Source organism: Sarcophilus harrisii, chromosome 2, assembly GCF_902635505.1.
Source record: "Sarcophilus harrisii chromosome 2, mSarHar1.11, whole genome shotgun sequence".
Lineage (NCBI taxonomy): Eukaryota > Metazoa > Chordata > Mammalia > Dasyuromorphia > Dasyuridae > Sarcophilus > Sarcophilus harrisii.
In genome coordinates this window covers 565,906,954-566,359,471 of record NC_045427.1, presented here as the reverse complement: position 1 = coordinate 566,359,471, position 452,518 = coordinate 565,906,954, and the positions used below count along the sequence as shown (strand labels likewise).

The following is a 452,518-nucleotide window of genomic DNA, read 5'->3' as shown; positions in this document are numbered from 1 at the left end:
AGGATGGATCAGAATGTGAAGTTTTGAGATAGGGAAATTAATTAGGAGGCTATTGCAATGATCCATAAAATCAGGAGATTGGGCTATCAGATCTTTAAATTTCTTTTCTATCTTAGCACTGTTTGATTCTATGTGACATTCGAAGGAGAGACATGGCAATGCTAAATGAAGTTAGGTAGTGCTAGTGTCAGATAAAAAATGGGTCTTGGATTTCACGGGAAGATTTCACTTGATTGTGATTCTCACTTGACCTGGAAGCTTTCTGCTTGACAAAGACAATGTACCCAATTCATATTACAAAGGCACTTTGGATATTTGTTGGTGAAGAAAGTGCTCAGTGAAAATACTCAAATAAGAATAAGAAATAAGAAATTTTATCACTATCCTCAGAACTGCCCAAATGACTTTTCTTCCCCAATAATCTTTTCACTTTAACAAATTAGGATTTGAGAAAGTAAGGTACCTCAATAGCCCATTCCTTAAAAGTAAATGTTCAGCAAGGCTCTGTCTTCAGCCCTCTTCTCTCCCTAAACTGTTTCCATGGCAGTCTCATAGATCATTAGAGCTGGGAGGGAATTTAAAGGTCATCTAGCCTAATTCCACTTTACAGAGGAGGAAAAAGACTGAAGAACTGAAGTGATTTGTGCACAGCCACAAAGTTAGTAAAATGGTCATTCAAATTCAACTCAGCCAACTTCCTTGGTTTTCATTCCATTGCCTTAAATTATCACCTATATACCGCATTCTCCTAGATCAATTACACAATTATTGATCCCCTACTCTACACCAGACATTGTACTAGAAGCTGAGGATACAAAGACAAAACCAAAACAGGTCCTGCCCTCAAGAAGTTTACATACTAGGCTATGACAAATCCCAAACAAATAAATGAGAGAGTTTGTAGTAATCTGTATCTCCATCTCTGATTTCTTTACAAATTTCTGTTACCTTCATGAGCATCTCTTTTTCACTTAGTTGTCCCATTAATGTTTCATATTCAAAACTTATTTTATTTTCCAAAAAAAACCTATTCCTCTTTACTTTCAGAGAAGTTTATCTCACAAATTAATTCACTTAACTCTGGGGCTCACCCTTGTGAAGATTTGCCTGAGGTGTTGATCAGAGTAAGTAAATAAATAAAAAACTTCACTTGAGCTTCATCTTATCCAGCCAACCCACCAGGATACTCAATAGTATAATGATCCTCATACATCAGGTGCTTCAGAATTGCTCAATTTAATCTAATTCCTTACTTATTTTGAAGGAGCAAGGCATTCATATCCCTATTTGCCAAATAAAGAATATGAGACCCAGAATGACGTAAAGTGGTTTTTATTACTACTAAATAGCAGGGCCTGGACCACAAATTGTGTCCCCTGAACCCTGGTCCAGTGATCTTTCCATCACATCATGCTGCTTCTCTTTAATAAAGGATTAAATATTCAAGTCTACTAGTTCATCTCCAAGATACAGTGAAAGCAGTCCTAAAGAGATTGGTAAGTATGGGAAACTTCTTTTTAGATTTGACAATATTTAGGAATTTTTCTCAATTTAGGAATTTACTAAAAGTAAAAAATAAGGCTCGTAAAATAGTATCAAGGTCCAAAGAAGTAATCCTCTGTGTAAAAGATGAAGTACTAAATACAAATAAAAGCCAATAAGTTTTCATTCCCAATTCATATTTTTCCCCTGCTACTTCCTTTTTTTGAATATATATACAATAGAAGTGGTATCAAAGCTCACCTAGAAAGGGTGTGCGTGAAATGGCTACCAAACTATACAGGAGAATCACTGATGGCCTTATATTGACCTAAAAAGTCACATATTAGCATTATCTATTTTAATTTCATTTTATTTATCTTGTTAAATATTTTCCAGTTATATTTTAACCTAGTTCTGGCAGCACTGTGGAGTGTTGCTGGCCACAATGCTGCCAGCAAGCCATGTGTTTGATACCTCTGCTTTAAAGCAAAAATTTTCCTTACGAAATCAAGCCTCTTTTGCTATCTTTGGGCCTTTGGGACAGATATAATTATGACTTCAATATTTCAATTAAAGATTTACTTCTCAAAACTCTCTTAAAGAAGCTCATGTACCTAACCTGATTAAAATTCTTTTATCTGTTACCCTAGATCCTTATAATGACATCATCTAACTTACTTGTTTTATGTGATTAATATATTACCACACCTTACCTATAATTACATTATATAAACTTAGAGAAGGGTTAACCTACTCCCATTCTTCTCCCTCTGCTTCATTATCACATCTTCAGTCCCACTTAGTCCTTCTCAAAACGTTCTTCATGTCCTCTGATTCTCAGGCAATCAGAACACGTCTCATTCTTTCTCTAATGAGCCAAAGCATATCCTTATTTTTTAACCAGCCACTTGAATCAGTTAGTCACTGCATGAAGTCTTTTCTTGCCTCTCAAAGAAAACTAAATGACAAGGTTCAAAAGAGCCTTTGAAAACAGAGTAAATTCTCTGGTGAGAATAGCTTTCTCAAAAAAAAAAAAAAAAATTGAGGCTCACTATGAACATGGGGCCCTCTCACCCTGGATAAAAAGGGAATAAAATGGAATTGAGGATTAGGAGAACAAATTCTTCAGGGAAACACCAATAGGAACAGGAGAACAGAAAAATGATTGAGGAATGCACAGAAGACAGAAGAGAAACACACAAAGAAAAGAGAATTAATTGGAGTAGTTAAACTACTATGGTATGGTGATGGGAAAACAACGAAACTCATGGCTAAATGGAAGAGAATAACAAGAAGAAACTGTTCATTGTTAAATGTACTCTTGAATGGAGCACTTTTAAAAAACTGCTTTGTACTATTATAAGTTATTCCATTCTTTATCCAAAATTATAAAAAATCATGAACTACAAATGATGAGCGAGGTAGAAGAGAATAACTCTGATGACACAGAAATAGAAAAAAATAATAACAATAAATCTCATTACCATTTATTTGTTTTCCTTACGAACTTCTCTTAAAGTAGCATTAGGACCATTGTGGGCTTTAAGCCTTTTCCTTTCTTCAGGGTGTTTATTATTATGCCAAGAGAGAGTACCCTATGCCCATTTCTGAGTCTACTGTCAAACTCAGGGCCCAGAGTATTAGAATGTAGCACATTAAATTTGGCTAATCAAAAATAAACAGATAAACAATAAGTCATAATTACAAATTAAATGATCAAATTCCATAAGAAATTCAGAGTAACACATAGTTGTTAGTGAGGTAGATAAGGAGTATACCTTGAAGATTGTTTAATTCATCTATAATAATCTACTATATATCCATCATCCATGAATTTATCTAACCCCCTCTTGAACTTATTTAAGAGAAATAACATATTATAGAAAGTTCATAGAATTCCAAGTGCCAAATTTGAGGACATGCTTTTCCACTACTAGCTCTTTGACTTTGGAAAGTCACCTCCCTCTTTTGAGCCACAATTTGCCCAACGGTAAAAGGAAGAGGTTTAGATGATTTAGAAGATGTAGATGATCTCCTGAAACCAATAGGGGTCCATTTTAACAGGAGTTTACTAAGCACAAAAAAGTGACTTAAGAGAGTCCAATGCAACTTACGACAGAGTATAAATCATTATCATAGGTCTCCTCCTTAGCTGGGAAAATATGACTGACAACCTGTGATTCTGAAAATCAGCCAGTAAGCTCTCATAGTCACACTTTGTCTCATACTCACATTCAAATGCAGAGTGAAATTGCTGAAGTTGGTAAATAGTCAGACAGAAGAATTTTCCTGGGACTTTAGGCTTGAGTTTTTAAGTAACAAGTGTGAAATTTCTTGGGAACTTACACAATCAATTGGGAAGTAGCCCTAGGGGATATTTTAAGAGATGATATATAAACTATGTGGTACACGAAGTTTCTGCATTCTGAGTGTAGGAAGCTATATAAAAGTTTAGCAGACATGCATGAAAGATCTTTGAATGAGAGTTAAGAGATTCTAGTCTTGGCTTTGTTATTAATTCACTATAGTCCTTCGAGAAGTTCAGGGTCTCAGGATCTTAGTTTCTGCTTCTGTAAAATGAAAAGGCTATACTTGAATGATCTCTAAGATCCCCTTTAATTCTAAAATTCTATGAATAGCAGAGTAGCAGGAGCTACATCACCTTACCTTACCTCTCTGTGTTCAGTTTCTTCATCTGTAAAATGGGAATATGCTTGTACTATCTACTTCACAGAGATATTGTTAAGTAAAGCATTCCGTAAGTTTGAAAGACATTATAAAAGGGAGTTATTATTATTATGCCTAGATAATGCAATCATATTCTCAGGTTTTCTGGGACAGTCTCATTTTCAAAAATGATTGTGATAATGAGGTAGGTATAATGAAAAATCTATTGTCAAATGATGTGTCCTTATCTGGGGTTTGAAAAATATGGTCATATTATAGATGAGTTCATTTATCATCTTGTAGTCTATGGCTCTTTGTATCTATGATCCATTTCAATTTCTGATTTTCTTTGTCTTTATGTCTACAATATGGTCAAGCAACTCTGACATGGGAATAAATTGAAATAATATGTAGAAAGGTTTTCATTGCCTCATCTCTTAACAACCTTACTTTTTCTTTGGAAACCTTTTACTCAGCCTACTTTAGCAGTTCTGCATTCCATCAAACATGAAAAAGTATAGATAAATTATCAAAGTATATGAAATAGACAATTCTCACATGAAAAATGCATATATCAACAAACATAAAAAAATACTTAAAATCACAAATAATAAGAGATGACAATCAATACAACTCTAAGGTTCCACCCATAAGCTTAGCAATAACAAAAAAATGGCGATTTTGGTGGTACTCACAAGATAACAAGGACATTATTGGTGGAGTCATGATATGCACCAACTACTTTGGAAAGTTATTTGGAAATATATCCCTAAATCACCAAATTGCACATATGCTTTGATTCATTCTTATTGTATTCTTTGCAGCACAGTATAGTGTTGATCTTTCTCCTCTTTAATACTCTCTTCTCTGAATTTTTGTGATATTTCTCTCTCTTGATTTTCCTACCCACCTGACCAGTCCTTATCAGTCTACTTTGTTGTATCTTTATTCATGTCAACCAATCAATCAATAAACATTTATTAAGTGCCTAATATATATCAAACACTAGGGATACAAAAAGAGGCAAAAGATAGGCCCTGCCCTCAAGGAGCTTATAATCTAATGGGAGAGACAACATGCAAACAAATGCATACATACATACACACATATATATATAATATATATACATACATACATATATATGTGTATATATATATGTGTATATATATGCCAAGATATATAAAGGATAAATAAGAAAGAATAGACAAAAGGAAGACACTGGGATTAAGAAAAGTTAGGGAAGATTTCCTGTAGAAAGTAGGATTTTAGTTGGGAGGATAATAGAAGAAGTCAGTAGGCAGAGTGGAGGAGAGAGAATGTTTCAGGCATGGGAGATAGCCAGAGAAAATGCCAGGAGCCAAAAGATGGAATGTTTTGTTTGTGGAACAGCTAGAAGTCTAATGTCACTGGATGGAAGAGTATGTGTTGGGGAGTAAAGTATAAGAAGACTGGAAGGGGACAAGGTTATGAAGGCCTTAGCATGCTAAATAGAGCCTTTTGTATGCTCTGAAAGCAATAGGAAGCAACTGGCATTTATTGAATAAGGGATAATATGATGAGACCTGCATTTTTAGGAAAATCATTTTAGTGACTGAATAGATAATGGTTTGGAATGGGGAGAGATTTGAGACAGACATATCCACTAACAGGCTATAATCGAGGTGTGAGATGATAAGGGCCTGCACTAAAGTGATGGCAGTGTCAGAGGAGAAAGAGGGCATATTTGAGAGATGTTGCAGAGGTGAAATCAACAGACTTTGGAAATAGCTTGGATATAGGAATGAGAGATAGTGAGGAATCCACAATGACTCCTGGGGTGCAGAGCTTGAAAGACTGGTGTTGCCCCCTACAGTAACAGAGAAGGTAGGAGAGGAGGGTTTAGGGGAAAAAATAACAAATTCAGTTTTGGAATGTTGAATTTAAGATGTCTACTGGACAAACGGTTTGAGATTTCTGAAAGGCAGTTGGAGATCGGGAGATGTGAGATCTGCAGAGACACTGGGGCAGGAAAAGTAAATTTGAGAATTATAAGCATAGAAGTGGTAATTAAATCCATGTGAAGTAGTATAGGGTGAAGAGAAGAGGTCTCAAGAAAGCATAGATGATTCCCAGATCCATTTATCCAGACTTAGCTTCTGGTTTCACTTCACAAACTGCTTGTTGTTGTTCAAAACTGGATATTTCACAGGCAGTTCAAACTCATCATGTTTAAAACAGAACTCATCTTATTCCTAAAACCCACCTCAATTATGAACTTTCCCATTACAAAGTACATAGTACTACTTTCCTTTTTTAGTCAACCAAGTGTCTTCCTCTATTTCTCACTCCATAGATCTGATCAATTGCCAAATCTTATCGTTTCTATTTCCACAATATTTCTCTCATAAGTCCCCTTCTCTGTACTCACAACAGCCATTAACCAAGTTGATTGATTGATAGATACCATTACTGGGCATATACATCTAGGATATCAAAGACAGATTGTCCCGGGGAATGGATGTATGTCCACAAAATTATGTATAAACTTACTTTTTATCGTAACAAAGAACGGGAAACAAAGTACCCATTCTTCAGTTGGGGAATCACTGAACAAACTATGGCATATCAAAGTAATGAAATATTATTGCAATATTAGAAATGACAGATGCAGAGGAACTTGGGAGGATTTTATGAAATGAGCAAAACTAAGAGGACAATGTGCATAATAACTACATTAACATAAAAGATAGTTACTTTGAAAAACTTCGGAACTGTGATCAAAGTAGTTACCAATTATGACTTTAAAAGCTGGACGATAAAATATATCTCCTTCTTCTTTGGAGATAGGTAATGGTGCAGATTGAGACATCTTTTCAAACCTGGTCAATGTTGATGTGCTTTACTTGGCTGTATTCATTTATTACTATATTAATTTGCTATTAGAGCAAGGGAATAAGTTCATGGGTGGTAACAGAAATAACAGAGATAACCAAAAAAAAATCCCATATCTGATGATTATTAATAAAAAAAACCATTTTAAATCCACAAAAGAAAATAAAAAGAAATTCAAAATGGGATACAAACAGGGCAATTTTGTTACTATCTTGTTCCATTTAACATATATTTTAAAATATTAACTAGATGTTACAGAAATTCACATTTTCATATATGTTTTCTTTTTTTGCTTCTTTGTATATTAACATTTCTATTGATGATTATTAAGCTCATAATACTTTTATTTAAAAAAGAAACATACTAGAAAATAGAATTATGTGGCAATCCACATGATCCTTGTCAACAACGAGCATATATAGAATGTAAGCTCTTCTGGGAAAATATAAGCCACTAAAGGAAAAGAACTATTTTTATCTTTGTCTTTGAATCCCCAGCATATGGCACAGTGCCTACCTGGAACATGAAAGATGCTTAATAAATGCTTGATGAACTGACTGGTACATGAAAAAGGATTAAGGCAATGTTCTATCCAAACTATGGCTAAAGTTCTTCATCACATGTGTATCAGGGACTTCATGCCACTCTCATTGACCACCTAGAAAAATGTTGCACTGGCATATAAATCAATATAGGATGATGTCAAAGCTAGAAAGAACCTTAGAGATCCTTTAATTCCTCCTCCTCATTTGATAGAGAAGGAAATTGAGACCTAGGGAAGAAGTATGACTTGACCAAGATTACATATTAATTTAGTGATATGGGAGAGGTCATGTACAATGGATAAACAAGTATGCTTTGAGGCAGAAAGAAATGGGTTCAGTCTTTGCCTTTGATTTATAGAGCAGGAGCTAATCTTCATTGCTAGAGAGAATTTCCTCACTAGTAATTCCTTACCCTGATGAGGCAACAACTATATTGATAAGATCACAGATCTGGTACAAAAAAGAAAATTTGTGACAGAACAAGAATTCCAACCTAGCTTTCCTAGATGAATTTCTCCTATATCTCATTGCTAATTAATTAATATCCATTGATTCAGAGGACATAATAAAGTAGAAAATGTATGGGTTTATCTAAGTGTGTGATTTTGACTAGTTGTTCCCCCCCCCCCAATAGTTTTTCATTTGGGGCCCTCAGTTCTGAGAAGCAGCAGTGAGAAAAAATGAAAGTAGCAAAAGCCTCACATATGTCCCAGCAGAGCTAGAAGCCACAGAGCCAAATGTTATGAAGGCGTTTAAGAAAACAAATAAAAGTAATGATGAAAACAAAGCCCTAAATGTCCTTAATCTGGGGTGCGATAGATTTACTCCTTCCCAAATCAACATTATTGAACCCTCACTTTTTACAAAACACATAGTACTCATTTTTTAAAATTATGGAGATGGGGAGATGAGACCCAAAGAAAACATGGCTCTCATAACCCAGATACACAAAGTATAGAAAAATTATAAGGAATAGGACAACATTTTATAATTCTTTTACTAGCTCTCTCCCCTCCCCCACCAACCAGAACTAGATTCTGGCATTTCCTTTCTCTAGTGTTTCTTTGTCAGTATTTTTCTGAAGGTAGTCAGAATTTTGTTTTCTTTTGTCAGTCAGTAGTTGTTTAATCCCATGATTGGGCAGATGTGTTTTGTGTGTGCTGTCTAGTAGCTGCTATTCTTTGGAAAGAGAAGATATCATTCTTTCCCTTCAGAAGGTTAAAAACATGTTGTTTATGATGAAACACTGCTAGCTTGTCTCCCAGACTTCCCCTTAAAATTTCAGATCTCTTTTTATCATCTTCCACTCAGGAGATGGAGATTTTTGGAGCAAGACCTTTTGGCAAATGAGAAAAGAGGTCTCTTCTTCCCTTTTCCCAGTCTTGATGGCCAAAACAAACTTCCTGGTTCTTTCCAGCCTTCAAAACCTGCTGCCTGAAAGTTGAAGTTGAAGAACATCAATTTCCCTACAGGAAGAATTTTTCAGCATTGTTTGGGTACCTACCTTGCCCAGTTTGTTATGAAAGGACTCAGCCAGACTAGATCTGAGAATCTTATAAACATGCTTCCTCTGACCTCACTGTTGTGAATGGGATTGAAGCAGATGCTACCTATTTAAATGTCTGTCTTCTCCTTACCCTGATTGAGAATAGAGCCTATTTCTGGGACATCAATAAGTCAATCCAAAATTAGGATTGGATTTTGGCTTTTGTGAGACCATCAAACAGGAATGAGTCTGGATCTATGCACTTAAGGTTATAAATGGCAGCTGATGGCTCTCTGTGGCATAATCTTTGATTGCTATTGATTCATTGCAGTCTGTGGTACCTTGGAGACTATGAAAAATTCTGAATCAACATGTGTTTCTCTAAAAGAGACAGTGTTGCACTGACTAATGGTAAATAGTTTTCTTCCTTTGGAAATATATAGAGGGCAGGATTGCTAAGACTTCTTTAAGTCAAAATCATCAGTATAAAGTGAGTCCTGATAAGAAACTTGGAAAAGGGGGAACTTCATTTGCCCCAAAATAGGAATGATGAGGACAGCAACTGTATCCTCTGGCTGGGACAATCCTACCTTACTCTGGAAACACTAACATAGAAAGACTCATCCCCTTAAGCTTCACAGAGTGAACATTCAGATACAAAAAGACTCTTGGAGATCATTTAGCTAAGAAGAAGTGAAAGAATCAAATACTTGTACAGAGGCAGATTTCTTTTCACATGGATCAGTCTGTTTGTTATTTTTCTGTTGCTCTTCCTCAAGTGAACCTCATAGATATTCATCCTTTGAACTAGAAGCAGGAAGTAGCTAAACAAGGTTGAGAAAATGAAAGGTATTCAAGTAAAAAGTAATGATAGGCTTCAGAGATCTTTACTATTGCATTGGCCTTAACTATATTCTTTTTGTGGAGGAACTGACCTACTTAAGAGAGTGTTTGTCAGTGGCCTGCAATTTACCTATATAAGCTAGATTTTACTTAAGTTCTCTGAGAAATATAGATCTATGTTTTAGAAAAAAGGTTCTTTGCAGATAGTTTCCATACAATTCTGCCATTAAAATATTGATATATGACAAAAATAAATATAATATAATAATATAATAATTTTCCTGGTACCTTTCAGCGAAAACTTAAGATTTTAAAGGTCAAAGATATAAGAACATTTAAATATAAAAAGGAAGTTTTTTAGATGCAAGATAAATATTCTGCATTTCAGGAATGTCCTGAAGTTTGGATATCTCAATTGCATATGAAAAAGCCAAAAAAAGTCATTGAATTCCCTTGATCATACAAGTAGGTAGTGGTATTCCTCCCTTTGTCCTAAGCCACTGAATAAGACCCTACAACATTTTTTGGAATTATAACTAATTGGATTGGGATTGACCAAAACTATAAAACAAGTGAGAACATCTTAAAGAGGGAACAGTTTTAGAACCAGGAAGTATTTTTGATTAGGAGAGACTAAACCTCTCTTATTCATGTCTGAAGCTGACAAACATCAGAACTGGGCTTGAAGGGAGATAAGGACATGCTTCTGTCAATCATAGGACCAGGCCTAATACCCCAGCTGTAAAAAAGACCTATAACACCTGACCAAAAAGAACATAGAACCACTAAACTGTTGCCAAAGATGATAAAAGATCATAGATGCCCATCAAAGAACAATTTCAAGGAATCCAGCAACAGCTGCTCTACAATAAAGAGACCTGCCCAGTGATGGCTGGCAGCAGCTGTAAAATGGTAAACTGGCCTGCTTGGCTTAAGCCATCAGGAGCCCAGTTGCTGAGTGAGCCCAGCCCAGAAGTAGTATTTCAAAGACTGACATGGAGAAGAGGGATTATATTTGTTCTGCTTGACCTGAGAAAGCAAAGCTAGGAGTTACAGGTAGAAATTGTACAAAGGCAGATTTCTTTTCTATATAAGGGGAAAGTTCATAATTAGGCTTGTGTAAAAGTAGAAACAGTCACTTCCCCTTCATTAGAGATCTTCAAGAGAAGGTTGGATAACTATTTGCTATAAATGTTGTAGATGAAATCCACACTCATATCCAGATTTTATAAATGGCCACATATAAATGAGGTACATCCTAGCTCTGAGATTCTGGATATTATGAGCATAATGAAAATTAAAGAACATCCCTTAAGCAGAAATTTGCTTGCCAGGCTTTGCTCTGAAGACACCAAAGGGATTGTGTTTAGTAACACATGAGGATCCAGGAAGAGGTATAGATCAAAACCTTTCAGTCAAGAAAGGCTCCAATAACCAATAATGTTCCCAGGGATACCTGGGATAGTTAACGTGTGTGTATGTGTGTGTGTGTGTGTGTCTGTGTGTCTGTGTGTGTCTGTGTGTGTCTGTGTGTGTGTCTGTGTGTATGATGTGGTCTATGATGTGGGATTTGATACCAAATGTTGGCAGGCACCAAAGCTGGAGTCTGGTGTGTGAAGAATTCACAATAACTTCTCTCTTTGGCAAAAAGATAGATTCATTTAAAAAATAGGTTACAGATAAAATGGAGGGATACAATAGACACCAGGAATGGTAAATATGAAATAAAGTTGGGAGAGCATATGAAAGACAAGTTCTTCAGTGGAACTCACAATTACCTAGTAGAAAGGGAGCTCTCCATGAGATTGGGGGCATGCTCTTAACTTGCAGACTAAATCCTGAAAGGATTTAATACCCTAAAAGAGCTAGTTAGCTGTAAGTACAAGTAGTGTTGGGAAATGGAATTAGGGCAGATACCATGTGGCATGAGGGAGGAGAAGTAAGAAGAAAGATACCATGAGGCAAAATGTTGTGATGGACTGATCCAAAGAAGAATAGCAGCTACAGGATGGTCCACAAGTAGATTCAATAGAGAAAATTTAGCCTCAGAAACATGACTAGGATTTCTACAGAGGATGGATCTCAGAAGTTTGACATAAATTGGATTTCCGACTGGACCACCTCCCTAAAGGGTGGGACCATGGAGCTAAACTCTGATCTCTATCAGAGCCTTCTGCCAGCTTGCCTCAGGGATCAATTCTTTAGTTTCTCTTGGTCCAAAACACCATTCAGGATCTCATCATGTGTGTGTTTATATGGTGGGCACTTTGGGAAGTTTGGTGAAACCTATGGGTTTCTCAGAATAACATTTTTAAACGTAAAAAAATACAAAAGAAATTAGTTATATTAAAATAAAAGATGTAATTTCATGGGTCCCCTAAAACTGATCCACAGATCCCTTGGAAGTTTAAGAACCATTGCCCAAAAAAGAAATAGAGAGCTCTTTGACAGCTAGATTGCAGCTAGGCCAACCAAAGGAAATTTGTCATTAAAACCTGATCTGGTCCAATAGTGGTGACGGGGCAAGGATGGCATGAAAGAAAGTGCATTTCATCTAGAATCAAAAGATCTAAGTTGTATTTCTGGCTTTGTCACAAATTTGTGTCACCTATGGCAAGTTACTTCACTTCACTGCTATATATCAATCCTCTTATTCTTCCCTTATTGATTTTCTATTGCATTTTCCATAACAGAGAAAATTTGTCCTATTTTTCCCTTGTGCTTTCTACAATATTTTGCATATAATAAACATTCAGTAAATATTTGTTGAAGAAATGAATAAATAAAGGGTAGAACAAAATTCTCTGAGCATCTATTTTCTTAGTAATAAATTAATGGTCATGCCATCAATTTTACTGACTTCAAAGGGTTATTGTGAAAAGCAAATGCAATAATGGACATGAATGGTCTGAAAGCACTATGAAAATGTAATTAATTATTCAAGAATTAAAAAGAAAGATTGATTACTATCATGGTGTCGCAGAGGAGCGACTGCTTAAGAACTACTATCCCACAAAATAAATTTACCCCGTTGTTTGTCCATAATGTTAATCTATTTTTCATTCATTCTTTTATTTGATTTGTATAAACTAAGAATATGACTTGCTTCTCCAGACCCAGGGACACATCAAAGCTCTGTCTTTATAGTATCTTGTATTAAAACATCCATTAAAAAGATAACCCTCGATCTGATGACCTCTTTGATCAAGAGGGGAGACACACAGTCTCAGGAGTTCAGGTTAGAGCTTTACGTGTGAATAAGAGGTACTATTAGTCAAACCCAGATTCCCTAAAAAAATTGCCAGGCTCAGGGGAAGTCAGTTCTTCAGGAATGAGAACAGGGAGATGCATGTCCCTTTTTTCTTCCTTCTCTACAAAGCTTTCTGAAATACTGTGTCTTTTCCCAGAACTTTCAGAGAGGTGCCTATCTGATGGTTTGTGCAATATTCATTTATGACTAGCCAGGATAGGGGGAGAAGTGAAGGGGAGGAGAATATGTATTTTGGTTTCCTTCAACTGACATTTGTTATCTCATTTGTGGTTTGTTTTGTGCAGTTAGTTAATATTTATACAGTACTTCAGAGATGAAGGATATTGCAGGACTCTGAAATTCAGGGCTTATCTACTCTCATTTAAAACAACACTACTCTGTCTTGGGTGGAAAAGTCTCTGGTCAAAGAAGACAAGAAATACTGGAACTTCTTGATATTTTGTTGGATTATACTTCCTCTACAAGTACATCTCAACCTACATCTATTCCTTTGTATCTCATGCAATTTTAAAGAATATTTTCACATATATCTTCCATATATTCATGATATATGGATGTATTCATGACACCAGAAGGCTTTTTCTATGTATGTGCATGTATATGTATGCATATATACATAGATGTATAGCAGGCACATATTCCTCTTGGACTATCCACTTATTATTTCTGCTCCCCTTTACATGATTAATCCAGCTCTTTTTCTTCTTTGTAATCTTTGAAAATGTCATTTGAAAATGCCAATTCTTCATTGAAAGTTAAAATAAAAATTATTTTCATTGACCATGCATTTTTCCATTGACATATATAATTCTAATTTTTCCCTAAATCAGGATATTTCACAATCTCCACTTATTCCAGTTATAACTAGAATAATAATTTTATTCAAAACTTTTGTGACAGGAAACAATTTGGGATAATTGAAAACTCTGCAAAATTTTCCAAATTTTGATGACATTAATTTCTTCCTGATACTTAGTTGTTAGCCCAACTCACTCTAGTTCTTATCCCACTTATTCAGGCTAAATACATATTGGTGAATTAATTCAACAAGTATGTCATAATCTTTGCAATATCAATATGTTTGTTATCCACTTTGTTTTTCCACTATAGATTTTTAGACCAGTTTTTTTGACACTACTGTGGATTTCAAAGAAAAATCACTGTAGTATTCTAAGGTTTAATGCAATTAGAACTTCATTTTGTAAATAGAAATTAAAGAAACTATTTACAGAGAATTCTTTATTTGTTTGAATTCAGTTCAGGATTTTTACTACAACACTAAAAATACCTTAGGCAAATATGTTTTTTACCTCATTTGAAAGATCACTTTATTCAATGACTTCCATAACTAGATCATAGATTTTTGGATGATTTTAATTTGTTCGTAGGTGACCCCCTATTGGAAGTGGTAAAATTGAGGCCTATTCTTCTGAGGACCATTTTCACACTCTTGAATAATCTTATGACCATTCTTCTTCCCAAAAGGCTAGGATGACCTAAGACTTCAATTCTTTAAATTTCAGCAAACATTCTTAATCACCCATTGTGTGCAGAGCCCTGAGATAGAGAGAGGTAAAGACATGAAGATCTATATAGTCACTATTCTTATGAAAATCAGGATCTTACTTCTCTCTCCCCTCCTAGGATGTTTGCTGACAATCTTAGCTCAAAGCTCCCCATTTGGTCTCTTACCTATATACACATTTCTTTGTTATCATATCTTCCCTAAAAATAGACATGTGTTAGGTTCTTTGAGAAATAATATATACATGGGAAATAAATTTATATGACTGAAAATTTGGAAATGATTAGATTCAGGATAGGTGCCTTTCTGGAAGAGAATTGGGAGACATAACATTTAGAGCTGTGAAGACTGTGAAGTTAACTCTTCTGATAATAATATATGTGTGTGTGTTTATATATAAATATATATGTACAGATATATAGATACATGTATGTATATCCCCATTATAATTAAAGTCTCTGTATAATAAAAGACTTCTTATCCCTAGCCAATGACCAAGCCAATATTTGCTATATGACAGTTCCAACATAACCAAAGGATCCCTTTGTAATGGCACATGACCTTTAACAGCTTAGATGCTGTTTTGATTGAAAGAAGGGGCCAAGATTAGATGAATTCTAAATCTTTTGCCAACCACATGATTATGATGTCATTTAACAACTATGGCAGCTTGTTCCACCAAACAGTCATAATTCAAGGAAGTAAAATATATTTTTTTTCTTTTTACCCAAGGTCATTGGCTCTTTTCATGCATAAAGTAGCTGAAGTATGTGTCACAGGGAGGACCTGAATTATCTTCTGAGGAACTCCTAAAGAGCTGAAACTTAGGGAACGTCAGAAAACTCTGAGTCATTATGCATTTCAAATATGCAAACACACAACTCCCCGACTCCCACTCCCCAAACATATCACCTTTTTCATGGTCCAAAGCAAGTTCATCAGCAGTCTTACTGATGGGAATGTGGGTAAATCCTTGAAAGGCGCTGGTTGTTTGTATTTACAATAGGAACAACAGTTGTGCAATATGGTGTCCCACTCCTGGCTTTCTAAACATCCCAAAGAATGTCTGGAAGTGACTAAGTCATGGGCTAAATCAGACCAGAAGGCCTTAAACCTGGTGAGGTAGGGGGTTATCTATGTGAAGACTTCCCCTGGCAGAATGGGCAGATAAGAACAATTTGTTCTTACAGCCAAGAAGTCAGTTGAAGCAGATGCTGTGAAGTGCTTACAACTTGGCCAAACATCAAAGATGCCGAGGTCATCCATTGCATCCCAAGACATCACAAGTCATCCTGACTTTTGTATGACTTTGTACAACTCTGCTTTCATTTAAATCTAATTCATGTGAAAGTTAAGACAATACTTCATTCTGTCACTGGTCTTCTTTGACAAACATCAACCACAATAATAACAACAACACAACAAATAAAGGCTCAATAACATTTTCTTTTCCATCTTCCTTCATCTGATGATTTCATTTGACACACCATAGAAAACAAAAACCCAATACTTTATCACATAGCACAGGAATAGCCTAAGGTAGAAAAAGTTGAGACATAAGAATTCTTTAAGCAAAGTGGATAGGTTTTTGTTTTTTTTTTTTTAAATTCCTGACTATTTAGGCATTTATCAAGATTCCTGAAGCCCCATTAACTAAAGGACGATATTAAGAGAGATCTTATAGATAGGGAAAGTCAGGGAGACTTTCATTTTTAAGAAAAGGACATATTCTAGAAAAACTGGTTGCAGTGATATAAGATGCAAGGATGGTTTGGAATGAATTCTGGAAGTGATCAATTTCATTGCTTGACATTTGTGCTTCTGAGAGAGCATATTCAGCTTTTCATGAAATGGAAGTAGCCTATTATAGACAAACTGGTACAATCCATTAGTCAACAAGCATTTATTAAACACTCACCACATACCAAATATTGCGCTAGACATTGGGTATACAGGTACAAAAGTGAAAGTCCCTAACTTCAAAGAACTATTTGATCCTCACAACAACCCTCTGAGATATATGTGATTATTATCCCTGTTTTATAGATGAGAGACTGAGTTTGAAAATAGTTAAGTAATTTGTCTAGGATTACACAGCTAGGAAGTATCTGAGAAGGGAAATAAAATCAGGTGTTCAGGATTCCAAGTCCAGCATTCTAGTTACTATGTTATATGACCTCATGAAAGGTCTTTTGAAGGAGGTGACTTGAGCTGGAATCTTAGGGACCTATGAGTTCCAAGAAGTGAAAATAAAAAAAGAGAAAATTCTAGGCACAAGAGATGACTAGTGCAAAGTTCTGTACTGGAAATCAGAAGCCCTGAAAGTCCCAATTCTTCAAGTCAGTTATCCTCTTTGTGCCTATTCCCTCACCATGATTCACGGATAGGAAGATTTCCTTTGACTTTGTTTATGGGCTTTCTGGGAGTTTCCCAAAGAGAATGTATTTGGAATTGCCCAGTATTCCTCTAAAGAAGGGAGCTTTACAAATAGGGTGTCTTTGTGGATATAAAGAAAGTCAAAACAGTATAGTGTTGTAGGTGGCTTTACAAGTAAGAATTGCCCAGAAGGTTTAGCTGTTACCCTTTACCTTAATCTGGAGAAAGATGCATTTGTGAACTTTGTCCCTCTCACACCTTCAAACTCTCCACTTCTTACTTTTTTCAAGGAATAGAAAAAAAGATTTACAAAATTGCCAAAAGTCAGGATTTAACAGTTTTTGAAAAGGGTGAACATAAATGATTAATAACCACTTTAAAAGTTGTTCAGACTTCTAATGATTGAAGTCTTTCATATACAAACACCTTTAAGCTACAATATTATAGCCATGAAATTGTCAAAAGATAGCTAAATTGATCAGATTCAATGCTGGCAAGTTTGAGGAGAATTATTGTACTATTGTTAAATGTGAATACATTTTTTGGGGGAGAATGATAATGCAAAGTACAGTAGGATTTACAAAATGACCATATCCTTTGACCCAAAGATCTGCTAAGATGAAGACAATGGTGATGATGATTACTACCACAAAGGATATCTTTGAAATGAAATCACATGTCAAAGATCGGGTGTTCATACCCGACATATTAAGTAATAATTAGTAAAAGTGGTAGAATTAATAGAAAACAAGTCTGAGATGGTGATTATTCTTGAGGATGGGGGCCTGTCATTTTTTTTCTTTGTATGCCCAAATCCTAGTATAATACCTAGCACAGAAGCAATTAAGAAATGCTTGTTGATTGATTGGTTAAAGAGTTGAGTGCTGAATCAAGAAAACGTGGACTCAAGTGCTGCCTCTGGTACATCCTGGCTGGGTCACTGAAAACAAATTATTTAACCTCTCAGTGGTCTAGGAAGTTCTTCAAGGTTATAAATTGCAGATCTGTATAGTTTTGAGGCATTTCATTCACTACTGAAATTATAGATCTAAATTTTAGGGAACAACTTGAAAAAGAGACTATGAAATGGAAGGGTAAATTAATTAAATATTTTTTGTTAAAGTTTCTAATTACTTTTTCTCATCAAAATATAAATAGTTTGAGTTTTCATTTGGGTTTTGACTCCATGTAGTGTTATAATTATTGTTTTATTTATTTAAAGTTAGATTAATTTTTTAAAAAGCAAGTAGAGTCATAAATAACATTTGCTATAAGAAAGGAGTTCCTCTCTTGTAAAAGAGGAACTTATTCCTAGTGCTGCTCATCCCTTTGTTCACTCAATAAGCTTTTTTCTTTATAAGAATATACAAGGCACCATACTTGGCAATGGAGTTAAAGAGACAAAAAAGAAAAACAGTCCTTGTCCTTAAGATCAGGGAGATACAACAGGGAACCAAGAACATGTCTCTAATCCTAAGGATGTCCTTGAGAATACCAACAAGAAGTTGGGGTGGGGGGAACCTGGTAGGGAAGGAGTCAGATAAGGTTTCTCAAAGTTAGCACATGAACTTAGCCTTGAAAGGAATTGATTATTCTAAGAGGTAGAAGTGAGAAGGGTTTATGTACCAAGTATAGGGCTAGTTTTGCAAAGGTATGGAGAAGAAAAATAAAATATGTGAAATGACAAACAAGATTGTAGGGTATGTGAAGGGGCATGGTACAATGTAAAGAGTCCTGGCTCTGGAAGGAAACTGAGTTTGAATCCCAGCTTTGTCACTTGCTGTTTGTTACTTAACTCTTCAGGGTTTCAGTTCCTCATCTGTAAGATGAAAGGACTGAACTTCATATAGTCCCTTTGAGTTCTCAATCCATGATTCCATGAAATAAGTCTAGAAAAGATAGCCTAGAGTCAGAAAAAGAGTTTAGAAAGGCAAACTGAAGAGATTATTCAATATCTTGGAGGCAATAAGGAACCATTGAAGATTCTTGAGCAAATGGGAGTGGCAATATAGTCTGATTTGTGCTTTAGGACGATCATTTGAGTTGAACAGAAGATTTTAGAAAGAATAGAAATTGGAATCAGGAGTCCAATTAGGAGACTGTTTTGATTGTCCAGACACATGGGAAGGGATAACAGATTATGTAAATAGCATTTTCTAGGGGTTTGGCCACAGAAGAGAAGGCATACTAGGGTCAAGAATGATGGCTATGTGACTAGAAAGAAAGAGGATGAACATAAGAGATATTATGGAGGTAGAATGATAAGTTTTGGCAATAACTGGAAATAAGGGAGAGTGAAAAGTCTACAAGATTGTAAGAATGGGTGACTAAAAAGATGGTGATACCTTTAATAGAAATAAGTTTGAAGAAAGGGGGAGTTAAAAGAGAAAATAATGAATTCCGTTTTTAATATGTTGAATTTGAGACTCCTTTGGTCAATCCATTTAGAGATGTACCCTGGGGTAGTTGGTGATGAAGCAAGGATATAGCTACAGAGAGATGATCATTGATCCCATGTGAGCCATTGAGAACACCAAAAGTAATGTGTAGAGAGAAAAAACACAAGGGTTGAGGAGAAAACCTTGAAGGGCACCTATAGTTCAGTGTTGGGACATGGTGAGTGAGCCAGGAAAGGAGACTGAAAAGGAATCAGACAGGCAGGAGCAAAACCAGTATAAAAAACTATTGCAAAATCACAAGAAGGAATAGGGTGGTCAACTGTCAGATCTTGTAAAGAAACCAAACAATATGAAGCTTGAGCAAAGATCAAGGATTCAGGATTGAAAGGGAGTGGGAGGAAGAGGAGAAGGGACAAAGAATGTAAATAACTTTTTCTAGGAGTTTGGCTGGGGAAGAGAAGTTATGGTAGAGTCAATAAAAGGTATTTAATGGAGGGGGAATGGATGTGGTTTTAGGCAGTAAAGAAGAGGGGAACAGATATAGAGCATGTGAAGACTAAGAGAAGGAAAAAAGGTAGAAAGGGAAGAGAAAGAAAGGAAAGAGGAAGAGACAGAGAGAAACATACACAGAGACAGAGAGAAAGAGAAACAGAGAAGGAAGAAGGGAGGGAGAGAGAGGGAGGGAAGAGGAGAGAGAAAATAGGGAGTTTTTTGAGTTGAGTCAGGTTGAATGAGTTGAATCATGAACAAAGATTTATCTCTCACCATATCTATGATTTTCCAGACTTCCAGACCCATCCATCTAAACCCCTAGTACCTGGGTGACACTTTCTGTTTTAGCTGTATTCCCTGGGTTTGACTGTCTGCAGGTTAGTATCTGTCTGATGCATTTCAGCCCTGTTAGTTGGAACTCCTTGAGTTCCTTTTGGAACTCTAGTTCCTGCCTATTTGGACTGGTGATAACTGCCAACCCTCTTGATGCTGGGCTCAACTCCCAGCCTTGAAATCCCTCCTAAGCAGTTCTGTCCTGGGTAGTTCCCATGACCCAATAAGACACAACAAATGGCTAATCCATTTAAACCCCAAACTATTAAGAACCAATTTTCAATAGGCCATTCTGACTACACGTTAGTGAAGTTGATTTGAGCTTCTAGTGGGATTACTTAAAACCATTTCTCCACTGCAGCATGAGAGACAGCGTGCCCCAGTGGATTGAGGGCTCACTTTGACCTCAGAAAGTACATGGTTCAAGTCCCAATTCTGATATATATCAACTATGTGACTCAGGACAAGTCATTTAACCCTCAGTAGAAGTACTCTTAAACTCTAAATCATGGGAGTTTGGTGGGATCTGCATTGGTGGGAGTTTTCATCACTGGTAATCTCCCTACACCAATAAAATAACAGATCTAGGGAAAGACCCAACCACTATAGCCTAGTGCAATGTTGTTCTTTATCTTTCATTTTCCAAAAGGATCAGTGACATCATGGGATGATGTTTTGACTTGTTTTTAAGTTGGATTTAAATGAATCAGAGTTTCACAAAGTCATCAGACTCATTCTTTCTTCCAGTCATCCAAGTCCAATGGCAAGACAAAAGTCAGAATGTCTGATGATGGCCTGAGATATGTTAGATGGCCTGGGCATCTTTGATATATGAACAAACTCTAAGCACTTCATAGTGCCTGCTTCAGCTGCCTTCATGACTCTTGAAATGAATTGTTCCCACCTGCCTATTCTGCTGGGGAAGTCTTCACATGCTTGGGATAGACATCACTCTAACTCACCAGGATTTGGGGCTGTCTGTTATTCTCAACTTAGTTTATCTCATCTTTGAAGACAACTTTATAGGGATGTGATCTCTGTACAAACTACAGCTTCTTGGAATCGCAGGTGAGAGCTGGGTGTCAGGTGGATACCAAAGGTAGCCCTGAAAAAGAATCAGCAAGCCCTCCCCCCAGAGGTGCTAGTCCTCCCAGAACACCCCACACACATAGTACAATATAAGATTATACAGTAAAGCAGATTATCCACTAGTGAATAATTAAGAGCATCATTCCATACCCTGGCATCCATGGATTTGCATAGGAATTCACTCCAAATGAATCTCAGTATTGTAGTATCATTATCTTTATTCCAGGCTTAGCTCAGTGCCATCATCTCTGGGAAAGTTTTTCACTTTTCTCTCTTCTATTATTAATGCTTTCTCCTTTCCCTTTTCCCTTGTATTTGCTTTTCTGCTTATTCGCTGTATCCTGTACTTATCCTGTATTTTAAGGTAAGCTCTTTGCAGGCAAGAACTGTTTTTTTTTCTTTTGCTTTGTTCCTCCTCCCATATATATATATATATATATATATATATATATATATATATATATATATATATATTAAAAAAAAACAGTAAATTCTTCTTCATTTGAATCTTTTTTGACTGCTAAAATATGCACCTTCTTGCTCACCTTTATCTCACAACAAAAATATTTACTTTCAGATTTTCTTTATTCCCAACACTCTTTCACTCTTTTGTTTCCCCCTTTTTCAAAGAAGGAAATGCAAAATTGTGGCTTATTAGCATCCTGAGAAACACATATGTAAGGATTCAGTTATTTCCCAACATGACCAGAATTGCATGGAGCTAATGGAGTCATATGCTCTTCCTTTTTCCAATACCAGTGTTTGCTATTTGCCAATCACTTGATAACTGATAGTGAAGGAATTGTTTGTGGTTTGCCTTTCATTCCAAACCGCAAGAGAAAAGGGGCCCTAAAAATCAGTCTGAATAGGGAAGAGCCATGCTATTCTTAGAGTACAGGAAATGATGACCTGAGCCCCAAGTAGAAGACAGCAGTAAAGTGATAGGATCACAGAACTTGAATGCTAGGAAAAAAACAAAAACAAAAACCTTAATTTTTTATTCTTAATTCCTTCTTTTAGATGAATAACTCACCACCCAGAGATAAGAAATATTTTATCCAAGACTACACAAATGGAAAAATGGCAGAAATGGGATTTAACTCAAGTCTTTTGCCTCAAAAATCAAATTCTCTTCCCATTTTACCACAATGTCTCTGGTTGGACTAAAGACAAGGACTATAGCAGTATTTGAGGCATAGTCTCCCCATACTTCTCAGAAAGACCAACTATTACATTTAACAAATAGGACTGATGGCTGTAATATGTCACCTCTCACTATCCTCACCAAGTATCCCCTAATATCTACTGTCTAACTCAATATTCACTTCTTTTTTCTACTTAATGTGAAATCCCTATGCTTTCTGTCCTCTAAAGACCCTTCTCTGCTTGGCTTTCCAAATGCTTTTCATACCTGATCCTTGCTAACGGCTAAACACCCATGGGAACAACACAGTACCTTATACATTGTTGTTGTTTTTATTGTTTCTTCATTCTCAAAGAGGATCAAAGACATTAGAAAGGTGACTTTACCTTGTAAGCGAATTGGATTTTAGGGAGACAGAGCCATGCAGAGAGCCATCAGCCTTACTCTCTCCTCCAGAGTCATTGTACTCCAGTGGCAAGACAAGTCAAGATGGCACCAGATGAAGTGGGAGACCTTGGCCTTCTTTTTAAGCTAAAGTTTTCCCCAAGTCTTAGTTTGTCTGAGGCAATGTCAATTCAGTAATTAAAGTCTAGGTAAGAATTGAGGCAATGGATAACCTAGTTTGCCTACTCAAAAAAAAAAAAATCAAACTGAAGGGATGACACTCAAATTTTCTGGTCAGAATGGCTTTATACATAGTAGGTGTTTAATGAGTATTCATTAAATTGAATTGAATGCTATTATTTATCCTTCGAAATACTCTTTCCCCTACCTTCTCTGCATTCTCCTCTGCCTGATTTGAAATGTCTGATTTCAGCTAAGGATAGTCTTGTCATTTCATAGTACTTCTCCCTGGAAGTGACATTTGGTCAAAATGAAAAGATCCTAAACTGATAGCTTACCCTGTAATCTCTAATCATCTTACTTTCAAAAGTCTCAGTTTGTTCCCTTGTATAATCAAAGGAGTAGGGGTTGGATTAGTTGAGTTGTGAGGGCTCTTCTGGCTCTAATATTTTAGGATTCTTTGCCTCTGTCCCACTGCGCTGGGACAGAGCACAATTTCCTTTACCTAGCAGGCACTTAATTTAAAGGAGGAAGGCAGGTAAGGAGGTAGGAAGGAAGAGAGGGAGGGAAAATAAAAGATCCTAAATTCTCCTGTCTATTCTAAAGAAGAAAAAAATCCATGTCAAAATCTATTAAGAAAGATGTTGTACAGAGATACTTTACTTATAAGATTACCATGTTTATTAAATAGACTGGCCATAAATTAGATATTTTGGAAAGCATCTGTTATGTGGGGTTTATTGTTAATTAGAAGTTATTGTACTCATTTCACCAAGGCAGCATCATAGTTGGCATGGGCTTTCTGCCAGTATATGGAAATAATTTCCATATATCAAACCAAGCATCATGGGGGATATTTTGTAGGATCATAGAATGTTAGAATTGAGAGGCATGTTTGAAATTATCTGGTCCAGAAGCAGTGTTTTGAAAAGAGCACATTGATTAAGACTTGGAGTCACAAGAAGCATATTTAAATGCAGGCTCTGCCATTACCAACTATGTGTCAGGGAGAAAATGATGCAAGCTCTTTAAATTTCAATTTCCTCATCTATAAAATGAAGATAATGATATTCCCATACCTGACCTCACATGATTACAACTCTAAAAAGCTCTATATAAATTAGTTATTAGTCCAAATTCCTCATTTTACAAGTGAGGAAACTAGATCCCAAAGAGAGGGGGAGAAATGACCATGCTAAGGTCACATAGAGCTAGTTAGTATAAGATCCAAAACTTAATCTTCTGACTCCTGGGCCAGTACTCTTTCAAGTATATCTCATTGTCTCACATATGTAAAAACAGAATTTCTTCTTTTTTTTATTTAAAACTTTTTATTTTCAAAATATATACATGGACAATTTTCAACATTACCCTTATAAAACCTTGTGTTCTAAGATGGCAAGTGAGCTAATATATGTTAAACATGTGCAGTTCTCCCATACATATTTCCACAAATATCATATTGCACAAGAAAAGTCAGATCAAAAAGAAAAAAATGAGAAAGAAAACAAAATACAAGCAAGCAACAACAAAAAGAGTGAAAATATTATGTTGTGATCCACACTCAGTTCCCACAGCCCTCCCTCTGGGTGCAGATGGCTTTCTCATCATAAGACCATTAGAACTGGCCTGAATCATCTCATTGTTGATGAGAGCCATGTCTGTCAGAATTGATCATCATATAATCTTGCTGTTACCTTGTCTAATGATCTTCTGGTTCTGCTCATTTCACTTAGCATCAGTTCATGCAAGTCTCTCCAGACCTCCCTGAAATCATCTTCCTGATCATTTCTTACAGAACAATAATATTCAATAACATTCATATACCACAGCTTATTCAACCATTCTCCAATTGATGGGCATCCACTCAGTTTCCAGTTTCTGGCCACTACAAAAAGAGCAACTATAAACATTTTTGCACATGTGGGTCCCTTTTCTTCCTTTAAGATCTCTTTGGGATACAGATCCAGTAGAAATACTGCTGGATCAAAGGGTATACACTGCTTGATAGCCCCTTGGGCATAGTTCCAAATTGCTCTCCAGAATGGTTGTATCACTTCACAATTCACCAACAATGTATCAGTGTCTCAGTTTTCTCCACATCCCCTCCAACATTCATCATTATCTTTTCCTGTCTTAGTCAATATGATAGGTGTGTTGTGGTGTCTCAGAATTATCTTAATTTGTATTTCTCTGATCAGTAAGGATTTGGAACACTCTTTCATATGATTAGAAATGGTTTTAATTTCTTCAATCTGAAAATTGCTTGTTCATATTCTTTGACCATTTATCAATTGGAGAATGGCTTGAATTCTTAAAAATTTGAGTCAATTCTCTATATATTTTTAGAAATAAAGCCTTTATCAGAACTCTTGAATATAAAAATTTTTTCCCAGTTTATTGTTTCCCTTCTTGTAGAGGGCTGGAACTCTGGAAAAGTATACTTGAATCAAAAACAGCAGGGTGCTTATAGTTGAGCACCTTCTCAGTGTGAGATAATGGTTCTCTAGTTAAACATATACTTAATGTGATGTAATGATGTTATCATTCAAGTTGGCATAGACTTAGTATGATATGTGGTGTAATGGTTCTACAGTTAGCACATGCTCAGTTGCTGTACTAATATAATCATACTGGGGTATTTAAAGACTGAGAGGACTGAGATCTGTGAGTCTCAGCCACAGACACAGAGAAGACTTCAGACTCCAGACTCCAGACCTTTGATCAGCCTCATGGTGGCTCTCCTGCCTTCATCACTTCTCCTCCTAAAGACCAAGACCCATCCAGAGATCCTCCAGAAAGCTAGCCCAGACATTATACCTTCTAATCTTGTCTGCATTGGTTTTTGTTTGTACAAACACTTTTTAACTTAATATAATCAAAATAATCCATTTTGCATTTAATAATGTATTTGAGTTGTTCTTTGGCCACAAATTCCTTCTTTCTCCACAGATCTGAAAGGTAAACTAGTTTTTTCTTCTTCTAATTTGCTTATAATATCACTCACTATGTCTAAATCATGAACTCATTTCAATCTTATCTTGGTATAGGGTGTTACATGTGGGTCAATGCCTAGTTTCTGCCATGCTAATTTTCAATTTTCTCAGCAGTTTTTGTCCAATAGTAAGTTCTTATCCTAAAAGCTGGGGTCTTCGTTTGTCAAACACTAGATTACTATAGTCATTGACTATTTTGTCCTGTGAATCTAACCTATTCCACTGACCAACAACTCTATTTCTTAGCCAGTACCAAATGGTTTTGATGACCACTGCTTTATAATATAGTTTTAGGTTTAGTATAGTAGGCCACCTTCATTTGCAATTTTTTTCATTTATTCCTTTGAAATTCTTGAACTTTTGTTCTTTAAATGAATTTTATTATTTTTTCAAGCTCTATGAAGTAATTTCTTTGAGAGTCAGAATTTCTTTCTATCCTTTCTCTCTCTCTCTCTCTCTCTCTCTCTCTCTCTCTCTCTCTCTCTCTCTCCTGGGTCTCCCTTTCTCACTCAAATTAGAAATTCCAGAATTACTCATTTGTCTACATACTTTTATTTTCAACATGGTCTGTTCATCTCATTCTTAATCAGCCTGATGGTTCTCTTCTCCTTGAGGCCCACCATATTAGGGGCCAGATTTACTGTGAATACCTTATTCATTTTAGACCTATGGTCATCATCCCTAGGATGGGGGTAGGGGAAGAAGAAAAAAAATAAGAAATTTACATGATAATTTTGTTGTATGTTTGAATGGAATAGCAAGTTGTGAATAATAGATTTGCAATTTCAGGTACAATCATCTTTTTAATTGTACTATGCTATGTAAGTGCTTATTTAATTCCATAGATTAAAAATAAAATTAAAAAAAAAGAACCACCAAATTGAAATAATCCACCAGTCTCAGTCTCCCTAGCAGCAGGGATTATCAACATGAGCCACCACATCTGGTATTTCATTTGCTAAAAAGACATTCTACTTGTATATATTCATTCAATAGCTTTCATGTATTTTACATACTCGACATTAGAAGAAAATGGACTCTAAGAGGGCAGAGATCTTATTTATATTTATAAATCTTCTAGTGACCAGCAAAGAGCCTGCTTCATAAATAATATATACTTAATGTTTGTTGAGTGAATGAATACTATTTACAAAGTGTCTACTGTCAGCCTGTGACTATACAAGATATTGAGGGGAATAAATAAAGCAAAGCATCATCCTTCCCTCAGGGAGCTCACTGTTAGCCAAGGAGTTAAGGGATAGACACAGAAAACAACTAACTGAGCATTTCAGGCTTCATAAAAATGCTACATTGTGGTACAATGGAATATATACAATGTGGAAAAGGAATACTATAATGGTATTAGTTCAAAGGAAGTTTATAATAGTACATCAAAAATTCCAGAAAAAAGGAAAAAAATTAGAGGCTTCAAAGAATGAGAAGGAATACTAAGTGGAAGGTAGAAAGGAGGAACATCTAGTATGGAGCTATAGGGGTGGATATCAGCTGGCTGTGTTTGGGAAATAGTGAGAGTGACAGATGGTCACAGGAGGCTGTGAAACAAGAAACTAGAGCTTACTAGATTCACCACTTATCAATCACCACCTGGTCTTTTGGATTCAGGGCTGAAGAAAGAGGCATCCCAAAATCACTCTCAAAGCTAAAGCTGGGACTAACTCTAAGCTTACATCCCTGGAGAGAGCCTGGTAGGATGGGTGCTAAAAAAAATTGAGAAAGCCCATGGAACCCAGATGAAAAGAGACAAAGAAAAGATGGAGAACAGAAGGAAAAAGGAGAAAAGCAACCATATTCCCAGTGGCCCAGAATGACCAACTCTGTAGGAAAGGCATTCCCCCTCCTCTTCCTTCCTTCCCTTCCTTTTTTCCTCCTCCCCTTCTCCTCCTCTTCTCCCCCACCCCTACCCCCCAAAAGGGAAAGGGCCTTATAGGAAAGCTTGAAACACAGAAGGCTCATTGGTGCTCAAATCATTTGCAATTGAACTGTTCTAGTCTTTTTCTAAATTAAATGCTGCTCTTGTTTCAATAGGAAATTTTTAAAGAGGGGGAGCTGGATGGAATGGTGGATAGAACTCTGGCCATGTAGTCAGAAAGACCTAAGTTCAAGTACATTCTTAGACACTTAATACTTTCTATCTGTGTTACTCTGAGCAAGTTACTTAATCCCCAATTACTTCACCAATAAAAATAAATTTAAAAAAAAGAAATATTTAAAGAGTACTTCCTATGTGCAAGGTCCTGAGTATAACAAGGGTGGATGGGTGGGGTTGTAAACAGATATGAATAGTATTCCTTTTCCTTCAAGATCTTAGAATTTAGACAGAGACTATTGGGTTGCTATGTACACAACCACTCAACCAAGGGAGTTTTAAAAAATGTGACTTGTTACTGAGTTGTTACTGAGGCTCAGGTTACTTTAACTCTCTGAGCCTCAGTTTCCTTATCTGTAAAACAAGGGTCTGATTCAGTGACCTCTAAGGTCTAAGTCTATGATCTTACGAGAAGCCCACCTATATTATCTTGCTGATCCTCAACTTCCTCACCTGAAAATTGGGGATATTAATGTAATAATAAAGGAATGAACCCCTTGAACACAGGCTCTGCCTCCATGGGGATGGACTTGCTCTGAACTTTTGCTAAAGAATATGTACAATCAAGGAGGACTGGGAACCATTGATACAGGAGTGGTAGTGATACCTTAAAAAGGGGGAGGGAGATATGAGTATCAATGAATCATTTCAAAAGTAAGCAGAAAAGCGCAAAAAGAAGTTCTGAGAGAAATGAACATAATAGTCTCAAAATCTCAGATAAAGTTTGAAAAATACTAAAAACAAAAACAAAAATCCCAAGCTATGCATATGGAAAGTCACAGTTTCAAATGCAGTGCTTTTGTTTTTCTTCTCCTTCTTTGTATAGGGAAAAGTTCCTGTTTGTTAATTTCATTATAATAATAAGGGAAATTTAAAAACATAAATAAAGATGAATCAGAAGCAGCTCCTGATTGGTTCCTTAGTCCTTGTGTAGGATTTTAGGGGTTATAAATGCTCTATTGGCTTACCTCACTAACCATTCATAATATTTGCTATTCCTATGTTACAGGAGACTAGAGAAGCAATTAAGGATATATATATATATATATATATATATATATATATATATATGGAGATGTTTTCTAACTTCCGAATGCCAACTAAGTATAAACTATTATTATTAGAAAAGAAAAATATGAAAAGTTGATTTTGAGTTGCTTCTTGAATGGGCTACTTTAGGCAGTGAGGCAGTTTCCAGCAAAGGCTAGATGGCCAGTTGCTAGGAGTGTTGTAGTCTAGTTGTCTAGACTAGTTAATCTCTCAAGTTCCTTCCAGTGAGAAGTCTACAGAACAATACATGAGCATTGAAAGATAGAAAATAGAGTCGGGAGTCCTCACAGAGGAAGAAGGACTCAAGATGGACAGGTGGAATTTGTGTAAACAGGGTGAAGGAAGAGAAGGGCATTCCATTTTTCCAGGACTCTGTCCCAAGTACTCTGAACTAACATTGCAAAGAGTGAGCTCCTCCCTTTTATCAAGCTAGACTGATTCCAGATCTAGGCAATGAAGAATAGGGGCATGGCAGGCTTAATTATTAATGGCCCAGTCAGCAGCCTCAATTTGTGTCAAGATTTCATTTAGAAGGATGAAATTCCCTCATACACAAACAAGCCTTCTTGCTCCTCCAAAATCCTAGGGGAGTAAGAGCTCCTCAAAAAAGTGGAGAGATTCCCTCCTTTCCCCTCACCCCCTGTTGTGCCATCTGTAAAAGAGGTGTGGTTTCCATGGGTACGGTATGAACTGAAATGGTAAATCCAGTGTTGACATAACTACCATAAAACCAGCTCTATTCCCAGAGCCCAGTGCCTCCCCACCCAGCTGCTCTGTCCTCAATACTGGCAATTTGAAGCTTGGGCAGGCTTGGCAGGGTAGGGAAGGGAATGTACTGGGGCACATGTTGGAGGAAGTGCTCCAGGGTGGGTGTGTCCAGTCTAGGGGAGGAGGAATGAGTTTTCAGAGTGGGAGGTCTGGTCTGTGGCAAGATCAAGAGCTGGCAGCTAGAATCACTCTTAGGCTGGGGTTCTCAAGCCATCTTGTATCATGGATACCTCTAGAAAGTTGGATGAAGCCTATGAAGTCTCCTCAAAGTAATATTTTAAATGTATACAATAAAATACATAAGATTGCAAAGAAAATCAATTATACTAAAATTTAGTCATTGATATATATATTTAAAAACCAAGTCTTTGGACCCTGGGATAGAAACCCCTATTCTAAAGGCATTGGCGGGGGAGGGGAAAAGGTAATGGGGCAAAGTGTTATTTCTTCCTGCTGTTTGTGAGTAGCAACAAAACAGAAAAATGTAGAAAGGAATTATCCCCTGACTTCCAGCTCACTAGATAAACTCCTACAGTGCCAAACAGGAAGAGTACAGGGGTCAGAACATGTTTTCCCTGTCACCTCATAAAGATGTACTAACTTTACAGGTGTTTACCCGTACTACCCCTTCAATGTGCCTCCTCTTCCTTTCAAAACACCCTTGGAACATGAGAAAGTCTGGTCCCACTCACTTGAATTCAGACACTTCACTTTAGGGCATTCTACTACCCAACTCTTGGCCCCAATAATCATTAGACAGTCAACCAATCAACAATTTATTAAGTGCCTACTATGGGCACTGGGGATACAAAAAGAAGGGGAAAGACAGCCCCTGCGTTCTAGCAGCTTTCAACCTAATGGGAAGACAGCATGCAAACAAATATATACAAAACAAGTTCTACACAGGATAATGAGGAATTAATTCAAGGAGGGAAAGCACTGAAATTAAGAGGGATTAAGGAAACCTTTCGGTGGAATGTGGGATTGTAGTTCGGATTTAAGGGAAGACAGTAGTTGAAATGGAAGAGGTAGAGCATTCCAGGCATGGGGGACAACCCAGTGCATGGGGAAAGATAGAACATCTTATTTTAATACAGTAAAAAAGCCAGGGGCACTAAATCAAAACAGACTAGAACTTGTCTGGCTGGTGCCCACCTTAGCCCAGAGAAGCAGGCGATGATGGTGATGATGATGATGATGTAAAGGGATGACTTTTAAAATAATTACTATTTACATTGCACTTTAAAATTTGTAAAACACTTTATCTATTTGTATTACCTCATTTGATCCTTCCCACAATGCTGTGAAGTAATTACTGGCCCCATTTTACAAACAAGAAAACTGAAGTTAAATGGATTCCACAGGTAGTCTGTGAACTATTTGAACTATCTTCTTCTCTCCAAGTCTAGCACTCTATCTATTATACCACCAAATTGCTTTTAAAGGAGAATTAAATGTGGCAGCTATGTGTAGCTTTACTCAAAGGGGGAAAAACAGAAGAAAATGGGATATTTTAGTGTAGAGCAGGCATCTGAGGACAGATATTGCTTATTCTCCAGAAAGATCCTTGCATTGTCATATCAGGATAAACCAAATCTCTTTACTTGTGAAGACGGGTAAGGTGAGAGCTACTTGAAGCAAAAAAATATGCCCATCCTCTCAAACTTGCCCATACTCTAAGGCTTTCTGGCTCAGCAGGACTGCAAAAACTTACAGTGCTCTATCAGCCTTAAAGAATTCAAAGTCACCTCCATACCACACTGAAACATTGCAATAAGCCTTCAGGAGAGGAAATTTGACATTCTCTCTCTCTCTCTCTTTCTCTCTCTCTCTCTCTCTCTCTCTCTCTCTCTCTCTCTATATATATATATATATATATATATATGGAATGTCAAATATATATATATACACACACACATGTATGACATTCATATATATACACATATATATATGAATTTATGTATGCTCTGTGTCCCATTTGCCATGATATGTAAATGGTAACCCCTGTGAAGACAGAGTCAATATCTAAACAACTATGTTTAGTATTGTGTCATTTGTTGATGTAGATAATGGTGGTAACTGGGATAGTAGGAGTGGACTTCTCATGAAAGTGAGCCCATTCTGGTGGAACATGTGCTTTCCACAAACTCTTACTTGGGCATTTGGTGTTCTAATAGACCCCCACTGCTCTTACATTTGTGTATGGTAACTTCGTTTCTGAACTTAGGTTACTGTTACAAAAAAAAAAATCCTATGAAATTGGTGAATGTATCCACACTCCTACCTCCATTTTACCCATGATCAAGAATAGCTCTCATTGATTCAGGTTTACAAAGCACTTCCCTTATAACAAGGTTCCCTAATCTATTATCCAAAATATTTTTCTTCTCCTCCCCCATTTATTTTTAATTTATGGAATAAAGCAAGCACTTCCATGATATATCATAATTTTAAAAAGTGATTGCATGTGAAAGTGCAAATCTATTATGTACAATTCATTATTCCTTTTAAATAGATAATGAGGTTATCATGTAAATTTCTTTTTTTTTTTCTTCTCTCCTAAAGCATGGCTCTAATTATGTCATTCTTCTGCTCAAAAATCTTCAATGATTCCCTATTATTTCTGGGATAAAACATTCTTCTGAGCTTGATGTTTCAAATCCTTCCCCATCTAGCCCCAAACTACCTAGCTTCCCCGACTTTCCCCCCATATTATGCCTGTTCCAGGACTCTGTTCCCATTAAACTTGTCTCTCTCCTGTACCCTGAGTTCATTTTTTCTCTCTGACTTCTCTGGCTTTGTGCAGGCTATCTTCCTTCCATGTTTGAAAATATATGCCTTTCTCCTTTCTGCTTCTTAGAGCCCTTATTTTCATTCAATTTTATCACAGGTGTCCCCTCCATTGGAAATCTGTCCTTGTTGTCATTATGTACTCTCTCCCATGTCAAATAACATTATATTGATTTTTCTGTCTTATATGCTGTGTCTTCAGTAGAGTATAAGCTTGTTGAGGACAAGCACTAAATTTTGATTTTCTCCTGCATCATTAACCCCTAGCATAGTACCTAACATAGTACTTACTTCAATAAGTGTTTATTGATTTGCATAGAACTTTATAAGGTAGGTAATAAAAATATAATTAGTTCCTTACTTCAAATAAGGAAAAGGAGACCCAGAGTGATTATAGGACTTTCTTACCCAAGATCACATACTGAATTAGTAATGAAAGGGATACTAGATCATTCTACTTGAATGTTCACACAACACCTTGCTGCTTAACTGGAATGTCCATTCCTTTTTGTTTTATAGAGACCAGGAATCTGAAATGATGGGGCTTCAAGTGCTCCCCAGGAACTCTCCAATATAACTGCTTTATTGGATTCAACCCTGTTCCAACCTGCTGGGTTCCCCTGGCAGGCTCCCAGTTGCACTTTTCCCTCAGTGGAGCAAGGTTTTCCTCACCAGACAGGTTTGGGAGGCAACCTCAGCCAAGCCTAAAGGGATCTGAATTTCTTAGTCAGGTTCCTTTTCAGTATGGGTGTTAGGGAAAAGGCCATTATTCTTTGGGGAAAAATTAATAAATGCAAACTCCAGCTCATTTTCTGGTTGTAGCTCCTACCCTATAGTGGGTGGAAAGATTATCTTCCCTTAGCAAAGTTTCCTTTTTTGAGGTCTGGTATCACAAAAGGGTTAAAATAGTATGCCTGTTCTCCTGTTGCTCCTTGTCAACAGTGGCCAGATAAGTGCGTATCAGAAAGAAAAACAAATGGAAAGATTAAAAAAAAAAACAACTCAGCACAAGCACACTTATAGTATAACAGTCAAACAAAATAAAACAAATTTCATATGGGCTGTGCAGGTGTTAAGAAGGACGTGGACTTTATACATCCTTGAGAAAGAAATAAACAAACTGCACACAGACCATAGCCATAATCATTAAGGGAAGGTCAAGTGCATGGAGAGAGCTTGGCAGGTAGATAGAAAACATTCTGAAGACTTGAGGATATTCCCATGTGTCTACTGCTCAAAAATCCCGTATTTCCCAAGGGGTATCTTCCCCCTGACCTTCCCATCTGGGAGCTGATGTAACATGAACATGATGGAACATGACCCATATTCCAGACTCTCTTCCCTTTAACCCCAATAAATTCAATAAAAAGTTCCAAGATGGTGTGAAAAGAGAACTTATTTGAGGTCTGCAAGGGCCCCGTCCTAATTTCTACAGGTGTCTTTGGAGGGATTCCTTTGGGCTACTAGTGCATGAGGTGGAGCTAATAAAGGTGAAAGTCACATTTTCTGAGTCCTGGCATCAATGCAGATCATAAGAGCTAAGAATCACAGATGAATCAGACATACAGACAGACACCCACATCAACCCACTCTGGGCTGGGCTGGGTTCTAGATATTGCTGGGAAATATGGAAGAATCTTTCAACTGAGTTCAGAAGGGGTGATATCAATATTCATGGATTACAAAAACTCAGTGCCCAGTTGCCTCTGCACTCCTGATCTTACTTTCCTGGTTATATCTGTGGCCTATGTGCAGTTTGACTATTTGTCCAGAGTATAAAGTTTGCTAACACCCACTTGGCTCATTATTTTCTTTTTGCAATGTTATGTTGGCGCTTTTGCTTTTTGCATCACCATCACTTCCAAATAAACCATTTTTCTCTGACCCCAGAATATCTTCCTTAAAACAAGCATAAAAATAATTAAGCAAAACAGATAAATCAACCTTATCTGACAGCATATACAGCATTCTCTACCCATAGTAAACCACTTCCCCACTAATAGACAAGAAGTATGTTTCATAATTAGGACCCAACAATCCAACTAGTCATTATATTCATCTGAATTCTGATATCTCTGAATATTTTTTCCTTTACATTAATAATGGTGCATATTATTCTCTTCTGATTTCTTTACTTAATATCATTAGCCAATTCATATAAGTTTTTCCATGTTTCTCTGAATTCCTCATATTCTTAGTTTCTTGAGTGCAATATTTTATCACATTCTTATCCATAGTGTGTTTTGTCATTTTTCAAGAATGCAAACTCACTTTTTTATTATTTTGTTTGCTTTCATAAACATTTCTGCTATAAATATTTTGGAATATATTACAGACCTTTTTTCAATCAATTCTCATACAACATGATTATGAAGACCCTCTATTAATCTAAGTATAAGTTCACATTTATCCCTAAAGAATTATATTTACTTCAAAGTTTTACCTATTTAGATTTTTGCAATCCTAACGCTGAAATACAATGTGTATCTGTCACTTCCAGTTTTGTGTCAAGTTTAGATCAAACAAATGTGTCATCTATGCCTTTGTACAAATCATTGAGAAAAAAAATTTAGCACCAAAGACCAAGAAGAGATCTCTGGGTCATTCACTGCCCATTCTAGTAGAACAAGAATGCTTATTCCAAGACATTTCTCAGATGAAGAAATTGAAACTATTTCTAGCCATATGAAAAGATACTCCAAGTCATTATTAATCAGAGAAATGTAAATTAAGACAACTCTGAGATACCACTACACACCTGTCAGATTGGCTAGAATGACAGGGAAAGATAATGCAGAATGTTGGCAGGGGTGTGGGAAAACTAGGACACTGATACATTGTTGGTGGAATTGTGAATACATCCAGCCATGCTGGAGAGCAATTTGTAACTATGCTCAAAAAGTTATGGAAACTGTGCATACCCTTTGATCCAGCAGTGTTACTACTGGGCTTATATCCCAAAGAGATTTTAAAGAAGGGAAAGGGACCTGTATGTGCATGAATGTTTGTGGCTGCCCTCTTTGTAGTGGCCAGAAACTGGAAACTGAGTGGATGCGCACCAATTGGAGAATGGCTGAATAAACTGTGGTATATGAATGTTATGGAATACTATTGTTCTGTAAGAAGCGACCAGCAGGATGATTTCAGAGAGACCTGGGGAGACTCACATGAACTGATGCTGAGTGAAATGAGCAGAATCAGGAGATCATTATATACTTCAACAACAATAATATATGATGATCAATTCTGATGGATGTGGCCATCTTCAGCAATGAGATGAACCAAATCAATTCCAATAGAGCAGTAATGAATTGAACCAGCTATACCCAGCGAAAGAACTCTGGGAGATGACTATGAACCACTACATAGAATTCCCAATCCCTCTATTTTTGTCTGCCTGCATTTTTTATTTCATTCACAAGTTAATTGTATACTATTTCAAAGTCTGACTCTTTTTGTACAGCAAAATAACTGTATGGACATGTATACATATATTGTATTTAACATATTTAACATGTATTGGTCAACCTGCCATCTTGGGGAGGCGGTGGGGGGAAGCAGGGGAAAAATTGGAACACAAGGTTTTGCAATTGTCAATGCTGAAAAATTACCCATGCATCTATCTTGTAAATAAAAAGCTATATAAAAAAAAAAAGAATGCTTGTTCCACATTGGCATGGGGCCACCAACAACTGCTCTTTGGGTCCAGTCATTGTTATTTGTTTGACTGAATTGGTGCCTTATGCTTGATCTCTTGACACTGGATGGTTCCAAGTGAAGGACTCAAAGGTCTTAGCAGAGAGATAGACATAACAGGCTCAATGAGATGGCCAAGGAAATACCCAAGATACAACAGCCAGTTTGATGGGAACACTCCCTTGAGCTACTATCAAGTTTAATAATAGGCAGTCTCTTGGCCTCATACTGCCTGGACATGTTTTCTAACAACTTAAAGGGAAGTGTCAACAAGAAGGCTCAGGCCCAGAGGTAGAAATTAATCCTTTTGAAGGGCTGGGCAACTGGACATTACGAGAAAAGTTACAGGGATCGTCTTGATGCTGATAGAAGAGAATGATGAAGCAGGACGTAATAATAACTTTGGACTATATTGACAGGTTAATACCCAGAGAATAGTGATCCTCTTCATAATAATGGAAGATGGAACAAAAGTGGGTCAAATATTGAGCAAGATGAATTGAAATTAGATATCAGAAAAAAATGACAAATGTTGTATGAAAATTACTGGAATCTCCTATCCTTAGAATTAGAGAATTTGTGGATCTTTAAGAAGAGATCCCTAATTTGTCTACCTTGAGTATTATACCTGTTGAAAGCAGGGAAATAGCTAAAAATAGATTTCAGATCTTTGATTCAATGAATGTTTACCAAGTGAATAAATTATTTACATTGAGTTAGCAGAGGAACTGACCTAAAGCCCTCCTTTCTATATGCAGAAAGAAGTCATCTTCAACTTCTAAAACTTTTCAGTTATAAGAAGGCTTGAAATTATGTTGTCTTTACTGACAATGACCAGTGAGCTAGAAATTGGTTCCTGTGAATATCCACCAACACCACTATTCACTCAAAGACTTTCAAATTACCTTTATTAAAATCTTTTTTTTTCTTTTCATTTTTTTATGAAACACCTCAAAACACTTTGCGGTCAGTTACACAGATCAGTAAAAGTAGTGACAACTCATAAGACACTCAACAAAGTTCAACAAATTCCAACCATTTACAAGCCGAAGCTTAAATTAACAAGATTTTTATAAGCTCAATAAATATGTTCTGGTCCAGTTCAAGTATAATTCAACAGATCACAGCCTCAGATATTTCACAAGTAGAAAACCCTGATGATACCGGCCCAATGCTACAACTACACTAAGCTAGTGTTCAAGCCAACAGTTTATTTGCTGAATTTCTGGGAGGGGGGAGCAGTGACTGAATATTGCTTTCTTTTGGGGGACAGGGTGGGTAGGAAGCTTGATTTTTTTTTTAAAAAAAGCAGGTCTTTGTAATATTAAAGCCTGAATTTGATTCAGGGAACAAATGTATCTATTGCTAAAAATGGTAAATGCTTTTGAGCCCCTTTTGGGGCACTTGGAAGTGATCAACAAACATTGCAGAAAAGCGCCTTTTAAACAGAGTAAGAACTTGCTTGGGCTGCTTTTAACACTGTACTGAGTTCAATACATAAAGAAATAAAAAGTGCAAATTATGAAGATTGGTGAAGAATCATGCCAATGGTATTGTATAAAAATATATATTATATATGTATATATGTACACATGTATATCTTGAAATCTTTTGTAAATAGGATCCTGATGGAGTAAAAGAGAAAAAAGCCTTAAGAAACATAGTTGGTGAACTAGTCTGTATCCCCACCCCCACCATGGACATAGTTTATTAGCAAGGAAGGCCAAAGAGTTCCTCGGGGGGAGCAGCCAGTACAAATTTCCACAGAAACCCTGCCATATGAAACAGGCAAAGGCAGGGGATTTTCTCACTTTGGGGGGAGAATGGACTGCAGAGGTGATCTTCTGCAATAGCTTTCTGATAGTGAGGGTGTAAAGTTTATCCCAATCTGGTTTAGTGAGTGACACAACCCTAGAAAAACTAAGAAATGTATCCCCTCCCCTCTCTGTGATGGCAAGATAGAGACATATGAGGTCAGGATATTTCCCAGAAAGGAAGGAACAGTTAGTGCTGAGGACATAGTACAAGCATTCCTTGTTCACAGGCTACCTTTGGCAACTGGATTCGTGATGTGTGGTGGCAGGAGAACAGGTCTGGATCGAGCCCCAGCCTCCAAACCCTTTCAGGTCTCTTAAAAACCAACTTTCCTGAGGTGCTAAAATGTTCTAACGACAAATTTGGCATTTCAGCTTTGGTAAAGCCCTGACCTGGACACGTCCAAACTGGTTTATTTTCCTTTAGTGCCTTCCTGAAACTTTCTCTCTTATACACACACAGGACTAACTCCTCTCTGGCTGCCTTTGTACAAAGTTTATTATTCCACACTCTTATCATGTTTATGGTGTTTGTATTATATTGGTAGTTCAGACCTGGACCTTGTGGCTGAAATGTTCACCGAGCTTTAATCTACCATAAGAAATTAATAATTCTCTCATTCTATGTCTGCCAGGGGTGATAAGACCAAAACTGCCTGCATTTTAAAGGACCAAGAAGATCAGATCAACTTTGCAGAAGTGTCTTAACTTTCAAGGGCAGAACAGAATGCCACTTTATACTGTTCTGAGTTTTACCCTCACAGAACTGGGAACCTTGCAAAAAGTATCCAGGAACAAAATTCCAAAATTACTGACTCACTGGCCAGGGACCACGTAGCAACTGAGCAAGCTTCTGGCCCAGGAAGATGAAATCTATCAAATGTAGGAATGACCCTTTTGGCCACCTTAGATCTGCCAAGAGTTTGAGTAGAAATTGTTAAATTACTCATGGCAAGAAGCTTCAAAGAGGATCATCCCCAGCTAGCTATGGATTCCCCCTAATCCAGGTGCAAAGGGCCACCAAGACAAACCCTCAAGAGCTAGACTTAAGTTCAGCAACCTCTTTCTTCCTCAGCAAGTCCCAAAGCTCAAGGAGGCATCTTCAAATCAGTGGGTTGGGAGGTTTTTGAAAAGAATGCAACTCAGACACCCCAGCATGCAGGCACCTTCGGGTGAGTCAAGGACAGAATCTTGGCTGGCAGTTTCATTGTTTTGGTGTTTCTCAATCGGACTCCAAGCACCACTTTAAGGCAGTCATTTGTCCCCGACACACACCAACTGCTATTTTAGCTGGAGGCAGAGGAAGTGTATGCTTCATTGTAATCCAACTGAATCCATACCAAATCCACTTTCCAAAGTAAAAAACAGGCCCTCATTTCTCCTCAAAATGGGGTGAAGGAAGGGAGTGGAAAGAAGAAAGGGATTAATTTGGAGGGAAATTATCTGAGCTTTCAGAAGGAAGGTTTTGTTGGGTGTCTTTCAAAGCCTGTTTCGTTTTAATTTAAGACATAAAGCTGATGAACTTTCAGAATAACTGAATGAAAGATCTTTAAAAACAGGTTACTAAAAATGGTGGCTTGGCCAGACATTTGGAGAATGAAATAGATTTAATCAGGCTCCTTGAGAATTTATCCCTTGCCTTTCTTGGTGATGTCTGCTCTAGCTCTAGAGCTCTGAGCACTCTAGCTGGGCTATCCCAAGCCATGAACAGCAAGCAGAGAGATCAATACTATTTCATTCAAGTAAGTTTTACATTGACATTTTTCTTTGAGGACCTCCCCCGGATAACCCACCCTTCTTTTGGCCTGATGTGTTATATCCCATCAAGAATTTAAACCTTGTTAAAAATCCCTGAGGAGTCAGATTTTATGAAAAGGAAAAGGATGTGGGCACAGAACGCAAGGAGAGTCAGGCGAGAATCTGAAAAAAGGTTTGAGAGAGACAGAAACACACACGCACACATACAGAGAGGACATGCAGCTCTGCCTGCTCGGCGTGCCAGGACTGATTAGTTGTGGGAACAGTTGGGGGAGCATTTTGACTGGTTCTCTGGGCCGGGACCCAAAAAACATGTCCTTTGCTTTCCTTCCTCAAGACGAAGGAGAAGATGCAGCAGGCTTGACTTGGAGATCAGGAAGGGTACCACTGGCAGTCCTTCATTTCTACTCTTCTTGCTTCCGAGGGGTCAGAGCTTTTTCCTCTCAAAGTGGGGCACAATTCCAATGCCACAGTCGTCTGGCTTGGGGCTGCTGCCCTGTTCGTTGCTCTTTAGGCCTTCCTCTGCCAGCTGGGACAAGTACTTCTGGGGTAGGAAGGAGAAGCAAATTCAGTTCCAGGAAGATGACTAAACAACCTGCTTTGGACTAGGCCCTGTGCTAGATGCTAGATAATAACAAATTATATATTGTATGGTGCTTGACAGTTACAAAATATATTTTTATCATCATTCAAACTCATTGTAACTCTTAAAGGTAAGTGGGATAGTCATTATTATCCCATTTTACAGCTATGAAAATTGAGACCAAGAAGTGTGTACAGGCCTAAAAACTCATGTGATGGACAAGTGGAAGATCCAGGACTACACTCTAACTGCCTAATTTCCAGTCCAGTGCTAGTAGATGTGGTGACTTGGTTTGCAATCAGGAAGGCCTGGGTTCAGATCCTATTTCTGATACTTATTAATTGTGTGACCATGGCCAAGCCAATCAGCCTATCTAAGCCCCAGTTGTGTCATCTAAAATAGGAATGATAATAGGAGTAATACCTCACAAGCTTAAGTTCAAATGTGATAATAATGTATGCAAAGTGCTTTAAACATTCTAAGGAGAATGTAATACAATTATGTTACATGCATGGTCAAATGCAATCATTGATTTTTTTTTTTTTTTTTTTTTTTTTTTTGCTTATATTTTCCTGAGCTGGGGCAGGTATATATCATGGGATGACTACAAAGTAGAAACAAAAGACAATAAAAATTTTCTCTCTCTCTCTCTCTCTCTCTCTCTTTTTTTTTTTTTTTTTTAAGAAAAAGTGTTTCAGGAACTTACATTCTGCAAGAGCCCCAGAGATCAACAGCATCTGAATTTCCAATTATTTACAGAACATCTTCAGCTTGATGTCCTACTGATATTTTAAAATTCCTTTGTCTAAAACTTATCCTTTTCCCTAAAATTGTTAATACTCTGGACTTTACTCTTTTTGTCGATGGCACAACTGCCCTATTTCTTAAACTTCATGATTATTTTTCCTCCCCTTTACTTCCTAAATCTAATCACCTGCCAAGTCCCGTTTATTCAATCTCTTACATCTATTTTTTCTTCTTTCTCCTCCCAGCCTTGCTCCTAGACTCCAGACTTCAAACTATATCTCTGCTAATATGTCATCCTTCACCCTAGAAGCAACCAATAATCTGTAAAGTCCACCTCTTGCTCCCATTGGTGAGTGCCTCCATTGTGTGGAAGGGCTCAGGCTTGCCTTCTCCAAGCTTTTGATTCTCTGGACTTTTGCCACAGAAACTCTTCACTCTGGAAATTCATTTCAACCCTGGACTTCTCACATTGGAAATATTCCTCTAGCCTCTTCCTCTGATTGGCTAGCTTCTCCTAGAGCTTTCTTAAAATGAAAGGCCAGTCATATCTTCATTCCTTTCCAGTTTGCTCTCCTGACTTTCTAAACTTTTTCTACCATGCCTCGATGTAAGTATTCTCTCATCTCTCCACCACCAGCTCTATCCTTTACAGCTTCCATTTATGTGTTATTTTCTCTCATTAAAATGTAAGCTCCTTGAGAACAGAAACTGTATTTCTTTCTGTTTATATCTGTATTCATAACATTTAGCAGAATGTTTGGCAAATAGTAAAAACTTAATAAGTTCTTATTGATTTGCATTTCTAATGGAGCAGTAATGAACTGAACTAGCTGTACCCAGAAAAAGAACTCTGGGAGATGACTAAAAACCATTACATTGAATTCCCAATCCCTATATTTATGTACACCTGCATTTTTGATTTCCTTCACAAGCTAATTGTACAATAATTCAGAGTCTGATTCTTTTTGTACAGCAAAATAATGTTTTGGTCATGTATACTTATTGTGTATCTAAGTTATATTTTAATATATTTAACATCTACTGGTCATCCTGCCATTTAGGGGAGGGGGTGGGGGGGGTAAGAGGTGATAAATTGGAACAAGAGGTTTGGCAATTGTTAATGCTGTAAAGTTACCCATGTATATATCCTGTAAATAAAAGGCTATTAAATAAAAAAAAAAAGTTCTTATTGATTTGATATGATTTCAAAACTAAGTCCCCACTCCTGGTATTCTTCTCCTTTCCAGTTCCCTTCTGTGGGTTATCTTCCTCTATTAGAAAGTAAACTCCTTGGGGGAAGGAGTTTTTTTTTTTTACCAGGTATTTAAATCCCTAGTGTTTATTTATTTATTAGTACAATATTTGGCACATATTGAGGACTTAACAAATGATTCTTTGCAGGAGTTATTTTTATATTTATTGGTATTTAAATCCTAGCTGTTTATTATCATAGTGCCTGAAACATATTAAGAATATACTTGAGAAATATTTACTTAATACATATTTAAGAAATGCTTGTTTCTTTCTTTCCTTTTTTCCTTTCTTTCTTTTCCTTCCTTCCTTCTTTCCTTCCTTCCTTCCCTCCCTCCTTCCCTCTCTCCTTTCTTCCTTCCTTCTATTCCCATTATCCCCTTAGTGAAGGATTAGACTACATAGCTTCATTGCAAGTCTTCCAACCCACTTTAATTCTTCACATTACTGCCAAAATAGTTTTTTTTTTTTAATGCACAGACCTATATTATTCCTCTGCTTAGAAATCTTCTTTGGCTCCCTAGTATCTCCCAAGTAAAGTTCAGACTCCTTTGCTTGTCATTCAAGGCCCTCCACAACTTGCCACCTCCTTAACATTCAGCTTCATCTCCTGTTACTCACCAGACACATTTGGATTTCTTGGTCAGATCGATCAAATCTGCCCAGAACATACAATGAACTTTCATCCCTTTATGCCATTGCCTCAGCCTATCCCACATAAAAAGTTAATAGCAAAGTGCCAAAACAGCTTTTCTTTATTATTGCTCTTTGCGCTGATTTCTGAGTCCTTTACTAGATTATAAATCCTCACACTTAGGACTCTTTCTTCTCTAAATTTTGTTATCTTTCCAATGCTTGACCACAATACCCTGCATACAGAAGCAACTTACTAAATGTCTATTGATGCACTGTTCCTTTGATATTACTCTACTTTTTCAGACATTATCTTGTACTAGTTTCCAAATTCCTTTTCAGTTCTAAGTCATAAGATCTATGTATAGTCAATGCTTATGGGTTTTATTTGGTTTGAGTTTTGTCTTTATATTCTTGACATTTAGACAAGTTCTTGGAATATAATATGTGCTTAGTAAATGCCTGTTGACCGACTGCATTTATATTTCCATAAATCTCTCTTCTCTTTGGATCAAGATGATCCCTAGTTAAAGAATGGCATGTTACTGAGAAGTCGGTAAAATTTACTTCATGTCCTATCTTCAAACTAACTTCTAAAATATCTGCCAAAATCTTTTGACCAGGGAGATGCATGTTTTAAAGAGAAAAGAAACTGTGAAGTCACTCTTTAGTCAAATAGCCTTGTCCCTTCTTGAAAGGCAACTGGGACAAGTAGGAATGGGCTGTTTTGTTAGGAAGAGACACAGTTTAAGGCTTTTGTCACTTATTTGCTATTAAGATAGTAAACAGGCCCAATAAGCATTATAGATCTTAATGGAGACTTTGACCCTAATTCCTTAACATTATTAATAATTTGGCTGTTTATTGCTGTTGTTGGGGGTGTTTATTTTTGGGCTTTTTTTTTTTAATATTTGAGAGGTTTTCTTATGCTTGGGCATTTTGCTTTGGTATAATGAGGGATAGTAAGAAAAGTGGCGATTCTTCATCCAGTGCTCTGATTCTACCAACAAGTTAGTTATAGTAATGGACTAGAAGTCAAAAGTGTCCATTTATTTGTCTGTATGACTCAAGGCAAATCTCTTTTATTTCTCTGAACCTTAGTTTCTTCAATTGTAAAAAAAATGATAATTTATCTCCTGTTCCTATTAGTGAATTCCCCCTAGAGTCTCCATTATATGGAAAAGCCCAACATTGACCCAAGGAAGGAATTTGAAATTTTTTTTAAATGAGTATCAAAAACTTTTTAGAAATGCTCTGAGGGTCAAATTAGAAAATGCACTTGTCAGTGCTTTATAAATCTAAAGCATTATATATAAATGTTAGGGTATATTATTATCCAAAAGTACATACCACAATGAAGGGGATGGATAGAAACTACAAATGAGTAAGTCAACAGAGCTATTTGGAAGATATATTCACATATAGCCATTCACCAAATATAGGCTATGGTACAAAGATGATGTAAGAGGATGACTTTTCTAAGTCTCTTTATGCTTCCTGGGTACTAGGGCCTAGCAAATACTATTTGTTTACAGGATTATAACTGGATCCATCTGTGGTTTATTGGTCTCCTTGGAGCTATAACAAGAGTGCATTTAATCAGTCTACCATACTTGTCAGTCTACCTGACCATTTAGTCAGTCTACCCTAAAGACCACTGAAAGAATAAAGCAGCCCCCTGACTCTAGTCCCCACTGCTTCTACTGATCAGGTCATAACTCTCCCTTCTCCTCCTTTTCTCCCCTATCGGTACCAGTACTGGACTGCACACAGGCACACACACTCTCTATTGCATACAGAGGAAGCCAGGGTTAATCATACTGTGTCTTTTCTAAGCGAGGAGAAAGCTGATACCTGCTCTTCTGTCTTGCATGTTTTACACATACAATTGGGGGGGGGGTGTTAAAAGGGTGGCAAGATTACACAAAAAATATCCTGAAAATTGTAGCCCTAGAAAACTATACTGAGGAGGATGCTCGGGTGCCTTTGAAAGAAGAATATAAACTATATTGAATTAGAGCTGAAAATTTTAGTAAACTTCAGGAACTCATTAACTCCTCATCACGCCCATTTCATGTGCCTGCTTAAAAATCTGCCCAGGAGTCCAGTATCATAAGAACCTTTCCAAATTGCTTTGGAAAGATGGTGGGGTAGCCCAGAGAAACAGCCCTGTGGTCATACTGCCACCTCTTTTGGAGGTAGAGAGTAAAGGAAAAGGTGAAGGACAGATGTAGTTCGAGAAGGTAACTAACCAAGAACTATCCAGTTCAATTCAAGTGGGACAGGCTATAACCATAAACTATCTCTGACCATAAGGGAGGCTTGGGTTGGGCAGCAGGAGCACAGCACCATTCACTCATTTACTCACTTATTTATAAAAAAAAAAACCTTACTAGTCAGCTGTGTTGTGAAGAGCACTGTGCTCAGTTATTGAGGGCTATTCAGATTTTATAAAAAGCATCATTCCTGCCCACATGAAGCTTATGGTTCTCTAGAATTCTGAAGATCCCTTAACTTGAAAGCAGCTGTATTCAGGAATGAAATGAAGATGGCAAATTATTTCAGGTTTTTGGACAAGGATCAAATAGCCCTTCACAAACTGTGATGCTAATTGTCAGTTGGCCAAAACTCAGGAAGCTGTTAACATTCTCCTTGGTACTTGGCCTGCAATTAGGATAAGCTGCCACAGGTCACACTAGTGGTGCCTTTAGGTGAGATCACATAACCCAAGCAGTCTGGAGTAGAAATAGCTACAGGTCTCTTGTGGCTTGAGAGTTTCCTGGCCTGCTTTCTACTAAACAGGTGTAAAAGGGGACTCCAGCTAATATCAGAAGCCAACTTGTCAGAACACAGGACACAGCAGGGTTGTTAAGCAGAAATATATAGTTAGGCTATATGGGCCTTTAAAGAATCATCCGACAACCTAAGATTCTGGTAAGAATGAAATTGTTAATTTTTTAGAAGAATTGTTTTGTGGAAATTGAACAATGAATAATATTAATTTTAAAGAATGGTAACAGTTGCTGGCACTATAATAAATCTAACTTAAGGTTTGCAAAGCACTTTACATACATCATTTCTTTTGATCCTCACCACCATTGCTTTTTAGACTTTTTGGTCTCAGGACTTCTTTATACTCTTAAAAATATCAAAGATCATTCCCTAAAGAACGTGTGTTTATATGCATTATATCTATCAATGTTTGCCATATTAGAAATTAAAACATCTTAATATTATTGTAAATAGGCCTTATAGGTCCCCTAAAAGGATCTTGGAAACTCCCAGGGGATCTTGGATGACACTTTGAGAATTGTTGATCAAAACAGTCTTGTAGATAATTATCCTCAACCCTATTTTACTGATTAGAAAATTGCAACTTAGAAAGATTAAGTGACATGCCTAGAATCAAATGACAGCATAGACTGCTTTCAAATCTATGTTTCTCTTGACTCCTAACCCAGCATTCTTTCTATGATATCACATACTCTCTGTCAGGGGATCTCACACTTTTCCCTTTTGTCTCAGAGGCTCAAATTGTGTTTTCATTTCGCCTCTTCCTGCCTTGTCATGGAGCAGGTACTCTGATTGTTGTGATATTCAGATACTCATATCCCTTCTAATCTGTGGATAAGTTCTGTTTTTAAACATGACTATTTTCTTTTCTTTTTTTTCCCTCTGAGGCAATCAGGAATAAGTGACTTGCCCACAGTGGTAAGGGTGTGAGACCAGATTTGAATTCACTCAGGACCTCCTGACTTCAGGGCTGGTGCTCTATCCACTGTACAACCTAGCTGCCCTTATTTTCTAACCTATAATAACTTTCTTGTTGGAGAAGGAAGAAGGAAACTTGCTATGAGTCTTGTAGCTACCAGTTAACTTAGAGTTGAATAAGTGAATTGACTTGTCATTTGCAGTCTGCAGAATCCTGTAGGAATTGTTAGCAATGGATTTTAATGTCATGATTCCCTTTCCAACCTGCAACAGTTTGTTTCCTAATTTAGTGTAAAAAGCTCTAAATTTGGAGTTGGAAGACTATAATCCCATCTCTGTTCCTTCCTGTGTATGTGGCCTTGGAAAAATCTTCCCTGGGTCTCTTGGCTTCCTCGTTTGTAAAAGAAAGAGGCTAGACTGCATGACCTTTGGGTTCCTTTCAGCTCAATTCAACAAACTATTATTCTTCTAACTAAAGTGTCTTGATGCTACTGATTTCCCACGGAGTAAACCTGGCATTTAATTGGGGGGTGGGAATGCAGAGATGACCTTCTAAGACACCCTTAGAATCAAGGGCATCTCTCTGATAAACTAGTATGCATCTTCTTCGTAAGGAACCAGTTAGGTGTGTTTTGGGCTATGTATGGCAGACTAGGGCAGACACATACTTGCTTTCCTCACTAAGTATCGGCTTCCTGTGGTTTTCACAAGGGAAGGAGAAATGAAAAGGGAGAAGGCAGGATGTCCTATCCTGCCTCAGTGGGGAGGGTGCCCTATTTCTCCCCCCCCCACACCAAAGTATCCCACCATCTCAGGGGAGAGGATGTCCTATCACACTTCTGGGGAGAGGATGCTCTATCCTGCTGGGATATCCCACCACCTCTGGGAAGAGGATGCCCTCTTCTGCCTCAGGGGAAAGGATGCCCTATCCCACCTCAGGGGAGAGGATGTTCTACCTCACCTCTGGGGAGAGCCCAGGGCCCTGTAGCATAGAGAAGACAGCACCTCTCCGGTCAACAAAGCCTCTTTCTTACCTGGAGGTTTCTGTAGTGGATAGAACTGCGACAGTGGCTTGTCTTTGCTGTCTCTTCATTAGTGTAGAAAAGACCACACAACTTGCAATAAAACCCCGTCCTGGGCACCACAAACTCCACTCCTGTGCAAGAACAGGGAAGGGAAAACATTAGAAATATGGCCCACTCTTGTCCCCAGTTCCTGGTTAGCCTTTGAGGACAAAGATTGACTTGGGCCTGGCCAGGGTCCTGCCTAGTTTTTGTATATCTCTAGGGAAAACAAGGATAATTCCTATTTGTATAATGCTTTCATGTTTGCAATTACTTACTTTTACATTCATCATTTTGCTTAATCCTCACCTGGGAATAAGATAGCCACTATCTCCCTTTTACAAATGAAAAAATGAATTTTCAACAAGATGTAATTTAACCAAAGTCACTCCCTTTAAGATGTCATTCCTTATTCCCCTGACCTGATACGATCTCTCCTTTTACGTAATTCCCATAGCACTTTGTACTTCTCCCAAGGTCTTATCACTCCTTTTCTGATATTATGGTCACTTGTGCTTTACCTTATCTTTCTTGACTAATTTGTAGGCTCACTGAGGGAAAGGATTGAGACACATTTATTCCCTATGACACTCCCTATATTGAGTCACATTTATTCCCTATAACATTCCCTATAGCACTCTGCCTAAAAATAGCTAGCATTTACAAAGCAGTTTAAAGATTTGCATAACACATGATAAATAAACATATATATACATACATATACACACATATATAATTATAATAAATTTTCATTTACAATATACATTTATATTATACATTTTATCCTCAAAACAATCCTGAGAAATAGGCACTACTATGACTCTCACTTTATAAATGAGGAAACCAAGGCAAATTTTGGTTAAGTGACCTGCTCAAGATCTCACAACTAATAAATGTCTATGACTGGATGTAAACTCAGGTATTCCTGACTTTAGGTCCACAGCTCTTTCTACCCAAGTCTGAGAAAATTTAAGTGACTTGCCAGAGCCATACAACCAGTAACTTGAGTACTCTATACATTCTGCCATTATGATTAGTAAATGGTAGAAAGAGCTTTGCTTTGGGCTCAGTCGGAAGAATTGGGTTCTAATACATATATAACAGGAATTCAAAAATTATAAAGTACTATACAAATATAAAGGTTGGTAAACTCCCTAGATCTTCTTTCATGGCTGTGTTTATTCCATTTTCAGGAAAGAAAACCCTGCAGTCATCAGAAGACACCTGCTTTTCATCTCTATTATCTCTAATACTTTCATCTTCAGGATCTGAGATATATCATTGCCATGACTGTATATGGTAGAAAATAAATATGGGCGACAATAAGATCATCCATAGGACAAAGCTTCTGGGGTCTTCTGGCACTAGGCAGGGAGAGTTATCTCAAATTAAAATGGCTCTAAGGCAGCTGTTACACAGCTATGCACAGCACACAAGTTATAGAGGGGCTTTTAAATGACTGTTGTCCTATACTGTGTCAGTGTCAGAGTATCTCAGAGCCTCTGAAATAGCTAAGAATTCCAGGTCTGCAATTAGCAAGTAAATTTTTTTCCACTTCAAAAATGGCACTTACTCTTTGGAGTCATATAGGAAACAGAAAATACTAAAGAGTAAAACATGTGCCTTTGACCTTCCTGATTCTCCCACTGCAGAGATGGGGCATGACAGATAGAACACTATGCTTGGGAGTCAGAAAAAAAAAAAAAAAACTTGTAAAAGTCGCTTGTGAATCACAAGTGCTATATAACAGTCGCTATTGTTGCTATCACCATGCCCACTATTTTCTAGCTTTTTTGCTTTCCTTTTTATCCTTCTCATCTTTGCTGACTTTGTTTGCCCTTTTCTTCTTTTTGGCAACATAATCTTTGGCTTAATGAGTAAAAATCTACCTCTCTTATCCCCAATATCAAGAGTCCATTTTAACTGCTGCCTCCAATTTAGGGTTAGGGTTAGCTGTAGGCCATTCCAAAATCAGTAACATCCAAAAAGAATTTATTTTCTTCTCTAAATCATATCCTACTCTGATTCCCCTACTTCTGACTGTATGACTAGCATTCACTCAATCACCTATGTACAAAACCTTGCTATTATCTTTGACTGTATTTTGGGCTGGTCACTGATTTCTAACTCATAGTCTGGAGTCTGGGAACTGTTCAGCTGAATTAACTCCCCCTGACATTTCCTGCTATCATCAAGGTCTCAACACAAACAGCTGTAGGCAGTATTGATAACACTCTTCCTAAGGAAAACTTTTCTCTCAGGTGAGTCAGTTGAGAAATCACCATCTTGTGCACTAGGTCACCCAGAAAGACTGATTTTCTATCTTATTCTTTGTCCCTCTGTTTCTGTCTCTGTCTTTGTCCGAGTGTCCCTATCTCTCTCATTTCCCTCCCTCAGTCCTTGCCACTCCCAATTGCATAACACACAGGTTGATAAATTGATAAATTTGAGATATTTCTTCATTATTCTCTACAAAGTTGTACTGAGCTCTTCCTCCAAAGTCTGGTTGGGGACAGAAGGTATACATAGGAAAAGAAATCTTCAAAAGCACATTCTATTGGAAAGACCTGAAACTTCATTTGTGGTACCACCCACTTGGGTCCCAGAGGTGAGAGGGCCTGAAGAGATAAAATGGGATGAGTCTACCATCTATCATCAAATATGCAATCCTATCTAAACAAAAGGAGAGCTAGTTCAAAATAACACAATCCAAAACCATTACTATTAGGCAGCAGTATGTATAGAGGCAGACACATCACCAGTTCAGTTCACAAGCATTTATTTTCTAGTTATTTAATATTTTGTCATTATTTTCTTATTAATTATTATCATCTTCTAAGAGATGGGAGAGACATGCATTCAAAAGCACATCCTCAGACACTCCTCCTTTTCTGTCTGGCCCTCTTACCTCTGGAACATTGCTGGGTGCTGCCCCAAATGAAACCTCAGGTCTTTCCAATGGGATGTGCATTTGAAGATCTCCCACTCTTCCTACATACACATTCTGTCCCAACTAGACTCAGCTCCTTGTGATCTCCCCTCCATATAGCAGGGAGAAGCACTCTGCTACTACTGAAAAGATCTACATCTCTCTTCAATCTTTTCTATTATCCTTAAGGTTTCCAAAGTGACATCCCTAAAGCACAGACCTCACAATGTCTCTCACCTGACCAGAATACTCTAGTTTCTCCCTATGATCTCTAAGATGAAATTCAAACTCTGGAATCCCCATTCTTTTTCAAACCTCAACTTAAACACCATGTCCTATACGTGACCAACTGCTAACGTGTCTACTGAACAAAATTACCTTGTATTTATTACATACATACTTGTTTGTGTAAATATTCTTGCCTCCTATCAAATGTGAGCTCTTTTTAATTTATATTTTGGTGTCCCCTGTGCCTAGTAAATGGCCTGGCACATAGTAGAGATTTAATAAATGCTTATTGATGAATTATTGATTTATTTTCTTGCCATGAGACTTTGGGGAAAGTCACAAATAATAACTACTTTCACTTTAAGGTTTCCCTTGAAACAGTCCCATAAGGTAGTTGATACAAATATTATTATTTTTGTTTTGCAGATGATTTTGATGTTCTAAATGTGCAGTCACCTGGCCAAGTCACAAAGAGGACACACTATATCAATATAGTGTGAATATATTCTCTGATTCTCTGTCATGTCTGATTCTCCATTACTCTTCATTTACATACAGAAGCTATTTACATTAAATATACCTTATCTGCTCTGCCTCTTTTCAGGGGTTATAAAGATCAAGTGAGATAATATAAGTAAGGTGATTTGTAGCTATAGTTTTGTAATCTACAATTACAAGAATTTTCACTCCAGCCTCCTAGTCTACACTAAAACCATTTTCCCTGCTCCCTCTCTTCCTCTTGGCTTCTCTGAGTCCTATGCTAAGGCTCAGCTCCAGGTTTCAAGTTCTAGAAAGTCTTCCTGCTTTCAGGGATTCAAGAATCCCTCCCATCTTGACTACTCACTGGACACTTACAGGGGTCCTCAAACTATGGCCGTGGGCCAGATGCAGCAGCTGAGGACGTATCCCCCTCACCCAGGGCTATGAAGTTTCTTTATTTAAAGGCCCACAAAATAAAGGTTTTGTTTTTACTATAGTCTGGCCCACAGTCTGAGGGACAGTGAACTGGCTCCTATTTAAAAAGTTTGCAGACCCCTAATAGCATATTGCCTGTTTTAGTTAGTTAAACCTCTTGCACCCTCCTGCCTCAAGGCTACACTGTCCTGATTGGTTTAGGGCTCAAAGTGTCTACGTGGCCCCAGTTACCTGTCATGTTCCTACTGTGCCACAAGACACGGATATTCGTCTCCTTTTCTACCTAGGAACAGTAATTAAAATAACATTGGCATTATTTCTAGAAAAGCCATGCCCTCAGGCATGCCCTTTTGGCTCCTCTAACTACCCTTGTGACTTCCTTAAACAAAACTGCCCTCCTTGGCCATCACTCTGCAATATGTGTCGGTTCTCACTGAAAAAGGGAAGGACTGTTTCTCTTAAATTTGTATTCCTAGCACTTAGCACAATGCTTGGCACATATTGTGGGATCTGCTTAATTGCCTCCTTTTTCTTTCTACCTTACTTCCTATCGCCCAGGATTAGGTACTCTGTCTTATTTGTCCCCCAGATTTATGTCTTCCAGACTCCATGACTGGGTCTTACCCAAAGGTGGTACTCATAAAACATTTGTTGATTTGTAGCACTCTAACAATGGAGCCCATTTTTGATATTGTACAGAGATAATTCACAGATAACTTCAGTCTATATATAACTCCCCTCATCAATCCTCACCTATCACCTCACAGGAGTCAGTCTTGCTAACCTTACACACCTATCTGTTCACCAGAGCTAATGGTGTAAAGTGACTGGATAACTTGCCCCCCTTGCCCAGCCCAACCGTGCCAGCACTTCTGGGTGGTGAAATGGCCTTGAGGAGGAAGTAGAGGGAAAGGAAGAAAGCATGGGGTGTGGAGAATAGTCACACTATCTGTAATTCGCCCTCTGCATAATTGAGAGTTGGCTGTAGGCATTATAGATGTAAACACGATTGCTTTGGAAAGGTCTAAAAAGAAGCTAAGTTAGCAATATACAAGGACATCATCATAATAAGAGCCAGCTATATATATATAGGGTTTCTTTTGCTTCCATTTTCAGCCTCTATTAACTACAATAATTAAAGCTGCATTTGCCGTCCAATAACAGCTCTTGAATGAAGGTAATTATATGTTAGTCATAGTAATAAAGCTGCCACCGAATTGAGAGCATGAGCATTTGGGAATTGAGCTTTTGCCTGCTAGGAAGTGCCACATTATGAGAGTTCTTCCTGGCATGCTTCAGCCGTAGCTAGACTGAACAGCAAAATGGTGGAGCCTTTTACCAATCCCCAATGTTTCTGCTTCGCTCTACTGGGAACCCAGGCCAGCCCACTGGTTGCTGGTGTATTTCCCTGACACCATTAATCCCCAAGGAACAGGTGACTTTTCAAACCACCTCACACAAGACTCTTATTCTTCTCTCTGCCTGTAAGTCATTTCAATTTTTCTGAGCCCGAATTTCCTCATCTGTCAAAATAACTATCAGATAATGGATGAGAAAGTGCTTTCAAAAATACAAGTATTTTTTAATGTAAATCTATGGTATTACTTCTTAACTTTTTACATACTTAAGTTTATTTGTTTGTTTGTTTGTTTGTTTTTTGTCCTAGAGAAGACAAGACACTTTCACACCATACAAAACTAGGCTTCAAACTAAAGTCCTTTAATGCCAAAATGACAGCTGGTAGCAAACTGACCTCTTTAAAGAAACAGAAGATAATTTTTTTACTGAACCTAATACAATCAGAATAGTACAAATGAGGGAAGAATAAAGCATTTTTAAAAAAGTATGGATCTTGCTATGTTGGCCAGCCCCATCTTGACTAAGCTGTCACCATTCTGCAGATAGGAAATGGATTATCTATATTTATTGCATTGATTTTTTTTAAAAAATGCTTTTTGGTGATATTTTCCTGTTTCTCCCTGAAATGATACCAGAAACATTGCTCAAATATCATCAGATTTTAGGTCCTACCCTGGAGACAATCTACTCCAGGCTCCTTCTTTTAGCTGAGGACTGAGATCTAGAAAGATCTAATAGTAGGAGACAGGATTAGAATCTAGGTCCCTTGACTCATACATAATCCAAATTCCTTCCACCCTACCATGCTATCTTCCTCTGCCTTTCCACCCTACCATGCCTATCTTCCCTCAGCCTTTTCTCTGTGCATTTGGGAAATATCTGTTAGATATTTCTTTATTTTTATCTTGCTTTCTTTACCGAAGCTGAAGATCCCCTCCCTCCTGTCTGTATAAGCTCTAAACTCATTTTCTTGAATTCCTTAAAAAGGAAAGCACTGAAATCTAAAAGCAGAAACCTATTAGCCCAGCCTCACAGAGGTACAACTTGTTCCAATGATAACTTGTTCCTATAAGGCATATTCTCCATCATCAGGGGATGAAAAATCCAAGTTATGATAAATGGCCACCTTATAAACCTAGATTGTTGCCAAAGAAAGAATTGCTCAAATTCCCTTAAGAGGTTAACCTGGAACATTCAGCTCACACCATCACCTTCTAAGCAGAAGCCCTGCATGCAACCTACCAAGAGGAATGCTAAGTTCACTGAACACATCCTCTGGTTCCCAGGAAGGCAATGGATGGGGCTGTTTCGTCTCCATCTCATTATAGGCCAGTGAGCTCATTTCCAGGGACTGGATTTCTGGGAATCTGGAATTTTCTGAAAAATATAAATGAAAATATGTAATTCATAAAGCATTACACCATGAGAGAGCTCTGCAATTCATTCATATGGGCTGTTTAACCTGGCAAATGATTGCAATTTGGAACCAAAGCAATTTAATTCAATTTTCACCATGTTAAGACAATGGCATACACATTGAAATGTTGGCATATCTTTTCATTCTGTATATCAAGGAGGGAGGGCTGCTTAAAGCTTTGGCTGGAGCAGTCTATTGGTATCAAATGATAGTCAACCACCCTTAGTATAATTCAGCATGGTCTGCCTTTTTGCGAGTATCCAATTCCCACATTTAATCTGGCAAGAAAGGCAATGCCCTTCTTGCCCCAGACCTGTCAAACATTACTTCTTAAGATGAACTCTAACTGCTATATAAGATGAGTTAATCATGTCCAATACATGTTCAGACTTATGCTGACAAAGTAAAAGATGCCCAAGCAAAGGAAGGTGTTTCAGAAAGCCTGTCCTTCCTTTATTCTAGGCTGTGCCCCAGGTTTTCTGAGGTTGCTCAGTAGTAGTCTCCACAGAGATTCAAAATAGAACAGGTAGAAGCTGCCCAGATCACCCTGGGAACGGTTGGAGTGACCTTTAGAAAGCCTGGAATGCCATGTTCTGACCTGGTGCTTCTATTCCACCCGGAAGAGAAGAATCAGCTAGGGATGAATTTGAAGGATTTTTTATTCTTGGTTCTATTAGAACCATCTTCCTCCACACACACACTAAAGCCTCAGGTTAGTCTTTAGGATGCTAGTTAAAATCACTATGAGAATTTTAAGGAATAGTCTCTCTCTGCTCATTAGCTTCTAGTTTTTGTTTAGTATGTCCTGAAGCTTATGGCTTTGTATTGTGGGTAAAATGAGGCTAATTGTATTTTGAAACAAATTTATAGGGTCCAGCATAGTCATACTGAATCCATTACCTCATAGATCTTGCATCACTGATCTTGAGTTGGAATAACAATCAGGAATAACTAACATTTAGATAGTGCTTCCTATGTGCTAAGCAGTTTATTGATATTATCTCATTTTGATTCTTACAACTCTGGGAGATAGGTGCTATAATTATCCTCATTTTAAAGATGAGGAAACTGAGGCAAATAGAAGTTTAAGTGGTTTGTGCTGTGTCCCACAGCCAGTGTTTGGGGCTGGATTTGAACTTGGAAGGGACCTCAGAAGTGATCTAGTTCAATCCTCTCATTTGACATCGGAGAAAATTTAAATGATTTTCCAGGGGGGCAGAACCGGGAGGGTATGTAATTTATTCCAAATCACAAAGATCTGAAGTGATCGTGTCAGGATTCAAATTCGGCACCTGTGATTCCATGTTACTATACTATAATGCCTCCTTCTATCAAATCAAAGAATCACAGAATGTCAGAGCTTATAGGGAAGGACTAGTGGTTTAATCCATCTTCCTCATTTTAGACATACTGAAACTAAAAGCTAGAAAACCTAAATGATTTATTAGATGGCAGATATGGAGCTCAAACTCAGGTCTGCCTACTCCAAGTGCTCTCTCCACTGGGCTATACTGGCCAGATGTAGAGGAAGATCACAGAACAAGGCCTGGAGGGTTATCATTCTGGAGTGGGCAACAAGAGAGGAAAAAAGAGTAAAAAATGGGGCAGCTAGGTGGCACAGTGGCTAAAGCACTAGCCCTGAAGTCAGAAAGATCTGAGTTCAAATCTGACCTCAGACACTTAACACTTCCAACTGTGTGACCCTGAGCAAAGCACTTAACCCCAATTGCCTCAGCAAGGGGGGGGGGAAATTTTTAAAAAGAGCAAAAAGAAAATCCCAGTCCCCTTCCCCACATTCTTCTTCCATCCCTCCTTAAGTCCCTTGAGCAGTTCAGAAATAGTTGCCTCAGGATTGCCCATGTGGACCTGTGCCATGCAGACACAAGAGAGGCCAGGCTGTTAGTTGATCTACAGGAACTGTTGCTGTTTTTGCTGATAATCTAAACTAATTTTAGCAGGAGTTCATCTAGGCTCATGTGAATTCAAAGGAGACCATCCTGTCTGCTTATAACTCCCTGAAAACTCATTGCCTCCTATCCTATTTCCTTTACACCATTTGTCTGAAAGTCTTTAACAGTTTTACTTGGCTCATGGAAGCTTTCTTTCAATGCTATTAGCAATATTATTAGCCTGCAATTAATAGTAGACTGCAAAATTCCTGTGTTATACCCCTCCAGTTAGGAAGTTCATAAGTTAGCCGAGCAGCACAGAGAAAAAGTTAGTAATTACCCTCAGTCAACATTTCTTGGCAAGCCTGGCTTTGGTTCCTGGTCTCTGTGTGGGAGCTGGGCTTCTCCTCTGGTTTGCTGCCTTCCTGTGTCCCGTTTTTAGGGGATCCCATCAGCTTATAATCATCTAGGAAAAGACCAGACTGGTTACCCCCCTCCTCTGCCGGTTCTTGGGAAGACATTTTCTGGGATGTGGGGACTGGGTGAACATCTGAGGTTTCATCTTCCTTTTCTTCCTTCTTGTGGCAATTTGGGTCTTTAGGAAAGCTGTCCTCCTCAGGCTCATCTGGCTTCTTCTCAGTGTCTAGATTTATGTTTGTCTGCCCTTCAAGCCCTATTTCATCAGAATGGCTCCTGGAGACAGCACTTTCTCTGTCCGACTCGAATCTGATTTCAGCATCTCGGCCAGCAGCAGCAGATTCACCTGCCTCCTTGGCTAATTCCCCATGATCAGTGTTCAGTTCTAAAGGGGTCATCCCACAGGAGGGGAATATTTCAGAGCAGGTTTTGTCCTTCTGCCCAACTGGCACAATCTCTTCCAGTTCTGTGATGTCTGGCTCCATGATAAAATCCTCCTCTTCCCCGACCTCGTCCACTGTAACGAGTTCTTCCATGTTGGTAGGGTACCAGCTCTCCCCTTCCACCTCACTTCCACTTTCCCAATCTTGTTCCTGTATAAAAACGTTGAATGTTGATCAGAAGATGGCTAACAAAATGACCTTAGCAGTCCAGAGACCGGCCAAAGTGCTCTACCCATGGCCACAGAGAATGCTCTAGGCAGAGTGACCGACCGAGTGGTGTTCTAATTTGAACTGGAAAGAATTACTTGGTAATTCAGTAGCACTAAACCTCTCAAGCCCCACACTGCAGGCCATGCATTGCTTAAAGAGTGTTGTGTTTCCCTTGGTGTTTTGAAAAGCACGTGGCTATATTCTGAATTCCTTAAACACTACCTGAATTGAAAAAAGCCCCAAATGCTTCAACTATTAGGTTTAAAATAACACATTTTACCTATTAAAATATCATAAACAAAATTTTTAAAAAAACCCTTTCAACTGTTTGAATTATCTTTTTGTGGCAGTGAGCATCAATTTGATAGGCATTTGGGCACAAAGCTATCAAAATCCTGCAAATACCTTCTCCCTCTATGGGCAAAAATGTACATGCATATTTCTCAGTTTTGACATCCACTGGAAACACTTTCTTAATGTTCCCATAGAGCCCAAAGACTGAGAAAGCAGACTCAGGGGATCAGTTTTCTCCTGTCACAGATACTGATATCTTCCTCGTCTGACAACTTATGACTGGAAAGTTATGAAGCTGGACAGTTTCCAAGAACATATCTTTGTGCCTCCGAAGCAGTAAACTGTGTATGTGTGTTTCACTCTAATTATATAAAATAATCCATAGCATTACAAATGATGTCTAGGACTTATGAGCTTATGATCTAGATTCATTGTGGCCTCTGTTACTTGAAATTCTTTTTTGGCAAGATGGTCTCTTAAATCTTACAATATTTTTAGCACACATTTTCTCAATGACTACAGCCAAATGTCAGGAGAAAGCTATCTCTCAAAGTCAAGGTGGCCTATGGGCATGTGTCTGTGCATGTATGTGCATGTGTGTACATGTGTGTTTAAAGGGAAGGAAGATATGAGCCGACCTCATTCAGGGAGAAAAAAGTGGGATATCTGAAAATGGCTACTTAGCGCCTTGTTGTCACATTTCCAAATGGGGGAAAAGATCTTCACAATATCTTATATGGCTTTGATACAAATCTGGGTAAACTGGTTGTATCTCAGATGAGAGTTACCTTTTCTTTCCTTTCATTGACTGCATCAGAATCTTCTATTTTCATAAATTGGGTGCTTTCCTCCAAAACTTCCTGTTCTTCTTTCCCAAGCTTAGAGGTATAAAGATAGAACAAAATAAATAACATCAACAATGGACAGTGGGTGAGGGGAGAGACAAAAAAGGCAATATAAATATGAAATGAAAAACATCTTCAAGTTAAGTCTTCAGTAACAAATTATGACATTTTCACATGAGGGGGGTAGCACATGTGGACAGAGTGAGGCTGAATCAAGAGTTCTTCATAATCTAGAGTCCATGAATTTCTTTTTTTAAAAAAATATCTTAGGTTTCTTTTATTTCAGCATAATTGGGTTTTTTATAATGCTACGAATTTTATTTTAAGAATTTAAAAACATTATTTTGAGAAAAGGGAACACAGGTTTTGTGAGAGCGCCAAAGGAGTCTGTGACACAAATATATAAAAAGTTAAAAACTTCTAGCCTATTTTAAGATATTCTTAGTAGGTCCAGGTTGTTTAGTGAATTAAAAATCTACAGATGACCTATACTTCCCAATTCTAAGAACTATCATTTAGCATAGTCAGGGTGACAAAGTGACAGCCATCCAATCGATATCCTACTTGCGAAACATTCTCTTCCCAATAACTATCCCCAGGATAATTACTCTGTACCACCAGTATCCTCTCCTCCTTTCTTCCACTATTACAGATCTTATAACAGTGATCTATCTCTGGTCTTTCTAATGAAAAATCCAAGCCCAGAGAAGAGGTCAGCCTGAATCCTCCAAAAACAAAGTCCACAAAATAACTTCTCAAGATCCCAAGAGCATTTTTCCAGGTCCATACTTTGGGTAACAAATCATTTTGTCAACCTCTCAAGGGGAAACACTTTTCCAGTAACTCTTAGGTAAGGATGGGTGCAGGATAAAAGACTCCAAAAATCATTTTTCAGTTCCCTGAACTGCTCCATCTTGGCACACAAATTAGGCATGGGAAAGAATTGGAGCCTGACTGGTATCCTCCCCCTGATACCTTCAAGACCATTTTAGATTATGAGAGTCGATTTTTGTCTGAGGTCTTTGCTTCACATTCCTGACACTTGGTTTTGAACTGAATATTATTGGAGAAGAGTAGCTGACATGAAAGAAGCAGTGGAGGGGGACTGATAATTACTGGAAACACTTGCCAGGAGGAATTGTGATAATGACCTTACATTTCTATATAGAAATGTATAATGTTTGGATAATAAAATGAGTCAGTGATCTTAGTTCAAGAAAGAAAAATTTTCCCCACAGACATATAACAACAGAAGGGTATATCTTACTCAAAATGAAAAATTAGATAAAAAGTGTGGTGGAATAGGATTCTCTACCCAGAAGATTTAATCATATGAAGAAGTCCATGAATCACAGGGGGAAAGCACAGAAATGAGCATTTGGTTGTAAAGATCTATTAAGAGACATAGAAATAATATTATCATGACACTATTTTCCAGATTGTAAAGAGAAAAAAAAACTGAAGAATTCTAGGAAAAGATAACAGAACTGACAGTCATGGAATGTCAGCAATCTAGACATTACTAATATGTTCTTTTGGGGAAAAAAAACAAATCAGATTTGATAAATTTAATTGTTGATTTGCTTTGATGATAATTTCATTCTTTAAAAGGTGGAAGAAGCAATGAGATGAATTACTATTCTGAATTTGATAGTGACCAATAACAAGGAACTGGCTGATGGAAAAATAATGGGAATCTGATATAGAAGTAGTCATGACATTTTAAAGTTCATGATATGGAAGTGTGGAAAATCTGGGTAGTTTAATGCTTACCCTAAATTCTAGGAGAACAGATTTTTAAAAAAAAAATATCAGCGACATGAGAGATAGGCTCCCTTGAGCTACAGGTGACTTTGACTTATGAATGATATTAAGAAAGCAATTCCAAGGACAAATTCAAATGATTCCAATAAGGAAAAGGGAAAAATTATTCAATGAGACTACAAAGCTACCATTTGGATTTAAAGAGACACAATAGATGATTAAAGCATGGTCCAGTAACCAAGTATAAATATAAAGGTATGATGAAAATTAAATCCAGAATGAGCAGAACCTTATGATAGATGCTAAGCACAACAAAACAAGCTAGTTATGTTTTACCTAGGTTGTAGCTAAGAAGACCAAAGACAACAGAAAGAGCTGTTCTTACATTTATGGTTGTGTGAACCTATGATCTAATGGGAATTACTTATTGTATTTGCCATAAGACCTGATTAGAAGTGTTTTCAGACTATAAAAATTTCTTTCTTCATGTCCCAAGTCTTTTTCAGGGACAGAAACTGAAACATTTTGGAAGGAACATGGGTAGCAAAAGGTACTCTCCTGGAGTTGGAACATAAAAATATTCTCTTGCCAAAAGGGTTAGAATAATAGTCTCATCTCTGTTTATTACTATCCTGGATAAGATATTCTTGATTTTAATAATAATAACAATAATGATATCTAGCATTTATGTAGAGTTTTACATTTTAGAAAGCATTTTACAAGTATTATTTTATGCTCACAGCAACCCTAGGAGGTAAGTGTTATTATTACCTTATTTTTCTAGATAGAAAATGAAGTCAGAGGGTGAAGTGACTTGCTAGGTTCATGTAGTATCTGAGGATATTTCAGTTCCTCCTGACTCCAGGTGCAGTGCTCTATCCACTGTGCAAACTAGCTTTCAGATGCTCATTTGTAACCTGTTGCTTAAAGGTCTATTGCTAAATACCACTAAGCCAACTTTGGATGCTCCTAAAAGAAATAAAAACTTCTTTGGTTAAGAGCATGTGCAATAGAAATTATTAAATTACTGGGAAACCTCTAAGATTAAATTTGCATATGTGTAGCTCAGAGCTCATTTCTAGATGGCATAATACTTTTGGGAGGATTCATCCTCCCAAAAGTTTTTGATCTTTTGCACCAAGATGTGAACCCACAGTTAACTGACCAATTATGCTTTGGGGATGTGTCAACAGCAAGGCAGGCATGAGTCTAGGATATAGGTTGGTTATGAGTGACCAGAGGACCTTCCAGTTATTGAGATTTGAGTAGAGCCTGAAGATGAGGATGTTACAGATGATGTCTTCTGAATCCAGATAAGTCTTTTCAAAATAATTCCCTATTTTCCTCTGGGATGGGATGGCACATAGGCAACAGAATTTATGAAGGATCAATTATGTGAACCCCTAAAATCAGTACTGTCTATAACCCTATTACAAGGTCCACTGTACTTTACAAGAGGGTTACATAATTGATATATATGGACATGTATACATATATGTATATATATAAATAAACAAATTTAGTATGCAACTATATATGACTCACATGCCTGTTGAAATTTGCCTGAAGCTTTATTATGTGATATTATGTAATGCTTGATCTGTCTCTACAAATTTTCCATGTATATTCATAGTTTGCAGAGGCTACAGATTTTTTTTTTAAGCTTGAGGAGAGTATGTTGGGGCTATCAACCTTCATCACTGTGGCAGAGCTGAGAGGTGTATCTGCTTTTCCCCTTCTCCTTCAGATGTTTTTAGTGCTTTGTTGAGGTTCATCTGAGGCTCAGGGTAATTTGCATGGCCCAGCACAAATAACCAAAAAAATGATAAGTACTTAGAAAGGCAAATTGAAAAGGAAACTGAAAAAAGCAAAGTTTTCCTCCCACATCAGAGACTCAGCAGGAGTTTCTGACCATTTTAGGGGCACACCTTAAGAAGTAGCATGACAGTTAGAAGAGCACTTTAATTTGTACTCAAAAGGCCTCAGTTTGAAATCTGCCTCCATTTACCAGTGACATGATCTTAGAAAAGTTATTTAAACTTCCTGGAGCTCTTCTGTTTTCTCATCGGTAAGATAAGTCAGACCAGATGACTTCCTTCTCTGAAACCATGATCTCATGATCCCTGCTGATTCTGTGGCAATGAAGACATATATGGAATTCAGAGATCCAACTCTACTACGAATGGTGGGTGGGAGATCTTTGGTTGAGAGGGCAAATCAGCAAGTATTTAGAGGTATGGCCAGCTGCCTAAGTGGCCCTTTGGTGGCAAGGATGGAGTTGTGAGCCTAATGACAAATAAACTGAAAACATGCTAACCAGCTCAGGACATGTGGACCCCAGCTATCTTTCTGTCAGAGTTATAATATAATCCTAAAGAAAGAAAAATCAATGATTGATAGAAAGAGTTGGGGAGGGGACAGGGAGGAAAGGCTGAGGCATAGGGAAGAAGTAAAACTTTGCATGGAATAAGAGACCAGAAAATGCTGTCCTGCTCTCTCCCTATGAACAAACATGTTAGGCTGGAACTAGGATTTCTCTCACAGTACCTAAAATCAAATTTCTGATCAGTTCTGAAGCCCAGGTAGCTTTCAGTTATTATCCAAAAAAGAATGGATTCAGATCTACCTTATTCCAGTTGAGGGAAGCGGTTCCAAAAACTCTTCAACCCTCTTTTTGGACAATGGGCCTGTACACAAGAAGGACTATCCCTTGCAAAAAGTTATGGGAGGGATAAGTGAAGGTCAGGTTAGAAACAAAGTTATTCCTTCCCTAGAGATAGGGCATGGATTGGTAAGGAAATATGCAGAAAGCTAACTGAAAGGTATTTTTATTAACTAGCCCTTGCTGAGCACCCACTTTTGGCACAGCCTAGGACCTTGACAAAGGTCCAGGGCTTAGGGGAAATCAGCAGTGTGCTGTTCCTCCACTTTTGCATGGAAGAGAAAATAGATTCTGAGCTGTCCTGAAGGAGAGTCACCAAAAATCAGCATAGGATTGCAAGAGGGTCAGAAGAAAGGGCCATTCTCACTGGCTTTGGAGAATAACTCCAAAGTAAGTGAGTGAGAATCAATTGTTTTCTGGTTAACAGCTGACAGAAGCTACTTTCCTGCCAGCTAACTACTGCCACCCTTGAGCTTGTGAGCTGAGGTACATGAGAGGCCTTGGGGGAATCACCTCAGTTTTCAGTTCCCTAGAGATGCCTTTCTTGGTGCCATATGTATGTACAGTCCAAAGCCTCCGTGATTATCAGGCCCATGGATCTATAAGCTTATGGCATCTAGAGTGGGATTCAAGTGAGGGAAATGGGAAAATATGCAAATTAAAGGGGTGGAAAAACAATCATCTTCCTTATGTTAAAAACTCCTCTGTGCCCAGCCCCAGCCTTAGACATTCTGAGCAGGTCTCAGGCTTCAGGAGAGGTCCGTGGTTAGTCTATAAACTGTGGAACTTTCAAGACTTCCCCTTGACTCATTGTGTGAACTGAAGCTGCGCCACCTCAGGCCTTTGAGAATCCTGGATGAAAGGGGCCAGGTAATTGCCACGTCTTTTGAAAAGAGAAGTAAAACAGAACAAGCAATTAAGCGTGTCTAGGAAAACACACCAAGGCTGGGGGGGGGGGGGGAATGGACAATCATAATTCTGTGGGAGGTGGCCACTTCTTTCCCTTACCTGCCTTCTCTAAGGAGTTGGGATGGGTGAGGGAGGGAAGATCTAATCTCACTTGGCAAAGTGTGTGGGTGCCTAACTCCACCCTGTACACAAAGGGCAGCAGATAAACTGCAACAAGCCAACCTGAGGCCCCACCAGAGCCAAACACCTTTAGGAGCCAGGCTCTCTGGCCCCCTTCCTCTGCAGGGGGTGGGGAAGTGTATTACCTCAGTCTCCACTGCTTTGCTCTCTCCTGCGTCCGCTTCTTCCTCTGGACTTCTGTCTGATCTGGCAGCTTTATTTTTTTCACTCTGTTTGGCCTTGGCATTCTCTGAGCTCCTGCTGTCTCTGGGATCCAAGACGTCCTCCTTCCCTGAGTCTTCACAGTAGACGTGTCTTTCCCTTAATCTAGGCTCTTCTTTTTTTTTGGACTTCAGAGGACTGTCCTGTTGCTGCTTGAGATACCTGTCGGGTTTGAGCTTGGGATCCTTTCGGTAATAGCCATCCTCCCGGCCTTTGTAGCCAGACGAAGAGTGGAGTGTGCTAGGGGAACTGGGCCGGATGTATTTATCTCTGTGTCCCCTCATTCCTTCAATCCGGCTGTCCAAGTCAATTTTGTCCAGTTGCCGTGGATAATGTTTCCGATCGTGAACCCAAGTGTCTGTCCTGTCCCTCTTGTCATCTCCATTTTCCCTCCAGTGAGTCAAATCTCGCTCTTCCTCTCGCCTGGCGTAGGGGGACTGATCCCAGGAATCCCTCCCATTGCCCCAGTCTGCACGGGGACATAGAGGGCTGTGGGAAGAGCTGCAGGAGGTGAAGCTGGTCGTGTGGGACCTTGGGGAGAGGGAGCGGCTCACTGGGCTTCGGGACCTGGGTCTCTCGGGGCCGTATCTGTGAAGGAGAAAAGAGTGTGAGCCTGTAAATGTGCACAAACACTTCTTCATACAGAGATAAGCCCATACAATCACAAACACTGATAAATGCACCGATACAGTTATACATGCACACACATTATAAAACATGGAATATATGCACATGTAGTCAGACACATAGATTCATATGTACACTAGACATGTGGCCCTTGGCAACTAACATCTCTGGGTCTCACTTCTCTCAGCTGTAAATGAGGCAATTGGAATTATTCGCCTCTGTGGTTTCTTCTAGTTCTAAATCCATGACCCTATTTGAATATGTGTGTGCATATATGCACATATAATATATAAACAGGTACCTATACATAATGTATAATATCGTACACATACACAAGTGTGTATATGTAGGAACTTATGTGTGTATGTATAATATACATGTAAGTATATATGTGTATGCACATGTGATATATATATTGATTACATTATCTATTTATATGATTTATATTATTACATATCCTTATTACTTGTGCATGCATGTATACACATATGTATATGTACACAGTATATAGAGAATTTATGTGTGTTCATAATATACATAATGCACACATAATTTATATATTGGCCACATTTATCTATTTATATGATTTATGTGATTATATATTCTTATTTGGTGTGCATACATGTATACATATACTTGTGTATATATGAATTTATATGTGTGCATAATATACATGTAAGTATATATATGCATCTGTAACTTTTATATTTCATTTATTATCTATTTCCTGGATACATATATCTATTCATATGATTTATATGAATATTTATATATCCTAATTTGTTGTGTATGTATATATATATACATAAATATAAATGTCTATATATACACACATTTACACAGAAAGAGAAAGAGAAAGAGAGAAAAGCAATCAAGTCTAATTGCCTCATTTTACAGGTGAGAAAGCTAAGATCCATACAGCTAATGAGGGAAGAAGATGGGATATAAAATTTGGTCTCTCTGACTCAAAGACCAGAGCTATCCAGTACATCATACTGCCTCCCACACAAGTCCAAGGATATGTACTTATAGACATGCCCAAATGCATATATATATACAACTATGTACAGAAACTGAAAAGCACACATATAAACACGGTCCTACACAAATACTTGATGATTAAATTAGACTTTCTACATCTGACCCTCTAAGATTGTAGCGCTAAGATTATAGGTCTTATCAAGAAGAAGCAGGCCTGCCTTTTCTGATCATACAGTTGGATATGGATTCCAAAGACCATAGTTACTCTAACAGCCATCAGATCTCATATGTACCATGAGGGTTACCTGCCTGAACCAGTAGAAAACCTGAGACTTAGAAACACAAGAGAGATGAGGGACGCTAGAGAGATACATGTTATTTTGAGCATGACAAACCAACCGCATTACATCAGGTCTCTCAATGCTGTTGCTGCCACTTTAATATGATCGTATGTTTATATCTGTGGTAAATTTTAATCCTGGCTTGACATACTGGCTTAAGGCAAACAGAGTTAAAAAGATAAAATCTGTTGGGGGAAAAAGTAATTCATTCCAAAGCCTAGTGTGGATGTTTCCTGGATGATGCTTTCTGTCTTGTGTTCTCTACATTCCCGTCCATTTGCATAAATAATTGAGTGTAGATTGTAGGCAGAAACCACTAAAACAAAAAAGCTTCTGAAGCTTTAAATGAAAATAGTCATGGTCCAAAAAGTCAGATTAATAAGAGGTTCTTTCCTACCATTTCTTCCCACCAATGTTTTTGCATACAAGAATGACCGCAACATTCATATTTTCTAGAGACTAAATTTACGCAAAGAGCAGTCCTGAGCTTAAAACAACCCTTTCATCAGACAACCAGAATGTTAATTCTAAAGGTGAGTCTGATGTATCAATATGCTGCCATTGAGAAATCTAAGAGTGAAACTGATACTGGGAAGCATTTGACCCTGAGTGATGGGATATTATTTGGGGCATATCCTACTCTAACCATCAGTTAGCTGGGTGGCAATAGCATAGCAAAAGGCTTCTTTCTAAAGTCTTCATGATTGGTCAGAGGTAGGACATGTGATTAAAAGCTTGCTAATAAGGGGAAAGTTTAGCAGAAGAAAACTTGCTCACATTTTTCTCTGCAGTAACATGAGGGGGTGTATTCCTACAAAAGTTACTGGGAAGAGGTCAAATTAGCTCCAGGATCTTGGTCAGATAAATGAATGACACCAGAGCCAAAAACCAACTCCTGAAGGGACTTGGAGAATGATCTATCTTAGAATTAGCTTATTTTCAATAAAATGAGCTGTTTAAATAATATTCTTACATTAGCAGTCCTTGAACTTACTTGTATTTATTACTCATGAATTAACTTTCCCCTTGAAAATAAATTGTGCAAGCTGAATTTTGACCTAAGCTTATCTGGATGTCGAAGCTTTTGATACACAGTTACTATAGCAGCAGTTTCAAGGTAAGGGGTAATTGATAGAGCATAGAACATCAGATTCCAAATTGGGTTATACCTTTTATTAGGCAGGTCATGAGAGCAGATGGGAAGGATAATCTGCCTAGGCCCCAGAACAGTATTTATAAAACTCTGGCTGACTAGCCATGATAAAAATGTCTTAGGGATCCCTTCCATGAAGCAGATTTCTCATGTTGGATGGGTGAGAAGACAACAAGTACTCAGCTTGATTTATGGTCAGGGCATTCATTGCCTGGTTCAACTTTCCTTATGATGTAAAATGTGTGAATTTTATAGACTGCTCAGAATTTGCTTTACACATGGCTCAATTCTATTCCACAGATCCCCTGGCCAGATATCCTTTACCTGTCTGCTTCCCGGAACAAATCACGCTCCCTCTGAGAGTGGATGTCTTGGATGATGGCTGCAACATTTTTCCCAGGTTTCTAGGCAAAAAAAAAAAAAAAAAAAAAAAAAATTAAACTAACTTTAAATCAGTCTTGGCAATATCAGAATACAGGATGAAGTCATTTCCTGAAGATACTAAGAGAAAAATACTCTGTACTTGAGGGAGAATAAAACGAAACCAAAGCAATAAGACATACACATGTAACATTTTCAAAGGCTGCTGCTAAGTGAACACATTAGTGCTAATATTAGCATTATCCACCGAGACAGAAAACAAAGCAGCATTAATACTGCTACTGGGCTTATTAAATCCTAAAAGAGATTTAAAGACTAAAAGAAAGGATCCTCAGATACAAAATTACTTATGGCAGCACTTTTTTGTTTATTACGGTTGTTCAATAAAATAGAAAATAAGACGGTGCCCATCAGTTAGGGAACAGCTAAATAAATTATATTATTTGAATATTATGGAGTAATATTTTTCTATAAGAAATCATAAAAGGGATGGATTCCAAGAAACATGAAAAGACATGTATGAATTAATAGAGAAGGAAATGATCAGGAGAATAATTTGTACATTAACCACAATCCTGTAAAGAAAAACAATTTTCAAAGATTTAAGAAATCCGATTAATATACTGACAAAATATGATTCTGAGGGCTGATTATGAAACATTCTATCTACCTCCTGACAGAAAGAAGAAAGAATCAAGATGCAGAATGAGATATATTTTTTCAGACATATGTCTATTTATTTTGCTGATTTACCTTATTTGTCACAAGAGCACTTTATTTATATTGGGGAGAAAGGATATAAGGGGAAGAATATTATTGTTATGCCCCCCCAAATAAAAATAAAACAAAAGATGGTTATTAAAGCATTGAAATGATTTCTTTTAATTAAAAAAGAAAATTTAATTTTAAAAAAGGATATGACAGTAGAAAGTTAAGGGGGAGACATAAGTAGTAGAGCTTTGAAATAAACTGAAATCATTATGTGTTTTAAAAGACAAGTTATATTAAATAGAACTTTATCTCAAATATAATCTTTTTTCTTTTTATTGTATATTGTATATAGAAATGTTTATGTTAGTGGAGTTTGTCAAGTTCAGGAAATGAAACATAAAAATTATTTTAAAAAATAAAACAAAGGCAGAATTTTAGGATTTGCTATCTGGAAATATGTTTATATTATTCCCTTGGTTACAGAATTTTAGATATAATAGAGACTTTAGGGATCATCTAATTTAATCATCATTTATGTTGTAGATCATATAAATGGGATTCAGAGAGAAGTAACTTTGACCAAATTTACATAATTAGTTAGATTGGACCTAAAACTCAGATTTCTTGATATTAAAATTCTGGTCTTTTTTCACTAATGCTCAAAAGGCATAACAATAAATGTTCTCAAAAAAAATTCTAAGAAATACAGTCTTCAGATAGGTCATGACATAATGACTTAAGCTAGACAGCCAATCTCTTCTTAGAGAGAGCTCCCAGGACTAACCTTGATGTTAACCTCATGTAACTTCCCCATCCTCCACTTTTTTCTACAACTTGTCTCCCCTTTTCATTTTCTCCTGCACTCCTCCCTTTAGCTCTTTATCTAATTCAACTCTCTCTTTATCGATGAGGAAGAGAAGGGTGGGAAGGAAAGAAATAAAGTTTTATGTAGTGCTTACTATGTGCCACAGGCTGTGCTAAGTATTTTTTACCAACATCTCATTTGATCCCTTCAACATCACCGTGGGGTAGATGCTATTGTTATGTACTTTTTCACAGTTAAGGAAACTGTGGCAAACACATTAAATGACTTGCCAAGATCCCTGAGCTGGTTAGACTGAGACTAGAAAAATTAGTTTCCGTCCCTTGATGTTCAAGCCCTTGATTTTTCCACTAATTGTTAAAAGCCCCACCCCCCCAAAAAAAAAGTTGCAAAAAAGTCTCCCAAATAGGAAATCAATTTGACTGCCAGAATTTTTGCTCCTTACCAAAAACAGTTCCATCTTTCAACTGCAAGTTCTTTCTACTATTTCAAGGAAGAGGTTGAGAGCTGGAAACTGGGTCAGGACTCAGAGAAAAAAGAAGGGGGAAGGAAAGTGAAGAAAAAGTTGAAGTGGTCAAGAAGGGGGAATGAGTTAGGACTCCAGGCTTCAGCCATATTGGGACCAATACCATCTTTTCCCTAACTTAAACTCAACTCCTTTTTGCGTTCCAGAGTAGGTGCTTAATAAATGCTTATTCCCTCCCCCGTCTTCACTGAGAAGGTCCGTAAGTGGGTGGCTGGCCTTACTTACAGAGGGAACTTTAATCTTTCCTCACTGTTTACAGCATCCTCTAGTGGCTGCCTGAAAATCTGAAGTAATGACAAGGGCCCAGCAATTTTCCAGAAAAACACTCCCCAGATCCCCAAGGTCAAAGAATTCTGTTTGGTGATACCCTCCTGTACTAGAAGATGATTTTCTTGGATTAAAAAAATCCTTTTTTTTCCTGCTCTCAAATAAAGGATAGTTTTCTCACTCATTAAGCTCAAAAGCCATGATGATGTTTGGGTGAGATTGAATGGGGAAAAAGAATAGACTTGATAGCTACTTTCCTGAGTTAATGAAAGCTGAATAAGATAAAATGCCCATTTAATTTCTTCCTCCTTCCTGGGGGTGGACTGTCGGTAGAAATGTTTTAATTGTTTTTTTTTTTCAAAGACAGGATAGTATATAGTTAAAAAAAAATGAGTTGAAAGCAAGAAATCTGATCCCAAATGTGTGCTTCCCAGTCATGAGACCCTATGCAGATCACTTCAATTTTCAAAGCCTCCTTCCTCTGTAAAACAAGATAATAACACCTTTTTTGCCTAAATTTTGGGGTCATGATAAACATCCAAAGAAATGATGAAAGTAAAAATGCCTTAAGATAAACATGTGATATGATATGTTAGTAATTTTTCATAAAGGGGAGGATGAGACTGGTGGATCATTTGAGCTCAGAAATTCTGAGTTGCAATAGGGCTAAAGCCATCAGATGTTTGCAATAAACCCAGCACAATTATGGTAAGCCCCTGAGACCTGAGGGTTACTAGGTTGCCTAAAAGGCAAAAACAAGATAAGGTGAGAAACAGAGTGTGCCAAAGCTTCCCTGCCAATCAGTACTGGGATCTAGCCAGAGAGTGCCTCTGGCACTTCCAGCCTGGCTGACCTGTGGAGATCTCAATTGAAAAAAATACCACACACAATCAAATAAATGCGACATGGTAGAGGTAAAAGAAATGAATGGGATAAGAGATCATACTACAGATCATCTGGATCACAAGAACAATTAGATAAAGAGTTTAGTAAACATATCACAAATGTTGTCCTGAAACATGAAGGAGAAAAAATGAGGCACTGAAGCTATCTGTACTTTTATTGGGATTAACTTTCAGCCAAAAGCTGAGCAGCTGATAATTTTGAATTTGCCTTATCATTTTAGTTCTTTAAAAAAATAAAAAGAAAATAAGCAGGGAAATTGCTACTCTGGACTTAATAGAAGATAGAAACTATTTGTTGAAGTATAAATAATGAACTCTTTGGGGACAAGTGACCACTTCTTTTTAGAACTTTGGATAGAGGAAGAGAAAGCCAAATATAGGCATGTTAGATTTTAGGAATGGATTGCAAAGATTTTTAGAGAAAGGACAGATAGAATTCAATAGCCTAAAATGTAGTGGACAGAGTGCTGTCATAAAGATTCATCTTCCTGAGTTCAAACCTGACCTGAGACATTTAGTAGATGTGTATGTGTGATCTTGGACAAGTCAAATAACAATTTTGCCTCAGTTTTTCTATCTTTAAAATGAATTGGAGAAGGAAATGGCAAACTACTCTAATATCTTTCCCAAGAAAACTCCAAGTGGGTCACAACTACCTGAATAACAATGACTTAAAATACTTTAAGGTAAATCGATTCAAGAAAGATTGAAACTTATCAACAAAGAAATTCTAAAGAAAAGGGAGAGAAAAAATTTTGAACTGGCTTCTTAGGGAGCTCATCACTCACCTCAGATTTTTCAAAAGAAGGAGCTATAGAAAGTTGAGGACAAATATAAAAGAGGAACATGGTCCTCAAATAGATCTTTAAAGTTCAGAATGAAATCATAATCAAATGAGACTAGTAGTGATTGCTAAGGAGAATAAAAAAAGAGCAAGGATCCACTCATTTATGAAGGATGAAACTATGATAATCAACAGTGAGATAACTACTCAACTCAACTCACATTCTCTCTATCTGTCTATCTGTTTGTCTCTTTCTCCTGCCCCCACATTCCAGGAAAATTATCTGTAGACTGAGAAACATAGAAGAAATATTTTATTTGAAAACTATGATAAATTAAAAGAAAAGACAAATACAAAGTATCTTCAATGAGTTTAAGTCACCAGTCCCAAAAGAGTTTAAATCCTACATATTTGTGATTATTAAGATGCTGCTGGTAATATGTCAAAGAACTTGGAGAACTATAGATATCCTTGAATAGAAAAAAAAGCTACTTTTGTAGACCAGTAAGCTTGTCCTTAATTTCTGATGAAATTCTAGAATTTATTATTAAATAGGTGGTTTATAGTATTTCAAAAAAGAACAGAGATCAACAAAATGGTTTCAACAAGAAGAGTTCATGCCAGATCATTTCTAATTTTTGACAGAATTATGAGGTGAAGAGAATGCTGTGGATAGAGCATATTTATATTTCAGCAAAGCATGTGACAAAAATCAATCAATATCTTTTTGGACAAGAAAGGGAGAAGTGGAGGATGATATATGAGGAGATGGGTTAAATTATAGATTCAGGCCTATAGGAATGTTCACAACCAAAAGATAGTCACCAATGGCATCATGTCAACTTGGAGAGATGTCTTTAGTTGAATACTAATGAAATATCTTAGAGTGCTGTTCAATATTTTAATTGATAAATTAGATAAAGGCAAAATGGCATTCTTGTCAAATATGCAGGTGAGATAGAGTTGGGAGGGAAAGTTAACAAAATAAGTGAGAGTCAGGATATTTTGACAAGTTAGAATAATGGGCTTAAAATAATAATATAGAATTTATAGGGATAAGGGAGAAGTTATATCCTGAGGTTCAAAAAAATCAACTTCACAAGTACAGGATGGGGAAGGTGTGGCTAGAAAATATTTCCTGTGAAAAATATGAAGGTTTTCATAGAGAACAAGCTTAATAGAAATCAATGATATGGTAACTGAAAAACCAAATGCTACCTTAGATTTCATTGAGGAAAGTGATACCTCTACTGTATTCTGCTCTGATTACACCCAATAGGAACCCTATGTTCCATTCTGGAAGTCAAATTTTAGGCTGTTGACAAGCTAGAGTATATCCAGAAGGGAATAGTCATAATGATGAAATGATTACAGATTATGACAGATGTGAATCACTTAACAGAGTTGGGATATTTTGGCTGGAGAAGACCAAGGTTAAAAGATATCTGTCTTCAAATATATTAAATGATGTCATGCGGAAAAAATTAAACTTGGTTTGCTTGACCTCAAAGGACAGAATTAGGACCAAGATATAGAAGTTTCAGAGAGACATTTTTCAGCTTGATGGATGTGAGGAAAAACTTCCTAATAGAACTTTCCAAAGGTAGAATGGGGGAAAGAACATGTAGGACAGGAATGAGTCTCCCCATTTCCATACTGAAGATTTCCATATTGAATCTAGAGAAAAACGTGTCAGAGAAGATATCAAAGTGATTCTTGGACTTGATGGTCTCTGAGATTCATTCCGTCTTTGAAGTTGTGTTGAAGTAATTATTTGCCCTCCAAAGCCTTTCTTGACTCCTCATATAGCTAAAGCATGGCCAGGAGAAATCTGATAGAGAGGAGAGACTTTTGAGAAAAGAGAGAATCATAAGCACTGTTTGACCTTTATTTTATGACCCAGGGAATGCTGAATCTCTTAATCATGTTGCTAAAGGTCAAAAAAGACAGATGATTTTGAAACTCTTCCTGGCCCAGGGAATGAGAAGATGTTATACTTACCAGCTACAAAGCTACACAATATAAAATTATAAGCAGCATAAAAATTCAATTGTGCTTATTCTAAGACATAATAGTGAGAGATTCACATAAGACTTTGACAGAATAATCACCTAAAGGGTACTGGCTCTAAGGAAATGCAGATAGATGGAGTTTGAAATGCTTGGAGGCTTTATCCCCACACTAAGTCGTTGAGGACTTAGGCCCAGTCCTGGCTCTGCTCATTTGGCCCTATTATCTGGGATAGACTATATAAGCCTTACTTTATCCACATACAGAATGAAGATAAATGTCATATAGCTACCTATGACCTGGAGACCCAGCAAGGGTGTACTTGCAAAAAGCTGGAGAGGTATTGTTGCAAGGCTCCAAGGTGCTTTGCATACTTTACAAAAGCTACACAAATGTCATTTATTATTACTAAGGCCACAGGGTAGCACAAAGCACCTCAGAAATGGATGCTCTCATAATCTCCTCATTCTTTCTATTGCTGTTTTCCTATCTCTGCATTTAATTTATACTGCTTCCCTTCCTGGAATGCTTTCATCTTCTAAGCCACCCAGTCAAATCTTCCCCAGTCTTCCAGGCCCTGCTCAAATCCCTCCCCTTTCGTGAAACCTCCCCATCCTACTACAAGCCATTGGGATTCTTCCCTTCTCTGAACTCAGAATAATCTTATTGGTTGAATTATCCTAGATTTCCGTCTTATCTCTCCAATTTTACTGGAAACTACTAAGAATTTGTTATACCTATTTATTTATTTGTTTGTTGTGGATTTTTTTCAATTAACAAATATCATTTATTCTCTTCTTTCCCCTGACCCAGCCACAGGAAAAAAACAAACAAAAACAAAACCCTTGTAACAAATATGCATAGTCACACAAAATAAATTCCCACACTGACCTTGCCCAAGAATGTATGACTCATTTCGTATCTCATGTCATAGAGGCAACAAGGTGGCACAGTAGATAAAATCCTAATTTTAGAGTTAGAAAGGTCAGACTTCAAAACCCACTTGTATTCTCACTATCTGGTGGCCTTATATAAGTCAATGAACCTTTTAGCCTTACTTTCCTATCTGTAAAATGGGCATGATAATGACATCTTAAAGTGTTAGATTAATTAGAAAATGTGGTAATCTTCAGAACTATAGCTTCTTATTCTTTTGTGCCCCATTCACACTGTCTATTATAATAATAGTTAGCAGTTACTGAGTGTTTACTTTGTACCAGGCACTGTGCTAACTAAGCACATCACAATTATATAATGATGTTGATGATGAAATCATAATAACTGATATTATACAGCACTTACCATGTATTGGATTAAGTGCTTTATAAATATTATCTCATTTGATCCTCATAACAACTCTGGGAAGTAGGTGCTACTATTATTCCCATTTCACAGATAATAAAATTGAGGGAGAGAGATTAAGTTACATTGTTCAAGGTCACACAGCTAGTAAATGACAGAGATTAAATTTGAACTTAGATCTTTCTGATTCCAAATTCATCTCTATCAACTGTGCCATGAAGTTCTGAACACTGGGCTCAGTATCTATATGAACTCAGGAAAATCATTTCCCCTTCTTAGGACTGCTTCCTCTCCTGAAAAAAATTGTAGAAGGCAAGGGAAGATTTTAGACCTGATCACATCCAATGCCCTTCTTAGTTATCACATTCTGGAATTCTCTCTCAATTATTCTAAATATAGATGACTGACTAGATAATCAGATGTTTTCAAGAGTTTCTCAATTATCTTGGCTTAGAAAAGGGGATGATGTGCTAAAAGTTTGCCTAGAATCCCTAGCTCCCAATCCTTGCCAAAAGAGCACCTTTCTCCATTGCCCTAGCTTTGATGTGTCTGTGCTCTGCAAAGCAAGCCATTTAATTCTCGGTTTTCTGTTCTGATAAGTGAAAGGAGATGGAATTGGCAAACCACTCCAATATTTTTACTAAGAAAACCCCAAATGGGATCATGGAGAGTCCAATATGACTGAACAACAATAGCACTGCTGTTGTTCTTCAGAGCTTCCTTGTAGTAGACATAAGGTTCTGGAAACCCACAGATCCTTATACTTAAAGTAGTTGGTCAATAAATGCTTATAATAAGCACTTATGTATCTGGAACTGAGCTAACTAAGCACTTCACAATTATATAATGATGAGGATCAGCTTTCTGAAATAGCTAAATATCCCAGTCCTATTCTGCACAACTTTAATTTCAAATTATTCCTTCATAGAGGAAGAGAAACACACTTCAGAATGCCTTTTATCTTCTCTATCCCCTTTTCTCACATTCATTGAAGGCATTTGTTGGGCCTCTTATACATCATCCCAGGCTAGGTAGGTACTGAGAGTGGGACAAAGAATGGAGAAGACCTTGCTTCCTGATCTCAAAAGCTTTACAATCTCAGAGAAGCCATAATACATATTTGTGAATAATTATAATACATGAAAAATATATGAGAAGTCAACCAACAATCAATGAACAAGCATTTATTAAGGGCCCTTTATATGGCAAATACCATGCCAGGTACAGGAGATACAAAGGCAAAAATGAAATATTCTGCCCTCAAGGAACTTACACTCTATAAGAAGAGATAATATGTATACACATAAATAGATATAAAATATATATGTATATATATACATATATATATATATGTATATATATACACAATAAATTTTTTAAATGATTTTTTTGGAGGTGGCCCTAGCAGCTGGAATCAGCAGAAGCCTCAGGTAGAGGGAGGGATTTCAACAGAGTTTAGTTTTGGAAAATACTAAGAATTTCAAGAGAAGAGGAAAGATTGTACTTCAAGCATAGGAGTAAAGAGAGAGGGAAATAAACATCCTATGCAAAAGCAGGAAGATGGGGCATGGGATGTTATATATGAGAAGTAGCAAGAAGGATAATATAGTTGGACCACAGAGTACAGAACAGAGTACAGAATTATATAATTCTGAAAAGGTACACTGGATATGTGATTAGGATAATTGGTTATGGCTGTGTTGTGAAAGATATTCAATACCAAACAGAGGAATTTGATCTTAGATGAAATGGGGAACCAATGGGGTTTGGTCATCAGAGGAGTGACATGGTCATCCCCGTGCTTTAAGGATATTATTTTGCCAGTTGTGCAGAGGATCAGTTAGAGAGAGAAAAACTTGATTATTTCTCATCTCCTTTCCTTTCCTTCTTGAAGTCATTGGCTAAGAGAACAGATTAACAACAGGAAAATGAAACCAAAACCCAATTGCTTTTGGGGAGTCCTGGTGGGAAAGGGTCTCTCCTGTAGGACCATTCTTTTCTTTTTTTATTGTAGCTTTTTATTTACAAGATATATGCATGGTAATTTTTCAGCATTGACAATTGCAAAACCTTTTGTTCCAATTTTTCCCCTCCTTTCCCCCACCCCCTCCCCGAGATGGCTGGTTGACCAATACATGTTAAATATGTTAAAGTATAAGTTAAATACAATATAGTATACATGTCCATCCTGTAGGGCCATTCTAAGTTATTTATAGGGTCCCTTGAAATGGTAGGATGCAAAAATATGTGCAAATGAAGAACATGATCATTTTTACTGACTCCCAGAAAAAGGTCTTGGATGACATATCTAAAGACCTGCTTGTGTATAATGAGCTATCAGCAAGGGCTACACTTGACCTGTCAGAAATAGAGGGCCTGGGTTTTTTGGGAAAATTTTACAAACGCCTGACCCTGAGGTCTCACCCAGGAAGACAGTGCCTAAAGACTTTGTATTTTAATGATGATAACTGTGGTTATTAGTGTTAATTAGAATTCCCGTGAGAATTCCGTGGAGAAATTCAATTCCAATCATCTGGGGGTAGATCTCAAGAGAATAGGAGCTTCTGCCAAGTTTGGCTAAATAGAAAAGGTCTTTCCTTATCTGAAATGAAAAAGTTTTCTTTAATCAGAGGAATATCCAGGGGTCTGCTTAAAGGAAAACTGCTGGCAAAGGAATTTTGTATCTAATGTTGGAAAGTGGTTGATCCATTGCTTAACTTGCAAATGTAGATGTGTCAGCATGCTGGCACTAGACAGACAAATATGTCTTTGCCTTTTGTCTTTAACCCCTCAGGCAGATCTGAAAGTCTGCAGCTGGGATGTCCTGGATGCACCTCTGTGACTGATTATGCAAAAACTTTCTCTCTCACTCTGATAAAGTCATTGAAGCTAAGTAATATCCATGGGGTCAGTGACAGGTCTAAGGCAAGGAAGGCCAGGCAGGAAAATGGAAGAGAAAGGGAGTAGAAGCCTAAGAAGGGAAAGTGTAGGGGGAAAGAAAGGAGAGAAAAAAGAAAGAAAGAAACATATTTGGTAGCAAAGAATAACACCGAGTGGGTCTCCTTAGCCAAGGTATGGTAATAGTACAAAAAAGCAAGAACCCTCTATTTCCTTCTTTACCTTTAATTGCAGTTCTTTGTACCTCTTGGACATCCGAATGAGCAATTTCTCACCATTAATTACAGCAGACTTCTCTTGGTAATATTGGACCATTGCCTGGGCAGCTTCAGTGTAAGCCATTTCCAGAAAAGCCTATACCAAAAAAAAAGAAAGATAGTTATTGCACTCATGTTTTAGCACTCTTTATTTGTTATTAGGAAGATCAATCGTGGCCCCCAACCAACGGGATTTCACTATTGTGGAATCAAAAGCACCTTGTTTTAAGATAGTCATAAGATATACATACATAAGATAGTTAAGTAAAATCATTACTTACTTGAGTTCCATAGTAGAAAGAGCCCTGCATTTGGAATCAAGGAATATAGGTTTGACTCCCATCTTTCCTACCTTACAATCTGGATCTCACCTTACTCTCTTGCAATGTGAGGCTGGATTACATGACTTTTAAGGTCCCTTCTAGCATAAAATACTTGTGCCTTTACACTAGCTGTTTCCCAAGCTTGGAAAGCTCTTCTTCAATTCTACCTCTTAGCTTCCTGGCCTTTCTTTAAGATTCAACTCAAAGCTCATTTTCTATAGAAGACTTTTCCCAGGCTCCCCACTTCCATTCCTAGTGACTTACATTCTGAGATTACCTTCCATCTACTCTGCCTATATCGTGGATGTATCCACTTATTTACATGTTGTCTTCCCTATTACAATGTAAGTTTTCTGAGATCACAGACTTTTTGTGAGCTTTTTTGAATCCTCAGTGTATAGCACAGTACCTGAGCACAAGGAAAGGGCTTAATAAATGTTTATTGACTGACCAATATGATTTTATGGAAGTTTATAATAAAGAAACATGCTAGAGAAAGCACTGCACTTTTTCAAGGAAATAATCCTGCCTGTGATGCTTATAATAGCATCATAGGTTTAGAGCTAAAAAGAATATAGAAACCACCCAGCCCAAGCACTCAATTTATAAAGAAATCGAGAGACTTGGAACACATGGCTCTTTCTGCCCACCTTAGCTATATAATTGTAGACAAGTCACTAAACCTATGTCCAATGCTTTAAAAACTTGAAAGTGTTGTATGAACATCAGCTATCATTAAGTTCCCAGCATGTTTAATCTTACATAGGTATAATTATTTTGGGCAACATAATAAAAAAGTGATTCTCCTATGATCAAGCCTATCAATACATTTTTTTCCTGATCATCTGCTTTATGCTAGGCACTAAATATTTCATATTATTAGTGATGGTGATGCCAGATGTAGGTGTCTAGAGATAGAATTATAAGCCAGTATTATCTGAATCCTGAATCCTGTGGATGTAGAAATCACAGAATTTTAAAATGTTATACCTGGAAGGGATCTTGAAAATAATGCTAAATAATCTTTTCTTTTGACTAATGAGAAAACTTAGCACCAGAGAAGGAAAATGACTACTGTACCAAAATCACAAATGAGATAGTAATCCATTTCCTCGATTTAGAACTTTTTTTTTTTTTTTGAGGCAATTGGGGTTAAGTGACTTGCCCAGGATCACACAGCTAGGAAGTACTGAATGTCTGAGACCAGATTTGAACTCAAGTCCTTCCTGACTTCAGAGCTGGTGCTCTATCCACTGCACAACCTAGCTGTCCTAGAACTCATTTCTTCTGAATTCAGGCTTGAAATGCACTTGCCTAAAATTATATAACACATGCAAAGCCTAGAGATATGTTTCTTGTGTCAAGAAGAAAGAAAACTGTTTTGATGACCAACTTCCCATTTTCTTCTCTCTTTAACTCCTCTAATAAAATATTATGAGTGTGTGGGGGTAGGGATAAAAACATTTCTTATGAGAATCTGTTTAACTGGTTTTTCTGATTGATAGGTTTGCCCAGTTTAACTTGTTTGTTTATGCCAACAATTAAAAAAGAATAAATTAAATTGAATTTTTTATTAAATTGAGTGAATACACTCAATCCTACTTCCTATTTTGGTTAAATAGAAAAAAGCATAGGTGACTAGGAAGCTCCAAAAGTGAGCACCTGATCTAAACTTAAAGCCTTTCTTATACCTTTGAGTTGAATATTTTGTAATAAATTGAGGGGGAATTTTACATGAAATCCTTTTTTAAAAATTAAATTTCTTATTAGCTATCTTCTCTGTTCTAACTCAGCCCAGCAGACTAAAAAGGATTATGTAGTTAGGCACCATAGGTTGGATTCCTAGCCTTGCCATACAACTTTCTATGTAATTTTTCTATGTAAATCCTCCAGTAGTGGTTATATATTTTAGGATGAGCAAAATAAATGGAAGAAAACTTGTGACTAAGTTGCCAAATTTTATCAGGAACTGTGATGAGGAAAAAGAATCATGACCAGTTAGGAATCATCTTAGAGAAAAGACTTTTTCTTATGTACCTTGGTTCAAAGTTAAAAGCAAAATTTTTTTGACTACTATAAGAGAATTAATACTGCTTTTCATCTTTGGAAATGGGGCTAAAAATTAATTCCCCAGAATATTAGACACCTCAGGAAATATAAGCTCATTCACTGGTTCTGCTTCTCCTGAGTAAGGGAGAATAATAATATATTCTTTAATATTTTCATACTCATTCCTGTGCTGGCTTGAGGCTGTTAGAAGAGTTAGGTGACAGAAAGGAAAGTTGAAAGCTATCATAAAGGACTAGTTGATAAAAACCTATTCTCAGCCAACTCTAAATTCAGTCTAACACATTCAAGGAGTTGATATGGAATGTAGTATTAGCTCTGTGTATGGGGCTCCTAGGGCCAAGGTCATGGTCTTTATTTTCATTATGGGCTTATTAGCATTTCTCTATTCACCAGTCACAAACCCTACCTCTGGCTCCAGTCACTGGAGACTCAGTAAAAAAAAAGAAAGAAAGAGAGAGAGAGAGAGAGAGAGAGAGAGAGAGAGAGAGAGAGAGAGAGAGAGAACAGCATAAAGAAATGTAAATTATGCTGCAAGTAAAAATCTCAACTACTGGAGGTTAACTTTAAGTGAATTGTCAACTGGTAGTGGTCAGCTCCATATATGGAAGGCAGTACTTTTTAGGTAATGACACTCTTATTTATATACAATTCATGCAACTTTTTCTACTTTTATAGCAGATTTCATATATTCCAATGCAAAAAGTACAGACCATAGCTGTAAGGAAAAGGAAAGAAAAACATACCTGATTGGTGGACTTCATGAGAATATAATTGGTTACTTTTCCAAAGGGTAGGCCCAAATTAATGACATCATTCTCAGTGCAGCTTCCTTCAGGGAGATTGCAGATGTGTACCACTCGGCCAGCTGTGCTTTTCCTCTGTGAAAACTGATGGGAACAAACAGCAGTGCTGGTCTTCAAAAAATACCTCATTCACTCATTCAGTCATTCATTCTTTCAGTCAGTCAACAAACAATGAAATTCCTGTCATTTACAAAGCCCTATGGAGCACATAGACTAGTAGAGGATGCAAAATAAATAAATAAACAAACAAATAAATAAATAAATTCAAAACAAATTACAGGTGTCCAGAGCATAAACACATCATTATGAAAGCTCTGAGAAAGGGAATGAATCACTTTTGATTTTAAATATCAGTGAAAGCTTCAAGGGACAGGGTATATTTGATCTAAACCTCTCTCAGGACTAAAGACCTACAAGCTCAAGTAATATAGTGAAATCATATATATTTTTTGTGCAGTGAATAAATGAAGAAAAGGAATCCATTCAACATGAGCCCTTTCCTGGACATTAGAATAGAATTTCTCATGCTAACAAATTCCAGTAAATTGAATTCAATAAACACTTGGTAAATAGTTACGGGCAAGATACTATTCTGAAATACTGGGGATAAAAAGGCAATAAACTACAAAAGCCCTGATTGTCCTTAAGCACTTTACATTCTATTAAGAGAATGTATGACTTATATTCATGCAGAGAAGTATAATACAAAGTAGTATGTGTTTGGTACTAAGGAGAGAGCTAGATAAAGTGTTTATAAAAATTTGAGGAGAAAATACTTTTACACTTGGGAATTAGAGGAACTTTCACAGATAGGTTAGCACCTAAATGATGCCTTTAAAGAAAGGAGTTATAAAAAACAAAGATAAGAAAGATGTACATTCCTGGCATTGATACATGAAGCATGGAAATGGGAGGTGCCATTTAAGTTCAAGGAAATACCAGTAGTCCAATTTTGTATGGAACAAAGAATAATGTCTAGTTTGGCTTCAAGTGGAGCAATGTAAAATAAGACTGGAAAGGCTAGATCACAGATTGCCTTAAATGTCTGACTAAAGCATTTGTGTTTTATCTTCTAGACAATAGGGAGCCAAGTGAAGTACTCTAAGGGAGAGGGTTGACTTTTCTTAGACCGGTACAAGGGTCTAAGGTGGAAAATTGCACCTATGCAATGGAAAGACTGAAAAGTTGGAGAGTCTGGAGCAGGGACACTAATTAGAAGATTCATATAATAGTCCAGATGGGAGAAAATAAGAGACTGAACCATATTGGTGACCGCAGTAATGAGAGAAAGGGATGAATGTAAGAGATCATATGAAAAATATATTCATGAGAACTGGCTATATGGCAGGTGTCAAAGGAGTCAAAGATCTGAAGTTTCAAGGCTGGCTGACTGGAAAATTAATAAAAATAACAAGGATATGCATTAGGTTTACAAAACACATTTACAAATATTATATTATTTTATCTTATCATAACCCTGGGAGGTAGGCAATATTTTTTTCACCATTTTACAGATGAGGAAGCTGAGGCAATAAGAGCTGTAAGTGATTTACTTACAAAGCTAATAAGTATCTGGGATAAGATTTTAACTTGGATCTTTCTGAGTCCTAGTCTAGCATTTTATATATTGTACCACCTTGCTTCCCTTTACAGAATACTCCTAAGACTTTAACTAGAGTAATAATAATAGCTGATATTTATATAGTACATTAAAGTTTGCAAATCTCACTTGAACCTCACAATAATCCTTCAAGATAGGTACTACAAATACTAGCCATATTTTAGAGTTGAGGAAACAGAAGCCCTTGAGGTTGCCTTGTCTGTGGTCCCACATCTAGTAAGGACATAAAAGAAATATAGTTTGATTTCTGGTTTTCCTGATTCCACATCCAGCATGCTACCCACTATGGAATACTAACTCTAAAGTGAGAAGTTAGGTTTTGTACCAGTCCTTTTGAGGTGCTGTTGGGATATACAAGGGGAGATTCCAGGTACAAGTCATGTGGCTAATGTAGCAAATAATGTGGCACCAGCTGACCTGTTCTAGGAGAACACCAAATGCTGGGGTTTGGTCATGTGAAGAATTCACAGTGGCCATTCTCTCTGGCAAAAGTTAGGTTTGTTTAGGAGGAAAGGTTACAGATAAAATGAAGAGACAACAGACATCAGAAATGGTAAATATGAAATACAGTGGGAGGATATATAGTTAGCAAGAAAGGGGTTTTACATGTTTAACATATATTGGATTACTTGACATCTAGGGGAAGGGTGGGGGGAAGGAGGGGAAAAATTTGTAATACAAGGATTTACGATGATCATTGTTGAAAAACTATCCATGCATATGTTTTAAAAATAAAAAGCTTTAATAAAAAATAAAAAAGAAAGGGGCTTTAATAATTAATGATAGAAAGTAGAAAGACAGTAGTAGAACCCACAATTAGCCAGGATAAAGAGGCTGGGGCATGCCCTTAACTGGAGGGTCTAAATCCTTTTTTTTTTTTTTTTTTTTAAATTTAATAGCCTTTTATTTACAGGATATATGCATGGGTAACTTTAGGGTCTAAATCCTAAAAGAGATTTAGAACCCTGAAAGAGTTAATTAGCACTAAGGAGAGATATGGTGGTAGAGGCAGGATTGAGAAGAGAGATTCTATGAAATGGAAGATCAAAGTGGCATGGGGGTGAAGGGAAAGACACCAGGAGTCAGAATGTCATGGTGGACTGATCCAAAGAGGTTCAGTAATGAGCCATGGACAGATCTCATAGGGGAAATTTAACCTCAGGGACATGACTGGGATTTTTTGGCTGGACAAAGCAAGGTGGATGCCCACAACCTTCACAGACAGTGGGCCTCAGGGGTTTGGATTTCTGAAGCTAAACTGATCTCTATCAGAACCTTTTCCCTGCCTGCCCCAGGGAACAATTCCATCAATGCTCCAGATTCTCTGCTAATCACACCCAGCCACTGAGAACCTCATCACAAGCATAGGGAAGAGAAGAGAGTTTTGAAGTCATAGGCACAGTAATTATTATTGAACTCATGGAGGAAGGGGACAGCGTATTGAGAGGAAATTGGATTGTGGGTTAGTCATAGTGGATATACAAACTTCTGGAGGGCAGAAAAATAGCATGAACTAGTGAAGGAGCAGCTAGACAGTCGGGAGGAGAAGTAGGAGAGACCAAAAGCCTGGAGAGGAGACTTCTGAAGTATAGATTGTTGTGGAATGGTCCAGGGAGAGGAACCTCAAAAAAAAAAAAAAAAAAAAAAAAAGGCCCTAGGATTTAAATATCAGAACACTGGTGACATCAGAGAGAAAAATTTCAGTAGAGTGGTAGAGTTTGAAGCCAGATGGAGGGGTATCAAGTGAAAGTGAGGAAGAGGGAAGTGTAAACTACTTTGGGGCAGTGAAGTGGTATAATAGATAGTGACAGCTCTGGAGATAGAAGGACTTGAGTTCAAATCCAACCTCAGACACTTAACCAGCTGTGTGACTGTAGGCAAATCACTTAACCTCTGCCTCAGTTTCTCCACTGGAGAAGGAAATGGAAAAACATTCTAATATCTTTGCCAAGAAAATCCTACTAGTGTCATGAAGAGTCAAACACAACTAAAAATGCCTTAGCAACAACAATAATAACAAATACTAAGGTGGGTGCAGGCTTTAAATTTTTTTTGTTTGTTTTTAAATGGATAAGGAAGACCTGAGCATATTTGTAAATACTGAGAAAAGAGCCAATAGATAGTGCTTGAACATGAGGGAGTAATAGTTTGTGTTTCTTTTATGTACAGCTTATTTTTTGAAGCCTATTAAATTTAACATGAATAGAAGTTGCCCTGCTTCTTAGTGTCCCCTTCTGAAGTTATTTCCAGTCTCTCCTCTGTATTTCTATTGTGTCATTGCTAATTTTTTCTTTCTTTTCTATTTTTTAAATATCCCTTTCACTACACCTTCTGTTCTTTTCCCATAAGCCCCTTGTCCCTGACAGATAAAAGGCTATCCTTGTAATGAACAAATATAGTAGTGCAAAACAAATCCCTGTATTGGCTGTGTCTAAAGAAGCATGGATGGTTCTGGGGACAGATAATATTTGAGATGGCAAGCCACCAGAGGGAATGAGAAGGAATGGATTAGTTGTGGCAGAAAGAAGGGCAAACTCATTTTGGAAGAGGAGCAAAAATCATAGAAAAGTTGTGAGGTGGGGAGGAAGGGAGTTGAGTGAACTTGGGTCAGCTGACCTCAATTGATAAAGTAAAAGAGTATTTATTGAGTAAAATATGAGGATGGCAGCAGGATGGAGGAGGGAGAAGACTATGCTACCATGAAAAGAGCTTTGGATTGAAGTCAGAGGACCTCAAATCAACTCCTAGCCCTGTGTAAGAGTGGACAAATCACTGAATGTTATAGGCCAGAACTCTGAAACAAGGATTCTTACAAGGTGTTAAGTCAGTGGAATTGATAAAGACAATGGTTATCTAGCATGGTGATTAATAATATTCTAAGTTCAGTATGACTGATTTAATCTTACAACAAATAATAATTTCCTAGTGATATAATAATTGGTTTATACTCAGTGTAGAGAATATAAGCTGGGAGCCTCAGCCAGATTCAGAGAGCTAGGAAAGACAAGCAGACTGGAAGCTGAAGCACAAGCCCTTGAACTCAGGTTCATTCATCTCATCTCACACCACCTTGGTGGCAGGGTTATCCTTCTTAGCTTCTCCACTGAAACCAAGACTCTTCAAGGATCCAAGAAAGCTAGCTGGGTCCTAGAAGACAAGATTTTGAAGAAGACAATAAAGGATTTGGACTTTAACACCTGGCTATTCTCATGGTGATTGCTCTACTGAAAAGAAGGCTGCCCAGAGACCTCCAGAAAATCCATCAAGAACATTACAACCGAACTCAGATTCTCATCTGTAAAATGAGGGGTTTCGACTAAGTAACTCTCAGGTACCTTTTGGGTTTAAATCTACAATCCATGAAAAGATATTGTGGGGAATAAAATAGGACACTGTTCACAAGGGGAAAAAAGAACTGCAGTATAACAGGTAGGTTTAGATAATATGAATTTATAGTAGGCTTGGTCCATATAGTTTTATGGTCCAATTAGTCCTTCATTAGAACTTAGTTTTAGAAGTAGGATCTAAGAGAGAAAAATAAAATGGGAGGACATGAGGAGGTGAATCAAGTTGGTTAAGATTTGTACAATTCATGCGTAGGAAGGAAGAATATATGCTTAGGCCCACACATACAAAACAAAGATATTCATAGCTTTCAGAGAACAGAAATTGTAATGCTTAGTATGTATCAGTGGCATAAGAAATATTGAAGCATGAATCTACTCAAGGGCGCTATAAGATAGAAAGACTCAATTCTATAAACAAACGGGTTACAAGAATATGCTTTAAATTTCCATAATCACAACCTTCTATTGCTAAAGTAAAGTCTTACTTCAAACTGGAGTTTAGACCTGGGTTGCCTCTCATATAAATATAATAATGTGTTTGGAGATTTATACAAAATGCTATTACTTGGCAATTCCATTTTGAATACTTTTTATTTCTTCTTTGTACTAGAGACAATTAAATTAAGTGAAGTTTTTGGAGTTCAGTTTTAGATAGAAGGCTAAGTGCCTCACACAGCACCTCTCCCTAAAAGGACTAAAACATCAGTTGCTCTCTCACTGATGACTGCTTCCCCAAAGTGGTGAACATTCTCCGTTATTAAGGAAGTTCCCACAGCAATTGCAGATCTCCCTTAAGTGGAAATGGAGTTTTCTGCATTCTGTGCAGATAGATCTTCAGAGAGGTATGTAACTGAGCTGAGCTAATGACATTAAGAACCCTTCTGAGAAGAATGGGAGTGCCTTTTAAAGAACTCTGGATCTCAGATCTTAATTAGAATGAGCAGTTCAAAGCAAGATGCAAATCAAGTGAGCTTTCCAAGATCAAGTTCAGCAAAGTGGTTTCTCTGTTGGGTTTGGCAAGTTGGGAGTTAGTATATGTCTTTGTGCCCAATTCTTCTATGATCAATATATAATTTCACTTAGACAAAGTTGCTTTCTGCACTATGAATGAAAAAAAAAAACATACCCCCACACGCCAATGATTTTAGCACATCTCTTCTTGCCCCACTAGTGACAAGGGAAACAAACAGTGCTATCAGCTTTGAAGTTTTCTCTACAGCATGAAAGAAAAGTCCGAGTTCTCATTCCCACATTATTAATGCAATCACCGCTGACTAGCTAGGCTGGAATATCCACCTCTCAAAGAATAAATACCTTCTAACATACCATTAAATCAATGAAAAGCAATTAATCACAGGGGCAGAAACTGTCAGGAAAGGGGCCAAAATGAATGCCTGTAAAATTTTTTTTTTTTGAATTTAACAAATATATATTTGAGTACCCTTAGGCAAGTTCTAAAATCCCATTCCTTCTGGAAACTTTCCCAGACTAACCAAAGGAATGGTGATAATGACAGCTTTCTCTAATCTCCTTTGTCTAAACAGGAAATTCCTGTATCCCCTTTTTTGACCACCACCCTAGTTCCACTTAGACACATAATTGTTCCACAATAATGGCAGCAATAATATCACACATTTGCATAGTGTTTTATCTACAATAACCCCAATAGATAGTACAAGCATCACCTCCATTTTATAGATGAGGAAAATGAGATTCAAAAGAAGTCAAATGATTTGTATAAAATTAGTAAATGGCACAACCAGGCCTAAACCCAGGTCTCTTGATTCTATGTGTGAAAATTTCCCCTCACTAATACTATGATGTGTATTATATATGAGTGTGTATATATATATATATATATATGTATGTGTGTGTGTATATTTATACCCACACGCATATATTTGTTCACACATATATATCACCTTTTAATTTACATACCTTATGCATTTTTATGTGACAGGGGATCCTTCTTAGGGATCCCCATAAACAAAATCTTAAGCTTTAAAAAAGCAGGAATTACATTATAATTTTTTTTCACAAAAGGGGATTGTTTTCACAACATCCAGAGCTATTTTATTTGATTAAATGATTTTCCAAAAGTGAATGTGGTATTTACAAAAAACAAAAATTTGAACTATTAGTCACCTATCCCAATTTTTTCAATTTACAGGTGAAAAAAAATGAGTCCCAGAGAAGTGAAATGACTATCACAGCAGCAGATTTTGGACTAGAACTCCAGTATTATTTCCACTACGGTGATATGGTGCCCGATTATTTTCCCTTGGATCACAAATAACTGCCTTCTTTGCTTGATTTTTTCAATCTTGAACTTTGATATTTGTATGCTACTGAGATCAATATAAAACACATGTGTACAGATACATACTAGAACTATATTCTACATTTATTGAGTACTAACCCTAAAGAGATATGCCTTGGGACAGTAAGCAGCGTCTGGTGAGCAATCTAACAATTCTACTAATGATTCATCCACTGAAATTTTCTTTGTGGCTTATTTATGTCATTATTTACAGGTGGCAGAGTACTGGTCCTCACATCTTAATATGTATGGGCTCCACAGAAATACTAGGTTTTAGATACATGGGAGAGTGGGATGTCGAGCTGTCTTTAAAACTCTTCTGCTTGAGAGAGCAGAAATATAACCCCTACCAAATGGAATTATACTGGGTATTAGGACTAGAGAGTCCCTCCTGCTGGTAGAAAGTAGAAGCTCTGGTTTTTACATTGGCAAACCTGATGATACTACTTATTTAAAATTGGATGCTTCATACTGTTTCTAAACTGGTTTCTGAAGTTTCATGTACCTGGTTCCCAGATTATTCAACTTGCCTGCAAACTTTTTATAGATGGGCGGAAAGTAAGGACAACAAACAGACCAGGGCATGCTCTTCCATTGCCTGGCCTGACATGCAGAAAGGGATTAGACTTTGGAGACAGGTTCAAAGAGTTCAATTAAAAGAGCTCATTTACCGTAAATTACTCTAAAAATTTGGCTAAGGCAATGAGCTTCAGGAATCTAGGGAAGGGCTGCTCTTTATCTCTGAAGTGTCAATTCCAGTCTCAACAAATTATTTCACTCCCCTAAATCTGACTACCTTTAGTAGTAGCCTGATTTCATTCTGAATTGGAACCCATATACCTGTGCTAATTTGTACATGGAAATCACCTCACCTTTCTAATGTGTGAACTGAATGACCCCCCAAATTGAAATAAGTTGTTGCCAAATTGAAGTGAGGTCTCCAAGAACTGATATAGTGCTATTTGATGTTTTCTTCAATGGATTAGGTGGAGACAGGGATGGTATTTTGTAAAATTTGCTGATTACATTAAGGAAGAGATAGCTAACACAATGGATGACTGAATTGAGAGCCAAAAAGATCCTGACAGTCTAGAAGGATGTCCATCTAACAAGATGAAACTTAATAAGGATGTGTAAAGTTCTATACTTGGGTTAAAAATAATTCTACAATTTAAGGATGGATGAAGTGTATGGCTAAGTAGCATCTCCTATGGAAAAGATCTAGGGGTCTCAGTACCTGGGAAGTTCAACAAGAGTCAGTAGGATTATATGGAAGTCAAAAAGCTTGGGCTATTTTGGGCTGTACCGAGAGAAATACAGTTCTTTCCCATTTAAATTCCTTCCAAATACTAGGGTTTCTGTTATTCTGGAAGCCTCTTTAAATTATACAACTACCTTATATAGTGTTGAATACAAACATCAATTAAGTTTTTCTTTCTCAACCTTATTCTGAGACTATCATAGAACTACCATCATCATACAATGAATGTGAATTCTAGAGTTTGAGACCTTCTGAAAGATTTCTAACACTCATTCGTATCGATTCGTATCGATGAGGTGGTCTGTTTAGAGGGGCTAAAAGTTGGCTGCAAGTTCTACCATTAATTTGCTCTAATATGCCCACTATTTAGAATCACTAAAAGTTAGAGCCAGAAGGGATAGTAGAGATTGATTAACAATCCCATTGTATTATTTTACAGATCAAGAGAAACTGAAGCTCAAATAAGGGAAATGAGTTGAATAGTAGTCAGTCAGCAGAAAAACTGAAGATCCAACTGAAAGCTTACTTGGTCCTGAGTTGGTCATTCCATTGTATGATGCTTTATGAAAATACAAAGTGAAATGGCCTGAAAAGCAGGCCATTGAGATTTATTTTTACAATGTATATAAACAAGTCAAGGTCTATATTTGAAGCCAAAAGTTCAGAAGGTAGTAAAACAGATATAAAGACATCAGGATAGAATGGAGTAGAAGGACTGACATTAGCACATGCACAATACTACAAACTCATTTTGTTAAATGGACATCCTTTCAGTCTGTCAGGAGTTTTTTGGATCCTGATTCTGTCATCCATTGTATTAGCTATCTCTTCTAAGTTAATGTAATCAACAAATTTTACAGTACTTAGCAAGTGTGGGTAAATGTTTACAACTGACTGAAAAAATAATCATACATATGACAAACTTAAGTTTAATCTACTTTATTCACACTTTTCCCCTTGCTTTCTTAAGTCTAGACAATCAGCAAAATAACAAATCAAGCATTGATTTGTAGCATTTCTAAGATAGAAATGCTTACGCTGGAAACAATAATTGGCTCATGATTGTTCTGAAGTATATACATTTTATCCTTTGGACAACCTCTATGACATCTTTGCAAATCACAACTTTCCTCTGTGCTTTTATATATCTTTATTCATGTGAGTGCTCTAATGCTTAAGGTTCTGGGAAGATAAAACCAATACTAACAACTGTCTAAATGCAGTAGGACCTCAAATGTCCCTGGGTCAGAAGTGCCTCAAGCACTGACACCATGCACTAAATAAACACCATGTAAGCTGTGAAAACCCAAAGGCCATTTTATGGGGACAGACAGCCAGTCACTCTGCATCTACCTCTTGCAGATGCTAGGAAGCTGTTTACAGCCAAAGAGGGCCCAGGCAGCCCTTTCCAGAAACCTGATTACTCTGTTTATGATGATTGCAGAGCCAAGTATAAACTCCCTGCTGTTCTATCCATCAGCAACAGCTTTAGTGAAAGTGAATACTTTCACAAAGGTATAATCATTTCCAAACCCCCACCCCAGCTGGTGAAAGACAAGACTCAAACTGTCTTGTGACCTATGACTACAATCAATTTCACGTAATCCTTCCATACTGCCCAAGACAAAGATGAAAACACAAGACTACCATTTATTCAAAGTTGAGAGATTTTGCCTCCTTATATCAAGCAAGGCAGTTGCTTTTGCAAGGATGGTGGAGACAGGTCTATTTGATTATCACATAATCCAAAGGGAGATTTTAACTGTGATCTATCAGTTTTCCGTGGTCCTACTCAAAAATAGTGAGACTTAATGGTAGCAATTTTTTTTTTTTTGCTCTATAAACAATAATGATTGTCCACTATGGAAATATCAGTTCTATTTTGCTGTTTTTGGTTGTATTCTATAAAATTTGCATGCAAATAGACATGCTTATAATTTAAAGAAGCCCTCTGATGAATCCTTTGGTGGAAGAATCCTTTTGTAAAGTGGATCTTCCATCCCAGTCCATATCCTCCTTACTCATTTATCCACATCTAGCTGTACAAAGAAGAGGTCTGGCTACAAGGGGACTAAAGTCCCTTTGCAGCTCTAACATTATATGGTTCTGCAAACCACATTATTCATATATTAGATGTTCTTAAAGAGGGGAAATACCTGTATTTGTTCTATTCTATTCAAAGCAACAAATCAAGAATATCAAAGGCAAGTAATCTGATGATTTAGTCAGTGCTGATTCAGGGACCAACCAGAGACATGGCAGTTGTATAATTCTCTGGGTAATGGGATCATAGAATGTTGGAACTGGAAGGGAAATGAGAAACATATATCCCAACTCCCACGTGATACAAATGGAGAAACTAGGTAAAGAGATTTACCTAAGGTATATCACTAGCAGGTGACAGGATGGGGATCTGAAATTTGTTCTTTTGACTCCCAATAAAGGAACAACTCCACTCTTGGCTATGTGGAACATAGTCAGTGGATACCTTGAACTCAGATCAATAGATTCAGTAATCAATGGCAATGTAGGGAAGAGGGACCAAAGCTATTTCTTTTCACTGTATGTGACTTCAAAAACTGTGATGGTTCTGTACAGACACAGAATATCATTATTGCCCTAATAGAATAATTTAATTTTAGATGGATCCCTTACACAGCAATCACTCTGTAATCTTTTTGTCTTCCCTGACTTCACCTTCTCTGCTTATTCACAGCTGCCTGAATACTGTTGCCTGTAGGTCTCCCTGTACTTGGTAGCAGGTATAGAAATCTTGTGGCCAGTAGTACAGTGATATCTGCAGGGATTCAGTGACATCAGAGTACCAGGCACTTTCTAAATATTCACAGAAGCTGACTGAAGAAATCAGGAATAATAGGTCCCTAAAGACAGAAATGACTTATCAAACATCAAATTTATCTTTTCTTTATTCTTTAGGACAAAGATTATGTGGTCTTTGTATGCCATAAACTGAATGTGAGTATTGGAGCAGGGAATTACCCAGTTGTTTAACACATAAATAGTAGTGCAATGTGAGCATTCACTGATTCATTTAAATATTTGTTGAATACTTGCTATGTACCAGGCATCCTCATACAGCATTTTTCCATTAAGCAAAACTTTGTATGCAGTACTTAATGAATTTTTTTTTGAATTGAATTAAAATTCAGAAGGAAACAGATGCTTCCTTTGCAAACTGAGTACAGGTATTCCCTTTTCTTTAAAAAGAAAATATTGTTACAGATATCTTTTGTTCTTATATCACCTTCATTTCCAAATATATCCACCTTCCCTCCCCTATCTATCAAGCCATACCTTGAAACAAAGAAGAAAAAAGAAAGTGGGGGGAAAAACCATTTCAGCAAATCTAACCAACACATCAACCACATCTGACAATGAATACAATGTTCCACATCCATTTTCCTTTATCTCTGCAAATGAAGGGAAGTGAATGTACTCATCTCTTCTCTGAGGCTAGGCTTGTTTTTTATAATTATTTTGTGTTTTGATTATTTCGTTAGTATTGTTGTAATCATTGTGGATGCTGTTTTCCTCATTCAAGGCAATCTCTTTTCAACTCTTTATAATTCATCAATCTGCTAGCTTAAGGCTGCCTAATAAACTCCTATACTTCATTTTCCTGTTCCTTTATCCACACGCTCAATGTTTTCTACCAATGTCTGACACAAGTAATGGTACAAACCAGGACTTTGGCTCACAGAAACATCTTTAAGATGTGGCTTCAAAAAATGTGTCATGTCTAATGTGGGTATTACCACTATTATACAGTCTAACATATTCCTTCAGGGTGTGCTAAAAAGACAAAGGTCCCTCTCCCTGAGAAACTTAAAATCTTTTATTTAATTTTACTTTGCTTAGTTCTGTAAGTTCATTGGCAAGTTAACATGAAGAATTCCCAGTGACTCCTCTATCAATATAGATTATCAACTGCTTCACAATCTTAAAGAATTATATAAGTCACTGCAAAGTTAAAGGACTTGGTCAAATATCACACAGCCAGAATGTGTCAGAAGTAGAAGTGAACACAGTCTGAAGGTAGCTCTCTATGATAACACAGCCTCTCAAGGAACTTTACAGTCTTGAAGATTTAAGAGAAGATACACACACACACACAATTTAAAAAATAAATACATCCCCAAACATATATATTCACATAGAAGACTTGCAGTTTAGTCAAACACATTTTATTCATCTTTTTGCTTCCTAGTGGGGCAGAGCCTTGTGGGGCAGAGCTAAGAGGATGGAGAGAAGATAGATTTTTATCTGAGCTCTTCCTAGATTCCTTCAAATCAATATAAGAACAAGCCTCTGAACAGGTTTTAGAGGAACAGAACCCAAAACTATTTGGAGTATAACAAATTTCCAGCAAAAGATACTTTGGAAGAACTTCAGGAACTATCTGTCTCAATTGGGCAGGAGCCAAGAGTTGCAGCTTAGTGCAGATGCAGGGCAGTGCAGGTAAACCCAGGGTAGAGAGGCCTCCATGCACGAGGGGGAATCTACTAGGAGGTTCTTAGCCAAAATACAGCAGCATCTGCTACTCTGTCTTGATTCAGAAGCCAATGGATCATCAGGCTAGCTGAGGGACCTCCAACACAACTACAGAAGACAAATGGTGAGTCCCTAAACCTCAACATAAAAAGTGGAACTTGGCCATGCCCACCTAGTACAAGAAGGAAGCTGGCAGCACTGCCCCAGGGCAGCATGAAGCTGCTGTTGCCTGAAGAAGTTAAAAAAAAAAGAAAGAAAATGAAACAAATTGTATGAAGAAAATCACTCCTTAAAAATAGTTTTGGTGAAATGGAAAAAGAAAACAACTCCATGAAAAACAAAATTTGTGAAATGGATAAAAATACCCAATGAACAAAATAACTCATTTAAAAGTTCAATTGGCCAAATGCAAAAGGAGATGAAAAAACTAACTGAAGAAAATAATTCCCTAAAAAATTAGAATTGAACAATGGAACTGAATGATTCAATGAGACATCAAGAATCAATCAAACAAAACCAAAAAGAAAAGAAAGAAAGAAAGAAAGAAAAAGTAGAAGAAAATGTAAAAAGACCTCATTGGAAAAACAACTGACCTGGAAAATAGATCCAAATAATCTAAAAATTATTGGACTACCTGAAAACCATAATGAAAAAAAGAGTCTAGACAACATCTTTCAAGAAATTATCAAGAAAAACTACCCTGATGTCCTAGAACCACAGGGCAAAATAGCCATCGAAGGAATCCACCAATTACCTCCTGAAAAAGACCTCAAAATGAAAACTTTGAGGAATATTGCAGCTAAATTTCAGAATTATCAGTTAATGCCTTGTATTTCAGGAGAGCCAGAGAAGGAGGATGCTTTGGAAGAATGAGGGGAAGACTCAAGGCAGGAAAGGTTAAAGGAAGAGTTAAAAAAAAAAAAACCAGAGAATGAGCCAATAAATTAGAACTCTGTAGAAAAAGAGGAATAGAAGACAGCAGGGAATAAGAACTATTTTGGAATGAAAGTCAGATTATGAGAAATAAGAAAGATCTAAAAAAGCTTTTATAAAAAAAACTAGTTCTCTATATGGTTATATCAGAACCTTGCAATATGTAGTTTTTATTTTTAGATATTTTCCTCCTCTGATTTTGGTGTCTAGGATCATTCTCTTCTGAGACATGATTCACTTCAGTATAAAAGCCAAAAATCATTTCAGGAACCACAAAACTTTGTGTTTTTCTAACTCAATGTGATTCCCAATAAAACATGTAAATGAAAAAAGGAATTTGCTACTGTGTATTTTTTTTTCCTTTCCAATTAAGTGTGTCAAGTTTTCTCTCTCTGAAACTAGTTCTACTGAATTAAGTTATATAGTACTCCCTGGGGACACATTCTTCCAAGTTCCAGTAAGCCACATCTGGAGCACATTCACTTCAATTTTAGGAGCAGAAAGGCATATAATAGAAAGACTATGTTCTTTTTATTTTGTCCAGTACCACATATGAACAGGTGTTACAAATGCTGCTGCTGATGATGACAAAGGTGAAATTGCTTTCATACTCACATTTGTCCCGGAAGCAGTGGGAGAGAAAGTGGGGTTTGACTGAGCAAAGGACCTTGTTGGAACCACAGCAAATGACGATCCAATATTTGAGGCAAAATCTAAAGGAATTACATAAGGCCAGTAGGGGGAAAAAAAGAGACAGTCACATTGCTTTCAAATGTCAACTGCCTAGGACTAACAAGGGAAAAAAAAGATTTTTCTTTAAAAATACTTTCTAATGGTCATCATGATTTTTTCTCTTGGAAATGCTGATCATTAACATAAAGGTGTACTTAAAAAAACCAACACTGAAAATATCAATATATGCAAAGCAGAATACATTTGATTTTCTGAAGATTTTTAACTGTGAAAGATGGGATACAGAGGAAGATATGGGATTGAAAAAATCTCTAAGTGTCATATTCATGTTAGAATGAATATCCCTTACCTTCAGTTCCAGGTGGGTTAAAAACAGCTGTGTTGTTTGGCGACGTGCACAATGCTCCTTCTGCCGAACCAACAATACATCGAATACCCGCGCTAAAAAAGTAATGAGGATAATAATAATGAAAGGAAAGGATTAAACAAAATAAGAAAAAAATTGGAAGAAAAAAATGCTATATTTACTCAGGCCTGGAAGGGAGAGAAATAATTACAATCACAAATTGTAGAATATGAGAGTTAAAAGGGTCTTTCAGTGACTATCCAGTTCAACCCACAGGAATGCATTCTTTAATATATCTGACAGATAATCTAGCATAAATTTGAAGACTTCACACATGGGGAACCTCGTACCTCCTGTGTCAGCCCATTTCACTTTTGGACAGCTATAATTTTGGGGAAGTTTTTCCAGACATCAAGGCTAGGTTTCTTTTAAGCCTCTATCATTTGCTCCTAATTATATCCTTTTAGATTATAGTTTAATCCCTATTTGGTACATTATTAATGTTCAATTGTTTTCAGTTGTATCTGATTTTTCATGCCCCTGGTTAGGGCTTTCTTGGCAAAGATATGAGAATGGTTTGCCATTTTCTTCTTCAGTTCATTTTACAGATGAAGAAACTGAGGCAAATAGGGGGAAGTGATTTGCCCAGAGTCACACACCTAGTAAGTGTCTGCAGCCAGATTTTAACTCGGAAAGGTTATTTTAGCCCCAGCCTTTATCCAATGAACCACCAGCTGTCCTTATTCTGTATGACATTCCTTCAAATGTTTGAACACAGCAATTGTTCCCCCAGTGTTTTCTTCTTCAGGCTAAACACCACTCCCTGCCCCAAGTTCCTTTCACACACACACACACACACACACACACACACACACACACACTTACATAAAACATGGACATGGACTAATTCACTGAATTGGTGTCCTCTGGCCATTCTCCAGCTTCTCACTAACTTTCTTGCCCTCCAGTGTCCAGAAGTGAATATAAAAATCAATGATTATATTTTGTATCTTGTCAGTCAGCTCAGGTTTGAGCCATCTGTTTTATTGTCTAATCTGAAATTCTCTCTCTCGCTTACAAAAATAATATAAAATATTTTTATCAAATGTGCTGCTAAAATCTAAGCAAATTATATCTGCAGTGCCCTATTTATCAGTTTTGAAACCCTTCAAATATCAAAAAGTCTATATGAACTATATTTGATGGGAAAAAAATTAAAATCAGAACAATTCAAAGGTACTAATTAAAGCCACTGATTGGCAAAAATAAAAATGGCATAAATGAGAGCTTAAAGGGCTATAGAAATAACATATCTGTATACATCGCTGGTGGAATTGAAAATTGGTGGAGTTTTTTGGAAAACAATCTTCCAAAATAGTGTAAGAGTTACAAACAATAATCATGTCATCTACCCCAATAATCTGATTTTCAAAATACACTTTTAAAAGTTATTTTCAAAAGATCTCTTTCCAAATATATTTATAGTGTCAATATTTGTGATTTTAAAAAAACTGAAAGGAATTTAAATGCCCAACAATTTGAAAATTATTGAATAAATCTTATTATATCAATGTAATAGAGTCCTATAATGCAATTAAGATAGACAAATGTGAGAAATATGATTTACTATAGGAGGATTACCATAAAATGATGTGAAGAAAACAGAACCAAAAATTAAATTTTCACATTGATTATCATGTAACAAAAGGAAAAAAATAATGGATATGAATGATTATAGACAAAAGATAAAGACTGAGAGGGAAGGATTGAGTTATAAACTATTACCATTGAAAGACTTGTGAGCTGTAACTAGTTTAATGAGGTTTGGTTTTGTTTAAAGTTGAATTTGCAATGCATTACTGATTTTTAAAGGAAAAGGGACTGGCTAAAGAAGGGATTTAAATGTATGTCTTCAATTTCTTCTAGAATGAAGAATAAACAACAACAACAACAAACAACAACTCTTCATCCATTCATCAGCAGCACTCACCTTTCAGAGAAGGTCATGCATTTCTGAGTATGCATTTTCCCTTTAACATGCTGCTCCCAGTCCTAGGTCAAAAGAAAAAGATGAATGATTGCGGGGTACTCTAGCACATATTGAAAGCAGATGAATAAGCAGCAATAGAAATTCACATCTATATAATATTTTATAGCTACTAGATTCTTTTCATATATTATTTCACTGACTCCTCATAACACACTGTGAAAATGGTATTGCCCCATTTTATAGATGAGAAAACTGAGCCAAAGTTGAGGTCTAAGGATAGATCTTTAAGTTTCTATAAGATCCTCAAAAATAGAAGGCAAATTCTTTCTGAGGAGACAATATATACATACATAAGTATGTTCCAAATATGTGCAGAATAAACACAAGGTTATTTAATGTGAGTAGCTCCACAGGAAAGACTTCATGAAACAGATGGTATTTTGAACATGAGATATGAAGGAAACTAGTAATTCTGAGAGGCAGAAATAAGGAGGGGATGCATCCCAGGCATGGCAGAGAGCTGGTGCAAAGGCAGGGAAATTGTGAGGAATATCTAGAAAGCCAATTTGGCTAAAGTGTAGAATGCATGTAGGAGATTGATAATGGGTAATAAAGATATAATGGAAGGTCAGAGCCAGCCTATGAAATACTTTAAGTGCTGAGTGCAGGAGTCTGTACTCCATTCTTCAGGCAGTGGGGAACCTATGGGATCTCCTGAGCAGAAGAATGACTTGATAAGACAAGGTCTCAAGCTTTTATGGTGGATAGGGAAGGGGTGTAATAGACCAGGTGACAGCCAAATGCTTACTCTTCTCTGCCTTACCTTTAGATCAAAGACTTTTTTATCACAGATGGTGCAGATGTGAGGCAGGTGGAGAGGTGCAATACCATGAAAGTCGTTCAGCTCATGAGCTTGGAGAGACCTCACTGACAGCAGCGGGTCCTCCTTCCCTCGTCTCTGGCTGCTACTGAAACTCTGCTTCTTACTGAAGGGAGTAGGGGTTGACGGCCCAAACTTGGTGTCTGGTGTGGGTTCTTCTGGGTCATATAGCTCATAAGGTTGGCTGATTGAAGGCCATTCCCATTGGCTGTTTGATCCTGTGCCATGGAGCAGAGTATCTACCTCTCCTTTAGGACCACCTGTGGAAGTTGTATTCATGTGCTGTTCTCCAGGAAATCCCAGGGGCTGTCCTCCACTCATATGCTGTCCTTGGGAATTGGGCCCATAAAAGTCTTTGGGGAAACTGGCTTGGCCATCTTGCTTTGGATGCCCTGTATGACTACATTGACCCTCATAGGTTACCCCAACTGAGGAGGTACCTGATGTTGTCAGGAAGCTTGACTGACTCTCAGCGTCTGAACCATAGGCCTGAGTACCGCTAGCTTTACCATACTCATAGAACCCAGCCACAGCAGGAACTGGGCCAGTTTTGCTAATGCCCAAAACAACTGCTGGTTGATTAGAAGTTTGAGATATGACCCCACCAAAAGGATGCATCACCATGGCATTGGTAGCCTGATTGGGCAAGTTCATGGATGGTCCTAGGCCCTGTCCTTGATTGGGAGGAGAAAACGCGATCCCCCTAGATGAAAACCTGGCATTTGGCATTACTGCTGGGTGCTGGGGTGTCCCACTATGACCATGTGGGGTAGTGATCACAGATGGATGTCTCAGCTGGTTAAAGAGAGGCTGAGACATAGCCACTTTGGAAAGGACTTGGTTCAGGACCGTGGCAGCTGCAGTGTTGCTGGTGACTGCTGACTGAGCCAATTTCAGCCGGTGGAGGGTCAGCTGGGCTTGCAGTTGGGCCAATTGAAGACTTGCAGGCGATGGAAGCAGAGGATTTGGATTACTAACAGAAAATGGGTTCTTGTCCAGAAGCTTGGCAGCACTGCAAAGAAAGAAATTGAAACTGGTTTTTATTTGTAAGAATTACTTATAAAACATTCTCTACCTAACACAATCTCTGTTCCTGAACTCAAGACCCACAAACAGATTCTTTGTGGGCTAAGAGTTGTGCTTACCATCCCAATAGATATATAGTTAGTTGCTTCTGTCTCTCAGGAAATTTTTGTAGAGTCGTTGTAGAGTCTACAAAAAATTTTGTAAAGTTAGATATCCTTAGCAAAGAAGAGGGTAGGGGATGCAATGTGACCCAGGATAATTTTTGCATTCTAGCCAAACTGGTATTTTCTTTCCTTCTTTTCCCACTCTTATGTTTTTACTTATAGTACAATGTGCTCCACTGAAGTAATACATTTGGCAGGAGCAGCTAGATGGTGCAGTGGATAGCGCACTGGCCCTAAAGTCAGGAGGACCCAAGTTCAAATTCAGATTCAAATGCTTAACTATTCACTAGTAGCTTCCCAGTTTTTGAGTGGGAAGTCACTTCTCCCCAAATGCTTCACTGAAAAAAAAAATGGGCCTCTCTCTGAGCCCACTGAAATCCCTGACAATCATGAATGACTTTTGCAGGTGCTACTTCATTTATGAAACTTTCCCTGATCTCACCTGATGGAAGCAATCACCTTCCCTCCTCAGAAAAGTCACAGAACTTTATACTGTGACAGATTCAGAATATCCCATTTTGCATTAAACTATAAATTCTCTGAAGTTCAGGGCTGTTTCATTTTGTGATCTCTCTCAGTGTATTAAACTAAGTTCTTTGAAGTCCAGGGGCTATGTTTTGTTTTATGATCCCTCTCAGTGTCTTATACAGTACTTTGTACCCCAATGGACACTCACAGTTCTGAGTGAGTTCTGTGAGATTTATTCCATGAATAATTATTCACTCAGTTCTCTCATATTTTCTTCTTCTTTTTTCTTTTCCTTTTTTCCCCCTGAGGCAATTGGGGTTAAGTGACTTGCCCAGGGTCACACAGCCAGGAAATGTTAAGTGTTACATGTCTGAGATCGGATTTGAACTCAGATCCTCCTGACTTCAGGGCTGGTGCTCTATCCACTGCACCACCTAGCTGCTCCTCTCCCATCTTTTCTTAAGGGTGACCTGTGACAGATGTAGCCTTTCTAATCTTTGTAATATGATTTACTGTAATCTTAGGTTTGTGCTGAATCCAAAACTTGAATTTCAAAATTCAAAATCTGTATCACAATGTTCAATATACAGAACAGACTTCACATAATAACCAAAATATATAATTTAAACAAAAAATTAAGGGGAAGGGGCAGAGTTTAGGATAAAGAGTTTTATATATTACACTTAAAATAACATCACAATAGGAAAGATTTGTGAGTGCATAGCCTTATTTAGGGGGCTCAGTACCTCAATTAGAGAAGTGCTAATTTCTCTTGTTTCTCTCATGAAATAAATGTTCAGGGAGATATGAGGTTAGCAGCAGAAGCCAATCAGGAAAAGAGTTGGTACAGGATGTTAATAGCATACAACTTCCACTCTCCTCCTGAGTCATGTCTTCACAGTATAGTTTCATTGTTTTCTTTGAAGTGAATTCCCAGAACAGCAGGCACACCCACTGCCAGTACAGAAACATATTCCAAAGTCAAATTTCAGCATCATCCTTTCTCTTCCCTTAGTGAATAAATCAAGGGATGATTATACTCAACTAAAGGTGCAGCCAACCAGAAATACCATTTCCCTCCAAGTGCAGAGCAGGTCAGCTGCTTTTTAAGATGTCTGTTGGAGGACCGAAAATATTGAAGATACCTATGCTCTCAGGGGAGGTTGTCTTGGCTCAGGGGCAGCAGTTGGGGTTGGATAGCAACAAAGATGAAGAGAGAGTAGGGTTAGGAAGGTGCTAATTGCTTAAGCAGGTGAGAATATGAAAGGAAGCAAAGGATGGTCTAGGGGCTGGTGATAGACCCTTAATGCTAGCTAGTATTAAGTAGCTAAGCTTTGGAAGAGCAATTAGGCTTAACTCAAAACCCTATCCATACAGCAGCCAAACCTCCCTACTGGTTTTCCAAAACACACCCTGTCCTCACTAACAAGGTGCTAATGAGGTGCCAATGGAGTTTCCATAACCAGAATGGGAAAGGATTTTTTTTTCCTGAGAACTCAGTTGAATTTTCCAAAAACATAAAACAAACAAACAAACAAACAAAAAAATTCTGTGCAATGTTTTTTTGGCCAGAGGTTGAGGTACATGGGAAGAGAATGTGTACCTCTAAACACTTATCTATAGTAGATTGATCTTTTCAACCCGATGTAGTCAACCATTTTAAATACTTGCAGGCTTGGCATAGGGAACCAGTAATTCTGGAATCAGGCCCAGAATATACAGCTGATGGTAGGTTTACCCTAAGATGTAGCACAAACCAAGAAGAAAGACTTAATTGTCTTCCTATCGTTGATAGAACTCCACTATTTGCTTGGCAAAATCTTAACTATCACTAACTTGATATTCAATTTGAATAAAATTTTATTTATTCTTAAAAATTCAAACTGAAAGGCTACTCAGACAAAAGATGTAGATATGCCAGAAACAAGTAAGAAGTTACAGTACTTTTTAATAGCTCATCTTTCAAATGTCAGTATCTAGCACTTTATCACATGGCATTAGCCTAAATTCACTCCTGAAGCATGAAGGCAAATTATGGAAAGGTCCTCAGAAATGGCATCTGACAATAGTCATTTTGGCAATAAAGTGACATTGCTCTCGTGTTCTGGACTTCAGGTAGAATGAAATCTTAATTATCAAAAGTCTCTGACTTCTGATATTCACTAGCTTACGAAAGTAATGTTGTCAGTCAATGTGGTCCATGAAGAATAATTTCACACAATCCATTCCAGCTTTGGTATCTAGAAATTCAAGGGTAGGAATTAACTAACTAGCAGGAACTAATTAACTAGCATGAAATAAACTTCTCAATGAAATAAGAACCATTCCCAACTGCAGCAGCCTGTAAGAGGATTGTTATAAGCAATGTTTACTGCTCCTCATCCACATGAAAAAGGTGACAATACTAGAAGCAAGGGAGGGCAGAAACATGTAAACTGTCTCTTGTATACAGTAGTATACAAGCCAGTCATGAAATGTAAGAATGTTAGCCCTAGAAAAGGCCTCATATTTCAATTAGTGCAATCAGTTTATTTTAGTAATGAGGAAACTGAAGTTTGTCATGCTACACGACAACATTTCCCAGAGGGTAAATGAGAATAAGAAATAAAATATATTTTTGAATTTTTTTGGTGGGGGGACAAGAAGATGGGTAGATAATATTGGATTGTTTTCTGTCTAGGGGAGGGAGTGGGGGAAAGGGAAGGAGAAAAATTTGGAACACAAGATTTTGCAAGGGTGAAAGTTGAAAATTATCTTTGCATGTATTTTGAAAATAAAAATCTATTGTTAAAAAATAAAACAAAGCTTGGGAAAAAAATGAAGATATAAACATCACCTTCCCAAATAAAAGATGGGTAGAATGTTGGTTGTATCCTGTGTCCATGAAATAAGTTCTCTGAAGGAAAGTGGCACTTTGCAAAGAGCATTCCCTATTACAAGCCCTACGAGACCATTTTGTGATATGGATTTTTATAGTCTCAACTAGAACATCTTTACCAGTAGAAAGACCCAGTTCTTTTCTGGAATCCACCAAGTCTACTTTTCTTTAAAAGTTAGCTTGCCTTTAAACTGGGGGCAGGGAATCTTTTCATTGTTATTACCTGGACCAACTCAGCCTTTACTACTTACGTATTCCCCACCCCCCATTCCCAAGAAACAAGGGATGATGGTGGTATCCTCTTGTCCTTGATTTCTGATTGGGAAGGATTTAGGGAGGCGGAATGGTTAGGACTTCTAGTATCTACTCCTTCTCCTTGACTCCCTGATCTGCTTCAGCTCCCTACCAAATCTTTTGTGTATGATACATATGTTCCATCACCACTGACCAAGTTCACATTTGATCTAAGGAAGAAGGCAAAAGTTAAGTTGTATAACTTAGGGAACTGAACAATCAGTTAGAAGGTATATTGTGTGAACCCCCCCCAAGAATTATATGCAAAGAAATGCTTTAACATGAACTGTGGGAGAATTTATGGATATATCCATTATTTTGATTTATTTCAGACCCTAGAAAGCTCACTGCCTCAGGAATGATGTTTAATTTTTGGCTGTTAATTCAACATGTCCAAGGAAACATACTGAATGATTAGGTAAAACTCTTCTGTTGTCATCTTTGAAACTATTGGGCCTAATTTTTATAAGCACATAAATAAGTGCACTTATAAACTAAAAATAAAATAAAATTTAAAGGACAAATAGTTATACTTATCACATCCTGAGATTTAGAAGATATAAATGAAATGTTGTACATTGTTAAAAAGATACACATCAGGTAGGATGTGACAGCTTTCTCTAAAAGCTACTGGTTTAAAAAGTCATGTTGCACTTTATTCCAAAACCTAAATAAGATGCTACATTGAATTTAAGTATTGGCACAAAATGTCCTCCATTCAAGTCTGGTTGATGAGAATTGTTATATTTCTGCTGCTGTAATAGAAGGGGCCACTAGGTGGTGCAGTGAATAGAATGCCTAAAGTCGGAAAGACTGATCCTTCTGAGTTCAAATTTGACCTCACATATTTAATAACTGTGACCCTCGGCAAATCACTTAATCCTGATTGCCTCAGTTTCCTCATTTGTAAAATGATCCGAGAAAGAAATGGCAAACCAAAATAGTGAATTAAAATCTTTGCTAAGAAAATCTCAAGTGGAGTCACAAAGACTAAGCTAAACAACAGTAGCAGCACTTTAATAGAGAAATTGAATACAAGAACAGATATAAAAATCCAACTGTCTTCTATTTAGTTGGACATTAAAGAGATGCAAAAAATATTTAAAATAATGCCATTCTTCTCAATAAACTGCTTTGGAAAAGACAGTTATTTTTCATAAAAAATACATTATTTACACTAGCATTTAATGATTTGTTATTGCTATCTTTTAATGAATTGATATATCAACATTTTGAAAATTTATCAGTTTTACTTTCTAATACAGAATATATTAATAGATACAACTCACATAAACAAAAGCTCTTTGAGAAGGTCCTCGATAATTTTAAAGAATGCAAAAGGGTCTTGAGACCAAAAAAAGCTCGAGAATCACTAACTTAGCAGAAAGAATACCACATTTAGGATCAAAAGACTTGGATTCTAGTCTCAGCTCTACCACTAAGTAACTATGTGAACATGGGAAAGATATTTTTTCTCTTTAGTGCTCAATTTCTTCTCCTGCAAACCAGAGAAGACAAACTAGATCATTTTTGAGTTCTCTTCCAAGTTTATCATTCTATTTTACTCTTCCAGATAATAAGAACTTTCTTCACAAATATACTGTCCTCTACTGATGTAGTCTAATGCAAATAACCAGAGAAAAACATTTTTAAAATGATAAAGCCTCAACTATGCATTTTGTCAAAAATTAGTTGAGAATTAACTACCCTTTTTAAAGCATGTGTGCTAGACACTAGTCTGGTTGCTTGAGCCCTACAGTATAAGCTGAGCTCTTCAGAGGAAACCTGACATACTATGATTTTTTCCATTATGAACTGCCCATCATATAGGTATCTGCTGTGTATAACTAGATTACTGGATGAGAAATGTCATGCCATTAAAGAAAGTGATGAAAAGACTAAATAGGAAATATGTTCAGGAACACTACTGTAGGAATTTGTTAACCAGACAGTCATTGTTTTCTTAGAGTTCAAGAAAAAAACTTTACTTATGCTCTTTACTCATTCCTGTAGGGAACGCATAAAGAAGAAAATTATAAGAGCCATTTGTATCATCCAGGTGAATTTGATAGGCTAAGAAATTGGCACAATTGAATTCTAATTAAAAACACACACACATACCACATTTATTAAACACCTACTTGTCAAGGGCACTCACTGTGCCTGGTGCAGGGGATACACACATTAGCAAAAACACAGTCCTTGCCTTCAAGAAGTTTACAATCTACAAGTGCAAAACAACTTCAAAGGAAAAGACCAGACAAGAGAATGTCAGATTCATTTACTCTGGGTTGGGAGCTTTATAGTAACATTAGCTCATATATTCCAAAGTATACACAAACAGAGCTTTTGTTTTCCAAATGTCTAGTGCAAGTGGAATCATTATTATTTGTTCCATCTATTAGGAATTAAATTCTTCCAGGATACAGAGAACATCTAAACTGTACTTTATAATTATTATGGGATTTAGAACTTTACTACATAGTTGAAAGCACAATTCTTGATGGTAATAATATAACATAATCTTATACTAAAGTTCAAACTGTGTTACATAGAATCGCATAATGTTACATCAAGAACAGAATTCAAAGCACGTATTCTAAATACCTTCTTTTTTTTCGAGCATACTCAAACTCAGAGTATGTGTGATTTGGGGAAACCTTCCTGGCTAATTGATGGCAGACCTGAAAAGGTGGAAGCAGAACCCAGCTGTTCTAACACTTTACAACACTGCCTCATTCATATTCATCAGGAATCTTTAAAAGAACAGAGAAAAATTTCTCATTAACCAGGTTTACAGAGTTTTCATCTACAAAATCCTAACAATGATGTTGTTTAATAGGCTGAGGTTATCCATTTCTTTTTGTTTTTCCAAGATTTATCACTGATGGGGCTTCTTTGATCTTGAGACAGACTCATCTCAGAACATTGCTGGACTTTGGACATGGTACTGCTGAGAGGAAGGATAGCATAAAGGAGATGCAACACTAGACTTGGAATCAGAAACACTTTGGCAAGTCACTCTGAGCCTTAGTTTATTCAACTGTAAAGTGCAGATAACATTCACATCCCAGGATCGTTGTGAAAATAAAATAAAATAATAATGTATGTAAAGTGCTTTGCAAATTTTAAAGTACAATGAAAATAAAAGTCATCGTCATATGATGGTTTTTATCACTATGGCATCCACAGAGGAATAATTCATTTTGGAGAAGCACAAATATCCTTGTTTTGATATCCATAAGTGATCTCTGTTCCAAGCCTAATCACCAGGTACTTGCAGCAATTGTGCTCAGTATTCATTTTCACTAGATAGCTCTTCTCACTCAGTTCCTGGAACCACATCCTATCAGTATTTTTACACTTGGCAAGTCACAGTATGAATGTTTTATGACGTGGAATTTATTTGGTAGGGTGCACCAAGGTGTGCAAAAGGGAACTGATAACAAAGCCAGAAAATAAACTTAACTCAGAATTTATCAAACTAGAAGCAAACAAAAAAACTCATTCACTCATTCAAACATTTATTAAGAACTTACCACGTGCAATTATGAAACACATAATCAATGCTCCTTATCAAACAGGAACACAAATAAAGTAACCCTGAGTGTAAAAACATTCAAAAAGAACCCCAGAATATGGTTTAAAACATGTGGTTTCGTCTACTGGAGAACAATCTTGTCCATTCCAGAAATGTACTTATTATAAGACAAAGTGAAATAGAGAGATTGAATGGGAAAATGAGATCCACAATGTTAGTGGGAAAATGCCAACCTTGAAATCAAGAGTTTAAGTCCCAGACTTTTCCAGTTACTTGTTGTGTCACTTTGTACAAATTATTTCATTCCCCAGCTTTGTCTCATTTGTGAATAAGGGGCTCAAATCAAGAATCAATTCATATTGTGAATTCAGTGATGGACTTTGAAGAGGAAAGGATTTAAGTTCAAATATGACCTCATGGGCTTATCTCTGGGCAAGTCATATAACATCCCTAAGCCTCTGTTTACCAGTTTGTAAAACGAGGTTATAATACCTGTGTCACTTACCTCACAGGGTTGTTGTGAAGATCAAATAAAAAAATAAATGTAAAATGCCCTAGCGCAGTATGTAAATGGCTAATGTTGTGATCCTGTGAGTATTGCAAGCTGGAGAACCACTGATTAAGCAGAGAGTACACTAGCAGAGGAATTAGGAATCCTGGGTACTGCAAGAAGAGAAGACAGAAGAAACTAGCATTTAAGTGCCTAGTATGAGCCAGGCTCTCTGCTAAACTCTTTCTTTACAGATCTAATCTTATTTGATCTTCATAACAATCTATGAGGTAGATGCCATTATTATCTCCATTTTACAGGCATGGACACAATTAAACATAGATAAGTGACTTGCCCAGGATCACATAGTATTTGAGGTGGGATATAGGAACACGCAACTACCTGCAGCACTGGAAGCATAAAGCGGGATTATATTAATCCTAATCCCATAAACAAAATGAAAGATCCCCAGTATTATTTGAATTGGATTCTAAATGTGTATATTACATACTTAAAAGCACTTTCTACATTTTAAATTACATATATATATGAGAGCTACTAGCTGTGTGACTCTGGATAAGTCACTTAATCCTGTTTGCCTCAGTTACTCCTCTGTAAAATGAACTGGAGAATGGAAATGTCAAACCACTTCATTATCTTTCCCAAGAAAACCCCACATGGAGAGTTGGACATGACTGAAAGGAATGAACAACAATTCTTGCAGAACAAATAGTGATATGCAAGCTCCTTGGAAGCAGAGTCTATTTCATGTCTGTCTTTGTATCTATAGGGTTTAGCATAATCCCTGGAACATAGTAGGTGCTTAATAAATGCTTGATGATTTAGTGGATTTTCATAAGGAATGGGATATTTAGCTTTCATTCCTCTGAAATATTTCCAATAAAATTTACAATTACAGAATTCAAATCAATTTAAATTAAAACAAAAATTTAAATATATTTTACAAATTAAAATGATTGCATCTGGATTGACAGAAAGTATGGATGAATCGAGAGAGCTGTACCCATGACAAGAGTAGTTGTGGTTTTATAATATTCTTTGCCAGTGAAAAATAATGCAATTAAAAAAAAAGTTTTTGTTTTATTTGATAGGCACACAAATAATATAGAGATAATTGTGAATTCCAAGTAGGTAAAAAGTAATAACTTTTAATAAACTATGAGTAGCGCCATGAATTTTTAAAGCATCAGTCTATCTAAATTGCACAACCAGGGTTTTTTTCCTCTTGCCCTAAGTTTTAAATATTACTGTTATGAATTAATTCAGTGACTGAAATATTTTAAGAAATTCAACATGCTCTGTAGAATTGGGCTTCCTGGAATCCAAACATTCAAATCTTATCCAACTTTGGTAGTACCTTTCTAATCATTTGGTTCAGTCAAATTAAGCATCTTTTCTCTGTTTCCCCCCCTTTACAACTCAAACACATGCAAGTTAAGACATGTCTTTGTTCACATTGAATTTAAAAATATTAGAGAAACAAAATAAATGTAGATTTTCCCTTCACTGGAGTTCTTCTTTAAACAAAGCTTGGATGACAACTTGCTGGGTATTCTGGGGGAGGGGAAGGAGAGGTTCTTGTTCACTGTAGACTAGCTGGCCTCTAGGGTTCCTTCTGAGATTCTGGGATTCTGTCTGCCCATAATGAGAATGTTTCATTTCAGCTTCTTTGATTAAAAGAGATAAGACTTGAAATCAATAACTTTTTTTTTTTAAAAAAAAGCAAAAACTCTGATAACAGAGCAGTTGAAGTTTCTTGGCCATGGACTTAAAAAAAAATCCTCATAATAACAGGCAAAATATGCTTGTTCAGAAGGCTGCTGCATCTTAGGTTACATTTCTTTGCATAATCTTTAGAAAAAAAACAAAGCAAAACAAAACAGCAGTTCTGTATGAGTTATAGCAAGAGGACATGCTCTTTTCAGCACTGATCAGACAAGCTATACTAGTTGATCAACTGGTCTGTCTAGATTAAACATGCACAGCAGCCATTCCACTTGATTTCTGGGGGGGTGGGAGGTGGGAGTGAGGGGAAGGAACCCAACCACAAACCCAACCTATGGTGAAAATCCAAGTAGACCAAGACCAACTGTGGCAGAGGACTGAAAATAATAGCTAAACTTGACAGCCAATTTTACACTGCTAGCTATTTTTTGGCTTTCTTTTCTGCTGACTCCATCCATTGCTAATTAGAAGGAGTCAGGAATGAACATGTACTGAGCTCTCTATGGTAAAATTGATTAGTATATTATTATGGAAAATAAGTCATTTTGTTGGAAATATCAAATTCCACAAAATCATATGTGGCAGCTGTTTAGTACGTGTCGGGGTGGGAAGGAGTGTGTGAAAATATTAACCCCTCATAGTTATCTGACATCTCTGAAAGAACACACAAGAAAGAACTCCAAGAAAACACAAGCCGCAACGGATAGGGAAAGTTGTAAAATGACATGATTTCTGGTAAAAAATAAAAAAAAAAAAATTCCCATGGTGTATGTTCTACATGCACCCATTTAAAGTGTGGATTTATCTTTTATATATTTCCAAGTAGACAACTGGTAGGTGCTACTGCTGTGTATATTAAAGCTGTTTATTGAAGGGAAAGAAGAAATGAGGTGAGTCATACCATTCCGCAGCTTGCTCGGGCTCATTGTATTCACGTATAACTATGGCTCCCCCAAACCTTATTTTAGGAGCTTAAATATTTACTGCTTTCTTGGAAGAAAGTATAAAAATTCTACTTTTGAAATTCAACTTGTAATTTAATTTCCAGTCTTGTAATAGTGGTAAAGAAATGCGTTAGGACCAGTTAGTAAATTCTGTGTCCTTTCAAACATCCCCTTCTTGGAAAGGTCTCTTCACTAATTTTCACTAATCTTCACTTTAGACTGAATTTGTTCTCCATTATATAAAAAGGGAACATTTTCTAGTTCAGCTTATCTCAAAAACCCTACCTTTCACTTTCTGTTGCTCAAAAATTGCAGGAACGCAAAAAATTTTCAATTCAGAGAATATCTCATATTTTCCGAGTCAGGCAATTCTAAATGTTTTTTCCCCATGCCTAGTTATTCAATGATCTTGGGAACTACCCTGCAGACAGGTTTTTCTTTTTAAAAAATTATCTGATCACTCATAAAAATAAAAGCAGCATCTAGACTCGCTAACTCAAAGCGGAAATAACATTTTTCACAGTGGAAGTGAGGAGATCTACATGATGGTGATCCTATGTCAATCTGCTGGTGCTGGTGATTTGGGGGGGAAATGTAATGGGGGAAGAGGAAAAAAAAAGAAAGCCGACAAATTGTATATGCATGCATTTAATCTTAGCAACGGGAAACTTATTAGGAAGATCACGTGTCCTGATGAAATGTGAAGAAAATGATCCATTTCTTCCTTGTACAGGAGAAGACGGGGATGACATCATGCAACCTTACCTTTCTGAAAAATATCAGGGTGCCAGGCACTGAGCTCTGACCTGTAGGGACGGGAGCCGCAGGTCATTTTGGGTGTTGCGAATGTGCCTCCCTAGGAAATTCCAATGATATTCTACCAGCTTTCTGCATGCCGATTATTTACAAGCTTCCTCTTACAAAGTCACAAGTTTGGGAGTGGAAAGGAGGAGGAGGAAAGAGAGAGAGACAGAGAGACAGAGAGAAAGACCGACCCAGTTCCACTACATACCCAAGACTGGAAGAAAAGTCACATGGTCTTCAAGAGCCATTCTTGCTGCATGACACATGCCCAGTGTAAATGGCCAACAATATCAGTTGATGTTTATGCCATATGTTCTGAGTCTCTTCACATATCAACACCCCAGGGCCAGAGCCACACAGACAGGACTTTGGAGAAGGCCTCTGAATGGGGTATTGAGTAGAGAGAGACTAATTCTGTCAGTCATTTAAAAGAAAATACCAGGACCAATACCTGGTTCATTCCCTTAGTCCTTTAACCCTAGTCTCTCACTATAATTTCCTCCTGAAGGCCTTAAAAAAGATCTAGAGAAATTCTAAGATGGTACCACTGACCTAATCATAATGATAATTCTTCCAAGATACCCATTTTAATAAGAGAATCCCTAACCAGCTGTTCCTAAAATGCTCTGCTCCTTATCACTCCACACTCCCAATTTATAACTAAAATTCTTTTCAAGGTAGGTATCTTAGGTCATGTAATCTTCCACTTCCTTGTCCCAGGCATTCCTTAATAATATGGCACAGGAAAATATGGTAAGTAGAAAAAACATTGGATTTGAGTTCGAGCTAGTTGAAATTCTGGTTATGCTACTTACTATCTGAATATATTTGACCAGTCTTATCATCTCTCTGAACCTCAGTTTCCTTATCTGTGAAATGAGGTGGTTGGACCAGATTCCTAAGAACTGAGGTTCCTTCTAGCTCTAAATTTATAGTATAAGCCTATGAAATAGAGCCAACCCATGGTTGTGAATAAACTATTGAATGCAGGGACCTCTCCCATAAGGCCATTCCGAGTTTCCTTCCCTTAAGAACTAATTCACTTATTTCCACTACTTTCCTCTCTTAATTGTTTCACTTCCCTTCCAACCCTAACCACCCTCCCCCCAGACTCCACCCTGCCCAGTTTGCCTTTTTTTAAGGAAATAAAATTCTGAAGCTTTTTGAATTCACAATCTGCCATCCACAGGTATCTCTTTGCTAGGTTACAGAAAGCAACAATCATCCCAGCTATTTGGGACTGTTATTCATGTCTAATGCTTGAAAACTGAAGCAAACCAAAAGAAAATTTTTTTCTGTCATTACATAAGAACAAACAACAGGCAAACAAAACCAACCTAAAAGACCCTTTAAATAAACTGATGCCCGAAGGTTTAAGATATTTCTCCTATTATACACTTGCCACTGGAAACGGCTGTGTAGATCCCCTCCCTTAACCGTTTATCCAGAAGACAAACTTGCATTAGTGAACAGATGGAATACATTTTCTTCTACTAAAACACCCTTGCCTTCTCTCATCTCTGCTCTCAAACCAATAAGCTTTGCCTGAATAGAACTGTCACATTTCCAGCTGTCTCCTGGGCCATCTACCTCCTCTGTGAATGCCAGAGAAAGAGCAAGTTATCTCTCTATTTGAGGAAAGAACAAGCTTGCTCTCTTACTCTCTCTTCCCTTATTTGGCTATGGTGGTCTCTATGCTGACACAACAACTGTAGCCACCTAAAGAGGCTTGGACTAAACTTCTAATTTACAATGAAATTAGATACTACAAAGGCCCCCAAAACCACACATAGCTCAACACCAGGGACCTACCATCTCTTCTGTTCTCTCACATTCATCTTTCTGTCCAATGATAGGGGGAAAAATTAAACAATTTAAATGCTCTAAAGTATGCACTACAGAAAGGAACATAATTTCCTAATTTTCAACCAAAAAAAAGTCAATATTTATGGTATTCTACAGTGGGCCCTAAGAGCCATAATCTTATCAACTTGAAATTTCTCAAGTTCTTGGTCGGATTGTTAACAATATCAACTTCTAGAAGAGAAATGGATTTGCACAGAGTGTCATTTCTAGTACCCAGGTCGCCTTACTCCTTACTCCTAATCCACTGCAGTTTCCAAAGGAGGCAGTTTGGAAATAGATGTCTCCTAAAGATTTTTTTTAATCTTCTAATTCTATGCTGCCTTCCATCACCTTCTACTGCTTTGCAGAGATAGTCTTGTGTTGAGAAGAATCATAGGTAGAAGAATACAGAACAAAGTATTTCCCAGGATATTTTTTATCTCTGTCTCTAGCTAGTCAACTTCTCTGGATATCATCATAGAAAAAAAATCAGATCTCCCTGCATTCTAAAACGGAAAGAACACTAGACGTGTTTGACAATTCTAATCCTATTTCTATCTTTACATTGGAAAGAGCAACTGGTCAAATCTCCCAAGAAAATAGGGTCCATTGTTCTTGACTATTTTTGTATGTTAGGAAGAACCTGTAACATGACAGAAAGATGCTTAAACTTGTTGTTGGAAGAGCTGGGTTCTGGTCTTAGTTCCATCTCTCATTAGATATGGGGCACATTGGGCCAATCATGTCCCTTCTCTTGCTTTCATTTTTCTCATCTATACAATGAGGGCCATAGACCAGATGCTCTCTAGAGTACTTTCTATTTCTATCATTTCAGAGTTCAATTTTAAAGCTTCCTTTTTTCCCTCATGTCTTCTTAGGCTTGAAATTTATGGGTCTTGTTCCTTTTCCTCAATTTCCTATAAACTTTCTGTGATGCCTCGGTTCCCTAGATGCTTTCTGTTATACCAAACATAAGAAGTTCACACTCATCTCTCTTGAATGTTCTAGACCAGCAGTTCTTAAATATGGCCTATGGACCACTTAGTGGTCAAAATTATTTCATAGCAATACTAAGATATTATTTATTTATTAAAATGTTCTTTTCTTTTCCAATTACATATCTGTATGAAGCTAGATTTTCTTCATAAACTTCTACCCTAAAAATATCATAATGTATTGAATGCAAAAGCAGATGAAACACAGCTTTCTATTAAGCTAGACATTAAAGAGATTTGCAAAAACAAACAAACAAAAAACCCAGTACCAGTCTTCTCCAATTGTTTTTGTTTAAGAAAATAGTTATTTTTCATTAAAACATTATTTGTTAACAGATTCTTATTTATTATTATTTTAATTAATAAACTAACAAATATGTTCATATTTATCAGTTTTTATTTATAATATGGTAAGCATGGATAAATATAAAGCTCTTTGGGGGACTCCTCAATAATTGTAAAGAGATCTTGAGAACCAAGAAGTTTAAGAACCACTATTCAAGTCAGCTCTAACATTGTATTATTCTCTCATTCTCTCTCCCCTTCTCTCTCCCCCTTTCTTCCTTTCCCACATTTGCTCTCCTTTCTCACTCTCTCTCCTAAAACCTAAAGTCTTTAGGTTCTCTACTCAGGTCCAAAAGAGAGAAAGAGGGAAGAGGGGAGAAGAAAAGACAGAGAGAGGAAGAGATAGAATCCAAATCAAAGAATACTGAAAGGAACTTGACTTAGAAATCATCTGGACCAACCTTCTTTATTTTACAAATGAAAAAACAAGCCTGGAAAGGGGATTTGTCCATGATGTCTGACAGCTAGTAAGTAGAAGAAAGAAGAAAATAACTCAGGAGTTTGGACTACAAGTACAAAATTCTTTCCAACGCATCATACATCATCCTCAACAGACAGACATGATCAAGAAAGATGGCATGGTTTGTTGGGCTAGCCGCCATCCATTCTCCTTTACCTTATCTTTGATTAGTGTAAAAGAATTTGTTTTGTGACTACTTGTAGTTTTCCTAGTTAAATGTTTTAAGCTTCTGCCATTCCTTCTGATGGGTTGAATTTATGTATGTCTTTTCTCCCCCAAAATAATTAAAGTTCCAAAAGAAGTTAGAGAAAAATATTATTTAAAAAAAAAGAATGTTTCTTTTTTAAAAAAAAAGTCCAAAAAAAGCTGTTATTCAATAACTAATCTAGTTTGGAACAGGATTAGTTATTATGTAGCTGAAGCTCCTTAATCCTCAGGACAGAAAATCAGGACTCACTGCCATGTTATCATTCTCTGATGAGATTGTCACTGGAGTCTCCCCACCCCCCACACTGGCTTCACATACTTGGGATAAACCTGGTGCCTGCTTAGATTAGTCTTACTTTGGCCCAAAAGGCATAAAGGCATCCACAGTCACAGAGAAACCAAGATAAACAAGCAGGTGGGAAATGCACTCTTAGTTTTCCCTCCTTTTGATCCTTATTAATGTGCTTTTAATATCCTGAAAGAATATTGTAGACACATCAACACTTCTATATCCTTGTTAGAAGGGGAAAGGCCTTTCTCAAATTACTTTTGCTTTTCTTGGGTAGATCTCACAAAATTAGCCTTCAGAACACAAAACAGGAACAAAAAAAGGAGGTAGAACTACACACCTGTCAGATTGGCTAAGATGACAGGAAAAGACAATGATGAATATTGGAGGGGATGTGGGAAAACTGGGACATTAATACATTGTTGGTAGAATCATGACCTGATTCAACCATTCTGGAGAGCAATTTGGAACTATGCCACAAAAGGCTATCAAACTATGCATATCTTTTGACCCAGCAGTGTTTCTACTAGGCCTACATCCCAAAGAGATATTAAAGGAGGGAAAGGGACCCACATGTGCAAAACTGTTTGTTGCAGTCCTTTTCATAGTGGCAAGAAACTGGAAACTGAATGGATGTCCATCAATTTGAGGATGGCTGAATAAATTGTGCTATATGAATATTATGGAATATTATTGTTCTGTAAGAAACGACCAGCAGGATGATTTCAGAAAGGCCTGGAGAGACTTACATGAACTGATGCTGAGTGAAACGAGCAGAACCAGGAGATCATTGTACATAGCAACAACAAGATTATATGGTGATCAATTCTGATGGATGTGGCCTTTTTCAACAGCAAGGTGATTCAGGCCAGTCCCAATAGTCTTGTGCTAGAGGGAGCCATCTGTACCTGGAGAGAGGACTATGGGGACTGAATGTGGATTGCAATATAGTATTTTCACCTCTTTTATTGTTGTGTGTTTGCATTTTGTTTTCTTTCTCATTTTTTTTCCCATTTTGATCTGATTTTTCTTGGGTACCATGATAATTGAGGAAATATGTATAGAAGTATTATACATGTTTAACATATATTAGATTACTTGCCATCTAGGGGGAGGGATGGGAGGAAGGGAAGGAAAAAAATTTGCAACGCAAGGTTTTGCAAAGGTAAATATTAAAAATTATCTATGTATATGTCTAGAAAATAAATAGCTTTATCACAAAAAAAAGAGTGGAAGTCACAGAAGAGATCTGGTTTAGTCAATGAAACAACTCCTTCCAGGTGCAACAGGGTGTCACCCAGTTTTCTAAGATCTCCTGGGAATGGATGGAATAAAGAATTATCAGTTCCAATGGAGCACTCAATGAACTGAACCAGCTACACCCAGCGAAAGAACTCTGGGAGATGACTAAGAACCATTACATTGAATTCCCAATCCCTATATTTTTGCTTGCCGGCATTTTGGATTTCCTACACAGGCTAATTGTACAATATTTCAGAGTCCAATTCTTTTTGTATAGCAAAATAATGATTTGGTCATGTATACTTATTTTGTATTTAATTTATACTTTAATATATTTAACATCTACTGGTCATCCTGCCATCTAGGGGAGGGGGTAGGGGGAAGGAGGGGAAAAATTGGAACAAAAAGTTTGGCAATTGTCAATGCTGTAAAATTACCCATGCATATAACTTGTAAATAAAAAGCTATTTTAAAAAAAAGGAATAAAGAATTATCAAGCCTGGGAAACATAAGTTTTTATACAAGCTTAGAGGGTCTCTGGTCTTATAAGTCCTAAATTCTGCTTCTCAACATAGCAAATATCATCCTAGCATCTCAGCCATGGGGCATCTTTTAATTTTTGTAAGCATTTTTATACATGATTTGGAGGGTTTCTGTCCTTATATAAATTCAAAATGAGTCCTCTGATACATTCTACTAAATTACACATTTTTGGTAATACATATAATACTATTAGACCTGTGTTTTGTCCAAACTTCTACTGCTTCTCTCCCAAAAATAAGGTTCTTAACTTTTCCTGTATTGTAGACCAACCATTTTAGCAAATACTTATCAATTTCTTCTTAAAATAGTACATTAAATTTAAAAATGCATAGGATTACTTTCTTGAACTAAAGTTGTGCATTAAAAAAATTTATAGATTCCAGGTTAAGAACCTCTGTCCTAGATTTAAGTTAAGCCAACAAGCTCTTATTAAGCTCATATATGTGCCTCTTGAGGGCAGCTAGATGGTGCAATGGCTAGAGTTCCAAATTCTGTGCTTAGTTCTCAAAAAAAAAATGTCATCCCTGTTCTCAAGGCTAATGTGGGAGACAACATGCAAAACACCACTATGTACAAACAACCTGTCTGTTTCTCCTCCTTTTCCTCCTCCTCCTTTTATTCCTTCTTCTTCTTCTTCCTCCTCCTCCTCCTCCTTTTCCTCTTCTTTCTCTTCCTCCTCCTTCTCCTCCTTCTTCCCTTCTCTTCCTCTCTCCTTTTATTTTTCTCTCTTTCCTCTCTCTTTTTTCTCTTTTTCATTTTTCTTTCTCTTTAATCTCTCCCTCCTCTTCTTTCTCTTTGTGTGTATGTATGTTAAGTATGTTAAGTATGCATATGTACATAATATGATAAATTAGAAATAATCTCAGAAGAAAGGTAGCAATATTAAGAAAGACTGGGGAAGGCTTCTTTCCCAAAAGATAATGTTTTAGCTGAAACTTAAAGGAAACCAAGAGATGTAGAGGAAGAGGGGGAGAATTCTGGGCGTGTCTACCAGCCAAAGAATAAAAAATGCATGTAGTCAGAAAATAGAGCATCTTTTGTGAAGAACTGTAAAGAAGCCAGTGTCATGGATTGCAAAGTACATGGAGGGGAGTAAAGTACAAGACTGGAAAGACAGAAAGGGGCCACACTATCAAGGTTTTTAAGATCCAGATGATTTTATATTTGATCCAGGAGGTAATAGGGAGTCACTGGAGCTTACTGAATAGATGGATGATATTCAAATATGCACCTTAGCAAGATCACTTTGATGTCTGAGTGGAAGAAGGAGTCAGTGGGGAGAGATTTCAGATAGAGAGGCCAACCAGAATATGACCATGGTGATCTAGAAGTGAGGGATGAAGCTTGCAGTAGGATGGAGCTAGTATCAGAAGAAACTGTAGCACACACAAAAGGTACTATAGCAGACATGTTTCCTGAGCTGAGAGGATTCCTGGCTTGTTCTATAAAGTAGGAGATCCAGATTCAATGCTCCCTGTGTGTGCAGGCAAACACTTGTTATTCTCCTTGAAACAATAGGGGTCTTCCAGGCCTCCTGTTCCATGAAGACATAGACTAACGTCTATACCAATGAGAGAAAAATAGCCCCCACAGGGGGGCCCAGCCATTCCAACTCTCCAAAGGGCAACATATTATTACACCAAAAACAAACAGGAGTGCCAAGAGTCATATTTAGGAAGGAAAATTGGCCAAATGATATGAATCAAATGACGTGGGAAATAGCTTCGCTTAAGAAAGGAAGTCAAGTTTGTGTCCAGCAGGGTTTGTATGTGAGGCTTGTTATTTCTCCTAAGTGTTCTCCAGGGGCACAGAAAATAGAAGCAGGAAGTAAACATGTTTCAGTGACTTGCCCTTGGAAGGGTTAGTGTCCAGATAAAGACCCCTTGCTGAGTTCTCAGAGAGACTCTGACCTCCACGAATATTTATCCCATCACTTCTGTCTCAGGCTCTAGAAGACACCAGACCCTAAAGATATTACTGATTAAGTTTCCTGTAGACTGATACTTCTAAGCATGAAAGATGCTAATATTATGGTGACTATCTGTGGCAGATTTTGGAGAAGTGCCCTGGATGCATAGAGAGCACAGAAACCCACAGCCACAGCATCAGAAATAATATTTGCAAAGTACTTAGTAAATACAGTGGTTGGCACATAGTAGGCACCTAATAAATTCTTATTTCCTTCCCCTTCCAGTCCTTTCCCAAAGACAGTAGTATACCATTTTAAATAATGATTTATTTTTGCTAGTCATCACAATCATAAATGTATTTTCTAATGTAGTCTAGAGTTAAATCTTAGAGATGGAAGAAACCTTACAGATAATCTGGAGTAAGGAAATTGACAGTGCTGAAATGCCTTGTTGAAAGTCACACAGCAACATAATGGCATGGTTGGAGTTCTTATTCAAACCCCATTTTCATTTGATCTTCCCAACCCCCTGTGAGGTAGGAGGTAGGCAAAGTAGTTTATTATTATTATTATTATTATTATTATTGCCATTTTATTGGCTGGAATCTCGTGCAGAGAGATGTTAACTGATTTACCTTAAATCACAGATCTAGAAAATGGCAGGGCTGGGATTCAACACCAAGTCTTCAGAATCTTAATCCTGCTGTGTATTTGGTGAAGTTTCCTTTTCTTTCTTATACCTACAAAGGTATTCAATAACTTCTACCTGCTCAAACCAAGCAACATGTATTTATCAGGCACTAGCTAAGAGTCCAACATTTATTCTTCTTTCCTTTCTCCCTTCACAAAATGTCAAAATAACTTTTCCCGTTATGTTATTGTTTTTCAATCATTTTTCAAGTTGGTTTGATTCACCATGATCCCATTTGGGGTTTCTTGACACAGATACTAGAGTAGTTTGCCATTTCCTTCTCCAGCTCATTTACATATGAGGAAACTGAGGCAAATAGGGTGAAGTAACATGCTCAGGGTCAAACAGCTAGTAAATGTCTGAGGACAGATTTGAACTCAGGAAGATAAGTTTTCCTGACTCAAGGATCTAGCACTTTAAATGTGCTATGTAGATGTTCCACTGTATAACTTTTTATTAAAAATGTGCATGCATGTCCAGAAGCCATTAGTAATAATTGTTTACATTTACACAATGTCATAAAATTTTGAAAGTGTAATACAAAGATTTTTTTAAATCTCTTTTGACTCTCACAAGTCAAAAAATAGCACAAGAATGATTATCCCCATTTTACAGAGAAATAATGTGATAAACCTACTGGGGGAGTTTTAATAATTGATGTGTTATTTGAATATGTTATGATGCCTCCTGAATGGTTATCTTCAAAATTATGTGCAAGTTAATCTTGCTATTTATAGAAATAAAAAGCTGGAAGGGAAAATTACATTCAACAAACACAACCACTGTGGTCAAACCCTAGATCAATCATAAAGATATAAAGGCTGAATTTGATGAAGCTACAAGCCAGACACATCATCCATCATAGGTTCTTGCATAACATGATGAGAATAAACATTGACCATTGCGGCCTCTTTTCCTGTAAGGGCTTAAAGTACCTAACAATGAAACCAAAGAGAGCAGGGATGGGGAAATGGCACTTGTAATGAGCATTGTGTCATAATCAAATGTGAGGCAACAATAAAGCCTCATCCAAGAATGTGCATGTAACAGTGAGGATGGCCCTTATTCCTGTCTTGTTCAGATCTGAGCTGGGCAAGAAGTTCTCACAGTCTGGGAAGCTGAGGAATAAAGATGCATTACTAGTGGGTATACCAGGAGAAAAGAGGGAGGAGGTATGGCAATTCCTGGAACTGAAAGCTTTAGCTATATACTCTGCTATCTTCTGACTCTCAAAATCAAAGCAACCTACTTCATCTTCATCCATCTAAAAGTCTTTACATCTGTAAGTCATAGTAAGCTGGGCTGAGAATCCCAGGGTAAGATGTTTCTAGTCTCACAGGTATGACAATCTTTACAAAAGTTATGTCAAATAGTGGAAAGCCAATGAGGAAAAGAGAAAAGAAAATTATACTTGGATTGGAAATGAGGGGTTTGAGTCTTAACTATGTACCTTAGCAGATGTGTGATTTTGAGTTAACCACATAACGTCTTTGAGACTTAACAATCTATTCAAGTCATCTATAAAATGGAGATAGGAATACTTATACTATATACCTTGGAGAGTTGTCATAAGTATCCAAGGAGATAACAACCCATATTGATAAAAAGTTATAATTTACAAAGTGCAATTCCCCCCCCCATAGATAACATAAGTAAAAAAAAAACCTTATAATCATAAAGAATTCCATAAATAGACGTTGCTATTTTGATGTCTTCATTTCAGTCCTAGTCACCATCAATTACCTCACCAATTCTACTTTGAGAATAATCATGGGCACTTAGCTTTGTGAACATGACTAGGTAGAACACACATAGATACTTCTTTCTGACTAAGTTTTAATACCTGAACTTTCACCCCTGAAAGGGTAAAAGAAATTTATTTCTTTGAAATAAAATTTGTGCTATACAAATCATAAATTTTTGTTTGGTCAATTCATACCCACACAGGAGTAAATCCAAAGGCAACAAGACAGATTCCCACATTTAATGGTTATAAATTTCAGTATTTCACTTAGGTAACCTAACTTGGACACTGTGAGTAGGGCACATGATGGTCTCAAGAAAGCATTTCCTCATGGTGATGCTAATTTAAGAGTTTGCTATTGGGACATCGAGACCAAGTGGTACTACTGGTCTTACTAGCTCAGGGATTTAAAGGCTAGAGATGAAAATCTTTTAAAACTTGATCCCTGATGCCAAATGGTCAAAACGTGATACAGCAGATGGGCCAAGTCCCAATTGCTCATGTCCAGCGACTGGGCTACCAAATCTGGCACTGATTCAACCTCTATGGTAACTCAATCCAGAACCACAGCTAAGAATCCAACCTCACTGTCACAGACACACGTGAGAATGTTAAAGATCACAGAATTTTAAAAGGAGCCAATGCTTGGGGCTGACATGAGGGCCAATAATTCCAGTTGTTCCTCACAGTTGACCCTTCCTCTAAAATAAAATGCCCTAGGAGATCTTGACATGAGCTCAAGATAAATTCGAGGTCTTTGAAAAATAACCATCTAAAACTCAATATATTCATAACAGAACTCATTAAATTCTTCCCTAAACCCTACCTATTTCCTATCTTCCCTATTGCTAAAGAGGGCACTACCATCATGCCAGTTCTTCAGACTTAACAACCTAAGAATTATTCTGGATTCCTCACTATCATCTCTTCCCATCTCCCACTTGTACTCCCACTCCCCATATCTAAGCTATTATAAAAAACTGGCAATTTCAACTCTTAAATTAACCCCTTTCTCTCTTCTGACCCTGCACACATGCTAATGTAACCCTTCATCAATTCATATATTGATTACTGCAGTAGTCTGCTGATAAATCTACTTGCCTCAAGTCTGTTCCACTCCAATCCATTCTCCATTCAGGCAAAAAGTGGTTTTCCTAAAACACAACTCAGATCAGATCATCTATCTACTTAATAAACTCTGGTGGCTTCTTAATGCCATACAAAATGCCCTGTTTGGCCTTTAAAGTCTTTCATACATTACCTCTCCAGACCTTTCCAGTTTTAATAAAGAGTTTGCTTAGCATATATTTGCATGTTGTTTCCCTTATTTCAATATAAGCTCCTTAAGGATAAGGACTACCTTTTATCTTTTTTTGTATCCCTCAGTCTTAGCATAGTGCTTGGCACATAGTAGGTATTTAATAAATGTTTATTAATTAATTGCTTGATAGTTCCCAGACTAATTGGAAAACTGGGTTGGTTTTTGCAAAGCTATTTCTTAGATGGAAATAAATATGGCAATAGGCAGACAGGCTTTCCCAATGGACTTACTGTACAACTTTTGGCTAATCATTCAACTTCTTGGGTTTTAATTTCCTCATTATTTGCTGAAGGGGTTGAACTCACTGATTTCAATCCAGAGTTATAATTTAAGCACTCTCCCATGAATCTATTTCTTTGAGTGATTTTGTACTCATTATAAGATTTTCTTACATGCCTAATGACTTGCAATACAAGATCAACCCAAATCTTTAACAGTGCTTTATCTCTTCAACTGAAATGTCTCCTTGAAATGTAACACACACACACACATATCCACCATCACTAACTAACCCTCTGGTTATTCCATAAGTTTGAGGGTGGTTGAAACTCTAGAGTCTGTAAAAGTGTGTGAAGATCTATAATTAACAAAACCTTTGCAACACTCTCCAAATATTGATGCAACTGTGCAATCTAAATGATGTAATAGCACATATTTAAAAAAAAAAAAAAGACCACAAAAACTCAAGCCTCGACTTGAATGCTCATTCTCCAAGCCAGTGTGTTAGACATTAGCCAAAGCAAACATTGGGAGAGCAGCAGTAAGAAAGCTTGAAACAGCACCCCTCCCTGGGAAGGCTTGTGAATGGAGGGCAGGTGACTGGGGGTAGAGCAGGTAGAGCTTTTGGTTCACACAGTAAGGATCAGAGAAGAAGCAACACCTGACCTGGGAGGAAAGGAAAATGTTACTAACCTAAGCATTGCTCAAAAAGTAAATTTGCCAGAGATTTTAGGAAAGAGATTTGTATCTTATGGCAAGTAGCTGTTATTTTGATGGGTTGACCATGAGTAGATTCCTATGTGATCTTTTCTTTACTAGTGAAAGTGCAATGCAGATTGAAACTTTATCCCATGTGAATTTATCTTGTCCATTTCCTACCATAAAATCTTCTCAGGATTCCAGCTCAGGGTCCCATCCAACATGTGAAGGACTTTGCTTTGGTCTTTTCGTGTGATATTTAATAAGGGTTTAAGAACTGACTAATCCAGCATTTAATTCAGATGGAATGTACATGGATATTAATAGAACATACAGACTGGCTTTCAATTATCCTCAATTTTTGCTGCATGAACCAGCTAAGTATAGGGACATCAGCTCACTAAAACAAAAGGGTCCTAACATATATATGCTATATATACATATATTTGCTTATATCTAGTTATATATATATATATATAAAACTAACTTATATTTTCTATATATAATTTCTTATATAACTTCTGCAGCAACACCAGGATTCATATAACCTTCCTCCCCCAAAATGCATGCCATTTTGATATATTTTATTAGCTGTAAACACTTTCCATTGGCTTGATGATAAAAAAAAAATTTCCTTGAGCAGAAACATTTTGTTTGTTTTAAAATCAAATTATAGCATGTGCTTGCCTAGAAACTTCTGCGTCTCAGAGAGCAATCTTTCTCTTTAAGGGTAAGTTTATAAGATCCTAGCACCATAGAATTAAAATTGAAAGGTCTCTGAGAAATCATCTGGTTCAACACCTTTGTTGTAGAAGTAAGGAAACTGTGAAGTTCAGTGATGCGCCGGAATCTGAATCCTGGTGTTTGACCTCCAAATCCAGTTCTGTACAATGCTGTCTCCTGAACTGAGTCATTAACAGCCCACAGGTGCTACATTTTATGAGGCTGCTACCAAGGCTTACAGAAAACCACATGCAACCAATAGCATGGCTGTATTGTGTACAACAGAGCAGCAAGCTCACTGTTTGAAAGGTCCTCATGAAAAGGAGAAAATCCCAAGTGGCAATGGTATTTAAAGCAGTGACTAAATGGAGTGAGCATCTTCCCTAGCAATTTGGCTTTTCTTATCAACCAGCAAAATAGACTGACTGCAAAGTCCCCATGCAGAATTCAAAGAGTTCTTTCTAAAAGGAAGCCAAAGTTCAGGGTTCAATTAACCAGCTTGGGGTTCTTCCTAATTACGATGTGTTGATAACCATAATTAGGAACTTAACATCAATGAAATATTTTTTTTTCTGTCTTCCAAGCATTTTGCAAGTCATTAGCAGAAAATGGCTGCCCACCACACCCAGCTCCAGACTTTGCAAAAGAGAGAACTGAAGAAAAGTGATTTCTTAATCCAGGTCCACAGCAGGAAGCAGAGAATGAACAGCAATCTGGGAGCAGCCCTTCTTCAAAACCCTCTGTACCCAGATTTCCAATTTGGTCTTTAAAAAGGGAGAATTCCATTCTCCCTTCTCCCATCTTCAGTTCGATCATACCTGGCTTTATTTTTTGGCTCTTTTTCAGGCCACCCAGAGGAATGATGAGATGAATTAACTTAGGGAATCTGCATCATGGGCAAGCAATGCTTACCCCAATCCTGGTTAGCTAAGAGTGTTTGCCAATGGGTAGGGAATACCTTGGAATATTATGCTCTGAACAGTACCTGTCTCCACTGTGTCAAGAAAGTCTTGTCAAGTTCTTAGATTTGGAATAAATAAGATGCAGCCTGTTCTATGAATACAGGTGGTTGGCAATAAAAATTTTTAACACAGACTGAAAAAGAATAATCCCTTACTTTTGTCTGCATTGCACTTTGTACTAATCAAACAACTCTCAGATCCCCACAGGGGTTTGGCAAGATCTTAGATTTGGAAGAAATGAAGTGCAGCCTTTCCTAGAATTCAGGGGGGTCGGCCAGTAAAATAAATTTTTAACAGACTGAAAAAAGAATAATCCCTTCCTTTTGTTTGCATTGCACTTTGTACTGATCAGACTACTCTCAAACCCCTATAGGGATATATCTCTACCTCCTCTGATCTTTTACAATAGAATGGGTTATCTGGGCCATTTGGCCATTGTCATATTTGGCTTAATGTCATTAGCCACTTGAATGAAAGGTTCTGTCTTAGTCTGCCCTCAATCTTCTACAATACTGAGAGCTTTGTCTTATACACTGAGGGCAATCAGTAAGCATTTGCTTCTCCATAATGAAAACATTTCCAGCAGAAACTCTGATTGAGTGGGAAACACTTGACTTAATGGTAAAAACATGTTTGAACTATGAGTGTATATGCACATGCTTTTCAACTCTTCAAGAGTTTGGTAGTTTTGTTAGTATGGGTACTCTCTTCATCCATAAAAAGATCACAAATCATTCTGGACTCCTGTAGAAAATCTTCATAAAAGCCCCAAAAAATTTTATCTAAAATATGTTTAATCTTTTGGTGATGATCTCTCCTAACTTAGCTGGGTTGATCCTCATATGACAGATATACAATCTATCTTTGGACCTAAATTTGAAGCCTTTCCAACTTGATAAATCCTATCGCAGTTTGTGGTATTCTTGCAAAGCCTCCAAGCATAGCAATTAAAGCAGGGTCACTTTCTTGCTAGTGAGTTATCAAAGGGAAGCTTTCTCTGTGTATGTGTCTGTCTGTATATATATGGGAAACACATATCTTCCAGTAAAAACTACTCTGAAAAATGATCCAATTTATCATACCTATGGCATTTTGTATATAAATCAGTGCAGGAAGATGGACCTGGAAGATTTGAGTTTAAATCTAACCCCAGGCTAACTGCTGGACCCTGAGCACATCTAAGTCTAATGAAGAAAAAATGGCAAATAACTCCAGTATCTTTGCCTAGAAAACCCCAGGGACAGTACTGATGTGCTGTGGTCCATAAAATCACAAAAAGTCAGACCCAACTAAATAACAACCTATATAAATAAAAACTTCCTTGCAGAAATAGATTTTCTTTACTATGTATATATACTATACATATATAGTTACAAACATAATCATACTCCAATAAAGTCTTACCAAGATGGAACATGGGACTAGCAAGTCAGTCATGTGAAGGCCTACCTAATTAAGTTTGAAAAGATCCATTCAGGATGGCTGCAAGGTGACAGATTTTTCAAGGCATAGAAAGAAGAAAAGTTGTGATCTGAGTCAACATACCAAAAAAATCCCAAATCTCTGAAACAATGAAGTAAGATTGATTATTTACAGGGCTCTTTAACATAGATTCAGCAAGGCTGGAATTATTGAACTAACTATATAATTTCACGTGGAATGAACTGGGCAGACATTTCTAGGGTCAAATATAACATCCTATTTGGCTTTAAATATGTCTGTGTGGACACATCTATTCAGAAAGACACACATGTGGGGGGGGACAAGAAACAGGAGAGAGAAAAAGAGGGAGGGAGAGGAAGAGAGGGAGGGAAGGAGAGGGAAAAGGAGGGGGAGAGGAGAGAGAGAAAGCAGGAGAAGGAGAGACAGATAGATAGACAGAGACAGTAGACAGAGACAGACAGACAAACAGAAAGAGAAAGACACAGAAAGAGACAGATAGAGAGGGAGAAGGAGAGAGAAAAACAGAGGGGAGATGACAAAGAAACAGAGATAGATAAAGATAGAAAGAAACAGAGAGACAGAGAGGGAGAAGGTTATCACTCACACCTCCCCACCCCCAAGTCCTTTGGAGAGGATTAGTTTGCCCCAAAGCACGTCGCCATGCATTGAGGGGCACAATGTTAATTCCTAACATTGCAAACACCAGGGGAGGAGGAAGGCTGGGGGGTGTTGACAAAGTTCCAGGGGCTTGGGGCCAGATAAATTTTGGCTCTTGAAGGAGAGGATTAAATGCCCTGGGAACAGAGCCAGCCAGTCCCCTGAGGCCCTGCAGACAAAACCACTAGGAATGCCATGGGGGAGGGCGGGGGAGCTAGCTGCCCCTTTGTGGAGTGAGCAGGTATAAAGCTGTTCTGCTGCTGCCCATGTTCTCCTTTGATGATCCCCAACATTCATCTCTCCTGTTTGGGCCCCTGCTCCCACAGCCTGCACCTAGGTACCAAAGTTGAAGAAAAGGAAAGGGAGCAATCATTTCACCAGGTTTCCGCTCTTTCTGGTGGGTTTTGCTTCTTTGTCTAAAGTTATTTAGAAAGAAGGGCTTGAAAAGAAATGCCGCAAGGGAGAAATTGGTGTAGACTAGTTCTCCTCACTAATATCCACCAGCCCAGGCAGGTTTTCCTGTTTAAAAGAGATCACAGGCACACTGCAACAAGAAAAAACAGGAGAATGGAAGTTTAAAAGCTCAATAATCTGATTCTCAAAGGAGAGCACAGTGTAGTGGAAAGGACTGGAAATCAGGAAACCCCTGGATTTCTCCGAGTCTTCAGCTTTCTCAGTACAATGACAAGGTTGGACTGGCTCTAAGATCCCTTAGAGATGTCTCAATCTGTGCTCTTCCAACTAGAATCAGACAGATGTTAGAGAGACATGACATTGTCCCTTCCACCCCTGAGTGGATTATAGATCTAGAATAGAAGGCAGAAAGATCAATGATAGGATAGATTATATCATAGATTAAGAGAATTTAGAATTCATTTAATCCAGCCCCCTTATTTTAAAGATGAAGGCCTTGAGAGATTAAATGAATTGCCCAAGTTCACACAGGTGACATACAGATTTCTGTTTCCAGACGGGTATTTTTCTCATTGGGAGGAAGAAAATCAAAGGAAAAAAGTCCCTGGATGAGATCCCAGTAGAGACAGATGTAAATTCTCTGAGAAGCTGACATGAAATAACTGGACAGAGCCTGAGAAAACTCAATGAGAACTGGCGATAATCAACAAGACAGCCAGAAAGATTCTCAAAATGTAAACTGGTCTCCAGGTTTGAGAGGGAATCTAGGCTGGACCAGGCAAAGGGAAGGGAACTTCTAGTGAGAACGAATTCTGCAGTGAGAATATGCAGTCCTGGGACTGCTAAATCGAAGATAGGTAACTTCACTAACCACAAGTAAAGTAAAAATCAAAATTATTCAATTTATTCAGTCTATGGGATGAATTTTTCACAAAGCAAATGAACATTTGGTTTGTATGTATTTTGTGTTTTCTTTTATGGGTATGTGTTGTTTTCCTTGATTGAATGTAAGTCTCTTGAAGGCAGAGGCTGTTTGATTTTTGTTTTTCCATTGTGGATGGACTTCAAGGGTCATTTAGCCTTCTCAATCCCTAAGAATCTTTTCTCTGGTACCTTTTGATGAATGATTTCCTATGACATCAGATTGTCTGCTCAGAGATTGAAAAACTTTGAAGGAAATGGACCAATTAAAATGCAGGATAAATAAAACTCACAAAACCCAATTTTCCCTCCAAAAATAGTATTAGTTTTAACCTCTCTCCTCAACTCCAAGTGTTCTGTCTCCAATTGCCTTGTACACATTTGTATACTAAATATTCCATGCATATCTTGAATTCAACATGCCCAAAACTAAACGCATTATCTTTCCTCTCAAACTCTACCTTCTCTTTTACTATTAAGAATATCATCATTTTACTAATCAACCAGACTTTCTTCTTCATGGATATTTCTCATATATGCCCTCTACTTTCCTCTGATACCTGTATCAGAATATCTATATTCTGGGGCAGGTTCTTATTATCTTTTGCCTAGACTACTGCAATAGCCTACTGATTAGCTGATCTGCTTCAAATTTTTCCCATTCCAATCTAATCTCCATTCATCTGTCAAACTGATTTTAAATTGTCTGATCAGCGCCCTCCCTACCCCACTCCCTCATTCTATAGATCATAGTGGTCCCTTATTGCCTCTAAGAACAAATACAAAGACCTTTGGATGTTTAAATCCCTTCATTATCTGGTCCCTACACATACTCAGGCTTCAGTAAAGGCAGTGTCCATATCCCCCTAGGACAAGGGTCGGGAACCTTTTTTCTGCCAAGGGCCATTCGGATATTTTTTTTCCCATTTGTATATTTATAATACTATTCAAGGGCCATACAAAATTATCTACTTAAAGAACTTGAGCATTGGGAGGTGGCTGTAACTCGAATCGGAGATTGATTATGCAAATGATTTAGCAGGCTTTAATTCCCTTGGAATGACAGCCATGCCTTCACTCTCTGCCTGGCTCCAGAATGCCTTGGCTATAATATTCTGGAGATCAGAGATGTCAAACCTTTGGCCTACGTGACCTACAACATTCTTGAGTGTAGCCTGAACTAAAATGTAATTGGGAAATATTTAGCAAAATAAAAATAAAACCACAATAAGACATAGATAACAATACATTTTAAAACGAATTCAATATGTGGCCAGCAGGGTCCCATTGCATAGCAGTGTCCCCGTTCCTATTAGAAATAGACATCCCTGCTGCCTTTGTCACTGCCTTTATTTTTAAAACCCCATCACAAAGCCCTGTGGAAGGCCCATCGAATAGGAGGTATAGCTTCCCTTAATGAACCAGATTCTTGATAGTTTCATGACATTGTGTATCTTTTTCTACTCTTTCCCTATGGTCCACTGCGTGGATCCACAGCAAAAAGAATCTCAGATTTTCAAAATGCCCAACAAAGAATATTTTAAAGGATAAGTCTTGGCCCCAGTGGTCTGGACTCCTTAAAATGATAAAACAGCATTATGTACTAAGCACCAACCTGGGAGGCAGCAGGTTTAATTTCTAGTTTTATAATGAATGTATTGTCAATAAGGTATATCATCTCTTTGGGTATCACTTTATCTGTGAATGATAATGATGTTAGACTAAATAAGCATTAAGGGTCCTTCTTTAAATTTCCTCCATTAGATGTTAAGCTTCTTCAAGGCAAGGTTAAATCTTTTGTGTGAAAATAAACTGCATGACAGCCTCTTTTCATGAATTTATTACAGACTTAAAGAGCATTTCCTTTATGGTAAATGTATATTTAAAAAAAATCTTAGTGTTAGATGCTTCCACATTCTTGATCTTAATCTTTTTATATCCAAGCCATATAGATTAGACCTTTCATTCAAATTAAGAGTGAGGACTTTAGAGCAGGACAATGATATAATATTTTTCTTAATACTTCCTAAAGTAAAAAGAGGTTTTGTTGCTATATGCTTTCTTAACAGTATAACCATTCATTCAGTGAATATCTACTAAGCACATACCGTGTATAGAGTACTCTATAGGTGTTGAGGGAAATACAAAGATTAGATTTGAAGTGTCCTCATGGAGCTTACAGTCTACTTCTCTATCTCCTTATACCATACATACACACACATACAAACACATAGCACAGATCTCAGTACATAGTGGATTCACACACACATATTCTGAATATAGGGGTCCAGAACAACTGTTAACCAAATTTTGTGATCCTTGAGAGATATGATATGTTTGGTCTAAATTCTCTGATACATCCATATGCACATATATTTTTCTTTAAATTTTACTTTTCGAACTTGAATTGACTAAACAGTTTTTTTTTTTTAAAAGAAATTGCTTACGTAAACTTAAAACATAGTGAGTCTCATTTTTTTTTATTTTAATTGCCATGACTATTCTCTTTGGATACTCTTTAGGAAGGAGATCCCAGAAAGAAATAAAGTCATCTACGTTGGTCCTTAGAATCATCTTAGTTACAGTTCCATCATTAAGACTTCTCTAGCTACTCTATCCACACTGATAGGAGCCATTAGCACACTTTAAAAATTGATACCCATTCTGTCCCTTGATGATAAATGACAAGTAACATCTGTAAAAATTTTTAAAGTATTTTATATGCATCATCTCATTTGATCCTCACAACAACCAGGTAAGGCTGTTGCTAGAGAGTATGAAATCAACTTTACAGACAAAGAACATAAGGTTCAGAGAAGCTGTAACTACGCTCCTTTAAAGTGACTGAAAAAGCAGTATTTAAATCCATCTCTTTTTTGACTCCAAAGAGTGAGCGAGAGTTTTGAATAGTGAAAAGAATTGAATTTGGCAGCAGAAGACATTGGTTCTCCTTGTCACAGGCTTGGGGAAAGTTTCAGCCTCCTTACATCTCAGCTTCTTTTTTTATAAAATGAAAAATTTGGTCTGGCTGATCTCTGATACACCTTGCAGCTCTAAATTTGTTGCTTTCTAACTATTCTTTCTAAATATAAGAACTTTATCTTTCACTGAATCACAGACTTTGAGAACTAGAAAGAATCAAAGGGGACATCTAGTCCAAACTATACAAGAAAGAAACCTCACCCCAACATACTAGACAGGTGGTCATCCAGCTTCTCCTTGAAGACACCCAAAGAGAGGTAACCCTTAAACTCTTAAGGCAAGCTTTCCTATTTTGGGACAGCTCAAACCAACAGAAATTTTTTCCTGACCTCTTTACTACTTCCAACCCCTTGTTCTTGGTTTTATCTTCCCCACCAGCCAATAAAATATATTTACTCTCTCCCAGGCCTTAGCCCTTGATGGCAGCTGAATCTTTTTTTTTTCTCCAGACTCAACATGCCCAAATCCTTTAACTAATATTCATATGTAATGAACTCAAGGGCCATCATTTTTTTCTAACTGCTCTCCTCTACACACTCTTGAGCTTATCAATTGCCTTCTTAAATCATGATGCTCAGAACTGACCATCTGCTTCATATGAGGTCTGGCAAGGGCAGAGTGAAGTAGGATTATCACTTCCATGTTCTCGTGAAGGTATGCCCCTCTTTTTTATTTTAAAGTTTTTATTTTTTAAAACATATACATAGATAGTTTTCAACATTCTCCCTTGCAAAACTTGGTGTTCCAAAATTTTTTTTCTCCCTCCCTTTCCCCACTTCCTCCCCTAGATGGCAAGTAATCCAATGTATGTTTAAAAATGTGGAATTTTTCTATACATATTTCCACAATTTTCATGCTGCACAAGAAAAGGATCCAAAAGAGTAGTTTGGAACTATGCTCAAAAAATTATCAAACTGTGCATACCCTTTGATCCAGCAGTGTTACTACTGGGCTTATATCCCAAAGAGATTATAAAGAAGGGAAAGGGACCTGTATGTGCATGAATGTCTGTGGCAGCCCTCTTTGTGGTGGCTAGAAACTGGAAACTGAGTGATGCCCATCAGTTGGAGAATGGCTGAATAAATTGTGGTATATGAATATTATGGAATATTATTGTTCTCTAAGAAATGACCAACAGGATGATTTCAGAAAGGCCTGGAGAGACTTACACAAACTGATGCTGAGTGAAATGAGCAGGACCAGGAGATCATTATATACTTCAACAACATTAATATATGATAACCAGTTCTGATGGACCTGGCCATCCTCAGCAATGAGATCAACCACATCATTTCCAATGGAGCAGTAATGAACTGAACCAGCTACGCCCAGAGAAAGAACTCTGGGAGATGACTAAAAACCATTACATTGAATTCCCAATCCCTATATTTATGCCCACCTGCATTTTTGATTTCCTTCACAAGCTAATTGTACAATATTTCAGAGTCTGATTCTTTTTGTACAGCAAAATAACGGTTTGGTCATGTATACTTATTGTGTATCTAATTTATATTTTAATATATTAAACATCTACTGGTCATCCTGCCATCTGGGGGAGGGGGTGGGGGGTAAGAGGTGAAAAATTGGAACAAGAGGTTTGGCAATTGTTAATGCTGTAAAGTTACTCATGCATATAACCTGTAAATAAAAGGCTATTAAATAAAAAAAAGAAAAGGATCCAAAAGGAAAAAAATGAGAGAGAAAACAAAATACAAGCAAACAACAACAACAAAGTGAAAATCCTATGTTGTTATCCACACTCATTCCCTAGTCCTCTCTCTGGGTGCAGATGGTTCTCTCCATCACAAGAGCATCGGAACTGGCCTGAATCTGTTGAAAAGAGCCACTTCAGTCAGAATTGATCACCATATAATCTTGTTGTCATGTAAAATGTTCTCTTGGTTCTACTCACTTTGCTTAGCACCAGTTCATGTAAATCTCTCTAGGCCTTTCTAAAATCATTTTGCTGATAGTTTCTTATAGAAAACGAAGTTGTCATAACATTCATAAGGTATTCCCCTCTTAATACACCTTAAGTTGGCATTAGGTTTTTTGGCTAACATATCACACTGCTAACCTATTTTGAGCTTGCTCTTCACTAAGACTCCAAGATACTTTTCACAACAGCCATATATCCATGTTTTGCTCATCAAATATTTGTGGAATTAATTTGTTGGTAACTAAGTCTAAGATTTTGCACTTATTTTTGCAGAATTTCATTTTATTAAATTCAGTCTAATGCTCCAACCTGTCAAGATTCTTTTGAGTCCTAATCATGTGCTAGCTATTCTATTAAAATTTGCGTTATCTGAAAATTTGATGAATATATTATATATGTCTTTATTCAAATCATTGATTAAAAAAATGTCAAACAGCACAACAACAAGCACAAACTACCAGAGATTTGCCACAATGACACTAAATCCTTAACAATTGATCTTTGGTTTTTTTGAATCTTTCACTAAAAAAAGATCTATGCACACTGAAGATGCTGGGTAAATGTTTGTTGAACCAGCACAGTTAGTCTCATTTTCTGGGGACAACATAAGCTTCTTAAAGGTAAATACTGTATCATCAGCTTTCTTCGTATTCTCCCAAAGCATTGCCTAGTAAAGGGCTGGACACATGCAGCAGGTATTCAGTGAAGACTCCAGGGTCAGTAATGAGGTGAGGCAGATTCTTCCCTCTCCCATCACCTTATTCTTTTCCTTCCTTTGTTCTCTCAACCATTTATAAACTCCAAAAATTCCAAAGCAGAGATCTGGGAGCTGAGGCAATAAATAATACTTCATCTCCCTACCCTTCTCTCTTGATATGCTATAATACCGAGTCCTAAAACTCTTAATCAAGGAAAATTGGTGAAACATCACAAATAACATTTTCCCTGACACATCACAGATGGGATTTTTCTGTGTATAAAAGGAAAGAAAAGGTTTTTGTGTGTTTTTATTGATCTGGGATTGTTGATACTGAAATGGCACATGTAATTATTGTGATACTCAATCTACAAATTTCATGCTTCCTGCTGGAAGAAAAATCTGCCATCCCTACGTGTGTGTTTGTCCTCTGATCCTCTAATGAAGGTCCAAAGAATGACAAAAAAATCAATAAATTTTGCTAAGATATGTAAGTTCAGGGTGAAGGGAATTACTTTTAATTTCTCTGAAGTGCTAGCAAACTTATCATATGATCATCAATTTAGAGAACATGTATTACTAAATAGTGGAGGTAAACAGAAGAGACAAATCTCCCCAGTATTTAAGTCAGAAGCTCCCTGGACTTCATATTATTATATGAAGGGACTCTTGTCCACAATTCCTAGTACATAGTTTTTTAGATAGTAAGTGTGTGGTGGAAATTTGTATTGAGGAGAGTTGATGGGTCCTAAGGAGATTCTTCTATTTCCGACTACCAATGAATTAACTTCTTATATGTATTTTCCATTTCAACATTCCACCATTCAACATTCCAGTAAAATACAATGAATAAGGTGTCTGTATTATCACTCTAACACAGATGTCATCTCATTTATGAGTAATAAACTTTTAGGAAATACCCATTTTGTTAAATAATTTCTAAACAAATCATCGCCTATTTTTCTTTCAATGGCAAAGAAATCTGGCAGTACAAAGTAAAAGTTACAAAAATAATCATCTTTTGATAATATAATTCAATTGTTGGAAATAATGAAAGGGTTATTAAAATAAAACTGTCTTTTCAAACATTTTCATAGCAGCAGCAATATATATATATATATATATATATACACCCATAGATAAATATATATATTTTTTGAAAACTAGCATAACCTGTGTTCAATAGCATAATGGTGAAATAAATTATGTTACATTTAGGTAATGGTATGCCACAATGCAAGTAAGGCATACAAGATATACAAATAAACCTAGAAAGATCTTTATGAAATAGTACAGAGTAAAAAAAAAAAAAAAAAAAAAAACAGAACCAAAATGGAGCATATACTAACTACAATCATATGGGGAAAACAAGGAATTAAAGAATATTTTTTAAAAGTTACTGAAAATTATTATGCTTTACCGGTGAATTTAATTTACTGAAATCTAAATAGTTCCTAAGAAAGTAGAGTTCATTGTTGAGTCTTTTATAAAGTATTTGATTTTTAAAATAAAAGTGAAAGTACTTGGAAACCAATAGAGGAAAGAAGGAGGTATTATATAATCCTCATTTCCCACCTCTTTTCTCCACCCATGCTCCTGGATTTTTCTTTATGTTATTTTATTTTAGAAATTTTAGAATTTTGAAATGGGAAAAAGTGAGAGGACTAGAAAAGTAATTGAATAATCTTATTCTCTTTCTTAACAAATCAAATAGTGTACAATAGGGGTTCTCATAGAGTTCAGACAGGGTTTAATTTTAATTTAATCATTGCTGTTGAAACAGGGAATGGTTGTTGTCTGGATAGAAATTAGGGAAAAAATTTTTCTATTGTTCACAGTACTCATCTAGAACCAGACAGATTCACAGACATTAGAATGAGCTGGAAGGAGCTTTGGAGATCATTTATTCCAAAGTCCTTCATTTTGCAGAGGACAGGAAGTGATTTATCCAGGAACATACGGCCAACTACTTTTAGTTTTTTATAATTGCTTTTTATTTTTCAAAATACATGCAAAGATAATTTTCAACATTCACCTTTCCAAAATCTTGTGTTCCATATTTTTCTCCCTTCCTTCCCACCACCCCTTCCCCTAAGTAACAAGAAATCCATATGCAATTCTTAAACATATGCAATTCTTCTAAACATATTTTCATATTTATCATGCTACATAAGAAAAATCAGATCAAAAAGGAAAAAAAGAGAGGGGGAAAAAACAAGCAAGCAGACAACATAATCAACAAAAAAGATGCAAATACTATGTTGTGATCCATATTCAGATCCCATAGTCCTCTATCTGGATGTAGATGGCTCTCTCCATTATAAATCTATTGGGACAGCCAATTACTTTTAATCAAACAAACATTGTTTTTGTGAGATATTTACTGGAATGTGAAAAATAGCCAAAACATTTTTGTGATACTATTTGTTGGTTTGGAGTACTGTCTTAAAGCTGCAATGTCATCTAAAATGATCCAAAAAAAGTTAGAATTAGAAGAATCTTAGAAATTTATCTACCTTCATCTTACAGATGAGATCATTGAAGCCCAGAAAAGAAATCCAAAAACATTCTTTCCTTTTGCTAGGGAATTCAAACTACTTCATAAACCTGCTTCCTCACACTCTGGTGTGGAGTTCTGAAAATATTTAAATAGGTGTGAAGCTCCACTTTGTTTTCCAAGTTAGTTATTGCCCAGACTCATTATACTATTTGCCTAAAGTCAAGCAGTCCACCTTACTGGTTTTACATCTTGTACTTTCTTTTTTGAAACAGAGTAGGAAAAAACAAAACAAAACATCGATAACCTTGATACTTCATGCCAGCTGGTTGATATCACCACCTGGTGGTTATATACTGAACGAGGGGAAATCGCCATGTGAGTCAGTCATTTTCTTTTTTTATGAGGTTTTTCTTGTAAATCAAGTTTTTACAAATTACAAAATAGTATTTTTAAAGAACCAGTGTTTCACTATTTATGATATTCTAACAGTACTTATTTTGATGAATAATCATTTTGTAATAAGTCTAATTATCTCCTATTTTATCCATTTTTAAATGACCATACTTTTTTACATGTTTGAGAGTGAGCTTCTATATTTATATGAAGTGAATCTTTTATGCCATATTACTTGATAGCTTTTCCCTGATAATGAACTGAATCAGCTGCGATTTTAATTCTAAAATTATTTGGTTAACAAGATTAACATTTCATAATCAATGTCTTAACACATTGCCTAGGACATAGACAGTGATTAATAAATCCTTGTTGAGTAACTGGCTACTACAACAGGGAGTGGCTGTCTTGTGGATCTCAGTCTAAATCCAACTGGATGCCCTAAAGCCAAAGTAGTTAGGGCCAAGGGACATCAAAGGATGGATGCTGTTACTGAGACAAACATTCAGAGTTTGTGGGCCCTATCAAAGGGGTTTTCCCAGAACATAACTTTTATAGACCATGTAGAAAAGAAACATTTCCCAATCATTGTAATCCACCCAAGGGACGAGAGTTGAAATGTTTTTAATTATAGAAATGTGATACAGCAGAATAAGACAGACTAAAAGATAAAAGATCTAGCTCTACAACCAACTAGCTTTGTGATCTTGGGTAAAGTTTACATCATCAAGTCTCCTTTTATTCTTCTGTTCAATGTATTCTGTCTTTCATCATTATCAGTGCCTTGTGTAATTCACTTAAAGGCTGCCAACATATGTACAAGGAACTACCAGATATTGAAGAAATGAAGATTAAATCAGACATCCTCTGACTTGGGGGATTCTATAGTCTGATTCAAAGAATTAGACATGTACACAAATAACTATGAGACAATATTAAAAAAAACACAAAAGAAAGATCCAAAGTATGATGAGAACTTTGACAAAAGACAAATCTCTTTTATTGCAAGGATCAGGGAAAAGCTTCAAGCAGAAATCCCACCTAAACTGGGTCTTGAAAGGAGAGAAAATGATATGTGAGGAATTAACAAAGTAAAGGAAGTATCAGTTCTGGGGTTGAGGTGAGGCAGCACAAAACCTCAAAAAGGAAGCAGGGGAGATGGCAAATAATCCAGTTTTTGCCTGGAATGGAGAACATATAAAATATTAGGCTAGGTCACATTGTAGGAGGGCTTGAATGCCATCACCAGCAACTTTATACTTTATGTGTAGGCAACAATAGGACCTTGACAATTCTTTAGCTGAGAAACAATACAACTAAAGTAGCCATACAAGGAGGAACACACAGGCGATGTGTGAAAGACAGCTGGACAGAAGAAAGATTGGAGACATAAGGACCAGTTATGGGGCTGTCATAATATTCTAGGCAAGAGATAATGAAGACCTTGACTAGGATGGCTACAGGGGGAGTGGAAAAGAGAGGGCGGATGTGGGAGATAGAGACAGAACCTGGCAACTGATTAGATATGGGGCATGAGAGTGGGGATTACTGTGAGGATCAAGTGAGATAATGGGTGTGAAAGGACTTTGTAAACTGTAAAATGATACCCATGTATAAAGTGTCATCATCATCAGTCATTCATCCAACAAATATTTATTGAGCATCAGCTATGTGCAAGGTCCGATGCCTGGCACATCATTACCACTCATCAAGGGGCTTACTTTCCTCCTATTTGGTTGCTTACAGCCTACAGGGATAGATTTAGAGGGGAGGATAATACTCCCAAATCACCAGTTGCTGAGATAGATTTACATATTGCACACCTCCCCTCCTCCCCACTCTCCCCAACTCTCCACCCGCTGTTACACACACAGCCACCTCATTTATAGCTAGAAAGGGCCTTCATCTCTCTGGTGTCTAGTCCAACTCTATATGTTTTATAGATTAGGAAGCTAAAGCCCAGACAGAGCTTACAAGACTTGCAATATATCATATAACTGCTAAGTAAAAAACAGGTTTCCTGATCCTCAGACCTTGTGGCCCTTTGGCCACATGTCATTTATGACTCATCTTCTCATGAGGAATTTAGTCATTCTTAAGGCTACAATTCTTAGAGATTTTCTCCACAATCACAATAAATCATAACTTGGTAATTAATGCTTAAACTATATTTTGTGAAAATAAATTTAGGTAATTAGGGCAAGAGTTAACTACTGCAATACAATAAATACCATGTTTATTCATAGCTTAATTAGGTGATCCCTCTTACCCAAGATAAGCTATTTGGTGCTTTTGGGGGAAGGAGACTCCATTATTTGACCCTTTCTCAATTTGGAGAAGCCTATGTCCCTTTCCTCAAAATAATGTCTTTATAAAATACACAAAACAAAATACATAGGATAGAAGTGGAAATCAAAGATATTGAAATGAAGTTATTGAAATATTCCTTTTTTAAAGTAAACAGACCCCAGGTTAAGAATCCCTGCTTTAGAGAAAGATTTAAAAATGTGTCTCAAACATTATTTAGATTTGACTTGTGGTTAAGATGGCTTTACAGGAGCTTAATTCTCCCATTTTTTCTCCATCAATAATGTAAGAAAGAGCTCCAGATTGAATGATGCCAGAAAAATCCAAAGACAAATCTCAGTAAGGTCCTTCTTCTAACATGGGCCTGCACAAAAACAGTCAGAAGCTGCGAATAACTGAAAAGAGTCCCACTAGACAGAAACTAACAGGAGCACAAGAAGATAAGAAGCCCTCAATGAAGCTACACAGATAGGGTCTTGTTTCTCTTCCTACTGTACACCTTCTCAGTCTCCAAGTCAAGCCCACTAACTGTAGGTGACCCTCAAGGCCCAAGTCTTGTCATTTCTATTTTTATGATTTCCATTCTCACAGAGAATTTTGCTTGTCCTTGTTCCTGAAGGCCATGACATCAAGTAGGGAATACCATGACATATAAGTGAGTTGGATTTAAGTGAGTGAAGGCTGTGCAAGGTCAGCTGTCTCCCTTTCCCCTACAGAGCCACCTGGATCCAGAAGACAGATATAAATCAGGATGACTGGAGATGGCCCTCATATAGACATCTATTTTATACATTCCCTTCTCTCCACTCACACAGCCACCCCCCTGTGGCTACCTCTTATGATTTCAATCCTGGAATATTGCAACAGCCTTCTAATTGGTCTTCCTACCTCAAGTCTTTCCCAATTTCAATTCATCCTCTACTAAGCCTTGAAAAAAATTTCCCTTAAGAGCAGGTCTGATCATGTTTTTTTAAACATTCTCTATTCAACAAAGTCCAATGACTCTCTATTTCCTCCAAGAAAGTCTTCTAATAAAGTCTTCTAATCAGCATTTAAAGCCCTTCATAATCTGGTTGCTTCTCTTTCCAATCTTTTTATATTTTATACTTTGCTTTTTTCCTACATTTTATCCCTCCACACACTCTATAATCCAGCAACACTGCCCTTCTTGATAGTCCTTACACATTAAACTCTATCCTCTCATTGTCTGTTCACTGATTGTCCCACATGGCCTAGAATGCTTCCTCCTTACTTCTGTCCCCAGGCTTTCTTTCCTTATCCCCCTTTTTTTTTTCTTCTCAATTCAAGTCCTATATTTGTCATCAGCCTTTCTTGCTGTTCACACCCACAAACCAGCTGCTTCCTCCCCCTGAATTTACCTTTCATTTTCACTATATTTATCATACATATGTATGTATGTATGTATATTCATTTGTATGTTGTTTCATACATGTGAAATCCTCATAAGCAAGGATTGTAATTTTGCTTTTCTTTACCACACTGCCTAGAACATAGAAAGTGCTTAATAAATGCTTGTTGATAGACTAACATTTATACAATGTTAACTTAAGAATTATAAAGGCTACCACTGAACTAGATTATCATAGGATCTTAGAATTAAAGCTTGAAGAGGTCAGAAATCATGTATTACAAATCCTTGATTTTATAGATAAAGAAATTAAGGGCCAGAGAAGCTGTGAGTTTTTAAAATCAAGCAGACAGTAAATGAGAGATCTGGGATTCAAATTTCCATGCCAAAATCTCAAGAGAAAGTTCCCCTGATAGAGTGGAGTAGTCTTGACCAGAGCAGCAGACTCACTGCTCATGAAAGGCACTAGCACAATGAAAGACATTCCATTACTTACTGAATTAAGAATTTTCTCCTAGTCTCTTGAGCAAAACTAATTGAACTGGCGTTTATTGTTCTCTAGTTGACAATGCTTTCTCATATATTATCTCACTTGATTTTCACAACTTTATGAGGGACATATTGAGTATGTTACATCCATTTTATTGACCAGGAAACAAGGTTCAGTAAAGCAATATGCTGAAAATAAATCCTGCCCTTAGATTCAATAAATCAAGTGCACAAGTAAAGAATCATGACAAGAAATCCTTATTTCATTGATCATATGTTTGATATTAATCATTAGTTTAAGTATGAAAGCCAAAAAAATTAATATAACTTTAGGTTGTGTTAATAATAATATCAATAGTGCTCAGAAGAAGAGAACCAATTCCACTGGTTCTCTGCCCTATTTTTTGATGTTATATTTTAGTGAGAGTCTTGGTAATTTCTTTCCCAAAGTCCTACTCTAATGCCTCATCATAGCATGTAACTAATCCTGAGTTTGTAAAGATTGGGCCAGAAGAATATAAGTTTTCAGAAGTCCTATCATGCAGTAAAGACTTTAGGGCTTTGAATATGATCCTACTAATATTGAGTACTGTCCAGGGACTAACTTAGTTAAGTTCAAAGAGGATCATCACCATTAGGTTAATCACTAGAGCAGGGATTTATAAGCTTTTTTGTGTCATGGACTCCTTTGGCAATCTGGTGAAGCCTATAGACACTTTCTCAATGTTTTAAATGAATAAAACAAGTTATATTGGATTAAAAGGGAAAACAATCATATTAAAATTCATGGACTTCTGTATAAGGTAATGATTTTTTTTGGCCAAGGCAAGAAAAATAGCTTTTAGTCCTGTACAACTCCATTATTGATAGAGGTAACAGAAAAAAGTAAAATATTCTTAGAATCAAATAGTTTTAGAGCTATCTATAAATGTTGTTGGCATTCTAAATATGAGGTGTTTCTCAAATGACTAACAAATTGATATATTATTGAAAGAAGTAAATTATGTCAAAACTGAAATCTAAAAAGAAGTATAGCTCACAGCTTCTCCCTAGAAAGATGAAAAAGGTATACAATTAGGTTTTTGTGTAGCCAAACGCAACAAAGAATATCATTTCATTAGAAACCTGGCCAACTTGTCTTGCAATAATTATGATAACCTTAATTTAAAAAAAACCCACAAAGATAAATGTATTACCAACATCAACAGAAGAGAAACAAGAAGCATAGAACTTTTATGGAATGTTTGAAAAAAAATCTTTAAATCAAGACAACATATACTTCAACAGTCTATAACCTCAAAATAGGAAGACAGAAAGGAGGATGGCAAAATATGGTTCAGGCTTAAAAAAATGAAAAAGGCCAAAAGTTTGTAGATTATTCTGAAGGTTTTTGTCTATATAGCACGAATACTTTATGAGTTAAGGGTAAGAGATGGACATTCCAGTTGCTGTAGTAGTACCCAGGAATTACTAAAAATTAGAGTACAGGAAGTACTCTAAAAGAGATATAATGGAAAGTCCCTCATGTAATGGGGAGACTATCTGTGGAAGATCTAAGAGAGAATACACTCAACAATCAGATAGTTTTAGGCTACAATCTGTACTAGTGAGGGAATAACCACATTGATGGAATTTTACCTTCACTGAAGGACTGGAGTGTTACCTACCTGGAGTCCATTCGGAGGAAGGAGACCAGAATAAGAAAATTGAAAACTAGATTGTGAGGGACAGACTGAAAGAAATGGGTGGGTTTTAATCTGGAAAAAAGATTTAAAGGTGACGTGATGGCTGTTCTTAAATATCTGAAAAAGGACTGTTATGTAGAAAAGATTCAATGGGCAGAAGTTATGGAGAGGCACATCAACTCAATATAAAAAGGAAGTTACTAATAATTGGAGCCTCCAAAAGAGATGGACCTTCTTGTTAGTTACAGCTGTGCCTGAAGGTCTTTACTCATAGGCTAGATGGTCAAATGTCAAAATTCACATTTTGGATGGGCAGAAAAGGGAATAACTAAATAACCTCTTATTCTACATTCCTATGATTCTAAGATATATCTTCTTCCCTTCCTGAACCATTTCCTTATTTCTTGGTTTATAAACTGGATGAATTTATCATTTTAACAATCTGCTAGTAATAAATTTATCAGCTGATAATATGGAAGTTAGCGCCAAGAAGCAATTTACCAGATTCTGTCCTTTTATCACATTCCTGTTCAAAGCCAATGATGATGCAGTTACCACTAGATGGTGATGTTCTGCTGAAGTAGGTAGAAAAATCCTATTTAGATGATGTTTAGAGAAGAGGGACACAGAAATTTGGCAAGAAATTATGAACTTTACATTCAAAGGGCACAAATGTGTGCTCAAAATAAAGGTTTCTTAAACTTTTTTTCATTCTTGCCTCTTTTCTGCCTGCAAAATTTTGATGTGACCCCAGATGAATAGGTATATGAAGCAAATATTTACTGATAATAAATCATAATTTCACAACCCCAAGATTCAGTTACAAATTTCATATGGGATCTCAAATGACAGTTTAAGAGATTGAAAAAAAATGAAATTTGTAAATCAGTAAAATACTTTATAAACCTTAAAAACAGGAAGCAAACATGTTATCATGCACAAATTTTAGGCTAAGCAAAAAGACCTGGGCCCATGTACCCCCTTGACAATTACTACTTGTGTAGTCATGGGCAAATCACTTGACCCTACTGAATCTCAATCTTCTTATCTGTTAAATGTAAAATTAAAATGTAAAATGTAAAATTAATACTAGTAATATCAATTCCATGAGATTGCTGTGAAGCCCATTTAAAATAATTCATATGAAATCCTTTCCAAAATCTTATAACACCATGTAAATATAATCTATTATTGTTATTATTATTATTAGGGTTATTACTTTGATTCAAACCCATGATTTCATCAGCACAGAGAAGTCCTTGTGTGAAACTCAATCAATAATAATACAAATTCATAACTCATTTACAAATTATGATTTTTGAGAGAAGTTTGGAGCAGAGGCAGAAATTATTATTGGAAAATACTATAATATGTTATTATTATAAACCTATGGAAACATTGACTTTAACAATATATCAAAAATGTACTCTCTTTTGTGTGTGGAGGGGTAATATTTTTAAAATGGGACAGAACCTCCTAGTTAACAAATGGTACTTTAAGAGGAGACAATTTCCCCCAGAAGATTTGGTTCATGAATTATTTTGAATATTTCCAAGTTTTATTGTTGCTCTAATATCTTATGATTTGATGATTCCAATTCAGGAACGAGCTTTCCTATCTGAAAGGCAAAGGTTACAAACAACTCCTTACAAGTGCAATTTAATATTGCACAATGACAGACAATTCCTCAACCCCTGCTCCATACAACCCTTAGCTGCCATCTTAATAATATAAGTATTCTTGATTATGAAGGAGGAGATGTCAAGGACAGGTTTTTGGATTAATACAAATTGGTTACCCTGACTGGAATGATAACTGGACAAGCATGAATTCCTTTTGAGAAGGAAGGGATTGTTGTAGGTAAATCTCAAGTGACATGATGGATGGTCCCAACTAACTGCATGAAAATCCTATTTTTAAAGATCTTGAGGAACTGACTACTTAGAAAACTAATAATGATTTTTTCTGTTTCAAAATTTCAGGATATAGGGAGAATGGACTTATTTAAGTTAGAGGATACTAGCTGAGTTTGCTAATATGTCAATACCATGAAGCCAATAAGGCCTGAAGTTGAAATTACTATTGTTACTATTGCTGCTGCTACTGCTACTATTACTACTATTCATATTTATAAAGAACTTTAAGGCTGAACACAATTATGTAAGGTTAAAAACTGGAAGTATTATTAGCTTCATCTCACAGATCAAGAAACTGAGACTCATAGATGTTAAGAGATTTGTTCCCAAATGTGTGTGTGTGTGTGTGTGTGTGTGTTGTTTTGGAGTTTACACCTTATGTAGATTGTCTCCTAGTCCTTCTTTGCAACATTCCTAGGAAGTAGATAAGGAAGTTTACTATTATTATTCCCATTTGGTCAAAGAGGAAACAGATCCAGCAAAGTAGCTTTATTAGGGACAGAGCTCAGTTTTTGTAACCCTTAGTGCAATAGTTTTTCCAACACAATACATAACACCCTCTTCAAGAAGACCCAATAAAATAAAAGAAACAAAGATTGACTCTAACTTTCAGGCCTGAAGACAATCAATCAGGCATTGTGCTAAGTGTGGAGGATGCAAGATTCAAGCAAAAAGTAAATAGTCCCTGTACTCTAGGAGCAACTAGTTTAATGGACAGAGATGGAATAAAGATATTACCAGAGAGATTCAAAGGGAACCTACACCGATTTCAGAAGGATAATCCTTTTCCTACAGCAGGCCAGTATAAAATAGTTCTTTAACCTCTCACTCAAACTATATCCCCTAAATCAGCTCCCAAGTTGGGGTCCAAGGCAACTGGAAAGGCACATTTCTTAGTGGGAGAATGGAAGAGAAAGCTGAAACTGGAAAATGTTTTTTTTCTTTTCTCTAGCTACATCATAAGATGTAGTAAATACCTCAACTATAATTGGAGGAGGCACAAATAACTAAGAAAACACTCAGAGTTGAGAAGAATAGAACAAAAAAATATCTTTAGGAGTTTTGAAACAACAGAAACTTTTCAACAGGACTGGGTACTAAAGAAAGGACAAACTAACATGATTCATTCAATCAAATTAAAGCTACCTTACATTAAATGGAATATATTCTAAAACAACAATCAAAAAAGGTCATCTTGAATCAACCAATCAACCAATCCACAAGAATAGGTACATACAAGATCATTTTAGGAAAGAGACACCAGCAGTTGGGAGAGTTCAGGAAAAAGTTTAGAAGGCATTTAAATTGAATCTTGAAGGAAACAGGGATTTTTAAGAGACAGAGTTTAAGGAAGGATTGTATTCCACACATGGGGGCAGGGGTGAGATCCCAGAGAGAAGATGGAGCATTGTCAAAACACAAGTCTGAGTGTACTTGAGGAACATTATAAAATGATAAGGATAGAAGTTAGGCTGCGGGCAGGTTGTGAAAGTTTAGGGATCTGAGTGACTTGAGAATATCTGTAGGTTACTGGGAAGTAACCAGTAGATAAGGAAAAACTAAAAATTAGAGAGAGGAAAGATTTGATTATGGAAGCAGTATCCTGAAAAAAGATGGGAAATGTTGGAATCAAGGATATATGTATAGAAGTTGCATTTGTCAGGAAGACTAGGTAAGGGGAAAGGAGAGATGAAATAATTTAAAGTCATAAATGGATAAATGGATTTCAGAGCTCTTGATCATATAAACTGTGGATTATGGAAAGATCAATGATATGATCATCCTTGTGCATTGCTGAGGTAGAAAGAAGAAACAGGACATGTGAGTTGAACAAATGTGAATTAGGAAGTTAGGGCATTTGAGGAAATATAAGCATGTATATTGAATTCCCTTCATATGAACTTTAAACCAATGTAGGCTTCCCCACCTTGCTCCCTGCTCCTGGTTGAAGGACAGTAGGGAAAGATAAGAATAGTAGAAAAAGAGAGAAATACAAGTAAAGTATGGGAAGGACTTGAGGCAGAGAAGAGACAGTACTAGATTTAGTTTCTTTTAAAAAAAATTCTAAGATAGCATTATATCTTACAGAGTGAAAGTCCTCATTCTATGTGACTTCTGAGCATCCCAGTTAACAGCATGTTATTTCCTTTGTACCTATGTTAAAGTATGTTAGATAACTGCTTGCTGATACTGTCTTGTATTCTGGCACTGGTCAGTGTAGAAGTGCCAGGGTTCTCAGGTGAATAACCAATAAAAAGAACCCAGGTATGCTTGGGTAGAATTCTAAGAGCAAGAAAAAGGCAGAGTGGAGTCAATGAAGAGAAAAGAGTTCTACAGAAATTTGACTAGACTTGAATCTAGAGAGGCAATTTAGACCAGACTAGACATGCATCCAGAGATGAAATTTAGTTCCACTTGAGGATGAAGCCTGAGTAGCCATCCAGAATGATTATTCTGTATGTAGTCATGAGCTTAAATTAAGCATAACTAGTCTAGACACAGAAGCAAGATGGAGCAAAAAGGCATTTTTTATTGTTTTATTTTTTCTGGCTATACATATACATTAATTTTAAATATACATTTCTTTATGAATCATGTTGAAAGAGAAAAATCAGAAAGGGGAAAAACCACAAGAGAAAAAAGTGAACATAGCATTGGTTGATTTACATTCAGTCTCCATAGTTCTCTCTCTGGATATAGATGGTGTTTTGTATCCAAAGTTTATTGGGATTACCTTGAATCACTGAACCGCTGAGAATGAAGTCTTTCATAGTTGATCATCATATCTTTCTGCTACTGTGTACAATGTATTCCAGGTTCTGCTTGTTTTGCTCAGCATCAATTTGTGTAAATCTTTCTATGCCTTTCTAAAATCAACTTGGTCATCTTTTTAAAAAATTAAATTAAATTAAAATTTAAAAAATAAACATTGCTTTATTTTATGTTTATGAAACATGTTGAGAGAGAAAAATCAGAACAAAAGGGAAAAACCACAAGAGAAAAAAAAAACAGAAAAAAGAAGTGAACATAGCATGTGTTGATTTACATTCCTCCATAGTTCTTTTTCTGGATACAGATGGTGTTTTCTATCTAAAGTTTTTAGGATTGCCTTGGATCACTAAACCACTGAAAAGAATCAAGTCTTTCATAGTTGATCACTGCACAATTTTGCTGTTACTGTATACACTATTACTTTTTCTGCTTGTTTCACTAAATATCAGTTCATGTAAATCTTTCTTAGCCTTTCTAAAATAGTTTGTTCATCATTTTTTATAGAAAAATACTATTCCATTACCTTTATATACCACAATTTATTCAACCATTCCTTAATTGATGGGCAACTACTCATTTTCCATTTCTTTGGCACTACAAAAGGAGCTACTAGAAACATTTTTTTTTTGCACATGTGGGTTCTTTCCCCACCTTTGATTTCCTTGGGATGCAGACCTAGTGATGGCACTGCTGAATCAAAGGGCATGCATGTTATGGCAGCCACCTGCTAGTGGCTGCTGGGGATCTAATTTTGTATCAGTAAAGGCTGATTTGCAATTCCTTAAATTTGTGTTACGATTCACAGCTGTAGAAGCCCTCAGAGAATCAACCTGCCCCTTCATACTTAGGCCCTTAAAATTCTCTTTTTTTGTTTACGGGAACATGATTATTTTCCCCCCAATAGCATGGTTAATAAATTTGTGCAGCAGCTGTTATCTGAGTCCACATGCTGAGGAATGCAAACAACAGTACTTTTCCATACTATTTCTCTGGATGGTTGTAGGATGAGATGCTATAGCAGATATTGAATCTTATGAGATGTAATTTGCTCTAACCTCATAATAGTCTATCATGGAGAAAAACTTTCCAACAAAGAGAGAAGTAGGATTGTAGTCAGAATGGGCATTTTTCATAAGAACCTCATCAGTCTCCTGGCTCAGCCCTTTGATAAAAGTCTTACCGGGTCTCTTCTCCCTTTCCTTCCCTGTGGATTACTGAAGGAACTCTCCTGGAAGAATCCTACTCAAGCGCTGCTACTGCTATTTTGTTTCTTATGCTCCACACTGGGTGCCATTTGTTACAGGAGCAACCTGCTAGTGGCTGCTAGGGACCTAATTCTGACCAGCAAAATAGATTCCTTCATGTGAGAGGATGAAACTGAGAGGCAGTTGCATTCTCTGACCTCTCTCCTCTTCCCTCTTGCCTTTGATTTATTTCATTCCCAATTCACAAGCAACATCTGTGTCAGTAAAGGCTGATTTGCAATTCTTTCAAATGTGTTATGATTCACAACTGTGGGGACTTTTGGAAAATCGATCTGCCCCTTCACACTTGGGGATAGTCCTTAACATATGCACAGTTTTATAGTCCTTTGGGCATAGTTCAAGATTGCTCTTTAGAACTGTTGGATCATTTCACATCTCCACCAACAATGCATTAATGATCCAGTTTTCCTACATCCCCTCCAAGATTCGTTATTATCTTTTCCTGTCATCTTAGCCAATTTGAGAGGTGTGAGATAGTACCTCAGAGTTGTTTTAATTTGCATTTCTCTAATCAATAATGATTTAGAGCATTTTTATATGACTATAAATGGCTTTATTTAATCCTTTGAAAATTATCTTTTCATATCCTTTGACCCTTTATCAATTGAGGAATGACTTGTAATCTTATAAACTTGACAACATTCTTTATATATTTTAGAAATGAAGCTTTTATCAGAAACACTGACAGTAAAATTTTTTTCCCAACTTTGTTTCTCCCTCTAAAAATGTATTTGTCATTAGTGTTGTTGTCATCAGATATATTCAACTCTTCATGATCCCATTTGCAGTTTAGTTTGCAAAGATACTGGAGTGAGAGGGAGGGCTGTGAGGAATGAGTATAGATCACAACATAGTATTTTGACTTTTTTATTATTGTTTTTTGCATTTTAATTTCTCATTTTTTCTTTTTTGATTTGATTTTTCTTGCGAAGCATAATTGTAGCAACATGTATAGAAGAATTGAACATGTTTAACATAAATTGGACTACTTGCCATCTAGGGGAGTGGATAGGAGGAAGGGAGAGGGGAAAAATTGGAACACAAGGTTTGGCAAGAGTGAATGTTGAAAACTATGTATGCATATGTTTTCAAAATAAAAAGCTTTATAAAAAAAAGATAATGGAATGGTTTTCTTCTCCAGCTCATGAGGATGGTGTATCACTAGTGATCACTAACCAAGCTGTAATATATGGTTGTAATGGAATATTATTATTTTATAAGAAATGATAAGTAGGATGATTTCAGAAAAACCTGGAAAGATGTAAATGAATTGATGCATGGTGAAATGAGTAGAATCAAGAGAACACTGTATACAGTGGCAGCAATATTATATAATGTAAAACTATGAATGAATAAATTATTCTAAGTAATATGATGATCCAAGACAATCCAAAAGGACCAATGATGAAATACATTACTTCCAGAGAAAGAACTGATATTATTGGAATACAGACTAAATTCAGCATGCTGTTTTTTTTTTTCTTTTATTCCAGTCTTCTTGTGCAAAATGACTAATATGGAAATGTTTTACATAATTGCACATGTATAACCTATATTTGTCAGGGACAAATATATATATATATATATCTGTGTGTATACATACAAATATACATACATACATACACACACACACACACATACATATAGGCTTGCTGTCTCAGAGAATGGGATAGGGGAGAAAGGGAAGGAAGCATAGAATTTAGAACTCAAAACTTTAAAAATAAAAATATTTTTAAAAACTGAAAAAATGAATCTCATGGATTTTTTTTATTTCCCAATGCATATAAAAGTTATGTTTATACTACACTGTAGTTGATTAAGTATGTAATAGTTATTAAGTTTTTAAAAAGTAGATACCTTAATTTATTTTATTTTATTTTATTTTATTGATAAGAAATGGTAGCCATCATCTGAGTCTTTAGAATCATAATCCTTTTGCTGATTGGTGGAGGGTCTTGTCTCAGAGTTGATGGCTACTCACTGATCAAGATGATGGTCACTGAAGGTTATGATAGCCATGATAATTTTTTAAAATAAGACAACAGTGGCATTTGCCATATTAACTCTTCCTTTCACTTCAATGCTTAGAGGCCTTTGTAAGATTATTGATCTAATTTCAATATCATTGTATCAAAGGAAACCCATGGAGAAGGAGAGAGACAGGGAAGGGAAAGGGAAGTTATACACAATACACAAAGGGAAGAATACACAATATTTTTTAAGTTCGCCATCTTAAATGGATGCCGTTCATGGTGCCTCAAAACAATAACAATAATGTCAAAGATTATTGATCACAGATCACCATAACAAATATAAAAATAATGAAGAAGCTTGAAATATTGCTAGAATTACCAAAATGTGACATGAAGACATAATGTGAACATATACTGTTGGAAAAAAATTGGTCCCAACAAACTTATTTGATGTAGGGTTGTCACAAAACTTTAGTTTGTAGAAAAAATTTTCTGCAAAGTACAGAAAGTACAGAAAAAAATCTCTGCAAAGTACAAAAAAAAGCACAAAAGAACAACTTTTGCCTATATAGAAAAAGTTCATTAGCTAGCAAATCAAAGGAAGCCCTGTCTGTGAAGGAGTCAGATGCAAGCACCTAAGATTTAGACATATTTGCTACATTTTCTTTCTGTTCCTGCTTATGGCTCATCCCCTGAAAATTGCTCATATAAAGTCAACTGTCCCAAAGAATATGATCTAAATTCAATATAATTCAACATTTATTGTTTGCTATGTGCAGGATACTACATTAAGTGTTTGCAATAAACCTTAAAATGTCATAATACCTCTTTGAAAGAGATTATAGACTAGTAGGCTAATATTTATCCAGATAAGTCCAGAGAGATAGCTTTATGTAATACATAAATAGCAAACTGGCCTTGAAATCAGGAATATTTGATTTCATCTCCTGCTTCTGACATTTACTTGTGTGACTCTGGAAAATCACTACCTCTCAGGACCACAATAACTCTCACAAAGCAGGTGCCAAGCTGTCTTAGTAGAAGGAGATTCCTCAACTGAAGTTCCATATACCAATTAAATCACATGTCCAGTCCAAAAAAAGTATAAACAGGGAGTGATGGGGGCAAAGGAGAGATCCAGATAAAATGAAATAGAGATAGGAAGCGGATCTCTCATTTAATTGGTCTTGGGCAATTCCCATATATGGAAATTCTATCTACCATTGGAGGTAAACAGCTTTGTAGTCTCCAGTCTTAGAAAGCTGCCTAGAAAAGCAGTGTCAAACTCAAATAGAGACAAGGCTACTAAACCATACATAAGGATCCCTGTGGGAAGTAGATTGAGTCTTAAAGTGTACGTTATCCATTTTAGTTGTATTTTTCTTTATGTTGTTAAATATTTCCCAATTACATTTTAATCTGGCTCCCAACTCCACTGTGTGTTTAATTACTCTAGCCTTGCCAAGAATCATATAGCCAGTATGGATCAAAGATAGTACTTTAAGCCAGGTTTCCCTAACTGAGACCAGCTTTCTATCAAATATACCATTCAAATTCAAAGAACAGAATGAATGGATGGATGAATGAGAATGAATGATTAAAATAAAAAGAACACTTTTAACTAGGAAGATCAGGATATTAGAAATAAGAGCAAGGATATAATAGATTCTCATGATGAAATAGCCACAAATGTTTGAGTATAGCAGTAAAAGCAAAGTCTCATAAGCAAAGTCTCATATTTTATTACATGTCATGCCCTCCTTTTACTACCACCACTACAGGAACCAAATTTTTAGTTCAGGATGACTCCTGGAAGGCTTTTTAGCAAGCATGGAACACTTCAATTGTTTCTTTCTTCTAATTCCATAGCAGAATGGTCCCTTCTATTGCCACTGTTTCTATGAATATAGAAGAATGCAGGGTCTATAGAGGTCTATTAGCCAGACATCCAACAAACTGTTAGCACTCTAGGTCTTGGCTCCCAAAACACATTTCAGTGCGTTCCCACTGGGGAATGGACTAACACTTGCCAATTTCCAAGAAGTTCCTCAACCATGTTACTATTTGGGGATCCCATGGTCGCTGCAGACCCTGCCTCTCTGCCATAAGATAAGAAAGGATTGCCATAGGTGGGACAAATCTTTAAAAGTGGCCTTATGTATCCTGGTACACTGGACTTCGAATCAGAGTCTCTGGGACCCCATGAAGATTACTTTACTTTTTTTTCTAGTTTTCTAATTTATCTCTGGAATGGGAATAATAGTGCTTGAACTACCCAATTTGCAGGGTTGCTGTTATTCCAGTAGGTGATAAAAGTGTACATGTTTTATAAGCTGTAAAGCACTAAAAATTTCAATTATTATTGCATGATGATGCTAACAATTTAGATGGCTTGTATACTTCAAAATTACCTTGAACAGAGAAAAATGCCTATCTATAGAAAGTGTGACTCAACTCAACCGATTAATGTATATATAGTTAGTAAGCATCTATATTTTCAAATGCTACAGTACAGGAAGCTGGTTTGGAATCTGGAGAGTCAAAAAGAAGAAACTTCAAATCCTGCCTTAAACACTTATGGGCTGTGTAGCCCTTGGTGAGTGATTTGAACTTCTCAGTTTTTTCATTTGTAAAATGGGGGTTATCAGTAGTATTCAGAGGGTTTTTGGAAGGATGAAGTGAAATAAGCACACATGCATACTATAGCACCCCAAAAGTTTTAGTGAAGCTTTAAGCATTAGCTTCCTGAAGACAATAACTTTAAGTAATAGTTTAAAACTTCACTAAAGCTTTGGGGGCACCCCATTTACAGGAAGCACTATATAAACTTGGAAGCATTATAAAAATGCTAGCTTTTGTTTCTTAGAGATGATGACATTTGCTCTAACTAGGCAGAAAAGGAATTTTCCAAACAAAAAGAACTAAGTCCAATAAGCCTTTGAAAATATATATTTTTAAAAACTAGAATTCATGCTCACCAGTGCTTATATGTAGTGAAACATTTGGGATTTTCTAATCTATTCATCAGTTGTGACTACTCTATTTTTTAAAATGGGACAAATGCAGACATGTTTCTATTTTGTTCAAAAAACTAAATTAAAAATTGGATTATCATGTAATCTAAAAATGTATGAAATTAAAAACAAAGATAATTAATTATTGCTACAATTGTGTGGATATACAGTTAAAGAGGGGTGATATGTCCTAGGAAAGAAAGGACTCAGATACATTGAGTGTTAATTGTATAAGGCCATATTATTTAACTAAGAAGTTATTGTGTCACATTATTTGAATGGCAACTCTGGAAATTTTAAACTGCCTTATTTACTTTCTTTAAAGGAAAAAAAAAATTTCCCAAGTCCTTCAGTTACAAAGTGGTAAAGACTACTTATAGTCTTAAGTGCATGTCATTTAAGATTTACTGCCAAAAGATTGAGTTTCACACTCTCAAGACTTAAGAGTGTCAAGATTTTTCATGAATGCACTTATGCTCTCTACTGCATAAAGACTGGCATGCTGAAAGGCCTGTTTGCCCACTAACCCAGGAGCTAATTAGTTTCCTGGATATGTAGAGAATAATGTAGAAAGTTTCCTTAAAAGTTTTACCTTGACACTCAGTCACACCACTCTCTTTAAGGCCCTTTGGTTGACGAGGTAAGTATACTAACACCAATTCACATTATCAGTTAACAAATATTAAGTAGCTATTGTGCATATGTGGTATTGGATCTCATTTTTTAATGTTCTCTTGATCCTACTCACTTTATGTATTTTTATATGTATATGTATTTTTACATGTGTGTATTTTATATGTATATTTTTGTATGTGTACGTATAAATGTATATGTACATTTATATGTATTTATACAATAATGTTGCTGCACAAGAAAAATCAGATCAAAAAGGGAAAAAATGAGAAAGAAAATAAAATGAAAGCAAACAACAACAAAAAGAGTGAAAATGCTATGTTGTGGTCCACACTCAGTCCCCACGGTCCTCTCTCTGGATGTAGATGACTCTCTTCATCACAAGATCATTGGAACTAGCCTCAATCATCTCATTGTTGGAAAGAATCACGTCCATCAGAATTGATCATCTTATAAACTTGTGATTATACAATTGTGATTATAGTGATTCCCTGGTTCTGCTCATTTCACTTAGCATCAATTCATGTAAGTCTCTCCAAATCTCTCTAAAATCATCCGGCTGATCATTTTTATAGAACAATAATAATCCATAACATTCATATATTATAACTTATCCAGCCATTCTACAACTGATGGGCATCCACTCAGTTTCCAGTTTCTTGACACTACAAAAAAGGCTCTTGGGTCTCATTTTTATGAAATATTAGGGATATGAACACAACAACAAAAACCAGAAGAGGAAATAAGCAGAAATGAGTTCACTGTCTAGTCAGAGAAAAAATCTATACAAATGAGAAAAGATGAAATCAATTTTAGAGAGTCTATACCACTGCATGTCAAATAAGATACAGGGGTCAGATGCAAGAGTGCAAAAATCAGAGTAATCAGAGTTGCCCTGACATTAGAGTAGCCTATTTAAAGAAGGAGGGTTTTGAACTAGATATTGAAACATAAGATATATGTGAACAGATTGGTGGGGTTGTGAACAGCTATATTAAATAAATCCAAAGAGTTCTAAAGCTTTCACTGTCCCTTAAATGGTTCAGCTTATTTGTGAACCAAATTCAAAACTTTGATCTTCTATAGATGTTTTCATAATATTACACATGTATATTTCTCTTGGATAACATGTTCCTTTATTCAACTGTATGTTCTCTAAGGTGACAGAATATAAAGGGTATCCCAAAAATCATAGTGCATTTTTTGCCTGTTAAAGCTTAAAATTGCACTAAGACTTTTAAAAAATATCCTGTCAATTGAGAGCATTCAAAAAGTGGTGTACCAAATGCCTCATACAACTTCACTGCACTCCACCTCTTGTGTTAAGAAGTAGAGAAGAAAGAACCACAAGCAAGTCTCATTGCAAACCAGGAGAGACTGAGAGGGATAAGACACAGTTCTTGATAAAACACAAGACAGACAGAGGATGCTGGAAGACATGGGAATAGACAAAGTGAGATGATAAATAGCAAAGAGAAAGTCCTTATGGCTTTGTCTAAACTTCACTGATCCACTAGTGATTTTTTAAAAAGCCAGAAAGAATGCTGTGATCTCGGCCAATTATATGATTGAATCCAAAAAATATAGCTACTTACCCAAATCAGATTTAAATGTAGTTCCTATCTGATGTTAATATGTTGATGTATTAATAAAAAATAAAAATATAAATGTGTGGTTTTCTAAATCAATATGTGGCTCACAGGGATCTTTATGTATGGTTTAGTTGCCCCCATTGCTATTTGAGTTTGGCACCACTGCTTTAGATCTTTAAGTAAAGAACTTGTCAGTTATTTATTTTTTGGTGAATGGGCTCAGCTTAGTGGCTCCCAACATCACATGGTGATTGAGCCTGAATTAGCTGAAATTATTGGCAAGGATCTCTAGAAAATGCCTATTAAGTGAGTTTGTCAGGGCTGGCCATTAAATTCTAATGATTACAATTCAGACATCCAGTTCAGGTGCAACAATGGCTAGTAATTTCAGGATAATCAAGATGACATGGATCAAAGTTGAATATGGAAGAAGAAGGTGTGTCAAATCCAATGCTGAATGAAGACAGAATGAGTTCCTTCTCAAGATGAGTAAGATGAGCAATTGGCAATGAAATTAAGAGATGTAATCAGTGAGCTAGGTAAAAATTATGTGAACAAGGTGTGGCAAGGCAAATGATATGTACTAAAGTCAAAAGCATCATCCAAAACCTAGGAGGATATAGCAGATTTTGCCACTGAAGACTCTAAGGTATGGAAATTTAGTAAAGAAGTTCAGTGCCTCTTGATCTAGTCCCATTTTTGACAGGGAGTAAATTCCATAGCTTTAAAGGGGTCATACTCTTGAGAGATTTCAGTATCCAATCCAATTAAACAATCATTTATTATCCATTTATGTCCAATTTCCTCTCCCCAAAAATATTTTGTGTCAGAGAGCAGGATAATGTTTTCAGGGCATATAGAAAGAGAAATCCAAGCATAAGAGGTAAAATCTTTCTGTATCCCTAGGATCTCAGCTGTCCACTTCATTGTTCTGACTGAAGATAGAATCTCTGGTACAACTTTTTTTTTCAATTTTTTTTTATTATAATAATTTTTTATTGACAGAACCCTTGCCAGGGTAATTTTTTACAACATTATCCCTTGCACTCACTTCTGTTCCGATTTTTCCCCTCTCTCCCTCCCCGCCTCCCCTAGATGGCAAGCAGTACTATATATGTTAAATATGTCACAGTATATCCTAGATACAATATATGTGTGCAGATTCGAACAGTTCTCTTGTTGCACAGGAAGAATTGGATTCAGAAGGTAGAAATAACTCTGGTACAACTTTTAACCCATATACTTCAAGAATGGAAGAGAAAAGAAAGGAGATGGGGAAAGGGACTTTGGCCCTGTGCTCATTGCAAATGGAAGAAAGTAGTGAGAAAGGAAAGAAAAGATATGGTTGTGGCAAGCATTTCCTAGCCTTTATTTATTTATTTTGGCAAAAGGTAGATTTATTTAGGAGAAGAGGTAACAGATAAAATGAAAGGATAAAAGAAGACATCAGGAAAGGTAAATATGAAATAGAGTTGGGAGAGCATATAGTTAGACTCACCAGAGTTAGCCAGAATAATGAGAAAGCCATCAAAGGGAAGGCACTATGAGAAGGGAGAGTACCTCATAGTGTGCTTAGTACGCAAAAGTACTTAGCCTTCTTTAGACTCTTAGTAGTAGAAGGGATAGGAGAGAACATGTTGGCTCATAAGTATATAACAGGAAATTTCTTAGAAATATCAGGGAAAGTGGAATATTCGATAGTATTTTCCCCCAATTACATGTCAAGATAATTTTTAGCATTCATTTACAAGACTGTTAGTTCCAAATTTTTCTCCCTCCCTTTCTCCCCTCTTCCAAAAATGGTAGGCAATTTGAGATAGGTAACACATGTGCTACTATGTAAAACATATTTCCATATTAGTCACAGTTGTAAAAGAAGAAACAGATCCATAGAATAAAAATCCATGAAAAAGAATAAAGTGAAAAAAATTATACTTTAATCTGTATTCAGAGTCCAACAGTTCTTTTAACTTCTCCTTTAAAAACTGCGATGCTATACCAGTTGATGCATATATGTTTAATATTTATATTGTTTCATTGTCTATGGTAACTTTTAGCAAGATATAGTTTCCTTCCTTATCTTTTTGAATTAGGTTTATTTTTGCTGTCTGAGATCAGGCTTGCTATCCTTGTTTTTTTTTTTTTTTTGTTTGTTTTTTTTAATTTCAATTGAAGCATGAGATTCTGCTCTAGCTCTTTACCTTTAATCTCTGTGTGTCTGGTTCAGTTGTATTTCTTGTAAACAGAATATTACAGGATTCTGATTTTTGATCATTGCATTCACAATCACCCATGATTATTAACTATATATTTCCCTCCATTCTATTTTTTTATGTTTATTCCCTCTCTCCTTTCACTCTTTTCCTCTTCACCAGGATTTTGCTTTTGTCTACCACCTCCCCCAATCTCCCCCTTCTATCTGTTGATCACCCTTCATACTTTTAGTTAATTTACTTTGCTGTTGGATAAGATGGGTTTCTATCTTCAACTGATAGTACATATTATTCCCTCTTTGAGCCAATATATATGAGAGTAAGGTTCAAGTGATGCTCATTACCCACCATCCCCTCTTCCTCTCCACTATAATAGGTCTTTCACATTTCTTCATGTTAAATAATTTGCTGTATTCTATTTCTCCCTTCCTTCTGTATGCAGTATACTCCTCTTTCTCATCTCTTAATTTTTGTAATGTCATTCCCTCAAATTCACCTAATACTCATACCTTCTGTCTATGTATATTCGTTCTAAGCTGTACTATTAGTGACATAGATTTTTATAGAGGTTTTTAGTGCTATAAATTTTAAGAATTACAATGATCATTTTCCCATGTAGGGATGTAAACAGTTTACCTCTGTTGAATCTCTTGTTTTCTTTTCTTTTTTTTGTTTATTTATGCTTCTTTTGATCTTGATATTGGAGATAAAAATTTTGGTTCAATTTGAGGCTTCTTATGAAAAGTTGAAATCTGTCTATTTTATTGAATGATCATCTTTTTTATCTTGCAGTATTATGCTTAATTTTGCTGGGTAAGTAATTATTGGTTGTAGTCTAGCTCCTTTTTTCTTTCCAGCATATCATATTCCATTACCTCCAAACTTTTAATGTAACAGTTGCTAAATCTTGTGTAATCCTGATTGTGGATCCCCAATATTTGAATTGTTTCCTTCTGGAATACTTGTAGCATTTTTTCCTTGACATGATCTGAAATTTAGCTATAATGTTTCTTGGAGTGTTTTATTTTGAGATCTCTTTCCTGAGATTATAAGTAGATTCTTTCAGTGCTTATTTTTGACCTCTCATGTCCAAAAACCTTCTTGAAAGATATTGTCCACGTGTTCCTTTTGATTGTGATTTTCAGGGTGTCCAATGATTCTGATGTTGTCTCTCCTGGATTTATGTTTCTCTATTTTCTTTCATTCTTTCAGATTTGTTTGATTGATTCTTGATGTCTCAAAGAGTCCTTAGCTTTCACTTGCCCAATTCTAAATTTAAAGAAGTTGTCTTATTCAATTAGCTTTTGGATATTCTTTTCTATTTGGCCAATTGTGCTTTTTAAGGAGTTGTTTTCTTCAGTAGATTTTTGTAGTTCCTTTTCCATTTGGCCAATTCTACTTTTTTAAGCAGATTTCTTTTTCCAAACTGTTGATTCTTTTTTCATGATTCTCTTGTATCACTTTCATTCCCTAAATACAACACACACACACACACACACACACACACACACACACACACTTTTTCTTCTATCTCTTTTATATGATTTTTAAACTTTTTGAGCTCTTCAATGAGTTCTTTCTGATCCTGAGCTCACTTTCCTTTTTTTGAGGGGGCGGGGGAGGGGAGAAGGGGGAAAAGGGGGGAAGGATTGCCCACAGGTGTTTTACCATTGTTGTTTTCTTCTAAGCTTGTATCTTGATCTTTCCTGTAACCATAATAACTTTCTATGACCAGATTCTTTTTGTTGTTGTTTTTTGCTCATCTTTTTTGACCTTCTTTTCTTTTAAATTCCAGTTCTGCTCCCAGTGTAGAAGGGTTACATCTCAGGCTTCTTGTGTCAGATAACTGCAGATGCTGGCTGTTTACCTGGTGCCAGCATTGGCTGGTGCTTTTGGAGACCACAATGGGCTGGCAGCTGGGAGCTGTACTGAGTTGGGATCCTAGAAGTGGTGTCTGGCATACATTGAGGCAAGTAGGGTATTTCTGTATTTTCCTAGGGCTACACTAAAGCAACTGTCAGTCTAGCCATTGGCAGTTGCCTGTTTTCCCAGAGTTATGCTGAAGCATGTACTTCACTGCTGCTGGGATGACTTGTTTTCTTAGGCACCCATAGGGTTGGCATCTATGTATTTGCCTGGGGTTACAATGAAGCACAGATCTGGCCACTGGAAGTGGCCTAGCTGCCCTGGGCTATGATAAAGCACCAGACAGTTTTTAGAGCTAGAATTTATTGTTCCCTGGCTCTGCTGAACCAAGTTGGGGATCCTGGTGCTCACATTTGCTTGCTCCACCACACAGGGGCTCAGGATTTACTACTAGTTTGCTGAGGTGGGGGTTGACACGAGTTTGCTAGGACAGGAAGTGCTAGGACACTTCCTGTGCTGGACTGTGTTCCCCTTTTACCTGAGTGAGACAGATCTTTACTGCCTATCATTTCTTGGTCTTAATGATTGTTTCCACCCCATCTTTTTGCTGGTTCTGCTGTTGCAGGATTTGTTTTGGGCACCATTTTATGGTTCTTTGGAGAAGAATATAGGAGAGTTACTGTGATTTACTGCTTACTCCACCATCTAGGCTCCCAGAATTCAAGGGGCATTTTTTATAAATCAACTAATCTTCCCATTGTCAAGTAATCATTGGTACATTTGCTGTAGGTTGTAATTGCCTTATTTACTATAAAATCCAATTATTTTTCACACTGTTATGACCCTACTGGATAATTAATGACTAAAACAAATTCCCATCCCCAGGCAAATATAAAATCAAAAGAAAAATAATCATATCTTAGGTTTCTATGTTGGTTTTCCCTTTAAACATTACTGCATTTATGGTTATCATTAATTCACTGGGAGAGGAGTTTTCTTAAAGAAGGAAGTGTAAACATACTCCCTTGTAAAATTAGTTAAAAGGCAGTTTTCAATACCACCATCTACCATAAAAATGTCAATAACTTGGATATCTGCAAAAATCATGGTTTTTGAAAACTTTTTGAATCTAAAATATTTTCATATGCTTAATGTTTTGTGAACAAACCATGGTATATAAAAGTAAGGGCATATTATTACACTATAAAGAATAAATATGGATAATACAAAGAAACATAGGGGAGGTAGAGGAAGTGATATAGTGAAGAAAAAAGAAAGAAAAATGTAAAAATTCTTTGCAACTACATAAATTAGGATCATATTAAGCAGTGATAAAACTCATGTTAAATCATAGAAAGCACAAGTTGGGGTTTATGAGCTATAGCATTAGAGAAATATTCTCCTACCCCCAGGGCTGTCACTGGAATCCTGAAGAGAGCCGTAGCAACCAGTTTGGGAACCCAGCATGCCAATGGAAATAAAGGTTTAAGAAAATAAATACAAACACATACTATACAAGTATAAATCTAGGTTTAAAAAGTGAATAGGTAGAAAAGCAGCTGAGCAGAAATATTTCTCAATGACATTTCCAGATAAATGAAATCAACTGCATAAAATAAACTGTCCCAAAAAAACCACACTCTAGTGTGTTCAATCTCCCTTCTCTACTCCAATCCCATTCCTTGGTCTCTCATAATTTTTTGACATCCTATTAGATTACTATGTCATACATTTAATAGTGCTACAATCTCAGAAATTAACATCATTTTGGTTAACAGCTTAACCAATATTGCTGATAAATAATTAACATCATTTGGTTACAAATACTACTCTTATAATCACATTCTACATGAAAGTATTAGTATAAATCCAGAGAAGGAAAGCACATGCTTGCAGTAACACATTGAAATGTCTAGTCACTATAACTTAGTTGAATATAAAATAAAATGGTTAAGCATTAAGAAAATCATAACAGTGAAAAAACTACATTAAAATCAAGACAAAGGATTATATCCATAATTATATTTGTTGAAAGGGACTTTGAAAAAAAAAAATAGCACTCACTTATAAATCAGTCAATAAACATTTATTAAGAGCCTACTATTTATCAAGCACTATGCTAAGCCCTGGGGATACAAAAAAGATAAAACACAAACGGCAGTCCTTACCCTCATGAAGTTTACATCCTAATGGAGAAGACAAAATGGAAACAAATATGAAAGAAATATGCAGGATAATTAGGAAAGAATTAATACAGACAAGGCATTAGAATTAAGACTGATTGGGAAAGGCTTCCTGTAGAAGGTGAGATTTTAGTTGGAATTTAAAGGAAACCAGGGAGATCAGTACAGTAGTCAGATCAAAGGAAGAAGGCATTCTAGCAATGAGGGGCAGTCAGAGAAAATGCCTGAAGCCAAGAGTCAGAGTGTCTTGTTTATGAAACAGTCAAGAGATTAGTGTCCACTGGATTGAAGAACATAATGGGGGGAGTGGGGGGGGCGGGGTGGTAAGGTGTAAGAAGACTGGAAAGATAGAGAAGGACTAAATTATAAAGGGCTTTGAATGACAAACAATTTTGTATTTGTTTCTATGTGGCAATATGCAATTTGTGCTAAAACATCAATAAGCAAAATAATAAATAGATCACTTTCTAGATATGACAATAAATACTGACTGAAATATCTGCTGAATGTTACACTCCAAAGAAGTCAGAAACTTATATACAAAAACATTTCTAATAGCATTTTTTGTAATAACAAATAGTGAATAAATAAATTGTGTTAAATGAATTTAATAGAGTATTATTAGACTATTAGGAATGAATATTATGAAGAAATCTGGAAACTTGAAAAATTTGTATGAACTGATATAAAGTAAGCAGAATCAGAACAATTTACACAATGACTATAACAATGTAAAGAAAATCAATAATTCAAGACTTCAGAACTCTGAGCAATCCAGTGACCAATCATGACTTCAGAGGCCTATTGGTGAAATATAATATATTGGTGAAAGACTTCTTGGCTCTTGGCAGAGAGGTGGCAGTTCATAAGTACAGATGAAGATATATATACTCATTGTGGTACAAAAGAAGGGACATTGCCTCTGAAGCTGCAGGATGTGTGTGCAAATCCCACTTCTAATTCTTATTTTGTAAATTTGAACTAGTTAGTTTATCTCTCAGTTTCTTCTTCAATAAAGTGAAGTGACTGGATTAGATGACTTTTGAGGTCTTTTCTGGTCCCAGAGCTTTAATCTATTTTCAGAGCAATGTGATATTTATTTGGTATTTATTTGTTACAAGGAAGGATTCTAATGGGGGCAAGAGATAGAAAAATCATTGGGAAGAGACAATACAATTTTTTAAAAGAAAGAGAAATTTTAACATAAAATAAATAACAAATGAAAAAATAAAATCTATTTTAAAACTATGCCTTCTTTAGTTTAATATAGCAACTTGAAAGTAGAAAAGACCAAAAGATGGAAATAGGTTAAAAAAAAAAAAAAAAGGGAAATATTTCCTCATCAAAGTGTTATGCCACAGTTCTCTTTTATTGTCCTGATTCAGTTTCCCTAATTATCCTGATTCAGTCCTGCCTTCGTTTCCCTGCTTCTCAGTTCTGCAAAACCTCCCCTCCCTCTTTATCAGAATACTTGATAAGAATAAAAGATCTTATGTTTTAAAATATCAGAATGCCTCTCCCCATCCCAAGCTATTAGAATATCAAATACTGTGTTATTAAGATGCCTCTCCTCATGTCTGGGGTGCCTGCCCCTGATTATGTCGTTGCCCTATCTGGAGGCTCACTCCACCCCGTCAGAATCCTGTTCCCTCTCTCCGTACTCTGACTCTACCCCTGCCTCAGTCTACCCCCTGCATCTGAGCCACATGTATATGTCATTGAGAACTCTGATTTGTTGGCTGGATTCTTAGAGACTAGTCTCATTCAGCCCTGGGACCAAACCGTGGATCCATTTGGTTCCAATATATCTCTCCATTAATAAATTATTAAATACTCTCTAATCTCTGTCTTGCTCAGTTTCTCCGGCATTACAAAAGCAGCTTCAGAAGGGAAAATTGGTTCGTTGTTTTTGTTTTGTTTTTTTAAATACAGATAACCCCAGAGAAAATAAAAACATGAAAGACAACAATAATAACTAAGCTTTATATCATGCTTTTAAATTTTATAAAGTATTTTATGTATATTATTTTATTTGATCCTCATAACAACCCCCATAGTCTGGTGCTATTATTATGTCCATTTTATGGCTAAAGAAACTGAAGCTGGAAAAAGTTAAGCAATTTGCTCAAACTCACACAAACACAACAGCCACATGCAAACTGGTTAACAAAAATCAGCTAAAAGGGTTTATATCCCATGACAGGGAAAGGAAAGTAAGGAGAGAAGCATTCATCAAGGTTAAAAAGAAGTAGGCTGGCAGCAAAATATTCCCATTACCTGAGTTTAGAGGTGATAATCTTTGAGAGTAAAATAAACCAATAAGCATCTCTCTGGTGCTCATCAGTCATAGTCTTTGGAATAGCAAATGCCCTGTCAAATATTGAGCTATGCACATCTGTGAAAAGTAAGGTATTATCAAGAATAGTCCCAGAGAGAAGTCAATGGCTTCTCAGCCCAAACAAAAACCAGGTGAGCTAAACACTAAAACAGAAGCCACACCTCATTTGCTATGAGTGTCCTTTATGATTGTGCTCCAACAACAAAGAGCTAATCCAAGCCCAGAATATTTATAGCAACAACAAATCTCTATGAGTTTCCTTCCTTCCTCACATCCGGAGATCAGTTGTCCATACTAGTCCTCCTCCAGACTCTCAGTACTATAAGAACATAAAAGCAGCACTTGATTCTGAGTCTGAAGGCCATGGGTTCCAAACTAAAGACCCTCTGCTTTCTGTTTCTTGGTCTCCTGCCAAACACCACTGCTGAATGATGCTCAAGAATGATTCTCTATCAACAAGAATATATCTGTCCTTTTTTGATTTGACCTCAGCCCCAAATTATCAGCATAAAAGAAAGGAATTGTAACAGGAATAAAACAAATCAAGATACCACAGAATAGATCTGGATTCTGAAGGGAAGAAGGAAAATTGGAACTACAAAAAGTCTTCCTACAGGTAAGGAGTCAAGCACTAAATTCTCCTTGAAATGAATTATGATTTGAATAATGTTGATTTTGCAATCCATAGTTACAAAGCCCAGTTACTATTGAGAAGCTTCCTGGTTGTTGTGGTTTTAATTAATTGATTAAATTGATTAAGCCTAATTAAACTGACTAAGCTTAAAGGTTTAATCTAGCACTGGTGGTTAACAGAACTAGTGCTTTCCACAAAAGATCTCAAAGATTTCCTGATTCAAAAGATTTAATTTTTTTTTTTTTTTTTTTTTTTTTTTTTTTTTTTTTTTTTACCATGGAACAGTTTTTCCAGTTTCAAAGTGAGATACAAGAAAAATGCAGTATGTTTGTCTGGATGGTTTCCTATATGATTTTCATTCCAGAGCATAAATTTTTTCCAAAAAAGTCATCACATCCTGGGTTAGAAAAACTGGATATCATATAAAAAAGAACTTGAGGAACTAATTGTTTTTATATAAAACCAGTAACCAAAACCAGAAATTGACAAAGTAATAGCTGAGGGGAAAAAAAAAAAAACATATTGTAAAACCTTGAACTTAAGTCTGTGTTTGTGGAAAATCGAGATTATAGAACATGTAGAAAAAATCATATTTGAGAAGAGGAATATAAGAATTTGGGGGGATTTCTCAAAAAAAAATTTCTCAGCAGTAGCAAATAATTTTAAAAATAACAATTCACAAATTTACATAGTAATTTAAATTTTAAGAGGTACTTTCCTTTTCAACAATGTTGTGAAGCAGTAAAAGGAAGCTCTAATCTCACCATTTTACAGATAAATTATTGAGTGAATGAGTAAATAGATAAGCAAATGAGGGATTTTTAAAAGCATTTATTAAGTTCTTACTATGTCCAAAGGCACTGTGCCAGGCACTGAGGATACCAAAAAAAAAAAAAAGTAAGACAATCTCTGTCCTGGAGAAAACAATACCTAGAAGGTTTCATTTATAAGTCAGCTGGAAAGGCCCCATGGTTCTTAGGGTGCAGCGGCAAAGCAAATGATAATGTCTCTTCTTTAAGGTCATTTCCACTGATGAAAATATATCAGTTTCCAAAACTAACCCATCTCACAATGCCAAGGATTTTGATAATGAGAACTTTCTTTTCTAGGTCTTCAGTAGCCGTAGCTACTATACCTACAGAAGCAGTTTCCAGACTGAGTGATGTTACATGATATGACCACAGGGCTGGGCTGGGAAACAGGACCAGTAATCTGGGCAGGACTGCTACACCTGTGATTTGGGTGACTATCTCCTCTGCTACTGGTATTTTGTCAGCAATTGGTATTGGTGACTATGAGGGAGATGTGTCCTTTCTCCACAGTAACTGTTCCCCTCAATGACTAAGGATCTCAGGATAGAAGCAAGATAAGCAGAGGGAAGAGGAAAGAGAGGAAGAGGTTGTGCTTTTCCCAAGGCTTTTAGATTCAAGATTTTGTATTATCTTCATCACAATAAAAAGAAAAATAATAATGAGATAATGGTAAGTCACATACTGATTTAGAAAACCATGTATTAACATTGTCTATGTTCTATTGTGTTTTTATTGATTTTCTTAAATATTTGATAATTTTATCTTAATCTATCTTTGCATTCAAGAGCTAGGCTACAATGCTTCTATAGGCCTCCTGGCACCTTTGTAGTGGGTGGTCTTTAAAGTCAATTCAACTTCTGCCTGTGACAAATACTGGTTATATGACTGAGTTTTCCAAGTGTTCATTGTTCTGATCAGCCACAGTGGGACACACTGTATCTTGACCCAACCATAGTGGTATCATTTTTGGTTTTCTTCCAAAATTAAGGACAACAACAAATTAATACTTTATATAGAATAAAAGAAAAATCTTAGAGAAATCAAAACTGTACAAAAAGTCAAAGATGGAGGCAAGATTTTCCTAAGCAGAACTAACAAGATTTTTTATTTTTCTTCCTTCCTTTCTTTTTCTTTTTCCCCTTCTTCTTTCCTTTCTTCCTTTTTTTCTTTTTTATTGGCTTCTTCTTTACTGATGCTTATTCTAAGAGTTCTGGGATGGGAAACTTTCTGTTATTAAAAAACAAGTAGAAACTAGATAAAATATTATCACATTTCTAAAAATATTCACTCAATTCAAAAGTGTACAATCCAATCATTTTAAGAGCAATGATGAAGAAAGTGATAACCATACAAAAAGTTTTCTACATTTCTGAAATAATCTACCAACATCAGAGATTACATTACTCACACATGGACAACACTATAAATCATACCCAAAGAAGGGCTATTTGTGGTTACATATGTTTACTCAATTGATATTTTTACTTAATTCAACAAACATTAAGCACCTTCTTTGTACTGCCCCCAATGACAGGCTATGAAAAAAAAAGTTAACTTTTTTAGAGCACAGGATTTGTACATAATAAAACTTAATAAATTATTAAGTACCTTCTATGTGTTAAGTACTACAGGGAACAGAAAATTTGAAAAAAAAAAATACAACCTGATCCTTGTCTTCAGAGAACTTAAAATCTAGTGGGAGTAAGTAAGACATACTTTTTTTAAAAAGCAGAAAGTACAAACTACTCTAGAAGACATAAAAGCCAAATAATGGGAACACCCTCATAAATAACATTAATGCCTCATATTTATATGACACTTGAAGATTTACAAAGTATTTTCCTCACAATAACCCTGGGAGATTAGTAGCAGAGGTGAGAGACATTATTTTTGGTAAGAGGAACATGGAAGAAGACTTCATGGGGAAATGTAGTATCTAAAATGAGTCCTGAAGGATAGATTTTAACAGCAGAAAAATTAGTGTAAACAAAATTAAAGAGTTTAAAAGCAAATGGCATGTTTGGGGAATGGAGGATAGTTCAAAAATTTTAATAAAACCCCATAAGACTAATAGGGTTAAGTCCGGAAACATTAAATTTGTATGTTCTCAAATCTTTTAAACTCAGGGCCTTGCTTCAGAGCAATTGTGTCTATAAATCCATAAAAGTACATTCACAGAGCCTGAGAAAACCATGGCAAATGTTTCATAAGCAACCAGTTCACCAGATTCCCTTCCACCCTAACAGCAGTTCTAGGCCTATATTATCTACAGCTGACACCTGCCATATAATAGCATCTGGATTTCTCAGTTCCATTTAAAAAGAGAAAGAGAAAATGATACAAACATTTCCCAAGAGAGAAGAGATTAAGAGAGCGCCTCACTGAGCTATTCTAATGAGATGTCACAAGACTCAAAAGACATTACAGATGCATCCAGGTTTACTAAAACCATTCAGACTTGTTTCAAGTTAAGAATGAAGGCAGTGTTGTCTAAAATAAACTCAGAAAAACTTGGAAGGAGTCTTTAAAGAATCTAAAGGAAATAACTGGCATTTTGGTTTTGTTTTTTAAACCAGCTAACAAATAATGAAAGAGAATATTTTGTATCACAAGTTATGCAACATCACAAGTTTGTAAGATCAGTGGAATCCCTCTCATCTTGCATTCATTCTTTCTCTGCTTTTCCATCAAGAATCAGGACATTATTTTAAGGAGAGAGAATTCTGTAGTAATCAATCATGCAAACAAGAAGTAATGGAAAGAAGCAAGAGTTATCAAGCCTAGGTTCCAATACTGGTTCTGCCATGGATAAGTTTCTCAATTCTCTGGGTCTCACTTTTCCTGTCTGTAAAAGAGGACATCATCTCTCCTGTTTCATTGATAGTATTGTTGCTCCAATGAGACAATAGATAGGAAATCACTTAACAAATTATATGTCCTATACATATGTGGAAGAGAGGTATCATACACATCCTGGGTGGCCCAGTAATATGTGTCTGTAGGGATTCTTAGATATTCTTTAGTGGCTCTCCTTGCTATTTGAGCTTGACCCCATTGCTGTCAGTGAAATATTAGCTGGCAAATTCTATCTACCTCCAGAGAGACAACAATGAGAGCAGATTGAAGAAGGGTTTTTTCCACTTTACTTTTTTTTGCCTTTTTTCCTGCAACATGCATGACCAGTATGGAAATACATTTTGCATGATTTCATATATTGATGGATATTATATTGCTTACCTTCTCAATGGGTAAGGAAAAGAATTTTGCATGATTTCATGTTGATGGATATTATATTGCTTGTCTTCTCAATGGGTAAGGGAGAGAATTTTGAGGGGAAAATTTAAAAATGAAAAAATTTTAAAGGTTGAATCTAATCATCACATTTGCAGAAACTTCTTGTATACAAAATAAAAACATTTAAACAACAAAAAAAGGAAATACTCTATTTTTGTTTTTCTATAATTTTAATAGTATTTTATTTTTCCAAATACATACAAAAATAATTTTCAACATTCACCTTTGCAAAACCTTGTGTTCCAAGTTTTTCTCCCTCTTTTTCCCCCCTCCCGAGAGCAATAAGCAATCCAATATAGGTTAAAGATATGCAATTCTTCTAAACATAAGGAAATTTTCTTTGGTAATAATGATTCTGACTTTACATTTGAATGGCTGCCCCTCATTTGACTTTAACATTACACAAACATTTTCCATGATACTTGCCTATATATAGACTTTTATGCACACACACACATTATAAGAAGAGAAGCAAGTTAAAGGAAATTTGGATCATTTCTTATTATTTTGCATGGTAGAGTGGGAGGAACAGGTTAAGTTCCAATCCTACCTCTGACATTTACTTACTAACATTACTGAACTTGGGAAAATTACTTCATCTTCCTTTTCTCTCTTCACTTTCCTTATCTGTAAAGGTATTGGACTAGGTGGCCTCATATGTCCCTTCCAGTTCTAGAGCTATGAGACTATGAGTTGAAGGCAGAATGAAGCATACAATAAAATCCTTACCTGGAATACAAGTTTTTAACCTGGGTATTACCTTGACTCCCCACTTTTTCTTACCTCCTCATATCTGATCAGTTGTCAAGCCCTATTATTCTTATCTTCATAATTTCTGTCAAGTACGCCCCTTTCTCTCTTCTTATACTGCAGGTATCCTGGTTCAGGCCCTCATCATCTCATCCCTGGACTACTACAACAGCCTGACAGTTGTAACATCTCCCTGCTTCAAGTCTTGCTCCACTCCAACCTAGCTTCCACTCAGCTGTCAAAGTAATTTTCTAGCATACAGGTATGACCGGATCAACCTTCTATTCAATAAACTCCAGTGACTCCCTATTATATCCAAGATCAAATGTAAAATCCTCTAGCTTTTAAAACTTTTTTATAACTTGGATCCTTTCTGTCTTTCTAATCTTCCCTAACATGTACTCTGCAGTCCAGTGTTATGGATCTCCTTGCTGTTCCCTGCATATGAACCTTGCCCATATTAGGAGCTCGCTAAATGCTAATTGAATGATTGACATAACGCTCCATCTTCCAACTCCAAACATTTTCACTGCTATCCCTCATAGCCAGAACACACCCTCATCTCTGCTTTCCCAACTAACCTACCTTCTTTTAAGTCTCCGCTAAAGTCGTACATTCTGCAAGAATCCTATAGCAATCCTCCTTAATTTCAGAGCCTTCTATCTGACCCTACTCCTACTTTATCCCATTTTATCTCGTTTATATCTATTTGCATGTTGTTTCCCCCATTAGACTGTGAGCTTTATGAAGGTAGGGGTGGGTTTGCATTTTGTTTTGATTTTATTTCTTTGTAACAGTGTTTCACATGGTATTTAGCACATAGTAAGTGCTTAATAGATACTAGCTAATTTGATCCAGTTGTATTTGCAATGTCAGTTAAATGAGTACCAATTAAAATTAAATTAGTTACCAATTTAAACATGGTCAATATGGCAAGGAGTAAAGGGAGAGTACTCTGAAAAATATGCAGCATTTCAAATTCTAAAGCGATATAGTGGAAGAAAAATGCTAGACCTGGAGTCAAAGAATATCTGGATTCCAATGTCTACTTCCCACTAGTAACAGTTGATTGATGCTGGGCCAGCTACCTCACTTCTCTGAATCTGGTTCCTTCACCCAACTCACCTCCCATTCAAAATAGGAGCAATCATTATATTACCTACTATACAAAGCTGTTATGAGGTTCAAATGAGGCAACATCTGTTGTACTTTGCAAATCTGAAAGCACTAAGCAAATGTCAAGTCTTTTTTTTATTATTTAACTCAGCAGCCACATACATCATCAATAACCATAATAAAAAGAACTTGACCTTTGTCAAGAGTCAATATCTTCTGACTTCTAGACATGCAGCCTGGGAGAGAAACACACCAAAGTGAAATCCAAACCTCAGGCCATTTAAAGAGTCACAGACCAAACACCATTAGGTGTGAGAGTCTGGATACTCAGTGTCCTGTCCCTAAAGGACAGGACATTCCACTTACTGGTCTAGACAGCAGCCTGGGGAAGGGGGAGGTGGAAGGCTGAGAAAATCTGGGAGCTTGGGAGAAGAAAGGAGGAGAGGGGTATTAGAAGGAAGAAAGGAGGAGAAAACTGAATGAGAAAGGAAAAAGGGGTAAAAAGTGGGGATGATGGATGGAGCCACGGTGTCTTGCTGGCAGCACATCTTTCCTTACCAAGTTGACTTTGTTGCTGTGAATGGTGTTCAACTGGCCACAGCATCAAAAACTTGCCAGAATCTGAGAGGGGGGAGTCTTGCAGACGCAGCAGATTCCCATCTGTCATCAAGACCAAGCTGTGGCTGTCAATCCTACATGCCTGCCAGCTTCCCGGGGAAACTTTAGTGTTACCAATCAGCTCAGCCTACCTCGCACACGCCACCCCAGCTACGCACCATAAAATTAGAGGTTTTACAAGAGTTATGGATTTGGAACTGCCCTACAAGAAAGCAGCATGGAAGGGCTCTGTGGCTCCCCAAAATGCCTGATTGGGGAGCACAGTGATAAAATTCCTGCTTCTTGGACATGGAAGGACACTCTAACAAAATGGAGCTCTATTTTGATGTATAACCAAAATTTGTCCCAACAAAAATCAGGCACATTTCCTTACAGGAAAAAAAAAAAAAAAAAGGCAGCTGGGATGGGGTGGAGGAGCATTTCTGCTTGCGTAGGTAGAAAAGAGACAGCTGGAAAGACAATTCACTCTCTTATGTTTCATTCATGCTGTTTCTGAATCTCAGTCATGCCCAGTCATTTTCCCTTTAGGAAATGATGCTTTTTTTCCTGGGGAGAAAAGTAATCAACAAAGAAATAACCTAGAATATTAACTACTGATCTGGAACACTAAAACCACCTTAAAATTTAAAACTATTACTTCTGCTGAAAACTTTAAAGGTCTGGGTTTCTATTTCTTTGTTCATCTTCATGACTTACCCGTTATCCTGGGAGGACAGGTATTATTATATTCGTTGTACCGATGGGTGACCTGCCCAAGGTCTTAGAACTCAGACCTGATAAGAATAGATCCCAAGCAGGACTCATTGGGTAAGTACAGTAGGCACTTGATAAATGCTTTTTGGTGATAATGGTGATCCTGCCTTCCAACCCAGTGTTCTTGATCCTCAGATGATTCACACAAGGCAAAAATATCTTCTTTGGCTACAAAGAAAGAATGTAGACTTGCAAGCTGCCTAAAGTGACAGATCCCAAGCACAGCAACAATGTGACAATTTACCTGCAGCATGGATAAATTTGGTAAAGAAGCCAAAAACAAACTCAAGAAGATTGAGTTAAAGATAATCTTCCCCATTCTCACCATTCACCACTTTAAAGTGATTAATCTGAAAACCTAGGTATTAATCCATCAGACTTATCACTTCTCATCTAGGAGTAGAACTGGGGAATTGTAATGAACTACCTCCATTTTTCCAACACGACCACCCAATTCTCTTTCCCCATTTTATGAATCTCTGTTACAAGGTACTAAATTATCACTGCTTCCTTTATCATTCATCACACAAACCAGCAATTCCATGTTAGATTTATCCTGATTCAATAGCAATCCTATTTAAACAACTGTAATTTATGCTTTTTGCAATCTTTTAGCCAGAAAGATACAGAAATACTGTTAGGATCTAGACCACCTGAGATATCAGGAATAACCCTAGTTTACTGATAAAAGCAAATATAACATTCATTTACCACATTAAATGCTAGTGACAGGAACTAGCTTCTAGTGTATAATCTTTGGTTTCCTGACAGGTGAGGTGCAGATATCCTTAAAACTTTCAACTATGAGATCCTTCTTAATCTCTTGCTTTCTGTCTACTCCCTCAGATGGTGCCATGTCCTTCCGGATTCCAGAATTCAGTTATCTCAAAGCATAGCCAGATAATATAATGGTTTTCCTAACAGGCAGATGGAGTTGGCTACAAAGACAGGATCTGGAGAACACTAGCATTTGTTTTATCCTCCCTCACAGGGCTCTCATTATCTACAGCATAAGATTTTCCAAAAGGCAAAATAAACTGATGTGTCTAAAAGTACATGTAACAATAAAGTGCAGTACAAATGTAGGCTATCGATCAGAACTCTGGCAAGAGTAGGGATATTCCACATTCCGCCTATCTTCTGACAGCTCATTCCATGGAGGTCAAAGCTAAGCAGATGATCTATGGACATGAAAATACAAAACTCACCTGCCTCTGGTCATTCTGGGGAACTAGGGATTATGTTAACAACAAGCAAATATTTTTAAATTACCTTCTGTGTTCTGAGAGATCACCTTAGTGGCTAAAGAGTCAGCCTCAAAGTCAGGAAGAGGGGTATTTGAGGATTGCCTCTGATTCACACTGTCTTTGTGACCCTCATCAGGCAGATTACTCAGTTTAACCTCTCCATGCTCTAGGTAACTCTCTAAAATTACAAATTTCAGAGAAAGTGTTGGCTGGCATTGGTAGGAAAAAAAATTCCCAATGCAGTAAAATCCCTAAATCATTGAAATCACAAGCCCAATCCCGATTCCCTCTCTAACTTAACACTTCAGTGCTAGGTCCCCAAGGGGCATACAAAGTCTAAATAAGATATGATATCTGCCTTGTGAAACATGTCTCAAACTGAAGAATTTACTAATCCCTTCCCCCGCCCCCCTTAGAGGGCAACTTCTTCAGAGAGATCACATGATTTTGTTCAAGAAGAAAGAATTAAGAGAATGCTCTTTTTTTCACCCATCAGAAAATAACAGGAACTGGAAGAATCCTAATAAGTTATTCAATCAGTGAATAAGCAGTTATTAAGCACTTACTGTTCGCCAAGTACTATGTTAAACACTAAGGATACAATGAAGGATGAAAGACAGTCCTCTCAAGGAACACAATCTAACAATAATAGTCAATTTGTGGTAAGAATTGATTAGTAATGGGGCAGGTAGGTGGTGCAGTGGATAAAGCCCCAGCCCAGAAGTCAGGAGGACCTGAGTTCAAAAGTTCAAAAATGACCTCAGAGATTTAACACTTCCTAGCTGTGTTATCCTAGGCAAGTCACTTAACCCTAATTGTCTCAGTGAAAGAAAGAAAAAATAGATTAGTAATTTCCCCTCACCATATATGAATATATCTGCCTTAGATACTTATATATACAAATACACATTGTAGCATACACATACAATGTATGACTATGTATATTATAATATGCTTAAATATCTGTGCACGTACACATATATGTACATAAATATTAATGGGAGAAAGAAAACAAAAATCTCTTTAGTAGACTCAATAAAGTTTTATTGTTAGTCACCAAATAAGCACAGCAAACAACTAAATAGTTGTTAAATATAAATATGTAATTATATTTAATAATGATTAAATGCAGGCTTATGAGATTACATATTAAGTATAATTAAGTATATTAAGGATATGTATACAAGATTTAGGGGGCAGCTAGGCAGCTAGATGATTCAGTGGATAAAGTGAGTGCTGCATCTGGATCCCAAAAGACCCAAGTTCAAATCTGACCTCAGAAACTTCTTGGTTCACACAACCTGAAAAAGTCACATAATTTCTGTTTGTTTTAATCCACTGGAGAAGGAAATGTATCTTTGCCAAAAAAAAAAGTATATATATATATATATATATATATATATATATATATATATATATCAAGGACAGCACTGGTATGCTATGATCCATGGGGATGTGAAGAGTTGGATGTGACTGAACAGTCAAATATAGGAAAAAGAGATAGTCTAGAATCGTGTAAACTCTTGTCTCTATTTTATTCTGTCTGGGTGACTCTTGATGAGTTATAATGCTCTTATTTAATTTTCTAAGTGGAAAAGGTACTGTCTTGGTAAAAGAAATCTCTTCATCTGGGAGTTCCTTAGAGATTAGTAAAATCACAGTTCTAGTCCCCAATCCAATATAAGATTATTTCTTCCTAGAGGTGATAATCTACTCAACAAGAGAGTGAGCCTTAGAGCATAGCTAGCTGGTGATTCTAGGATGAATCTTAAACATAAATATCTCTGGATTTGGTTGTTTTGGGGGGGTCTATATGCATGCATGAATTCATGCGTGTATATATGTGTATGTGTGAAAAATCTGTGTTTACTCCAGTTCCCAAGTATACTTCCTGTGATTTCTGGAAAATAAAAACTCAAGCACATGCACACACACACACAGAGATCTGCTTTCTCCTCCTTCTACAACCTTTTTAGTATTAAACTAAATAAAAATAGTAAACAAATAAAATAATAAAACTTTTAAAATAAATTAAAAGCACTCTTTGAGAAATTTATAAATTAAGAGCTATTACTATATAAATAAAGGTCATCCTTCGTTGTCAAAGATGACAGTACTGATAGTGATTTATTTTGCATGTATATTTATATTTCCCCCAAAAGAATAGAAATTCTATTGGGATAGGGATTGTTCCATTTGTATCTTTGAATCTCTGGCATTTAGGATATGATGTGACACTTAATAAACTCTTGTTAATTGGCTACTCTACACCTATAAAAAAAGATAGATTTGTTCAATTCTCCTTACCATATGATGCATTAGTGAAGTTTGTCATTCAGCACTTTTTGCTCTTACATTACATAAATGTCTACAACCAGAGCCACACAGTCTTCTACATGTATTTTTCCTTGAAGGTATCTTGTCATTTTGTTCCTGCTGCAGTGGATCAACAAGACAGGAAAAATTTCCATGGAATATTATTAATGTCCTGTCCATGCCTCTTAATTTAGATTTCCCCATTTAGCCATTTATTATCACTGGCACTGGTATAAAGGGAATGGGGGAGGAGGATTCCAGGATGCAGACAAGCAAGGAAAGGACTGCAGATGATGCTTTATGAGTAGGACAGACATGCTTCCACATGAAAAAAGCAGATTAGGAGGTCACATGTCTTTGGGATTTTTAAGGAGGGCAATAGCCAGGGACACTACTGAAGTTTGTTTATTTGCCCTTGGGTCATATGAAAAGTCAAAGTATGTGTAATAATAACTTACAGCCAGGAACAACTGCATTTAGACAGGTCACTTGATGGAGTGAGGCATACTCTTAACTCCTACATGGCTATTATAGAACTAACATACCTAATAATGTTAGCATCTGATATGAATGTATGTTAGTAATGCCCACCATAAATGAAGCTGACTCAGAAAATCCCAAGGCTATAACAGCAGGCCAAACCTCTTATCTGAAAGAAATGAGATTTTGAATGAGACTGGCTGATAACTACAAATATCATTTGCAGCTTTATGATTGATGTTATCTGGAACATAATTAACACACACAGTAAAACCATCAGTGGAGAGACTCCGGCAAGGGTCTTGCCAATGATACTCAGATCAGTGGGACCATTTATCTGATGTCTATTTCAAACTGTGTTGTAGGAAATCAGTATAAATTGGGTGTGTGTGCTGTAACTTTTTTTAAAATTCATAAATCTTTAATTTACGGAAGAGAACAAAAGGAAATTTAGTACAGAATACTGACAAGACCTTTTTGAAAGTAACATTTAGAATTTCATAGAATTTATTTTATACTTTTTTTTTTAAATTAGGGGTATGTAGAATGTAGAATCATTCTTTCTACTATGTGTATGGAAAAGGTCATGTTTTGGTATCTAAGTTGAGAATTTTAAAAATTAAAAATAAAAAGTGGGAAAGGAAAGTAAGAAGTAAAATAAATTGGATATGTAATCCAAATATGCAATGGATGATTATAAATTCATATATACATAGTTTTTAAGATTACAGAACCATAAAGATCATCTAATCTAACATGTGTCTTACTTTGCAAGTGAGGAAACTGAGATACAAAAGAAGATAAATGACTTGTCAAAGGTCACAAAGCTAAATTATAACAGAGCTAGGACCAAAATAGCAGCAAAGTGCTACACTGGACACAATAGTAGGCTTAAGGTACAGGAAAACTCATTTTCCAGAGTTCAAAGCTGATATCAGAGACTTGCTAGCTGTGTAATTCTGGGGGAGTCCCTTAACCTCATTTGTTTCCTTACCTGTAAAATAAGCTGAAAAAGGAAATTACAAACTTCTCCAGTTTCTTTGCCAAGAAAACCCCAAATGGGGTCACAAAAAAATGAACATGACTGAAATGATGAACAAAAAAGGACTAAAATCCAGACATCCTAATTTCTAGTCTAGTGTTCTTTCTATTGTATCTTGATAGTTCTTCTATCAAGTGCCTTCAAGTGCCACTTATATCAAGTGCCTCCAAAGGAAACATTCCTAAAACAAAATGAGATTTATTTCACCTAGAAATGAATGTACTATAGGGAAGGAATACTGGAGAAAATAACAGCTTATTATTAACATTAGTCCTAAGAATAGCTTATGTTTATATCTAAATAATTCATATTTATCTAGTAACTACTCTTATGTTTGTAAAATATTTTAGTGTTTTATTGATGTCTTTTGATTTTTTCATATTACTATAATTTCACCCGATTTCTCTTTCCTCCCCTCCCAGAATGCCATTCTACATAAGAAACAATATTTTTTAAACACAAAAGAAGAGAAAAATCAACATCAAAAAAATCTAAAAATATGTGTAATCTATCACATTTGTAGATCTCCCATATCTGCAAAGGGATTGTCTTCTAGAAAATCTGATTTCAAGCCATGTTTATTCTTTATAATTCTGTATTATTCAATTTTGATTTGTGTGTATGTATTTGTTCCTTCCATTTACATTGCTGTAATTGTGTAAATTGTTTTTCTTGACTTTGCATCAGTTCATGTATCTCTTTCCTATGTATTCTTCACATTTTTGCAATTCTTACTGCATGGTAATATTACATTATTATTCACATATCACAGTTTGTTTAGCTATTCTCCAGTTGATAAGCATCTACTTTTGTTTTGGTTAAGAAATATTTTAATATACATTGTTTCACTGGCTATGAAACAAGAATTGTAATATTTTAATTTGTAATATTGTAAATTCTAAAGAAAAAACAAAGTGGCATCTTATAGGAATAATCTTTCATAAATTACTAGACAATAAAAAATAAGGGAGACATGTGAGGAAAGGAGAAAATGGAACATTCACCAGTAGTCCATGCACACTGATCAACATTTAAAAGCTTTTATTATATAATACCTGATTTTTCTGACACAATGTTATGTTCTGTGCTGTTATGAGAATTATAAAGACACAGACTCATCCCTGAGAAGATAGTCTTAGATGCTCTAGAATCAAAACATGAAATTAGTACAGAAAACTCCCATTTATCAGAATACAAAGAATTAGAAAGATCCTTAATCAAAATTTTCTAAAATCTATGTGTATGTGTAGGGGGAAGAAAGGCCAATGACAAGTCATTTTTGACTTATTGTCAATTTATTCAAAATTTCCATGATAAATTTTGGGTTTAATATTTCTTCTTATACGCCCTCACTTAAAATTATTTTTACAATGATAACTGATGTTAAGAATGATGACCCTGAGATCCGACCAAACACCAATCATTATGTTGGGTTTGATTTCAGGTTGTACATTTTCTTAGCATCTTAGAAAACTGATATCCCTATAAAAATGAATGGAAAAGTATCATTTTATCAGTGGGCAAGAAGTTGAACTTAGAATCAAAACAGCCTGGATCCAAGAGTTGCCTCTGACAGACTAATTGTGTTTCTGGGCAAATCAATTTAATCTCTCAGTGCCCCAGGAAAATTTCTGAAACACTAAAGTGCAAAAAACTTCCCTATCTGTTTTAGTTAGAGTGTGTTTCCTAACTGAAAAAACCTGCTGCCAGTGAAATTGCAGGTACAAACACACAAACAAAAATAAATAAATATGGTAATATCCAACTAGAGTATCCCTCAGTCACATGATGTTGAATTGATTAAACTGTCTTATTCCATAATTATTCTGGTTGAAATTCAATTAAATATGCAGAAGAGGAAAGTGAAGTGTTTAAATTTATCTGCTTCAAAATTTAGAGTTCTAGAGGATTGTTCTTCATAATTAATTAGTACTTCTGGTTCATAGAGATATTGTTCAAAAGAGATGGAATTTGGAATTTAAAGATCTGGATTCAAATCTTAAGTATTACCATTTACTAGCGGAATCACTTTGGCAAATTAATTAATTTGGCAAATAAATTCAACTTGTATCATCTGTAAAATGAGGATAATCAAGTACTGTAAAATAGGAATTGAGTACAGAAACAGATTTGATAATATCAAGATTTATCTATGCATAGAACCAAAAACATAAGAGGAAAAATGAAATGGAGAGTATTTGAAATTTTAAAAAGGAAAAACTAGAAATAATATATTTGGAATAAGCTATAAGCCATTAGGATTTTCAGAAAATTGTTGATACAAATAAATAAGTCTGGTCTGTAGACAGGATATAGTTGTGATAGGATGATTCAACTAATTAAATATATGTTATAGATCCTTCTTTGGTAAAAGTAAGGTAGCCAATAAATTTTTTTTGTCATGTCTTGATGGTATCTCTTATTTTTTGGAAGACACAAGAAATGAAATGTCTATTCGGGAACTGACCAGCATAAGGAGGGGAAAATGACAGATACAACTCCATGGAGATCCCTTTTTCTTGTTATTTTAAGATCATGATGATACAAGTAAGTATACCATTTACAATGATCTTGTACTCATCACATGAAATGGCCACATTTGCTGCCAAAGCAAGATAGAGAACTGATGCAATTGTTCTGAGGAATAAAGTAAGAGACACTGTTTGGCTAAATAATGCAGGCCAGAGGAAGGTTGGAGGAAGATAGGTGGCCCAATGGACAGAGTACCAGGCCTGAAGTCAGGAAGACCTGAGTTCAAATCAGACCTGAGACACATTAGCTATGTGAGACTGGGTTAATTACTTAACCCTATTTGCTTCATTTTCATCTGTAAGATGTTCAGGAGAAGCAAATGATAAACCATGCCAGAATCTTTACCAGAAAACCCCAGATAGGTCACAAAAAGTTGGACATGCCTGAAAAATGACTAAACAAACAAAAAAAAGCTTAAGTATAATTTTACTGAATTATCTGAATAACTGCCTCACTTCTCCACCTGGCTAGAAGGACATGAGCTTTGTGTGACAAGAGTCCAAGAGGGCATGCCAGACTTTTTTTGTGGTTCTTTAACTACTTTTTTTTTTTTTTTTTTTTTTTTACAAATTCTGGTATTGAGAGAGTACCAAGGTGATCATGTTGTACACTGTGACCAAGGTGTCAGCAAGGACTAAGTGTGAAGCTGTTTACCTAGCTATTTGTACCCAGATCTGTAAAAACAGTAGTCTCAAAAACCAGCTCACCTAAGAAACTGTAATCTTTTGTTAGATTTATAGGGAAAGAGATTCAACTTAAAATTATTTTTAAGTTTAAAAATAGCTGCTGCTATTCAAAGAACTATGTTGTCCTTACAGTGAAGTGAACACCTTACAGTGTTTCATGTCAGACTTATGCATGATTTAATATCCCTTGTTTACAAAGACCTACTGAATGTGCTCGCCATAAATAGCACTTTTCATCAATGGCCAAATTAAATCCAAGTTATTTCTTGAACTTTATTATTGCTGTTTAACAATCTAGTTCTGTATTCCAATGTTTGGAAACACTGTCTATTTAAGGCTGTCAGGGATAGGGAAGGAAACTGAGAAAAACTGATTTGCTTTACAAAGAAAACAATTTTTATTTCCTTGTTCTTTAGGATAACTTTGTTTTATGGTCTGTTGTAGTCAAAGAAGTCATTACCAAGTGGTCAACTTACTGGCTATAAGTCTCTTTATACTTAATTAGGTTGTACTCTACTGGGATTATATCCCAAAGAGATTATAAAGAAGGGAAAGGGACCTGTATGTGCACGAATGTTTGTGGCAGCCCTTTTTGTAGTGGCTAGAAACTGGAAACTGAATGGATGTCCATCAGTTGGAGAATGGCTGAATAAATTGTGGTATATGAAAATTATGGAATATTACTGTTCTGTAAGAAATGACCAACAGGATGATTTCAGAAAGGCCTGGAGAGACTTACACGAACTGATGCTGAGTGAAATGAGCAGGACCAGGAGATCATTATATATATACTTCAACAACAATACTAGATGATGACCAGTTCTGATGGATCAGGCCATCCTCAGCAACGAGATCAACCAAATCATTTCTAATGGAGCAGTAATGAACTGAACTAGCTATGCCCAGAAAAAGAACTCTGGGAGATGACTAAAACCTTACATTAAATTAATCCCTATTTTATGCACATGTTTGTTTCCTTCCGGGCTAATTGTCAATAACAGAGTCTGGTTTTTTTTCAGCAAAAAATGTTTTTATGTATACTTATTGTGTATCTAAGTTATATTTTAATATATTTAACATCTACTGGTCATCCTGCCATCTAGGGGAGGGGGTGGGGGGGTAAGAGGTGAAAAATTGGAACAAGAGGTTTGGCAATTGTTAATGCTGTAAAGTTACCCATGTATATATCCTGTAAATAAAAGGCTATTAAATAAAAATTTAAAAAATTTTAAAAAAAATAATAATTAGGTTGTACTCAAACATTGAACTCAGTCTGTCACTGGATGATGCTTCAAGTCAATAAATATTAAGCGCTACTACATACATGATACTATGCTAGGGACTATGCATACAAGAATGAAAACAAAAGCTTCTTCCTTTAATATTCAACTTGAGGAATACATTATACATACAAGTAAATAAATGCAAAATATATAAAAAGCCAGACAAAATGATTCCCAGAGGAAAAAGTGCTAATAATTTGGACTGGGTGGAATCAGATCTCAAATAGGAGGTGATTCCTGATTTTGGGAGGAAGCTATGGATTCTGTGAGGCCAAAGTGAAAAGATAATGTATTCTAAATATAGGAAAGCACTTATAAGAAGGCAAAGAGGCAGAAAATGCAGGTAACAACTGTAACCATGGAAGAGACCATAGACCTATTTGACTGAAAAGTTTATAGAGATAAATAATGGGAAATGTGACTATAATGCAGAGGGAAGTCAAGTTGTGGAGGGCTTTAAATGCTAGAGTAAGGAATTTGTAATTTATCCTACAGGCAACAAGGAGTCATTAAAGATTTTTAATGGGGGAAAGGAATTTAGTCAGATTTATGTTTTATAAAAATCATTTTAGAAGTTGTATAGAGGATGAAGCAGAAAGGGAAAAGACTAGAAAAAGCCAGACAAAAATAGTTTACTTTGATTGTCCACATTTGAAAGGATAAGGCCCTGAACAAAGGTAAAGATTGTGTGAGTGAAGAGAAGGGAGGAGATGGAGAAGATGTGAAATACTGTGGAGATAAGACTGACAAAACAACTGAGTATTTAAGGGAGAGGGAAGAGGCGAGAATGATTCTAAGATTGAGGAATCTAAGTAACAAGGAGGACTGTTATATTAACAATAGAATGGTAAAGTCTGAAGGAAAGATGCCATAGGACTAGAGGGGAAATATGAGTTCCATTTTTGATATGTTAAGTTTGAGGTAATTATGGGACATCTAGAGATTTCCAACTAGTAGGAATCCAGTTAGAGTGATAGATTGAAATTCATTTTAAAAAATGGGGCTAGATATATAGATTTGGAAGTCATCTGCACAAATATTTTAATTGAACCCATGGGACCTGATAAAATCCCAAAGGAGAGAGTATAGAGAGTAGAGAAATCCCAGAATAGAGCCTTAGAGAATACTCACATTTAATGAGTAAGATAAGAATGATGACCCAGAAAGGTCACTGTGGCAGATAAGAAGAGAACTGAAAGGGACCAACATTATGAAAGCCAAAGAAGGAGCAAATATCCAGGAACAGAAAAAAAAAAATTAGAGAGATGAAAGACAAAAAGACAAATAGGACATTTCTAAGTGTTTGCTATGTGCCAGTACAAGGTTAAACACTAGAAATGCAAAGAGGGGAAACAGTATCCCCCAAGAAACTTGTTTTCTTTTTTTTTAATTTCTCTATTTTTTATTAAAGCTTTTTATTTTCAAAATATACATATGCATAATTTTTCAACATTAACCTTTGCAAAACCTTGTGTTCTAATTTTCCCTCCCCTTACCCTAGATAGCAAGTAATCCAATATATGTTAGACATGATAGAAGTATAAGTTAAATCCAATATATGCATACATATTTATACAATTATCTTGCCGCATAAGAAAAATCAGATCAAACAGGAAAAAAATGAGAAACCACAACAAAAAGAGTGAAAATGTCATGTTGTGAAACATATTCAGTTCCTATACTCCTCTCTCTGGGCGTAGATGGCTCTCTTCATCACAAGATCATTGGAACTGTTCTGAATCATCTCATTGTTGAAGAGAGCCACAACCATCAGAATTGAACACCGTATATTTTTATTGTTGCCATGCACAATGATCTCCTGGTTCTGCTCATTTCACTTAGCATCAGTTCTTGTAAATCTCTCCAGACCTCTCTGAAATCATCCTGCTGGTTGTTTCTTACAGAACAATAACATTCCATAACAAGGAAGCTTGTTTTCTAATGAAAACAATTCAACAACTTAAGGGAGCTGGAAAGGAAAAGGAGGATGCCCAAGGTGGAAAAATCTGGGTAATGATTCTGGAGAGCAGAGTAAGAGAGAAATGAACATGGATAGCCAAAACACTTCCTTAAATGGTGGTTCTTGGCAGGGTTATGGGCCAGAACTTGAAACAAGGTGCTAAGTCAGTGGAATTGAGAGACACTGATTATTTAGCATGGTATTTAATAGTTTTCTAGTTCAGTACATATACTTAGTACTTACTATAATTCTACAAGATTCACACCTTTAAGAGAGCATATATAATCTAGGAGCCTCAACCAGGATTCACTCGGGGAGATTCAGAAGCCAGAGCTCAAACTCTCAGAACCAAGACTACAGAAGGCCTCTAAGAAAGCTAACTGGGCCGCAGGAAAGGAGACAAGACTTAGAAAGAGACAATAAAGGATTTGGACTTTAATACCTGGCTGCATTTGGGGTGATTACTGAACTGAAACTAAGGCTGCTTCCAGAGATCCCAAGAAAACCCCAACAAGAAAACATTACATTTTAGAGAAGAATATTACAGGCAGGACTTGGCGATTGGAAAAAGGGCTTCCAGGGTAGAAGAATCTTTGGGATAAGAAGGTTTCTGGGATGGGAATGAGAAGTAGATTCAAGAAAGAATTACCAAAACCTGAAAAGAGATTAAGTAAAATTAGAATAGAGAAAAGGTTGTGGAGATGAGAAGCCATATTACAAGGAGTTGAGAAGTGGGAGATAAAGAAATGGAGGAAACAAGTGCAGACAGATCTTCTTCCTATTTGGCTGACAAAGGAAAAAACATAGAGAAAACTGTCTATTCATATTCTTTTATTACTTATCTATGAGGAATAATTCTTTTTTAATATATTCACAGAAGAAAACAAAAATATGAAAAGGTGAATAAAAATGCCAATTTTATTATTGCCTTATTAAATTTAATACATATTATATAATTTAAACTACATATAACTGAAGTTCACAACTTCTTATTCAAGTTTTTTTTCTTGCTCTTTTTATATATTGAATGTTTGTGTTTTTATGATTAAGTTCACAATGAAATTTTTTTTTACAATATATGTGATATCAGTCAAGAAATGCATAATCAGAAATAATCAGACCACACATTGTGATGACCGTGTATTTTTAAAATCAGCCAGAGTTAAGAATTCAGGTTAAGGGAAAATCTTCAATCTTTATTCTCTATAGAGGTGAAGAAGGATGGGAGGTGAAGGGGGATTGGAGGTGAAGGGGGTATCGCGATAACAATGTGTGCAGCTGCATCAAGAAGCCAGCCAGACAAGAAGCCAACCAGCCATCTCTCCCCCCTTCTCTTCCTGCCCCTCTGCCTCCACCCACCAAAATCGTCATTTCCTATACAACACATCAGGACTTGAACAAAGAGTGGACAGGGCCATTCTTTCTCCAAGCATGTATATTAATAGAATATGGTCCAATTACTATTTAGCCTCACGTGTTTAGGACCTCAGTGCATCAACTCGAGCTTCAGCCCATTACAATACATCTAGCAAGAATGAGTGGTAACATGCATCCATGAAAGACATTTATATATTGTTTACTTGGTGCCAGACATCATGCTAAGTGTTTTCCAATTTTTATTTCCTTTGTCCGTCACAACAACCTGAAAAGTAGGTGTTAGATATCCACTGGTAAATAAGTTATTCCCATTGTAGAGATGAGGAAACTGAAGCGGAGAGGTTAAGGGACTTGTCTAGGCCACACAATTAAAAAGTATCTGAGGCTGGATTGGACTCATGCCTTCCAGACTCAAGGCCAGACATTTTATTCACTGTACCACTTAGCTACCTAAATGCCAGTTCTTCCACATATTACTTACATATTTAGGACTTTAGTATAAAGTAACTTTAAGCAAATCCTGACTAGATGAACTTTAAGGTCTCTTCAAACTCTAAATTTATGATCTGATGAAGAGAAAGAAAGACCCAGAGAATCAGACTAATAAAATAAAATAAATTCACCACAACCAAAGCAGAATTCTTTTATTTTTTTTCCTGAGGCAATTGAGATTAAGCGACTTGCCTGTGGTCACACAGCTAGGAAGTATTAAGTGTCTGAGGCCAGTTTAGAACTCAGGTACTTCCAACTTCAGGGCTGGTACTCTATCCACTGTACCACCTAGTTGCCCCTCAAAACACAATTCTACTTTGGACAGGAATTATTAGGATATTTACATAGACTTAATTAATCAGATTAGTACCAGATTTCTCCTCATGCTCTGTAGGCATAGCTTTTGCAGTCTTCAAATACTGAAAAACGTGTGTGCCTTTAACACTAGGAGTATTAGATATGTCAACTGAAACAAAAGTTTATTTTCCAATAAAGTTTTTCAACCTATTTTCTGTATTTTCTTATAGATTAAAAATGTATTTCATCACTGGATACAGCTTGGTCCTTTAAAGCATTCTTAAATTCTGGTCCTTTCTAGTGTTAAGATATACTCTTTTAACAAGATGCTTTAGTTGATTTGAGACATAACAACAGAGGGAATGAGAAAGAAGGATAAATAGTGAGTTATTTTGGCTTGACCTTGATTAATCTATATATTTTCAAACATTATCCACTTGAAATGAATTGGCTATGCAGCTTATTTTGGAAACCTACAAAAATTCTACCATATCAGGTTAGTTTCCTCATCACCCTCCCCAAAAAAACACTCTTAAGCTTCCTTTTTATATCTCTAAATCTATATCAGAGATTTACAATTTTATACATATTACAAGATAAATTTTGTAATCTATACTTTCTAGTTATTTTAAAGCAATGTATGCTATCCCCAAATTAAACCAGCACTAAATCAATTTCCTTTTTCTTTTTCAAAAAGAAAGAGAAAGAAATCTTTTGGCTTGGCAAATAGAACCGCATGAAATTCAGAATTCTCTTTGTCCCTTGCAAAGTACACTAGTTGTATTTTATGAGAAAAAAAAAAGTTATGTGACATGGTCCTCGGACATTCTAGGCATACTTTCTCTCTTTAGTGTGATTTCTGTAAAATAGAATAGTCTGATTTTTAATATGGCAATAAAGATACCAAGAATTCCTTCTTAAGAGGCTCCCAAAAGCCCAGACAACATTCTTTATAAATCACTAGCATCAAGAGGACACAGCTTGTAGGCAGAAAGCAAGAACAAATACATTTCACACCACTATTGCCCTCCTTTTTCCACTGAAAAGGAGTAATCAGCTAAATACAATCATAAATAGTAATCTCTCCATTGAAACCAGAATGTACTGAAACAAATGTATTGAAACAAATAGGTACTTATTAATTTTTCTCTCTCCACTTTAAGAATGCAGCTTGGGGAAGGGCGGGGGCAGCTAGATGGCACAGTGGATTAAGCTTTGGCCCTGAGGTCAGGAGGACTTGAGTTCAAATTTAATCTCACTTAACATTTCTTGGCTGTGTGGCCTTGGGCAAGTCACTAAACTCCAATTGCCTCACCAAAAAACAAACAAAAAAAGAATGCATCTTGAGAAAATGCTGGTTAACTGAGAAATGAATCAACAATAGTTTTGCATCTCTTCCAGAAGTTACTCCCTAAATCTCTAATTGTAAAGTTATATTGATTATAGCTCACAGAAAATGCTCTCAGCAGAAAAAAGTATTCAATATCATTATCTAGATAATGTTCTAACAATGGAAAAGACTTTCTTAACCTCTGACTATTAGGATTTTAATGAAAAGTTTAGTGATAGTTTTTGTTTTACATCATATTCACTTCTTCCTAATATATTCCTTCTTACATCCTCCTGTCAGAGAGCCATAAGAAAATTAAAAAGAGGGAAAAAACCCAGTTCAACCAAAGTGACCTATCCACCAAGTCCAATATTACACAGCTTCTGAAACTTAAACCCCAAATTGGGTCATGTAACTGAATGTGAGGGTTATTAAATTATGATTTATTGTATTAAATATTATATATATATAATGTTTCTTTACGAATTGAATCAAGACCATTATTATTATAATATTCAATTAATTGCTCTCCTACTAGTTTCTACTTGTCTGGCTCTAATTCTTCTTCCTTTGAGAACCAAGGGGACATATGCTCTAATGTTTCTAAAAGTCCAGTGATCTGCCCCCATGATACAATCAAACCTTGTATTTTTATTAGTCTAACTATGTTTTCTACACACTTTTCCCATAGTCTACAAGGAAGGTACAGATGTGTTTTCCTGACAATTTTAAATTCTCAGGAGCCAGTCCAGTTTCCCAGTTAGTAAAATGAGGAGAATGAATTAGATTACCTTTAAATTCTATTTTTTTTCCACTCACAAAGTTCTCTGTACCATGAATGTTTATCCCTTCTCTCAACCCATCTTATTCTGTTGAAATATTTATCCGTCAAGATCCTGCTCAAATATAGCCTCTTTCATGAAGCTTTCCAAAATCCTGTTTTATGGGAATGTAATCCTTTTGCAAAAGACTCAACATACTTGTCTCTCTCCCCTATTTGATTATAAACTTGAGGACAAGAACTATAACTTATCAATTTCTAGTGCCATCTAAGGTGAGAAGAAATTCCTCAAAATTTGCCTTCAAAGGTTGGATCCCCTGATGATGGCTCACTTAAGTACAAGGTACTATGTGGGATTACATACTTACCTTTGATAGTCAGCTAACAGACATAATTTGCACCCCAAAAATGGTATTTACCAACATAGCACAGTAAGATCAGTAACTACAAAACATTCCTCTTATAAACATGAAGCACATACTTCCCCACAATGACACAGCCTCAGTAGGAAGAGAAGTCACAAACTTAAACAAGACAGGGAACATACATGGCCAAGACAATTCATATTTCTGGTACTAAGAAGCAGGAGTTTTTAAACTATTCCCACTCATGACCCCTTTTCTTCTGAGAAATTTTTATGCAGCCCCAGGTATATATAGTAGGTATGGAAATCAAACATTCACTGATAATTAATCATGATTTTAAAACAGTTTTTCAGTATATATGTGTGTGTGTGTGTACATAAATATATATTATTTTACCATTTGTTAAAAATGAAAGCAAATTTGTGTACTAGTCAGATTTATTATGTTTATTTTTACATAAAGAATTAAATCTTGGCAGAATATTTGGTACCTTTTACTGCTATCAAATATTCTCAAACCCCCACATTCAGTTTCTCTAATTGTGTTGTTCTTAGGCTGCCTTCCCCCCCAAGGTGCAATATTGCTGATGGGAAGGTCTGCTACCTAAGTTACCTAGATCTCCTCTCTGCAGCTCTCTTGAATCTGAAGTTGGCTCTTTTCTCTGATGCCAGTAATGCATCAGTGCTTTCTGATTTTTTTTTACAGCTTTCTCAACTGAGTCTCTTCCCTACTTGGCAGTGGTATCTCCTATTGGTAGTCTTCTACCCTAGTAGAGGTTCAAGGAAAAAAGCAAAAAAATGAACTCTTCCTCCATACCTGGCCAAAGGATGCTCTTTGAAGCTCTTCCCTGCCTCAATGGAATCCAGATCTGACAAGCAAGTCTTTTAAGCTACCTGGAGTTGTGCTAAAATTTAGTCAAACAATGGTAACTGGCTTTCTAAATTTCATCAAGTTTGACTAACAGCTTTTCAATATTTTATAAAACAGTAATAAAAAGTCTTTGTTTAGACTTCCTTCACAACCTTAAGAATTTATTTTCTCTGTTGTCTGCCCTTTACTTTCTGCAATTATGTCAAGAGAGTTAAGGAAAAATCAATTAGAGATGTTCTAACCAAATTCCCTCAACATGTCTTTTCATTCTCCAGAGCATCTTTTCAATTCAACTGGCATGGCTAAAAATCTATTATACACCAGATACTATGCTAAATTTTAGGATCATAAAGACCAAAAAAGCTCCTGCTTCCAAGAAACTTATATGTTAGGGATTCACATTTAATAAGGCAGATAAATGTCTATTAAATGGAAGTGAAGGATCCTTCCATCTCTAATTCTTGGTGAATCAATGAACCAAATAACAAAATTTAAGTGTACTTTATCTTAAACTTTCTGGTATTTTTACGAACAGGGAAAGGGAGAAGAAAACAGAGAAGGACTAATGCACCTCTTTTGGATTTATAAGTTAAGGTATCATATGGATAAGAAAGGAAAGCTGGAGCAAAATGGGGAAACAACAAATAAGCAAAGTGGGCTCATATTATATATCAAATTGCCTTAGCTCTCCAAATCCTACTGCCATGACACTGAAAAAGTCCAAGTGTTGTTTTTTTCCCCTAGCATATTCCTGAAATGATCTTCCATTAAGGATTTTTTGTTTTTTGGTTTTTGTTTTCGTTTTTCTTTTCAATTTCAAGCCTACAATATTTGCAACAGTTAATATATCCACCAGGAATGAAACACAATTTATATGGTATGCCAAGCTTGCTCATAGCAAGGAAATCCAGCTCAGAAGATTCTCAGATTATCAGACAGTGATAGCAGGAATGTCACAGTCTCCATTGCTTGATGTAGGAGGAACATTTATCAGAGAGACAACTGCCATGAAATTACCATCTCTCTTTCCCACTAGAGTGGTAAGGAGCTGGTATGTATGCATGTTTATGTGTGTATATATAAATGATTTTTGTTGGAAGAACTCATTTCCCATTATTCTATACTTGAAAGAAGAGAAGGGTTTAATGTAAATAATGGGTTATGATCACTTTTAACTCTCAATCTTCCCATTGAAAGGGCAGAGTAATTCACCACTCATCATGGGTTCCACAATTCACACAATTCCCACTAAAGTACATAATTCTGAGAACTGTTTAGTACCAGTGGTTCCAGATGCTATCCAAACAGCAGGAAATAGATATAAATTTTTCCTTGTAAACTTAGGGGGCTTTCCAGCATTCTTGGACAAGACTTAGACCATCAGTTGATAAGGATCCAATTCCAACTGGGGATTCTAGCAAGGAGAAAATCTGACTGAAATCTGATAGGTTTTGAAGTCACCAGACTTGAAGATAGTGGGAAGGAAATTGTAGTTTTCCCCCCCTTCACCATTAACTTGATGAAAAATCTGAGCTCCTTATGCCTCATTTTACATATTTAAATGGCCATACTTCCTAAATGCAAAAAATTATGCTTTAAAACTTCACCGTAAAAAAGAACTGTGTAAAATTTATAATACAAGTCATTTCCCAATTGATAAATGGTCAAAACAGACAATTTTCAGATGATGAAATTAAAGTCATCTACAGTCATATGAAAAAATGCTCTAAGTCACTATTGATTTAGATAGTACCACCTCAAACCTCTCAGACTGGCTAAGATGATGGGAAAAGATAATGATAAATGTTGGAGGGGATGTGGGAAAATTGGAATACTAACGCTTTGTTGATAGAATTGTGAAATGATCCAACCATCCGGGAAAGTAATTTAGAACTATGCCCAAAAGGCTATATATAAAACTATGCAATACCTTTTGATCCAACAGCAGTCATACTGGATCTATGTCCCAAGAAAATCATGTGCAAACATGTTTGTAGCAGCTCTTTTTGTGTTGGCAAAAATTGGAAAATGAGTAGATGCCTATTAGTTGAGGAATGGCTGAATAAGTTATAGTACATGAAAGTAATGAAATATTATTGTTCTATTAAAATTGCTATGCTGATTTTAGAAAGACCTGGAAAGATTTACATGGATTGATGCTGAATGAAATAAGTAGAACCAGGAATACAGTATACATAGTAACAGCAAGATTGTGCTATGATCAGCTATGAGAAACATGGTTCTCCTCAGCGATTCAATGATCCAAAACAATGCCAATAAACTTGGCATAGAAAAGACCATCTGCATCAAGAGAGAGAACTAGGAAGAATGAATATAAATCAACACATGGTATGTTCACTTTTTTCCTTTTTCTTCTATTTTGTTTCCTCTTGTAGCTCTTCCCTTTTGTTCTGATTTTTCTCTCCCAACATGATTAGCCAGAAAAAAAAAGACAAAAGGAAAGTTCCATTGCTGTGGGATTGTCATCTAAAGACTTTCTATCTCCTTCCAGTAATAGCCTACATACAGAAAATGCTTAATAAATGATCTGCTGAACTAAGTTTAATATGAAACAAAGTTATATCACTTTCCCATTCTAAGGGGAAAAAGGAGATAAAAATGTCTTTGGCATTATTTCAGGTGATGCATCATCCAACAGTTTTCTGCCTTATTCAAATTCACTTTAACCATCAAGTCATTTTGAAAAATAGAATCAATGATAGTTTAGGTTCAGACACATTTAGATATCATTATGAGATTTATAAACCATTTTACTCACAGCAGTCCTGTGAAGTGGGTAACAGAAATATTTTTGTCCATATTCCAAAGATGATGAAAATGAGTGAGACTTAAACTGTGCCCAATGACAGACAGAAAATAATAGAGAAACAACTCAAAACCTACATCTTCTAGTTTTAAACCAAGCATGAGATGGATTGAGTATCAGCTCTGAAGTTGAGAGAACCTGAATTCAAAACCAGCCTCAGATAAAGTCACTTAACCCCAATTACCTTACACACAAAAAAAGATTATTCCCTAATAGTTCAATAGTTTAGACCTCTCCTATATGAACTTATATGGATAGCAAGACCTTATAAAAATCTTACCTGCAAAACTATGACTTTATTTAAAAATTGAGACATTATTATTAATAAAGATGAAATTCTATGTCAAATCATGTCAACAAGCATTCATTTTATAGTCCTATCATATGTGCCAATCATTGGATATGCTGAGAAAAACAAGAACTGTCCTTATCTTTAAGGAAGGCAAATAGATATGTACAAGATAAACTGGTGATAATTACTAAGGGATGGCATTAAGGAAAACTGGAAAAAGTTTCTTGAAGAAAATGTGAATTAAGCTGAGACTTGAAGAAAAGCAAGTAAGCCAGGAAGTAGATATAAAAAGGAAGAGAAATCCAGGCATGGGAAATATCCAGTGCAAACTCATTGAACTGGGGATGGAGTATCTTATATAAGGAATAGCAAAAAGAACAGTGCCTCTGGAACAAAGGACATAGAGTTGTGAGATATAAGACTAGAAATAGAGGAAGAGATCAGGTTATGAAAGGCTTTAAATCTTGAAAATTGAAACTGAATATTAAGTGATCTATTATCTTCAGCTTAAAAGCTGAATATATATCTCCAAAATGCTATTAGTGAACCTTTACAGAAATTTGATCCTATGTTGCATACCTGGAAGTAATGATAATAATAGCCTTTAGATTTTGAAAACATTATCTTCATTTTCCAGATGATAAAAATGGGTTTTGTAAAGGTTAAGAGACTCACAATATAACACAAAGATAATAAACAGCAGATGTAGGACCCATGCCTAGATTATCTAGCTCATGGAGAATTCCTATTCAGGATGTTATTAGGAAATGGGAGAGGAAGAGAAAGAAAAGGGGGAGGAAAAGGAGAATTTGTTGCAGAAAAGAGAGAGAGAGAGGGAAGAGATAGGAATTGAAGAAGAGGAAGGGGGAAATAGATGATAAATTTCTCTTGTTAAAAACGAGAGAGAGAGATCTTTTAAGGACACTCCTTGGTTTTTCCAAAGCAACAGACTATGAATAAAAAGCTAACTGTGTATTTGAACTCTACCATCAAATAGTTCTGAAAAAGCCAAAACCCATCAGGGTGGCTCACAGACATGTGGTGCAGACATGTAAATTACTCATGGGTTTTTGCCTTCACTATGCATGACTTGGCCATCTAAAACATATTTTACAACAGCTTAGACTCTGACATTGTATCATGCTCCCTTGTCCAAAACCAAGAGGTTCTTTAAAACTGGCATATCAAATAATAGAATCTCAGTGAGCTAGATTTTTTTTCTTTTGCAAATGTCACCAAATAAAGGATTCTTTCTGCCTTCCCAAGTCAGGTTCCCTACTCCAGGATTAGGATGACTCTAATAATTATCTTCAGATAGACCTATTTTCTACAACAGAGATCCTTTCCTGTAGTCACCATATTTGAAGGCATTTGCAAACATTTCACAGGAACATATCTTCCAAGTCAACATATATCACAGCAATCATATTCTGAGTCACAACTTTTTTTTGCAGAATTGAATAAATACTGAACTCTTCTGCACCTTTGGGAGAAGTCCATAAGCATTAGGGCAAGAGAGATGACCCAGGGAAAGGGAAGCCAGAGAGTTTATTTCCAATCCAGGATCACAAGGCCTCTTTAGGTGTGCTGACTACAAGCTCAGTCCCTGTCACTCCCAAGGGACACTTGGGAGTGAGATGGATTGTAAGGTGAGAACCACTAAAAAGCCTCACATGACACCACTTGGGACGCCTGAAGCACTGCAGTTGCTGCCTCTATATCCTCATTTGTGGGTGTTGCAGCACATACTTGGAAGATGGGTCTTGAAGGGCATTCATGATACTGACAGGCAAGATAATTTTTTCTATTTGAAAAAAAATATCAATTTAGTAGTCTAAGGGCTTGTTAGATGTCTGACTCATAAATCCACTCTCACAGAAACAGCTGCTTCATGGGATTCTTTGTCTTTTAATCCAATATTCATTCATTCATTCATATAAGCAAGAAAATATTTACTGAACATTTACTGTATCTTAAGTTCCCTTTGCTCTGGGAGAATACAAGTAAGTATAACAACATCTCTGCTCCTCAGGAATCTTACATTTAGCTAGACACACATGAAAGTTAAATAATACAAAGAATTCTATGTTGGTATCTTCCTCAATTCCAAGTGAGTAGTAGAGACAAATATTTGAAGAGCAGAGAGAATGGAGAGCTAATAGGAATCTAATAATGAAAACTAGAAAGGACATTAGAAATTTTCTAAATGAGGAATCTCATAGATGAGGAAACTATGGGATTCATAATTTGCTCAATATCATTCAGATAGTATATATCAGAGCTTGAATTCAAATTCACATTTTCTAATTCTAGATACAGCTTTACTCTTTCCATTATACTCAAGTGCCATCTACCATTCTAATCTGGGAGTACTCAGTCAGGGAAGATATCATGGAAGAAGTGAGAGCTAAGTGTGGCTTTGAAGGGTAACTAGGAAAAGTCAAGAAAACAAGCCAGCTTGGACCAGAGTCCATTGTGGAAGAAGATTAGATAGGTAGATTGGGGATAGGCTAAAGGAGATGGGCTAAGGAACTTCATTAACTAAGCACCACAGCCAAGTCAGATGGGAGGGGAGGGAGAGCATTAAATAAGCATAAGCCCGGCTCAAAAAAGAGATATACTAAAAATGGGGGAAAGTCAATGAGAATAAGTCTTTGGTTACAATTATGATGAGCTCTAGTGCAGCTAGATAGCACAGTGGATAAAGTATCTGGCCTGGATCTGGAAAATTCATCTTCTTCAGTTCATATCTGGCCTCAAAAACTTACCAGCAGTGACTCTGGGCAAATTGCTTAAAGCCATTTACCTCAGTTTCCTCATCTATAAAATGAGCTAGAGAAGGAAATGGCAAACCATTTCAATATCTCTGCCAAGAAAACTCCAACAACAATTGTGGTGAATAACTTTTTTTTTTCTTTTTTTCTTTTTTTTTTTGCTGAGGCAATTGGGATTAAGTGGCTCTCCCAGGGTCATACAGCTAGGAAATGTTAAGTGTCTGAGGTCAAATTTGAACTCAAGTCCTCCTGACTTTGGGGCTGGTGCTCTATCCACTGTAACACCTAGCTACCCCAATATGTAACTTTTAATGTGCTCCTGCAATCATCAAACTACAAGTTACCATAACCTAAGGACAGTATGACATTGTAGAAAGAACACTGAATTTATGATCAGAAGAATTCTAAGTCAATATTATTTGTGTGAACTGGCTTAAGTCATATTCCAACACGTGGCTGTAGTTTCTATACCTGCATATGTGGAGAATGACCTAACTGACCTATGAAACACTTGCAACCATGGGCCAGAGCTTTCACTAGATTATGGATGTGAAGATTTCATTCTACTCTACTGGGTAACCTCTTCTAAACATTTATCAAGATGACATGTCCTCTTCCTCCCTTGACTACAAGACAAATTCATTTAAATAATAATAACTCACATTTATATAGGGTTTGGAAGTTGCAAAGGAAAGCGACAACAGTGGAGTAAAGTCAACAAAGCATCTTTCCCAAAATATAACCCATCACTAGTTATAAGCCACATCCTCATCACAACATATAAGATACAAGTGATGGGGAGCAAAAATAAATGGGTATTGATGTGCTTACTTTTGAATAGCCTAGAGAGACATTATGTATAGTCTATGTAGTTGTGTAGGTACTTACTTATTGTCCAATATTGGTTTTTCCAAATTGCAGGCAAAATAGCTTCTCAGGTTATCAATAAGAAGAGAATACAGATAGTTAATTCTCAAGAGAATGGTAGCTCATTTGTCACAGCTTCAGGAAAACCTATATTTACAGAGAAAAGGCTATAAGGAGATCTATTGTAGATTCTAGAAATAAAATCTATATTTTAGATCTAGATTCTAGTTCTAGGTACCATTCTAATCTGGGGGAAATAATATAATCTCATTATCTCAGTAAAAGATAAAATCTATAATATGTATGAAATTGTTTATATTCTATAAATCTCAAGCTATTCAGAAGCTATTATTGCAGATCCTAAAAAAGTAAGGCGAGGATAAAATGCATTACACACACACACACACACACACACACACACACACACACAAACACATGCAAACATATAATGTACCTTGATAGTTCATCTATTAAAAAGGTGTCAAAGACAAATAGAAACAGAGGTCACTAATCCATCCATAACAATTCCTACAGGTCATATGTTGACTTTAGTTTTAAATTTTAATACTGAGTATATTTTATTTATTTTATTAAACCCAATTACATTTTAATCTAGTTTAGGCTACATGTAACCTATGGGCCACTGTTTGATATTTTTAATATACTACATGCTCAATGTAATTGAGCATATTAGTTATGCTAGTTAGATGCTCGTTATGTTAGTTACGTTAGATGCTAGTTGGTGATAGAAAATGAAAAGTGAGGCAAGCCTTTGTTCTTAAAGAGCTTACATTCTTTTAAAATATGAAACAGAATTATCTATAATTACACCTTTGATACAATGTAAAACATTTTAACAACTAGAACAACAAAATCTTAGGTATCTTCTTCCGAAGGTTATTTTTCAAGGATTTTTTTTTGGTCAATAAAGAAAATAATAAAACTTCATGTCATTTTTCCCTTTGTATCAACTCATTTCTATTTAAATAAGAATAAATTCAAATCTTGAATTTAAAATTACCCCAATATTTATGAGCTTTAGAAAAAATTTTAACACTCATAATATTTCATTTGAATAAAATCAATTTTCAATTGGTACCAAAATATCATTAGAGTACATCCTAGAGAGATATTTAATGAAAACATGAACAAAACTTAAATTAACAAGTTTGAACACAACTTAAATTAACAAGCTCTGAAACACTGACAAGATGCCATATTAGAGTACTTTCCAAAGGTAAACTTGATGTTCTCTCAGAAAGTTTTCATGACTTTTTGAAATCTTCCTTGAACATGGTAAAGAAAGACGCTTAGAAATCGTTCATCAGTCAACATTAAATAGCATCCAGCTTCTTCTGTCTGTAATAATATTTTAAGTGAAATCAAGAAATCTCAGAGTTTTAATAAACCTTTTGGGCTTTTTTAATAGTGTTATTTACTTTATAACTTTCAATAAATGAAAGACACTTTTAAAAAATCATTAAAGAATGCCATTCTGCTGATCTTTCTTAAGTCTTAAACTTCAGTGCTCTTTTTCTTGTCTTTCTTTAATAGGTGTTATGTGGTGGGTTAAGAATGTGTTTCAAATTGGTTTGTAGTGATACCAGTGTATCTAATGTACTCTTCTGCTTCTAGCTCCCGTGTTCTATTATCTGAAATTCTTGAGATTGAGCTAAATTGTGAGACGAAAGACACTTGAGTTTTCTTTTTTTAAAAAAATAATTTTTATGCTGCACTTAACAAACATCAAAATAAAATTTAGCATTTCCATATGCACAGAACAGAAAAAAGTGATTACCTAAGAATCTGCAAGCCTCTATTACATATTGCTTGCTTTTTAAAAAGGTATATAAATTCACGTGTTATTTTCAAAACTGTCTTCCTTGTCCTTGATTCCTTATGAATTTCCATCTGTTCTCTTCTGTGCATTTTCTTTTCAATGCTTCAATGACTCTCTTTTCTTTCTTTTTTTCTGAGTGACATTATCACTACACCCCGTTCCTAACTAAAAATAGAAAGAAAACCTTTGTAGCAAAAGCACATATTTGCACAAGTTGAATTCACATATTGGCCATGTCCAAAAAGTCATGCTGGGGTCTGCAGTTGAATACATCACTTTTCTGTCAAGAGATAGTCAAGGCAGCTCTAACATCAGGACTCTCAAACTCTGGTCTTTCTGGTCTCTTTTGCAAAGGAACATGATTGGAGTTCTATTTTTCAACATTTCATCAAGACAACAGGAGGGAAATACAAATCAGAACAACTTTGAGATATCTCACACTTTTCAAATTGTCTAAAATGATAGAAGGGGAAAATAACAAATGTTGGAAGAAATGTGGAAAAATTAGGACATTAATATACCATTAGTGGCACTGTGAACTGATTGAACCATTGTGGAGAACGATCTAGAATTATGTCCAAAGAACTATAAAACTCTTTGACCCAGCAACATCACTATTAGATCTGTTTCCCAATGTGATGAGGAAAAAGGAAAAGAAGTTAGATGCTCAAAAATATTTATAGTAGCTCTCTTTATGGTAGCAAAGAACTGGGAATTGAGAAGATGCCCATCAACTGAAAGATAGTGAAAGAAGTCGTGATATATGATTGTGATGTAATACTATTGTGCTATAAGAATTGATGTGCAGGTTGGTTTTAGAAAAATATAAAAAGACTTGTGCGAAATAATAAAGAGTGTAAAGAATAGAACAAAAAAACATTGTATACAGTAACAGCAATATTCTTCAAAGAATAATTGTGAATGACTACTATTTTGAATATTACAAATGTTCAGATCAACTATAAAGGACCTAAGAAGGAAGATGTTATCTACCCCTAGAGAAAGAATTAATTTTTAAAAAGTAGGAAGAGAATGATATATACGTATATATGTATATATGTATGTATGTATGTATATCTATATATATCTGTGTCAAATGGTGACCTTCTCTAGTGCTGGTGAGAAGGAAGAAAGAAGAAAGAAAGACAGTTCAGGAATGTAAAATGTAACAAAAAAGAAATGGAATTAAATCTAAAAATAACAGGTTCAAATGGTACTTTTACAAAAATAGATCATAAAAAACTATAAATATGAAAAGCAGAAATACTAAACTTATCCTTATAGATTTTAATGCAATAAAAATAATAATTAATAAAGGGAACAGAAGGGAAAAAATATAGACCTAAGTGGAAACTTAATGAGTGGAGACTTAATGATACCCTAAATAAATAATCAATTTTTTAAAGTCATAGAAACAATAACAAAGTGAAAAAGAATGATGAAACCACATACTAAAAATTTTGAGACACAATTAAAATAGTCCTCAGGGCAAAGTGTTCAGCTCTAAGAATATTTATTAACAGAAACAAAAAAAAAAAACCAACAAAACACTGATGAACTAAATTTCCAATTTTAAAATTAGAAATTCACAAAACGTTTCAGATTATTACTTAGCTCTCCTAAAGCTGATTCTGGAGTTATGTAAAAAATGGAAATATTATCACCACAACTTACACTCAAACAGTGCCTTATGCTTTTTCAGAGGTGAACAACTAGCTGTAACTTATGAGCTTTGGCATCAGTTGAATCTACACAGCTCCATCATGATACAAAATGAAGAGATTTATTTTTATATTTGGGGTTAGGAAAACTGGAGCAATGTATGTTCCTTCCAATTATCTTTCATTTGATGAAATGCTTTATTTAGTATAATGCAATGAATTTCTAGCACACTTGTAAACAAAATTATCGTAAACAATGTAAATGTAATATTTTTCTTCACTGATTTTTTTAAACTGGTGAAAATATTTTGAATTAGTATTTCAAGAACTGTAATTTTATTTTAGTTCATTCTAATAAAGAAACTTGATTCATTCCTCAAGTAAAATTATATAGAATTAATAATAAAAATAGATATTTGGTATGTCAATTCACATAAAATTGAAAGGCATGACCAATGTGAACATATAAAACAGATGAAAAGGCTTTGCAAAACCTTAACAGATATGGAAAGTTTCCTTTATTTCTCAAAGCAGTACTCAAGCAAATATATTTCTTATTTAGAAAACTAGACGTTCTTTTTCAAATCTTTGCTCTGGTATACACATTAAGCATCTGGAAGAATGTGAAATAAAATCATACTGAAGTCTTAACTGACAAATGTGTCTACTAGTTTTATTCTCTCCAATTCAATTATTACATAGAGGGCTGATTTCAGTCTCATATATTTTAGCTATGGTTTTCTTTAATAATACATAAATCATCAACTATTGTAAATCAAATTTAAGCTTCCTATCATATTACTCAGCATAGTTATTTAGCCATAAATACATCATATGTAATTTAAATCACATACCACTAATTTGGTTCCACATGGCAGACTATTTAACCCTTTAAACAAGATTCACATTTAGCTTAACCAAAATTATAAATTTGTAAATAGTCCTGACTTATATTTATAGCTATTTCAAACATTCAGAAATGTAATTTATAGAATTTTGTGCTATTAAAGAGAAACAAATTTGTGCTCCTGAAGCTTTTGACTTAAAAGTTGGGAAAGTTTTTCTACTCACCAATTAAACATAACAGTTCTTTCACATTTCCCATCTGTTTGGCTAATAATTTTGCTGTGCCTGATTATTTTAGATTACAGTATTGGAACTAGAGCATTAATAGAAAATATTTAGCTAACCCTAACTGAAACACAATTCAATACTCTATCCTATAATATCAAATATATAGTCAAGCAAAACATTCAAAGTAGCTGATTTGATTATATTTTCTCATCAATAAAGTCAGTAAAATCAGTTCCCTCATCAATAAAAGGAAGGTATTAAACTTGATAAGAGGTATTAAAATTCAGATAGAAAGGGATCCCTGTGGGCCACATGTGAATGTAGAAAACCACAAACTAATATTACCTATGTTGTATTTTTATGTCTTTTTGTTAAACATTTCCCAATTACATTTTAATTTGGATCAGGTGACTCTGGGGACTTTTGATGGCCAAAGGCAGCAAGTCTGACCTCTGATCTGGATGAACTTTCAACTCTGAAATTTAATTAAAAATTAATATATATATATATATATATATATTAAATAGGCCTGCTTGGTCTCTTTAGGTAAGTCCTGAGATGGATTTTACTGAGAAGATATCAGCTATGTAGAAGAGAAAATGTCCTAAAAATTAGTTGAACAAAAATGGGATAAGCCATCCTACAAAACAGAGGAGTCTTCCTTCTTATAGTTCTTCAAGAAAAGGTTGATTGAGAATTTGTTGGGCATTTCTAAAGAGGACTCTTGTTCAGATATTGGCTAGAAGAGATGGCCTCTGAGTCCCTCTCCTACTATGACATTTATAAAAAGAATAAATGAAAACACATGTTTTCAAACATATGTTTGAGTGAACTCTTCAGGTTTTTTCCCCCTACTTGGAACTCTCTTTTTTTACAAACTAGAATTATAATATTAATTGTATCATTCTACAAGTAGCTGAACTGGTCTTAGAAGTGACCATCTTACAGATGGAAACCTTGAGGCCCAGAGAATTCATTAGATTGCAAACTCTTTGAGGGCAGGAACTATTTTTTGCCTCTTTTTTAATCCTTAGTAAGCACATGAAGTAAGTGCTTAGTAAATATTTAATGAATTATTGAAGTGTTTGAGATCATACTGATAGCTCATAGTAGGGTCAGGATATGAACTCTTATACTTGTTCATTAGTCTTCCATGCACTTTGAGATTCATTTTTATTTGATCTTCACAACCACACTAAGAAATAAGGATAGATGGATATTAATTATTCCTATTTTGAGAAGGAAATAGATTCAGAGAAAAGTGATTGGTATAGGTCACCTCATTCTTTTGGCCAATTAATGACCCACAGAATTTTCCAATAATGTATTTATTTGCCTATTTAAAATCTCCTATGGACTCTTAATCCTCCATAATATCACTACATTAAAATGTTACTATATTTTGGGGAAAAAAGACTCCAAATAAAATAAGAATGTAAAAAATCCAATTTCCTAAAATGTGAGTTTTTATTGCTATAATAATATATGTAAACTAGAGTTACTGGCTTTGAAAATGTTTCTCCTTTGGTATTTCCCCCAATTATTTACTACATAGAACTATACATGTTCTAAGGGTGCCTATGACCAGCCCTTTATTTTCATTTTTTTTCCTTTATATAAATTCTTTTCTGGGAAATAGAAATCAGCAGCAACTGAAATCTTTTTTTCTGTGAATTCCAATGACACAATAATTAGTGATACCTTGGTTTATGATATCCCGCCATCATAGTAGATTACTTAAATAGCAAAGAAAAATAAATTATACATTCTCTTATCTAGGTGGCTAAATACCAAAGCTATCTATCTTCTCATTTGCCTGTGACATGTCAGAGATAGAGATGGCACTGTCAACAGATGGGTGAGGGTGGTAAAGAGGGGGAAAATGGAAAATAGAAAGAAAAAAAAAACACTAGAAGTGTCTGGCTACAGCTCTTGACCTGACAAAAGGCAGGGCTTGTCATTGGTCTCAGTGTCAAAAATAGATCACCCACTTAGAAAAGAGCAGCACACTTTTCCACACTTATCTCATAGGCAGTCAGTTGTTACGTGAAATGCATTAAGCACTTGATATAATGGAATCCACAGTCAGTGTAACCCGTTTGAAAATAGCTTCTTCTCTCTAACATGCCCTTGGAAGACCAGGATTGTCAAGGACAATCAGACTCATCAGGTCATGTATAGCAGCACTGGACTTTCATGCTTATCCAATAATGAAGAAAGCATAAACAATACATATATGCTAAAATTCTTCAACTCCCATCGTTACTAGACATAAGTATATTTTTTAAAAGGATAATAAAAGAAGAAACAGAAGAAATGAAAGTAAAGAACTTTAAAGTGTGTGGGGGGGGGAGAAATACTTAAAGACTATCCATTCAGATAAGGTCTTTAGAAGTAAGGAAAAAGAAATGACTAATCTGCAAATACAGTGACAAAGTCAAATTTAGGATACAGAATTCTAATGTAGAAGTCTTTAAATTTATAAATAAAACAAGATATTCTCAAAAAAATTACATTTACAAATAACTACAAGATGATGTGTGATGAAAAATAATTTCATATGAGAACCATAGACTCACATATTTGAGAAATACAAAAAAACAATGCATTTTATACTATCCAACAGATAATGGTCCATTTTCTATGATTGAAGACAAGTCACTTCTTTGTTAAAATAAAATTTTATTGCGATGTTGTCATAGGAATGGGTCATTGATTGACAAGGATGTAACTCCTTTATGTAGATAACTTACATATTCCTATCTCCAGTCCTGACCTCTCCTCTGAGCTCAGAATGTGCATAAATACCAGACTTGAGGGTTGAAGAAAAAAAATTCATGTGAAATAGACTTGGAGACTGAGATATTTGCAAAGACAACAAAAGAAGGATGCAGTTAAAGCTAGAGAAATTGTGGAAGATAGGCACATTAGTTGTTGGGCAAACTGTGAATCAATACAACTAGAACAATTTGAAATTATGCAAATAAAGTGATTAAAACTTCCATACTTCCAAATTCCACTACTGGGCTTTTATACCAATTAGGTCATTAATAAAAAGAAATTCCTCATATATGCCAAAATGTTTGTAATATTTTTGTTATAGCAAAGAATTGGAAGCAAAGTAAATGCCCATCAATTGGAAAATAACTAAACAAAATGTGGTAATGATAAAATAGTATTATGCTTTAAGAAATTACAAATATAATAATTACAGAAAAGTCTAAAAAAATTAGAAAATTAGATGCAAACAACATAAGCAGAGCCATATATAAAACATATATATATATATATATATATATATATATATATATGTATATGTAATGTCTATAACAATGCAAATGGGGGAAAAACCCCCACAAAACTGTCATCTTTATTATATTATATTATATATGCTGCAAAGAAAAAGCATGTCCTCAAAAGAAGGGATATAAGAAGATACCCTTTCCTTGATCCTTTGCTGAGGTAGAAGAGCCACAGTTGTGGCAAACTGCATATATTTCCAGATTAATTTTGATGAGCTAATCAGTTTTGATGCATTTTATCTTTATTTTTTTTCTTTAAAAATATATTAGATAATCTGCCAAGAGAAAATCAGAAACTTTATGAGCAAAACTACAAAACACTTTCCACACAAATTAAGTCTCTTCTAACCAATTGGGAAAATATTAAATGCTCTTGGATAGGGCGAGCAAATATAATAAAGATGACAATACTACCTAAACTAATCTATTTGTTTAGCGCTATACCAATCAGACTCCCAAAGTTCATATGGAAAAACAAAAGCTCAAGAATCTCAAGGGAATTAATGGAAAAAAATCAAATGAAGGTGGCCTAGTTATACCAGATCTAAAATTATATTATAAAGCAGCAGTTACCAAAACCATTTGGTATTGGCTAAGAAATAGATTAGTTGATCAGTGGAATAGGTTAGGTTCAAAGGACAAAACAGTCCATAACTTTAATACTCTAGTGTTTGACAAACCCAAAGACCCCAGCTTTGGGGATAAGAATTCACTCTTTGACAAAAATTGCTGGGAAAATTGGAGACTAGTATGGCAGAAACTAGGCACTGACCCACACTTAACACCATACACCAAGATAAGGTCCAAATGGGTTCATGACCTAGGCATAAAGAATGAGATTATAAATAAATTAGAGAGTTATATTTTAATATATTTAACATCTACTGGTCATCCTGCCATTTAGGGGAGGGGGCGGGGGGGGGTAAGAGGTGAAAAATTGGAACAAGAGGTTTGGCAATTGTTAATGCTGTAAAGTTACCCATGTATATATCCTGTAAATAAAAGGCTATTAAATAAATAAATAAATAAATAAATTAGAGGAACACAGGATAGTTTACCTCTCAGACCTGTGGAAGAGGAAGGAATTTATGACCAAAGAAGAACTAGAGTTCATTACTGATCACAAAATAGAAAATTTTGATTATATCAAATTGAAAAGTTTTTGTACAAACAAAACCAATGCAGATAAGATTAGAAGAGAAGCAATAAATTGGGAAAACATTTTTACAGTCAAAGGTTCTGATAAAGACTTCATTTCCAAAATATATAGAGAATTGACTCTAATTTATAAGAAATCAAGCCATTCTCCAATGGATAAATGTCAAAGGATATGAACAGACAATTCTCAGACAAAGAAATTGAAACTATTTCTAACTATATGAAAAGATGCTCCAAGTCATTATTAATCAGAGAAATGCAAATTAAGACAATTCTGAGATACCACTACACAACTGTCAGACTGGCTACAATGACAGGAAAAGATAATGCAGAATGTTGGAAGGGATGTGGGAAAACAGGGACACTAATACATTGTTGGTGGAATTGTGAATACATCCAACCATTCTGGAGAGCAATTTGGAACTATGCTCAAAAAGTTATCAAACTGTGCATACCCTTTGATCCAGCAGTGTTACTACTAAGCTTATATCCCAAAGAGATCTTAAAGAAGGGAAAAGGACCTGTATATGCAAGAATGTTTGTGGCAGCCCTCTTTGTAGTGGCCAGAAACTGGAAACTGAGTAGATGCCCATCAATTGGAGAATGGCTGAATAAATTGTGGTATATTATATGAATATTATGGAATATGATTGTTTGGTAAGAAATGATCAACAGGATGATTTCAGAAAGGCCTGGAGAGACTTACATGAACTGATGCTGAGTGAAACGAGCAGGACCAGGAGATCAATATATATTTCAACAACAATACTATATGATGATCAGTTCTCATGGACCTGGCCATCTTCAGCAATGAGATGAACCAAATCAGTTCTAATGGAGCAGTAATGAACTGAACTAGCTATACCCAGTGAAAGAACTCTGGGAGATGACTAAGAACCATTATATTGAATTCCCAATCCCTATATTTTTGCCCACCTGCATTTTTTGATTTCCTTCACAGGCTAATTGTACAATATTTCAGAGTCCAATTCTTCTTATACAGCAAAATAACATTTTGGACATGTATACTTATTTTATATTCAATTTATACTTTAATATATTTAACATGTATTAGTCATCCTGCCATCTAGGGGAGAGGGTGGGGGGAAGGAGGGGAAAAATTGGAACAAAAGATTGGCAATTGTCATTGGCTATAAAATTACCCATTCATATAACTTGTAAATAAAAAGCTATTAAAAATTAAATATATATATATATATATATTAGCTAGCTCTAGGAGAGGGCAAAGAATGGATATTAGGAAAAATTTTGGTGATATAAAAAATTATGATTTTTTTAAAGAAAAAGATCTGGACATTTTAGGAACCTAAAAGCTCAATATAAATGCATAGTGTAAATTAGGATGCATAGTGTTTAGAACAAAATAGATTCTAGTCCTACTATATTCTGCTATGGTCAGACCACATCTGTTGTAATATCTTCATTTCTGGATATTATATTTTAGGAATAACATTGATAAGTATTTACTACATTTATTGTTTATTTTGGTATACATTGTTTCCCCTAATAGAATATAAGCTCTCTGAGAGCAACTGTACCATAAGTGTTTTTATAATACACATACCTATCAGTTACTAAATGTAGCAAATGGTTAATAAATGCTAATTGATTCACTGACAAGCTGAAAGTCATATAGTGAAAAGCAACCAAAAAGATGAAGAAATCTGAAACCTCACTATTTATGTTTCTTCCTCTATACTGATTTTTATCCAAATACTGTCCATCATGTTACCCTGTGCAATATGTTTTCCATATGTGTTACTTATGTGGTCTGGTTCCATGTGTTCCCTATATATGTGTGTCCTTCCATACATAATCCCTATTGATATCTACTATTCCCACTTATGCTATAGATATTTGTGGGATAATATTCACCAAATTTATTGAAGAAATATCCAATTGCTAAATTTTCTTACTCTTATTTCATTAAAAGCTTTTGCACTGAAATAAAATTTTCTCCAACTGAGAAGTAAATATATCAATGGAGACATACAAATAATAATTCTGAGTAGATTCAGATCTGCATAATATCTTGAATCATAGATAGCTTTCCTAGGGGTTCATACATGAGCAGAAAAAGGCTCAGGTGATATGAAAACATAAATATACTTATTTATAAATGTACACAAATACATTTGTATATGTGTTATTATCATTATGTATGTGCTGTATACATCTGTATATATACAAATATACATAAGTATGTATATGCACACATACCTTCAGGCATTGTGGGAATAATTTTCCTAAAGTGAACCCCAAAGTATGTCCTTAATAAATTTACCAGACTTCAATATTCTTTCCAGGACTCAAAAATTTGTTTTGAATGATATCAATAATTCTTATAGTTTTTAAGGTTCATAAAGCATTGTTTTCATAACAAGCCTAGAAAGTGAGGAAGTATAATCACCATTTTATAGCTCAAAGAGGTTTAATGATTGCTTGAGAATTTTAATCAGAATCAGAATTTTAATTTGATCCAAGATCTCAATTCCAATTCTAACATTTCATCTACAACATTGCAATGCTACTTTAAAAAAAACATTTCTATCTAAGAGAGTTCCCAGAGTCAAATTTTGGGCTTTTAAGAAAACAAAAACAAAAACTGGAAAATTTTAAGATTACAAAAAAAACTAGCTACACTTTGCCAAAACTTAAATGGAGGACCAAATTAAGATTTAAAGTATCTAAGGATCTTCTGAAAAAGTTTTAAAAGGCAAGAGTTGATGGGGGCAAGGGGAGGGGAGGGCAATTTGAATAGCATGTAAAAAAACACATCTTATAATCAGAAGATCTAGGTTCATTCAGAAAGTTAAGGCAGCCCATATTTACATTATAAAGGGAAAAGACATATAAAATGAAACTGACAAAGATAGGTTACAGTAGGCCAAAAAAGGCTGAAGATATCTTTCTGGATGAGGAGTTTTCTGGAGCATAAGCAAAAAGGGAAGAAGCACAATCTGGTGAGAAATAGCGAACTGAAGTCCTGGTTTCACTACTGATTGAGCTATATAACCTTAAAAATGTTCCTTTCGATATGAACAGACAATTCTCAGACGAAGAAATTGAAACTATTTCTAGCCATATGAAAAGATGCTCCAAGTCATTATTAATCAGAGAAATGCAAAGTAAGACAACTCTGAGATACCACTACACACCTGTCAGACTGGCTACAATGACAGGGAAAGATAATGCGGAATGTTGGAGGGAATGTGGGAAAACAGGGACACTAATACATTGTTGGTAGAATTGTGAATATATCCAGCCATTCTGAAGAGCAATTTGGAACTATGCTCAAAAAGTTATCAAACTGTGCATACCTTTTGATCCAGCAGTGTTACTACTGGGCTTATACCCCAAAGAGATCATAAAAAAAGGGAAAGGGACCTGTATGTGCAAGAATGTTTGTGGCAGCCTTCTTTGTAGTGGTCAGAAACTGGAAACTGAGTAGATGCCCATCAATTGGAGAATGGATGAATAAATTGTGGTATATGAATATTATGGAATATTATTGTTCGGTAAGAAATGATCAACAGGATGATTTCAGAAAGGCCTGGAGAGACTTACATGAACTGATACTGAGTGAAACGAGCAGGACCAGGAGATCATTATATACTTCAACAACAATACTATATGATGATCAATTCTGATGGACCTGGCCATCCTCAGCAATGAGATGAACCAAATCAGTTCCAATGGAGCAGTAATGAACTGAACCAGCTAAGCCCAGCGAAAGAACTCTAGGAGATGACTAAGAACCATTACACTGAATTCCCAATCCCTATATTTTCGCCTGCCGGCATTTTGGATTTCCTACACAGGCTAATTGTACAATATTTCAGAGTCCGATTCTTTTTGTACAGCAAAATAACGGTTTGGTCATGTATACGTATTATGTATTTAATTTATACTTTAATGTATTTAACATCTACTGGTCATCCTGCCATCTAGGGGAGGGAGTAGGGGGAAGGAGGGGAAAAATTGGAACAAAAGGTTTGGCAATTGTCAATGCTGTAAAATTACCATGCATATAACTTGTAAATAAAAAGCTATTAAAAAAAAAAAAAGAAAGAAAAAAAATGTTCCTTTTATTCTCCAGATTTCAGTTCCATCCTCTTTCCAATGAGTGGTTGCTCTAAATAATCTCTAAGGCCAATTTTCCTTTTGAACATTCTGATTCCACTACCTTGCCAGACTAATTATGGGGTAGTCAAAGATATCTGCCTATTTTGCTTCTCTGTCTTTTGAGCAGAAACAGAAAGCTGAACTCAGTTCCAAGATGTATAACAGGGACTGTGCAAAGCCCAAGAAACTATCCAATGGGTCTCCATGATTGCTCATCCATACCAGTACCACCTGGCATCCATGTCTATGGGGGAAGTGATCTTCCAATCATTCTATCCTGCCCCACACCTTGGTCAGTTTCCTTTTACGTGTTGTCTTCTCCCATTAGAATGTAAACTTCTTGGAAACATGAGCTGTCTTTCTTTTTTTGCTGTTATTTGTATTTCTAGAACTTAGCAAGTCTTTTCTTTTCCTTTAAAAAAAACTTTTAAATTATTCTGTGGTTGATAAATACCAACAAATATGACCATTTCCATACACAAATGATGTGAACTCTGGACCAACTTGTGAGCTGGATCAGCTTATTCTCAGGAATTGATAAAACATGCCCATCCTATTCCTATTATTAATCATATAATCAGGTCAGTTTTCCCATATTATTTTGTTTATACTGAATGATATGAAGCTAGAGTCTATTTTTAATCCATCCATCCTCTCTCCCCTACCTTTGAGACAAGATTGATGGGAACTCAGTTTTCCCAGATTGTCTAGTTAGCATCCTTAAAGACAATCATAAAATCTCATTTCACATCTTGTCACTCTCTAGATCCTGCCCCTTTTCCCCTGAAACCTTAAAAGTCATGTCCCCCCAAAAGCAAGTTGCTCATTCAATATGACTCTGCTTTGTCTAGTCATATTTGTTTGAGATCATGTGCTATTCACATAAAAAATAGCAAATTTCTCTTATTTATGATGGATGTTTTTGTCACAATTGCTCCATGTCACTAACTACTATGCTTTTCCAAATATATTTCATATTTCCTCTCTCTATTCTCATTCTGGCACCTTTATTATCATTTCACAAAGAAAAGGGGGAAATTTTTGTATAAGAAACTGGGAATCTCTATTACAGACAGCTTGTTTTTAAACCATAGATTTACAATTTCTTTTCAAGTTATTTTGACAATAAAATTTGAACACACAATCAAGAAACAAGAAATGTGCTTTAGTAGTTACGAGTAATATTATGACTGAGGCTTCCCACTAGATTTCTAGCATTTGTTCAGCCCTATTTACCTTATTCCAGGCCCAGTAATTCTCCTCTAGATTTACTTGTTTTAATTTAAGGGATTTTTCTGAAAGTTCTTAAGTGGTAAACAAAAAAATATAAAAACTATATATACTGTCTGCTTGTTTAATCACACACACACACACACACACACACACACACCCATTAAACTTTAACTGCAAGGAAGAATTAAAGTTTCTTCTATTTCAAAAAGCATTCTCTTTTAATGCTTCAAGTTAAAAGCAGAGCAGATGGCTTATTCCATTTAAATCTTTTGGTCTTATACTTGTATGAGCCAATAGAAAAAAAAAATTTTTCCCTTTTATTTGGGAATGTTTATGTAAGAGGAATGAAGTTGTATTCATATAGAATATCCAAACAGGTCTTTTCCTCCTTCTTTAAATAAAATATCTAAGACAATTCTTACAGTTAAATTAATGCTTTTTTTTTCTATAAAGGAGAAATGTTCTAAGAAGCAGGAGGCAAAGATACAAAAACTATATGGTCTAGAAGCTGCCCTCTAACATTAAAGAAGGTAATGAATATCCTCTTCATATCCCTTCAGACTCACATCAACTGGACTGCTCTGTAAACATAGAAAATTCTAGGGCAATTTAGCCATTTGCATTTGAGAATCTGGGTTTTATTCAACCACGGATTGAACAGAGGTAATATCAAGTTTTCTGAACAAAATTAATGGTATCCATATCGCCTGGGTTTGAGGCCACCAGGTGGCACTAAGCAAACTATGAAATTAAGAAGAGAGTGGACAATTGGATGAGCCCAAACAAATCAAGAAGGGGTGAGTATTGGCTGCTCTTCAAATAATGCAATTAATTCATTAGTCCAGAATCCAGCTTGAGATTTATTAGGAGATAGCAGTAACAGCCTAGGTCCAGCAGCAAGCTCTCCGGTTTTGGCTCTAACCTTCACTGGTTTTTCTAAAAAAGGGCTTAAGAGCAGCTGTGTAAATAATTCCAGAGCCCAATGACCAAGAGTGTTTTAGTTCCAGTGGTTTGAAGGCAGCCAAGGTTAGTGGGTGTGGGATTCCTAACCTCAAGTACTATTGCATATTTTTAAAAATCTATTAGCTCCTTTGGGGGCTATGCTTAAATTGGGGAAATTAAACAAGAAGAGGCATCAATTAAACCCCTCCCCTGTCATTCTGCTAAGCATAAAACTGCCCCAAAAGGCATGAAGCCATGTAATATTCTGTTGAAAAATGCTTCCATGAAACATTGCATGCATTCATATTTGATTGATGTATTGGTTAGTTTTCATGAATTGGGTGTTTTTACTCTTTTTTTTTTTTGTTATTCTTTGTTATTAGGGATGGCTTTACCCAGGTAAAGGAGGAAAAATAAATTTGTAAATGAAAGTTATACAAAAACAAAAGATATTAACAATAAAAAAAACCAAAATACTCCCATGGGAAAATCATTCATAATTCTACAAAAGGAATATCAAATGAAATGGTGGAAAGAGAGAAAAGAGACAGTGTCCTATAAGACACTATAATTGTTCAAAAGCAAAATTGAATTAGCCCAAAAGAAATACAAGATGTGCAAAATTAGAAAAGCCACTGAAATATTCATATGGACTATTTGTGTCCAACCTGTGGCAGAATATTCTGAGCTCTGGTCTGATCAGACACAACCAAACATCCTGGAACTTAACGTTAAAACAGTGATGTTATTTTGGTCCTCTTTGAGAAAAAAAGACAACAACCAACCAATTTTTCATTGGTATCAGAGAGAAAATAGAGGAAGAATGACCTTATGATAGGATGGAATAGTGTTCTTGGAAAAAAAAAAAAAAACAAAAACACAGGTGATGAGTGGCATTGTACTAACCACAAAAATCCTTTAAGAGTCAGATCATATGACAACTCTTACACAAAACGTCCTCAAATTTCACCTAGATAGCCATCCTTTGAGCTCATACAGCAATGTATCCATACCTCTTGTGCACTTAACCCACTATTTTGTATTTAGTTTTAACACTGTAATTTCTTAAAGAACAGGTACTATTCATTGATATAACCTTCTCTAGCTCCACTCCTACTCCCTAACTCTGAGAACAGTGTCTTACACTTCTGGAATATGCTAAATATTTGTTAAAAGACGTATCTGAAAGCAGAGATGTGTTGTGCACTGAACTTTAATGTTTCAATTTGCCAACAGGGTATTTTTAATCTTGTCCTTTGAAATATGTAGATAACATAGGCAAAGTTCTTCCCAATCCTATAAAAAAAAATGCTATACAAATGTAGATATGTCTAATTATTGTTGTTGTTCAGTGTTTTCAGATTCTTTGTGACCCCATTTGGAGTTTTCTTAACAAGGATACTGGAATGAGTGGTTCTCCATTTCCTTTTTCTAATTCATTTCACAGATGAGAAACTGAGATAAATAGGATTAAGTGATTTGCCCAGAATCATACAGTTTGTAAGTACCAGAGACCAGATGTGAACTCAGAAAGACTAGTTTTCCTAACTTCAGGCTGGGCACTCTATCCACTGTGCTACTTAACTTCTCTCCAAATATGTCTGTGGATACACTATATTTCCCATTTCTTAAACCACCATGTCTTGGACTGATAGAATCCCACTTGTTTAGGGGAATTATCTATAGTATGCTTTCCAGAAATCTGGTGGTTCATTCCCTGATTGAGTAAGGCATGTTTCCAGAGTGGATTTGCTTGTTTGGTTAAGCTAAAAGAGTCTTGCACAGGACAGAAATGATGGTGGTATCAAAAAGAGAGGTCATGGGATAAGACCAGGCATGGCATCCTGGATCCCATGTGATGGTTATGAGAGCTATGGCAAGAAGCTTAAGTGTCAGTCTGGCTCCTGAGAAATCAGTGCTCACTAACGTGCTGTGCTAAGATAAGCAAGAAGGGATTTAAACAAGCAGCTACAGACTCAGATTTTCAACAGCAACATTGGGAATGGTCTAAATATATCCCTTTACTGTGATATTGGGGGAAATAGGGGATTCATTAGAGAGTTTGTTAGCATTCCCCTGGAGACATTTGAAAATGGCAACCATTCACTATGAGTGCATTCAGTTCTTTGTTGTTGTTGTTGTTTTTTACCTTACTATCCTGTTTCATGAAATACCTTTTGTTCTGAATTAATGTGTTATCTTGCATAGTCTGGCATATCATTATATTGATGGGGGCTCAGAGCTCTATATTTGGAAAGATTATGACCCCCAAAATACTCTGAATGTTCTATCACTGAGTGACACGTTCTGTAAATTCTAGACATTCTTATTATTCCTTCACTAAAATACTACTCAAATGCCTCATTGTGACATAGAAGTGACTGTGGGTTTTCAAAAGTTATATTTTGTGGGTATAAGTTCTATTAGGTCCTACCAACTGCAAAAACCCAATGAGTGGCTTTTTTGTCTGGGGACAACACTGGCTAAGTTCAAAGATTCATTGTCAGAAAGTTTGCTATGAGGTGATGAATTTTTCTGTTCATAGAAACTTCATAAAGGTTGCATATTCTCATACAATGACTTGCATTGGTAGAAAAGTATCCACACTGATGGAATAGTACATCTTTTGTAAATTTTTAGTATTAATAAATCACATGCATTATTATACTTTCTAATACCTTCTGCATCTAAGTATAAAGAGTATACAAAGAAATGACAAAAGTACATGGAGGTAGAGAAGAGAGACAGGAAAAAGAGAAGAGTTGAAAGTGATAAAGGGCAGAGAGGACAACAGTGTGGGGAGAATACATGAAAAGGGGAACATGAGAGAAAGAAAAAGAAAGAAATGATAAAATATTAGTTTCTTGAGAGCAGGAAATGTTTTTGTATCTCCATATGCCTATCACTCAGCATAGTGTCTTACACATAATAGGTGGCCAATGTTTGTCAAATTGAGTCTCAACAGGAGTTGAGAAACAGATAATGAATAAAATAAACACACACAGAGAGACAGACAAAAGTGTGGGACAGAGGGAATCAGAGAGACTGCAGACAGATAAGAGGGAGAGAACAACAAATAAAGAGGGCAAATGATAAATGGAGAGGCAGGGAGGTAGAGAGAAACACAGTAAAACAGACTGATAGAAAGATAGATAAGCAGAGAGAAAATAGGATTGAGACAGAGATATGACTTGGGCTTATGATATGAACAGAGATACGAATAGAGCTTAGTAGGAAAGAAGTGACCAAAGAAGCAGAGAAGGGTAGACACTGAGAAGATTAAAGAGACTGAGGGTGGGGGGAGCTGAGTACAGATAAAGACAAAGGCAAAAGCAGATTCAGGAGGCAGTAGAAAAGAGGCAGCAACAGAGATAGTATCATCAGATGTGAGAACAGAGAGCCAATGAAAAAGAGACAAAGAGAAAAAGCAGACTGAGAAAGAGGGAGAGAAAAGAAGGAGAGGTAACCAGTGCATGGGCATGGGAGGAAGTCAAAGTGGAAAATAGAATCATGGAGAGAGGGATATAGTACCAGACAGAGAAAGAGAGACTGAGTCAGATTCAGAAAGAGAGATGAAAGGAAGCGAAAGAGAGAGAGGGAGAGAGAGGCAAAAACAGAGAGAGACAGAGAGACAGACAAGCAGAATGAAAGGGAGATGGAAGGAGGGAAGGAGAGAGAGAGACAAAAACAGAGACAGAGAGGAGTCACTTGAGTGGGAACATGTGTATATGTGGGAGAGGGAAGAAGAGAGACAGAAATTAAGACATTGAATCATGAAAAGGTAAGAGTTACTGGGAGAGGGAATGGCAAAAAGACAAACAAAGCAAAAAGAGAAATGGTGGAAGGTGCAAATTGTTTCTCAAGCACCCATGAAAAGAGATCTTCACAACCAATTGCCTGCTCCCCACCCGAACAACAACAACAACAGGAGCAACAAAAACTCACCTATTAAAGGAACTGTGAATACATCCAACCATTCTGGAGAGCAATTTGGAACTATGCTCAAAAAGTTATCAAACTGTGCATACCCTTTGATCCAGCAGTGTTACTACTGGGCTTATATCCCAAAGAGATCATAAAGAAGGGAAAGGGACCTGTATGTGCACGAATGTTTGTGGCAGCCCTCTTTGTAGTGGCTAGAAACTGGAAACTGAGTGGATGCCCATCAGTTGGAGAATGGCTGAATAAATTGTGGTATATGGATATTATGGAATATTATTGTTCTGTTAGAAATGACCAACAGGATGATTTCAGAAAGGTCTGGAGAGACTTACACGAACTGATGCTGAGTGAAACAAGCAGGGCCAAGAGATCATTATATACTTCAACAATAATACTAGATGATGACCAGTTCTGATGGACCTGGCCATCCTCAGCAATGAGATCAACCAAATCTTCTAATGGAGCAGTAATGAACTGAACTAGCTATACCCAGAAAAAGAACTCTGGGAGATGACTAAAAACCATTACATTGAATTCCCAATCCCTATATTTTTGCCCACCTGCATTTTTTATTTCCTTCACAAGCTAATTGTACAATATTTCAGAGTCTGATTCTATTTGTACAGCAAAATAACGGTTTGGTCATGAATACTTATTGTGTATCTAATTTATATTTTAATATATTTAACATCTACTGGTCATCCTGCCATCTGGGGGAGGGGGTGGGAGGTAAGAGGTGAAAAATTGGAACAAGAGGTTTGGCAATTGTCAATGCTGTAAAGTTACCCATACATATAATCTGTAAATAAAAGGCTATTAAATAAAAAGTAAAATAAAAAAAAACTCACCTGTTACCATATCACTGGTCTATCTGATATGTAATGAACAAAATCTGTAAAGAGAAAGTTTTGGAGGGTACCTTATGGGTTGGTATTCTATAGTATAAGAATCATTGTTCTGTGATTTGTCTTTTTCCTAACAAACCCACCTCCAAAGACTGAGCCCTTTAAATGTCACCTCAGGTGACATATATTCATATATGTCATATATTCATATTCATATGAATATATTCATATTCATATATTCAGGCACTGTCAGTGCCTGGAACTGACCAAATACCCTTGGCAGAATCTGGGTCACATATGACCTGCAAGTAATAGTGCTTATCATTACACATTTGGATGAGAAAGAAAGATGATGAAGTCCAGAGAATCAAGGTCCTGTTCAGCACCCATTCTTTAGCTGGCAGTGTTTCTTTAGTTCTCTGTTATCTCTATGTAAAATAAATGGACTGGTTTAGGTGTTTAAATGGACTGGTTTAGGTGTTCTCTAAAGTCCTTTTCTTATTCTAAAATCCTAAAGTTTTGATTTGCTTCAAAAGGAAAGAATGCCTGTAATGTGAAATACGGAAGTGGACAAATGCCATGTGGAAAGGGGAAAGGGACATTTTGTGAATGAGCAATTTGGCCATGAAAACAACTTTTCATGGTTGTTCCTGTGGCCTGCCCCTTCCTTCCTTTACTTTGAAAATAATGTCAGTCTCTTCTGTCTGAAGAAGACAACACATCCAAATAATAAAGTTAACCATCCATTCTGGGTCTCCTTCCAAAGCCACAAGTGTTCTAGTCCATTGCTAATCACAGTAATTTTTTCCCAAAAAGAAGAGCCTAGTAGTTAATAAGATCAGGCTAATTCAACCATTTATATCTTCTTGTTTTATTTTTTTTTAATTTTCCTTTTCTTTTAAGTAACAAACTTCTAGGAGACATGAAGAGGTAGTGTGGCAACATGCAGTAAAAAAGAAAATGCTGGACCAAAACTTCCAACTTTTCTGATAACTTGCCCTGTGAATTTGAACAAGTCACTTCACTTTCCAGGAGAGTTTGCTCTTCTGTAATATCAAGGTGCTGGAGTTAATAATAATAATAACAATAATAAAATTTATATAGTGTTTACTATGTGCCAAGCATTAAGCTAAGTAATTGACATAATCTCATTTGATCCTCATAACAATCTTGGTGGTGATTTGAACCCTATTATTATCTCAATTTTGTAGATGAAGAAACTGAGTAAGTGCCTTGCTCTAAGTCAAACAGCTAGTTAGTAAGTGTCTGAAGCTGCTTTTGAACTCAGATCTATCTGACTCCAGATTCAACACTCTACCCACCCTCCCATCAAGTCTCTTCTATCAACGAATCTTATGATCTCACAATGATAATGTTACACATTTAATATAATAGTTTAAAGTTTACAAAGTGCTTCGTTAATAACAATACTGTAAAGAAACTAAGTGTAAGTCTTAGTCCCATTTTATAAAGATATAGATAGCTTTTATCTATAAGGAAACTGGACCACAAATAACATGGTCACACAGCTCTGCTGCATTGGGAATGTTTTATGTTTCTTTGTATCTTAGCCTGTTAGTGATGGAGAGTACCTTCATGATCCTTCCATCTCTGATAATCTACTCTCTCCATTGCTATGAGCTCAACTCAACTGGGAAAGATTTGATGATTGAGGATAAACAAACAACATCCTGAAGACCAATTACCAAAGCAATGTTTCAGAAACCCAATATCAATGCTACTAAAAACTCAACTTAAGAGATCTGAAAAAATGATGTACTTAAGTTTGATATAATTTGATTAGCTTCACCATGATAAGATTTTTTGATACATGCCACAAGAATGAGCTTTATTAATTTGCAACACTGAATTATTGGGGAAGGAGACAAAGTAGAGATGCTAGCAGTATCCCCAGACATCAGACTCATGAATATATTTCACTATACCTTTAAGTAACTGGAATAAACTTGCTCACAGGAAAATATAGCATCCACAATTAAATATATCCCAATTTTTTACACACTTGGCAGCAACTGCCACGTCAGTGAATCAGACTTGGAGAGGACCTAGATCTGACTAGATGCAGGTCCCCTGCATCAAATGTGAACAATTCACAGTCATTGTTTTCATTCCACAGGCTGGAAAAATCATCAACAACAATAACAACAATATCATCACCATTAGTAGATTCAAAGACTGCCAGCTGTAGGCAGGGAATAGTCAAATCCCAAGAAATTCTCCCAGGTGTTTGGGATCCACTTTTGATACACTTGGCTTTATTTAAATAAATATAGTATCCTCAGGTGACTGGCATTGTAACTATCCATGAAAGGTTTTAGACAAGCTCCAAAATCTCTTAAGCATTTTCTATTTCATAAAACTAAGGATTTATAGTCCAACCCATCCCATGAAAAATCTAAGATATATTATATGTATATCAGCTGTACTGAGTACCATTTGGTTGGAACAGGGGAGGCAAACAGCTTGATCACATAAAGCAGCCGAAGCAAGAACAAAAACTTGTTAAAACTAGGAAAGGGGGAGGTGAAAAGTGGGGAGAGAGAATGTAGAAGCCATAGAAAACATATGCATCCTATAAATCTAATTTTTCCCCCTCCTGCAGTAATGTTTTGGTTGTGGATTATGCAATATTTGAAGGAAACAGTTGGGAGGAGGCGTATGGAAAAAAAGAAGGGTAAAGTCCACAACATAGAAATGTCATGCATAAAAAAAAAACATTCTGTGAAAAATCCAAAGTTGGTAGTTTTTAGGAATTCAGAGTGTGAAAAGCCTTGGGTAGATTTCCTCCATAAATTATGAGGGTGGTGTTCCTAATTAGTATTTCGTCTTGCTGCAGTGCTTTTCCTTATAATGTTACCGAAAAAATTCATTCTTTTTTCATTTCTTCTGTCCTGGAATTATTTCATGCAGCACTGAACTTTATTTTGAAGTTCATTAAATATGCTGCCTTAAAAAAATAAATGTATATGCTTTCTTCCACTTTCTGTTATACCAATACAATTAATTGTGTTCAGCACCATTACTAAAGAGACCCAAGTAGGAGAATAGCAAAACCATAAATTTACATGGATCCTGATTTCAGCCGGTAAAAGCAAGCACAGCACCAGATGTTATAATGAATTTGAAACTAATGACAGAGCCCTAGTTTTACCTTTTCAGTTTTGTAGGAAATTCTAAATTAAAATAGATTTAATTAAGCAAATATTCAGAATCTGGGTAAACTGCATTTACAATATTTCTCTGATCTGCCAGTTTAATAATACTGTCAAAAAAAGAAATTAAATTTAGTCTATCACTACATGAGCTTAATGAAGTCTTGCTGATTTTTTTCACAATAATGTATTTTTCCTTATCTGTTCATTGACTATTCCTTTAATAATATTTTCTAGAACCATGCCAGGTATACTAGTTTAGTTTTCAGATTCCCCTTCTTCCCTCTTTTGAAAATGAGAATAACTGTTGGAATACTTACAAATTAAGTCATTAGATTTGATAGAGATAATAATTATCTAATTTAGCATGGTTCAGTATGATTGATCTGATCTTACAAGGAGATGTTATGGGCCAGAAGAAACAAGGTACTAAGTAGAACTGATAGACAATAACTGCTTGTGTTCACACCTTTAGAGAACTCATATAAGGAAGAAGTATTTAAGTACTCATTGGAGTTCACAAGTATGGGAGATTCACAAAGTTAACTTTGTAACTTTGTGAATTCACACCTCCCTTAATCCCTGCCTCCAGAAGGAGTCAACCTTTGGGAGATCATATATAAAGAGGCTCTTAGCTTTGGGTTACTTACTTCCAAACATTGCCAGGGGTTGGAGAGGAGCGCTCTGGGAGATTGAGAGCCAGGAACACTCTGGGAGATACAAAAGCCCACAAGCCCTCTCTCGAAGGCAAGAGATATTTATTGCAACTTTCAACTTGGTGCTGGCTGGAGGCTGAAGGGAGCAGAGGCAAAGGACTAGCTTCAAGAGCTCTTGGAACCAAGCAGAAAGATAGGCCTCCAGAAAACTAGCTGATCTCCAAGTGAAGGAGATAAGATTTTGGAAAAGACAATAAAAGACTGTACTTTAATCCCTGGCTGCATTTGGGTGATTATTACTTTTAACTGAAACTAAGGCTGCCTCCAGAAAACCTCCCCAAGAAACCTGCTCCCAGAGAGAACCATTGTATTTTAAAGAACAAGAACACCACAAATAGCATTTCTCTTTCTTCAATTCTGCAGAACTGCTACTGTTTTTCACAATTTTTCAAAGATCACAATAGTGGTCCAAACAATCATACTTCCAATTCTTTGCAATACATGTGGTCCATCTGGGCCAACTGACTTGAACTCAGTAACAGTAGCTAATTGCTCTCTTATTATCTTTTTCATCTTGGGTATCAACTCTTTATTAGCCACTTTGGTTTTGTACATTCCAGTCTAAAAGTCATTCTCCTTTGCAGAGAAAACAAATGCAGAACAAAAACTAAGCAACTCTGACTTTTTTTTTATAGTAACTTTTTATTGACAGAATCCATGCCAGGGTAATTTTTTTTACAATATTATCCCTTGCACTCACTTCTGTTCCGATTTTTCCTTCCCACCCTCCACCCCCTCCCCTAGATGGCAAGCAGTCCTATATATGTTGAATATGTCCTAGTATATCCTAGATACAATGTATGTGTGCATATCCAGACAGTTTTCTTGTTGCACAGGGAGAATTGGATTCAGAAGGTAGAAATAACCCGGAAAGAAAAACAAAAATACAAACAGTTTACATTCATTTCCCAGTGTTTTTTCTTTGGGTGTAGCTGCTTCTGTCCATCATTGATCAATTGAAACTGAATTAGGTCTCTTTGTCAATGAAATCCACTTCCATCAGATTACATCTTCATACAGTATCGTTGTTGACATATATAATGATCTTTGGTTCTGCTCATTTCATTAGCATCAGTTCTTGTAATTCTCTCCGGTTCTCCTTTATTCATCTTGCTGGTCATTTTTTACAGAACAATAATATTCCATAACATTCTATAAAATTACAACCATTCTCAATTATGGGCATCCCTTTTCCAGCTTCTACCACTACAAACAGGGCTCCACAAACATTTGGGGCATACTTCCCTTTCCCTTTTTGTATCTCCTTTGGGGTATAAGTCCAGTAAAAATGCTGGAAAAGGGAACATTTGATAACTTTTTTTGGGGCATAATTCAGTTTCTCTCCCAGAATGGTTTGGATTCGTTCACACTCCACCAACAATGTATCATGTCCCAGTTTTCCCACATCCCCTCCAACAGTCAATATTATTTTTCCTGTCTCTTAAATCGACAGGTGTGTGGTATCTGAGTTATCTTAATTTCCATTTCGATTAATAATGATTTGGAAACTCTTTCATAAGGGGTAATGATTTCAATTTCATCATCGAAAATTGTCTGTTCATATCCGACCATTTATCAATTGGAGAATGGCTTGGGTTTCTTTAAAATTAGGCACTCTTATATATTTTGGAAATAGGCCTTTATCGAACCTTTAACTGTGAAGATTTTTATTTTTTGCTTCCCTTCTAATCTTTTTTACATTATTTTGTTTGTCAGAAGCTTTTAATTTATGTAATCAAAATTTTCTATTTTGTGATCAATAATGGTCTCTAGTTCGTCTTTGGTCACAAATTTCTTCCTTTCCACAAGTCTGAGGAGATAAACATCCTTTTCCTCCAATTTGTTTATAATCTCGTTCTTTTTCTAAACTGGACTCATTTTGATCTTATCTTGGTATACGGTGTTAAGTTTCCATGTCTAATTTCTGCCATACTAATTTCCAGTTATCCCAGGTTTTTGTCAAATAATGAGTTCTTATCCCAAAGTGAGCATCGGGTTTGTCAAACATAAATTGCTATAGTTGACTATTCTTCTTGTGAACCTAACCTGTTCCACTGATCAACTAATCTATTTCTTAGCCAATACCAAATTTTTGGTGACTGCTCTTATAATATAGTTTTAATCAGGTAAGCTAGGCCACCCTTCATTTGATTTTTTTTTTAACTTTTGAGATTCTTGACCTTTTATTATTCCATATGAATTTTTTGATTTTTCTGATCATTAAAATATTTTCTTGGAATCTGATTGGTATGCACTAAATTTTTTAATAGCCTTTTTATTTACAGGATATATGCATGGGTAACTTTTACAGCATTAACAATTGAAACCTCTTGTTCCAATTTTTTCACCTCTTCCCCCCCCTCCCTAGATGGCAGGATGACCAGTAGATTTAAATATATTAAAATATAAATTAAATACAAATAAGTATACATGAAAAACGTTTTTGCTTAAAAAAAAATCGACTCAAATATTTCAATTAGCTTGTAAAGGAAATCAAAATGGGTTTATAAATATAGGGATTGGGAATTAAGTAATGGTTTTATCATCTCCCGGTTCTTTTTCGGCATGCTGTTCAGTTCATTACTGTCCTTTGGAAATGATTTGGTTGATTCGGCTGAGGATGGCCCCACGAACTGGTCATCATATAGTATTGTTGTTTGGTATAAATAAATTAATAGATTAGTTTAGGGATTTCATTTTAATTTATTCCTCTATCTATCCAGGAGACTTGATATTTTTCCAATTTTTAAGTCTGACTTTATTTTGTGGAAAGTTTTTGAATTTAGCTCATTAAATTCCTGACTTTCCTTTGGAGATAATTTATTTTATGCTGCCAGTTATTTTCAATGGAATTTCACTTTGATCTCTTTGCTGTTGGATTTTTTTGGTGATGTATAAAAATGGAGGTTTATGGGGATTTTTTTATAACCGCAACTTTTAAAATGGATTATTTCAATGCTTTTTCTGAATTAGGGTTTCTGGTATACCATCATATCATCTGCAAAAGTGATAGTTTGGTTTCCCCTGCCTTTCTGATTCCTTTAATCTCTTTCTCAACTCTTTTGCCGAGGCTATGTTTCTAATACAATATTATAATAAGGTGAAGTGGGAACCCTTCCTCCAGATTTTATGGGAAAGATTCAGTTTTCCCATTTAATGATGTTTGATGGTTTTAAATAATTCACTATTTTAAGAAAAGTCCATTTTTCCTATATTCAAGTGTTTTATTGGAATGGATGTTGGATTTTTATCAAATCTTTTTCTGCATCATTGGATGATCATATGGTTTTGTTAGTTTGCTTATTGATATAGTCAATTATGCTAATAGTTTTCCTAATATTGAATCAGCCCTGCATTCCTGGTATAAATCCTACTTGATCATGCAACTCTGACTTTTAAGATTATTTGTGTTAGTCTCATCTACCAATGGTTTTATCTGTTCTTTGATGTCCCTTTTTTCCTAAGTATATATATATTTTTTAAAACCCAACTTTTTGTTATCCTTAGATTTCATTGCCAACCTATTCTTAATCATTTTAACAGGGCTATACCAAGCATATTCATTCATCCTGTTAACTTTGCTTCTATCTTCTGGATATGACTTTTTAAAATCTTTTTTTTATTTATTTAATAGCCTTTAATTTACAGGTTATATGCATGGGTAACTTTACAGCATTAACAATTGCCAAACCTCTTGTTCCAATTTTTCACAAAATCTTTTTTTAAAAAAAGATACACTTCTTCATTGTGCATCATGTTGATTTCTATTTTTAAAAAATCCCCTTTTCCCTCCATATTGAAACTGTCTTTTTTTTTGTATCTTTAAAATGTCACTCTTGTTAATTTCCCATTCCATCTGATTTCTCTTCTATAAGAGATCTCAATCCATTGAGATTCTATCTATAAGAGATCTTTCAATCCATAAGATACTATTTATCATTTTTTCTGGTATGTATTTCCAATTATGCCTGATTTTCCTCACCTTCTCTACTACAAATTTTAAGATGGAATGATCACCAAAGCCCTATCTTTCCTAACCCAAACAGTTACTCTCTGACATCAAGAATCAGATCCAGATTAAAATCTCCCTTTGCTGGTTCTTCTACTCTTTGAAATTATTGTTAATGTAAGAAAGAAATTATCAAGAAATAATTGAGTGTATGTTCATATAATTAAAGTTCCTCATTATTATTGCATAAACTCTATGAGAGATTTGTAATCTGTTCCTGAACTCCTCATTAGTTTCATCTGTCTCTGCAGGTAGGCTATGGAATATTACAATTATAATATGCCTTACTAATATGTGACCTATTTCTATTCTTCCCTCCCATTTACTTCTGTTTCTTCCAAATAAAGTATTACTATCAAGAGTCATATTCCAGTTATGGAATTTCATAAAATATCAATTTGTGTAATCCATAAGGTCAAACTTTCCTCCTTGCTTCTCTATTTATGTATAGACATCTGAGACTAAGAGCTTAATTTCTGGTTCCTTTCTTAGATTTTTGTATCTCAAAAATTTCTTATCTCAATTCCTATTTTTCTAACACTATAGCTACTCACTCTAGGATCTAGCTTGATAAATATCAGGATGTTATTTTCAACCTTTTCCTTCCTTTTTAAGTGAAGCCCTTTTTGATCATTAGCCTTTGCTGAACATACTTCATTTCTGACCAGGAATCTGTTATTCTTATATACTTTATGTCCTTACCTATAGTACCTATAAATCCATTTCTCAGATTCTATCTTCTTCTTCTGCTATTTGCTTCACAAATCTGCCTATCTCTTCTGGACTATTTACCTTTAGTGGGCAATAGTGATGAAAACATGTATACCTATGATATTCCACTTCTTGCCCAAGACTATATAATCTTTAGCGATGCTTTCTAGTTCCTTTTGGTAGCATCACTCATGTTTACATCAATCAACAGAATTATATAGTAGTTATACACTTTGAAAAGTCTTGGAAGATGTCTAACATATACATGCCCTGGGTAGAAAATAAGCTTCACTATGATTATCAAGATGACTATCAGACTGAGTGATTACCTATCAGCAGAGAATCATTGACCACCACTACTCTTCTTCTGGTCAATACTTGATGTTTCTTTTATAAATATCATTCCCACCATTATTCCCTGGGTCAATACTTATTTTCCTCTTCAAAGTGTCTAGCTCCTTCCTCTTCAGAAAGATTCTAAATTTGCTTCTTAATTTCAGGTATTTTCTGGTTCTCTTTTGCTTCTGTGTGGCATTCTATTCCCCTTTACCTCTTAAGATGATTTTTCTCTCCATTTCCCCTTCATTCCCTTCCAGTTCCTGTGAACAGGGAGTCAGGAAACAAATTATAAACCTAACACTAAGTGCCTCATGGAGGGGAGTTTGCTATTAGCATCCCTAACATTACACATATTGCAGGGTTTATGTTCCTTATACATCTGTGACTCCAGGGAGATCTTCAGTCTCTCATTCAAACATCTACCCTCACCTCTCAAGACTGCCTTCTCTGAAGTAACTGAGCCCTTATGTATTTATATAATTCACAAATTAAGTGGTCTCTTAGACAAAAAGGCAAGTTATATTTCCTTGTAGGCAACCTCATGGCTAAATGCTCTAAGCTTGGGGAAAAGTGGATAACATTATAATCAAATCAATATCTCCACTGCCTCTGGAAAGGGTATGCCAATGGACTGCCCTTTTATTCCATTCATCATCTCTATGATTTCCCAGAACAAAACTCCTTTCCCTAGTCACCAGTCTCTCTCTATATTTCATCTCCTGCTACTAGAATGTAAATTCCTACTAGAATGTAGCCAAAGGCTACAAATACTTAGTGTTTGTATTCTTAACATTTACCACATAATAAATGCTAAATAAACACTTTTTCATTCATTCCTATATGAACCTCAAGAATGCCACCTGAAATTACCTGGAAGAAATGGATTTGTGAAGTTTTTTGGGTTTACCAAATCTTCAGCACATTATAATGTCACTATAACACTTGTTATATACTTGATATACACATCATTATTACTTTCCATGTTATAATGTGGTTATGAGTTGACCTCCAAAAATTAGAAAAAAAGTTTTTATAGCAAGTGTCTCTGATAAAGGTTTCATTTCTCAAATATATAGAAAACTGAGACAAATTTATAAGAATACAAGTCATTCCAAAATTGATAAGTGGTCAGAGGATATGAACAGGCAGACAAAGAAATCAAAGCTATCTTTTTCAGATGAAAGAAATCAAAGATGTTTATAGTCACATAAAAATGCTCTAAATAACCACTGATTAGAAAAATAAAAATAAAGCAATTCTGAGGTACCATCTCACACATACCAGATTGGCTGTCATTAATATGACAGAAAAGCAAAATGCTAAAAGGGGATGTGGGAAAATTGAAACACTAATGCACTGTTGGTGGAGTTGTAAACTGATTCAACCATTTTAGAGAGCATTTCAAAACTATACCCAAAAGGCTATAAAACTGTGCATATCCTTTGATCTAGCATTACTACTCCTAGGTTTATATCCCAAAAAAACTTTTAAAAGTGGAAAAGGGAAGATCTATTTATTTATAAATATTATAGCAGCTCTTTTTGAAGTGGCAAAGAATTGGAAAGTGAAGGGATGTCCATCAATTGGGGAATAACTGAAATGCCATAAAATAAAATGAGCAGAACCAAGAGAATGTTGTTCACAGTAATAGCAATATTATACAATGATCAACTGTGAATTAGATTTAGCTATTTTCAGCAATGCAATGATCCAAGACAATTCCAAAGGATTCATGATGAAAAATGATATTCACCTCCAGAGAAAGAATTGATGTTTCTAAATGCAGATCAAATCATGCTAATTTTTTTTTTACTTTTTTTTAGTGTTTTCCCTCTTGTTATGTGTTTTCTTTCACAACAATACTAAAATGAAAAATATTTTTCATGATTGCATATGTATAACATATCAAATTGCTTACTGCCTCAAAAGGGAGAGAAAAGAAGGAAAGAGAATCTGAAACTCAAATTTTAAAAAAAATGTTAAAAATTGTTTTTGCATTTAATTAGGGGAAAATATTATTCAAAATAAGTTGTCTTGCAATATAAATGAATATTATATTCACGAATAAACCACAAATTTCTTTTCAATGGAAATCTTGCAATATATAGTTTTTAAACTGAACATTTGTGGCTGATATTGTATTCATTTATTACTAAAGGATAGACCACTGGCCTTATACAATAATCCACTGGATTATTGTGAAAGTTTCATACAGAAAATACTGTTCACCTTAGGTCTTCACTTAAGATTCTCACTCCTGAAATACCAGAAACCCTAAAAAAAATGAACCCTATACTCATACGACTTCAGCTCAAAATATAGATAACAGAAAAAATAATTGGATTAAGAGAAGCAAATCTAGAACTTCAATTCACAAGTGTTTCCAAAGGTTAAGTGGCCATGGTCATAACATACTCTTCCTTTTCTATACTGATTTTCCTCAGAGAATAGCATTGTTACTAATGACCTAGTTATACAATAAGACTGATGGTGTGCCAAGTTTAAATACCAAACTAGTAGGCTGGAATATTCAACTCTTTAAAGGAGATTAGTTATTCTTCCCCTTTTCTTTTGCCCCTCACTCTGGCCCAAAAGAATCTGTCTTATGTGGTTCAGACATCCATAAGACAGGAGACTGAACCAGATTTTCCCCCACTTATATCTCTTTAAGGGACAGAATTCTAGAGCTTCTTGCTCTAGTATTTCCCATATCATCAAATTCTAAAATTTAGCTTTTGGTATCTGCCAGCCCAGCATACCACTGACAGATTAATCTGTCTCACTACTTCTGTCATATCATTTCTATGCTCAAAATTCTTTTTTTTTCTTTTTTTTTTATTTAATAGCTTTTTATTTACAGGATATATGCATGGGTAACTTTACAGCATTAACAATTGCCAAACCTCTTGTTCCAATTTTTCACCTCTTACCCCCCCACCCCCTTCCCTAGATGGCAGGATGACCAGTAGATGTTAAATATATTAAAATATAAATTAGATACACAATAAGTATACATGACCAAAACGTTATTTTGCTGTACAAAAAGAATCAGACTCTGAAATATTGTACAATTAGCTTGTGAAGGAAATCAAAAATGCAGGTGTGCATAAATATAGGGATTGGGAATTCAATGTAATGGTTTTTAGTCATCTCCCAGAGTTCTTTTTCTGGGTATAGCTAGTTCAGTTCATTACTGCTCCATTAGAAATGATTTGGTTGATCTCGTTGCTGAGGATGGCCAGGTCCATCAGAACTGGTCATCATATAGTATTGTTGTTGAAGTATATAATGATCTCCTGGTCCTGCTCATTTCACTCAGCATCAGTTCGTGTAAGTCTCTCCAGGCCTTTCTGAAATCATCCTGTTGGTCATTTCTTACAGAACAGTAATATTCCATAATATTCATATACCACAATTTATTCAGCCATTCTCCAACTGATGGACATCCATTCAGTTTCAGTTTTAGCCACTACAAAGGGCTGCCACAAACATTCGTGCACATACAGGTCCCTTTCCCTTCTTTATAATCTCTTTGGGACATAATCCCAGTAGTAACACTGCTGGATCAAAGGGTATGCACAATTTGATAACTTTTTATGCTCAAAATTCTTTAAGAGCTCCTCAATGCCTACAACATTAAGTCTCCAAAATTTATTAGCCTCATAATATTCAAATCTCACTAGCCTTTACAGCCAAAATCAAATAAGATAAAGTGTTCAAAGAACTTTACAAATCTTAAAGCACTACATAAATGTCAGCTACTACTACTACTACTACTACTATTATAAGACCCCACTCCTTGAGTAGTTCCCATTTAAAACTTTTCATTCTAAGATGACAGGAAAAAATAATGATGATTGTTGGAGGGGATGTGGGAAAACTGGGACATTGATTCATTGTTGGTGGAGTTGTGAACGAATCCAACCATTTTGGAAAGTAGTTTGGAACTATGCTCAAAAAGTTATCAAACTATGCATACCCTTTGATCCAGCAGTGTTACTACTGGGATTATATCCCAAAGAGATTATAAAGAAGGAAAGGGACCTTATGTGACAATGATGTTGTTGCAGACCTAGTGACTAAAACTGGAAACTGAATGGATGTCCATCAGTGGAGAATGCTGAATAAAGTAATGTTATATAAAAGTATGGAATATTACTATTCTTGAAATGACCAACAAGACTGATTCAGAAAGACCTGGAGACTCGACTGTGCTGATGAAATAGGCAGGACCAGAAGATCGTCTGTACTTCCAACATACTGATGATGACCAGTTCTGACGGATCAGGCCATCTCACAGCGAATCAACCAAATCATTCTAATGAGCAGTAATGAACTGAACTAGTATACCAGAAAAGACTCGGAGATGACTAAAACTCTACGATAATTCCCAATCTATTTATGCCACCTGCTTTGATTTCCTTCACAACTAATTCTTACAATAATTCAAGTCTGATTCTTTGTACAACAAAATAATGATTTTGATCATATGACTTGTGTATCTAAGTGCTATTTTAATATATTTAACATCTACTGGTCATCCTACCGATGGAGGGAGTAAGAAAGTGAAAAGAGTGGAACAAAGATCAGCAAAATTAATGCTGTAAAGTTACCCATATATATATATATCCTGTAAATAAAAGGCTATTAAATAAAAAAATAAAATAAAATAAAACTTTTCATTCTAGTTAAAGAGTGACTACTTATTGCTTCTACTCTTCCTAATCATTGATTTGGCTTGAATTCTGTTGCCTCTGTGTTTTTGCTTATGCCACTATCCCAAGATAGAATATCCTATCCCTTCCCTAACTCTTGTTTATCATATATATATATATATATATATATATATATATATATATATATACTCTTGTTTATCTTATAATGGATGGTTCAAATCCCATATTAGTTGAGTTTAATTATTCTCAATACATATTTAAGTGTCCATGTGTAGGATATTGTAGGAGATACAAAAATAATTAATACATAGTTCCTAACCCTAGGAGTTTGCAGTCTATTTGAATGTAAGCCATTATTTTCTACTAGACTTTTATAACCAAATGAGAAAAATAAAAATGAGAAGGCATATGGTATCACCAAAATAGATCTACCTTGATCTATTTAAACTAATTATTGACACTGAAAAAATAGTTAAGGTAACAGACAACAACCCTGACTCTAATACTTTATTAAAGACCTTTTACTGATTATAAAGCAAACACTGCAATAAAGAATCTAAAACAAGTCTAGAAACTGCTTCAACAAAATGGAACCAAGATGGTGAAATAGAGGAAACAACCCAACTCAAATTGGTCAACATTCCCCTCCAAACAACTTTAAAACAACACCTCAAATCAAATTTTGGAGTAGTAGAACCACAAAAGTTTAGAGTGAGAGAAAAACTTAAAAGATCTGTAAGAGAGGTCTACAAGAAGGCTGCCCTGAGGAGAGCACAAAGACCATACCAGCAGTGGGCCTTCAGGGGACTGTACAGCAGCAGAAGTAGCAACTTCAGGAGCTCTCAGCCCAGAGATGGTAAGAACATCTGACAACTGATCACAAAAATATTACAGGAGACCCCTTGTTGGCAATAGGTGAATTTGCTACAGATTGCCAATTCTAATGCCTCATATACACTTCAGGGTCCTAATTTCAGAGTAGAAAGGAGTAATTGTGTTCAATCACAAGGAAATAAGAGCTCTAGTTTCAGTTCCAAACAGAGAGGATTAACACTTGCAGCCACAAGAGAGAAAGATACCTGGTCACAGTTCCAAGGTCAAGAGAACACTAGTGTTTGTGAGTGCAAAGGAGTAGGCTCCCTTCCTGGGCAAAAAACATGAGGAGAGATTTAAAGAGTCGTGAACTTGCTTCTTGCAGAGACTTGCAGAATCCTAGAGCTAGCTCTGAAAACAGCAGCATGAAAAATCCTGAAGCTTGGGATGATGATTCACCACCTCAGATGAGCAGAGTCCAGCTATAACACAAAATTCAATCAACAAGTAACCTGGAAATGATGGGGGCGAACCTGCTACATAAAAACTACTACAGTGGCAAGAAAAAAACAAAATATAAATTCAGAAGACAACAACATGAAAACTGTTACAACCAAAGCCTCAAATAAAATGCTAATTGGAAACAAACACAAGAATTCCTGGAAAAGTTGAAATGTTGTTTACAAGAGATACACTTGAAAGACACACACACTTGAAAAGACACACACAGAGTTAAAATAAGGGGCTGAAAGAGAATCAGTTATGCTTAGGTTGAAGTGAAAAAAAAGTCAGGGGTAGCAATCATGATTTCGGACAAGGCAAAAGCAAAAATAGACCTAGTTAGAAAAGAAAATCAGGGCAACTACATTTTGCTAAAAGATACTATAGATAATGAAATAAAATTAAAAAGTTTAAAGCAAGTATCTTTGATAAAGGGTTCATTTCCCAAATACACAGAAAATTGAGTCAAATTTATAAAAATAACAGCCATTTCCCAATTGATAAATGGTGAAAGGATACAAACAGGCATTTTTCAGAAGAAGAAATCAAAGTTATTTACAGTCACATATTTAAAAATTCTCTAAATCAGGGCTTCTTACCCTTTTTTCCACTCATGACTTTTTTTTACCCAAGAAATATAGATGTTTGGGCATATAAAATAAGCCTACAAATTAAATACTTACCAATAGTAAGTCATAATTTTGCAGTACATTCATTTATGAGACCCCAATATGAGTTTGCAAACCACAGTTTAAGAAGCTGAGTTTAAATCACTATCAATTTGCTGTTGGTAAGTTGTTTTTAGCCTTCTCTGACTCTTTGTGACCCCATTTGGTGTTTTCTTGACAAAGATACTGAAGTGGTTTGCCATTTCCTTTTCTCATCCATTTATAGATGAGAAAACCAGGGCAAACAGAGTTGAGTGACTTGCCCGGGGTCATACTGCTTGTAAGTGTCTGAGGTCAAAATTGAGCTCAAGAAGACGACTCTCAATCCACTGCCCATCACTATTGATTAGGGAAATGCAAATTAAAACAACTCTGAGGCATCACCTCACATCTATCTGGCTAACATGACAGAAAAAAAAATGACAAATATTGAAGGAGATACCAAAAAAAAAAATGTGACACATGCATTCTTGATGGAGTTATAAACTGATACACAACCATTCTGGAGACCAATTTACAACTGTGCCCAAAGAGTTATAAAACTGCACATACTCTTTGACCCAGCATTACTGCTATTAAGTCTGTATCCCAAGGAGATTGAAGAAAAAGGAAAAAAGGGCCTATATGTACAAAAATAATCATAGTAATTCTTTTTGTTAAGGGAATATTCATCAATTGGGGAATGGATGAACAGATTGTATCATATGATTGTGATGGAGTATTATTATGCTATAACTTATGATGAGGGGGATGATTTCAGAAAAGCTTAGGAAGACCTATATGAACTGATACAAAGTAAAGCAAGAAGAATAAGGAAATCATTGTACATAGTAGCAGTTACATTGCAATGATGATCAACTGTGAAAGATTTAGCTACTCTGATTAATATAATGATCCAAGACAATTCTAAAAGATTCATAATAAAAAATAATATCCACTACAGAGAACTGATGAACTATGAGAACAAATTGAAGTACAATTTTCTCACTTTTTTTTTTACATTTCTGTGCTGTGGCTAAGATGGAAAATGTTTTGCATGATGTCATATATATAATTGCTATCATATTGCTCTCCTCTTTAATGGGTGAGGAAGGATGGAAGGGAGAAGGAGAGGGAGAGAATTTGCAAACTCAAAATTTTTTTTAAAAAATTGTTAAAATGAATAAATAATTTCTAAACAGCTTCAATTAGCAAATATTTGATCCTAAAAAGTAATAAGAAATGACAGTTTTTGTTTTATTTTAAAAGTTGTATTGTTATCTCTTACACCAAAGTCATTTCCCTACTTATCTGGCATGGATATGAGTGTATGTTAATCATGTCAGTCACATGACATGCTGTCTGCAACATGCTATGACATGGTGTATCACCACATGTTATCATACAAAGTGTCACCTGATGTGATGTGTCTATGACATAAGATTGTCAGTAACATGATTATTGCATGATACAATTGTTATATAGCATTGTCGCATGATACAGCATGGCTGTCACAAGAGGGAATGTCATTACATGTCTGTCACATGATGTGTGTCACATTGAATGATATGTCTACCACGTGATATGTTGTATCAACCACATGATGTAGCATGTCATCACATAGTGTGGTATATTACACAGTATAGTCAAGTAAGCAGATAATTCTATTTCTGGAATTCTGGAAAAACCTGAACAATGTAGAGTAGGAAAAACAACAGGTGCTAAGCAAAAAAAGGAATGAATTAGCATCCTTATAGCACCCTCTATGTGCCAGGCCCTGTGCTAAGTACTTTTATAAATATCTTGATTGATCCTCACAACAACCCTGGGAAGTGGGGATCATTGTCATGGCACCCAAGGTTAAGCGACTTGCCCAGCATCACCCAGCTTCTAAGAGTTTAAGGCTGAATTTGGATCCAGGTCTTTCAGATTGCAGACCCTCCACTGTCTCCCAGCCCCATCCCCCTCACTACTTCAGTTAAGAATTTTAGCAAAAAGAGAATGCATAGCCACAGTCTTGCATTCCTTGGAGGCCTCCTAGGTTGTTGGAGTGTACTTGCGGATTCTTCTAGTCCTCTCTGCAAAGCTCATTTAAGGGAAAGGCCTGTCAAAGGGACTAGGTTAGATGACCTTTAGATCTTTTACTGGGCTGATTCTTTGGCAGACAGCCTGTTCTCGCGTCATTTTTATTCAGGACTATCACTCAGGGCTGCTTTAGGACTTGTACTGGTACAGAAAATAATAATTTAAAGCAAACAGTTCTCAGAAAGTTAAAATATGGCACAAAGGAAAATAGTTTTAGGGACACTGTGCAGAAGAGTCGCCGGAACAAACATAGTTAACAGTGAAGATAAATATGACCAAAGGGGTGCAGCAGCCAGCTCAAAATAAGTGTAATTTACAGAGGCAAATTCAGAACACTAAGCAAACAGAAGAAAAGTGTAAAGATACTTCTTATCTTATTACATTTTCTGGTTCCCAGAAGTTACACAAACACACACACACACACACACACAAACACACACACACACACACACACACACACTACTAGTCACTTTGGCTTATAAGGAAACTAAAAAGGCCAAGGGTTGCAGTATAAAGAACACTAATTCTCTTGATTAGGAATCAGAAAACTGAGTTCTAATAATGCCTGTGATATTTATTAGCTTTATGATCTTAATTAAGTCATTTTCCTCCAAAGGCTTATTTCCTTATCAGCCAAAAGAAGGAAATGATTTATATGCTTTTCAACTCTTAAGATTCTGTAGTTTCAACTAGATTATAAAATCTGGGCTGAGGTGTTTTCTGATTCCCTGACTAAATCTGAATGAAAGTAGAAGGGTGATTATATTTAAAATTTTATTATCATACTCATATCCAAGAACCACAAATGTTTGTGTCCTAAATAAAATAACAAGGTACTAGTTTGAAGTCAGAAACAAAAAATAATGTGATGATTTCATTTCATATCATTATATATGAACAAGTGTAAAATAATAAGGAAAGAAGTGAAACAGACATTGAAGATACCAAAAAATAATAATAATAATAATAATAATAAGGCGTCTCCTTCTAGAAATACAGGGGGAATTAAAATTATTTATATCATCTTTTTTGAAATTCATACAAAAAATTTTCACTTACATGTTTTATTTACTCCCAGAAGAATATTACAGGTTAACTTCAAAATTATGCAATACATGTCCCTGAAGAGTTACAGGTAAGATAAATTTCTGCTCATCATAGCCCATTTTAAATCCACAGGGGAGAGAACTATTCAAATCAGTGTTGCAACAAATTCTTCTGTAATATGAATACTCTCCTAGTTAATTGCTATTTTTAATTCAAATTTTAACATACTTTGTATTCATGTAGAGCACACATTCATTTTCATTGAGTAATTTAAAAGTGTCTTTTAAATCTTTTATTTAAAGATAAATATTTTCAAACCTATTCATATCCAAAGTTTATTATTCATAAATGCAGAAACTGAATAATGTCATTTCTGTTGTTTTCAGCTTTATTCTCTAAGAACACATATACACTTGACTGCTCTAAGATAAGGAGACATAAAGTTAGTTTAATGTTTACAAATTCTGGGTATGAAATTTTGAACTGAGATAAACAAAGGGGGAATGCATAGCTCCACCATCAATTCCAGGAATCAAGGTAGAGGGGAAAGCCTGGAGCTTTTCACATCCAAATAAATTATAAAAATAAAGCTAATCCAATTTTGAAAAACTTATAGGTTGGGCCCAACGAGAAACACAACTATAAGGCTGTTCCACATCTTCATTTCCCCTCTTCTATACTTGTGAAAATGGAACACTATTCAAGAAGGTCTTATTAGTTTTTAATAGAACTTCGCTTTCCTCTGCCCCAAGTACATCACTCTTGCTATGGCACAAAATAAAGTCTAACTGTGAAAAAATAAAACCATTTTCTATCAGTGATATAGAAAACTATCAACCTAAAGTTACAGAGTAATAAGTTATTTCAAAGAGATACCACAACAGAAGGTCTGTAATTCAGCAGCTCTCTAGCATGAAAAGGTCTTATTACTTCACCACAATCAAAAGAATAAGCTTATCCAATAATCACTAAGTGCATTTTTCCAAGGCTTTGTTTTTCTAAAGCATATACTAATCTACTTTCCTCTTAGCTTCCTCTATCACTTTTAAAAATAATAATAATAATTAGATTTTGAATTTTTTTTTGCTGGAACAGCCAGTCTTTCTAAATTGATTGCATCCAAATGAATGTGCAAATTTTTAAAACTTGAAAACAATCTTACATTTCCAGCTCTGCTGTAATTTAATCCAATGTTTTATTGAGGGCAACATTAAAGCATGTAAGTGGTTTGTAGAACTACTGGCTAAAGCCAATAAATTTTTCAAACAGATGGCATAGGTCTGTAAATACTTCATACTTAATTTTGATACTTTTCTGAAAAGCATTATACTAAGGTAGTTTCAAAAATATTGTTCCTTGTTACAAATCATATATAGACAGCCCTCTTCTTCCCCAAGAAGTGAGTTGGAAACATTTCCATTACTAGCCATAAACAACCTCACTGTCAACGGATTAGCAAAAGTAATTGGCATTTTAAATTAATCTTCCGCTTATCCTCAAGGATGGTTTTCCTGCTTCTCAAAAAAGAGAGTGAAATTTTTGCATTGCTTAAAAAGGACAACCATTTAGATAGGGAAAACATTAAAATTATAAATTGATGCAGAATTGAACACAAAGAATATATAAATTTATTTTAAAATACACCAAGTGACATCTCTGATGCACAGAATCAATTAAAATAGTCATTCTGAGCCATATTTTCAAAGTCAAAACAAAAAATATTATAGGAACTTATGTTTACAAACAAAAAAAATGGCATCCTCTGAAACACATCTATAGGGAGATTTTTGAAGAATTCAAAAAGAAAATTCTGAAAATCCGTCACCTTTAAATGAAAATTTTGGCCAAAGAATCTGAAGGAGGATAATGTGTTCCCTCTCTACTTCTCTTCACATCTTTCAAAGAATACATTAAAAGATTGAAAGGAGGAATTTAAGAAGGTTTCTGAAAGTTTCCCTCATTGATCTCATCACTCATCACTGGCTCAGAGCACAGGAATGATACTTAGTTGTGTTTTTTTTTCTCTCTCTCTCTCCCCACCTGTTGTCACAAGTCTCTCCTGGTATTCCAGAGACCATTCTCACTTTCTGCTTGAATGACAAGATCAGACTTCAAAATGTTGCTAGCAAAATTTTCCCAAGGGTTTTTCTTTTCATGAGGCCACAAAGAAATATAAGAGAAGATTATTTACCAAACAGACAACATTTCACCTTTAACCACTACAAGAAGTCCAAAGATGAACGTGCATATTTTTACTGGCTCCATCTTGTCATTCAAGGATAAAGGAATACAAAAGCACATGGATACCAATAAGATAAAACAGTACCTGAATGTTACATGACCCTTTCTAAGGCTACCATGGTTTAGGTAGACCTGGCTTCAACTCAAGAATTTGGGGAGAGAATGTTATGAATAAGTAAGTAATTGAGTTAAGAGAGCACTAAAGAAAGATTTCACACTCACATTCATATGCTAAAGCAGTTTAAAAATAGACCCCAAGAAGGGCCTGACTTCATTTTTTAATTTTAGCCTGGTGATGGGCATGCTCTAAAGTCAGAAAAGTCACCAGGCATTTTCCTGAGCACAGTGATCCTTCATATTTTTATAAAAAGGAAATGCAGCATGTTCTATTAATAAAACTGCTGTAGCCTCAGTTAAATCTAGACAGTCCGTAAATCAGGACTCCCTTCAATTTAACTTCCCTGGCCCACTCATGCTCGAGTCAAAGGCATGCCCACAAGTCACATGCCGCCTGGGGAAAAACTGAGCAGGGTCATTCCAGACGCTCCAGAGAGATGAAAGAGAACATTCTATAGCTTTCTGATGTTACATCATAACAAAATAATTGATTAATTCTAACTCACAAGCATATATTAAGTATCTGTTATGTGCAAGCCATTTTGCTAGGGGATGAAGATATGAACACAGAAAGAATAACAGTTCCTGTTCTGAACAGATTTATATTCTTGACATTCCACCCATTGTCCTCCTGAAATATTTTGCCATCTGTCCTGTCACCCCTATACCCTCCTTTTCTCCAACAGGATCAGGAGCCTATAACTAGAGCTCCAGAATCCATGCCTCTAGTTTTTAGGGAAATTAGTCTACTCAGTTTTGCGACTCCTACCTAGGACCTGAGCCTTATTAGTTGGAGAGAGCAAATTTGTGCAACCCATTATGTGAGACTAACACTAAAAGAGCCAAGATCATACTTCATATACCATAAAGTCACCTTCCCTGGCTATCTTCCCATATTCTCTGGGGCAATATTCATCTCAATGATGATTTCCTCCACTTATTCTGGGTACCATAACCATAAAAGGACAAGTGCTTTTACTAAAAGGGTGTCAACTGATTTTTCTACAATTCACATCTCCAAAAGTCTTTTCCCTGGCTATTACCTCTCAATATGCATTGTCTTCTGCTTTTAGAATGTAAGTCAGGGGACTATTTCATTTTGTATTTGTATCTCTAGGACTTAGTACAGTGACTGAAGTAACAAGCACTTAATAAATTTTTTTTTACTTCATTCTACTGGGAGAAATCCACAGCCTAAGCAAATATCAAATAATATGAGGGAAAAGAATATAAACAAAATTGGGAAATTTTCCAAGCAGGGATGATTTCTCTTGCATGTGGTCTCAGAGTTGAGCCCAGAAGAATGTAAAGGATTTTATGAGGTAGAGAAGAGAAATGAGTATAGTCTAGACATGCTAGTGGGAAAGCATGGCAACTAGAGTTGGAATGCAAATTTACAGAACAACAAATAGCTAGATGTAATTTTAGTGAGGGAAGCAGGTAAGAGGATTGGGAGAATGACTATATTAGGAGACAAAATAAAAATAAGCAAATAGGTTTTTGGAGGTAGAAATAATCAGATCTGTCAACTAATTAATTTTAGAAAGCAGAAGGAAAAAGATTAAAGAATTACTCTGAAGATGTAGAGTTGGATAATAACTTTTGAGATTATGAACTTGGGCTAACTGAAAGAGAAATTGTGCCTGGTTTCTAAATGATTAGGCAACTCATTTGAACTGGCTTCATCTACAAAGGATATATGTTTGGAAACTAGTCACTAGTCACCATTATAAGGAGATGCAAATGTGTGAGTTCTGGGAGAAAGGAGAAAATTAACTCTTAATATGGATATAAGTAGAGTAACTCTTTCCATAAAGAGAAAAACAAGTGTTTCTTCAAAAGGAATGCATGAACAATCTAATTTCAGGATAGAGTAGTGATGAAAGGTAGAGTTCCAGCTGACTGTGTAAAACTGAGTATATCTTATGAGTCAAAAGATTTGAATTTTTAGTTTTGACTACAACAAATGTTACCTGTGTTATCTAAAGCAAGTTCACTTAGACTTGGCTCTGTTCTAGATTCCTGAATTTTTAAAATCAAAATAATGATTTCTTTTGGCCTTCTTCATAGTTTTATTAGAAAAATAATGAAATGACATATGCCAAATATTTTCTAAATTAAAAACCTCACATAACATCTGGCAACAAGAGAATGCTTTGGGATTTCTCTGATTTGATCCAGGTAAGAAAATAGGTACACATAAGCTAACTGACATGTCCAAGATCCTAAAGCCAGTAAGTGATGAAGCTGAACTTCAGGCTAAATTTCCTCACTCCTCATGTTCTTTCTAATAAGTTACAATATTATACAAATGTAAAGGATTTCTATGTTAAGGATTTAAACCATAATACTTTGTAATACCTTGTTTCAATTATTATCCTCAAAAATATGCCTTGAAATAGTTTAAATTCCATTATCAGTTAAATAACCCTAACCATTTCTTTAAATTATACCACTGGGAAAGAAATTAATAATAAATTCTTAATATTTTAGTCCTGAACCATGTTCCCTCAGTCACCTTTCACTAACTTGTTCCAAATATTGAAAATAAAACTGATCATACATTACAGTATAAAAACCTCACAACCAAATGCAGAAAAGCAGAAATGCTAAATACATCCTTTTCAGATCATTATGTAATAAAAATTCCATTCAATAAAGGACTGTGAAAACATAGATTAAAAGTTAATTGGAAACTGAATATTCTAATCTTAAAGAATAAGCAGGTCAAGAACAAATCACAGAAGGAACAATGTTATTAAAAAGAATGACAACATAGCAAAATTTATGAGATGCATCCAAAACAGTACTTAGGGAAAAATTTATATCCCTAAATGCTTATTTCTATAAAATAGAGAAAGAGCAGATGAATTAATTGGGCATACATACAACTAAAAAAATTTAGAAAAAAATTAAATTAAAAACCCAAATTCCTGATTAAACACCAAATTGAAATTCCCGAAAATCAAAGAAGAGATTAATAAAAATTGAAAGTAAGAAAAACATTGAACTAACAAATAATGCTAGGAGCTGGATTTATGGGGGGGGGGGAAATCTATAACAGATAAACTACTGGTTAATTTGATTTTCAAAATAAGAAAAACAAATTAAATTGCAAATGAAATCAAAATGAAAAGAGTGAATTTACCTACAATGAAGGTGAAATCAATGATTAGAAGCTATTTTGCCCAATTATATGCAATAAATCAAATAATCTAGGCTGAAATAGATCAAAGCTCTTAAACTGTAAGTTGCAAAAGGGTTGTATAACTACATGTAGGATTTGGGAAATTAAAACTTATTATTATTAAATGTTTGATTTGCATATGTATTTTACATACCCATATATCCTGGATTGTATAAAAAACTTTTTAGGTAAAAAAAGCCATCACAAGTGGAAAATTTTTATGAAGTCCTTAAACAGATGAATATTTACAAAAATATAAATTGCCCAGACCAATAGAAGATGGAAAACTTAAATATCCCTATTTTAGAAAAATAAATTGAACACACAATCAATGAGCTTCTTAAGAAAGAAAATCCAGTACTAAATGATTCCCAAGTGAATTCTAATAAACAATTAATTCTAATATTATATAAACTATATGGAAAAACAGGTAAAGAAAGAGTCCCACCAAATTCCTTTTACAATACAAATATGATACTGATATCTAAACCAGGAAGAACAAAAAAAAAGAGAGAGAAAACTATAAAACAATTTCTCTAACAAATATTAGCACAAAAAAATTTAAATTTAATACTAGCAAAGAGATTATAGCAATACATTTCATAAAGATCATAAACTATGACCAGGTAGGATTTACACCAGGAATGTAGGACTGGTTCAATATTAGGAAAACTGTCAGCATAATTGACCATATCAATTAAAAAAATCTTATGATTTGGGGGAGCTAGGTGTGCAATGGATAGAACACCATCCCTGAAGTCAGGAGGACCTGAGTTCAAATTTGACCTCAGCTAAAATCTTCCTAGCTGTGTGACGCTGGGCAAGACACTTAACTCCAATTGCCTCAGGAAAAAAAAATCTTATGATTTAGTCAATAGATGTGCAAAACGCTTTGTGGCAAAACATAACATTCCTATTTTTTTAAAAAATAGGGGAAAATGGAGCTTTTCTTAAAACATTAATATCAATGCAAAGCCATTACCAAGTATTATCTATTACAGGGATTATAAAGAATCTTTCCAATAAGATCAGAAGCAAAGATTCCCATTACCAGCAGTATTATTTGATATTATACTAGAAATACCAGCTATAGCAATTTAGAGAAGAAAAGAAAAATAAGGAATTAGAATAGACAATGAAAAAACAAAACTATCACTCTTTGCTGATGATATGATGGCATTTAAAGAATCCTAGAGTATCAATTAAAAATTACAACTTTAGCAAAGTTGCAAAATATAATAAATAAACCCAATAAATCATCATAGTGTCTATATATTACCAACAAAGTCTAATAGCAAGAGATAGAAAGAGAAATTCCATTTAAAATTACTGTAGACAATTTAAAATACTTGAAATTCTACCTGTCAAGACAAACCCAGAAACTACATGAACACAATTACAAAACGCTTTCATACAGTCATACTTAAAAACTTGAAAAACATTAATTGCTTATGTAAATCAAGCCAACATAAACAAAATAACAGTTCTACCTAATTTACTTATTTGATGCCATACCATTCAAAACAACCAAAATTAATTTATAAAGCTAGAAAAAATAATAAAATTCATCTAGAAGAACAAAAGGTCAAGAATATCAAGTGAATCAATGAAAATAAATGTGAAGGAAGGTGGCCAGATCCCAAACTTATTACAAAGTGGTAATTATCAAAACAATCTGGTACTGGCTAGGAAATAGAGTGGTGGATCAGTGGAACAAATTAAGTAACACAATACATAGTAGTAAATGACCACAGTAAACTAGTGTTTGATAAATGTAAAGATCCAAGCTTTAGGGACAAATATTCACTACAAAACAAAAACTAATTGGGTGGAGCAGTAATGAACTGAACCAGCTATGCCCAGAGAAAGAACTCTGGGAGATGACTAAGAACCATTACATTGAATTCCCAATCCCTATATTTTTGCCCACCTGCATTTTTGATTTCCTTCACAGGCTAATTGTACAATATTTCAGAGTTTGATTCTTTTTGTACAGCAAAATAACGGTTTGGTCATGTATACTTATTGTGTATCTAATTTATATTTTAATATATTTAACATCTACTGGTCATCTTGCCATCTGGGGGAGGGGGTGGGAGAAAGAGGGGAAAAATTGGAACAAGAGGTTTGGCAATTGTCAATGCTGTAAAGTTACCCATACATATAACCTGTAAATAAAAGGCTATTAAATTAAAAAAAAACTAATTGGGAAGGCTGGAAACAATTTGGCAGAAATAATTTGGCAGAAACTAGGTAGAGACCAACATTTCACAATGAAGCATTTATGACCAAAGAAGAGCTAGGAAGCATAACAGGATATAAAGGGGGCAATTTTGATCACATTAAATTAAAAAGGGATTGTATAAACAAAACCAATGTAGCCAAGATTACTTTACTTTAAAAGTCTCTAATAAAGGCCTTATTTCTTAAATGTACAGACAACTAAATCAAATGTTATGAGTCACTCTCCAATTGACAATTGCTCAAAGGATAAAGAGTTTCTAAAAGAAGAAATTAAAACTACTTATAATTACAAGAAAAATGCTATAAATCACTTTTGATTAGGGAAATGCAAATTAAAAAACTCTGATGTATGACTAGCATTTAACAGATTAAGTCATATGACAAAAAAGAAAAATAACAAACGTTGAATGTGATGTGGGGAAATTGAGACATTAATGTACCACTGGTGAAGTTGCAAACTGATGCATGACATTTCTGCAGGACAATTTGGAACTATGCCCAAAGGGCTATAAAATTGTGCATACTCTTTAATCTAGTAATTCCACTACTAGGTCTGTATCCTACAGAGATTTATTTTTAAAAGGAAAAGAATACATATGTACAAAAAATATTTGTAGTAGCTCTTTTTGTAGTAACAAAGAATTAGAAATTGAGGGAATGCTAATCAATTAGAGAACAGGTGAATGTGATGGTATATGATCATGATTGGAATACTATTGTGCGGTAAGAACTTTGAGCAGAATGCTTTCAGAAAAACCTGAAAAGACTTAAGTGAACAAATGCAATGTGAAATGAGCAGAACCAGGATAACTTTGCATACAGAGTTAATAATCTTTATAACAGTTAGTTAATAACATTTACATAATAACAGTTAATACTGCCTGAGAATCAATTATGAATGATTTAGTTATTTTCAGCAATAAAATGATCCAACAATTCTAAAAGATTTATGATGAAAAATACTTCTACCACCAGAGAAAAAACTGATGGAACCTGAATATAAAAGAATAATTTTTTAAAACTTAATTTTTCTTGTCTTTTTTTAATCTGTATTTTCTCTTACACCATGAATAATGTAGAAATATTTTTGCATGTTTGCATATGTATAATATATATTAAACTGTCTTCTCAATGCTTTGGGGGGAGGCAGAGAGGGAGGGAGAGAATTTGAAACTCAAATTTTTAAAAAACAAACATTAAAAATTGTTTTTACATGTAATTTTTTTAAAAAGATATTTTTAAAAGAAAAACAAAAATATGAAATTGCACCATAAGAAAAGTGCATCCAAACACTTCCAGTTGCAATAGGTTTTTCAATCAATCTAGTCAATTGTGGGCACAGTTATTCAACCCCCGGAGAAACTTCTGGCATTGAAATTATAAATGAAGGTTCCTCCAAATACTCTAAACAAAGTGGGGAAAACATTTATTTGTCATGTTAGTTGACACTTCCAAATAGATTCAGTAACTGACACAGTCATTTCTTGGTAAATCTGAAAGTAATTATTTAAACATATCAGAGGGATAATCAAGGGAAAAATTATCATAAAATCAGAAAAGTAGGCAAACCACATCACCTGTCTTAAGACTTTCATGTTCTCCCTGATTTTCCTCTAATACAAAGTGAGTTAAATTAATTCTAAATAGGAGTTCTAAACGCGGATTTGTGAGTTCATTTGATAGATAGATAACTTTATTTCAATATTATTTGTTTATTCTGTAATCCTGTGTTCTTTATTTCATGCATTTAAAACATTAGTCTGTGAAGGGAGTCATAGATTTCATTAGACTATCACAAGGATCCATGACACAGAAAGCATTAAGAACACTTGATCTAAATAAATGCTGGCTCATTATTTTTGATTCATGTTTTCATTTTCCCAAATATGTCTCTTTATTCTGTGAAACACAAAGTTCTTTCTAAGCCATTACTCCACATTTGGTAGTCTTGATGTAATGGAAAGAACTATACAAAGAGGTCAAAAGCTTGGATTCTGCCACTAACTCATTAGGTAACTTTAAGACTCCATTGTTACATTTAGTTTCCTGGGCCTATTTGGTTTCAGTCTATTCAGCCAAGGTTAGTGAATTACTTTTGCCTTCAAATGCTCCCAACCAATCATAATTAATCACATTAGTCACAGCATTGAAGTCTTTGCAACTGAAATTTCTCAGAATGGAAAGAGTAGGAGAATTCTTCTGATAGTATCAGGAGATAGATCCAACTTCAGGGTATTTTCCTGGGTCTATATTTTCCTCTTCCTTCTGATGCCTTGGTTGAATCTTTCCATATGCTGCAACTCCCATAAGAATATACAATAACCTTCCACCAAGCACACTACAAACACTTCTTTCCAACCAACATCTTCATCTTCAACATCATCCCTTGTTACACTCCTACAGTTCTGTGTGAGCAAAGTGTTTTGGATAGGGATGGGAAATGTAATTCCAAAAAACATATTTTTCCCTAACATAATCTTGTCTAAACAAGGGCACTTCCTATATCTATACTTCAGATTACTTCTTTATAAAATAAAGACAGATTGGACTAATTTAAGATTCTTGAATATGGTTCCAATGGTGAACATTTACCCCTTCCTATATGATTGCAGATAAGTCAATTGCTTCTCTACTCCAAACTTTGGATTCCTCATCCATAAAATGAGGAGAGCTCCAATACCAGCTGTAATAGTCTATGAAATCAACAACACAGGATTATGTATGCATTCTCTCTGTATTTACTTTATTTCTCCCTTTTGACTCTATTTTTTTTTTCTGAATCAAGGTTATAATCCATTCAAATTCCAAGTTCCACATTATCTCTGTCTTTACTGATGACCTCACTTCCACACTACCAGATGCTTTCCTTTCTCCTTGAGTTTAAAGTTTTAAAACTCCTAACCCAAGCTTACAAACTTCCCAAAACAGTACTCATTGGGGCTTGGGAACTTAACTTAGGGAAACCCTCCTAATAAAAATAAATATATGTACCCAAATTCCAATAGCTTCTCCAGAAATGTTCTTTTCCAAATTTTATTCTTCAGTGTTCAAATATCAAAATTGAGTTATTCCTATTTCAGTCACTAAGACTATATAACATTCAGAGAGAAGGATAAACTGATATAGGATGGAGGGAAATATAGAGTTTGTAATCATAACTGTGAATGGAATAAACTCACCCCTAAAATAGAACTAGATATCAGAATGGATTAGATCAGAATCCTATAATATATTGTTTGAAAGAGATACATTTTAACAGAAATGCACAGAATTAAAATAAAGGACTGGAACAGAATCTATTATATTTCAAATAAAGTTTTAAAAAATCATGATCTCAGATATACAAAAGCAAAAATAGACCTAAGTAAAAGATATAATCAGGAAATTAAATTTTGCTAAAAGATAACCAAGACAATAAAAATATCAAAAAATTTACAGCACATTTCTCTGAAAAGGGGTTCATTTCTCAAATATATAGAGAAATTAGTCAAATTTACAAAAAAATTAGACCAATGATTCCCCCAATTGATCAATTTTCAAAGGACATGAACGGGCAGTTTTCAAAAGAAGAAATCAATGTTTTCTATAATCATATAAAAATGCTCTTAACCACTATTAATGAGAGAAATGCAAATTAAGACAATTCTGAAATACTATCTCATATCTATCAGAAATGATAAATGCTGGTGGGGATATGGGAAAATCAGTATACTAATGAATTATTGGCAGAGTTGTGAACTGATCCAGCCATTCTTGAGAACAATTTGAAAGTACACTGCAAGAGCTATAAAACTGCGTATAGCTTTTGGCCCAGCAATACTACTACTAGTCTGTATTTCAAAGATATCAAAAAAATGAGAAAGGATACATTTGTACAAAAATGCTTATGGCAGCTCTTTTTGTGATGGAAAAGAATCAGAAATTGAGGGGATATCCATTATTTGGATAATGGCAGAACAAGTTGTAGTACATGATGATGATAAAATACTACTGAATTATAAGAACTGACAAGGGGGATAGTTTCAGAAAAATCTGGGAAGACTTATATGAACTGCTACAAAGTAGAGTGAGCAAAACCAGAACATTGTATACAGTAATAGCAACATTGTAATGAAGATCAATTGTGAAAGATTTAGCTACTTTAATTAATACAATGATTCAAACAATTCTGAAGGATCTATAATGAAAAATGCTACCCATCTGCAGAGAGAGAACTTTTGAGTGCAACCTGAAGCATACTTTTTTAAACTTTCATTTTTCTTGTTTGTATGTGAGTTTGTTTTTTTTCTGTTACAGCACGGCTGATATGGGACTCAAACCAAGTTTTCAAAGGACCTATGAAAAAACGTGCTGCCCACTTTTTGATGGAAAAGTAAAAACCATAAGGTTCAAAGACATATATTATTGGATGGGGTCACTGTACAAATTCATTTTCCTTGATAATGCTTATTTATTACCTGGCATTTTTTTTTTCTTTCTCCATTTTCAAATCGAGGTTCATAATAATAATACTCTCCAAAAAGGGGAGGCTACTGTAACATGTTATATGCACAGGGACAAACAAAAAGGGATTCAGAAGAGAGTACAAACAAGTAGGACAATTTTGAAAATAGTGAGTGGAATGTGTTATATCCTTTTTAAAGCCTATATTAGGAAATGGATGCTCACTGCTTCATATAGAATCTTTCAAATAGTGCTATTAGGTAGCACAGTGTATAGAATGCTGGACTTGGAGTCAGAAAGATGATTTCAAATCCTATCACAGATACTACTTAGCTATGTGATTTTAGTCAAGTCATTTAATGTCTGTCTCAATTTTCTCAGCTATAAAATGAAGCTAATAACAAACACAATCTCCCAGGGTTACTATGAAGGGAAAAATGAGATAGTATTTGGAATACATGGAATATAAAGTACTATATAAATGCTAACTATTGTTATTATTATAATCCTCCTTTTGTGGACTGCTCTGTGTATAAAATACTCTTTTTGGAGTGTTTAAATTCAGAATATTCTTCCTCCTGAAATGGTATAGCAAGAACAGTAGTTACAAAGCATTTCTATAAAAAAATCATATTTGGAGAATACGTCTATAAATGTTCTTAGTGGAACATGGAGAAGAGGGGGCACAGACTTAAAGTACAACTTATAAAGGGTCACATGTACAGGGACAAGATATGCTAAGATTCACAACTTACCATTCTGAAACAACAGGGAATCAATGACCTTTTTTTCTCCAGAGAATTTCATACAGTTCACAATGAGGCAGAGCATGAGCATTGGTGATAGAAGAGCTACTTCACTATTGGCTGGGCTGACTCTTCTTGGGGCACAGAATCTCTCCTGGATGGGCAGCTCAGCTGAGTTTGTGACTCATCCTTGGCTGGATGGATTGATCTGCTGCTAGGTTGGATCAAGCAGTTCGTTTGGCTGTTGAGCTGGCTCCTCACTGGGCTCAGCTGCCGTTCAGCTATACAAGGAAGGATGCTCGCTGCGAAGCTCCTGCCACACTGAGCTCGGTAGGCTATTCCACCATTAGGTTCTTCATAAGGTGAATTGTCTCTATTAAATGGGCAGATCTGTTGCATTTGCTCTTCTTTAGGAAACTACAGTCATCACCATCACCAACCTCTGACTCAGCTGGATATTATAGATGGCCTGTTACAGTACTATTGTCAGTGAGAGAAAAATCTCCACTTTAATTTTCTTATAGCTTCAGCTCTGAGGTTTGTCACATACTGACAAGAGATAGGTGAGATATAAGCCTCTCTCATTCAATAACTTTATAACTGATGATCAGTCGGCCATATATACTTTGTCAAATCTTGCTATCATCTTATGCAGATGAATGATGGGGTACAAAAATATAAAAGCTGTCTGTGCCCAAAGAGGAAGCTGACATTTTCATAGGCTGTAGAGCTATTTAAACCTCAGAATCTAAGATGCAAAGACTTCTTTTATATATGAAAAAGACTTTTCCTTTACATTTTAATGTCTCTGTCACCTCTTCTTTACAAAAGTCAAAATGAATACCTTGTTATACAAATATCAAGGAAAGATGAACCAAGATAACACTTAGGAAATGGCTGGGAAAAAAACTTTGGGACATTAAGTAATAGTGTTTAGCGTTGGAACATATAATAAAATGAAGAAATTATCTGAGATATGGCCAGTAGATTGAATTGTACTCAGAGAGTTAAGGGCCTTGAATTCTAGGCCAACTTGTTGATATTTTATTGCATAGGTAATAGGGAGTTCCTGAATTTTGCCTTTGCCATTCTAAAGTATATGAACAATTCTGAAGTCTATCATTAGATGTGAAGAGGGGATTGAAGGAGAGTTTATAATACCACAACAAAGGAAGAAAATAAAGGAATGCAACAGAATTTCAAAAAACAGGGATGGGAAAGAGGTAAAAAAAAAAAAAAAAAAAAGCACTCCATATCTGCTTAAACTTTTGATAAAATGTAATAACTATCATATGTACTCTGTTTCCTGCCAATCTAATCCCAATTAATTTAAATTTAATTTAATTATATATTTATAATAAATAATTTATTAATAAATAATAATTTAAAATTATTAACTCATAAAATGCCTCTTTAAAATGTTAAATTTAAAGAACTGGAGGTAGGATTTTTTTGGTTGATGCATGTGGCTAACCTTCATTTCAGATGGAAAGGTATTAAAGTGAGATGGGAAGAAAATCTGCCTTACAATCAGATTCTCACTCTGTTCCTTGGTTGAATTCAGATGTTATCATTTTAACATATCAATTATAAAAACTATGCATACCCTTTGATCCAGCAGTGTCTCTACTGGGACTGTATCCCAAAGTGATGAAAAAAAAAAAAAAGGAGAACGACCTATATGTGCAAAAATGTTTGTAGCAGCTCTTTTTGTACTGATAAGGAACTGGAAACTGAGTAGATATCCATTAGTTGGGGAATGGCTGAATAAATTATGGTATATGAATATTCTGGAATATTATTGTTCTATAAGAAATGATCAGCAGGATGATTTCAGAAAGACTTAGAGAGACTTACATGAACTGATGCTAAGTGAAGTGAGTAGAAACAACAGACCATTGTACACAGCAACGGCAAGATTATGCAATGATCAATTCTGATGGATCTTTTCAACAATGAGGTGATTCATGCCAATTCCAATAGACTTGTGATAGAAAGAGCCATCTGAATCCAGAAAGAGAACTGTTTGGACTGAATATGCATCACAACATAGTATTTTCATGTTTTTGCTATGTTTGCTTTTGTTTTCTTTCTCATTTTTTCCCTTTTTGATCTGATTTTTCTTGTGCAGCATGATAAATGTGGAAATACATATAGAAGAATTATTCATGTTTAACATATATTTGATTACTTGCTGTCTAGGGGAGAGGGTGGAGGAAAGGGAGGGAGAAAAATCTGGAACATAAGTTTGTTCAAGGTGAATGTAACCACTTAATTGTTCTGAATCTCAATTTCCTCATTTGTAAAATTAGTTATAACATTTATTTTTCAAGATCTAAGAAAATGTAGATAAAGCACTGTGTAACTATAATGTATAAAAGTTGTCATTATTGTTTTATGATAACTTGATTCAATTCAACAAACATTTAATATGCTTCTCATGGAGGGGCATGTATCCTTGCCCCATGAAGAGAGTAATGACAACAATAACATGCCAATAATATGCAAAATATTTATAAAGTGCTGATGATATGAAGATTTTTAAAAAATCAAATTGGCCCTGATGTCAAGGAACTTAGAGTCTATTGCAAGGATACAGCATGTACATAAGTAAGTAAATATCATAACTCAATGAGCATTTATTAAGTAAATATGTACTATGTGCCAAGAACTCATCAAGAAACTTACATCAAGGGAATTAATACATTTCAGGGTGTCAGCTATCAAGTAAATCTGACTGAGATTTATTGAAAAAGAAGCTTGAGTCAAGAATTTAAAGCTCTGAGATGGAATAGACTTCAAGCCACCTCGTTCAACCCATACCTAAAAAAGACCAGCATCTCTGAAAAGCAGTCATCTGAGCTTTCTGTTAAGACTTTCAATGAGTTAGAAATTCGTTATCACCTAGATAATGCAGTATCATTCTAATTTTCAAGACTTTTTGTTACATTGAGGAGTAAGTGGGAGCCAAAATCAGGACTTTAAATTCCAGGCTGAAATGCCAGAGTTATATATTATTGTTTTCCTAGTAACATTGGGAAGTGCATATTTTTATCCTAGTAGTAATGGGAAACCATCAAAAATTTTCTTTGTCAGAGTCTGGGGGGAGGAATGGGGAGGTGGGTTGAATGGTAAGGGGAAGAAGTGGGTAAGGACATGTTTTAGGAATATCAATTTGGCAGCTATGGTAAAAGTGATAATATTTCAGTGTACATAGATTCATGAATTCAAAATGGTCCTTCCACCAGCAGGGATATGTAGTATATTTGTATCTTCTCTCCAAGGTGATTTCTATATATGGTTTTTCTTGAATATTCCAAATTACAAATAAACTATCACTGGTAATATACTGTCATCTACCATGTGCCTTTCTACTGCTTTGGGTCACCAATAATTTTAATATGCTATAAATAAATAAACGTAAATACATCTGTGTCCCTTTAGTTCACAAATACCATTGACTCCTGGATTTCCCATTCATTTCAAGATGCTCACTTGACATATTTTAGTTGCTAGTTTTTAGTTTCTGTTGAATTTCTAAGTATTCAGTTTAGAAAAATGGGAGCTGAACATCAAATAAGCATTATGACAAGAAAAGAGTATCATTGTTTCTTTTTTCCAGAAAGTCATTCTATTTTTAAAGTTCTTGGACCTCTCTTTGTGTTTAAGTTCTCTTATTCTGCAACAATAAACACATAGCCATACCTTGCTTAAATATTCATGAAATATTTTAACATTTTAACAAAACAATCCTATCACAGCTTCAGCAGCAAAATAAATATGAGGGAGTTAGACTGGAACATATTTAAGATCACTTTCTAACTCCAAAATTATGATTTCCAGGATTTCATTGTTTTTAATATAACTAGTAATTACTCAACATCCAAGAAACATCAGTACCATCAATGAGCAGGTTTGGGAGAAATAAGACAATAAGAACCCTTTTAGTTGTTGTTTTTTAAAGAATAAGATGTTCATATACCAGCTCAGTTCCTATGAGCTTCATAAAGGAGAAATCCATGTTTTGTTCTCTTCACCAGCAATTTTCCCATTCCCAGAAAGAGTTGGAGTTGTCAGTGTAATACATCAAATGCACAATGGGACTACAAAGCAGGATATAAATTCATATGTGGATAGTGTGTGGTGTATATATTTGTACGTTACACAATATGTGTGTATATTCCTTTTCATGGGGCATATCAATGCTCTATTCACTCTCTGGGATTGGTTTACTCACCAAAATCTGGTTTTATCCTATAAGTATATGTTCCCAGAAATAAATTATAGTTACATTCAAGCTCAGGGAGCCCAAAGACAATCCTATTGAAGATAATAGCCTTCTTCTACTCACCACTCTAGTTTTTGAGCCCCCATCAAAATGTGTTTTCTCTCTATAACATAAACTACTCTCAATAATATCACTTTTAAATAATAAAATGTCACAAAATGTATACTAACCTGAATCAACTATCCTGCACAGAATATTTATAATAAATATTTACAATAAATTTATAATAAAGAAACCTGACAGGGAAACATGTAAGGAAGGTATATATTCATGTGGTTAGGGTAATGTAGAAATCTAGACAGAAGGCTTCAATGTTGTTATTATACTCAGGAACATTTATACTATATGAAAATGACTTTCTGGTGACTGAATAAACACTGATCTTTACTACTCTTCAGTTAAGGAAAACCTCTTAACTTCACTACTCTGATATAGTATTCTCAAGCTTTTAATTAGCTATCACCTTTAAAAAGCACTAGAAAGGACTACTTCTTAAGAAGAGTCATTCTATTTAAGATAAAGAACTGCTAAGCTCATCCAGTTTGCTCTTTCTGGACTTGACTGACAGGACCAGCCAGTTACTCATTCACCCAGATGCTACACTGCCTGATGACAATGGAGTCCACAACTGCACAGCTTCAGGTTGATACTTGAAGCCAGCTGCAGGGTACCACAGCAGCTGCAAAATCCCCTCTGCTTTTCTTTCTCAGACCAGAGGTGGCAGCAGAGAGCAGCATGTTCTTATGAAATTTTGTCCTTTTCCAAATCTAGGTAGATCTGAAGACCAATACCAATAAAGTCAATTATTTCTCTAACTAATCAGAAATTTTGCAACTTAAGTCTTCTATCGGTTGACTGTTTCTAACTGTCATAGACCCTGCAGGGCAGCTTTTCATCTAGGTCAAGTTCATCTATCACCCAGATCCTTTACTCAGTTCTTTGGCCTGTCAATCTCAATGGCTTAAATGAGAGCCTCCTAATGCTTAATGATTCACTTTTCATTCAAAAAGTCACAATTCTCTAAATTTCATCAATCAAATTGATAGTCCTTTTAAAATCATATGTTTCCAAATCTTCATATAATTTCTCTCACTTTTTAAAGCTCTGTCCTCTTTAGCCATAAAATATATTTTTTTTTCTCATGGCATCACAAAGTGAAAAGCACTAGTGACATCATAGTCAAATTCCAGTTTTTCTAGATCAAAAAAAAATACTACAAGCAGTCAAGAAGAAATAATTCAAGTACCAAGGAGCCATAGTCAGGATCATAATTTAACATGTCCCAATATTTAGAAATGGGGAACTTAGAATACCACATTACATAAAGTAAAAGATAATTTATCAGCACAACAGAGTATAAACCTACTGAGATAAGAAGAAAAATGGGCAGGGAGAGTAATGGACCTTTAATGAAAAAATTATTTCTAAGCATTTTTAGAAAAGATTAGAGCTTATAGATACTTCAAAGTACAAATAACAGACTCAAGAGAAATATTAAAAGGTAAGCATGAATATGCAATTACAAAGTACTACAAAAAAAGATAAACTACATATACTTTAATATGGAGATTTAGTGATCCTACTCATAATAATTCCCCTTAGAGTCTTATCATGATGGGAGAGAGGGCAGCTTAGGGAGCATCTAATTATATAAAGAGCACAAAAGTAATTTTATTATGTTTTTATAATGTTAAAAGAAGAATGGGAAGAAATGGGGAAAGACAATACACTGGAGGGAGAGAAGTAGAAATCGAAGGTGAAAAAAATTATTTCACATAGTTGGAATATGCAAGTGGGAGAATTAAAAAAGACAAAGAAGAAAAGATGAGAAGAATGGATAATAAATGAACCTTATTGTCATCTGAAATGGTCAAAAGAAGGAAGAGCAGACAGAAATACATGACACGCAACAGGAAAACAAAAGGAAAGGGAAGAGAGGAGGGGAATAAGAGGAAATATAGATTAAAGAAGGTATTAGTCCTAGGGGAAAAAACTCTAAAAAGGATGGATCTTGAAGAGGGATTTAAAGAAAAGAAGAAAAGGATAAGAACTTGTAATGTGGTAAGAGTGAGGAAAACAGAAGAGGGAAAATGAAGCCGAAGACAGCTGAACCCAAATTAGCATAGTTTCTACTGAGGACACTCCTCTCTCGTTGCTGTGCTTTTTATAAAGAGAGACAGGAAACAATTAGAAGTAAGCATGTAAAAGAATGAGAAAGAGGAAACATGGATTAATAATTACTATGAATATCAATGGATGGAGTCACCCACAAAACAAATGAATTAGAAGGAAGATCCAAAAAATGCTGTTTATAAGAAATACAATAAGAGGAACATAAATATTCTTGTGTAATTCAAAGAAAAGGTTAGAGCAAAATCTATTATGCTTCATACTAGAATAGTTCACCGTTTTCTTCTCTAGCTCACTTAACAGATGGGGAAACTGAGACAAACAGGGTTAAGTGATTTGCCAAAGATCATGTGCCTAGTAAGTGTTTAAGGCTACATTTGAACTCAGGGAGATAAGTCTTCCTAACTCCAGGCCTAGCACTCTATTCACTATGCCATTTACCTGTGCCAGCAAATTAGGCAAAAGAACAGATTTAACTAATACCAAAAATGAAAAATGCTATTTTACAAACAATGAAGAAACAGAGGAAATCATTAGCAACTATTTCATCCCATTATATACTAATAAGACTAATTATCTAAAGAAAATGCATGAATATTTACAAATATATATATATATATATGAAAGCCCAGATCAACAGAACAGAAAATAGAGAATTCAAATAACTGAATCACAGGGAGAAAAATATTGAACAAGTCATAAGTGAACTTCAAAAGGAAAAAAAATACAGGTCTAGATAGTTTTACAAGTGAATCCTATTAACATTAAAAGAATAATTAATTTCAATATTCCAAAAATTGTTTGAAAAATAGGAAAAGAAGAGATACATGAAATTCCTTGTGTGATAACAATATGGTTTTGAACCATGGAGAGTCAAAACAGAAAAATAAAACTATCCCTAGTGAATAGAATACAAAAAATAATTATTTTTTCTAGCATTTACAATCAATCTTCAGCATTTGTGCATTTACCTTTCATGACTTGAAGTATTCCAAATATTTTACTAGTAATCCATTTTTATATTCACATTGGCAGACACACATTTTCACACATGCATAGTAGAGAAAAAATGAGAGTCCCAATTTGCATATAAGTTTAATAACTGGCTAGTATCTCAATAGGCACTCTACTAATATTGTTCACCATAACACTATAGAATAAAGAACTCCTTATGCATTCCTTGAATACTTCCATTGTTTTCCATTAAAACTCAAATTTTGTTTTTCAATTATGCCCCAAAGTGATAAATAGAAGCGTTAGATAAACTTCACCTTGAAGTGCTTTCAACTACTGTGGGCTATACGTTTGGTTTTAACATATCAATGTTTCAGTATATCTGGAAAAAGAAGTAAAATATTTATGGTACTATATTTATATGGTACTATTATGTGTTAGTGAATATTGTCTGAAATCAAAAATTTTTGATGAGATATTAATACAAAAGGTCACAGGATTCTAGGAAATTACTAGCAAAAAAATGTCTTATATGTTACAAATTTTATTTTGTGTACTGTGTTTTATGGGTTATTTGCAGGGTCCTGTGTTAGGAAAAGTGCATGTTATCAGGATTAATGTTTTGTGATAAAGAATTATATACAGAAAGGTACATTATCAGAAATTTCTGAGAAAGATTTTAGTTTTTGGTAGTTGCAGGAATTTAATCAATCCCCTATTTCCCATAGATTCAACCTATCAACATTTGCATTTTTTTACTTTTGTGCTGTTTTCTAGAAATATACCCTCACAAAAGTTGAAGATTGATTATATATACCTAGGGCCTACTATATGCTAGCCCTGTGCTAAGCACTTTTAACAAATATTATTATCTGATTTGATCCTTACAACAACCTTGGAAGATAAGCACTGCTATTATGTTCATTTTACAGTAGAGGAAACAAAAGTTAAGTGATGTACCCAATGTTATATGGTTTGTGAGAATCTAAGATAAAATTTGAATTCAGGATTCCTAACTTTAGGCTTAGTGCTCTATTCACTGCACTACTTGGCTACCTAGATTTTTAGCCTAAAATTTTATTGAGGTGACTACAACAACATCACCAAAAAATCTATACTCTGACAAGGCTAGATTTATACCAGGAATGCATATCAGGGTTAATATTAGGAAAACTATAAACATAACTGGCATATTAGTGAGAACAACAAAAATCATGTGATACATGTCATGAGATCAAGAAAAGGTTTGACAAAACACTAGAAAATATAGAAACAAATGGATATTTCCTTAATATGTTAAGTGATATCTAAACCCCAAAACTATGCGAACTGGTTCAACCATTCTGAAAAACAATTGAGAACTATGCCCCAAAGTCATCAAAAATGTATACCTTCAACACAATGACAATGATGTCAAAATATTAGGTCTATACTCCAAAGAGATTCATGAAAGAGGAAAAGGATTTTTTGTACAAAAATTCTTATAGCAGCTCTTTTATAGTTGGAAAGAATGAAAACTCAGGGGATTCTCAATAATTGGAGAACAACTGAACAAGTTATTGTATAAAGTGTGATGGAATATTATTGTTCTATGAAAAATGATAAAAGACATGACTTCAGAGAAACCTGAGAAATGTACATGAATCTATGCATAAAGAAATAAACAGAACCAGGAAAATAATTAATCCAAGAATGACATAAATGTGAAGACAATTTTAAAAGGCTTTACAACTCTGATTAGTACAATCATTGACCACAACTCCAGAAGATTCATAATGAAACATGGTACTTACCCCTTGACAGAGCTGTGATGAACTCAGAGAACAGATTACAACTTTTTTTTTGCACATGATCAAAAGGAAAATTTGTTTTGCTTGATTATGTACAAAGGAGTTTTCATTTTTTTTTCTTTCTCAAAGAAGGGGAAGAAGGGCTTTGGAAGAGAAAGAAGATAGATTTTCATTGATTGAAAAAAATTAAAATTTAATCTTAAAAATTTAAAGGACCTTAAAAAAAAACCTTGAAGGACTTCTATGATGATTCAGCAGAAAAGAAACATGTCCCTTCAGAACTTTGATATCTTTAAAGGGCATCAAGGCAATCAAATTACAAAAAACAAGTTTTTAGAAGTGGACTGATTCTGTTTTGAGGGTTTTAAGACAGAAAAGAAAAGGGAAAGATGAATATACTAGTGTTGAAAGGATGTATAAGAGAGCGAAACTAGCTATTTCTCATAACTGGGGTGCATGAAAAGATTATAGAAATATGATAAGGAGTAAGGGGAGCAGACATCACATGAACCTCACTTTTATCTGAAGCAAAGGAAGACAGGATACATGGAAGCTTATACTTACATACAAAAAATTATGTATAGAAATGTCAAATTCAAAAGGGAAGCAAAGAGTGGGAGGATAATATGGAGAAGAGTGGTCACAAGCAAAATAAATTTCCTAATCTTGGAAAGAAGATGAATAAAGAAGAAAAGAAGAGAAGAAATGAGAGAAGCCTATAGACTGTTGTTGAGTCTTTGGTTTACTTGGTCACTGGAATAGTCTGCCATTTCCTTCTCCAGCTCATTTCACAGTTGAGGAAACTGTGAGAAATAGGATTAAGTGACTTGTTCAGGGTCACAAAGCCAGTAAGTATCAGAGACCAGTTTTAAACTCAGAATGATAAGTCTTCCTAACTCCAGGCCTGGCACTCTATCCGATGCACCACCTATTTGTCCAACCTGCTCTCGAGGAGATCACATTTTAATGGAGGAGAAATATATGGAAGGGGTTTCAGTTGAAAATCAGAGCGAAAGGTTCCATGGTCCTTAAGGTGGAGCAGCAAAATAGATGCATCTTTTTCAGTGATAAAAATCATTATTGGTTTCTGATTTTGAATCATCTGACAATAAGAAAACTTACTTTTCTAGATTTTCGATAGCTGTGGCTACAGAACCTATAAATGCAGTTGTCAGGCTTCACCTCCACTAAATATGGTTTTCCAGACAATGACTTCAAATACTGAGATGGAACTAAGATTTATGGTCTGGAGGATGCTTCCATTCCCAGGGCTCTTCTTCTTTGCCAATTAGTCAGCAGTTAAGACTGGTGCTGTAGAGTATATGGTTTGGCTCCCTCTACCAGAGCCAGGCTGTTACATTTGCTCTTTAGAGTTTCGGAGAGTGTTTCTGAGGTTGGGGTATGTCTTCTCTACATCACTGCCTCAAGCCCCATCTGGCTATATTCCCTCCCATTGTTAGGATATTGTTAGGAGATTATAACTAGCACCCCAGGTTTCATTTAACCACATCAATTAGTTTTTATTTTAGGCTATTTATTTAAAAACTAAAGCAAGAACAAATATGTATATATATATATATATATATATATATATATATACACACACACATACATATATATCCCCCAAAATGGAGGAAAAGCACATTCTACTTTATGCCAACTTAGTCTCTGAGGAAATAAGTTTCAAAATTTAGCTAAATTCATATATAACTATGGTTCCATCAAGTTTATGTCTGAAGGTGATAGGACTGCCACATGAGCCAGCATTCCAACTACAATTGCCTGGCTCTCAATTATTGCTCTCAAAGAGCAATCTTTGCTCCCAAGAGCACTAATGCTGCACTGGCTGCAAAACCTAGGGGTTCTATAATGTCAGGATGCCAAGAAATCCTCTAGACCTTTTGAAAACAAGGCAGCACTCCACCACTGGATACGATGAATGAGTCAAGATTACCCCAAGAGCAAGTGAGACAAACGAGGAAGTAACTGAAGTGAACAAGCCTTTTTGAATGCCTCTGAAGCCAATCATAGTGTTTCCTCTTCATGGTTAGCCAACTAGAAGCAGTCACTAAATGTCTACTCATGCTCCAAAGCCTCTCCAAGATACTTCCTTTACATGCCATCACCATTTCCCCAGAGAGTTTCTATCAGCTGAGCAAACTGATGAGGTCTGCCCATGTCCCTGATGCCATTTACTGGTAGTAAAGAAAGTAAGCCCTTCCTCACAGTGATTACTCCCTCCCCTCTCCCAACAATGGCTGGGAGGAACAGACAGGAAGAAGTGCCAGTGGTCTGGAAGATATTACTATTTTCAACATTCTTGGGTGCAGAGTACCGTGCTATTTTCATCAAGATCTGAGAGGAGGTGGTGATAGAGGCAGTGGGGGTGTTTTGATATGCTTGATATGAACCCTCTTTTCTCTCCCAGAGGATGCCATGCTGCTTCAGCTAGATATGTGATGGACTTAGAGTGCAAAAAGAGATAAATGTTTTTAGACATGGCCATTATGTGGATATGTTTAGCTTAACTTTATTTATTTGTTAAAAAGAGGATTTTTTCTCTTATTTTAAAGAAGAAAAGAATGGTAGGCAGAGGAGAGGTTAACAATAGTGACTTCCTCAAAAAGTGGGTCATTGAAATATATTCATATGCACAAAATAGAACAGAAGAAAGATAAAAGAGAACAATTGTAAAATTAATGTGCTGAATTTAATATATAATTTTTCAAAGAAAGCAGCATCAAAAAGAGATTCTTGATTTTATATGCATTCCTTTTTTATCTTCTGTATACATGGAAATACTATTTTTATATTTAAGTTCTGAATAAAATTAAAGTTATGTTTTAAAATATCATGCTTAATGTAAGAAGAAATAAACTGAGCTATCCAGTACTTCAGTGATAACAAAATAACTATTTGTGGATTGAGGAGCGGCTTTAAAAATGTGGTACATAAATGTAAATGTAAATAATAAAATGCTGAATCTTAAGAAATGATAAATACAAACAATTTTAGAGAAATATTTGGAAGTCTTACATGAATCCAAGACAACTAAGTGCAACAAGAAAAACAATATACACAATAGCTATAATAATATAAATGGAAAGAACAAAAACAAAAACCACTGTACTATATATAATTACAATGACCAAGGCTGGCCCCAAAGATCAATCAACAATATTTATTAAGCTCCTACTATGCATCAGGCACTCTACTAGGTTCAAGGATTCAAATACACAAAATCTTTATTCTTAAAGAATTCATATTCCATGAGGAGAAATGAAATTTACATGCATTAGTCCATATAGAATAGACATAAATAAATTCAAGGTAATTAAAAAGAGGGATTATTAACTGTTGATAGGAATCAAGAAAGCCTTCGTGTAGAAAGTGGTACATAAATTGCATTTTGGAGCAAACATCAGAAAGTACATTTTATGTTTGAAGAATGCCCATGAAAAAAAAAATAACATGAAGAAGGAAATTGATAGACCAAGTATGAGAAAGAATATAAAGGACACTTTGATTGGAATGTAGCATCCTGAAAAGAAACAAATGTATGATATGTTTAAAAATAGACTTGAGGAAAGAGTTGAGAAAATATGGCTCTCCACTTCATTATAGAAGTGGAGGGACTGTGAACATGGAATATTATATTCTAACATATACAGTCAATGTATTGGTTTATTTTGTTTACTTTTCAAATTTTTGTTAAAAAAAAAAAAAAAGAATGGCTTGCTGGGTGGCAGAGGAAGATATATCCAGAAATGAGTATGATATAAAAACAAAAGTTACCAATAAAAACTATATAACATTTTTTTAAAAACTGAAAAAATTGTCATTATAATGAACAAGTTTGACTCCTGAACGATGAGTTCAGAAAAACTTGCCTCTGTCTCCTCTTCACAAAGAAATAGAGAACTATGAACCCAGACTGTTACATATTGTTCTTGTTGAACTCCTTTTTTTCCCCTCTCTTTTTTAGTATTCATTAAAATGGGTGGCTTGCTGTGTAGCAAAATTGGGGAGGAATATATTTCAAATGAATGTGAAACAAAAATGAAATATATCAATTAAAAACTACAATAAAAAATAAAGATAAGTCCCATTTAGTACTAATACTGAAGATCATGAGATGGTTACATGCATTTTATTTTTTTGAAGTTATAATTTTGTGAAATATGGAAGTTGTTTCCAGACCAGTAGAAATACACCAATAAATCTGAATAATGTTACTACTTCATGGGATTCATTTTTGATGCTAATAGAGACCTAGCTGCAGAGATATTTGTTCCTGTGGATGACTTCTTGATTTTACTCTGCCTATTAATCATTTATCTATTTTTACTGATTAGGCTTAACTTCCTCCTTCCAAAAAATCTGGCAATTGTAGAGAAGACATAAAAAATCAAGTGAAGATGAATAGAAGAGTGGGTGGTTTAAGTACCATTAGTAATTTTTTCTGGGCCAGCAAGAAGAAATTGCTCAGAAGTTATCAACTTCTTAATAACCAGTTGGTGGAGGCTACCTCCAAGTCTGCTATGCTACTAAGGTTAGTTGCCCATTGTAGTTCTGGAAGTCCTGGAGGTCCAGGAGATATATTTTCTTTTTTTATTATAGTTTTTTATTTACAAGATATACGCATGGGTAATTTTTCAGCATTGACAATTGCAAGACCTTTTGTTCCAACTTCTCCCCTCCTTCCCCCCACCCCTTCCCCCAGATGGCAGGTTGACCAATACATGTTAAATATGTTAAAGTATAAGTTAAATACAATATATGTATACATGTCCATACAGTTATTTTGCTGTACAAAAATTTTAGAAATAGTGTACAATTAGCCCGTGAAGGAAATCAAAAATGCAGGCAGACAAAAATAGAGGGATTGGGAATTCTATGTAGTGGTTCATAGTCATCTCCCAGAGTTCTTTCGCTGGGTGTAGCTGGTTCAATTCATTGCTGCCTTATTGGAATTGATTTGGTTCATCTCATTGTTGAAGAGGGCCACATCCATCAGAATTGATCATCATATAATATTGTTGTTGAAGTATATAATGATCTTCTGGTCCTGATCATTTCACTCGGCATCAATTCATGTAAGTCTCCAGGAGATGTATTTTCAAGTATCTTCAATTAAAGCCTGAAATTTAAAGTTTTACCAAACCCTTCCATTGGATTACACATGTCCCAAGAAGATAACCAATGGTCAACCTGAGTTCTCGGTTTGACTGCCCACAAGGAGCTTAGATGTCCACACCCCGATAAAATAATTACATTCTCTTCCCTTACAGTGTAACTCCTCATTGCTAGTTTCAAAGAAAAATATTCTTAACTTCAGATGAAGAAGACCTGGTTTAGGGACTCCTGACCTAGCACTCTATCTATTATGCCCCCTTGCTGCCCTAAATAAGGAGTGTTAAGCCAAAAGACTGCAAATGTCTCTTCTATCCCTGTGACAGTGACGGTGGTGCAGCAATTATTTACATTATTTTGATATTTACCCCATTTAATATTGGCATATTATAACTTTATAACAAAGTCTTAATTTTTAAAAATAAAACACTGGCTAAGATTATTTGCTTAAATTGTTTATAAAAAGAAAGAGGTAATTTTTTGTTGTTGTTTTAAAAAATGGACCATTGTTATGGAAAGTTTGGAAACACTTCCATAGTGGTTTAAAGTCATATTACCTGGAATCAAGTTATAGCTCTTCTGTTTATTATCTTTGTGACATAAAACAGGTCACACTTCACCACTTTCCACCTGCAAAATGAGGAGAATGGGCTAAATGATTGCTAAGTTTCCTTTTAGCTCTTGGGTTATAATAAATCCTTTAAATTTATCTTTAAATATTTTAAATCCCCCTTTTATGGCACAGACACTTTTGGCTATTTGATAAAGACTATGGTAAGAATATTTTTAAAGAAGTAAAATATACAGGATTACAAAGGAAGTCAATTATATTGAAATATAGTCCCCCTAAAGATTTATCCATTTTAGATGTCATTATAATATCAGTAACCTCCCTCCATTGTGTCATCCTAGGGGCCTCCCCCCCATTAGGGTATCCCCACCTAGGTACCTCCCTCATTATGTCACTGTTCTTGTTATACTATAAAAAAAGCTTGCTGTCCCAGTACTCAGGGCTGGGTTCTTTGAGATGATAGTCTCGTCCAGTCTTGGGACCAAGATCCATCTGGTCCCAGTATCTCTCTCCATTTAATAAGCTATTGAATTGGTCTCAAAAAATATATATAGTTCCCCCAAATAGGAAAACAACAACAAAAACAAGTTCAAGTTAAGAATCCCTGCTTTGAAGTCCAATTCAGATGCTCTCTCCCAATAATGGAATCTTTTAGACTTCATATGGCACTGGTATACAACTCTTTAGGGCTAGATATTGCAGTACACACAGGTTCTATGTGTGTCTGTCTTTGTATTGTGTGTTTTTTATCCACCTACTAAATTGTAAAGAGAATCGTTCTCTTTTTCTCTTCACTTACCCCCATCACTCTGAGCATTGTGAGTACCTAACACATTATATAATCATCATATGAAAATCAGTAAAAACAGATTTAAAACTAAGTGATGAAAATTTAATTGAAATTTGTAATCAATGAAACTTACTCTTAAAAATAAGCAAAGGGAGGCAAGAACTGTGAATTCTACCTAAGTTACTAATTAGCTGCATTGTTCTTAGGCATGTTACTTTCCTGCTCCAGACCTTGAAAGATTAGGACTAAATGACCTCTTAAATAAAACACATTCTATGGTTTTCTGAATTGAGGCAGAGATCTAGGGAACCCTGGCATACACTTAATTTCGGAATCAAACAATCATGTCTGCTATTATTTTAGCACATGCTGAGAGGATTATAGCTGTTTATATACTCTCTGCCTAGCCTCAATTTCAGGTCTTGCCAGTCATGCATATCAGATGCCTGGTTATATCTGCTTGTGGAATCTAAAATGGGGTATGGATTTCAGCTTAAAATAAGAGCATATACAGCTAGAACCAAACACCCCAAAACAAAGGTCTTTCTTTAGGTTATTTTGAAAAATTATTTTACTTATTTTCAAAGTAGTCTCGAGACCTTTGTATTAAAATATTATATTTATCAAGTTATATTTTTCTAGTGTCTATACTTAATGTTAGAGGTCAGTTTTTATAACAATGTAGTAATTATATTGCATCTTGAATTTACATAAGAGTTCCTCGACTGCCTCTGCTTTGCACCCCAAATCCAGGATTTGTACCAAAATGATCACTTTTATTCTCAGAGTATCCCTGTCAAGCTGACAATCTTCTTGGAAGAGTAAATAAATTACAGGATTTAAAGTGACTGAACCTATTTTTGGATTATTGTCTGGCTGCTTCCTACCTACATGATCTTAGGACTCAGTTTCTTTATCTGTACAATGAGGAGCTTGAACTAAAAGATCTCCAAAGAACTTTCCAACTCTATTATGCCAAATACCTATTATGCCAAAGGTACTTATTTGGCAAATGTAAAAATAGATATGTAACTTAAATCTAAAAAAGATGTACTAAGTGGGGTCAGCAGCAAGTTCCAGGATACTTCTAGATTAGGCTGCAGAGCAATTCATCACCATTTTTAAACTGGCTTGGACTAGTGACTGGATTATCGATAAAGACTTTCATCAGAGTCAATCCAACCTAACAATGCTTAAGAAATATTGAATGGAATAAGTTACAGTAGTTTCAACTTATTTCCCTTCCAGTCAAAGAGAGTCTGTTTGTCTGGTTCATGGATATTAAAAAAGATATTATATTCCTTGTTTTGAACTTAGCTTTCAGCTGGAGTTTGGTAGGAACAGGCTCTGGACACAATCTAGAAACTAGAGAACCATCAAGTTTTCCTTAGGGCTAATGGAAACTCTACAAGCTTATGAAAATAATTGTGAGCACAGATGTGTTCTAAAATGCAAGTTTGTGTTATTTGTTCTATGTACATACTTATACCTTCTGCCCAATTATGTCTTATATCAGCTATTTTTGTATATAGCTTATGTATTCCATTAGACAGTAAACTCCATAGGGAGGCCTATCTACTATGTCTTTCTTACATTTGTATTCCCAACTCTCAACATAAAGTTTTTTCCATAGTAGAATTGTGTAAAGCTTGATCTACTAGATTTTTGGTTTCACCATCTCAAGTATTCCATTTTAAACTAATTCACTATTTCCATCTCAATAACAGGTACATGATTCATAAACTTATCTAAAATGTTACACTTTTATATTAATAATAGTTATTTAAAGTAGGCATCGCAAGTATCTATAGTATACTTTAGATCAGTAAATTAAATTATTTTCTGGTTAATAAAAATATTAAAAGTAACCCTTCATTGTAAACTTTATTTTTCAATTTCAAAAAGAGAGTGGCAGCAGAATGCCTTCGGAGGTACTGAAAATAGGGTAAGTGTTTTCTGCCCATTAAAGAGATTGTATCTACATCTTCATTGAAAGTTAATCTTAAACTAGAAAGAGACAGGTTGATGCTAAATTTCTGCTTGGCCAGAGGGCAAAATTTGGAAGGTGACCTTTTAAGAGCATATCTACTGCCAAGGTGTGGAAAGACAACCCCTAGGATGGACCTAGGGGACCTAGGAAAGGCAAAGAGTTGATTAGAAACATTGAAAGACACTTTGCTGAATCATGATGGGGGAAGTGTGACAGACCAGAGCTAAAAGGATTGATGACTAATTCATAAACAGGTTCTGTAGCTTTCTCTCTGTTTCTAGTATCCCAGCATAAAATATATGGGTCCAGAACTCAGGAGATCTAGGTTTTAGTACTAACTCTGACCCCGACTCTGATCTCGGATAAACCACTTTATCTCTCAGGGCCTCAGTTTTTTTCATCTCTAAAGTGAAGAGACTGGATTTGAGATGAATTCCTGGATTCTAAATAAAAGGACTAATTAGCCCAAATGCAATATGAAAATATATATATTTTAAAATAAACTATAAATCATAATTCATCTTTCTTTTCTCATTTTTTGGACTTTTCAAGTATTAAATCAAGATTCTCTAATGTCTTAGGACATGGTGAATATGATCAACTATGTGGCTGCCTGAGAAATGACAGGACATGTGAGTGCTAGTGGCATCTGCAGGCTTAAAGAAAAAAATAAGTCACATAAGCAAGATTCAGGCTTATACCAAGTTATAGTAGTCATTCTGACTCTTCAGAAAAGGTAGAGAAATTTTGGAAATTTCCTAAGGAAAAAAGGAAATGTTCTGTTGTTATTATAGGTGAATAGCATCTTCTCAAAGTACAATATAGATCAACACAGCATAGTAAATACTGATAACAATACAAATATGTGTTGTGAATTCTTTTACATACCCCGCAAACAAATTTCCTAATAAGGGAAAGTCTTAAGACTCTCCCACTAGTATATTATGTTCCACATTAAGCATATAATCACTCATAAATAAATAAGACTAGCTGTTTTGTAAACTAAATCATAATAATCTGGTACTCCAAAATGTTCATTTGTACTAAAAATTTCCAAATTTAAAAAAAGGATAATGTAATTTTTTTCTAACATTATTATACATATCTGTGAATCACAGAGTCAAGGAACTAGGTTGTTAGTGATATCCTTTGTAAATAATGGAAAATGCATTTATCTAGCCATTAATTTTTTATTTAACTTATAGTGAAAGAATAAGCATTTACATGGTACTGATTGTGTACCAGACACTGTGTTTAGCATTTTACAAATATATTATCTAATCCTAAAGAAAAGATACTATTATTATCATCCTCATTTTACAGTTGAAAAAAAATGAGGCAAACAGAAAAGTTATACAGCTAGTATGCCCTTATGGATACATGCCCTTAGGGATGACAGATAAATCTTACTATATTTGATAAAGGTCATTAAATACTTTACATGCCTTGTCATGTAATTCTAGGATGTTAACATTAGAAACAATATAGTTCCACCAATTTTACAAAAATCAAACTAAGAAACAGAGAGGTAGCAAAAATTGCCTTAAGTCACACAGCTAAAAATTGTGAACCAGCTCTCCAACAGACCTCATGACTTCCAGGTCAGTGTTCTTTCCTCAAGGATTCACTTAAAAATATTATTTTGTTTGGGATTAATTTTCAGGAAAGATACTCATTTTTATAAATGGCAAACTCCAGCATCATGAAATTATTTTTGTACACTTCACCTACTCCAAAGACAACTTCTGATAATATAGCTTCAAAATAAAATTACCCAAGTCTTTTTGCATCATTACACAAGATATTCTCACACAGTTCTAACAACCAGCAATAAACTTAGGAAAACTACAAGAATTGTGTGGAGGAACTGCAATGAGAAGAGAAGATTGAGGGGGACACGAATGTTGTCTTTAAATATGTAAAGAGTCAACATGGAGAAAACTGAGAAGGCTTATTTGTCTGGTTCCTAGTGGGCAGTTCTTTGGTCAATATATGGAAATAATACTTAAAGAAAAGATTTCTAATAATTAAAATTGTAGAAATAGATTCCTAATAATCAGAACTATAGAAAAAAGGAATGAATTGCTTTGAAAGGTAATTAGTTCATTGTCACAAAAAAGCTTCAGATTGAAAATGATCATTTTTTAAGACTGTTATAGAAGGGAATCATGATTTGATTAGAGGTTAGACTAGATAACTTTTAGTCATTTCCAAAATAAAATTTTATGATTAAACTTCAGAATATATTTTTATTCATTCAAGTAAGTCTTATCAAAATTTCTGCATTCTAACTCTAACCGTAGGGTTATCACCCATTATAACTAAAAGTTAGCAACAATTCTCCATGTTAAAATGTACAAAAGACTATATTTGCTTTAATAACTCTGCCTATAGAAAATTTTCTATAGGGGTATTGCCCCCTCCTAAAAATGTTTAAAGTTTCTCAACAAAGCATGGTGGTTTTCCACATTATGAGTTAAGTTGTCTTTGACTTGATAGATGACTGATTGAATCAAAAGAAAATCATGTGTGAAGGAAGAGTCTAAAGTAAATGACAATTCTGGGGTGTCCCTATTGAAATGCAATAGAAAAGAAGCATGAAAATTGTTTTGGGGACAGGAAGTCCAGTCCATGCATACCACAAAGTCTGTGGTTTCTACCTCCAAATACAAAGAAAGCCTACAGGAAGCAATGTAAACTATATGGTGTAGTCTTACTGTTTAAGACAAATTGTTCCATTGTTCCTTTCTTGCCTACAAATTGCCTTAACATCAATGTATACCACCACTGCCCCTACTGATTGCTGTCAGCAAGATGGAAAAGTTTTCTTGTAAATCACCAGGGTATTTTGCAAGACCAGAAGAGATAAATGGAAAGAGGGGAACCAGTGAATATGATTGCATTATTTGACTGGGAATACTTTAATAAGCAGTTATCAATTGACTGTGCACTAACCTAATCTAAAATAACACATTTCCTCTTTATTTTCTCCCCAAATAATAGTGATTAAAACCAATCATAACCAGTTATATCTCCTCTGTAAAATAATGAATCTTTTAGAATCTCTCTTTCTTGGTTCTGTTCTGTTCTGTTCTGACCACCCATCATGCAAAAGCACACATCTGCACAGCACTAACACCCACACCACAGCTTCAGAGATCAAATTCACACACCCGATTAAAAACTCAACTTCTTAATTAAAGCAAACATTTCCCAGCCTTCTCACCAGTGGGAACTGCAGAAGAGAAATATTGGGTTTCCCTATAGACAATATAGTCATACATCTGAAACCCACTCAACTTTGGTGGAATAAAATGGAAATTCCCTGCTATTTTGTCATGTATTTCTTTATATGAACCATGTATTAACTTCTTTATCCTTATTCTGAAAAACAGATTACTCTGTTTTGGTCTCTGCAAAAGTTTTCTACATTCTAACTCTAAATATGATTATCACCCATTATAGCTGTAAAACTTAACATTTCTCTATGTTAAAATATACAAAAGTATATACTTATTGACTGGGCTCTCATAATTATTGCTGTGTCTGGCAACAAAAATCAGATTAAACAGGATATTGTGGAATGAGAGTTTTTTCCCCAACTCCTGACAGGCAAGGTGGACTGGAGGTAAGTAGAATGATGAAATAGGTTATTCTTATTTTTTTTTTTCCCTTTGAGACTCCAGACCAGCCACCTTTGTTTATATTTCTTTTCATTTTATTCTATAATCCATGGACCAAACTCAACGTCCATTGTCATTACAATATTGCTTTTTGATCCTGTTATTAATTGGGTTGTGCTAAATTCTTTATTGAGAACTAATACTTGCAGCTAGCCAGGGAAGGAGGATGTGGAGAATATTGAATTTGGTTGAAGGAGAAACCTTCAGGAGAAAAAGGAGAAGGAAAAGAGAGAAGAAGGAAAGGAGGAAGAAAGGAAGGAAGGAGGGAAGGAAGGAAGGAAGGAAGGAAGGAAGGAAGGAAGGAAGGAAGGAAGGAAAAGGGAGGGTGGGAGAGAACAAAAAGAAGGAAGGAGGGAGGAAGGAAAAGAAAGAAGGGAAGGAGGGGGAAGAAAGAAGGAAAGAAGGAAGGAAGGTAAGGAAAAGGAAGGAAGGAAAGAAGAAAGGGAGGAAGGAGAGAAGAAGGAAGAAAGGAAGGAAAAGAGAGAGGGAGGGAAGGAAGGGAGGAAAAGAGAGAGGGAGAAAAGAAGAAAGGAAAGAAGGAAAGAAGAAAGGAAAGAAGGAAGGAAGGAAGGAAGGAAGGAAGGAAGGAAGGAAGGAAGGAAGGAAGGAAGGAAGGAAGGAAGGAAGGAGAAGGAAGGAAGGAAGGAAGGAAGGAAGGAAGGAAGGAAGGAAGGAAGGAAGGAAGGAAAGAAGGAAGGAAAGAAGGAAGGAAGGAAAGGAGGAAGGAAGGAAAGGAGGAAGGAAGGAAGGAAGGAAGGAAGGAAGGAAGGAAGGAAGGAAGGAAGGAAGGAAGGAAAGAAGGAAGGAAGGAAGGAAAAAAGGAAGGAAGGAAGGAAGGGAGAGAAAGGGAAGGAGGGAGGGGAAAGAGGGAGGAAAACAATGCAAGAAGGGAGAAAAAAAGAAAGGAAAATTAAGAAAAGGGAGAAAAGCTTAACAGTTTGGCATTATTTCACTTTGAATAGTACCCTGAGCTTTTGCCAGAAATCTAAGAATACAAAAGAAGACTATATAGTTTAGACTGTAACTAGAGCTAGGATTTTGAAACCTCCAGCTTAGTAAAAAAGGCAAGAAAAGAGCAAAACTGAAGTGATAGAAGAATAAGAGCTCACACTGAGAAACCGTTCTTTTCCCCTGTGGCACCAGTTTAAATACAATTTAATAACAGCTCTGTGCACCATGTGTAATAAAGCCCCTTACCATGACTAATGAAAATAATGTACTACATTTCATATTACTGACCTCTCTGGGGACTTGAAAAAAACTCCCAACTGGATAACTATACTTATCATCTAAATACCAATCCTGTGTGCCAAATCAACAATGAAGGCAAATTCTCCTAAAAACGATTAAACAAAAACAACTACCCCCCCCCAAAAAAAAACCCTGTTATTGTCTTTTATTCTTCCTGAACGAAGAAGAGACTTCAAGAAGCCCGTAATCAAGTTTGCTTCTGTCCTTCCCTCTTTTGAGTAAAGTGCTTTTATCCTTTCAGATGTTTTGCCCTGCTGAATGCCTATCTTATGTGCACTTTAAGATAGTATTTAAAATTTTCAAAATTCTTCCAACATGTGTATCCTTGTTTCTTTTAAAAGTGGCCCCAAATGATGAGATTTTTAAAGCCCAGATGTCTGAAATTCTGTCTTTCCTAAAGGCAAAATTTAGTGCTGAAAAAGCACTAAACTTTACTGTTGAGATAATATTCCTCTGGAAAGTTTTTAGTTTTCTTCTCTGAATTCTAGATACAGATCTTTCAAAGTTAATGGACCCTCATTACAAACTATCACTATTATTGCCTGTATCCTGCCCCTACTCATAGGCAGAACCTAAAAAGTACATTCAGAATATACAAAGTTATGGTTATCTGAAATTCCTTATTTCTTTTCATGTTTGCTACACTTATAATAAGGTGAGTACTTTGCCTGTTATAAAAATAATGAAGATATCTCATCTTGCTATTATTCATAGAACTCTGAACATTAGAAAACAAAACTGTAGGGAACAAAGTGTTTTCACAAACAACACATAAAGGTAGGGCTGAGCAACTCAGTCTATCAAAAGCAAAACAAACACTTGCTATTTTACATGTTTTTATTGCTTGTAAATTAACATTTTCAAGGCTTTTAAATACCCAGTATTATAACACATCAGTCCCACACAGTAATCATATATTTTAGAAAAATTCATCCATTTGTTCACTTTATAAAAATATGTTCACCTCATGAAATATTTTTTATAATTTCTGTGTTCACTGTGTAGAATGGTATGACTATTTCACTTATAATAATTTTTTTGGTATTAAACAAAACCACAAGTCATATAATGGCTTATAAATCAGTAGGAAAATAGAGTTGAATAGCAGCAAGTCAAATATTTCATGTTACTGGGAAGAAAATATTAGAATCTTGGCCCCAGAAGAATCCGTGTAAAATGTCCAGACATATTTTACTAGCCATTCCATACATCTTTGTCCACTGTCAAAATAAGTGTTTCTTGTCAATTAAGTCATAAAAATTTAGCTTCTGAGTTCCTAAACTTACATCAGGTTTCGTTCTTGTATTACTATGATGACCTTTTGTCAAATGGTTTGATCATTCATTTAAACTCAATAATATGATGCTTTCAATTTCCTTTACCTGATTTTTTTAAAGCACAAAATACTATCACACAAAAAGTATTATTATCACTATCTTATAAGTGTCTATAACTTAATTACTAAAGGAAGATAGTAGCAAGAGGGTAAGATAGAATTAATACTCAAAACTTTATAGTATAACAGTAAGAAAACAACTACTAAGAAGTAGTAGCTGCAAACACAGGGTTCCTTAACCTGTGAGTCTGTGGATAGATTTTAGGGAGATCTTTGAACTTTGATAGGAATAAAATTAACATCTTCATTTTTATTAACCTCTAACTGAAATTTAGAGATTCCTTCTATATTTTTACGTTATTCTGAAAAGTAGGGGTTCACAGGATTCATCAGATTGCCAAAGAGGACTCTGATACAAACACATAAAAACTTAAGAACCTTTGCTCCAACAATAACAAAAAAAGATAAATGATTATTTTTATATATGCTTTTTTTTTATAATAAAGCAGAGATAGTGGTTTCCATTAGCCGTATTTCAAACTCTTTGTCATTATCTTAGGGTTTCACTTCACACGTTTGTAAAGTTACTTTAAATGTTAGATAAGATTATGAGGCTGCACCTTTATTTTATCAAACATTACTGATGGAAGTCGGCAAATATTAACAAAGTATGTGAAAGTATCCCCATAGTCCTTCAAAGCAACATATTATTGTATCCATTTTATTCACGCAGATCAAAACCCCTCTCCACAATTGTGTTTAATTACTTCATATTATAAATAGGAGGGGAGAGAAGTTCTCTAAAAAATAATAATAATAAACTAAAATATCTATGTATTCCTCTCATTGAGAATTTAACTAAAAACTTTAATTTGCTAACTTCTTTTCAAAATATGTACCAACCAAAAAAAGTTGAATTGCTCACTCTGTGGTGGAATTTAACTCTCTCTATAACCTTTTTTCAAAGATGGCGGTGTAAAGAGCGACTAATTATAATATAAAGATGGTGGCTCAGATTGAATTATGCAAACGTTGCCTCAAAATAACCAGATCGAATTTCAGCGCATTAAAGATGGACCTGTAAGGCTTGTCATTTTATGCCTAGTTCCAATGGTATTTGAGCATGTAGAGAGGGGATGACAGGTCCCAAATCATCCTGCTAAAGAAAGATTCTGTAACGTAAACATCAGCTCTCACTGACAAAAACTCATTGGTCCCTGGGCTTTGCACCTGCATTTTGCACCATTACCCAGACCCAAAAAAGTGTCCCTTGATGCCTACAACTAGGATTATACGCATCAGGGGCCATCTTTGAAAAACTTACCCTTATTTTTTAAAGTGATACATTCCAAAAATATGAAATGTATCTTTAAATGAAGTGGAAGGCTTTAAGGAAGAAAAATATTATACATATGGCCATTAAAAATCAATTTTAAGTAATTAATTTCCTCCCACATCCTCAGGCTCAAGCTACATTTTACAGACAGTCATGCATATATGGGTTTTATTAAAATAAACGTTTCTTATTTTTTCCAACTAAAAACAAGCGGCACAAAAGTTTACTAATTATCATACTAAAATTATTTCAATAAATTATATCATGAAACATAATTTCCCTTTACATGTTGATTCTACAAGTAAAGACATTAGAAAATTTTCAATTAACTATGGTTAATTTAGTTTTCAAAAAAATCACCTTATATTAAAATAGTTTTCTTGGAATGATTTATGCGTTCATCCAAGATTAATATTCTAAGTTACAAAATCCATCAAGTATACTTCAAGCCATATTTGAAATAACAATTACACTTTCAGAAAAATAGAAGCAATTACATTAAAATATCATTTCAAATCACCAACTGTTGAAAGTTTCACAAGATGTCCAGTTAAAGCAAAAGTAGCTATTAGTAAAGCACTAAATAATAATTAATGAAACACTTTATTACTGTTGAAACAATTTACTTTGCCACTCTAAAAAGAAATGTGGGAACACTCTGTAGATGTCATGATGTCAAAAAACTGGTGACAAACATAAATTTTCCCTATTCTTTCACTGATCTATATGCCAGTCCTTCAAAGCAGTAGAATTTGAATTTAAATTTACTGCCACTTATTTATAACGTCTGGACACTTTTCAACACATTTTAATAAGTTTGTCCAATTCTGAGTGTCAAAAATTTTTTTTGAAAAGCCGTCTTGAGTGGGACATTAAATTACTTATCTGTATATGCTCATTATAAAGCTTTATTGTAGTCTTTTGTAATTCTCTGGTTGTCCTGTTTCTCCCACATACTTCACATTCATACTTTCTAATATTTCTTAAAAACAATTTTGAATATTTCATTACAGGAAAGAGGCATATACATCTCGAAGGGAATACAAAAAGGTATCAGCCTAGTAGGCCTTAAAACCGATGTCTGAAAAATTCAAACTGAGCAAAAATAACCCGTGCTACCTTTGACTTTTTGTCTGCTCCCCTTTCCCAAATGACCCTTAAAATGTTTTCAAATTTTTAAACATCCATAAACTACCAACGAGTTCCATTCCTGTAAAATAAGAACCCCAAAATTCACCTCAAAAGTGACTTCGTTCACAATGACTACAAGATGGCATTCGACATAAATGCCAGAACATAGCCCATATGCTAAGCTCCTCTGGTGAAGATCTTCCTAAAAAAAGGAGTTTGTCTTCATTTGGGAAAATCAAAGACAAACAAACAAAAAAGAATTGCTTATAATCCTCCTCACCCATCATCACCCAATCTCCTTGTTTCGTTCTCTGCCTACAATTAGGAATTGTGTGTGTGTGACACACGACGCATACAAAAACAGTACACACCAACATCCACATGCCCCAGTGAAGCTCCCAGGGAGCTCACCAAAAGGCGAGCTACTCGGCTGTGATTTTCCTCCGATTTGAGTTGTTCCAGCCTGGAGGAATTCCAGGGACATCCCTTGAATAGGGAGGACAAGGAGATGGGGAAACAGGTCTGTCTGCACCCCTGTGGACTGATGTGCGGCCCTAGGTATTTCCCTGCCCGCCCCCACCCCCATCTCTCTGCAAACATACACACAAAGACACACACACACACACACACACACAGCCAGATTAATTCAAATAAGGAGCATATCTCCTCTCAAGAAAACTTGTCTTGGCCATAAGCCTTAGGGGAAGCACAGCAAAAATTCTGTTTGGGTTGAAAGATGAAGCAAAGGAAGGGGGTATCTAAAGGGTGTGCCTGCCTACACACACACACACACACACACACACACACACACACAACACACACACACACACACACACACACACACACATACACCAACACACACACCTTCCTCCCCATCCTCTTACTTTTGGAGAATCTGAGGCAAGGAGGCCTGAGGCGCCGGTGGTGGCGGTGGCAAAGGTGGCGGCAGCAGCGGCTGCTGCATTCCTCGGTGGCCCTGGGGTCCCAGGAGTCCTGAGGGGGCGGCGGTTGCGGAGGCAGCCAGGGTGCGGGCATCTCTGTCTGGTTGCTCGCGGCCGCTGGTCTCCGGCTCCTGGCTCATGGCTGCGGCCAGCACCATGCGGCGATAGACCGCCCGGGACGAAGCAGTGAGAGGCGAGAAGGGAACGGAGGACGAGCGGAGACCGAAGGGAGCGATCCCCGGTGCGCAAAGTGCCCGGGGTCCGCACCGGCCCGCTGCAGTCCCCTTGTCCTTCCCCGCTGCGCGGCACCGTGAGGGGAGGGGAGGGGAGCGGCGAGAGGGGAGGAGGGGGAGGAAAGGGGCAGAAGGGAGGGAGAGCAGGAGGGGGAGGGGGAGGGAAGAGAGGGGAGGAGGTGTCGCGGCTGCCTCCTCCTTCTCGTCCTTCTCCTCCTCCTCCTCTTCCTCCTCCTCCTCCGCGGTGTAGTCCCTCACTCCCAAACCCCGGCCGAGGGGGCGGCAGGTCTCTTGGCGGCTCAGGGACGAGGAACGTCCCCACACTGGGAACAGCATTGTGGCATAGCTATCTGTGCGAGGGAACGATGGGGGATGGGACACTATGGCCCCAATAGAGAGGAGCCCCCCGCGGAGCCAAAACGAATGGGAAGGTAGCGAGAACCCAGCGCAAGACAGGGGAGAAGCACAGGCCGGGAGGGCGCAGAGGTATCCAAAGGCAAAGGAGCGCGAGGCGTAGTCGAACCCTCAGAGGAAGGCAGAAGGACGCATAGCCTTAACCTGCTTAATTGGGAAGGGGTTACTAAGGACGCAGAGCCCCGAGGCTAACGGAGAGAGATGCTGGACTATCCTTGAGAAGAGGTTCAGTCCTGGCGCAGACCTAAGTCAGTTAGCCGGGAGGCGCGGTGTGGGCGCAGAACTCGCTTTGACATTGGGAGCCCGGAGACATATCCGGGAGACATGCAGCCCCTCCGCATCAATTCGGGTGGAGGCAATTGTAGCAGTGTAGAGCCGGGAAGAAGGCCCGCGAGTACGAAAATACCCCCTCCTTAGACACCACACGCCACCCCCTCCCATGCAAAAAGAAATATATCGGAGCTTACCACCACGGTTCCCATCCTAAGAAAGAGCTAGTATGGGGCCTTGCTCTAGACTTTCCCAGGCTCTATGGGCCTGGAACTGGCTGGGAACACCTGCGACCTTCGAATGCCCGGGGTTCCATTCTAGATTCTCAGCTCAGATCTCGTCTTCTGCAAGAAACCTTTCCCACTCTGCCTCATCTCCCGTCTGCTAGCTCCTTCCCTCTGAAATTACCTTCCATTCACAGTGAATATGTCTTATATGTTATATGCAGATTGGCTCCTCCATTAGACTGTAGAATCCGAAAGAGCAGGAAGTGCTTTTTTGCCTTTCTTTGTATCTCTAGTGCCAGTGTCTGGTACATAGTAAATGTCATGATAAATGCTACTTATTATTGATGATGATGATGACTATCATTGCTGCTTTCTAGAAAAGATTCGAGACACTAAGTCTTATATGGAAGGCAGTAGAATAAAAGATACTATGCAGAGACTTTGTACTATAGGACAGCAAGTGAAATTAATTATTGTTCATAAAGAGGATGGGTTTGGGGGGAGAAGTATGCATCAATAATAACTCAGTCATATAGTACTTTAACCCTAAGTGTCTCCTAACTCTAGTACATAAGCAGAGTGGTATAAGAAAAAGAACACCTGAGTTTGAAAATCCAACTTGGTTTGTGTTACCTTCAGCTAGTCTCTTGATCTTGGTGGTAGTTTACTCAAATAAATAGCAAAAAGAGAGTATTTAACTAAATGATCTCCAAAGTTCTTTCCATTTATCAATATTTATATAGCACTTTAGGGTTTGCATATTCCTTCAGAAATGTCTCTTTGATCCTCACAGTAACACTGGGAGGGAGGCATTATTGTTATTATCCTCATTTTTATAAAGAAGCAAACTGAAGCAGACAAGTTAAGTGACTTGCCCAGTGCTCTCAAATTAGGTCGTGTCCAAGACTGACCTCAAATCATCCCGATTCTAATTCCTGCACTCTGTCTGTGGGCCAAGTAGATAAGCAAAATTGTAACAAGAGCAAGACCAATGAGGCAATTAACTTTGGCATCAGAGAGTCCTAAAGAACACACACACACACACACACACACGATGATGATGATGATGATAATTACTACAATATTCCATATGAAATTATGGGAGTGCAAGTTTTTTATTCTTGCTGTTAGGTACAGATATTGGCTACAAGTTTGAAGGTACTGGAGGTACTTTCAAGAACTGACTTCACAGACATCCACCATATACTTAAAGTTTTCTGCTATAGTTCTTTTTTTTAAATCCTCCTTATTTTACAGTTGGAATTACTTTATTTTTCTCACTTGCCCAAGGCACCAACCTTAACTGAACTACTCAGAATACCTGTTCCCTCCTGTCTTCTCTATGGCCCTCTTTATTTTGATCTCCCACACCTTTCCTGTCAGTGCTTCAGGTCCTAAAAGGACCAGGAAAGGAATCAATCTTTGAGTAAATTGATCTAAAGAAATGAAACTTCCTTCCAAGATAGATACCATCGTGGCAGACAGACCACTTAGCTCTTAAATGCCTACCTATACCAGATAAACCCTGAATTTCACATCAGACCAAATAATAATCAAGAAAGTAAATTTAACCAATGACTCTTCCATCCCAGAATTTTAGAAAAACTCAGCCAGGTACCCACAGGTCATAGGAAATGGGGTTTTTCCAGAAAAGAGAGTACCAACCTAATCAGAGTTGGGTTATGAATAACTTTCAAGTATTTCTGTCTGGAGGCAGCAAGAACAGCAGGCTTCTCTGACAAAACTCCAATGTGGTCAGAAAAATCCATGGTAGGGACCTTGGAAGTTCCAGAGAGAGTATAATGACCAGCAGAGTGCTACAGTGCTCAGACTAAGACCACCCAGCCTCAGGTGCTATGAGTAGCATAGTGACAAGATAACGGAGAAAACCCCAAAGATCCAGCACTCTGAATCTCAAAGATACAATTGGGTAAGTCTAAAAGATATAGGTCACTGCAAAAGCCCATAAGACTAGGATGAAAACACACACCATTTACCACCATATCCAAAAGTGCAACAGATAATAGAACTTGAACTCAGCACAAAGCCTGACTTCAAGGTAGAAAGATTAGTAAATCAAAAACATCAACAAGATCAAAAATTGTTGCAAATCTAGCTCTATAATAACTGCATGTAGAAACTCAAAGTGGGAAAATGGATTTTCTACAAGGATAATATGAATACCTAAAAGAAATAAAATAAGAAAAAAATGAAATTAAAAATTCTTGAAGATAGAATTGTAAAGAGAATAAGGAGCTTATCAAAGTGATACATAAACTTTATCCCAAGAAATGAAGTCCCTGAAAACTGGAATTTACCAAGCAAAAGTCAAAGACAAAACAAGAAATATTAAAACAAAATCAAAAGATTGAAAAAAATTGAAGAAAATGTAAGATATGATAAATGACCTGGAAAATAAGTGAAGAAAAGATTATTTAAGAATCAGTTAAAACATTGATTTTTTTTCTTTAAAAAAAAAAGTCTAGATACTACCTTTCAAAAATCATGAAGGAAAACTGTCTAACTTTATTAGAATCAGACAGTGAAAGAAAGAATTGGCTTGGACAGCTAGGTGGCACAGTGGATAGAGCACCAGCTCTGAAATCAGGAGGACCCGAGTTCAAATGTGACCTCAGACACTTAACATTTCCTAGCCGTGTGAACCTGGGCAAGTCACTTAACCCCAATTGCTAAGGAAAGCAAGAAAGAAAGAATTGGCTGATCACTTTCTGAAAAGAACCCTAAAAGGTAAAGTCCCAGGAATATCATAACCAAAATAAAGAACTCCCAGATCAAAGAAAAAAAAGTACTGCAAACATCCAAAAAAAAAAAGCAGCTCAAATACCAAGGAACTTTATTCAAGATAAAACAAAAGCAGACAATTTCTATCAAAAACTAGAAGAGATCTTGGGATACAGTATTCCAAAAGGTAAAAGAGAGATAGGTTTGCAGCCAAGAATAACTTAGAAAAGGTGATTTTTTTTGATGAAAAACAAAACAAAACAAAACAGAGCTGAGTAGGAAATTTGAAATGTCAACACAAAAACCCAAAGAAATTTAGAAAGATGATAACAGAGACAATTTTAGAGAATCCTGAATGGGATATACTAATGAAGTGATAGGTGATCAAAACCAAGAAAATTATTTGTACACAGACAACACTGTAAAGAAAAATAACTTTGAAGGACTTAAGAACTAAAAAAATGACCAAACATGTCTACAGAGGATTTATGAGAAAGCATGTTAAATCCACTTCCTGACAGAGAAAAGAGATACAAGGTACAGAAATACATTTTTGGACCTGGGCCCTAAATAGACTCATTTTGCTTGAGAATACTTAGTTGATACAAGAATTATTTTTTCCCCTTTTGGGTGATTGCAGAAGGCCATTTGAGAAGAGAGAGTGTTTAGCAATATTGATGTCCCTTTTTCCCCTTTTCCCAAAAAGGCAAATTTAGGGTTAGGTGACTTTAAAAAAAAACTGTATAAACGAGAACATAAGGAAGCACCAATAAGCAGAACAATTTTGAAAGTAATGTAAAATTTGTCAGTTTTTTTTGGGGGGGAAAGAGATATGAAATGGAGATTCATTATTTCATATAGAATTCTTTTTGGTATTCTTCAATATGTATGAAAATGCTTTGGTTTTGGTATTTAAGATCAGAGCAAAGGCAATTTTTTAAGAAATTAAGAACAGGATTTGATTCCTGGAGGTAGGGGACTGTCTTTGTTTTTTGTATTTGTATTTGTATTTGTATACCCAATGCTTAGCGAATTATCTAGTACATAATAAATAATAATGCTCTCTCTTCTCTCTCTATCCTGAACTGTCCTGTTCTTCTCTCTCTCTCTCCCTCTTCTCTCTTTTCCTCTCTTCATCTCTCTCCCCTCCTGTCTCTGTCTCTCCTCCTGACTGTATCTCTGTCTCTGTTTGTCTATCTGTTTCTCTCTCTCTCTCTCTCTCTCTCTCTCTCTCTCTCTCTCTCTCTCTCTCTCTGTCTATCTAATCTATCAGCCTATATGTTTCTTGTTTTAGTGGGAATTTGAAGTGGGGAAAATTATAAAAAGAGGTGAACAGCTTTTTAAAGTGACCTAATTCATCTCATACCCCCAGAATGCTTTACAAAACTAAATCAATCTTCCTATTTTTATAAGCCATTTAAAATCTTTCAAAATTTTAAATGATTTTGTTCCTTCATTCCTCTAAGCAATGGGCAGGTAGAGAGTCCTCCAGTTGCAGCAATGAAAAAGACTGTGAATGTCAGTCTGGCTTTTATAGACCCAAAGGATGAGCCACATAGTTAATTAGAGGAGTGAGAAAAATATTGGGTGACTCATCGGGAGTTGATAGAACTGAGGGCATGGCTGGGAGATGAATGACTGGTAAACATTGCTCTTTTTAGCCACTACACAGAAAGAAGCATGTCCTTCTTGACCCATATGAAAAATATGGGCAGGTACAGCAGCTGCAAAGCTCGGGATCTCAAGACAGAGAAGTCAACAACCAAAACATCTATTTTGGCCTGAACATCAGTATCTGACAGATATTCCAAGATTTTCCAATGAATGAACTACACTATTTTATATTATATATTGTTTCTGGCCTCCACTAATATCCTCTTCCATTATCTGTGTCATCATGATGTGTGCCCAACTCTGGAGTCTCAAACCCTATGCCGAAGTAGTGCAAATTCTGACAGACTCTACTAAGCTGGAAAGGCCTTGAGTACAGGTCCTAGGGATGGACTTCATATCTGTTGTCTAAAGACCAGACTAAATTTGGAGAGCTTAGTATCCATGAATACTATTGAGTGATAAATATTTCTAATCAATGAAACTCCCAGAGATTGTCTACTAATCAATCAACAAATCACTCAACAAGCACTTTTTTTTAATATTTTGTCTTCCCAAAAAAGAATTTCGTGTAAAAGCAATTTTTAATATTTGTTTTTTTTAAATTTTGAGTTCCAAATGTTCTTCCTCTCTCCTTCCCTCCCTTTTACTCCTCTCTGAGACAGTAGACAGTATGAAATTTGATACAGATTATAGATGAGCAAGCACTTTTTAAATCACCTGAAAATGTGCCAGTGATTGTGTTAAATGCTAAAGTTCAAAAGTAAAAGTAAGACTGTCTTTTTGCATAAGGAATTTCCATTCTGCCAAGGGGAATGTACCAAGATGATTACATAAATACCAGTGTCTCCCTGCCACCTCCAGGGTTGAATATAAAATCCTCTGTTTGACAATGCCCAAAGGGCTACATTCCCTTTGATCCAGCAGAGTCTATACTGGATCTGTATCCCAAAGAGATCATAAAAAAGGAAAAGAACCCATATGTGCAAAAATGTTTGTAGCATCCCCTTTTTGTAGTGGCAAGGAACTGAAAACTGAGTGGATATCCATCAGTTGGGCAACAGATGAATAAATTATAATATATGAATGTGATGGAATATTATTGTTCTATAAGAAACAATCAACAGGATGATTTCAGAAAGGCCTGGAGAGACTTACATGAATTGCTGCTGAGTGAAGTAAGAACCAAGAGAACAATATGCACAGAAACAACTAGATTATGTGATGATCAAGTCTGATGGACGTAGCTCTTTTCAACAATAAGGTAAGTTCCAATAGACTTGTGATGGAGAGAGCCATCTTCATCCAGAAGGAGGTCTATGGGGACTGAATATGGATGACAAGATAGTACTTTCACATTTGTTGTTGTTTTTGTTTGTTTTTTTTTCTTTCTCATTTTTTTCCTTTTTGATATGATTTTGTTATGCAGCATAATAAATGAGGAAATATGTATAGAAGAATTGCACATGTTTAACCTATATTGGATTCTTTGCTGTCTAGGGGAGGAAGTGAGAGAAAGGAGGGGGGACAATGGAACACAATATTTTTCAAGAGTGAATATTGAAAACTATCTTTGCATGTATTTTTAAAATAAAAAGCTATTATGAAAAAATAAAATCTTCATTTGGAGTTCAAAGCTCTTCATAACCCAAGCCCTCACCCTCTTCCCATTCATCCCACCCACACCTTTCCAGCATTTTTACTTTACTTTCCTGCATATACTCTTTGTTCCATTGACACTGGCCTCCTTGCCATTCCTTGAATAAGACGATGTCTTTCAACTCCAAGCATTTTCTCTGGCTGTGATTCCCCCATGCCTGAAATGCTTTCCCCCTTAATCTCTACCTCCTGGTTTCCCTAGCTTCCCATTATTTTTTCCCTATTTGTCCTATGTAGAGCTTGTTTGTACATAGTGTTTTCATGTTATCTTCCCCATTAAATCATGAATTCCTGAAAAGCAAAAAATCTTTTGCCTTTGTATTTTCAGCACCTCAGCCTAATGCCTTGCACATAGCAGGTGCTTCAATAAATGCTTATTGATTCACTCACTGCTTGACTGAGAGACAGTGAATGAAGGGATAGGATTTATATTGAGTGAGGAACTACCCATATCAATAAATTCAGAAATCTGTGATATGAAAATAAAAACTGTGGCTGAAGTTCATAGTGTCCATGAAGGTCAGTAAATTAATAGACTATGCCTCTGTGGGAATTAATTCTTCATATCTCAAATAGCATTTTTTAATCTCCCTATTATGGTCTATTTTTTTTTGCAATATTTATGTGGCTTGTCTTAAGCTCACTGAGAGAGGAAATATATAGATATAAATAAATGCATGTTTGTATATACCTCTCCCAATTCTAAATAAGATATAATCTATGTATAGTAGATGCTTAATAAATATTTGTTGAATTTAGTTGAACCTAATAATTCATTTTTGTATATAGGCAACTAAAAGGTACTGTAGTGTGTCTTGGACGTGGAGTCAGGAAAACCTGAATTCAAATCTGAAGTCAGACCCCATTAATGTGACCCTGGGCAAGTCACTAACCTAATTGCTTCAGGTTTCTTATCTATAAAATCAGGATAACAATAGCACCTACTTTCTTTTTTTTTATTTTTTTATTTATTTAATAGCCTTTTATTTACAGGTTATATGTATGGGTAACTTTACAGCATTAACAATTGCCAAACCTCTTGTTCCAATTTTTCACCTCTTACCCCCCACTCCCTCCCCCAGATGGCAGGATGACCAGTAGATGTTAATATATTAAAATATAAATTAGACACACAATAAGTATACATGATAAAACCATTATTTTGCTGTACAAAAGACTCTGAAATATTGTACAATTAGCTTGTGAAGGAAATCAAAAATGCAGGTGGGCATAAATATAGGGATTGTGAATTCAATGTAATGGTTTTTAGTCATCACCCAGAGTTCTTTCTCTGGGCGTAGCTGGTTCAATTCATTACTGCTCCATTGGAAATGATTTGGTTGATCTCATTGAATAGCACCTACTTTCTAAGCACTTTTCAAATCTCAAAATGTTACATAAATGCTAGCTATTGTTATTAATAACTTTAATTAATAATATAATAATAATAACAATAATTTGGGGCATATATCTAAAGAATGTTAAAATAAAAGTGACAATTTATCTTGGGGACTAAATAGTATTAAATAGCTACAGTTTATTTATCACACAAGTATAGCTTATTTTTGCCAGACTCAAAATGTCCTATTGTGATATCCTGACAAATTCTTATTAATGTAGCAGTCATCATTTGAATAAATCATTAGTCTGAGAATGGAAATCTTGCCACAGGTACAATCTACCAGTTCTCTAGATTTGAATAGACACAGTCTAGTTGTTGATGTTAGCCATGATATGTGAATGCTTCCTTGATCTTTGTGATAAAATCAATATTTATTAGAGCTCCCCTAAAGTTAATGTTAACTACTCTGTATCATTTTTTTTCTTTCTAAAATACATACCTTTGTTTGGCACATAAAGTTCTTCAAAATTGGACTCCATTCTATCTTTCTATATTTATTGTACATTCAAACTGGTCTTCTTGCTGTTTTCCATTCACAGGATTCCATCTTCCACCCTCATCCCTTACACAAGCTATGCCCCTTATGCCTGAAATGTATTCCCTCTATACCTTGGTTTCTTAGAAACCTAAGTTTCCTTCAAGTCTCAATACCTTTTACCTCTTAAAGGAAGTCTTTCTTGATCCTCCCCACCCAAGTTATCTATGCCCTCCCTGTCCCAAATTGTCATGTTTCACACACACACACACACACACACACACACTATATATACATATATATATATGTATATATATAGTATTTATTTGTGCACCAAGGATAATCAGGGAAACCTGTAATTTATTACCCTGGGGTACCTCCCACAGAAAAGGGCACATACTCTGGCTATTTATTAAGTTGTTGCTTATTATTTTACATGACTGGAATGACATAGGATATTCCTGATTGATCTTCAGACTAGGGATGCACCAAAGACAATTGGCAGTTGACAGAAGATTATAATAACAATTATTATAATAGCTAGCATTTATATAGCATCTGCTATGTGCTAGGAACTGTACTAAATGCTTTATAGATATTTCATTTGATCCTTACAACAACCTTAGGAGGTAGGTGCTATTATTATTCCCATTTTACCCATAAGAAAACTGAAGCAAACACAAGGAAAGGGGCTTGTTCACTCAGCTACTAAGTAGATAAGGTCAGATTTGAAGTCAAATCTTCCTGACTCTCGGTCCTGTTCTCTTTCCACTGTGCCTCTTAGCTGTGTCTTTTTAGAAGGAAATTAAATCCTTATGCTGCCTTAATTTGGTTTCCATGTCTTGGTTTCTCCCTCTCCCCTTTCTCCCCCTTCTCTCACTCTCTCCCTCTCCTTCCTTCCCTCTCTCCCTCCCTCCATTTCTCCCTCCTTCCCTTTCTCCCTTTCTCTCTCCCTTTCCCTCCTCCCCGCTCTCTGTTTTTTGTCTGTCTGTCTCCCCTTCCCTCTGTATATGTGTTTCTCTCTCTCCCCTCCCTGCCTCTCTTTCCTTCCTCCCTCCCTCCTTCCCTCCTCTACCTTCCTCCCTTCTTTCTCTCCCTCCTTCCCTCTCTCCCTCTCCCCTTCTCTCTTCTCCTCCCTTCCTCTCTCTCTCACCCCTCCCCAGGGGCTAGGGGATGTTATTTAAAAATAATGTAGTTACTCATTGAATTTGGATGCTAGATTGAAGTTCAAACAAGTCAGAGAACCTTAGTGAAACAAAACTGAGGACATGAGTCAGAAGAGTTCTTCTCTAGCTAAACATCCTGTGAGCTTCACTTAAGAGGCCTCAGGGAACAAGGTTTATCATCATTTTATTGATTCTATAAGATCTGTACTCTTTGGAGGCCACAGGAGACCATGGGATAGAAAGCAAAGACTACTGTCCTGGGAGCCAGGACACCTGAATTCTAGTCCTGGATCTAAGGTTTTTTGAGTTGCATATATTTCTTAAATCACCACTAAGTCTGCTCCTCAATTAAGAGCTGCTAAGATCAAAGAAATTTCTGAGAGAAATGGACTGAACAAAGTAGGTTAAAGTATTTCAGACAGCCAAATCAGTCAGCCAGGCTAATGCTGAAGAGAGAGAACATTAGTTTTAGGAGGAGACATGGCTTTCTACCACCTTCATCTTGTTCATTCAGTCATGTCCCACTCTTTGTGACCCCATAGACCATAGCACAGAGGGTCCTTCAATCCTTTACTATCTCCTGAAGTCTGTCCAAACTCATGTTCATGGTTTCTATGACATTGCCTATCCATCTCATTCTCTGTCAAACCCTTCTCCTTTTTGCCTTCAATCTTTTCAAAGAGTCCTGTCTTCTTATTATGTGGCCGAAGCATTTTGGTTTCAACTTCAATATTTGTCCTTCTAATGAGTAGGTTGAATTAATTTAAGTATAGACTGATTTGATCTTCTTGCTGTCCAAGGGACTTTCAAAAGTCTTCTCCAGAACCACAATTCAAAAGCGTAAATTCTGTGACACTCAGCTTTTTTTGTAGCCCAGTTCTTAAAACTGTACATTATTATTGGAAAAACCATAGCTTTGACTATACAGACCTTTATCAACAAGATGATGTCTACTATTTAGCGCATGCTCTACATTTGCCAAAGCTTTCTTTTTTGTTTCTTTTTTTTTTTTAATTAAAGCTTTTTATTTACAAAACATATGCATGGATAATTTTTCAATATTGACCCTTGAAAAACCTTCTGTTCCAAATTTTCCTCTCCTTTCCCTCACTTCCTCCCCTAGATGGCAGGTAGTCTAGTACGTGTTAAATATGTTGAAATATATGTTAAATTCAATATATGTATACACATTTATAGTTATCTTGCTGCACAAGAAAAATCAGATCAAGAAGGAAAAAAACTGAGAAAGAAAACAAAATACAAGCAAACAACAACAGAAAGAGTGAAAATGCTATGTTGGGATCCACATTCAGTTACCACAATCCTCGATCTGGGTGTAGATGGCTCTCTTCATCACTAAACAACTGGAACTGGTTTGAATCATCTCATTGTTGAAGAGAGCCATGTCCATCAGAATTGATTGCCATATAGTCTTCTTGTTGCCGTGTTTAATGATCTCCTGGTTCTGCTCATTTCACTTAGCATCAGTTCATGTAAGTCTCTCCAAATCTCTCTGAAATCATCCTGCTGGTCATTTCTTACAGAACAATAATATTCCATAACATTCATATGCCATAATTTATTCAGCTATTCTCCAATTGATGGGCATCCACTCAGTTTCTAGTTTCTTGCTATTACAAAAAGAGTGCCACAAACATTTTTGCCCATGTGAGTCCCTTTCCCTCCTTTAGGATCTCTTTGAGATATAATCCCAGTAGAAACATTACTCAGTCAAAGGGTAGCCACAGTTTGATAACATTTTGAGCATAGTTCCAAATTGCTCTCCAGAATGGCTGGATCTGTTCATAGTTCCACCAACAATGTATCAGTGTTCCAATTTTCCTACATCCCCTCCAACATTTGTCATTATCTTTTCCTGTCATCTTAACCAATCTGAGAAGTGTGTACTTTGCCATAGCTTTCCTTCCAAGGAGCAAGCATCTTTTAATTACATGACTGCAGTCACCATTTGCAGTAATCTTTGAGCCCAAGGATTTAAAATCTGACACTACTTCCATTTCTTTTCCTGCCATTTGTCAGAAAGTGATAGGATCAGTTGTCATGGTCTTAGCGTTGTTGTTGTTATTTTTTTAATTTTAAACTTCAAAACAGCTTTTACATACCTCCCCTCTTTTGCCCTCATCAATAGCCTTCTCAATTTTTCTTCACTTTCTGTCATCAGAATGATGTCATCTGCATATCTGAGTCTGCTGATATTTCTCTCAGCACCCTTAATTGCAATTTTTGATTCATTCAGCCTGGGATTTCCCACTATTTGCTCTGCATATAAGTTAAATGAGGTGACAATATACAGCTTTCTTGTAATCCTTTCTGATCTTAAACCAGTTGTATGTATGGTTCTAACTGTTGTGTCTTGACCCTCACACAGGTTCCTTAGTAAATAAGTAAAATGATCTGGTACTCCATCTCTTTAAAACAATTGCCATATTTTGTGGTGATCCATTACAGAAAGCCTTTAGTATAGTCAATAAAGTAGAAGTAGATATTTTTCTGGAACTCCCTTGCTTTCTTCATAATCCAGTAAATATTGGCTATTTGGTCTCTTTGAAATTAGCTTGCACTTCTGGTCATTGTCCATTTACATATCGCTGAAATCTGATTCACAGAATCTTAAAGTATGCTGAGTGCTGGCACGTGAAATGAATACAGTTGCTTGATAATTTGAACATTGCCTTTTTTCAGGATTGGGACATAAAGTGTTATAGGCTGGCTATTTTCTAATACTTTTGTAATGGGGAGACTGATTGATGAGATCCCAATTCTCAAAGCAGGTACAAGATATTCCTCCTAATATTAACCCATATGAAGACTTGGTGAACTTGGTTCCAGGCATTCATATGGGAGGGGATTTTTTCCTTCCCCATTCAGAGTAGTTGTAGATATTCTGTTTTCTATAGACTTACTATGTGATGATGGGAAGCAATTTAATTGGCTGTTAAACTGAAATTGTGCACAGAAAAGTTAGGAAGAGATGAAATCACACTCTTTTCCCATTGTTAACTGGGGGAAGCTATAATATATAAGGGGGAAGAAACAATATTCTGCTTCTGCAAGGAGGAGGGAGGAAGTGACAGTTATTAAGTTACTTTATCTCCCTGCCTATCATCACAAGACTACGAATATTTGGTTCCTCTGTTTCTGTCTCTTCTCTTTGCATTGTCAGAAGGATAACCAGCAGTCCAGTAGCTGGAAGCCATGGCAGATTCTGCTAGCAGCCATACAAGTGGAAACTGATAAGGACCCAGGGCTGAGGAGTGACCTGTTTGGCTCAGGCCAAACCAAGAAAATACTCCTAATCACAAGAAGAGCAGTTCATCCATTGGCTATTCTCTATTCATTCTAAATGTGATGGCAAGGAATTTTTTTAATTATCACTTGGTAATTTTGTAACTTCTTGAGCCAACTTACTCTAAAAGTGAGATGGTAGAAACACATGTGCTTCTATTTTGGGAGGGTTTAACTGGTTAATTAACTAATTTATTAGTCATGGTACCTTATTAGTCATGGTACCATTCTTCAGTTTGTGTGGAGAAACTTTAGAGTAAGGAAGATCCAAGTTGAAGTCCTGCCCCAGACATATAATGACTGTATAGCAATGGTCAAGTCATTTAACCTTTCACTGCTGCCACTAGTTCCAGCAGAGATTATCAGTTGCCAAACAGGTACTTATTTCCATTGCTAAAGGACAGTTTCTTCAGTCAAACTTGTATCCACAGTTGAAATCACAGGTCAGGTCCAAAAAAAAGGAGAAAAATAAATAAAATAATTTGATCAAAGATTTTAGGGATCACTTTACCTTTTAACTAATTATCTATAATTAATGCTTATATCTTGGCCAGTAATTCTACTTCCCTGGGCTATAATATTAACCCTTCATTTCACCAACAATAAGAATTCTTAATGCTTTTGTGTAGAGATCTCATCTGGGCATTAGTCTTGTAATTTTGTTTTTAAATGCATACAAGAAAATACATGAGAAACCAATTATATCAAAACAATAGTTTCATATGTATGTGTATATATACATAAAGATATATAGTACATTTATGTTGTTAGTGTGTATATGTGTATGTATTAGTATATATTTGTGTTTGTATGTATATATGTATGTTAGTACATATCTGTGTATATCTATTTATAAATATATATGTATTTTTAATTCACATATTCACAATTACCACTATCATCAGCAGTGATTATTGATTAGGCACCTAAATTTAGCTCTCTGCTTTCATTAGAAATCTGTCTTTAAATGTTTAATTAGTTTATCCCCATGTCTGAAAGTGGACATGAGATATTGTTAATGAATAAAACAGTGCAAACTCAGTTGTGGAGGATATGCTGAATTAAAGAAAGTTGGAATCCGACAGGGTTATCCAAGGAAAGCTTCCTGGAAGGGGTGAGTTTTGATCAGAGATTTGAAGGATCTTGAGAATGAGTCTAATGTTTCCTGTGGATAATGACATCACTCACTGTCTCTAGAATGGCAGTGTATGACATAGGGTGATAGAAATGGTTGGAGATGATCCCACTAGTGTATTTTCTTTGGGCAAGTGGGGATGGGTAAAGAGGGAAGTGCATATTGGAAAAATGCTGCATGCTTGGTTAATGACATAATTTCAGTCCCATGCAGCCCATCACCCCCTGTGGGGAGATAGCTTCCAAACGATGCACTTAATCCCTGTAGAATGCCACTGTCATTTAGAGGAATTACTACCTTTGAGACAGCAATGTCCCAGCCAAGCATAACAGCATTTCTCAGAGGCAAATGGGTTCCTTTATCCAATCTCTCCAACTCTACCTCGACCTTCTCCTCCCTCCTCCTCTTATCACCCAGGCTGTCTGTCAGGCCAGTCAGGGAAATATAATCTCAGGCTAAGTTTGCCCACCGACTCAAGGATCAGGTGACTATTATGGAAGGCAATACCAGAGCTTGTCCTGTCTGTGCCAACATGACACTGGGAACAGTCACAGCCTGTGCTGACCTCATGGGGTGGGCACAAAGCAAGCTATGAACTGGCATTTGTAACATTGGTCATCCTGAGCACGTCACACCCTGGTGCCCTCCTTGACCCCCATCCCTGCAGAAATGGAGTCTTTCCAGGAGTGGGAGGGACATTCTGAGCTCTGATGTTAGTCTCCTGCCACCAAAATCCCATACCTAAAATGGGTTAGATAAGGATTGAACAGCTAAATTGGTATAATAACCATCCAGTAGAAAAATAGAAAATGGGGAAGAAATGACAGCTATCTTAAATCAATTCATCTATGATTTTGTTTTTACAAAATAATAAATATTCCCTAGCCCCCTCCCCTTTTATTAAGAATAGCTAATTAGGGAGTGCGTCCAGAACAAAAGATTTGGGAATCTTCCCTTTTCATGTGTGAATGTTTCCATGAGGAATTTTAGTTATAATATCTTAAATTAGTTTGGGCACTCAGATCCTCAAAGAAAGGTCTCCCAGTAGGAGTACCATAAACAATATTTCAACACATCTCTGCTTTGCTCTCCCTCTGTGAAATTCTGTGTGAAAACTCTTCAGGAGGCCATAAAAAACAGTCAGTGACTCTGTTCTTAAATTTCTTACAGAGCAAAAAGGTTGTGGGGAAAGGAGGAGATGGAGGATTTGGTTTCCTTGATCTGAGAGGGACTGGAGCCAGCCAGACAAAAGAATTTGAGTGAGTGAAGGAAAGTTGGAAGAATCCAATTGCTAAGCCCTGGCCACCTATCAGAAGTAGAGTTATGTTGTTTTAATAGTCCTAGATATGAATGCCTCCTTCTAGACAACACTTTTCCAAGGAATCATTCAATCAACAAATATTGGTAAGCAGATTAAATAAATGCCTGGCACAGTTTTAGATGCCATGGATACAAAGGTAAAAATAAAACTGAACTTCTCTGCCCTCAAGGAGTTTACATTATATCAGAGGAAGCAAAATTACATATAAAAGCATAGGTAAAGTAAATACAGGGTAATTTTGAGGAGGAAGCACTAACAGTCGGAGAATTAAGAGACTTCATGAAGTTTTGAAGTATACTGAGAATTTTAGGAGGCAAAGGTGAAGAGAAAGTATATTCCAAGAAGATGGGATTTTTGAAGCAAAGGAACTAAATGGAACTGGAGAAGGATCACAAGATCAGTTTGGTCAAATTATAGAGTTCATAAGGTTCAATATTCCTGAAAAAGTTGCTTCCAGTCAACTCAGTGAAGGGCTTTAAATGCCAAAAAGAGAAATGTGTATTTAATCCTAAAAGTAGATAAGAAGTCACAGTACTCTACTGAGCAAAGAGGTGATATGAGCAGAATGTGATTCAGAAAAATCACTTTAGGAGTTGTGCAGGATAGATTGGAAAGGGAAGAGGCTTTAGGCAGGAGAACTGATTAGGAGGCTATAGAAAAGGTCTAGGCAAGAGAGGATGATGGCCTGGTCAAGAATGGTAGTCTTGAGAACAAAGTGGAGGGAATAAATCTGAGAGATGATGAAGAAGGAAATTTAATTAGACTTATCAACTGACTGGATAAAGAGACTGAGAAGACCTTTAATGCTAGGTGACTAGGTAGACAACAGTGCCTGGATCAGAAATAGAACACAATCAGTTATTTTGTTTAAGAAGTATTATATAGGGGCAGCTAGATAGCCCAGTCAATAGAGCACCAGCCCTAAAGGTGAGATGACCTGAATTCAAATCTGATCTCAGACACTTAACACTTCCTGACTATATGACTCTGGGCAAGTCACTTAACCCTAATTGCCTCAGCAAAAAAGAAGAAGAAGAACAACAACAACAACAACAACAAGAATTATATAGCTTTTGAAAAAAGAAAGTCATATAATAAAGGTTCATGGATTCATAAGTTTTAAAAAGTGTAAGCTAGGGAGAAAGAAAAAGGAGAGAAAAACAAGAAAAGGGGGGAGAGACAGAAACCAGGAACAGAGAAGGAAGTATACTGGCATTCAACTCAGTAGTTCAATTCAGCAAACATTTCTCCCCACAATGCTTTTCTCTATTCTTTTCATCTAGCTCAGTCTTTTCCATCCCATCCTAGAAAGCCCAGTTGAAACCCTACCTCTTAAGCTTCTTGTTACCATTTTAATTTGCAAGTGATCACTACTTCTCATGTTTATCTCTCTGTTCATATCTCATTTTATCACCTGGAAAAATTGGTGGAAGACTGCTAACCTTCCTCACAGTGGCACCATTGGGAATCAATAAAATGAAAAAGGAAGTATTGTTTATTATTGATTATCCTTTTGATCCTATAAAAACTGGATTGAAAAGACAGTTCCACCACAACATAGCATTTCCACTCTTTATGTTATTGTCTGTATGCATTTTTGTTTTCCTTTTCAGGTTATTTTTATCTTCTTTCTAAATCTGTTTTTTCTTGTGCAGCAAGATAACTGTATAAGTATATATACATATATTATATTTAACATATATTTTAACATACTTAACATGTATTGGACTACTTGCCATCTAGGGGAGGAGGTGGGGGAAGGAGGGGAAAAGTTGGAACAGAAGGTTTGGCAAGAGTCAATGTTGAAAAATTACCCATGCATATGTTTTGTAAATAAAAAGCTATAACCTTTTTTTAAAAAAGAAAGAAAAAAAGACAGTCTCAGAAGGGGAAAAAAGATAAGAGAAAAATACCACACTAGCTCCTTAGGTGCTTCACTTCAAATGCCACATTTTTCAAAAATTCTTTCCTGATTTTCCCCATTGTTAGTACCCCCATCAAATTGCTTTGTGTTTTTCTTGTATAGATCCTATATTTATTTCTCTCTGGATATTTTATATCTCTGTCCTCTCCCTTCCCTCAATGTAAGCTTCTTAAAAACAGAAACTGCCTCTCTTTTGTATTTTAATTCCTTATATGTTACTTGGCCCAGAATAGTGTCAATAAATGCTTGTGCAAACAGTAAGACAGTCATTGAATGAGGTTGGGGATTAAATAAAGCAAGTAACATCTTGTCAACATGATGTACAGGCCATGGTGAGGCAGTTATGCCTCTGGTGACTTGTCCAGAGCTACAGAGGGGGATGGAAAAACAGCTGGAGAGCAGCTCCAGGTAAGAAGAGACTCACAAAATAAGGCAGCTTGGAAGGAAGGGGAAGCAGGAGCTAATCCTGGATCAGTCGCCCAAAGTGGCTGAGGAAAATGACATCAAGACCTAGGAATGTAAAGATAGGGCAAGGGAGGACTGTCTCAAGCCTTCAGGCCCAGTCTAAGACTTTTCATTCCCATGGAGCTGTCACCAGCAGGGGCTGGGACTTCACAGTCTCAAATGCCACAGACAGCCCAGGACCTTGAAAGCAGAATATCATGTAAGTGCTTTGTCCTAAAACATCAGACAAATGAATCCAAAGGCTGTATCTTGGGAAATGATAATACTAACCCCAGGAAGGAGCTTTTGTGATTCTTGGGGAATTTGAGTTTAGAAATGTTGCTTCAAGTATGGCAACAAATCATGGCTATAATGGTTAATCATGCTTTTGGATTCCAAAATATTTTCTTGTTATTTATTTTTTAATTATTTTTTTCAATTAACAAGCATTTATTTTCTTTCCCTCCTACTTCCATCCCCACAGAGGTAAAATACACTCTCTTAAAATAAATGTATTAATTTATTAATGTCTTTTTTTTTTTTTTTTTTTGGCTGAGGCAATTGGGATTAAGTGACTTGCCCAAGGTCATATAGGAATTGTTAAGTGTTAAGTGTTAGAGGTCAGATTTGAATTCAGGTCCTCCTGACTTCAGAGCTAGTGCTCTATCCACTGTACCACCTAGCTGGCCCCATGTATAATATCTTTTTAAAAAATTGTAGTAACCAATTACCGACATAACCAATAGGATGATTTCAGAAAGGCCTGGAGAGACTTATATGAACTGATGCTGAGTGAAATGAGCAGGACCAGGAGATCATTATATACTTCAACAAAAATACTATATGATGATCAATTCTGATAGGCGGAACCATTTTCAGCAATGAGATGAACCAAATCAGTTCCAATAGAGCAGTAATGAACTGAACCAGCTACACCCAGTGAAAGAACTCTGGGAGATGACTATGAACCATTATATAGAATTCCCAATCCCTCTATTTTTGTCCGCCTGCATTTTTGATTTCCCTCACAGGCTAATTGTGCACTATTTCAAAGTCCGGTTCTTTTTGTACAGCAAAATAACTGTTTGGACATGTATACATATATTGTATTTAATTTGTACTTTAACATATTTAACATGTATTGGTCAATCTGCCATCTAGGGGAGAAGGTTGAGGGGAAAGAGGAGAAAAATTGGAACAAAAGGTTTGGCAACTGTCAATGCTGTAAAATTACCCATGCATATAACTTGTAAATAAAAAGCTATAAGAAAAAAAAAGAAAAAAGTTGTAGTCACTTCTGGATTTCTGTACTCACTTCACACACACACACACACACACACACACACACACACCAAATGAGTCCTTCTTTGTAACAAATAAAAATAGTGATTGGCTATTTTTAATGATAACTTTGTTCTCTTTGAACTCTGGAACTGGTGAATGTTTGCTTTTTTGGGCATTCTTCCTCTCCAACTAGATGGTATAATGGATAAAGTCCTAGACTTGGAATAAGAAATACCTTAATTGAAATCCTGCCTCAGACGCTTTCTAAAAAACCCTGGACAAGTCACTTAACCTGTATTTGCCATAGGTTCCTCATCTGTAAAATGGAAATAATAGTAATAGCATATAATAATGATAATAATAATCCCAGAATATTGTAAAGGTCAAATAAAATAATATTTGTGAAATACATTGTAAAATCTAAAGTGCTATTTAAATGATAGCTTTTATTATGAAATCACAGATGGTAGCACTACTGAGACTGAATGTTAATAGTAACATAAATCACAGAAACTAGAATGAGAAGGGATTCAAAAGTTAATATAACAAATGGTGATCTAACCCCTTCCCCCAAAACTTCTAGGAATGAGGACCCTTCTGCCTTCTAAGCATCCCATTTTGATTTAGGTCAGCTCTGATGACTACCAAGTTTATCCAAACACCAAGTCTTCTCTGCAACTTTCCCCTAAGACTTGTAGATCTGCCCACAGGGACTAAATCGGATGAGTGGTTCTTTGTTTTTACAATTCAGTGGCCTCTTTTGCACCTGTTTATTCAGTTTCATTCATGCTGTTCAGCAGAAACAATTTGATGGGTTTCATTTTTCTCTTTATAGTCTTGTGCCATTAGCTCATTTCCACAGCAGAAGCTATGGCCTACATATTGCTAAATAATATATTTAAAACCCCAAACCATAAACAGTGTGATGAAAAAGACTAGAAGTCAGAAGATCTAGACTATATTCCTGTCTCTCTTTTGGACTCATTGTATGAACTGGAGGATGTCAGAGATTATAGTGTCACAGAGCTAGAGAGATTTTAAAGATATTTATCCCAAACCACCTTACTTTATACATGATCATAGAATATTAGACAACATCTAAGATGATAGGATTATAGGGAGCTAGAAGGGACCTTAGAGGCTATCTCATTTTAGAGATAAGGAAATTGAGGTCCAAGTTCCCAAAGTTATTCAAGTAGCAAGTACAGAGTTGGGATTCCAACCTATCTATTTATCTTCAAATAAGGTATTTTTTTTCCATTGAATGACCCCTCTCCCACTTTGTAATTTTATTTCTTTATTTAAAATAAGCATTTGTCTGCCATGAGCAAGGAGGGATTGTGTCTTTCATTTCAACAGTCTAGTTGTAATATTGTGTATCCAGTACTAGCATCTATGTTACTCTCTCACACCTTAGTTTCTTTCCTTCTTTCCAAAGCAATAGGACTTTGCCTGGAAATGACTGAAAGATCTCTGGGCAAAGGGAAGTGGTGAGACAGAAGTCCTATAAGAAAGTCAGGGATTTAGAGGGATTTCACAACTTCTAAGCAGCAAAAACTTGAACTGCAGACTCACACAAGAGAAATATCAGGGCAAAAATGACTTATAGATATTTCTCTTGACTGGGACCTGCTATTGAGTTCTCTCTCTTTACTCCACAAACTGAGGTTGGCAAGAAGTAAGAGTAATAATCAGAGCTCTCTGTCAGTGACAGGGCACCAAATTTGGAATTCCTCTGTCTGTACTCTGAAGACTATAATCAACAAACATCTGTTAAGTATCTACTATGTATCATGCTGAGGATATAAGAATGGCATTCATATAGTTCCTACCACGTACCAAACATTATGCTAAGCACTTACAAATATCTCATTTGTTTCCCCCAACAACCCTAGGGGCTAAAAGTTATTATCATTCCAATTTTGCAACTGAAAAACATAAGGCAGACAGAAAGAAATTTGTTCAAGGTCACACATGTAAGTATCTGCAACTGCATTTGAAAATCTTCCTCACTCCAGGCCCTGCTGTCCACTGCTTTGTCCACTGAACCATCTAGCTGCTAGACAAAAATGAAAGTCTCATTGACTTTTGTAGATATGTCAGACAAGTATTATTTAAAGGAATTGAGGATGTTTCATTTAGGAAAAATCTAATAAATGTGTAACAACTGTCTTTTAGGATTGTTTTATTTTAAAAAATACAAAAGGATCCTTGACGGTCATTCAATCCAACCTTTTCATTTTGCTCACAAGGGAACTGAGGCTCAGAAAGGTTAAGGATCTTACCCAGTGTCTCAGGCACAATTTGCTCTCTCTGATAATACTTCCTGGGTAACTCCAATCCACACTATTGTTTATTTCCACTTCTTCTATTGCAAAATGGGGATAATAATAGCACCTTCCTCCCAGGAGTGATGTGAGGATCAAATGAGATAATATGTGTGAAATGCTTAGTACAATGTCTGACACACAGTAGACACTTAATAAATGCTTATTTCCTGTCCTTTTCTCTTCCACTTATCTCTCCAAAATCACCACCCTGGGCTGTTTGGACAATTTCATTGCTGCCAGCCTTTTCTCAGTCAAGACTCTGACTCAACTTCTGGTATTTACTACCTGTGTCACCTGGGACTAGTTATTTAAATTTTCTGGATGGTAATTTTATCATTTGTAAAATGAGAGGGTCAAGCTGTATGACTTCTAAGGTCCTTTTTGGTTCTATAATAAGAACTAATAAGATCAGATTCTGTGTACTGATCTGGTATATCTGAATGGTAGGTGGTCTTCTACACTCCTTTCCAGGTTTTATTTTGCATGGAGGTGGAGTCGGGGTAGAGGACATTGGATGGTGGCAGGATGACCTAGAGCATTGGACAACTCCACAATTCATTTCTAGTTCAAGCTCAAATTCCATTAGGGTTTTAAGCTCAGGTAACTGCCATTCAACAGAGTCTTGGAAATATTTGGGGAAATTACTATAGCATGGGGAAACTGACAGCCTGAAACACTTCCCTGCAGTTTTACTTACAAGAATAGAGACTTCTAGGGGAGCTAGTCAGGAATAAGAAAAAATTAACACTTTACAACCAATTAGAACATCGAGGACCATGGTTTTGAGTGAGAGAGGGCTGTTCAAGGTCACCTGTCTCACTTTCTCCTCTAGAGCTATCAGGGTCCAGTGGCCAGATATATATCAGGATGACTGGTACTGCAACGAGATGCCATGTTTGATTGACCATATTTGTTGTTGAATACAGATATAGATGTAGATTTAGATATTTATGAGACAGAGAAATAGATAGCTCCTCCCATAGAATTGTTTTCTTTTGTAGTCCTTTGTATTTAAAAACATTATTCTGAGGAGTTCCTAGCTTTCATTGGACCCTCAAAGGGGGTCTGTAACACAAATAATACTTAAGAACCTCAAGCCAGAGGCTGTTATTTGATGAGGTAAATTGTCCGAAAGGACATTCATGAAGAAAGGATGCCAAAGGAAATGCTACAAGCATTATTTATTGTCTTTTTTAAATTTAGTATATATATATATTTATTTAGCATGTATTATTTTATGTATATTATTATATACATATTATTTATTATATTTTCTTCCTGCTTTCTCTTATACAGGAACCACAAAAAGTATCTAGGTGTCACAGAGTGCTAGACTTAGGCAGTTATATGGAGCAGTGGATAGAGCATCAGGCTTGGAGTTCAAATCTAGCCTCACATGCTTACTGTGTAACCCCGGCCAAGTCATATAAGTTTGTTTTCTCCAATTTTCTCAAGTGTAAAATGATCTGGAGGAAGAAATGGCAAACGACTCTGGTATCTCTGTCAAGAAAATCCCAAATGGGGTCAAGAGGAGTCAGACACAACTGAAAAATGACTGAAAATAGAATTTTATATCAGACATTTCTATGTGATTCTGGGCAAGTCACTTAACTATTCTTAGCCTCAAGTCCTTCATCTGCAAAATGAGGATAATAATAGCATTTTCCTCAAAGATTTTTTTTAAGAGGATCTAATGACATAACATCTGTAAAAAAAAAAAAAAAAAAAACTTTTCAAATCTACATCAGTGTTAAACATTATGAACTGATCTAGTTCTATTCCCAACTTTACCACTCATTAGCTATGTAACCTTGGGCAGATACACTTTCCTTCTCTGACTCTCTCATCCTAAAGTAAGGGTTATTTGAGTAACTTTAAGTTACTCAGTAACTTAACTGTAAAATTCTCAATAACTTAAACTTAACTGTAAAATTCAATCCAACAAGCATGTGCTACTATATATGCCAGACAACATGCTAAGTACTAAATTTACAAAGACAAAAATGAAGCAGTTTCTGTCCTAAGGAAGTGTATATTAGGGTGTGAGGGGGAGATCAAGAAAAGGTGGTAGACATATACAAATTGGCACAATAGGTAGCATTAGGGTGAGAATCAGGTATATGGCCCTGAGTGAGTCACTAACCCTGTTTGCCTCAGTTTTCTCATATGTAAAATGGGAATAATAATAATACCTTCTTCTAAGGGTGACGAAAAAATGAAATAATAATTGGAAAGTGCTTAGCACAATACCCAGCACATAGTAAATATTATATGAACATTAGCTATTATTAAATAGAAATATATGCATATATATACATACACATATATTTAGTGAGAGACAAACATAACATATAGAAATATATAGAGAAAAACAAACATTAAAATGTATAATATATAGAAATATATAAATACATTATGTAGATATATGTCATGTATAGAAGCCTACATAGAAATATATATAGAAACATACATAAAATATTTGTAAACATATATAATATATCATATATGAATATATGGTATATATAAACATATAGACATTTATATATGATATATAAACATATATCATATATGGAAATGTACACATGGAAATCTATAATATATAGAAACATAAATACATATGTAGAAATATATAATATAGAGAAACATAATATAAAGAAATATTTTGTATAGAAATATATAGGAACATATTATGTATAGAATATGTAAAAACATATGTAGATAAATATATTATGTATAGGAATGTATATTGTATATAAACATATAGTTCTATATGTACTTATATAATGTGATATATAATATATAAGATTATATATAGAACAGAATATATAGAACATATAAATACATATGTAGAAATATATAATATATAGAAATGTGTAGAAATACACATAAAATTGCAGAAACACATATGAAGAAATATATTATATATGAATATATGATATGTGGAAACATAGAAATGTACATAATATATAGAAATGTGTATATAGAAATACAATATATAGATACACATATAAATACATATGTAGAAATATATGCATTTTATATTTTTCTATATATTTCTATATAGAAATATTATGTATAGAATATGTAGAAACATATGTAGATAAATATATCATATATAGAAATGTATATAATATATAAAAACATATATAGAAATACATAGAAACGTATGTATAGAATATATATAATGTAGATAAATATATTACAAATATAGATAAATATATTTTTATCTAGAAATGTATATAATATAGAAAGCTTTATAATTTAGAGAAATATATAACATGCATAGAGAAATATATATAGAAGTATGTAATATATAGAAACATATAGAAATGTTATATAGAGAAATATATAGGGAAACATATATAATATTTATAAGTACTAAGTAGTTTGTAGATTTTTTTTAATGAGCAAATTAAGTTAGATGAGATTTAAGGTCCTTTCTAGCTCTAGCAGTCTAAATAGAAGTTATAATACTACAAATCCATTTCTCAAGAACCAGTTCTTATCTTAGTCACCTGAGGACTCAGAATCCAGCCACTATTTATCTGTTTCCTGGCAATCCAAGACAACAAGACATAAGAATAAAAGAAGGCGGAGGAAGATGAAAACATCTAACCAACACAGACCTCTCAATCTACCCATTCTCTGATCAACTAATCTATTTCTTAGCCAATACCAAATGGTTTTGGTGACCGCTGCTTTATAATATAATTTTAGATCAGGTACAGCTAGGCCACCTTCATTTGATTTTTTTTTCATTAATTCTTTTGAGATTCTCAACCTTTTATTATTCCATATGAATTTTGTTGTTATTTTTTCTAGATCACTAAAATATTTTCTTGGAAGTCTGATTGGTATAGCACTAAATAAATAGATTAGTTTAGGGAGTATTGTCATCTTTATTATATTCTCTCAGCCTATCCAGGAGCACTTAATATTTTTCCAATTATTTAAGTCTGACTTTATTTGTGTGGAAAGTTTTTTGTAATTTTGCTCATATAATTCCTGACTTTCCTTTGTCTACCCATTCTCTGACCCACAACAATTTCCCCAGTGGCTAATAACCTCTGGGATGCAAGGCAGAGCTAATACAAATTTTGCTGCTGATCAGTGAAGATTCTTTAGAGCCTTCCCCAGGCTCAACCAACCCTCAAAAGAGGAATTAGAAGAGTGATGTCTTCAGTCTCTTGCCAAGCAGATGTTTATTTTCTTCATGACCCCAATAAAAAGTATCAATATAATTCGTTTTGCCTTTGGGAAGAATTTCTGCTTCAAGGTTTGGAAAGAAGGAAAAGATGAGCTAGTCTGGAGCCAATTATTATGCTCCTGGGGTTAAATACTTGGACTTATGCCTGCCTCGTGCCTCCCCAAATCCCAGAGCCTCTGTACAATTCCTAGCACCTTAAAAGCATATCCACTTTCCTTGCCTTTCATCATCAGATACTCAGAGAACCTTTGAATTTGAAAATCATAGAATTTGGGACTTGAAAGAGACTGTAGGGGTCAACTAATTCAAACTCTCACTCACAGAAGGAATCTCCCTTTCAGCATCTCTGACAGGTGGTCCCCCAGCCTCTGCTCAATGATGAATAACAGCACTCACTTTCAACAACTTAGGAAACAGATATGGGTTGCATTCCAACCTCCTACAAACATTTGTTAGGGCGAGGGTGGTGTTCCAAGAAAAACTCAAAGAGCCATCAACTTCTTCTTTAATAATGATGATGAAGATAATAGCACTAACTCTAATTTTTATAACACATTATGGCTATGAAATACTTCATGTACATGACTCCGTTCGAAAGTGGAGGGAGCAACTCGGATCCAAACCTATTGGCCCTTCCAAGTGTAAGAGGCTGACCTGATATCTATCCCCAACCCCCATCTCACTTTGACTGCTTCTATCAGAGGGTAAACAAAAATATTCTAATCTCTCAATAAAGGGTTGAGAGTGGAAGAGTGAGTAGCAGACCATCCACGAGGATTCAAGTTCTGCCTGTAACACATATGAGCTGTAACGATAGGCAAATTGCTTATTAGTGCCCCCAAACAATGCTTTAAGACCATAAATTATAGATGAACTATAGATCTGCATGGGTAGAAGGAATTTCCACACTGGGAATCTGCCCAAACTGATGAAATTAAACATCTGGACAAAAAAAAATTATCATCTCTATTAAAAGTTCCTTGAAAGTAGGGACTATCAAGTTTTTGGTTTTTTTGTGGCTCCAACATCTAGCCTAGCATAATTAATACTTAGTAAATGTCTCTTGAACAGAATTTTATGAAATCAAGGAACATATTGGCTGTGTTCTAGTCAGGCTATTTGAAAGTAAGAGGGAAATTTGGTTTGATTTGAGAGAGAAGAGTCTTTTAACCACCATCATTCATACAACTCCCAATAAATAAACATCACACAGAGGAAAATGGCATCAACTGGGAAATGGCTGAATAAGTTATGGTATATGAAAGTAATTTAATATTTTGTTCAATAAAAATTGATGAACAGACTGATTTTAGAAAAGCTTGGAAAGAATTACATAAACTGATGTGGAGAAAGCAAGCAGAACCAGGAAAACTGTTTTTTTCTGTCATAGTTTTTCTCTTTTGTTCTTTTTTTTTCTTCCAACATGACTCATATTGAAATATGTAAAATATATATATATATATATGTGTGTGTGTGTACATGTATAACCTAAGAAGAAAAAATATATATTTAAATGGTCTTTCCCTCTCTCTAATAAATCCTATTGGATGCTGGAGTTATTGCAGAATATTTTAATTTACCTGGTTTTACCTTTTTTTAGTCAATAACAGGGAATTTTAAATTTATTTATTCTTAAAATTATTCTCAACATTGGGGTGAAAAAGGGACTCTAATTCAATGCCATCCTCACTCTAAAGTTATATATTGTATCCGCATCATATTTGCCCAACAAACCTCGCCCAATATTCCTTATTAAGTATTAAAATGGTCAGTAACTAAGAATGAATCTCATTCTGTCTAGTACAAGAAGAATCCTAAATATTTTGCCCAAATATCATCTTCTCCTTTTAAAAAATGAAATTAAAATTTGAATAGTGATATTACTGCTAGAAATAAAGATATTTGGAGTAGGAGCAGATTGGGGGAAAGGAAGATTTTAAGGTTAGATTTGAACATTTTCATTTGAGATGCTAAACTAATGATATGAAATGATTTCAAAGGAATGATAAGAGCTAGTGATCTGCATGTAGAAATCACATGTACAGAGGTGATAGTTGAAGTACTAGAAGGGAATGACATTGCCAAAGGAGAGAGTGGAGGGAGAAAAAAAATTTAGAGAATAGAATCTTGGTAATCACTTACCTTAAAGAATAAGGAAGAGGATTAAGAGACAGAAGAAGAGCAGTGGGAGACAGAAATTAAAAGAGTATAGATAGTTCTCACTTTTTGTAGATTCTATAATTTAAAAAAATTTTTTTTAATAATTATAACTTTTTATTGACAGAATCCATGCCTGGGTAATTTTTTACAACATTATCCCTTGCACTCACTTCTGTTCTGACATTTCCCCTCCCTCTCTCCACCCCTTGTCCCAGATGGCAATCAATCCTATACATGTTAAATATGTCACGGTATATCCTAGATACAATATATGTGTACAGAACCGAACAGTTCTCTTGTTGCACAGGAAGAATTGGATTCAGAAGGTAGAAATAACCCAGGAAGAAAAACAAAAATGCAAGCAGTTTACATTCATTTCCCAGTGTTCTTTCTTTGGGTGTAGTTGCTTCTGTTCACCCTTAGTCAATTGAAACTGAGTTAGATCTTCTCTTTGTTGAAGAAATCCACTTCCATCAGAATACATCCTCATACAGTATCGTTGTTGAAGTATATAATGATCTCTTGGTTCTGCTCATTTCACTTAGCATCAGTTCATATAAGTCTCTCCAAGCCTCTCTGTATTCATCCTGCTGGTCATTTCTTACAGAACAATAATATTCCATAACATTTATGTACCACAATTTACCCAACCATTCTTCAATTGATGGACATCCATTCATTTTCCACTTTCTAGCCACTACAAACAGGGCTGCCACAAACATTTTGGCACATACAGGTCCCTTTCCCTTCTTTAGTATCTCTTTGGGGTATAAGCCCAGTAGTAGCACTGCTGGATCAAAAGGTATGCACAGTTTGATAACTTTTGGGGCATAATTCCAGATTGCTCTCCAGAATGGTTGGATTTGTTCACAACTCCACCAACAATGCATCAGTGTCCCAGTTTTCCCGCATCCCTCCAATATTCATCATTATTTTTTCCTGTCATCTTAGCCAATCTGACAGATGTGTAGTGGTATCTCAGAGTTGTCTTAATTTGCATTTCTCTGATCAAAAGTGATTTGGAACACCCTTTCATATGAGTGGAAATAGTTTCAATTTCATCATCTGAAAATTGTCTGTTCATATCCTTTGACTATTTATCAATTGGAGAATGGCTTAATTTCTTAAAAATTAGAGTCAATTCTCTATATATTTTGGAAATGAGGCCTTTATCAGAACCTTTAACTGTGAAAATGTTTTCCCAGTTTGTTGCTTCCCTTTTAATCTTGTTTGCATTAGTTTTGTTTGTACAAAGGCTTTTTTAATTTGATATAATCAAAATTTTCTATTTTGTGATAAATAATAGTCTCTAATTCATCTTTGGTCACAAATTTCTTCCTCCTCCACAAGTCTGAGAGGTAAACTATCCTATGTTCCTCTAATTTATTTATAATCTCGTTCTTTAAGCCTAAATCATGGACCCATTTTGATCTTATCTTTGTGTATGGTGTTAAGTGTGGGTCCATGCCTAATTTCTGCCATACTAATTTCCAGTTTTCCCAGCAGTTTTTGTCAAATAATGAATTCTTATCCCAAAAGCTGGGTCTTTGGGTTTGTCAAACACTAGATTGCTATAGTTGACTATTTTGTCTTGTGAACCTGACCTATTCCACTGATCAACTAATCTATTTCTTGGCCAATACCAAATGTTTTTGGTGACTGCTGCTTTATAATATAGTTTTAGATCAGGTACAGCTAGTCCACCTTCATTTAATTTTTTTTTTCATTAATTCCCTTGAGATTCTCAACCTTTTATTCTTCCATATAAATTTTGTTGTTATTTTTTTCTAGATCATTAAAATATTTTCTTGGGAGTCTGATTGGTATAGCACTAAAAAATAGATTAGTTTAGGGAATATTATCATCTTTATTATATTCGCTCAGCCTGTCCAAGAGCACTTAATATTTTTCCAATTAATTAAATCTTACTTTATTTGTGTAGAAAGTTTTTTGTAATTTTGCTCATATAATTCCTCTCTTTCCTTTGGTAGATAAATTCCCAAATATTTTATGCTATCAACAATTATTTTGAATGGAATTTCTCTTTCTATCTCTTGCTGTTGGATTTTGTTGGTGATGTATAAAAATGCTGATGATTTATGTGGATTTATTTTGTATCCTGCAACTTTGCTAAAGTTATGAATTATTTCTAATAGCTTTGTAGTAGAATCTCTGGAGTTCTCTAAATATACCATCATATCATCTGCAAAGAGTGATAGTTTGGTTTCCTCATTGACTGCTCTAATTCTTTTAATCGCTTTCTCAACTCTTATTGCTGAGGCTAGCATTTCTAATACAATATTGAATAATAATGACAGTGGTGAGATCACACCCCTCCTCCCTCCAGTCTGCTTGGCTGTGAGCTGCCTGCCATGCTCTCTGCTCTCGCTGCTGCTGCCTGCCCTCAGCCTGTGCCCCATCTAAAACCGTCCCCACCATTGAGCAAAAATAGACCTTTCTTGGCGAGTTTCAAGGATGTCTTCTCTTGGTAATTATTTGTGGGGGTTTTTTCAGTCATGCACTAATTCTGAGGCTTGTCATGAATTAAATTCTGAGAGAAAATGCAGAGCTTAAGCAGATGTGTGCCTCCTCTCCGCCATCTTGGCCAGAAATCGATTCTATAAATTTTTATTATGCATGTTTGACTTTTAAGAATTCTAAAATAAATCTGCATTAACCCCGCCCCCCACACCTATGTATACTTTTCTATGCAGTATTGCATTTTTCCTCACCACTCCTTCCCTTCAGCTAGATGCTCTTACTTCCCTCCCACTACCCTCTCCCCCCCCCAAAAAAAAAAAACTTTTAAAATGTCTACAAGTAAAAACAAAAGAAAAGAAGAAGAAAGAGTCACCACTCCCACCCAATGGGGGCTTGGTTTGAGATCTTGGATATCAGGATAGAGACTTTGACCTGCTTCTGGGTGTTTCTTCCTCCATTCTCATCGCTATTTCTCCCTTTCTCTACTTCCTACTTAAGTTCCAGGTGTCTGTCCCAGCCTTGCACATTTCTGGTCCTCTTCTGTCTGTTCTGGCCAGGTCTCAAAGTGTCTAGCCTTAGCTAATTGTTTCTCTTCTAGCTCTTGTTTCTCTAATCCTGGCTCGAAGGTAGTTTGTCACCTCCCTCCATGGTTATGCAGCCTCCTTCCTGTCTCCTTCTCTTTCTCTCCCCATGTCCCATTGGGTAGAAAGCCTTTATATAGAGGTCTGCAGAATGGTCCGTTTACATAAAACAAGAATTGTCTGCATTGTATTTTTTTAAAAAAGAAAGGAAGTTTCAGTGTGATGAAGAAGGTGGCAACAATATCAAATACTTCAGAGAGGTCAAGGAAAATGTTCTGTTTCTGTTCCTCAGTTTCTTTATCTATTAAATAAGGATATCACTGTGGACTGGGATAAACTACTGCTCCCCTATTAGGCTTTCAAATTAGCCTGAGGATACAGTTCTGCGTGGGTCACAATCCCACTAGGTTTGCTCCAATTTAAGATCAGTATGGCAGGTTGGGCACTGAAGACTATGTCAATTCAGATCATCCAACATGATTCTTTTAAGCACCTGACTTCATCTGTAGACCTTTTTGTTATTCTGTCTCGGCTTAATGATCAGCATAATTCCACTTCCCTATACCCTTTATTCCTAGGAGAGTCAATTGCTCTGATGAAGAATAAATCTCTTCCTTCCATCCCGAGCTGTCTACTCTTCATTCCCACTCCCATCAAACCTATCCTAACCCAATATCCCATTAGAGATCTACCTATCCCGCTGTGCTCCAAAACCTAGTTCAAAATGAACAAATTTGCGTTCATCTTAAACCTCCTCTTTTTTCCACACCTTCCATCTTCTTTCTCTTAATAACCTACCCATGATTTAACTAGTCACGATGGTGAAATCAGAATACTCCTTGTTGCCTATTGCACCTCTTGCTTTTAGATTCTCCTTCTGCCATCATCATTCAGCAACTTCTTCTCCTTGGAGGCTCACTCATCCAAATTTATCACCTGATCTAGATTGTAGTAGCTGTTATCTACCAGCCCTCAAGGACATTTTCCTTCCTTTTTTTTTTAATGAGTTCTGTGCCTATCTCAGAATCCAATGCTTCTGTTCCTTAGTGCTATCCTAGGATATTACTCTTGCTCTGTTTATACCCCTCCTTTTCCAGTATTGATCTCTTTCTGAACCACTTTAATACTATCTTCTATCCCTAAATCCCTGAATCTTTTGGTCTATTATCAACTCAGCCTTGTCAAATCCCAACATTTGATTACTCCTACCATCAATTTCCTTTATTGTTATCCGAGTAGAGATAATCAGGAAACCATGCTGACTAGATTTACTACAAATTTATGCTAGCTAATTTTCCAGAATCTTTTTATTTCTCCTTAATCCTACTTCTCCCTATACCCATCTTTTCTGCTAAGAAAAGAGGAGGAGGAGGAGGAGCAGGAGGAGCAAGAGGAGGAGCAGGAGGAGCAAGAGGAGGAGGAGGAGGAGGAGCAGAGGAAGAGGAGGAGGAGGAAGAGGAGGAGGAGGAGGAGGAGCAGGAGGAAGAGGAGGAGCAGGAGGAGGAGGAGCAGGAGGAAGAGGAGCAGGAGGAGGAGGAAGAGGAGGAGGAAGAGGAGGAACAGGAGGAGGAGGAGGAGGAGGAGGAGGAGGAGCAAGAGGAGGAGCAGGAGGAGGAGGAGGAGGAGGAGGAGGAGGAAGAGGGAAAAAAGAAGAAATTGAAGCCATTAGCCAAGACTTTCTTCTTCCTTTCTCAAATTACATCTTTCTGATATCCTCTCCCCTTGATAGCCTCTTTCTTTTTCTCTCTGGTTTCTGATGAGATGATTCTTCTCATTGCCAATGTTTCTACATGAATCTATGATCCCATCCCCTCCCAACTTCTCCCACAAATTGCTATTCATTACCTGTATTCCCATTCTCACTACAATCTTCAATCTCTCCCTATCTGCTGGCCCTTTTCCAGCTGCCTACAAACATGATCATGTCTCCTTCATTCTTAAAAACAAAATTACTTGATCATACCATGCCTGTCAGCTATCACATTATATATCTCTTCCCCTTCTCAGCTAAACTCTTTTAGAAAAGCCATCCACGCTAATTGTCTCCACTTACATTCCTCTTCCTCCTAAACCCTCAGTGATCTAGTTTCTGATTTTTATCATTTATTCAAAATTGCAGTAACCAGTGCTCTCAGTTTCCAAATCAAATGGGCTCTTTCTTCTCATTTGTTTTTAAATGCACTGCAGCATTTGACATTACAGACTATCTTCTCCTTCTATAGATTCTCTTCTCTATGGATGGCTTTTCATAAGTTTGTTGGTTCTCCTTCAATCTGAGTGTTCTCTCAGTCTGTGTTGGTGGATTTTGATTCATTTCACACCTATTATTAATTATGCGTATCTCATCAGGTTCTATCTTAGGCTCTCTTCTTTTCTTCCTCTATTCTATCTCATTTGGTGATCTCATCAGTTCTCGTGCATTCAATTATTATCTCTATGCAAATGTTTCTCAGCTCTCTTACTCTGGCTCTAGTCTTTCTCTTGAGTTTCATTGTTTCATCATCAACAGCCTGCTGAGTATTTCAATCTTGATGTTACATAGGTATCTCAAACTCAACATGTATAAAATAGAACTCATTACCTTTTCTCCTAAACTCTCACCATTTTTTAATTTCTCTATTTTTCAGGATGCTACCATCATTTCAGTCACACAAGTTTGTGTTTTTGGTATCATTTTTGAATCCTGAATATGTGGCTTACTTCCTATATCCCTTCTATTATCAAATCTTGGAATTTCTTTCTTTACAACATCTCTCACATATATCCACTTCTCTCCTCTTACAAAGCTGCCATCCTAGTTCAGACTCTCATCACCACTCACCTGGAGTATTGCAATAGCCTCCCTTCTTCAAATGTCTTCCATTCCAATCTATTCTCCACTTAGCTGCAAAATGATCTTCCTTACTAGCAAATTTAACTGTCACTCACATACCCCTACTCAACAAGCTCTAATGGTTCCCTATTAACTTTAGGATCAGATTCTAAATTCTTTACCTGGATAAAAGCCTTTTATAAGCTGGCCTTTCCAGTCTTCTCGTATTCTATTGCCCTCCACACATTTTACCTACAATCCAGCCATACCGATCTATAATTACTGTTCCCTACACATGATACTAGATCTCCCATCTCCATAACTGCACTTCCTGTTTCCCATATTTTGAATATTCTCTCTCCCAACCTCTGACTTTTATAATCCTTAATTTCCTTTAGGTTTCCACTAAAGTGCTCCCTCCATTAGGAAACCTTTTCAATTACTACACTACTAAGGTTACTTTCAGTAAATTCTGTAGTCATCTTTTATATTTGATTCATATAAATTGTCTTCTCCATTAGAATGTTTCTTCAGGTCAGGAATTGTTTTCATTTTGTATTTCCACCCTTTTTTTTTTTTTTTTTTTTTTTTTGCTTTTCCTTTGTATCCTATGGATAACTTTGTATCCCAAGTATATTATCCCAAATAACTGTTACTGGGGATACTTTGTATTCCAGCACTCATCAGAGTGCCTAGCACATAGTAAGAGTTTAAGTAAGTAGTTTATTTCTATAGTGATATCTCTATACTTGTGATTGACTCTCCCAAAAGTATTTAAGCTCCTTGGAGACAGACTGTTTCTTTTTCCTTTCTTTTTTCCTTTTCTTTCTTGTCTTGTATCCCCAGCTTGGCCTGTTAGGCACTTCATGAATTCTTATTGATTGCTAACTAGGAGCTAAGCTGGGGCCAGGAATAGAAAGACAAGAATGAAAAACCCTGTTGTTGACAATGTTATTGCAAAACTCAGATGAGACAACTGAAATGAAAATGCTTTGCAACCCTATAGCTCTGCACACATGGATGGTTTTAGTATAATGATTAATCTTCTGCCCCTCCCTGCACTTGAGCGAAAATTATTTCTGTTGACTTAGGTCCTTGTCTCCCTATTATTAGAATGTAATCTTCCTTAGGGTAGCACCCAGTTCTATTCTTTAATACAGATTCCAGGAGCCAAAGCCCACACGATGGAGTTTAGGCTCATTGAAGACCTTAGATCACATTCAGAACAGCCTGCAGAGATATTAAAAGTGCGATCAGCCATGGAAGTTACTTGATGCCATCAATTTTTTTTCTTTAATTTTTGCCATTGTATCCTCAGCATCTCCAATAGCACAGTGCCTAAAAGTAAATCAAACAGCAAACATTTACTAAGTGTCCATTATGTATGGGACACTATGCTAGGAATATGAACATAAAAAGAATGCAGTCTCCACCCTCATGGAATTTATATTCTATTGGGAAAGACAATGGGTACACGAAAAGGAAATAAATATTTAGAAAACAAATACAAGTTAATTTCAGATACAGGAAAGTATTAATACTTTGAGAGGTCAGGAAAAGCCTCATATAGAAAATGACATCTGAGCTGAGCTTTGAAGGAATGTAAGTATTCTAAGGGGTGGAGAGGGAATCCATCTCTGGAGGAAAATGCAATGTCATAGGGGAGAAACATCAAATAGTCTAGTTTCCTGGATTGTAAATTGCTATGGGGAAAACATCATATAATAAGACTGGAAAGGTATACCAGAGCCAGAATGTGAAGGATTTTAATCTCAGACAGAAGTTTGTGTTTGGCCCTAGAGACACTGGACAATCTTTGGAGCTCTTTGAGCAGGGAAATAGGGGAGTGGCTCCGTTAGATGTGCACTTGGGGAAAATCAGCTATGTGAAGAATGGTTTGGAGTGGTAAGACTCTTGAGGCAGGAAAGCCAATTAAGAGTTCACTACAATAACTCAGGAGAGATATCGTTAAGATGTGAACTAGGCTTGTTAAAGTCCATCTAAGCATTTTCAGTGCTTTGCTTTGCGTTAAGCTACACAAACAGTGTACTATGAATTTCAAAATTTATCAAAAATTTTGAAAATTTTAAGTTTGTATACTATGTCAGTATTAAATTTATTTTAATTTTTTTTTGTTTTTTTCCATAAAAATTTTAAATTTGGGTTAGAAAACGGTTGTGTGTTTGATTGATAGAATGTTGGGGTATTTGTTGAAGTATTTATAGCAGTAGAAGTTTAACAGTAAGTAGCGGTGGCAAGCCATGTGAGTATAGGAAAAGGGATGAATTAAAGAGATTTTAATTTTTTATTGAATTATTGAAAATAGATCTTGGGACAAAAGTTTGACGTGCCAGGGTATATCTGTCAGTCGATGTCTTTGTGTGAAGATCTGAGTGTATCATTAGATATGTGTTTTTGTGGGTGTCTCATTCTATGTCTGTCTGTGGTAGAGGTTGGAAAGTTGGATACAGATGACCCAGTTTATCATATCCCCAAAATAAAAAAAGCTTCTCCAAGCATTTACTGGCCCCAAGATGACTGTAAATTCCACAAACCTGGCCTTAAGCCAACTCCATTCTCACAAGCCCAATTTGCCTCCATGACTGTCTGGGCCTCAGGGAAGACAAGAAGTCATACTATTCATTCTTCGGAGTTCAGGCCATCTTTATTGTGCTCAGCTTGTAGGAAGGCAAGCACACCAGTAGAATGTCAGTGGAGATTTGCATTGATCCGATCATTCTGAAAAACAAATTGGAGTTATGTGACTAATCCAACACCTTTGACCCAGAGATTCCACTGCTAGATGTATACGCTAGAGATGTCAGAAAGAAAGGATATATATATATATATATATATATATATATATACACATACACACACACACACAGAAGCAATATATATATATATATATATATATATATATATATATATATATATATATCTCAAGAGGCATTTTTTTGTGGTAGCAAAGAACTAGAAATAAAGTAAGAAACTATCAATTGGGAATACATTTTTGGTCCTTGAATGTCAGGAGTTATGTTATTGGACCATAAGAAATGTCAAATGGAAGAAATTCAAACTGAAAATCTTTTTAAAATCAAGGCAGAATGAAGTGGAACCAGGAAAACAATATCTGTACTATTTACAACAATGTCAATGAAAAGAATAATAAAATGAAACTAAATGCTCTATAATTAAAAGGACCATGCTTGGCTCTGAGAAGAGATAATAAAAGATATTTTCTTCTTTGTTTTGTAGTCATGAGTATTGAATTTTGCACATAAAGTCAGACAGGGTTGATTTGTCTATTGGCTCTGCTTAATCATTTTGCTTTTTTTTTTTTTTTTTTAAGAAAAGGCTCATTGAGAAAAAGAAGGGAAATAAAATTGTAAATAACTATAACAAAAGCAAAAGATGTCAATAAAATTTAATAATAATAGCTGGCATTCAATGCTTTTAGATTTACACAGCACATTACAAATATCTTATTTCATTATCACAACCACCCTGGGATGTAGGTGCTGATGTTATCCCCATTTTATAGGTGAGGAAGGCAGGCAGAGGTTAATTGTTTTGCCCAAGATCACAGTCAGTGTCCACTGATTCAAACTCAAGACTAAAAAACAAACAAAAAATCCACAGGACTCCATAATGCCAAAATCAACTGTCTGCTCCTCTCCACTTACCTGCCCAACACTGCCTAACTTGTATAGTTCAAGTCACACTCAAAGGTGGTAGTGGGGAACACACAAGTAGAGGGACTGCAGGGATCCTGATCTTTAATCCTATGTCCTGGGGTTCCATGAAGGTCAGTTATTTTTTCAGATGCTTTGCCTTTTTGCTTTAGATAAGAAATTGCTCTATCTACTTTTCCCCAATTATATTCAGCTAAAGCTCTCAGCCCTTTGTGGGTAAGTTGGGCTTGACAGTGTCTGTTACACTGTGAACCCCACAGAGTGCCTCCTCTAGTTCTGGTCTACCTCCTGTGATCTGCTGATCTTGACTTGGAAGAGCTATACAAACACACACACACACACACACACACACACACACACACACGTGTGTGTGTGTATGTATGTATGTGTTGCTGTTCTGATCCTACAATACAACATAATAAATACAACAAACAATTAAGTGTCTGCTGAATACAGAAAATAACATATTAAGGCTCCAAGGTATATATACATGATTTAGTTAAACCTTATGGTCCAGTCCCTAGCTTCTTCCTTATACATATCTTGCTCAAGCTCACTCTTCCCTAGAGCTGATAAACCAATTTTCTATGAGACTCAACCTCAGATTCCACCTATCCCACCTATTTATTCCCTAGTTTGTAGAAGCAGCTCGAATGGGCTATGACAAGATAGGATTCTTTTTCAGACACGAGACGAAAAAACTGTCAGGAAAGAGAGGGGATAAGCTTCCTTCCTGCCTTTCAAGGCAGTCTTTCAGGTGATGGATTCTAGATTTTTTTCCCCAGAGATGAGCTATTGCACTTAGATACTTATTTAAAGGCATCTGCTAGAGAGTTGTTTATCAGTCCTCACCTTGTAAAGTAGGCCTTTTCCTTAAAAGCAGCCAACAAACTGAATTTAGGACAATAGAATTGCATTGTAAATGGCCCCTGGAAAGATTGTTAATCAAAAGAAATCCCAAGGTAGATTCTCCATAGGCAGATTTCCAAAAAGATCCATGATATAAAAAATATTAAAAACCCTTGACCTAATACAGCCTTTTCATTTTACAAAGAAGCAAAAAGCCAGAGAGGTGTTTTGTTCAATAGTCACAAAGATAATTAAGTAATTTGAACTCAATTTTTCTCATCCTAGAATCATCATTTTCTAAGGCACCATGCTGCTGTTTTAGGATTTGTATGGTATAGCACCCAACTTCTTAAATTGTAGGTCATAACCCCATATGAGGTCTCATAACTGAATGTGGGAATTGTGAAATTAGAATTTATTACCAGGAAATATTTGATTTTATATACCTATATACCTGGGGTCACAAAAAATTTCTCAGATGAAAAGGAATAATGAGGGGGAAAAAAATTTAAGAAGCCCTGATCTAGCAGGCAAAATGCTGGATTTGAAGTTAGAGGATCTGGGGTCAAATGTTAGTTCTATCATTCTGATCAGCTTTCATCAAGTCATTTTATTTTCTTGAGCTGAAATTTCCTTATCTTTGTGATGAGTGAGTTGGTCTAAGTGATATTTAAGGTTTCTTCAAGTCCTAAATCCTATGAGATGCTTATAATGAGTGATCACCCCACCACACATACACTCTACATCTTGCTTTATATATGTTAGAATTATAGAATTTTAGGTGTGGAAATGACCCAAGGAGTCATTTAATATCAGCCCCTTGTTTTATGAAGACTTAAACCAGGTCTTCTGAATCTCAGTTCAGTATACTTCCTTCTGGATCTGGAGTCTTTGGATGTTCTGCATCTGGGCCCCCCACATTGATTCCCACATTCTTCTCTAGCACAGGCAGCCCCTTAGGACACTCCTTCAGAGCCATATGAATGCAGACAGCAGATTACCACAAAACTCAAGGCTCTGGTCCTCAGCCACGAGCACCACCCCCCTCCTCACCCCCACCAGCTGTTGATATCATTGCCATCCTGGGCTAAGAGCTGATAGAGAAAGGCCCCCTATTGTGTTACAAACACCCAGGTCCAGCTAGTCCTCCCCTTCCCCCCTTCTATAGACTACATCCCAATAAGCCAGAAATCAGAGTCCTCAGGCTCTTGCCCCCTACAGTTTGGTTACAAACTTGTCAAAGAGGCTGCCAGCTGCAATCATCCTTACTTCCCTCATGTCTCTGAGCTCATTCCAGAGACCAGCCTCAGCAACTTAACCCTACTCTAAAAAGGGGCAAGAATGAGAGCAGTCAAGTCGGGATGTGTGGAATCTCCCAGTTGGTATTTGTCTGGATATGGAATATAGCAGGGGGAGGGGGAGGAGGCTGGCTCTTGGCACCTGCCAGTCCAGGAAGTTACCACACACCAGCCTACACACAGTGACTTATATATCCAAACACAAATCCTCCCAAACTCATACAGTAACTTATAACCTCAGACTTATCTATACTCACAGCTACCTGCTTCTGCCCAGACCATTCTATATAACTATTTCTTTCAACATACTTATGTACATTCACAGCTATATATACCTTTGTGCTGAAATATAGTCAGTTATTTATTCATATACTCATCTACACATACAGCCCTATAATTATCTGCACATTCACTTAAACCTCCCTAACACACACACACACACAGAGAGAGAGAGAGAGAGAGACAGAGAGAGAGAGACAGAGAGAGAGAGAGAGACACAGAGAGAGAGAGAGAGAGAGAGAGAGAGAGAGAGAGAGAGAGAGAAACAGAGAGACACAGAGAGACACAGAGAGAAAGACAGAGATCCCTTTCATGGAGGAGTCACATCTTATATTGAGACCCACTTTGCTCTGCCTCCTTGGTTCCAAGGCTTTCTTGTAATAATGACCCAATTTGTACACCCTCCTCCAGTGGTTCAGAGGAACCAGGATATCAAAGGAAAAAAGGAGAGATACTAAGTGGGTGAGCAGGAGACCACTCCTGAACCATGGAGGGAGTCAACCTCATTTAGACAAAAGTGAACATGAGAAGGTCAATGTAGTAGGGAGAGCAGAGAATTCCTTCTGCCTTTTGGGAGGAAGATAGAACTTAAGTAAAAGAAAAATTGGCTCCCAAGCATCTTCCTTGAGTTTGCCTAAAATAGTTGAAAGTGATCAAATAACATAAAGGCATGAATGGGGCCAAGTATTCATTTTTTAAAGCTAGAGAACTCATTAAATGGAAAAGATGCCCAAATGGCAAAAAAACTGGGGCTCCTGACATTCTTCTTTCCAGGCATTTCCCCATTAGGTTGCCTACAATCCAATTACCATCTTATGCTAGCACAGTCTTGCACTATGCCTCTGTGTTGCAGGGCTCTGATAGTTAAGCTTCCTTTTCTTTCCTGGAACCTGGCTTTCCTCCCATTTCTCTGCTACCTCTACCCATGCTCTCATGTGCATTACTCCTAAACTTTACTCCCTTTTGCTCCTAGTTCCCCTTTAAGTGAAGGTAAGTTTCTTTAGAGCTGAGTAAGAGCTTGCTTACATGTGTCTCCCTAGCATGTAGCCCCGTACATGCTTAGTAAATGACGTTTTCTATCTGTTTATTCATCTATCCATCTATCTATCCATATATCTTTATGAGATCATATCACATTTTTTTTATTTTTTCCCCAGTTACCTGTCATTGCATCCCTCTGCTGTACATGCTTTTTAAAAATGACTAAGTTTAGTTCAAGAGAACCGATAATGAAACATATCTACCGGTTCCTGATACAGATTCATGAAATATGAGACTAGAGTGTTACATATACTGTCAAATTTGGTCATTGTGTTGGTGTTTAGATTTTATTTATTTTTCCAAATGAGTCAGGTGTACTTTGGGGCTCCACAGAAAATAAAATGGAAAATTATTCAGGTTCTCCCATTCACATTGCTTTCAATGTTGAGATAATTGTTCTCTAAATGAGTGATTTTATGATAAATTGTCATAGCCATGGGAGAAATAAATGGGCTGCACTCATAAAATGTAAGGATCTAAGAGGACTGTTGAAATATATACTCTGTAGTCATTAAAGGTCTCAGGATAAGTGGAATTAAGATGGGATGCTCTACAAAAGCAGTCTGCAATCTCAAGTCAATAGGAGAAAAAAGGGTGAGAAGGAAAAGTTCAATAATTGCCCAAGTAGCTAAGAAGGAAAGAGTATATGGTAATATTTGGGATTCCTGATTGGGGCACAGTTTGAGAAATGGCTTTCTCCCATCTATCAGGGGAAGATAGAAAGAAGAGGAAAATAATTTCACCTTCTGCTCCCACCCCCCAAGCGTTCCTTTGTTAAACAAGAAAGAGTTCATAACATTAGAGATGTTTTCTTTTCTTTTTTTCTAGTTCCAAGGTATTTTAGGACAGTGATTGATTAAGTAGAATTAAAAGGCTTGTCCTTCTTATCTTTATTTTGAATGGGAGAAAATTGTTATCACTAACAAATGCTACCAAAAAAACACTTTGTGGGACTGAACTGAGCATTATCTCCGTTTTGGAAACAAGGAGAAAAGTTCCCTACAGTTTGAGAATGTAAGACAAAATAGTGAAATCAAATAGATAATTGAGGGAAACATTCGAAGTATCCTAAGGAGTTGTTGTGGTTAGTGTTTTCTGTCAACGATTTGCTTGAGCCTTACTCATCAAAGGAGATGAAGGGAAACTTTGCTTTGAGGAGTCCACATTTTCCCTTGGATTCTACGTATAAATACTGACTTACATTTTGATGGAAGGAACTTTACTTGGATTCCAAAAGTCAGGAGAAAAAGGCCTCAATTTGCCAGTTTAATTTCAGCAGTTAGGTGGCAGAAAGTGCTGGGATCAAGATCAAGAAGAAACAATTTCAAATCCACCATCACTTATCTGTATGATCCCAAGCAAGTCACTTAAACTTTCTTAACCTGTTTCCTCTCCTTTACAATGTGGGGGACTATTATTATAGTACATTACCTTACAGAGTTCTTGAGAATATTTAATGAGATCATGTATATGATCTCAATTTTGTAAACCTTAATATGCTATCTTATTGTTTTTGTTATTCAATCATGCTCAACTTTTCATGATCTCATTTGGAAATTATATTTGGTCCCATACTTTCCAATAGCTATGTTAGTTCTATTCCTTGTGCTAGGATCTCTAGTTTGTTCTGCTTAATACTCACAATTTATGCACTTGGTTATAGACATCTGTGTTTTTTACTTTTATTTTTTGTTGTTTTTCTGGTTTCCAGTTTTGCTAATTACTATCTCTGTGCCTTTGACTAAATAACTTAATCTCTCTGGGTCTCAGTTTTCTCATCTATAAAATGGTAAGGTTGGACTAGATTATCTCTGGGTTGTCTATTTCTAAATCTATGGTTTATGATTCTGTGTATATTTCTTGGATTTTTTTTTCCAATTTGTTTCTGGGAATCTCTGCTACTAATCTTGGTCTCATAACCATAAATATTCTGTAAGGTATCTAGTTTGGCAAACATAGGTAGATGGGGTTTTCTTCTCCTTTCCTTTCTTTGAATTTAATTTTCAATATGACATTTATATACATACCAGACTTTGTTAGCTGTATTCATCACTGACCAATTTAATTTAATAGATGTTTATTAAGTTCCCACTAAGGGATACAAAAGAATAGAAGAAAAACATCTCCCCTCAGAGAATTATTTGTAATAAATGGTAATGACAATTAAAAAGACTTTTTACATTATATTAAAGGAAAGAGAAAGATGATGTAATGAATAAAGTAATAGACCTTGAGTCAGGAAGACACAAGTTCAAATCTGGCCTCAGATCTTTGGGATCCTGGGCAAGTTCCTTAATCTCTGCTCAGTTTCTTTAACTATAAAATGGAGACAATAATAGCACCCGCCTCCCAGGGTTGTGGTGAAGATCAAATAAAATAACATTTATGAAGTCCTAGCATGTTAATAAATATTTGTTTCCTTCCTTCCTTCCTGCTTAGAAAGATGGCTGGTGAAAGTTCCACAATTACTTAATTTATTTTGTTTCTATTCCCTCTATTAAATATAGCATTCTTCAGACAACCTGGATGGTGGTATATATACATATATATATATATATATATATATAAAATAGCACATAAATAAGATCACAGATCCAGTGAAGAATATTTTTGTTAAAAACCAATTGTGTAAATATCAAATAGAAACATATAGTTACACAAGGGTCAGGGGAATTGAGAGATTTAATGAACTGAATACTCAGAATGAGTCCATAATTAGATGTAACAAATCACTGGGAGCTTCTATAGGTTGTTTAAGAAAAGTAATCTCACTTTTTTTTGACAGGGTTATTAGACTGATATGTCAACAAGTGTCACAGAAATAGTGTGCCTAAATTTTGGAAAGATATTGGACAAAATGTTTTACAGTGGTGTTTTGAATTGGAAGAAGAATTATGAATTAAATAATAGTACAGTTGGGTTAGGAACTGGTTGATTCTGAACTCCAAAAATTATAATTAAAAGTCAAACATGATTAAATGTCAACCCACATGAAAATTATTAATGATGTATCTGAGGATCTTCTTAGTGATCTTGTCCTGTTAAGCATTTTTAATAATGATTTATGTGACATGAATAGCATACTCAGAAAATGTTTAGTGACATGAAGCCATGAAGGAAAAGTAAAACATTCAATGACAGAATAAAACTCCATAAAGATCTTAAGAAATGAAGTATACTGGATTCAATTCAAAAATATTATCCAGCACCTACTATATGCATAAGATATGTAGGGATAAATTTGAGATCCATTGCAAATTGAATCTCTTAAATAAGATTCACAATTACACAAGAATTCAATCTAACAATATAAATAGAAAAACAAAGTGGATGAAAAGTGGCTATTTTTTTTTCAGTCTACTAGTATCATACATATTTTGGGTAGACATCACAGATGGACAATGAACTGAGCTTAGTATCAAACATGCAAATAAGAAAACAAGACAGATTCTGAAAAGTTACATAACATTTGCAATGACCACTAGCTTTATATTGAACAGTCTTTTAAAATCTTCCAGTGGGGGCAGCTCGGTGGCGCAGTGGATACAGCACCAACTCTGAAGTCAGGAGGACCCGAGTTCAAATCTGATCTCACACTTAACATGTCCTAGCGTGTGACCCTGGGCAAGTCACTTAACCCCAACTGCCTCAGCCAAAAAAAAAAAAATCTTCCAATAATGCTAAATGTCTAGAGATTCTAAAATGCATACTGCCATAAAAAATTGATGCACGGGGACATAGACTGCAGCATAATACTGACAAGAAAGTGTGCCCCAGAAACAGTGAAAAATATATCAAAGAGACATAGGACCCTGCTAAAAGGAAGGAAAACAGATGTGTAAACCATGTGCTACGCTGGCACATACATCATATTTACAAACCTACTGGAGGGCACAGCACATTAAGTGGATATTCACAAAAATTTAAGGGCAGGCAAAAGAATTGCATACGATGAGAAAGCAGTGATGGTTTGTGATCTGTACCAATGGAAAGAGTAGCTCTAAGATCACAGACCCAGTGAAGAATAGTTTTTAAAAAACCAACTGTGTAAATATCAGATAGAAACATATAATTAGAAGGTAATTCAGATAGGAGGAGAAAATGGGAGATTTAATGGATTGAAAACTCAGAATGAGTCCACAATTAGATGTGGCAGCCAAAAAAGTTAATGAGAGGTTAGTTGCTTTAATAAATGGATGATATCTAGAATAAAGGAAATTGAAAATCCTGCTGTAATCTGTCCACAGCTGATGCTCTGGGATTTGCTGTTCAGTTTTCGTATTTTAGGAAGGAGATGGACTAGCTATACAACCAGTACAAATGTAAAGGCTGAAGAAATGGGGAATGGTCAAAAGCCTGGAGATGAGAAGACTGAGGAGGAAAAATGTACAGCTATTTGCAAATTCTACTAGGGCTGTCAGTTGGAAAAGAATTAGCTTTGCTCTGGTTGGTCCCAGAAGGCACTACTAGAAGCAATGGGCAGAATATATAGAGAGATAGATTTTCAGTATAATAGATAATTTACTATCAGAGCTGTACAAATGCCAAAAGAGAGGGTTGGACTGAGTGATCCCTAAGGCCTCTTCCAGCTCTGACATTCTAGAATAAGACATTACTGAGAGGCAGTCTCGGTTAAAAAAAGAAAAAGAAAACTTAATAGTAGTACCAAGTTGATGTGAGCAACGAGCACCCTCTCGTGGCCACAAAACCATTGCTCAGTCTACTGGAAATGAGAAGTAGAATTTGTAGAATACTAACCCTCTAATGATAAAAGCCTCACTTTACAGATAAGGAAACATTTGGTAAAATCAATGAGGCAAGTTTTTTTTTTACTATTATAATAACTTTTTATTGACAGAACCCATGCCATGGTAATTTTTTTTACAACATTATCCCTTGCACTCACTTCTGTTCCAAATTTTCCCCTCTCTCCCTCCACCCCTTCCCCTAGATGGCAAGCAGTCCTATATATGTTGAATATGTCGTAGTATATCCTAGATACAATATATGTGTGCAGTTCTCTTGTTGCACAGGGAGAATTGAATTCAGAAAGTAAAAAATAACCCGGGAAGAAAAACAAAAATGCAAACAGTTTACATTCATTTCCCAGTGTTCTTTCTTTGGGTGTAGCTGCTTCTGTCCATCATTGATCAATTGAATTAGGTCAGTGAGGCAAGTTTTGAAGCCAGGTTTCTTCACTCCAAAGCCAAGGTCACCCCACTATCTCCCATTTCTTAGTTAAAAAGATTCTTAGATGTCACCTCCTCAATCTGCTTATTTTGTTAAGGCCCAGAAAGGGCATTTGACTTCCAAAGTCACACAGAATTATTGACTCCTGCAACACTGAGTTATTTCATACTTATAGTTTAGTGCAAAGTGTGCACATTGACTTAAATGCCAGTTTTGACCATTGTTAGCCATGAGCAAATTGTTTGAATTCTCTGAATTTTCATTTCCTTAGTAGTAAAATAAGAATATTTATATAAACCTCAGAAGGTTGTTACATAGTGTTTATAAAGCACTATAAAACATGAGCTATTATCATTATTTATTAATTTAATTATTGTTCAGTTACTTTAGTCATGTCTGACATTATGACCCTATTTGTTATTTTCTTGGCACAGACATTGGAATGGTCTGCCATTTACTTCTTCAGTCCATTTCACAAATGAGAAAACTGAAGCTAACAGGGTTAAGTGATGGCTCATGGGATGGCAATGGGAAGCATGGGCAAGGCAAAGCATTGGACAAAAATATTCAATATTTGAGTATACTCCTAATCCATTTTTCAGAGAAAAAAATTAAATCAAAATCATCTAAAGTGAAATTAACATGGGAACTTTGTTACAATTGTGATAGAATAAATATAATGAAGTATGATGGGCAAATAAGATCAAATTTGAAATTGAATAGCATCATGGATGTGATCTGCTAATATCACTCTATATCAGTTCAGGCTTATAACATGGATGTATTACTCTATAATTGATAAATTTGAATGTAATTTTCATGTACAACTTAAAAATACCACACTAGATTTTTATCTCTAAAAATTATTCATTTTGATAAATAAGTACATTGCAATAAACTGATTTTTAAAGTGTATTTTTAAAAACCAATGTTCAAAATTATTTGAAAATTTCAAGTTAAATGAAATAATTAAATTTTAATTTTTAAAATTTTTTTCTATATTTAAATGAAATAAAACCTTTTCATAATGGAAAAAATAAGCAAATATCTTGAATCAACTGAGTTTAAGCAGCAAAAATACAAAAACAAAAGTAAAGAGCCTTAACCTAGAAAATACAACCCACCATATTTATCATTGGGGTTTATTGCTGATGAAGAAAAATACTATTTTTGGTTTGATTTGTAGGAATCCTTTTGTGGCAGATGACAGCAAAACTAACAAATTGAAATATCTTGAAGGTGCATATTTTAAAATTGGGAATTACAAACAAATGTTTTATAAACTTATAAACTTAAACTATAACCTATTAACAAGTGAAATTATTTTAACTTTCAAGTAGAATTAGCAAAATAAAGAATGTTTTCCTAGAGAAATAATCTGTTTTCAATAAGAAAAACTAGGCTCTATGGCAAATCAAAAGGACCATTTACATTATGCATAAAATTGCTTATGAATTGTAAATCGTAAAAGTTATCATTTGATGAAATTATGTCTATAGTTATTGATTACAATTAAAATTGTTTGGTAAATCACAAGAAAAGCAATTTAAAATTATTTCTGTTTACAGATTATAAGATATGACGAAGAATTCTCCACATCTTAAGATGTTTGAGAAAAATAAATTTAGAAAATAAAATATTCCTATTTTGATTTGTAGGTAGATGAATCAATAAGTGTAACTGAAAATGTTGAAACTGAAAATTTGTTACTTTGCAAACGTATTGACAGCAATGCTGCATTTAGAGACATTTTCAATATAACTGGTGGATTTTTTAAAATGAAAATAATGATGAACAATGACATTGGACCACTGCACTTTATGAGAAGTACTGGTGTATAAACACTAATTGATAATGTGCAATTTCCTGCAATTTAGACACATTATATGTTTCAGACCATCCCTTGTATCAAGAATTATCAATGATGATATATAAGTTTATTTTTTACATATTGTTACCAGAGTAATTCAGCTTTATAAAGAATAACATATTAGAAGTAAAATCCTTTAAAAATTATATAATGATATGGAGGTAGAACTTGTGTATATTTGTCTTTCTTGAGCCAAAGTACTTAGGAGGTATTCTTAAGCAAAAAAAAAGGGAGAAATTGTCATTTTTTAAATTAATGATAAGCAAAATAAAGCAATCAATTTCATTTTTTAAAATTCTTCAAGAAGCATTTGATGAATATTTTTTTAAAAGCTGAGTACCTAAATTAGTGTAAAGTGCCCACACTCCTAGAAAATTCTTACTCTTAGAAAGATAACTTCACTTATAAACAAATTATAGTTTTGGTTGATAAATTTACAAAAAAATTTTTATGTTTCCCAATTTTAAAATATTTGCTCTTCAAACAAAATACAAGAAAGTAAAAACTAGCTTATTTGATATGACTATAAAAACAATGTGCATTTTAAAGAATTTGTTGCTGTTATTGTTCAGTAACATCTAATACTTTGTATTCCCATTTGGGATCTTTGTGGTTAAGATATTGGAATTATTTGCCATTTTTTTTCCAGCTCATTTTACAAATGGGAAAACTAAGCCAAATAGGGTTAAGAGTCACACAATTAGGAAGTGTCTGAGGCCAGATTTGAATTCAGGAAGATTATTCTTCCTGAGTACAGGCCCAGCACTTTATCAACTGTGCCACCTAGCTGCCCTTTTAAAGGCCTGGATATTTTAAAATATGAATGGATACAGATTACATTTGCTGTGAACAAATAGGATGTATTCCATTTCACTCTATCTGAACAAGAACAAGTAATAGCTTGTCTCTGATAATCATAGGTTGAAATCAATTGTCTAATTTATAAAACATAAAAAGTTCTCTAGTTTCTAAACTAGAAATAAATTTTATGAACTTTTCTTTGTGTGAAATTGAGTTTGTTTTGAAACTGTTAAAAACCTAAAATCACAAAACTTTATTAGTGGTTGAAAAATTGAGTAATATCACACGATCAACTATATGATGTTTTAAAAACTTTGTTAAAAGCAAACAAAAACCCTTTCTCTCACAGGAGAATGTTGTTACATAAAATTTAGAGACTGCTGGCTTAGGATCTCTAAACTAGGCATGAGGTGACATGGTTAGAAGGCTGGAAGAACTTGGCTCGGCTCTGGTCCCTGCCCTACTACTAATTAGTTGTGTCACCTTGGTCAAATAGCAAGACCTTGAATTTCCCATAATTGAAGTTTGTGAGAAGTGGCTTTTAAAGTCCCTTATAGGAGGATTCTGGGAAGATGGCAGAGTAGATTGTTAAATATCAAGCTCTCCCAATTTTCCCCCCAAATAGAACAAATTTTCACTTCACATAAACTGGTGAAAAAAGTGAGAAGATTTGGGGGAGAATAGGGATCCTCCTGATATAATCAGAGAAGATATGAAGAAAGACCCTGGGCTAGGGATTAACTTGTCTGAAGTGCAAACACCTCCAATTGCTAGCTCAGTAGAAACACCAAGTGAGGACTCTTTGGAGTCTTAGCAGGAACCACAGAGACTTTCACCTCGTAGAGCTGGGGTCTGAATCCAGAAGAACTGAATGAACTTCAGCTGATTAGGAACGCCAGGCCCAATTGTGCTGCTGAGAAGAGGAAAGGAACCAGCACTAGGTGAGTGCAGAAAGCAGTGGGGCAGGCACATTGCTGGCTGTGGGCACTTGCAGGAGGGTAGAGCTCTTGGTTTGGGGTTCCTGGTCAGAAGGAAAAACTAAAGAGAAGCCCTGCACCCCATAATTAAAAGTGCTTACATGAATACCTCTTATTAAAACCAGCAAAGAAGACAGAACCCCACCATTGAAACATATTATGAGAACAGGGAAGTTCATCTTCAGAGGAGAACACTTTAATTTTAAAAAAAAGCTTTTATCCCAAAGAGTATTGTGAAATGACTCCCACCCAAGAGAATTTATAGAAGAATTCAAAAAAGAATTTAAAAATCATATGAAAGACACCGAGGAAAAACTAAAATAATAATAAAAACCATACAAGAAAAACAAGAAAATTATGGGGGGGGGGGGGGGGAAGTTAACCAACTAGAAAAGGAAGTAGAGTCTCAAAGATGAAAATAATTCTTTGGAAATTAGAATCAGGCAAGGGGAAACCAGTGAAGCTATATAAGAGACCAAGAAATAACAAAACGGATTATAAAGAATGAAAAAATAGAACAGAATGTGAAACATGAGAAAAATGACAGAGCTGTAGAATAGATCAAGAAGAGAAAATATAAGAATAATTGGACTGTCAGAGAGTTGTGACCAAAAAGAAAACCTTGACACAATAATGCAGGAAATAATCCAAGAAAATTGTTCTGGAATGATAGAATATGAGAGAAAGTAGAAATAGAAAAAGTTTACTGGTCACCACCTCAAAGAGATTCTTTGTGGAAAACACACAGGAATATTATTGCCAAATTTCGAAATCCCCAGAACAAAGAGAAAATTTCACAAGAAATAAGAAAAAATAACAAAAAAAATTCAAATACATTGGAACTACAATTAGAATTGTACAAGATTTAACAGCAGCCACAATAAAAGATCTACCGATCATATCTACCAACAATCAAAAAAAGGACTAGGTCTGTAGCCAAAAATATTATGTCCAACAAAATTATCTATAAATTTGAATGAGAAAAAATGGACATTCAATTAACTTGCAGATTTTCAAGACTTTCTAACTACCAAACGTGAGCTTAAGAGAAAATTTAACATATAAGAGTCAATATCAAAGATCAATTTTAAGAAACTCAACATGGACAAACTGTTTAAACATGGACATTTTTTTAAATATGGGAAATGTATATTATATGTTTAAGATTCACATCAACAAAAGAGTAGCTCAAAGATTGGCAAAATTAAAGTGAAAATAGTAATCATGTTTTACAAATGAAGTGCAGAGGAAAAATAGACACAGAAGCATTCATTAGAGGGGAGAGGAGAGCTTGTAGTTCTGAAAACTTACACCAGGCATGGGTTCAATAGGTAGCAATACATATATACCATGAAGCATATAGCACCCTCCAAAATCCTAAAAGAAATAAGGGGAGAGGGATGGGCAGATGGGGAAGCAAAGGGTAAGGAAAGAAGACAATGGAGGGATCCTTGAGTGGATGGGGAGGTTAAGTAATAGCAAAGGCAAGTTATGGAGCAGAATTTAACCAGTGAGCAGGGATAGGAAAGACATGTGTGTATATGTGGGCAGGGGACTATGTGTATGTATATATCTATGTATGTATACATAAATATATCTTTTCTTAACTGTAGCTTGCTGGGGACGGGGTAGAGATGAAAGGGGAGAAAAGAATAAAGTAAATAAGATATGAAGCAGAGAACCAAAGAACAATTTACAAGGCAGTAAAGGAAAAATGTAGATTCATGAATATTTCTTCTACTAATATATATATATATATATATATATATATATTATATGTATATATATATTTATATGATTTCTTGATCTGGCAATTTGTTGTTATATATATTTGAATCTTCTCTAATGTCTGCTGGACACATGACAATGTTCTCTTTTGTTTTCCTTTATTTCATTTTTATTTCTTTTCTGTTTTTCTTTTTTTTATTATTATTCTTTAAAAAAAAAAAACAAAACATTTTTTTTTAAAGTCCCTTACAGATCTAAAATTCTACAATGCCATGAAATGGTCAATGACAGAGACCTGCAACAAGAGACTAGAATCTCCTTCCGCATTGTGTTGATCAACATTCCACTGATTACTAATCCATTCAACTCTGTTGTCATTCAAACAAAATTTCTTCATGTTGTCTACAAAGATAATGTGAAAGTTTTAGCCACATTTTCCTGAAATCCAGAAATCATGTCAATATTATCCTCTTGATTTTGTGTTTTTCAGTCATTTCAGACTCAGATCTTCATGACCTTATTTAGAATTATCTTGCCAGTAAAGTGTTTTACCATTTCTTTTGCCAGTTTATTTTACAGATGAGACAAACAGAGTTAAATGACTTGCCCAAGAGTCATAGAGCTAGCAAGTATCAAAGGCCAGATTTCAACCCAGGAAAATAAGTCTTCCTAACTTTAGGCTAACTTTCTATCCACTATGCCACCTCGCTACCATTCTACTAATCTGCCACAGAAGGAAATGAAATTGTGATTTATTCTTAGTGGATCTATGCAGGCTCCATCAGGGATGTGCTGGTCAATGCTTAACAATCAGATTTCCAAATTGGAAACTAATATGGCAGAAACTAGGCATTGATCCACACTTAACACCGTACAACAAGATAAGGTCAAAATGGGTTCATGACCTAGGCATAAAGAATGAAATTATTAACAAATTAGAGGAACACAGGATAGTTTACCTCTCAGACTTGTGGAAGGGGAAGGACTTTATGACCAAAGCAGAACTAGAGATCATTACTGATCACAAAATAGAAAATTTCGATTATACCAAACTGAAAAGTTTTTGTACAAACAAAACTAATATTAGCAGACAAGATTAGAAGGGAAGCAATAAACTGGGAAAATATTTTTACAGTCAAAGGTTCTGATAAAGGCCTCATTTCCAAAATATATAGAGAATTAACTCTAATTTATAAAAAATCAAGCCATTCTCTAATTGAAAAATGGTCAAAGGATATGAACAGACAATTCTCAGATGAAGAAATTGAAACTATTTCTAGTCATATGAAAAGATGCTCCAAGTCATTATTAATCAGAGAAATGCAAATTAAGACAACTCTAAGATACCACTACACACCTGTCAGATTGGCTAAGATGACAGGAAAAAATAATGATGATTGTTGGAGGGGATGTGGGAAAACTGGGACATTGATGCATTGTTGGTGGAGTTGTGAACGAATCCAACCATTTTGGAGAGTAGTTTGGAACTATGCTCAAAAAGTTATCAAACTGTGCATACCCTTTGATCCAGCAGTGTTACTACTGGGATTATATCCCAAGGAGATTGTGGAGAGGGGAAAGGGACCTGTATGTGCATGAACGTTTGTGGCAGCCCTCTTTGTAGTGGCTAGAAACTGGAAACTGAATGGATGTCCATCAGTTGGAGAATGGCTGAATAAATTGTGGTATATGAATATTATGGAATATTACTGTTCTGTAAGAAATGACCAACAGGATGATTTCAGAAAGGCCTGGAGAGACTTACATGAACTGATGCTGAGTGAAATGAGTAGAACCAGGAGATCATTATATACTTCAACAACAATACTATATGATGACCAGTTCTGATGGACCTGGCCATCCTCAGCAAGGAGATCAACCAAATCATTTCCAATGGAGCAGTAATGAACTGAACCAGCTACGCCCAGAGAAAGAACTCTGGGAGATGACTAAAAACCATTACATTGAATTCCCAATCCCTATATTTATGCCCACCTGCATTTTTGATTTCCTTCACAAGCTAATTGTACAATATTTCAGAGTCTGATTCTTTTTATACAGCAAAATAACGGTTTGGTCATGTATACTTATTGTGTATCTAATTTATATTTTAATGTATTTAACATCTACTGGTCATCCTGCCATCTAGGGGAGGGGGTGGGGGGTAAGAGGTGAAAAATTGGAACAAGAGGTTTGGCAATTGTTAACGCTGTAAAGTTACCCATGCATATAACCTGTAAATAAAAGGCTATTAAATTTAAAAAAAAAAAAAAATCAGATTTCCAGCAGGGGAAAAGCGTGAACTGCAACTTTGAGGTTTAATTTGTATTACTTGCATTTTCCTGTGTTACATTCTTAAGTACAAAATAAACTCAGAACTACTTTTGTTTGCTACAAATTATCTAGGAAATTAACTAATGCTAGAAAAAATTATAGTACCCCTCTTAAATAAATGATATTTTTTCCACAACAGATAAGTGACCAGGTTATGCTAAATCAATGAGAAAGTACTCACCATCAATCAGAAAGCATTTAAGTGACTGCACTAAGCACTAGGAAATACAAAAGACAAAAGCAAGTGCCCATGCTCAATATGAACTTACATTCCAAAGGAGAAAACATGTACATGTATAAGTAGATACAAGATATATGCTGAGGAGAACAAGACAATAGAAAAGAATGCAACAGGAAGCAGGGTAGAACCAAGAAAGCCTTGCTACAGAAATGGTGCTTGATCTGAAGTACCACCTCATACCTATTAAATTGACTAAGATGACAGGAAATGATAAATATTGGAAGGGATGTGGGAAAATTGGGACACTAATGTATTGTTGGTGGAGTTGTGAACAGAGCCAACTATTCTGGAGAGCAATTTGGAATTGCTATGCCCAAAGTGCTATCAAATTGTGTATACTCTGATCCAGTAGTGCTGGATCTATGCCCCTAATGTATCATAAAAGAGGAAAAAGGACCTACATGTGCAAACATTTTGTAGCAGCTCTTTTTTATGGAGTAAAAGAAATGGAAATTAAGTGGATGCCCATCAATTGGGAAATAGCTAAATAAGTTGTTATGGACTGTTATGGAATACTATTTATTGTTCTATAAGAAATGAGGAGCAGGCTGATTTCAGAAAAGCCTGGAAAGGCTTACATGAACTGATGCTGAGTGAAGTGAGCAGAACCAGAAGAACATTGTACACAGTAACAGCAAGATTGTGTGATCAACTATAGACTTAGCTCTTCTCAGCAATACTATGATCCAAGATAATTCCAATAAACTCATGAAAGAAAATGTCATTCACATTTAGAGAAAGAATTGTAGAGATTGAATCAAAGCATACCATTTTCATTTTTTTTGGTTGTTTTTTCTTTCTTGTGGTTTCTCCCTTTTGTTCTAATTTTTCTTACACAACTTGATTAACATGGAAATATGTTTAAAAGTATTATACACATATAATCTATATCAGATTGCTTGTTGTCTTGGAAAGGAAGGAGAAAAGGGAGAGGAAGAGAAATTTACAACTCAAAATCTTATTAAAATAAATGCTAAAAATTATCTTTACAAATAATTGGAAAAAATGAAATATTATTAAATTTTTTTAAAATGATACTTGAGTAAGTTCTAAAGGAAGCTAGGGAATCCAAAGAGTATGTGATCAAGAGCATCCCAAGTATATGAGACACTAGTGCAAAGATAAGATGAAAGGAGAAGTGTTGTGCATGGAAAATCACAAGTCAGTATGTAGGGCAACCAGATGGCACAGTGACTAGAAGCACCTCCTGTAGTCAGGAGGACATGAGTTTGAATCTGACTTCAAACACGTAGGCAATGACTCTAGGCAAGTCATTTAACCTCAGTTGCTTCCCTAATAATAATAATAATAACAAATAAATCAGTATAGCTAGACCACAGTAGAGAGGAGTAATGTAAAAAAAGTTAAAAAGATAGGAAAAGGCCAGGTTGTAAAGAGCTTTGACAAGTAGAGGAATTTATATTTGATCCTAAATGTAATAGAGGGCCTCTGGAACTTACTGAATTGGGATAGAGTGTGCATGTAGCTAGATCATATTTACATTTTAGTAGAATTACTTTGACAACTATGTTGAAGATGATTCAAACAGGGACAGACCTGAGGCAAGAAAACCAATAAAAGGCATTGTAAAAAGGAAAAAAATGATGGTCTCTTATTAAGAGTAGTGGCTGTGAGGAGAAAATTATAGCTAGATAGTATAGTGTATTTATGTATACACACGTATGTGTATGTATATATATATATATATATATATATATATATATATACACAATTATCCTTTTCAGATCATGAATTTCTCCATCACAGTTTTGATATATTGCAGGTCAGTATAAGGAATTAAATGGGAATTTTGGGGGGAGTTTTGCAGAAGCTATAAATGACACGTAAAGATCAGAAAAATCAGAAACACAATAAAGATCACAGAAAAATTTTAGAAATTCAGAAATACATAAAATATGTATATGATATATCAACATTGTTTATCTTTTAATATCATAATAATTCAAACTTTTCTGTTATGGAGGGCTAAAAAATTTTGCGCATTTTCCGAATCATGGAAGTGTCACCTCCTAATTCCTGCAATATGGAAAGGATAATTGTTATGTATATTTACATGTATGTGTGTGTATATACTTAATCCTATACTTACACACATGCTGTGATGTTATAAATCACAAGATTTGATGAGAGTGGATATGTGGGGTGAGGCTGAGGAATTGAAGATGACATTGAAATTATTAACCTAGAGACAAGGATGATGACATCCAAAAATGAGGCAATATTGCAGGATTTGGATAAGTTAATATGATAAATGGACATCCAATAGAAACTGAAAATGCAGCATTGCATTTCTTAGATAAGAGAGAACTGAATATATAAATCTAGAAATTACTGTTTTGTAATATTTTACATTTTTAAAAGTTTATATGGAATGCATCTAGTTGGAAATAAGAACTATGTTACGTATAGCACTTAGTATACTGGAGATGACCAGAAGCCACTGAATGCCAACCAGCAAAGGAAATAAGAGATAAAATTGGAAGAAAAAAAAAGCACATTTAAAAACAAAAATATCCTGAATTTAGAAATATACTTCAAAATTCAATTTTTCCATGAAATTCTGATTGGTTTAAAAGATAATAAAATGCTTAAAGTTCCCTAACCTCAAACTATCGATTTCTGATGCTGATCAAAAGAAAAAAACTTGAATATCCTCCCAGTATACACTTGTCTGCAAATGGGTGTCTGGAGCATTGAAGGGATAATTATTATAAGTTCTTACACTAGAAATGGCAGTCATGGGAACTGTTTCAAATGTATTTGATATTGTATATTTTTTTTATCGCAAACATTTTGTCATTTTAAAATGCTTAGCATACCAACATTGATGAGTGATTTCATGGAATCCTATACCACCATGCATAGGAAAGTTCCTGGGAAATCATCTTAGTTTATAAATTCTTTTTGGATACAGTATTAAGGAAAAATGCAAATTTATCTCTATTAGAACACTATGACCTGAAAGTTCTCCAGGGAGAACTAATGGATATGAAGATAAATCAAATTTTTTTCCTGCACTTTAGCTCACAATGACAAGGATTGGAGATCTCAAGGATTACATGCTCATCTTACCTAGGGAATCATGGCAAAGCACTGGGAAAGAAGAAAAGTTAAACTGTATCTTTATTTACTTATATTGGCCTGACTGTTCCAAATTTCAGAAAAAAGTCTTCTCTGAAATATCATGGAAGGCAGTGTGGTGCAATGGAAAAAGTATTAAAAGTTGGAGTCTTAGCTAGAATGGCAGGGAAAGATAATGCAGAATGTTGGAGGGGATGTGGGAAAACAGGGACACTAGAACATTGTTGGTGGAGTTGTGATTGGATCCAGCCATTCTGGAGAGCAATTTGGAACTAAGCTCAAAAAGTTATCAAACTGTGCATACCTGTAATGGGCTGAGGCTTGAGTTGATGCACTGAGGTCCCAAGCACGTGAGGCTAAATAGTAATTGGACTATATTAATATACATGCTTGGATAAAGAATGGCCCCTGCCCACTCTCTGTGCAAGTCCTGATGTGTTGTATAGGAAATGACGATTTTGGTGGGTGGAAACAGAGAGAAAGAGAGGCTGATAAGAGATTGGCCTGGGTTCTATTCTTGTAGCTGCTGGTGGTGTGGTTTCTGGTCTAGCTAGCTTCTTGACTCAGCTGCACACATTGCTATCGCCAATTCCCTTCCACCTCCGATCTTTCTTCGCTGAGAATAAAGATTGATGATTTTCCCCTAACCTGAATTCCTGACTCTGGCTGATTTTAAAATATACAGTCTTCACACATACCCTTTGATCCAGCAGTGTTACTACTGGGATTATATCCCAAAGAGATTATAAAGAAGGGAAAGGGCCCTGTATGTGCCAAAATGTTTGTGGCAGCCCTCTCTGTAGTGGCCAGAAACTGGAAACTGAGTGGATGCCCATCAATTGGAGAATGGCTGAATAAATTGTGGTATATGAATATTATTGTTCAGTAAGAAATGACCAACAGGATGATTTCAGAAAGGCCTGGAGAGACTTACATGAACTGATGATGAGTGAAAGGAGCAGGGCCAGGAGATCATTATATACTTCAACAACAATACTATATGATGATCAATTCTGATGGACGTGGCCATCTCTAGCAATGACATGAACCAAATCAGTTCCAATAGAGCAGTAATGAACTGAACCAGCTACACCCAGCAAAAGAACTCTAGGAGATGACTAAGAACCATTACATTGAATTCCCAATCCCTATATTCTTGCCTGCCTGCATTTTGGATCTCCTTTACAGGCTAATTGTACAGTATTTCAGAGTCCGATTCTTTTTGAATAGCAAAATAACGGCTTGGTCATGTATACTTATTGTGTATCTAATTTATACTTTGATATATTTAACATATACTGGTCATCCTGCCATCTAGGGGAGGGAGTGGGGGGAAGGAGGGGAAAAATTGGAACAAAAGGTTTGGCAATTGTCAATGCTGTAAAATTACCCATACATATAACTTGTAAATAAAAAGCTATTAAAAAAAAAAAGTTGGAGTCTCAGGACCTTAGCTTGAAACCTGAATTTCACACTTAAACTATCTAATATTGAGTAGATCACTTAACCTTTCCAGATCCAAGATTCCTCATTTGTAAAAGAAGGTAGTTGGACTAGATGCCTGTTTGAACTCCAGGTAGGTCATCTGATAAATGTGGTTTGGATTACATGAAATAGTATAAAGCAATTATAGATATTCTTTCAGAGTACATAACTGTCAATTAAATGTATTTAGGGTAATATCTTTAATAATCTCAGAAATGCTGAAACAAACATATTTTCCAAGGTTTCTGAGCCCAGCAAAGCTTAAGTTCAGAATCACAGGAAAATTGTCTATGAATTTGTATTTAAAGCACCTAGGTTCAAATCCTGGCTTCTTACAGACTAATTATTTCAATGCTATGGGGTTTGCTTCCTCATTATAAAAGAGGATGGACTACCTGATCCCTTCCAGGTCTCACATATTGTGAAGGTCTGTAATATATATTAGCCTCTCTCTTCCTCTCTTCTATCCTCCCCTCCCCCTCATTAAGGGGGAATTAAGATAATAATTAGAGGGATTAGATTGTAAATTTCTTGAAGGCAAGGACTGCATTTTGCCTTTTGGGGTAAGAGATATCCCTAGGTCTTAGCACTGTGTCAGGTGCATAGTAGGCACTTAATATAGATTGGATTGTAATTGGAAAATTGTGCAGTGCTTTCAACTAATTCTAAAAATGCAAATTTATCTCCATAGCAGAGGAGTATTATGACCTACAAACTATCTCCTTCCTTCCAAAGCCTGTGACCCATTTTACTGACTCCAGGGAGAATTAATGGATATGAAAATAAACCACAATGTTCCTGCATTTTAACTTACATTTTAACTTATAGTATTACATATTCATCTGAAACATTTTTAATATCAATATTCTTCTAGTGATGCAATTGGCTATAAATTAGGATACCCTCATCTCTGAAGATTAAAGTAACCCAAAAAGCAACAGATTGAGTTCATCTTCTTTCTTACATATTGCCCATTTTTGCAGACTCTCGATTACTCTAACTAACCTACATATTGTCTCTCACATACTGAATTCCACATTCTATCTCCAACTTTTACAGTTAGTCCCCATTGCCTAAGATGCTCTTCACTCAGCTACATCACTTAGAATTCCTAGCTTCCTTCAAACTTCAGTTCATGTCACATTATACACATCACATTTTATAAGCAACTAGGCTGTGTAGCAGATTCTTGAAACTGGAATCAAGAAGATCTGAGTTCAAATATGAAGTCAAACAATACTTAAATGTGTGACCCTGAGCAAGTTTTTTTTCCCTCACTTTTCTCCTGTAAAATGGGGGTTAATACCACCCTTTCCAGGATTGTTTCAAGAATCATGAGGTAATATTTCCAAAAATACTTTGCAAATCTTAAATGCACCATATAAAGGTGCATGTACTATATTTTTAACAATTGCAAAGATCTTCGCAAAGCTTATGAAGCTGGCTATATTATTGTAATTATTAATAACAATACTCCAACCATAGCCTGAACTTGTGTATCTTTTATATTTATGTGTTCATGTAAATTCCTTGAGAGTAAAGACTATTTGTGTTTTGTCTTTGTACAAATACCTTACAAAAGCACCTAACAATAAGAACCTAATAATCATTAATTGATTAATTGATGAATAGGTTACACAACATATTAGCAAGGAAGAATCACAAAATAACAAGCAAAATTTTCCCCCAGACCTCTGTAGCATTTGCCCAAGTTTCCTGTCAGAGCCAGTTTCTAAAATCCTAATGCTATCTTGTATCTCCCTTGTCTTTTAGCATTTTAATCCCTGAGGACCCATCATGTACACCTGAACAAATTTGTGGGTAACTGACTCCTCAATAAAGGGCTCCTGTCTTCTGTAGATCAGTCTTCTCAATGAAATTGGGCTGAAATTGAAATGTTACATTACTGGCATACAATCACATGACATGGTATGTCATGACATGGTATGATGGCAAGTGATGTGCCATGTTGTGGTGATATTTCATGGCATAGTATGGTAGTTGACAGTCTACTTGACCAAACCAAACATAATACAAGGTTTTAGAAAAAGCACTGGACATGGAGTCAGAACGAAGTGATACAACATAAATAAATAACATGATGTGGACATGTGAATTTTTTGAAATAACATGTCATGTGACAAATGTCATTCATGTGATAATGTGTCATATATAGCAACATGAAAATTAACCAGTGATATTATTATAGGACCCAACCTGATATGGAAATACCCACCATCATCATAGGTTACATCCAATCTATAATTTACTAAGACTTAATATAAGAAGAAGTAGGAGGCAGGAAAAAAAATTAAGCAAAATGACCAAGGTCCACAAATATTAAATAGCAGAGTTTGAATTAGGACTCAATCCTTGGACTCCAAATCCACCTCTAAGAAACCATTCTTGATTTCATGAAGCTAATAAAACTCTATGGTGAACAACATTAAATGTACTAGGGAGCTATAAACAAAATGGCTTTGTTGGATCTGAAAGCATCTTGCCTCTAATATAGGCTATCAATGAACACTTCCTAGAGCAGATGATATTGGAGATGAATTTTGAAGGATAGGCAGGATTAGAACCCAAACCTAAGTGCTCAATGCACAACTGCAGGCAATGAGTCAATCATCCTCCTTCTTCCAGGTCCCAAACTTCAATTCATGACCAAATGAAGCTATTGCCTCATCAAAGTCCCTAATTCTTACCAAAGCACTGACGTGGCAGATCACCCTTTCCAATCCCATATTCTTTACTCCCTCGACTTCTATTAATTTAGTTTTTTGTGCTTTGGCCCAAGAATTCCTCTTTGAATCCCTTAAAGGTCCCCTTCAGTCCTACATCCTGGGCAGATTTTTCAGCAACTTCATTCAATAACTCCAAAATCTCTGTTCTCTCCTCTAAATCTATATTTACAAATTATCTGGTGGATATCTTTATTTAGCTGATTGACGAATATCTCAAAATCAAGGTTTCTATAACACCTAATTCTTTTCTCTAATTCCCCCACCCACTCCATTCCCCTAAAGAATCCCCCAAAGAAAAATAATCAAATCCTTCTCTTCTTCTAACTTCCCTATTGTCCCATTCTTTGGCTCTTTCCTCTCTCAATGCTCCATATTCAATCAATTAGCAACTCCTGTTGATTTTGCTTCTGCCTCTCAGTCGTCTGTGCCTTTCTTACTCTGCTTCAGGCTGTGCTAATGGCCTTGGGTTTGATACAGATTTAGACCTGAAAAGACTCTAGAGATTATCTTGTATGTCTTCATTCTATAACCATCTCTTCCACTCTTCAATGTCATGCCATTGTTGAAGCAATTTATTTATCTGTTTATTTTTGAGGCAATTGGGGTTAAGTGACTTACCCAGGTTCACACAGCAATAAAAATATTAAGTGTCTGAAGCTGAATTTGAATTCAAGTCCTCCTGATTCCACGGCTGGTGCTCTATCCACTGTGCCATCTAGCTGCCCCCTCTTATTTATTATTGTTAATCAATAGTTCTGATCAAGTAATTTTCCTGCCTCCAAATCCTAAATAGCACGGCACAACAGAATGCTGATATTTGTTATCAGGAGGACACATTTCACATCTAGATACTCTCCTAGACTTCGTAAACTCCAAAAACTCATCCTGCAACATGAAATCAATTATTTCCTTAAATTATTTCCCACATTTGCTACAGGATTTTATCATGTTCCTGAGTTAGATATCCTCTTCCTCAGCTTCTCTTCAATTTTTTATATGAAGTCTTCCTGCCATTAGATTCTGAGGTCCCCAAGGGTAGGAATTGTCTTATGCCTTTTTTGCATGATCAACGCCTAGCATATCTAGCAAATTGTTAAACAGTAATATCTGTCTATTAGTATGAAGTATGAATCCCAACTCTGCCATTGATTATGTTTACAACCAAGGGGAAATGTCTTAGATAGTTGTTTCATCGATAAAGAGGTCACTAGACTAGAGATGACCTTTAAGGTCCCTTCCAGATACTGACTTCACATCCTTAACCCCCTATCCTGATCCCAGCAGTTCATATTTAAGAGCCTTTAACACCACAAGGACATCAACTTCTTAAAAACTTTGCATGTAAATGAGGGAGGAACAGAATCAGCATTAGAGAAGCTGAAATCCTCAAGCTTAACTCTTTTTTTTTTTTTTTTTTTTAAATTTAATAGCCTTTTATTTACAGGATATATACATGGGTAACTTTACAGCATTAACAATTGCCAAACCTCTTGTTCCACAAGCTTAACTCTTGATGTTAAGTTGTCTGGACTTAGAACATTTGTTTAAAAAAAAAAAAGTCCACATAAGGTATTAAAAAACCAGAACTGACAGCGAACTGCACAGAATTTATAAAAGACAATTTTCAAATGCTTTAGAATAGGCATGTGTCCTCCAATGTGATGACTGAAGGGAATAAATTTATCCCTGATCTCTTTGCAAACCTGATCTTGTCTCTGCCCTAATAGTCCTATGCAGTTGCTGGCTGTCACAAGAACTCTTACACCCAGGAGACTCTCTGTCACTAGGAAGGGCAAACTGGATGCCATATGGCAGTAGATTTATGGAACAGCACTGGCATCATCTTTGAAGATGACTGGCAGCCAGAAGTTATAGAATCCTCCTAGGACATTTTAAGGAAGACAAACTGATGAAAGAGTGAACCCAAAATAAATGCAGGTAGGGATTGGAGAGCAGATACAGAAAAAGAAAACAGGTAGTGTTGACATATACCTAAACCTTTTTATTTTCTGTATTCTCAGCTTAAGTGAAAGGCTGCCTTATTTTCTACAGTTGATTAAATTTGGAGATCCAAAGGCAGTTGGTTTAACACAAAGGATACTAGACTGAAGTCATGAGACCAAGATTCTAATAATGACTTTCTACAAATAACCAGCTGCAGATCTGCAAATTACTTTTTACAGCACTTTATTTCTCATCCTTAGAATGAATGAGATTTTAGACTATGTGATCTCTAAGTCTCTTTCTAGCTTTAAAAAATTTTAGAATATAAATAATTAACTTGACAATCTTGATAATTTAGAGAAGTTAGATAATTAAATCTAATTCAAATCTGGCTTCAGATGCCAACTGTGTGATCCTGGGTAAGTCATTTAAGCTGCGTACCTCAGTTTCCTGGAAGTGCAGGAATAACTGCACTTACCAGAGTTGTTATGAAGATATAATTGGACATTTGTAAAGTGCCCTTTTTTGCAAACCATCCACATAAATGGTGTCTATCTTAAGTAGTAAAAAAAAAAAAAAAAAAAAAAAACTGAAGAGAAATGGACAAAAACAAATTTTCAAAACTGACCTTTTTGTTCAAATTAATATCCTTCTTATGAAATTAGTGGATTCTACTCATTAAGGAGCCTCTTAGCATAAGATCATAAATTCAGAGCTAACAGGAACTTAAAGATCATCTTGCTCATTTTGAAAGTTAGGAAACTGAAGCTTAAAAAGAATAAATGATTGCAAAAAGCACACAGAACTGATAAATAAAGCAAAGTTAATTTTTTTTTTTGGGGGGGGGGGAATTATGTTAGTCAAAAAGGAAAGCAAAATTGTTCATATAAAAAGTGAAAAAGTTCACACCTTAGGATGAAATATCATCTTAAGCATATCAGGAATAATTTTGCCTAATTATATGTCAAAAAATAGCAGTTTACATAAAACAGATATTTACAAAAATATAAAATGCCCAATTTTACAAAAGCACTAAAACAAATAACCCTATATTAATAAAACTGATCACAAATGAACTCCCAAAGGGAAAAAAAAATTCATCTAGATTTACAAGTGAATTCTATCAAACATCAAAGATTAATTACAAATTCTTTCAAAAGAAAAAAAAGGCATCCTTCCAAACTGATTTAAATAGGATCTTGACATGTAAAGCTGGGAGAAACAAAACAGAGAAAAAACTACAGAGCAATATTCCTAATGAACAGCAAAAAACCTAAAATAGTAGCAAAGAGGCTACAACATATTAAGAACATTATACACGATGACTACTGTATTTACACTAGGAATGCAAAACTAGTTAAACATAAGGAAAACTATACATTAAAAAAATCAATATTAATATTAAGATTTTAAAATTGATTTTGTCAATAGTTGAAAAAGCTTTTCACAAAAAAACAATACTTATCTCGGTTTAAAACACTAGGATGCATAATAACAATGGTAATTAATAAATATCATAAGTAGTATCTTCCTAAAACTAAGAACGAACATGAAATGGAGAAAGGCCACAGATCTTTCCAATTAGATCAAAGACAAAGCAAGGCTGCTCATTATCAGGTATTTAAGATGATTGTGCATATTATGCACAATTTAACATAGTTCTAGAAATTCTGCTAAGATCAAAAAAAAGAGAGAGAGAGAGAGAGAATATACAGACAAGAAAACACAAACTATTGCTTTTTGTTGACATGATGGTCTATCCAGCGAATCCCAAAGAGTTGAACATTTCAGTATCTCAATTATCTTTTTTGGATTCCTGTCATCTGACGCATAATTTTATCCTGAAATTAAGTATCCATGCCTTTATCCAAATCACTGATCATGTTAAACAGAAGGTCAATGATAGTTCTTGAGACCACTCCACCATAAATCTCCAATGAAGACACAAAAAGAATTAATGATTATTCTTTGAGTCCCAAATTTATCTTACTATGTACTATCATCTAATATATAATTCTCCATTTTGTTTGCAAGAATAGCAAGACTTTTTTCAAATATGTTAATAAAATGTAAGTACATTTTATCTATAACATTCTAATCTTCTAGCCCAGTAACTTGTCAAAAAGAAAGGAAAAAGATTAAAATATTTTTTCATAACCAGTTATTGAAGCTCTTAATCATCTCTTTAGAAAGTTTTAGAATTCTGTAAAAAATCAGTCAAGGCACATTAGCTAATATTTGGGTTTTTTGGGGGGGAAGAAGGGGATGCCCAGGGAGGAAATCTCTAATCCTAAAGTTCTCCTATTCAGGGCAACCAGGTGATAGAGCACCAGTCCTGAAGTCAGGAGGACCCGAGTTCAAATCTGAACTCAGACACTTAACACTTCCTAGCTGGGTGATGCTGGGCAAGTTACTTAACCCCAATTGCAAAAAAAAAAAAAAAATTAACTATGTATTTTTCCCTAGTACATCTGGTTGTGAATTGGCAAATAGTCTTCATAAACAAACACCTCTGGGGCAGCTAGATAGTATAGTAGATAGAGCACCAGCCCTGGTGTCAGAAGAACCTGAGTTCAAATCCAGCTTCAGATACTTAACATTTCCTGTCTATGTTGATCCTGGGCAAGTCACTTAACCCCAACTGCCTCACTAAAAAAATAAATCAATGAATAAAACCCCCTTGAAATGAAGAGGTTCCAAGTGGACTTCTTAATACTACATTTTACATTAAGTAAGGCTATATAGAAAAGCTCCAACATATAAGCATATATGGAAATATGTGGAAATATTAGGAAATATTCATATCCCACTAGGATGGAATTTTGGCATCTTACTGAAACTTCCCTCGAACAGTCTTCATTCAAATCTGTCCATTAAATAAAAGTTTGCAATATTAATGTCAAGGGGCAAAAAGTCAAAATTTTACAATATTTATTAACAACTTTTAAAGTTCGATATCATATTACATTTGTCTTTAAAATGTGAAGAGCTCAAAGACAAAGGGAAAGAAAGAACTCATATGTACAATATTTATAGAAGCACATTTTTGTTATCAGCAAAGAACTAAAAATAAAGATGCACATAATCAATAAGGGAATAGTTGTACAAATTATGGTAAATGAATGTTGTAATTGAGAATTACTGCAAACAGTAATCACAATTAAAAAGAAATCACAAAATGGAACACTGGGAAGACCTGTATAAACTGATGCAGAATGAAATGAGCAGAACCAGTTAACTAATTTTATATGACTCCAATAGTGTAAAAGAAAATTTTTTTTGGAAAATAAAAATTTTGATGAAATGAATAACCATGTGACTATAGACTAGATCATACCCACAATTTCTAACAAATATAGCTGCACCTGAGATGCAGAACAGGAATACATTTCAGATATGTCCAATGTATGAACTTATTTTTTTTTAGCTACGGTTATTAGTCACAAGAGTGTTGTGTTTTTGTTTTTAATTTAGGAGCAATGGGGGAAGAGGAATAATAGTGAGATAAAAAGAAGAAAAAGAAAAGTGGCTCACTGGAACATTAAAAAAAAAAAACATGATATTTGAAAGAGGACAAATAAGGACAATTTGAAAACTAACACACTGAAAACTAACATTTTAAAAAGAAAGCTATTTATAAGAGATCGATGATCCTGTTCTTGTCTATCAAATAATGAAAAACGAAAATTGTAAGGAGTTTTAAAAAAACTATCATTTTATCTTCATGGCAATCATCTGAAGAAAGTAGGACAAGTTTCATTATCTCCATATAATACAAAAAGAAAATAGTTTTATGATATATGAGATTCATTTATTTGCCCAAGAACACAAAATCAATTTTAACAATAGACAGAGGAATATAATCCTAGTCTCTTGATTCATTAGTTTGGTTTTTTTTTGTTTGTTTGGGGTTTTTTTGGTAACTTACTTATTGGCCCACCAGCTCTTTCCCAACCTAAAGGAAGTTGTTCTAGTACTAAGGAACAATTTCTACTTAATTTAACTAGTTTTAGACAGAGGGCAGGATCACAGGCCAATTTTTTATATTCACTGTTATTTACTGACCTTTAAAATTTGTTTAAAGAAAAGTTTCTCCTAAAATACAATTAATTTTTTAAAAATAAACTAAATCTGACCATATCGAAAAATGTAAAGGGTCAAGATACACTGGGCTAGATGAAGAGAATATTGAAGTTTTCCATTTCAGAAATAGTAATATTCCTTTCAATGAAGTCAAACTCCATTTTAAATATTTACCCTAGACTGGAATAAAGCAAATTAAAGATATTACTTTTTTTTTTTTTAAATTCAAATTAGCTATTCCAACTGTAAATGAAAACACACACACTTCTACTAAATTGCAGCCATAAAATCAATCATTTAATTGAAGCTATATATATATTTTTTTAAAAGGATGAGGCAGTATATTTGATAAAATTATAATTAGGGAAAGCTATCAAGCATGTCTCAAAAAGATTTAAAACAGCAAAGGGACACTTTACAAAAAGATTGGATAGGAAGAGTTCTTAAACTACAAGTATAAAGATACATAAACAGATTATTTTATAAAAGAATACAGCAACAGAAACATAAAATGAATACACAAGGTCATCCAAAACTAAGAATTCTTGGACCTTCTTAATTAAAATATAAGCTCAAAAACTATTTTAACATTGACCAAATATTTAGTTTGAAATGTACACTTCCTTAGTTGAGGTTTCATACTATACACATCTTCCGAACAAGCTGCCAATAGTTTCCAATTAACCATGAGTAGTATCATCTTCCACAAAGTCTTTGGCCATCTCTGCTGTGATCACATCGATGTGACTAACCTGATAAAACAACACACATTAAAGCATAATCTCCCAAAGTCATGTAACACCAAGCAATTTCAATATTGTACTAGGCAATTATAATGTCTTGTATAAATGAATATAAAGTTTTTAAAAACTTTGATAATCTGCTGTGGAAAATTATGGTAAAGTTTACATTAACCAGCTATTATTTAATAATGGTTATCTACCTTATATAATGATATAGCAGATTATAATTAAGCTTCTCAAAGGATCAAAGAATTTTAAGAGTGGTCCTCTGGTCTAGTCTATCTGAATTTGTTAAAAACACTATAAAATAATTGTTTCATATGTTTGATATTTTATATACAAAATCTACACTAACATTTTAATGTAGATTTTTACATATGCAAATATGCCAATGTCAATCATGTGCATGTTTGTGATTGTTATTAAAAGTAAACTGTAAATTACTTTAGGGCAAAAGTGTATGCCATTCTTCGCTTTTGTGTTCCCAATGCCTTTCATGACTATCATATAGTAGATGTATAATAAATGTTTACTGAATTCAATGTTTGAAAACACACAGAAGAGAACACAGGAGCCTACAAAGGAAGCATAACTGCATTAAAAAAAAAAGAAAAGAAAGAAAAAGAAAAAGAAAAGAAAAGAAAGCTAAAGCTGTGGTATGTTTTCCTAACCCCAATAAGTTTTTATACCAGACATATATCTATGTCTGGCACATGACTAGTTATCAGTAAGTAAATGACTGTTGAATGTGGATAAGTGCTATAGAAACTGACAAACTTCTATAGGGATGTCTCAAAGAAAAAACTTATTAACATCACATAACATCATTATCTTAGCATTAACTCAGATAATGTTCTTTTTTTTTTTCATAATTTAAATGAAAAAAAAAAAAAAAAAAAAACCACAGAAATCAAGACAAATTATCAGGGTTAGTAAAAACCAGTATTTCATGAGGGAGAGCAGAAAGAATTACCTTATTTCTGAACTTTACACCATAGAATTTGTCGGCTGACTCAAGTAGTTCAGGCCTAAATGTAGTTGTAATAAACTGAGCATGTACAGCAAGTTCCATAATCATATCTGCAAAATTAAATTGCAAAATTAAATGTTATTTACAGAAAATTTCTCATTATAAATGAGAACTTTACTAAGAATATACATATAACTACTTGTTAGTCCTACAAAGAGGACTAATGAGTAGTACTATGAGAACTAGTCTTTTTTTTTTTTTTAACATTTTTATCAGCATGAGGTTAATTCAAATACTTTCACTTTTACAAACATGTACCTCTCAGATAAAAAAATTGAGCTTTTTCTCAAGTATTTGATATTTTATACAATAAAAGAAACATAATTATTTTTTCTTTAAAATTTATTTTTATTTATTTATTTTGCTGAGGCAGTTAAGGTTAAATGACTTGACCAGGGTCACACAGCTAGGAAGTGTTAAGTGCCTGAGGCCAGATTTGAATACAGGTTCTCCTGACTTCAGAGCTGGTGCTCTATCCACTACACCAACTAGCTGCCGCAAGAGTCATAATTCTTTAAAGAAGATGAAGATTACATTTGTGCAGGTCATATTACAGAAACAAAATTAGTTTACATATTATCTAGCATAACATTGGTACATACCTTCTTTCATGACAAGGCTATTCATGTACAGACAAGTATCACAGAGCTTTAATATAAAAGGTACCCATAAAAATTAAGGCAGGCATATTATCTAGATCAGAAGACTACACTGAGCCTCAGGAGATCTGCTTTATTTCTAGCTCATGGAACTCAACTACATAAAACCAGGCTATCATACTGATACAGGAAGCATTATTGATTATTAAAAAGAAACTACTGTAACAGAATTATAACTCTGTGATTCTGTAGAGGACTGATATTATATTTCATCAAGTTCTATTATATAGGAAAAAAAGCATGAATTAAAAACCTTACCTGATACAGCCTTTCTATGTTGAGCATCCAAAGCTTGGTCAATCTCATCAAACAAGTAAAAAGGAGCTGGATCACATTTCTGAATTGCAAAAATCAGTGCAAGAGCCACTAAAGACTTCTGTCCACCTGAAAGCTGTTGCATTTCCCGCATTTCACCTTGCTTCCCTGTAAATGATACCTATGAAAATATTAAGTAGTAATAATTACTTAGTTATTAATTACCATTATATCGAATACTATTGTATCTAATAATCTAATAAATATTATATCTAATAATAAAATTACTAATTATATCTAATAATTAAATAGTAATAATTACTTAATTATTAATTACTATTATATCTAATAAGTCAGTCCTTAAGAAAGTTTTAAAATATTGGCATCTACAAAGACTAATTTAAATTCTTGAGATACTCCTAAAATTTAGCAAGTTAAGTTTTTCTATAGCACACTTCAGAAAAGTGAACTCAAAAAGGTGTTTTACCCTTATTCCTACTCCAGTGAATTGATCAACTGATGGGACACTGCTTTGTGAGCCAGAACCTCTGTCACTTTCAGTACTTCCTTCTCCTTCATCTTGAGATTGACTCCCTTCCACATCACCTTTCTTCATCACCAATGTAGCTTTGCCACCAGGTACCAATTTCTGAAACACTTCACTGAAGTTTTTTGATACCTTGGATAAAAAACAAACAAAAAAAAAAATTATGATTTATATTTCCTTGTATAAATCTTACTAAAATGGAAATTATTACAGGTGTTACTTAGAGATGTGATTAGGTTATTTCCCTTGCATTGCAACATGAAAAATGAAGACAGATATGCTTAAAAATGATGACAAACTGAAATATTCATATAAAATTGAAAATAAAATATTGACTTGAGGATTGGGAAGCATTGTTCTGTCAAAAGGCTTAATGAAATTCTACTTCATGTAAGAAAATAATTCATTTCACATCTTTGTTTCACTCTGAAGAATGGAAAAGAAACCATGACAAACAAAATGTATACAATGGGGCTTAACCTGATTAACCATACCTGTTTGAAAGTTAGTTGAATAGCCTCATACTTTCGAAGTTCAAGGACATTCATCAGCTCCATGATTGATTTGTAGCCCCTATCCAGTTCTTCCTGTCTCTTAATTAATTTCTCTTTTTGTTCCGAAAAATTTACAAATTGATCTAAGGCTTTTTTATTGACATGACTGTATTTCTTTAGTTCTGTGTTGCATTGTTCTAGTTTGCGAAACAGCTAGAAGAGGGAAAAAAGTGACATTACAACTCAATTCTCAATAAAATTTTGATAGAGTAAAATCCATGATTAGTTTTCCAACTGGAAACTAACCTGTTTCAAACTTAAAGTTTGGTATTTTTCAAATGCCTCCTGGGGAAGTGACCCAAGCTCTCGGATTTTCTTCATACACTCTTCTTTTTTCTTCAGAAGCATACCTTGCCGGTTTGTCATCTTTTCAAGCTCTTTTGTATCATGGTTTATAGCATCCATGTGCTCTTTTTCCATAGTTTTCCAGCGCTCCATGCTCTTCTGAAGATCTTTAATTGCAACCTCTGTTTTGTCAATGGAATTGTCCAGATCTAGGTAAAAATATGGGGAAAAATCAGAATCTGATGCACAAAGAATAAGGCTTTGGTTTTGGCAACAATTTAGTAAATTGTCATGGTTTTATTTGTTCAGTGTATGCTGAAAACAAATATGAAAATTTAAGAACGTAATGGAATTAATTAAGTAGTATAAAATATTAAAACACTAAAGAATGATCTTAGAATTTCCAGATTTCTCTTAGGCAAATTTTACACTCAAAAATTCAAAACTATGACAAACATTTTAGTCCAATCCATTTCAGATAAATTAAGCTATTTTCATTAGAACATTAGTAACAAAATTTTCAAATAGCTGGGATCTATTGTTTATAATAAAACTAGACTTCCCCACAAATTATTTATATTGACAAAGAATACGCAAAAATAATTAGCACACACTTTAACACTTTGAAATCCTAATGACTTGTAGTATTTCTCCTTCAATCAAAATTTTATGAATTACTTTATAAATGCACAAAAATATAATGAATAGTTTTAGGGAATAAGAAACCAACCATCTGATCGTGCCATAGTATCTTTTACACGTTTGTTGATGGCTTCAAGCTCTGATGTTGTGGCAGTGAGAACAGTACCACCTTCTGTCTCTCTCAATTCATTAAGTTCCTGAAATACACAATGTTGCCATGTATTTAAATTCATAAAGCAATAAAGTATAATTCTCATTAGAAGGCTTTAAAACAGATCTAGATAAGAGACATGAGAATGCAACTCTTTTTTTTTAGAGGTGAGGGACTAAGGGCATTGAATACTGAAGCTGATGTGTTGGTTAAGTTTTGCTGAACTGATTTTTTTCCCCCATCTTTCTTTTTTATTCTTTGCTATAAGAAATATGTTCTGGGTTGAGGGAAGAAAGGAAGGACATAAGGCCAATAAAAAAGATATCAATAAATTATATTTTTTAAAATATTGAGATGGGGGGGGGTGAAGAGGAGAGAAGCAACATAATTATATTACAGGAATATGTAATGACCTTAAGAGCAGGAACTATTTTTCAATTTGTCTTTATGTCCTTAATGGAATCTTGTTGGGAAAAATAAAAATAGGTCCACAATCACCCTCACTCTATTTATAAAATGTAACTATTACAAGCAGCAAGAGATTATTATCAAAAGAATCCATAAAAGAAGAACAACTTTACCTGTTCTACTTGGTCTAAGCGTTTTCTCAGGTTCTCATTGAGATAAGTCTCTACTCGAGTTATTATGCCTTCCAATTTAATCCTTTCATTTAAGAGCTGTCTGTTTTCCTAGAATTAAGGAAAAAAGAAAAAGGAGTCATAGATATAAGAAGAAATGTCAGTATACTAAAGTAAGGTTTTCTACTACTGATCCACAGATTGATATTAGTTACCATAACAGGTCAATGAAGAATTAACAGGAATATTATTTTATAATATTTGTTGAGACAGATGATTCCACCTTCCATATAATCCCCTTTTTATGCAAGCTGTTCTATGAATGGTTATTATTTCCTACAACACTGATTTAAACCCTTAAAGACATATATTTGCAGGAGAAATTCCATTTAAAATAACTGTATATAATATAAAATATTTGGGAGTCTACCTGACAAGACAAAGCCAAAATTATATGAACACAATTACACAATACTTTTCACACAAATAAAGTCAGATCTAAACATCTGTAAGAATATTAAGTGCTCATGGATAGGCCAAGCTAATATAATAAAAATGATTATTCTACCTAAAATTTATCTACTTATTCAGTGCCACACCAATCAAACTGCCAAGAAATTGCTTTATAGAACAAGAAAAAAAAAATAGCAAAATTCATCTGGAAGAACAAAAGACCAAGAATTTCAAGTGAATTAATTAAGGGAGGAAAGAAAAAAAAAACCAAACAAAGGTGGTCTAAGTGTATCAAACCTAAAATTACATTATAAAGCAGTGGTTGTCAGAACCATTTGGTAATGGCTAAGAAATAAGAGTAGTGGATCAGTGGAATAGGTTAGGTTCACAAGGCACAATAATCAATAAGTTTAATAATCTTTTGTTTTGATAAAACCAAAGACCAAGCAAGAACTCACTATTTAACCAAAATTTCTGAGAAAATTAGAAAATAGTATGGTAGAAACTAGGCATTGACCAACACCTAACATCCTATACCAAGGTAAAATCAAAATAGGTTCATAATTTAGACATAAAGGGTGATACTATAAGCAAATTAGGAGAACAAGGAATAGTCTACCTCTCAGATCTATGGAGAAAGAAGGAATTTATGACCAAAAAAGATCTAAAGAATATTATGAAATGCAAAATGGATAATTATGATTATATTAAATTTTTAAAGTTTTTGTATAAACAAAACCAATGCAGCCAAAATTAGGAGGGAAACAGAAAACTAGGGGAAATTTTTACATTCAAAGATTTTGATAAAGGTCTTATTTCTAAAATATATAGAGAATCGATTCAAATTTGTAAAACAAACCATTCTCCAACTGATAAATGATCAAAAGATTTTCAGACAAATTTTCAGATGACAACTTTTGGACAAAAAAATTAAAGCCATTTGTAGTCACATGAAAAAATGCTCTAAATCACTACTGATTAAAGAAATATAAATTAAAACAACTCTGAGGTACTACTTCACATCCTCAGATTGGCTCAGATGACAGGAAAAGATGATAAATATTGGAGGGAATTAAGAAAACTGGGACACCAATACATTGTTGGTGGAGCTATGAATTGATTCAACTATTCTGGAGAGCAATTTGGAACTACACCCCACAGTATCAAACTGTGCACACAACTAGCAATGTCTCTATCCTAAAGAAATCATAAGAAAGGGAAAAATACCCACATTTACAAAAATATTTGTGGCAGCCCTTTCTATAGTGGCAAAAAACTGGAAACTGAGTGGATGCCCATCAGATGGGGAATGGATGAATAAAGTTATGGTATATGTATGTTATGGAATATTATTGTTCTATAAGAAATGATCAGCAGGATGATTTCATTAAGACCTGGAGAGACTTACATGAACTGATGCTGAGTGAAGTGAGTAGAAGAGAACATTGTATACAGCAGCATGATTCTATGATAATCAATTGTGATGGACATAGTTCTTTTCAACAGTGAGGTGACTCAGGCCAATTCCAATAGACTTGTGATAGAAAGAACCATCTACATCCAGAGAGAAGACTATCGGAATTGAATGAGGATCATAACACAGTGTTTTCACCTTTTTTGTTGTTTGCTTGCTTGTTTTTTTCTCTCATTTTCCCCCCTTTTTGAACTGATTTTTCTTGTGTAGCATGACAAATGTGTGAATATATTTAGAAGAACTGCACATGTTTAACCTATATTGGTTTACTTGCTGTCAAGGGGAGGAGGTAGAGAGGAAGGGAAGGAAGGAAAAAAAATTGGAACACAAGGTTTTGCAAGGATGAATATTGAAAACTATCTTTGCATGTATTTTGAAAAATAAAAAGCTATTGGTATTTTTTAAAAAGACAGAAAAAAGGTTCGAATAATAAAGTCCCCATCATCCATTTTAAAACGCTATCTACTTGTATTTTTCCACTTTGTTTTTTTTTCCCCTTAAGCATTATATCACTTTTGCCTTCATACCAAATGCCGTCAAAATACACTTAATCAAAATGGTGCTGCTATTACTATACACATGGTTGTGTGTGTAGATATAGCAGAAAATGCATCTAAAAATCAGTCAAAATACCTTCTAGATTTCTTGTGCCAATCCTAACTGGAATCAAATTACTTGCATTTATAAAGCAAGCTTTGATTACTTCTTGATATTGACATGTTTCCCAAACAGAAACTAAATATATTCATATTCACTATAAATAAATAAATAACTTTAACCTTTAAGATTATTTTTTACCGCATGATGCTGTTAGGTGGCAGAGCAGAGTGCTGGACTTGGAGTCATGAGAATCTAAGTCCAAATACAGCCTCAGATCCAGATCTTAGGTAAGTCACTTAACCTCTGCTTCAGTTTCTCCATCCGGAAAAATGGAGATAATAATAGCACCTACCTTCCAGGGTTATTTTATGGATGAATGAAATTTAGTAAAGTACTTAGCACAGTGCCTTGCACATAATAATCACTTTGTAAATGTTAATTATTATTATTGTTATTAAAAGTCACAATAGTAATTACTAAGATTATTTAGCAAACTATACTTACTTGCTGTAGCAGCCGAATTTCATCATTCAAATCATCCACTCGTCTCTGATCTTCCAGGCTGAGCTGAGAGAGTAAATCTGTTCCCAGTTCTGCTTTCAGTGATTCTCTTGTCGATTCCATGGCATGTAAACTTGCTTCTAAGCTTTGCAAGCTACGTTGCTATGTGACAGATTGAGTCATTAATGTAAATATTCCTCAAATCAGTAAATAAAGCCAAAAGGAATAAAATATTAAATATATCTAAAGTGCCAAATTCTAGATTGTCATTGTTGACATTATTAAAATTAAGTTAGCATAAAATTATCCCTAATTTCAGGGTATTAATAAAAATCTCTAGCAGTTAATCAAGAGAAAGAAATTATGAATATCTATGTATGTACCTTTGGCATAAAAGTTTTTTCAGACTGTTGTCTCTTTTCTTTCAGCATCTTCATCTCTGATAAAATACTGTCTCGAGATGCTTTGAATTTTCTCTGTTGGGTTTCAATTTGTTGCATTTGATTCATCAGTTGATCAATTTCATTATTAATCCATACAATGTGCTAAGGAAAATTCTGTACAATTTTATATACAATATTATTTTTCCATCTCCTACCATGTCCCTTCCATGTATTTTTTACCATTAAGTATCATGTTATCAGAGCAATCTTCCAAAACTCTATGTAACCTAGAGTTACATATTAATGCTTACATCTACAGACATGTTGTGTATTGATTTGTTTTACTCAATTCCATTCTTTTGTTACAGTTATAGGGTAGTTTTATGGAGAATGGCAGGATTCGCTGTGAAAAGGCAATAATGTTTAAAAACCATATAATTTTTTTTTAAAAAAACCACCATTTAAATCATGATATGCTATTATAACCTAATAAAAGCACAAAAAAATTATTTCAGAAATGTTATGAGAAAAAAAAACCAAGAAAACTACTTGTACTTCTAATAAATAAAATCAGATTGATGGTACTATGGATCAACTATTTTTATTCTGTCAATGCTTTGTTTTCTTATTTACTTCCTGTTTTATTTATTTATTTTAAATTTTCTCGAATATAATCTGAATCCAACACAATCTGGAAATTTTTAATCTGCATTCAGTAGTACTTAATAGAATCAAAACAAATTCAACTTCATTGTATGTTTTACCTTTTAAAAAGAAGTCAATTCAAAAATAAAACAATACAAACTCACATACGCACATATACAAAAGATCAGACTCTAATACAAATCATTGCCTATGCCTGGTTCATGTTTTAAAAAGCTTTACTCTTCATACAATTGATTTTCCTGACATGACTGCTATTTTCTCATACAAAATCCCAAATCAGAATAATTCATCCTCTTAGTAGTCACTAATTCCTTCTGAAATCTTTATCAGTACTGCAACAGTATCTAAAACATTAGTCACAGAACCTGTATCACAGTTCAGCATGTACTGTCACAATTTAGAAATAACATTTTACTTTCTACATTATTCATATATGTTAAATCTATAATTTGCTCACTTAACGAAATATGATATGACAACTTGGGGGGAAAAAAAATTAATGATCTAAACAGTAGTACCACTACTGGGCTTATATCCCAAAGAGATTATAAAGAAGGGAAAGGGACCTGTATGTGCACGAATGTTTGTGGCAGCCCTTTTTGTAGTGGCTAGAAACTGGAAACTGAGTGGATGCCCATCAATTGGAGAATGGCTGAATAAATTGTGGTATATGAATATTATTGTTCTGTAAGAAATGACCAACAGGATGATTTCAGAAAGGCCTGGAGAGACTTACACGAATTGATGCTGAGTGAAATGAGCAGGACCAGGAGATCATTATATACTTCAACAACAATACTATATGATGACCAGTTCTGATGGACCTGGCCATCCTCAGCAAGGAGATCAACCACATCATTTCCAATGGAGCAGTAATGAATTGAACCAGCTACGCCCAGAGAAAGAACTCTGGGTGATGACTAAAAACCATTACATTGAATTCACAATCCCTATATTTATGCCCACCTGCATTTTTGATTTCCTTCACAAGCTAATTGTACAATATTTCAGAGTCTGATTCTTTTTGTACAGCAAAATAACGGTTTGGTCATGTATACTTATTGTGTATCTAATTTATATTTTAATATATTTAACATCTACCGGTCATCCTGCCATCTGGGGGTGGGGGTGGGGGGTAAGAGGTGAAAAATTGGAACAAGAGGTTTGGCAATTGTTAATGCTATAAAGTTACCCATACATATAACCTATAAATAAAAGACTATTAAATAAAAATAAATAAACAATAGTACCATCAACATAAGCCAGTTTGAAATCTCCTAGATTTTGAGGTAGGTACTAAGGTAAAGAGAATAGAGATTCACTGCTTTGGAAATGATGATGCAGTTATGTGATAACAAAAAGCATAACAATGCGATTCCTAGTTTATTTCTATCTATGTTAAGGAGAATTAGCTTCTGAATGAAAACAGTAACAACCAAAATGGTTCAAAGAAAAGGAAAGCAGAACATAAATGAGAAAATCTCTAAAAAATTCTTCATACATGCATGGCCTTTCTTTTCCTGTCTCCAACCCCTTGGGGTGGCTGTCTCCTCTCCCTAGAACATATTTCCTCCTAACACTTGTTTCAGAATGCTTAGTTTTCTTCAAGGTTCAACTGGCATGTCACCTCCTCCACAAAGTCTTTCTTGGATGCCCTTCTCTCTTTAGTACCTCCCTATCCCAAAGTCCTCCCCCCACTCACTGTATATCACTTATATATTTGAACATTGATAACTAGCTGAACTGTAAGTTTACTGAAGGCAAGGACTGTCTTTTATCTCTGCGTGCCCAGTACCTAGCAGAGAACTTGCCACATTCCAGGCGCTTCATAAATGTTTGTGAATTGGTTGCTATAAACAGGTTCTAAACATCTGATCCCCAAACAGATTATATTCCAGGGTATTGATGTTCCAGAGTATTGAAAGAAATTTTCACTGAAGTACTATCAGTAATCTTTGAAGCTGTGAAATTGCAGAGATGTCAAAATGGTGAGAACCAAATGTTCCAATTTTCAAATAAACTAAATATAACTTCATATGACTAAAAATCAATACCCACATTGATTTTCTACTGCATATAAAATCATAAACTATTATAATTTTGTTTATACCTTTAAAGTAAATTACTATATTTAGGCAAAAGTTAATTCTGATAAATTAAATTTGAGATATACTAGGACTTCCAGCCAAGATGGCGGAGAGGATGCACACATCTACTTAACCTCTGTCTTTTCTCTCAGAATAATTTATTTCATGACAAGCCTTGGAATTAGAGCTTGACTGAAAAAAAAAAAAATGCAAATAATTACCAAGAAAAGATATCCTCGAAATTAGCCAGAAAAGGTCTGTTTTTGCTCAAGGATGGGGACAGTTAGATCAGGCACAAATTGAAGGCATGCAGCAGCAGCACAGCAGACAGAGTAAGGCAGACAGCTCAAACTGAGCAGACCAGAGGGGGATGGGGGGGGGTGATCTCAGCCAGTTCTGCAGGAAGAGCTTTACTAAAAATATTGGCTACTTTGCCCTGGCAGCAAGCCAACAGACAAGCAGAGAAGCTAAAAACACAAGGGGTGAAGACTATAACCCTGAGAAGTTAGCATCTCTTGGGACCTGGCCACACCCACCTGCAGTGTCTCAGCACCCTCTCTGAATCTCAGAGCACAGACATAGTGCAGCCATTGCTGTCCTGCTAGTGCCTCACTGCTGCCCCCTGCAGTCTGTAGAGGAAGCTAGGTAATACCATCCAGCCCCCTCCCCACTCCCCCCCCAAAAAGCAGACTGCATTTGTTTTTCCTTGTTAGTTTGTTTTCTTTGATTCTTCTTTGACAAGATGAGCAAAAAATTTAAACAGACCTTAACCACTGATAGCTTCTATATGGAGAGAGAGCAGATTTTAAACCCTGAGGAGACTAAAAGCAGACTGTCTCCAGATGAATCCCCAAAGGGGGATATGATCTGGTGCTCAACACATAAATCTCTCATAGAAGAAATTAAAAAAGCTCTCACAGAGTTAGAAGAAAAATGGGAAAAGGAAAGGGAAGTTTGGCAAGAGAGTCTGGATAAGTCATCCCACTCATTTAAAGATAGAGTGATAAAGAAATCAAATCCTTGAAAAACAGAATTAGCGAATTGAAAAAAGAAAATGTCTCTTTAAAAAATAAAATTGGCGAAATGGAAAAAAATTCCATAGAACAAAGCAACTCACTTAAAAACTCAACTGGACAATTAGAAAAAGATATTTAAAAAGTGAGTGAAGAAAATAACTCATTAAAAATCAGAATCGGACAAATGGAAATGAACCATTTGAGAAGATACCAAGAATCAGTCAAGCAAAACCAACAAAAATTAAACAATGGAAAAAATGTCAAATACCTTCTTGGGAAAACAACAGACCTGGAAAATAGACCTAGGAGAGACAATCTGAGAATTACTGGACTTCCTGAAAAATATGATGAAAAAATGAGACTGGACACTATTTTCCAGGAAATTATCAAAGAGAACTTCCCAGATGTTATAGAAAAAGAGGGCAAAATAGACATTGAAAATATTCATCGATCACCTACTAAAAGGGACCTTAAAATCAAAACCCAAAGAAATATAGTGGCCAAATTCCAGAACTATCAGACAAAGGAAAAAATACCGCATGCTGCTAGAAAAAAATCAGTTCAAATATAGAGGCGCCACAATAAGGATTACTCAAGGTCTAGCAGCATCCACATTAAAGGATCAAAGGGCCTGGAATATGATATTCCAAAAGGCTAAGGTACTTGGTATGCAGCCAAAAATAACTTACCCAGACAAAATAAGCATCTTTTTCCAGGGAAGAAGATGGACATTCAAACGAAACAAATGAATTTCATCTATTTTTGATGAAAAAACCAGAACTAAACAAAAAGTTTGATCTACAAATATAGAACTCAAGAGAAACCTAAAAAGGTAAAAAGAAATCTTGGGAACTATATTTCTGCTATAAAGATATATAAAGAACACATGTATACTTTGTTCTAGAAACTAAAGGTGGAAAGAAAATTGTACTGGGAAAAGGGTAAAGTGGGGGTACTACATCTCATGAAGAGGCAAAGGAAACCTATTATATCTGAGAGAAAGAATGGAGGAGAATGAACATAGTGTGTAGCTTTACTGACATTAGAATTGGTATAAAGAGAAAAATATTGGTATAAAGAGAAAAATATTTGAAGAGAGACATATTCGATTTATGGTGAAACTTCTCCCACCTTATTGAAAAGTGGGAGGGGAAAAGTGAAAAGGGAAGGAGTAAGGTAAGTGGAAGAGAATTCAGAAATTGTGAGGAAAAGGAGTAAGACGGGGGAGGGATACTAAAAAGGAAGGCTATGAGAAGCAAGTGATGCTCACAAGTTTAATACTGGGGGAGGGAGGTAAGGGGAAAGGAAAGGAAAAAAGCATAAGCAGGGGTTAACAAGATGTCAAGTAATACAGAATTGGTAATTTTAACCATAAATGTGAATGGGGTAAACTCCCCCATATAAAGAAGAAGCGGTTAGCAGAATGGATTAAAAGCCAAAACCCTACAATACGTTGTTTACAGGAAACAAACTTGAAGCAGGGAGATACATACAAAGTAAAAGGTTGGAGCAGAACCTACTATGCTTCAGGTGACGTCAAAAAAGCAGGGGTAGCCATCCTGATCCCAGATCAAGCAAAAGTAAAAATTGATCTAATTAAAAGAGATAAGGAAGGGCACTATATCTTGCTAAAGATAATGAAGCAATATTAAACATATATGCATCAAGTGATATAGCAACTAAATTCTTAAAAGAGAAATTAAGAGAGCTGCAAGAAGAAATAGACAGCAAAACTATAATAGTGGGAGATCTCAACCTTGCATTCTCAGCATTAGATAAATCAAACCACAAAATAAATAAGAAAGAAGTCAAAGAGGTAAATAGATCACTAGAAAAGTTAAATATGATAGATCTTTGGAGAAAATGAAATGGAGACAAAAAGGAGTACACTTTCTTCTCAGCAGTTCATGGAACCTATTGACCATATATTAGGACATAAAAACCTCAAACTCAAATGCAATAAGGCAGAAATAGTAAATGCATCCTTTTCAGACCACGATGCAATGAAAATTACATTCAATAAAAAGCAGGGGGAAACTGACCAAGAAATAATTGGAAACTAAATAATCTCATACTAAAGAATGATTGGGTGAAACAGCAAATCACAGACATAATTAATAACTTCACCCAAGAAAATGATAATAATGAGACGTCATGCCAAAATGTGTGGGATGCAGCCAAAGCGGTAATAAGAGGAAATTTCATATCTCTAGAGGCCTATTTGCATAAAATAGAGAAAGAGAAGGTCAATGAATTGGGCTTGCAACTAAAAATTCTAGAAAAGGAACAAATTAAAAACCTCCAGTCAAACACTACACTTGAAATTCTAAAAATAAAAGGAAACATTAATAAAATTGAAAATAAAAAAACTATTGAATTAATAAAACTAAGAGATGATTCTACGAAAAAACCAACAAAATAGACAAACCCTTAGTAAACCTGATTAAAAAAAGGAAAGAGGAAAATCAAATTGTTAATCTTAAAAATGAAAAGGGAGAACTAGCCACTAATGAAGAGGAAATTAGAGCAATAATTAGGAGTTACTTTGCCCAATTTTATGCCAATAAATTCGACAACTTATATGAAATGAAAAAATACCTTCAAAATAGCTTGCCCAGATTAACAGAGGAAGAAGTAAACAGACTACACAGTCCCATTTTAGAAAAAGAAATATAACAAGCTATTAACCAACTCCCTAAGAAAAAATCCCCAGGACGAGATGGATTCACATGTGAATTCTACCAAACATTTAAAGAACAATTAACTACAATGCTATATAAATTATTTGAAAAAATGGGGATTGAGGAAATCCTAAAAAATTCCTTTTATGACACAGACATGGTACTGATACCTAAACCAGGTAGGTTGAAAACAGAGAAAGAAAATTATAGACCAATCTCTCTAATGAATATAGATGCTAAAATCTTAAATAAAATATTAGCAAAAAGATTACAGAAAATCATCCCCAGGATAATACACTAGGACCAAGTAGAATTTGTACCAGGAATGCAGGGCTGATTCAACATTAGGTAAAATATTAGCATAATTGACTATCAATAACCAAATTAGCAAAAACTATATGATCATCTCAACAGATGCAGAAAAAGCATTTGATAAAATCCAACATCCATTCCTAATAAAAACACTTGAGAAGATAGGAATAAATGGACTTTTCCTTAAAATAGTCAGGAGCATATATTTAAAACTGTCAGTAAGCATCATATGCAATGGGGAAAAACTGGAATCTTTCCCAGTAAGATCAGGAGTGAAGCAAGGTTGCCCACTGTCACCATTACTATTCAATATTGTATTAGAAACACTAGCCTCAGCAATAAGAGTCGAGAAAGAGATTAAAAGAATTAGAGTAGGCAATGAGGAAACCAAACTATCACTCTTTGTAGATGATATGATGGTATACTTAGAGAATCCCAGAGATTCTACTAAAAAGCTATTAGAAATAATTCATAACTTTAGCAAAGTTGCAGGATACAAAATAAATTCACATAAATCCTCAGGATTTTTATATATCACCAACAAAATCCAACAGCAAGAGATACAAAGAGAAATTCCATTCAAAATAACTGTCAATAGCATAAAATATTTGGGAATCTATCTACCAAAGGAAAGTCAGGAACTATATGAGCAAAATTACAAAATATTTTATACACAAAGGAAGTCAGATGTAAATAATTGGAAAAATAGTAAATGCTCTTGGATAGGCTGAGCAAATATAATAAAGGTGACAACACTCCCTAAAGCAATCTATTTATTTAGTGCTATACCAATCAGACTTCCAAGAAAATATTTTAATGATCTAGAAAAAATAACAAAATTCATATGGAAGAACAAAAGGTCGAGAATCTCAAGGGAATTAATGATGAGAAGAAAAAAAAATCAAATGAAGGTGGCCTAGCTGTACTTGATCTAAAACTATATTATAAAGCAGCAGTCACCAAAACCATTTGGTATTGGCTAAGAAATAGATTAGCTGATCAGTGGAATAGGTTAGATTCACAGGACAAAATAGAAAATAACTATAGCAATCTACTGTTTGACAAACCCAAAGATCCCAACTTTTGGGATAAGAATTCATTATTTGACAAAAACTGCTGGGAAAACTGGAAATTAGTATGGCAGAAATTAGGCATGGACCCACACTTAAACAAAATGGGTCCATGATTTAAGCATAAAGAACAAGTTTATAAATAAATTAGATGAACATAGGATAGTTTACCTCTCAGACTTGTGGAGGAGGCAGAAATTTGTGGCCAAAGACGAACTAGAGATTATTGATCACAAAATAGAAAATTTTGATTATATCAAATTAAAAAGCCTTTGTACAAACAAAACTAATGCAAACAAAATTGGAAGGGAAGCAACAAACTGGGAAAACATTCTTACAGTTAAGGTTCTGATAAAGGCCTCATTTCTAAAATATATAGAGAATTGACTCTAATTTATAAGAAATCAAGTCATTCTCCAATTGATAAATGGTCAAAGGATACGAATAGACAATTTTCAGATGATGAAATTGAAACTACTTCCACTCATATGATAGAGTGTTCCCACTATTGATCAGAGAAATGCAAATTAAGACAACTCTGAGATACCACTACACACCTGTCAGATTGGCTAAGATGACAGGAAAAAATAATGAATGTTGGAGGGGATGCGGGAAAACTGGGACACTGATGCATTGTTGGTGGAGTTGTGAACGAATCCAACCATTCTGGAGAGCAATCTGGAATTATGCCCCAAAAGCTATCAATCTGTGCATACCCTTTGATCCAGCAGTGCTACTACTGGGCTTACATACCAAAGAGACACTAAAGAAGGGAAAGGGATCTGTATGTGCCAAAATGTTTGTGGCAGCCTTTTTTGTGGTAGCTAGAAACTGCAAAATGAATGGATACCCATCAATTGGAGAATGGTTGGATAAATTGTTGCATATAAATGTTATGGAATATTATTGTTCTGTAAAAAATGACCAGCAGGATGAATACAGAGACTTGGAAAGACTTACATGAACTGATGCTGAGTGAAATGAGAAGAACCAGGAGATCATTATACATTTCAACAACTATACTGTATGAGGATGTATTCTGATGGAAGTGGATAGCTTCAACAAAGAAAAAATCTACTTCAGTTCCAACTGATCAATGATGGACAGAATCAGCTACACCCAGAGAAGGAAGACTACAGGAAATGAGTGTGAACTGTTTGCATTTGTTTTTCTTCTCAGGTTATTTTTACCTTCTGAATCCAATTCTTCCTATGCAACAAGAGAAACTGTTAAGTTCTACACACATATATTGTATCTAGGATATACTATAACATATTTAACAGTACAAGACTGCTTCCCATCTAGGGGAGAGGGTGAAGGGAGGGAAGGAAAAAGTTGGAATAGAAGTGAGTTTGCACTCATAATATAATAATGTTGTAATAATAATATTATAATGTTGTAAAAAAAAATTACCCAGGCATATATACTGTCAATAAAAAGTTATTTAAAAAAAAAAAAATGTACAAAAAATTGAGTGTTTTTTTTTAATTTAGTACAGCCAGAGAGTAAAACAAACTCTACTAGAACTTAATGAAAAATTACAATCTAAGTCCAGTAATGCTCATCAGCATAGAGAGCCATTTTAATCCTCTCTACTTCACTTTACTAGAAATGCAACTGTTAATTCTATTACTGCAGTGGAGTAAAAGACAGATTATGGGATGCAGGCTAGACAAGTGGGATTCCACAGAACCATGATAAACAGTATTAGTATGTTCAGAAGTGATTATCTGAAACACAGGAAAAAGTTAAATGAAACTTTTTTAAAATGTTCAGGTGACACTAGACCCTGACTAACTAAATTAAGATAAATCCCTAATTTGGGACAGTATGTAATACATCACAGGATTCCTTCACAACTACCAAGTTTCTAGATTCTAATGAGAGAATTATAGCAATTTCAAAAAAGGCAGTCAATAATTACAAGCCAGTAACTTTAGACATTTTGTATAGTGTTTAGCTCCCTTATTACAAAAAAGAATTGCTTTGGTAGATTTTAAAATAACATTCGTAAGATTGCATATGTCTACTTGGGCTTTATTTAGTTTATAACTGATAGTAAACTCTGCTAATATTAACAATATTTGTTTTTGTCAACTTAAAAAAAAAGTATCATCCCTTAAAGTTTTATATTCTCATCCTACTAGCCTACATGTTCTCTGAAAGTTAAAACTGAAAACTAACAACTAGTAAGCAGTAATGAAGAGAAAGGCTAACAGAAAAATTTGGGAAAACATGTGTGAACTAATGTAGGACAAGTTAGGAAGAGTCTACATAGTCTCTTCTACAATTTACATTGTAATAACAAGGTAAAAATAAAACTTTTAGAAACCTAGCGGCTAAACAAAATGACCACAACTCCAAAGGATACATGATAAAGCATGCTATCTACCTTCAGATAGAAAACTGATGGATTCAGTGAAGACTGAAATATATTTCTTTTTTTTTTTTTTTTGGGGGGGGGGGGAAGAAGGGAAGGAGAAAGGTAGGAGGAAAAGAATATAGCTAATATGGAAATCTAACTATATTTATAATATTTATTTTATTTATAATAATTTTTTCCTCCTTTACCTTCTTATTGAGTTGTAAAGTAAAAGAATTTGGAATTTTAAAAAATAATAATTTTAAAAGTCTCTGTGCTTTAAATAATTTTTTTTAAAGAGACTGAGGAAAATAAGTGTTTCCAACTAATGAATATAGGTATTAGATAGAAATAAAACAATTAACCATAAAAACTGCATGGAAGCAATTTTTTACTACCTCAAATTATATGTAGATGCTAACAAAATAAGCTTATGGGGTATGATAAAAGTATATATATTTAAATAAACAAGTAAAATATTAATCTACCAACTGAGAAAAAAAGCTACACATTATAATAAAATAGATGCAAAAGTTCCAATATATTCCATTCTCTAAAAGGATATTTTCAATATTTCTACGAAGATTTTCATTGAGCTTGGCTTCAAGTTCACCTAGTTCTTCTTCAGCCTTTCTAACATCTTTCTGCAATTCAAGCCGAGACTTTCTGGTATCATAATATCCTCCAGTTAGAGCACCTCGATGACTTACTTGATCCCCTATGAAGAAAATAGAAAAATAGTGATTTTGTACAACATATTTTTTAATAGTGTTTACCAAAGCAATTCTTTTTTTGTAATAAATGAGTTAGATTTTAAAATAACATTCATAAGTATATGACTTTAGGGGTCAAAATAAGAGATTTTAATCTTTATTATGCGTTCTAGAGGGATCCCCTATTTACAGACAAGAAAACACAAGCTTGGAAAGGTAAACTGACTTGCCTATGGTGAGAGCTGGAAAGACATAACCATGTTTTCAATACTCGTTCCACTGTCCTACAGTACCAATATCAATTAAACTAGGATTAGGGAGATGAATGAAGACATGGGGAAATTTAGAAGTAACAACCAAAACATTTCAATAATTTTTTTTTTAAATGCATGTTTTCTTTTCTTACCAAAAGTGAATAGAAAGCACAACATAGTCCTTTTTAAATTAATATGCAGTATTTTATAAATAACAAATTTGTAAATACTCTTGAAATTCATGACTAACTTTAACAAAGTATAAGTGACATTCTAATATTAGCATCTATGCTAAAAATATAGTAAGCTTGTAATTCAGAACAATTAAGAAGCATTACTGAATGTAAACTATTGATTACAAACCTTCCAAAGTAATACAGTCCATAGTAAAGGCACGGGCCAACTGAGTAGAAACTTCCATGCTCCGACAAATCAGGGTCTTTCCAAATACATGTTTAAAAGCTTTATCAAATCTTGGATTGTATCTTAGTTTACTTATCATTGGGATAGCATCCTGAAAAGGAAGTAGCCATGTTACTATGTAGCAAAACAGTTATAGCATACATCAAATCAAAGTAAACCAATGAATGCTGGTAGAAATACAAATCCCAGTTTTTTTAGTTATCTTTGCAACATTGAGAAACAGCATAAAAAACTTAACACTTTGAAAGATTTTTAAGGCCATCTAATTAAACTCCTTCATTTCAATAAAATGAGGAAACTGAGTGCCACTGGGTTTATGTACCCAAAAATACAGTTTAGTTGCTAACTCTGGTCCTCTGACAGGCACAATTACTATGTAGCAGACAATGTGCTGAATTAGGGATACTAGAAAGGCAAAAGAATTGTCCCTGGTTTCAAGATAACATCCTTTTGGGGGAGAAAACAAACAAACAAACAAAATATATATATATACACACACATACATATACATATATATATATATATATACACACACACACACACACACACACATACACACAAGAGAAATATAATACATAAAGGAAGGTAATTTCAGTGCTTCATTAGATAAGCACGGGAAATCAGAAAAGGCAGCTTGTAAAACATTAGATATGAATTGAGTTTTGAAGAAAACCAAGAAAGACAAGAGCTAGAGGGCAATCATTCCAGGAACAAGGATCAGATCAGGAGATGGAATGTTACATGAAATGAAAAACAAGGATAGTAGAGCTGGATCTGGAAGATGGGAAAATAGGTATATTAATGTACTGCTGATGGTGATGTAAGATGGGTTAGCCATTCCAAAAAACAATTTGGAATCATACAAAGTTACTAATGTATGCATATGTAATTGCTGGGGATATTAATTTACTGATACTACTAAGTTTATGCCTCAATGAAATAAAAAAGCGAAATATGCTAGATGTACAAAATATCTATAGCAGCTATTTTTGTGATAGCAAAAAGCTATAAAGTAAGGGAGTTTCTGTCACTTAGGGAAGAAACCATGGCATACGAAGTGAAATGGGCTATACGCAATAACAAAAGAGACAGTTTCAGAGAATCTTGTAAAGCACTATAAGAATGGATACAGTAAAGTGAACAAAACCAAAGTACTAATTCAGAAAATTAAAAACAATATTGTAAAAATGAATGATAAAAGAATGCTAAGAACTCTAATCTCTATATGCAATGACTAACCATAAGTCCAGAGTATCCATGAAGAATGCTATGTGATAGGACTCAAAATACAGAATGAAACCTATTTCTGGACACAGTCCATGCAGGAATTTGTTTTGCTTGATTACATTTGTTATGAGGATTTGATTATTCTTTTTTTCCCTTCTTGAGGAAATGGGAAGATGAGGAGAGAAAATAAGTCCTTAATTGAAACAAAATTTTTATTTAAAAAAGATGAGTGCCTTGTTGCAGTGAGGACCAGTTGAGATTATGTGATATGAGTGTACAGTGAATCCAATCCACATAGCTCTGTGATTTCAATGCCATTCAATAGCATGCAGAGTGAAAATGGAAGAGCTAATTAAATTAAACTTTGTATTGTGTGTGTGTAGTATCACACACACATACACACACACATACAATTACATTGTAGATATTTTAAAAGATTTCCGATTTGTAAAAGAATGTCGTGTGAAAAGAATGATGTTACGTTGCTAAAATAAATTTTACCTCAAAGTAAATTTAAAAATTTTGATAGTAGACTTCAAATTTTAGAATACTAGCTCTTAAATAAATTAGAAGCTAATTTATTTTTTTTCTAGGTAGAATATTTCATTTCTACCCACCAAAAAATGTTAAATACTGGGTTTTTTCCTCCAAACATACAAAGTATTTGATTAGTAGAAATAGGAGGAAAAGAAGAAATAAGGGAGAATTTATAAAATTCTTATTATTTTAAATTAGACATTTCACAAAGGCTATATGTTATGACTATTCAGTAACAGTTGCCAATGCACTATTAAATAAAAAGCAATAAAAAAATACAGTGGAGTTCAAGGAAACAACCACATTACCTATATATCCCTTTATAAATAATACAGAGTAGCACTGGAGAGTAACTTTAAAATATACACAGCTGTCAATAAGATTATACTTATTTTTTTTTAATACTGTACTATCTCTCAGGTAATGATAGCTATAAAATATTTTCTACTTCATTTATAAGAAGCTAGAATGCTTAAAAACTTAAGAGAAATATATAAAAGCAAATATATACACATTCCTTATTGCCTCTCATCCCCACATCAACTCACATTCACAACTTACATTGGTTTCTGGATAGGCTGTATCTCTGACATCCAACTTATTGAGAGGCAGAAAGGTTACTTCTCCTGGAAGGTTCATTTTATTAAACTCCATTAAAATTTTGGTACTGACTTCATCTGAATCCACAATATGATAAAACAACCTAAATGTGAAATGATACAATATTTATGGGCTTTGTCCTTAAATTTCCTAATTTTTAATCAGTAGATATACATTTATATATATTACTTCAAGGTTTACAAAGAACTCTGCCTAAAGACAATCCTGACCAAGTTTTATTTCTCTTATTTCATAGATAATTAAATTGAAGCATAGAGAGGCAAAGTGATTCATGCAGATCACAAAGCAGTTAAGTAATAGAGCTGGGACAAACACTGATCTTTTAATTCCAAATCCAATGCTTTGTTTTTTTCTCTAATTCTATAAGTCACCTCAAAGATCAAACACACACACACACACACACACACACACACAAATGACCTAGCTATTTTTAAACAATTTACTAAAATATTTTAAAAATTGATTCTCCTTCAAGAGAAGGAGCTTTTTATAACTATGGTCAGGATCAAAATAAGAGCAATTAAATACCTTCAAAAAAAAATTCAAATGACTTTGAAAGAGAAGACATGTTAAGGATCTTGATAGCAAATAGTTTTTTTATTTTACTATGAGAAATTTGGTATTGATTTAAAGCAAAGACTTCCATTTCGTTATTTAAAATTTGCAACTGTAAACATACTTTTCCTCGGAAACATATTCCTATGTTGTTACAAAAGTTTTGCAGGTTTTAGAAAGGTTATAAGATTTAAAGTGATTATGTATATATTAATTATGTACTATAAATTTATGAACAAAATTGTTCATAAATTTAAATTTGTGATTTTGGAAAATCATCTCTGAAAGTGAATTAAATTTCATGAAACAGGTAGTATTTTCTTATTATAGAACTTGGATTTTAAATATGAAAAAGGTCTGGTTTTCTGATTTTTTTTGTTGAATATCTGATTTTCTTAACAATTTTATTAATTTCTCAAACTTTTATACTACTTACATTGAGGATGATTAGAAATAAAGAATTTAATTCTACTGTAACCAATTAATAAATATTTTTCATTTTAAACTTGGAGAAAAAAAGAAAAAAATTCAAATGACAAAAAAACAGAACTGCATTAACACAAGCTTAAGAGGAAATGTCCATGACAGCAGGGCTAAACAAGATGAGAACCCTGGCTTTTAGAATTAGAAATTGTTTTCGGCCTTTTTCCATCTGAAAGTTGAATAAAAAGCTGAAGAGAGAGAAGAGTAACTTCAAATGCTAATATTATTCTCAAAACCCAAAAATCTTTTTTTTTTTGCTCTTGCTCTTATTCTGAACCCTGAATGCCAACGACTATTTCACCTGTTCCCAGCAGTGACTTCAACGCATGTATAGAAAGCTGGTTCACACTCAAAGTTATTCATCACAATACCATGATAGCCATTTTGAACATGCTGATTTATGCCTTTTCGACGAAAATGATCCAAAACTTTGTTTATGCTGTCTATGCCATTTAAAATAGCCTGTTTGAAAAAGAAAAATATGTAGAAAGTTTAAAACATTATCTCCAATGGTATTTCTGCCAGTAAAAATAAAACAAAATTAAATACTTTTATAGTACTATCTAAAATATCAAATTAGTAATAGTTCCTACAGATGATAGTTATTTTTACTGACAATCATAAAATACCTGTCACCCAGTGTTATTAAGTGATTTGTCATCTGTGCTATTTACTACTTGACAACAAAAATCCCTCAGCATGATTGACAAATTCTTTTTGTGGCATTATAGAATCAGTAAGATATTTGTAGTAACAATTATGGTGTCTTCTGTTGAGTTTACTGAAAAGAACACTGCCCACCTTTCCTGTTGCTGCTCTAAGAAGTTGCTGCTTTTTTTCAAGATCTTCTCGTTTGGCAGCAAGTGCTTGTTGTTCTGCATTTTCCTCTCTCCATAAATAACTGTAAATAAAAATTAGATTTTTTTTAAATTAAGCAATTGAAGACATTAAATAGAAACATTTTAAAATAAAATAAATTTATATCTGAAAGATAATGTTCACAAATGTTACAATGCTTTAAGAAAGCAATAAATTCACACATGAAAATTAAAACATATTACTAACTTTCTTTCACTCTGTAATTCATCTTTCTTGTTCTTTACTTCATAGTATTTTCTATCCAGTTCCTCCACTCGAGCCTTTACCTCATTGAGATCCTGATCCAGTTTCTACAGGAAACAAAAAATCATTTAACATTGTTATTCTATATAAAGCCTCTATTTTTATACGTTTTATATTAAGGCACTATTTTCAGAGGCACAATGTCACTATAAACTTTATAATTAAGCAATTTATTATGAATTACATTATTTCTTTTTAAAAATCCACAAAGATGAAATAAACTCAGCCCTGAAGAACAATTAAATGAAATTAAAATCATTAAAAGATCCAATTCTTATTACTTCTTTAAAAATTTATTCTAAAAATTTTTAATTGTATTTTTATTTTCAGTTTCAAATGCTATCCCTCTTTCCATCCTCCACCACCAATTGAGAAGGCAAGAAAAATAATACATATGAAGTCATATAAAACATCCCTGCAAAAATAAATAAAACAAAAAAATAAAAAAAAAGGAAAAAAATAACCTTCAGTCTCTATTTTGAGTCCATCAGTTCTTTACCTGAAGGTGAACAGCTTTTAGATCATGAGTCCTTTGGATTACTAAGTCTTTCATAATTGTTTATCACTATAATATTGCTGTTACTATATAGATTCTTCTTCTGGTTCTGCTCAGTTCATTTTGCAACGTCTTTCCTAACCCCCAGATGTTTCTGAAATTATCCCCTTCATTTCTTATAGCACAACAGTAATCTGTCATATTTACATACCATTATTTGTTCAGCTATTTCCCAATTGAAGAGCATCCTCTCAGTTTCTAATTTTTTTGTTACCACAAAAAGAATTGATAGGGACAACTACCTGGTGCAGTGAATGAGAGTACTGACCCTGGAATCAGGAGGACCCAAGGTCAAATCTGGCCTCAGACCCTTAAACATTTCCCAGCTGGGAAGCAATTTAACCCAATTAACTTGACCCTGGGCAAGTAATTTAACCCAATTGTCTCACAAAAGAAAAATAAGATTAAAAAGAAAAAGAACTGATATAAATAATCTTTAATAATGCCAATAGGTTCCTTTGGGCAATATTATTTTTGACCCACCAATCATCAAATGGAGGTCACAGTCATATGCTTTGACAGATATGTCTTGAGAGGGTTTATACCATCTTAATAGATAGAATTCTCTATTACTATTAACAAGTTTACAGTAAGCTGTCTCACCACCCTTTTACAGGGAATCACTGATAATCTTCTGTTTTTATTGGATAATCTTTCACCTAACATACATATCATGTTTACTGGATAATTTTTCATCTAACATATATACCTAAAAGCATCATTCTTTGCACAGAGTTCAGATCTCTGCTCTAAAAGGAGCTTCAGAGATGTTAGTTGGCCTCAAGAGGTTCCTTTTCTTCATTTTTTCCTTTATAACATTCTTCTACTCTCCTGATAGAAGCCAAGATTTCTTTCTCCCTATCAATATCCTTTCCCGTTTGTTTTCACTTTTAAGATCTTCTTTCATCTTTTAGAAAAGAATACTTCCTACAACCTGATAACATGCAAAGTGAAAAGATGTTCATGTCCCTCTACTTTCTCCTAAGAAAGATATCCATCATAGATTATACTTTAAGGATAAACAACTATCATTTGGCCATGAAAAAATACAAAAATTGTACATTCTATAAAAGTCAATGAAAAATTATCCCTGGCCATCATCCCTAACTCTTGGCTCATCAGAATTTGGATTGTGGCATTGGTATGGCTTCAGCACAATGAGGAAGCAATTGAAACTGTGTAACTGTGTAACGATTTATAGTGGATTTGGTCGGCACACTTGGTGATTTTCTATAGCTTTGTCTGGCTACACAGAGAGTGGAAGTAATCCAAGTTTGAGGGCTTAGTAAAGCAAGACAAGCAAAAAGAAGGGGATATTGTAGAGCTGAACTAGTTCTTCAAGAAATCAAGTGGCAAAAGGAGAATGTAGCTAATCAAGGAATAGTCTGAGAAAGAATTGAGATGAGATGGAAATCATGATGAAGATGAAGAACAGGGTTTGGGGTTGTAAAGCAGAGGGAAGTGTGGAATGACAAAAAATTAATCAAATCAGGTAATTTCAGGGTCTATAAAAATGTATATGTGCAAACAGTATTTTTACCATTTTATTTCTTGAGTTTTTTTGTTGTTTTTATGAATCAAGATTTTACTTTGTGTAATTACATTCTTAGGATTTCCCATGGAAACAGAAATAAAAATGATACATTACCCAAACCACACATTAAGAAAATATTTACAATTTTCTACTACATGACAATTACTTATTCTATGTCACAGGACTAGACTATTTAGATTAATGTTTAAAAATAAAACTTCAAAACAATGAACATTTTATATTTAATTTTTGTTAAATATAACTACTCCCCAGAACTAAAGTAAAAATATTCAAAGCTTCTTACATTGTACTGCTCCAAATTTTTTTCCTTATTAGCTTCAGTATCTTCCAAGTCCTTGTGTATAGCAGCAATCTGTCGTTTTTTGTCATTAATGGCTTGATCTAAAGACTTTAGCTCCTTTTTAATCCATTTATCTCTTTCTTCTTTGGATGTAAACTGGCTTCCTCGACCTTGCTTTGCATAAAGATCTGTTCTTTCTTGGGTAGCCTGTGCCAATCTATTCAGATTGGTAAATGTTAAAATAGGTCAAAAAAAAAAAAAAAAAAAAAAAAAAAAAAAAAAAAAGAAAAAAATTAATACCAAAACTGGGAATTAAATACTATGTAGAGGACTTTAAGAATGTGAATGAATAAATAAAATTTAATACCAAAAACAAAGAATACAAATGAAGAGTTCCAAAACAATAAAAACTGAATGCTACTAAATTTTAATAGCCAACTATGGTTTCAAAGAAAAGATACAAGAAGATACTTCCCTCTGCTACATTGTGCAGATGGGAGATTGCATAAAGCATTGCATGTAATCAGACTATTTTGATACACTGACTGACTTTGTTGAACTTTTTTCCTTCAGGCATAAATAAAAATAGTATTTACTATACTCAGCAACGCTCATCTGGAAAATTTTACAGCCAAGATGATGTAAAGGGAATGTGTAAGCTTACTGAAAACAGAAAAATGAAAGAGTAGAATGTTTTTTATGACATTTTCATTTATTCATTGAACATTCATCAGGCATTTATGTATATCACACTATACTAACAAAGATATAAATATAAATAAACTGTGGTCCTTGCCTTCAATGATTCTAGATTTTAAAATTAGAAGGGCCCTTATTCAATCCAACTTTCTAACTTTACAAAAGGAAACATCTAGTTCCAAATTGCTTTTTGTGCAATACTGCTTTTCTAGCAATATATTAAAACATGTTGTAACTATGAACAAATATATAGCTCACAATTATGTAGCACTTTAACATTTTAAAAGTTCTTTATATACATGTTTCAACGGCCTTATTATTTCATAATTATACTAGTGATATTTGGAAAGGTAACTAAAAATACAAACTAATACTATTAGTTTTTTAAAGGGATTAATTAAAAATTTTGGCCTTTAACTTTTCAGTGTACAGCCTCTGAGCTTAACACTTGTATAAGGAAAAAACACAAAAAAACAAAACAAAAACAAAATTTAAAAAACCATTAGACCTAGCAATTCCTCGCTCTTCCTTTTCTTTTACACTGTTGAATTTGGGTTCAGTTTCTGCAAGTTCTTTTTGCTTTTCCTCTATTTTCTCAAGAAGCTTCTGCCTCTCTTTTAACAGGCGTTTCTGGAAATGAAGGAAAAAGATAAGACAGTTCTTTCAGCTAATTTTATCATACTAGCACAAAAGTGAAATATACTCAAGGAAACATAATAAAATTATTCAAGAAACAACGAAAACAAAAAAATAATCTTATTCATTTACTGAGTCAACAAACAATAAGCACTGAGTTCATTATGATGTAGCAACTTACTGAAAAATGACAGCCATGAAGTTTTTGTGGCAAGAATTTGCCATAAAATTTTATTTTATTTATTTTTAAAATCATATTTTTTTCATTTCATCTTACCCTCTGTTCACTGTTGCCTGCCAATTCATCTTGCAAATCCTTAGCTTTAAGCTCTAATTTAGTCCTCTGCTTAATTTGTTCCTGTCTTTCAGCACTAAGCTGCTCCTTTTCTTCTTTCATTGCTGAAATTTTTGTTTTCAATTCTCGAACCTGTCGTTCAATATCCTATATATACAATAAATGATGGGGGGGGGGGGGAAAGGATTTAACATAAATTAGTTCAGTGTCATAGGACCACAAATTTAAAGAAATCATATAGCATACATCCCTAATTTATATATAAAGAAATTAAGTCTATAAAAATTAAATGATTTGGCCTTCATACATTCACTATACAACTTAGAGGAATAAGTTAAAAATTAATACCTAATTCCAAATTTACTTCCCTTTCTAAAAGTAATAGAGCCAAGATTTGTATGTAGATCAACTGACTTTAAAATCAAGTCCTCTTTTCTACCTCATTATGTTAGTTCATAAATTAGAAAGCAAATCCTATATCAACTATGGTATATAAAATCTTTTCCCTATCCCATCTCCTTCTTTCTTACTATCTTTTCTACATTCTTCCAACTCTAAAATTCCTTAAAACTTTTATCAAAGTAGAATACAGTGAAAAACAAAATATTACTATTCCCTCATTTTATATTCAAAATATAACTCCTACTTGCTCTCACTTTTTTTTCTCTAAAAACGTTTCATCTGTGCTAGTTACACTATACACTGCCTCTTTCTCTTCCCTTCTCTTGGCCTTGTAACTCCCTTTTTGCTCTGCCCTGCTTCTTGGCCTTGGATGCCTTCCCAATGGATTGCCCCACCCCTACTCATGTATAGCTAAACAAATCAATCTATACTGATGGGATCCACTAAAAATTTGTAATACTCAATCTCAACTCCTTCTATGCTTCTCTATTAGTCAATTACAGTGGCTTTTTCAAAACTTTTTTTTGTCCATTAAACCACTCACAGTTCCCTTCCCTCTTCCTTATAAGCATCTCACTCTGTATTGTACTTAAAAGGAAAAAAAAATTAAGGCCATTCACTAAGAACTCCCTCTTCTCGCTTCCTCCTCACTACAAAGTTCTCAGATGTTTTCTGTACTATTTCTTTCTTCATCTCTGTCTCACATGAAAAGAAGGCCATTTCCTGGCCAAAATACACTTTCTACATGAACAAGTGTACAAAATCCATCCTTATCTTCTCCAGTAGGTTGTTCCTTCTGTCATGTCTATTCCCTCAACTTATCTTCAATCTCTCCCTGTCAAGTGGCTACTTTCCTAATGCCAATGAAAATGCTAAAATCTTCCCCATCCTTGAAGTTTCACTTGATTCATCCATCCCCACTAGATTTTCTCCTTTATCTCTCCTCCCCTTCTATGGCTAAAATCCTTTCAGTTTCCACTTGAGAGTCAGGTTTTCAACTTCACCATTTGACTGAAACTGCTTTCTGCAAAGTCATTAATGATTTCTTAACTGGCCCTTCCTCAATCTTCATATTTCTTGAGCTCTCTATGCTGAACATCTTCTTAATATTCTTGTGTTTCTAGTATTTTATCACATTAATATATCCTGATTCTCCTAGTACCTCCCTGCATTTTCACGTTACTTTCCTGAATCTTCAGTTAAGTCTTGCCCCACTAAACATGGATGACCCACAACATTTTGCCCCGGGCTCTCTTCTACACTAAGGCTTTCCTTCTGTACTAAGAAACTTTTATCCCTGCTCTTTATTATTTCACTTGGCAATCTCATCAACTCCCACAGATTCAATGATCATTTCTAAGCTAATGATCTATTTTGTCCAGTCCTAACATCTCTGCAGAACTCCAGGCTCCTATCTTCAGTTATTTATTGTACATCTCAAACTAGATATCCTATAGACATCTTAAATTTAGCATGTCCAAAACCTAACTCATGATCTTTCCCCTTAAACTCTCTTCTCTTCCTAATTTCCCTATTACTGACCAAGGTTCCACCATCCTCCCAATCATCCAGGCTCTAAACTGAGTTATCATCTCTAACTCAACTCCCTCGCTCCTCCATGTACAACCAGTGGCCAAGAAGACCTGCAAATTTTACCTCATAACATTCCTCATATATACCACCCCCTTCTTTCCTGACACTGTCACTATGCTGGTAAAGGGCCTGATCACCTCATACTAAAGGCTACTAAAATAACCTACGGCTTGGTCTCCCTGCCTCAAGTCTCTCCCACTTGGGTTATTCTCCACTGGGGTCAAATTGATTTTTCTTCAGTATAGGTCTAACCATGTCTTCTTTCCCTACTTCCACTCAATGAACTCAAACAGCTCCCAATTTCCAAGATCAAATATAAAATCCTTTGAAAGCATTTCCTAACTTTCTTGCATTCTATTCCTACCTATGTATTCTGGGATCCAAGGACTCTGGCCTCCTTGCTGTTCCTGATACAAGACATCTCCTATCTCTATCCCATACATTTTTACTGGCTGATCCCTAGGACTAAAATGCTCTCCCTCCAGGATTCCCCAATGTAATGTGTTATCATTAGGATACACTTTTTTCTTCTTAATGACTTTTGCTTCACTTCAGGTTGTCCCCCTGGAATTCTCTTTTTTATCTCTATCTTTTAGCTTTCATGACTTTCTTCAAGTCCCAGCTAAAAATACACTTTCTGGAAGAAGATTTTATAATTTCCCCCAATATTAGTGCCTTTCCTCTAAGATTCCCTACAATTTCCCCTATATGTATCATTTGTACATAGTTGTTTTCAAGATGTCTTCCCCATTAGAATGTAAAATTACCTAGGGGCAGAAACTGGTTTTACCCTTCTTTGCATACTTAGTGCTGAACATTATGCTTGATACATAGTAGGTCCTCCTAAATGTGTGCACTTAACTCTCTGCGGCTACATTTATAAGCATAGAGCCTGCTAGTCAGTAAGGATATAGTGATTCTCCTTCCCCACTCAAATACAAAGGGCTCTTATTGACAAAATGACCAATTTACTATAATCTTACCTCCATCTTATCTCGGGCATCCTGCTGAGCATCTCTTAATTGTCTCGATTTCTCTCCACTTGTTTCTCTTTTAGCAGACAGCTGTAAATAAAAGATTCTACCAAATTAATTATAGGACAAATGAAGAAAGACACTATTTGCATCCAGAGCAAGAACTGATAAATAGAAGTATATATAGAATAACTTTACACAAATAAACCCACACAAATCATCAGCATTTATATATGTCACTAACAAAGTTCAGCAGAAAAAGGCAGAAAGAGAAATTCCATTTAAAACAACTGTACATAAAATAAAATATTTGGGTATATACCTGCCAAAACAAACTCAGGAACTATATAAATACAATTACAAAACATTTTTTCATACAAATAAAGTCATATCTAAACAACTGGAAAAGTATCATTTGCTCAAGGGTAGGACAAACTAATATAATAAAAATGACATTTCTACCTAAATTAATCCACTGATTCAGTATCATACCAATCAAGCTAACAAAAAAATTATTTTATAGAACTAGAAAAAATAATAAAATTCACCTGGAAAAATAAAAGGTCAAGAATATCAAGGGAATTAATGGAGGAAAAATTGCAAAGGATGATAGCCTAACAATACCTTAAAACTCTATTATAAAGCAACAGTCTTCCAAACCTTTTCATACTGGCTGAGAGTGGTGGATCAATGGAATAGATGAAATACACAAGATACAATAATCAATGATTATAGTAACCTACTACTTGATAAACTCAAAGACTTCTGGGATAAGAACTCACAATTTGACAAAAATTCTTGGGAAAACTGGAAAATAACATTTCAGAAATTTGGCATAGACTAAATCTCATATCCCATATCAACATAAGGTTAAAAAATAGGTACATAATTTAAGCAGAATGCAAAGAATAGTTTATCAGATCTTTAGAAAAGAAAAAAAATTATGACCAAAGAACTGAAGAACATTATAAAATGCAAAATTAATAATTCTGATTACATTAAATTAAAAAGATTTTGCACAAATAAAACCAAACCAATGCAGGCAAGATTAGAAGGGAAGCAGACAGCTGGGGGGAAAAATTTTTTTTATAGCCAGTAGCTATGATAAAGGTCTCATATATAAAGAACTGAGTCAAATGTATAAATATATATATCATTTCCCAATTATAAATGGTCAATGGATATGAACAATATTTTGATGAAGAAATTAAAGCCATCCATATTATATGAAAAAATAGAGACTAGAGAAACATATTAAAACAAATCTGAGATACTCCTGTCAGATTGGCTAAGATGACAGGAAAATAAGATAAATATTGGAGGCAGCACCACTACTGAGATCTGCATCCCAAAGAAATCATAGAAGAAGGAAAAGGACCCACCATATGCAAAAAATGTTTGTAGCAGCTTTTTTTGTGGTGATAAAAAAAATTGGAAAACGAGTAGATACCTAATTAATCCTCTATTAATTGAGGAAAGGCTGAATAAGAATATAAGAGTTATGGAATATTTTCATCCTATTTTTTTTTTTAAATGATGAACAGGTTGATTTTAGAAAGGTCTAGAAAGATTTACATGAACTGATGCTGAGCAAAACAAGAGAACCAGGAATACATTATAGACAGCAACAGCAGGACCGTGTGATGATCAACTATGATAGACATAGTTCTTCTCAGTGGGTCAGTGATCCAAGGTAATCCCAATAAACATTGGAAAGAAAACACCATTCGCATTGACAGAGAAAAAACTGTGAATATAAATCAAAACATGCTAATATTCACTTTTTTTTCCTTCTGTTATCTTTTTTCTCATGGTTTTTCCCTTTTGTTCAGATTTTTCTCTTCCAATAGGATTCATAAGGATATACATAAAAAATGAATGTACATATATCAAAAATATAAAACCCAATTCTGGGAATTAAAAAAGAGAATAATTTAACATACAACCCATTTGGGCTTAATAGTAGTCATCTAGGAAGAGATGGGGAGAGGATACAAAAAGAAAAAAAAATTTACACAATAATTTTGTTATATATTGAAAGGGACAGAAGGTGTGCATAGTGGATTTGCAGTTTCATGCACAAATTTTTTTTTATTGTACTGTATTATGGTAATGCCTATTTATTCCATTAAAATGTACTAATATAGTTTTTAAAAGGGAAAAAAAATTTTAAATGAGAAAAAAAAATTATTCTGGATTTGATGACACAGTTCTTGCAAAGCCACGGAGAAATGGTAAACTATTAGAATTAGAAAGTTGCTTAATTTGACTTTTAGGGTAGAAATTGGATAGGATAGTTTCTTAGCTACCTTCTAAATCTGAATGCTTGTGATTTCAGAATATCAAGAAAAAATTCTAGGAAATTAAGAAAAAGTCAATTTTTTTTCACCTAGTTAGAGCAATACCTTTTTTTTTTTTTCAATGTCACTTAACAAGAATAAAAATTATGGAATACTGGTAAATCCCAAATAAACTATTATTTAGTTTTCATGTCAAAAAAAAAAAAAAAAAAAAAAGAGAGAGAAAGAAAGAGAGAAAGACTACCACTGCTCAAGCATTAAGTACTTGTCTATTATTTCCCAGGATTATCCAAATATTTGCATACATTGCTTTAAGCAAAGCTTAAGTAAGAAAATGTATATTTACATTAGCATATTGGGGTGAAGTAGGGGAAACAGGATGAATAATTATTTGACTTAGGAAGGTTTTTCCTTTTTAAAAAAAAAAAACTTTCTTCAAAGGCAAAGTTAAGTAAGACAGCTAGTGTCTGAAGCCACATTTGAACTCAGATGCTCCTGATTCCACTCACTGTGCCATCTACCTGTCCCTAAAAGAGGTTTTTGAATGGAGAATTTTGATAAGATTCTTTTAAATAGCAAAATCTCTAATCTATATTTTAAATTATTTATTTTATTATGACATTCTGCATATAATTTTTCAAGAACATTGCCATAATATCGTTATCTCTTATATCAGAACCTCACAATTTCAATACTTTCATGGTTGCCACTGGCTATATTATTCATGGAAGTAAAATGTGGTTAAGTATAAACAATTTTTTTTTTTTTAATTTCTAAGTTAAGTGATCTAGATTTGTGGAAGAATTAAAAAAAAAAAAAAACATACTCTGAATAATTTAGTTTCAGAGCTAACCAAAAAGTTTCTAGAATGGCAGCAAAAAAATGCACCATTAAAATTTTTTTTTAAAACTATTCTGCTTTTTTAGAGGATTCTACCACCAACTACTGAAACAGTTCCTTAACCTACTCAAAGAGGCAAAGCAATTATATAACCACATATATATGGGATTCATTTTAATTTGGATTTCAAAATACCTGATATTTACTTTTAATTAAATGAAAAATATTTTCTGGTGAACTCATTCAAAATTAGAAAAGCTTATAAAGGTACACATTCATCTAAAAATGAAAAGAATTGCATCTTAGGTGCAAAAGATAAGACAACTTTTTTTTTACCTCATCAAGTTTGGCACGGGTTTCATTAAGTTCTTGATTATAAATGGTATATTCCAGCGCTCGTCTCATTTTATCCCATTTTTGATATTGTGCAAGTTCTTCTTTTTCCTCCTCTAGCGTATGTAATCTCTCTTCAATGTATTTTAACAACTCATTGATTTTTTCCCGTTTGCCCTCTTAAAAAAAAAAATTTTTTTTTTAAATGATAAAATGTACTTTTCAAAGATGCCATGAACTGAGTTTAATTTTAGGAGTAAGGAACATTCATATGACATTAAATATCAAAAAAATTTAAGACTATCCTGCTTTAATAAACCACAGCAAATAGAACCATTATTTTAAAAGAGACCAAAAAACATTCCCATATCTAAAAATATTGATGCTGGAACCTTTAATAATCACAAGTGGTGAATAACTAAACTGTAAACTCCACGCTAAGAAACAATGTTTCTTCTCATATGAAAACACCAATATGGTGTTAATGGAACACTAGTGCTAAATTACTATTACACAAGTGTGTCACAACTAACTTTACAATTTGCATACAGCACAGATGTCACAATCCAGTTCTTTTCAATTTTGTTAGAGTTGACAAGATCATAACCTAAGATGTTTATATCAACAAAAACACAACTAAGAAATAAAAATATCATGTCTATGGGAAATGTATTTAATGTTGAATATAATGATTTAATTTATTGGATTTAATTATTGGACATTCTAAATATCCCTAAAACTATGATTGCCCTTTTTTTTTTTGAGGCATTTGGGGTTAAGTGACTTGCTCAGGGTAACACAGCTAGGAAGTGTTAAGTGTCTGAGGGCAGATTTGAACTCAGATGCTCCTGACTTCAGGACTGGTACTCTATCCACTGGGCCACCTAGCTGCCCATAAATATCCCTAAAACTAAACCCTAAAAATGACATATTTACTTAAAACATTACTTTTCAAGTCATTTTCTGGCTCAGTTCAATTGTGGCCAAAACATCCACTGAGCTAAAGGGCATTATTATGCTTTGAACATTCAGCAATAAACTGTTTTAAAGACCTTTTGTCTTTAAGAAGATTTTAATTTCTGACAGCAATAAATGCATTTTTCAGATTTGTAAGTACATTACAATACAGTATCCTTAAATAAAAATGTAGCTATTCAATGTATCAAATAATTTATCAATATTTATTTATTACATAACAATGCACTGTATGTCAGAAGGGACTATGAATCCAAAATCTTTAAAAAGTTCTTTGGTTTTCACAGTAGAGTTTTTCAAAAATCAAGCTGTTCCTGAAATTGTAAATAGAAGTCCCCTTTCTATTTTTATTTTTGTTAATTGAATTTTTTCCCCTCTAACAATACTGTAATGGGTTAGCTTATGTCAAATATGTCATCTGGCTAAAAACAGAACTAATATCTGAAATATTCTGACATACTATGGAGTTAGGGTTAATGTAGACTATGTTGTATACAGAGTAGAATTTTTAAAAAGCTATTATCTGTTAAATACAGTAGAAAATGAAGAAAATGTCTGTTTTGTTTCCAAGCTTTATCCTTTCACCTAAAAGAGGGCAATTCATTTAGAACAATTTTGAGCTATTTATTGTTATAATTGTTAACTTAGCAACTTTTTCTTTTCTCATTAAACTTTTTTTTTACTGGACAGGAAACAATATTATTTAAATATTTCTTTCAAAATATACAAATATTCTCAAAATATAAGTCTTCTAAAACATTATAGCCAAGTTATTCAACACTTAAATATTTCTTAAATTGGTGATGTTCTTTATTTCACTTACATGCCTCTATTAGCTGCTTTAAGCCTATGAAGCTCTATAAACTTAGTTTTTTTGCCAAGTATGATCTGTACAATTTACACAATAGTAAAAATATTATACTGAGCAACCTGTCAACTAGAAGAATAACTTGATGGAGAGTTGTAAAACTGCACATTTTTACATTGATCTTTTGCTAACAAAATTATCAATGTTTTGCATATGTGATTTAATCATTAAATACCAAAAAAGTCAAGAAATCACTTAGCACTAATTTGAATTTTATAATTTTAAAACTTTCTAAAAAAATCTTTAAGTACTATTTCTCCCCAACTCCCAACATACACAAGGAATTGAAGCTTAACAATACTTCACTGAAATGCCTGTGTTCCTTTAGATACTAAAAACCATTGTGCTCACCAATAATGAAATCCTCAATAAATAGCAAATTGAGGCACACTACAGATGAAATGAAATAACCTCTGTTATTTCAATCAAGGAGTAAATGTTATAAAATACATTAGACATTCAAATTAATTATTTCTCCACAAAATTATAGGTATTTTTATCAAACATTATATACATTTAGGATTAGAAATTACTCTTTACAACCAAAAAGAATAAGCTAAAAATCCAAAGAGTTATTTTACCTGTTTCTTTCATTAAAGAAATGCTTTCCTCTTTACGTTCATCATAGACTCGAGTACCAGCCACTTCTCTCAATAGCTTCAGTCTCTGAGAGTCAGGTGCTGTGGCCATCTGGTTAATCTAAAAAAAAAAAAAAAAAGTTAAAGAAATAGTTAAATGACTAGTCTCTGAGAGTCAGGTGCTGTGGCCATCTGGTTAATCTAAAAAAAAAAAAAAAAGTTAAAGAAATAGTTAAATGACTATATAATGTTCTTTCACAAAGTTTATTGAGGAACAAAAGGTAAACAAAGTTTTACCTTGATTAAACAATTTTCTTGCTAGATTTATGGTACAAGAGTTTATTTTCCCTTTTATCATTTTAATTTTGTATTACTCTGACATCAGTATTTTTAATTTATTAGTTTTCCCCTAATTACAAAAATAAAGAATTGTTGCTTTATTTTGGTAATATGATTATATTGTCTTACAACCATATTTTTCCCAGGTAGAAGGTTTCTCAAATTTTACAGAAGTCTATTGGTGATAAAACAGATTTTGCTGAAAAACACTTTTCTACCAAGAAACCCACTTAATATTTACAATACCCCTGCATTATTATTGAAGCAAACAATTTATCATCATAATAAAAAGTAGTCAAAACTGATCGATTAAGTTCTTTCTAAATCTAAGAAGAAAATGAGATTTTTTTTTCCATTAAGACTTAAAGCAAAAGTATCAGAAGTTCTTTCACAGCAGCCAAAAATAAATAATAAGCAAATTAGATACCCAATGATTAGAAAATGGCTAACCAGTGGAATAAAAATGTAATGAAATATTATTCTGCTGTAAGAAATGGCAAATGTGAGGAATTTTTTTTTTTAATTGGGAAATCTCGTATGAATTGAAAAAATAAAGAAAATAAACCCAGAACAATGTATACAATTACTACAGTAATGAAAATGAAGTAACGTAAGAAAACAAAAAATACCAAAATGAAACTAGCACCAGAAGAACTATGAGACCTTCCTCTTTTCAGTAGAGGAGTAGAAAGGGATTATGGATATGGAATTGGTATATATTTTCAGTCACAAATATGTGTGTGTTGGTTTTGCTTAACTATCTATTTTTATTTAAAAAAAGAAGGCTATTTGGTGGGGAAGTAAAAGGGATATGCAGAAGGAATGGTCATGTAAAAAACAATAATCATCAATAAAATTTATTTGATTTTGAGAAAGTATTAGTCTCAATAAAGTCAATAAATGTATTCAAGTGTCAACATAACAACTATTCTTTACCTTTCCTTGTTTGACAATGTAATAAGGATTACTTCGAGAAAATCCAGCACTCTCAAGTAGATTCATCACATCGTTTTTCCTGGCAATAAACATGAAGGAGATATATTTTCATATGAATGATCCTAAAATTTTCATCTCTAAGTATAAACTACTGACTACCCCAGTTGTTAAGTAACTTAAAGAAAGTTAATCAAAAAAAGTTGATTGTTTAATACAGATTAAGTATTATCACTATATTTTAAGGACATTTAAAAACTTTTTGTACCTTTAGAAAATAAGTACAATTAAATAAATACAAATTAAGAAAAAATTATGTAGGCATACTACCAGGTGTATGGGGGAAAACCTTTTTTCTTTGTTTTTATTGGCTAAAGAAGAAAAAGGAAACTACTTACGTTACCATTTTCTTATCTAAAAAATACTGATCTTTTTTGGCACCAATGACTCTACGAAGTGAAACTTCCTCTTTATCAATCTAATAAAACCAAAAATAACATGTAAGCATTTAAATTTGGCTCATTGCATTCATTTTAAAACACCCAAGCAGACTTGCCATATTTACTTTGTATTTGATATATGTGAGGCTACTTTATGATAATACATATGCTTTATCAAACATTTCATTTTTCAGCTGGTTGTATTACTTTGGAACTTCCCTAACTGACAATTCTACCTTCTTTCACCACCCCCAACCTCCCTTTTTTCAATTTCCTTTGGGAAACTGTTTTTCCCTCCCTTAGGCTCTAAGTTCCTTTCTTTTTTCATTTGTATCCCCAGCACTTAGCAGAGCTTGGCACATAGGCACTTAATAAATTTTATTAGTTATTGACTATTATCCTTGTGGTCCTATATTTTTTTTTAACACATTTCTTCACATATAATATAAATCATTTAAACTTTAACACTTAATTTTCTCTAGGTACTTTTGAAAGACAAAAATTGGAACTTGAAAAGAAACAGTTCCATTGAATATGTTTTTCTAAAAAAGTTAGTGATTAACTTACAGACATTTTAAAAGTATGAAATCTTGGTATAATTATTGAAAAAATTTTAATAGGCAACTTACAGGTAATCTGTTGTCTGAATTATCAAAAATGATCTCAACAAAAGCCGATATGACCCGGGGTCCAGTGCCTTCCTAAGATGAAGGAAAACAATAAATGTAATGTGTTCTTATTAATTTTTTTGTTATTTTCCAACATATGCTTTTTATAAAGGGTATTTAATAATAACTTTCAGACTGAAATAGCTTTTTTAGAAGTCCCACCAAATTACTCTAATATTCTTACAATCATGGTAATAGGACTTTAGCTTAGAATAATACATAAGCTCTCAAATAATTTATGTATTATCTATTTTATCATTTTATTTATTGTTTATTATTTGTTTATTGTTTATTATTTATTTATTATATCTGGGGGCACTAGGTTACTAGAATCCAGACTGAACATGGAGCATATTTTTAGCCTCTTATTGAGCCTCTTCAACATAAAGATAAGAAAATTTCTCTTATAAAAATTATTTAGGAGCCAGACCCCAATTTCTTCCAAACATTATATTCAAATGAGTCCTACTGCTTCCACAAAATAAATTAAACTGCATAATAACATAATATAGCAATATTAATTGAAAGAACTATGGTAATCTTACAAAAGATTTTTATCCAACAGGAATAGGTGATTATATAAAACATATATAAATATAATTAAATAATCTCACTTACGTGTAACAAAGCCAATCTCTGTTCTGGACGAAGATGACTAAATTCATCACTGAGTACAAATTGAATAGCTATAATAAGCACATAAATAAAACCATCAGAACAGTAATTTCAAAAGAGAGGATTGTGTCTTGCATGGTTTTTTTTTTTTTCCAATAATTGTTCAAAGGATCACAAATTTAGAACTAGAAGGGTTCTTCTACAGTATAGGTCCTATTGATAAATCTAACACAAGGAGTTCTTAGGCTTTTTTGTATCATGGATGCCTTTGAGAGACAGGTAAACCGCATAGGCCCCTTCTCAGAATAATATTTTTCAAAGCATAAAATATGTAAGATTACAAAGTTAACCAATTATAATGAAATATAGTTATCAAAATATTAAAAAATAAATACAGACTCCAGGATAAGAACTTAGCAAGAAATTCCCGAATGAAGGTACTATTATTTAACTATAGAAAGCATTTTTAGCTAGCTTATAAACACATAGCCTAACAACTACATTACATTTGACTGGAAGACATCTAGACAAAAAAAAAAAAAAAAAAAAATTTCAATACCTACCATAAAAAAAATTACTTTTCCCGGATCCATTTCTGCCCACTATAGTTTTAAAAAATAAAAATTTTAAAATGAGTAAGTCTAAAGCAAATACAATTCTGCTTAAAATATTTAAAGACTTTTAAATAATTTTTCTAAATTTTATTCAAAAGAAAATTTTTTTAAAGTACACAAATAACATTAAAATCAACAAATAAAACAAAAAGATTTGTCTGTCACCTGCCACAAATAACATTTCAATCTCAATTTAAAAGATAAATTTGCTTCAATATTGATCTGTGTTCTTACCTTTATAATCCAGGAAAAACTTAAAATTATTTGTTGGCATTCAAAATGAATTGCTTCATATATGCCACCTAATTGCTGAAAATATTTACGAAGCTACTTGATTTGTTTTAATTCATAATACTAATATTAATTAAAAGGCTAAACATAGCCAAAGTTATAACTACCCAGAAGACATTATTACTGATTAGTGTTACCTTTTCATAATCAACACTGATATGTCAAAAAAAATCTCAAAACTGACATGCATTAAAATGCAATAAGACTATAAATTTTGATCATTTTTTAAAATTCTGGCCAAATTATCACAACATAAACCAAAAAAAGGTATCTATAGCTTTAGCCTCAGAATATTCTTTAAAATTGCACGATAACTACAAATATCTAACACTATAATGCATTCAATATTTACAAATGAATAGCATTACTGCATAGAAAAGTTTACTATGTGTGACTGCTTAGTTCAATTCCAGCAGTAACAAAGTTTCTTGTTAGCTGGCAAAAAATTGATATTGTCTTGGATATCCACATGTTTTTTAGCAACATAAATGCTCACAATATTTGTATTCTTAAAAAGAATACTTGTCAAATATACTTTTAAAACAACTAAGATTCAATCACTACAATCATATATTAGAAGATGTCTATAAGGATTTTTTTTCCTTTATAATTTCTCATCTAACAAGGTGAAAAAAAAACTTTTAATTTATAAATTGAACATAATAAAATACACACAAGCTTCACTCAAACAATAGGCACTTACCTATAACATTGTGTTTTGAACTGAATGGATCTACAATTGTCTGATCTCTATAACTTCGAAAACCCTGGATGATAACCTAATAGAAAAAAATGTCATATTTAAAATATAATATAGACATCCATTTTTAAGATTTAATTTTTTCCCCTTTATTTCCTAATTTCCACCTACATAAAAGCTGGAATATGGGTGCCCTTCTGTGCATACTCCCGCAGCATATGCATTCTTCTTACCAATTATATGTGTATTTTGGAGAATGTTTTCATAAGCCCAATGAACTTTCTATATAGTTTCTTATCTTACTGTGCTATTTTGTTAAATGCCTTTCTTTGCTGGAGGGGAGGGGAGAAAAGAACTTTCAATTTTAAAATAACTTTTAGAAAGCAGTGGTTTAAAAGTATCATTTACTAAAAAGTCCTTATCTCAATACTGAATACTTTAACTTTTTTTATAATCACAAATAGCAGCTTAAAGCAGTTAAAGTAAGATACTTGCACTATAGGACACTTGCACTTTTCACAGACTTAATTGAACTACTATAACTAAATAGTGAAGCAATCAACAAAACAGATGAACTGAATCTCCAACAGGGAGTATCCCACTTTTTAAAAAGTGCTTAATTGTAAGGAATGAGTGAGGCATTAAAGACAGAAGGAATCAAAAAGCCTCCAGTTAGTTCAACCCCTATCTATGACAACACAAGTCACAACCTCTTAGAACCTTCAGGCAACTCATGAAGACTAGAAATCACATGAAATCATAGCTCCAGGCCAAAAAAAAAAAAAAAAAAAAAGAAATCATCACTTAGAAAGGCCCAGAAAAGCATAACATTTTAGTTTTTGTTTTTATTGGTATCCTTAAGAACCAATAAAAATAATCTTTTCTCTTTCTAAACCCAAGTGTCAAGGGGATCTTTTTTATTTTTTGCTGAGATGATTAGAGTTAATTGACTTGCCCAAGGTCACATTAAGTGTTAAATGCCTGGGCCACATTTGAACTTGGGTCCTTCTGACTTCAGGGAGGATGCTGTACCACCTACCTTCCCCAGATGATCTATTTTTTTAAAGCAAGAAAAGCACCATTTTATATTTCTTTTGAATTGATTACAACAGTGATTAAATTCAAGTAAAAACAAGAAGGATCCCTAAGATAGTGACTTTGAATTTTAAACTGTGATATTATCTATGTTGTACTGTTTTTATTTATTTTGCTAAAAAATTCCCATTAGATTTTAATCTGGTTCAAGCCACGTTCTGGACTATTGGGGAAAAGTGGTACATACCCTATTATTGACACCTCTGGACTAGGGGATTTAGTTACTGCAGGTAAATCTCTGACTGTGTGATCCTTATAGAACCAAAGGAAAAAAAATTAAGAAAAGCTGCCCTTTATATTAGCTTAGGAGCTTTTACCTTTTTTGCGTGGAGATTTTCTTTTTGTAATAATGTTTTTGAATGCATAAAATTAAATATATAGTATTTAAAAGGAAATCAATTGTGCTGAAATAGTTATTAAAATATACTATTAAAAAGTTCAAAACCTCAGGTAAAGAAGAAACCCTATCCTAGCTCATTATGTAAATGATACTAACTTCCCCCCCCCCCATTCATAGAAAAAATTCCCTAGCTGAACAACTAAATTTAGAAATTGTTACACTTTCCTCAACTCTCTTAAAAAAACATCTTAGTGACAATTTGGTACCTATTTTCATTGAATTATATTTTAGTATTGAAGTATGATGGTAATATTTTATTAGCTATACTTAAATTACTCCATGATCCACCATTGATCAGTGTGGGACTTAATGCACAGAGAAAGCTCTCACCTCTGCCTCACAAACTGAAAAATAATAGTGTGCCTCTCCCAATGCTAGGTTATGGTGAATGATAGGGCTCTTCTCAAAAAAAAAAAAAATCTTATCAGTTTGCAAAACTTGTCAAGGTTCATGTTTCACTGGCAAGACATGAGTCTCTGAAAACTCAGGATCAATTCCATGTCACAGTGAAGCTTCAGTTCAAGACTTTACTAAAATATGAGACCACATTTAGAAGAATAGATTCAGGAGATAATGAAGAAATTCTATAGTTTAAAGTCCATTACAGAAACTCATCATAGTGAATTTCTACCACTATTCTAACTTTCTAATAACTAATTTCTAATTAAAATTTTTAAAATAGTAATTCTATTGTGTTACTATTGCTTCAAAGTAATTACGTACATTGGAATAGCATCCTGGAAACACCTTTATTAGTTTTTCCAAGATAATTTTAAGCCTATTATGTACTCTCTTGGGCAATACTATAAAATTGTCTATAATTCTTACTACACCCAAGGTATCTCTTGCATTAGAATCAAAGACAATTCTGCTTTTCAGCCCATGAATTCCCAGATGCTGCTACACTAGCTGAGAAATGACAATGCTTACTTTCCTATCTTAGTTTATCAGGCTATAAAATTTAACCAATTTAGCTTTAAAAATCTAACAAGACTCTCGTCTTGTTAGACATTCCCACCCCCAAAGACTTTTAAGGAAGACATACTAGTCAATAAACATGAAGCACCTATTATGTCAGGTACTGTGCTGTCTGGGGACAAAAGACAAAAACTAGTCCCTGCTCCCAGGAAGTTCACAAACTAAAAGGGGAGACAAGCAAACAAATATGTACAAGGAAGCTACATGATGGATAAATAGGAAATAATTAAAAGGTGCTAACATTAAAAGGTGTTGGAAGTTTTCCTATAGAAAATGGGATGTTAGTAGGGCCCTGAAAGAAGCTAGTAGGTAGAGATGAGATGGGAAAATATTCCAGGAATGGAAGACAACCAGAAAAAAGTGACTAGAGCAGAGAGATAGAGTGCCTCGTTTGTGGGACCAGTGTCACTAGATCAAAGAGTTCATGGCTAGAAGGTACAAGACTGGAAAGGCGGGAGATTGGAATGTGCTTGCTTAGTTATTAAGGACTCTTGACAGCAGAATATTTTGTATTTGATATTGAGGGAGCCACTGGAGTTTACTTATTAGGGAAAATGATACGAACTTTGTTTTAGGAAAATCACTGCCCATGCAAGAGGACAGACTTGGAGCTGGCAGACACCTAAGCAGGCTATTTCAATAGTCCAATTTCAAGGCAATAAGGACTTGTAACAGGACGGTGGTACTATCAGAGGAGATGGGGGGACATAAGAGATATGTTACAAAGGTGAAATTGATAGGCTTTGGCAACAAACTCACTGGCAAGCTGTTACAATAGTCCAGGCATGAGGTAATGAGGGCTGGCACCTGGGTGGTGGCAATTATCAAAGGAGAGTAGGGGACACAGTATGATGAAAAGATGAAATCAACAGGTCTTGGCCACAGATAGGATTCAGGAAGTGAGAGACTGTGAAAAAGTGGAGGAAGTCACCTAGGATGTGAGCCTGGGGGGCTAAAAGGATGATGGTGTCCTAGACAGTAATGGAAAATGTGTATGTGTGTTGAGAGAGGAGGGAAACAGAATGGGTTCAATTTTGGACAGACTGAGTTCAAGATATCTAATGAACAAGCAGTTCCAGATTTCAGCAGAGATAAAGGGCAGGATAGATGGATTTAAGAATCATTTGCATTGATAACTATATGGGAGCAGAGATCACCCAGTGAAGATAGAAAAGAAAGCCCAGAACAAGGCTTGATGGAACATCTTCAATTGTGCTTTACAAAATGATTAAAGACACTAGGATGAACTAATGAAAGTAATGTCAGGGAGAAAAATGTATAGTTAACAATGATGTAAAGGCAAATCCTGATCAACAAGGACCAACAATGATTCCACAATATTCATAATAAAAAAAAAATGCTATCCATCTTCTGAAGGAGAGATGGACTCAAAATGAACACTGAAACATACTTTTTGGTCACGGTCATTTTGAAAAAAATTTTTTTTTGCTTGACTATGCAAATCTGTCATACAAAGGTATGGTTATTCTTTTTCGATGGGGGGGGGTGAGTATTTTTGTGCACTAAAAAAAAGTTAAGTGATAAAATGTAAAATAAGTTCCTAAAAGAAATATTAAAATACATAAAAATAAAGTTCTTAAAAAGGAAAACTTAACACAGCAATTCACGTCATTACCCTCCTCCCAATCTCATAATCTGACTCGTCCAGAAACCCTTATGGGAGTGGGAATGAATACAAAGTATGTCACAGTATTTTCGATGTCCAGAATATCTTCCTTAACTAGATCTCTGACTAAATCAGTCAACTAGGACTTACTTAAGTATCTACTAAGTGACAGGTTAAGTGCTGGGGATAAGAACAAAAGCAAAAGGTAGTTCAGTCTCTTAAAGACCACCCAAGGATGGATGGCTATGTAAAAATATGAAAACAAGGCACAAACGAGATAAATTGGTTATAATCAACAAAGGTAAGACACCAAAATTTAGGGGAATAGGGAAAGGCTTCCTCTGGGATTTTAGCAGTAAGTTTAAGAAGACTAAAAATGCCAGGAGGAAGAGCCAAAGAAAGTAACAGAAAAAAAAAAGGGGGGGGGGGGGAAACTTGTTTAAACTCTATCAAGGATTCCAGCACTCCAACGGGCCCACCAGCTGGACAGAAGTAATACCCACGGGACAGGCCTGGAGCTCAATTCGGAAAACATTAATTAGGTTCCTACCACATTTAGAGGCGAAAAAGGCGAAGGGGAGGGGAGCGGCGCGCATCAGCTGAAAGGAGGGGATGGGGAAGAAGCAGCACATCATTGTGGATGTTTATTATTATGGTTAGTAAAGGGCAAAGTCAAGTGCGGCCTGCAAGGCAGACACCCCCACGCCCGCCCGCCCGCGGCCCCCCAGGGCAGGTCAGCGTCGGAAAGAATGGCCCGCTCCCCCCCCTCCCCGCCTCGCCCCCACTTATCCCGCTCCCTCCCCCGGCCCCACGCGGCCCGTCTCTCCCAGGTCCCCCCACCCACTCCCGGAGCCAGAATGCCGCTTCCCGCTAGCATTTTCCCGACCACCCCGCAGACCCGTTCGGTGGTCTAGGACCCGGAGAAAGGTACTCCCCGAGCCCGAGGCAAGAGCGTGCGGAAGGGACAGGAGACTAAAGGGGGCGACGCCTCCCTTCTCCCGCCGCTGCCACAAGGGAGATAGGAGCGGGCCCCGTAGGACTGGGGAGAAGGTAGGGGGGAGGCGTGAAGCGGAGGCGGTTTTGATTCCTCCGGGACTGCACGGCACCGGGCTCACCTGTTTTATATACATGATTCCTCGCTCCCGGCCCGGGAGAAAGACCCTCCCGGGACCCGCAGCTGCTTCTCCGCCAGTCAGGTGAGCTGAGTATACGACCCCTCCCCCACGACCCCGATCCTTTCCCCAGCCAAATAAAATGGCGGCCTCCAAGGAGGCGGTGTCCCGGTCTGGATCAAACCATCTTCGCCACCCTAGCAGGGAGAAGAGGATACCCCGGAAGGCTTCTCTGCCATTCCCCACCCGGGCCTAGCTCCCACCAGACTCTACGTGGAAAACTGGAATTTATATTTTGCTCATAGCTTCCATTCCTTTGAGAATTCACTCCCGACTTTATTTACGAGAATGCTTGGTCTGGTCCGTTTCCCCCTCTAGGGCGGAAGCCAGTGGTAGCGACTACGAGAGGGGAAAGGTTCGGCGCCAAAGGCAAGCGTTCTCAAACCGCGAGGGGAGGGGACCGCGAAGATGAGCCAGGCTAAACCACGTGGTTGGAGGGGATTAAAAAAACACGAAGGTTGAACTTGGACGCAGAGCTCTGAATTGGTGCGCGGCTGCTTTTTGGTTTTGGTTTGTTTGGGGTTTTTTTTTGTTTTTTTGTTTTTTTTTTTTTTGGAAATGCAAAGCGCTTTGGGTTTACGGGCCTCTTCCTCAGTGCTCTAGAAATGATGTCAACTCACGTTTGTTATCGTACTTGACTAATTTCTTTTTTATGACGGATGTTGCGCTTTTGTGTCGGAGGATTTTACGGAGAAGCAAATGCAAATTGGCTGGGGGAAGGAAGAAGCACAAAACGCCTGAGGCTGAGCCGGGGTTCTCCGATGCTGCGGAAGCTAGAGAATGAGAAACTGCTTTATCTGGGCTGGTAAAGTGATCTTCCCCACTAAATCTAATCTGCCTTGTAGAGTCTTTATAGGTATTGTATCTCAATAATCATTAACATTTATTAAGCGCCTACTCTGAGCAGGCGCGCGGCTAAGGGCGCGAGAAACTACCGGGAGCAAAGATAACTTCTGCTTTCAGGAAGCTTAATCCGTAGCTTCTAAGAAAGTTACAGCTGGAAGGAACTTTAGAAATCCAGATTTCCCATTATTTGTTATTTTTATCATTATTTTGGAATGAACTCCAGTGAACTGCTTAATCATCCTTTATTTTTTTCCGAGCGTTTGGTAATTTACAAAAACACCTTTGCTTCTATCTCGTGGTTCTGTCACTCATTATGTTCCTATGACTTCATTATGCCCGGGAGGTTTTCTTGACAAAGAAAACCCCCCTTAATTAATTTGGACATTACTTCCTAGCCCTATCCACCTGTGATTGAAAGCCTTATAAGTGTGTTATCTCCTGGGTACTGTATCTTTGCTGTATTCTTAGAATTCAGCCCGCTCAGTATTGGCCTCACTTTGCTTTTAATAAAATCTCTGCCCCTTGACTAGGAGATGGGTTCATGCCTGCAAATCCTTTTGAGATACTTCGCTACACTGGTCTGGGACTTTGGGGGTTCCCCTTCTCAACCTCAACATTGGCCCCCTCTGCTGCCTCTCTTTAACTTAGCTCAATTAATAAACCAAATTCACCGGATGGCTCAAGGAAAGAAATTGTAAATTTCTTTGTAAATTTCAGATCAGATAAGACCCTTATTAAGCTTTTTGTGTGCTAAGTGCTGGATATACAAATACAAAGGGGGAAAAAAAAAGACAACCCCTGCTTTTAAGGTGCTTACATTCTAGTGGGAAAAACAAAACATTAAGGGGACAAGGAAGAGGGGGGGAAAGGGCACTCTGATGAGGTGGAGCTGTCCAGCGATTGAATTCTATAGGAGGAGAGTGAGCAGCACAGCTGAAGTTTCATCCCAGATATATCAGGGCATCTGGAGGGCAGCAGATGGAGCATGAATTGAGATGGGTAACCCCCAGCAAAGGGTCATGAAAGCATTACTGGGGGTATTTGTCAGGATGATTGAAAGATGACTCAAATAATTAGTATTAATAATTAGTATAAATAATTAGTATAAAAAGTGTGTGTCTACAAAGGAAATAGGATACCAACCTTAGAGAGTAGCAAGTATAACAGAGGAGAACTTTTGAAGAAACCAGTACCCTGCAATGAAGACGACATACTTACATGTGATGGTGGAAGCAAAATGTTATTATAAGTTAAGTAACCTACATTCCAATATAAAACCTAAACTTATTTGGGGGGTGGGGGGGTAAGGCAGTTGGGAGTAAATGACTTCCTTAAGGACACACAGCTAGTGTTAAGTATCTGACTGAATTTGAACTTAGGTCCTAAACCCAGGGCTAGTGTTCATCCACTCCGCCATCTAGTAGCCCATAAACCTAAACTTTGTGGCCTGGGTCAGGTCTAGCCTGGAATAGAGGCCTTCGAAGGAAAAGAACAGAGTTTGAAAAAATTCTGCCTTTGTTCTACCTGAATCTTTCATATTCTCAATTTCTTATAGCAAAATATTATTCCATTAATACATGTGCCATAATTGGTTTTACCACTTCTTAATAATTGGACATCCATCAGATATAATATATTAGCCTAGAGTTAGGATCTAGGTTCAAATTCTATCTCTTTTACTTAAGGCGAGTTACTAAACTACCACCTTGGGATTCATTTTCCAGATGTGGAAAATGGGGGGGGAAGAGGGGTGTTGGTTTCACAGCTAGGGTCCAAGTGTGGGTTCTTAACTAAACAAGAACTAGATGAAATTACAAAACATAAAACAGATCATTTCAATTACATTAAGTTGGAAGGGTTTTTGCATGAACAAAATTAATGTAACTAGGAGAAGATAGAAAATAGTCAACTTGGGGAAAATTTTTATATTGAATATCTTTGGTAATGGCTGATATCCAAGATGATTAAACAACTAAATGGAAATAGATTAGTCCAGAAACTATTCCCCAATAGATAAATGCTTCTACTCTGGGGCTGCTTAATAGTGCTATCATACAACCTCCCCACTGGGTCCATTACATATTTACATTATGGATTCCCAACCGAACCCTCAATGTCTCAACCTCTCAGGAGAGTATAATAATAGTTATAAGTGGAGTTATTGAATTCTGTCAATACACACTTGTGAGTGTTTTGTATTTAGCTCTCAGTACCTCTTCCCTAAATTGTCTCCTAACTGGCCTCCCAGGCTCAACTTTTCTCCTCCAATCCATCCAGCCACCTTAATGCCCAGTTGGTTTGCTGCCATGACTGGGATGACAACCCTTTTAGCACTAGAACTCGGAGGACTTCACATGTGACCCACTATATCATACTACCTCTGGCCATGCATACTTTATCTTATCCTTTGGCCAACTTCTGGCTATCACTTTTAGAACCATAATCAAATCAATGTTGCTTTTAATAAGGGTAAATTAATCTGTTACCTTATAATTCTATTTACCATCCCTGTAATGTTCCAGTGCAAAATATCTCTCTTTCTGACCACTATTCCCTAATTAGAATGTAGGCTCCTTAAAGGTAAGGACTGCCTTCACTTTTGTATTTGTTTCCCTAGTGCTTGGCACATAAGTACTCAATTTTTTTTTTATTCATTTAATTTATGCCTTTTCCACATAATTTCCAAATTAATATTCCTAAAGCAGAAGTCTGATCCTACCATTCTCCTCTAGAATCTTCAATGACTTCCAATTGCTCGGGGGAAAAAATACAAACTCCTATTAGGCATTGAAACCCTTTCAAACACTGGCTCCAACATATCTTTCTGAACTGATTTTACCTTACATTTTATTTCACGTACTCTGTACCAACTAAATGAGCCCATTTGCCATTTCTAGTGCAAGCTGTTTTCCATGCCCTACCTCCATACCTTTGGAAAGGCTGTGAGTCTCCTAACTGGGATTTATTTCCTTCTTATCTCTGTTCCTAGGAATCTTTATTTCTCTTCAATCCTCCGTTCTTCCCTCTTTCACAAGACCTTTATTGATCTTTTCCATTCCCCCAAATGAGTTCATATTCCCCTTCTATAAAGTCTGTATTTACTTACATGTTGCCTCCCTATACGATGTAAATTTCTTAAAATTAGTGACTGTTCTTGTTTTGTCTTTGTCTCCCCAGCCTCCCATACTGTACTTGGCACATAGATCCTTTTTAAATGCTTTTGAATGAATTGAATCAAATTATATTATTTCATGTGGTCCCCTCAACAACCCCATAAAGTAGACAAAAATGATATTATTATTGTCATTTGAGTAAACTGAGGCTTAGGTAAATTAGGCAGCTTGCCCTAGTTTACCTAATAAACAGAATCCTTGTCCTCACTGCCTTGCCTATATATAATTTTTCTTTAAGTATTTAAGATTTTATCATCCAAAGCCTTTAGTATTAGTTTTTCATTTTTTAAATCACATTATTTCCCTTATCACTGAAGCAATCACAAATTAAAAAACTGTTTCTGAAGTACACAAACTTTTTATCTAAATATATTAGCTCAGATTTTTTTTTCTCAATAGCATTTTATTTTTCCAAATACACGTAAAGATAGTTTTCACTATGTATTTTTATAAGATTTTTTTGTTCCAAACTTTTTCTCCCTCCTTCCCTTTCTCCCTCTTCCCCAAGACAGCAAGTAAACTGATATAGATTATATATGTATGATATTTAAACACATTTCCATATTTGTCATGTTATGCAAAAAAATCAGAACAAAAGGGGGAAAAAGTGAGGGGAAAAAAGCAAAAAAATAAAAATTATGTTTCTGATAAATGTGAAAATATGTATAGAAGAGACATGTTCAACATATATTGAATTACTTGCTGTCTAATGGGAGGAAATAAGGGAGAAAAATTTGGAACACAAGGTTTTGCAAGGGTGAATATTGAAAAATATCTTTTCATGTATTTTGAAAATAAAAATCTATTATGATGAATAAAAATAAAATAAATGTTCCAAGAGGGAAAAAATGCAATTGGCCAAATGCGTTTTTTTTTAAATCCACTGAAGAAAATAGTACCTTTAAAGGATATTATTAAAAGGAAAAAGAAGTACAAAAGCTATCTGAAGAAAAATCCCACATTAAAAAAGTAGAACTGGGCAAATGGAAGCTAATGACTCTGAGACATCAAGAATCAATCAAACAAATTAAAAAGAATGGAAAAAAAAGAAATATCTGGTGATTCATGGTACTTCCAAAAAATTGACCTTGTAGTAGGACATAAAAACTGCATAATCAAATGTAGAAAAGCAGAAATAGTAAATGTATCCTTTTCAGATCATGATGAATAAAAATTACATTTAGTAAAAGACTAGGGTATGAGAGACTAAAAACCAAATGGAAATTAAATAATCCTAAAGAATGACCGAGTCAAACAACAAATCATAGAAACAATCAATAATTTTATCCAATTTATCCATGACAATAATGAAACAGTATAACCAAAACTTAGGGGATGCAGCCAAAGGAGTTCTTAGGAGAAAATTTATATTTCTAAATAGTTACATGAATAAAATAGAGAAAGAGGAAATCAATGAATTGGCATGCAACTAAAAAGGCTAGAAAAAGAATAGGTTAAAAACTCCCAATTAAATACCAAATTAGAAATTCTGAAAATCAAAGGAGAGAGTAATAAAATTGAAAGTAAAACTATTGAACTAATTAGTAAAACTAAGGTGGTTTTAGAAACCATCAAAATAGATAAACTTTTGGTTAATGTGGTTAGGAAAAGAAAACACATAGCCAGCATCAAAAATGAAAAGGGGGAACTTACCATGAATGAAATAAAAAGTAAAGCAATAATTAGGAACTATGTTGCCAAATTGTATGCCAACAAACTTGACAATCTAATTGGATGAATATTTCTGATAAATATTTACAGAAATATAAATTGCCCAGATGAACAGAAGAGGAAATAATGTTTAATCCCATTTTAGAAAAATAAGTTGACCAAGCCATCAATGAATTTCTTAAGAAAAAATCTCTCTCTAGATTATCAGTATACTCAATTTTATGGTTAGGATGAGCATTCAAATCAAAATATGCTCTAATCGGAGCCCTACGAGCAGGTATGAAGTATCACTAGCTATTATTCTACTCTCAATCATACTAATCAATGGGTCATTTACCTCCAGGATCAGATGAATTTACAAATGAATTCTACCAAACATGTTAAGAACAATTAATTCTAATACTATATAAACTATTTGGGGAAAAAAAGACAAAGAAGAAACCCTGCCAAATTCCTTCTGTGACACAAATATAGTTCTGAAACCTAAACCAGGAAGAGCCAAAACAAAAAAAGAGAATTATGGTCAATCTCCTTAATGAATTTTGATGCAAAAATTTTAAGTAAAATTTTGCAAAGAGTACAACTTACCAAAAGGATGATACACTATGACCAAGTGGGATTTATACCAGAAATGAAAGATTGATTAAATGAAAATGAAAGCTATTGGCATAATTGACTATATCAAAAATAATAGAAATGAAATAAATAAGAAAAATAATAGAAATCTATGATCCCCAAAGACACAGAAAAACCTTTTTGATAAAATACAGCACCTATTCCCATTAAAAAACACTAGAGAACAAAGAAATAAACAGTTTTCCTTAAAATGAAAAGCAGCATCTGTCTACAACCATCAGTAAGTATTATGTATAATTGGAAGAAGCTAGAAGCATTTCCAGTAAGTCAGTGGTCAAGCAAGGATACCCATTATGACCAATATTATTCAATATTGTACTAGAAATATTGGCTCTAGCAAAAAAAAAAAATTATACTAGGCAATGAGGAAATAAAATTACTCTTTGCAGATGATATGATGTTTTACTTAGAGAATCAACTAAAAAACTACTAGAAAAAAAAACTACTAGAAACAAGTCACAACTTTAGCAAAGTTGCAGGATACAAAATAAATCCATATAAATCATCAGCATTTTTATATATTACCAACAAAGTTCAGCAGCAAGAGATACAAAGAAAAATTCCATTCAAAATAACTGTCGATATTTGGGAATCTATCTACCAAGGCAAAGTCAGGAATTATATGAACGCAACTACAAAACACTTTCCACAGAAATAACATCAGATCTAATCAGTTGGAAAAATATCAAGTGCTCATGGGTAGGCTGAGCGAATATAATAAAAATGACAATACTACCTAAATTAATCTACTTATTTAATGCCATAATAATCAAACTCCCAAGAAATTATTTTACAGACCTAGAAAAAATAATAACAAAGTTCATCTGAAAGAATAAAAGATCAAGAACTTCAAGGGAATTAATGAAAAAAAAAATGCCAATGAAGGTGACCTAACTGTGCCAGACTGAAAACTAAAAAAGCAACAATTATCAAAACCATATGGTACTGGCTAATAAATAGAGTAGTCAATCAGTAAAATGGGTTAGGTTCACAGGACAGAATAGTCAATAATTATCGAAATCTAGTGTTTGACAAACCCAAAGACCCCAGCTTTTGGGATAAGAACTCACTATTTGACAAAAACTGCTGGGAAATTGGAAACTAGTATGGCAGAAACTAGCCATTGATCCATACCTAACACCACAAAGGCCTCATTTCTAAAAGAGAATTGACTCAATTTTATAAGAATTCAAGCCATTATATCCCAAAGAGATCATAAAGAAGGGAAAGGGACCTGTATGTGCACTAATGTTTGTGGCAGCCCTCTTTGTAGTGGCTAGAAACTGAAAACTGAGTGGATGCCCATCAGTTGGAGAATGGCTGAATAAATTGTGGTATATGAATATTATGGAATATTATTGTTCTGTAAGAAATGACCAGGAGAATGATTTCAGAAAGGCCTGGAGAGACTTACACGAATTGATGCTGAGTGAAACGAGCAGAGCCAAGAGATCATTATATACTTCAACAACAATACTATATGATGACCAGTTCTGATGGACCTGGCCATCCTCAGCAATGAGATCAACCAAATCATTTCTAATGGAACAGTAATGAACAGCTATGCCCAGCGAAAGAACTGTGGGAGATGACTAAAAACCATTACATTGAATTCCCAATCCCTATATTTTTGCCCACCTGCATTTTTGATTTCCTTCACAAGCTAATTGTACAATATTTCAAAGTCTGATTCTTTTTGTACAGCAAAATAACAGTTTGGTCATGAATACTTATTGTGTATCTAATTTATATTTTAATATATTTAACATCTACTGGTCATCCTGCCATCTGGGGGAGGGGGTGGGGAGTAAGAGGGGAAAAATTGGAACAAGAGGTTTGGCAATTGTCAATGCTGTAAAGTTACCTATACATATAACCTGTAAATAAAAGGCTATTAAATTAAAAAAAAAAAATTCAAGCCATTCTCCAATTGATAAATGGTCAAAGGATATGAACAGACAATTTTCAGATGAAGAAATTAAAACCATTTCTAGTCATGAGAAAAGATGCTCCAAATCACTATTGATCAGAGAAATGCAAATTAAGACAGCTTTGAGATATCACCTCTCAGATTGTCTAAAATGACAGTAAAAAATAATGACAAATGTTGGAGGAGATGTAGGAAAACTGGGACACATACATTGTTGGAATTCTGAACCGATAGACAGAATAGTCAATAACTATAGCAATCTAGTGTTTGACAAACCCAAAGATCCCAGCTTCTGGGATAAGAACTCACTGTTTGACAAAAATTGCTGGGAACACTGGAAAATATGTCAGAAACTCAGTATAGAGATATATCTCATATCCCATGTTTAAATAAGGTTGAAAAGTGTGAAGGGTGATATGAGCAAATTAGAAAAGCAAGGGATAGTTTGCTTTTTAGAAAGGAGAAGAAGGGAGAAATTTATGGCCAGAGAAGAACTGGAGAACATTATAAAATGCAAAATGGATAATTTTGGTTACATTAAATTTAAAAGGTTTGGGACAAAAAATTGTGTGCAACAGCCCTTTTTGTAGTGGCAAAGAACTGGAAATTGAGCAGATGCCCATAAGTTGAAAAATGGGCAAATAAATTATGGTATAGGAATGTAATGGAATATTATTGTTCTATATGAAATAATGAGCAGGCTGATTTCAGAAAAGCCTAGAAAGATTTACATGAACTGATGCTGAGTGAAGCAAGCAGAACCAGGATAATAGCAGATTTGTACAATTATCCACTGTGATAGATTTGGTTCTTCTTAGTGGTTCAGTGAGCCAAAAAAAATCCCAATAAACTTTAGCTGGAAAACACCTTCTGCATCCAAAGAGACATTGAATATAGATCAACACATACTATTTTCATCTTCTCTTTTTTTCTGTTTTTTTTTTCTCATGGCTTTCCCCTTTTGCTCTGATTTTTCTCTCCCAACATGACTCCTAAGAAAATATGTAAAAAATGAATGTAGATCTATAACCTAAAAAGAAATAAGGAATAAAAGAACATCAATAAAAATTAAGGAATAACCTTTATTCTGGGATATTATATGCCAAAATAAAGCTATTTGACTCCAAGTTTCTTGTGTTCATATCTTGGATTTCCTACCACCTTTCAGATGGTCCTTCCATTTGTTGGCACTTTCCCCTACCCAGAAATGACTTTGCATTTATTATATATGTGTGTGTGTGTATATATGTATATATATACATATATACACACCACACACACACACACCTGTGAATATGCTATTTTCTTCCAGTAAAATGTAAAGTTCTTGAGGACAGAAGGTGTCTTTATTTTGTTTTTGTATCTCTAGCACCTAGCAGTGTTTGCCAAAAATAAATAAATAAATGAATGAATGAATAAAAAAAAGAATGCTAAAAATTGGCTTTGCATGTAATTGGAAAAAATGTCTATTTAAAAGAAAAAAAGATTATGACAGCAATGAGAAAACATACCAAACTTTTTTGGGAATCAGCCAAGGAAGTGCTTCAGGGAAAATATTTCTCTCTAAAAATTTTCATTATTAAAAGAGAGAAAGAACAAGTCAACAAATTGTGCATGCAACAACAAAAAACAACTTAGAAAACTCCCAATTAAAAACCAAAATAGAAATTCTCAAAATCAAAGAAGAAATTATAAACTTGATGATTTGAAAATATTAAGTAAGACTGAAATTTTTTTTTTTGGTTTAAAAATTAAAATAGACCATTAGCAAGGAAGAAATTGACTTTCAGATAGGTGGATAAGAGAAGAGTACAAGGCTAAACAAGAGATAGAGAAGATCAAAAAGTAAAATGGATTATTTATATTACATAAAATTGTAAGAACAAAACTAATACAGTTAAAAGGGAAGCAAATGAATGGGAAAATACCTTTGTATCAAATTCCTCTGATACAAGTCTCATTTCTAAGACACATAGGGAACTGATTTAAATTTATAATAAGAAGAATCATTTCCCTATGGATATGTGATCAAATACTGTGAATAGGCCATTTTCAGAGGAAGAAATCCAAACTATCAATGGCAAGCATCATAAACTATTATTTAAATGCTATAAAAATTAGCGTTTAGGGAAATTAAAACAACTCTCATATCCTACCTTACAGCCATCAGAAGAACAAGATTCACCAAAAAAAAAAAAAAATGCTAGAAGGACTATGGGAAACGGGTACATTAGTACATTGTTTGTCTAGCTAGGAACTGTTCCAGCCTTTTTGGAAAGCAAATTGAAACTGCACTCAGTTCTGCCATGACATTTATTTTGAAAATGCAAATTTGTTCTAGCCTGAGTGAAATATTAGAGAATAATTTGAGCATAATGTGAATTTCAAATTTGCTTATTGAGAAATTGTGAGAATGCATAAAATTATACCCAGTTGAACCTATCCATGTAAGAAATACACATACCTCAAACCAGGTATCCCAACTCACTGTGTGTTATCCTCCATGATTGTTTTGCTACTCTTCTGCATTTATGAACTTTTCTACATTAAAAAAAAGTGCTCATTCAATATTTTAAATATGTTTGAATGCCATGGTTATTGTATATCTTCTGGTGTAGTAAGAGTTGTAGGGAGATTACTGGTATATCTACTACACATAAACCCTTTCTATCATTACAGCCTGCCATGTTCTCTCCAGCTGAAGTCAGCTTACCATTCTGGGCCCTTTAGGAACTGAAGAGCAGTCAAGTAGCAACAGGAAATTCTAGCACTATTTATTATATTAATTTCTTAACCATATAATATATAAAATTTTGCTACCGTTCATTATATTTTGACCTTTTCATGTATACTTATTGTGTATCTAATTTATATTTTAATATATTTAACATCTACTGGTCATCCTGCCATCTGGGGGAAGGGGTGGGGGGTAAGAGGTTAAAAATTGGAACAAGAGGTTTGGCAATTGTTAATGCTGTAAAGTTACCCATACATATAACTTGTAAATAAAAGGCTATTAAATAAAATATATATTTTTTTTTTTACCTTTATTTTTTCAATGTATCACTGATGAAGTTTTTTAGTATTATATTAAATCCATTCTTCCCATAAGCCCTGTGGTTTTTACTGCATAATTTTATACAGCAAGGTGCTTTTAGAAGCATCTATGTCATAGCAGAATTGACTACATTCTCCAAAAGGTACAAAACTGCACATACTATGTGACCCACTGATATCTCTAAAAGGCCCGTTATATCCCAAAGAGATCAAATAAAAAAGAAAAAGATACCTCTATACCAAAATATAGCAGCTTTTTTGCAAAATAATAATAATAAGATTGGAAACTGACATGGCAATACCAATCATTTGAGGAATGATTGAACAAGTTAAGATAGATACATAGGTATGATAAAATACAATTTTGCTGTAAGAAATGATGAAGCAAATGGTTTCAGAAAAACCTGGGGAGATATGTATGAACAGATGCTGATTGAAAATGAACAGAGTCATAAAAACAACTTATACAATAACCCCAGTATTAAAAAGACAATGACTTTGAAAGACTTTGGAGTTCTGATCATCACAGTGACCAGCCATAAGTCTACAAGACTCAGGATGAAACCTGTTATCCACTTCCTGAGAGAGAAGTAGATGATGGACTCAGTGTACTGACAGTTTTTTGGGGTTTTTGTTTTTGGAATTTTTTTGGACATGACCAATATGAAAATTTGTTTTGCTTGACTATACATATCTGTGACAGCAGTTTTGTTGTTTTGTTTTGTTTTGTTTTTTTGCTTTCTCAAATGATGAAAGAATGACAAGAAGTGTGAGGAGGAGATTATGAATTTGAAAAACAAATAACATCTAATTTTTTAAAAAGAAAAGGTTGCATAAAACTTAATAGAAAGCTTAAGATACTTTGGTCACATAATGAGAAGATGGAACTCAGTGGAGAAAAAGGAAATTCTGAAGTTGAGAAAGATTAAAGGAAAAGAAGAATGGGGACTGGAGAAGATGAGATAGAAACAAAAAAACAGGTTGAGATGGATTGACAGTATCATGGAAACAACAAACATGAACTTGGACAGACCTTGAGAGATAGTGCAGGATAGAAGGGCCTGACAAGCTATGATCTACAGGATCATGAAGAATTGGACATGATAATTACTTACTGAACAACAAAAAATATGGATCAAAACATACTTTTTTAAATTTTATTTTTATATAATTTTTCTTTCACAATATAATTTATATAGGAATGTTTTTTTTTCTTTCACAACTTAACTTATATAGAAATGTTTTACATGACTGCACATATATATCAAACTGCCTGCCTTCTCAATGAGCGAGGGAGAGATAAGGAGTAAAGAAGGAAATTTAGAACTCAAAATTTTTAAAAGCAAATGTTAAAAATTGTTTTTACATGTAATCTAAAAAAATAAAATATTTTAAAAAGAAAAAAACTTCTTAGCCAAAAAAGAATAGAGGATATGACAAAAGATAAAACTATTTCAATTACACAAAATTTAAAAGCATTTTCATGAAGAAAACAAATGAAGATAGAATATAAGATGATAAACTCTTTAGTAGGGAAAATATCAGATATTACTAATAAACATGATATCTATGATATATAGGGAATTAACATACAAATAACACCATAAGCCATTTTCAAGTAGATAATGATAAAAAGATATGAATAGTCTTTAAAAAGAGAATTTCTAATTGTAAGTGATTGAAAATATGTTCCATAGTAAAGAAAACATAAATTAAAACAGCTCTAAGGTTACAACTTACCTATTCCTGGCAAATTATCCAAAGTTGCCAAAAAGCTAGAATAATTGCTGTAAAAAGGATTGTAGGAAAATAGGTGATTCTTCGACTGTTGATAAACTGTACATTTGTAGAACTCTTCTGGGCATCAATTCTTATTGAACTACATCCCAAGAAAATCAAAGATAAAAACCAAGGTCCATCATGTAGAGTGTTCCACTGCACTAAGAGTTTTGTTACACACTGTATACCCAAATATTCATAAAGACAGCACTTTTTGTGTCAACAAAGAAGAGAAACAAAATGAGTGCTCATTGAATAAAGAATAGCTGAGGAAACTACATGCATATAGATGTAATTGCATATTATTTTGCAGTAAGAAATGATAAATAAAAGTAATTAAAAGATATATAGGACGATTTGTATGAACTAACAGAGTGAAGTGAGTATTAAAAAGCAAGAGGACGAAATAGACCCCAACACTATCCAGGTTGGGCAGTGTCTAGACTACTGGATTTGGAGTCAGGAGGTCCTCAGTTCAAGCCTAACTTTAATACTAAGCAAGAGTCCCATGCAATCTCTCAGGATCAGCTTTCTTTACTGTAAGATGGAGATATTATTAGTACCTACATCTCTCAGGCTTATTAAGGGATAACATGTTAAGTGCTCTATAAACTTTTAAGTATTTTACAATATATAGTATATAACCTATGATATAATGGACTATAATATACAAATATTTAAAGTCTTTTTTAAATTTCAAAGTGCTTTACAATATGTAATATAAATTATGACATGATGTAATATAAGATATAAATGTGTAAAGTGCTTTCCAAACTTTAAGGTGCCTTATAAGATATTCTATAAAATATGACATAATGTGTTAAGGACCATGCCTAGGTGAAGGGACAGGTCAGTTCTCTGAGAGCCTCCACAGCTGTGAATCAACATCTGAAGGAGCTGCAAAGCAGCCTTTGCTGACACAGGTGTTGCTTGTGGACTGGGAATGAAATAAATTGGAGGCAAGAAGGAAGAAAGAGGAGAGAGGTCAGATAACACAACTGCTTCTCAAAGGAGAGGTCAGAGAACAGCAACTTCCTCTCAGTCTCCTTGTATCATCATCATCATCCTTTCACAAGAAAAGATCCATTCTACAGGTCTGTGTTAGACTTCCAGCAGCCACTGACAGGTGGGTCCCATATCACAATAATAATGGGAGCAGCTAAATGGCACAGTAGATAAAGCACCAGCCCTGAAGTGAGGAGGACCGGAGTTAAAATGTGACTTCAGACACTTAACTTCCTAGCTGTTTGAATCTAGGCAAGTCACTTAACCCTAATAACCTCTGGGAAAAAAAAAAAAGACATAATGTGATATAATACACACATATAATACACACACATACACACAAGAATGCACACATAATACACATATATCATGTGTGTTAAGTGCTTTGCAAACTTTAAAGTGCTTTACAATATATTATATAAAGTATTATATACTGCAATATAATATATATTGTCTTTTTCAAACTTTAAAGTGCTATAAAATATGTAGTATAAAATGATATGATGTAATATAATATTTATATATATATATATATGGAAAGTGCTTTTCAAATTTTAAAATGCTTTATAACATTGTAAAAATATGGTATAATGTAATTCAATATATAAAATATTATGTAACCTTAAAGTGGTAGCAATTATTGTTATTGCAACAATATATATTAAAATATTGCTAAAATGAAGCAAAATTATAAGTAACTAAAAAATCTGAAGAAGAGTCTGGAAAAGAGATAATTAAATATATTTCACTCCTCAAGGCAAAGTTTAGGGAACTAGCAGGACATTTATTTTCCTGTGTCTTGTCCAAGTCTGAATGAGGGAGGAGGAATTTCCTTCAGAAATGACTAGTGTGAAGACAAAAGGCATCAATTAAAACAAATTCTTTAAAATGGAGTGGAATTTTTCAACTGGTAGTGAACTCCCTATTTTTGCAGATGTTCAAACAGAATCTGGGCGTGCTTGTTAAGGATGTGGGAAAGGGTCTTATTGCATGGAAAAGGAAAATAGACCGGATGGTCTCTGAGATCCCTTCCAACAGTGAGTTTCTGAGAGTTCTGTTTCAGGTAATATAATTTGATCCAAACTCTATCCAAAGCTATGTAATGATGAGTCATCCAATTTAGGTTTTACTACATTTGAAATAGACTGAGTCATTGAATTTATTCAATTTATTCTATAAACAGTTCCTCAATATAAAGGAAACAATATTTTCATTTTAAATATTTTATTCAGTTAATTTTTTTTGATCAGGTTAATCTGTGGACTTCCAGAATTTCATGCAAGAATTTGATGATTATAAGAAAAGTTTACATTAACATAATGTTTTCTTAATAGCTCTAAAGGTCAGACAGAACAGGTATTTTTATCATTGTTTTACAGAGAAAGAAACTGAAGCTCCATCTTTGAGGTAAGGTGATTTTGTCCAAGGTCACATAGCTAGCAAGACTCTCAAAACCATATCATGTGGAAATAAGAATACTTGCACAGTATAGCTTGTAATAAAAGCTCTTTGTAAACCTCAACATGATAAATTATGGCAGATGATTATTTTTCTTGCCTCTCTTCTCTCCTTGGGCAGAGGGTGGCCTGAAAGAGCAATGTTCTGACCAGCAGGTGGTGGAATTGTTCCAAGGAGGCCCAGAGTCCAGGGTTTTGGTTTTTTTGTTGTTGGTTTTGCTTTTTTTTTTTTAATGTACCTTTATTTTATTTTCATTAGATCCCACTCCTAACTCTGAAAAGACACTGGTTTTTAACTCCCTCCAGGTTTCAAGCAAATTCCTGCCTTTTTTTTTTTTTTTTTTTTTTAAACTGAGCTGATACACTCCTGATATACTCTTGTATGGGGCAGCCTTGGGAGAGTGAAACAAGCACTGGGATCACATCTTGCTTTTCCTATTTAACAGCCATGTGACCTCAGACAAATCATTTTACTTTTTTGTTCCTTAATTTTCTCACCTGGAAAATGGGGGTAATAATAACCAGTATTTTCTACACCTCTGGGTTATCACATCAGTTTAGGCCATTATTATTATGTTTGATCAGAGGGCAGAGCTAGAATCAATAGGTTGTTGTTATAGAAAGGTAGTTTTCATCTTGGTATAAAGGAAAGCTTTCTAAGTTGGAAGTTTTACATATTTTTCAAGTCTCAAACATTTAAGAGACCCCCAAAGGAGGTAAAGAAGCTTAGTCAGGGATACTAGCCACATTTGTGGGTAGAGGGTGGGCCTTAAGGCCAGTTTGGGGCTTAAATCCTTCCTCCAATGTCAAGTAATTATATAACTTTGGACACATAATTTAACTTCTCCCTTCAACTGTGAAAGAAGGATAATGACGCCTATAGCACCAACATCACAGGATTGTTGGGAGCCTCAAAGAATATATAAGATACATAAAATAATTTATCTATTTTAATGTTCTGAAAAATGTTATTGTAATTAGTCTCATTTGGCTTCTGATGCTTCCTTTCGTTTCAAATAATAAAGAAGATGTTGTAGACGTTTTCCCCAGTGAACAAACACACTAGGGCAGAGGCTTTGGCCCTTCCTAGTTAGTCCATCCCAACTCCATTTTTATTCAGCTACTGCAATCCCCCAGTCACCAACTCTGGTTTACAGATGACATTGGTGATGAATAGCTGGAAGTAATTAAGCCGATCCTCAGTTCACATCGAGATAACTAATTATGGGTTAGCAAAGGCAGACACCAGACGGTTACCTTGCAAACATTTTGTTATTAAGGGAGGGGATGGTCAGTCATAGAAAGCTTCATGATATAATAATAGAACTAAGCCTATTTGATTACCAGCATACCGGAAGAAGGAAAGGCAGGAAACTGACTGGTAGCCTTCTGCAACAAAATGACAGGAGCTACCCGTGTCCCTTCCAATAAATCCTGATAAATCATTTTCAATCATTCTACCAGACAGCCAAAACCTGACCCCATCAAGTTTGCTAACAGCTCTAGTTGTCAGTGTCCCATTTCCCCTATTAGATTTTATCACTGAATGAAGGTCATAGGTCATTAGAGCCCATTGATTATAATAGAATCCAGAAATAGAGGGGAAGGAAGAGAAAGGGAAGGGAGAGTAATAGCTTAGCCTTTGTAAAGGAAGGAAAAATAGAGGGAGGAAATGGTAAAGGAAGGAAAGGGAAGAGGAAGAGAAAATTAACAGGAAGGGTGTGGAGACAGGAGGAAAAGCAGAAGTAGGAGAGAAAAAGAGGAAAAGAAATAGATGAGGAGCAGGGTATGTTTCACCAGCTGGGGATGGAGCTGAAGTTGGGGCATTCGAAAGCAAGCTCCAAACTTGGGGCTCCTTTAAACATCTCTTGAGCACTGATCATAGCAGAGTACAATCAAATTCTCAATTGGTGTCGTTTTTAACATTTCCTATGCTATGATCTTTTGGAGGACACAAAGTTCTTGACACAGCACTTGTTATACAACACGACCATCTCTGCAGGGGAAGACTATAGGAGCATTGGGTAAGTGGAGAGAAGTTTGGTAGCAAGAGATGCTGTGGAGGGAGATCCAGAAGGCTTGATGACTGTGTGTGTTAAGGTGAAAGAGAGGGAGATTGTGAATCTGATTCACTGAATGCTTTCATCAAAATGCAGAAGTTTGGAGAGAGAATTTTTAAAGTGGTAGATAATAAATCCTATTTTTTGCCATGCTGAGTTTGAAATGCCAAAGGATATCCAACAGACAACCAATAGTCATCTCAACAAGATGAAAAACTAGACTTTGAGAGGAAGAGCCAATTTGAAAATTCAGCAAACAGATGTAAGGCACTTTCTATGTACCAGACATTGGGGTAAAGAGAAAAGGGTATAAAAACAAGAAGTAAAACAATCCCTACCTTCAAGAAGCTTACATTTTTGGCAAGGGGTGTCAAATGTAGGTTTTAATAAACGTCTGTTATATGTTAGGTGGAAAGTCATAATGTATATTTACCGAGAAATTATACTAGATCAAAAAGGGAATTTACTCAAATATTAAATACTAAACGATGGTTTAAAAAGCAACAAATCTCATTGAAAGCAAACAAATCCTAATGAGAAAAATGAAACCAAACACTCTGAATCCTTAAAGATCAATAATGAGGAAGTATAGCTGGTGAATCAGCCAAAAAGAATATATTGCTGGCAACAACCTTTGAAACCCAAGCAGAAAGAAGAAAGCCCAAAGAACTATCTAGTTCAGCCCCAATAGGAATCCATAAATATATATTAATCCTATGTTGTGGAGCTTTTGGAGCATTTGAGGAAAGAGTATTAAATAATTAAATTCTCAAATAATCAAAAAGCCTTTCAACCATTAGACCAGAGTGACTCTTCCTCACCACTAGGGGGAAGTCAACAAGCACTTTTTATGGGTTCCTGAACCAGAGGTGCTAAGTGAGAAGTTAAAGAACAGGAAAGAATCAAGAAAGCAGAACATACCCCAGATGGAAAGAATATCTATTATACACTCCCCAAACCTCCTCTCGTCCCCCTGCCCCCGTCATTTAATGAGAAGGAAACTGAGCTCTAGTACTTACTCAAAGTCACACAGCTAATTAAGGGGAGAACTGGCTCTAGAACTCTGTAACAAGTATTTAAACAAACACTGCCCAAGTTTCCCTGTGAAATTTTCAGTGCCTTGAGAACTAGAGATTGGATGGACAGCATACCCACCTTTAGTAGGAAATTATCTGGTCCCATTAACTTTTGCATATCCTATCTCAGAGCAGCAAACACTTCCTAAAAGCTCGTGGACAAAGTCCTGTATTTCTCTTTTTTAGAGAGCTGTGTGATCTTGGTAAGTCCCTTACCCTCTCTGCACTTCACTGTACTTATGTGTGAAATGAAGGAATTGGACTAAAGTTGCTCCCAAAAGCCTTATCTCTAATCTCTCGATTTTTGTAATCTGTGAAACTACAATACAAACATTGTAATTATAAGAGTTGACTTTTATGTAGCTCTTTAGGTGTGCAAAGTACTTTTATATGTGTTGTGATTCTTATAACAACTCCATGAGGTAAGAATTGTCTCTGTATTACAGATGAAGGAACTGAGGCCAATGGAGTAAACATTTTAGCTAAGACCAAACACAGGGTATGCTGGAGCCAGATCAAACCACCTCAAGAGAACAGATTTTTAAATTTTCATAAGGATCATTTACACTCCATAAAATTGACAAAGGCTAGTTTGTTTTGGTCATTAAATTTTTCCAGAGGGTTGCTTATTAAAACATTTTTCCAGTACCTTTCTAGTCATACATAGTGAATATTTGAGGGAGAATTTGAATTCAGGTCTGTCTCATTCTAAGCCCAACACTCTATCCACTATGCCATTTAATGACTTGATAATATGCTCCTGATGCATGCTACATTAATAGAATACTTGATATACCATAGATTAGTCTCCATATTGGGTATAAATAAAAACTTCCAATAAAATGTGACAAGCTATTCCTTGCTTTACTCCATCCTTTCCCCAGGCTGGCACAAAAATAGTTGTCATAAACAAGGAAAGCCGTGACATAGAAAGATCACTAAATTTGGAGTCAGAGAATTTGGGTCCCTGCCCCTGCCAAGAACATACGTCCTTGGCAAATAACTTCCTTGAACAGGGCAGTGATGCTTAATCTGAATAGAGAAGCAAATACATAACCATAGGGGAAACCATAAATTGCTACTCATGCAGTGGGAAGAATGATTGTGACCCCCAACCAAAGTGTAGGTATCAAGGTCCTTGGGTTCAAATTCTAGTCAGGTCACTGACTCCCTAAGTGACCTTAGGCAAGTCACTCAAGATCTCTAAGTCTCAGTTTTCTCATCTGGAAGTTGAACTAGACAACTTCTAACCCCCCTTTCTCAATCTCAATCTAGAACCCTATGATTTAACTCTTTTTAGTCTCCAATTTTTACTAGTAAAATGTTGGGGATGAAAGGAATCTTAGTGATCATGTAATACAACCTCCTCCTTGTAGAGATAAGGGAACCAAGACCCAAAGAAGGAAAGTGGCTTGTGCAAAGTCATACTTATCCAACTCTACATCATCCTTTTAAATAGAACAGGTCACAGAGCTGAGTGATCTAGATCAGGGTTTCTTAAACGTCTTCCACTTATGATCCCTTTTCTCTAGAAAAAATTTTACATTATTCCAGGTACATAGTAAAATATCTATACAAACCACACATTTACTGATCACAAATCATAATTTCATGATCCCCATATTCAGTTATATGACCCCAAATGGGGTTACAACCCACAGTTTAAAAAGCTGGGATATAGATGACCCAAATAAAGTATAGTTCCAGAACTTAGGGACAAACTCAGAAAATAACATCCTTTGTGATCCAAGTTAATAAGATTTTACCAAAAAAAAAATTGATGAATCATAAAACCACAGATTTTAAAAACTGGAAGGAACTTTAATGATCATCTTTTTCCAACTCTTTCATTTTACATCAGATGAGAAACCTGAGGCCATTGAAGAAGAACCAAGTTGCCTGGCATCCAGCTAGCAGCAGAGCCAGGGCTAAAAATCCAGGACATACTCATTTCTCTAAATTATGAGGTTATTCAACAGTGGAAATATCCTCAATAAATGACCTACCTTAAAGGATGCTTTATAAATATGGTTGCTATGACTAGAATATCTCCCAATTATTATCTAGAAATAATATCTATAAATTATCTATAAATAAATATATATAAATTACCTATAAATCTTATTATATAAAATGTTATATAACATGTTGGATAAACTACACTCTACTCTTCATGAATTAGTGATAAGTAATACTGACAAAGGAGAATTGAATAAGAAAGAATGTATATTAGGATTTCTTGATCTAATCTAAAGAGAACTTTGATTAATCCCACTTTTTGAGACAGAAATATTCCTAGAAGTAAGAAAAACAATGTCAGGCTGTCTACAAGGCCTTAAATATCAATTTACTCTCTTGCTCTAATCCCTTGCTAACTAAGCACCTTCTGGTGTATAACTTGGTGAACTGAAGGAAATTATCCTCAGGAAGAGGGAGTCCAACTAAGAATACCTTCTTCCAATAAAAATTAATGAGTAAATATCCTGGTTTACAGCTCAGTGTCTTGTAAGTCTGCTGATCATAGATTAGTTTCCCAGAGCTCTGTTGTTCCTTTATGAATTGATAAATTAGTGTTCTTATGAAGCTAAGACTCAGTAAGGACCCCCAACCAAAGTACAAACTATGACCCATTCTGCCAGTGGTTTCCTAGCAGCTTAAAGGATGGCATTAAGTCATTTTAAATAAGGCACCCACAACAGTACAGGTGGATACTGTGAAGGCCCCTCTGATATCCCTGGTTTATTAATAGAATAAGAGAAAAATCTTTTACATGCTGGATTTTCCTCTGTGAAGAAATGATGGGAAAGCATGGACAAGAGCTACATAGGAAGACAAAATATGAAAGAAGTTTTGATCTGCACTGCCAAGTGGATGAGGTGTCTCTAAAACAATTTAGGTCATTGATCCAGGAAGTGAGAAAGCAGGACCTGTTTCTAAACCCCAACTTGACTAGTTCCTGCAAAGGTTCCTATTGTCATGAATCCTGTTCCTTCTTAGCATCAAAGCTCCCAACATAGTGAAAAGAGTCCTGAACTTGAATTCTTGGACCACAAGTTTGTGTCCCAGCTCCAACACTTATTATATATTTGTGTTACCTTGTACAAACCACTTAATCTCAGTTTTTTCATCTGTAAAATGAGAAGATTGGACTAAGTAGAAGATCCTTTCTAGCTCCAAATCTATGGTTCTAAATGGCTTTTTCCTCAAAATGGTCAATATCATCTATTTAAAACTATCAGCAAGAATCATATGTAATGGGGATAAACTGGAACCATTCCCAATAAGATCAGGGGTGCAACAAGGTTGCCCACTATCACCATACTATTCAATATTGTTTTTAAAATGTTAGCTTTGGCAATGAGAAGAAAAAGAGATTAAAGGAATTAGAGTAGGTAATGAGGAAACCAAATTATCATTCTTTGCAGATGATATGATGATATACTTAGAGAATCAACTAAAAAACTACTAGAATTCACAACTTTAGCATAGTTTCAGGATACAAAATAAATCCACATAAATCATCAGCATTTTTATGTTATCAAAAACGTTTAGCAACAAGAGATACAAAGAGAAATTCCATTTAAAATAACTGTCAATAATATAAAATATTTGGGAGTCTATCTGCCAAGGCAAAGTCAGGAACTATATGAATACAACTATAAAACACTTTCCACATAAATAAAGTCAGATCTATTCAATTGGAAAAATATCTAGTGCTCATGGGTGGGCTCTTTTTGTAGTGACAAGAAACTGGAAAATGAATGGATACCCATCAGTTGGAGAATGGCTGAATAAGTTATGGCATATGAATGTTATGGAATATTATTATTCTATAAGAAATGATCAGCAGGATGGATTTCAGAGAGAGAGAGACTTACATGAACTGATGCTAAGTGAAGTGGGCAGAACCAGGAAATCCTTATACACTGTAACAAGATTATACGATGATCAATTCTGATGGTTCTTTTCAACAATGAAATGATTCAAGTTTGTTCCAATGATCTTGTGATGGAGATCCATCTACACCCAGAGAGAGGACTGTGGGAACTGAAGGTAGATTACAGCATAGCATTTCACTCTTTTTGATGTGGTTTGCTTAAATTTTATTTTCTTTCTCATTTTTTTAACTTTTTGATCTAATTTTTCTTATGTAGCAAGATAATTATATAAATATGTATGTCTATTTTGGATTTAACATATTTTTTTTTACCATGTTTAACATATATTGGATTACATGCTATCTAGGGGAAGGAGTGGGAGGAAAAAGAGGAAAAATTAGAACACAAGTTTTTTCAAGGGTCAATGTTGAAAAAAATTATCTTTACATATGTTTTGAAAAAAAAACTTCAATGAAAAAAATCTATGCTTCTATGGTTATTATACTAGGGTATATTAATACACATACTAGAGTAGAGCTGGCCCTGTGTACACTAGTACTTTCTGTTTATTTTCATGAAGATGACAAAGATTTTCTTGGAGTTGTCTGTTTTTTCTTCAGCAGTATTGTAGTCTTCCTGTAGGGTCAGTTGGACGGCATCCTACTTTTTGAGCAAGTAGAGGAAAATGATCTACAGCCACAGCAAGCTTCTAGCTGCCTCTTCTTTCTCCTTGTCCCCTGGATAATAGACATCATCTAAGTGATCCTGGTATAGATCAGTCAGTCAGTATTTATTAAAGGGTTACTATGAGCCTAGCACTGTGCTTAGAAACCTTGGAAATAATAGATACACATAAGTTATCATTGGACCAAAGATATATTTTCAAGCTGGAAGGAACTTCAGAGATAATCTTATGAGTAAAGAAAGTGATTTTAAAAGTAACTTTACAGAGGAGAAGAGCAAGGCTAAATGATTTATCCAAAATGACACAGTAAAGAATAGATGAAATTTAAATTCTGATCCTCTGATGCCAAATTTAGTGCTCTTTCCATTATAATATGTTACTAAAGTAAGTAAAGGAACCCTTTTTTTTTTATTTTTTTTTTTTATTTAATAGCCTTTTATTTACAGGTTATATGCATGGGTAACTTTACAGCATTAACAATTGCCAAACCTCTTGTTCCAATTTTTCACCTCTTACCCCCCACCCCCTCCCCTAGATGGCAGGATGACCAGTAGATATTAAATACATTAAAATATAAAGTAGATACACAATAAGTATACATGACCAAAACGTTATTTTGCTGTACAAAAAGAATCAGACTCTGAAATATTGTACAATTAGCTTGTGAAGGAAATCAAAAATGCAGGTGGGCATAAATATAGGGATTGGGAATTCAATGTAATGGTTTTTAGTCATCTCCCAGAGTTCTTTCTCTGAGCGTAGCTGGTTCAGTTCATTACTGCTCCATTGGAAATGATTTGGTTGATCTCCTTGCTGAGGATGGCCAGGTCCATCAGAACTGGTCATCATATAGTATTGTTATAGTATATAATGATCTCCTGGTCTTGCTCATTTCACTCAGCATCAGTTCGTGTAAGTCTCTCCAGGCCTTTCTGAAATCATCCTGTTGGTCATTTCTTACAAAACAGTAATATTAAAGGAACCCTTTCTTTAAAATCTTTGCTTGGGGACCCAAAATTCTCAGTGTGACCACTAAAAATAGTGCTTACATTATATGGAAGAGACATATGAAAGGGAATGAAAAAGATACTATTTACCTGGCAATTGACACTTCCCTGGAGTTAGTTACATATTCCTGGTCATTAGAGTCTAATTAAAGCTGCAAAACACCATTTCTGTGCCTGGCCTGTGGGCTTAGAATAGCATTTGAGACCATTTACTGAGATGAGAAAGCTAAGACCAAATTAGAATGGCATTCTTATGCTTTTGTTAAAATCTAATTGGGGATTCCTTCATTCACTCAACAAACATTTCATTAAGTGCTCATCATTGATAATAGCAAACCTGAAGCTGGGACAGAGCCAGTGTAAGAAGAGACTGCCCATGGTAAGCCATAGAAGATTCCTTCTATTCCAAAGAACTATGACTGATAATTTAAAAGCCTAAACTGGGGGGAATTTTTCCTTTCTATTCAGCATAGCCCCAACCACTTAAATCATGTAGTAAATCACTGTAGCCCCAGACCATACATTGGGTAATAATTCACTTTGTTATAGTGAAATTTTGTTATAAACACACACAAATGATACTGCTAGCCTGTAGAAACCAAATCAATCATTCTTTCAACTTTGATTCAATAAGTATTTACTAAGCCAAACTCTGGGTCTGCTCTGGGCTAAAGTTGAAATAGTTGACCTTCAAGACAACATGACATAGTGGGAAGAGCATTAGACTTGGGGTCAAAAGGTTTAGACAAAGTCCCAGATTGTCCAAATATCAGCTCTAATGACCTTGAGCAACAAATCACTTAACTGCCTCAATCTCAAATATAATACTATTTTCTATCTGCATCAATTTCACAAACATTCATCAAATGCCTGCTATGTATAATACTAGCCAATATTCATCCAAAAAAAGAAAAAAGTGCTTGCCCTCGAGAAGTTAGATGCCAAATTTAATCCTCTTTTCATTATAACATGTTACTAAAGTTTGTGATTAACAAAGGGTAAAGAAATCCTTTCTTAAAAATCTTTGCTTAGGGACCCAAAATTCTCAGTGTGACCACTAAAAATAGTGCTCACATTATAGGGAAGAGACATATGAAAGGAAATAAGAAAAATACCATTTACCTGGAATTGACACTTCCCTGGAGTGTGGATTAGAGAGAAATACTGAAGTAAATACCAAGCATACACAGAATAATATTCAAGAGGGACCCTTGTAAATCTTTCTCCTCTCTACTCCTTAGGAGGTGGTCCACTGTGCTTTATAGGAAGCTAGGAATTCTGAGGGGTAGAGAAAAAAAGGAATGTATTCTAATGAAGAAGAGAAAGGATATAGCAGAACTTTTATTTACTATAGCTTTTTATTTACAAGATATATGTATGGGTAATTTTTCAGCATTGACAAATGCAAAACCTTTTGTTCCAATTTTTCTCTTCCTTCCCTCACCCCCTCCCCCAGATGGCAGGTTGACCAATACATATTAAATATGTTAAAGTATGTGTTAAATACAATTCATGTATGTATGTCCATACAGTTATTTTGCTGTACAAAAAGAATCAGATTTTGAAATAGTGTACAATTAACCTGTGAAGGAAATAAAAAATGCAGGCAGACAAAAATAAAGAGATTGGGAATTGTATATAGTAGTTTATGCTCATCTCTCAGAGCATAAACACTCTATTCTTTCACTGGGTGTATGTAGCTAGTTCAATTCATTACTGCTCTATTGGAACTGATTTGATTCATCTCATTGTTGAAGAGGGCCACATCCATCAGAATTGATCATCATATAATATTTTTGTTGAAGTATATAATCATCTTCTGGTCCTGCTCATTTCACTCAGCATCAGTTCATGTAAGTCTCTCCAGGCCTTTCTGAAATCATCCTACTGGTCATTTCTTTTTTTTTTTTTTTTTTTTTCTTTTTTTCTTTTTTTTTTTTTTTAATTTAATAGCCTTTTATTTACAAGATATATACATGGGTAACTTTACAGCATTAACAATTGCCAAACTTCTTGTTCCAATTTTTCACCTCTTACCCCCCTCACCCCCTCCCCTAAATGGCAGGATGACCAGTAGATGTTAAATATATTAAAATATAACTTCTACTGGTCATTTCTTACAGAACAATAATATTCCATAATATTCATATATCACAATTTATTCAGCCATTCTCCAATTGATGGGCATCCACTCAGTTTCCAGTTTCTGGCCACTACAAAGAGGGCTGCCACAAACATTCTTGCACATACAGGTCCCTTTCTCTTCGGGATATAAACCCAATAGTAACACTGCTGGATCAAAGGATATGCACAGTTTGATAACTTTTTGAGCATAGTTCCAAATCGCTCTCCAGAATGGCTGGATGTATTCACAATTCCACCAACAATGTATCAGTGTCTCAGTTTTCCCACATCCCCTCCAACATTCCCATAGCAAAACTTTTATACAAAGGTACAGATCTTATACTGAAATGAATGTGTTTGAGGAACAGTTAGATCAATTGCTTTGGAATTGGCTGGAAGGGAAAGAGTACAATATTGACCTGAGGATCAGAAGTACGGTACACTACAAATTATTGTTAGGAAACAGACTGGTGTTGGGAATAGAGAATGTCTTTAGAGTCAGGAAAATCTGAGTTCAAATCTCTAGGCCAGTGATTTCAAACTCAAATAGAAACAGAGGCTATTAACCGGAGAACATAAGGATTCCTGTAGCCATGTTGACTTAGAAAAACATTTATTAACATTATGTGTATTCTATTCTGTTTATATTTCATTTTAATTATTATTTTATTCTATGATATGTTTTACTTTATTTTTACTTATTTTGTTAAATATTTCCCAATTGCATTTTAATTTTGTTTATGCTATCCTCAGTCAGTTGTTTGACACCTCTGCTCTAGATAGCTCTCTAAGGCTGTAAATTGATATCACTTCAGTCATTTTAGTTATGTCCAACTCTTCATAACTCCACTTGAGGTTTTCTAGGCAAAGATATTGGGGTGGTTTGCAATTTCCTTCCCCAGTTCATTTTACATATGAGGAAACTGAGATAGAATAAAATGATTTGCCCAAGGTCACATAACTAATTAGGTCTGAGATCAAATTTGAACTCAGGAAAAGGAGTCCTCATCACTCTACGCCCTGCACTCTATCTCCTGCATCATCTAGGTGATCTAAACACTATAAATGGCAGACCTGAATTGGTAAAGAATGGTTTTTCTTCAAATATTCCCCATACCAATATAATTGCAGGTTTGAGATTTTCTTACAGTTATTTGTCTTAACCATCTTGATGTTATTCTATAAATTGTCCTCCTTGTTCAGTTCACTTCATTCTGTATCATTTCATACGAGTCTTTCTAGATTTCTCTGAAACTATGCTCTTCATCATTTCTTATATCACAATACTATTGTCTTGTTATTGATATATGAAAAGAAATTAATATATGGAAGGAATGAGGCTTAATCAATAATCTATTCTCATAAGAAGTCAAAGAGTTTGCATACACACAAACACAGTGTTGGGTACAGAAATACTTCCCAAAGCAGGAGAATGGGAGGGAAAGGGGAAAAGAGAAAAGGTGGAATTGGTGAAAGAATAGATTAAGGAAAGAATTATTTTTAAGCACAAAACAACTCTAAGGATGTTCAAAAATATTTATAGCTCTTTTTGAGGTAGCAAAGAATGGGATCTGAGAGGATGCCCATCAATTAGGGAATGGCTGGACAAGTTGTAATATATAAATATGATAGAATATTATTTTGCTGTAAGAAATGATGAAGGGTATGGTTTCTTTGAAACTTAGAAAGATTTGTATGAAGAAGAATCAAGAGAACAATTTATACAGTGACAACAATATGATAAAGACAAACAACTTTTAAAAAATTAAAAATTCTAATCAGTATTATGACAAACCACAATTATAAAGGACTAATAATGAAAAATATTACCCACAGAAAGGTAAAGGACTCAAAGCATAGAATGAGGCATACGTTTTTTCAGTTCATTCCACGTGGACAATGTGGAAATTTGTTTTGCTTTGTCTATACATGTTTATATAGGGGTTTTGTTTTTCTTCCCCGCCCCCCTGCCAATTTTAAGAAAAGGGAATGCATTTTAAATGGAGGTAAAGAGGAATGGGAGAACTTTTATGAAAAGGTATAGACTTGAGAGATGAAATATTATGTATGAGAGACACTAAGGAACCCATTTGTATTGGAAATTGGAATTCAATTTGGGGTGGGGAGAACCAAGGAAGATAGATTTTTGTTGACTGAAAAATAATAAAATATGATTTAAAAAATCCTAACCCCACCTTTTTCCTTTTTCAAAATCCACCTTTGTCAAAAAGCTTCTTCCATCCCCCTTCATGTCAGTGCTTTCCCCCTAAAATTACCTCTAATTTGTCCTATGTATATCTTGTTTGAGCATTGTTGGCTGCATGTCATCTCTGAGTTAGACTGAAAACTCCTTGATTGCAAAGACTATTTTTGCCTTCCTTTAGAGCTTTAGAAATGCTTAGCACATTGCCTGGCACATGGTAAGTGCTTAATAAATACTGGTTGACTTAGTTAATTAAATAGGCAATAAAGGATCTCTGAAAATAAAACGTACAACTTTGATTATATGAAATTGAAAAGTTTTTGCACAAATCAATCTAATTTAGTTAAAAGGTAATTAGGGGGAAAACTTTTGCAGTTTTCTCTGATAAAACTTGGGATGGATTAAAATTTATAAGACTGAGTCATTTCCCAAAAGATAAATGATCAAGTATATGAATAAGCAGTTTTCAAAAAATAGAAATCTAAGCTATCAATAACCATGTGAAAATGTACTAAATCACTAATAATTAAAGAAATTGAAACAACTCTGAGAATCTACCTCACAATCTTTAGATTACCAAAGATGGTAAAAGAGGAAAATGACAAATAAGGGACTGTGGAGAAACAAACATACCAATGCATTGGTAGTGGAACTGTTTGGTCCATCATTCTGAAAAGCAATTATACTTAAAATTTTATTAACCTGTGAAAACTCTTTGTCTAGTGATACCATTATTAGGGCTGTATTCCAAAGAGATCAGAAGAGAGGAAAAAAGGACCTTTATATACAAATATATTTGTAAAAGCTCTTTTCATTGTAGCAAAAAACAAAAAAACAAAAACCTAGAAACTAGAAACATCCCCACCTATTAAAGAATGGCTAAACAAATTGTGGCATATGTTTTCGATGGAATATTATTGTGCTATTAGAAATTACAAAATGAACTTTTCAGATGAAACTAAGACTTCTGTGATCTGATTCAGAGTGAAGTGAGTAGAACTAAAAGATCAACTTACGCATCAACAATACAGAGAAAAACAACTTTAAAAGACTTTAGAACTATGATTAATGCAGTGATAAATGATGAATCCAGAAGACCAAAAATGACTCACACTCTCCACCTCCAGTCAATGAGACATGCATATTTGGACATAGCCTATGTGGGAATTTGTTTTGCCAGGCTATGCATATTTATGGTGAAATTTTCTTTAATTGTTCTTTTGAGGGGGACAGTGAGAGGGAGAAATAACAAACACTTAGAAAAACAAATTTTCAATTAAAAATAAAATCAACTGAATCTTGAATAAGTATTCTGAAAGATGAAAAAAAAAAAAGATATTTTAGGCATGGGAAAAGTCTAAAACAGAACTCTTCTCTCTCTTCCCTAAACTTTCCCTCATTCTCTTCCTACCCACTTCTGCAAATGTCTCTATTGCTGTTGAGGGCATTATCACTCTTCCAGTCACCTAGATTTACAACTTCAGCATCACCACCTTTATTTTCACTCACTCCCCCATTTCCAAACAATTACCAGATCTTATCTGTTGCCACAAAAGCTCTACCATTTGTCCCCTCCCTTCTCCTCTAGTACTACCACCATCCTAATCCAGATTTTTACCTTTCCTATTTGGTCTTCCTACCTTAAACCTCTTCCCACTTCACCCCATCTGCCGTGTAGCTCGTTGTTGTTCAGTCATTCAGTTGTGTTTGAGTCTTTCTGACCCCATAGGGGGTTTTCTTGGCAGACAATGGAGTGGTTGCCATTTCCTTCTCCCATGGATTAAGGCAGAGATTAAATGATTTACCTAGGGTCATACAGCTAGTGAGCATCTGAGATCAGATTTAAACCCAGATTTTTCTGACTCCTGGCCAAGCACTCTATTCACTTAGCCATCTGGCTGCCTCTCCATATAGATACCTGAGGGATTTTCTTAAAATGTGGATTTGACCATGTGGCTTACTTGATCAATAAACTCCTGTGGCTCCCTATTGACTCTCATATCAAATATAAACTCCTTTGTTTGATATTTTAGTTTCTTCACAGCATGGCCCCTTTTCTAGGTCTTCCTACATTTTACACCATTGTTTTCACCTTATAATCCAGACATACTGGCCTGTTCAATGCTCTGCATGTAGGTTCATACACAGGACTCTTCACCTCCTTCTCTGTGCCTTTGAAATGCATTCCCTCCTCACATCCACTTTTTGCAATGCTTGCTTTCCAAAATGTTACTTTCTACAGGGTCACTGCTAATTCATTCCTTTCCCCAAATTATCATGTATTCATTTCCCATTTATCATGTATATACTTATATAAATGTTCAGGCTGTTATGTTGCCTCTCCTTCTATCCTTTCCCCTACTCCCTGTGTAAACTCCTGGAAGGCAGGTACTTTTTGTCCTTATATTTCCTGCCTTAGTAGTATCAGGTGTATGGTAAATGCTTAATAAGTGCTCTTTGATCCCTAAAGGGAGGCTGGAGATGGCAAAGCCCAGTGGAAACAGAGAGTCTGTGAAGCTGAGTGAGTAATGTGAAAAACAAGTTGAAAAGGTAAATTGGATGCAGGCTGGGGAAGGCCTTCATAAAATGCCAGATTGGTGGGTTTGTGTTTTCTCCTAGAAGCAGCAGGGATACCCTGAAGATTTTTTGGCTCAGGAAATGAATGACAGTCAGATCTGCGTCTTAATAATAATAACAGTAATAGGTAACATTTACATGTTACTTTAACTTTTGCAAAATATTTTACATTTATGATCTCATTTGATCCTCACAAGAACTATGTGAAATTGGTGCTATTACCCCCTTACTATAGATGAGGAAATTGAAACTGACAAACATGGGGCATCCCAAATGGCTTGAAAATGCATAAAGACTTTTGGAATATTCTCTTTGTGAAGGATGTATTATAAAGAGGAAAATAATATTAGGAAGATTAATTAGGAAATTAAATGGGCCGAGGTGATTGATGACCTGAACTAGGGCAATAGTAATAGGAATTAAAAGAACTTTTTTGTAATGCAAAGGAACCATCATCATTATTATTTTGTTGTGGAAAATAATTCCAAATGTTTAAAGTAACCTTTATTGTATCATAACCCCATCAGTAAAACTCCTTGGGGCCATGGAAATATTATTATGCAATACATAACATTATGGCACCTGAAATACCAGTTCTTCCTCTTGGAAGCTTTCAGTGTTATTGAGGAGACCCTTTAAATTCTAGGAGAATAACTACAAAAAAGGAATCCATTATCTTTTATAAAGGTGAAGGACTTTTAGGACCATTGATAAAATCTTTTTTTCATTTTCCTATTCATTCTTACAGCAACCCTGATGCAATTGTCAGAGTAAAAAGTTACTGGCAAACTGGACCAATGATTTCATTAGCTAGAGAAGTAAGGCAGTACTTCTCAAAACTTTACTGTAGCAAAACCCCTTTAAACTCTTATTGAGGATGACTCCTTTTCAAACTTTTGCAATGTATCAATTGTTCAATTGTAAAGACTTTTTTTTAACCTCAAAAGATACTATTTTTCATATGGGAAGGTGCTCTGTTAGAAGAATCAAGTGTTTAAAAGTTCTTTAAAAAGTCTTTTGAGATATTAAAGCTTCAAATTGCACTAAGACTGACATTAGAGGCGCTGAATTTTTTTTTTTTTTTTTTTTTTTTATCAAAGAAAAGGATAATCAAACCAGTGTTAGAAGGACCTCAGAGGCTCTTTAGTCCAACCTGGACATGAATAAAAATCCTATCTACAATTAAATTTTACAAGTGATTATTTGGCCTATGTTTGAAGATCTCCAATAAGAGAAACCCACCATTCCCCATAACATATGATACCACTTTTGAATAGTTCTATTCCTAGGATTCATAGAAAATATTTCCTTAAGACAAGTCTGGTCTTTGCTCCCAGCTCTATCCACTGAGGCCAAACAGAACAAAGTTAATCCTTCTGTTTATTCACCACTTTTGTTCTGTGCTTTTCTAGTCCTTAGATCATTGTCTTGCAAAGGAAACAGAAGCAAATGAAAGTTGAGCCCTTATTTCTTATCCCATCTGCCCTGATCTCTTCTAAAGTCCTACTCTCAAATTTAATCTTAATCCCAAAGTAAAAGTTCTAAAGCTAAATTCCAAATTTTTGTTTGAGAGCTCCAGTTTCTAGCCTTTAGTCATTCCTAATTTCTTCTTTATTGAATTTTAGTTCTCTTTTGAACCATTCTAGAGCTTCTTCTTCTTCTGTGCTCTCCAGAGGATTTTGTCTTTCATCAGGGGCCATTAATTCACTTTCCTTTATATTAAAATGAAGTTCCTAAGAGAGCTTCAAATTTTAATTGCAATTCTAGGCATTTTTTCTTCTGTTTTTAGGTTCCTCTCTGTTGACTTATTTGCCAAGTTTCTAGGACTTTATTGAGAGCTTTTAATATCTTTGATGTTTCCATCTTGGGGGGGGGGGGGGGGGCACATTCTTTTGTGACTCACTAGCTGGCCCCTTCCCTTTTGCTGGGGAACAAACCCCTGGAGATTTGGATGCAAGCCTAACTCAGCCTCCTTGAGTTGAAGGATATATGAAAGTCATCTGGGGGTCCCCACCTAACCAACTGGTGGAGAGGATGTCTGAAGAGCCAATAGATGTTATCAACAAATAGCAGAGTGAGATTGGACCTCAGGAATCACTTAATCTAACCTCCACTTAAAGAAGAATACTCTCTAGGCAGTCTCTGACAAGTAGTCATTCAGCCTCCACTAGACTATCTATAACAATGGGGAGATTAGCGCCTTTTGAAGCAATGTGGTCTATTTTCAAAAGCTCTATCTTTAGGAAATTCTTTATATTGTATCAAAATCCATCTTCCGTGATTTTCCCTGTTGGTTCTATCTTGCTCTCTGGACCCTAGATAGAGTGCTATAATGGAAAGAGCATTGGACTGGGAACATCATCTGAATCTGTTATTATCTGTGTGACCTTAAACAAACCATTTAAATTCTTTGGGCTTCAGTTTTCTCCTCTGTAAAATAAAGAAATTTTAAATTCATAGCGTCATTCAGACTTGATTTAAAAAAAAAAAAAAAAAAAAAAAAAGATGCTCTAAATCCCAGCATCTATAAAATAGGGATAATCTGGCAGCTGGATATTTTCAATCAGATTCCTAGCTTCCCTATACCACTATTTGTGAGAATATATCTTCATTTATCCATATTATTCCCCGCTTTAGAATATGTTAGGATCAAGGGAGAGAGATGAAGGGGAATGAGGAAATGAGGAAACAGCTTTTATAGCTCCAAAAAGACATGCACATTTTTGCCTTTATGCCTAAACCCAGGAAATACAGAGGGAACTTTCAGTGGGGTGATCTCTCTGGGGAAAGCTTTAAGAAGCAACAGGAAGTGTTCCCAGTGATTCAGATGGTGGGACCCTTCTATGATGGTTCAAGGGAAGTATTGACACAAGTGTGAGAAAGCTGGCAAGATGAGCTCATAGGGGGCAGGGAGTGGGAGACATATGCTGAAATTTTGCAGACACTGGGCCATGAAGAAAGAAGGTAGAGATGTCTGCTGCTTGTAATCTGGAATATTGCAGCAAGTGGATAGCTCTGGATCCTTTAGTGAGACAGATAACTACACCTTCACCTCATCAACTCCCAGCAAACTACATGGTATAAATCTTCCCCATCCTTGAAGTTTCACTTGATTCATCCATCCCCACTAGCTTTTCTCCTTTATCTCTTCTCCCCTTCTATGGCTAAAATCCTTTCACAGTATCCACTTGAGAATCAGATTTTCAACTTAACCATCTGACTGAAATTGCTTTCTGCAAAGTCATTAATGATTTCTTAACTGTCAAATCTATTGGCCCTTCCTCAATCTTCATATTTCTTGAACTCTCTTGTTGAACATCTTCTTAATATTCTTGTGTTTCTAGTGTATAAATGTATACATGTCACTGCATCATATAACATCAACATAACATTGGGATGTCTTTATTGACCCAACACTGTATGGAATTAGTTTCCAAGTTTTTCTAATTCTATCTCCACAATATCCCTCACATTTTCCTCTGTAATCACATTGCTACCATCCTAATTCAGGCCCACATTATAGGGACTGCTTTAATTACCTCCTATTTGGTCTCCCTGCTTCCTGTTTTTCCCTCTGCAAAGTGAATTTTTCATACAGATTCTAAGCTAATCTTCTCAAGATTAAAAATGTAAATATTTCAATCTTCCTATCAAAAAACTTTCTATAGCTCCCTATTGTTTATAAAAGTTAAAGTCTTTATGAACTTATTTCTGGACTATTTTTCTTTTTTTTTTTTCAGTTAACCAAAATTTTCCTCCTCCTGCCTTCTTACCCCCTTCTGCAATGGAAAAACAAAACAAAACAAAAACTCTTAAAAAATATTCATAATCAAGTCAAACAAACTCCCACATTGACCATGTCCAAAACTACACATCTCTGTATCTTGAGTCTCTCACCTCTCTGTCAGGAGTTAGATAGCTTGCTTTATCACAGCCCCCTAGAGTCATGATTAGTCATCAAACTCTACCTTAGTATTTAAAGGACTTCAAAATCTAGTCCCAGACTTATTTTACATCATTGCCCTCCATATATTCATGTACTCTATGTTCTAACCAAACTGAATTACTAAATTCCTGGATGAACTGAATATTCACTGTTCCTGTTGTCATCTCCCTATATGAACATTTTTATTTCTGCTTGTTGAAATGCTTTTATTTCAATCTTAGTCCAGGCACTACCTGATATATCCAGCCTTCCCTGCTTGCTCTTCCCTAATTCTCTTTCTATTTCTCTCGACTATTCAAAATGTGAATGCATATTATAAGCAAAGGTTTCCTAATGATTCAGCAAGGAACCCACAGGAGGCTAAGGTTATGAAGTACTGTATCCAAGACAGTTAGACAAATTGATGTTGGTAGGAGCAAGTTGAAGGTGAAATGGGATAAATTCATGAATAACCCTGGATAGATGGGCAAAGAGCAGCATAAAGGGAAGGAGTGGCACCCTGGAAATTAGCAGCTAGAGAAAAGCTAGAAAAGGGAGCAGGTTTATCCCTTGGCCAAACTGAGAGAGAGCTTGGGGTATTGCGTACTACATACCTGCCCTTCCTAATTTCCCTTTCTCTCCTCAGTAAATACTCAGCTCCCCATTCCTATTTCATAAAAATCTGGCTTAGCTAAAAATTCTGGAAAGGAAGTAGCCAGATGGGGAAGTCCTGAACAAAAATGCTGCACAGGTAAAGAACCTTACTTTTATATCCAGGCAACCCTGAAGGGTGGTATTTCCCTTGGGAAACACAGTACTTCTAGGGAGAGAGGTTTTTTCAAATTCTCTTTACCTTGGATCAATGATTTCCCTTGGAGAACACATCACAGACAAAACAAAATTGCTTCTAGTCATCTTTCCAGAGGATTATAACCAAGCTTTGATTTACACAAGTCATTTGGTATCACATTATTACATTGGTTTCACAATGTTAAAGTTGAAGAGATCTTAGATATTATTCAGTTCTGGGCAGTACCCAGAGCAATGGGGGTAAAGCTTTAGAAACTTCATTTTATAGAGGAAGAGAATAGGACAAAGAAAGGGTGGGACTTGTCCAAAAAACTTGTTCTGGTAAGTGGTAGAGGAGTAGAAGGAAAGAAGAATAGAGAAGAGCAAAAGAAAAGGAAGGACAGAAAGAATGAGATAAACAAGACAGCTTTGAAAGTTATAAGATGAATATGTTACAAAGAAAAGCTTCATGGGCAATCCCCTCCTTCTGTTCTAAAGTGTAAATGCTAGTGTTATTTGGTGGATAAGTTTAGAATAAAATATAAATATTATATAGCTATACAGATTTTAAAAGACTGTCTGTCAAAGAAGCAGCTTGACATAGTAGAGATCCAGCCTCTCAGAGTCTGGAAGACCTGAATTCAAGTCCTGCCTCTGACCCAATCTGATTATATCACCCTGAACGTGTTCTTTCCACTCTCAGTGTGACAGACAACATCTAAGTTGCAATGCAGATCAGGCTCTGTGTTGGCAAAAAGAGATTCATCATCCAGAATCTTGTTAACAATATCAAAAGTCCAGTCTCGAACCAAATTACATAATACATTGCACATAATTACATAGTATTTCATTTTATAAACTCTTTGCACATAATTCTGAGAGGTAGGAAGTACAAATTCTATTCAGCTTCTTTTACAAAGAAAATCTTTTATAGATGGGGAAACTGAGACTCAAAGTAAAATGACTTGCACAAAGATATACAGCTGGAAAAAGATGTATTGGAAGATGACACTTCACAGAACAAATTAAGAAATCTAAGAAATCCTGTGCTATCTCCACATATATATCCTTTCCATGGAAATCTTCCCAGCATCCTATGAATTCTTTAACATTCTACTCAAATGCTAACTCTTCCATAGAATTTTCCCTGATCCCTTCAGCTGGAAGTGACCCCTTACTATGTATCACTCTTGTAGTATATTATATTAGTATATTATTATACTTCTCTCACATTTTATCTTGTATCATAGCTACATATATCCATGTCTTAGCTCAGAATCCAGTCTTGGGTCCTCTATATCACCCGCAACCAGCACAGTTTCATCCATGGCAGGCCCTTGGCCTTGGCAAATGTTTTTTGAACTTAACAAAGCAGAGTGTGAAGGTGGAGTTGGGGCAGCATGAGGAGGGGGAGTGGGGTGAGGGTAAAAAAAAATTTAATTCCCATGTTCCCCCTCAAACCCTGCTTCTCCCTGCCCTTCAGTTATGTTATGTTCCAATCAGATTCTCCAAGCCTGGACTTGAGACAAACCAGAATAGGGACTAAGGAAGGGCATCAGTGGGCTGCCACTTTGAATCTTGGGGAGACCAAGAAGAAAATGGTCAGGGCAGTTTGGCTTGATACTGCTTATTCTGCCATGGAGGACAGAACTCCCAGGGGGCCTACTGGAATCTCCCCTTTGGGGACCCAACCCTCCCTCACCCTGGAAATCCATTGCACAAAAGTTGCCACTTGGAATGCAGCTGGGGCAGTTCCCTCAGGGCTTCTGACTCTGGGAGGAGCTTTGGCCTTGGCCAAGTGATCAAAATCACTCTAGCCAAAATATGAATTATTGCTCCTGCTAAAGCCCCACCACCCCCATTGTTGTGGGCACTGCCCAGGAAGTCCCAAATCATCCCAATCACAGGGCATGGCACGTCAGTCATCCAGGACACTGAGGGATAGCTTGTTGACAGGAAATCACAGAGACTCTCAGGTCATCCTTGCTTCCTGGAACCAATCCTTACTTCAATGCAAAGGATCAGGGGAACTGGTTAGAATTTCATCTGCTCCCTAGTGAAAAGTAGAAACCCTGTGAAAAGGAAAAGAGAGGAATAGGATAAGAAGGAGAAGAAAGACGGGAGAAGAGGGAAAGGGGAGCAGGGAAAGAAGAGGAAGAATAATAGAAAAGATCTAGAAATTCACAACTCCCTGAATCTGGGGTAGGTGAATAAATAAATGACAAAAATGAGGATGGGGAGAGCAGGAACAGATTGCTTCCCTTCCTGTTCAAAGTATGAATGTCCAAGAACACCTGGCACATAACACTAGAAATGGATAAAATCTAGTTCTCTTGAAGCGTGGTCACGTACCACAAGGATAACCTCTCCAAAAGCCATTCTGAGAAAGTTGCCCTCCCAGAAAAAAAAAAAAAAAAGGAAGTAGGAGGTCAGAGGAGAGGGCTGAGAATGCACCAGCAGCTGGGGCCTGAGAGAGGAAGCAGGGGTGGATTTCCTGAGTAGCATTCTCTCTCTCTCTCTCTCTTTCTCTTCCTGGCAGATTTCACAGCACAGAATGATGCCTTCCCCCAAGTGCCCTTCCTCTTGCCTAAACCTGGCATCGGGCAGCTGAAAGCCCAGGGAGCTTTCAAAACCTACTTCTGACCCTTCTCAGAGCCACTCTCAAACCCAAGCAATAACCAGAAACCACAGGCTGAGTAACCCCTCTGAAGGCAGAGAGGTGGACAATCTGGGGTTATTGAGTTGGGGAGGGCTGCCCTGCGGGGTTCCCAAGGAATCCTATGGGACCAGTAGTGGGAAGAGGAGAAGGGAATGCAGGGCTGGCCAGGAGAGCTGTATTTTGGGAGCTGTGTGGTTCCTGCTGAGTCAACTAACTAGGTGTTTGGCCCCAGCCTGCCTGAGGAGGCAGGAAGTGCTCCCACCCTGCTCCCGATGAGGGTTAGTCATTCTTCGCAACACACAGGATGATGAACCTTGGGGGGTGGAGGTGGGAAGGGGAAGCAGAAATTCCTAGCTGGTTGGGAGGAAAGGACACGTAGAGAATTCTTAGAAGACTACTATCTGTCCCCTATGACTTACAAGAGAAGAAATCAAGGGCAAGGAACCAGGGAACTATTATTAGGGGAATATGAGGAGGTGGGGATGAGGATCAGGTCATAGGAGATCACCTCTGGCCCTTGGGAACCAAGACTTGTGAAAATTAATTACCATTTGTCCAAGGCTTTGAGATTCCACAGATGAAAGATACCACCAGTAGGAATGCGATGAAGAATATGTTTATGGTGTTGATTTGCAAACCAACTAATGTCTGATGACACTTCCTCAGCCCACTCTGGGTCGACTGAGCTTTCCTTCATACCCCACGTACTCCATGAGGTGGAGCATGATTGAAGAGGCTTGGATTTATGAAGGAAATTCCAGGAACAAGGAGCAGTATGAGCAAAAGCATAATGACCTTTGAGGTTGAGGATGTTTTGGGTGGCAAATGGTTTCTTGAGGGCTGCCAAGGTCGAATGATTTGTTTAAAGATCTCAAAAGACAGTAATCGAGAAAGGAATAGGTGTCTCTGCTTTCTTTCTTCTCACTCTCTTAATTCTGCAGTCAACTTTTGCTCATCATTCAACCAAATCTGTTTTCTCCAGACTGATTCAAAATCACTTAATTGCCAAATCTGATGACTTTTTCTCAGTCTTCATCCTTCTTGACCTCTCTGCAGGTCACCCTCCTTTTCTTATTCTTATTCTTATTCTAAGTTTTCTTGACATTTCTCTCTCCTAGCTCTCCTTCTTTTTATCTAACTGTTCCTTGTCAGACTTCTTTGCTGTATCTTCATCCAGGTCATGTCACACTAGTGTGGGCCTTCTCCTTTTCTCCTTTTATACTATTTTACTTAGCAATCATTTATTACTTCCATGGCAGTGTTTCTCAGATCTACCTAAGCTCTCTGCCGACCCTCAATCTTGAATCTCCAGATGTCTATTGAATATCTCAAAATGGATGTTCAACATTCTAAAACTGAACTGATTCATCTTTTCCCATAAACCACCCCCTCTTCCTCACTTCCCTATTATTGTCCAGGGGACCTGGACTAATACTGGCAACTATCCAGGCTTGCAACCTAGGTACCATCTTTGACTTCTCACTTTTTTTTCATACCCCATATCCACTCTATTGCCAATGTCTGTTGATTTCAGCTCTGTAACATCTCTCCTCTGACATGGTCATCATTCTGTGCTCTCATTGCCTCTCACCTCAGTTATAGCTTTTTGGTTGCTCTCCCTAACACAATCTCTTACCAATCCAATCTATCCACCACTCAGCTGTCAAAGTGATCTTCCTAAAGTTTGGGTAAGACCATGTGAGTGACACTAGCCAACAAACTCTAATAGTTCCCTGTAACTCCAAAATCAAATATAAACCCCCCTGCTTCATATTGAGTATCTTTTTTTAACCTATCCTCCACCCCTATTTTTCCATCCTTTTTATCCCTACTCCCTGACACATAATTCTTCTATTCAGTGACCCTGTCCCTGTTGTGGTCCCAAGAATAAACCCTCCATCTCTCTCACCTCTGATCATTTTCTCTGGCTGTCTCTCCTGCCTAAAATATTGTCTTCATTTCTACCTCTTGGATTCCTTTCTTCCTTCACATATCAATGAAAATCTCACCTTCTACAGGAAGTTTTTCACAATCCCCCTTAATGCTGGTACTTTCCTTCCTCCTGGTAATTATCTTCTCTTTATCCTCTTCACAGAATATTTGTACACAGGTCTTTGCATGTTGCGTTCCCTTTAGAATCTGAGTTTCATGAAAGCAAGGACTATCTTCCATCTTTCTTTGTATCCCCAATGCAGTTCCTGGCACATAGTTGGTGCTTAACAAGTGTTTATTTTTTTTTATTAAAGCTTTTTATTTTCAAAACATAAGTATGGATAATTTTTCAACATTGACCCTTACAAAACCTTGTGTTCCAAAATTTCTGCTCCTTCCACCCACCCTCTCCCCAAGATGGTAGGTAATCCAATATATGTTAAACTTGTTAAAAATATATGTTAAACCTAATATATGTATGCATATTTATACAATTATCTTTAACAAGTATTTATTAACTGACTGACCATAGGCCTCTTAACTCCCAATCTTAGCTGTATCACAGTACTTTTGCTTTTACCACGTAAGGCTAAAGAGGTAATTTTAGAGCAATATCAGTTAAAGTTTTGAATACCTGGCTAAGGAGTTGGGATTGAATGTCACAGCTAAGGGGAGTAAACACTGAAAAGTCATTGAAAGTTTTTGAGCAGTGGGATGACATGGTCATATCTGTATTTGCAGATAGTCTCATAGTCCTATTCAGCGTGGTATAGACCCCTGAAAAAACAACAATAACAACTAGGAAGTCTTATTAGCAAACTTATAACCCAAGAAAGGAATGAGAATATGATGCCAGAAAGCAGATCCCATATTGATCCAGAAGAATGTAAGCTCCTTGTGAACAGGGTTGTTTTATTTTTGTTTTTTCATTCCTAGGCACTTAGGAGGTGCTTAATAAATGGTGTTGAAATGAATTATTTGGACTCTTAGTTATCTTTCTTTATTAAGTCATTTTTTGACTCAACAAACATGTCTATCATAAAAGAACATATTTTCATCAAGCAAGACACTTCAAAGGAAGAGTAGAATTTAGATCAAGGCTTCTTGATAGGGTTTTGATCTGAATACTGCTTCACTGGTGATATGATGTCAACAGAATCCCCCAATTTTTTTCAAATTTAACAAATATAAGGTAGCTCATTGCTTCAACTACTAAAAATAATGAGGTAAAAACCCAGGGCAGTGATTAAATTAAAGCATCTGGTCATAAAACAAATTACAGAGAAGGAGCAAAATTACCAGGTATCAGGGAGGAAGAGCAACTGAAAATCCCAGAGAGAAAGAAGCTGGGAGGCAGGTGTAAGTGTGGGTGGGGGTTTTGGGGGGATGTGATTAGGGAAGTGGGCTGATACTAGAAGCCTCCCTTAGTAATAAGGCTGTATGTGTGTGTGTGTGTGTATACGTCAGAGAGGAGTGCAGTGAAGCTCCATATGAGTAAGTCAATGTCTACTTGGCACAGTGATATGGTGGAAAGAATACTGAATTAATAGTCAAGAGACCTAGGTTTTGGTCCCAGATCTGGCACTCCTAAGCTTTGTGAGTTTTGGCAAGTCACAGCTCCTGTGGACTTCATTACAAAATGAGGGGATTGGAGGAAGCCATTTCTGGCTCTGCCATTTTGTATATATGTATATATATATATATATATATATATATATATATATATATATATAAACAAGGAAACAAGGACAGTACCTTTACATGGGAAGAAGTCTGGCATAAACAGGAAGTCTGCTGAGAAGTGTGATGGTTAAAATAAGTAGCCCAGTACTGTGGGATCAATAAATATTATGAAAGTAAATACATCTGAAGCATTTTGTCAGGTTGGGTAATAATTACCCACATAAGGTTACCAATATTCATTCAGTCATCTGTTCCTTGTTTTGGCTTAACCTGTGTGCTGTGAATAAAATGAGATATGGTAAGATAAGACTTCAAACTCAGCAGTGTTCTTGAAATGTGGTACTGGTGAGGTCAGCCTAGCCTTGGTGATGGGGGGAGGAGAAGGATCACAGCTCATAAGCAAAGAATATTAGCATTCCCCCACCCCCAACACATAGACACACACCAAAGAATGCTCTGTGGCCAGCTCTGTAGGTCAAAGAGTAAATGATACTTGGAGACATTTTAGGGATTTATTCCCTGAAGACAAGTTCAAGGGTATATATCAGTGACTCAGCCTTTGGAACAAGAATGACTGTATTCCAGTCCTCAAGCTCCCATTTACTATTTTTATAGCCCTTTAATGTCTCTGAGCCTCAGTTTCTTCATTTGTAAACCATGTATAATACTTCCATTACCATGTTACAGAACAGAGATAATATATAAAAAGTGCTTTCTAAATAATAAACATTGTATAAATGTTATTATTAGTATGAGAATCAGTAGGGAAAATAATTAAACACCTTATACTTGTATAATGTCTTATAATTTACCAATCTTTTTTCCTCTCATGACTCTCTCTCTCTAATACACACACACACACACACACACACATTATCCCTCTCTCCTCTAAGAACTGGTTAATTGAGATGCATGTCCAAAGTAGAATAAATGTTTCTTCAGAGTATGCTTCTTGGTCTGTTATCTATTAAACTTTGATTTTCTATCCACCTACCACTGGCCTGACATCTATAACAAATCTTGCTGGAGCTAAGTTTCTGTTTATGTAAATCTTTATTTTTTAAATGTGGGGAGTAGAGAAATCATGTCTTATGCTTCTGTAGGGTCATAGTAGCATAGCTTTAGATCTGGAAGGGACTTAAAAATCATCCTTTATTATTCCCTCACTTTACAGATGAGAAAAATGAGGCAGACCGAGGTTAGGTATTTTGGCCAAGATCACATAATTAACGTCTACAGCCCAAATCTCAATTCAAGTCCTCCAAACTACAAATTCACAATTGTATAGAGAGATGCACATTAAATACTTGTTAATGCATCAATTTGTAGGAAAGATTTATAAGAAGGTTGCCAATACCAGCTTGATAGAATGGACAGAGTAGATTCAGGATGATCTTGCTTCTCATATGTACTATATGACAACAGACACACCAGTGCCCAATTCCCTCAGCTGTAAAATGGGAATAATAATAAAAGCATTTTACATAATAAGGAAAATAATACCTTTCATACCCACCCAATAGGGCTGCTGTGAGCTTCACATAATGTACATTGAGGCAGCTAGGTGGCACAGTGGGTAGAGCACCAGCCCTGAAGTCAGGAGGACCTGAGTTAAAATCTGGTCTCAGATACTTAACACTTCCTAGCTGTGTGACCCTGGGCAACTCACTTAATCCCAATTGCCTCAGCAAATAATGTACATCAAATACTTTGCCTACTTTAAAGAACTTTATGATCAGTCATTATTAAAAAAGAAATAAGTGAATATGAAAAGCAATTATAGGTGGAACTATTTAGTAGACTAAAACATATCACTTTGGGGGGGATATCAAATGTATGTGTTCTAAATACTGAATTATGGTACATGTAACTTTAAATCTGTGGATTATTTATGATTAAACATTTAATTCCACCTCTGCTTCCTAGTTCTTCTATAAAGTTTACCAAAATCTAGCCAGCAGGCTTGAGCTTAAAATAGACACTTCCTGAAATGTTGATATATTTCTCTTTTCTGCCTCCAGGCAAAAGGATGTGCTCACGTGAGAAGAGCAAACTCATATTAGACAGAAACTGGAAATCTCACCAACACCTGACTGAGGAAGCTGTTCGTATCACCCAAGGAAGGAAGAAAAAGATCCTTTCACTTCTTTGGAACAAAAGAAGTGAAAAAGAAAAAAGCTGCATTTCTTTGTCAGGTGAATGATTTGTTCCTTGAGAAGGCCCTGGTCCAAGGCGTTCTGTGATTTTCCTTCTAAAAGCAACTCTAGCCTAGCTTGTCCTCACTGTACTAGATGGGGCTTGCCAACACATTGGAAAGTCTTCCAAGGCAGCAGATTCTTTGTTCCCTCCCCACTGGAAGTCATTTTCCAGACTACTTGCCTTTGTTTAGTCTCAGAGTAGGCTAATTTTGACTTCTAACTTAAAATCAAAGGACCAGGGTTCTTTCCTAAATGTAGGAGATACACCCAAAATGAAAAGGGACCCCACTCTCAAGGACCTGACGGTGTAAAATGGGCAGATGTGGAAAAACAAAAAATATACTAAAAATTAATATTTTTTTAAAGCACCAAGCAGTTAGGAGACTCATCTGCTATTACTGGTTCTCACACAAAATGTATGATCTTGGACAGTTCTCTGTGACAATTTCCTCATCTGTCAATTGAAAAGAATAACAACTATCCTGCATATCTTCCAGGGATGTTTAAGGATATGAAGGATGTTTGAGAATGATTTGAAAATGCTTTGAAAAATGCCATAAATTAGGAAGTATATAGAAATAGAATAGACAAAGAAGGATTTAGTCCTTCTGTACTTTGCCTGGGTCAGATGACATTCGTTCCTAAGCACCACATTTTGGGAGTCATATTAATAAGATGAAATAATAAGAATGAGGGACTCAAAACTATGTTATTTGAATGGTTAAGGAGCTGGGGATGTTTAGCTTACCTAAGAAAAAACTTAGGAGAGTCATGATGAGTCTCATAACATCTGAAAAGCTTATACAAAAAAAGGATTAGAGGTGATCTCTAGAGTTACAGGGAACAAATTTCTATTCAGTATAGGAAGATTTAACCCTTGATGCCTCCCAAAGGTGGAATGGGCTGCCTTGCTTGGCAGTGAGCTTTCCCATCCCTGGAGATATTCTCTGGCAAAGACTAGATGACAAAGGATTCTTAAATCAGGTGGCGTTTTGAATCAGATGGCATCTATCAATCATCCATTTCATCTTTTCCCTGATTCTGGAATTAACTCTAATTACAAGTCATTGCTCTTCAGCCTCAGTTTTCTTACCTGAAAAATAAAGGGGTAGGGCTAGAGAATCATTTCTTCTCAATTCTATAAGGTTATGATGTTAAATGTGTCTCCTTTGTTGGTTTTCCTTAGTTGTTTGTCTTTACTATAAGGTCCCCTTTAAGTTTCTAATAAATACCCATATCTAATTATGTTTCTCAAAGGTAATTGAAAATGGAACTGAATCTACCAGCTCTAATTAACAATAATACACAATTGCATAGCACTTTAAAGTTTGCTACGTGCTTTATGTCCATTATCTTATTTGATCCTCACAGCAATACTATGTGCTAAGAACCACATTTTACAGATGAAAAAAGTGAGCTTCAGTGGCTTTTCTAAGGGCAGAGCTGCTCCTAAGGTAGAGCTAACTGTAGAATTCACTTCCAGGTTTCTGCTCTTACTAAGCAGGCTGCCTTCTTTCCTAGTTTCTGAAAGTGGGGACTAACAGCTTTGTTTTCCAAGGTGATTATGGTAAGGTGAGGATGGGAGTGTAATTTATAAGTGAGACTATTAAGTGCGGTGGGATTTACAAGAGCCAAACCATCTCTGGAGTTTTATTTGTTTTAAACCCCTTCTCTGTGCAGAACCACTGATGACTCAACCCTTCTTATGAGCAATTTTCATGTGCCTTATTTAGAGAGAACTTACTCACACCTCTGAGAGTGGCTTTTTTTTCAGAAAAAACCTTTGTCAGGAAATGGATTTCAGTGGTATCATATCTCCCCCTTAAAAGCCTAACTTCCTGCTGATGAGCTCCTGCATCAATGGCAGCAACTCCCCTGGGAAAATCAGGGTAACTTGGACTCTCTGGTCAGTTAGCAGTCCTTAGCCTGCTCCTCCCTACAGCTAAATGAAGGTGCTCTCTGTGGGAAACACTAACATATATAGAAGAGGGTAGAATGGTTTGGGGATATCTGAAAGAAACTGATATAGAAAACAAAATATCAGTGCTGGAAAAGAGCATAGAAGTTATCTATCCAAGACCCTTATTTAAAACAAAGAAATAAAAAACCCCATTTTTTTTATATGTACTTTAAATTTTTAACTTTTTAAATAAGCTTTTGAAAATATTTTTGTTATTATATCATATTCTCTCCTCCTCCAATCCTTTGAATTAGCCCTTCTTTATAACAAAGAAATACAAGTAAGAAGACTATTGCACATCATGACTATATAAGAAAGGGTATCCAGCATTATATATTAGTAGTACTTCCCTACCATCCAAACACAAAGAGGAAGCAGAAACATTTTCTTATCTCTTGTTGAAGGAAAGGATTTGTCATTATAATTACTCAGCATTTAGCTTTGTTTTAATGTTCTTTTTGGTCTACACTCAAAAACTAAATATTGTAATTATATATTATCCTTTTGCTTACTTCAACCAGAATATGCATCATTTTTTTTTTTTTTTTTTTTTTTTTTTTTTTTTTTTTTTTGCTGAGGTAATTGGAGTAAAGTGACTTGCCTAGGGTCACACAGCTAAGAATGTTAAGTGTTTGAGAATAGATTTGAACTCAGATCCTCCTGGCTTCAGGTCTAGTGCTATGCATCAGTTCTTAAAAGTCTTCCCCCATGTTTCTCTGATTTTTCTTATATTTGTTATTTGTTTTCAGAAAATAATATTCTATTTAATTCATATACCATATTTCGCCCCACTATTCCCCACTTTAGCCTTCATTGCCAGTTTTTTATACCACAAATGAATATTGTTATGGATATGTTCTGTCTTTGACTTATTTGGGGCATGTGTCCAGCAGGACTGTAAAAGATAAGAACAATTTGGTGACTTTTTTATCCTGTATAATTCCAACTTCTTTTTCACAAGGAAAAAACCTCTGCATCAAAGTGATAGAAGTCAAAAATCACAAGGATATGATATACATATGCCTGCCTTCTTACAGCCTACCATCACAAATCATTGTTGCCTCTTGTTATCTTTGCTAAGTTGCTATGTTAAGGTAAAACTCAGACTTACTTTAATTTGTATTTTTCTTATTAATGATTTGGAACAATCTTTCAAATGTTTGATAGTTTGTAATTCTTTATTCGAAAACTATTACATATCCTTTAACTACTTATTATGGAACAATTCTTGATCGTATATTTGTGTTAATTTGCTTTATATCTTGGATATTTGACTTTTATCACTTTGATGCAGAGGTTTTTTTCTTAATCGACAATTTTTCCTCTTATTCCAACTACATTATTTAAAAAAGAAACTTAAAAAAATATATGTAGTTGAAATTTTTTATTTTCCTTTTTATTGTCATTTCTGTCTCTGTTTGGTTAATAATTTCTCCTCTAGGTTATAAGGTTGAGATGTTAAATATGCTGTCAGCCAGCCTCCTTTGTTGGTTTTCCTTAGCTGTTTTTCTTTACTACATGGGAGGGCTATGGGAAGAGAAGAGAAAAAAAAAAGGGAAAGATGTTTATGCAGAAATGACTACGATATAAAAACAAAAAGCATCAGTGAAACTATGAAAAGCACCCCCTTTTATACTCCAATTATTTTTATTGGTGTGACCTTGATGTTGATGTTCAAATCCATTAGGAACTAATTGTGATGTAAATTATTGTTCAAAATATATTTTCTGCCAAACTGTTTTCTAGTTTTCTCAGTATTTTTTGTCAAGTAGAAATTATTTCCTTAGTAGTATCTTGCACTTTACATTTACTGAAGATTTCTAATAAATAATTGAGTGGGCTAGAGCTCAAGAGAAAGATTTGGAAGTCATCTGTGAGGAAAAAAAAGTTTGATAAGAAAAGAAACAAGCATTTATTAAACACCTACTATGTACCAGGCAGTATCCTATGCATTTTACAAATATTGTCTTATTTTATCCTCACAACAACTTTGGGAGGTAAGCACTAACAAATACCAGGATACTGAATTCCTTTATTTCTGATTCTTTTTATTTAATCTGTTCCACTGATCTACTCCCCTCACCCCCCATTTTTAAACCAGCATCAAATAGTTCTGATGATTTTTGCTTTACAATATAGCTTGATATATAGAAGTGCTATGTTCTTTTCATTTTTCCTTTTTCCCATTATTTTCCTTTTGAGATCTTTCGTTCCTCCAAGCAAATGTTATTATTTTGTCTAATTCTAAAGTTAGTCCTTATTAATTTGATGCATATAACATTAAATCTGTTTAATTTTTATTATCTTAGTGCCCTCTAATCACAAGCAGTGAAAAGTTCTACACTTATTTGTCTTCGTTTCTATAAAAAAGTATTTGGTGCCAATATTCTAATTTTAGATCAGAAAAAAGCAGAAACCCAGAGGAAGGAACAGAGTTGCCCATGGTGACCTAGTAAGTTCATGGAAGAGGCAAGCAATCAACCTACTTCTATACCATCATTCCTCTACTAAGTCATGTGCCTCTGCAAGATCCCATATTTAGATTTAGCACATGAAAGGAGTGGGCAAAAGGGTGGGCTCCATGGAGTGGAACCAGTTGACACTAGGATTCCAGAAACATCTGACACTGAAAGAACATGGCTGACAATGAGACTATTAAAAGAACTTTAAAGTCTTCAGGAATCATTGAATTCCCTAACACAAGATGAAACTGTTTCAGCAGCAATCATTGAATTCCCTGAGATGAAAAATTGTTGATGAGACTACTGCAGTACTTCAGAGCTTACAGGAATTATTGGATTCTTGGCACATGAACTAATGGACAGTGGATTCCTTTTGGAAGATTTTTAGGACTTATGGACATGTATAATTCTGTATGTTGATTCATGTTATGCAAAATTGTTTACTTCAAAGCTTACAGGAATCATTGGATTCCTGGCACATGAACTAATGGACAATGGATTCCTTTTGGACTATTTCTAGGACTTATAGACATGTACAAATTCTCATGTTGATTCATGTTATTTGTTACATTACTACTAGTCTGTGTTATATTGCTATGTGCTTATGTAATTATGTGTAATGCTTCCCATATTGATGGATTTATGTACACCTTGTTTCAAGTTCTGACCCAAAACATCTCCTTGTAAGATCAGATCAATGATACTGAACCATGCTATGTTAGATAATTATTGTCTCTATCAACTCTAATGACTTTAACACTTTGTAAAGATTCCAACAGGAACCTATTTCTCTACTATAAGATTCTTGTGGCTCAGAATACAGGGGTTTGGGGGAGAATTAATGAAAGGAACAATAACAATCCCAACTATGTGCCCTGAGAGGCATCATAGTACTGTGGAAAGCAAGGGATTTAAGAGTTTGACGAATTCTGATTTAGAACTGAATTCTGATTTGACCATTGCCCAGGATAGTGAAATATCTAGCTAATGTGATTGTTGACCCACTGTCAAATAATTACTGAGAGACTGGAGAATGGGAAGGATGCTGCAGGACTAGAGAAGTCATTCAATCAACATTTATTATCTGACCACTGGACCCAGATACTCTAGAGGGGAAAGTGAGGCAAGTGACCTTGCACAGCCCTCTCTCACTTAAATCCAATTCACTTGCATGTCATGGCAACTCCTCCTTGATGTCATGATCCTCGTCGAGAACAAAGGACCACCAAAGGTACTACCCTAAGTTCTGGGGATATAAAGAAAGGTAGAAGACTATTTCTAAACATCCTGGTGTTCAAAAAACAGAAGGGAATGGAGTTCTTACTTATATCAGCCAATGAGCTTGACTTCAATTATTAGTGAGATTCTAAAACATACAATTTAAAAGATGGTGTGTGAAAATCTAAAACAAGAGGGGATCACAAAGATCTTCATGAAGAGAAAAATTTGGAAGTCACCTATATGAGGAAAGCAAAAAGTATGAAACAGATAGGAAAGGAAAACAAGCATTTATTAAGCACCTACCACATGTAAGGCACTGTGTTGAACAATACAAATGCTATCTCATTTGATTTTCATAGCAAACTCACAATGGGTGTTATGCCCTTTTTATAGACAGAGGTAGGTATAGATTAAATGATTTGCTCTGGATCACATTAGTAGATAGATGGCTAAGGTTAGATTTGAACTTTGTCTTTGTGACTCCAGGTCGTGGGCTAAGCCCTGGGCCATGTAGTAACTCTAATAGCTATTGTCAGGAGCATTCAGCCATGAAGGCCTTATCGTACAGAGGTTAGGTAACAAGATTTTGTAATGTGCCCATATGCCCCAGTTTGTTACTACCCCCACACTCTGCAGGTTGGGAATGGGAACAGCTAATGGACTAAAGAACTGGAAGTTTGACAGTGTGGATGACAAAGTGGCCAGGAAATAAGGATAATTGAACTAGTAAAATCGACTTGATTGCAAAGCAGATTATGAAGCCAGAGCAAATGTATCTGGGAAAACAAGGAGGGAATATTAGTGGAGACTGAGGTGAGGAAGGAGGGGTTTAAGAGGTTAAAAAGGAATGAAAAAGAGATTATGATCAGAAGGTAAATTTAGAACTCTAGACCCTCCACTAGAGGGGTGGAATAGTTCTGAAGTTCATAAGTTTTTCTTTGTGTACATTATGGTCTCCAAATATGAAGACAAGATTGGAATGGAGGTCTGTAAGAGAGGCTTTGTACTTAAGAAAGGAGAAGTGGAAGCTAGCAGACCAAATAGGGTAAAACTATGGCTTGTTTGTTGCAGGTGGCAGTCTTAATTCTTATATTTGTTTAGATGTTTGGTTGTGACAGAAATCTGAGTTGGCAATGATTATGGCACTGGTGGACATCACACAGAACAGATTCAGTGCTGTCCTCATAGATGCATCCAAGAAGGGAGAAGAGAAGACGCTTTCAACCTCAATTAGCTAAGGATGAAGGCTGGTTCTCTACTCTCATGTCCTCAGTGGTGGTGATTGAAGTATCAGCATCCAGCATCAAACTTCTCCGGACTTCCAGGACAACACACTAGCAAAGTGTTTTCATAAAAGATTATGGCCAAATTAGTCATTTCCTTTTCACAAGGTTACTCTGTAAGCAGAATAGTACTGATATAACACATCTAGATTTTAGCAAAGCATATGGCAAAATCTCTCATGCTATTGTCAAGAAAGAGAAGTATGAACTAAATATAGTTATTATTATACCACTGGATTCACTGGTCCCAAAAGATAACATAGAAAGATTTGTGGCTGAGTGTTCATGGATATGTCCTTGGCCAGTGTTAAAGACTTAGGATAGCAATATGATACAATATGGATGATAATTGACATAAAGCTGAGATAACGAACATGTTTAAGATTATAGAATTGATATCCTAAAATCTTTAATAGATTCAAAAAACAGGCTGGAAATCTTAACTGCATTAGGGATAAATGTAAAATCTTTCACTTGGATTAAAAAAAAAAAAAATCAACCTGAAGTCTAGGGCAGGAGTGGAGGTAGAGGACATCAATATATGAAGACAAAAACACAAGCTTAAGTTAGATTAATACTGGAAATTCTTGGCTAATGTTCCTCACCAACCACCATTCCCCATCCCCATATTTAAAAATCTCACTTAATTTTAACTGCTATAAATGACTCAAACCAAAGCCTGCCTAATAAAAATTCAGACACTACTATATGTGATATGTATACACGAAACGGGATCTGTTAAAGATCCTTTGGGCACAAATTCCTATGATGCACTAACCCTAAGCCCCATTGAAAGACAAATCCTCTTTGACACATCAGAAACACAAAAGGTTATTTTTTAAATACATTTTTATTTTGTACTATAAAAAAAAGCAACATCTCAGTAGAACAACAACTTAGCTTTCTTCACATTCATATTATGTATTTCAGAAAATTATTGCCTCTTACCCTGGAGGAATAACTGACAAACAAGTACCATGTTTTTGGATGACACTACAGATCTACAAAAAAAATGACATTAACCCAATAGCTTAAAGATGATCTTCAGGGCAGGGATGGGAATGATGTTACAGGAACACAGTAGAGTCCATTATGAGCAGACAGATATTACACACAAATAAAAACACAGATGCACATAAACAGTAAGCAAGCACATAACAACAGGCAAACTAAACTAAGTACATCAAATTTCCAATGCTACTGACCTACAGAGCACAAGAACGTATTGTTTTCTTTCTTTTAATTTAAAAGGAACTGGGGGGATTAGTTGTTTTTGGTCTACAATTCAGCAGTTACTGTTTTCAAATGGTAGAAGTGTCTCGGTGTTTCAGGGTATGTCAGGAGATATTCAAGTATAGCAAGAGCCATGCTGAGAAATAGGCTCCATTTTAATTGGCCAGCTGGGTCCCTTTGCTCACTCAAGACTCCACCTGGTCTGTGGGCATATCAATTCTAAATGATGGGAAACCCAGAAAGATAAAAGAAACTCAGGCCACCTGTCCCAGTGAAACTGACCTCCATTCTGCTACCACAAGAGTCTATATGACTGTCTATCTCCATGACACTTAGAAATTGGAAGCTCCCGAAAAAATTCCTAGTGGGACAGACTTGGTGGTTATTTTCCTGACTATAGCTGATGATCAGCTTACGCCCTGAAGCCACAGGAAACAGTTACTTAAAAAAGAAAAACTAAAATAAAAGGTAAAGCAAGTTGGCCAAATCCAGCCAAAGTTCTGACACTACTACCTAAGAAACTCAAGGTGAGAAATTGTGCTTCCTTCCGAGTAAATTGGCTTTTTTAAAGGTCTTCTCCCCTTGGCTGCTGCAGGTATTTATTGCCTACACTTAGGAATGAGAAGGCAGACCATGAGGTGTAAGGACTGAAAAGAGTCCTAAAGAGAAAAAAAGGACGAAGAGAAAAGTCTTCCAGTAGCCAGGAAATTTTAGGCTTGGAAGCACAGTAGTTTGGTGCACCTCACAGCACATGAATGGCTTGGTGTCCCATGGTAACACTCCAATGAGAACCTTTCTGTAAAGTCCATTTAGTCTAATCAATGCTTGCAAACCTGGCTTTAGAGAAGAAACATGTCAGCTCCCCAGAACCACCTCCTACTGCCCTGACATGAGCTTGGATGGCATCAGTGAGGTCATCAGTATTGCACAGTTATGAAATGTCTCGAGTTTATTTAAAAAAAAAAAAAAAAAAAAATCACAGTTGCTCTCAGGGCCCTCATCTACTTTTTCTTCTTGCCTTCAGCAGGTCGAAGATGCAGTAATGGGGCTCAGTTTCAGCTGGTGGACCGGCGAATGGATGGGCACTGTTGTCAGCACAGAGGTAGGGAACGTGTAGCAAGAGCCTTCAAACCCCGGGCTCAGAGTCAATTCATCAGCAAAGAATGATGCAGCTGCCTCCCTCTTGCAGGAGGAAACCTGGGGATTGGGCATGGAAGATAGTATCTCTGATTCATACTGCAGGAGCTGGCCCATGAAGCCAAAGTTGGGTGAGATCATGCTCCTCCTTTGCTTAATGTAATCAAAGGCCTCCTCCAGGCGGAATTTCTTGGTTTTCATGAGATAAGCCATGCAGATGGTGGGAGAGCGCGAGATTCCAGCTTCACAGTGAACCAAGATTTTGCCACCAGTTCGCCTGACACAGTCTAGAAAAGAAAAGGGAGAAGGAAGGATGTCAGTTATGATCTATGAGAGGGAAGCAAATACAAAATTAAAGTTTCACAAACATATAGCAGGAGAACAACCTTCAGTCTATGTAGTCCAAACCAGTCATGTTGCAGATAGAGACTGAAGACTGTGAAGATTAAATGACCTGCCCAAGATCCCATAAGTGAAATTTAAATGCAGGTACTGACATAGAGCCAATGTTCTTCCAGTATACCATAATACTAGATACAGGACTTTAAAATGACATCTCCTTGGCTAAACCTAGATAACAGTGTGATCTTTTTGTGCTATGGCCCAATGCTCTTACGTTTAATAGCTAAGGGACCCAATTTCTGTAATTGGGAATATATCTATCTCAAGTCTGTATGATTTCAAGACCCAAAACAGCTCTCTGCAACTTGAAAGTAGGAACTATTTTTGCTTTTCACTTCATAACCTCAGTGTTTGATTAGCATAGTACCTAGCTATCTAAGCACTTAATAATAAATGCTTCTTGGTTGTCTTTTCCTTTTGTCTCTAGCACTTCTAGATAGTATAGTGGTGAGAACACACTAAATATATAACAAATGTTTGTAAAATGGAACAATAGAGGATTTCTAGACCTAATCCAAGGCCTACTCCACAATTCAGAAAATTAATGGCAGGATTCCCCCATCAGGAGATTACTTTTCCAAGTAAAGGAACCGAACAGTAGAGTCCTTTAGCTAGTTCAATATTTAAGCCTCCATGAATGGGTTATAAGACTTGTCTTATGAATTCTTCTTCAAAACAAATAATCAGAATGGTGAAGGTTCTCACTGTGTTCAAATTACAAGCTCTTATCCTGCCACATTTTGAGAGATGATTGCTCCAAACCAGAGATCCTTAACCTAAGACCTGTATACTTTTGAAAACTGTTTTGATAATTACATTGCAGTAACTGATTTTCTTTGCAATCCTACGTATTTTATGCTACATTATACATATGTGTATATATATATATTTTATAGCTTTCAGATTACCCAAGGAGTCCATGACACAAAAAAACCTTAAAAAGTCACATAGCATCCAATCCCTACCTTTTTTCTTTTGGATTAGGATTTTGGTTGGGATGAGGAGAAATCCACTCAAATTCACTCTTTCCTGCCTCAATTTCTCTTTTCAGATGGCATATAACCCTGGCTATATACAGGACAGGATTGTCTCACTCAACTCCCCTGGGCTCTCGCCAAATATACAATAAATAGTATACAGTCTCTAGTAAAAGCCTTGTCTAAGTGAGGTTTGGACTCAACTGAGGGTATAAACGATCGACAAAACTACCATTTTGGGCAACAACAGGAGTCATTGCTGTTAAGTCACCATCATCAATTACTGTTATTCGGGTTCAACATTTTAAATACATTTTTGAAGAGAGTGGGATGGGAAAGACTTCATGCCCTTTCCCCACCCCTCCCCAAACTGCTGTGAAAAGCAGTAACTAGGACCTATTGGTTTTTGAAGATTGGAGGGAGTAGGAAGGTAATAGAAGGGAAAAAGGGCTTTACCAAAATGAAACCACATGGCCTTTTCAATTCTCTTCCTTACTCGATGAAGAAATGATTATGCCACAGAGTTAAATATAGCTATATATATACGTAAGCACCAAGGGGGAGCTTGGGTATGTACAGTCATTGAAGGTTTTGAAGAGAAAAGAAACTCCAATTTTGAAAGTTTTGAAATGAGTCAGCAACGTTAAATTCAAAGATAAGACACCTGTGAGAGGAGGATTAGGTGGAGTTTCCTGTGAAGCTAAAAGTCCCCTTGGAGCTTTTCAGAACTTAAAAAGTAGTTCAGGTGGAATTCTCAGTGTGTCCAGTAATTTTCTTAGGGGGGGGTGGCAGAGGAGAGTGTGATGATAGCACAGCTGGAATGGAGCTCAGTTGCCACCATCACCACCAAGAGGAGACTTAAAAAGTTCTTAGGATGCTCTAACCAGCTCCTGTTTCTTCTCTGGCTGTGTAAAAAGCCGCAAGAAAGAGCTCTCAGAGATCATCTAATTTATGGATTCTTCCCCCGATGTCCATTGGATTCAAAATCCAAGCTTTAATTTCGGTAGGACTATATATTTAAATATATAGATTACTAATCCTTTTTATTTTTTATGCATTTATGAGAAGGGATCCAGATTCCACCATACCCAAATGGGTTATGACAAAATAAAAATTAAGAGCACCTTTTCTAGTCCACTGCCTTTATTTTATAGAGAAGTGATTTGCCCAAGGTCAAGCAGTAAGTTGGTAGCAGATCCAGGACTACAAACCAAGTCTTTCAAATGGACAATGCTCTATAGTAGGATCTCTTTCAGGAGAAATTGCCTATCAGGGAAAGTAGCCTAGTGAGTGGTCCTTCAGATGATTTAAGACCTCAACTTTAATGAATGGGAATATAAGAGATGGATTTATTGGTAGGTTTGAAATTAAGGTTCTAACGTTAAATCTTGCCTTTTCCACTTATTTACTATGTTGTGTGGCTCCAGGAAAATATTCTCTGTGGAACTCAAGCTGACTCATTTGTAAATGAGTGGTCTAGCTTACCTCTTCCTCTAAGGGATTTCCCATTCTTCAAGCTCTTAATCTCATCCTTCTAATACCTTGCATATTTGCATGTCACATATTTTTTTTAATGCTCTCATAAAAAATGAACTGGAGTCTGAATATAGATTGAAACATACTTTTTAAAACTTCTTTTTCTTTCACAACATGACTAATATGGAAATGTTTTGCATGACTGCATATGTATAATCTATATCAAATTGCTTGTCTTCAAGAACAAGAGGAGAGAATTTGGAACTCAAAATTTAACATTACTGAAGTCCGAAATTCTATTCTTCCCTCCTTCTCTCCCCTCCTCCCTCTTTGAGAATAAGCAAAGATAGGTTATGCATGTGCAATTATGTAAAACATTTCCATATTAGTCATATTGTACAAGACTTGAATAAAAGGAGAAAAAAATGAATGAAAAATAGTATGCTTCAGCCAGTATTCAATCCATATCCATTCTTTCTGTGGAAGTGGATATAGTATGTTTCAGTATAGTCCTTTGGGATTGTCTTAGATAATTTTATTGCTGAGAATAGCCAAGTATTCACAGTTCTTCATCAAACAATAATATTGTTATATTGTGTCCAAGTTCCCCTAGTTATTCTCACTTTACTATGAATCAGTTCATGTAAATCTTTCTTCTAAGTTTTCTGAAATCATCCTACTTATCATTTTTATAGTACAATATTCCATTCCCTTCGATTTCCAATTCTTAGTCATTATCAAAAAGCTGCTATTAATATTCTTGTACAAATAGATCTTTTCCCCTTTTTTAGATATCTCTGGGATAGAGATTTAGCAGTCGTATTGCTGGATCAAAGAGAACCCTTTGGGCACAGAAACTCAATTTAAAAAAAAAAAAAAAAGATGAAAATTCAAGTCTTTTGATTCTCATAATTTGGCCAGTTCTATACCAAGCTGCTTCCATCATGGGTCATTAAGAGGGGAGGGGAGGAAGCCTCCAATTCCAGGAAGCTCATTTCTTCTTTGTGCTCTAATTTTTTTTTAATTGCCTGGTATACCACTCCTGAGGAAGCCAAGGCTCAGACCTGGGCTTCTAATCAGTAGACCCATGCCCCTGGCCTTCTCCCAATCTAAGCCACACCTGTTTAAACCAAAGGGCACCTTGTAGGAGTTCCTGATTTAAACTTCCCTTCTGGTCTCCAGTGCATTGTTCCACACCCCCTTAATTAAGATGTATTAGTCCTCCCTTCACCTGGATAATAGCCTGGGAACCAACATGGAAAGGATTTCCAAACACCGAGTGGGAGTTTGGGTATTTTTATTCATGGATTCTTCACACACAGGCACGTGAAGTCTGCAAATAAGGGGATGGAGATGGATTACATTACCTCATTAAGGAGTTACCTAGAGAATTAACTAATAGAGAAGAGCAAAGGCATTCTTGGTGACTGGAAGAAAAGACTAAAGATTCCCCAATGTGAAGCCATCATTTGGGGGCACTTCTAATAGGTCCCAAAGGAATCTACTCAGCTCAAAGTCTCAGGGATTTAATAAATATCTCTGCAAAAGGGGGAAGAAACTGTCCTCATCTTTTTTTTTTTTTTTTTTTTGCCTCTGGCAGGATTTCCTTTGGTTGGAGTTTCTCATTTGACTGAAATCATTTTTGTATTTACTGCCACCACTCTATAGCTCAAAGAGTTCCATGTAATTGCTGCCTGTGCCTTGTAATTACTGCTGCTTCTAGCTGGTCCTTCCTGGACACCTGCCTTTTCCAATGTCCCCAGAAACAGATTCTTCTTAAGGAGAAAAATCAAGTTTCGCTGTCAGGCAGAAGGCAATGACAGGGTAAGAAAAAAAAAAGCTTGAATTCTTTCCCTTTGAGGGGATATAGAGAAGGAGAAGCAAAGAGGGCCAGCTGCATGGGACCCACTCCCTTCACTTGACTTGAGGAAATCTCATTGCTTCTAACTGAAAGAGACAAGCAAAGGGCCATAGTTATAGTTCCCTTTCCTCCACTGGCTGAAACAGAGCTGGCAAACTTCAGACAAATTTTTTCTCCTTTATAAAATGAGAGGACTAGACTTAAGTATCCCAAAGATCCCTTCTTCTGAGTCAGACCATTTCAGATTCCATGATATTTCCCCTACTACACATATACTCATGATAGTAAAACTCACATGAGTGAGACAAGTAGCATCAGTGTCAAGAAAGGCCCTTACTGACACCCCCATACAACCTCAAAAGTTCTCCTTTCTACTTCTCTTAGCCTCAGTTTTCAGATTTGAAAAATGTCACTCACCCTACAGTACTATGACATGGATATATTTGAACTTTTTTGTAGTAAATCATTTCAAAATACCTCCTGGAAAGGGCTTAAAGTTCTTGTGCTAAATGCCACAACTAACTTCAAATTTTGCTGATACAGGTATACCTCATTTTATTCTCTTTTTAGATACTAGTTTTCTTTTCTTTTTTTTTTTTAAACAAAACATTAGAGGCAACATATGCATCAAGCACGTCTATCAGTCATTTTGTTAATTTGTTAACTCTGTCACAATATCCGTTATGGTGATTTATGTTCAGTGACAAACCACACCCATGTAAGACAGCAAGATTAATCAATAAATGTTGAATGTGTTCTAACTGATCCAATTGGTTATACCCCAGGCTTCCCTATTCCCTGATACATATAAAAATATTGAAAATTTGGCCAATTATAACCTACAATGACCTCTCAGTGAAAGAATTAATCAATGCAGCATAAATCACTGTAGTCTTATTTTAAGAAATTACCATAGCTATCCCAACCATCAGCATCCATCACTCCACTTAGCCATCAACATTGAAAAAGGACACTACAGCAAAACGGTTGATGCACTGAAGTCTCAGATGATGAGTTAGCATTTTTTTAAGTAATAAAATTTTTTAAAATTAAGATATGTTGTTTAAATACTGATGCAAACTTAATAGACTATAGTACAATATAACATATATGCATTGGGGAAACCAACATTCATGGCTTGCTTTGCTGCAGTATTAGCTTTAGTGCAATGATCTGGAACTGAACCTGCACTATTCTGAGGTATATATGTACAGAGCAAGCTCAATCAGCATCCCTTCATCTCACTATCTCCCACCTCACCCGCAAAGAAGTTTGCCAGAAACCATGAACTTCAAGCTCTAAGCCATCAGTGCTCAGTGCAAATGCAGAGTTCTCAGGCACTCCTTTTTCTTATAAAAATATTTTTAATTATCACTTGGGGAATGATTGAACAAGTTGTAGTATGATTGTCATGGAATACTATTGTGCTTTAAGAAATAATGAGCATGTTTTTCTGAAAAACCTGAAAAACTGAATGAAGCAAGCAAAGTGAAGGGAGCAGAATAAGATACATTGTGCATAGCAACAGAAATACTGATTACAACAATGATCACCTGTGAAAGACTTAGTTACTCTGATCAAGCCAACGATCAGAGACAATTGTGAAGGGCCTATGATAAAGAATTCTAACTCTATAAGAAGATCTGATGGAATCTGAATGCAGATCAAAACATACTTTTACTTCATCATCATTCTTGGATTTTTTTAGTCTGTGTTTTC

General features: G+C 35.4%; 3 protein-coding genes and 2 long non-coding RNA genes across 9 annotated transcripts in view; 2 read left to right on the top strand and 3 right to left on the bottom strand.

Moving 5' to 3' along the window:
• Positions 1-37,385: 37,385 nt before the first annotated feature.
• On the bottom strand, positions 37,386-277,211 carry RBM20 (RNA binding motif protein 20). The gene is made up of 14 exons (XM_031955834.1): positions 276,793-277,211; positions 99,726-100,794; positions 98,903-98,964; positions 96,916-97,007; positions 96,489-96,586; positions 81,820-81,963; positions 78,649-78,780; positions 68,144-68,223; positions 64,642-65,305; positions 58,945-59,034; positions 57,133-57,802; positions 54,729-54,863; positions 48,026-48,147; positions 37,386-40,610 (listed from the first exon to the last, which is right to left on the bottom strand). The coding sequence occupies exons 1-14, from the start codon at positions 277,005-277,007 to the stop codon at positions 40,494-40,496; spliced, it is 3,690 nt and encodes a 1,229-aa protein (XP_031811694.1). The 5' UTR covers positions 277,008-277,211; the 3' UTR covers positions 37,386-40,493.
• On the top strand, positions 64,211-68,255 carry LOC116421893. 2 transcript variants are annotated; one of them, XR_004232483.1, is made up of 3 exons: positions 64,211-64,297; positions 67,123-67,199; positions 68,120-68,255. It is a non-coding gene; the product is annotated as an uncharacterized LOC116421893 (long non-coding RNA). The 2 variants fall into 2 exon arrangements; XR_004232482.1 differs by lacking the exon at positions 64,211-64,297 and having other exon boundaries at positions 66,428-67,199.
• Positions 166,353-190,844, top strand: LOC116421892. Of its 4 annotated transcripts, XR_004232480.1 has the most exons (5): positions 166,353-166,508; positions 167,636-168,007; positions 171,506-171,644; positions 181,388-181,501; positions 190,763-190,844. It is a non-coding gene; the product is annotated as an uncharacterized LOC116421892 (long non-coding RNA). The 4 variants fall into 4 exon arrangements; XR_004232478.1 differs by lacking the exon at positions 190,763-190,844 and having other exon boundaries at positions 181,388-182,577; XR_004232481.1 differs by lacking the exons at positions 181,388-181,501; positions 190,763-190,844 and adding an exon at positions 179,377-179,485.
• A 66,317-nt stretch (positions 277,212-343,528) lies between the features above and the next one.
• On the bottom strand, positions 343,529-392,395 carry SMC3 (structural maintenance of chromosomes 3). Its single transcript, XM_003755387.4, has 29 exons — positions 392,381-392,395; positions 387,169-387,244; positions 386,124-386,162; positions 385,564-385,631; positions 384,907-384,978; positions 384,236-384,315; positions 383,841-383,919; positions 382,569-382,686; positions 380,148-380,323; positions 376,681-376,761; positions 373,685-373,849; positions 373,280-373,401; positions 372,076-372,289; positions 369,625-369,728; positions 369,361-369,460; positions 368,861-369,021; positions 367,462-367,603; positions 365,077-365,227; positions 364,312-364,464; positions 353,553-353,704; positions 353,173-353,331; positions 350,145-350,252; positions 349,501-349,609; positions 348,732-348,979; positions 348,426-348,638; positions 347,872-348,063; positions 347,388-347,565; positions 346,414-346,520; positions 343,529-345,449 (listed from the first exon to the last, which is right to left on the bottom strand). The coding sequence occupies exons 1-29, from the start codon at positions 392,393-392,395 to the stop codon at positions 345,378-345,380; spliced, it is 3,654 nt and encodes a 1,217-aa protein (XP_003755435.1). The 3' UTR covers positions 343,529-345,377.
• A 52,361-nt stretch (positions 392,396-444,756) lies between these two features.
• DUSP5 (dual specificity phosphatase 5) overlaps positions 444,757-452,518 on the bottom strand; it is a 21,010-nt gene continuing 13,248 nt past the window's right edge. Inside the window, exon 4 of the mRNA XM_023495981.2 lies at positions 444,757-446,370. Within this exon, the coding sequence (XP_023351749.2) occupies positions 445,967-446,370 (404 nt within the window). The 3' untranslated portion in view covers positions 444,757-445,966. The remainder of the gene's footprint in view (positions 446,371-452,518) is intronic.

Excerpts from the sequence above, each read along its gene's own strand:
- RBM20 (XM_031955834.1), bottom strand. The coding sequence starts at position 277,007 with ATGGTGCTGGCCGCAGCCATGAGCCAGGAGCCGGAGACCAGCGGCCGC. Across the intron at positions 78,781-81,819 it reads TCATGAAGTCCACCAATCAG|GCTTTTCTGGAAATGGCTTA; the intron begins GTATGTTTTTCT and ends TTTTTGGTATAG. Across the intron at positions 48,148-54,728 it reads TGAACTTAGCATTCCTCTTG|GAGTGGAGTTTGTGGTGCCC; the intron begins GTAGGTTGCATG and ends GTTCTTGCACAG.
- SMC3 (XM_003755387.4), bottom strand. Across the intron at positions 380,324-382,568 it reads TTCTTTAATGAAAGAAACAG|AGGGCAAACGGGAAAAAATC; the intron begins GTAAAATAACTC and ends TTTTTTTTTAAG. Across the intron at positions 367,604-368,860 it reads GAAGTCACTGCTGGGAACAG|GTTGTTTTATCATATTGTGG; the intron begins GTGAAATAGTCG and ends TTTCACATTTAG.